The sequence below is a fragment of the Pongo abelii genome, chromosome 4 (assembly GCF_028885655.2).
Source record: "Pongo abelii isolate AG06213 chromosome 4, NHGRI_mPonAbe1-v2.0_pri, whole genome shotgun sequence".
Classification (NCBI taxonomy): domain Eukaryota; kingdom Metazoa; phylum Chordata; class Mammalia; order Primates; family Hominidae; genus Pongo; species Pongo abelii.
In genome coordinates this window covers 118344257-118920972 of record NC_071989.2, presented here as the reverse complement: position 1 = coordinate 118920972, position 576716 = coordinate 118344257, and the positions used below count along the sequence as shown (strand labels likewise).

General features: G+C 35.9%; 2 protein-coding genes, 1 long non-coding RNA gene and 1 other non-coding gene across 17 annotated transcripts; 2 read left to right on the top strand and 2 right to left on the bottom strand.

Annotated features, from left to right (window-relative positions):
• Positions 1 to 101367: 101367 nt before the first annotated feature.
• Positions 101368 to 128539, bottom strand: SLC25A46 (solute carrier family 25 member 46). 2 transcript variants are annotated; one of them, XM_054555809.2, is made up of 8 exons: positions 128374 to 128539; positions 124532 to 124574; positions 122837 to 122894; positions 120276 to 120353; positions 118378 to 118478; positions 111155 to 111211; positions 109920 to 109977; positions 101368 to 105304 (listed from the first exon to the last, which is right to left on the bottom strand). In XM_054555809.2, the coding sequence occupies exons 1-8, from the start codon at positions 128381 to 128383 to the stop codon at positions 104726 to 104728; spliced, it is 984 nt and encodes a 327-aa protein (XP_054411784.1). In that variant the 5' UTR covers positions 128384 to 128539; the 3' UTR covers positions 101368 to 104725. The 2 variants fall into 2 exon arrangements, with proteins under 2 accessions (XP_054411784.1, XP_002815821.2); XM_002815775.6 differs by lacking the exon at positions 128374 to 128539 and adding an exon at positions 127219 to 127654.
• On the top strand, positions 127577 to 459859 carry TMEM232 (transmembrane protein 232). Of its 13 annotated transcripts, XR_008525429.2 has the most exons (17): positions 127577 to 127899; positions 131626 to 131734; positions 188300 to 188406; positions 194812 to 194948; positions 218160 to 218271; positions 219538 to 219643; positions 222218 to 222375; positions 232728 to 232827; positions 235170 to 235336; positions 242131 to 242264; positions 254543 to 254666; positions 255474 to 255723; positions 288324 to 288502; positions 331427 to 331674; positions 448574 to 448667; positions 452804 to 453063; positions 459412 to 459859. XR_008525429.2 is itself a non-coding variant. In XM_054555795.2 (16 exons), the coding sequence occupies exons 4-16, from the start codon at positions 194824 to 194826 to the stop codon at positions 452978 to 452980; spliced, it is 1974 nt and encodes a 657-aa protein (XP_054411770.2). In that variant the 5' UTR covers positions 127577 to 127899; positions 131626 to 131734; positions 188300 to 188406; positions 194812 to 194823; the 3' UTR covers positions 452981 to 455969. The 13 variants fall into 13 exon arrangements, 12 of the variants coding, with proteins under 12 accessions (XP_054411770.2, XP_054411773.2, XP_054411779.2 ...); XM_054555795.2 differs by lacking the exon at positions 459412 to 459859 and having other exon boundaries at positions 452804 to 455969; XM_054555798.2 differs by lacking the exon at positions 459412 to 459859 and having other exon boundaries at positions 131622 to 131734; positions 452804 to 455969.
• On the top strand, positions 177084 to 177215 carry LOC112133625 (small nucleolar RNA SNORA51). Its single transcript, XR_002915256.2, has one exon. It is a non-coding gene; the product is annotated as a small nucleolar RNA SNORA51 (small nucleolar RNA).
• On the bottom strand, positions 359740 to 396445 carry LOC129059493 (uncharacterized). Its single transcript, XR_008525434.2, has 3 exons — positions 395607 to 396445; positions 364103 to 364241; positions 359740 to 362205 (listed from the first exon to the last, which is right to left on the bottom strand). It is a non-coding gene; the product is annotated as an uncharacterized LOC129059493 (long non-coding RNA).
• Positions 459860 to 576716: the final 116857 nt, after the last annotated feature.

Here is a 576716-nt window from a genome sequence, read left to right as displayed (position 1 = left end):
AATTGAGTGGAATGTGAGCTATTTAATATGAGACACTTCGCAGGCTCATTTTTCTAGTTTGAACTCATTTGTCTAAATTACATTAGAATCTAATAAAAGACTTGAAATTGATAATATTTTGATATAACCTCCAAGTAAAATATACAAAATGAAAGTTGATAATTATAGAGCTATGTGCTCGTGCTACTCTTTATATTTGTAATGATAAAGGCAGAAGCTAAATATTATTCTGCTGTCTTTTATGGTCCTGCTTGCCTTATTACCATAAAATATAGTGTTATGTGATACCAGTTTTCAGGATTTAAATAGCACTTCAAAATGTACTTAACCTAGTTTAAACGACAAATAATGAAATAAGCAACCACCAGCAAATATTTTTATGAAAAAATTAAGAATCTATGTTCTTGAAAAGACATTGATTCAGATTTTCATGCTCCCTGACAAAGGAAGCACATTTTTTTTTTTTTTTGAGACGGAGTCTTGCTCTGTCGCCCAGGATGGAGCGCGGTGGCGCGATCTCGGCTCACTGCAAGCTCCGCCTCCTGGGTTCACGCCATTCTCCTGCCTTAGCCTCCCGAATAGCTGGGACTACAGGCGGCCGCCACCGCGCCCGGCTAATTTTTACTATTTTTGGTAGAGACGGAGTTTCACCGTTGTAGCCAGGATGGTCTCGATCTCCTGACCTCGTGATCTGGCCACCTCGGCCTCCCAAAGTGCTGGGATTACAGGCGTGAGCCACTGCGTCCGGCCAAATGAAGCACATTTATTAATCCTCCCTCTTAAATCCCACTGCAATGAGCATGAAAATTCTCTGAAGGGAATAAATCCATAAAATAATCAAAAACAAAACATAGAGCATCAATAGTCTAAAGAAGTTGAAGGCATAAAGCAAATTGGGCAGATGTTCCTTGAATGAGCAGAGATGAAAACCAATCCGTATCGTGGAAGGACCACAAAGAATTGACAAATGTGATGAGTAGGATTGTGCTTTGTGACAGTGAAAGTAATTATTTAAAAGACCATATGCTGAACTATGACATCCTGAATCCAGTCCACCACTCCCATCCTTGTGTGTATAAAGAGAAGACAGATGTGGCAATAACGTCGAAGTGGAGATGCATCTACACTCTAAGGAGGGCTAGACTCCCAAATGTGAGCAATAGTGATCCCAAATGAACTCCTTTAATTTTAGCATGAAAATAGATGAAGATTGCTAAGAAATAGCTGCTCTAAACTGTCCATGTTATTATGCTATTATCTCTTGGCTTCAAATTTACCAATCTATACCCTGTTGTGCTGTCATAGAATTAGGACTCTGCAATCCACATTTCTCCTTTGTTGTCATATTCCCTATAGGCTCAGCCAGTAGGGGGCACAAAAGGGAGATTCAATGGCTCTTCTTGGCAGTAACATCAGAGCAGCACTTCTTTACCTGGACAGCAGCAGCATTTTATTCCAGTAGTAGCTGTTGATTCTAGTTTGTAGTTTTCCAACACAGAATTAGCTTTATTGTGTCCCCTCAGCCTTTAACACCAGCTGTGCTGAATCTCATCCTCGCAGATTTTGGGTCTTGGCTTTGCGTGGCCTTTCCTCTGAGCTTCTAAAGCACCAGAACAAGCCGAGGAATGTTCCTCCTCAAAGGTCCGAGTCCCAGCTCCACAGGTCCTTCCATTCTCCTAAGGCATCTGTACCAGCTGAGCAGTGCTTCTTCCTCAGAAGGGTATGCCTTAGTGCCACAGGACCCATCCTCCAAACTTCTAAGTTGTAACTATTCCAAGTTTTCCCCCTTTATCCCTGCCACCCTACTTGTCATAACTGCTAGTGACATTATTACCTTTTTACCTTCTTAGTTCTCTAATACCTAGTTAATAATTCTTGATGTTAAATACTCTTTGTTAAAATAAACGAGGCTGTTATCGTCTCCTGATTTGACCCTGACTAGTGTTGAAATAAACTGTACCTGCGAAACTAATTTCAAAGCCAATGATCCCAATCAGGATGGAAGCTTGTTGGCAAAGCAGACGTATATAACTGTGGAGGAAACAACACTAAGAAGCCTAATCATTCATTCATCAATAAAACAAAAAGAAAACAAGAACCATGAGTCATCTGGGAAAAAATGCAGCACAAAATATAAAATTCAAGATAAACAGATAGATTAAATAACACTTGGGAAAGTGGAGACATATTGAAACAGAAGAGAATGCTTAAAATAGTTACATATGTTTTGTACCGTATAAAATATGTGCAAAGATATTGCAGCCATATAAAAAAGCCACTAGAAAAAGAAGAAACTTAGAAGAAAATAAAGCATTTTTGAAGATGGAAATTACATGTAAGTGTAATATTTTAAAAGTCATCAACACTCAGAATACATTTATTTAAATTTTAAAACTTTATAGACTTTCGGAACACCAAAGACAAAATAAGATAATCTTAAACTCGGTCAGAGCCTAAAAAAATCATCTGAAAAATAATGAGAATTGGACTTTTCCTCAACATGAATGCTACAAGAAAATAGAGAACTGCCTTCAAAGATGGAAAGAAAAAAATCAACTTTGAATTTTCTACTTAACCAAAAAGTCAACAGATTGTCAAGGTAAAATAAAGCTTTTCCAGATGTGTAAGAAAGTGAGAAAGTTTTCTACAATGCACGTTTCTTAAAAAACACTTAAGGATTATTGAGGTAAAATGAAAAAGAGGCATTTAAAAGAAAGAAGAAATGAAATCCAAGGAAAGATAAACCTAAATTGTAAATAAAAGCAAAAGAAAGTTTAGAAAGCTGTAGAGAAGTCTAAGGGAGCTATCCTAGAGTTATAAGAAGCCCACAGAGTTCCAAGAAGATTATCTAAGAAAATGGATCCTGTTACACACATTTTGCGAATAGGAAGCTGAAGGATCTCAGCATTCAAATGAAGTCAGATTTTTCTTAACAAGAAAATAGAAATCAAATAAATACAAAGTATACTAAAAGCTAATATAAGAAAGCCATGCTCCCTTGGCCAGGCACGGTGGCTCACGCCTGTAATCCCAGCACTTTGTGGGGCCGAGGCGGGTGGATCACGAGGTCAGGAGATTGAGACCATCCTGGCTAACATGGTGAAACCCCGTCTCCACTAAAAATCCAAAAAAAAAAAAAGAAAGCCATGCTCCCAATATGAAGCAAATTTAAATGTGGTCTGGTTTTGAGTAGTTGACTACCAGAGTGAAGGTGGAATCAGGAGACCACAAGGCTTGCAGCTTTTTCCTTGAGGTGCACGGGGTTAATACTATGACTTTTTGTTGTTCTTGTTTTGTTAAATACAATCACATATTTGCTTCTTAAGTTACTGGTTTATAAGTTTTAGAATCCGCCTAGACAAGCATAGTAAATGTAAATATAGCTACAAGACATAAGGTAAATTTTATATATCTTGAAAATATAAAAGTAATTCTAGGTTTGGCAACAGTTGTAAGGTGCAAGGCAAAGAGGAAAAGGTGGGAGAAAATTACATGATTGTCATTCTCTTACACACTGTAAATTTAAGAGCTACTTTAAAGCTTAAGATAAATATGCTCGCATTTTCTGCCTCTAAGTATGGCTGTGCCACTAGCACCTGCCAGTGGAATGTGGAGAGTGACGTGTGTGTTATTATACTTCCATGCCAAGGATTTTAAGAGGTGGATGTGGCTTTTTTTTACACTCTTTATTTCCTTCTACTAGCTAGATGCAGAGGATAGTAAAGATCTCCGGGAAGACAGAGCCGCAAAAGCAATAAATAACTTTTAACTTACTATGCCAGGGAATAAAACAAGTTTCTCAGCTACCTGAAAGGCTGAGGTGGGAAGATTTCTTGAGCCCAGGAGGTTGAGGCTGCAGTGAGCTATGATTACAGCACTGCATTCCAGCCTGGGAAACTGAGTGAGGCCCTATCTCTTAAAAAAAATGGAAGCTAAAACATTTCATAATTTCTAATGGAAAGTCAATAGGTATTCTAATATCTACTTCATTGTGCTCCAAAATGTACTATGTTCTAAGCACATGGGGAATAAAATAAAACCAATCATGTTAGAAAAAAATACATATTTCAAAAGTCTAAGCAGCACAGTGCTCCATATAATGAATCATGTTTTATAGCTTTATATAAATATATAAAAATCATATACATATTATATATAATCATTAAAAATTATTTAAATGCACATACCTCTATATCCTTTTGTCATCTTACTCTATTTCCAAAACCACTTTGTGTATTGCTACAGAGGGCATTTAATTGCTTTTTTATAAAAAAAGAATTTGAATCTTAAAGGGGAGGCTTATTACTTGTCTAAGGTCACGTTTTTATTAATAATAGTAAACACAAAATTGGAACCATATTTTCAGACTCCTAATTATAATTTCTCATAAAGTTTGTGCTTTCTTAGTAGTACTAGTTATGGTTTTAATGTGGTTATTGCGTAAAAGATAAATGTTGTTATGGCTTTATAACTGAAGCCATGATAGTGAATGAGACTGCACAGGGTGAATGTATAAAATGAGACAAAAAGAAGGCCCAAAACATGATCTTCAGGAAGGCAAACATATAAGGAGAGGCAGAACAACCTGAAAATTATGAGGAAGTGGCTGATGAAGTAGAAAACATACCAGGGGAGTGAGTGAAATGTCACAGAAGCCAAAGGATGGGACCATTTTATTAAAACAATGAAGTGATCCAAAGGGTTCAATTATGTTAAAAGAAAAATGTCCATTTGATTTAGGAACAAGTAGGTCATTGGTAATTTTGGCAAAAGAAACTTTAGTGAGCTGGCAGAAGCAGTGGTGGACTTCAGTGAATTGAAGAGTGGTTTGAAGAGGACATGGTTTGAAGGGTTATTGTTGATAAGAATTTTGTCTTTGAAGAAAGGGAAATGATGAGGGAAGTAGCTAGAGGAGAATGTAGGGTCATGGAAAGATTTGTTTTTGTGTTTTATTGTAAAATGGTAAAAACTTAAACATGTTTAAGTGTTGATAAGAAGAAACTAGCAAACAGGAAGAAGTTGGAGATGGTAAAGAAAGGTTACAATCAGCGACTGAGGTATCTGGGTGAGGGTATTCAGAATATAGTTACGAGTACATCTTTTTTAGAGTAGTGTCTCACTTCTACCAACAAGAGGGAAGGAAGAAAGGATAGTATGGATCCAGGTGAACGTGTAAGTTTGGTGGGGAGAAGAGTTTGCATCAGATGACTTTTATTAATTTTGAGAAATAACAGAGAAGATATAAACGGACTAAATTTCAATCAAATGGAGACCACAGAACATGAAAACAATAACTTAATTGGGAAACCTAGAAGAAGTCCCAGGCAGCATCAACAATCCAACTAAAGCTGGAGACCATGAATTTATAGAGTCGTTAAGCTGCATAGTTTTGTGATTTTCTCTGGCAGCAATAAGCAAATATGTAGTTGGTATAGGATCAGAATCTTTAAAATAAATAAAAGCACACACAGAAAATGGACTGCCTATTGACATGTGCAAACACATATGAAATTCAAGATAATTGGAAGGCTTTCAAAAGTATCTCCATAGCTCCTAACACTAAACTCTGGGGCTACTACCTAAGAAATAGGTTTAGTCATGTCAGGCATGCCCTAAGCTATTGGAATTCCATTTATATAACCATTCTGAGCAACTGAATTAGAAAATAAAATCTATAGCTACCAGACTGGTTCTACAATCACATGACACCTATGAAAAGAAAACTCGTCTTTCTTCATAATGAGGGATTAATTTTGTAAGTGTGCTATGAAAATTCTGGCAGAGCACTGTGCTTTGGAAGTAGGAAAGTTGCTAAGGCTATGGGCCACATTAATTGGTTCCACTTTATCTCCCACCCTTATCTAATCAATCGGCACATCCTGTTAACTATGCCCATCAAAACATATTTCTAATTCATTCACTTCTAACCACCTTCACTGATATTACCCACAGATAAGGCAAGGTTCTTTCCAATTTTTACTGTTACAAACAAAGCTATAATGAAACATTCTTGAACAAGACTCTGTCCACATACATTGGTGTTTCTCTGAGGTAAGTAACTAGTAGGGTAAATATCTTATTTAAATAGATGTGGTACGATTGCCCTTTAGAAAGTTTATGCAATTTGCACACCATCCAGGGCTATGTGGGAAAAGACTAATGTTAAAATATCTTCCTGTGTCTCCTAAGATGGGTGAAAGCAGAAAAGAGAATGGGGAAAATGTTAGACTAGAAAAATTGGTAGGAGTAGAATAGAAATCTGATGTTATTTTCAGATCAAAGACTGTCATTCTTCAATACATAATGAGGTGCTGGATGTGGAAGATAAAAACTATCATGGATAGAAATGAAGAAAGGGTTGGTTTCTAAGATGTTTCAACCAGAGGCATTTCCAAGACCTACTTAAATTTGGATATGTTTTGTGTTTTCACCTGTATCTGATATTGTAGGTTAAAAGTGTACCCCAGTAATGGAACATCACACACCGGGGCCTGTCAGGGGGTGGGGAGCTGGGGGAGGGATAGCATTAGGAGAAATACCTAATGTAAATGATGAGTTGATGGATGCAGCAAACCAACATGGCACATGTATACCTATGTATCAAACTTACATGTTGTGCACACATACCCTAGAACTTAAAGTATAATTTAAAAATACATTTCAATGGTAAAAATATTAATCAATAAGATATTTCAAGCACGAAAAAAATGTACCCCAGTAATACTTTGCTCCATCACTTATATGTTATTAGACAGGCAAGCTGCATGGTCAAGTTGAATGCAGAAGTTTTGCCTGCATATAGATTTAAAAATATTGACAAGACATTTCTAGGCTATCATCAGTAAGAGAAAAAGAGGGTGTTAGAAGTAATTTAGTGGAAAATAAATGGCTTACCCAAAAGAATAAATGAGATAATCATAATCAGTATCCTCCTGACCATAGGTATACAATTCATTTATTTTAATCACGACCTTACAGAATTAATGTTGCCAATCTGCCCTACCCTTAAGGCATATATTTAATGTTTATTGCATTTAATCTTGAAGGTAATTATATATAGAAATACAGTATATCCTGAAATGTTCTGGTTTGGAAGTAAGAATGTACCCATGTGGTGAACATACTCATGTTAGAGAGGGGAAATGCAGAGGGTGAATGTAGTATACCTGATATGCTTCTTAAGAAAATATTAATCAGAGAGTGTGCCTTATCAGGAGTGGGGAAAAAAGAAGTACCAAAGGCTCCACTAAGACTGAAAAACAAAGAGACAATGCTCATGCACTGTCTTGAGACCTAGCTCTGGCTTGGTCTTTGGTTCTTCTTTTGGTAAGCCAGTATAAGGGAAACTACTGGGCCTTTCATGCCAGAGAGAAGAGCCAGAACAGGCCATCATGTGACTGATACAATATATTTCTCTCCTCCTCCAAGTTTAAATAGTAGAGATTCCCTGAACAAAATCCAAATGAGTAGAGGGAAGGAAATGAGATATTTGGGCAGTGGGGAGGGGGTAGCAGAAATATTATAACTGTTTGAGTTCTTACTTGTTTAATACATTTTAAAATATATATTATATGTTATGCTGTGGGTGAAGATTCCCATTTGGATCAAATATGAAGACTGCAAAGGATAGACTGTAAGCTACCTATTGGGAAGTAACTAGATCATCTCACCCTGTGCTAAGCTAGGCCTTAGCAATGGTCAAACTACTGCAGGTTCGAGCCTGACTAAATGCAAGTGCCAAAAGACAAACTGTATGTCCCTATATACAGCTATCTTCAGGTATATGAGCTCCAAACCAGTCCTGGCCATACCATGAAGTATAATGTCCTGGATAAATCAGGATACAACATACCTAAATCTATCTAATCAAATGCCAAGTGACCCTGAAACAATCTTGTGGCCCTGAAGTTAAGGAGTCCTCCTTGTTTCATAAGCCTGTCTTAGAGCAATATGGAACTCTAGCCATGATTCATTGGATTTGCCCAGGGAAATTACAGACAAGTAGGAAAGTTCCAGAGGTCTGCCAAAAGAGAAAAAGCCAACACATAGGACCACAAGATACTAAATTTTTCTGTTAGCAAAATGAATATCATTTCAAGCACTGCTCCACAGAGTACCTAGAATATCACATCAAATGAAGTACTATTTCCCAGTTCACATCATTGTCAGTATTCTCTTTATATACTACCTCCCCTTCCTGTAGTACAGCCCACATTTTAATTCCTCCGTAGAGACTAGTTTTCCCTGCTAGTCCCAGCAGGAATTACCACCAAGGCTTGAGAGAACTCTGGAAGAAATGTGAATCAGTCTGTTAGCACTGACTTGAGAAACTATGTGATTAAAATAGTATAAATAGCAGTTGAATCCTCCGTATAATTCCTCTGGGTTTATTCAGGGACATGATATTCTAGGCCTTTGACAAAGACAATAAATCTCTCTCACCATTGTGCTTCCACAGCAACTGTATACCATAATTGTGCCATTTTTTACAATCTGCTTTATTCTCCCTTACTTTTTTGGTCCAGTTATTTTGCTCTGTAGACTATTCTACAGAGTAGATGCCTGATTCATCTTGGTGATGATATTGTCTTTCCCAGAGATAATAAAGGAACCATAATAACTATGCATTCAGATATCCTGGGTTTTTGTCCTGATTCCTTATTTAACTAGCTAGTCATCATTGGGCAAATCTCTTCACTGCTTCATGACACGTATTTTCTTCACCTGTAAGATGAAGTGGTTGAACTAGATGATCTAAATTATTTTTACCAGCACCACCTTCTAAGATTTAAATTCTTCAAAATAAATGTTTTACAATCAACTGGTTCTTTACTATATGTTAGCTGACAGCAATTTTTCTACACCCATATATGCTACTGTCCTTCTGTTCTCAATTTAATTTAAAAAATTAGCTAACAATAGAAAGAGGGATATTATTTTTTAAAATTATACTTTAAGTTCTGGGGTACATGTGCATAATGTGCAGGTTTGTTACACAGGTATACATGTGTCATGGTGGTTTGCTGCACCCACCAACTTGTCATCTACATTAGGTATTTCTCCTAATGCTAACCCTCCCCTATCCCCTACAGGCCCCAGTGTGTGATGTTCCCCTCCCTGTGTCCATGTGTTCTCATTGTTCAACTCCTACTTATGAGTGAGAACATGTGGTGTTCAGTTTTCCATTCTTGTGTTAGTTTACTGAGAATAATGGTTTCCAGCTTCATCCATGTCCCTGCAAGGGGCATGAACTCATCCTTTTTATGGCTGCATAGTATTCCATGGTGTATATGTGCCACATTCTCTTTATCCAGTCTGTCATTGATGGGCATTTGGATTGGTTCCAAGTCTTTGCTATTGTGAACAGTACTGCAATAAACATATGTGTGCCTGTGGTCTTTATAGTATAATGATTTATAATCCTTTGGGTATATACCCAGCAATGGTATTGCTGGGTCAAATGGTATTTCCGGTTCTGGATCCTTGAGGAATCACCAGACTGTCTTCCACAATGGTTGAACTAATTTACACTCCCACCAACAATGTAAAAGCATTCATATTTCTCCACATCCTCTCCAGCATCTGTTGTTTCCTGACTTTTTAATGATCACCATTCTAACTGGCGTGAGATGGTATCTCATTGTGGTTTTGATTTGCATTTCTCTAATGACCAGTGATGATGAGCCTTTTTTCATGTTTCTTGGCCGCATAAATGTCTTCTTTTGAGAAGTGTCTGTTCATATCCTTCACCCACTTTTTGATGGGATTGTTTGATTTTTTTCTTGTAAATTTGTTTAAGTTCTTCGTAGATTCTGGGTATTAGCCCTTTGTCAGATGGATAGATTGCAAAAATTTTCTCCCATTCTGTAGGTTGCCTGTTCACTCTGGTGATAGTTTCTTTTGCTGTGCAGAAGCTCTTTAGTTTAATGGGAGAAAATTTTTGCAAAGGTATAGATCAGTAAACATTTATTCTTTTTTTTTTAAAAAAAAAAAAAAAAGCTGAGACTATAAAGAAGATGTAAGGAAAATCTCAGCAAAGATCTCATGCTCCAGATGAAGAAACTGTACTGTAAGCCAAGAGAGCCAAGAGTGGGATCATAGTGCCAGAGGGTTCCAGTCCCTAGAGAGAACTCAGCATACCCCATTTTTTGTCCACTACTTCTTCACTAGCCCATATTTTGTGGCAAATATTTGTAGGAAGCAGGGTTTCTAAAGGATTTTTTGAAGCAAGTAGTAACCTATCAGGAGTTATTCTTTCATTGGTTATATTAAATTGACTGTTCCTCTAAGTAAAACCTGTTCATTTCCCTCAGATTGCGTCTCACAAGTTCCCTGGCTTGTTTTAGTTAGATATGTGGCCAGTTTAGCAGCTGCCTGGATGCCAACAATATGAGTGCCAGGAGATGATTGGTAGCACCCTGTTTGAAGAGACTCTAATTCTCTCTCTTCTGGAGTGAAACTTGTGTGATAAGAGCATTAGCAGAGTGGAAAAAGATGGAGGAAGATGGCAGAGAGGCTGTTGTGTTCTCCCTTTGCAGGGAGTGACATGTGGCTCTGATGCCTTTGTTCCAAGTGGATTTGGAAGGCACATTTAGTCATATGAGCTTGGAAATTATAGGAAAAATGTCTTTTGGATTAAAAAATATATTAATAATTACCACTTACTTAGCTTTCCGTGAGGTGTAAGGTAACTCTCAAAGCATTTTATGTATATTATTTATTTTAATCATCACATTAGTCTTACTGTTCTGGGGCATCTATACACAATGGCAGGGGGAGGAATTAAAAGAAACCTAGCTGTCTCCATTTTGGGGGAAATAATTAAGTAATATGTACTAGACGCATTTCATGGGAGAAAAAATAAACTAAACACACATATACCACCATAGAGATAATTTAAAGACAAAGTGTGAGAATTTAAAGACAAAAAAGAGAGACAAAGAGATAATGAGATATAAGAAAATGAACAGATTTTCCATTCCGTGGACTAAGAAAGTTTTAAAAAGAAAGAAGGCACAAATAAACAATTATAGAAATAAAAATGGGGCTGGGTGCGGTGGCTCATGCCTGTAATCTCAGCACTTTGGGAAGCTGAAGTGGGTGGATCACCTGAGGTCAGGAGTTCGAGACCAGCATGGCCAACATGATGAAACCCCGTTTCTACTAAAAATACAAAAAATTAGCCGGGTATGGTGGCAAGTACCTGTAATCCCAGCTACTGGGGAGGCTGAGGCAGGAGAATTGCTTGAATTGAGGAGGCGGAAGTTGCAGTGAGCCAAGATCATTCCACTGCACTCCAGTCTAGGCAATGAGAGCGAAACTCTATCTCAAAAAAATAAATAAATAAGTAAATAAATAAATAAATTAATTAATTAAAGTAAAACATAAAAAATAAATAAATAAATAAGGAACATAACTACAGATTTTAAAATAGAGAATAATATGAAAATATTTTACATTTGCTTTTCCTCTATTCCAGCCCCAAAACCCTTTTTTCCTTATTCTTGCTGCCGGAAATACAGCCCCCCCAAAAGCCTCAGCACAGAGGCTTCACTGTGGCCTTTGTTTTATAGATAAACTGGGCTAAAGCAAAGAGTAAGATGAAATTTTAGAAGGACATACAAGTTGATTCAGCTGTTTATATTGTTTGAGTGTTTGGTTTAAATCTGAAACATAATGAAATATTTAGAGTTACCAAGGTTGGGTGATGAGTACATAGGTGTTAGTTGTATTTTTTTTTATTGTAGTAGTTGAAAAATTGTCTAGGTATAATTTTTTTTTAATGAGCTTCCTCTACTAGGGATGTTTCTTTTCTTGACTGATTATGCATGAGCTGATGCCTTCCCTATGCTTATGTTGTCTGATGTTTTATTTCCTCATATAGAGATGATGAAATGAAATTAAATTTATTTCTCTTAGATTTCACATATTTATTTCTCTTAATACATCTTTTTTTTTTTTCTGGGCCAGTTTTCTTTCTGATGACTCAGTATTTGTCAGTGATTAGTGTTGTATCTTGAAGAGATATCGTGCAGTACTGCTTTGCTCTGTCATCAAGTTCCCTTATCAGGACTAAAGGACTTCTTCCAAGCTTCTAGGAATGTTGCTGAATGACAACACAGCCTTCAGCCCTGTTGGAGAACTGCTTCTGCTAAAGAGAGCTGCCTTGTCCAATTTCAAATTCCCTTCTGAAACTAGCCCACATTCAATGACATGAATATGGAGGTTTGGTTTCCTTATCGTAATTCAAACAACTCTCTTGAGCCATTTTGGCTTCATAGTTCCCTGTGAGGTTGGCTGAAGCATTGTTGTGAATGTGCCACACTTAACTTCTCCCTGCTGCCCAATCCTGCTTCATTCTTCTCCCCACACAGGTAATGACGCCAAGAACATTCCTTAATAAATGTCTTTCTTGCTAATCTACGTCATGTAATCAGATTCCCATGGAAGCGAAGCTATGAAAAGAGGCAATGTATCATGTTGGAAAGGAATAGATAATGAACTCAGGTATATGTGTGTCTTAGTACTAGCGCTGCAACAATTCTGCAACTTGGGCTGCCTGAATCTTAATATCCTTATGTGTAAAATAAGGATAACTCTTTCTTCATAGAGTTTTTTTTTTTTGAGAATGTATGCAAGTTCTTAACTATAGCAATGATGATGATGAATGATTTTGATAATTGTTATTAATATCAGGTAACATCACAGATTCAGGAAGAGCAGTAATCCTCCCTATCTTTCTTTTTCTTCTGCTCTCCCTTCTTCCCTGTCTCCTTCTTCTTCTCCATTCCTCTCTTCTTCCTTCCTTCTCTCTCTTTTAAGTTGCAGTCACGTGTAGAACCCTAATATGACCCAGAGGTCAAGAATCTTTCAGAACATAGTATTGAAGCCGCAAACCTAGAGGCACTGTGAAGGACTGGATCTGATAACTCCTAAGGAACAATCTGGTTATGACACAGTGCCATGTCTCAAGCCAAACAGTAGGAGTACTAGGGTTCTCGTGCATTTCTCCACAGCTACCACGTGAGAAAATTAAACACATATCTCAACTGCTGACAGAGACTTGTTGAGCCTTCTATAAGCATTTCAATGTATTCCTTACCTCACCATTATTAAACTTCCTTTTTGAGAGGAAAATAGGAATCACCTATCTTTGACATGAGTCATCATTTTCACTTTTCTTAGTCAACTTAATTGCTTCATTGGAATTCACTGTAAACAGATGCTGGTTAGCTTTTATTTTTTTTTAATTTAAAATCTTGAAAATATTCAAAAAGTACAGTTTTATCTTATCATTATAAGATTTAAGGTTTATTTATTGAGTGCCTGTCTTGCACCAACTTCTTTACCTTTGTTACTTAGCATCAAAGCAGCCCTTTTAGGTTCATTAGCCCATTTCAGAAATAAAGCAAGTATGACGCAGTGAGGTCAAGTAACTTTCCCAAGGTCACAAAGTTAGAGAAGAAAGAGGATTTGAACTCATGTCTTCTGACAGCAAGTTATACAACACCTTAACTATGCCTTTCCTTCATAAATTAAATACTTACTACTGTCTGTATAAGTTTTAAAATAAGATTTTAATAATGCTGGATTATGGCTGAATTATGATGGGAGAACTAAATTCAGTTCTGATTGCTTCTTCGTTACTATGTTTTTACCTTAAAGGACTGTGACATTTACTTAAAATTGAAAACATATGGAGGATACTATATTACTCACAATTACTGTTTCTACATGTAGTACCATGCTAATTTATGTGTGTAATATTTGGGAGATTTTTTGTGTACAGGTATGTGAGGGCTGCCAAGTAATCCTGACCTATTGCTCAAATTCCAGGTATGATGATGAGGTGTTAGGAATAGCAAGAACACAAACTATCTCATATCTTATTTGATATGACCTTTAAGTGGGAAAGTTCTTATGAAAAATCTTTGTTTCTAGACATGCTAGAATAACTGGTATTGAGCATAACCATCCCACCATAAACAATCCTAAAACTGGGCAAATATGGGTGACAACTGTTTTCAGACAGTACAGAGATATGATCCTTGAGAGAAGAGCAACATACAAGGTGAGCTCCATATTTTCTCTAGCTTTCTGCCTAAACATGCTTTTCAAACCAGAGTTCAGGAAGGTAGAAGTCAATTGCAGAGTGGTTGTCCCATTGAGTTGAAATGGCAGAGGTTGGAGTTCAGTCTAGCTGAAATAGCAAGATACCTCAAAACAGGAACCTCTGAAGAGGGGAGTCCTAGAGGTCTGATGGGTTTTCTTCCCCAAAGGCCCTTTGCTGAGAGCTGAATTGTGCATGCACATAAGACTACATAAGGTCTAGCAGGAAGTGGCTAATAATAGGCAGAGAGCTGAAAAGAAATGCCAGTGGGCATACAATGCTTGCGAAAATAGACCTCACTGAATACATTAAACATCCAGTTGAGACTTGTCTTTGATTGCTAAGGATGCCATACAAAACTATAGGGATGCTACAGACTGGATGGCATAAACAACAGAAATTTATTTTCTGATAGTTCTGGAAACCATTAAGTCCAAGACCAAGCTGCTGACAGGGTTGATTTCTGGTGAGGTTTCTCCTCCCGGTTTGCAGATGGCTGCCTTTTCCCTGTGTCCTCACGTGGCCTTCCCTCTGTGCATGGACACTCTTGGTGTCTCTTATTATTCTTGTAAGGATACCAGCCCTATTGTATTAGGGCCTCACTCTTATAATCTTATTTAACCTTATTACCTCCTTAAAACCCTATCACCAAATACAGTCATACTGGGGGTTAGAGTTTCAACATATGTATTTTGGAAGAACACAATTCAGCCCATACTATTCTGCCCTCTGGTGCCCCCAAATTCATTTCTTTCCCACATGCAAAATAATGTGCCTCATTCCAACACCTGCCAAAGCCTTAACCTATTCCAGCATCAACTCCAACTTCAAAGTCTGTACTATATGTCATTTAAGGTATCAAGGTATGATTCATCCTGAGAAAATATTCATCTCCAGCTGTGAGCTCATGAAACTAGAGAGGTTATATGCTTCCAAAATACAGTGACAGGAAGTTTCTTGTTTCAGGTCCAGCATGTAAGGAGCTTGGAAGTCATCACTCTGCCATAACAAAATAAAAACTATACAAACTGAAGAATCAACAACTCTTCTTTGATCTTTCACAGAGGTGAGGTCACAAGACAAAATACTTCCTCCAAAATTGGAGGGGTTGACAGGCAAATAGAGAGAATCACAACTTACTGGAGCAGAAATCTATAAGAAGAAAACTCCATAAAAAAAAATGCCTGAGTAAAAAAGCCTAAATAGTAGTTGATGAATTGCTGGAAGCTCAGTGTGGAAAAATCTGTGAATTAAAAATTTCAGGGGCCATTTACTGAAAAGTGATCCTCACTTTTGTGAATTTTACCTCCAGAAACTCAACCAGGTTCTTAAAATGAATATTGGAGAAAAATTCCCTTGTGTTTCCAGCAGAAAAAGAGGAAACTAACCATTTTGAAATATGCCAGAACACTTTTAATAGTATTTCAAGATAAACTATTTTATCATGCACTATAGAACAAATTGACCTAATAGATATTGACAGAACATTTCATCCAGCAACTGCAGAATACACATTCTTCTCCTGAGCACATGGATCATTCTCAATGATAGATTATATATTATGTCACAAACAAGTCTTAAAACATTCGCAAAAATTGAAATAATGTTAAGCATCTTCTCTGACTACAGTGGAATAAAACTAGAAATCAATAACAAGAGGAATTTTGGAAACCAAAAACACATCACAATTAATAAGTTCCCAAATGACTAGTGGGTAAATGAAGAAATTAAGAAAATTAAAAAATTTCTTGAAGCAAATGTGAAGTGAAACACAATATACTGAAACCTGTGGGATATAGTAAAAGCACTACTAAGAAAGAAATGTATAACCATAAATGCCTATACCAAACGAGAAGAAAAACTTCAAATAAACAACCTAACAATGCATCTGAAATAATGAGAAAAGCAAGAGCAAACTAAACCCAAAATTAGTAGAAGAAAAGAAATAATAAAAGATCAGAGAAGAAATAAAGGAAATTGAGACAAAGTAAACAGTACAAAAGATTAACAAAATGAGTAGTTGGTTTCTTGAAAAGATAAATAAAATTGACAAACCTTTAGCCAGATTGACTAAGTGAAAAAGAAATAAGACTCAAATAAATCAGAGATGGAGGTCAGGAGATCGAGACCATCCTGGCTAACACGGTGAAACCCCGTCTCTACTAAAAATATGAAAAATTAGCTGGGCACGGTGGCGGGCACCTGTAGTCTCAGCTACTCGGGAGGCCGAGGCAGGAGAATGGCATGAACCTGGGAGGCGGAGCTTGCAGTAAGCCGAGATTGCGCCACTGCACTCCAGCCTGGGTGATAGAGTGAGATTCCAACTCAAAAAATAAATAAATAAGTAAAATAGAATAAACAAATCAGAGGTGAATAAAGAGATACTACAACTGGTACCACAGAAATTCAAAGGATCATAAGCGGCTACTATGAGCAATAATCTGCCAATAAATTGGAAAATCTAAAGGAAATGGATAAATTACTAGACACATACAACATACCAAAATTGAACTGGGAAAAAAATCCAAAACCTTAACAGGCCAAGAACAAGTAATGAGATTGAAGCTGTAATAAAAAGACTCCTGGCAAAGAACAGCCTGGGACCTGATGGCTTCACTGCTGAATCCTATGAAACATTTAAAGAAGAACTAGTATCAATCCTACTTGAACTATTCTGAGAAATGGAGGAGGCTGGAATACTTCCATACTCATTCTACCCAGTATTAGCCTCATAACAAAACCAGACAATGACACATTAAAAAAACCACTGCAGGCCAATATCTCTGATGAATATTGACGCAAAAATAACCAACAAAATACTAGCAAACCAAATTCAACGATACATTACAAAAATCATTCATCATGACCAAGTGGGATTTATCCCAGGTTTGCAAGGATGGTTCAACATACACAAATCAATCAACGTGATACATCGTATCAACAGAATGAAGAACAAAAACCATATTATCATTTCAACTGATGCTGAAAAGCATTTGATAAAATTCAACATCCTTTCATGGTAAAAGCTCTCAAAAGTCTGAGTACAGAAGGAACATACCTCAACATAATAAAAGCCATATATAATAGAAACACAGTTAGTATCATACTGAATGGGAAAAAACTGAAAGACAACCTTTTTTCTAAGATCTGGAACATGACAAGAATGCCCACTTTCACCATTGTTATTCAACATAGTACTTGAAGTCCTAGCTAGAGCAATCAGACAAGAGAAAGAAATAAAGAGCAATAGAGGGCATCCTGATTGGAAAGAAAGAAGTCAAATTATCTTTGTTTGCAAATGATATGATTTTATATTTGGAAAAACCTAAAGAATTCACCAAAAAAACTATTAGAACTGACAAATAAGTTCAGTAAAGTTGCAGGATACATAATCAACATACAAAAATTATTAGCATTTCTATATGCCAACAGTGAACAATCTAAAAAAGTCAAAAAAGTAATCCCATTTTCAATAGCCACAAATAAAATTAAATACTTAGGAATTAACTTAACCAAAGAAGTGAAAGAGCTCTACAATAAAAACTATAAATTGATAAGGACACACAAAAAACGTGAAGACATTCCCTTTTCATGTATTGGAAGAATCAATATTGTTAAAATGTTCATACTACCCAAAGCAATGTAAAGATCCAATGCAATCCCTATCAAGATACCAGAAGTAGAAAATAAAATCCAAAAGTTTATATGGAACCACAGAAGACCCAGAATAGCCAAAGCCATCCTGAACAAGAAGAACAAAACTGGAGGAAACACATTACCTGACTTCAAATTATCCTATAGAGCTATTATAACTGAAACAGCATGGCACTTGCATTAAAAAAAGACACATAGATCAAAGGAAAAGAATAGACAACCCAGAAACAAATCTATATGGCTATACACCTACAGTAAACTCATTTTAGACAAAGATGCCAAAAACATACATTGAGTAAAAGACAGTCTCTTCAATAAATGGTGCTGAGGAAACTGGATATTCATATGCAGAAGAATGAAACTCGACCCCTATCTCTCAGCATACACAAAAAATCAAAACAAAATGTATTAAAGACTTACACCTAAGACCTCAAACTATGAAACTATTACAAGAAAATTCTGGGGAAATTCTCCAGTGTATTTTTTGGGGCAATAATTTCTTAAGCAATACCCCACAAGCAGAGGCAATGAAAGCAAAAAATGGACAAATGGGATCACATCAAATTAAAAAACTTCTGTACAGCAAAGTAAACAATCACAAAGTGAAGAGACAACCCACAGAATGGGAGAAAATATTTGCCAACTATTCATCTGACAAAGGATTAATAACCAGAATATATAAGGAGCTAACAACAATTTAGGAGAAAATCTTATAATCCAATTTAAAATGGGCAAAAAGTCTGAATAGACATTCCTCAAAAGAAGACATACAACAGGTATGTGAAAAGTTGCTCAACATCATTGATCATCAGAGAAATGCAAATGAAAACTACAATGGGATATCATTTAACCCCATTTAAAATGGCTTTGATCCAAAAACAAGAAATAACAAATGTTGGTAAAGATGCGGAGAAAAGGGAACTCTTGTATGCTATTGGTGGGAATGCAAATTAGTACAACCATTATGAAGAACAGTTTGGAGGTTTCTCAAATAACTAAAAATAAAGTTACCATATGATCCAACAATCCCACTGCTAGGTATATACCCAAAAGAAAGGAAATCAGTATATTGAAGGGATATATGCATTCCCATGTTTGTTGCAGCACTATTAATAATAGCCAAGATTTGGAAGCAACCTTAGCAACCATCAACAGATGAATTGATTAAGAAAATGTGGTATTATACACAATGAAGTGCTATTCAGCCATAGAAAGAATGAAATTCTGTCATTTACAAGAACATGGATGGAACTGGAGATCATTATGTTAAGTGAAATAAGCCAAGCACAAAAAGATGAATGTATCCTGTTTTCACTTATTTGTGGGAGCTAAAAATTAAAATAAATGAACTCATGGAGATAGAGAGTAGAAGGTTGGTTACCAGAGGCTGGCAAGGATAGTAAGTAGTGGACAGGAAGTGGGGATGGTTAGTGGGTACAAAAAGTAGTTAGAAAGAATAAATAAGACCTGGTATTTGGTAGCACAACAGAGTGACTATAGTCAGTAGTAGTTTAATTGTACATTTTAAAATAACTAGAAGAGTATAATTTGATTGTTTGCAACACAAAGAATCAGTACTTGATGGGATGGGTGCCCCATTTACCATGATGTGATAATTACACATTGCATGTCTGTATCAAAGTATTTCATGTTCCCCATAAGTATATACACCTATTATGTACCCACAATAATTAAAAATTTAAAAAAGAATGAGTAAATTAATTCTGCTATAATTATGTAATAGAATGTTCTTCAGCAATAAAGAAAGTGAGCTATGTATACACACAACATAGAAGAATGCCAAAAATTCTATGTTGAAGGAAACAAGCAGACAGAAAAGAAGTACAAACCAAGGGATTCAATTTATGTGAAGCTTACGAACAAATAAAACCAACATATGGTGATAGAGTGGAACAATGGTTGCCTCTAGAAGTTCATTTTGACTAGAACGGATTGTGAAAGAATTGTCTGAGGTGAAGAAAATGTTCTGTAGCTTGACTGGAGTGTTGGTTACATGAGTGTATATATTTATTTAAGATTCATCCTGTTGTGTGTACATATTACTTCAATTCAAATAAAATCATGGGGGCTTACGCTCACTTCAAAGTTTTGAGAGTATGAATACATAGGAAAACCTCTTAATGTTACTCTAGCATTATCAGTTCCAGAGGAATTTAAACCAGCTCTCTTTTACTAAGCATCACTGGGAATGGCAGCTGTTTTAAAGTAAAACAGCTGATGTTTTTCCAGTCACCTGACCGCTCATTTCAATGCTTTTCTTCACTTTAGTCACATTATGAGTGATTCCCAAGGATTCGTATTCATATATTTTCCTCCTATTTCCACCAGATTTTTCATGATATATAGCTTGGCTGACTGAGGCAAGGCAACTCTTACATGATCATTGTGATTTCAACTTGCTTTATTATTTAATGTATGAATATACTCGGAACATCTTTTCAAGTCATGACATTTAGATCATGTTTTTATTGGCTGCAGAATATACCACAGTTTGGATATTCCAAAATTTGTTTAACTCTTTCATAATTGATGGTCATTTAATTTGTCATCATATTTGTTTTGATAGTGCAACTAGTTTTACAATAAACATCATATTTGGCTTTATGAATTTATACTTCTGTTTTATAACATATACTCCACATTTTTTGGAATATTTTACTTCTTTCGGATTCTCAACAATTTTAAACTCCATGAAGGCTAATATGTGTCTGTTAGAAAACTTTTGAATCCCTAGAGCCTAGCACAATACTTGGTGTATGGTAGGTTCTCATTAAGTGTTTGCTGGGTGAAATAATAAATAATTATATATTTTCTTGTTATAAAGCTTAAGTAGTGGTTGATTAGCTGATAGTCCAGTCTATTTAATTTTAACCCTGTAATATGAAAATTCTTTGGGGAAAAGCATGCCAGGTACATAAACAGTTACTGAGAGAAAACATCAAATCAAAATTACAGTTATTTACACACACAAAAAAAGTAAAACGAAATAACCAACACAGCTTTAGTGGAGAAATCTTAGTAAAAGCTATTACACTGAAACAAAAGCTAAATTTAGATTTTGGTGATAGGTGATTTAAGTGAATTCCAATCACATTAAATCCAGCAGGTATTTATTTCAGCTCAATTCAGTCTTAAAAGAAATGTTGAATTATTGAACAATACGACAGCTTGTTCAAAAAAGGGTACGTTTCTTTGTTATGGGAAGCTCAACCATGAATGACAAGAAGGAATATAACTCCTGAAATGTGACTAAAGGTCATAACTGGGAGGTGACTTTGATTCCAGGAATCCTCAGTAGATGCCTTATGTTCTTGTGAGTGTTCTTGACTTTCCCTGAAAACTTGACAATCACAAGGGGTAAGTGTGCGCCCATGAGCATGAGTGCATGTCTGCTCCTGCTCTATCAATAACACTGCCAATCTGTCTCAGGCACTCAGTTAATACTTGTTGAATTAAACAATCAATAGGCTGGATACGGAAGAGAAGGAAAAGCCACAAATACTTCCAGTAAAGTTCCTGAGAAGAGATAAGACAACAGGACTCTATGTTCCTCTCTACTTTGGGAATCTTAAACAACAAGAAAAACCAACTGATTGGTAAAGGTTTCAGATTCAGGATTCAAATCAACTGAATGTCAGCCAAAATTATGTGCTTTCAAATTTTAAATGATTAAGCCTTATGACTTAAGATTGGCAGTTTGATCATATGTTTTATACCAATATCTAGGTGTATGTTCAATACCTTTTTAAACAATAAAGGGCAACAAGGGCTAATTCAGTGAGCTAAGAGTAAGAGAGACAGATATTGATTTATTTTTCTGCTTCCTCATCCTCATTAGGAAAAAAAATTACGATCTGCATTTTAGCACATGGTCATCTGCCTAGGTCATAAACCTGTACTCAAGCCCTTCAGACAGCTTTTCCTAATAACCTTGGTCCACTGGAATGTTGCTAATCTTAGAATTATTTTGTTCAATGTTTTTCTTCTGAATTTTGGAACCCACTTTTTATTTAAAACCTACTTCTCCTCTTTATTTAAAACCTTCTTCTCCTGGCTCTCTTTATACCAACACCTATGTATTAGTTTACTAGGGATGCCATAGCATAGTACACCACAGTTCTAGAGGATAAACGTCTGAGATCAAGGTGATGGCAGAGTTGATTTCTTCTGAAGTCTCCCTCCTTGGCTTGTAGGTGGCTATCTTCTAACTTGTCTTCCTGGGCTCTTCCATCTCTGTGGGTCTGCAACCAGATGTCCTCTTCTTGTAAGAATATAGGTCATATTGGATTAGGGACCACCCTAATGACTCCATATTAATTTAATTACCTCTTTAAAGAACCTATCTCCAAATAAAGTCAAATTTTGAGGCTGATAGTTACAAAAGCAAAATATTAATTTGGGGAAACACAGTTCATCCCATAATAACCAATACTTCATACCCTGACCAGAGCTGATACAATGCTGGTTTTACTAGAGTCTTGGTGAGGGCTGATTCACTGTGGACCATGTTTATAGTCTTAGTGTAAACACAGGAAAAGCTAGCCAAGTTCAGCCTCAGACTTATATTTAAATTGTTCCTTTTATTGTAGTGGGGATGATGAAGAACAAGAAGGAGTGGTGATGACAAAGGTGGGGCCATATTTTTACTTTTTATGATACAATTCACTCTTACCTTTGATATTATGGTACTTTGGGTAGCTTTTCAAGAGATGCTTGATGTTTGGTGTTCACTGGACAAAAATTCATACTTCATTTTTCCTTTAATAACATTTACCCAATAGTCAAATCTCTTACTTGTTCCATCTTTTAATATTTTGCCCACCTTATCCTTCTCTTAATGAATGGAAAGGCACAGATATGACTTGAGTAATTTTGTTTATCAAAGCAATTCTAAAGTCAGATTTTTAGATAGACTTCATACAGTATGTCTGCTTACTATCAAGGAAGAAAGGAAGTTTAAGGTATTTATACTTTGTTTAATTTTGTCTCCTCTTCTTCAAACTATCAAAGGAGCAATGCAAAACATTCCTATCTAAATGGAATTCCTTCTTGTCTGAAGCTGTTTTCTTTCATTAGCCATAAAATTTTGCCACAGTATCCCTGAAGATAATGTTCATTCTTAATAAAAACGCAAATGAGAGTTTTCTTTGTTACTAAGTAGATTATTCTGAAAGAAGTTTCTAGTTCATTTAAGGGCTATGGCCTTAAATGCCACACAAACATTTTGAAGGGAGGAGGTTAACAGTGAATATCAATGTGAGGTAAGGTTTTGTAGAGAATATTTGACTTAAATATACATTATAAGATATGTGCAAAGATTTGGACAATTGAGGGGTAAGAGGAAAATACCAAAAAAGTCTGGTTGTAAGAAAGAATGGGATGTAGGTCGGGTGTGGTGGCTCATGCCTGTAATCCCAGCACTTTGAGAGGCTAAGGCAGAAGTCCAGAAGTTCAAGACCATCCTGGACAAGATGGTGAGACCTCATCTCTACAAAAAAATTTAAAAGTTAGCCAGGTGTGGTGGCATGTGCCTGTGGTCCTAGTTTCTCAGGAGGCTGAGGCAGGAGGATCACTTGAGCCCAGGAGGCTGAGGCTACAGTGAGCCATGTTTGCATCTCTGCACTCCAGCCTGGGTGACAGAGGGAAACCCTGTCTAAAAAAAAAAAAAAGGAAAAGAAAAAGAAAGAAAAGGAAAGAATGGGCTATGTATGCATTGTTTCTCTTTGTTTAATTTTGCATAATTCAGTTAATCTTTAAACTTTGCAATTTCTCACCTTATATTTGAGGTACTCTCCCCTTTTCAGAGCATAGTCTCTGAAGTCAACTTTCTGGTTTCAATCATATCTCAAGCACTGTAATGATAATAACACATGCCTCATGCAGATACTGTGAAGATTAAATGAGCTAATGTATGTCAAATATTTAGAATACTGCCTGGAAACATAATAAAATTACAGTCGTCCCTTGGTGTCTATGGACCCCTGAGGATACCAAAATCTATCAATGCTCAAGTCCCTTAAATAAAATGGCATAGTATTTGCATATACCTATACAAATCCCTCCATATATTTTAATTATTTCTAGATTACTAACAGTACCTAAAAATATAAATGCTATATAAATAGTTGTTATATTGTATTGGTTTTTAAAATATTATTTTTTATTGTTGTGTTTTTGTTTCTTTATTTTTTTTTCAATACTTTTTTTCCTTTGCCCCTAAGTTCAAGGATTTTTCAAATACTTTTGATTTGCAGTTGGGTGAATCCACAGATGTGGGACCTGTGGATACAGAGGGCCAACTGTATTGTTATTATTACTATTAGGCAACTCAAATAATTCATTTTTTCATTCTTGGTCTTTTATTTGAATTGAGTCTAGTTATCCACTTTTCCATAATCCAAATACAGTGTGACCAAAATTATATGATTAGGTTGCTTTCCTTTGGTATGCAAAAAGAATTTTTCCCTGTTTCTCTGTGGCAAGGTCACCTTATTTTTGTTCACCTCAAGTCTTGTAGCTCTTACATCAGCCTTGTTTCAGGTGTCGTATATGCATGTATTGCAACTCGTTGAGAGATATTTACTCTTAGGGTTGGTTTGGCAAAAATTAATTCTATCTCAACTTTGCTGGAGATGATTTTTGAGAATTGCTGTGTGTGTGTTTGTGTGTGTGTGTGTGTGTGTGTGTGTGTGTGTGTGTGCTCATTTCATATCTAAATAGGACTAGCTCAACATCTGTCTGTTACTAATAGTTTCCTACCTGAGACTATACAAAAGATCTTTGAAAGAAAGTCATTGCCCCTTCTGGGTCTTTGTTTCAAGTCATATGTTCACTGATTTTTAATAATAATTTGACATGATTAATTGGTCTTACATGCAGATACAGCCTCAAATCTCAATTTATAGCAACAAATACAATTTGTAATGCTTTTAGAAACTGAATTGGTATATCACTATTAGTACTGTAACATATTTACCAAGTGCAATGAGTCACATGTAAATTTTATTTAGGAAAGAGAAATATAAAATGTATATATCAAAGTTTAACTTAAGGAGTATTTGAAATGAAAGTGTCAGTGACCCATACACTAAAATTACCAAACATTGCTGACAGAAATTCCAGAGGGCCAAAATAAATGGAGAATTCTGTCATGATCACAGATGAGGATACTTATTTTGTGAAGATGTCTTTTACCGTTAAATAACCTAAAATAAAATATAATCCCAATAAAAAATCCCAGGAGCTTTTATCCTTGGTGTAATTGATAGGATGATTTTAAATTTTATATGAAAATATAAGGAATCGAGAATACAAAAATATCTGAAAGAGTAAGAACAAAGTTGAGGAGCTGCACTAACAGATGCCAAGTTTTACTATAAATTGTCAGCAATTAAGGCATATTGATGAAGGAATAGATATATGGATCAAAGAAAAGAAAGGACTTAAAAGCAGATCCACATGTCACTTCAATTCAGTGGAGAAAAGAGAGTCTTTTCAAAAATGATACTGGATCAACTGGGTGGCATATAGAAAAAAATTCAACCTGACTTCTATTTCACATCATACATAAAAATTAGTGATCAATCACAGGCGTTGGGAAGGTACTTATCAGATGAAGTCTAAATGGCAACAAAGCATATGGAAAAGTATTCAACATCATTAGTCATCAAGGAAATGCTAATTGTAACTAGACTAAAATAACTCTGAAAACCAACTCATGGTATGTAGTCATTATGCTATAATTTAAAACCCTGAAAACATCAAGCGTCAGCAAGGATTTGGAACATCTGGAACTCAGATATTCCTGATGGAAGTAGAAAATGGCAAAATTGCTTTGGAAAACTGTTTGGTATTATCTACAAAAGATGAACATACATGTACTCTATGACACAACATAGCGTTGGATACATGTTTGGGCAGCTCCCTGTAAAATTAAATGAGAAGTAACAGGGGAAAAGCACTATTACAGTTATTAAAAATATAAAACTGTTTTCTTTCTTCTGTGCTCTTTCTTTCTTGATTTGTCATGTGTTTTGTGTTTTTACTTGCTATTTAATATTGCACTCTCCTGGGCATGGGGATAATAGTAGGGTAAGTGCAAACTCTAGTAGGTGCCTGAGGGTCCCACACCACTACTCAGCACATGTGCCCAGCCCACTAAAGTCCACCCCTGCCCCCAAGCCCCGTGCTTAACCAGCAAACCAACATGCTGTGTCCCACCCAGAGCAAGGAAATTGAGCCAGACATCTACCCTAACCACAGGCTACCACCCCACTCCTACCACAATAGAAGAAGGGCAGCCTCCAAGGCTATTTTAACCCCTGTGCAGAGGCATGCTAGGTTCCTGAATTGACTTTAGGCAAGGGGCTCATTCCCGCAGAGTCACCTGCAGTCCTGGACTAGGAGTGCCACCATCATTCCATGTTTAGAGAGGCTATGTTGCAAGCACTGCTGGCTCTGGCACACCCCTCCAGGCTCCGTCACAGCACAGGAGAGGAAAAGCAGCAGTTTCTGGGTGAGGCAGTGAGGGTGAGTTCAAACCTGGAACGCTAAGATGAAATGTTTAGGGAACAGCTGAGAATCCATTTCAGGGGGACAAACAAAAAGATTATGTGAGGCAGAACAGGGCAGGAGCCAAGGCTCCAGGCCTCAGCACACTCTTTATTGCTCTAACAGACTTCACTTCCACAAATTCAAAGATAAAATTATTAAGGAATTCAAGATGGCAATTGCAAAGCATGAAGCCCCAAGCAAGGAGCTCTTCTAAGCTCAGGACTCTGCTAGACTGGTGGCATGGTCATAAAGCTTGGCCTGTCTTAGCAATTCCACTTGTAGGTACAAACTTAGGAGAAAGAGTGTGCATTTCAACCAAGACACGCGTGTTCATAACAGCAAGGAACAGTCAACAGATGAACACAATCCAAACTCACATCAAAAAATAAACTGATAAATAACTGGTTGTATACCCATATAGTAATGAAATAGTACAGAGAAGTAAAAATGAATAAACTAGTGATACACAGGTAACATAGGTGACCTGTGTATCACTAGTTTATTTACTCTTACTAGTTTATTAAATGACATAAAGGTAAGGAAGCAAAGCCAGATATAAGAATATATACTGGATAATTTAATCTATATGAAATTCAAAAATAGATAAAATCCATCAGTGGTCTTAGAATAGTTTTTAATTCCAAATGAGGGTATTGACAGTTAGGGGGACAAGAGGTTTTTCTAGGGTACTGGCAAAGCTATATTTTGTTTGAGTGACAGTTACATGAATGCACCAATATGAAAAATACCATTATGCTGTAAACAAGATTTGTACACTTTATTATATACTTGGAATAGAAGGGAAAGAAGGAAGAGGAAGGGAAGGAACAGGACAGGAGGAAAGATGATCGTGGGATATGGTAACAGTGCTTTTAGAACCAAAGTCCTCTGTCTGGAGTTCAAAAATATTTTAGGGCTGGAAGGAGTTTTGACCTTGCAACTATAAATAAAACACCATGTGTGTAGTTTTATGAGCATTTCTGAGGAAGAAGAAGCACAACATCAGATTTTCAAATGCAAATGTAGTATCCTAAAATAAAACATGCAAAAAGAAAAATAAAACAAAAAATATTAAAATCACTCAAGAAGAAGAATGATCAGGTAATGATATTTGTAATACTTTTATGTAAAGGATAAAATGTTATATTAATGGAAAAATATGGAAGTGACATATTGTAACATAGGAAATGCATTTGCTATTTTCATCCATCTATTCAAGAAACATTAACTGAATGCAACTGCCTGCTGGCTGCGTGCCAGGTGCTAGAATAGAAGTGTGGTTAAAATACAGTTCATTTTCTTAGGAATTTCCAAATTTTATAGCAGATTAAAAAAATTCAAAATGTATATGACCACATATTGCCATGAGTATAAAAATAAAATTATGTCCAAGCTGCAGAAGAAGAGTAGGGTGATGCTCTCTGTCTGTCAGTGTAATGAGAGTTCAGGGACCTTGTGCACTCTGTAACTTCTCTGCTTGTAAATTTTCCCCATAGTGTTTATAGTTAATACCGAGCATTTAAATTTATCATTCCACTAAAAATAAGGCTAGAAAATTCTAACAACAAATTATAGAAAGTGATAGTTTTTTAAAAAAGAACTGAAGAAGAGTCTTCCCTAAATGCTCTTTTCACAAAAGCAAGAAGTGATTCTTCAGTGCATGTTTCCTTTTTATGAATTTTTCTATTGATCTCTACTTAACTCATGACTCCATAATTACAGAGAATCATTGCATTTGAAGGCATAGCTTATGAATGAAGATATGTTTGAATATGGAAAAAAATGAAATGTTGAGTGATGCAATGGTTAATATTGAGTGTCAACTTGATTGTATTGAAGGATGCAAAGTATTATTCCTGGGTGTTTCTGTAAGGGTGTTGCCAAAGGAGATTAACATTTGAGTCAGTGGACTGGGAGAGTCAGACCCACCCTCAATCTGGATGGGCATCAGCTAATCAGCTGCCAGTATGGCTAGAATAAAGCAGACAGAACAACGTGGAAGAACTTGACTTGCTGAGTCTTCTGGTCTTCATCTATCTCCTGTGCTGGATGCTTCCTGCCTTCAAATATCAGACTCCAAGTTCTTCAGCTTTTGGACTCTTGGAAATTACACCTGTGGTTTGCCAGGGGCTCTTGGATCTTTGGCCACAGACTGTCAGTTTCCCTACTTTTGAAGTTTTGGGGCTTGGACTGATTCACCACTGGCTTCCTTGCTCCTCAACTTTCAGTTGGCCTATTGTGGGACTTTACCTTGTGATCATGTGAGTCAACTCTCCTTAATAAATTCCCTTTCATATATACATATATCCTATTAGTTCTGTCCCTCTAGATAACCCTGACTAATACAGGTGATAAGAATGAATGAGCCAAAGTGAAGTAAATATATTGATTAAAAGGAAGCATATGAGTCTTTCTTTTCCAGGTTCTAGTCTGACATGAAAAGAGCTTGGAAGTCATCATTCCTGTCCTCACCACAAAAAGAAAATTGAACAAACTGAAAATCAAGATCCCTTTTTAGGCCCACAAAGAATTGAGGTCACAGGACAAACTGCTGCCCTGAAAACTGGAGGGAAGGGGGATGCAAAGAAGCCTAACTTACCTTACTGGAAGCAGCAGCCCAGGAGAAACAGCTTTCAGATGGAGCCAGCATCAGTAGGAATACTTGAACTTTATTTGATAAATTCTAGAGGCTCAGTGTAGACTAGCTTGAGAATTAAAAATTCTGGAAGAGGTATTTTTGGAAGTCCCCGAACTTTTATGAGCTTTGCCTATAGGATCCCCACCTGGTTCTTATTGTGAAGATTGAAGAAAAATCTATTCATGCTTCTGGCAGGGGAAGGGAAACTATAACCATTTAAAAATATATCCAGAGCTCTCTGTTCTCCTTAACAAAAGTCTACCCTTAGAAAAATATTTTATCAGAACCTAACTAACTTGAGTTTTACCAGAGCCTAACTGACCTGAGTGGGTCCTAGAGGACCTGGATTTGGTAATTTTTCCCTTCCTTGGGGAAGGGAAACACCCAAATAAAGTCCTCTCTGGCCTTGCTGTCTCACCTAAGTAATGAATTTTTTTAAAAAGCTGAGAAGCACTTGTGAAGGTCACAGCCCAGGGACACAGGTTTTCTAAAAGACTGAGATATAATCATAGGATTATAAAATGCTTCTCATTTCCTCATATTCTACCACCATATCAATAGGACTTTTGTGGAATAATAGGAGGTTATAGCTGAAAGAGCTGTAAGACTCTGGCTCTATTTAAGAAGGAATATTTATTTATTTTATTATTACTTAATAAATTCAGGCTGGAGTGCAGTGGCACAGTCACATCCAGGCTGTAGTGCAGTGGCATGATCACAGTTCACTACAACCTTGGCCTCCTGGGCTCAAGGGATTCTCCTGCCACAGCTGGGACTGTAGCAAGCCAGATTTCCATTAGCAGTCAGAGCATCCAGCGTCCACTAACCCTTTGCTGTAATTCTGATGAATGCATAAGTTAAACATTAGAGAACTGTTGAAGCTGTGCCTGAATATGAGGGCTGGAATATAAAAACAAATCCGTGAAGATCCTGCCTGGGTTTTATCAGACCCTATAGCCTGATTTAATGATAAAAGCATTTTTACACATACACCTTGTACTAGGGTCCACTTAAGATTACACTTTCCAGGGTTCTAGAGAAAGCATTACAGACCCTAGACCCTAGTTAAAGATTAGATATAGATTAAGTAAAACAATACTGCCTGTGGGTGCACTCCCATCCATATGCATAGAGCTTAAAATGTATATAAGCACTGAAGAAAAACTTGTAACTTTGAGTTAGTCTGGTGAATTTCTTCCACCTTCTCCCTGTGGTGGGTTACAGAAATAAATTCTCTTCTTTCCCAGTCCATCTGCATCTTGTTATTGGACCATGAGACTAAGCAGACATACCTCATTCTGTCCAGGAAAAGGGCCACAGGTGCATACCACCACACCTGGCTAACTTTTGCATTTTTTTGTAAAAATCAAGTTTTACCATGTTGCCCAGGCTGGTCTCAATATCCTAGGCTGAAGCAATCCTCCCCACTCAGCCTCTTAAAGTGCTGGCATTACAGGCATCAGCCACTGAGCCCAGCCAGAAAGAATCATTAGAAAAACCAAAGACTACAGAGGAGACAAAAATAAGGACACTAGAGGAAATTTTAACCCCTGACACCACAGCTATAGCAAACAGTAAACAATGACAAACTCAGCTAAATAAATATAAAACCTCACACTAAAGGACTATTCACATCTTTTTTTTTTTTTACCCAATACATTCTGTACATCTTTCAGAAAACATTTTCAAGGCTGTGAGAGGCAAAAACAAACAAAATATCATAGTCTGACTCAGACAAAGCAAACATAAGAACTAGAGTCAGACATTAAGGACTTTGGAATTATCAGACCAAGAATTTAAAGTAACTGATTAGTATGCTAAAGTCTCTAATGTAAAAAGTGGACAACATGTAAGAACAGATGGGTAATATAATAAGGGAGATGAAAACTCTAAGAAAAAAACAAAAGAAAAAGCACTGTAATAGAAATGAAGAATGCTGTTGGTGGGCTGAACGCTACACCAGACATTGCTGAGGAAAGAATTAATGAACTTAAAGACATAAAAAATATAAACTTCTCAAAATGGAAGAGACAGTTATAAAATATGTAACATATGCATAAAGAAAATACAAGAAAGAAAGAGACAGGTAGAGGGAGGGAGAGAGTGAGTAAGGTAGGAAAGGAAGAAAGGGAAGAAAAGAAGAAAAAAGAAAAGATGGGAAAGGGGCAGAGGAAATATTTGAAGTCATAACGGCTGAGAATTTTCCAAAACTAATAACAATCATTGAATTTTAGATATCAAAATCCAGGAAGCTCCACAAACACCAAGCAAGATACACACACACACACACATGCACACGCACATGCACACAGAGAGAGAGAGAGAGAGCTAGGCCTATCATATTCAAACTGCAGAAAATCAAAGATAAAGATAAAATTCTGAAAGAAGCCAGAGTAATAAACACCTTACCTACAGAGGAGCAAAGATAAGAATGATATTACACGTCTCTTTAGAAGCAATGCAAGCAAGAAAAGAGTGGAGTGAAATTTATAAAGTGTTGAAAAGAAAAACTAACAGTCTTGAATTCTCTATCCAGTGAAATTATTCTTCAAAAGTGAAAGAGAAATAAAGACTTTCTCAGACAAACAAAGATTGAGGGAATTTATCACTAGTAGACCTGCTTTGCAAGAAATTGTAAAGAAGATTTTTAGAGAGAATTAAATGATATAGGTCAGAAACTTAGGTCTATAAAGAAATAAGAGAATTAGTCAAGGAATAAAAAAGGCAAATATATGTAAAATAAAATATTTTATTTTTCTTATTCTAAATTGACCTAATAGAAAACTACTTGTTTGGTCAGGCGTGGTGGCTCATGCCTATAATCCCAGCACTTTGGGAGGCCAAGATGGGCAGATCGCAAGGTCAGTAGATAGAGACCATCCTGGCTAACATGGTGAAACCCCGCCTCTACTAAAAATACAAAAAATTAGCCGGGCGTGGTGGCAGGCACCCGTAGTCCCAGCTACACAGGAGGTGGAGGCAGGAGAATGGCATGAACCTGGGAGGTGGAGCTTGCAGTGAGCCGAGATCACGCCACTGCACTCCAGCCTGGGCAACAGAGTGAGATTCCGTCTCAAAAAAAAAAAAAAAAAAAAGAGAAAACTACTTGTTCAAAGTAATAGCAATACTGTATTGGGTGATTATAGTTTATAGATAAGTGATAAAGGATGGGAAAAGGAATCAAGAATACTGAGTTATAACATGCCTACAATACTCATGAAATAGTATATTGTTATTTGAAAATGAACTTAGATTAGCTATAAATGTATATTGCAACTCCAGAGTAACCACTAAATTTTTTGAAATGTATAATTAATATGGAGAGAGAGAGGTGGGGGAAGAACAGAGGAGGGAGAGAGAGCAAAAGAGAGAGAAGGAGAAAGAATTGAATTATATCAAATGTTTGATTAAAGCCAAGGAAGGCAAAAAAAAGAAAAAAAGAGTAGAAAAAAAAAGAAAACAGAAAATAAATGCAATGAATAGAATACAGTAGAAAACATGGTAGATATTAATCCAACTGTCTCAATAATCACTAACTATAAATAGTCTAAATAAACCATTTAAAAGACAGATACTGACAGAGTAAATAAAACAAGACCCAACAATTATGTTGTCTATAGGAAGCCCACTTTAAATATAAAAACACAGATCAAAAGTGAAGCTATAAAGATATACCATGCTATCACTAATCGAAAGAAACCTGGAATAGTTACATTAATTTCAGATTAAGCAGACTTCAGAGCAAGAAAAATTATCAGAGATCAAGAAGAGCATTACATAATGATATTAGAAGTCAATTTTTCCAAGAAGACTTAACGATCCTTAATGTGCCTAACAGCAGAGCATCACAGTATGTGAGGCAATAACTGACAGAACTGCAAGGAGAAATGGACAAATCTACTAGCATAGTTGGAGACTTTAACATACTTCTATCAGTAACTGACAGATCAAGTAAGCAGAAAATCAGTAAGGACATAGTTGAACTGAACAGCGTTATTAATCATCTGGATATAATTGGCATTTTATAGACTACTTCATCCAAAAACAGCAGAATATGTATTTTTCGTAAGCACACATATATCGTTCATTGAGATAGACTGTATTTTTTGCCATAAAACAGACCTTAGCAAATTTAAAAGAATAGGAGTAATGCAAAAAGAAGCATTTACTAAACATTTTTTTTTGGAATTCAGAATAATCTTGGAATGATCTCTACCCTCACAAATTTTTAAAGTTTAGTAGAGGAGCAAAACACATTTATTTATTAAGCATTCATGTAACAAATATTTGTTTAATACCACCTATGTGTTAGTCATTCTTCTAGGTGTTGCTGCTGTGATGGTGAATAAAAAAACAAATGGCCTTTTTTTTTTAATCACAGAACTTATATGCTAGTAGGAAATAAGGGCAAGTAAACATGCAATAATGTTATAAGTTCTACGACAAGTGATAGTGACACAAAACAGAGGTATTTAAGTCACACTTGAGATTAAGAGAAGACTTCCTGAAAGCAGTATTATTAAACTTAATACCAGAAGCATGAATATGAGTTTATTCATCAAAAAGAGAGAAGAGATGCCTACTAATAGTCCTTGAAAAGACATGCTAAGTGGCACATGATTGAAAAATCCTTTATTTTTTTTAGCATAGAATTGAAAATTGATCAGAAATAAAAATGGAAGTAAGTTTTAATTGAATCATGAAAAACTATATAAATTCTGATAAGAAGACTAAACTTTTCCCTAAGGAAAATGGGAGGCCATTGAAGAATATGAAACAGAAAAGAGATATCACTGTAATTCTATTCTAAGAAAGTCATGCCACCTGAGTGTGAAGAATGAACTTAAAAAAGTAAGATCAGAAGCAGGGAGGACATAAGGTTTTTTCCTTTGCAAGGATCTAATCTAAAGAGAAATGGTGATGGTCTCACCAAGGGAGGTAGCAAAGATAGAAAGAAGTGGAGAGATTAGAGATAGGAGTCCCTGCATATACAGTCATGAGGCCACATAATGACATTTTGGTCAATGATAGAGCACATGTACAATGGTAGTCCTATAAGATTATAACTCCTTATTTTTACTGTACCTTTCTATGTTTAGATACACAAATACTTACCATTGTGTTCCAATTACCTGTAGTATTCAGTACAGTAACAGGCTGTACAGGCTTGTAGCCTAAGAGCAATATAGCATACCATATGGTCTAGGTGTGTATCAGACTGTACTATCCAGATTGGTTTAAGTACACTCGATGTTCATACCATGGTGAAATCATTTAACAACACATTTCTCAGGATGTAGACCCATTGTTAAACAACACATTACTTATTACTTGTGACTTAGTGCAGATAATTTCTTGGTTTCTAATTTAAACAAGTGGCAACTTATGTTATAGAGTACTGGGGAGGAGCAGGTTTGCACAAGACGATAAGGATCTGTTTTTTTTTTTTTTTTTTTTTTTCTACGTTCAGTTTCATGTGCATGTAGGAAATTCAAAGGTATTGAGTGAGCCGTTGAGTAAGCCTATTTACTAATGAATAAAGCTCGGGAAAGATAAATGAGAGGGAGATAAGTTTAGATTAATCAGACAACAGCAGGTTCTCACAACATTGCTGACAGGTTATTGAAAACTGCAACTTTAAGCAAAACAATGTGTAACAAAACCCATTTTACCACAAGCTAATTTATATAAACAAAAATTCCTATGGTATAATTCTAGTCACAAAAACTTTACTAAACTTCTAAATGAAGACCAAAACACTAATAGTAAACATTGAAATAAATGTGAGCTATACATGCTTAAGAATGATTAATAAAAACGAGAAAGATAATTATTTACCCAGAATTGAGGGTGGCTATAGACTATCCTGAGAGCTCAGGGTGCAGGGTGGCCACCAATCCTGGACAGGACACCATCCTATTGCAAGGTACACACACACACACTCGCTCAGATTGGGACAATTTAGACATGCCAGTTCACATGACATACACATTTTTGGAAGGTACCAGTGTACCTGAAGAAAACCCATGCAGATATGGGGAGACTGTGCAAACTCCATACAGATGGTGGACCTAGTCAGAAACTGATTTTTTTTTCTCATCAACATATAACCAAACAACATTGAATGCAACAATGTTATTCAAGGACTTGCTATATAGGGTGGAATTGAAGTCATAGGAGTAGACGAGATTACTGAATACAACAGTGTAGAGAAAGAAGAGAAGAGGGTCTAGGACAGAATCCTCAGGAATACTAACATTTTGGAGAAAGTCAAGAGAAAACTTCACAAAAAATATTGAATGAGAGAAATCAGAGTAGTAATTGGAAACCTGAAGAGAGGAGTATGTTTAGAGGCAAGAGAAGAAAGGCTTGGAAGAAAGAATGTGAAGTTAATAGGCTCAACTGTAGCAAAGGTCAATATTGAAAAGTGTCACTTGAATTTAATATAAAGTTGCTCTTTCTAATCATGAAAAAAGCATGGAGATGATTTTGATGGAGTTGGGGGTCGAAGCCAGATTGTGATGGGTTTTTAAATGAATTATAGGGAGAAGAATATCTTGATACAAGAACTGCAGGAAGTGTGTTTCTGAAGCAGAAGACAGATGGAGAGACATAGACTGGGAGCTGAAGGAAGACATAGAATCTGGAGAAGTTTTCTGTTTTATACTTTTATGATGGGAGACACAGAATATATTTAAATACTAGTTTAAAAGTGCCTGTGGAGGGAAATGGTAAATTTTAGGAATGAGAGGAAATTCTGAGTAGATGGAAGAGATGACATCCAAATAACATGTAAAGGAATTAAGTCTAGGCAAGATTATTCTCCTCTTTCTTAACTTTTTAACTGGGGATGAAAATATTTTTTCAGGTTATATATCAGGAATTCTTATGTTTCCATTTTATAAGTTAAATAGGAGAAGTCATTGGCACAGGACTTTGGTGAAGTCTGAGTATATCATATGAATTTATAGTTTTAGCAATATGTATGCTAATGTAACTCTTCTACAAAATCTAGTCACTTACATGTTGTAATGGACAACATAAATTCTTGGATTGATCCAGAACTGTGATATTGCCAGATTGGTGCAATAAAAAGATATTGCAAGGTAGCTGAGATGATTACCAAGACATTTAAGTGCCATGGAAACAATACTGAAAACGAAATGACAGAAACATGGATAAGGGAGCTTATAGATAGTCAGAAAGTTAGTACATAGCATCTAACTCACAGGATTATTTGAAATTAAATTAATTCATATTTTTAAAGCTTGTAAAATAGGGCCTGACATCTAATATATATTCAATGAATGTTATTTTCCACCTGTCAGAGATTTCCAAATCTCTATGAGTCAGATGTTATTTCCTCCTTGTGTATAGATGAGCCAATTGAGGACCCAAAATATATAGTAAGTGGTAGGGATGTGATTTAGAACTCAGGAAATCTGGCTACAGAGCCTATGCCATTAACTACTATGCTACATAATCACCTGATCTGCACCATGTAGAGAAATAATAAAGGGAATGAGCTGAAGGGTTAGGGGTTTGCAGTTAGAAAGGAAGATGTCTGAATTCATGATTTCAGAAGTAGAGCAGTTCTCAGTGAGTATAAGGTTTAGGGCGCAGCCATGAAACTAAATGGTTGAAATGTAATGAAGCTCACTAGGGATAAGGAAGTGAAATTTAGAGCGTTGTGAGAGTGAAACAAGGAGTAAGTCTGTAATAGCCATGACGCAGAAATCCACATAGAATCAGTTTTGCATGAATAATAAAAAAACCTATTGAACAATATTGAGGTCCTAGCTAATATTGAGTACATTTAGTTTTGAAGAGGAAGTAATTGAATAAAACTGAAGTGTGTCTCCAGAAATCATTGGTACTCCAGGGGAGAGAAAAGAAAATACAGTACTGAATTTGTAACTGCCTGAGGGGTTCTTCCTGCCCATGCATAATGAAAAACTACAGCATTGTAGTAGAGAAAGAGTTTAGTAGACACTAGGATGGACACGTCGTGTGGGAGATGAAGTTTGTACTCAAATCATCTCCTCAGAAGCTCGTAGGTTAGAGGTTTTTCAAAGGCAGTTTGGAGGACGGGGTCGGGTGGCCAGATAACAGATGCTTGCTGCTGATTGGTTGGGTGGAGATAAAATCATAGAGGGTGAAAACTGTCCTCCTGTGGGCTGAATTGCCTCTGGGTGGGGCCACAGGAGCAGAGTCCAGGTGGAGCCATGGGTATCAGACATGCCAAAAACTTGGAAAGATTTCTCAAAAGGCAAATCTACAATAGTAGTGTTATTTACAAGATTAATTGGGGTAGATGTATCTCTTATGACCTCCAGAATAATGGCTGATAATCCTTTATGCCTACACCTTAGCAGGACTCAGATTCCTCTCCTCCACCCAGCTTGATGACCTCTCATTAACTTTACAAAAGTGGTCCAGTCTTCGGGCAAGGCCTATTATCATTTAAACTACAGCCTAAATGTCTTCCAAAGTTAATTTGGGGAATAATTAAAGGAAAGGCAAGATAGGTCAGCCTAGTATTATAATTTTTCTCACTGATATAAGTTTTGCAAAGGTAGTTTCAGCTTTAATTGGGGTTGGCAATGGCAATGTGGTTGCTGCAGATTTGTAATGGATTAATAAGAAATTGTAGGGCACTATTAGAGGGAAAGTTGAAATTGTTGATCATGGGTGTGAGCTTGGAAAAGAGGCTACAAGGCTAGGAGAGAGATATGGACTTGGAAATTAGAGAGCAGACAGTGGAATGGGGTTAGCATAAAGGCCAACATCAAGCTTATCAGGAATGAGTAGATAAAAAATATGGAATGACTAAATGTATTTAAGAATGAAAATTCAGCCTATTTTTGTAGATGCGCTTCATGGGATGACAATCCAAATTGTAGCCATGTTTGCTAATAGCTGAAAAATGAAGACAAACTTCATGGTTTGAAGACATCAAGGAAATCTGTGAAAAGAGGATTTTATAAAGATCATTGATGTGGATCCTGAAGTTACAAGACAGAGAAAGGAGTAGTGAATGACCCAAATAATAAAGTCATTAAAGAAGGTGATGATTTCTTTTGGTAGGGTAATAACTGAGAGTTGAAATAATGGAATAATCTTGGAGTAAAGACACCTCAAAGTCAAGGGAATTTAGTACAAGTGTAATGTGGAAATAGAAAGGGGCAATGAGACTAAAAAATGGAAAAAGTGACCTTCTTTTGAAAGGACTGTAAAAGTGATATCATTGATGGAATATGAATATTAAAGTAAGAAAGAGAAAGGATTAATTAATAACGTGGGCATTTGCTTAAAATAGAAGTTTAAGGGAGCAAGGTGAAATATGCTATTATAAACCTGAAAGTGAGGAAATTGATAGAGCTGAGAATAAGAAGAGATTAACAGAATAGATATGAGAATTTGAGGTGATTGAGAAATAAACTGAGGGTATTCAAACTGAAGTATGTATGTGTTTGAGAGGTGGGCAAAGAAAAGAAGGAGTACCTGAGTTCTGTTCAAGTTGAAATGAGTCTGGCATCAGAGTGATGCAGGATTTTTCTTGATCACTTTTTTCAGCTGGAGATACCCAGCTGGCAACACCCTTGCCTCTCCTCGACCTGCAGCTTTGGGGCTGGCTCAACTCTCCCACCATTTCTGTCATGTGTGGTGGCTGCCCTCCATCAGCAGAGAGAAGAGGGCCACAATGTTACAGCCTCCTCTGTATCCACATTCAGTGGGTTCCAAGCTCTTCTCCCATGTCCAAGAATGAGGATACACTGCTAACCAAAGACTGAGGGGGCCAGAAAATAATTTTGTTGAGTGAAGAAACAGCTCTCAGCAGAGATGGGATGCACCGACATTGGGTGGTTTCTATCTCAGTGTGGCTGGGTCCAGGGCATTTATAGGCTCAGAATGGGGAGGGCACACTGATTGGTTTGTGAGTATTCAAAAAAGGTTAAAACAAAGACACCACTCAAAAGTGGGCATAGCAGTGTAAAAAACCAATTAGGGAAGGGTAGATATATATAAAATAGGTGAAGGGGGGAATCAATCAGAGAAAAACATGCCAAATAGGAAGACAGATTATCAATCTGGTCCATAGATTTGACTTGCAGCTTGGCTTTTGGGCTTTAAACTGTCCTTTACGTGGAGGTGGGGTTTTACTGGGGACCCACCCCTATCTGCCTAGGCACTTGTCTGCCTCCTGCCTCTATCATTTCCTGCTCTGAAGAGGTACATCTAACCACCATTAGGATAATGATGATGACCAGTCTTAACTCTTTCCTGCTTACAGGCAGTGCTGTTTTGGGAGATGGCAGATTTTTCTTACAGGCCTATCTAAGGGTCTCCAGGAAAAGGGAGCCATCAACTAAAAATCAAGTTGCATTATCATTTGGAGTTTGATGGCCTGAAGGTGAGAAAAACAAACTGTGTTATTAGAAGACATGAATTAAAACAGAACATGGGGCTAAAGACAGCTCAAAAATCCTTAGACTGCCAACATGCCCACGTAACTAGTGGCTGTAGTTATGCCTGCTAAGATTTGGGTGTTTGGTGCTTGCCTTTTGTTAGCTCTCTTGGTCTTATTTTCTTAAACAGAAACCTCCAGGTTATGGGCACCCCATTTACCTAATCACCTGGTAGGATTTGCAGGATAATTGCTCAAAATTACATTGATCCAGATGTTTACATTACCCATCCCTTTTGTTTCTACTGAGTTGCAGCCAGAGATCACTGATTGGTTCACAGAAATAAGCAGGGTTAATCTGAAATGTAGACAAATACTTAAAAACAACTAATGAGACTAGAATTTAATGACAAGTGTATGATATGTTTTGAAACATATTTTTTCTCTCTCCAGTCCTCATTTTTGTTAAAAACAAATCATAATAGGACTGAGTTGTTTGCAAAATAAACTTTAGTCTTATACGTTGCCTGATTATTTGCATAAAGTGCAGCAAGAATAATTATTTTCACAAAGGTTTTTTAAATTGACTCTGATGGAACTCTGTTCCACAATGAATCTGAGATAAGGCCTTTTAAAGCCAAGCCCAGACATGGGTTTGTACCCTCAAATATGTATGAGTTGAGTAAATTCCTCTCTAGTTGAGGTCCTAAGATGAGTTGAAGCTCGTGGGCCCATTAGAAAGTGACGTTCTTTATGCACCACAGGTTAGGAACCCTGTACAGGGAGTATGTAGACAAGGTATAAGGCCAGTTTTCCCAAGGGGCTTTTATTGGCTATGCAAGTCAAGCTTGATTCCTTAAAGGGAAGCATACCCTTCCAATCAAAGTGTTGGTAAAACAACCAGTTTCTCCAATTGCATCCTGTTGCAGAAGAAAATGGATTCTTACTGCATTTATGCAAAAAAAAAGACAAAACAAAAACAAAAAACTATATTGCCATAAGTTAAGAATACTTATAAATAGCTTCCAAATTTTGGAGAAACCAGGCAGAGAGAAACAAATATGCTCCAAAGTCCAAAGTCTGTTAGCAGGTGTACAATTGTTAAAAGCTGTAAATAGCTCAAAATAAAAGTTTTCCTGACTTTGAAAAAGAAAGGATTGGCAACATTTTAAGCAAAAAGTTAAAAAAGATTACTTCAGTTTTCTATTCATTCAGTCCATTCAGTTAACTCTTGTCCTGCTTGATATTCATGAGCATTTCAGCTCTTTATGAGTCCTGAAAGTTTTTTTTATTCCAAGTTTTATCCCAAAGTTATCAGAAACCTGCATTTAAGAGCACCTGGCAAAATTCTATAGCTTATTATTAACCATCATTTGAAAAAGATTAAAACAAGACAACAATTGTCTGTGAATGACATGTTCAGGGTAGTTACAGTCAAAAACACGATTGAGAAAGAAATTTGGTTATTTCTATGGTTTGTAATAATTTACCATAATAACCCAAATTATGATTAATAGCATATACTCAGACATTAGAATTTTGTGAATCCCATACAATTTTGGATCATATATTATTTATGAAAATATAACCATGAGAAGGTTGAACATTAGTTTTATTTTGGCAATCCCATGTAACTAAACATGTCAAATAATTCTGTTTAGCTCTCTTTTGGATGCTTTAGGGGCCCTCTGTAGCACCCAGAAGTTAGGGGACAGAAATGACATTTTTGAAGCTGAAATTTGATTTTAGGAAATCTATCAAATATGTTAAAGATTTAAAACCTTTGATATTATTAAATAGAATTCCAGATTACCATAATTTATTTATTTGGCCAAAATGATGACTTAAAATTTTTTAAAAAGGCAAAAACCTTTACTCATTAAGAGGGAAGATGTAGCTTTCCAATTTATCTCTTGTATTTTCCGTCTCTCTCTCTCTTTTTTTTTTTTTTTTTGGTAGTTTATTTGCAAGGCAATCAAGAATCTTTCATTATCCTTTAATGTTACATATGAATTTTGTTCAAGAGGGACAAAGCCAGATTTCACCCTTACATTAGTTTACTATTAACATTAACCCCCATTTTTAAAATGAAACCTTATACACAAATATATCCAGTTTTAGTCAGTTTGACCATGATGTGAGATTCTTATAACCCTTTACAATTTTTTGTTAAAGAGCAGGTCAGTGACTTAAGAAAACTTTGTGCTTTTATTTCAATGCTCAATTTATGGAAAAACCAAATAATATCCTTTTGAATTTATGTTCACACACAGAATTTCTTTTACAAGATTATTATTGTTTTTGAGATGGAGTCTCACTCTGTCACCTAGGATGGAGTGCAATGGTGTGATATTCACTCACCGCAACCTCCACCTCCCAGGTTCAAGTGATTCTCCTGCCTGAGCCTCCCAAGTAGCTGTGACTACAGGCATACAATACCACTCCTTGCTAATTTTTATATTTTTTTAGTAGAGACAGGGTTTCTCCATGTTGGGCAAACTGGTCTCAAAATCCTCACCTCAGGTGATCTACCCACCTTGGCCTCCCAAAGTGCTGGGATTACAGGCATGAGCCACAGTGTCTGGCCAAGATTAATTTTTATAATCCTTCCAGAACTGTTTAAACCTTTAGCTTTATCTTACCTAATTTAAAATAATCCTTAATTCTCTAAACTAGGCAAAAATTTATGTTCCCATGCCTTCCTATAATCTTTTACTAAAAACATATTTTATTTTCCTTACACACCTTGCGTGTAAATCTTTTTTTCAGTAGTCTCAATTACATGTTATAATGGTAACTCTTAGCAATTTTTTATTTTGATGTAAAATCTGCTAAGTTATTGTGATTATATACTAGGTGCAAATAAGTTCTGACTCTTTTAAGCACAGTTAGGAGTATGGTTAACCCCATATGTCCCCAGGCCTTACTGAACTGTAAAGCAGGGAAGTCGAACTATTTTCAAAAGCCAAAGAAGCAGTTTGTGACCTTAAACCATATAGAAAACCCAATATCTGACCTGTGTAATTTAGACCTCGTGTTTATACTTTGATGACATTTTTAATTTACCAAAAAGTCACATGAATTAAAAGTCATTACAGCTTCTACTTTTATTTCAAAAATATTTGATCTAAGTTCTTATTTTTCTTTAAGCCAATTAATTAGAGCTCTTTTTTTATATAAACATTACACACACAACACATATATAACTACACAGACAGACAGAAAAATATCCAGTAGTTGTAAGATTTTTCATTTGACAATACCCTAATTGGATCATTGGCCTCAGGGCAGAGCCCTTCAAAAAACAGGGCTAGGAAATTATGCACTTTAACAGAGCCTTAATTTTGAGAGGGATCTACCCACTTTTAATTATTGGGGTTCCATAAGGAAAACAGAGATTTTTTTTCCCCCAAAACAGGGTCCATGGTGTCTTCTCTGTTTTTTGCAAGCAGTGCCAGGCTATCATAAATTATCTTAGGGCCTCTGGTGTGCAGTAAGAGTGGCAAGACAAAATGGAAAAAAAATAATTCAATTGAGAAGAAAAAAATCCTCTTTCCAGAAAAACAAGATCCAAGAAGAGAAAAACAAAGGACTTTAAAATACATCTATAGCTTGAATATCAACTTTTAATTAAGCTGACTTTTAACCATAATGCTCTTTTAAAAAATCTTCCTAAATTTCTTATTACCTGACTTTAGCCATGGCAAATGGTCAATAGTTCTCACTTTTAAACTTTACCAAAATTAACCTCACAGGTGAAACCAACAAACCTCAACTAAAGTTATAACTTAGCCATGACTATACAAGGTATTTTCCAAGAGGTGGTAAGCAGTTTTTACAAAATCTAGAATCTTTAAATGTAGCCTAGAGAAAGTAAGATTTAAGAAAAGAAGCTAGAAGTTGCTCATGGAGGGGAAGAGAATCAGCAAATGGCAAAAGTGACACAGATATTAACCAGAAAGTACTCATTCCCTAAGCCAAAATGGAACCTGGGCCACCATTGTAAAATGGCTGAGACCAAAAAATAAGTACTGTGATGTGGTTAAACAAGGTCAAGCTCCCAAGGACATAAACAAGATGGAGACCTCATCCCATTTTTTTGTTTTGTTTGTTTGTTTTTTCAGAGACCTGTAGCAAAGTTTGTAACTAAGCAGTTTTCTGGGCTGGCTTGAACAGCAGGTTTATGGGGTTTCTAAGCCCATGTTCTATTCTAAGGTATTCCCTACTTATGACAGAACCATACAGAAAGGCACACAAAGCACAACAGATTGGATACAGCTTAAGACTAGCCTCATAAATACATTTTTCCATTAATCAAAACTTTGAAGAGGATATAAATGGTGATTGTTTTGTCATTCATTCAACTGGTTTTCACAGACAGAGAGAGAGGCCAGAAGTGTGACTGGTAAAACTTTACCCTTTTTCCAGCAAGTCAGGCTTCTGGGTTCCTTTCCCCAGGCTGTGGAGCCCTATCTGCCCTGAATTTCTGTGAAGGGGGAGCAGACAAAAGGTTATTTGCATACTGTAAAAGTTTTCCTTCCTCAAGAGATTCTCAGTGTGAATTGTAATTTCTTCCCAGTTCATTTTGTTAATAAGCCAAGCAGTTTAAGGTTTGGGGAAATTAAACTTTTCCCTGTTTGGGGAATGCATCTAAGGGGAGTGTCCTGTGGTATACAGAATATATAAAGATGATTGGTTACCCATGTGGAAAGAGGAAAAAAGGCATCCCTTAGTTCCTTTCTCTTCCCAGCAAATACCTGGGGCATGTGAGAGAGAAAAAGAAAACGTGAACCCTTTCTTCCATCTTTTTATTCCAAGCCCCCGTGACCTTGGTAGGTGCTACCCATGGGTACCAGTGTGGCCTTCACCCATGTAGTAGGGAAGGTTAGAGGGTAGTAATACCCACACTTACCTATGTGCTGACCTATCCTCCCTACTGTCAGTGTCCTTTGAGTTCGCTACACCTCATCTATGCCTTGGATACTAGCATGAACTCTGTCTATGAAATGGGGGTAGCAGGGAGGTGGCTAATCAGCAGCAATTAGTGACTATCATCTGCACTGTGCCCCTTGACTTCCATTGTTGCCTGCCTTTGGATCCCTGAGACCTAGTTTTCCTTTCTAGGGTTTCAACCCAAAGCCTGGAATTGAGTTTGGGACAAAAAGGTGCCTCAGGAGGGTGCATAAACTCATTAAGTTCCAGGTGGCCCTCATCAAACTCCAGTAAGTGACCAGTGGTGCCCCCTGCTGAGGTACAGCTGACACTTTCTCCCTATCATAATCAGAATGCTAAGGTGAAGCTGTGGAACCAGGTCCTCTTAAAACAAAAGAAAGAAAAGGAGTCCTGAGAATTGGGGACCTCTCATAGAAAATCTCCCTGTATTTGCAGGACTATGTGAACTCCTGACATGGTGGAGAAAAGGGAAAAAAAAACTAGCTTAAGTGCAGGGAGGGGAAGGTGTCTGGTGTCTTGCTCTATGCAAATGGGTTTCTTCAACAGAAAAAAAAACTCTTAATCACTGCATCCTCTTTGCCTCTAAGAATAGACAGAAACCACATTGTTCTAAATTGCATAGCTGATAGCTGGGTCAAATGCTCATTCTACCCAGTAATATCTCTGTAGTTAGCAACAACACCCTTAATATTATATATGAAGAAGAGATAGGTGCCATGAAAGAGAGAAGGAAAATGCGAAAGGAAAGACTGGATTGGAGGCCAGGTGGAGTACCTCACACCTGTAATCCAGGCTACTTGGGAGGCTGAGGCAGGAGAATCACTTGAACTTGGGAGGTGAAGACTACAGTGAGCTGAGATTGTGCCACTGCACTCCAGCCTGGGCAACAGAATGAGACCTTGTCAACAACAGAAAGAAAGAAGGAAAGAAAGAGAGAGAGACAGGGAGGGAGAGAGAGAGAGAGAGAGAGGGAGAGAGAGAGAGAGAGAAAGAAAGAAAGAGAGAGAGAAAGAAAATAAGAAAGAAAGAAAGGAAAGAAAGAGAAAGAAAGAAAGAAAGAAAGAAAGAAAGAAAAAGAAAGAAAGAAAGAGAAAAGACTGGTTTGGAACAAGACTGACATTCCCAACCCCTGAGAGTGACTGGGGGGTGGGTGGCAGCCTCCTCTGCAGCCATGCCATTCATTCTTCATTGGCTAACAGAGACTCAGTGTTCCATCTGTTCTCAGAAAATGTCTGAGGAGAAGGCTCAGAAACAAAAGTAAAAGAAGTTTGGAGTTTACATTTACTCACCCTACCTCAGATCCCAGGTGAGCCCCCAGAAAATGACACAGGATTTTTCTCGATTACTTGCCAGCTGGAGACACCCAGCTGGCAATGCCCTTGCCCTGCCTTGGCCTGCGGCTTCGTGGCTGGCTTGGCTTTACAGCCACTTCTGTCACATGGAGCAGCTGCTGTCTGCCGGTGGAGGGAAGATGGCCATGATGTTACAGCCTTCTCTGTACCCATGTTCAGTGGGTCCTGAACTCTTGTCCTGCATCCAAGAAGAATGAGGATAGGCTGACAATGAGAGTGAGGAGGGCAGAGAATAATTTTATTAAGTGGCAAAACACCTTTCAGCAGAAAGGGGATGTGAGGGTGGCCCCCCATGCGTCAGGTGATTTCTCTCTCACTGTGGCTGGGTCCAGGGCTTTTATAGGCTCAGAATGGGGAGTGCATGGTGATTGATTTGTGAGTATGCAAAAAAGGTTAAAACAAAGCACCAAAGATGCGTACAATAGTGTAAAAAAACCAATTACAGAAAGGTAGGTATATGTAAAATAAGTGAAGGACAGGAATCCAGAGGAAAGCACACCAAACAAGAAGACAGATTCTCAATCTGGTCCATGGATTTGACTTGTAGCTTGGCATTCAGGCTTTAAACTGTCTTTGGCTTGGAGGTGAGGTTTCACCAGGGACCCACCCATATCTGTAGGCATTTGTCTGCCTCCTGCCTTTATCAAGAGCATTATTCTTCACTTTTGAGAAATGTTTCCAGTTGAATTTGTGTGGCAACATTGCCAGAATATCCTGACAATCATATGAAAATTGCTCTCTATTGATAATAGTAGGCTTAAATAATTACAAAACATTCATGATATTTTATAATGCAAAGCCAAGTGAAAGCCATGCTTACAAAACAAACAAACAAACAAACAAAAAACAGAATCTATCACAGATTTCTAAAAAACCAACAAATGCAGGGGAAGAAAAATCAGACAAATAAGTTTAATCATTTCAGTATAATAACTGCTGATTTTAACAGACTTGAATCTGAATCTTGAACAAATATTTAAGTGTCTGCTATTTATTTTGTGTAAATACACAAAGTCTGAACAAAGTACTTTAAAATGTGAAGTCAATGAACTGAAAATTTTACCAAGTTTTGTCATTAGACAGTACAATGGTCCAATGGCCATAGTGACACTTATGGAAAACATTGAAACCCAACCTAAAAATTAAAGTCTGTTTGATAAAAAACATTGAATATTATAATACTATCTATCTTAAAGATCTCTTGATGTCTTTAGCATATTTATTCCAGTTAAACATGGGACAGTTTGGGTAATTGTGAGCTAACTACTAAACAAATATAAGCATACCAGATTTTGGAATTAACACCAAGTTTCATTTTGGTCCAGACAATTGGATCTCACCCAGACTATTAATGTTTTCACATGTTAACTTTGGAATTAAAAATAATTTCTGTATGTAAAAGACACCAATGTATACCTCACCATCAAATAGTACTGTGATAGACCTAGCTTCCACTTCAAAGAGTAGAGACTATGTGGTGTTAAATGTCTTACAACTTAGATATTTAAAATTTCCATGCTTTCCCATTGCTTTTATGAGCATTGGCTTATTTTCTGCAGACCATTGGTGACTGTAGGTAATTTACTAAAATCTCCTAATTTTGAAAAGTTTTCCAGATTAAAATTTACAACTAAACTGACTGTCTAGTTAAAATTATCCTGACAGAATTTTCTTTTAGCCTTTGGTTTAATAGTGTTTTGAAAGTATTCAACTATAAGGAAAAAAAAAGCAAAACTTCATATAAATAAACATAATAATATATAAATTATTAAAAATTATTTGTGGGGTTTTGCTGTTTGCACTATTTTTTAAGTATTAGAGAGATTTTAGTGAACAATATAAAAATTGTGATTCAATTAATAAAACAATATTGCATAAGAAAAAATAATATTTCAAACAATGTTTTGTTTCATTATATCTGACTAGGAACCTATGTCCAAATAAATTATATTGACAGGAAAACAATATTTTTTTTATTTTCTAATTCTCTGGAGCATTTTAAAGGATAAGGCATGAAATTTTATAGACATCACATTAAGGTATTTTCAATATTTGAATTGAACAACCAGTCCTAGTATTTTTGAGCTGCTGGTGACATACATTTCATGGTGGAGGTTTTTATGAACTGTATTTAACTTACGTGATTATTTGGAAGACTATATAACTCAATATATCTAATATATTTATATATAGTTCACAGATCTTTTTTTAACTAACATGTTTTTGATAATTCTATATTTGTTTTCCTTTCTAACAGCTTTAACTCTTCTATGACTATAATTACATTGTGCCTTTAACATTATTTTGATTAAGGTTGAGATTTGGAGCAGTTACTTAAATTCTTTCCCACGCTACCCATCTGTTCAACCAAAAAGCACGTTTTCCATAATTATAAAGAATATCCCCAAATAATCTCATTTATTCTCCTGGCACTGTCTTCAACTACTGCAGGATGTGGGGGAAGCCATGAAACTGGTGACACTAAATCTATGGCTGACATTTCCTTTTAATCTTATAACAGCCTTTGATACTTTCCATCATCATTTTTGTCTCGAAGCATTCTTTCACATGTATAATATCAGACACCTGGTTTTCTTTCAAACTCCCTGGTAGATCTCTTTCACTACCCTTAAATGTCAGTTCTTCAGAGTATGTGTATACTCTCTAAATGTACTTGTCTACTTCCATTGCTTTAGAAGTGAACACTTTTTGGATAATCTGTGATACTCCGATGACTCCCCTTCTCTGATAGCAGCCCCCAAATTCAAAATGATCCACATTTTTTCAGTCTTATCTGTATAACATAAATCTTGTTCTTCAGCTATAAGGATCCCTCATCTCAAGATAAGCTAGTAGAAAAAAAAAAGAATCAAGATGAGCTAGTAACAGTCTCTTTTAGGGAATAAAAAATTTGAACCAAAGGGTTTTAAACTTAACCTTTTGTTTGGCTAACTACATCATAAAGTCAGGTAACATGAGCCACCATTTTCTACTATGCAAATAGGGGAGTAAACAAAACTATCCTGTGTATGGAAAGAATAATTGATAAGATATGCAAGCAGAAGAAAAAACAGAGAATATTGCTTGGCTCCCATTAGTACTATTACCTGGTCCCAGAACTTTCTAAAACAGAGAGCTGTTATCAGAAAAAAATTGTGAAACAAAACCTACCACTAAATATTGCTGATATACTGCCAACTATAGAATGATTTGTAAAATGTGGAGCTTTGTGTCTTGGGACAAAGGCAACATCTAAGTCATAGAGACAGGGGAGAATATTTACTGACCCGTTATCTGAACAAAGAGGAAGGGAAAGGCAAGCAGTAATGCTCAGGAAACCCATCAGACATATGAATATGGCTTAGAGAGGACTATAGTTCCAAGAAGAAGCCATGATACTGGGACATTTACTTCTCATCCACAGTAGTCCTGAAAGTAGTTTTCCAGTTGCAATAATCTGCTTATTTCCAGCCTGTTCTGGTCAGAAGAGGTGCCACATGGGAAGAATATACTATCCCTCCAGGCCACAGCTCCCACCTTAAACTAATTGCCTATAAATGACATGATATTTCATCTTTAAGTTCAAACTTTTGAGTAGATGAATTATAAAACCTTATACAACCCTGGATTTTTTTATATTTAAAGACCGGTTTTCCAGAGAAGTGGGACATTATAGGGCAAAGTTTAATAGATAACATTGGAAATGCTATGATGTCCTCGTTCCTATTTAGTGGAGAACTCATTTTCTTTCCACCCAGTTCCTAATCAAGAAGTAGGCTCTTCCTGCTAAAAGGAGGCTTAAGTTCTTCTTTTATTGTCCCAGCATGGAACACAAATGGTCCTGAGGAGCTTATGGGGAACCAGAGGCTACTTAGACTACAGAGTGGAGCTACTGCAAGGGTCATTGCAAAATTAAGTAAACAACTAAAATTTTCAGAAGGAAGTTGAGTTAAAGAAGGATTGCCTGTATATTAATTGGTAAAGATTGTATTTAAAGTAATATTTGACAATCAGCAGAAACTAAGAAAAATCTGTAACTAGTTTGAAAAAAATGTCACAAGAAAGCAAAAAATTGAAGCCATGGGTAAAGTATGATAGATAACCCAAAGGCTATTTGCAGAATTCAATAGGTGACTAAGCCAGGAAGAGCTGGTTTGAACCTGTTGCATTTTTATGCTTTTATCAGGGCATTCAAAAAGTGGACCAATTATATTGACAAATACATATTTTCCCTTTTCATAATATCTAAGATAATTTCTCTTAAGTACCTGTAGTGAACATGCTATCTGACCACTCTGGTCAGGATTTGGGTGTCTATATGGGATAAAACCAGATGAGCAGGATATTTACAAAATTCCAACTTATCAAAGCATTCTTCTGACTGGATAAAGGTACATGCTTCAATATAACATCAGAACATCCCAGAACTAGACAAAGCACACATTTCTTCACTTGCAGGCAAAAATCCAGAATTCCTTAAATAGTCATATAAGTTTCTAGTTTATTCTCAGAGAAAATACAAGCCCTGCTTGAAAAAACATGTTGACTCAAATGTGTTCACATGTATATATAGTTAGTCAAACCCCATTATGTGTAATCAGCTTATATTACCATCATCATTTCCTGTTTGACCACAAGGTGAAGATTTTCTTAAAATCTTCTTTTAAGAGGATTATGGCAGCTGAAAAATGGTAGAAGAAGTGTCATGTCATGAAAAGCTGGAGATATTAAGAAAAACATATGTATATTGTGGTTAGTTCATTTCTAGCTTTTAGTAACAAGATAAGACACAGGAGGCAGAAGGGCACTAGGGGCTTAAAGTGGAAAGAACAATGCTGCCAAGATGGAGCAAATAGGAGAGGCTGGTTGCTGTGCAAAAGGACTGGCTATAGCTGGGAAGTTTAACATGCTAAACATGGCAGACTGAACACAATTGTTTATCTCTTCTCCCTCTGGAAACCACTAAAAGTAATAAAAAGTATAACCCTATAAGCACAGAGAGAACAAGAAACAGCAGAAAAAGTAATGTCAAAAATTTGGGAAGATGAAAAATGGTTAGGAAGTTGGAATTGACTTAGTAAAGCCAGACAAAGTCAAACATAAGTCCCTAGAAGAGGATAGAAGAAGCCAACAAGAAGTAAACCCATCCCCACTGCTGGATTCCCTGATTTAAGGAGATGGATTTTAACATACACACATGCACATGCACACACACAAACACAATCATAAGTATGTGAGGTAACGGATGTGTTAATTATCTTGATTTAATCACTCTGCAAGGTAAACATATATTGAAACATCCCATTGTACCTCATAAACACATATAATTATTACTTGCCAATTAAATTTTTAAAAAATTTAAAATAAAAAGAGAGACAGCACTGAATGACTCTGATATAATTTTAGATTACAAGTTTATGGATAATTTTTCCAAAATCTCTATAATGAGCAATAATTACTTTCCTTTAGAAAAAGAAATTTCCAAAACAAGATTTCAAATGTGGGGCAGTTCTAGATGATAGCAAAATCCAGGGAATAGTATTTAGAGTGAACTGTGGAATAGAGGCAAAGTCTCTTAAACTCAAATACATCAGAGAATGTTGAGCCCAGCTAAAGCACATTTTGATCATGTGCACTGAAATTAATCAAGATGATGGTGGAGCTTCAAGCTTGTGAGAAAGTAAACCTAGGAGATGAAGGGTAGGAAAGAGTTTGAGATTTGCAAAGTGCTGTGGGCTTTGGAAAGCAAAAACCTGTGAGAGATTACTTGTATTATTTCTGAGGCTCTCTGCATTTTGGATAATAAAATCATCACTATTCAACAAAAGAAGCAACTGACATTCCTACACCATGTGGAGACATAGCTTGAAAAGTTATGTCTCCTTGGTATTTTCTGCAATTCCTGAATGAGATACCCACTCAGGCTCCAATCATGCACCTACCAAAATTTTCAGCATTCACATAAGCTAAGAGCCAGAAATACAGCATAAAATTTCCTATGTGCACCTCAGATGTGCGCCTGCACTTGTCTTTCCAGGGAAAGTATTCTGATATCATAATTTCATTCCTGTGTTTCATCACATTGGCTTCTCCTCATCAGGAAAAGTGAAAGTGGAAAATGAAACAATTTTTCTTGACTTCAAATCAATTGCGAGGTAGGCCAAGTGAGTCATGCACATCTGTACAATGAGATGTAAGACTCTCGATTAAAAAGAAATGTGTTTTCACTTGATAAGTGTTTTCACTTCATCTTTCATCACCTCACAATAATTCAGGAAGAAACACACACCTCCTTAACCTGAGTTTTAGGGAATTTATGACTTGGCCCCACCTTAATTTGCTAAACTTTTTCATGTTCTCACTCTTCACAAACACTTTCACAACTTCCACCTTCACCAGGGGCACCTCATTGTTGGACCTATCTTGGCTTGCCCAACTTTTTATTTATGAGCTTTTTGAATAAGATATTTTTGATATGTGTAATTGATGTTTTAATATAGTTCAGTTAACATGAATACACTGAAAAGTGCTGTTTTTGGCACCAAACCATGCTAGGCATTGAGAGGACTATTAGAATTTTAATAATTTAGATAATGATAAACAAGGCAATAAAGAAGCAAGAGAAATAGAAAAAAATATTTAGAAGCAAAAATGAATGTCATTCTGCTCATTTTATTAGGTATTAATTAAAATGTTTGCTTTCTATGAAAGCTATTACATAAATAGGATGTAGAAACAAATGATGCTACATGCACGTTTGCAAATCTGTATAAATTTTGTCATCTTGATCTATTTTTATTCATACATTTATATCTATGTTGACCTCACAATGTACCTTTATTTACATTACTGTATGAGATGTATATGTGTTAGGATAATTCTAATTGAATTAGGAGAAGTGTCATTTGGGATTCCAGCTTAAAAAGTGGCTATCTAATGCAAATTTTCTATTTTCCTTTTTGTTCTCTATAAGTTAGCAAGTTTATGATTCTGTCATCTATATTTCCTCATCTATTGAACATGTTAATATTTTTGAACTTGGTTTAATTCTATGGGGCCACTAGCAGGGTATCCATAAAATAGCTAAAGATTTCATGAGCTTAATTATACTTTGCCTTCTCTCTGTGACCCTTTTGCTTTGTTTTATATCTTTGTTTCATTTTCCTTGTTGTATAACAGCAAGACGTCTGTTAATAAAATCTTAACAAAATACTCAATAAATAACTTATACTTGAGCCCCAAGATAGTGCTAAAAATGATTAAAACACCTTGAAGGGATGATAAGAAATGGTAAATAAAATATATACAGCATGAGAAAGCAAAGGGACAATTCTATATAAGGAAGAATTAAAGGACATGAGTTAGTGACAGCATGCAGACCAGAAATGAGTTGAGGAGAATCCGGAAGTGAGTATTAACAATTCTGTTTCTAGTGCTGGCTTAAGCAATGAAGTGATGTCACTTAAGGATCACTTGAAAACTGAATTGTGTGGTCTTTTCCTGGAAACGCCCACTTTTTTTTTTTGGCTGTGTAGTCAGGAATATGCAGGTATACTTTTCACAGCTATTCAAAGCTGTATTACTTAGCTAAGTTTTCTTATATATATATATATATATAATTTTAAAATCTCACTTGTTAGGTCAGAATTGTTTCTGTGACTAGTAATTTCCTGCAGTCACCAGACATTATGTCATTGTTCTGCCACTGTGCATAATGTGTATCAGTAGCTCAAAATATTTCATAAGGGCTTGATACTGTTAGAAGAGGCCTATCTGAAACAGTTAGAATATTCTCATAGAGCTAAAAGATAAGAAGGAAGCATCCTGTTAATAATTCCTTGAAGTTACTCTTCAGTTATTTCCAGTTTTAACAGAATCAGGAATTAAATTCAAATACTACTTCCCACATTAGATTCACCCACTTGTTTATTTCCTTATGTTTTAAGGATTCCGTGGGCTCATCACATTCCCGCATTTATTGTAGTTTGTTTTCTTTTACTACAGGAAATGGGTCTGTGTTCTTTATGGGGGAGATGTAAATTTTTTGAATTTTTATTTTGAAATAATTATAGGCTTACAATATAGGTGTAGCACAATATAAAAACTAGGAATTTGATATTGGTACATCACTGTTAACTAGGCTTTAGACCTTCTTCAGTTTTCACTATTTTTTAAGTCTATAATCATTTTATGCATTTGTGTACATGCAATTTTATCCCACATATAGATTAATGTAACCAACACAACAAAGATTTTTAAAAAACCTCATCCACCACCACTACAAAAGAACTCCTTTGTGCTATTTCCTTGCAATTGTAGCCACCTCCCATCCACTAAGTCCCTGTCCCCTAGCAACAACTAATGTGTTCTCTCTGTCTACAGATTTGGCTAAGGATGTTGAGCATCATTTTATGTGGTTACTTGCCATCTCTATTTACTCTTTGAGGAAATAGCTGTTCATGTAATTTGTCTATTAAATTGGATTGTTGTTTTTTCACTGTTATGTTTTGAGAGTTCTTTATATGGTCTAGGCATATAAAAATATTTTGTATATGTGGCTTGCAGATATTTCTTCTTAGAGCTATAGTTTGTATTTTCATCCTTTTAACAGTCTTTCGTAGTACAATTTTTTCATTTTGATGAATTCCAACTTATTGATGATTTCCTTTTATGGATCATTCAATTATTTTCATATCTAAGTACTCTTTGCCTAATTCTTGATCCCAAAGATGATCTCCCATGTTTTCATCTAAAAGTTTTATATTTTACACTTAAGTTCATAAACCATTTGGAATTAATTTTTATATTATATATAAATAGTTTCCTATTGCCTGTGGATGTTCAATTGTTCCTGAACCATTTTTTCTAAAGAATATACTTCCTCCATTGAATTGTGTCTGAATCTTCATCAAAATATCAAAAGCTGGCCAGGCACAGTGATATGTGCCTGTGGTCCCAGCTACTCAAGAGGGTGAGTTGGGAGGACTGCTTGAGCCTGGGAGGTGGTCGCTGCAGTGAGCTGAGATCATGGGACAGCACTCCAGCCTGGGTGACAGAGTGAGACCCTGTTTCCAAAAAAAAAAATTTCAAAATTTTTTTCCTATTTTTAGTTTTGAAGTTTTGTTATTAGGTCTAAACAAGTTTAGAATTTTTATTGCTTCCTGAGAAACTCACCCATTTGACATTATGGAGTGCTTTATTCTATCCTTGGTAATTGTCCTCATTTCAAAGTTGCGTTTATCTGATATTGATACAGCCATACCAGCTGACTTAATGCTTACTGTTTACATGGTATGCCTTTTTCATCTTTTTACTTTTCATATCTATGTTTTTATGCTGAATTATATGTAGTGTAGAAAGCATATAGTTGGCTGTTGATATTTTTTATCCAGTCTGTTAATCTTCTCATTTTAATAGGTGTGTTTAATCCATTTATATTTAATATATGTATTAATATGTTTGAGTTTACCATCTTGCTATTTATTTTATGTAGCTTTCATTTGCATTGTGTTGCCTTTTTCCTATTTACATCCCATTTCAGTTTCTCTAGTGACATTTTAGCTAAACTTTTTTTGTATACGTTTTTAATTGCTTATGGATTGCAATATCTATTATTTTACTGCACTCTACTTAGAATTAATATTACAAGACTAAAGAAACTTACATTACATTACATAATAATGTTATGTAATTAAAATTACATGTTATGATATTAAAATTACATTAAAGTCCCCTATTTTTCATGGTCTTTTTATTTATTTTACCTTCTCACATATAAATCCCAGAGTGTAATGCCGTATTCTATTTAATTAATAATTCATCTTTGAAAAACAGTTACCTTTTACTTAGACTAAGCTCCAGGTGAGTGCAGTTGAGAGGTAAAGCCCCTCTTCTTCCACTCAGTCCCCATTTGAGGGATGGAAGCATAACATGAGCACAACATTCTGAAAATATTTGGGCTCCGATTACTTTGCTTTAGCTCATAAAGCAGTGTTTCCACACCAGGAGAGGCAAACCAAGAGAATATCAGGCTACTTCCCTTCAAACACCCACCATTCAGCTCCTAGAATGAAAGTGTCCCTCAGAGAGAGGGTGCCATTGTCTGCATCCCTAGTCTTAGATATCTGTCTCAGAAATTTCCCTGGGTGGAGAATCAGGTCATAAAACAGTTCATAATCTTGTACCAAAGAAATTGACTTGACTTGCAACAGAGCCTGGAGACATTCGAGCCTAAAGGGAGAATAGTGAAAGTTGTAGTGAGAGGCAATAGGGAAGCAATTAAAGATACATGCTAAACTATAGATTGATCAGTTTTTTGGGAGAGAACCAGGGAATAAAACAGCTTCATCACTTAATTCCTCTTTTAAGTTGTTAAAGTCACAATTACATATTTATACACTGTTTGCCTATTAACAGAGATTATAATTATCATTTTATACACTTGTCTATTAAATCATGTAGAATATAAAACGTGGTATTACAAACAAAAAATATTAGCACTGGCTTTTATATTTATCTATGTGGTTGCCCTTACCAATATTCTTTATTTCTTCATATGGCTTTGAGATATTGTCCCATGTCTTTTTATTTCAACCTGAAAGACTTTCTTTAGCATTTCTTGTAGGGCTGGTCTACAAGAAAAGAACTCCCTCAGCTTTTATTTACCTAGGGATGTTTATATTTCTTCTTCATTTTTGAAGAATAAATTTGCCAGAGACAGAATTCTTGCTTTGTGGGTTGTTCTTTTTCTTTCAGAAATTTAAGTATGTCATTCCATTGCCTTTTAGCCTCCATGGTTTCTGATGAGAAAGATGTAGTCTTTAATTTTATTGAGAATCTCTTGTACATGACGAGTTCGCTTCTCTCTTGCTTCTTCAAGATTCTCTCTTTGTCTTTTATTTGATTAAATGTCTGGGTGTTGATTTCTTTGCATTTTTTCTACTTTGCATTTGTTGAGTTTTTTGTATGTGTCGATTATATCTTTCATCAAATTTGGGAAGTTTTCAGCCATTATTTCTTCAACTATTCTTTCTGCCCTTTTTTCATTCTCTTTTTCTTCTAAGACTCCCATAATATATGATTTTTTCTCATTTTTTTCCTTTTTGTTTGTTTATTTTTTTCCATTTTCAACTTTTAGTTTCAGAGGGTACATGTGCAGGTTTGTTACATGGGTAAATTGTGAGTTTCTGGGGTTTGGTACACAAATGATTTTGTCACTGAGGTAGTGAGCATAGTACCTGATAAGTAGTTTTTCAACCCTCATTCTCCTCCATCCTTCGCCCTAAGTAGGTCCTGGTGTCTATTTTTCCCCTCTTTGTGTCCATGTGTACTCAATGTTTAGCTCCTACTTATAAGTGAGAACATGCGAAATTTGTTTTCTGTTTCTGCGTTAATTTACTTAGGATACTGTCCTCCAGCTGCATCCATGTTGTAGTAAAAGACATGATTTCATTTTTTATGGTGGCATAGTATCCCATGGAGTATACGTACCACATTTTCTTTATCCAATGCACCATTGATGGGCATCTACGTTGATTACACGTCTTTGCTATTGTGAATAGTGCTGCAATGAACATACAAGTACATATGTCTTTATGGTAGAATGATTTATATTTCTTTGGGTATCCAGTAATGGGATTGCTGTGTCAAATGGTAATTCCATTTTAAGTTCATTGAGAAATTTCCAAACTACATTCCCACCAACAGTGTGTAAGCATTCCCTTTTCTCTGTAGCCTCACCAACGTCTGTTGTTTTATTCCTTTTTATTAATAGCCATTCTGACTAGCATCTCATTGTGGTCGTAATTTGCATTTCTCTGATGATTAGTGATATTGAGCATTTTTTCATATGCATGTTGGCCATGTATATGTCTTTTAAGAAGCGTCTGTTCATATCTTTTGCCCATTTTTAAATGAGGTTTATTTATTTATTTTTTTGCTTGTGGATTTGTTTAAATTCTTTATAGATTCTGGATATGAGACCTTTGTCAGATGCATAGTTTGCAAGTATTTTCTGCTTTTTTTAATGCCTTCTGATCTGGGGTTGAAAATTAGGCATTTTGAATATTATCGTGTGTTAACTTTAGAAGTCAAATAATTCCTTTTCTCCAAAGTTTTCTAATGCTAATCATTGAAAGCTTCAGTCATCCAATTGTTTGGTAATGTTTCCAAAACTATTTTTTGCAAAGATTGCATTCCTTGTCATGTGGGCACTCTAAAGTCTCTGCCCATTATCTTAGTGGTTAGCCAAGAGCCAAGAATAAAATAAATCATAAGCCAGATTGCTTAAAATTATGCCTTAACTTTCAGCTCCTGCTTTCATAAAGCCCAGAGCTCACAGATCTGTCAGAGGTGCAGTGCTAGGGTACTCTCGATGTTTGGTTCTAAGCATGTGTTTTGCACTTCATCTTCCCCAGTAAATGAAGTGGCCCTTCCAAGACTTTGTTTCTTCAGAAAACTTTATCACTAGGCTTCTTCTTTCTGAACTTTTTTTCTGCCTGCTGCTTGTCCTGTCTATCTCCCCCTGCCTCAGGTGGGCATAGGTAGGGTATGTCATTAAATATTTCAATAGATATCACCACAACCCAGAAAGCTGCTCCAGTCTAGGATGGGAGGGTGGCAGAACAAAATTCAGGCTCTGAACTGGTCCCTAAGGGAACCACCAGTCAGGTCCAAATGTACAACTACATTATTTTAATAACAAGGTGTACATTATCATTCTGGCAATAGCAAGCCACACCAAGAATATGAGCTGCCCTCCCCACAGCGACCTCCTCCTGCCTGCCATGCTGGAAAATGGTAAATGGGAGTCCTATGTGTAAAAGCACCACAACATTCTCTTACCAAATGTCAGCTGCCTGTTTTTTTCATTAAGTAATCCTCTGGGTTATTACAAATTTTGGATTCAATTCAAGAGTTCTGATAAAATAGATTCTGTCAGTCTTTGTCAAGGTGTAAAAGGTTCTATAGAACTTTCCAATTCTGAGTAGTGTGTTGAAGACTTCCTCTAAAATTTGATTTTTAACCTGTCTCCTTCTAAAAGATTTTATGTATTTGTATGCTATGTTTTGGAGCTGTAGGGTTATATTTACTATTAATATATCTTCTTCATAAGAGATGTCTTTTATTATATAATAATCATCTTTATCTTTTTAAATTCTTTTAATCTTAAATTACAAATACTTTGTTACTAATATTTTTACCGTGGATTTTTGTTTTTTGCTAATATTTTTACTGTGGATTTTTGTTTTTTGCTTTGCATTACCTGGTACCTTTTTTTTGTCTGTCTGCTTACTTTCTAACCCATCTTTATCAGTGGTCTTTAAGTGTGTTTTTTATATAAAGCATGTAGCTTTTATTTTAACAGCCAATTTGACTATCTCTTTTCACCTGATTGGATAAATCAGTCAGTTTTCTCTCAGTATAATGAATTATGCTTATTAATTCCATATGAATTGATGCTTTTTTAGTATTACACATTTCATATTACTCTTTTCTATTTTTCCAGTTCTATTTTTCTGCTAGTTTGATCAGGTTGTTATTATTTCATGAATTCCTCATGAATTCCTTATTCCTTATGGAAGCTTTACTTTGCTCTTCTGTTAATGTCTACTTTTCCTTTCTCTATTTTCATAATCATGCAAATTTCTATAATATTGTTTGAATATACAATACAAATAGAAATTATCCCCTCTATTTCTTTTCAATCTAAAAAAGATGAGAGACCTGTGGAATACTTCTAATTTTCCCTGCTCTCCTTCTTCTCCCCTACCCCTGCCCAAGTCCATTGGATGTTTTACTTTTCTGTCCACCCACCCTTATCCCCAGTTTCTATGTTTTGCTGCGGTAGTTTTTAACTAATTTTATTCTAGATAATTTGGACTATATTAGAATTTTCTTTATATCCCTTTCAACTCCAGATTCCAAACATATATATTGACACTTTTTTGTTATTATAGTCCTCTTTTGGACAAAAATACCTACAGCCCATAGTAGCCTTTTAGCTCAGACTTGAAAGTAGAGAAGTGAGTTTTACCCAGGTCACATATTTCCATTATTTTATTTCTAAAACATTAAAAATATAATGTGTTGTTACATGGTATATACACAATCTATTGTGTATTTGGTACTTATCATCATTTAACATGTATTTCAGTAATTTATCTTATTTATTGACTCTTTCACCCTACTAGAATGTAAGGCCCATTAGAGCAGAGATTTTTTTTGTCTAAAATGGTCACTGCTGCATTATACTCATTTCTCTGAAAATTTTCTTTTACTTTTTGGGGGGCTTGAATTATCTAGATGACCACCTTTTATTTCTTTCTTCCATGTAGGAATTATCTGATGTATTCAGGTTATAATATCCCCAGTGCAACAGCATTAATAATGGAAACAGACTAAATAATGGAAAATAGGGCAATGGACTACAGCAGCAAGTTAACATCAGTGCAACAATACAGCTCTCTGAGGTTTGATTTATTCATATGAAAGATAAGGTGAAATGGGTTGTCTCTACATTCTCAGTGTCCTTCTCTTAGCCTATTTTTCTTCTAAGAATGATGACTGGATCTAGGAAGACTTCCCAGGAAAGACTGAAACTTGCTTCCTGGCACTACAACTCATATATGAGTAAGGAAATGACTCCACTGTGCCTTTTCGAAACCTTTAAATACCAGATGATGAGAAAATAGATGTATACAAGTGCTTTCAACTAGAAAATTCCTGAGAAATATTTTCAGATTAAGCAGTCAAAAAGGGCATTATACACACAATAAAAACTGTGCTAGGTGGTATCAGGACCTTGGTATTATTTCCAAGATTTATGCTGCACTAGTGAGGATGGACATTCCTAAGTACTTCATTATTACTGCAAAGTTATTCACAGTATTAATAGCATTTAAACCACACATTTGTGTACTCTTTCTATTTTATATACTCTGTGAACTAATATACCATTATATATACATATATGTGTGTGTGTATATATATATATACATATATATATTTACAAATATTCAAGTTCTGTGTGGAAGAGCTGGAAGAGTAGCTACAATTAACTCTTTTTGTAATTTGACATTTACAAAAGAACACGGAAAGTCCCAAAGCAGCTATGGAAAAACTTGGTTTTCATTGGTGTTCCTATGCTCTATGAGTATAATTACCATTTATTTCTGGGGAAAAATAATAAAATATAACAATTGAACATATATTGATAGGGAAAATAGGAGGAAATATTTGAAATAAAAACTGTGCTGAGAATCCTGGTTCCCTGATTATATGGTTACTACCTAGGTAAAAACGGGCAAGTGGGATCTGGAGCTTCCATCAAGTCTCTTCATTTCTTCATTCAGTAGTTGAGCCATATTTGTTACAAGTTGCAGAAACCTAATTCAAACTAGATTGCATTAATCATAACAATAATAATAATAATAATGTTATTTAATCACATAGAGAAGTTCGTGGGTAGAGGTGGACAAGAAGTCTAAGTCCAAGCACTCAAATATTACTTGCAGAATTCTCTCTTTCTCTTACGCACCCACAGGCACACACACACACGCATGCATGCACACACACTCTCAGACAGGCCATCTTCCTGTAGCTGCCACCAGCAGCTGAAGCTCACGTAATTCTTTATCTTTATCAAAGACATTGGAAAAATAATTTAGCTCTTTTAATACATACATAGACAAATAAAATTCCTGATATTCTGTTGTTTGGATTAACATAGAACCTGTGCAACACAGAACACGGCATAATCTCTTAAACAAATGGGTTTGTGGGTTCTATGTATCTCCACCTCAGCCACATGCACTGGAACTAGGTGAGGGAAGCATTCCCAAAATAACATTTGACTTCTTATACCAGAAGAAAGGGCAGTTATGCATTGTAAAATAAAATAAAGTAAAATCTCCACTAGACATGTGTTCAGTTAATCGGTGAGGGTATAATGTCCTCAAGCAGTTATAACTCCACTGGGGGATCCCAAACCTCAGAACACATTAGGTAGACCATAGAAAGTTACTGAGACTATAACACTATTTATAACTTAGGATTTTTTGTCTTAATATCTTTGAATTGATCCCTTAAAAAGAGTGGGTTTATTCAACTCTGAGACTGAGAGGATCAATATCTCTGAAACCCATTCACGAGGGTTATTACGAGGATTACATTAAAGGACCAATGAAAAAGAGTGGGTTTATTCTGTAACTACCTGGAGGGCTCTGTGTAGACGCTGTTGTAAACTACCCCCCAGAAATGGTGCAAAGAAAGCAGGAACCAGTTACCAAAGGAAGAATAAAGGAGGCAAGAGTGCTTCAAAATAGGAAGCACTACTGTTGTCCTAGAATTGTAGCAATGAGACTCACTGACAATGGGAGCTATTTGAGAGAAGAGCCATTACAGATGGGAGCAGCTGTTGGGAGCCTGTGCCAGGAGCCACTGCCAATAGCAATTGACAAAAAAAAAAAAAAAGCTGCTGGGAATCCACTTTTGGAAAAGAAAGAACTGTCAGTAGTCTCAGCCCTCTTCACTACGCTATCGTAAGTGACCTCAGAGGTTGGATGTAAGAGTAAGATTGTTGTTCTTACTAAATACCATGTATCTATATATCATCCATATGTATATCTAAATCTATATCAATATCACTATATACATATATATCTTAGTATTCTATGTACTCTGCTCCATAGTAAAGAATCAAATTCCTCCCTCATTCATTCAGGTAATGTTTATGTACCTCTGTTCTGCAAAACATAAAATGAAAAGAAAATTTTTAACTTCATACTTCTGATGTGATTGCTATCTAGTGGAGGAAAGAAGTATACAAATAAGTGTTTAGAATACATTGTGGTGGGAATAATTGTGAAATAGTATCTAGGGGAGCAGAATAGAAGAAAAAGCTGCCTTTGCTTGAATGTCTTGAGTAAGACCTTGCTGAAGATGTCACATTTTATCCGGTCGTTACTGAAAGGAAGACCCAGAAATTCTAACAGCAGTATAAACCTGCTATAAAATGGTAATCAGCCTTTATAGGGAAAGATACTTGAGTACATTACAACTTAAATAATTAGGTAACAAGCTCTCAAAACTGTATAGGTTAGGTACCAAGTAAATGTTTGTGAAAATAAATATAGTGGACTAAAAGAATATTAGAATGGGTTAGGTATTTACTTCATAATAAATACAGTTTTACCTCAAAGTTTGATGTGATCTGTTCCCCAGTAATGTGAGTTAAAATTAGTAAATTTAGCTGATTTTTATCTTTTACTTTTCTAATCCCTTTTCCTTCTCAGTTTCCATCATTTTTATAGATTGATTGCTTCTCCAGAAGATTATAGCAACCAGGAGAAACATGGCCTAATTACCTGGTTGTTATCATTCAATAAACTATTATTAAATAAAAATGGACAGCATCTGCTGAAAGTTTGTTATATCATAGGCACTATATGATATAATGTACAGGAATTAAGTTATTTAATTCTCCTTAAAACACTATAAGGAATGTAGCATTAGTAATCTCATTTTATAGTAAAGTGACTGAGGCTTAGCATCTTTAATCAGTTTCACATAGCTAGTGCATGGTGATGCTGGGACTCTAGCCATGCTCTCTAATTTCAAGTGATTTCAACACTGAAGTAAAGGAATTAAAAATCACAGTGTAAATCACTCTAAGAATGCTTGTTTTAAGATTGTAATACCATTTTAATACTTTCTTAGCTCAAGAGGAATAATTTTGTTCTCCCAAATATTTTTTCTAATTCATAAAATGAAGCCAATTGCCTCAACATCATCGTTAAGTCTCATGCTTTTTTTTAAATCCCCAAACATCTAAGCACCTGAAACTAAGATAATGCAGAAATACTTTTAGGGACTCAAAAATCAAAATGGATCCAAGGTAACCAAATTCAAAGTCGTCCTCCAACAGAAGAGGTACATTTTTGAATGTGGAAGCCACACCATCTTTGTGGGTCATTTATAAATCTTTTCAAAGCCCATCTCTTCAAGATGATCTCCAAACTCAAAGTTTTGTAAGCTGTATCTGGGTCCTTCAAAAACACTGAAGAAACTGTGAAGATGGAATCTCATCTCACTCTTAAGTGCTTCTTTCAACATACAATAAAATTGGACACAGTTTTTAACAAGCAGCTGATACATGAAGAGTTGATAGAATACCTGCCAATTTGGTCTAACATGCCAATATGGCTATACATAATATGATAATATACATAATGTGTCAGTTTATCTGGTTTAATAAACTATTTTATAAAATAATAATGGCATAAGTGATGTAGCTGGTAACTTTCATTACAATTCCCATTCTTATATTAGGTATTACAGCCTAAAGCTAAACTCTTGAATGTTTTTCAACCTCCTTATTTAGTTGACTACCAACCAACGGTTGGATAGAAGTGGGAAGCAGAGGCAAGGTAGTCTCATGACAAGGACCATGGGGGTAGAAATATGAAAAGTGGAGGTGCAGTTCAGGCTTTACTGACTTGCCTGCTGTATTATATTGGATAGACAGTGAGCCTCTCTAGACCTATCAGACTCCAAATTTGTATAAGGAAAATGATTTCTTTTTTTTTTTTTTGAGATGGACTCTCGCTCTGTCGCTCAGGCTGCAGTGCAGTGGTGCAATCTTGGCTCACTGCAAGCTCCGCCTCCCAGGTTCACGCCATTCTCCTGCCTCAGCCTCCTGAGTAGCTGGGACTACAGGCACCCGCCACCACGCCCGGCTAATTTTTTGTATTTTTAGTAGAGATGGGGTTTCACCGTGTTAGCCAGGATGGTCTCGATCTCCTGACCTCATGATCTGCCCGCCTGGGCCTCCCAAAGTGCTGGGATTACAGGCATGAGCTACCGCACCCGGCGGAAAATGATTTCTCTATCCATATCTCTTATGAGTATGATGATAAAAGTGAGAAAACATTACAGTTAAAAGGTGTTCATTTTTTTTCATGTCCAACTGGCCACAAATAACTACAATTTACCCTTCTCTTTCAATCAGTGCAGACTCTCCAAAAAGGTATTGTAAAATTAGTAACTAACAGTATTAGTTACCAAATATTGTGTAACAAATTACCTCAATATTTAGCAGCTTAAAGTAACAACAAAGGTGTATTAGCTCACATAGTTTCTGAGGGTCAGGATCCTGAGTGTGGCTTAGTTGGGAGGTTCTGGCTCAAGATCTCTTATGAAGTTGCAGTTAAGCTGCAGTGAAAATAGGCAGGCCTGTGTCATTTTAATGTTCAGCTTGAGGTGAAGGATCTGCTTTCAAACTCACTCATATATAGTTAGCAGGCCTTGTATCTTCAATAGCTGTTGGCCAGACACTCAGTTTCTCACCATATAAGCCTTTCTATACTATGCTTTGTAACATGGCCACTTACTTCCCCAGGAAAGAATGATACAGAGAGACAGAAAGAGAGAGAGAGAGGCTGAAAGGCAGACAGATGGAAAACATGCACTCATGGTGGAAGCCACAGTCCTTGCTAACCTAATTTCAGAAGTGGCATACCATGCTCCCATGAGATTGTGGTGTAGCAGGGCCCTCTATGCTCCACCTTCAGGCAGAAATGCAGGTATTTGGAGCACCTACTTGCCTGAACCAGCATCCTGAGTCACCTTACCTTTCCTGGACACAGATCTTGGTGCAGCAAGACTTGCTCTGCTCCATGCTCAGTCAGATCACTAGGCACTCAGAGAAGCTGTTCACCTGGTTCAGCAGACTGAGCTACCCCACCATTCCTGTACATAGATTGTGGTACAGCAGGGCTCCCTCTGTTCCACTCCCAGAAAGATCTCCAGGCATTTGGAGTCCCCATTCACTTGGTTCAGCAGCCTGAGCCTCCGCGCCCTTCCTGGACATAGGTGGACCTGCTTTGTCTGGCCCCACCCTTTGTGATTCCAGCTCCCCAGGGCTAAGCAGGGAGCTTAGACCACTGTGCATTCTACAAATTAACCCATTGCCTGAGGCAACAGAGTGCTGTTGCAAGTAAAAAAAAAATCAAGTATATACCCAACCACATTGGCTGCAGCTGGCTCTTACCTATAAGTGCAATCTATGGGCTTGTGGGCCAAATTGCACAACCCAATGTAAAATCTGCTGAAAGAAGTACACAGGGTAAAGAAGCAGAACCCAAAGACCTTACTCAGCATTCTCTACAGTCACACCCCTTAGGAAGGAAAGGGAAAGAAAAATGATGGTATACTAACATAATAGGGAAAGAAAGAAAAAGAAAATATTCTACCCACACGAAAATAATTACAAAAATTAGAAGTGTTAGTGTCTCCAGATAAGAGGGAGCCAGTGCAATAATTCTTGCACTGTGAAAAATACAAATGTGGTGACACCACCAAAGGATTGCACTAGCTCTCCAGCAATGGTTCCTAACTGAAACGGAAATTCAGAAATGATACATAAAGAATTCAAAACATGGATTGCAAGGTAGCTCACTGAGATCCAAGACAGGGTTGAAAGTCAACAGAAACTAACTTCTAAAGCAATCCAGGAAATGAAGGAAGAGATAACATCTTAAAAAGAAATCAGTCACAGCTTCTGGAATTGAAAAACTAACTGAAGGAATTTCAAAATACAGTTGAAAGCTTTATCAACAGATTGGCCCAAGCAGAAGAAAGAATTTCAAAAATAAAGAAAAAATAAATTTTTTAAAAATGAGCAACGTCTTCAAGAAATATGAGATTTTGTAAAGTGACCAAACCTACAAATTAGTGGCATTTCTAAAATAGAAGGAGAAAAAGCAAGGAATCTAAAGAATATATTTGAGGAAATAATTCAAGAAAACATCCCTAATCTTGTTAGAGACAGACATCTGGATACAAGAAATCCAAAGAACACCTGAAAGATACTACACAAAACAATACTTATCAAGGTGTATCATCACCACACTGTCCAAAGTCAATGCTAAAGAAAAAACCTCAAAGGCAGCTGGAGAAAAAGGGCATATCACATACAAAAGGAACCCCATCAGGTTAACAAGGGAGTTCTCAGCAGAAACTTTACATGTCAGGAGAGATTGGGGGCCTATGTTCAGCATCATAAGGAAAAAAAATTCAACCAATAATTTCATATCCCCCCAAACTAAGCTTTATAAGCAAGGGGGAAATAAAATCTTTTCTAGACAAGTAAGTGGTAAGGAATTTTATTACCATTAGATAAGCCTTACAAGAGATTCTTATGGGAGTTCTAAATAGGAAAAAAAGAGAGTGATACCTCCTACCACAAAATCACACTTATGTACATAGCCTGCAGACCCTATAAAGAAAAAGTACAATAGACACTACAATGCTACCACAAAAAACACACAAGTACATCACTTGCAGACTGTATAAAGATAAAATACTATATAAACTACAAAGCAACCAGCTTCCAATTTTATGGTAGGATCAAAACCTCACATATGAATATTAACTTTGAATGTAAATGACCTGTGCACCCCACTTAAAAGGCACAGAGTGGCAAGTTGGACATAAAAATAAGACCCATCTGTCTGTTGTCTTTAAGAGACCCATCTCACAAATAGTGATACCCATAGGCTCAAAGTAAAGGGTTGGAAAAAGATCTATTCAGCAAACAGAAACCAAAAAAGAGCAGGGGTCACTATTCTTACATCAGATAAAACAGACTTTAAATCAACAACAGTAGAAAAAAAAATTAAGAAGGGCATTACCTAATGACAGTGTTCAATTCAACAAGAAGACTTAACTACCCTAAACATATATGCACCCAACATTGGTGTACTGGTACCCAGAATCATAAAACAAGTACATCTAGACCTATGAAAAGACTTAGACAACCACACCATAATAGTGGGAAACTTTAACACCTCATGGAAAGCATTAGACAGATCATTAAGGCAGAAAACTAACAGAAATTCTGGACTTAAACTTGACCCTTAACTAATTAGACTTAATAGGCATCTACAGAATCCTCCACCCATCAACCACAGAGTATATATTCTTCTCATCCACAGATTGAATATACTCCAAGATTGACCACATGTTTAGCCATAAAACAAGTCTCAATAAATTCAAAAAAATCAAAATCATACCAAACATACTCTCAGACTGTAGTGGAATAAAAATAGAAATCAATAACAAGAAGATCACTTAAAACTACACAATTACATGGAAATTAGACAGCTTGCTCCTGAATGACTTTTGGGCAAACAACAAAATCATGTCAGAAATCAAAAATTTTTTTGAAATAACTGAAAACAGACACAAAACATCCCTGTGTTAGTCTGTTCTCATAATGCTATAAAAAAAATACCTGAGACTGGGTAATATATAAAGAAATAAGTTTAATTGGCTCATGGTTCCACAGGCTAAACAGGAAGCATAGTGGCATCTGCTTCTGGGGAAGCCTCAGGGAGTTTTTACTCATGACAGAAGGCAAAGTGGGAGAAGATGTCTTATATGGCAGGAGCAGGACCAAGGAGGGAAGAGAGGTACTGCACTTAACCAGATCTCATAAGAACTCTATCACAAGAACAACACTAGGGGGATGGTGCTAAACCACTCAAGAAAAACCACCCCAGTGATTCAGTTACCTACCACCAGGCCCTGTTACTAGTGGAGGGTGTCTAGCTTCTTGGTGTCTTGAACAGAGAATGGGCAAAATTCACAAACAAAGCAAGAAAAGAATGAAGCAACAAAAGCAGAGATTTATTGAAAATGAAAGTACACTTCACAGGTTAGGAGCAGGCTTAAGCATAGGGGCTCAAGGGCCTGGTTACAGAATTTTCTGGAGGTTAAATACTCTCTAGAGGTCTCCACTGGTTACTTGGTATATGCCCTATGTAAATGAAGAGGATGAAGTTAAGTTACAAAGCCATTTACTTGATGTATGCCCTATGTAAATGGAGAGGAAACATGTTTCCATTTGATTTAGTTCTAGGAAGTCAGTGTGAATAGGCTTTATGTTCCCTGCCCCCAGACCCTATTCTCCTGCCCCAGCCTGACCTCCAACATTGGGGATTAGAATTTAACATGAGATCTGTGTGGGGACACAGGTCCAAACTATATCAATACAAAACTCTAGGATGCAGCTAAAGCATTGTTAAAAGGGAAGTTTATAGCACTAATTGCCTACCTACAAAAGTTAGAAAGATCTCAAATTAATGATCTAATATCACACCTATGAGAACTAAAAAAAAAAAAAAAAAAAAAAAAACCAAGAAAAAACTAACTCTAAAGCTTGCAGAATAAAGCAATAACCAAAATCAGAGTGTGATATGGTTTGGCTGTGTCCCCACCCAAATCTCATCTTGAATTGTAACTCCCACAATTCCCACGTATTGTAGGAGGAACACAGTTGGAGATAATTGAATCATGGGGCAGGTCTTTCCTGCACTGTTCTTAAGATAGTGAATGAGTCTCATGAGATCTGATGATTTTAAAAACAGGAGTTTCTCTGCACAAGCTCTCTCCTTGTCTGCCACCATCCATGTGAGATGTGACTTGCTCCTCCTTGCCTTTCACGATGATTGTGAGGCCTCCCCAGCCACATGGAACTGTGAGTGCAATTAAGTATCTTTCTTTTGTAAATTGGCCAGTCTCGAGTATGTCTTTATCAGCAGCATGAAAATGGACTAATACAGAGAGGAACTGAAGGAAATTGAGACTCAAAAATTCATACAAAGAATCAATGAAACAAAAAGTTGTTTTTTGAAAGGATAAACAAGATCAATAGGCTGCTAGCTAGATTAACAAAGAGAGAAGATTCTAATAAGCACAATCAGAAATTACAATGGTTACAATACAACCAGTCCCACAGAAATACAGAAGGTCCTCAGAGACTATTATTAACAACTCTGTACACACAAATTTGAAAATCTAGAGGAAATGGATACATTCCTGGAAACACACCATCTCCCAATGATAAATCAGTAAGAAATGGAAACACTGAACAGACCAATATCAAGTTCCAAAATTAAATCAGTAATAAAAAATCTAGCAATCAAAAAATGTACCAGACCAAATGGATTGACAGCCAAATTCTACCAGATGTACAAGGGGAGCTGGTAACAATTTCACTGAAACTATTTCAAAAAATCAAGGAGGAGGCACTCCTCCTCAACTCATTCCATGAAGCCAGCATCACGCTGATACCAAACCTGGCAAAGACACAATGAAAAAAGAAAACTACAGGCCAATATCCCTTACGAGTATAGATGAAAAAATCCTCAGCAAAATACAACAACATATCAAAAAGTTAACTCACAATGATCAAGTAGGCTTTATTCCTGGGATGCAAAGTTCATTTAACCTATGCAAATCAATAAATGTGATTTACAACATAAATAGAATTAAAAGCAAAAACCATATGATTATCTCTATAGACATGGAAAAATCTTTTTGATAAAATTTAACATCCCTTTATGATAAAAAGCTTCAAGAAACTAGGCATCAAAAGAACATACCTCAAAATGATAAGAGCCACCCATGAGAAACCCACTGCCAATATCATAATGAATGGGCAAAAACTAGAAACTTTCCTTCTGAGAACTGGAACAAGACAAGGATGCTTATTGTCACCTTTCTTTCAACATAGTACTGGAAGTGCTAGCCAGGGCAATCAAGCAAGAGAAAGAAATGAAAGGCATCCAAATAGGAAAAGAACTTAAACTATCTCTTTTCATGTACAATTCAATTTTATTCCTAGAAAACACCAAAGAGTCTGTCAAATGGGTCCTGGAACTGATAAATGACTTCAACAAAGTTTTAGGATATAAAATCAATGTACAAAAATCAGTAGCATTTTTATATATCAATAACTGAGAGCCAAATGAAGAATGCAATCCCATTTACAATAGCCACAAACAAATACAAAATACCTAGCAATACATTCAACCAATGAAGTGAAGCATCTCTACAAGAAGAACTACAAAACACTGCTAAAAGAAATCAGAGATGACACAAACAAATGGAAGGACATTCCATCCTCATGGATTGGAAAACTCAGTATCAGTAAAATGGCCACACTGTCTAAAACAATCTATGGAATCAATGGTATTTCTATCAAATTACTATCATATTTTGCAGAATTAGAAAAAAGCTATTCTAAAATTCATATGGAATCATAAAAAATCCCAAATAGCTAAAGCATTTCTAAGCAAAGACAAAGATGGAGGCATCACATTACCTGACTTCCAACTATACTATTAATACAAGGCTACAGTAACCAAACAGTGTGATACTGGTGCAAAAACAGACACATAGACTAATGGAACTCAATAGAGACCCCACAAATAAGGCTTCACAGCAACAGCCATCTCATCTTTGACAGAGTTGGCAAAAATAAGCAACGGGGAAAGAACTCCCTATTCAATAAACAATATTGGGATAGCTGGCTAGCTATAACATGTGCAGAAGAATAAAACTGCACCTCTACCTTTCACCATATACAAAAATTGATGCAAAGTGGATTAAAAATTTAAATGTAAAACCTCAAACTGTAAGAATCCAAGAAGAAAAACTCAGAAACACCATACTGGACATGTGCCCTGGGAAAGAATTTATAAGTAAGTCCTAAAATACAATTGTAACAAAAACAAAAATTGACAAGTGGGACCTAATTAAACTAAAGAGCTTCTTCACAGCAAAAGAAACTATCAACAGATTAAACACAACCTACAGAATTGGAGAAAATATCTACAAAATATGCATCTAACAAAGGTCTAATATCCAGAATCTATAAGGAACTTGAACAACTGAAGAGGTAAAAAACAAAGAACCCCATTTAAAAAATGGAAAAAAGACACTTCTCAAAAGAAGACTTACACGTGGTCAACAAGCTATGAAAAAATGCTTGGAAACTGAAGGTCTAGTTTGCAGGAGAAGTTTCTGACCTTACCTGGAGCTGAGTCAATTCAGGAGAGCCAAGTGAAATACAGGGGTAGAGGAAGCAGCGGGAAAGGCCCTGGGAGCTCACTGGGTCCCCCAGCAGGCCATTCCTGCCTAGCACCACAGGGATCCTTCGGGAGGGTGGCCGGAAGTGCAGGAAAAATGCCACATGGAGAAGGATGTCTCCAGCTGAACTTTGTAACAATTTGAACCAGGTGAGAAGCCTGCTAGTCAGAACTCATGGGAGGGTGTGAATCTGGTGTGCAGACTACATAGGTGGGGAAGAACTACAGCTCTTTACTTTCACAGCTGAGAGGCGGGTAGCCTGGGGTATGTTCTCAGCCCTGCTTGCCCACTACCTGGAAACAGACTTGGTGCTGTTAGTGGGGGCACAATGGGAGTGAGACTGGCCCTTCAGATTTCATGGGAGCTGATGAGGCCTGTGACTACTGGCCTTCCTTCATTTCCCTGACAACCTGCATGACTCAGCAGAGGCAGCCATAATCCTCCTAGGTACATAACTCCATTGACCTGGGAACCTCACTCCCACCCTTTAAAGCAGCTGCAGCAAGACCCACTTAAGGAGAGTCTGAGCTCAGACACACCTAGCCCTGTCCCCATCTGATGGTCCTTCTCTACCCACCCTGGTAGCTGAAGACAAAGGGTATATACTCTTGGGAGTTCTAGGGCCCCACCCATCACCAGTTCCTCTCCATACTACCACTGCTGATGCTTTCTGTAAAGTGCCACCTCCTGGCAGGAGGCCAACAAGCAAAAAAAAAAAAAAGAGCATTAAAACCACCAAAGCTAAGAACCTTCATAGAGTCTGTTTCACTCCCCTGCCTCCTCCACCAGAACAAGTGCTGGTATCCATGGCTGAGAGACCCATAGAGTATTCACATCAAAGGAGTTGGTGCAGACAACCTCCAGTACCAGCCCAGAGCCTGGTAGACTTGCTGAGTGGCTAGACTTAGAAGCGAGACAACAATCACCGCAATGCAACTCTTGGGAAGCCACATCCATAGGAAAAGGGAGAGAATGCTCCATCAATGGAACCCCCCCAAAGGGTAAAAAAACCTGAACAACATCCTTCAGCCCTAGACCTTCCCTCTGACAGAGGCTACTCAAATGAGAAGAAACCAGAAAACCAACTCTCATAATATGACAAAACAAGCCTCTTATAAACCCCCCCAAAATCACACTAGCTCATCAGCAATGGATCAGAACCAGGAAGAAATCCCTGATTTTCCGGTAAAAGAATTTAGAAGGTTAGTTATTAGGCTAATCAGGGAGGCATGAGAGAAAGGCAAAGCCCAATACAAGGAAATCCAAAAAAATGATACAAGAAGTGAAGAGAGAAATATTCAAGGAAATAGATAGCATAAAGAATCAATCAATCAAAACTTCAGGAAACATTGGACACACTAATAGAAATACAAAATGCTCTGGAAAGTCTCAGCAATAGAACTGAACAAGTAGAAGAAAGAAATTCATAGTTTGAAAACAAGTTCTTCAAATTAACCCAATGCAATAAAGACAAAGAGAAAAAAATAAGAAAATATGAACAAAGCCTCCAAGAAGTCTGGGATTATGTTAAAGGACTAAACCTAAGAATAATCTGTGTTCCTGAGAAAGAAGAGAAATCTAAAAGTCTGGAAAACATATTTGGGGGATTAATCAGGGAAAACTTCCCCAAACTTGCCAGACACCTAGACATCCAAATCCAAGAAGCACAAAGAACACCTGGGAAATTCATTGCAAAAAGATCATCGCCTAGGCACATTGTCATCAGGCTTTTTAATGTTAAGTTGAAGGAAAGAATCTTGAGAGCTGTGAGACAAAAGCACCCGGTAACCTACAAAGAAAAACTTATCAGATTAACAGCAGATTTCTCAGCAGAAACCCTACAAGCTAGAAGGAATTGGGGCCCTATCCTCAACCTCCTCAAATAAAACAATTATCAGCCAATAATTTTGTATGCAGTGAAACTAAGCAGCTAATGTGAAAGAAAGATACAGTCTTTTTCAGACAAACAAACGCTGAGAGAATTCACCACCGGCAAGCCACCACTACAAGAACTGCTAAAAGGAGTACTAAATCTTGAAACAAATCCTGGAAACACATCAAAACAGAACCTCTTTAAAGCATACATCTCACAGGACCTATACAACAAAATTACAAGTTAAAAAGCAAAAACAAAAAACAAAAAACAACCAAGGTACACGGGCAACAAATAGCACAATGAATGGAATGGTATCTCACATTGCAATACTAACATTGAATTTAAATGGCCTAAATGCTCCACTTAACAGATACAGAACTGCAGAATGGATAAGAACTCCACCAACCATCTGCCGCCTTCAAGAGACTAACCTAACACATAAGGACTCAAAGAAACTTAAAGTAAAGGGGTGGAAAAGGGCATTTCATGCAAATAGACTCCAAAAGCAAGCATATGTAGCTATTCTTATATCAGACAAAACAAACTGTAAAGCAATAGCAGTTAAAAGAGACAGAGAGGCATTATATAATTGTAAAAGGCCTTGTCTAATAGGAAAATATCACAATGCCAAACATATATGCACCTAATATGGGAGCTCTCAAATATCTAAAACAATCACTAATAGACCTAAGAAAAGAGATAGACAGCAACACGATAATAGTGGGGGACTTCAGTAGTCCACTGACAGCACAAGACAGTTCATAAAGACAGAAAGTCAACAAAGAAATAACGGATTTAAACTATACCTTGAAACAAATGGACTTAACAGTTATAAAAGAACATTTCATCCAACAATCACAGAATACACATTCTATTGAACAGTGCATGGAACTTTCTCCAAGATAGACCATGTGATAGGTCACAAAACCAGCCTCAATAAATTTAAGAAGATTGAAATTATATCAAGCACTCTGTCACACCACAGTGGAATAAAACTGGAAATCAACTTCAAAAGGAACTTTCAAAACCATGAAAATACATGGAAATTAAATAACATGCTCCTGAATGATCATTGGGTCAAAAGTGAAATCAAGATGAAAATTAAAAAATTATTCAAACTGAATGACAATAGTAACAATCTATCAAAACTTCTGGGATACAGCAAAGGCGGTGTTAAGAGGAAAGTTCATAGCCCTAAATGTCTACATCAGAAAGACTCAAAGAGCACAAACTGACATTCTAAAGTCACGTCTCAAAAAACTAAAGAAATAAGAACAAACCAAACCCAAACCCTGCAGAAGAAAGGAAATGACCAAGATCAGAGCAGAATTAAATGAAATTGAAACAAAAGAAATACAAAAATGAAATGAAAAACTGGTTCTTTGAAAAGATAAATAAATTTGATTGACCATTAGCAAGATTAGTGAAGAAAAGAAGACAGAAAATCCAAATAACCTCAATAAAAATAAAATGAGAGGACATGCGGTGTTTGTCGTGCACATGTACCCTAAAACTTAAAGTGTAATAAAAAAATAAAAATAAAATGAGAGATATTACAATTGACACCACAGAAATACAAAAGATCATTCAAGGCTGCTATGAACACCTTTACGCACATAAACTAGAAAACCTAGAGGAGATGAATAAATTCCTGGAAAAATACAACCCTTCTAGCTTAAGTTAGGAAGAATAGATATCCTGAACAGACCAGTAACAAGCAGCAAGTTTAAAATGGTAATCAAAACTTTACCAACAAAAATAAATCCAGGACCACACAGATTCACAGCAGAATTCTACCAGACATTTAAAGAATTGATACCAATCCTATTGACACTATTCCACAAAATAGAAAAAGAGGGAACCCTCTCTAATTCATCCTATGGAGCCAGCATCACCCTAATACCAAAACCAGGAAAGGACATAACCAAAAAAGAATACTGCAGACCAATATCCCTGATGAACATAGGTGCTAAAATTCTTAACAAAATACCACCAAACTGAATCCAACAACATATCAAAAGATAATCCACCATGATCAGGTGAGTTTCATACTAGGGATGCAAGGATGGTTTAACATAAGTCAATAAATGTGATATACCACATAAACAGAATTAAAGACAAAAGTCACATGATCATCTCGATAGATGCGGATAAAGCACTTGACAAAACTCAGCGTCACTTTATGATTAAAACTCTTAGCAAACTGCCAAAAGCAATCTACAAATTCAACACAATCCCCATGAAAATACTACTATCATTCTTCACAGAATTAGAAAAAACAATTCTAAAATTCATATGAAACCAAAAAAGAGGCTGTATGGCCAAAGCAAGACTCAGCCAAAAGAACAAATCTGGAGGCATCACACTACCTGATTTCAAACTATACTATAAGGCCATAGTCACCAAAACAGCATGGTATTGGTATAAAAATAGGCACATAGACCAATGGAATAGAATGGAGATCCCAGAAATAAACCCAAATACTTACAACCAAATGATCTTCGACAAAGCAAACAAAAACATGAAGTTGGGAAAGGGCACCCCTTTCAACAAATGGTGCCGTGATAATTGGCAAGCCACATGTAGAATAATGAAACTGGATTCTTGTCTCTCACCTTATACAAAAATCAGCTCAAGATGGATTAAGGACTTAAATCTAAGACCTAAAACTATAAAAATTTTAGAAGATAACATTGGAAAAACCATTCTAGACTTTGGCTTAGGCAAAGATTTCATGATCAATAACCAAAAAGTGAATGCAATAAAAACGAAGATAAATAGCTGGGACCTAATTAAACTAAAGAGGTTTTCCATGGAAAAAGAAAAATTCAGCAGAGTAAATAGACAACCCATAGAGTGGGAGAAAATCTTCACAATCTTACATCTGACAAAGGACTAACATTCAGAGTCTACAATGAACTCAAACAAATCAGTAAGAAAAAAACAAACAATCCCATCAAAAGGTGAGCTAAATATATGAATAGGTAATTCTCAAAAGAAGATATACAAATGGCCAACAAACAAATTAAAAAAAAATGCTCACCAGCACTAATTATCAGGGAAAGGCAAATGAAAACCACAACGTGATACTACCTTATTCCTGCAAGAATGGCCACGATAAAAAAATCAAAAAACAGTAGATGTTGGCATGGATGTGGTGGTCAGAGAACACTTCTACACTGCTGGTGGGAATGTAAACTAGTACAGCCACTATGGAAAACAGTGTAGAGATTTCTTAAAGAACTAAAAGTAGAACTACCATTTGGTCCAGCAATCTCACTACTGGGTATCTACCCAGGGGAAAAGTGTCATTATATGAAAAATATACTTGCACACATATGTTTATAGTAGCACAATTTGCAATTGCAAAGCAATTGCAAAATTGTGGAACCAACCCAGATGCCCATCAATCAGCCAGTGGACAAAGAAACTGTGGTATATAAATACAATGGAATATTGCTCAGCCATAAAAAGGAATGAATTAATGGCATTCGTAGCAAACTGGATGAGATTAGAGACTATTATTCTAAGTGAAGTAACACAGCAAGGGAAAACTAAACATTGTATGTTATCACTGATATGTGCAAGCTAAGCTATGAGGATGCAAAGGCATAAGAATGATACAATGGATTTTAGGGGCCTCGGGAGAAGGGTGGGAGGGGTTGAGAGATAAAGGCTACAAATAGGGTGCAGTGTATACTGTTCTGGTGATGGGTGCACCAAAATCTCACAGATCACCACTAAAGAACTTACTCATGTAACCAACAACCTATGGAAAAAAATACCCCAATAACCTATGGAAAAAAATATATCTTCCAGGATAATCTTGAGGAGGAAGGGGTGCTGTGAAGGATTTTCCCAAAGTCACCATACCCTTAAAGGAATACTGCTAGCAGGCACAGGAGGCCAGGTGGGACAACTCCAAAAGTCACCACAAAAAAAAAAAAAAAGCTCAACATCACTAATCATCAGAGAATGCAAATCAAAACCACAATGAGATACCATCTTACAACAGTTAGAATGGCTATTACTAAAGAGTCAAAACATAACAGGCATTGGTGATGCTGTAGAGAAAAGAGGATTCTTATACACTGCTGGTGGGAATGTAAATTAGTTTAGCCACTGTGGAAAGTAGTTTGGAGATTTCCCAAAAAACTTAAAACAGAACTACCATTTGAATCAGTAATTCCATTTCTAGTTGTATATCCAAAAAAAACAAATCTACCAAAAAGATACATGCATTTGCATGTTCGTAGCAGCACTATTCAGAATAGCAAACACATGGAATCAATCTAGGTGCCCGTCAGTGGTGGATTGGATAAAGAAAATGTGGTATACATACACCATGGAATACTATGTAGCCATAAAAAGAACAAAATCATGTCCTTTGCAGGAATGTGAATGCAGCTGGAGGCCATTATCCTAAGTGAATTAATGCATGAACAGAAAACAAATACTGCATGTTCTCATTTATGAGTGGGAGCTAAACATTGGGTACTTATGTACATAAATATGGCAACAGTAGACACTGGGAACTACTAGAGTAGGGAGGGCAGGAGGGGGGCAAGGGTTGTGAAACTAATTGTTGAGTACTATGCTCAGTACCACAATGATGGGATCATTCATATCGCAAACCTCAGCCTCACACAATGTATCAAGGTAACGAAGTTGCACACATACCCTCTAATCTAAAATAAATTGAAAAAGAAAAAAATTCTCTGTAATACATCTCTTGGCACAGCCATGTAAACCAGTAAAAATTTCTTCTTCTTATAGGAAGAGAGACAATTAGTAAATTATGCTTGAAGCAAGGTGGACCAAATAGTCTTATACTTTTTAAAGTTTATATCACAAGGAAATGAGTAATAGCCAATTACTCTTCAATTAAAATCCTTTTAAATTAGGAATATTATTTTCTCTTTTTCATATACATGGCTAAAAGAGATGTTAGCCAATACTTTGTTACTATGTGTCCATAAGGCAAAAGGAAATTGGAATTTGCTTACTTCATCAGTTCAAGATTTCTACCCCGGGCAGCGTTCCCTCTCATTGCTAGAGTTCCTAATTATTGAGAAGCAAAGCCATTCATGTGGCCAAAAACTCCCTTCTTTAGGCAGAGAGCTGGAAATACTGCAAAGAATATCTGTATATTTTAGATATTGAAATGGAACAGAGAATAATAGACATAATTCTAGACTAATGTGTGTGTCTGTGTCTTAGTTTTTAAGAAAAAAGTTCAAAAAGTAAAAAAAAAATTAAAAATCGGAAAAAAGCTTATAGAATGAAGATATAAAGAAAGAAAATATTTTTGTACAGCTATAAAGTGTGTTTGTGTTTTAAGCTGTGTTATTACAAAAGAGTCAAAAATTTTTAAAAAGTTTCCATAGTATCCTCTCTTATTTCCGTGAGCAGTGGTTTGTAGTTCTCCTTGAAGAGGTCCTTCACATCCCTTGTAAGTTTTATTCTTAAGTATGTTATTCTCTTTGTAGCAACTGTGAATGGGAGTTGACTCATGATTTTGATCTCTATTATTGGTTTATAGGAATGATTGTGATTTTTGCACATTGATTTTGTATCCTGAGAATTTGCTGAAGTTGTTTATCAGTTTAAGGAGATTTGGGGCTGAGATGATGGAGTTTTCTGAATATACAATGATGTCATCTGCAAACAGAGACAATCTGACTTCCTCTCTTCCTATATGAATACGCTTTATTTATTTCTGTTGCCTGATTGCTCTGGCCAGAATTTCCAATACTATGTTGAATAGGAGTGGTGAGAGAGGGCATCCTTGTCTTGTGCCAGTTTTCAAAGGGAATGCTTCCAGCTTTTGCCCATTCAGTATGATACTGGCTGTGGGTTTGTCATAAATAGTTCTTATTATTTTGAGATACGTTCCATCAATACCAAATTTATTGAGAGTTTTTAGCATGAAGGGGTGTTGAATTTTATTGAAGGCCTTTTCTGCATAATCACATGGTTTTTGTCATTGGTTCTGTTTATGTGATGGATTAGGTTTATTGATTTGCGTATGTTGAACCAGCCTTACATCCCAGGGATGAAGCTGACTTGATCATGTTGGATAAGCTTTTTGATGTGCTGCTGGACTAACATTCCATACTCATGGATAGGAAGAATCAATATGGTGAAAATGGCCATACTTCCCAAAGTGATTTATAGATTCAATGCTATCCATCAAGCTACCATTTACTTTCTTCACAAAATTAGAAAAAGTTACTTTAAATTTCATATGGAACCAAAAAAGAGCCCATATAGCCAAGATAATTCTAAGCAAAAAGAACAAAGTTGGATGCATCACACTACCTGACTTCAAACTATACTACAAGGCTACGGTAATCAAAACAGCATGGTACTGATACCAAAACAGATATATAGACCAATGGAACAAAACAGAGTCCTCAGAAATAATGCCACACATCTACAACCATCTGATCTTTGACAAACCTGACAAAAAGAAGCAATAGGGAAAAGATTTCCTACTTAATAAATGGTGTTGGGAAAACTGGCTAGCCATATGCAGAAAACTGAAACTGGAACCCTTCCTTACACCTCATACAAAAATTAACTCAAGGTGGATTAAAGACTTAAATGGAAAACATGTAACTATAAAATCCCCAGAAGAAAATCTAGGCAATACCATTCAGGACATAGGCATGGGCAAAGACTTCATGACTAAAATACCAAAAGCAATAGCAACAAAAGCCAAAATTGACAAATGAGATTGAATTAAACTAAAGAGCTTCTGCACAGCAAAAGAAACTATCATCAGAGTGAACAGGCAACCTACAGAATGGAATAAAATTTTTGCAGTCTACCCATCTGACAAAGGGCTAATATCCAGAATCTACAAGGAACTTAAGCAAATTTACAAGAAAAAAAATCAAAAAGTGGCAAAGGATATAAACAGACAGTTCTCAAAAGAAGAAATGTATGCAGCCAACAAACATGAAAAAAAGCTCATCGCCGGGTGTGGTGGCTCACGCCTGTAACCCCAGCACTTTGGAAGGCTGAGGTGGGCAGATCACAAGGTCAGGAGATCAAGACCATCCTGGCTAACACAGTGAAACCCCATCTCTACTAAAAAATACAAAAATTAGCCAGGTGTGGCAGCATGCGCCTGTAGTCCCAGCTGCTGGGGAGGCTGAGACAGGAGAATGGCGTGAACTTGGGAGGCGGAGCTTGCAGTGAGCCGAGATTACGCCACTGCACTCCAGCCTGGGTGACAGGAGTGAGACTCCATCTCAAAAAAAAAAAAAAAAAAAAAAAAGCTCATCATCACTGGTCATTAGAGAAATGCAAATCAGAACCACAGTGAGATACCATCTGTTGCCAGTTAGAATGGTGATCATTAAAAAGTCAGGAAACAACAGATGCTGGAGAGGATGTGGAGAAATACAAAAGCTTTTACACTGTTGGTGGGAGTGTAAATTAGTTCAACCATTGTGGAAAACAGTGTGGCAATTCCTCAAGGATCTAGAACCAGAAATACCATTTGACCCAATAATTGCATTACTGGGTATATACCCAAAGGATTATGAATCATTCTACTATAAACACATGCACACTTATGTTTATTGCAGCACTATTCACAATAGCAAAGAGTTGGAACCAACCCAAATGCCCATCAATGATAGACTGTATAAAGAAAATGTGGCACATATACACCATGGAATACTATGCAGCCATAAAAAAGAATGGGTTCATGTGATTTGCAGGGACATGGATGAAGCTGGAAACCATCATTCTCACCAAACTAACACAGGAACAGAAAACTGAACACCTCATGTTCTCACTCATAAGTGGGAGTTGAACAATGAGAACACATAGACACGGGGAGGGGAACATCTTAAACTGGGCCCTGTCGCAGGGTGTGGGGCTAGGGGATAGCATTAGGAGAAATACCTAATGTAAATGATGGGTTGATGGGTGCAGCAAACCACCATGGCATGTGTATGCCTGTGTAACAAACCTGCATGTTCTGCACATGTATCTCAGAACTTAAAGTATAATTTTAAAAAGTTTATAAAGCAAAAATATTACAGAAAGCTAAGAGAAAAGTATTGGTAAAGAATTACTTTTAAAATAAATTGAATATAGCCTAATTGAACCAAGTGTACACTGTTATGAAATCCACAGTAGCACCCAGTAATGTCCTAGGCCTTCATATTCACACACTACTCACATACTGATTTATCCAGACCAACTTCCAGTCCTGCAAGCTCCATCTATGGTAAGTACTATATACAGGTATACTATTTTTAATCTTTCATACCATATTTTTCCTGTGTCTTTTCTATGTTTAGATATGTTTAGATACCTAAACACTTACCATTGTATTATAATGCCTACAGTATTCAGTACAGTAACATACTGTGCAGGTTTGTAGCCTAGGAACAATAGGCTATACCATATAGCCTAGGAGTGTAGTAGGGTATATCATCTAGGTTTGTGTAAGAACACTCCATGATGTTTGCACATGGATGAAATCACCTAAGAATGTGTTTCTCAGAACACATCCCTGTAGTTAAGTAATGCATGACTGTATATGCATATTTGTTTGTTCTAACTTCAGTGGAAAGAAGTACAGATACTTCTTATCTGTGATCCCAAGATATTTATCAACTTGGCCAAAACTGAGACAAGTATCCCTTTTTAATATCTTATTAAAATAACTTAATCTAACTGGGTTTTCTGCCAGGTTTTGATTGAATTAGTTTTAACTTACCCTGCAACTTGCTTAAAATTCCAAACTTCTTTCAGGACATGTGGTGTGTGTTGGGGGGAAAGGAGGAAGCATGTTTAGTAACTTTTATTATAAACATTCAATCACACAAGCAATATATGAAAATATTTTCTTCATGAAATATAAAGTTATATTTGAAAAGTATAGTGGTTGCCTCTGTTGTATATTCCTCCAAACATTTTCTATGCATTTGTATGCAAAAGTATAGTTTCTTGGGCAATATATAAATATAAACATATATGTATATATATAATATAGTTACATTTGTGTTTGCATGTGTGTGTTTTAGAGTGGGTTTATTCCTATTTTCTTTATAAACGCTAGTAATTGGTGCATCCCATTTTTTAAATTGCTTTTCTTCCCTCTGCTGCATTGTATTTGATAATCTGGATGTAAATTAGTTATAATTTTGGAAACTTCTAATTATTCAATATTAAATATTATTTTAGTATTGCAAAATTATTCTTACATATGTCTCTTTGTAAATATGTGCAAGTGCTTTTTCCAGTCTGTAGATACCTAGAAAAAGAATTCCTAGGCTTTCAGATCAGTGCATTTAAAAATTTCAATGGATATTGCCAATATTTTCTTTATATATTGTACCAGTTGGTCCCATCTCCAGAAGTGTGTAAGAATCTCTTTCCTCCTGCAAACTGCCAATACTTTTTATTATGAATTTTAAAATGTTTTTACCAATATGAGTAAAAGACGGTATCTCTTTGCTGTTTTAAATTTAAGGACATTTATTCGTTGTCAGCTTTGTTGCTTTAGAAATCCAAGTCAGGTTAGGTATTTTATCAGTCTACATTATGGGATGTGTAAAAGCAAAGATATGACAGGGTATTGGATTTCAAGACAAGGTACAAGAGTAAAGGGAAAATATGAGAATAATCTAGAACTAGGTTATTCTAGAACTCAAGTCTAGCAACAGGCCATATCCTATCTACATGCAGACTGTGAAACCCTAGCAAAAAGCCTCTTGTTAAAACCGTGATGGGTAGGGAAATAACACCACTATAAAAGAACCATCTCTAATGTGTCTTATGTAAAAGTTGACAGGTAAATGCACCTATACAAGGAATGAGAGAACAGACTAGACTTTGATTTCTCCTTTGAATAGAGACCCTTAATTTCCAATTCAAAACATGTTGTGCAGAGGTCATATTTTCCCACCGAAGTTTGCTCTGCATACTTTTTGCTTACTTTCTCTAAAATATTATATCTGTGACTCATGTCTCTTTATCAGTTCTATAAAACTCTGTAGTTTTCTGTTTCTATATGCTGGCTTCCCTGAAAAGTAGATTTTTATCTTTTTAAGTTTCTCTCCCCAAATTATATCACTAGAAATAAATTTATCAAAGTCATCAAATACTGTTTATCTTGATCCAAGTAATCCACAGAAAAGTTACAATTAATTAAATTCAAAATTGCCACAAGTGACTAGGTGGACCACTACAAACTACAAACGCCAAATCAAATGAATGCCCATCTTTGCCAGCCACTGGTGCAACAGCTATTAGTACAAGGCAAAGTTAAGCAATTGATACACATCATTACCATTAGTCAGATATAGTCTTTGACACCACATCCAACCTTTCATACTTGTGCTAATGGGCTTGCATGTGGTAGAGTGAGTGGGAGGAAGAGCAAACACTTGTAAAAATAAAATAAACCCACATCTACCCTAAGAGAGCCAAAAAAATGACTTATCTGTAAGGAAGTTATGTTGCCAAACTCTGAAGTTTGTCAGTCTAAGTCTAAAATCATAGGGTTGGGTCACAGCGAAGACAATTACAAAACTCTGGGCTTTTCAAGCTACTTGAGGAGCTCCTTGTGTCTATAAAGCCTAAGGACTTAGTTATTGAACTCTATGAGAGTCTTATATGGGAGTTTTTCCTGGTAATTCAAGCCATTTGTTAGCATTAGTACTCTGTCAACAAATAATTATAAAGTTTTCTTCGTTGACTAACCTACAAAAATAATGATTGGAAGCCAATGGGAGTAAAAAGATAGATAGCATCTCTACCCACATTTGAAAATTCAGAAATGCTTTATTCCCTGTGAGTCAGCCTTAGGTAGCAAGTTACAGTGAAGTTTCAGAGTATTTACTAAGTGGGAAAACCTCCAAGGTTCTGGCAGTATGTTGACTGACAGTCTTGGTTTTTGGTGCTTGAGTTTTCCTTTTTGAAAAAAAATTTATCTGGGAGGTACTTCAATAGGAATATTAGAAGAGGCTGTTTTATAGATATCCTCCTTAATCAGCAAGGCATATTTAAAATAAGTACCCTCAGCTGATCCCTTTAACCACAGAAGCAAAAAGAATTAAAACTGTATTTGCTTGAGGAGAGAGACCAGGAAAACAAAACAAAACCAGGGAAACCATCTCCAGAGATGGGAGAAGAGAGAAAATAGCTGCATGATTTTTCATCTAGGACAAGTACTGTCTCATTAGATATATACACAAATCAAATTTTACTGTAACTATGCAATGAAGAAATGGCTGTAACTGGAAAGAGAAAATCCAAAAAGAAACAAAAGAGAGAAGAGAGAGTTTATAATTTTTAGAAGTGATAGCATTAGCAGGAAAGAAGTTGTAATAAAATAATAAGAAAATAGATAAATGAACAAAGAGAATTCAATTTGTCAAACATTTATCAGGCACCTCTTAAAGCAAAGAAGTGGACAAAATGCCGAGTTCTAAAATTAATAAGATCAATTTTCTTATAACAGTTGCCTTTTATTGAGAACCCACTATATATCACAACCTTACACACATTTTATTACATTTTTCAACATTTTTGTTAGGTTGGTATATTACTATTTTTGTTAGGTTAGGTATATTACTATTTTTATTTTATTAAAAAGAAAACTGCAAGGCTACAGTAACCAAAACAGCATGGTACTGGTACCAACACAGAGATACAGACCAATGGAACAGAACAGAGCCCTCAGAAATAATGCCGCATATCTACAACCATCTGATCTTAGACAAACCTGACAAAAACAAGCAATGGGGAAAGGATTCCCTGTTTAATAAATGGTGCTGGAAAAACTGGCTAGCCACGTGTAGAAAGCTGAAACTGGATCCCTTCCTTACACCTTATACAAAAATTAATTCAAGATGGATTAAAGACTTAAATGTTAGACCTAAAACCATAAAAACCCTAGAAGAAAACCTAGGCAATACCATTCAGGACATAGGCATGGGCAAGGACTTCAGGTCTAAAACACCAAAAGCAATGGCAACAAAAGCCAAAATTGACAAATGGGATCTAATTAAACTAAAGAGCTTCTGCACAGCAAAAGAAACTACCATCAAAGTGAACAGGCAACCTACAAAATGGGAGAAAATTTTTGCAACCTACTTATCTGACAAAGGGCTAATATCCAGAATCTACAATGAACTCCAACAAATTTACAAGAAAAAAACAAACAACCCCATCAAGAAGTGGGTGAAGGATATGAACAGACACTTCTCAAAAGAAGACATTTATGCAGCCAAAACACACATGAAAAGATGCTCATCATCACTGGCCATCAGAGAAATGCAAATCAAAACCACAATGAGATATCATCTCCCACCAGTTAGAATGGCGATCATTAGAAAGTCAGGAAACAACAGGTGCTGGAGAGGGTGTGGAGAAATAGGAACACTTTTACACTGTTGGTGGGACTGTAAACTAATTCAACCATTGTGGAAGTCAGTGTGGCAATTCCTCAGGGCTCTAGAACTAGAAATACCATTTGACCCAGCCATCCCATTACTGGGCATATACCCAAAGGATTATAAATCATGCTGCTATAAAGACACATGCACATGTATGTTTACTGCGGCACTATTCACAATAGCAAAGACTTGGAACCAACCCAAATGTCCGTCAGTGATAGACTGGATTAAGAAAATGTGGCACATATACACCATGGAATACTATGCAGCCATAAAAAAGGATGAGTTCATGTCCTTTGTAGGGACATGGATGAAACTGGAAACCATCATTCTCAGCAAACTATTGCAAGGACAAAAAATCAAACACTGCATGTTCTCACTCATAGGTGGGAATTGAACAATGAGAACACATGGACACAGGAAGGGGAACATCACACTCTGGGGACTGTTGTGGGGTGGGGGAGGGGGGAGGGATAGCCTTAGGAGATATACCTAATGCTAAATGACGAGTTAATGGGTGCAGCACATCAACATGGCACATGTATACATATGTAACTAACCTGCACATTGTGCACATGTACCCTAAAACTTAAAGTATAATAATAATAAAATAAAATAAAATAAAATAAATAAAAAAAAAAGAAAACTGAAGATCAGTATTTAAGTGACTGTCCCAAGAACAAACCAGTCATGAAGAGTACAGGTGGCATTCACAACCAGATTTATTTAATTCCAAAATTCATTTTTTTCTTATTACAGACTTCTTGAAGTCAGGCACCAGGCAGTTTACAAATAATACAAGAAGTGATCATGAGGATAGCTGAGAAGGAACTAAGAAAAATGAGAATGGGAAAGTGTTATAATTTGGATGGTTGGTGCTTTCAAAATCTTTTCTTGAATTTTGATCCCCATTGTTGGAGGTGAGGCCTAATGGGGAGGTGTTTGGGTCATAGGGCAGATCCTTCATGAATAGATTAATGCCCTGCCTTTTTGTGGTGGGGGAGGTGAGTGAGTTCTCATTCTATTAGTTAAAAAGAGCTTGGCACCTCCCCCAAACCCTCTTGCTTCCTCTCTCACCATGCAATCACTGCACACGTGATTCCCTTCACCTTTCTCCATGAGTGGAAGCAACCTGAGGCCCTCACCATGCTTCTTGTACAGCCTTCAGAATCATGAACCAAATAAGCCTTTTTCTTTATAAATTACCTGGCCTCAGATATTCCTTTATAGCAACACAAACAGATTAAGGCAGCATGGGAACTCCAGTGTAGTAGTCCAAGTTCTCTAGGGGAGCAGAACCAGTAGAATATATGAGTATACAAAAGGAAGTTTCATAGAGAGAATTGGCTCACACAATTACACAGCAAAGTCCCAAGACAGGCCAGCTGCAAGCTGGGGAAAGACAGAGGCAGTAGGGGCTCAGTCCAAGTCCAAAAGCTTCAAAACCAGGGAAGATGACAGTGCAAACTTCAGTCTGCAGCTGAAGATCTGAGAAGGAGGCCACTGATACAAGTTCTAGAGTCCAAAGGCCAAAGAACCTGGAGCCTGATGTCCAAGGGCAGAAAGAGAGGAAGCAAGTGTCCAACACGGAAAGAAAGAGAACTGGAAGATTCAGCAAGCAAGTTTATCCCTGCTTCTTCCATCTGCACTGTTCTAGCTGTGCTGGCAGGCAATTGGATGGTACCCAACTACATTGAGAGTGGGTTTTCCTCTCCTAGTTCACTGACTCAGATGTCAATCCCCTCTGGATATACCCTCACAGTTATATCGAGGAAGAATACTTTACCAGCCATCTACGCATCTCTCAGCCCAATCAAGTTGATATCTAGTATTAACCATCACAACCCATGTTCAGGTATATGGCATTTCAGTCCTTTCCTAGTCTTATTGAGACACAGACAGGAATTGATGGTTATAATGATAATCCAAAACCATAAAAAAGCTGTTTTGATTTATATTCTCTACTATCTAAGGAATATAAAATACATTTTAGAATGTCTCATATAATTTCTTCAATTTCCTTCCATCGCACCTCAAACATATTTAGGTTTGTGCCCTTTCTTATTTCTTTTCTACAGTATCAAAGGAAAGAGTTTCTTCCTAATTTCTTCTCTCATTAAATATTTGAGTCCATGACAGGAACTATGCTGAACTTTAGAGAGAAAATAAGAAGAGAGACAGGATCCCTGCCCTGTCTATATGGAATCACATTCTGTAAAAGGGCATAGTTAACAAAGAAATACATAATATTTTATCAGTTGGGATTTCTGCTAAGAAAAAAAGAAACAAAGATCTGTGATAGAGAATGTGATGGAGAGCAAATTTAGTTCAGGAAATTATTTTGTTTATGATTAATTCTCCTAGCATCAATTTCTGTGTTAGTGTTTCTAGTTGCAAACAAAATCTCTCTAAATAGTTTAAGAAGAAAAATAATACATTACATTAATTACATACTTTGCAGAATATCTGAGTGAGCCAAGGAGCCAATGTTTGTGGGCCTGCAGGAGAAATAACACACAAGCTACGTCATACCATGATTTTGGCAATGATCCTAATATGCGACCAATGGAAACAGACACCATAGTTCATAAAAATGATTTTGCCCCATCATTACTAATCCCGGAAATAAAAACATATTGGTCTGATGGGCTTCCCTTTATGGGTAACCTGACGTTTCTTTCTGGCTGCCCTTAACATTTTTTCCTTCATTTCAACCTTGGTGAATCTGATGATTATGTGTCTTGGGGTTGCTCTTCTCGAGGAGTATCTTTGTGGTGTTCTCTGTATTTCCTGAATTTGAATGTTAGCCTCTCCTGTAGAAACCTTACAAGCCAGAAGGGAATAGGGGCCAATATTCAACATTCTTAAAGAAAAGAATTTTCAACCCAGAATTTCATATCCAGCCAAACTAAGCTTCATAAGCGAAGGAGAAATAAAATCCTTACAGACAAGCAAATGCTGAGAGATTTTGACACCACCAGGCCTGCCTTACAAGAGCTCCTTAAGGAAGCACTAAACATGGAAAGGAATAACCAGTACCAGCCACTGCAAAAACATACCAAATTGTAAAGAACATATACACTATATAGAAACTGCATCAACTAATGGGCAAAACAACCAGCTAGCATCATAATGACAGGATCAAATTCACACATAACAATATTAACCTTAAGTGTATATGAACTAAATGCCCCAACTAAAAGACACAGACTGGCAAATTTGATAAAGAGTCAAGACCCATCAGTGTGCTGTATTCAGGAAACACATCTCACATGCAAAGACACACATAGGCTCAAAATAAAAGGATGGAGGAATATTTATCAAGCAAATGGAAAGCAAAAAGAGCAGGAGTTACAATCCTAATCTCTGATAAAACAGACTTTAAACCAACAAAGATCAAAAAAGATAAAGAAGGGCATTACATAATGGTAAAGGAATCAATGCAGCGAGAAGAGCTAACTATTCTAAATATATATGCACCCACTACAGGAGAACCCAGATTCATAAGGCAAGTTCTTAGAGACCTACAAAGAGACTTAGACTCTCACACAATAATAATGGGAGACTTTAACACCCCACTGTCAATATTAGACTGATCAACGAGACAGAAAATTAACTAGAATATTCAGGACTTGAACTCAGCTCTGGACCAAGTGGACTTAACAGACGTCTACAGAACTCTCCACCCCAAATCAAGAGAATATACATGCTTCTCAGCACCTCATCACACTTATTCTAAATTGACCATATATTTGGAAGTAAAACATTCCTCAGCAAATGCAAAAGAATGGAAATCATAGCAATGGGGAAAGGATTCCCTATTTAATAAATGGTGTTGGGAAAACTGGCTAGCCATATGCAGAAAACTGAAACTGGAACCCTTCCTTACACCTTATACAAAAGCCAACTCAAGTTGGATCAAATACTTAAACATAAGACCTAGGACCATAAAAATCCTAGAAGAAAACCTGGGCAATACTATTCAGGACATAGGTGTGGGCAAAGACTTCATGACTGAAACACCAAAAGCAATTGCATCAAAAGCCAAAATTGACAAATGGGATCGAATTAAACTAAAGAGCTTCTGCACAGCAAAAGAAACTATCATCAGAGTGAACAGGCAACCTATAGAAGGGGAGAAAATTTTTGCAATCTATCCACATGACAAAGGGCTAATATCCAGAATCTACAAAGAACCTAAACAAATTAACAAGAAAAAAATCCCTATCAAAAAGTGAGCAAAGGATATGAAAAGACACATCTCAAAAGAAGACATTTATGCAGCCAACAGACATATGAAAAAATGCTCATCATCACTGGTCATTAGAGTAATGCAAATCAAAACCACACTGAGATACCATCTCATGCCAGTTAGAATGGTGATTATTAAAAAGTCAGGAAACAACAGATGCTGGAGAGGATGTGGAGAAATAGGAACGCTTTTACACTGTGTCTGGGAGTGTAAATTAGTTAAACCATTGTGGAAGACAGTTTGGTGATTAGTCAAGGAACTAGAAGTAGAAATACCATCTGACCCAGCAATCCCGTTACTAGGCATATACCTATGGGATTATAAATAATTCTACTATAAAGACACATGCACACGTATGTTTATTGCAGCACTATTCACAATAGCAAAGTGTTGGAACCAACCCAAATGTCCATCAGTAACAGACTTGATAAAGAAAATGTGGCACATATACACCATGGAATAGTATGCAGCCATAAAAAAGGATGAGTTCATGTCCTTTGCAGGGACATTGATGAAGCTGGAAACCATCATTCTCGGTGACCTATAACAAGAACAGAAAATCAAACACTGCACGTTCTCACTCATAAGTGGGAGTTGAACAATGAGAATACATGGACATAGGGAGGGGAACATCACACACTGGAACCTGCTGGGGATTGGGGGGCTAGGGGAGAGATAATATTAGGAGAAATACCTAATGTAGGTGATGGGTTGATAGGTGCAGGAAACCACCATGGCACATGCATACCTATGTAACAAAACTGCATGTTCTGCACATGTACACCAGCACTTAAAGTATAATTTAAAAAAATCTTGGTTACAGCCTCACCAAAGATTGATTTTGTGATATTTCTTCATTTTCTGAGCCAAAGCCTCACACAGGTACATCAACTATAAATTCTAGGTCACGTGTCTCTGCCTTTGATGCATAAGATCCTGGAAAAGTGATTCCTGGCTTCTATTTTGGAGAGATAGGATTCAGAACGTGAGACAGTCTACAAATACAAGAAGGCTATTCAAAAGTTGGTGAGCACCATGCTATAATACCAACAACAGTGGCAGGCGCTGCTAGCTGCCTCCCCAATTTCTGGTCTCCACTTCTTCCTTAAGGACACAAGCCTCAGTAACAGGACCCAGAGTGTCAACGTGCTCAGCTGTAAAATACTTCCTTGCTTTCCCCAAATTCCTTAAACTGAGGAATCCCCATCTGATGTAATTGGAGCCAATAAGACTAAGGAAATTCTGCCAGGGATTTCAAGAAAAGAGTTTCCATCTTTTACACAGGTGATGCCCCCATTTATTTCTCATTATCCTTTTTCCTTTTTGTTTATAGTAATTTGACATTAGGATGGAAGTACAGTAGCCATGTTGCCACCATGAGGCAACAAGAATGAAGTTAAAAACTCACATGCGAGAGATGGCAAATTAGAAAGGTAGAAAGAACTGCTGCCCTGTCCCTAAATGGTCTATCCTCAGACTTCATGTTATAGCGAAGAACTTCATTATTATTAATATTTTTATTTTTTGAGGTACTCTGTTATTTAAGATACTCCTGGCCAAATCAATCTATTTCTTGTTGCCAAATATTTTCCCAACTGAAATAACTACAAAGAACTTAAAACTGATATTCATTTTAGAAAGATCCAAAAGTCATTTATAACCACATCAATTACTTGAGGTAGATTGACTAATTTATTTGTTACTAAATAAAAAATAATACAGCTATAAAAGAAGATGCTCTACCTATGGATTACAATTGAAAAGAGATTTTAGAATTTTACCAAGAAAGTTTGCCTTAATATTATATGTATGTAAAAATTTCAGTGGAGCGTGTGGAATGCACTCTTTTGAATTATAGCCTGACTTGTATTGTGTTAATGGACTGGATTGTGTTCCCCCTAAAATTCATATATTGAAGCTCTAACCCCAGTGCCTTAGAATGTGTCTGTCCTTGGTGATAGGACCTCTAAAGAGGAAATTAAGTTAAAAGAAGGCCATTGGGATGCACCCTAGTGCAATCTGACTAGTATCCTTATCAGAGGAGATTGGGACAGACAGAGACACCAGCGAAGTGCATGCACAGACAAAAAGGCCATATGAGGAGGCAGCAAGAAGGCAGCTATCCCTTCTGCAAGCCAAAAGAGAGAGGTTTCAAAAGAAACCAACCCTGCTGACACCTTGATCTCAGACTTCTAGCCTCCAGAACTGAGAGAAAATACATTTCTACTGTTTAAGACAGTCTATAATGCATTATTATGGCAGCCCAGCAAAACCCTAATGCATATTATTATTCATATAGATAAAGATAGCTATAGAGACATAAAGATCGATAGAGAGATTGATACGAACACATATGTAGTGAGAAGATAAGCTCCATGAAGACAGGGGTTTTGTCTGTTTTGTTTAGTGACATCTCTTAGTCATCTGGAACAGTTATTGACACAGGGTTGGTGCTCAATAAATATTTCTCATTGAATTGGTTAATTCTGTTGGACTTCGTCATATAACGCTTTAAAGACTTTTCTTGACACATCATTATCTTCAGAAGCTGGGTTCAGAGAAAGTGAACAGATGAGTTGATGATATCCTTCCTCTTGATCACTGATGTGATCTAGTCTGGTTACCTTTCAATTTCTTAATTTCCAGACAGGTTATTGAGACGCAGTGGAAATATTAAGATGTTCCCATCTGCATATCTCTGAAGGAGGCATGGGAGGGCATCAGCTTATTACCTGAAGGTACCCAAAGCAGGCCTAACAGCTCTGGAGGGATGGAACAAATATGGATTGAGCCTTTGCGTAATAGCTAACATATTATATCTCAAATCATTTCAATGACAAATATTTTCTCTTTCCCTAAATGTCTGTTTATTTACTTTCTTTTCCTTTTATAACTGAGACATTTGTACTTTTATGTAACAGAAATCACACCACATGGAGAACATTCTCATTTTTTTATAGCTGTATAGAACTCATATGGACGTACTATGGTATATTCAATCATACTTCTTTGTAAAAGCACTTTTGTGGTTTTCAGTATTTTACAATTACAAACAAAACTGAAATAAATAATCATGGAAATACATATTTTAATTTCGTTCAAGGTGTATCTTTAAGGTAAATTACAACATAAGAGATTGCTGGGTCAATAGTAATTGTGTATCTATTTTTTGTTAGATGTTGCTAAATTCTCCCCCAAAAGAGTTTTATTAGTTGTATTTCTACCAGTAATGTATGAGACTGTCTATTTCTCCATTAGCTAGCCAAAAGATGTTGTCACACTTTTAAATTTTATTTAATCTCATATTTGAGAAATGGTATCAGTGTAGTTTTAATTTACATATCTAATTATGAGTGAGGTTGACAATTTTATTCTATACTTACAGGCCATTTTAATATATTTTAAATAAGTTTTCTGTGCTATATCTTTTGTCCATTTTCCTATAAAATTCTTTTTATAACTTCCTTCCATCCATTTTTAAGTTTTTTACATATTAGGAATAATAGCTCTTTACTATGTTGCAAATAGCTTCTTCTAGTGTCAGTTGTATTTTGAATACGTTTATGGGTTTTTCGACATTTAGATTTTTAAAATTTTATATATCCATATTTATTAATTTTATATTTTATGGTCTCTAGATTTCCAATCATAGTTAGAAAACATTTCTCACATGCCGGTTATAGAGAAATTCACCTGCATTTTCTTTTGGTACTTCTGCTGTTTGTTTTTTCCTTTTTCTTTCTTTTTTTTTTACATGTAGTTTCTTGATTCATTTAGAGTTTATTCTTGAATATAGTCTGAGGTATATATTTAATTTTGCTTTCTGTTTGTTTTGTTATAATATCTCTTTTTTAAAGCTGAGAATTGAATTAATTTATTTTAAATATTTTATTGATAAAATTATCTAGTACTATGAGTTTTTCTTTGATCATGCTTTAAATGTGTTCCATAGATTCTAATATGTAGCCTTATTATCAATACTTCAGTTTTTATATCTTCTTTACCCAAGAGCTATTTAGTAAAGATATTTATCAATTTTTAGGGAAAAGGACATTTAAAAAAAATTTTGTTAATAATTTCTAGTTTTATTTTTTTTAATTAATGGTAGTTAGAGAATAATTCTTATATTTCTACTTAATGGAACTTACTGATACTGGCTTTGTAACCTAACATACGATCAACATTTGTGAGCATTCTATTAATACAAGGTATTTCAATGATAGGCTATTAAGATATAACATTTGATCTATATTCATAAAGTCTAAATGATTGTTTATGTTGTTTAGTTCTTTAATATCTACACTTATTTTTATCTATTTTATCTGTCCTCCTGAGAATAGCATATTAAAATACTCTATCATTGGCTTCCATCTGCTTCGTTATACCCTGAGTAGTTTTGCTTCATAAATGGTTGCTGTGTTATTTGGTGCATGGATATTCATAGGTATCATATCCTTTTCATAGATTTCGATTCAATATTTACATGAACTCTTCTATCTATGAGTTTATACTGCTATATGTAAACAATTGAATAAACTGAAGAAAAGGGAAAGTTCTTTTTTACAATTTTCCAACTAGTAAATTTAAAAGATAGACATGGAGAATTAACACTGGGCTAACACCACAGTAATAATTTTTGCAGAAAAGATCCACCAATGGATACTAAAGTTAGTGGGTAAAATTTGAAGATAAATAGAATTTGCAGCTTCAAAGTATCCCTTTTAAGATATTTATATTAACTACAAAGAAAAAGACAGTAACTTTACAGAGAAGAAACTCAACAGACACCAGCTTACCTGAGTATTCAAGGTTAAGGTCACCAGTCATAAGACGTAGCAACATATGAATCCCTTGATGAGAAAAAAACACAATACTATTTCTGTGGCAATTTTGCAAAAAAACACACACTCTCATTTCAAGCATAAGAAAACATTAGACAAATCCAAATCGAAGGGTAAACTGTGAAATAACTGATTAGTACTCTTCAAATTCTCAAGATTATGAAAGACAAAGATAGACTGTGGAACTTTGACTATTAAATGCAATGTGAGATCCTAGATAGGGTCCTGGAACAGAAAAAGGACACTAAAAAAAGTGGGAAAAGGTGAAGTTTAAACAAAGTTTCTGGTTAATAATTCCAATGTTAATTTTCTGTTCTTGTTTATTTTACTATTATTATATATGCTATTTAACATTATAGAAAATGAGTTTAGAGATTATAAAGTTTTTTAAATTAAGAGACTTCATTTTTTAGAGCAGTTTTAAATTTACAGAAAAATTGAGCAGGTAGTACAGAGTGTTCCCATATACTGCCCTGCTCCCTGCCACAGTTCCCTCTATTTTGCATTTATATGATACATTTGCTACAATTAGTGAACTGATATTAATGTATTATTATTAACTGAAGTCTGTACTGTACATTAACTTTTACTGTTTGTATTGTGCATTCTATGGGTTTCAATAAATGTATAATGTCGTATATCCACATTTATAGTATTATACAGAATATTTTCACTGCCCTAAAAATCCCCTATGTTTTACCTATCCATCCCTCTCTCTCTTCCTTACTTTTGAACCCGTGGCAACCATTGATCATTTTACTGTCTTTACACTTTTGCCTTTTCTAGAATATCATATAGTTGCAATCATATGGCATATTACCTTTCAGACTGACTTTTTTCTTTTAGTATATACATTTAAGTTTCTTCCATGTCTTTTTATGACGACAATTTATTTTTCATCACTGAATAGTATCCTATTGCACATATGTACCATAGTTTATTTATCCATTCAAGTTTTGGCAGTTATGAATAAAGCTGCTACACATACTCATGTGCAGGTTTTTGTGTGGACATGGTTTGTACTCAGATAAATATCTAGAAGCATGATTGCTTAATTGTGTGATAAGACATGTTGAGTTTTGAAAGAAACTGTTAAACTGTCTTCTAAAATGGCTGTATCATTTACATTCCCACTAGTAATGAGTGAGAGTTTCTATTGCTCCACAACCTTAATAGCATTTGGTGTTGTCAGTGTTTGGGATTTTAGCCATTCTGCTAGGTATGTAGTGTCATTTCATTGTTATTTTAATTTGCAATTTTTAATCATGTATAATGTTGAACATCTTTTCCTATGCTTATTTGTCATCTGTGTGTCTTCTTTGTTGAGATGTCTGGGTGTCTGTATGCTCAGATCTTTTGCTCACTTTTTGATCGCACTGTTTATTTTCTTGTTATGGAGTCTTATAAGTTTTTTGTATATTTTAGATACATGACCTTAATCAGATTTATGTTTGGCAAATATTTTCTCCCAGTCTGTGGCTCATCTATTACTTTACCTTTTGAAAGTGAATATTTTTAATAGAGATCGGAGATCGGAAGAATTATCAAATGTTGCCTTATTTGGCTATACTGTGTACACAGATGTACATCACTATAAATATTCCAATTTTATTTTAAGTGAGGTCAGATATTTTTACAGATTCATTATAAATAGAGCCTTTTTGTTGTACTGGGAAAGAACCTAATCTTCAGGATCTAATTAAAGAAAATGCTACCGTCAAAAATAGATAATGGATATAGTTTTCTATTTACCTTCTCTTTGGTTTATTAAAGGTTGAGAATGATGTCAGTGTTGTGGATTTTTCTGTAGCAATTATGGCAAACTTTGTAAATGAGAATGAACGTCTTTTATTATTCAATGCGTGAGCGTACCAAGTTTATCCTTTCCCCAAGATCCAGGCCATACATCTTTCTTTTCTGCCTGGCTCAGAACTAATTCAGCCCGAAGAAGTCATGTGCTCACCAGTTGCAGCACATCATAAGCCCTTTTAAAAAAATAAAATGCACCTGGACCCTATGTTTCCACTGTTGGGTGCAGAAATCTTGTGACTAAACCAGTAATTAAAGAAGTCACTATTTCGAACACATATTTTCCCTGGGCACTGTGTGTTGGAGGGAAACATGGAAAGTTTCCCTTTATCAACAGGTTAGATCAGATGAATTAGATTTTATAACAGCCAAAAATAGAGCTTGCTTAACACACTTTATACATTTGTTTTAAAATAGTTTCAATCAGATTCCAGTAAAATCTGATTTGGGGGCAGAGAGAGTCTCTGAATAGTCTTAGAAATGTAGGTTTATTTTGAGGCTGTCAGCCATCCCTCGAGACAGATCCCTGGATGGTTCCTAGCCTCAGGTTAAATTTCAGGCTGACAATTCTAGGAGTTCTGAACTCATTTTATAAATATGAGAATGTGATTATCAAAAGGACCTCTTCTACACTGTAAAATTATAATCTACTATTAAGATACTTGCTTATAGTAAATAAATTCAATTTGTACTTTTGAATATTTATATGTACCAAGAAATGTGCTAAATGCTGGAGTGAGATGGGGTGGTAAATTGTTGTTATAATATTGTTATATTTTTAAGTTATATATATAATTGTTATGTTTACATGTAATAATATATAAAATAAGAATAATAATGTCTATCTCATGGCGTCCCAGTGAGGATTAAATGACATAATACTTATAATATTTGTAAAGCATTTATTACAGTGTTTAGCATACATCTGACATTCTATAAAATGTAGCCATCATTATGTTGGAGATTACAGTCTTGTTGAAACAATAATAAACATAGCTGTTAAATAAGAAATCCATGATACTTGCCAACAGATGTGATCAATAGGACTTTGAAGAAGAAAATATTGATGTGAATAGAAGTAGTTTGGGAAAGCTTGGCTAAAAGCCCTTTGTGCATATGATGGTGTCTTATTCATAGTTCCCTCCTGCTATTTCATCAGGGTGTTTAGGATATAAAAAGTGCTCAATGAACATTTGCTGTTTGAGTGACTTAAGATTTGAGTTGTGAACCCCAAAGATGGGTAGGACTTGTACAGGTAAGATGAGAAGATACATTCTGGGTAGGAGCAGAATTTTGACAAAGATGTAAAGGTAGGAAAGGAGTGGCATAAGTACTGAGGTAGCAGCACCAGCCACTGCTTATGTAGGGCGGCAGTGAGAGTAGTCAGAGAAAGGCTGAGAAGAGACAGCAAGACTTGAGGAAGGCATAAGAACCTGGAGGGATATTATGAACTTAACAACTATTTTATGGGCATTGGGTGGTCACTGAAAGTAACTGAGCAGGGAAGCAATGTTAACGAAATGATAATTAAAAAGAATAATATTATTGGAGTGTAGAATCATTAAAAGGTAAGGCTGTAGGGAAGACCTATTACTTACATGTGAGATAATAACAACTTATGGTAGAAATGAGATTGGAAAGGTGAACAATTTCAGTATTGTAGGTTTTTAAAAGACACTCTTATGTAACCTTCAGTGAAGAAGACTTTATCCTCATTTTATAGATGAGAAAACTGAGTATCAGAGCTCTCATTAGTGTGGCATGTAACCAGAATTCGAAGCCAGGTTTTCCAGGCTCTGAAGGCATGGTCTTCTTTTATAATAGGACTTAGATAATTGACTATGAAAGATCTGGGGAGAAAATGAAGATGATTTCAAATTTTGATTGTATATGATTGGAAAATTATAACACTATGGGAAAGGAAGAACAAGTTTACAAGAAAAATAATAAATTTAGCTTTTAATACATTGAATTTGAGGCAGCAGTGGGGAACACAGTACCAATGCAAATGAAACAGGGATATGGGTCTGGAGCTTAGAGGTGAGATCAAGACTAAAGATAAATATTGGGGAGCCAAATGAAGTAGTACATAGTGGGAAGACATGTTCTAGATACAAAATAATAAAGACAGAACAGAGTTGGGAAAATGCTAAGGACAATTAAAAACTGAAGCCAGTGAGGAAGACAAAAGATGGAATGAAAACAGAAAACAAGTGAGATAAGGAAAGTATAGTTTTTTGTTTGCTTTTTGAAATAGAGTTTATTAAGTGTCACAGAGTTCAGAGTTTCAGGTGTTTCTATGTATAGATATGTATAGATAGGAGAGACTCAGTGGTAAATAAAAGAGAAAAGGCAGGGTGATGTAATGGGGAAAAAGACTAGTCTGGGAGTGGGAAGAACTGGGTTGCAGTAGCATCTCTGTTATTCTGTGACCTTAGTAAAATCACCAAACATCTCTAGGATTCAGTTTACACATTTATGAAATGAGAGGTTTAATGGGACATGACTTCTAAAGGTCACTTGACACTTGAAAGTGTTGAAATCCTTAGCTAAAAGGGAACAAGTTTGAAAATATGTAGACAAGAATGAGTGCACAATTTTATGGTTCCTTCATGTATTCCACATTTATTATGTCCGTGTAATTTATTTTTCTATGTCTATGTATGTTTAGTGGAAGTGGGGGAGAAAACATTATCTCTAGTGTAAAATTTAGAGAGCTTGAGAGATGCTCACAAACTACAAGGCCCCTATATTAGAAAGAATTGAGACAGGTTGTTACCAACTTGGAGAAGGGAAAGGAATGCAGAGGACTGTGGAAAGACCTACCAAAAGCTCTCAGAAGCCTTCCACTATAGGCTCCAGTAAAGATTAAGCTAAGAAGGAATTCATCAGTTACTGAGAACATGGTGCCTCTAGCCCTTCTGTTGGATGCCCTTGTCTCTTGTAACCACTTTGACTTAAAATCTATTGTCTTTGATAATATAGCCACCCCTTTCTTTTCATAATTTACATGGAAAATGCTTTTCTTTTTCTTTCCGACTCTTTGTGTCTTTATATCTAAAATGAGTCTCTTGTAGACATTGTACAGATGTCGTTTTAAAAAATCAATTTTGCCACTCGCCTTTTATTTACATTTAAAGTAACTACAGATGATAGACTTCTGCCATTTAGCTATTTGTTTTATGTCTTTATGCTTTTTACTTCTCAATTCCTATATCACTGTCTTTTTTGGTATTAACTGATTTGTTTGGTAGTAGAGCTTTTTGTTTTGTTTTGTCTTTTCGAGATAGTTTTGCTCTTGTTGTCCAGGCTGGAGTGCAATGGAGTGCAATCTTGGCTCACTGCGACCTCTGCCTCCTGGGTTCAAGTGATTCTCATGCCTCAGCCTTCCTAATAGTATACCATTTTGTTTTCCTTCTTCCCTTTTCTGTATGTTTTTAAAGTCATTTTCTTGGTGTTTACCTCAAGGGCTACAACATCTTAAACATGTAACAACCAAGTTGAATAACAACTTAATTTCAAGAGTATACAAACAATCTGCTCCTATACATCTCCATCTCTCTCACTTTATATTGTTCTTGTCATAGATTATATTTTTATATATTGTGTGACCATTAAAATAGATTCACTTTTATGCACTTGCCTTTTTAATTATACAGGAAAGAGAGAGGAGTTACAAACTAAAAGTACAGTAATACTGGCTTTTATACTTACCTATATAATTACATTTACCTGTGTTATTTCTTTATATGACTTCAAGTTACTATCTATTGTCTTTTCTTTGCAGCCGGATGTACTCCCTTTATTTCTCGTAAGAAAGTTCTACTAATAACAAACTTCATTAGGTTTTGTTTTCTGGGAATGTCTTAATTTCGCCTTCATTCTTGAAGGGTAGTTTTGCTAGATATAACATTATTTAACCTTTTAAAGAAATTACTTATTTCCAGCATTATAAATACATCATTTTACTCCCTTCCAGCAAGTTATGTCTGTTCTATTCCTTCTAGAACCAACAGTCAGGTCTCACACTGGGCACCCAAGCTGCCATTTTTAAGACTGCCATACCACTGACCCACAGAGAAGACAGGGGCCAAGGTAAGTCAAAGCCACAAAGCTTTCCTAACAATAAGTTGTCTTTTTCTTGGTTTAACATTCACATAGTTGCTGTAAACTTTTCACTGTTTTCCAGAGTCTGACAAAGTTGGTTCTGACAGTTTCCGGTTGTTTTCTTCTCTTTCCATGGAGGGATGGGAGTCTGGAGCTGCCTATTTGTCATTTTTCTGTTGTTACTCTCCTAGTTGTGAAATGCAGGACAAATCACCTCCTCTCTATATCTATTTTATTCTTAATCAAACAGCACAACTCCAAAAATGTCATAGGGATGTGGTGAGGAGGCTATAGAGATTTTTAAAAATAGTGAGCAAAAAGTTTAACTTCATATATTTTGTTGATCTTCATTTCTACCTAAAAAAATATACTTCATCTTTAACCACCAGCCTGAATAGTTCTCTCACATCAGTAGGAGAAAAACAATGACTTTATTTCAACATTTTATTGAACTTTTCATATTACACAATTTAACCAAAACATTTAAAGTAACAGTAAGACAAACTTTAAAAAAAAGAAAGTCATACAGACAAAACATCTCTAGGTGAGGCATTATGTAAATTTCATTGTCAAATCATGATTTTGTTACTCTGCTATACAACATGGTACCATATCAATGATACTAAATGACTCAAGAGTAAGACATTAGGCATTCAGTTTATATGAGAAAAAGACTATTTACAACTACTTGAAAGAGAAACAGAAATGCCAACAACAGTATCATTCAAATTCTAGTGCAATATGAATTGTTACCAAGAGATTTTATTTGCTTATATAAATTTTGCAAATAATTCAAACCTGGCTATCTTATTAGAAGCTGACAAAGTATTCTTTTCTGTTTCAAAAGATCAGTGGACAAACATCCTCCACAACCTCAGTTGATAAAACTAATATAAAGCAGCATTTTTTTTTTCATTTCCTGAACAGATGTACGAATACTTAGGTAGAAACACTAAAGCATTTGTACTCAATCAATAAAGTGAATGCTTTGTGCAGTTTTAACAAAGCCGCTGCTAAAAAGACAGTTGTCAGTAGTCAGGTATATCTGCAAAAGTAAGCAAGTTCTCACCTCTCCAGTTCTGTATGTTTCTGAAAACACCAGCTAAGGTATCAAATACCCATTTTCAAGTGACCTTGTTTTTACTATTTCATATTTATAACATCTAGTGCTGAGATTCTGGGGGCTTTAATAGATAACCTTATTAACCCAGATAATTTTTTTTAAAGCCCATAAAATAAAATTGAGAATGGCATTTCGGGAAGGTCTACATATATGTATTTAGTAAGTTAATTCATAAGTTCACTTTACATAGTAAATTAATATTTACCAGTTTTTAATTGCTTTCAGTATACTTGACTCAAATTAAGAAACCCTATAATGTAAGGCAAGTGTATCACAAGCTCCATGGCCAAAATTTGGCTTATATAAGAGGACCAGTGGGCCTGTGGAACATTTAATAGAATCTTTTTCATAATGCTATTAGTTCTACTGAATTAAAAAATATTATTTTGAGCTGTTATTATCTTAAGAAGTATGGCCCATGGATATTTGATCTGGCACCCATGTTAAAGACAAATAACAATTTTAAAAAGGGAACGGGTGTATCTTACAGTTATCTCACTCATTCTTTTCAAAATTCAGTGCAACATATTTGGCTAGTTTAAATTTAAGTGCGTGACTGTTCAAGATTTTGTTTCAACTAATTTGGAGTGGTTGTAAAAAATTATTCATATTTTACTTTCTACATTTCAGTTTTAATGTTAATTTGTATTCTCTTTCTCCAAAAAGGAAAACAAGATCAACCTTATTTGTGTGTGGTTCAGCCTATCGGTCTTATAATTATTCTACAATAAAATGAATTTATGTAACTATTTTCATGCTAACTTCCAACAAATATCCTGAAATATTTAATTTTTAGCTAAATAAAGGATCCTACAGATTTTCACTAGTAAATACTTGATTCTACTCAGATTCTTTTCTAGAAATTTTTCAAACTTGAAATTTTCTGGTTTACTCTTATCTGAAACTATCCTAATCAAAAACAATTTAAATGCTATTGGTTGGACAAAGTAAACCTTAATCTAAAATAGTCACCATAAAATATAAAATGTGATCAGTGGTGTTTAATTTTATTTTCCCCCTTTTGGTGGAATTTAAATATGGAAAATGTAGGTGTTTCAGTAACTACACACACACAGGAGAGATTTGCTACTTATTACTGTTTTTACACTTTTTGGATATCACTTTTTTGTTCCAACACTACTATTTGCAAAAAGTAACCATTTCTGTGACATTTAGCAAGTAAAATGAATTTCTATTCGTATGCATTCTTGGTTGGACAATATCAGTGCAAAGTCACTGTGCTTCAGAGCGCTAAATGGTTCGTGATACAACTGTGATTATTCATGTGAAGAAATGAAACTTTAAAATGTCTAATGATAGAGCAGACACATATCATTTTACTATACAAAGTGCTTAACCCACCAAATTACATTTAGGAATAGACAAAATGTTTTTATTAAACTGATTAGTAATTTTTTTGCTTATTATATGTTGAAATGCACTTTTTCCCCTCACCCGTAAAATACAAGGGCACATTTCCTTTAAGGTTTGGATTTTTCTTCAGTATTCATCTAAAGAAGTTTAAATAAAAGGTGATAAGAATAATTGCTTTTCCCTCCACGTACAACTATTTTGGAAAACAAAATTTAAAGCAAAAACTGAAAGAAAATAAAAACGGAAGCCATTATTTAGTGGTGACTATATAGTAGACAAGAGGCACAAGTTCCCAGATGAATTTTAATTTTGTTTCCTCTCAGACAAGCCATTCAGAAATAAAAGGGAAATGAGGTTCATTTAAGTACACAATTTGTAAATGTGGAAACAGTAGTAATTGTCATGATTATTTTATGTTCTCTCTTAACAGTGGCTCTAAAAACAACCCGATGATTCACACAACTAGCAAAGCAAACCAAACTCTATAAATGTATGACAAATTAAGTTGCTAGCACTGAAACACTGGGTTTGGATATGGACAAGGATGTTGTCTCTGACTTGCATCTTTTGGGTACCTTGGCTTTTGATATTTTGATGTTCTAGCAGAAAGCGCATGACTTTGTTTTATGCAATAAGGTGATGTAAGTGTAGAAAATGTGTAGGGATGAAGGAAATTCCAAGTTACATGTGTATACATAAATGGCTTTATAAAATACATATATATAGCCATTAAGATAGTTATACAGGGACAATGCAATTTAAAACCTTTAGACTCCTGCTTACAGATTGCCAAATCTAATCATCCCTTAAGTCTTTTTCAATAATGACATAATTTATTTGCTTAAAGGTAAAAACCTCCTGATTGTATTAAGGACATTAATATACTACACTGTATTAACGATACTATACCAACATCAATCTAGGAGGTAAAATAAACGTTTGGCAAATATTTAAGTCAGATGGAATAGATTCAACTCTATAAAGTTTTGTTTTAGATTTTATAATAAAATTTTGCTTCTGCCTAGGATCATGTTTACTTCAGCATGAGTGCTACACTAATTAGAATTTAATAAGTGTTATTTTTATTGAGTTTCCAAATTTGGAAGAATTTTGATCCAAAATATATACCTATGCCTTAAAAAACAAAGTCAAGATAATCAGTATGAACTTTAGTACCAATTTTACTTTCCAATCCATTTTCTTCCCCAGTATTTCACTTTTATCCCTCATAACTTCATAGCAAATTATCCAGATTATATCTTCCAGACTACTCAGTGAAGGAACCTAAATCTCAAATGTTATTTTGAAGAAGTGTAGAGTAAATAATTTTGGTAATCTGTAAAACAGCTGCATGCAATGTGTACTGTATTATAAGAGCACCAAACCCTTTATAAAAACCAAACACTCCTTCCTCCTGCTTTATGGTATTGATACAGTCTCTCATTCCCTCATACTGTGTATTGATTGGAAGCACTTCATAGCCAAGGTCTGTATTGTCAATTATTGTGCGTGTTCCTTGAATGTGAAGGCGGTGCAAAACTGTTTCCAGTGGGTAAAGTATAACGTCAGAACAAAGACTGGCAGCAAAGTTAGCAATAAGTTCTGGAAAATAAGCATCCAACATACTCTGCACAGGGCTAGTGCTCTCAGCTAGGTGGCTATTGTAAGTCTTTCTCTTTAGAATTAGTAGGACAAACTTCTGAATAAGTGAGCTGATGATGTAATGAAGAACTCCATGAAGCACTGTAGGGAAGATCAAGGAAAGAAGCGGAAGAAGTCGTTTGCTATGAGGCACTCCCATGCCTATCACTCTCCCAATTCCTTCTTTAACACATTCCAAAATGCCAGTATTATCTCGAATTATCTCACTCTGAAATAAAAATGATGAAATAAGTAAAGCTTAACATTTGCTTATTTTGCCACAGAAAAAGGACTCTTTCTAGGTTCCTTTTAAATCCTAACATAGTGACTGAAGAGGGAAACATCCATGATTTGCAGACTTTAACTGTTACCTAGGCATCAGATTTTTTTTCAAATGAAATCTCATAAAATTGCTAGCAGTGAAGTTGGGAGCTAATCTTATTGGGGTAGGGAGACTGGGGAGATGCGTAGGTGGATACATCTCAAGAAACTTCTTAGAACTCATGTGGAAAGGCAATAACTATATAATGCTTAAGGAGACAATATAGTGCTTATAGTTCTTAAACATGTTTAAATCCTGCCTCCATTACTTACTGGCTACGTAACCATTGTCAAGTTACTTAACTTCTCCTAAGCACAGTTTCCCATTCTATAAAAATGGAAATGAGCACTGTCTACTTTTTATGCACAGGGTTGTTGTGAATATTAAATGAAAAAAGGCTTGGCACTCAGGAGTCACTCAATAAATGTTAGTCTTATGATCACCTGCAATGTCTGCTTTTGTAGAATTTTGGGGATATGAACAAGAAAGTTTGGTACGGATTACCGAGGTATAGATAGATAGAAAAGAACTTGCTAAAAGGCACTTTGGCTGCAGCAATGACTGCAGAAAAGTAGCAGATGAAATGTATAAGGTAGCCAGGAGCTATATCATGCCTTATAGACTAATCTGTAGACTTTGGCTTCTAGTCAGATGGGAAATAAATGGTTGATTTTAAGCAGAAGACGGACATGACATAATTTATATTTTAAAAGAATACTGGCTGTTGTGCAAAGGAGGACAAGATCAGTTGAGAAACCGGTTCAAAAGTCACTGGAATGATTCCAGTAACGAAGAGATGATGGTGGCTTGGACTAGAAGATGGCAACAGAAGTAAAGTGGTTCAATTGTGCTTTTATCCTAAAATCAAAGTCTATGGGAATTACTGGTGAATTGCATTTGGGGTATGCAAGAGAAGGGTCAAGGATAACCCCAAAGTTGTTGTCCAGAGGAACTGGGGGAATAGCATTGCCTTTTACTGAGTTGAAAAATTGCCAGAGTAGCAATTTGGTGAAGATCAAGAGTTCAGAAATGTTAAGTAAATTAACTTCAAATGGAGTTCACAATAGAAATTACAGAAAAAGGTACATAATGGACCTACAGACGGTTTCCAACTTACAATGTCTCAGCTTATGATTTTTCAAATTTATGACAGGTTTATTGGGATGTAATCACATTGTAAGTGGAGGAGCATTGTATTATAAATGTGGGAGTCTTTAGTAAATAGATGATATTTAAAACTATGAGACGACAATGAGCTTGCCTAGCCTTCTAATCCATCTTCCCACTTCTGACTCCGTCTTCCTTCCCACTCCAGTTTATTTTTAATGCAACAGTCAAAGAGATCCTAATAATGATGTATGTCAGATCACACCACTGTTCTGCTCAAACCTATCAAAGACTTTCCATCCTTCTCAAACAAAAGCCCAATTATTACAATTATTTACAATGTCCTATGTAATCTGGTCTCCACTTACTACTCAGGCCTCATCTCCTGTATTCCTCCTTGCTTACTTAGCACCAATAATGACAGCTTCCTTTCTACTTCTTAAGCATGTATGATACAACACACATGACACAGTCCCACTTAAGAGTTTTTGCACCTGCTTTCCCTCTAAATAAAATTCAACATTTGCTTATTTTGCGCTTAGTTAGCATCAACCATATCGGCATCCTTCCTACTTCCCAAGCATGTATGATACAACACACATGACACAGTCCCATGTAAGGGCGTTTGCACTTGCCTTCCCTCTACTTAGAATATTCTCCCAAATATCCATGTTGATCTTTACATAAATGTCACCTTCTCAGTGAGACCTTTACTTATCTTCTTAAAAAAATATTAAATGGGGACTGTTGTGGGGTGGGGGGAGCGGGGAGGGATAGCATTGGGAGATATACCTAATGCTGGATGACGAGTTGGTGGGTGCAGCACACCAGCATGGCACATGTATACATATGTAACTAACCTGCACATTGTGCACGTGTACCATAAAACCTGAAGTATAATAAAAAAAAAAAAAAAATTAAATGCCCCTCCCTACCCATTACACATCCTATTTGCCTTCCTTGCTTTATTTTTGCTTTCTTTAGCAATTAATCACCACGAAATATACCTTTTATTTAGTTGTTTATGTCTACTTTCCCCATAAGAATATAAGTGCTATGAGAGCAGAGCATTTTGGTTTTGTTTGCTGTTGTATCCCCAGGGTCTATAACAGTACCTGATACAGGCAAGTACTCAATAAATAATTGATAAAATTTTTTTTAAAAGTTTAGCAGTTAAGGAAGATAATCTGAAAGGTAAAGTGATGCAATTAAAACCTTGGTTTAAAACTATAACAAGAAGTCTGAAGTTGATTTTAGGGAATATGAGTCAATATGAATCCTTAATCAGTAAAAGGATATATATATCAGTATTACAACTTGAAAACAATCTTGTATGAGTATTGACTTTTAAAATGCGGGGACTAGTACAAGGAATTTTTTTTTTTTTTTTTTTTTTTTTTTTTAAGACAGAGTCTTACTCTGTCACCGAGGCTGGATACAGTGGCGTGATCTCAGCTCACCGCAACCTCTGCCTCCCGGGTTCAAGAGATTCTTCCACCTCAGCCTCCTGACTAGCTGGGACAACAGGCGTCCACCACGCCGAGCTAATTTTTGTATTTTTAGTAGAGATGGGATTTCACTATGTTGGCCAGGCTGGTCTTGAACTCCTGACCTCATGATCCGCCCACCTAGGCCTCAAGGATTCTTAATGAAGAAATACATAACTACAAAGTTCGTGATGACTGGGTAATTATGAAGGATGAAAGAAATGTAAAAATAAAAAACTTTCCTAAAACAAAAACTAAAGTTTTGAATCTTTAGTGTGAAGATAACAATAGTATCATTAATATATTGCTAGGGAGAAGAGGTTCTAAAGGAAGCTAATTTTTAGAGGGATAGATGAGATTGTTTTTATAAGTTGAGTTTGAAGATTTAACTCACCTAAGATTAGAGCTAATGATTCCTGTGAATAAATTAGCTCTTTCAGAATAATGAGTATAGGATAAAAAACAGAGTCAAGGATTGAGCCTTAAGGTATAAGAGAAGAGAGGGCAAAGGCATTATTGAAAAAAGATGTTCAGGAGAGAAATCTAAAGAAAAAAAGAGTCCTAGTAAAGCAGATTAAAGAAATCAAAAGGAGTTAGCAGGTGGAACTTGAAGCAGAAAACAAGGAGTAAATACTGGGTTAAAAAAACACATACACACAAAAAACCCTATCGCATAGTGAGCCAGGCACTTATATAAATAACTCATTCAATGTTACACTTCAGTTATTAAAATACTATTCACAATTTATGGATAAGAAAATTATAAAGGTTAAGAAATCTGTCTAAAGTCCCAGGTCTAATTTAAGCAGAGAAATGTGATAATGGGTCTGTCTCAAGCTAAAAATTGTTTTCCCCAATAAATCATTCTGCTTAGTTGTTTTTCCTTAAATAATTACCTTCCTGACATTTTCCCCTTATCTTTAAAACGAGGCTATCTCATACAAGTGACAACTCTGTAAATTCTATAGCACCATACAAAAATTGATCATTTATTTAACACAATGCCAAATGCAAGGGGAAGGGAAAGTATTATTTGGGTCACAAGACATTAACTTCAGTTAACTGAAGTTCTAACAGAAATAATAATAATAATAATCATAAATCAAAGATGAATGATACAGCCAGAAAAGAAAGAAGGTAGAAAAGAGTAATTAGAAGAGCAAAGGCTGATCCAGTGGGAGTTTTTACAGAGAGGGCACTCACATATACTAGAGAAAAGAATATGCTAGAGGATCTGATGTGGAAATAGAAGACAGGTGTACAAATAGTTGGATTTTGTATACAGGTGAAGTAAAAACTACCTTCATCTTACAGTTTTAAGTGTAGGAAGGAGGGTAAGACATTTAATTACATGTACTTGAAGCGCCACCATGTGGTTAGGAATAGTAACACAAGCAAACAGAATTTAAAGTGCTAGCAGAAAATTGCTCCAGCTTTGTAGTATTTACCACACCCAATAGTATCAAATGTTACTTAAAGGCATATTTTAAAAGAATCCTGTCAGGAAACTACCTGTGGGGACAATCTGCTTCCTGTTCGGATGATTATCCATCATGTTTATTCTCAGGTAATTATTAATTTACTGTCCAATGATAAGCCATAACCATCTGAGTTGTATGTAAGGGCCTTAAAAAGTTTATAGATTCTTTGTTTTCAGAGCAAGTTATAGGCTGTGTTCTGAGATGTCTAAATGAAGAGTATAGTTGCCTATGGAAAGGACAAAAATAATTAAAACTAGAAGTGTGACTTAAGATTGCAATGGAAATATACAGACAAGCAACGTGTGATATAACTGTGATATTTATAAAATAAATATTTTAAGACATAGTCTTAAAATTTTCTGCTAAAATGTTAGATATCTACAATATACTGAATAGTCAAAAAACTATTCTTAAATAAAAAAAAATGACAGTAAAAAAAAAGCTCACCTGCACTGTTTCAATCAGACTTGCTGAATAAAAAGGCATTGCCACCACGTAAGTTAGGCTATAGAAATTAAAACAAATTTATCAGTATACTGAAACAAGATGCTTATAGTAAACTTTTTAATATTTGCTTTAATATGTCAACATAATTTATAGTCAAGCTAGAATAATCTTTTTAAGGTTTTCAACTATTAATACCTATAGCCTAAAAATATTAACTTCAGAAATCTGTAACATAGGATGCTTTATTCAACAGAGATGAAAAAATCAAATGATAAAACAAGGACAGCCTGCAAAGAAAATAGATTGGACATCTACCTACACATACCTAATGCAGCCTATAAATCTAAAACTTAAAATTGAGGATGAGGGATCCATTCCATAGTTTGCCTTTTTAGTGATATTTGAGCAAGTAAACTTTTCTGTTACTATCCTCTTATATCAATTCCCAGATTTCCCATCCAGCAGAGTTAGGCCAGTCTTCAATGGTGAGTGAAGTCCCTTTTATTATTAAAAAAACAACATTATACAGCTTTGCAAAGTTGTTTCCTATCACCAATATTTAGACATAGTAATATTACAACTTTGCAAGCCTGCAAAATATAGTTATTCAAAATAATATCAAGGTGGGACTTACCTAACCCTTATGGGCCAGGTCCTGGCAAGTAGTGGTTTTCAAGGTGAATGGAACATCACTAAGTAATAATGTGCTGGAATGTCCCACTGAGGGAGCCAGCAAGCTGGGGGATTTCCAATTCACAATCTTCAAAAAAAAAATTAAAAAGTGAAGAATAAAATTCTAATCTACAAAAATGGTTACCGTTGTAAAATCACTAAGTGCCTTTAGGACTACATTTCAATGTCACTAAGGTTTTTTGGGTTTGTTCATCACCATACAAATATATCTGCATCTCTGATTAACAATAAAATAGTTATACTTTCTTTGAAAATCTGGGTTAAATAAATTGAAGACCTATGCTAACTTCCTAAGAATATACACACAAAATTAGTCTGTGATTCCAGCCTTTCAAATTAGTAAGATTTATTTTAAAGATAATATATATTTCAGGATTTATTCCTAAACTCTGTGTTACTTTGTCCTTTGAAGTTATAGTCCCACCAACATTTCACTGCTCTAATTTCCTTCTCTACAGTTATTTAATAAGATTTGTTTCCAGTTCTAATACTATAAAAATTAGTGAAAATGTCCAATAAAAATGCCATTTTTTGATACTTACGATTTCAGTAGAAGGTGTTCTCCTATTTGTTTAGGACTCCATTTATGTAAAACCTCCCTAAAACATAAAAATAAACTTAAATTAAACAAAAGCCATGTTATTTAAAACATCTGGAATTAGCACAATTTTCAAAACAGCAATCAACTCTAATTTTTTTTAATCTGTAGGAGAAATATATTCTAATGGTGAACATTTTCTTTTCTAGAACACAGTGTAAACAACTGTGATGGTTTGAGAGAAAAAAATACAAGGTGTTTTCGTAAGTGCTGATAGAAGGGGCTGGCAGAGAAGCAAGAGGCACAACTGATTACGAAAGTAAACATGAGAAATTAAAGGAAGAAAATTAAGATGATTGGTTAAAAGAAAGAGAATAGATATGGAAACAAAGAACAGGATTAAAAAAGGCTTTACAAAGTATATAAGAATGAGAATTTTTTTAAAAAGTTAAGTAATTCTAATGCAGGCTGACACATTACGTTTATGTAGTACCTAATTTCTGAATTATCTTTACTTAGTACAATTACATAATTTTGTGACCATTATATTCTATTATCTTTGTGAGCACCTACTAAATGCCATGACTATGCAAAGTGCTTTGCATGAACTATTTCTAATCTTCATAATAACCCTATTTTCTCCATTTCATAGAGGAGGAGATAGGATCAGAGGGGATTAATAACTTATCCAAAGCCAAGTAATCAGTTAGTGTGGAACTGTGTTCTAAACCCTGGTACTCCGCCTGTACTGTCTCTCATCTTATTTGATACAAAGAAGAATCTTATGAGATAAGCAGAGCAGATATTGTCACACTTGTCTTACTGATGAGAAAAATCAGGGTCAAAAAGATCACAGGGAAATGTTCAAAGGAAACAGGCAAAAATGCCAGGTCTGGAACCAAGGTCTAGGATTGTATGCATTCTGTCTGCTAGTTTGGTTACCTTTGGAAAACAAGAGAAGAAAGAAAAAAAGGAAGAAAGAAAAAAAAAAAAAGAAAGAAAGAAGGAAGGGAGGGAGGGAGGCAAGCTGAAATGAAATAGAACCAAAGGGGAAAAAAGGGAGTAAGTTCTATCAAGAGAAAAGTCCAAAAAGAGTCAAGATTATAGACAGTAAAAAAAAAAAAAAAAAAAGAAAGTAAATAAGAAGAAAAAAATGAAAAGGCAGGGGAGATAGAAGAAAAGTAAAAAGAAAAAGAGAAAAAGAAAAACAGAAAGGGAAGTGCAAAATAAAGATAAGACTTGCTACCACCAGTTCCTCTGATGGAATTGGTACTCATTCCATCATGGCTACAGCAGGAATCTAGAAAAACATTTTCTATTTCCAGTGACTGAATTTGAAAAACAACAGCATATAAAGGAGTACACACATCAGAGACTTTCAGACAATACAGCAACTACCCCTGATTTCTAAGACCTTAGAGCACCTTCTGGGCCAAACTCTTGATTAAATTACTATTAGGATATTTATTTGGCCTGAACAACACAATGTAGCTGAAATCATATTATTCAATGATTAAGTCAAAAAATATAAAAAATAGATTAGGCCTCCTATCTTACTGAAAGTTACTTTATGATTATAAAACAAAATACGTAACATGCTTTGTAAATCATCTGGGCACAGCTAATACTCATGGCCTCAGAAAGTATTACCACAGTTTATGACGACACCAATTTTAAGTATAAAACTGTGGTAAACACTAAGGACTGGGTAGCCTCCCCTTTAAATACAATGTCAATTCTGAGTTACCTCCCCTTTGATGACTACTGCCAATTCTTAAGATCATTAAGATAAAAGGAGACTTAAAACCAAGTATTTAAAAAAAATGCTTTTGGGACTCTTCCTTGTACCTGTTCTCTACTACTTTATAAAATGGGTAAAATTTACTTACAGCTCTAGAAATTTAAATAAGCATACTTAAAAGCTTCAGTCACTAAACCTTTTTATAATTCATTATCAAATACCAAACATGTAAATATATCTAAATTAACTATTTCCAAACAAAAAATGCCCTCCCTAATGAGCGAAAAAATTAATAAAATTTATTTGAGTACCTTGCTTTTCTCAAAACAGTCTAGTTTTTCATTTAACAGATCAAAACACATACTCGTATGCATAATCAACACAAAAAAAGCAATAAAATTCTAAAATAACTCTGTCTCAGCAGTCTTTAATTTTCCAATGGTCAAATAACTATCCTAATTAAAAAAACAAAATAAAATAACTTCCCCCAACCTACCCTAAACCCCTCATCTTCCAGTTACCTCTCTTCATCAATCTTAGTCAGAGCCAACCTTCTAAACTTTCTGTTTCCACGTCTGTGCTTTCCCACTCACCTCTGAACCCACTTCAAATTGGTTTCGAACAAAAACAGCTCTTGCCAAAGTCTCCAATAATCTCCATGTCATTAAATCTGATGGACATTTTTAAGTCTCTACCTTATTTGACATTTCAGCAGCCATCAGAGCCTCTTCTCTCCTTGAAGCACTCTTTGCCCCTGTGCTCCACTAGCCCATTCTGTTGGTTTTTATCCTGCCTTCTGGTCTCTCCTGACTCCTTTTCAGGATCACCTTTCTTAACCCAGCCACCCCTTGTTAGAGTTCCTAAGCTTCAGGCTCTATTCTTCTACCATAGTGTATCCTTCTTCCCTAGGGACCCTCATATCTAGGGTTAGAGCTTCAAAATCTCCCAAATTAATTTACATTCAGTTAAGAATTCATTATATGCCAGCCCCATATCATGTGCCTACAGACAACTCCATCTGGATATGATAAAAGACCTGAAAATGCACTTGTACTAAAGTCCAACTTAAAATCTTTCTTTTCTACTTAAACTCTTTCAGTGTTCCCTACTCAGGAACTGTTAATCAGACAGGAAATCTATTGAATTTGAGGAAGATTTCATTGTGTTTAAAATAACATGTGTTTAAAATAAGCAAATTCAGAGGGAACTGTTGGAGGAAGACTACAAGATGTTTACAGTGGTATAACCACAGATGTGTGATGAGTCAAAGCTAAGTTGGAGTTGAACCAAATGGGTTTTGTGAGAGACTGAACCACACAGGTAGCCTTGGTTACAGGAACTCCTACCTCACGTTAACAGTATGAAAAAAGCCACACGTAAATTAAGTAAAGGGTACTGTGGGGATAGAACGACACATGGTTTAACTCACTGCAGCTGGGAGAGAGGACAGGGAAGGGTTTAGCAGTAGGTAAAGAGATCACACATGATGATCCTGGGTAATATATAATTTGTTAAAAAGTAATACTACTGAGAAATTATAAATTTGCTGACAATGAACACTAGAGATCTGCTGTTTTTCTCTCTGATTTGATCATAAACTGTATAAAAAACCCCTAAATATTGGCAAATCTATACTATCTCCCCTGTTCTACCTAGTAAATGTTATGCAATTAAAAAACCCCAGGCTAGGAGACCTCAGAGCTCATCCTCCTCATGTAGTAGCTTCTGTGAACTGCTTTTAGTTAATGTTTTGTGACCTTGTTTGCTCCTTCTTCTTCCCATTAATAGGATACAGAAACAAACTCTGCCTTCTTCCCATTAATAGGAAAGGTCAAATTTGCCCAAAGAAGAATAAATAATTTTTTAAAAGATATTCACACTATACTTCAAAAAAACAGCTTCATTTGACAACTAGTTACACAAGCCCAAATACAAGAAGTCATTCTTGATACTGCCTTCTCTTTCATCTACCATTCCTAAAGCATCACCAAATTCCCTCAGTTTGACCTAAGTATATTTCAAAACTGTCCACTTACCTCTATCTCAAAAGATACCACCCTGATCTTAGCCACTATCTTTTCTCACTTTTATTATGGTAATAGAATACTAAGATGTCTCTTTTTATTCACTTCGGTCCTCATGCAACCTTTTCATCTACAGTTACAATGACCGTTTCAAAACAAACCTGATGTCACTGACCTTACAGAACCTCTTCAATATTCTTAAAATGGCCTACAGGGCCACACATGTTCTGGCTCCCACCTGCTCTGTACCCTTACCCTTGGCCAGAGCTCCAGCCATGTGAGCTTTCTCTCAGTTACACCTGAATTCTCTATGCTCCCCAGTGCAACAGCATTTTTATACAAACTGGTATGTACCTCCTAATTACCACTCTGATCTACCTTAAGTGTCATGTTACTAGGGACACTGTTTCTAGCCCTTTAATACTTTCATAGAACTATATTCTTTTGCTTCAGAAAACAAATTTCAATTTGCAATTATTCATTAATGGAATTATTGTTCTTAGTGAATGTACTTTTATTAGATTCTGAGCTTCCTGGCAACAGTTACCTTTTGTTTATTTTCCTCATTGTAAACCCGGTTTTTAGCACAGAACCTGGCACATAGTAAGTACTCAGGAACTGTTAGCCAAATAAATGAATGAATTAATGAGTGGGGCTTATCACCAAAATTATCCAAGTAGAACAATGCAATAGAGGTTACTATTTTGTCTTCTTTAGAAAGATTCAAAATGATGAAAATATATTCCCACTCACTTGACGTGTGTCTACTAAGAAAGTTAGATGATAAAATTTTATAAAGTCCTATGCCTCCCCATTCCTATTTTTCTTTTTTCTTCCCTGTAGCCTGAAATTAATGTTATCCCTTCATCTCTGCTTTAGAGAGGCAACATTACTTGCCTAAGGTCCCAGAAATAAAAAGTGGAATAGCCAGGACCTGAACCAATAGTGTTCTGGTTGCAAATATAGTCAACCCTCCATATCCATGGGTTCCACATACATGGATTCAGGCAACTATGGATTTACAATATTTATTTAAAAAAGGGATAGTTGCATCTGTACTGAATGTGTACAGAGTTTTTTTTTTCTTGTCATTATTCCCTAAACAATATAGAATAACAACTATTTACATAGCATTTACATTGTATTTGGTATTACAAGGAATCAAGAAATGATTTAAAGTATACAGGAGGTTGTGTACAGGTTGTATGCAAATACAACACCATTTTATAAAACGGACTTAAGCATCTCTGGATTTTGGTATCCACTGGGGGTCCTGGAATCAATCCCCCACAGATATGAGGAACAACTGCATTGAATTTTTTTCACTCGACCAAATGGAATTTCCTGCATTTTGTTACTTTTTAAAGAATTGTTTGTTACAGAATTTCAAGAATATTTGACTATAAGTACTAACTTGGGATCTTATCTAGTGATATAAAAGCAATAAAGTGAATAGTTAGCCAAACAAAGAAATACAGATTTTTAAAGAATAAAACAAGAAACTCTGAGCTGCCCAAATGTTGCTGACCTTTCTCATCTTTGTTTTGTTTCAAACCTTTTAACAAAGCTTTATTTAAGGCACTTCAAGACTACGAGGTCCTTCAAAAGCAATCACATTGGAAAAAAGCTTAATATCAGTTTCTCTTGCTTTCATTTCCTTCCCTATAAGGACTAAATCCCAACATTGGGCATATGCGTTACACTAGTAGCTATGCCTTCAACTATCTCACTTTTTTAACAATCCAAAAAATTCACCCTGCCAGAGAATAAATTTGGATTAACAAACCATTCCAAAGCCTCTAACATTATCGATGGGATGATATACAAAAATATAGTGCTGATATAGAAAATCAGAGTAATGCCAAATAGCACCTTAAAAATTTCTAATTTCCAGTATTACCTATTAACATTCCTTTCATATACTCTTTGTAAGATTCCTTTGTTACCCATCATTGTGACTGTCCCAAATGTGTATCATTCCTCTCATGCTTTTCTACTACAACCCCAATGCTTATCTTTTTTTTACCAAATAACCCTGTATCCTGCTTCACAGAGAAAAGAGAGACCCAAAAGCAAATTTCCCTAATTTCTCTACCCTCTCTCTCAAATGTATCTACAATTCTAATTCTCCCATTTTTGGTTTCTAGAACATGATTGTCCTACATCTTATGCTATTTCCAATTTGTTCTGAGGACCTCTCTAATTTCTCTCATTATCTCCCCCAACTACCCCTGCTTCCACCGCTCCCACACACACACGGCACACATGTATGCCTAGGATTCTGTCCTTGGTCCATTTTATTCATTTAATCTATGCTTTCTCCTTAGGTGATTTCATCTATCCTAAGCTTCAACTGCTACTTTTATGCCACAATACCCAAAGCTCTGCCTCTGTTTCAATTTTCATTTTTTTTTTTAACTCTGATCCATGGTTCCAACCAAATATTAGACATGTCCCCCTCCCTCGATGTCTTGCAAGAATCTCAAACTTCATTTATTGAAAGATAAATTCTTTATCTTCTTCCCCACTCCAACTTTTTCTTCTTCTTGAATTCTCCATCTTGGTTAACATTTTCCAATCTAGAAATCTCAGTCACTACTGACAACTCATTCTCTCCTATCTCCAATTACCAAGCTAACATAATGACCATCAACTATACTTCAGAAATGTCTAGCCAGCTCATCCCTTTCTGTTCTGTTCCACAGTTCAGAACCTTCCCAGCCTCGCCTAGATTATTACAATAGATCTCCATAAATCTGTCTATACTACTCCATTTATTTTACACTGCCATTTGAATATATCTTGATCAGAACATCTATATATTAAAAAAAGAAACATATTCCAACCCCATAGAGAATAAACTTACAAAGGCACAATTGTATTGTAATGTAGCACCTCAGCTTCTTTTCCTAATATTCCATTTCATACATACCCAATATTCCAAACATAAGACACTTCTTTTATTACCTAGACTGTCCAACCCCATGACATTGGACATGTTACCTCTTCTTGCTTACATGTGTCTCCTTCATTAAATGAATACTTAAACACATTTGTTCCTCAGCTGGCAGTTGCTGGCACATAGCAGTAGGAGCTGAAAGATACATCTCAATAGATACTAAGCCAAGACACATTTTCTTTATCACATACTAATTTAATAATATACAATTAATTTTATTCTTTGTTTTTTCTTTTAGTTACTTCAGACAAGTTTTCAGATTCAAGGTATTTTTTATTTATTATTAAAGCAATATAATAGGGGAGGGATGGGGACAAGGGTTGAAAGCTACCTATTGGGTATGATGTTTACACAATTGAGAATTGTTGGATGAGAGGATCATTAGAAGTCCAAACTTCAGCATCACACAATATACCCATGTAACAAGCCTGCACATGTACCGCCTGCATCTAAAAACAAATCACCACATGAAACTAATACTGAAGAAATGCTAAAAAAGGTACCTTGGCAAAGGTGTAAATTCACTAATTATGCCTTCTGCTCCAAGTGTGACTCCCTGGACAATAAATGTACTTCCCATTCCTTTCCACAGGGCTCTAGGTCCCTAAATTGAACAAAATTCATGTTATTTCTGTTAATACCTACATCTGAAACATAAAAGATCTTAATAAAACTTGATATTGTATAGATATTTTCCAATAAAACATTATTCTAATAGAAATATTAGTAGAGAACTATAATTAAATTAATTTTATATCATTTTAAAGTTATGCTTAGGCCAAGAAGAACATTCCTATTAATTAAAACCCCTAATGATTAACTAATTTATTAAATATCCCTAATATTCAACTCCTACTAGTCCTGTCCTGTGGATGACACAAGGTAACTTGAAACTTACATATCCACAACTTAACCCAATCATACTCACTCATACCACACCAATTCTTTCCTTCTCTGCTGTATTTTCTATTTCCCTAGATAGCAGCTTCATCATCCTAGTGTCCAAACAATATATCTAGAAAAGATTTTTCTCTCACTCTTCCTATCTAATCAGTCCCCAGGTTCTACAAATTCTACTCCCTTAGTATCTTACAAATCCATGTTCTTCTCCATACTTAACACTATTACTTTATATCAATTTGACTACAAGTTTCACTGTCTCTGGTTTTGCCCCTTTGCATGATACCATCAGTAATACTCCTATTATTTATCTATATTATTAATAGATATACATGATAGAATTAAAAAGAAGCAATAGAGTATCAGTTGAAAAGTCTGTCTCCTTTTCATCCCAGTCTTCAGCAGCAGTTTTAAAATTTATCGAGATAATCCATGCATATACATCTGTGTGTGTATGTTATAGAAATATTTTTGTTTTGTTTATTTTTAACAGGTAGTATTATCTTGAAACATAAAAAATATCCTGGAGATCATTCCACATTATATACACAGAGCTACCCTCTTATTTTTAAAGGTTACAAGGTGTTTCACCATAATATACCATAATTATTTCACTGGTACGCTAGTGGTAGACATTTAATCATTTCCAGTCTATTACATGCAATGGCATAGGACATCCTTGTATATATATTTTTGCATATATATGTGCACATCTATGTGGGATAAGTTCCTGGAAGTGAAAGAACACGTACATTTTAAATTTTAATAGATATTGCCAAACAATCCAAAGCTCTTCAAGATACTTTGGTCATGGCTAAAACACCTTCAACAGTACTCTTGTAGCTTTTAAGATCTAGCAGCGTGCAGTTCTGAGAAGGTGCTTTAGAACCTGGATCTTGCTTACTTCTCTGGCTACTTTTTCATCTTTCTTTTACTCTTCAACCCCCACTTCAAGCTCCCATTGTACTCTATTAAATCCATTCCCAAACATTATGATCTCTCTTTGTCTTCTGCCTTCACACATCTACTTTAAAAACCTTTTCTCTATCCTCATCATGAAGAGTTAGACTTCTCAACAAGAAGCACACAATTCGGGCCTTTCTTTTCCCAAAGTTTTTCCAGCCATACACTGTGCCCGAGCCCAGTTTTGATAACGTACTTGTCTTTTGTATTCTGACAGCATTCTGTACTTCTAATATTGCCTTTATCTTACTGCAGCACAATCTTCTAAGATTTTGTCTCCATGAATAAATATGAGCCTCTTGATAGCAGAGACATCATCTTAGCACAGCTCTTTGTGGTTTTGCTAAATTAATTTGTACTTTTGCTAAATTAAATTTTGAAAGATTCAAAAACATATCATTGTGCTACTTTAGTTTTACTACAACAGTTAAGATGTTTTATTGACCGAATTGAAAGTAATTTTTCTTGCTTTAACGATTACTAAGCCCAAATGACACTTATATAAACCTTTAATAGAATCCACAGACAAAATTCTCACCTGAGTTTTGTTGAAACTGTACATAATATTGATGACTGTAAATGGAGTGAGATGGTAATGCTGAGCATGGTAATTAACCTGTAAAAAAGATATTTCATTATTTCTTTCTGTTAATGTTTTGCCAAGAAATAACAGAGCCATGAAAGATATATGGTGGAATTGCAGTATAAATAAAAGTTAATTCCAAAGTCAACATAAATTACACATAAGCAAAATTACTCTTTAAAGTGCTTTAAATAACCTATTAAAAGTACAGTATGTATGGTTATATAAATACAATCTGAAGACCAATGCATAATACACACAGTACTGTAGACTATATAATAAAGAGGGTCTTATTTGATATTTGTTTTGCCTTAAACAACTGAATTACATCTCCCAACTCATGTTCATTTTAGGCAAGCATTTTTCAAACTATACATGGCAACTGACTGGTATATGAAATCAATTGGGGGAGTGTCAAAACAATATTTATTATGTGAAACAATAAAATATTAGAATGTATTACATTCTAATGGTATTATTTCATAAAACATTTAAAAATAATATATTTGTTACTTATATATAAAGTATCCATTGGATCTCCATGTTAATATTACTACAATGTAAAATATATATCTGAAATACACTGTTCTGTGGCACATACAGTCAATGCTATTTTAATGGTATTTCTGTATACATACTTTTCAGTGCTAAGCATGAAGAGATTAATTTATAATGATTTATACTGTTTTGAACTCTAACAGCAAACAAATATAGGAAGCATTACTTTACAGAGAAAGTGGGTTATAACAGGACGGGCACAGTGGTTCACGCCTGTAATCCCAGCACTTTGGGAGGCTGAGGTGGGCAGATCATGAGGTCAGGAGATCGAGACCATCCTGGCTAACACGATGAAATCCCGTGTCTACTAAAAATACAAAAAATTAGCCAGGGGTGGTGGCGGGCGCCTGTAGTCCCAGCTACTTGGGAGGCTGAGGCAGGAGAATGGCGTGAACCCAGGAGGCGGAGTTTGCAGTGAGCCGAGATCATGCCACTGCACTCCAGTTTGGCCAAGAAAGCGAGACTCAGTCTCAAACAAACAAACAAAAAAAGTGGGTTATAACAGAGTTTGCAGATGGGGTCCACTGACTCCTGAGGGCCCCATTACCCTTTCAGGGGCTTGACAAGTTCAAAATTATTTTCCTAGTGATTACTAAGATATCATTTGCTTTTTTCACTGTCTTGACATTTTCACTAATGGTAGAAAAGCAATGGTAGGTAAAACTCCCAGCTCATTAGCACAAATTGAGGCAGCACCATCAAACTGTATTTTCGTACTTACAGTAATTTTTCACCTCATTTACCCATAGGGAGAAAAAAGCAACCTTCATATAGGAATATCCTTGACAATGAAGTAACAAAATGTTAATTTTATGAATCCTTGACCTTTGAGTACACATCCTCTTTCTAATTAATATCCCGTGTGTTACATAAGGAAGTAAGATTGCTGTCATGAGGAAAGCACTTGTATGATAGAACTGCAAGCTAAACTAGCCACTTTTTTCACGGAACATCATTTTTACTTAGAAAAACTCATTGACGGACTATACCTATTCACTCTCGGGACAGACATATTTTAAAAAATAAACAAAGTGAGATTGTTGATTAAAACAAAAATAAATAACAGTATTTAATGTCAATGATAAGTTTGAATTTTCAAGTAAAACTCAGAATTTTGGAAAATCTATATGCATCGTCAAGAGCTGACAATACTTAAAAGACTTTTCTAGTGAGATCAATAGTATTTTTAATGAAGATGATTTTTTGATATTTTTATAATCAAATGTTTTAACATCAGGAAGATCTATGTAACTCAATTGGTCAATATTTTTCAAATAACTTGTGCACAATTACATGGAATCATGCATAAGTAAAAATATCTATTCAAGATGCAGTATAGTTAAATGGATTTTTTAATGTAACAAAGTATAAAAAGTTCACTAAAATGATTTCTGATTTCACATTGCAAATAACCTTTAAGAAACCACCACACAGTGAGTTTTGGTGCAATTACAAAGAATACCCACAATTATCTCAAAAGAATATAATATACTCCTCTCCTGCTTTCAACTACACATGTGTACAAGACTAAATTTCCTTGCTTCTTTCAAAAACCACGTGATACAACAGATTGACTGCAGAAGCATATGAGAGAAACTGGCTCTCTTCTATTATGTCAGGTATTAAAGATATTTGCAAAAATGCAAAATAGTTACTTTCATAAAAATATATTATCTTACTAATAGGTGTTATTATTTTAATGAATTACATAGATGCAATGAAATTTTCCCAATTTTAATTTCTGAAATGGTAAATATCATAGATATGACCAACATAAACCAAAGTTATTTAGGATCCTCAATTTTTTTTTTAAGACTTTAAAGAGGTTTTGAGACCAAAAAGTTTGGAACATTTCACATGAAGTAACAATTACCTGGTTTCATGTTATTTATGTGAGTTCTGCCCTTCATATTAGGGTCAGAAGTATTGCTTCAAAAGATCACAGAAATTACATTTACCTGACATTGGCGGCGTAGAACAATGCAAGGATGTGCCAATACATTTTCTGTAAAGAGACTATATAAAAATAATTTATGTATATGTATGTCTACATAGAGATAAATTAAATTTACAACATGTATCTTTCTGAAATTATTCTTGCCTGAAGAATCCTGCATTATTTTATGTTTTCCATTCTTAAAAAAATTAAATAGATCTTTAAAAATGTCTAGAAATGTTTGCAAATGATTCTACCCATAACAAAATTCAATATGAAAAGAATGAAAACCAGATCTTCATACTAGTAAATAAGGGGAACAATACATAATACATAATATTAATGTCTATAGTATAAGATGAAACTAGATCTCTGTATGTTTAATGTGGGAAATGACACATCAATTAAATGGCATTTAATGCTGCAAATTATTTCTTTCAGAAAATGTCCTATGAACAAAATTCCTATCAGCAGAGCCATTTGATCGTCATGAACCCCATTCTAAAAATGTTTGGTTTTGATGCACTTAAATTATAAGGTTTAAGTATAAATTTAAGTATAAATCTTAAATTATAAGATTCTTAATGACCATGTTAATTGACAAATATTTATGTATCAAATATTTATTTTGAGAATGTGCCCCACAAAACAATTACAGCTGTGGGTTTCAGGTCTCAGAGTGATGTATACATACATGTGCACATATATTTATATGTAATAATAGTCTATCAAATGAATCAAAGCTTTAAGTATAAATATTGAAGCAAAAAACAACTCCAGCAGAATGGAAAACACAGAGTTTATTTATATTGACATTAACATCCTCGGGTTTAATTATGCAAATAAGGTGTTTTTCTTGGTTAAAATGTTTAAAATAATGATCATTATGGCATGAAGTGTAAGCTTTGTGCAATTTCAATATTTTTGAAAATGGTATTCACTAAGGATCACAATAATCAAGACTAAAGGCTTTTCTTAAAATGATTGTTAGATATAAAAAAAATAATGCTATCACCAAACGCTGATTATAAACAAAATCTAGATGCTATGCTGCTAAATATCTTGTAAGCATTAGAATGTTTAGAGAGAAGCCTCCATGCACAATTAATTTTTTGATGGGAGACAGATAGATTACATTTCATTTTATTCTTTGGATAGACCCATGAAAAGAATGAAAACCAGATATGCAAACAGGTAAGTAAGGGAAACAATATATAATACATAATATTAATATCTACAGTATAAAATGAAACTAGATCTCTGTATGTTTGATATGGGAAATGACACGTCAATTACATGGCATAATTAAATGCCATGTAATTTTTCTTTCAGAAAATGTCCTATGAAAAAAGTTCTTATCAGCAGAGCCATTTGATCTTCATGAACCCCATTCTAAATTACTTTTTTTGATGGAAGATAAGATTACACTTCATTTTATTTTTTGGATAGACCCATGAAAACAGTTACAATACTCATTACAAAATTACTTTGTGTTTATAAAATTGGATGACTAGTCTATCCTTACTGGAAAAACTATCAAATTATATATTTTAAATAATGATCATGATTTTTTCTGCAAAATATTATTCAAAATTTAAGCTGCTGCTTCAAAGAAACAACCTAAAGGAAGAAATAATAATCATTTAATATTATAAATTAAAGAAAAACTCTAAATTAAATAAATAAAAGCTTTAAACATCTTTAGATAAAACATTACCTTGCAAGTCCAATACCAAATCCAGCAAATCTATTCAGCTGTTCTAAAGTAAAAAAAAATAGAAATAAAAAAATAAGATTACTGATAACCAATTACTGATAATTTAGGTTTAGTCTCAAAACAATTTTAAAAAATTTATTTTATTAATCTGCTGTTCATTTAAACCTCAAAGTCAAATTCTGATAGGGGCCAGGGAAATAATTTAAATGAATGAAGGATTCTGCTGGGGTCTGTGGCAAATTGCAAGGTGTAGAGTCTTTAAAGCACAATTACTCTTTCACTCCAATTCATTGTTGCCATATTAGAGTGTGGGCCCAGGGTTTCGAAGCTGTAATTTTTTCAAAAAAAGATATTCTCATTTTATATAAAAGCTTCCAATTTTAAAGTCCTGGACAACCATTTCAAAAATTGTTATCACATTGTCTTGGCCTAATGAAACAAATATCCGGACAGAACCTAAGGGCTACCAGTTTTCAGCTTCTGATTCCAATCAAATAAAAAAATTTCCATGGTTGGCCACAGCTGATATTCCACCTACGACTTTACGTCTTATGCTGTAAAACTAGTTATTCACTGTTACTGACGGAGAGCACTTTATTAAACCAATAACTACAAGTAAAGCACCTCTAAATTATTAACTTGAAAGGGTACTTAGGGATAACCAAAATGGGTAAATACAGCTCTCCCCCATCTCTTCAAGTTTTAGTTTGAGGCTAGCTGTTTAATTAATTGGAGTAGGTTACTGGATACCTAAATGCTACTACAGATGGTATGTCTGTTATGTTACTGGAAAAGTTCACAGCTAGAAACATTCCTATGCATATGTCAAAAGAGAAAAGCCTTTCTTCTTGACTAAACTCAAAGTCATAGTGGTGAACTATTACAACCCCAGGGGACCAGACATCAAATTCTAACTATAATACAATATTCACAAGTTACAATTCTTTCTCTCCTCTTTTCTTTCAAGTGAAGCAATTGCCCTCACTATTCCCTTTCAATCAGAACAAGGCCACCTAAGCATGTTCTTGGGAAATTACGCGGTTCACCCTAGAAAAATGTATAAGCTAAATAGAAAGCTTCTTTTACCCACCTACGGTACTTTTACCTTAGATTTTACCTTTTTTTGTTTGTTTTGAGACGGAGTCTCGCTCTGTCGCCCAGGCTGGAATGCAGTGGCGCGATGTCGGCTCACTGCAAGCTCCGCCTCCCGGGTTGACGCCATTCTCCTGCCTCAGCCTCCCGACTAGCTGGGACTACAGGCGCCCGCCACCACGCCCGGCTAATTTTTTCTATTTTTTAGTAGAGACGGGATTTCATCGTGTTAGCCAGGAGGGTCTCGATCTCCTGACCTCGTGATCCGCCCGCCTTGGCCTCCCAAAGTACTGGGATTACAGGCGTGAGCCACCGCGCCCGGCCTTACCCATTTTGTATGTATAGATCATCCCCAAATAGTAACAGAAAATGTTACTAACATTTTCTGGAAGGTGTTAGGAAGGTTTAGTCTTGTTTACTGTGTAAGTCTCTTAGGTGTCTATCTTTGTTGCAAAATTAACATTCACCCACCTGTTAAGGCTGCAAAATAAACCCCTGCTTGTGTCAAGGAACTCCTCCTCATTGTAACCATCAAAGCATAACTTTAAACTGGTAAGAGTCAAAAAGCTAATTGTATGACAATTAGCTAGGTAAGTCATCTATCCTTCACATCCTCATTTACTCACTAGACATTCGTTAGTCTATTCTTCTTAGTTAAATATTATTGTACTTCCAAGTCAAAGTCGACGAAATAAGAATAAAGCTGATTTCTACAATAAATTTAATATTAAATAATACCATTAATCTATTATTCTAACAATTCCAGGAGAATAGAAAGAGGTAGCTATTATTCATATTTTATGAATAAAAAAGGATGTTGAAAATATCTACATCATGCAGTGTTGCAGCTTTTCTGACATCCCATGGAGAATAATTATGTCATGATTCCGAAGTCCTATCTTGAAATTTTATCAGTGTTTCTAACTTTTATATGTAGTTTTTAGGTCAGCAGAAGGAAAGCAGAAAGGAAAATTATAGGAAGGAAACTTTCTAGACTGGGGATCTGAAAAGCAGATAAAACTCCTGTGTTTAAAGAGGAAAAGGAAGGAAACTTTTTTTTTTTAGCCTATGTGTCCCATACAGGATTCTTCTACACATCTTAAAGATGAGAAAACTGAGGGCTCACAGAGGTTAAGTTGTTCACATTACGAGTGGCACAACCAAGTTTGAACCCAAGTATGCGTATGCTGAAAGGCTTCTCTTTTCAGAACACAAAACTACAAGTAAACACATTAATTAATTAATTAATTAAATCAAGAAAATAGAGCTGCCAAAGTGAATCAGGTAACAGTAAATAATCCAATCTCCTTTTTAACTCAGGCCATCAGTTGAGACACCAAAACCTCTAAAAATTCCTGCTATGCACCCCATAGCTAAGGCAGATGTCTTTTTGGAGTTGATCCAGGAGAATTCGTTTGTGAGGAAGAGGAGGCCAGCCTGTGGGGCAGAGGACGAAAGGAGGGCAAAGGGTGTGGCGCGCGATAGGATGAGAAGGAACAGGAGGCGGGACCCTCCGCGCCGCTTCCGGGGTCTGCAGGCCGCAAGCCGCGGCCCCACTAACCCATCATCCCTGTGTCGGTCCCCCTGCTTCTCACCACTGCTCTGCCCCTGCACACTGCCGCCGCCGCCACTGGAAAAGGGTTCCTCCGTGGGGCCTTCGTACGGGGTGGAGGTGGTGGGCACGCCGTAGGGCGGGCTCTTCTCGCCCCAGTGAAGGTTGCGGCTGCCGGGGATGTCTGGGGGAGTCGTCACCCAGTGGCCCAGGTCCGACCCGGTGCTGAAGGACCTTGCAGGGAAAGCGCCGCCAAAGCCCTGCTCGTCCCGGGCACCACCCCGGTAGCCCAAGCCATCAAATCCGTCCGGGCGCCGCGGATGCATCGCAGCGGGGGCAGGATGACGCGAGCCCGCCCGGAGCCCACCACCACCCGGGCCACCACGACCTAAGCCCACACAGCTTCCTGTCGCCCGCCGCCGAGTCTGGGGGAAATTCTGACAACCGGAAGTCACGTTGGAAACCCGGAAGTCTTCGGAGCACGTGATTATAGCCTCTTCCGGCAACCATTAAAGGGCACGGTTGCTAGGGAGACGCGGCGGTAACCTAGACCTTAAAAGTTTGTTGTCGTTAGGGAATAGGTGGGAATATGGTTGTGGGATTAATGAAACACAGTACCAAAGAGATTCCAGAAAGAGAACTGGTGTAGGAATAGGGCCTGCATGGGAGGAGGTCAAAGATGCTTCTTGGAGGGAGCCGATAACCCGCGGGTGGAGCTTACCCGGTGAGATCCCAGCCAGAAATACCCCATGTCACAGCTACGCCCCAGATCTCAGTGTTTTCTCACGGGGCTGGTGCCTCGCTTGCTCCGAGGAAGCTAGTAGAGGTTGGAGTTGTGGAGGGTTAATAACGTTCCACCTAGCTTTGTCTCCCGCTCTTGGGGTTTTGGATGAAATCTATTGAGAGATATGGTACCGCCCAGTGAACGCGAAAGTACTGTGGACCACCAGAGCAAGTATTTTAAAAGTTGAAGTGAACGTCGGGGGTGAAAGAAACCGACGTACTCGAATACTGCCCTCCTGGAGTTAGGAATTACGCGTTTTCCTTTTCTAAGGCTGTAAAGAAACTGTAGTTTTCTGTCGTATTTTTTCCTGATGTGTCTAAATCACTCAGGGTATTGAAATCCCTGTTATATCGTTCAAAATTGGGACCTGTAATTGAATAACTGAGAGGACTTCTGTAGAGGGTCCCCTACTACCTGTTTTCATTAGCTCCACGGGCTCTTGGGCCAGGCTCCCTCCCCAGATCTGAGGAAGCCTTCCATGGGTTCATCCTATGTTCCTTCAACTTGATGGAAGCCCAGGATTCCTAGAGCTTTTCCAAGAGAATTCTGACGTGCAGTTCTCGATCTTCCAGATGCGAACCTTGATTGAAAGTGATAATCAACTTTGTTTTGAGTGAACTGACATTATTTTTCTACAGTTTTATCACTTTTTATTTTTTATGGGTGTATATTAGGTGTATATATTTATGGGTTACATGAGATATTTTGATACAGTACATTAAAAATGTACAATTAACATTTTTAAATAACGAATTGACATTCTTAAATTTGATTGCGATGCAACTTGGGCAAAGGTGTTGAGTCTCTTGACTGTATAAAATTTAAATGTCCGTAGAGTAAATTTTAAAATATATAGTAATCACAATTGAAAGGCAAATCACAAACTGAGAAAAATGACATTTTAACATGGTTTAAACAATGGAACAGTATCTTTAATGTACAAAGAGTTCATACCAATGAATAAAGGCAAATCAGAAATATGAGCAAAGGACATGTAGAGGCAATTCATACAAAAAAAGGAAATGTAAATAGATAATATCATATAAAAATGTCCTTTACTAATTGAAAAAAGGTAAATCTTAATTATCTTTCACGTATTAAGGTGTTTAAAAGGTTTGAAAATGCACATTGTCTTTCCAGGTGAGAAGAAAGTAGCTTTCATTAATTTCTAAAATGATATAAAGCATAACTTTCTGATGGAGAGCAGTTTGGCACTATGTATCAAAAACTGTAAAAATAACCATATTTTTTGACTCCAAAGTCTTAGAAAACAAATATAGGGGTTTTTTACATTGTTTCTGGCATGGATAACATACATATGTGTATGGCATGATTGCTCCTAATAGGAAAAAATAAGCAGGAATGCAAATATCAAATAATTATTATTGATTAATAATTTATTATTTAAAGTATATATCCATACAGTTGTTTAACAAAAATATATTATTAAGCACCTATCTCGTGTCAGATACTATTTTAAGCAATGAGGATAGAATGATAAATAAGTCAGACAAGGTGCTTGCATTGTTAGAACTGACATTCTAGTTTAAGGAGACAAAGGACAGATAAATATATCCTGTCAAATATAGTGCAATGTCAAATGGTGACATGATTATATTAAAAAAGCCTAAGTGAGCAATAAAGGAAGCTTTTTTAGATGATCTTTTTTAGAATAAGGAAGTCCTCTCTGAAGAAGTGACCTTTGAGCAGAGAACTGAATGAAGTGAGGGAGTGAGCCATTTGTGAATATGTGGGAGAAGTTTTCCAGGCAGAGCTGAGCAAGAGAAACGCCCTGATAGCAAACTAGGTAGCCAGTGAGAAAGGGTGAAAGTGATAGGAAATGAGAGCTGAAAGGAGGCTAGGTGCCAGATCTTGCAAAGCCTTGTCGCTGGTGTACAAAATTTAGGTTTTTTGAGAGTAGAGGAATAATGTGACTGTATTGATGTTTTATAGGAATCCACCTGACTTCTGTATGGGGAAGAGTAAAAGGCTTCCATCTACTAAAGGCAAGCAGCTGAGGCAAAAGATAGTAATAATTTCATCTGGAGTGATAGTGTAATGGAGATGAGAAGGGTTTAGAGTGAAGATGTTTATAGATTACATTAGAGATGAATATTAAATGACATGAAAATATTCATGTTCAATTTAAAACATGTACAGTATGATCCTACCTTTTAAAAATACAACTAAAGATACACAATAGAAGAATGTGCTAAAATGATAGTATTATGTCTGAGCATGGGCTTGCATAGTTTCACTTTTTATTTAATTGCTCTAAAAAAACTTAGTTTTTTTCCATAAGAAGAAACATTGTTTTAGAAAAAAATTAATAAAGCAAATTTAGTTATGGGCAGACACAGCAATAAAGATCTTTCTAGATTACTAAATCTGTTCATATCATTTAATCAGTAGTCTCTAGAGCACTATGAAAGCTCTATCATCCTGTATTTCTCCAAAATATTTCTAAAATAATTACACTGAAATCGTCCAGAGTTTATTGCTTCAAACTAGTTTGAGAAACTCATAACACAGGAATTAAAACATGAATTTATAAAGTGGCCAATGCATTTTATGAAAACAACAGAATGTTTGTATTAGTTTCTATTGTGGCACAATGAATTACCCCCATAACAAATTGGGCAGCTTAAAACAACATTTAATATCTCATAGTTTCTGTAATTTAAAAATTTCAGAGTGGCTTCGCTGGATAGTTCTGCCTTAGGTTTCCCATGAGGTTCTAGTTAAGACTTCTACTTGGGATGCAGTCATTTTAGAGATGACTGGGTTTGATTATGGCTGGAGGATCCCCTTCTAAGATCTCTTACTCAGACAGCTATAGAAAGAATGTCTTTATTTCTTGCTGATTGCTGTTAATGAGGTTTCAATTCCTTGCCACATGAAGTTCATAGAACATCTTGAGTGTCCTTATGACATAACAGCTGGGAGACAGACAGGAAGGAGGAAGCACAATGTTGTTTATGACCTAATTACACCTCATCACTTCTGCCATGTTCTATTTTTTGGAAGAGAGTCACTAAGTCAACCCTATACTTAAAGGGGAAGAGGATTTGACTCTATCTTTTGAAGGGAGGGTTATCAAACAATAGCATTTATATCATTAAAATGACTAAAATATTAAATCACCATATAACAATTAATGGGTGGAGGATATTATTAGGCACCAAAACTAATAATAAGGAAATTTTTAGCCCAAATATTAACAGAATAATATAGTTTTTTACTTTGTTCCTTAGTAAATAAAGGATTAATTTTCCTTGAAAATAATATGATAGAAATACGTATAACCCCCCCAACGGGCTTAATACATATTTTCGAAAGTCCAGTTGTTATTATTGTTGAGTTGAAATACAAATGAAAAGTTGCAGATTGTCTCAACAGTTTTCAAGAGTTGGCACAGAATGCTATGGTCCTACCAAACAAAAGTGCCTGTACAGAGCAAGCAAGTCATTCATTTATGTTAACATTTTGCTCAGAAATTCTGATGCTAAATAAATTCAGCTCACAGGATAAAATAAAAATCACCTATATTTTTTATTCAAGAATTCACTCAGCAACATATATTAAGCACATACTATGTGTAAACCACTGTATTGGGTACTGTGATGCAACTATACACTATTTTATTTATATCTTTTTTGGAGACAGGGCATCACTGTGTTGCCAAGGCTGGTCTTGAACTCCTGGCTCAAGCAATCTGCCCACCTCGGCCTCCCAAAGTGCTGGGATTACAGGAGTGAGCCACTGCGCCTGCCTGGTAAGTATTTTAAAAGGTGAAATTTAGTAATATTTTAAATATTTTACATGTAAAATCACTTGAAATAAGCAATTTTAAAAATATCTTTCAAACAATAGAGGTGTTTTTGATTTGTTTTTGTAAAATGATGTGATACAACAATCCACTATGGTGCATTTGATCCTGATTACATTGTTAGAGAAGTTAGGCAAAGCACATTTAACATCTACACACTTAATGGGACACACACAGTAAATGGAAGCAACCAAGAATATTTTAAATTGTGAATTGGGTATAAATTTTCTTAATTGCCGAGTTTATTCTTTTTCTACTTGATAGGCTATACCACTTATGTTCAGAAGATGGTGATTCCCAAATTATTGGACTTAATTTTTCTTCCCTCTACCATAGTATTATACTGTATATCCATACCCTTGTCATGGCCTCATGATGGGCAGAGTGGACTTTCCTGCCCTTTGGGGAGTTGGTAGAGTGATATCCTTGGGCAAAAAGGTGTTAGCAGGTGTGACCCAAACAGAGGCTTTGCTCAGTAGGCTTGCCCTCTTGGGCCTCTGCCATAACCATGAGAAGCACCTCCTGAATAACCACTGCCCCTTCACTCTGGGCTCCAGAAGGAGATATTTGGAGCAGACCTGAACCCAACTGGAATTCTGGGGACAATCCCAGGTGAACCCAGCCAACATCACCAAAATCTAGCCAACCTGCACGCAGAGGAGTGAATGAGAAAAATAAATACTTGTATTTTAAACCACTAAGATTATTTTGGTGATAGGTGACTAACATGATGCTTATGCAGAATTTTAATTGAATTTTATTTTTAAAATGTCCACTGTAGGATTAAATATTATCATCACAAACATGTCAACTAACTGTGTAAGAGAAATTTTATCTTTTAGTAAAGTTTAAAGTTTAGTGAAGTTTAAAAATGCTATGAAAATTAACCCATTGGTACAAGAAATAATTTGAGTAAATGCAATGTAAATTTCTTAAAATCTTGCTTTATCTTCTTTAACCTCTACTGGATTTTTATAAGTTGAATGACCATTTTAATATCATTTGACTTTTTAAAAAAGTTTATTTTAGGTTCAAGGGTACATGTGCAGGTTTATTGTGTAGCTAAATTTATGTCACAGAGGTTTGTTGTACAGGTTATTTCATCACCCAGGTACTAAGCCTAGCACCCAATAGGTTTTTTTTCTGATTCTCTCTCTCCTCCCACCCTTCACCCTCAAGTAGGTCCCAATGTCTGTTGTTCCCCTCTTTGTGTCTCTGTGTTCTCATCATTTAGCTTTCGCTTATAAGTGAGAACATGCGGTATTTTGTTTCCTGTTCCTGCGTTAGTTTGCTAAGGATAATGGCCTCCAGCTCCATCCATGTTCCTGCGAAGGACATGATCTTGTTCTTTTTTATGGCTGCATAGTATTCCATGGTGTACATGTACCATATTTATGGGCAGTGATGGGCATTTAGGTTGATTCCATGTGTTTGCTATTGTGAATAGTGGTGCAATGAACATACATGTGCATGTGTCTTTATTGTAGAATGATTTATATTCCTTTGGTTATATACCTAGTAATGGTATTTCTGGGTCAAATGGTAGTTCTGATTTTAGCTGTTTGAGGAACCACCACACTGCTGTCCACAATGGTTGAACTAATTTACACTCCCACCCAACAGTGTATAAGAGTTTGTTCCCTTTTCACTGCAAACCTCACCAGCATCTGTTGTTATTATTATTATTATTATTTACTTTTTAATAATAGCCATTCTGACTGGCATGAGATGGGATCTCATTGTGGTTTTGATTTGCATTTCGCTGATGATCGGTGATGTTGAGCTTTTTTTCATATACATGTTGGCTACATGTATGTCTTCTTTTGAAAAGTTTCTGTTCATGTCCTTTGCCTATTATTCAATGAAATTGTTTGTTGTTTTCATATATATTTGTTTAAGTTCCTTGTAGATACTAGATATTAGACTTTTGTCAGGTACACAGTTTGCAAATATTTTCTCTCATTCTGTATGTTGTCTGTTTTCTCTGCTATTATTTTACATTTGATTAGCTTTCCTTTCTCTTTTTGACAAATAAAAATTTCAGATACTGTTCCATTTATTCCCAGTAGCATTTAAAAATCCTAATGAGAACTCTAAATATTTGGCAACATGAAGAGAGGTATCTGATATGGTTTCGTTGTGTCCCCACCCAAATCTCAACTTGAATTGTATCTCCCAGAATTCACACATGTTGTGGGAGGGACCCAGGGGGAGGTAATTGAATCATGGGAGCTGGTCATTCCCATGCTATTCTCTTGATAGTGAATAAGTCTCACGAAATCTGATGGGCTTATCAGGGGTTTCCGCTTTTTCTTATTCCTCATTTTTCTCTTGCCACTGTCGTGTAAGAAGTGCCTTTTACCTCCTGCCATGATTCTGAGGCCTCTGCAGCCAGGTAGAACTGTAAGTCCAATTAAACCTCTTTTTGTTCCCAGTTTTGGGTATGTCTTTATCAGCAGCATGAAAATGAGCTAATACAGTAAGTTGGTACCAATAGAGTAGGACGTTGCTGAAAAGATAACCAAAAATGTGGAAGCGACTTTGGAACTGGGTAATAGGCAGAAGTTGGAAAAGTTTGGAGGGCTCAGAAGAAGACAGGAAAATACGGGAAAGTTTGGAACCTCTTAGAGACTTGTCAATGGCTTTGACAAAATGCTGATAATGATATGAACAATAAGGTTCAGGCTGAGGTGGTCTCAGATGAATAAGAGGAACTTCTTGGGAACTGGGGCAAAGGTGACTCTTGTTATGTTTCAGCAAAGAGACTAGTGGCATTTTGCCTTTGCCCTAGAGATTTGTGGAACTTTGAACTTGAGAGAGATGATTTACAGTATCTAGTGGAAGAAATTTCTAAGCAGTGAGGCATTCAAAAGGTGACTTGGGTGCTGTTAAAAGCATTCAATTTTAAAAGGGAAACAGAGCATAAAAGTTCAGAAAATTTGCAGCCTGATGATGCAGTAGAAAAGAAAAACCTATTTTTTGAGGAGAAATTCAAGCCGGCCACAGAAATTTGCTTAAGAAGGAAGGAGCCTAATGTTAATCCCCAAGACCATGGGGAAAATGTCTCCAGGCCATGTTGGAGAATTTCACGGCATCCTTCCATCACAGGCCTAGAGACCCAGGAGGAAAAAGTGGTTTTGTGGGCTGGCCCCAGAGTCCCCATGCTGTGTGCAGCCTAGGGACTTGGTGTCCTGTGTCCCAGCTGCCCCGGCCATGGCTGAAAGGGGCCAGTGTAGAGCTTGGGCTGTGGCTTCAGAGGGTGGAAGCCCTAAGCCTTAGCAGCTTCCATGTGGTGTGGAGCCTGCAGGTGCACAGAAGTCAAGAATTGAGGTTTGGCAACCTCTGCCTGGATTTCCAAAGATGTATGGAAACACCTGGGTGCTCAGGCAAAAGTTTGCTGCAGGGGTGGGGCCCTCATGGAGAACCCCTGCTAGGGCGGTGTGGAAGGGAAAGGTGGGGCAAGAGCCCCCACACAGAGTCCCTCCTGGGGTACTGACTATTGGAGCTATGAGAAGAGGGCCACCATCCTCCAGACCCCAGAATGGTAGGTCCACCAACAGCTTGCACTGTGCACCTGGAAAAGCTGCAGACATTCAATGCTAGCCCATGAAAGCAGCCAGGAGGGAGGCTATAACTTGCATAGCCACAGGGGTGGAGCTACCGAAGACCATGACCTGGAGGTGAGACCTGGAATCAAAGGAGATCATTTTGGAGCTTTAAAATTTGACTGCCCCACTGGATTTCAGACTTGCATGGGCCCTGTAACCCCTTTGTTTTGGCCAATTTCTTCCATTTGGAATGGCTGTATTTACCCAATACCTGAACCCCCTTTGTATCTAGGAAGTAACTAGCTTGCTTTTGATTTTACAGGCTCATAGGCATAAGGGACTTGGCTTGTTGCAGATGAGACTTTGGACTGTGGACATTTCGGTTAATGCTGAAATGAGTTAAGACTTTAGGGTACTGTTGGGAAAGTGTGATTGGTTTTTAAATGTGAGGACATGAGATTTGGAGGGGCCAGGGGCAGAATGATCTGGTTTGGCTGTGTCTCCACCCAAATCTTAACTTGAATTATATCTCCTAGAATTCCCATGTATTGTAGGAGGGACCTGGGGGAGGTAATTGAATCATGGGGGCCAGTCTTTCCTGTGCTATTCTCGTGATGGTGAATAAGTCTCACAAGATCTAATGGGTTTATCAGGGGTTTCTGCTTTTGCTTCCTCCTCATTTTTATCTTGCTTTTACCATGTAAGAAGTGCCTTTCACCTCCCGCCATGATTCTGAGGCCTCCCCAGCCATGTGGAACTGTAAGTCCAATTAAACCTCATTTTGTTCCCAGTTTTGGGTATGTATTTATCAGCAGCATGACAACAAACTAATACAGTATCGAATATAAATTATTTACAATTAAGTTATACACTCCATGGCAAAACTAAACTGATATCACATAATATCAAAAGTAGTTAAGAAATTGTCATCTAGAAAGTTGTTAAATTACAAAATCAATATTAATTCTAATGCAACAGTTCAAACTGATAAGTATTTTTTCATGGCTATAGTTTTTTCCTATGATTCACTTTTGATGTCAGATTGTTTTCCCTGGAAAATCAATTCTAATCTAGGAAGGTAATTACAGTATTATGGACTAATTTGAATTGTGGCAGTGAAGATGCTAATAGCCTTGATTCGAAGCAACTGAGGAATGAAGCTTAAGGTTTGAGAAATATGATTGAAGAAAATATAATGCATATTTTAAATTGCGTAACTTACTAATAGTTTCATCTCTTTCCTGACTTTTTAATGAGTACTCACTAGGTAGATTTCTCTAGGTAAAATTTTGATAAGTGCTATATAAGAGCACTCAGAATGCTAAGGAAACATTGAAGGATGTCTTCTAAGTTATCCTGAAAGAGAGAACAGTCATTGTGTTGGAAGGCTTCTAAAATGAGGTGTCTTCCAAGGTGAATGTGTCACTTTGGTTGAAGATAACAGAAACGCAATTTGTTACTTTAAACAGAAGATTTGACAGGATAATCAGGGTTTATAGAATTGATGGAAGGCTGTAAGTCGAGGATTGAAATGGACAGGAAAAAAAAAATGCTGTTCTAGAGGACCAAGACGTAGGAGGTACCACAACTGTCTTTTGGCAGGAAAATCTGTAAGGGTGCTGCTATCATGGCCCAAGGCACAGTTATTGCTACTTTCATCTTGATATTATCTGCTAAAAATTCAAAATCTTAAACTAGAACACATACTTGGCCAAACTTCTGTCATATTCCAACACAGAGTTCTGAGAAAATATGATCTGCCGTTTTTGGCTTTTGCAGTGGATGATGAAACACCACTTCCCATTCATATTACATGAAGAATTCCCCAGGTAGCATGGAAGGGTGATTGGATTCTCCAGATCCAAAATGTTGACCAATATCTAACATCCGAGCCTTGATACAAGAGTAAGCATTTACCTGTTGTCTGGTATTAGGGAGCAGGGGGTGGTGTGTGTTTGTGTGAGTTTGTGGCAGCAGTTGAGGAGTGAGTGGGCAAGTGTATTTTCAGATAGAGGAAGAGCATACATGAAGTTATTAAGAAACGAGAGCTCATGATATGTTTAGGAAACTTAAAATATTTTTTAATTGATTACATAGCAGTGGAAAAAGTTTTAAAAATAAAGAAGACTGGGCCAGGCGCAGTGGCTCACGCCTTTAATCCCAGCACTTTGGGAGGCTAAGGTGGGTGGATCACCTGAGGTCAGGAGTTTGAGATCAGCCTGGCCAACATGGTGAAACCCTGTCTCTACCAAAAATACAAAAATTAGCCAGACTTGATGGCAGGTGCCTGTAATCCTAGGTACTCGGGAGGCTGAGGCAGGAGAATCGCTTGAACCCAGGAGGCAGAGGTTGCAATGAGCTGAGATTGCTCTATTGCACTCCAGCCTGGGGGACAAGAGCGAGACTTCATCTCAAAAAAAAATAATAAAATAAAGAAGACTGGTAAAAAAAAAAAAAAAAAAGCAGAAAAAAACTGGGCAAGTAGGCAAAGATATAGTTTCTGAAAGCGTAATTATGCCATACTAAGGGGTTAGGATGGGTTTGACATGCTTATTTTCCTAATTGCTAATTAATGGCCGTTTTAGGAGTATATATATATATATATATGTATATATATAATAATTTAAAAAAATTAGATTTGTCTTGTCAAAACTTCAATGTAGATGACTAATTAAAGGGAGAAAGGGGAGGTATGACTTTATTAGATTTATTTTTCTTATGTAAATTTTCTAAATATTCTTGTCATTTTTAAAAATCATTGTAGGTTTCCTATTAGTTTAATATTATTGTGACTCTAAGGTTATATCAATATTATCTTAAAATTATTTAAAATTATTTCCTGTTTTAAGTTTCATCCCTCTGAGATTTATTCTTGCTGTAGTATGAGATAGTAGTTCAGATTTATTTTCTTTCAAATTGTGCTCAGCCTCCCTACAATTTTTCCCCACTGAGTTAAAATAGCAAATTTATCATATATAAATTTTATGCTTTTTCTGTAATCTTTCATTCTACTGATATATATATAAATAAAATCAGTAGATACATATATAAAATCAGTGGATATATATAGAATAAGTAGATATGTGTAATATATATATGTATTTGTGAATTCTTCCTTATATAAACTTGTTCTGTTGTCTTCACTGTAGAATCGATGGGATGACTTTTTTTCTCTAAACGTGCTATAGTTTCAATTGATTTTTATATTATGGAGAGGAATTTTTTATTCGGCCTTCCTTTTATTCCTTTTTAATTCAATCTTCATTTGATTATGAATAACCTGGTTAACAGTTTGTATTTTTTTATGCTTTTAACACTTTTCTAGATCTCTTGAAATTAAAACAAGCAAGCCACCAGGCTATTATTAAATACCACAGTCTTTTCATTTTTATTTTATCTGGATTATGGTAAGCACTGTTGATATTCTAGGATTTGTTCTCTCACATATGTAGTTTATAGTCTTTGTCAATTTCACTTTTCATTATTACCTTTAACTTACTGATCTTCTAGGAGTGATACGTCAGAGAAGCCTGAGATCACATATTGTAATTTCTGTTTTAAATATAAAAATGCACTCAAAAACAAAAAAACTTAATTCTGAATCGAGGTATTTCAAGTTAAATTTTCTTTCGAAGTTTTAATTTTTTAAGGCAGGTCATTTCACAGGACAATCCCTGTACATTACATTTGAGTATTTTTTTTTTCTTTAGATGGAGTCTCTCTCTGTTTCCCAGGCTGGGGTGCAGTGGCATGATCTCGGCTCACTGCAACCTCCACCTCCTGGGTCCAAGCAATTCTCCTGCCTCAGCCTCCTGAGTAGCTGGGATTATAGGTGTGTACCAGCACTCCCGGCTAACTTTTGTATTTTTAGTAGAGACGGGTTTCACCATGTTAGCCAGGATGGTCTCGAACTCCTGACCTCGTGATCCGCCCACCTTGGCCTCCCAAAGTGCTGGGATTACAGGCATGAGCCACTGCGCCCGGCCTACCTATGAATTTAATCATAAATGCTCTTCCTTATTCTTCCATATAGTATTTTACGCTGGTGAACCTTTGTAAAATATATACAGTTGCTCGTTAGTAGACATAGGAATTCTACAAGGATTTTTAAAGGACTTATATTAGATAATTCTATTGCATACTACCTTTAAAAATAGGCATTCTTTTGTGTTTAAATTCTCCCTCTGGTGGTTAGTACATAGCAGAACATTCTAGGTGCTTTGTTTACTCACTGACGGGTGCTGAGGACACTGGCTGCTCCAAATTTTCTATGTAAAAAGAACTTACGAACGGCAATTTAATTTAAAGACATAGCTACTTTTGGTATGATAGGCGTGGTGGTTTGTTTTGGGGGAGCAGCATTAAGACACTGAGGAGACATTAAAGCACTGTGAAGCTACTTCTTGCCGTGGCTTCTTGCAGGATATGCAAGTATATACAATATTCGAAACAAATCATTACTATGTTCTTTAAAAACGAATAAAGGTCTTTCACACAACATTGCATTTATTCTTTCGAAATTGAACACAAATGTGGTGGAGACGGGGCAGGGCAGGTGGAAATTCACTTATAAGTCCTGATTGGCTAAGCCCTGGTCACGAGACTGTAAAAGAGCAACGTCTGTCTCTCAGAGCGACTCCCACAGCGTCCTTAGCAACCAGCCTTGGTTCCCAGCGGCCCAGAGCGCGGCGGTGAGTGATTAAGAGGTCCTGCTTCAGATGATTTGGGAGCTCAGGTTATTGTCATATTCACCATCCTAGGGCAACTGAAAGACCCACAAAGATCCGCACAGGGGAATACTGAGCCTCCTTTCTCAGGGTCCCATAGCTTTGTTAGAAGAAACACTACTCGCAACCCCAGGCTGGGCCTGCCATCTGGGCCCCTCCTAAGAATCTAAGCAGTCCATCCTGGAAAAGCCACCAGGTCATTTGATAGGGGAATCTTTTTTGCTGGGGAGAATAAAGGAGGTGGGAACTTTCTTATTGCTATGAATAGGGAAATTCATTTAATCTCCCGTGGACTCGCTTATCCTGGGGCAACCTTGAATTCAGAAGACCAGTCTTCACACATCCTCTGTGGTTGGTGAAATTGCACCTTTTTGATTTTTATTTATTTATTATTTATTTAGTATGAAGACTCTTTTGGACTTCAAAAGAGAAGGTTCAAAAATTTGGCGCTGTGTGTGTGTGTGTGTGTGTGTGTGTGCAAAAGAGAGAGGGGAATATATTGGAGATGTGTAATAAAACAATTTTTAAAAGCCGTTAGTCTTGAGAAAAATATCCAAGTTGTCTATTAGGAAAAATTTCTAGGAGGGGATAAGACTGTAGTAAGAGTCTCTTATTTACCTTACCATCTTAACAGTATGTCTGAACAAATTCTATCATTTGGTTGGTCAAATAATTTGCTTCTTCAGGTTAGAGTCTAAATCTTGTATTCTCTAATGCATGTTACCTTTCCAAAGTCTTGATATAATTTTAGTATTATCTGTTTTTCAGAAATTGTCTTTTAAAGTATACATTTTAAATCTCATTTTTATTGGAGCTTTAAAAAAATACATGAAGAATTAATAGTAAAACTAAAAAAAGAAATCTGGGTCTGTGCCAGGTTGCAGATGAACTGCCAAGCACCCAGGCAGACTGCTGGAGCCATTTCATGAGCTGAAACATTTCTCTTTAAAGTATAAACATTCTTGGTTTGTGTAATCCACATACAAACTTGATTGAAGGTAGCAGATTTTTATTTCACTAAGACCTATTCTGCATGAACCCTTATGATCTTAATGAGTAGTGCTATATTCTTGCTGAACGTCTGATTCATTATCAGGATCATTCATTGTTATGATAAATTTGGTAAGTGTTCCTGTCTTGAAGTTCATTGTCCATCCAGAGCTCCTGGTAAAGTGTCTGCTCACAAATGCTTAACATTTTCCAAAATATGTCCTGTATGTAGTTCTAGGAGATGATGTTCTAAAGATTTCTCTAGTCAATAAATTTTAAAAAACTACATGTCACACTGCTACTCAGAGAGATGTAGAGTATATATGAGCATATTAACACTGAGAAATCTTAGTATATGCAAACCTACTTATTTTTGTCTAATCCAGTGGTTTCTCAAACATTTCACAACAGAAAGCTTTTCGAGGTAGTTTCATCCCAAGAAGCAGTATTTTACAGAATGTATTTTAGAAATTAATGTTCTAAACTATGTATCACACTTCTTATTTTTGCTTATATTTCCATAAAACCAATGAATTCATTTCTTTAAAATGTTTCCTACTGATTCATTACAATACCAAAGAAAACAAATCTCTTTAAAAAATATACCACCTTAGTAAATTATTTTATTCCTATTGCCTTCATTGCATTTTCAACAGTAATATAATAAATCACTTGCTAAATCTATATTGACTTTAGGATTACTAGCTTCTTACTACAACATGACAAATTTTTTTGTTGAAACCATATTTTTAACATTATAATATTTATTATGTAGCAGGTGCTCTATACCTATCTAGTGAATGAATAAATAAAAGATAATTGATTTCTCTTTTAGAGTTCCTTTCTGCAGAAGGCTCGTCATTTAACTATTTGGTGAATGAATAAATAAAAATAGTTGATTTATCTTTTAGGATGCCTTTCTGCAGAAGGCCAGTTAAATGATTTTAACAGTAGTCTACCAGAAAAATGATGAGAACCTAATCTCATGGCAGTGGCCGTGATCTAGGATTTGATTACTGATTGTTTTGGGAAGTTATAGAGAGCATGGAATTGAGGATAACTGAAATTTCTAGCTTGTCAGTTTGAGTGATTATATTAACTGAGATTTATTAAAATAATACTGGATTAAGAGCAGTGTTTAGGGACCTGAAATGAGAAAATAACAGGTTAAGTTATAGACAGTTTAGATTTTTCAAGTACTCGTCTTTGAGCTGGGTGCCCAGAATTCAGTTGGAAAATAAATCTAGAGCCCAAGAGAGGTCAAGATTGGAGGCAGGTGCTTGGGAGTCATTGTTCTACAGTGCGGTTTACAGCATAGGAATGGATGGCATCGACTCCAGAGAGGTGAGAATATGAAGAGAAGGGTATTCTGGCCACAGGACTGATATGAATATTGAAAGATACAAAGTATGTGAAAGTACTTTGCAAACAATAAAGTCCCATGCAAGAGTTATTATTATTACATCCCAGAAGGCTTACTGAAGAAATAGGTTTGAACTAGGGTTTTCAGGAAGGTATGAGATATCCTAGGATTGTACTTGATGGAATATAACAGAAAATCATCTCCAACAACTTGACTAAATAGGGATTTATTTTCTCAAATAACAAGAAGACAAAAAGTAGGAATCTCAGAGTTTTTGTGGTTCATCTCTAATGCCATAAATGTTCCAGGCTTCTGTCTTTGTGTCCCATCATTTTTGTATGTGGTTTTCATCTTCCTGGTCATCTCTTGATAGCAAGGTGACTGTTCTATCACCATTCTTATGTCTGTCATCCAGGGAGGTAAAAGAAATTAGGAAGGGACAAGGAAGAAGGTACTGTGCCTCTATCATGAAAGTGAACTTTACCAACATCTCCTACTAAGCTTTAGCTAGAACTTATAGTTGCAAAGAAAGCTTCAGAAGAAATGTTTTTTAGCCAGAGACTTTGCTGCTCCAAACAAAATTAGGGTTGCTTTAATAAAACAATGGAAGAGTGAATATTGGATAGGAAGCTAGTGGTACCAAGAGATATAGCAGTCCCTAGGAGTATAGATGATAATATATATAGGAAGAGTTGTGTAAACAGAAGTAATGCTTTGCTAATAGCTAACAGTCTATACAGATTTTGAGATTTTCAGGGTACTCATTTAGAGTCTAATTTAAACATAATGGTACCCATGGATAATAATCTCAGTAGGCCCCCAAATATAAACAACTCGTGATCAGTGTACTAGCCAAGAAGTAGCCATGATTTATTATATTTGAACTCTATTACATTGATAGAAAAATATAATAGATATTTTGCCAAACAGGAAAACACACAGCCCCACCTGTCTCTTACATTTGAGATATGTTTCTGATTGAACACATAGACTTCAGGTTATGTGTCAACTGGTCTAATGCCTTAAAGGAATTTCAATTAAAAATAGTAACCACTGCCAAAACTCACAAAGGAGAAAATAGATAATCTGAATAGACCTATAACTATTAAAGAAATGGAATCAATAATTAATAGCCTTCTGAAACAGAAAGTACCAGGCCCAGATGGGTTCACTGGTGAATTTTACCAAACATTTAAGGAAGAAATTATATCAATTGTCTGCAAGTTTCTTTCAGAAGATAGAAGCAAAGGAAATACTTCCTAACTCATTCTTTCAGGCCAGCATTACCCTAATGCCAAAATAAGACAAAGACATTATAAGAAAAGAAAACTACAGACCAGTATCTCTCATGAAAATATATCCAAGTAGCCTCAACAAAATATTAGAAAATTGAATTCAACAGTAAATAAAAAGAATTAACTCTGTGTCTACTTCTGCTCCTGGATTTGTTCACTTCCACTAACATACAGACAGATATACAAACAAGCATATAAAAAGTACTATGGCTGTGGTAGCCAGCCTCTAAGATGCTCCCAATAATCTTTGCCTCTTGACGTTCACACCCTTTTGTAGCTCCTACTCACATTGAATCATGGCCCATCTGTATGACCAATAAAATGTGGTGGCAGTAAAGTAATGATACAGGCTTTGCAAGGCTAGGTATAAAGGTATTTAAGCTTTCATTTTGGTTTCTTGGATTGTTCTCTCTGGGGGAAGCCAGCCTTCATGAGAGCACACAGGAAGCTCTGAGGAGACTTCCACATGAAGAGGAACTGAGGCCTGCTACAACAGCCAGTGTTTACTTGACAGCCATGTAGTGAACAAACCACCCTGGAAGTGGATCCTACAATCCTAGTCAAATCTTTAGATGACTGGAACCCCTAGCTGACTGACTGAACCTGCAGCTGCCATTTGACTGCAACTTCATGAGAAACCATGAGCCAGTTATACCCAGCCATGCCACTAACAAATTCCTAACCCAGAGGGACTGTGAGAGATAATAAATGGCAGTGAGTTTTGGAGTGATTTGTTATACAAATTAGATAATTAATACAACAGCCAAGCCTTTTGTGAGTTTATTTTTCTAAAGATGTAGGGGAAAAGGTGATTTCATTATAAGAACTTTTATTTCTGCCATGTCCTTTCTTCTCTCATTCTGTCTTCCAATTCCACCCTACCACATCTCTATCTTTTGCAGCCTTCCACTTAACCTCCAACCCCTGACAATGTTTTATGTGATATCAGTAAAATACTACCCTGGAATTCAGCACTCTAATGGTTTGGCTGCTGCAGAAATAATATTTTTATGTGTTTTAAGAAGTGATTCTAACTATCAGGGGCAGTGCCACCTGCTAGGCAACATAAATGCATAGATGTGCTTCTGCGTCTCTGCCACAGCTGCCTCTTCTGAGATTCCTTTTTCTAAGCCACCCTGGGATTCTGATGAATAAAATTATATTTTTCTTCTTGTTTTAAACTACATCTTTCTTATTCGGATGTCTAATATACAAAACAGGTAAAAATGGAGCTGCTCTGGTCAGTCTAGGGAGGCAGACCCACCCCCTCTTACTTCCCAAACACTAACACACACAGATAGATATATATATATATATATATATACACAAACACACACACACATGATATGCAAACTCACACGTCTCACACATATAGCTTATGAGTCATTTCTGTGGAACATAGCTTGAAATTCAAAATTCTAGATTAGTATTTCTCAAGGCAGGAGAGGTTGTGATACTGTTATCTTGAGAACAGCAGTTCTTACTTATGAGGTACTCTCTCGGAATTGAGCAATATATTTAGCAACTCTGGACCCTGGGCACTGAATGTCCGTCATCAGAACCCTAGACATTATGACAAACAGAAGCACATCCATGCATTTCTAGATGTTACCTAGAAGGTAGTATTGCCCATGATAGAACCACTTCTTAAAACACACACAAAAAACTTGTTTCTGCAGCAGCCAGACCATTAGAAAGCTGAATGCCAGGGCTACATTTTATTGGTGTCACACAAAATCTATCAGTGTTTGTTGTAATGTCATATATTTATATTGAGTGTAAAAGACTGCCCCATGAAACTGTGTATTATTTTTACCTTCAGGAGGTTATTCATTACATTATATTCTATCTTCTTTATGATGGCTTTAGAAAAATTGTCTTATAACTTTACCGGGAATAACTTTTTCCCCTACAACTGGTTTGTTTTTAAGCAGTAAACTGTGGCTTTGAGCATTATTTTAAGATGAGTGTATACTATACCTTTAGCAAGTGAGTATATATGAATTTGTGGCATAGATTTTGTATGTTCATCTCACTATATCTCACTTTCTTACCCTATTTTGTTCTTACCTATTTTTTGCCAGTTTAAAATTTAATTTTCTCTTATATTTATTTTTGGAACTCATCTGAAAGACTTTTATAAATGACAGTGCATCAACAGTTGAGCATGTATTAACATGGAGTGGTATATTAATAGGAAGAAGCATAATATAGCACAAAGCACTCAGTCAAGCTTCTAGTCCAGAAAGTGTATGATTTTATCTGAAGTAATTTGGAATAAATTTACTTGAAAGCAAGCTATTCTATATGAGAAGTTGGGCCAAATGTTGATTTGGACAAAAATGAATGTAGTAAAGTGGGAAAAAATCTTGAAGGCTGGCATCAAAATAACTCTTAAACAATGAACTATTACAGAGATTTCCACTTGAGTCATGACTCATTCCATCTTCCCCTCAAGTGCAACATAAGGTAAGCTGAACTTTGTGCAGATGTGGCCAACATGATGGGACTCCCTTTCCCCTAAGCTTCCAATCAAGGGTTACTGTATCTTATTAGTAGGGGCAGTCTGCCAGCATTTCTAATCCCCGTCAACTCAAATTTAAAAGACTAATTTCCTGGTGATTGTGGCTGAGAGGCTGGGGGCTGTCTTACTTCACCCAGTCTTCATGCATAAGAAAGAGGCTTTATATTAGGTTCAGCAAGACAAGAATATTGATACCCTAATTTCCCTCATTGCAACTTTTTATAGGAGAGAGGTTTCACAAGAGAAGAGGCAAGCCAAGAAGACTGAAAGCTACTGCTCTGCTCAGCTCCTAGAATAGTGGCTTGGAGACTGCCCAGGGGAAAAGGCAGTCTGTAAGAAAAAACTCTGAAATCCTCCCCAAAGAAACTAACTTTATTTGAAACATAAGGTTCAAGCCTAATGCTGCTCTTGAAAATAATTTCTTCTCTAAATTAAGAGCAACAAGCTGAACTTCAGGACATCTAGTTCACCAGAGATAACCAGAACAAGGGACAACTAAGAAGAGCCCTTAAAACTGTCTCTGCCTGAATTTAATTGGATCAGACTGCTGAGCAATTTATACTCTAGAGCATTTTTTAAAACAATAGAGTAATTAGTTGATAATTACTGGAGACTAATGGGCTGGCATGTAACACAGAATGAGGCACACAGTTTAACAGAGAGAGTAGGGAAAAAAGACAAAGAGAGCCTTGCCAAATTCACTGTCATCCCAGGGTGACAATGTGAATGCCCAAGGCTGTACCCTCTGAAGAGTGGCATCAAAAGCTTCACAGAGTGGAAAAAATATAATTTACCAAAATATCCTAGCCAAGTCACAAAATAAGCAAACAATAACAAAAACAAGCTCAGAAGAGGGAGGAAGCAAATCTGTACCCAGAATTGCTACAATATATTCCCTAAAATAACCAATTTCCAGCAAAAATTATAAGACATCTAAAGAAGCAGGAAAGTGTGACTCATATACAGGAGGGGGAAAAATGCTGCAAAAACTGCCTGGAAAAAGGACCAGATGTCAGATTTATTAAAGACTTTGAAATAGCCATTATAAATACGTCCAGACAACTAGAGGAAACCATATTTAAAGAGTTAAAGGAAGATATGAACAGAATGTCTCCTCAAATAGAGAATGTCAATAAAGAGAAAAGATTGAAATTTTACACACATGCATAATTATATATGCGTGTGTGTGTATATATCTATATACAGCACATATATATGCAGCACATGACACATGTATACATATATATACACACACAGTCATGTGCTGCATAGTATTTCAGTCAAAGATGATTGCATATATGACAGTGGTCCCATAAGACTATCATGGCAAACTATAAAGCCTAGGTGTGTAGTAGGTGCTACTATCCAGGTTTGTGTAAGTAGACTCTTTGATGTTTGCACAATGGCAAAATTGCCTCACAACTCGTTTTTCAGAACATATCTCCATCATTAAGTGACACATAACTGTATATATGAACTATATTCCATGAAATAAATGGAAATTCTGGAGTTGAAATTTATTAGAGGGTCTCAATCATAGATTTGAACTGGCAGGCTAAATAATCAGTGTACTTGAAGATACAATAATAGAGTTCAGTGCAATCCAAAGAAAAGAGAAGAAACAAAATGAAAAAAATGAATAGAACCCTTAGAGAAATATGGTAACCTTTAAGCACACCAACTTTCATGTAATGGGAGTGTTAGAAGGAGAAGAGAAAGAGAAAGGAGTATAAAAAATATTCAAGGAGATAATGGCAAAAAACTTCACAAACACTAAAAAATATTAATCTTCACACCTAAGAAGCTCAGTGAACTCCAATTAGGATAAATACAGAAGAGATCCACTCTCAGACTTTTCATAGGAGAAATGCTGCAAGCTAACTGCAAAGAGAAAATCTGGAAAGCAGCAAGAGAAAATGACTCATCACATACAAAGAACATAAATAAGATTAACAGCTATCCAGAAATGCTTCTCACTCATCACATACAAAGAACATAAATAAGATTAACAGCTATCCAGAAATGCTTCTCATCAATATAATTCTGCAATTTAATATTTTCACCTTAAAATGTATTCTGTTTTGAAAACTTCGTAATAATCCTGGTATGGATACAATTCTTAATCACCTATCTGAAAGCCTTGGAGGTAGACTTTTGGAATTCAGATTTTTTCTGATTTTTAAATTGATAACACAGAATATCCCCAATGAAGTCTATCTAACACGGCACTCTGTAATCAAATACATAAACATATTTGCAAACAAATATATGTAGATTTATGCTAAATTTGACAAATATGTATAATTTTAATATTACAGTTTGTATAGAAATAAACTGACAAGTGAAATAATTGGATAATTAAAGACCGAAAATATTCGGATCCTTCTTAGTTCTAAGAAAAATATTCGATGTACTTTTAAACACATACAGATTCGAACTAAGTTAAAGACCTTGTGTTAGTCCATTTTCACTGCTATACACATACTACCTGAGACTGGGTAATTTATAAAGGAAAGAGGTTTAATTGACTCACAGTTCCACATGGCTGGGGAGGCCTCAGGAAACATGCAATTGTGGCAGAAAGCAAAGGGGAAGCAAGGACCTTCTTCACATGGTGGCAGGAGAGAGAAGAGTGAGTGAAAGGGGAAGAGCCCCTTATAAAACCATCACATCTCCTGATAACTCCCTCATTATTATGAGAACAGCATGGAAGAAACCACCCCATGATCCAATCACCTCCCACCAAGTTCCTCTCTCAACATGTGAGGATTATGGAGGTTACAATTCAAGATGAGATTTGGGTGGGGACAGAGCCAAATCATATCAGACCTGTATATAAACACAATGACTTTTAAATCGTACCTTAGGTTGCTTAAGGACATTGGGCAAGAGGACATATCAGTTTTGCTCTCTTTGTTGTCAGATGGGATTTGAGCATCTTATGATGTGATGGAAGCAGAATTACTGAGTAATGAGTTAATACTTTGACAGTTGGCCTTTTAAATGACTTTTTCAAGGACCATGTCAAATCAGCATGGGTCCAAGTATTAGCAACAGAGTAAGTGGCATCATTAATACTGAACTCATTCAGATCTTGGATTCTTGGACCTCTGTTAACTACAGCTAGCCCACAGTTAAAGAAAACTTTATACTTTTATTAATAGGATATAAAATTTCATGGCCATATGTCTTTGTCACGGATGTTACATTGTGTGTGTGTGTGGCGGGGGAGGGGGGGCGGTGGGGTAACAAATACTGAAAATGTTACTTTTTACAAGAGGGCCAGGAGATATAAAGAGCAGTTGTCTGAGAAGAATAAATTTTACCGTTTTTGTTCTAGTCCAGATTGCCTATAATGACCTCATGTCCCTGGTACAAAGTGGTCTTTCAGCTAGTCTAGAAATACTTCTCTGATTATCCCTACTTTATTGTCTACTTAGTGATGGATAGACAAATTGCTATATATTTCATACACTGTGTGCATTTGCTTTTTCTAATTACTGTCCAGTTTATCCTGTACCATTGCTACACACACACAAAAAAAGCCAACCAGTGCTTAGTGTCCTTAAAACCTGTAGCTTTCCTTCCTCAGTCATGGTTAATGTTCTTCTAAAACACAGCACCACTACAGAACTGTTTCTTCAAGTTTAGGACTAAGGTTTAGTTGGCAAAAAGAGTGACAATCTGTAAAACAGGGATCTCCATACTCCTGGCCACAGACTAATGCTGTGGCCTGTTAGTAACCACAGCAAGAGGTGAGCGGTGAGTGAGCAAATGAAGTTTTGTCTGTATTTATAGCCAGTCCCCTTTGCTTACATTACCACTTGAGCTCTGCCTCCTGTCAGATTAGCAGCAGCATTAGATTCTCATAGGAGTGCAAACTCTATTGTGAACTGTGCATGCAAGAGATCTTGGTTGCGAGCTCCTTATGAGAATCTAATGAATGATGATCTGTCACTGTTTCCCATCGCCACCAGATGGAACCGTCTGGTTGCAGGAAAACAAGCTTATGGCTCCCACTGATTCTACATTATGGGGAGTTGTATAATTATTTCATTATTAATTACAATGTAACAATAATAGAAATAAAGTGCATCATAAATGGAATGCACTTGAATCATCTGGAAATAATTCTCCCACCCCATCTGTGGAAAAATTTTCTTCCACCAAACTGGTCTCTGGTGCCAAAAAGATTGGGGCACCCTGCTGTAAAATATTTGAAGAAATGTATTCTGAGCCAAATATGAGTGCCCATGGCCCATGACACAGTCCTCAGGAGACCCTAAGAATATGTGCCTGAGGTGGTGAGGGTACAGCTTGGTTTTATACATTTTAGGGAGACACGAGACATCAATCAAATACAATTAAGATATACATTGGCTTGGTCTAGGAAGGTGGGACAACTCAAAGCTGGGAGTGGTGGGTTCCAGGACATAGGTAGATTTAAAAATTTTCTGATTGGCAATTGGTTGAAAGAGTTATTATCAGTAGAAAGGAATGTCTGGTTTATAATAAGAGGTTATAGCAACCAAAGTTTTATCATGTAGACAAATTCTCCAGGTAGCAGACTTCAGAGAGAATAGATTGTAAATATTTCTTATCAGACTTAAGGTCTGTGTTGATGTTAAATGCTGGCCAGCCTTCCCTGCATTCCAAAAGGGAGGAGGGTGTAATGAGGCGTGTCTGACCGCCCCCTGCTTTCCATCATGGCCTGAACCAGTCTTTTAGGTTAACTCTGGAGTGCCCTGGCAGAGAGGAAGGAGTCCATTCAGATGGTTAGGATGGAAGTGGGATTAGAATTTTATTTTTGGTTTGTAGCTTTCATCAGATATCACCTTAGAAAATGTATTAATGTAATTGTCAGCAGAATGTTTTTTCATAAAGATATTCAGATATTTTATATCAAGAAGCTTCCTAACTTTCTACAACCAATCTTTTGAATATTTACACTGACATTCAGTGTTCAGTTCTTCATGATCAATTCTGTCTTGTTTAGTGAGCCACAAATCAATCATTTCCTCTATTCAGTTTAGTATTATTTCTTATGTTCACTGGTCATTTACATTTAGTCTCTATACTTTTGCTTGCTTTTCTTAGTCCTTTTAATTACAAAATTTATATTTCTTCAGCCTATGGATTTTTTTTCATAATTTCTTTAATTACTGTTTCATCTCTATTGATTCCTTCGCTCCTTCATGAATGACCTAAATGACATTGATTTAGGCTGGTTAGATTATAAAACAATTAAAAGCCTTCATATTCTTTTATGGTTTTGAAGAGAAAGAATTGTATTTTTAGCTACTTTCAAATTTTAGGTATATTGTTTATTGGATAAAGTTATTTATATTCTTTGAATGAAGGGCCAAAATAGACAAGGAGCCCTATTAAGAGACAGATATGTATAAAATATGTCTTATTCATATTTAAATTTATATTTGTCTATTCTCTAGCTCTTGTCATACTTTTACAGAATGCGATATTAATCAAACTTTTTTCTTGGGTTATTCTCCTAAAATCACCCCAGCATTATCATGGAATTTAGGATCTTCAGATGTGATAATGTTGGTTTATAGGTCAGTCCTTTTTCTCTAGATTTAATTTCCGAAGGAAAGGCACCATATTTTAATTATATTTGTATCTCTCAAATACAGAAATCTCAAACATTATTAGCACTTTTATGTTTTGTGAAAACTAAATCAAATTGAGTTTTCTAAATGACAGTCACTGAAAATGAATAATTTGAATTCTCTTTGGTAGTGCTAAATATAAACTGGTCAAAAACAATTCTTTATTTTTAGTTTGTGTGTGTGTGTGTATTTCACATTGTATATTGGACGTTGTGTCAACTAAAAGGTTAAATAACAGACATTACACCTTAAAGAAATTTTAAGTTAATTTTATTCTAAGCCAATTTCGAGGATTAATAGCCTGGGAAACACAAACTTACCCCAGACTGAGAATATGTCCTCGAGTGGGCTATACAAGGCACAGTTCTGTTACACAGAAAATAGGAGAAGGGGAGCAGTGAAACAAAGGTGACATTCTTTCTATTTTTATCGGTGCTCAGAGACTTTATACACAAGATAAAGCAAATATGTGGTTACCACTGTATATAGGGTTAATGAGCATATAGGTGTCCTAGTCTCTGGAGGGAGATGATTGATTATATCCTGTTTTATCTGATGGACAAGGTTGTAATCAGTACATGTCAATGAAATATTTGACAGCCTCCAGCCCTGCAGCAGGGAGTTCCAACTTGCCAAATTATGCTCTCAGTTAACAGACAAGATAAACTTCCTGTGGCTCAAAAGTAAAAGGAGACCCAAGAGTCCATGGCAGGGTGAGGGGTGCAGTCACACTCTCTGTCCTTAGAAAGTGTTGCAAAATTTGTTTTTCTGCAACCAAGTCAAGGAATAGTTCCTGAGAAACAACTGCAGCTGGGAATTCTTCAACTGACCATTAAAGACCACCTGATGCCAACCCACCAACCACCTGGAACCAGCCAACTAAGAGAGGCTGGTGATTTTGGGTTTAAGTCTTCCTATCAAGACTGTTCCTCACTGCACTGACTACAGTTCTTTGCACTGCAGTTTGCCTTTATAATTTCTAACTCTCTGCCACCCAGCTTGGGAGTGTACTTCTGTTTTACAGAAGGCTGCATCTCCCCAATCTGAAGATTGATTTTTTTTTTTAAGAAGATAAAGCTGTCTTTTCTCCATAGATCTCGTGGTCTTTTGTTAACAAGCTTTAGTTTATAGGCCTAGTTTTTGTTATCTGTATGTCAAATCAGCAGCCATCTTGGGTCACTTAAAATTTTTTTTTCAAATTTTGAAATGAATAGCTTTATTGCTTTAGCTCATGAACTTAAGTCTTATTTTTTTTTCTTATGGGTGCATAGTAGGTGTATATATTTATGGGACACATATTATATTTTGATACAGGCTTGCAATGCATAATAATCACAATGTGCTAAATGGGGAATCTATCTCCTCAGCATTTATACTTTGAGTTACAAACAATCCAATTATAGTCCTTTAGTTATTTTTAAATGTATAATTAAATTATTATTGACTATAGTAAGCCCATTGTACTATCAAATACTAGGTCTTACTCATTCTTTATATATATATATTTTGCACTTATTAACCATCCTCACTTCTGTCCCACCACTTACCACCTTTCCCAGCCTATACTAACAATCCTTGTACTATCTCCATGAGTTCAACTGTTTTGAATCTTAGATCCCACAAATAAGTGAAAACTTGTGATGTTTGTCTTTCTGTGCCTGTTTTTTTTTCACTTAACATAATGACTATCCATATTGTTGCAAATTAGAGGATCTAATTCCTTTTTATGGCTGAATACTACTCCATTGTATGTAAAAACATTTTCTTTATCCACTCATCTGTTGATGGACGCTTAGGTTGCTTCCAAATCTTGGCTTTGTGAACAGTGTTATAGCAAACATGAGAGTGCAGATATCTTTTTGATATACTAATTTCCCTTCTTTCGGGTATATACACAGCAGTTATATTGCTAGATGTTATGGTAGCTCTATTTTTAGTTTTTTGAGGAACCTTCAAAATGTTCTCCATAGTAGTTGTACTAATTTACATTCCCACCAACAAGGTATGGTGGGCTCCCTTTTCTCCACATTCTCTCCAGCATTTGTTATTGCATGTCTTTTGGACAAGAGCCATTTTAAATGGGTGATATTGTATCTCCTCGAGTGGGCTATACAAAACACAATATTTATATATTTTGATACATTGAAAATTGGGGAAGGGGAGCAGTGAAACAAAGGGGACGTTCTTTCCATTTTGATTGGTGGTCAGGGACTTTATACACAAGGTAAAGCAAATATGTGGTTACCACTGTATATAGGGTAAAAGGTTTTGATTTGCATTTCTCTGATGATCAATGATGTTGAACACCTTTTTATATGAGTTTTTGCCTTTTATGTGACTTCTTTTGAAAAATATCTATTCAGATATTTTGCCCACTTTTTGATTAGATTATTAGATTTTGTTTCCTGTAGAGCTGTTTGAGCTCCTTATGTATTCTGGTTATTAAACCCTTGTCAGATGGATAGTTGGCAACTATTTTGTTCTTTAGGTGGTCTCTTTGTTGATTGTTTTCTTTGCTGTGCAGAAGCTTTTTAACTTGATGTGATCACATATGGCTACTTTTGCTTTGGTTGCCTGTGTTCATGGGGTATTAATAAATTTTTGCCCAGACCAATGTCCTGGAGAGTTTCTTGAAGGTTTTCTTGTAGTAGTTTCAGAGTTTGCTTTTTTTTTTTTTTTTTTTTTGAGATGGAGTCTCACTCTGTTGCCCAGGCTGGAGTGCAGTGTCGTGAACTCTGCTCACTGCAAGCTCTGCCTCCCAGGTTCACGCCATTCTCCTGCCTCAGCCTCCTGAATAGCTGGGACTACAGGTGCCACCACGCCCGGCTAATTTTTTGTATTTTTAGTAGAGACAGGTTTTTACTGTGTTAGCCGGGATGGTCTCGTTCTCCTGACTTCGTGATCTGCCCACCTCGGCCTCCCAAAGTGCTGGGATTACAGGCATGAGCCACCACACCCAGCCCAGAGTTTGATTCTTAAATGTAACTCTTTAATCTATTTTGGTTTGACTTTTGTATATTTCAAGAGACAGGGGTCTTGTTTCATTCTTTTGCTTATGGACATCCAGTTTTCCCAGCACTACTTATTGAAGAGACTGTCTTTTACCCAGTGTATATTCTTGGCACCTTTGTCAAAAATGAGTTCATTGTAGGTGTGTGGACTTGTTTCTGGATTCTCTCTTCTGCTCCATTGGTCTATGTGTCTGTTTTTATGCCAATACCATGCTGTTTTGGTTCCTATAGTATAATTTGAAGTATATTTGAAGCTCTGTAGTATAATTTGAAGTCAGTTAATGTGATTCCTCCAGTTTTGTTCTTTTTTCTAGGAATAGCTTTGGCCATTCTGGGTCTTTTGTGGTTTCATATAAATTTTAGGATAGTTTTTTTCTATTAGTCTGAAGAATTTCATTGGTATTTTGATAGGGATTGCATTGAATCTGTAGATTGTGTACGGTACTGTGGACATTTTAACAATATTGATTCTTCCAATCCATGAACGTGAAATATATTTCAGTTTTTTTGTGTCTCCTCTTCAATTTCTTTCACCAATGTTTTGTAATTTTCATTATAGAGATCTTTTGTTTCTTTGGTTAATACCTAGGTATTTAATTTTATTTGTACCTCTTGTAAATGGAATTGCTTTCATGATTTCTCTTTCACATTCTTCACTGTTGGCATATTGAAATGCTACTGATTTTTGTGTGTTGATTTGTATTCTGCAACTTTACTGAATTTGTTCATCAGTTCTAATCGTTTTTTGGTGAAGTCTTTAGATTCTTCCAAATACAAGGTCATATCATTTGCAAGCAAGGATAATTTGATTTCTTTCTTTCCAATTTGGATGCCCTTTGTTTCTTTCTCTTGTCTGATTGCTCTAGCTAAGACTTCCAGTACTATGTTGAATAACAATGGTGAAAGTGGGCATCCTTGTCATGTCCCAGATTTTAGAGGAAAGGCTCTTTCCATTTTTCCCCATTCAGTGTGATACTAGCTGCAAGTCTGAAATACGTGGCTTTTATTATGTTGAGGTATGTTCCTTCTATACCCAGTTTTTTCAAGGGTTTTTATCATGAAAGATGTTGAATTTTATCATGAAAGGATGTTGATTTTTATCAATCATCTCACCAGTTGAAATAATTGTATTGTTTTTGTCCTTTATTCTATTGATATAGTGTGTCACATTGATTGATTTGCATACATGGAAGCATCTTTGCATCCCTGGATAAATTTCTCTTTGTCATGACGAATAATCTTTCTAATGTATCACTGACATTGGTTTGCTAGATATTGTTGAGGATTTTTGCATCAATGTACATCAGAAATATTGGCCTGTAGTTTTTTGTTTTTAATATGTCTTTGTCTGATTTTGCTATGAGAGTAATACTGGCCTCATAGAACGAGTTTAGAGATATTCCTTCCTCCTATATTTTTTGGAATAGTTCGAGTACAGCAGTATTCTTCTTTAAATATTTGATAGAATTCAGCAGTGAAACCATTGAGTCCTGCACTGGAAGACATTTTATTATGGATTTGATGTTATTGCTTGTTATTGGTCTGTTCAGATTAAGAATTTCTTCATGGTTCAATCTTGGTAGGTTGTATGTGTTTAGCAATTTATTTCCTCTAGATTTTCTGATTTTTTGGCATAGAGTTGCTCATAGTAGCCATTAATGATCCTTTGAATTTCTGCAGTATCTATTGCAGTGTCTCTTTTTTCATCTCTGATTTTATTTGAGTCGTCTACCTTTTTTTTCTTCATTTGTCTAACTAAAGGTTTTCTGAGTTTGTTTATCTTTTCAAAAAACTGGCTTTCATGGTAATTGATTTTTTTAAATTTTTTTCTTCATTTCAAAGTCACTTATTTTTGCTGTAATCTTTAGATTAGACTGGGTCTCACCTGGAGTCAGCATGTCTCATTTCTTTTCTTCTACTAATTTTGGGTTTGATTGGCTCTTGCTTTTCTAGTTCTTTAAGATGCATCATTAAGTTACTTATTTGAAGTTTTTCTTCTTTTTTGATGTAGACATTTATAGCAATAAATTCCCCTCTTAGTACTGCTGTCATTATATCCCATAGATTTTGGTATGTTGTGTTTCCATTAACGTTTGTTTCAATAAATTTTTAAATTTCCACCTTAATTTCTTCATTGACCCACTTGTTATTCAGGTGCACATCGTTTAATTTTCATGTGTTTGTATAGTTTCCAAAATTCCTCTTCTATTGATTTCTAGTTGGATTCCATTGTGTTCAGAGAAGATGCCTGATTACAATTTCATTTTTTTTGAATTTTTTGGACCCAATTCTGTGACCTAACATATGGTCTATTCTAGAGAATGATCCATGTGCTGAAGAGAAGAATGTATATTCTGCAGCTGTTGGATGAAATGTTCTGTAAATATTTATTAGGTCCATTTGTCCTATAGTGCTAATTAAATTTGATGTTTCTTTGTCGATTTTCTGTTTGGAAGATCTGTCTAATGCTGAAAGTGGGGTATCGAAGTCTCCAGCTATTCATTCACTGAGATCTAGTTCTCTCTTTAGCTCTGATAACATTTGCCTTATATATCTGTGTGCTCCAGTTTTAGGTGCATATATATTTCCAATTTTTATATCATCTTGCTGGATTGACCACTTTATCATTTAATAATGACCTTGTTTTTCTCTTCTTACAGTTTTTATCTTGAACTCTATTTTGTTTAAATAAGTATAGCAACTCCTTCTGTGTTTTGGTTTTCATTCACATGGAATATCTTTTTTCCATCTCTTTATTTTGAATCTGTTTGTATCTTTATGGGTGAAGTATGTTTCTTGTAAAGGAGAGATCATTAGGTCTTGTTTTTTCATCCATTCGGCCACTATATTTTTTTTTATTGAAGAGTTCACCCCATTTACATTCAGTGTTATTGTTGAAGAGTAGAGACTTACTCCTGCCATTTTGTTATTTGTTTTGTGGTCTTCTGTTCCCTCTTTCCTTTCTTCCTGTCTTTGTTTTTATTTATTTAAGTGAAATTGATTCTCTCTGGTGGTATGACTTAATTTCTTGCTTTTTATTTTTTGTGAATCTGTTGTATATTTTTCAATTTGCACTTACCATTAGGCTTGCAAATACTATCTTATAACCCATTATTTTAAACTGATGACAACTTAGTGCTGATTGCATAACGAAATAAACATACAAAAAGAAAACTAATAAAAACTCTACTTTTTAACTTCATTCACCTGTTTTTTAACTTTTTATTGTTTCTCTTTATGTCTTACTATACTGTCTATGTCTCAAAAAGTTTTGTAGTTATTGTTTTTGATTGGTTCATCTTTTTGATTTTCTACTTAAGAGTAGTTTACATACCACAATTACAATGCTATAATATTCTGAATTTTTCTGCATGCCTACTATTTCCAGTGAATTTTATGCCTTCACATGATTTCTTGTTTCTCATTAATGTCCTTTTCTTTCTCTGAAGAAGTCCCTTTAGCATTTCTTGTAGGAAAGGACTGGTGTTGATGAAATCCCTCAACTTGTGTTTGCCTTGGAAAGTCTTTATTTCTTCTTCATACTTGAAGGATATTTTCACCAGATATATACTACTCAGGATTCCAAGAGCCTGCTTGTTGCTCTATCCCTACTATGGCCAAGCTGGGACCTAAAGTGCAAGACAGTGTCACCTTTACTTGCCCCTCTGCTTTTTAACAGAGAGAAGGAGTCTTTTACTATAACCACCACAACTGCAAGTGTACTGGATCTCACCTGGAGTCAGCATGTCTTAGAGTCTCACCCAAGGCTTATGGCATAATACCTGGATATTTCTGTTGGGTATTTAGAGCCCAAGGCCTCTTTAGTCAGCAGGTGATGAATCTTGCCAGGACTGAGTTCTTCCCTTCAAGGCAGCAGGTTTCCTTTTGGCCCGTGGTGTGTCTAAGAATGTCTTCATAAGCTGGGGTCTGGAACAGGAGCCTCATGACTCTGCACGGTGCCTATCCTATTGTGGCTGAGCTGGTATCCAAGATGTAAGACAAAGTCCCCTTTACTCTTCACTCTCCTGTTCTTAAGCAGAAGGAAGGAGTCTCTTTCATTGCTGCAAGCTGCACTGCCTGGGGTTGGAAGAGGGGTGAAGCAAGCATTCCTTTTAGCTGCCCTGGCTGTTGCCTCTCTAGGCTGGTGCCACTGTAGTCCACTGGCTCTGAGCCCAACCCAACACTAATTGTTGCCTAGGAATTGCAGTCTTTGTGTCCACGACTACCTTTCAAGTTTATCTAGGACTGCAGAGCACTTTGGCCTGTGGTGCCAAGGCTTGCCAAGAAACTCAAATTCCAACTGCTGGGATGGGTGATTCCCTTCTAGCTAAGTCTGGTCCAACTGCTACTTTCATGCACAGGTGCTGGCTGAGCCCATCAGAGCTTTGTTATCCGCTGTGACAGGGCAGCATTGAGTTCAACATTAAGTCCTGCAGTCACTGCACTCTCCCTCCTCCAATTACACACATTCTTTTTCTGTGCCATGGTGCCATCGGCTGGGGAATGGGGTAGTGTGGTGTCGATGGTTCATGACTGTCTCTCTGACCCTCTTCAATGCCTCTTTCAGTAATATGAAGTTAAAATCAGGTACTGTAATTGTTCATCTGATTTTTGGTTCTTGTGATAGTGCTTTTCTGTGTGCACATGTTAAAATTTGGTGTTCCTGCAAGGGAGGAGGTGCCAAGTGGTGTAGGCTTCTATTCTGCCATCTTGCTTCCACTTTTACAATTTTATTTGGATATTCATTTTTCTGAAAATTTTTCCCTTTTGGTTGATATCATCCAAGGGAGGACTTTGAAGACTATATAAAATAATTTAGAGATTTGAAGAGGACAGGTCTCATTTTTTAGAATTATAGCATTTAGGGGATCAAATTGGAATTCTGAAATGCCCTTGTTCTCTTTTTAATTCCTATGTGAAACACCATCATCTGCTATGTCAATGAGGAGGCAAAAGCTACTGTATTTCTTTTCATTATGTGAAAAGGCTCTTATCCTATGCTGGTGTCTTTTCATTTCAGAGAGAAATGAGATACTGCATTGGGATTATTTCTTTAGGAGCTCTTGAGATGTGATGATGTGTTGCATTGTCTGCAGTATTGCTGAGATTCCTTGAGGAGCTGGGTGGAAGAATATTCAATGTGATGTACTTTTAATAATTCTTGGGAATTTGAGATTAAAAATAAAAATGAAAAGCCCTCAGTCAGTCAGAAATAGAGGAAAGAGACAAAATTGGCATTGGAAGACCACCTTTATATGCATTCTGTGTCCTCGAGTTCAAATTGATGAACTACAATTTTGGTTAGAGTTGTATTCCTTTTGTGACATTTGTAACCTTTGCAGCATTTGTAACATTTGTAACATAGAAACATTAGAAAAATAATCAATAATGCAGTGAGTAACTGAGAGGTCCACTGTGGTAAAGACAATAGAAAAGAAACAACGTATTATAGAAAAGAACATACATTTTGATAGTTGGAACATATATCACCTGAGCATACATTTTGGTAGTCTGTGAATGATCAGATAAGTTTTTCCTTTTTGTTTGTATTTGTACCTCAAAATATCTTTGATTTCATTTAGAACCATAATTAACTGATCATTTATAATATCTCATCGCTGGTTTGGACAATCTTTTGCTGCTGGGAGTACAGCTTGAGAAGGATCGAGTTCAAATTCCCAAAATACTTGGTTATCAATGTCTTCATTATTGTAAGTGTTATTTTTTTCCTAGAAGTAACTTCCCTATGAAGCCAGTATTACACCAAATAGCAGTTTAATTTAAATCAAATATTATCTGATTGCAAGCAAGATCTGAAACAGTTATAGTCTCATTCTTTTTACCTTCCCAACAGAAGCATCCTTTTCTTATATAGCATATATTATTTTGGAGGGGGGTTGAAATTAGGGTCCGTGATTTCAGGATTCCAAACATTTTGGGGACAGTACCATTCTTCCTGAATGTCTTTACTATGTAGAACTGAAATTGAAGTATTTTATACACACACACACACACACACACACACACTGTATATGCAGGGTGCTTAACCCTGGTAGTAATTTTTCAGGAAAAAGAGGGTCTATATTTTTTCCACAAATGTATACCTTGTGCTTCTGCATCCAAAATGGTTGGTCATGTTTTAGAGGCACTGTGCTTCCATTTGAATTAGCATGGTCAGCAAACCTTGTTGAGTTTGGACACATGCTTTTTCCCATTGCTGAGTTTTGGCATAGTTCCTCATTACTTGATCAGTTTGATTTACCCACTTAGCAGCAGCATCATTATCTTTCCATACAGCTTCCCAACCCTTATATTCCATCTGAAAGAGTATTCCTTCTATTTATATTGGTAAGTATTGACTCTTCTTGTCAATATATTTCTTTATTAAATACATTCCCAACTTGTCCTAATATCCTAAGTCCTGCCCCTATAGCACCTAATGCTGTTTTTACCTTAGTTGGCCAGCGCTGTGTTATCAAACATGTTTGGGTTGTCGATAAGACATGTTTGATAAGACAGCAAACACGTTGTTGCCATTGGGCATTTATAGCAGAAGTGCAGTTTGGGTACAGGTTGACAACCCAAAAATGTTGGGTGTTCCAAGTTAAGGTGAGATGGGTAGTAGTTACCTGTAGATATAGTTTAGTCTGGATATGCCAAAAGGCTTTCCACATTCTCTCTGGTGGGATCCTCAAATTATCCTTCAGTGATATCCTTGTTCACCAAGTAATCCCCATTGTATGAATCCCAGTTTCATTAGAATGTTTCATAGACCTCCAGTCACAAAAATAAGGTCCCTGACCCCCAGAACAAGAAATACTATGACAAGGCACACTAGCTGAAGCTGTCTTCCATTTTGTCAGGGCTTTTGGATACTAACTGATTAACTATATTCATAGTAATACAGTGATCTATTCACAAAGTATTAAAAACTGCCCAATCAGGCATGGAATTGGGAAGAACTTCCTGGATGTGTTTCCTTAAACGGGGGCCCTGATAGTATCTTATACCTAAAAAGAAGATGCTCTAGGAGCACTGGGCTAATTACAAAAACTTGACATCAGGGTTTCAATGTCCACTTGATAATGAAAAATAAAGGTTTGCCCTACTTCCATATTAATTAGATTAGTGGTTTCCTAGTAAGAGAAATAGGAATCAAGCAAAGGAGGGGGAATTACCAGATATTCAGTCATCATAACGAAAATACAAAAACAAAAGGTATATGTTAAAAAAATTGACATGAGTACAGACCTGGTCCAGTATTTTGGAAAACGCTGTTTACTCAGATGTCATCTACTTTCCTTCCTTGAAGGGCTCAGGAATCTTAGAGGTCTTTAACTGGAGATCTCTGGTAGACTCAGAAGTCCATTCAGGTGTTGGAGTTTTCTTTAAATGAGAAATGTAACATCAGGAGTCAACCGCATCAAGTTTAGTTGCACAGTGATTATAGCTGCACAGGTATGGTATGTCAATAATACTCGATAAGGTTCTTTCCAACAAAGTTCAGGTGAACCTTTTAGTTGATGTCTCTTCCAATAAACATAGTCCTATGTCTAGTGATCATGATACTTAAGACATTTATCCCCCAGTATTGCACTGTAAAAAGAGTTTTATCAATTTAGCTTTTTGGGAGAGAAGTTTGGTTAAGCCTTGACAGAAATGGAGCATATCCCCTTTCAATAAGTTGGTTTCTTATTGAATGAGGATGGAGAAATCCTCTATCCAGTCTCATCCAGATTAACCTGTAATTATCTTGCAGGGGGATAATTGATATTTTCCAAAAGGAGTTGCTCTTAGGTTAACTAAAACCAATGGAAGAGACTTGGCCCATGTAATTTAAAAAGCTTTCGTTAATTTTGCCAGTTGGGTTTTTATTATTCTGTTTGTTCATTCCACGAACGCAGAGGACTGTGGATAGTTTACACAATAAAAATATTGGAAAATGGGCCTGATTTTACAAACTGAGAGAACTATCTGTCCCACAAAATGAGTTTCCTATAACTATGTAATTTGGAAGGAATTCCCCAAGAGGGAGTTATCGGTTCCAAAATAAATATTTTCCTACTGCTTGTGCAGTGGCTGTTCTACAAGAAAATGCTTCAACATAATGAGAAAACATGCACATCTTAACTAATACGTATTTATAACCTTGGTCTGGAGGTAATTGGATAAAATCCATTTGCCAAATTTCAAAAGCTCTGATGGGCAAAGAGAAACACCCTTGAGATCTGTGAAGAGGCTTCCCTGGATTATGCTTTGAACAAATTGGATATTTTGCATAAACCTTATGAGCTATGCTAGTAAGGGTTTCCCATAATATTGGTTTCCCCAGGCAGTCATTTTCTTAGGTCCCCAGTGAGTAAGCTTATAAACATGTTGTAGCATAGCAAACTGAAATCCCATCAGCAAAACAGGTCTGTCATTGGGTCCATACCATAAATTACAAGCAAGGGTGGGTGGGGGGCTTTTGTTGGGAGGTAGCACTCCCCCTTGATTAGCTATATCTGCCTTTTTCTCTCTAAAGCCTTTTCTTGAGCTTCACAGAGCTCCTTTTTGATAGAGTTTCTTTTAAACATAGCTACCTTTGTAGTTTCATCTGCTGTTTGTGTTAAAGTAGCCTTTTTGTCTGCTACATCAGCAAAATGATTTCCTTTACCCTCCGGAGGGTCAAGTTTGGGATGTCCAGGAATTGTAATAGCCACTTATTTTTTTGTAATTGGATGGCTTCTAGGAGGAGGTCAGAAACCTGACAGCTATGTTTGCTAGATTGTCCAGAGGAGGTTAAATGTTCTTTTTGCTTTCATAACATTCCAAGGTCATGAGCTACATATAACGTCTGTCAGTGTAAATATTAGCCATTTGTTTTTTGGCCAAATAACAAGCTCTGATGAGTGCTGTTAACTAAGCTTACTGTGTTGATTTTTCTTTAGGTAAGGGATTGCTCTCTATGATGTCCACAAGGGACACAGTGGCATAGCCTGCCCATTATTTCCCAAATCCATCCCTTAGATATGATCCATCAATGAATCAGATAACATCAGCATTTTCCGGGAGTGTCTCGTGTAAATCCTGTCTGGACATCAAAAGCTGTTCTGTGAGAAAAATACAGTAATGAGTTATCTCATCAACTGTTTCGGGCAGCAAAAACAGAGACAATGAAGAGTATTACGGGGAGAGATAGTAACATGTGGATCAGAGAGTAAGAATACTTAAGAATCCAGTCTGGTAACAGAAAAATGCTGAGTATGATATGTGAATTCCAGAGAGCTTCCACAGAATGAGATACATATAAAGTCAACAGAGCATCCATTACAGTTTCCTGAGTGGCCTTAAGGAGCATGGCGATGGCTAAAGTGGCCCTCAGACAAGGGGGTATGCTACAGGGTCTAATTGCTGACTATCATAGCCAATAGATTATTATAATAAAATAGGACTATACTGTCCTTCATGTTTTTGAGTTAGAACACTCAGCATACTGCCGTGGCTTTCATGAAAAAAAAAGGAAAAACAGTAGCCCAAATATGGCCCAAAACAGGGGCTCTTGTAAGATTTTCTTTTTTTTTCTTGAATAGCTCTTTGTTCTTCTGATGTTCAGTACATGGGCTTAAGTTGATCTTCTTTCAACAATGTATATAACTGCTGTACCATGAGAGTAAAATTGGAGATCCAGCTAGGGTAGCCAGCTAAACCTAAAACCCCCACTAGGTGTCTAGTTTTTGGAGTGGGGTATGCAAGAATTCTAGTTACTCAATTTGGATTTATGTGTAGTCCCCCCTTAGAAATTAAGTGTTCCAAATATTTTACTTCTGTTAAGCAAAATTTGAGTTTTCCTTTGGATACCTCATGACTTCTCTTTGCTAACTGTTTCAGCAAGTACAGGGAATAGATTTTACAATATAGCAGATTTGTGGAGCATAACAAGAGATCATCCATTTACTTAAGTAGAATGGAATTTCCTTCAAAATTTAGCTCAGCATGGTCAGCCCTTAATATTTACAAAAGATAAGTTGGACTTTTGGTATAACTTGAGGCATAACATTCTAGGTGTATTGAAAGACATCTCAGGTAAAGGCAAACAAATATTTACTGACAGGGTCTATTGGTATGCTAAAGAAACACATGTAAATTAATTACAGTAAAATATTAATTGCTTACAAGTATATTGAACAAAAGAATGTGAGAGCTTGGGACTGCTGGATGATGGGGAATCATAATATTGTTAATAATGCTCAAACCTTGTACAAATCTCTATCCTTTCCTATAAGATTTTCTTACTGGGAGCATGGGGCTATTACAAAGACTGAAATAAGAGGTAATCCTTTATCAATGAAATCTTTGATTATTGGTTTTATTCTTATTACAACTTCCTGTTTTGATGGATATTGTTTAATATTCAAAAGTGGCTTATTTGGATCCACCTGTACTTGTATTGGCCACTAAAATTCCTTCTATATCAGTAGATGATTGGAACCATAGTTAGGAATATGTGTTAGTAAATCATCAAGTTCTTTTTCTGTTTTAATACTTGGTGTTTGAATTTTAATTTTAATCTGATTCAAATTTCAGGTCTGTCATTTTTAGTCAATTCTTTTTCAGTCATTTCCAAAATCATTTTCCTTCTTTTTGAGAAGAAAATATGATCATTATAAAGTTCCAGAAAATCTCTTCCTATCAAATGTTTTGGTGCGGAAGGCACCAAAAGGGAAGAATGGTATTCATCTAAATTTCCTAATTGTAAAGGCAAAAGTTTAGATTTATATAGTGTCATTGGTTGATTAGATACCCCTAACATTTGAATAGTTTGATTACTCTGAGGAAGAATGCTCTTTAGGAAAGGTGGTGTTGAGAATAGAAAAGGTAGCTCTTGTGTCAATTAATGCTTTAATTCGTTCTCTATTATATCTATCTATCTATCTATCTATCTATCTATCTATCTATCTATCTATCTATCTATCTTTCACGTCCCCCAGATTATGACTTAAAAGCAAGGGAAAGGCCCTCTTTATTTCCTCAGAGCCTCCCATACCTCTTCTTTCTTTTATATTTATTCTTGTCAATTTCTGTGCCCATTTCAACTTTTCACAATCTTTCTTCAGATGTCCTGGTTCCTTGCAATAATAACAGACACTTTTAGATGTTTCTGAGGTTCCCTTTGGAAAGGGAGTCCTCTATTTTGATCTGGATAGCTGACCAGTGAGTTGTTGGAGTTGTTAGTTCATGATTTTAGTGACCTTGTTATCCTTCTTTTGCTGTATAACTTTGGTCAGTTTATCAGTTTCCCTACTTCCGAAGTGTGTACACAATCCCAATTTATTTGGGCAATTTGACCACATTGGCCAGTTGCTCATCCAATCTGTTAATAAAGGTTGAATTTAATAAAGAATCATTCTGACAATTCTGTAGACTGTCTTCATTCATTCCCAAATATTGTTTGAAAACCTTTTCAAATCTTTCAATATAATAGTCTAGCATAGTTTCATTTGGTCCTGTTTACACTGCTGGACTTTAGACTGACCAGCAAGCAATCTTAGAAAATATCTGGGGAATTACTTGTGCGAAACAATTTACTAGTTCTTGGGCCTTCTCCCTGTCTTCAGCTGTCTGCTTATGAAAATTGCTTAGTGGATTTTTCTAGTCAACCTTTGATAGCCATTCTTCAGCTTTTTCTTTCAGGTACCAGCATATAAATTAATTGTTATGAATCTCAATAGTCAGGTTCATAAGTCCTGGTGGTTAGATTGAATTTCTTAGTGACACCTATAGGATCTTGGGTAGGATCAGGAAACTCCTTAGCACTATCTCTGAATTATGCCTTAGTCCCGGAGATATAGGTTATTGAAGATTCCCCACTTGGATTAATTTTCTCCCTAAAGAGTGCTGCTAAAACCTCAGGGTGGTGGAGGAGGGAGTGAAGAAAATCTAGACAAGGCAGTTCTGAAAGCAAATGAGAGGAGGGTTCAAGAAGCAGAGGGGAAGGAGTGGTAGTGAGAGAAGGCGAAGCAGTGGAAACTTTGAATAATTTTTTCAGTCAAGAAATGGTTTCCAAGATATTGTGGTTCACTTCATGTATAGAAGCAATTTTATCATTCCCCTTTGTAAAGTTTCTAAATGCCATTTGAAATTCTATCCCATTCTTTCTGCTTAATTTTTGAGCCAGCTCTTTGCAATAGTGCCCATAAGTAAACCAGTTTTGGGATCTCAAATGAGTCCCATTTTGGCCAAATTAAACTAACTTCATTTTTAATGATGTTGGTCTAATAAGTCAAAAATTTACAAGAAGCATTATAATTTTTAGTCATAAATCCAGGTGGTGTCTTAGGAGGTGTTTTCCTTATACTTTCAGTTACATGTATTATTTCTTATGTTTTCCCCTCTTCCCTCCTTTGTCTACACCAAGCCAAGGATGTGTTTAGGGTCAAAGGTGTATTGCTAAGAGGTACACTCCTCAGGCTCTCAACCCCAAGTAGGTTACCCTCATGTGTCTCAAGAAAGCTCAGCTTCATGGGAGGCAGTGAAGTACTCCAAATGCTAGGTGACCACCCATTTGTGAGCATTTCCCAGAGGACCTTAAGTATTTTACCTGCTTTTTTTGTTTGTTTGTTTGTTTTTGTTTTGTTTTGTTTTGTTTGTTTTTGTCCTTCTGAGGGAACCCTATGGGACTGCCCATCAGGAGAGATCCCCTTCCGACACCTCTAAGAGATTCTTAGTTACCTAAGAATATCTGAGATTTGGGCGGGAGGGAGCAAATGTCTCATAACTTCGGAGCAATTTTATCGCAATTGCTCTCAGAAGGAATATAAAAGGGTTGGTACAGACAAAAGAGGTTTGAAAAGAGAAACATTCAGCTGATCGAAGAAACCAACGTTTTAACTGCAGCAATACTTGGTTGACCTTACTTTTCTTTCCTTTCTTCGTAGCAATTTAGAACAAAGGGATAACCCTAGGGAGAACTTAGGAAACACATGATATACTACTCCTCTTAGAGGTCCTAAAACACATGATATACTACTCCTCTTAGAGGTCCTAAGAGGACCTCTTTAGACCTCTAGCAAAAGAGAAGGAGGTCCGGATTCCAGGTAACCCACCATGTAAACCCAGTGGTTCCCCTAGAGTTGGTTCAAACACAATGCTTTTGTGCTGGTACCAAGCACGGAGTTTGAGTTCCTTAAGATGAGTCCTATGTGTCCCTGAATCTGGCTGGAATTCTGCCAACTACGCCATCTGTCAACCTAAAGGTTAAGTAAAAGGCATTATGCCTTAAAGAAATTTTTTTTTAATTTTATTATTATACTTTAAGTTTTAGGGTACGTGTGCACAATGTGCAGGTTTGTTACATATATATACATGTGCCATGTTGGTGTGTTGCACCCATTACCTCGTCATTTAGCATTAGGTGTATCTCCTAATGCTATCCCTCCCACCTCCCCTCACCCCACAACAATCCCTGGTGTGTGATATTCCCCTTCCTGTGTCCATGTGTTCTCATTGTTCAATTCCCACCTATGAGTGAGAACATGCGGTGTTTGTTTTTTTGTCCTTGAGATAGTTTGCTGAGAATGATGGTTTCCAGCTTCATCCATGTCCCTACAAAGGACATGAACTCATCCTTTTTTATGGCTGCATAGTATTCCATGGTGTATGTGTGCCACATTTTCTTAATCCAAACTATCATTGTTGGACATTTGGGTTGGTTCCAAGTCTCTGCTATTGTGAATAGTGCCACAATAAACATACATGTGCATGTGTCTTTATAGCAGCATGATTTATAATCCTTTGGGTATATACCCAGTAATCGGATGACTGGGTCAAATGGTATTTCTAGTTCTAGATGCCTGAGGAATGACCACACTGACTTCCACAATGGTTGAACTAGTTTACAGTCCCACCAACAGTGTAAAAGTGTTCCTATTTCTCCACATCCTCTCCAGCACCTGTTGTTTCCTGACTTTTTAATGATTGCCATTCTAACTGGTGTGAGATGGTATCTCATTGTGGTTTTGATTTGCATTTCTCTGATAGTCAGTGATGATGAGCATTTTTTCATGTGTCTTTTGGCTGCATAAATGTCTTCTTTTGAGAAGTGTCTGTTCATACCCTTTGCCCACTTTTTGATGGGGTTGTTTGTTTTTTTCTTGTAGATTAGTTTGAGTTCATTGTAAATTCTGGATATTAGCCCTTTGTCAGATGAGTAGATTGCAAAAATGTTCTCCCATTCTGTAGGTTGCCTGTTCACTCTGATGGTAGTTTCTTTTGCTGTGCAGAAGCTCTTTAGTTTAATTAGATCCCATTTGTCAATTTTGGCTTTTGTTGCCATTGCTTTTGGTGTTTTAGACATGAAGTCCTTGCCAATGCCTATGTCCTGAGTGGTATTGCCTAGATTTTCTTCTAGGGTTTTTATGGTTTTAGGTCTAACATGTAAGTCTTTAATCCATCTTGAATTAATTTTTGTATGAGGTGTAAGGAAGGGATCCAGTTTCAGCTTTCTACACATGGCTAGCCAGTATTCCCAGCACCATTTATTAAATAGGGAATCCTTTCCCCATTGCTTGTTTTCGTCAGGTTTGTCAAAGATCAGATAGTTGTAGATATGCGGCATTATTTCTGAGGGCTCTATTCTGTTCCATTGGTCTATATCTCTGTTTTGGTACCAGTACCCAAACAGTGCACCCACTGTCCGGCACTCCCCAGTGAGATGAACCCGGTACCTCAGTTGGATATGCAGAAATCACCCATCTTCTGCATTGCTCACGCTGGGAGCTGTAGACTGGAGCTGTTGCTATTTGGCCATCTTGGCTCCACCCTCACCTTAATGAAATTTTAAGTTAATTTTATTCTGATCCAAGTTCGAGGACTAATAGCTTGGGAAACACAGACTCAGTCAGTGCAAACTGAGAATGTGGCCGGGCGCGGTGGCTCACAACTGTAATCCCAGCACTTTTGGAGGCCGAGGTGGGCAGATCACGAGGTCAGGAGATCCAGAGCATCCTGGCTAACAGGGTGAAACCCCTTCTCTACTAAAAATACAAAAAAATTAGCTGGACGTGGTGGCGGGCGCCTGTAGTCCCAGCTACTCAGGAGGCTGAGGCAGGAGAATGGTGTGAACCCAGGAGGTGGAGCTTGCAGTGAGCCGAGATCGCCCTACTGCACTCCAGCCTGGGTGACAGAGCGAGACTCCGTCTCAAAAAAACAAAAAACAAAAAAACAAACAAAATAATTGAGAATGTGTTCCCAAATGGGCTACACAAAACACTGTATTTATACATTCTGTTACATAGGAAACGGAAGAAGGGGAGCAGGGAAGTGAAAGTGACATTCTTATAATTTTGATTGATGCTCATTTACATTACATGTAAGATAAAGCAAATATGTGGTTACGGTATGTAGGGTAAAATGTGAATGAGCATGTAGGTTTCTTACGGTCTGGAAAGTGATGACTTATTATATCTTGCCTTTGTGTTTTATCTGATAGACAAAGTTGTAATCAGTAAACATCGATGAAATATTTGACAGAATCCAGCCCTGCAGAGGAGAGTTCAGCTTTAGTATGTGGGCCTAGTTTTTATTATGCATATGGCTAACCTGAAGCCATCTTGGCCCACTTTTAGAATTTTATTTCGATTTTTCTTTTTCTGATAGTTGCAAATAAATAAAAAGTTCTGGCACACAACATAAATCCAGTATAAGAATTCGTGGACAATTACATCCCTTTTGTAGCTCCTTCCTAAACCATTCATCACATTAGCAGTTTGCATTAAAGACAAAGGGCTTCCTATGGTGAGTAAAGGAGATTTGAAATATTTAACTAAGTATGCCAGAACAGGGCTTTATAATTTCAGTATCAGCTCATTGTGATTTTCCTGAATAAATTAGTAAATAAGTGATTGATAAGAATGGAAATATTTGCTGTTTAAACTTTAATGATGCTTTTTAGTTCATTTTTCTCATTGTCCAAAGCTTCCTTTCTTTCTTTCTTTCTTTTTTTTCTTTTTTCCTTGTACTTTAAATTCTGGGATACATGTGCAGAACATGTAGGTTTGTTACATAGGTATGCACGTGTCATGGTGGTTTGCTGCATGTGCCATGGTGGTTTGCCGCACACATCAACCCGTCATCTACATTAGGTATTTCTCCTAATGCTATCCCTCCCTACCCCCACACCCCCAACAGTCCCTAGTGTTTGATGTTCCCCTCCCTATGTCCATGTGTTCTCATTGTTCAGCTCCCACTTATGAATGAGAACATGTGGTGTTTGGTTTTCTGTTCCTGTGTTAGTTTGCTGAGAATGGTGGTTTCCAGCTTCATCCATGTCCCTTCAAAGGACATGAATTCATCCTTTTTAATGGCTATGTAGTATTCCATGGTGTATATGTGTTACATTTTCTTTATCTAGTCTATCATTGATGAGTATTTGGGTTGGTTCCAAGTCTTTGCTAATGTGAATAGTGCTGCAATAAGCATATGTGTGCGTGTGTGTTTATAGTAGGATGATTTATAATCCTTTGGGTATATACCCAGTAATGGGATTGCTAGGTCAAATAGTATTTCTGGTTCTAGATCATTGAGGAATCACTACATTGTCTTCCACAATGGTTGAACTAATTTACACTCCCACTAAGAGTGTAAAAGCGTTCCTATTTCTCCACATCCTCTCCAGCATCTGTTGTTTTCTGACTTTTTAATGATCGCCATTCTAAGTGGTATGATATGGTGTCTCATTGTGGTTTTGATTTGCATTTCTCTAATGACCAGTGATGATGAGCCTTTTTTCATGTTTTTTGACCACATAAATTTCTTCTTTTGAGAAGTGTCTGTTTACCCACTTTTTGAAGGGGTTGTTTATTTCTTGTAAATTTGTTTAAATTCCTTTTAGATTCTGGATATTAGCCCTTTGTCAGATGGATAGACTGAAAAAAATTTTCTTCCATTCTGTAGGTTGCCTGTTCACTCTGATGATACTTTTTTTTGCTGTGTAGAAGCTCTTTAGTTTAATTAGATCCCATTTGTCAATTTTGGCTTTTGTTGCCATTGCTTTTGGTGTTTTAGTCATGAAGTCTTTGCCCATGCCTATGTCCTGAATGGTATTGCCTAGGTTTTCTTCTAAGGTTTTTATGGTTTTAGGTTTTACATTTAAGTTTTTAAACCATCTTGAGTTAATTTTTGTATGAGGTGTAAGGAACGGGTCCAGTTTCAGTTTTCTGCATATGGCTAGCCAGTTTTCCCAATATCATTTATTAAGTAGGGAATCCTTTCCCCATTGTTTGTTTTTGTCAGGTTTGTCAAAGATCAGATGGTTGTAGATGTGTGGCATTATTTCTGAGGACTCTGTTCTGTTCCATTGGTCTATATATCTGTTTTGGTACCAGTACCATGCTGTTTTGGTTACTGTAGCCTTGTAATATCTTTTGAAGTCAGGTAGTGTGATGCCTCCAGCTTTGTTCTTTTTGCTTAGGATTGTCTCGGCTATATGGGCCCTTTTTTTGGTTCCATATGAAATTTAAAGAAGTTTTTTTCAAATTCTATGAAGAAAGTCAATGGTAGCTTGATGGGGATAGCATTGAATCTATTAATTACTTTGAGCAGTATGGCCATTTTCACGATACTGATTCTTCCTATCTTGTCCAAGGGTTTCTAAAGCACCTGTAAACACTTTAAATGCTTCAGTTTTCAGTATTTTGAATATTACTGTTTTGTATTAATTACAGATTATATTTATACTTACTATTTCTGAAAAAAATTGCCAATTTTTAAATTTAGTACTATAAAGTTAAAATTTACATAGTAGTTATGAATCAGTTGATGAACATATATATGTATGCAATAAATAGTATTTCTGTACTTTCTTTAAATTGGCTACTCCAAGACTCTGTTTTGCTTGATTGGTTGAATATTTCCTCTCAATTGTTATTAGGCCTGCCCTTGTCCCAGGGTTTACAAAGGTCCTGGGTACTGTCAATGGAAGACAAGTCTCAATCATTTTTGGAAATTTATTTGCCAAAGTTAAGGATGCGCCTGGGAGACAGGTCTATGCCTTTCTCTGAAGATGATTTTGAGGGGTCCAAATTTAAAAGGGAAAGAGTGGTATATTGAGAAGCATACAGTTTTCACAAAAACAAAAGGGTCAAAGGAAAAATGGGGGGACTCTTCGTTTTGTATAAGATAACACAGACAGATGGGGTAGGGGAACAACCAGATATGCATTGTGTCTGGAGAGCTGGGGTGACTGCATTTGTATAAAGCTATCAATTTGCATTGCCATGGTGAAGTTTTAACAGCTCACCAGGAATTTCCTTGTGGGCAAAACATGGGGGAGGCAAGTATCTTTTCATTTTGTAGCCATCTTATTTAGCAACCAAAAGGTGGAGGCAGGTTTGCGTGACCCAGTTCCCAGCTTGACTTTTCCTTTTGGCTAAATGAGTTTGGGGTCTCAAAATTTAATTTCCTTTTACAGTGCTCATGCATCAACAAAGGATTGGAGAGGTACCTCAGGGTATTGGGTCAATTGTCCCATCTATATGGCCTCCTCTGGTTTGTCATACATCTTACGGGCCACAGTTAGGCCCAGGGAAGATTTTTATGCCTCTACTAGGCTGTGGGGTCCAGTCTCTTAAGGCACAAGGCCCAGCCATTTCTTTTGAGGTACTATCACCTCCTGGGAGTGCTACTCCAACAGAGGAAATGTATCTGAATGACTTCTGTTACATTCCAGTCTCAGGAGACATCTCTCTCTCTCCACAATCCCAAGAATTTCGTTTCTCCCCATATGACACTTACTGTCATCTCTTCAACAAGCTTAGCTTTTTACTTTTGTCTTCTGAAATCATAATATAAGGAAGCTTCAGCTTTCTGCCTTGAAGTTCAGGCATGAATGGAAGAAAATCTTCATCTATCCAACTACCTATGTCTCTATGTATCTATATGGTTATCCATATAGAAATGAAATTCTACATTTATCTTCTGCCAGAACTCATTGTGGATAAATTAATAACTTAATTGTCAAAAAAACTATTAAAAATTACACACACACACACACACACACACACACACACCCTCAGAGTAGAGAAGTACAAACCATGAAGAGAGAGGAGTTACTAAACAAAATATGCAAAACCTTCATACTTAAGAGAATCAATGATATCCCATCACCTATATGTCTCTCCTTCTCTTTTACAAACCAAACATTTTTATTTTTTTAACTATTTCCAAAAGGAACATTTTGTTACATTGCCTCACCTTTCCCTTTACACTACTCTGCAAGTTTCCAAATGGTGTTTTCTAATGTAAGTATGGGACCCCAAAATGAATAAGATAATCCATTTTCCAACATATTTTGCACCAAAGGTTTGCAATTAGGATTTATAATATGTATGTATATATATGTGAATATGTGTGTGTGTGTATATACACACACATATATAGAGAGAGAGGGAGAGACAGAGAGAGAGAGAGAGAGAAAGAGAAAGAGAAAATTTAACTTTATAATAGAAACCAAAACTACCTTTTTTTCCCAAAACAATAGATATAAATATAAAGCATATACTCAAACCTTATGCTCCAGAAATCTGGATAGTCCCTATGAGTTTGAATTTTATTTTTTTGGCAATAAGGTTGTATTACAGGGTCTGAAATTAAAGGGTCTGAAAGGCTGGTAGAAGAGTGAAATGATTAGGAGATTTATGTTTGGGAGTCATGTGAAAGATGAGACTAGAATATCAACCTAAAGGAAAAAATGGAGAGAAAATTAATATAGAGAGTTTATTTGAGTCAGATTTGAGGACTGCAACCCAAGAGACAGATTCAAGTTGCCCTGAATATATGCTCCAATTAGCAGCAGTTACACGTGGGTTTTTAAAGGAAAGAAGAGGCTGTTCCTAAGCTGTTTACCAATCACTTACATTAAAATAACATAAACTGTTGATTAGCTATACTTGGTTCTTGTGCCACAAATTCCAAGAACATGAAGATAATGGGTGAGGCAGCACTATTCAGACTCCTCTGAGTTATTTTTCTTTTCTCACGAGGAAGAAAGGTCAGAAGGAGAATGGTAGATAAGCGGTTATTGTATTAATCTAGGACAGAGATAATGGCATCCTGAACCTGGGAGAATGACAAAGGGATGAAAAGCAGACTTGATTAACAGTGCTCCTTTGAAGATGAGGATCAATAATATATAATGACCAATAGTGGCTCCCCAGTGATTTGATGCTACATGAGCCTGTGAACAACCTGAAGTCAGGGGAGGCCTAACAATGACCAGGAAAGGAAGATTTAGACAGAGTCTTGGTCTCATGACTGTGAAGCCGCCAAATACACCCTGCATTGTTTTTGAACTTTTAGGTTCTTTTATTTTTTATTTTTGTACATCAGAGAGAAATATGGTTCTATACTGTTTGGGCCCTTATTTTTATTTCTGTTATATGTCGTTAAACTTTATTCAAATACAGTATTTTCTCTTATGATCTTATTTGTACTGAGGTAAAATTTGCATATAGTGAAATGTACAAATGTTCATACAACTCAATAAGGGTTCTGGTTATCTATAACTTAGTGGCTTAAAACAATTTTTTTTTATCAACTCGCACAGTTTTGGAGTTGACTGTCTTGTCTGGATAATTATCATTTGGGGTGTCTCCTTAAACCACAGGTTGTGGTTTGATGTCAGCTGAATCTCTAGTCATCTGAAGGCTTGATTGGGATGGACAACCAAAATGGCTCTCTCACATGCCTGGCAGTTTCTGCTTGCTGTTACATGGGCACTTGGTTAGAACTATAAACCTGATCCTCTATACATGGCTCTCCATGTGACATTGCCTTCTCATAGCATGGTGGCTGGATTCTGCATGTCTTAAGAGACCCAGGAGCAAACTGTAAGGCTTTTTTAGTGGTTTGGCCTCTTGAGTCCTAGAGTTTCACTTCTGCCACATTCTGTTAGTCAACTAAGTCACTAAATTAAGCCCAGATTCACAGGTATTGGGATTAGACTCTATCTCTTGTTTGGGGGAGTGGCAAGGTCACATTGCACAACATACAGTATGGGAGATACTGCTGTGGTCATCTTTAAAAATTTAATCTGTTTCATTGAGTTTTGATACATACATATACCCATGTTACCATCCCTAATATATAATATTTCCATCATGCCACTTTCCATTCAATCCTTACACCTCCCATAGACCATCACCATGCAGTAGTTTTGTCTGTGCTTGGATTTCTCATATATGAAATCACATAGTATGTACACTTTTGTGTTTGGCTTTTTTCACTCAATGTAGTATTTTTGAGATTTATGCATGTTGTTGCTTGTAGCATTAATTTGTTCTTTGTTGTTACTGAGAATAATCCTATTATATAAACATACCACAAATTGTTTATCCATTTTCCCACTGACAGATGGTTGAGTTGTTTCTAGTTTGGGACTATTGCGAATAACAGTACTATAGGCATTCTTATACAAGTCTTTTTATGACAGTGTTTTCATTGCTTTGGGAATGGAATTTCTAGGTCAGGATGTAGGTGTACAGTTAACTTACAAAGGCACAGACAAATAGATTTCCTACATTGTTATAGCTTATTTTCACTTCCATCAGCAACATATTAGAGTTTCATTGTTCTATATTCCTCAAAATTTGGTATTGTCAGTTTTTTTTTTAATGTTAGTGATTCTAGTTAGTGTGAAATAGAAGTTCATTACGCTTTTAATTTGAATTTTTCCAAAGACTAATGATTTTGATCATATTGGCTTTGTTGGTCTTTCTCGAATTTTGTTCTGTGTATCACCAATATCTGCTCTTAAAACTTCTCTTCACTTCTACTTTTTTGGGATCTACTTTGCTGTTATTTTTCCCATTTCTAATGTTGGCTAATTAATTTTTAGGTTTCCCTTGCTGTTAGATGAATGTTTATGTAACATTTCCTCTGAAGTGCCATTTTCTTGCACATCATAAGTTTGTATATGTAGTATTTTACTACCATTTAATTCTAAATATTTTTCAAATTTCATTGTTATTTCTTTTTTTGAGCCACAGGTGACCTAGAATTAGTGTTTTTTATTTTCCAAAATATGTAGGGTTAATTTATCCTTTTGTTATAATTTTCTAACTTAATTGTGTTTTGATGTCAGGGAATATAATCTACTCATGTAGATTACCTACATTTTGCAATTTGTTAAGACATACTTTCTAAGCCAGAAAGTGATCAAGTTTTAGAAATTGTTGGCCTCCTGGTGCTTACAACCAGCTGTGTGCTTGCATTGACTGTACAGAAAAAAGAGATAGAGTAAACACACTCCATATATGACTCAGCCCAGGTCCTGTGCCTGGTCTATATTGTGAATGGGGGGACATAGGAAAAAACAAGAGAGAGATAAATCGTTCTTGTGTGTTTGGGAAAAATGTATATTCTCTAATAAATAAATATAGAATTCTTTATATGTCCATTTGGTCAAGCATAGTAATTATATTGCTTCTATAGCTTTGCTAAATTTTTGTTGTTTATTGTTGCATACTTATCAGTAGTTAAAAAGAATAGCTCAAACTCCTGTTTACTAATTTATTCTCACAGAGCTGCACTTACTAACCTCTTTCTCTAACATGTTTAAAATAGCTTTTCATTTTTCCAGGGGCTTAGCTCAAGTTTTTTTTTTTTTCTTTTAATCTATAATATCTTGGATTTCACGTTTCCTTCTTTAGTCCTTCAAAGTTGCTTTTAGAGACAGGAGCCAAAAGCCATCTTTACTGGCACTAAAACTCATATCACTAACTTTTCTGTATTAATTGTTTATCCAGAAATCTCTTCTTAATTGGATATAATCTATTTTTTGTATGTACAGATTCTTCTGAGATTTTAATGTAAATATTTAAAAAATAAGTATGGTCCCTCTTCTTTTCACATATTTATATTCTTTATTCTTTTTCTTTTTAATGTTATTGTTGACTGCAACTGCCTATTACATTTTGAGTAGTAGTAATGATATGGACACCCTTGTATTGTTTCTGGCTTTTAAGATAAAGCTTCCAGTGATTTATCGTTAATTATCATGTTTGTTTTAGTTTTTCCTAGATACATTTAATTAAAATAAGGAGAACTATTCTTAGCTTGGAAAGTTTTTTTATTTGTTTTTAGAATCATGAATGGAAACTGAATTTAATGGAATTATTCTTTGGCATATATCAAAATGTTTCCTACTATTTTGCTTTAAGTACATCAATACACCAATGTTATGGTCTGTAAAAATAGATTTTACAGTATTAAATCATCCTTGCTCTTCTGAGACTAAACCCATCTCCGTTATAATGGATTCTTTTTTATTGATATCCCTAGGTATGGTTTTCTTATGTTTTGTTTAGAAATTTTTGCAGCTGGGTTAATAGGTAATATTTCCCGATTAAGTACCCTTTCCCATACTGCCACAGATTCTATAACATTGGGTGACTCAAAATTTTATATATTTTTGTATAGAATATAATAAGATTGTTGAAACTCTAAAAAGGCATAATAATAATAAAACTACTAAAAGCCTTAGGAAGATATTCTGGAAAGAAAGAATGAGCATAATAAAAATAGATAATGATAAAAATAATTAAAATGATTTTATTAACAATTTTAAAAGCAGTTTTTGTTTAAGTGTGCTGGTTATTCTTTTGATTATTACAATATTAGATATTGTATTTTTTTGGTTGTTTAAACATCTAAGAGAATCACATGTACTATATATATATAACAAGGCCACAACATATATGTGTGTGTGTATCTCTTTGTAATTTATAATTTAATGCTTAAAAATTGTTACATCTATGTAATTGTGAATCAGTGCTTTCAATATTTTATTATAAAAGGCCAGGTATGCACAAAGGTTAATAAATCCCCATTTATTTTCAATTTATAGTTATCAATTAAGCCCACACATTTTGATGTACTAATTTTGTAATATTTTCATGTTTAAAGTATTTATTGCTTAGTCCATTTATATAATTAATTAAAAGGGTATTACACAAACAAACACGTGATAAGTAATAAGTATTCCTTTCCCCTTGGATAGTAAGGTCCCATCAACAAGAAATACCAATATAATCCCCATTTGTAGATGAGATAACTGAGGCACCTGCAGTTTAAGTAATCTGTACAATGAAACAGACATAGTCTGTTCTGGAGCAAGGATTAAAGTAAGCTGCTGATTCCTGCGTTGCATACTTATCCACTATACCACACAGAAGTCTGAGAGGGAGAAAAGCCAAATGTCCTAGGAGTGTAATGATGAATGAAAAAGAAGACACTTAATTCCAGAAGGGGTGGTTGGCAGAGTCAGATACCATGGAGGGATCAGGTAAGATCAGTACTGAAAAGCTCATAGTGGATTTGTCTACTGGGAGATTTTTGTCAGCCTTGGAGAGATCACCTCAAAGCTGAGGTCATAGCAGAAACTATATTCCAGATATTATATTTTTTGTACTAGAATAAATTTAAGAGTAAATATAATTTAATATAAAAACCATATCTGATATAATTAAAGCCTAAAATCAAGCCATTTTTTTGGCCACTTCAGATAAATATGCAAGGTAAATTTTTGAAATCTATTTAAATTGTCAGAATTTACCCCTGGAAAGTGGTAGAGAAAATGTGGCAGCTACTTTAGACCGTCTTCCACAGTGGGATGCTTTATAAGCCAAGAACATTAGAGCAAGCAGAGAGCTGGGTCCTAGAAATAGTTGGTGTCTAAAATAATTTTTTTTTTACCTTTCATTTCATTATTTAGGGAAGGTTTTTCTTATTTTAAAGGGAGAGGAATTCAATCATTCAGATCATTTTTATTCACTTAATGTTTTATTTCCATTTCTATCCACAAATTCAGTGAGTACCCTGTGTTTTGGGACGGTAGAAAATAAAAAGGATATTTTAATCTTAAGGATAATCTTAATTTATTTAAAGCTATTATTTACTTTTACATCATCTTTTGCTGATTCAGGAAAAATTATAGCTACTTCTTGACAGTGATGTAAAAGTGAAATAATCCAATTTAACAAGTTCATTTTAGTTTCTTTACATTTAATTGTGATTTTCCTACAAAGTAAAAAAAAATGTGTCTTAATAGCAGAAGAAGTTAAAATTTTTAGCCTGATTTTATTTTTTTATTTCTGTTGTAAAATGGTCTGGGGGTTACTAAAGACTATGAAATATCATGAAATATGCTACTGTTGGCTTCTTTTTGTACAATTTACAAGTCAACATGCTCTATGCATATAACTGTCCTGAGAAGGAATGAAATGTTATGAATTATTTCTGCAGTAGGTTTTAATAGATGGTTCAAGGCTCTCTTTTTAGCAAATAGCGTTTTAGAAGCTGAATGTTTGAACTCCATTACTGATTAGTATTTGTGACCAAGCCCTATTATTCAACTCCACTTAAACTTGTAACTGTAACTTGTTTTTGCTAATCTCTTCTGGCAAATGGTCCTCAACCATTTAAATATTCCACTCTACCTCAAAGTCTCTTTGAGAATTTAGGTCCAACAATGAATAACACAAACCCCCCTTTTTTGGATGAAGATAGATGTTTAATCTCTCGTGCATTCAACTATTAAATGACTTATCATTTACTGACACTCTACAATATGGGGAATATTTTATCTTACTTAATCCTCAGGCAACTCTGCTTAGGTATTATCATTTCTGTTTTACAGATGAGAAACTGAAACTTGAACAGGTAGGGAGTGCTTACTGAATAATTAGGGAGGAGAGATCCAGAAGCCAAGTACCTAGCATTCCTGCCCACCTTCCTGCTGCCCTGCTCCTCGTGGAAGCAATTGCCATAGAAGATACAGATGTGGCTGTTTACATTCCTCCTTTGTCCTCAGTTAATCCTTGCAGGCATCACTGGGAGTCTCACCCCTCGGCCAAATTTCTAGTCTTTTTATGGCTACCAACACTGCCTGAGAAATTGTTGTATACAAGTGGTTTTCAACCAGTGAGCCCATGAAGAACTACCTCCCCTGGCTTTTATGAACTACACATTTCCTTCCTCCTCAACCTCTTTGCTGGAGCTCCTAGAGCGTCTAGAATGGTATTGGCAGAATCCTGGTTTGGAGTGTCGTCGTATATAGTTTGAAACAATCCCCATTTCGCTCTGCCCTTGCCCTTCTCTTTTCCCTCTCTCTTTACCCCTTTTCTTCCTCCTTTGTCTTTGCAGATTCTTCTGTACCCCTACCCATACCCCCTTTTCCTCTCTCCTTTAAGGCAAATCAGATTAGATGGGTTAATTTAAAAACTCCTTAGGTGATTTTACTTTCTTTTTCCCTCCTTCCCTAACTCCTGTGACCTTCTGAACCCCCTTCCTCAAATATGAAAAATATGTTAATGTCAGTGCAGTTATTTTAACACAGATTTTCTGATTCTAATTATTTTCTATTTTTTCCAAAAAAAAGACGTATCTAGCATGCTCATCCTGTAATAAATGTTTACATTTTAAGGTAGCTTCTTTTTAGAGAAGGTTTTCTGCTTTAGAGTATGGTTTTACTCAATAATAGAAAAATGTTTATTGTACTTGACCAAAGCTAAAGAACAAAATAAAAGAAGACCAAGAAAAAGATTATTCTACTTCCTACATCTCTGCAAACCTTATACTTCTCATGTTTACGTCAAAGCTCTGATTTTGTTACACAATGACTTTAAGCTACTTAGGTTGCTTTTTTTTTTTTTTTTTTTTCTCCTTGAGACAGAGTCTCACTCTGTTGCCTAGGCTGGAGTGCAATGGCACAGCATCGGCTCACCGCAGCCTTCGGCTCACTGCAACCTCCGCCTCCCGGGTTCAAGCAATTCTCATGCCTCAGCCTCCAGAGTAGCTGGATTACAGACATGTGCCACCACACCTAGCTAATTTTTTATTTTTAGTAGAGAATGTGCCACCACACCTAGCTAATTTTTTATTTTTAGTAGAGAATGTGCCACCACACCTAGCTAATTTTTTATTTTTAGTAGAGAAGGGGTTTCACCATGTTGGCCAGGCTGGTCTTAAACTCCCTACCTCAGATGATCCTCCTGCCTCAGCCTCCCAAAGTGCTGGGATTACAGGTGTGAGCCACTGCACCAGGCCTTGGGTTACATATTAAACTCACCTGGGGAGCTTAAAACAAAACAAAACGAATACACATTCCTGGACAACTCCAGAGACTAAATGTAATAGGTCTGGAGTTAGGATGTAAGGAATCAGCAGACATATGATTACTTTTTAAAGATGCTTTTCCAACTCTCTGTAGAGTACCAATTTTAAAACTTCCAAATTGTCATGGAAAAATTAAAATGAAAGATAATTACCATAAAATGAAAAACAAAAAGACACCCCAAAATCAAATGTAAATACTTAGAATCAACAGACATAAAATTGCTTTTGAGTAAATATAGTCTACACAAATATAACACAGGGAAAGGAAAACAATTACAAAATTACATATATTATTGAGTGAAAATACATGTAACTAATTAATATGGAGATAAATATTATGCTCATAACTTTTTGTCGTTCCTCAATCATAACAAAACAAAGATATTAGTGAAAGAGTAATTTCATATGTTAAAAATCTATATGCAGATAAAAATGTAGATGACCTGGAATATGGTGATGACTTTCTAGATATGACACCAAATACATGATCTATGAAAAAAAATTGATAAGGTGGACTTCATTAAATTTCAACTTCTGTCCTGTTAAAGACAATCCCAATAAAATGAGAAGGCAGGCACAGACTGTGAGGAATCATTTGCAAGAGACTCATTCAATAAAAGATGTCATTCAAAATATACACAGAACTCTTAGAAACTCAAAAAGAAAAAAACAAGCAACATCATTAAAAATGGACCAAAAACCTTAACAGCACCTCAACAAAGATGAAATATAGATGGCAAATAAGCATGTGAAAAGATACTCTATATCATAAGTCACCAGAGAAGTGCAAATTAAAGCAATAATGAGATACCACACACCCTGTTAGAATGGCCAAAAGTCAAAACACTGACAACACCATGTCCTGGCAAGGACATGGAACAACAGGTGCTCTCATTTGATGCTGGTGGGAATGAAAAATGGTACGGCCACTTTGGAAGACAATTTGGTGGTTTCTTACAAAGCTTACTTTGTAAGAAATACTCTTACCATAAGGTACAGAAATCATACAGCAATCATGCTGCTTGTTACTTACCAAGAGGAGTTGAAAATTAAGTCCAGAGAAAAACCTGCACATGAATGTTTTAGCAGCTTTATAATTCTTAAAACTTGAAAGCAACTAAGATGTCCTTCAGTAGATAATTGGAAAACAGTGGTACATCAATATGGTAGAATATTATTTAACACTAAAAATGAATGTGCTATTAAGTCATAAAAAGACATGGAGGAACCTTAAATGCATATCACTAAATGAAATAAGCCAATCTGAAAAGGCTACATAGTGTTTAATTCAAACTATAAGACATTCTGGAAAAGGCAAAACTACAGACAGTAAAAAAACTAGTTGCCAGGCATGGTGGGGGGTCGGGGTGGTGGGGCTGATGAATAGACAGAGCATAGAGGATTTTTAAGGCATCAAAAACACTCTGTATGATACTATAATGCATACATGGCATTATACATTTGTCCAAACCCATAGAATGTGCAACACCAAGAGTGAACCCTAATGTAAACTATGGACTTTGGGTAATTATGATGTGTTGATGCAGATTCACCAGTTATAACACATATACCATTCTGGTGCAGATGTTGATAGTAGGACATGCTGCGCATGTATGGGAGTCGGAGGTATATGGGAAATTTCTGTGCTTTCCTCTCCAATTTTGCTCTAAAACTGCTCTAAAAAAGTAAAGTCAGGCTAGGCATGGTGGCTCACACCTGTAATCCCAATGTTTTGGGAGGCTGAGGTGGGCGAATCACCTGAGGTCAGGAGTTCGAGACCATCCTGGACAACATGGTGAAACCCCGTCTCTACTAAAAATACAAAAATTAGCCGGGCTTGGTGGTGGGTGCCTGTAATCCCAGCTACTCGGGTAGCTCAGGCAGGAGAATTGCTTGAACCTGGGAGGTGGAGGTTGCAGTGGGCCGAGACTGCACCATTGCACTCTAGCCTGGGCGACAGAGTGAGACTCTGTCTCTAAACAAATAAATAAATAAAGTCTTTAAACAAACAAGAAAACAACCCATGTGCACATAGGGAACACACATCACGTATATCAATATCAACATTTTTAATGTGACCAGTGATCTTTCTGATGCTTCTTAATTTTATCCAATTTGGATTGAATTTCAGTAGTATTCTTTGCATGAACTAATGTATCTCTCCACTGTTTCTGTATTTTGTTTGAATAATATTCATAGTAGAAAAATGAGTCTCACCTAAGTATGATGATGGGAATCGAAGAAGAAATTTTTTTCAAATTTCATCAATTTAAGAATGTTAACTTTTTCGCCTAACATAAAGTTATGCTGTATTTTCAAAATTTAATGTCAAACGTTTTACCAGCAGCCAGTTCCTATAAGTTCTCCTATTACACTATACCCAAACAAATTATATTTTAAAGAAAGAAATGGATTCTGGTGTCATGAACTCCTTATGTGTGAACCTTCTTTAGAAAATAAAATCTAAACATTCCATCAAATAATACGATGCTTAGTGATAACTTTTTACAGACTGCAGTATAAAGATTATCACCGACTTCAATGATAATTGCTAAATTATGAGATATCTTGTTTTAGTTTTCTATTGCTACCGAAACAAATTACAACAACTTAGAGGTTTGAAATAACTTTCATTTACTGTCTCACAGTTCTTTTGTTCACAAATCCAGGCAGATTCAGCTGGGTTCTCTGCTCGGTGTCTCACAAATTGAAACTAAGATAGCAGATGGAAAAAAAAATTTGCACACCACACATCCAAAAAAAGGTTAATATCCAATATATTTAAGGGACTCAAACAACTCAATAGAAAAAAAAACCAGACAATTAAAAAAAATGAACATAGAACCTGGATAGACATTTCTCAAAAGAAGATACACAAAAGGCCAACAGATACATGAAAAGATGCTGTGCATCACTAATCATCAGAGAAATGCAAATTGAGACCACAGTGAGATATCACCTTATATATGTTAGAATGGCTATTACACAAGAGATGAGGCCAGGCACGGTGGCTCACGCCTATAATCCCAGCATTTTGGGAGGCTATGGCAGGCAGATCACCTGAGTTCAGGAGTTCAAGACCAGCCTGACCAACATGGTGAACCCTGCTCTCTACTAAAAAATACAAAATATTGGCCTGGCATGGTGGCAGGCGCCTGTAATCCCAGCTACTCGGGAAGCTGAGGCAGGAGAATCGCTTGAACCCGGGAGGTGGAAGTTGCGGTGAGCCGAAATCGCTCCACTGCACTCTAGCCTGGGCAACAGAGTGAAATTACATATATCAAAAAAAAAAAAAAAAAAAGATGAAGGGTCTGGCATGGTGGCTTACTCCCATAATCCTAGCACTTTCGGAGGCTGCAGGCAGTGGATCTCTTGAGCTCAGGAGTTTGAGATCAGCCTGGGCAACATGGTGAAAACCCATCTCTACTAAATACATACATACATACATATAAACATTAGATGGGCGTGGTGGCTCACACCTGTAGTCCCAGTTACTTGAGCGGCCAAAGTGGGAGGATCGCTTAAGCCCAGGAGGCGGAAGTTGCAGGTTGCAGTGAGCCTCAAGATCGTGGCCAGTGCACTGCAGCCTGGGTGACAGAGTGAGACCCTGTCTAAAAAAAAAAAAAAAAAGAAGAAAAGGGAACCCTGTACACTACTGGTATCAATGTAAATTAGTATAGCCATTGTAGAAGTTCCTTAAAAAAAATTGAAAATAGAACTACCATAGGAACCAACAATCCCACTACTGGGTATGTATTCAATGGAAATGAAATCAGCATGTCAAAGAGACATCTGCACTCCCATGTTCATTGCATCACTATTCACAATAGCCAAGATATAAAATTAATCTAAGTGTCCATTGATGGATGAATGCATGACAAAAATGTAGTATATATACCTAATGATATATAATTTAGCTTTTAAAAAGAAGGAAATTCTGTCATTTGAGATGACACGGATGAACTTGGAGGACATTATGCTAAGTGAAATAAGCCCAACATGGAAAGAAAAATATGCCATGTTTTCACTTATATGTGGAATCTAAAACTATCAAACTCATAGAAGCAGAGAGTAGGATGATGGTTGCCAACAGCTAGGAGTGGGAGGTAGAAATGGGGGATGTTGGTCAAAGGGTAACAAGTTTCAGTTAAAATCAATAAATTCTGGAGATCTGTTGTACAGCATGGTGACTATAGTTAATACATACTTGAAAGTGGCTCAGCGGGTTGACCTTAAATATTCTCACTACACACAAAAAAAGATAACTGTGAAGTAATGGAGATATTAATTAGCCTGTTTGTGGTAATCATTTCACAATGTATGCATATATATGAAAACATCACATTATACAACATAAATATATACAATTCTTATTTATCACTAACATTTGCTCAATAATGCTGGGGGTGGAAAAAAGGTGCCAGCTGAGCTAGTCTGTTACCTGGAGGCTCTGGTAAAGAATGTACTTCTAAGATCGTCCAGATGGTTGGCAGAATACAGCTCCATGCAGTTGTAGAAATGAAGTCCCTGTTTTTCTTTTGTTTTTATTTCGTCGTTGTCGTTATTTGGCTGGAGGCAGTATTTCCCAGCTTCTAGGTGTCTGGTGTAAACTCCTCCATTTGAATAACTACTCCAAGCGATTACCTACCATTGCAGCAGTCCTACACAAAGCTTACTTGTAAGAATTTTTAAGGCCAGGCACGGTGGCGCATGCCTGTAATCCCAGCACTTTGGGAGGCTGAGGCAGGCAGATCACTTGAGGTCAAGAGGTCGAGACCAGCCTGACCAACATAGTGAAACCCCATCTCTACTAAAAATAAAAAAACTAGCTGGGCATGGTGGTGTGCACCTGTAATCCCAGCTACCCAGGAGGCTGAGGCAGAGAATCGCTTGACCCTGTGAGGTGGAGGTTGCAGTGAGCCGAGATTGTGCCAATGCACTCCATCCAGCCTGGGTGACAGAGGAAGACTCTGTCTCTAAATAAATAAATAAATAAATAAATAAATAAATAAAATAACAAATGCAAGCTTTTCTAGTTTTATTCCATTCAGAGCTAATTATACTTGTAAATAATGGTGCTAATCCAACAGTTCTACCTTTATGTCACTAATATGTCCAAATTGCATTTGTGGTAAAGCAATTACTGAAGTTTGCAACGTCCATGCATTTCTCAAGTTGCAATGAAAAATAGTTTACTAGATTTATTTGTTCTCTAAGTTTGTCTCCATATTGTCAACCAGTGCTGAGTACATTGCACAATGTGGTCGACCAGTGCTGAATACATGGCAAAGATTCATTGGAAATCTCTGATATAGTCTGTGACTCTTGTTTGTCAATTAACTATATTTTTTTAGTCTTAGCAATACAAAGTGCTGTTGGCTACAGCCAACAGATGAAATATTAATACTTTTCAGGTTCTTGTAATACTTTCAAACATTTTTTAGTTTGAACTTCTTTATGGTTTACATAAATGGCATTTAAAAGGTGATGTTTATTGCTTCATTAGGCATACATATTCAGAAATAACATACTTTGGTTTTAGCACCTCACAAAATCAAACTCAATACGTAAAAGACTAATAGAAATTCTTGGTTTCTTATTTCTTTGAAATAACATCGTCATTATTTTCTTCATTACTTTTTTCACATTCATGCAAATTAAACATTTTTACCTTCATAATTTTATATGATTCATGGTAAATACTTGTCAAATTTACATTTATTACTGCATTTATCAAATTAACTCCTTTGCACATTCCTGCTTCTTGATTATTGTTTTTTCTTGACTAAGAAAGGTCTAGTAAAGTTTATTTTGTCATCAGTAAATTAAAATAAAATGATGAATTTTTACTTTGCTAGTTTAGCTAATTATGTTAAAAATGGATTAAAAAACAGACTTGATGTAAATTAGAATAATTGCAAAATAACATGTAAAAATTAAATGCTTACATTTTCTCAGATATTTTGTAGTTTGTGTTGGAGTTGGAAAACGAATCCTTTTTTTTTTCCTCAGACTGCTTTTTTTTTTTTTTTTCATGTTACCTCTTTATTTTGATCTTAACAAGTTTCAGTGTAAGGAGATAATTAGGCCTTTATAGCAATCATTCCTTTATCACTAAATCACAAAAAGCAAAAGTAAAATGTATAAACTGGCAAAAAGTATACAATCTGAATTAAAGGGTTAATAATAAAACCCCATTCATATGGCTCTACTGTTTCACTTTGGGAAGAAAGAAGGTTGTTAACTGATGGGCGTATGCTTTTCTTCATTTATTAGGACATGTTCACTGCTTCCATCCACGAAAACTTCAGAATCCAATGATCCAGGCCAGCCCAGTGCAATCAACAGTGAGCCAAATCAAAAAGCAGCCCACCTTCTACCTGGTAATCCACACACAGGCTGGGATCTGCTGGGTTCTACTGGGTGAATTGAATTGCTCCATGCCAGTGGAAAAATTTTTTTACATCAGTTTTTCCTAGTAGATGTTTAAATAATTACAAAGAATTTTCCAGTTGACCTTACGTGACCTTCTAAAGCATTTATTCTATTTAACTCTATCTTTTTTTTTTAAATTATACTTTAAGTTTTAGGGTACATGTGCACAACATGCAGGTTTGTTACATATGTATACATGTGCCATGTTACATATGTATACATATGGGTGTGCTGCACCCATTAACTCATCATTTAACATTAGGTATATCTCCTAATGCTATCCCTCCCCCTCCCCCCACCCCACAACAGGCCCCAGTGTGTGATGTTCCCCTTCCTGTGTCCATGTGTTCTCATTGTTCAATTCCCACCTATGAGTGAGAACATGCGGTGTTTGGTTTTTCGTCCTTGCGATAGTTTGCTGAGAATGATGGTTTCCAGCTTCATCTGTGTCCCTACAAAGGACATGAACTCATCATTTTTTATGGCTGCATAGTATTCCATGGTGTATATGTGCCACATTTTCTTAATCCAGTCTATCATTGTTGGACATTTGGGTTGGTTCCAAGTCTTTGCTGTTGTGAATAGTGCCTCAGTAAACATACGTGTGCTGTTGTGAATAGTGCCGCAATAAACATACGTGTCTTTATAGCAGCATGATTTATAATCCTTTGGGTATATACCCAGTAATGGGATTGCTGGGTCAAATGGTATTTCTAGTTCTAGATCCCTGGAAAACGAATCTTAAAATAATGCACAATGCAATGTGGCCCTATTGTACATGCAATAATAATAATAATAACAATAAAAATAATAATACTAAATTCTTTTGTTGATAGCTCCAAGCTTTGGGATCTACTGGGAATTTGATGAAGAATATCTTTAGAAAAGAACTAATATTTTTCTGAAAGTTGATGACATTTTCAAATTCTCTATTTTTATTTTTGGGGGGAGGGAGGATTATTTTGAACCTTTTTGTTTATTTGTTTATTTTCTTTATTGGGGATTTAATTCTAACATCTCTATGCCAAATATTTCTGGAGGCATTAATTTTTTTTTTCTTTTTGGAAATTTGAAGTTGTTTTGCTATTTTTTCCCATTACTCTTAGTCAAAAGCAATCTTAAGTAGTAAAATATATTAGAGGGCACAAATTGTCTCTATTGTATATCATAACACTACTCAAATAGTGGTTTACGAACTTGTGTTGGTTAAACACTTTTACCAGTACTGCTAAAATAAGCCAGAAATTTAGAGTAAGCATTTAGAAACTTATATTTTTGATGTTTTTATCCCATCCCACTGGAGAAGTTTCTTTAACAAGGCATTGTGGAACTTGCATGTTGAGAAGAAAGTGCAAATATCTGCCACTATTAGCAGCAGATGTGAGGAATCTTTGGACAATAAGTTCAGTGATTAAAAGATAATGTTTAAAATAGTCTCTAACTTCTTGAAACTCAAAAAATATGACTAATTATAGCTAACTCTGTGAAATATCTCAAGAAATAGCCAAAAGCTTCAGGTCAATTTGCCTAACATAATGTACACGAAAACCAGTTTTAGCCTTCAATTTCCCTTCAATTTATTTTTTCTTTCTGGATGGCCTGTATTTTCTTCTTTTCCATCCATTTGGTGTTAAATGCTTTAAACTAATTTATCTAAGAGTATGTCTAACTCAAATTTATATTTCTAGATATTTCTGATATATGCAATATTTTGTGAATAGTGGGCTTTTTAAAATTATATTTTAAGTTTTGGGATACATGTGCAGAACATGCAAGTTTGTTTCATAGGTATATACATGCCATGGTGGTTTGCTGCACCCATCAACCCGTCATCTACATTAAGTATTTCTGTTCATGCTATCCCTCCTCTGGCCCCCCACCCCCTGACTGACCCTGGTATGTGATGTTCCCCTCCCTGTATCCATGTGTTCTCAGTGTTAAACTCCCACTTATGAGTGAGAATATGCGGTGTTTGGTTCTGTTCCTGTGTTAGTTTGCTGAGAATGATGGTTTCCAGCTTCATCCATGTCCCTGCAAAGGACATGAACTCATCCTTTTTATGTCTGCATAGTATTCCATGGTGTATATGTGTCGCATTTTCTTTATCCAATCTATCATTGATGGGCATTTGGGTTGGTTCCAAGTCTTTGCTATTGTGAATAGTGCTGCAATAAGCATACGTGTGCATGTGTCTTTATAGTAGAATGATTTATAATCCTTTGGGTATATATGCAGTAATGCTATTGTGAATAGTGCTGCAATAAACATACGTGTGCATGTGTCTTTATAGTAGAATGATTTATAATCCTTTGGGTATATACGCAGTAATGGGATTGCTGGGTCAAATAGTATTTCTGGTTCTAGATCCTTGAGGAATCACCACACTGTCTCCCACAGTGGTTGACCTAATTTACACTCCTACCAACGTGTAAAACCATTTCTATTTCTACACATCCTCTCCAGCATCTGTTGTTTCCAGACTTTTTAATGATCACCATTCTAACTGGTGTGAGATGGTATCCCATTGTGGCTTTGGTTTGCATTTCTCTAATGACCAGTGATGATGAGCTTTTTATCATACGTTTGTTGGCCTCATATATGTCTTCTTTTGAGAAGTGTCTGTTCATAGCTTTTGGTGTTTTAGTCATGAAGTCTTTCATGGGTTTGCTTTTATAGCCTCATGAGTTTCTTTTGGTCTTCTTTTGAAGATGTTTTCTTTTCCTAGTTTAGCTAAACATCTTAACTTCATAATTTTTTATAATTCACAATAAGCACTTGTCAAATTTGCAACATTTATTACTAGATTTATCAAATTATCTCCTTTGCACATTCCTACTTATTGAGTATTGTTCTTTTAGGCTACGTGTGCTTAGCTGTACCTTGTGATGCATTTTTATTGGTAATATGAATTTGTTATTTTCCTGAGTGCATTTTAAGGTAGAAATGCCCAGTGATGTTGTTAGCTGTTAAAGAAAAATAAATGCCTGAAAATATTAATCCTGCTTGGGAATAACATTTGTTTACATTAAAGTTAGACCCAGTCTGGATGGCACTCCTGTATATAGCTCAGCACAGCTGCTGACTTAAAAAAAAATCCCGTTTGTTTTACATTGTGATGCATGTGGATTATTAGAAGCATTGAATCTATAAATTACCTTGGGCAGTATGGCCATTTTCACAATATTGATTCTTCCTATCCATGAGCATGGAATGTTTTTCCATTTGTTTGTGTCCTCTTTTATTTTGTTGAGCAGTGGTTTGTAGTTCTCATTGAAGAGGTCCTTCACATCCCTTGTAAGTTGGATTTCTAGGTATTTTATTCTCCTTGAAGCAATTGTGAATGGGAGTTCACTCATGATTTGGCTCTCTGTTTGTCTGTTATTGGTGTATAAGAATGCTTGTGATTTTTGTACATTGATTTTGTATCCTGAGACTTTGCTGAAGTTGCTTATCAGCTTAAGGAGATTTTGGGCTGAGACGATGGGGTTTTCTAAATATACAATCATGTCATCTACAAACAGGGACAGTTTGACTTCCTGTTTTCCTAATTGAATACCCTTTATTTCTTTCTCCTGCCTGATTGCCCTGGCCAGAACTTCCAACACTATGTTGAATAGGAGTGGTGAGAGAGGGCATCCCTGTCTTGTGCCAATTTTCAAAGGGAATGCTTCCAGTTTTTGCCCATTCAGTATGATATTGGCTGTGGGTTTGTCATAGATAACTCTTATTATTTTGAGATACGTCCCATCAATACCTAATTTATTGAGAGTTTTTAGCATGAAGGGTTGTTGAATTTTGTCAAAGGCCTTTTCCGCATCTATTGAGATAATCATGTGGTTTTTCTCTTTGGTTCTGTTTATATGCTGGATTACATTTATTGATTTGTGTATGTTGAACCAGCCTTGCATCCCAGGGATGAAGCCCACTTGATCATGGTGGATAAGCTTTTTGATGTGCTGCTGGATTCGGTTTGCCAGTATTTTATTGAGGATTTTTGCATCGATGTTCATCAGGGATATTGGTCTAAAATTCTCTTTTTTTGTTGTGTCTCTGCCAGGCTTTGGTATCAGGATGATGCTGGCCTCATAAAATGAGTTAAGGAGGATTCCCTCTTTTTTCTATTGATTGGAATAGTTTCAGAAGGAATGGTACCAGTTCCTCCTTGTACCTCTGGTAAAATTCGGCTGTGAATCTGTCTGGTCCTAGACTTTTTTTTTTGGCTTGGTAAGCTATTAATTATTGCCTCAATTTCAGAGCCTATTATTGGTCTATTCAGGGATTCAACCTCTTCCTGGTTTAGTCTTTGGAGGGTGTCTGTGTCCAGGAATTTATCTATTTCTTCTAGATTTTCTAGTTTATTTGCGTAGAGATGTTTATAGTATTCTCTGATGGTAGTTTGTATTTCTATGGGTTTGGTGGTGATATCCCCTTTATCATTTTTTATTGCATCTATTTGATTCTTCTCTCTTTTCTTCTTTATTAGTCTTTCTAGTGGTCTATCAATTTTGTTGATCTTTTCAAAAAACCAGCTCCTGGATTCACTCATTTTTTGAAGGGTTTTTTGTGTCTCTATCTCCTTCAGTTCTGCTCTATTCTTAGTTATTTCTTCCCTTCTGCTAGCTTTTGAATGTGTTTGCTCTTGCTTGTCTAGTTCTTTTAATTGTGATGTTAGGGTGTCAATTTTAGATCTTTCCTGCTTTCTCTTGTGGGCATTTAGTGCTATAAATTTCCCTCTACACACTGCTTTAAATGTGTCCCAGAGAGTCTGGTATGTTGTGTCTTTGTTCTCATTGGTTTTAAAGAACATCTTTATTTCTGTCTTCATTTCGTTATGTACCCAGTAATCATTCAGGAGCAGGTTGTTCAGTTTCCATGTAGTTGAGCGGTTTGAGTGATTTTCTTAGTCTTGAGTTCTAGTTTGATTGCACTGTGGTCTGAGAGACAGTTTGTTATAATTTCTGTTCTTTTACACTTGCTGAGGAGTGCTTTACTTCCAACTATGTGGTCAATTTTGGAATAAGTGTGATGTGGTGCTGAGAAGAATGTATATTCTGTTGATTTGGGGTGGAGAGTTCTGTAGATGTCTATTAGGTCCGCTTGGTGCAGAGCTGAGTTCAATTCCTGGAGAGCTTGCTATACATCAATAGCAATAGACAATGACATTTTGTGTCTGTGATCCATATTTTGCTGGATATTTTCCCATTGCCACTCAGATCTGCTTTCCATTCTTCTTCACTTTGCCCCTGTACTTTCTGGCTTCTAGTTTGGTTTGACAAATGAGTAGCACAGGCGGATGACTGGAGTGGAGCACGCAAGGAGAGTGAGATTGGAGTTTCTATCCTCCAGGCTCCCTCTTAGAGGGCAACCTCAGGTTGGCTGCATTTCTCACTTAAAGGCCAAAGCTTTTTATTAAGCACAACTCCTTAATAGCTATTCTGTCTTGGTCTATCTTCCTCTTCACCCTAAGAGTGATAACAGTTTATTTTGTTCTTTCTAGTCCCTGAGAATGCAACCATCTTGTTTTATAGCTCTGCCCATGTCTTTGGAAAGAATTCTTTCATTCAGGTACCCTATTTGAGTGTGCCCTGCGTTTCCTACCAAAACTTTGACTAATCTAATGATCAATTTTTAAATTTAGCTATTTAAAAAATGGATGACAAAATAATGCAGTGTAGATATGACTACCCATTTCATTACTTCATTTTGCTGACTAAAACTCCACTAAACACAAATAGAATGTCTTAGTTTTGGTCATACACTCATAGAATATACTCAGATATGAATCAATAGGAAAAAAATTCTGGGCGTAAAAACAAGCAGAGAAAGCACTATCTAAATGATGAAAAGACAGGAGACATAAAAAGGAATTTACAAGAAACTTTAAAGAACAGACAACAATGATATGATCGCAAGTGATTACATAAAGTTTCCTATATACTAGGCTCATTCTAAGCAATTTACATATATTGAACTATTTATTTCTCACAGGAACTCTATGAGGAAATACCATTCTCATTTTACATGTGAGGAAGCTGAGGCACAGAGCACTTAGTCTGGTTGTATAGCCTATCCTCTTAGCTACCATGCCATGCTGCTCTTTCAATGGTTTTGCTGATAAAACTGCTAAAGCATAATAAAGACTAGATATATATACTTAAAATTGTAACTTTTTGTACTTATTTCCATATCCTTATAGTTTACTTATTTATTTAAATTCTTCCTTAATATAGAATTATTCTTAAGCCTAACTTTAGTCCTTGCTATTCTTTTCCAAAAACAATGAATTTGCATAACATGTTGTTTGATACTATGAGTGCATTTGTATGCTAACATACATTTAATATTCCTTTTAGAATTTATGATTTATGAATATGTCTGTTAACAAATCACCTATGATTAATACATGTGGAGGCATATCTTCCCCTTATCATGAAGAGCTCTGGAAATTAAATTTTCAACATTTAAGTGGAGAAAGGGGTCATAAATCACGGTAAGCTAGAAAATAATTATAGGACCTATATGTATTATAGAGAATTTAGAAAATACAGAAAACTGTGAAAAAAAAATTCACCCATAGTTCTCTAACCAGAGGTTAAAATTTTAAAGTTTACTATTTGTTCAATAGCCTTGTTTATTGTAATTATGTGCTTTCTAAAATTTTAAATTCTACACTTTTTGTTTGAAATAATTATCTATACTCATATGTTTTCTTAATTTGTCATAATAATGCATAGATTGCATGAGAAAATATTTGATAACTCCTGTATCATGAAGCATTTTATTTAGTTCTAAGATCTTTGCTATTTCAAATTTAGCCAAAATAGAATGTTTTTCTATTTTGAAATATTTCAAATTATTTCCTTGGGATAAAGTTTCTACAATGAGTGCAAGAGCAAATGAAAAGAACTTTCATAAAGACTTTACAGTCACAAATAATGTACTTTTTCCAGTTGTTTTCTGTGGTATCCTTGTCCCAATACCATAGTGATCCATATTGTAAAAAAAAAAGTGGCAGGAGAAGTTGTTATCCACCTAGAATCCTACAGAGAAGAAAATAAAATTCAAAATATATTATTAAAAAACTGAATGGTTTTGCTATTATTCATATAAACATAATATGCTGAAGAAATAAGTAAACCTAGTCAGTGCATCTAAATGGTCAAGGATGCTACAAATAAAAAGCAACAGGACCTAAATATACAAACCATGACTAGATAATTCTGTTACTAATAGGATATAGGTAAACAGAGGAAAAATAATTTGTATAAAAATGTTCAGAGTAGTTTTAATTGCATTTAAAAATTGAAAATAGCAAATGCTTTATAATAGAATGACCAAGTCAGTTAAATGTATCTGATTAGTAGAATACAATAGAAATGTTTATAAGAAAAAAATTGAAACAGAAATTATGTATACAATGATTAAACTGGTGATATCAAATGTGTATTATGGATACGACAATTTCACCAAGAACGGAGTATAATCTTTTGCAGCCTACCAGATAGTAATAGATACTATGCTAAAAAGGAGCAGGTCAGATTCTTCATTTAAACAAATTCAAAAGCCCTGGATTTAACAAAGTGCAATTGTTTTCTTTGCTCCAAAAGTTCTCAGATTTTTTATTTGTTAATTAATTTATTTATTTTTAGAGACAGGGTCACCCGAGCTGGAGTGCAGTGGCGTGATTATAGCTTATTATAACCTTGCTATAACCTATAGCTTACTATAATCCTGGGCTCAAGTGATCCTCCTGTCTCAGCCTCCTGAGCAGCTGGCACCACAGGCACATGCTAGTATGCCTGGCTAATTTTAATTTTGTGTGTGTGTGTGTGTGTGGAGATGGGGTCATGCTTTTTTGCCCAGGCTGGTCTTGAAATCCTGGCCTCAAGTGATCAGCACTCCTTTTCCTCCCAAAAAGTTGGAATTACAGGCGTGAGCCACTGTGCCTGGCTCAGTTTTAAAATATGCTCATGTGTAGTAAAAGTCTGCATTAGGGGGGACTGATACAGGTTGGCTCTATGTCCCCATTCAAATATCATCTTGAATTATAATCCCCATGTGTCAAATGAGGGACCTGGTGGGAGGTGACTGGATCACCGGGATGGATTTCCCCTTGCTGTTCTCATGATAGTGAGTGAGTCCTCACGCAATCTGGTTGTTTGATAAGTGTCTGGTGCTTCCCCCTTCTCACTCTCTCCTGCCACCATGTTAAGAGGTGCCTTGCTTCCCCTTCCTCTTCTGCCATGATTGTAAATTTCCTGAGGCCTCCCCAGTCATGCGGAACTGTGAGTCAATTAAACCTCTTTTGTTTGTAAATTACCCAGTCTCAAGTCGTATCTTCATAGCAGTGTGAGAACGGAATAGTACAGAGACAGAGCTAGCCTTGCCACCACTACCTATACAGCCCGCTTCATCAGAATGAACTCATGGAACACGTTTTAAGTAATATTAATTTCTGTTCAATGTCCATAATTTTTATTAGGAAAAATAACTTGCTAGATCAAAATGAGTTGTTACTAGATCAAAATTTCTTGAGAATTTAAAAATTGTGTGTGATTTTTAAATTTTAAGAAACTGCTAAAAACTTAGAAAAGTGTAATGGTATATAATGGTATACATACAATAGAATTTAAGATATTGGTATATTGTTACGGGCTGAATGTGAGTGTCCCTGCAAAATTCATATGTTGAAGTCCCAACCTCAATGTGTACTATGACCACTACAATTCACAAAGAATAGAGTATAATCTCATAGCAAACCAGATAGTAACATATATTATGCTAAAAAGGAGGGGGTTAGGTTCTTCGTTTAAACAAATTTGAAAAGCCCTGGAGTTAACAAAGTGAAATTGTAACCCAGTATGATGGTATTAGGAAGTGTGGCCTTTGGAAGGTAATTGGGCATAGATGAGGTCACGTTGGTGGAGCTCTCATGATGGGATTAGTGTCCTTACAAGAAGAGGAAGAGCTACCAGCACTTACTCTCTCCTCTGTGTGAGGATGCAGCAAGAAGGCAGCTGTCTGCAAGCCAAGAACACAGCCCTCACCAATACCAGCCCATGCTGGCACCCTATCTTGGATTTCCCAGCTTCTGGAACTAGGAGAAATAAAATGTTTAGGTCAACCAGTTTACACTGTTTTGTTATAGAAGCCTTAGTAGCCTGAGACACATATTGTTACGTTTGTTTCAAATACTTTTCTTGAATAAAGAATACTTCAAGAGATACAGTTTCAGCTGTTTAACCATATGTGCTTTCAACTATAGGAATTGTGGCATATATCATTCCAGTTCATTTTTCTACTTTAATATACATGAATATGAAATTGTATTTTTCACATTTATTAATGTAATTCTACATAATACATTTATCTGTGACTTGGTTTTTTAAAAAATCAATGCTACATTTTAACTTTAATCCATATTGATAATTATGTATTTTCTTCATTTTAATGACTGAAAAATTCTAATATAATGAATTTTCCTTATTTATTATTTTCCAAATTTTTGACTATAAAATCAATGCCATAGTGAAAATCACTGCATATTTCTCCTTGTGTATCTGTGCAAGTGTTTCTTTTTTTTTTATTTTTATTTTTACAGACAGGGTCTTACTCTGTCTCCCAGGCTGGAGTACAGTGGCACAATCGTAGCTCACTGCAGCCTCGAATTCCTGGGCTCAAGAGAGCCTCCTGCTTCAGCCTCTGGAGTAGCTAGAATCACAGGCACATGTCACCATAACTGGATAAATAAAAAAATTTTTTTTGTAGAGATGGAATTTGCTTTGTTGCTGAGGCTGGTTTCAAACTCCTGACCTCAAATGGTCTTCTCACCTGAGCCTCCAAAAATTCTGGGGTTATAGACGTGAGCCATTGTGCCCAGCTAAGTATAATTTATGATTTATTATTTTTAAAAATTTTCTTGATGCTTTCTATGGGTCTCCAAAAGTATCTGAATATATTTTTTGTATATACACACATACACACACACACACACACACACACACACACACACACTTCCTTTCCCAGTCTATAAGAGTATGAGAGTATCACTTCCTCTTATCTTCATCAACACCTAACAGATCAATTTGGGGAGACTTAACATCTTTATCATAATCATCATAATCATATTATAATTTAGAAACATAGTATACCTCTCCATTTATTTAGTTATTTGTAAAATTTTCTTAATACGGTTTTAGTGTTTTTTTTTCATATGGGTATTGTCTTAGATTTCTTAATTTTTACCAATATAATAGATCAAAAGTGACACTTATAATGAATTTTTTAAGATTCCCTAATAACTATGCTACTAAATATCTTTTTATGTTTGTTGCTGTTAGAATTACTTCTATGTGTTTTCTTATTCTTATTAATATGTTGGTATTATTAAATATTTATTATAAATTCTCCCAAGATATGCCTTATCCTTTAACTTTGTTTTTGTTGTGCCTTTAATTATATGGAAGTCTTAAAAATTGTTATAGTTATTATGTTTTTAAGATTCATTAATGTTGAGTGTAGCTATATCATTTTTATTGCTTGTTTTTCATTTCACTGTTGCATTTTATTAACATACTGCAAATTATCCATTAATTCTGTTAATTTTGGACATTTCAATTATTTTCAATTTATGGTTATTATGAACAATGTTTCATAGATTGCTATATGGGCATCATGGCATACATCTTAATGTACAAACTTATGAGTGGAATTGCTGGGTCAGAAGATATGTATATAAAATTTAGTGACTAGAACTTATTAATTTTTATAAAGTCAGATATATCAACCTTTTATGATTAGCCTTTTTTTTGTATTTTGGTTAAAAAAATCTTTCCCAACCACAAGATCATGTAGATAGTCTTGTATATTATTTTCTAAAAACCTTATTGTTTTCTCTTTCATGTCTATAATCTATGTGGAAATTTTTTAAATAATATTAAGCACAAGTCTGATTTTCTTTTTAAAATGTGCATACTCAATTCATCAATACCACATATGGAAAAAATCCTTTCTCTACTATTTCTGTAGTACAATTATTGTATAACTCATGCGTTCACATGTAATTGATATGCTTATGTGCTCTACATTCTGCTTCACTGGCCCATTTGTCTAATTCCACACCAACGCCACGCTGCCTTAATTACTATGGTTTGGTAATAGCATTTAGTAGTCAAGATGATAGATTTTTCCAAACTTGTTTTTCTTCAGTGGTATCTTGCATATTAATTTTGAAACCAGCTTGTCATAATTTATGTTTTCGAAAAATTAAAGGGAGTTTTTAATTGTATTTTTCAGAATCTATAGATCAATTTGGGGAGACAACATCTTTATCATAACCATATTCTAATTTATAAACATGGTATATCTCTTCATTTAGTTATTTATAAAATTTTCTCAATACAGTTTTACTGCTTTTTTCATATAGGTATTATCTATCATTCTCATAGCAGTATTGTTCACAGAGGCATTGTTAGATTTATTTCTATGTATTTAGTATTTTTGATGCCATTTATAAATTATATGCATATATAGATTTCTAAAATTTGTATTTTCTAACTTTTACCAGAAAAGAGAAGTTAATTTTTATATATTGATTTTACATACACAAATATTGCTAAATTTTCTTATTAATTCTGAATATCTTTGTCTCAATATTGGCTTAAAAGGAATATTCTAAACATTTGACTGACAAGGGACTATTAACCAGAATATATAAATAACTCAAACACCCTAATAACAAAATCCCAAATCATCTAATTGAAATATGGGCAAAAGATCTAAATAGACATTTCTCAAAAAAAGACTTACAAATGGCCAACAGATATATGAAAAAATTCTCAACGTCACTCATCATCAGAGAAACGTAAATTAAACCCACAGTGATACATTATCTTACCCCAACTAAACTGGCGTTTATTAGAAAGACAGTAATGGATGCTGGTGAGGATGTGGAGAAAGAGGAATGCTCCTACACTGTTGGTGGGAATGTAAATTAGCATAGCCATTATGGAAAACAGTGTGGAGTTTCCTCAGAAAACCAAAAATAGAATTGTCATATCATCCCATAATCCCACTGCTGGATATGTGTCCAAAAGAAGGGAAATTGGCAGATTAAAGAGCTATCTGGGCTAGGCATGGTAGTGTGCTGGGCACCTGTTATCCCAGCATTTTGGGAGGCCCAGTTGAGTGGATTGCTTGAGCCCAGGAGTTTGAGACCAGCCTGGGTAACATGGCAAAACCCGCCTCTACAAAAATTACAAAAATCAGCCAGGCATGGTGGTGTACACCTGTAGTCCCAGCAACCCAGGAAGGTGAGGTGGGGGGATTACTTGAGACCTAGAGGTAAAGATTGCACCACTGCACTTTAGCGTGGGCCACAGAGCAAGACCCTACCTCAAAAAAAGAAACAATAAAAGAGATATCTGTCCTCTCATATTAATTGTAGCATTATTCACAATAGCCAAGATATGGAATCAATCTAAGTGTCCATGCATGATAAATGGATAAAGAAAATGTAATATATATACACAATGGAATATTATTAAACCATAAAAGAATCAAATCCTGTCACTTGTAACAACATTGGTGGAACTGGAAGACATTATGTTAAGTAACATAATTCAGGCACAGAAAGACAAATACCACTATTGTCACTCAAATGTGTGTGCTAAAATAAATTGATCTCAGAAAGATAGAGAGTAGAATGATGGTTACCAGAAGTTGGGAAGGGTGAAGAGGTGGGGAAGAAGAGAGGTTGGTTAATGGGGACAACATACAGTTAAACAGAAGGAATAAGATCTAGTGTTTAAGAGCATAATAGGGTGACTAAACTTAACAACAATTTATTGTATATTTCAAAATTACTTAAAGAGTGGTATTGCAATGTTCCTAACACAAATAAATGATAAATGCTTGAGGTGATGGATGGATATTATAATTACCCTGATTTGATCATTAAATATTGTATGTATGTATCAAAATATCACATGTATCCCATAAATATGTACAACTATGTATCCACAATCATGAAAAATAAAAAATAATAAAGCAAAAGGTAAATCTAAGCATGCTTGTTTTTTAAAAAGTATAATATTTTTTGTCAAACTATCTGGTATTCTACCTTATGTGTTTTATAATTTATCTCCACTAAACTTTATTACCATTTTAAGTAATCAGTGTTTCTTTTTATTTTATTTCCTGTTTGCCATTTTCATTGCTTTTTAACTCTTCTTTCTTCTTAGGCCTCCTTTCTGGACTTGTTTATCATTTGCCTGCTGTAAGATTTTTTGAATTTTCCTTACTGAGATTTTTGTTGTTGACAAAAATATCAGGTTTTGTTTGTCTGAATATATTTTTTATTCTTATTCTAGAAAAATGTTTAAAACTGAATATAAAATATCTTTGAGCAATTATTACTTTTATTCTTTTTTCCTCTAGAACATTGTTGGTATCATTTTGCTCTCTTACAGTTTCCATTATTGCTGTTGAGAAGTTAGCTGAAATTGTAATGTCATTTATTTAAGATTATTTTGGCTTCCTTCCCCCAAACCTGGTAATTTTAAGTTTCTTATTGTCTTCTGTTTTCTTCAGTTTTACTGTGATGTGTCAGAATATAATTTTAAAAATTATCTTACTTAGATTTGATGGAACTTTTTGAATCTATGGATTTATCTTTCTTTCATCATTTCTGAAAAATTATTGGGTATTATTTATACATATATTGCATTGACAACCCCTTTTTTCTTTTCTCTCCTTCTGAGACTATTGAATAAATGTGTATGAGATCATCTCATTAAATCTGTTACATCTTTTACTCTTTATTCTCCATTTTCCAAATTTTTGTCACTTTCTACTGTGTTTTGAACAATTTATTCTGATCTGTGATTTGTCTTTGGTGTGACTAATTTTCCCATTCTCAAATGTATCCATTGAATTAAAAAATTATATCTTACATTCTATTAATTTATTTAGTTTTCTTCAAATCTGTTATGTAGACTTAATGTTTCTGGTTCCCTGCAGATCTTTTTAAGCATGTGGTGGGATGAGCATGATAATTTTATAATATGTGTCTGATTATTTCAGTGACTGGAGTCTTAGTAGGTTTGTTGTTTCTGCTTGTTCTCATTTCTGCCATATTTTCCCTTGTATCTTGTCATTACTCATTTTCCTTTGGATGGAAAATATTTCTGCGTGTTTTTTGAGAACTAGGATAAATGTGTCCTCCTCCAGAGAATCTTTGCATTAGCTTCTCTGCCAGGCACCTGTAAGTGTACCAGCCTGGGACAACTGAAACTAAATTCACTGCCTGAGTTTTCTTGGCCAACAATCTGTGTTTGTCTAGGGTGTAAATCTGGGTTGGGACCAATCTTCTCAGTAATAGTTTGTTTTTCTTTTCCATTCTCATTCTTCTTCTGCTGGACACCAAGGTAGCCTTCTATGTGGCTTCCTAAGGTTAGGAAGAGGGGATCTTGCAAGACACTACATACTTTATACAGATAATCCTAAAGGAAACTACACTACAATTATTATGATTATTAATTTATCCACTGACACCTACTTTGGTCACTCAGACTTGACTCCTTTCCTAACACCTGTATCTCTACTTGAACTAGCTGATTTACAGAGTTCTCTGGCAAAAGACTCATATTATGGGAAGAAAATAAGCATGTTGAGGGTTCTATTCCATTTCCTTTTTTGAGGTATTGTTTCCCTTACATTTCAGGTGAGCTCTTCCCCAAGAAGGGATGTCCTTGCTTTCATCAAACCTTTCTTTGTGGCTTCAGTGGAAGATTAACCCATTGTCAAAAAGAAATTTATATGCATGGTTTTAAGATGAATCTATCAGACTCATTTACTTTTCTTTTCATTAGCTAATGATGAAGATAAACTTTGAAGGTCTTTTTTTGAAGCCAAAGAGTGCAGGCAATTTATCCATCTTTGGTAGTTAAATACATCAATTTGGGTATTGTTGCCTATGCCTACCAATTAACCCTCTTTGGGATTAATAATTACATTTCACAAGAGATGACATTACAGTTTAGAAGCTTAGTTGTTTCTAAGTGAGCTTCTTACAGACAACCTTGAAAAGATCATGACTGTTACCAAATGCAGTATAGAATGTTTCTAAGTATAAGAGCAATCATTTAGAAAAGGAAGTAGGTTTTTATTCTTGAAAATATTTTCAGCCTTCATTTTTCTTCTAAATGGCTCTCTGCTCAAAATTCAGTGGGTGTCAACAGTCCCCTCTCCCCTAATGTGTTTAGGGTTCTCTTTATTCATAACTACCAAGAAAGAGGGCTTGCATTTTCAAAGCTTAAGACAGTATTCCATTTGCTAAGATTGAAACAGAAACGTAAAATCTAAAGAAACGCAAAGGCAATAAAAGAACATATAAAACCATAGATATTTTTAGAAATGAAATGAGGACTGTATTTCTGGTTTCATATCATAAAGCCTTTGGATATCTATAATGTGATGATACTGTAATCAATCACATGGGTATCAGGATGACAGAGGATATTTCCAGTGTCTGACTTCAAAAGCCCAGACCCCAAATCAGTGAGTCAGAAATGACAAATTCAGGGGAGGTATTCAGAGAATAAATTTCTGCAGGTGTTCATATCACCTGCTTTTTATTTATGCCCTTCAGATTATTTAATCTGTCCCTGAATTCCTCAAACATTCAAATGTAATATACACACCAAAAGGAGCAGACCTTCCTTTCATTCTACTGGTACTTCTGATACTTAGGAGAAGCCATATTAATTGTTATTTGAAATTTCTATCTCAATTTCATTTTTTTCCTTTTCATAGTACTAAACTTATCAAAAGAGTAGTCAATATTTAATACTTTTGTTTCTCCATATATTGATTAGCACCCTAAAATCTGGGTTCTGTTTTTCTCTAATGAAAGTGCTGTTTTAAAGATCTCCACCACTTTAAACATGTATTATTTCTTTGTGTTGACGACATTCAAAATCTCTTCTTCTGGCTCTCTTGAAATATTCAATACATTGTTATTTACTATAGTCACCCTACTGTGTAATAGAACACAAAAACAAATTCTTCTTAACTGTAACTTTGTACCCATTGACCAACCTCTCCCAGTTCCCCCCAACCTCAACCCTCCCCAGCCTCTGGTAACAACAATTCTACCCTCTAATTCTATGAAATAAGCTTTTTAAGATTCCACATATGAGTGAGATCATGTGGTGTTTATCCTTCTGTGCTTTAACATAGTGTTATCCAGGTTCATTCATATTATTGCAAATGACAGGATTTCATTCTGTTTTATGGCTTTATAGTATTGGACTACACACACACACACACTCATAGATATCCATTCATCATTAGATGCACACATAGGTTGATTCTATATCTTGGCTACTGTGAATAGTGCTACAATAAACATGGATGTGCAGATGTCTCTTTCACATACTGATTATATTTTCTTTGGATATATACCCAGTAATGGGATTGCTGGATTATATGGCAGTTCTATTTTTAGTTTTTTGAGGAACCTCCATAGTGTTATTCATTATGGCTGTACTAACTTACATTCCTACCAACAATGTATGAGTTCTCTTTTCTTCTATTTGTTACTTTTGATAATAGCCATTCTAGCTGGGATGAGGTGGCTTTCAATGTTGTCACCACAAAGAAATGATAAATATTGAAAGTGATGGATATGGCAATTACCCCAATTTTATCATTAAGCTATGAACACATGCACTGAAACATCACATTTTATCCCATAAATATGTACAATTATTATGTTTTGGTTATAAATAAAAAATTGAATTAAAAATATCTCCACTGACTTTTAAAATATTAACTCTAATGATTTTCTTTCTTTCTTTTTTTTTTTTTTTTTTTCAGACGGAGTCTGTGCAATGTCGGCTCACTGCAAGCTCCGCCTCCTGGGTTCATGCCATTCTCCTGCCTCAGCCTCCTGAGTAGCTGGGACTACAGGCACCCTGCCACCACGCCCGGCTAATTTTTGTATTTTTAGTAGAGACGGGGTTTCACTTGTTAGCCAGGATGGTCTCGATCTCCTGACCTCATGATCCTCCCGCCTCAGCCTCCCAAAGTGCTGGGATTATAGGCGTGAGCCACTGCACCTGGCCTGACTTTCTTTTTGTATTTAGTCTTGATATTTCTGTGGATGTACATTTTCTATCATTGTCTTTATCTTTAATGTATTCTTTGATATCTCAGTCTAGGATGCTTGTTTGTATGGAACAGGCACACATTCAAAGTAACTCAAACAAAAAAAAATTAACATAAGGATATAAGGCTGTGTTGTGGAACTTGAGAGCAGAAGCTATAGCTAGGCCTTTTTCCATCATTCAGTACTCAACACACGTGGAGATAAAATGGCCAGCTTGGCAGATATAGTCTGCATGTACACTACGATAAACTTGAAAAGGATAAAAACTGTAAATTTACATCAGTAAATCATTTGGCAAACGTTGATTGGGGGCTACAATGGTGAACATGCAGCTTTCTGAAATTGAAGGTGCTTTGTTATTTGTTGTCTTGAAAAAGTTGTCAGCAACAGCCACAGGTTTTGGTTCTACATAACCTTTCAGTTCTGACCTCAGCCAATTAAAGTATCGTTTTATTTAAAATCCTTAGAAAGAGAACTGAATTGGCCCAGCTGGTATCAGATGTGTACTGTGATAAAATCAGCAATGGCCAGGGGGCATGAAGTCATATGGACTAATATAGAACTTAGGCCCCAGTGCAGCAGGGACTGTTAATAATGAACACTTTTCAGAGAAGGAATTTGCACTCCGTATTATATATACATCTCAATTCCATTGTAGTACTTTCCTGAATCTCCTCTCATATTTACTGTTTCTTCTTTCCCTCTTGCTTCCTAACTCTGGGATTCATCAAACAAAAACTTTCCTTTGATTAATTATTTTTTTTCTTAGTATTCTTCCTCTTGAAATTTTAAGGCTTTGTTCATCACTGATATGTTGGTGAATCTGAAATCTTTATTTCTAGATCATATCCATTTCCTAATGCTTGACTTACAAGTCCTTTTGGATTATAAACCTTTCCACTTGGATGTCTCATAGGTAAATCATCCTCTCTATGCGTGGAATGGCACAGATCATCTGCTCAGATTCCTCCCGTCCAGTTCTCTTGATGTCATCTTTCTACTTCCAGTCATGTGGGCCAAAAACATTGAGTTTATCTGTATGCTTGGCATCATGATTTCTTTTCTCATATCCCATTATTCATCAAGCCCTTTTGATTTAGCTGGATCAATTTTAACTTGATTTAGCTTGACCTCCACCTAATCTCTAAATTCTGGATGATCATGTGCCCAGGAAAAAGCAGAGAAAGAACTTCGAAAGGACAACTGCTATTCTGTCCTTTCGAGTTCCTGCCAAGGCTTCAAGGATCCCATGCTATTTCCACAAAGAAGCTTTTTCTGAATCTCACCAAAAAGAGTAATGCTTTTAACTAACAGTTTTCCAGCACTGAATATATGCCAGGAACTAGACTGTGTGGCTTGATTTGATGCTTTCCAAAATTCTGCAAGATTTTTTCACTATTTCTACAGATGGAAAATTATAGCTCCCACAGATTAAGTGATTCAGCAAAGATTATAGGACATGGAAGTGTTGGAATCATGATCTCTACTTCTAAACTCCCACAGAATTTTATTTCTTTTTTAAGGAACATCTCCTTATGTTGCATCACTGTGAAGTGTCTCACTTCCCTCCCAGAATGGGAACTTCCTGAGGTCAGGCCTGATTTCTCTTCTAGCACTCATGGTATCTAGCAAAATATTTTATATCTAGGAGGCTTTCATTAAATAGTTATTGAACAAATGAATTGTCAGCTTAAAAAGTTCTGAATTCACAGATAATGTAAATACAGTCAGTTTGGGTGGAGTGCCTATTTAACCAGGAGACTTCAGTATAAATATTTTATAAATAAAATTAGAACAATCTTTGTTTACTGTCTGTTCCACAGGACGGCTCTTACATATTTAGACTAGATGATCTTCGTGAAATCCTTTGATATTTCAGAGAAATTGGAATGCATGAAGCTGAAGTCTGTTTTTCGAAATGCCTGTATTTACTTTTTTAAAGTTTCCTTTTGTTTCTTACCATGTGTTATATATGTCACTAAATAAGTTTTAATTTTTACAATAATGTCTATTGTGATGGGCAGGAATTGGTTAAAATAGCTATGTTTATCTCTCACTAAATATTTATTAACATGATCTGTAGGAGACCAATTAAAGGACTTAGGATTTATATAGAAAGTTAAAAATAATTAGGTTTCCATGTTTTCAATGATGTATTACAAGCCATAATCCATATTGAAAAATGTTTGACAAAACTAAAATTATTATACAATGTAGTTTGAACATAGAAATTGAATTAGATATTATTTTCATCCTAAGCCTGTATCTTGCTTTAGAAATAAAATGACATAACTATATTTTCCCTAGAGCCTATGAAAAAGCTGAGATAAACTAATTTCAGAAAATGTAATTTTAATTTGTATTTGAAACCCTGGATAGTGTGTGTGTGTGTGTGTGTGTGTGTGCTTTTGTGTGCTTGAGGGTTGTCTGTGGTTGGTAATGGGGAAATCTAATTGAATTGAATTTACTATTATTTTAAAAGAAGAGTTAATTGCACATTATTATACTATAAATCATTCTTAGGGATCTTAGAAAAACAGCTAAATGCAAAGACTTTGAGTCAGTCAGTTCATTTCACATTTGGCTCAGTTTACTTTCAAGATATAACCTTGAGTGTGATACTTAACCTCTGTCAGCCTCCTATTTCTTCTTGTAAAACAAAGTACATGTTATACATTTCAAGCAGTATATATAAAGCAAACACCAGATGTTCGTTAAGCAAATTCTATGTACAACAGTAAAAAGAAACTGAAGAACTAAAGTTACATCAAGGAATATAAGGCAGGTACATTAATATTACATTATAGGGCAGATTTTTATAGGCTTTAGAGGTAGACTTGAGGTGAGTTACTGGCCCTTTGTAAAGCACAGTTTCTCTTGTGGACATGAAGCACAGTTTCTTCATGTCCACTGCCTCCACCACTTGCCCCACCCCATAACCAAGTCAACATGCTCTAATTCCTGTCATTCTGCCACACATTCCTGCTGGTGCCCCTGTTTCTGCTCTCACCCCCTTGTTCTCTGAACAGCAGTCTCAGTGATGTTTTAAGAATGTTAATAAAATTATGTCATGCTCCAATTTTAACCCTGTAATATCTTTCCATTACATCCAGGTAAAATACAAACTCTACCCTATGGTTAAAATACCCTGAGAGAACTAGTCCCCAGCCGGCTCCTTGATCTCTTAATCTCTTTCCTTTATGTTCTTTCCCTCCCTCCGTCTTTCCCTCCTTCCCTTTCCCTCCCCTTCCCTTCCTTCCTTCCCCTACTCTTCTTTTTCTAAGTCTTTTGTTTTCTTTGTCTCTTGCTTTCTGTCTCTTTCTCATGTCAACTCAAATGTCTCTCCCTCAAGATGTTCCCTGACTGCCTCGTGCAAAGTCTCACCTTTCCCGATAGTCTCTTCCACATCACTCTAGTTAAATTTTCACAGCACGGATCACTTTCAGAAAACACCATGTTGATATATGGTGTTCTTGTTTATTGGATGTATATTCTCTGCCAAAAGAGTATAAGACCCATGAGACAAGTGACTGCATATCAGATTTTGATTCACTTCTGTTTTGTGTCCTCTTGCCTAGCAGAGTGCTTGACTCACAGCAGATATTTAATTAATATAGAATGAACCAATAAATTAGAAAATGACTGGTAAGCTGTATCTTGAAGTGATTTTTTATCACCTTCTATTATTTGTCAACATTTCTTTTTGTAAAATACATTTATCGTTTAGAACAGTTTTAGATATGTAAGAAGATAGTACAGAGAGTTTCCATATACCCTGCACTCAGTTTCTCCTACTGCTAACATCCTACATTAGTATGGTACATTTGTCACAATATTGAACCATGTTAATACATGACTATTAAGGGCCATATTTTATTCATATTTTTTCTAGTTTTTACTGAATTTCCTTTTTTCTGTTCCAGGATCCCATACAGGACACTACATTACATTTAGTTATCATGTCTCCTTTGGCTCTTCTAGGCTGGGATAGTTTCTCAGACTTTTTTCTTAATGACCTTGACAATTTTGAAGACTACTAGTCAGGCATTTTGTAGAATGTTCTCCTGTTGGAATTTTTCTGATGTTTTTCTCATGATTATACTGGGTTTACCAGTTTCTGTGAGAGACACCTGAGGTTAAGCACCATTCTCATCACATCACATCAGGGGTACATACAATCAAAATAATTTATCACTGCTGATGTTGATTTTGATCACCTGGCTGGAGCAGTGTTCCTTGTTTTTTTACTGAGAGTGACTATTTTTCCTCCTCCCTTTGGCTTACTGTACTCTTTGGAAGGAGGTCACTGTAAGCAGTTCATTTGTATCAATTTCTACTTCTCAACATTTTGAAATTCTGAATATGTTAAAAATAGAAGTATAAAAATTTATTAGAAGAAAATTTAGATTTCTGTTTGTATACTGTTGGAGAGAGGCAAATCATGTAAGTGAGAAATCCCAGACATTATAAAGGAAAATAAAATCATATATAAATATAAAATTTTAATTTATGACTAAAGTTATCATAACAATGAACAAAGATAAATATTATACTGAGATAGAAATACCTACAACATACATTTGCAAAATTTTAATGATAATAGTACCAGTTACCATTAATTAAATATTTAGCATGTACCAGGCAGTCAGTTCTGAGTACAGTACATGCATTATTTCATTTAACTTTCAAAGCAACTCATGAAATATTTATATTTATTTTTCCATTTTACAGGCAAAGAAATTAAGGCATAATAAACTACTGAAGTTTAAAAATATGTTAAAGGACAAAGTCAGATTCAAACCACAGGAATTCTGGCTCCTGGGATGTTGCACATAACCACTATAACTATATTGCCACACACTGATTTTTTAATAAAAAGACAAAAAAGCTTAATAAGTAAAAAGTGAACAAATATATAAAAATGCATGCCACAGAATAGGTGTTATAAAAATGAATGTAAGGCCCTTCATACTGGAAAAGATTCTCAGGAATGCTAGTAGTTAGGGAAACACAAACTTTAAACCATAAGGAAATACCTGCATCAATCAAACGCAATTATCAAAACAACCGATATCGTTCTGGTGAGGAGGTGGGAAAATGGGAGTTGTTGTGCTTTAGTAGTATATGCTTTACTAGAATATGAACGACTAGAATATTTTTGGAAAGTATTTTTTTAATCTGCTATAATTAAAAGTATACATACTCGTAATTAAAAGTATAAACACTCTTGTATTTTTTTTTTGCTGTGAAATGCTAACACATACAGAAGACTATATGAACATAAATATAATGATTAATGAATTATTATAAATCAAATACTTGTGTATTCACCAGGTGAAGAAATAAAATCATTTTCAGAAACCTTTTGTGTAACCCTTTTAAATAAGGAAATCCTAGTGCTGTCTTCATCAACATATAAACCAATTAAAAAAATCCTTTTTTCCTTAACTGTTTTTACTCTCCCAAATTTTCTTTTCTTTTCAGTTTTATGCTTTATATAAATGTAATATATAAATGTAATATTGTAGTATATATTCTTTTGTGTCTGGATTAAATGTATGTTTGTAAGATTGTCTATATTGTTTGTATAGTTGCAGTTTGTTTATTTTTTTATTCCCTTGACATTGAATACTTACCTTTGGGTCTTCAAGCTCAACTAGACAGACTAATATGATTATTATAGGCCACACTAACCGCTGACCTCACTTAGCAGGATACAGCGCAGGGAACAGCATGCCAGCACACCAGCAACTGTTTACCTTCTGAAAGAGTTCTCAACAGAACAGAAATGGGAGCTAGTCTTCTGTAGCTACTCCAAATGACTGTGCGTGTAAGAATGTGAGACTTAGAGAGCTGAGTGTAATAGACAGATAACCTTAGAATCCTTTGTCCCAAAGTGGAATCAATGACTTAAAAAGTCCTGCAAAGAACATGTGTTTAGGAGAGCCCAAAGTTTCTCCTAATAAGGTATTTATAGTTTATTCACAGTCTACGTATAATGTGTCAATCAGGAGTTTTGTTTGTTTGTTTTACCATGAGCGGTGGTCCCAGTAACACAGCTGACATCCACTTTTGCTATGTTTTTAGGGGAATGGAATTAGAAAATAACCCAAGCTCAAATTTATGCATTATAAAAGGAAAGAACATTTTGCTTCACCCTTTATTCACAGACAAACCATACTTTTTGGTTCACAAGATAGAATGTTGTTTGATTCCATATTTTATTACTTATGAAAAATGTTGCTGTCACCATTCTTATACATGTTCCCTGGTACATAGGACATATTTCTGTTGGATATATATAAAGTTATGATATTGCTAAGTCAGTGGATATGTCTGTCTTGAATCTTGATAGAAAACATCCAGCTGTTTTCCAGTTGGTGGTTTTACCAATTTACACAACCACACGCAGTTTGTGAGAATTCCTGTTACTCCATATTCTCTTCAATTTCTGGTATTGGCATTCTTTTAAGTGTTAACCCTTCTGGTGAATGTGAAGTAACATCTAATTTTGCTTTTAATTTGAATTTCCCTGTTATCTTGATGATTATTTCCATATTTGTTGGCCACTTGGATTTCTTCCTTTGTGACTTACCTTTTTAAGACTTTTCTCCATGTTTCTATTTACTGAGAGTTCTTTATATCTTCTGTATATGAGCCCTTTATCAATTACATGTTGAAAATATGTTCTACCACTTAAAATTTTGCCTTTTCATTCTTTTATACTTTCTAATTCATTTTTTGGGAGACACAGTCTTATAGTAATAAAATAATCATATGTATAAATGTATTTATAAGCAGAGGTGATAACCAAAATATTTAACTATAGATATAGTGTGAGGATTGATAAACCAGAATAGTGTGCACCTGTTGAATGTTAGATCAGTGTATAAGGCTGTTTGTATGATGATGTTTACTATTACTGCATTGGTTAGCACAACCAACATTTTATAGAAAGTAATGTGAAATGTCAGTCAATAAAAGAATTATTGGATTTGTTGAAGTACATCTATATTCTGCATATTAAGATCAATTGAACTTTAGGAGCTGACTGTTATAATCTGGATGAATGAAAATCCCAAAAATATAATTCTGGGAAACATTTTAAAAATTCTTTAAGTGATATTTATTTACATTTTTAAAAGGAGATTTATTTGTGAAACACATAAAAACATGACAAAAAACTTCATAGGCCAGTTTATATTCTATATTCTGCATATTAAGATCAATTGAACTTTAGAAGCTGACTGTTATAATCTGGAAGGATGAAAATCCCAAAAATATAATTCTGGGAAATATTTTAAAAATTCTTTAAGTGATATTTATTTACATTTTTAAAAGGAGATTTATTTGTGAAACATAAAAACATGACAAAAAACTTCATAGGCCAGTTTATACAATAAAATAAGCAATAATAGCATACCTATTTTTGCAAACATAAAGAGGTATATTAATGGACATTGCATAGGTATAACAGTTATGAGTGATAAACCATATTCATAAAAATTGGACAAAAGGAAATGTGTAAGTGCATATTACTATGGTTGGTAATTGTATCCACCCAAATTTATAATTGTGGTCATCTGACATTCTTTGATGAACACTGTAAGTCTTGACAAGATTGGCACAAACTATGATGGGTCAATACCACATGCGCAGTCACCTAAAAGAACCAAGATCTCAATAAATTTTATTTTTCACAAATGCAGCTGTACAAAAAGGACATCTCTTCATTTACTGAGAAAGTTTCAGCATTTTTTTGTACACATACAATGCTTGCACACAAAGTGTTGTGATAGTGCACTTTTCGTGTAGGCAAATTTGCAAAAAAAAGCATAAAATGAATTATAACTCTCTGGAAGTCTCTATACAACTTATACTTCCAGTATACCATAGTAATATGTTTTTTAAAATGCTGATAATTTAAAATAGTTGAAAAAAAAAGAAGAAAAGAAGAAAAAAAGCACAAAACCTTTTCACATGCCTGTTGGCCATCTGTATGTGTTCTTTTGAGAAATATCAATTCCTCTGTACATTTTTTAATCAGGTCATTTCTTTTTGGCTATTGATTTATTTTAGTTTCTTATATATTTTGGATACTAGCACCTTCTCAGATACATGGTTTGCAAGTATTTTCTATCAATCCGTAGATTGCCTGTTCACTGTGTTGATTGTTTTTATACTGTGCACAAGATTTTTAGTTTGATGCAATCCCACTTGTCTAGTTTTGCTTTTGGGTTCATAGCAGAGAAATTATTGCGAAGACCAATATCAAGAAGCATATTCCCTACGCATTCTTTTAGTAGTTTTACAATTTCATGCCTTACATTTAAGTCTTTAAATCATTTTGAATTGATTTTTGAATGTGGTGTGAGATAAGGGTCTAATTACATTCTTCTGCATGTAGATATCCAGAGACTGTCCTTTCCGCATTGTGTACTTTCAACCCATGTCAAAGATCAGTTGACTGTAGATATATGGATTTATTTCTGGATTTTCGATTCTTCTCCATTGGCTTTTAGGTCTTTTTTTATGCCGGTACCATGCTGGTTTAATTACTGTGGCTTTGTAATATTTTGAAGTCAGGAAATATGATTCCTCTATCTTTGTTCATCTTGCACAAGATTGTTTTGGCTATTCAAGGTCTTTGTGGTTCCATATGAATGTTGTTATTATTTCTGTAAAGAATGCTATTGGTAATTGATAGCAATTGAATTGAGTCTGTAGATCTCTTTGGGTAATATGGACATTTTAACAATCCTGAGTTTTCCAATCCATGAACACAGGATGTCTTTCTATGTCTTCTTTGTTTTTTACAGGTCTTTTTTTCTGTGTTTTCTGTAAATTCCTTTATAAATGTTTTATAATTTTCAGTGTACAGGTCTTTCACCTCTTTGATAAATTTACTCCTTAGTATTTTATTATTTTTGTTGCTATTATAAATGGGATTGTTTTCTCCATTTCCTTTTTTGGATAGTTCATTTTTTATATATAGAAAGGTTACTGATTATTGTATGTTCCCTTTTTATCCTGCAAATTTATTGAATTCATTTATTAGTTCTAAGAGATTTTTGTGGATTATCTAGGAATGTCTACATATATGTCATTTGCAAGAAGAGATAATTTTCTTCTTTTCCAATTTGGATGCCTTTTATTTATTTATTCTTATTTAATTGCTCTGGCTAAGACTTGCAGTACTGTGATGAAAAGAAGTGGTAGAAATGGACTTCCTTGTCTTGTATTGTGTCTTAGAGGCAAAGTTTTCTGTTTTCTTTCATTGATTATGATATTGGCTGTGAGTTTTTGATATGATGGTCTTTATTGTGTAAAGTAAATTGAAGTAAATTCTTTTTACACCTATTTTCTTGAGAATTTTAATCATGAATGGAAGTTAAACTTTGGCAAATGTTTTTTCTCTGTTGAGTTGACCTTTTTTTTTTTGGTAATATGGTATATTACACTGATTTATTTTTGTATGTTGAACCATCCTTGTACTCCAGGGATAAATCTCACTTGGTCATGGTGTATAATTGTTTTAATGTGTTATTATATTTGCTTTGCTAGTATTTTATTTATTATTTTTGCATTGATGTTCACTAGGGATTTTGGCCGATAGTTTTCTTTACTTCTAGTGTCTTTGTATAGTTTGAGTATCAAGTTGATGCTGGCCTCATAAAATGAGTTTGGAAGTGTTCCTTCTTGTATTTTTTGCAAGAGTTTAAGAGAGTTGGTAGTAATTCATCTTTGAATATTTGCTTGAATTCAACCATGAAACCACCTGGTCCTGGGCTTTTCTTTGTTGGGAGGTTTTTCATTACTAATCTAATCTTGTTTTTCTATTGGTGTGTTTAGGCTTTCTATTTCATCTTGATTCAGTTTTGGTAGCTTGTAAATTTCTAGGAATTTATTCATTTCTTCTAGATTATCCAATTTGTTGGCATATAATTGGTCATAATAGTTTCTTATGTTTCTGAGGCATCTGTTACAATGTTTTCACTTTCATTTCTGATTTTATTTATTTGACTTCTCTCTTTTTTCTTGATTATTCTAGCTAATGGTTTTTCAATTTTGTTTATTTTTTCAAGAAAATAACTCTTAGTTTTGATGGTTTTTAGTTTTTTATTCTTTAACTTATTTCTACTCTTATATTTATTATTTCATTTTTTCTGCAAACTTTGGGATTATTCTTTTTATAGTTCCTTGAGGTATAAAGTTAAGTTGTTTTTTTCCAAATATTTCTTCATGTAATGTGAGTATTTATTGTTACAAACTTTTCTCTTATTACTGCTTTTGCTGCATCCCAGAAGTTTTGGTAAAGTGTGTATATAGGTTGGTTGGTTTGTGAGCACTGAGAAAGGTATGTAAAGATATACAATAAGTCATTAATCTTGGCTGTTAATCTTGACAGTTCGAATTGGAGGCAGTAGTGTTGGAAAGCAATCTATTAACTTTTTCATCATGCATCTCTGAATGTTTGGGTTATTAAAAACAGCACTGTTATTTTCGTATTTTTAAAAACATAATTCCTAATTATATTATAAAAATTAAATGGATGAAGGGGCTATCTTTTTTAACTTCCAAACTCTTCATACAAATGAGAAGATTAAAGTTATTTTGGACACTTTATGTAGTGTAGGTTCACATAGATCAAAAATATGTTATCCCAGATGACTACTGAGAAACAATTTTCAGCCAATGTTCACCAAATATCTTCAAAAGCAAGAATGGAATGAAAATCAGGAAATCAAAGATGAGGTTGCTTATTTCAAAATGCCCAATTATCACAGACTTTGTATGTTCTAACACCTCAACTCTTCCTCTATTGTACTGCAAGCTCCACTAAGGCTGGATTATTTGTCTTTTTTGCTACTGTATCCCCAATGCAAAACTTAGTGCCTGATATATAGAAGACAGTGAATAAATTCTTAGTAAATGAATTAATAAATGCTTACTTTAAGATTGCTATTTAACTGGCCTTTTAAAAAATAGCAGTTAAAGGGTTGATTATTTCATTGATTGCTCTGTTGTGGGATATCTTATATTTGATTCCAGTTTACAGAACACCTTATCATTACCTCTGTTCAGCCTGTCATCAAGTGGCACTGTTATTTTTAGTAGATCTGTCTCCCCAGTAGGACTGTGAATTACTCAGGGACAAAATCTGATTTCTATTCATTTTTTTATTTATCTCACAGAGCAACAAATTCAGTAAATTCTATTTCAGTAAATACAGTAATTTAAAATGTTTTTTTTTCAGATTATTCTTTCTAATAGCATGACTCCAACAATAATTTTACTTCACAAAAACACAGTTCATTGATTCTACTGTTCACTATTCCTTTGATATCACTTTGGTCCCATGCCCATCTTCAATTTTGTGGTACATCCTTATTGTCACTTCACTTGTTCTCTTGCATACACCTTCAACTTATTTGTCCTACTTTTCTTTGAAATTCTCATATACTCTCTCTACATTTTCCCTATGGGATCCATTTAATTCATAAGACTTTAAATTCCATATCTATGCTGATGACTCGAATATCGGTATATCTTGTCTGGATTTTTCCCTGAAATTCAAACTCATATATCCAACTGCTTACACTGCATCTCCACTTGGATGGCCATGATCATCTCAAACATAACATGTCCAATACTAAAATTATTCTCTATCTTCACCCCACATCTGCTCCTCTAACAATTTTCCCCATCTTAGTGAATAGCAATTCAGTCCTTCTAGTTACTCAGTTGAATCACGACTTCTTTCTTTCTCTCATGCCTAATTTCTAATTCACTGGCAAATCTGGTTGGAGCTGAAGTCAAGACATATCCATTATCCAAACTCTTCTCCTTATTTGTATTCTATAATCCTGATCCAAGCCACTATTACTTCTCACCTAACTACATGTAAGCTCCCCCTTTTGCTACATCCCACCTCCCTACACACTAATTCTCAGTATAGCATTGGAGAAATTTGGTTAAAGCTCAAGTTAAATCATGCCACGCCTCTTCTCAAACCCTGCAGTAGCCTCCCATCTGATGTAGTTAATATGGCTACTTGCTACCTCTTTGACCTTACTTCATACTTATACTTGTTTCTTCCCTTGCTCCCTCAAATCCAACCATGTTTGGGCTGATTCCACTTGCATAGAAGGAGTAAAAGTTTAGCTTAAATGAATCAATGCTGATTTATGTGAGGAGATAAATCAGCCTTCAATATAATTGAAGCCATGCTGGATTTTATCTGAAGAAGGCTTCTACCAACAAGACTTTTAGCAGTCATCTCAGAAACTTTTTCTCAGGGACCACAAAGGTCTTTGACAGTGGGAATTATGTTTCTCAATCTAAGAGTATGATAGGATCAATCCAGGAGGCTTGCATGTATCTTTTACTGATTTTTTTGTGTGAAACAGTTTTATTAAGAAAGTATTTTTTCTAAAATATAGTTATACATAGCCACTGGAAGTTGATTAATTGAAATTTGGAAATGTTAGCTATAATTTTTTAATGTTAATTTTTCAATGTTTTATTTAGGCCAATATTTTCAATCACAAAAGAATTCATCTTGAGATTCAATCAAACACAGAATTCCAAAGAGAAGGAAGAATTGTTGGAACTAGCTAGAAAAATCATTTTCAGATGTAAGGTAATGGCATATCATTTGATTGTTGAGCATGTTAACTTCCTTTTCCAGTTGGTACATGATTACACATTCTAAAATATTGTAAGAAAAAATAAGAATATATCTTTCTCTAATTATAGGTAGGGATAGTTAAAATATTAATGCAAATTAAAATTAAAGCTTATAGCCAAATAATAAAAGCTCCCTGTAAATTTTTGTGGAAATATACCAGTCCAGCAGCCCATAGCAAAACATTAAGTCTGGCGAATAAATTTTTGATTATGAAAATTCTATTTTTTCTTAAAAAAGTTAATTGAGATATGCTGTGTCTCAAAGGAGAAAACACCTTTCTAAACCTTTATATACATGCACAAAGTACTCTGTTCTTTCTCTGTAACAAACTATTCTTCACCTAACTTGTGAAAAATACATTCTTTAAGAATATGACATTAATCCCCAAATTTACAAATAGATATCAAAACAGAACAGGAAGTAAAGTAAGTCCTTGCTTTGCCTTTTCTACATTGGATTCAGTTCAAGTTTTACAGAGAAATAACATACATATTTTGCTTTGATATGAATAATTCATTAAATAAAAACTGCACAAAACTGGTGCATAAATTAAGCCACTTCTTTTGTGTTGTTGTAGTGGTGTTATTTTCCAGTTCATGGCTGCCCATATATTTGAACATTTTGAAAAAAATTTGATTAGAAAAAGAGTATACTTTTGGTAAGTGTGTATGCAGACAGGTGCCAGGAGCTGCATTCATCGGTGAGCTTTTCTCCACTTGAACAAGTGTTCCCTGCAACAGTCCCAGCAGTGGGCACAATAAGGGAAGTGGAACAATCCTGATCATCTCCCTCATGTTCATTAACTTCCATATAGCAACAATGAAGTAGCCAGGGTTTTCCAGCAAACTGGCGTCAAACTCACTTCTGTTTTATCACATTTCTTCAATATTTTTCCTTATACAATAAAAAAAATGCATTCCCTTGGGGGAAAATTGGAAGTACTCACTAGAAAGTAAAAAATGAGAATTATTTTCAGCAAATAGCTAATGATATTACTTGTAATATCAACTTTTTTACATTTTAACACTCACACAGTTTGCATAAAATCTCCAAAAATTTGAGTAATAAAAGCAAAAATATAAAATTGTATACAACTCTGGCCACCAAGCATTAGCTTCATAGAATGACTTTTGGAGCACAATTAAGAGTTAAAAATAAATATATATAAATATAAATATGTACATTTTGATTTGTCTTTTTCATGCTTCCTCATAACAGAGAAAATTGGGTCTCAAAACCCTGGGCTGTGGAAAGCATGTGCATCTTCCTGCTGCATGGACTGAAGTAATATATCTGGCTCAATGCAAAGGGGAAATCCAAGATGGTACGTACTTTAAATTCTTATTAGGTATCCTAAGTATTTTCTACATCATCAGTGAAGGCATAATTTGAGAACTTTAATTTTTAAAAATTGTGCAGAAGACAAGAAATTTTTCTACTCTATCAAAATACATTTTATTATGAAAATTCATTTGTAATTTTGAATTTATGATTTTAACTAAGCTTTTTAGTGATTAAATTATTTTAAAAACTTTACTCAGCATAGTCTTTATTACTTTTTTGCTAAAATTAGCAACTAATTAAAAACTAATATAAAATATCATTTAGTGATTTCCAATTACAATAGGCACTAGACTTTAGAGAAATTTGCTTCTTCATTTTATAATTATTACTTATAAAACATTAATCAAATGACCATTTGTTTTCCACTTATTTTAAATAGCAAGCTTTACTCATTACCTTTTCATTTATCACTCCTCATTTATGCCTCCTTTAAAACATCCTCTAACTAATCTAAAAAAAATTAAACAACGTTATTTCTAAGGGGGTAAGATTCTTTCCATCACTATCATTTAATTGTATATATATGCCTTTTAAAATAGTTTTAGAATGCTAACCACATGAGGTCAGAGAGAATTTCCCCCATGTAAATTAGGTTTTGTAGTGCTATCTGGGAGTTTTCAAGCAACAGGAAGAGTAAGAATTATTTTGTATTTAACTTGCCTTTATGGTCCTTCATCACAGTGCCATCCACAGCCTGACCTCTATTAAGAATGTAAATGATATTGAGGTAAACACTCTTGGTTTACCAGCAAGAAGAGGCTGTTTGCTCTTCATTGACAATTAAATTTCAGTTTTAATTAGTCATGTGATTTAGAAGAGGACTGGCCCTTGCCCAACCTGAGGGGGGTGAATAATGGATGGTCTGAATCAGGGGTCTCAAAACCCCGGACCATGAACTGGTACCAGTCTGTGGTCTGTTAGGAATTGGGCTGCACAACAGGCTGTGAGCAGCCAGGGAGCAAGCATTACTGCCTGAGCTCCACGTCCTGTCAGATCAGCAGTGACATTGGATCCTCATAGGTGTGTGAAGCCTATGGTGAACTGCACATGTGAGGGATCTAGGCTGTGTGCTCCTTATGAGACAAAACCAGTCCCTGGTGCCAAAAAGGTTGGGGACTGCTGGTGTAAATCAGTTATGGTAATTCCTTTTCACTTGCCAGTGATTTGATTAGGGGTAGTCACATGACCTGGTCCTGAGCAAAGTGATGTAAAGACAGCTCTATTTCCTGTACTTTTTGTTGACTTGCTTTTGAAAAAGACATGCCTTTCCTCCCTATACTCGTTTGTTCCTGTCTAGTTTGCTTGGTAAGAACGTGATGCCTGGAACTTGTGCAGTCATCACAGTCCTCATGCACATGAGGGGGAACTGGAAGATGAAAGAAATGTGCATATGGAGGGCAGCTATCTTAGCTGTCCCCGGAACCTTTCCAATTCTAATCTTGTGAAATAATAAACCTCCTTATTTTGAAGACATTTTTGTTGCATTTTCTGTTACATACAGCAAAAGCATTTTAATACATTCACATATTTGACTCTAAATAATACTCTCAACATGACTTCTTACTCTCTTTACAACTAAAATAACTGAATGGGTGTTTTACCTGTACTTTTGTCTGCTCCTCATTCTATAGTCCACCCTCCACTCAACAGCTTCTGATTACACTCAAATGAGCCCCGACTCCATATCATGGCCTACAAGCCTCTGCATGTGCTGGCTCCTGGCTACCTCCTTACTTACTCATTATGTTCAGCCCTACTGACCTCCTTCCTGTACCCTGAGCATGTCAAGGTTCTTCTTTCCTCAAGTCCCTGTATTTGCTGTTCGTCCTCATATATTTACATGGAAGCTTTTGTAATGATTTGAGAAAACTTTTTGTAATGATTTGAGAAAACTTACAAAACTTTTGTAATGATTTGAGAACCTGTTTTCTCTAGGCTCTTAGCTCTATATTCTTCCTCCTTCAGCTTCACAGAGTGGCCCTGTTTCCTCTACCTTGATTCTCTAGTCTTCTGCTATTCCCTTTTTATCTTTAGCACTCTTTTATCATCTGGTTTTGTCCTATTTCTCCACCACGATGTGTGTGGCCTGGTGATTTATTTAGCCTGTATAGTGTTGGATCTATAATAGCTGAGCCCCCTTGGACATTTCTTCCTTCCTCTAGCCTCTCGACCTTGGTGACTTCTGTTTCAGTTGCTTCATGCCATGGAGTTGAACTTCCTACATGGCAGCTTAGGGTTCCAAAGCTAGTATCTTGAGAGAGAGAGAGATCCAGGTGGAAGCAGTGGTGCCTTTTCTGATTCAGTCTTAGAAGTCACATAGTGTCATTTCTGCCACATTCTATTGGTTGAAGCTGTCACAGGGCCTGCTCAAGTTTAAGAAGAAGGGCATGTAGACATCACCTCTTGATGAGAAAGGTGTCAAAGAAGTTGTAAATATATTTTAAAACTGCAATTTGGTCTTAATGACAGGAAATAATTACAAAAAGTAATTATAGCATGTAGAAAAACAGGATGATTTTCAAATGATGCAGTTTCTGTATTTTTAATATTTCAGAAGCTTTAAATATGCTTTATGCATCTCTGGACCATGCTTCCTTTGATTATGATCATCTGCCTGCCTTGTTTTTTGTTGCGGAATCGGTTTTATACAGACTCTGTTGTGATGCATCCCTCAAAACATATTTATATTCAGTTGAAATAAAGCTGGCAAAGGTATGTTTTGAAAAACTTCTTAATGTTTTTAAATATTTCACATACTGCATGTAACAACATGACATCTGTTTTAGGATCAAAACAGAACATTTAGTTTTATTATAGAATATTCTTTTGTTTGGTAGTTTAATCTTCTCTAATTGTGAGTAGTACATTATTATTGCTTAATATCTAAATGGAGATAGTTTGAGAAAATATAATTTCACAAACTACATAAGAAAATAACATTTCATTAAAAAACAATATACTTAACTGTTTCTCTAAGTATATATATAGTTTTTCTTTTCTATTTTAAGGGCTTTTAAATGCCACCTCCTTTGCCATTTAAAAATGCTGACAAATAACCTTAAATAGCTGCCCAATTTGGGAAGCTTAGTTGTTCTTCTAATATTCTATGGCACTTTAGATCTATAAAAATGAAAAACTCTTTTCAGGTAACTCATATTTTATAATGTCCTTGAGATCATATTGTTTCACTCTTGGTGATGATCATGGTTGACTGCTGTAAAATATATTATTAGTCAAACAAATGTAGTTTAACTAATGGTTTTACTGCAAAGAAAGAAAAGAAAGGCTAAAAGTATTTTTTAAGATGGTTTTATATATATATATATGCACACACACATGTTCATATATATATGAATGAAACAAATTAAATTGATTATGCAGAAATGTTTTTAAATTAAATTTTGATTATAAACTGTTAGAAATCGAGCATGAGAGAACATTGATGAATCAGTCTATCAGTTGAACATTTTGAGGAGACAACCACATTTCAGTCATTGTAAATCAAGCTTAGATGCTCTCTGACACATTTGGTAGTAAAAGACTCGTGGAGACCAGGCAAAAGTAGATACAGAGAATACATAAGAGAAATTAACCATGCAAAAAACTGAGCTTTGCTTAGATGGAGGATTGAAGAAAATAGTCAAGATATTACCAATAACTGTTTTGGGATGGTGAGATTATGATGATTTTTTTTCTTTTCTGTATTTCCAAAACTGTCCACTAAAATATGTATTTATATTTATAATGAAAACAATATATATAAGTAAAAATAAAATTTATAAAAATAAAATGTAAATATACATATTTATAATGAAAAAATAAATGTAATAAAATTTTTAAAATGGAATAGAAAAACATGGAGCAAGTCTGGCTTTATCTCCTTTCTTTCTCATCTCCTTCAGTGACCTTTCTCCATTTCTTGCCTTTTGTATTTCTGCTAGCAAGAAAAAAATAGCTACAAAATATAGTTTTATGCATGGAGCATATTGCTTATACTTTGCACATGCCCTGTTATCTGCAAAGCCAGATAATTTGTACCAGTTCTGATAGCAGCTGCAAACACTTAAACCTTACTTAACTATGTGCCTTACACAATGATAAGTGCTTTAAATATATTAGACACATTAACTTATTTTATTCTCACAACTATCCTAAGAGGATTATTCATGATTTCACATATTCTACATCTCACTGTGGCATAGAGAGTTTTAAGTGACTTGCCCAAAGTCTAAGCAGAGAGAGTTTTGATATTCAATGTGGCTCCAGAGTCCAGTGAACTCTCAGCTATGATGCTACACATCTACCTTGGTTCTCAGATTTACTAATTTTTACCTTATTTTTTCTTCTATTGATATATAAATAACATTTTAAATATTTATGAAGTACATGTTAGTGTTTGTTACATGACTAGCATGTGTAATGATCAAGTCAGGATATTTAGGGTATCCATTGCTTTGAGTATTTATTATTTCTATGTGTTTGCATCATTTCAAATCCTCTCTTCTAGTTACTTTGAAATATACAAAGCATTGTTGGTAAGTATCGTCACCCTATTCTAGTATCAAACATTCTATCTAATGGTATATTTGTACCCATTAACCAACTTCTCTTTATTTTCCCCTCCCATTTATCAACCCTTTTTAGTCTCTGATATCTATAATATTATTCTGTTCTCTTTGTCCATGAGATCAAGTCTTTTAGCTTCCACATGTGAGTGAGAACATGTGGTATTTGTATTTCTGTGCCTAGCTTATTTCATTTAACATAATGATTCCCAGTTCCATCCATATTGCTGCAAATAATATTTCATTATTTTATGGCCAAATTGTATTGCATTGTGTATATACACCACATTTTCTTTATCTAATCACCCATTAATGGATATTTAGGGTAATTCCATATCTTTACTATTGTGAAGAGTGCTTCAGTAAACACGAGAGTGCAGGTATTCCTATAATACACTGATTTTCTTTATCTTCCTAAAAGATGAATGCCCACTAGTGGAACTGCTGGATAATATGGTAGTTCTATTTTTAGTTTCTTAGAAACCTAAACACTGTTTTCCATAGTGGCTGTGCTAATTTACATTTCCACCAATAGCATATGAGTTCTCTTTTCTCTGCATCCTCGCCATCATGTGTATTTTTTTTTGTCTTTTTAATAATAGCCATTCTAACTGGAGTGAAATGATATTTAATTGTGGTATATGGTCTTTATTATTTTGAGGCATGTTCCTTCTATGCCTAGTTTGGAGACTTTTTATCATGAAGGGATGCTGAATTTTTTCAAATGCTTTTTCTGCATCTGAGATGATCATACGGTTTTTGTCCTTCATTCTGTTGTGATGTATCATGTTTATTGATTTGCATATGTTGAATAATTCTTGATTCCCTGGTATAAATCCAATTTGATCATGTTGTATTATCTTTCTGATGTGCTGTTGGATTCAGTTTGCTAGTATTTTGTTGAGGTTTTTTGAATCTATGTGCATTAGGGATATTAGCCTATAGTTTTCTTTCTTTGTTGCACCTTTTCTGGTTTTGGTGTTAGGGTAACGCTGGCCTTGGGAAACGTGTTAGGGAGAGTTCCCTCGCCTTTTACTTTTGGGAGTAGTTTGAGGAGGGTTGGTATTAGTTTTTCCCTATCTATTTGGTAGAATTCAGCAGCGAACCCATCTAGTACTAGACTTTTCTTTTTTGGGGGAATCTTTTTGTTAATGATTCAATCTTGCTACTCATTGGTATTGTCAGGTTCTGTATTTCTTCCTGAGTCAATCTTGGTAGGTTGTACGTTTTCAGGAATTTATCCGTTTCCTGTAGTTTTTAGTTTGTTAGTGTATAGTTGTTTACAATAGTCTCTGATGATCTTTTGTACTTCTGTGGTATTAATTGTAATATCTACTTTTTCACTTTTGATTATGTTTGAGTGGGCCTTCTCCCTTCTTTCCTTGGTTAGTTTAGCTAGCAGTTGATCAATTTTATCTTTAAAAAAACTTTTCCATTTTGTTGATCTTTTGTGTTGCTTTTTTGTCTCAATTTCATTTATTTCTTCTTTGATCTTTATTATTTATCACCTTCTACTAATTTTGAGTTTGGTTTGTCCTTGCTTTACTAGTTCCTTGAAGTGCATCATTAGATTATTTGAAATCTTTCTGTTTTTTTGATGCAGGAATTTATTGCTATAAACACCCTTCTTAACACTGCTTTTGCTCTGTCCCTCAGGTTTCAGTATATTGTGCTTTCATTTTCATTTGTTTCAAAACTTTTTTTTTAATTTCCATTTTAGCCTCTTCATTGACCCAGTGGTTGTTCAGAAACATGTTGTTTAATTTCCATGTATTTTTATAGTTTTCAAAGTTCCTCTTGGTATTGATTTCCAGTTGTGTTTCATTGTAGTCTGAGAAGATACTTGGTATGATTTTGATTTTAAAAATTTGTTGAGACTTATTTTTTGCCTAGCATATGATCTAACCTGGAGAATATTCCATGTGCTAATGAGAAGAATGTGCTGCATCCTATTGTTGTGTTGGGAAAAATATTCTGTGAATATCTTTAATGTCCATTTGGTCTAAAGTCCAAGTTAAATACAATGTCTCTTTGTTGATATTCTATCTAAATAATATGCCTTATGCTAAGGGAGGAGTGTTGAAGTTCTCCACTATTAATGTATTGGAGTCTATATTTCTCTTTAGATCTAGTAGTATTTGTTTTGTGAATCTGGGTGCTCCCTGTTGGGTGCATATATATTTAGAATTGTAATAACCTCTTTCTGGATTGATTCCTTTGTCATTATTTAATGTTCTTGCCTTTTTTTAAAACCTTTTTTGACTTAAAGTCTGTTTTATCCAATAGAAGCATAGCTACTCCTACTTGCTTTTGATTTCAATTTGTGTGGAGTATGTTTTTCCATCTCTTTACTCTCAGTCTGTGTCTTTACAGGTAAGGTGCATTTCTTATAGGCAGCATATAGTTAGATTATGTTTGTAAAAAAATGTATTAAGCCAGTCTATATCTTTTAAGTGAAGAATTTATTCTGTTTACATTTAGGTTATTATTGATATGTGAAGTTTTGTTCCTGCCATATTGTTAATTGTTTTCTGGTTTGTATTAGTCCATTTTCACACCACTATAAAGAAACACCTGAGACTGGGCAATTTATAAAGAAAAGAGGTTTAATTGACTCACAGTTCTGCATGGATGGGAGGCCTCAGGAAACTTAACAATCATGGAAAAAGGTGAAGAAGAAGCAAGGGCCTTCTTTACAAGGCAGCAGGAAAGAGAGAGCAAAGGGTGAACTTTCAAAGACTTATAATACCATCAGATGTCATGAGAACTCACTCACTATCACCAGAAGAGCAAGGGGGTAACCACCCCCATGATTCAGTCACCTCCCTCCCTCAACACGTGGCCCTCCCTTGACACGTGGAGATTACAATTTGAGATGAGATTTGGGTAGGAACACAGAGCCAAACCATATCATGATTGTTTTGTGTATTCTTGTCTTCTTTTTCTCTTGTTGTTTGTCCTTGTGGTTTGCTAATTTTCTGTTGTGGTACCATTTGAGTCTTTTCTTTTCCTCTTTCGTGTCTTTGCTTTACCTGTGAGTTTTATACTTTCGTATGTTTTCATGATAATAACTATCGTCTTTCCTCTTCCAGGTTTAGGACTCCCTTGAACATTTTTTGTAAGGCTAGTCTATTGATGATGAATGTTCTTACCATTTGCTTGTCTGTAAAAGACTTTATTTCCTCTTCATGTATGAAGGATAATTTTGCTGGATATAGTATCTTTGGGTTTTTCAAGTGTCAAGCTTTTTTTTCTTGCAGCAATTTGAATATATCATTCCATTCTCTCTTGGCCTGTCGGTTTCTGCTGAGAAATCCACTTTTAGTCTGCTCAAGGCTGACTAGATGACTTTTCTTTCTGTTTCTTTCAGAATTTTCTCTTTATCTTTGACTTTAGACAGTTTAACTGTAATGTACCATGGAAAAGTATTTTGGGTTTATGGGGTCTTCTCAATCTGGATGTCTAAATCTCTTAGTAGACTTGTGAAGATTCCAAGTTAAATTTTGTTAAATAAGTTTTTGAACCCTTTCATTCAATTTTCTCTTTTAGGGATACCAATAATTCATGTATTTGGTCACTTTATCGTGTCACGTATATCACAGAGACTTTGTTTTTTCTTTTTCATTATTTTTTCTTTATTTTTCTCTGAGTTATATCAAAAGACATGCCTTCAGGTTCTGAGATTCTTTTGTATTGTTGTTTTAGTTTATTGTTTAAACACTTGATTGTACTTTTTATTTAATTAAAGAAGTTCTTCAATTCCAGATTTTGTTTGGTTCTTTTGTATGATATGTATCTCTGATAAATTTGTCATTCATATCTTAAATTGTTTTTTTCTGACTTTTTGTATTATTTTTTGAAATTCTCTTGTATCTAACTGTGTTTCTTTAGTATCATAATTTTGATTTTTTTCCTTGTGATGTCTCACATTTCTTTTTGATTGGGATATATTGCTAGGGAATTATTGTGTTCCTTTGGAAGTATCATCTTTCCCTGTTTTTTCATGTTTCCTTCCATTGATAACTGTGTAAACTGTGTATCTCATGTAATATTCACTTATTCCAATTTTTTGAATTTGCCTTCACAGTGGAGGATTTTTTCCTGAAGATGTATCATAGTGTTGGTTAGTAGGGCCCTTTGTATTTGATTCTGAGTGCATGCAATAGTGCAGTCCCTATATGATTTCTTTGGCTGTAAACAGCATCAGTGGTATCTATGATTTTCCAGTGGTTTAGAGTGTGGTTAAGATTGGAGGCTACGGTGAAGTTTTGATTGAGGACAGGGATTCCAGATGGGTTAGTCTTTCGTCCCCAGTGGTGGCAACCATGGGATGAGTATGCCTGTTCTTGTACCCCAGTGTACAAGATACTTGCTCTGGTATTAGCAAGACCAGGCGGGCCAATTCTTGCGCCTCTAGGTAGTTTGCTTAGATCCTGGTAGTCACAGTGGTGGACCAGGCAGGTGAGTGAGTTCTTGGTTCCCTGGGTAGGTGGCATAGTGTAGGTAGTGGCAGTAGCAGTTGTGGGACAACCTTCTGGGTCCTGAGCAGTGCATGCTGATGTTGGAGACGGCTACAATGCAGTCTTCACCTATAGCCCCAGTCATGCAGCTCTCAAGCTTGCCTGTTCTCAGTTGTAGCAGCACTGTAGTGGTACACATAAAGGTAAGGAGCCCTGCCCTTTGCATATGAGCTTGATCATGGTAGTCATTCTACCAGTGGGAGTGTGGTCACTATCCAGGCCCAGACAAGGAGCCATCCGGTTCACCTGCCCTAGCCTCCAGTGGCAGCAGCAGTGGCTGGGCCTGCAGAGGTATGCAGAGGGGGAGAGAGAATCCCTATGCATGAGCCTGAACACAGAGGCCACTCCACCAGTGGAAGTAGGGTCATTGCCCTCAGCCCCAGATAGCTGGCTCTCATTTGGGTTCCCAGTGGCAGCAACTGCTGCTGCAGTGCTGGGTCAGGGGTGTGAATGGGATCTCTCTCTCTCTGCTTGCAAGCCTGAACACAGAATTTGTGCTACTGCTGAGGCAGGGTTTCTTCTCATAGCCCCAGACAGGAAGCTCGCAGGCTCTGGAAAGTGTGTGCCTTGGTTTCCTTTGTCCCAGGGACTGCCATGTTAATGCGCTGCACCATCTCTTTTCTGGGAAGTAATACTACTTGGAGGCCACAGTACTAGGGCCCCATAGCACCTTTGTGTCCAGCAATGCTGTGTCACTGTAGGCTGCTGGGTAGACACTGGGGAATGTCAGTGGGGGTTCCTGGGATATGGAGATATGAAGGCTATGTTTCTGAAGGGAGGATGCAGCCCCATGATGGCTATACTCTCACAATGGTACCCTGCTGTAGTTGCTTAGGTCTCAGGGGTGTGAGTGAACCCGCATAAGTTCTGTGTCTGGTGCAATGTCCTTCGGGGGTCTCCAGCTCACTGTCCATGTTAGTGTCAGGAAATATGTGGGTAGAGGAGCTCTGCCGTGGTTCAGATTGCTGCAGTCCATGGTAGGGACGTAGACCACTGAAGTTCTTACACACTTTCCCCCAATAGCAAGCCGCTATGTGTTCCCAGCCGATTTTGCTTCCCTTCTGTATTAGTTCATTCTCACGCTGCTATAAAGAAGTACCTGAGACTGGGTAATTTATGAAGAAAAGAGGTTTAATATTCTCACAGTTCCACAGGCTTAACAGGAAGCATGACTGGGAGGCCTCAGGGAGCTTATAATCATGGTGGAAAGTGAAGGAGAAGCAAGCACATCTTCACATGTTAGAGAAGAAGAGAGAGAGTGAAAGGGGAAGTGCCACACACTTTCATACAACCAGAACTCACTATCACAAGAAGTGCAAGGGAGAAGTCCACCTCTATGATCCAGTCACCTCTCACTGGGCCCCTCCCCCGACAGGTGAGATTATAGTTCGAGATGAGATTTGGGTGGGAACACAGAGCCAAACCATATCACCTTCTGTGTCTCAGGTATTTCCCATAACTTCTCTGTTGGACTCCAGTGTTCTCTCCTAGTTGTTCCATCTGAGGCGTGATTATTGGTTCATAATTTTGGTTCTTCTTTCTGGAGAGAATGAGTATGCAGTGTCTCTAGTCAGCCATCTTCAACTGGAATCCCAAGATGTACTATTTTTAAAGCTTGCTCTTTATTATTCTAGCTAATATAACTATCTGTTGGAAATAAGCATACTCTCTATCTATAAGTACTTTGAATCCAGGCAAGAAACCATTTTAATTGTCCTCCTTGCCTTTGTAGGGTTTTCATTACATATCTGAAAGACTATTGGAAACCTCCCTTTTGTTCTTTTCTTTTTGACAGAACGCTTTATTAAAGGGTATTATCATAGATGCATCACCCGCTCTATATGCATTGTTTTGTTCCTCCTTTGGAGAAGTAACTCAGGGTTGAATAGATCCAGAAATATATGATCCCCAAATATTATTTTCTTTTATATTTTGTTTACATTCTTTCTATCTAGCTCTAAGTGTACAATATTCTTAATGACTGAATTCTGCTTACTGAAGTATAGAGAATAACATATAAGCAGCAACAGTTTTATATGTATTAAATAGAAACCTATGCACTGATCGTCAAGATTCTATGCAAGAACCAAAAACATGTAACTATTAAAATATAACACATGATAAATATATCCAGCCTTCAATTTTACAGCCATATAAAAGGGTCAGAAAAAAAAGAGAAGAAGAGATGGAAATAGAGAGAAGAAGGAGGTAAAGGTCAAATGAAGGAAATGTGGGAGAGCTGAGAAAGAGAAACTGACAAGCAGAAATTAAATGTAGGAGGCAAAGCTTGAGTTGTCAAACTGTTAACAAAGAGAATATGTACACAAATAATACATGAAGAACAATACATAGAAAGTCCAGTATACAATATGGAAAGGTAGATTTGTCAATAAAAATTTGGCCTTCAAGAATATTAAGATGAAAGCTTTTAAAATCATTTTTCAAGTATAGCTATAACTAAAGATAGTCTCTGGGTCAGGTGAAATCCATGACCAAATTGAGATATAAATACAGATGTTATTCCTACTGACATGCTTGTCATGTATTTTCTATTTTGTCCCCATTACATTTTTGAATATTATATTCTTTTCAGTATTTATCTCTAGTCCTTGAAAAACATTGAATTATCCTCCTTCTGATTAGTTATTCACTCATTGTCTATATCTATGAGAGTAGTTTCCTTTAATTCTGTCATCTAGAGTATTTCAATATTCTTTTAAATATTTTTTTCACATTTAACTTCGGTCTCTTAGAGAAACACAGTACTACAACAAAGTTGTTTATATGAAGAGACCCCTTGGGCATGCCTTATAAACATGTTATTTTTACATACTTTGTAAGTCTACAAATGGTGTATGTTTATACTTTATGAATACATTTATAAATATTAATGATGCATTCTCAAAATTTATTAGTAATGATAGAGGTTTGTAATAAAAATTTGGAAATCACTGCCATAGTAGAAAGCTCATGGCTTTTGGAGCAATACATACATTCCTGGGTTCAAATTCCAGTAATGTTACTTATTTACTTTATAGTCTTGGATGACGCACTGATATTTCACTAGATTTATCTTTTTAATTTTATTTTCTTTTTACATGTATATCATTACATGATACACTGCATTGCTGTTAAGAGGATTTTGAGATACACACACACACACACACACACACACACACACACACACACACACACACAGGATAGTGACAGCTATTGCTGTTATTTGGGTCTTCTCCACAATTTAGCAACTTGTATTCCATTTCTATAGTTAATGTGTTTTTTATAATTTTCTGTAAAATGTTGCAGATTATATATTTTTGCAGACATTCCATTTTATGTAGTCTGTGTAAAACAAACTATATTTTTAATAATCTTACAGAGGTAAGATTTTGCATTGCTTATTTAATAATGACCGTGTGAGAGGTCTTTTTTCATGAGGGAATAGGGAGCTTAGCACAGCATGCTATACAGAAGTAGTATAGTTCTCAACACTATCTAATGCAATGGTTCTCAAACTGTTTTGACTGAGATGCATAGAAAGAAATACCTTTTGCACTGCAATTTGGATAACATAATATACACTCATTTATATACTGAGACAAGGAATTGTACAATAAAATATGTTTTTTCTTCTCTTTTATTTTATTTAAAAATCTCCTCTCGATTGATTTCATGACTCACTTAAGGGGCATAACTTGTAATTTGAAAAACACTGTTCTAAAGGGCATAGAACAAAATAGCATTTAGTGTTGGTCATTATATGTAGTGTAGAGATGATTTATAAAAGTTTTTTGGCTGAACTAGCATTTCAATCTTGATATAAATGTTTTAATGTTATTTAAAAACCACATAATATTGAGTGAGTTTAAAATTGTTTTCTCAAAAGAAAATGTAATAATATAATGGTTGATTTTTCTTATGGTTTTTAAACATTTATTGATGCAACACAAAAATGCATTTTTCTTTTCTCTTTTGACAGATTGGCTATTTGGTCTTCTTACGACTTTTTATATTTTTCCTGCATGGTCATCTAGAAAGTTTTAAACAACATTTACTTAGGCTTCAACCATATTTATACGGTAGAATATCTTTTATTTTTACACTTATAAATGTTTTATGTTATATTTTGAGAAGCTCAGACTGTCACTATAAAGAACGTAAGCTGCATTTTATTTTTCATAAAAGATAACAGGTGCAGTGTTGAAGTGCACAGCTTCAGGGCCAGATTGCATTGTTCAGCTCACTGCCCCTCCAACCCCCATACTTTTGTTATTTCTTTGTGGTGAGAACATTTAAAATCTGACTCTACTTTTTTTTCCAGCAATTTTGAAAAATGCAATACATTATTATTAACTATAGTTATCATGTTGTGAAATAGATCACTAGACCTTATTCCCGCCGTCTAACTGAAGCTTTGCACCCTGATATCTCCCCCTTCCCCATCTATTCCCACAACCTACTCCCTGTTCCAGATGCTGGTAATTCTCATTCTGTATTCTGCTTTTCACTTTGCCACTTAAGTTTATGAGCTTTTTTGTGACTCAGTTTTCTTATTTGTAATAGTATCTACCTCCCTGAATTTCAGGAAAGTTAAATTCATATTTTAGTAAGGTTCTGGACTTGGTGATCCACTGAATCTAAGCTATATGTAAAGAAGAGTGAGAAATTCAAGCGGGAGCTGAAGTTTTGCATATTGAGTAATAGAATTGAGATAATGATGTTCTGAACTAGGAAAAATTTGGAGAAATATTGGACATATTGAATTTGAGGGTCACTCGGGTATATATACCCAGCAAGCAGTTGAAAACATAGGTTTGGAACTAGGAAAATAAGTGAAGCCTGCCTGGGATATAGAATTGACAGTCATCCATGTTAATGTGGCTGAGGGCGAGGGGCAGGGAGAAACTAATTCCAGGAATGAAATCTTGGGGAACATACATTTAATGGATTATTGGTGTAACAGGGCCCAGGAAAAGGGAAATAAGGGAGGTAAGAGGGAATGATTATGTTTAAGGAGAGAAATTCAAGATCAACATTGTCATAGAAGTATTAAATAGTAGAAGGTCTGAAAAATGATGAGTTTCTACAATCAGAAAATCACTGCTGATCTTGGGAGCATACCCAGTGGAGAGGTGGAAGCAGAATTCAGATTGGAGGTAAACAAACAGTGAGGGAAAATTTAAGCATAAGGCAAAAATTGTGAACTATTTCAAAAAAAGCTTAGCTATAAATATTTATGCTGATATGTAAATATGTCAATAGTTTAGATGGATAAAACAAAGTCAAAATATTAGTATGTTGTAGGATAAGGGACAGAGAGGCTCAAGATAAAGAAAGGGAATTATATTTGATGAAAAAGGTCATGGAGGTGGGAACAGAAGGTAATAGCAGAAGTGTTACAGAGACTAATCAATTAGTACCATTAGCGTAAGTCCTGATCAGATGTGGCTGTAGACAGATAGAATAGGAATTCTTGTCTAACATTTCACTTGTTTTTATATCTTCATTAAATTATAGAACCGCTTCTTAACTCCTCACAGTGTTCTGCATAGTGACTTACCAAATATTCAGATGATTATGGCAAATCAACTTTGAAAAATTATTTGAGTAAAAAGCTCAAGTTCTCATATTAGATTGTTATTGAGGATATGCCCTCCTCAAAAAAAAAACTTTCTTTAATATACAAGAATAAAATCCCCAAATTGTGCCCTCTTACCAAATATAATAGAGCCTTAGGTTACAGCTCTACCTTTAACAGTAGGCTGTTTTCTACCTGAAGCTATCAGCAGCTGCTACCTCTCCACATAGCTGTCCATTAGAATGGTCATTATTAATTTTTCCATCATGTGGATGGACTAAAACCCAAAGTTTGTCTAAAAGTTTATACAAAGAGCAGCACTGAGATGATTCTGTTAAATATAACGTGGTGTTATGTTAAATTATCTTCTTGTTGTAAATAATACCATCTTGTTTTTATTATTTACAACATATTGTTGTAAATAATAACATCTTGAGAAGGAATAAAACTGGAGAATGTTGGTCTAGAATCAATGACATTGATTTCTTTGTAGAATTACAATGTCAAAGTATCCATTATGAATACAGCATCTATTATAGCTTGATCTGTTTTCATCTGGAAGTTTCCAAGCATTGTTGAACAGTAACTATATTTAATTGGGCATTCAATGATTATGAAATTGCTGTTCTGAATTATATAAACTCTTACGTATAAATTATTTACATTCTAGTATTCTATTATACCACCAGGGGGCATACATAACATTATAAATCTTAAATAGGAAACTAGCAGTTTCTGCATCTAAGTACTGAATTTAATTATAGTTTAATAGCTAAAAGACAAATGAAACACAATGCAAAATATTAATAAAATATTTCTCACGGATGACTTTTCTTACAATAGCACTTTCTTTCTCTGGAGCATCATATCACAAGTATCCAAACATCTTCTCAAATGTGCAATTCATCCTGAAAGCCTTGGAAATTATAGGTAAAAGAGAACTCCATTCTGAATCCATTTTTCGCCCTGTGGAAAATAAGAAAAGATATGAGAAAACAGATTCTGATATGGTGAGTAATCTGGTATGGTGGATATATCCTGTTGCATGATGCATCAGATATCATTACTATGATTAAGTAATAGTGCTTATCAATACATTAGACATTGAAGAATGATGAGTTTAGCTGTGGAGGAGGGGTGAACAGCAAAGACACGAATTTCATGCAACCATATGCACAGTTCCTGGAGAATAGTTAATAGGATGAGTATGGAGGTGTCAATATATAACACTACTACTTTAAATGGGGTAATGCCATAATACCTTCTTCTTCATAAGTTCCATCACACCTACTTAATTAAAAATTACAACATAATTTAGACTGACTTGTAAGTTAACATTTTAAGATATTATATTTTTATTAAAGGGAAAATGTGTAAAGGGCAAGTAATTTATGAAAGCAAACATAGTATTTTTATGCTTTCATAATTCATATGAAATAACATTCAATGGCCAGGCATGGTGGCTCATGCCTGTAATGCCAACATTTTGGGAGACCAAGGCAGGCAGATCACCTTAGGTCGGGAACTCAACACCAGCCTGACCAACATACAGAAACCCCATCTCTACTAAAAATTAGCTGGGTGTGGCGGCACATGCCTGTAATCCCAGCTACTGGGGAGGCTGAAGGAAGGAGAATTGCTTGAACCGGGAGGCGGAGGTTGCAGTGACCTGAGATCGTGCCATTGCACTCCAGCCTGGTCAACAAGAGTGAAACTCCATCTCAAAAAATAAATAAATAAATAAAAATAAAATTAAAAATAAAAAAGAAACAACATTTAATATGCTATTAAAGTCAACTGAAAACTTTAAAAAATAGTTTAAATGGAGAAATGATAATCTTTAGATTATGATAAATCTCTTAATTTCTAACTTAGATATTAGTAATCTTTAAAAAAAAGTCCTAATTATATAATTTGTTGGTATTTAATAAACAGTAATTATGCAAACACAAGTACAGTGAGCCATATAATTGTGCATGTACCTTATAGATTAATATACTTCAAAAGACGAATTTTAATCTCTGGGGCTAATAATGCCTTTCTTTCCTCACATATTTTCCAGAAAAGACCAGTAAGCATTTCAAAAACTTCTTTTATTTTTTGTTAAACTTAATTATTATTTTATAGTTTATAAATAGAAAATTTGTTTTTCTTACAACTTCTAAAAAAGGAAAAATGCATTTAACATTATGCAAGTTGAAACACCTAAGGAAATTTGAGGAAGAGTCTCTTTTTAGATAATGTTATGTGTTACCTTATAATTTTCCCATGCTTCCTGTAAGCCCTTTCTAAAATCGGCTGTAAATTAAATATGTAAGAAAAAACATTCCAACACATCTATTTGTAATCTTTCTGGGCCTAAGTGTTTTCTCTTTGGCAAATTACTAGTTCACCATTTATATAACAAGTGACATTTACCGAGTAAATTCAGCCTTCTGGTTATAATTACTAATGAGCACAAATTGCCTCATGTGAGAAAGGGATGTGTTTTTAAGTATAAAAAACGTTTTAGTAGTAAATAGATAATGAAAGGTATCGAGCAACAGACAGAACACTGATCATGAAGAGAACAGATCTGCTTATGAACTGGTTCTGTGATCTAGGAGAGGCCCACCAATCTCACCAAACTCCCATTTGCATATCTTTAAAAAGTCGTCATTATTGTCATAGTCATCATCATCATCATCATCACCATCATCAGTCTGCCCTAACTCTTTTACAGGGTTGTTATAAAGATTGCAAAAACAAACAAACAAACAAAAAAACAGCATGTGCTTTATAAAATTATTAAATGCCATGCAAAAAATGAATAATAATTTTTGAAAATATATATTTAGGACCTTACTTTACCGTAGACAGTGAACTACAATATTTTCATCTAAGGATGTAAGTATGTTGACTTACTGTTGTGATTGGAATGTTTTTCCTTTAAACAAATAGGATTCCATGAAATCTTAGCAATGTGAATGGTCTGGTTATGAGGTAGGCAACTGTCAATGTTGATTCTGATTCTCTTTAAGAATGAATCCATTTTATCACTCTTGGTGCACACACACACAGCAAGCAAATGGAAGCTTACTGCTGTACAGCTCAGGCTGAATTAGAAGGGGCAAAAATGTCAATACATGAAAGGAACATATCAGCTTAGAGTGGGACAAGTCACTAAATCTCTCTGTGCCTTTTTCCACTTTGTAGAACAAAGCTTAGATTCAGTCTCCTCTAAATTCTATTTCAGCTCTATCCATGTGATCCTGTAAGGGGATTATAACAGAGTTTGGCCTATCAGGTTTATTGCCCTTCTTTTCCTCCTCCTCTTATCTCATAATATAAAGACTAGAAATATAGGATAGCATAGCCACAGTGCTGCTAAAATTACTGATTTGTCTAATCAGCACTCAGTCAGTGCTGGACTGCATATCTTAAAGTTCCCCAGTTTCAGCCCAATTTCTCCACTACAGCTAGCCTTTCCAGTTCAGTTGACTATTTACTCATTCAATACCCATCTCTCTCACCTGGGAAAGGAAAGAGGAAAGAAGACATAAAAGTGATAGAAATGGAAATAGATACATTTGCATCAATCTCGTCTCCTTTCGTTATGATTGTTTTAGTATATTATAGCAGAGGATTTGTGAATTTATTCCTATAGCCCTTATCATTTGATAAAGCTAAAAGGTCCATAGCACCATATTTTGGCCACTGTAAAGTATTTGATTTTTAGTGTTCTTATATGCATTGGAATAAAGGCATAATTACTTAATTTGTTGTCAAAGTGCTACCAAAGTTGCACTGAACGTTTTATAGGATGTTACGATACATTAGGATACACGCCATATGAGCATGGGTTCCACTTAAGAATAGGAAATTTCCTTTCCTCTGCTGTTGGACCCCATTTCTCTTTTTAATGTCTTTTTAAGTGATCCAGACACAGGGTTTCCATTGACTTTGACAAATGGTACACTTAATTAGCTCTTTGGATAGCAGAGCCAGAATGCTGGATTGAGTTTTCCACTCTGTCCTTTGCTCACTAGCAAAGCTAAATTTTCTAAGCACAGTTGTCACATGGTAGTAATAATAGTTCTTCGGAGAAGGTAGATTTAAACCCTGCTACAATGCAGTAGACCTTTTATTAAATAGTTTCATCTGTTCTGAAGTACAAATAGTTCTCTGAAAACTAGCAAAGACAGAGTTTACATTCTAGTATGATTAGCAATCTCATTCTCTAACACTTTTTGATAAGCCAGAGGCATTAGCTAAGTTTGGGACATTTTGTGCTGTCCTGTAATTGTAAATGGTTACTAGGAATTATTAGACTGAGACATAAATTCCTTAAAATTAGGAGCATTATCCTGTGATTCATGTCAAATTATCCAGGTAACACTTTGTATGGGGAGATCCTTTCATGGCAATGTCAACCATCCCCCAAAATGACTGAAAACTACATGAAACCCAGAAAGCTGTCCCTGAGCAGCCAAAATAGAGCCCATGCTTCAAAACTCATTTCTATTATAAAAGAAAGCCTAGTCAGACACTCATAATTTATGTACTTAAATTTGCATAAAATCTAAGCTGGTGTTGTTATCTGAATTTTCAGCCAACAGTAGATTAACAACACTTTTGTAGGTGGGCTTCTCAAAGTAGGCATTGTTCCAGCTACAAATGACAGCCCAAAGCTGGACAACAAGGGAGGGAGATGAAAGAACTGTGGGAAGTGGTTATAAAAGCCAAAAAAGAAAGGAAGGAAGGGAAGTAAGGAGGGAGCGAACAAAGAGAGGGAGGGAAGGAGAGAAAGAAGGAAGAAAGGGAGGGGAAAAAGGTTCTCTGGGTGTCATTTAAGGCAGTGCTCAGTGCTTTTCAAACTATCTGTGGTAAAAGATCTCTCCTAATTTATTTTTAAATTTCCAAACCATCACAGATGGATAATTTTGTAAAATATAATAATAATAACAACAAATTACTGAAAACTAAAATAGAAAAGACCAAAAAACACAAGCTTTAATTTTTAATATACTGAATATATATAATTATTTTTCAAATTGTTATGGAAGTTTCTAAATGTGTGTTTTTCATTTTTTGTGCTCTCATTAACAGTTTGCAAATGGCAGTTATCTGCCAACCACACCTTGAGCAGGACTGATTTAGGGTAAAGGCACAGAACTCAAGAGCAAGCAACATTGCTCACTCTTGGTCTTCTGCACTGATGATATATGTGACGATTGTATTAAATCACATAGTCATCATTATATTAATTCATTGAAGTTTGATAATTTTTTTTTTATTTGGAAAAATGTTGCTTGCTGAAGATTGCTTGATGGGCCAGGCATGGTGGCTCATGCCTGTAATCCCAGCACTTTGGGAGGCAGAGGCGGGTGTATCACCTGAGGGCAGGAGTTCGAGACCAGACTGGCCAAAATGGTGAAACCCTGTCTGTACTAAAAATATAAAAATTACCTGGGTGTGGTGGCAGGCGCCTGTAATCCCAGCTACTTGGCAGGCTGAGACAGGAGAATTGCTTGAACCTGGGAGGCGGAGGTTGCCGTGAGCCAAGATCACGCCATCGCACTCCAGCCTGGGTGACAGAGCAAGACTCTGTCTCAAAAAAAAAAAAAAGAAGAAGTTTGAAATACATAAAATTCCTGAAACTAACTAATAAGTCCTACCTATCTGGAAATGTCACAGGTGTGGCAGGTTCCTTTCCTCTTGATGATGCCAGTGTTCTACTGCCAAAGGCCACTAGGAGCACATCTGCAATTAGACATATTGGGTTTATTGCTTGTTGCCGAGAGAGAGAGAGAGAGAGAAATACATACCACAAGGAACTATGGGATGTCTTAATAAGAGAGTGTTAGAAGGAATCTACTAGAGGATTTGGATTTTATTTGGATGATCTTGGGAAGAGTCTAAGGAAGCAAGGGTTCTCTCTAGAGGTATGATGCTGTCAAAAAGTGGGGGCAATTCTGTGATTAGGTATTTTGTGGGTGGCAGAGTGACTTTGTTTATATCTGTGCTTAGAAAAAAATTGTCAAGTGGCTTTGTTTATTTCTTATGGTCTCAGAGTAATATTGTCCGAAATTGCTATCTTGTGAGTTTATGTCAAATAGGAGATCAAAATAACCTGGCTGTGTCAGACCGGCTTGTAATAGTATGTCAAATCAATCCCAGACATGAGAGGATGCTTTTTATTTCTCCACGATGTGTAAAATTGGCATAATGTAAAATTGAAGATAAAACTGAAATCTTGTTCATTGTCTAAATCCTGATATTTTTCTTTACCAAATGCTTTCTGAATTTTCTCTGATGATGGTACATAAATATATTAATGCAAGAATGGTTGACCTGATTGAATAGTTTATGTAGTCCTGCAATATCTATGATTAAAATAATATTTATTATAAATTAACCATTCAAGTCATTCCAGAGTTTTTTTCTTCATTCTTTTTTTTTTTTTTTATATTATACTTTAAGTTCTAGGGTACATGTGTACAACATGCAGGTTTGTTACATATGTATACATGTGCCATGTTGGTGTGCTGCACCCATTAACTTGTCAAACATATTTATTTACCTATTTATTCAAAATAAGTTTGCAATCCGAGGATTATCAGGCATCCAGGCTGAGACAACTAGAGCAATTTGAGAAAAGAATTTCATTTATATGGGTTCCAGTTTTGGGGTAGACCCTACCATAAAGCAGAAAATTGAGTTATATGTGGATTTACTGAAGTCAGTATGTCTCAGACTAATGCTTTACATTATTTTAGAATAGTGCTTTTCTGTGGTGTATTCTAACACTGTCAACACTGAATTGTTTTTATTTGCTTTTCTGAATTATTGTTCCCCAGAATCAGTAGCTTTGTACAGATGTTGTCTTCCTCATGTCTTTATCTCCAGAATCTAACAGAATTCCTGACATAAAGTAGATAAATACACAACTATGGGACTTAACTAAACACTTTATTAGAAACTTAAGATATTTTAGCTTAAAATTTATGTATGAACTTCTTGCCTTCTATCTGAAAAGTACTCAACATAAAAATTATCTTGAAATTGTAGTCCTGTTGTTGTTTTATATAATAAATAAGAATTATGAAGCCCTTTAGATTCTAAGTGTTTCATTTTAACATAAAAATCACAAAATATCAACTAAGTTAACAATTTGAGTACCTATCACAGGATGTGTATTTGAATCTTCACTGTTGGCAAAAATTCAGAGAGTGCTATGTCATCATTTTCTACCAATTACTTTAGTAGACCAATTAAATATATAAAACTGTTGGGAAGCGCTCTAAGGAAAAACTAAACAATGGCTTATTTGTTATCTGAATTTTTAGGCTTTAAGAACAGTTACTTAACAGACATTGACGATGTCTTGCTAGGCATACATTTTGGTCCTTAAAGTAGAAATCTACATTTTAAAACATAATTTGCTGTTAGCATTTTGTTCAAACTTTCCCCATTCCTTCTTTCTCAAGTGTCAGGGAGAGCTAAGTCACATAGAATCTATGAACCACAATTGTGTCTAATAGCTATCCCTTATGTGATCCAGAATTTTTGCCGTATTGTAGAGCTGATATCATTGAACACAAGGGACCCATGTGAAAAATACATACATTAGGTTTGGGTTAACTGAATGTACTTCAAAAATATGCTTATGTAAATTGCTCCACTTGGTGAAATATAAAGTGTAAGAGAATATGCATTTTCATTTGTATATTTAAAATTTATTTTCATGTTTGTTCAAGTCAGAATACTCTTTCTCAGATATATTTTTATATTTTAATTCCTGAAACATTTGCAATTTAATCAGGGAGGATATGAAATTAACCACCTGCTCTGGCACTGTGTTGCTGCTTGGTCTTGTGTTCAGAATAACAGTCCTCAGTTGAATAACGTGCTTGAACATCTCGTCTTCCATAAGACACAGCTTCAAAAGAAATGCTGGTAAGAGTGATCCTATAAATCCAAAGTAACTCATGGAGAAATCTTTGTGCTTAAATGTTAAATAACCCTTGTACCTAAATGTTAATCACACCTCAGTTGACTATGAAACAAATTTATAAACTCAGTTCCAAAGGCAATGGCAATTTACATGTGTATTATTAATTCATTTCATCAATACATCGTTTCTCTCTTTTTCTGTTTTGCTAGATGTGCACGCATGCACTGCATAGTTTTTTTTATTAAATGCAGTTTTTTATTGACAAAAAGTTTATTCCTGCATTGCAAACAGCCTTTATATTCCAAGTTGTTAAACAAAAGCAGTGAAACACAATATATTGTTAGAGAAAATATACTGATACTGTATTTCTTTATACCTTACTTGTAATGTATAACAAAAATGAATCTTAAAAAAAAATTTTTTTTGGTCTCACTCTGTCACCCAGGCTGGAATGCAGTGCTGCAGTGCCGTGATCTCGGCTTACTGCAACCTCCATCCCTGGGGCTCAAGTGATCCTCCCAGCTCAGCCTCCCAAGTAGCTGGCACCACAGGCGTACACCACCACACTGGCTATTTTTGTAGGTGTTTCGTTTGTTTGTTTGTTTGTTTATTGATTTTTTAGTAGAGACAGGGTCTTGCCATGTTGCCTAGCCTGGTCTCCGGTCTCCAACTTCTGAGTTCAAGTGATCTGCCTACCTCGGCCTCCCAAAGTTCTGGGATTACAGGAGTGAGCCACTGCTCCCAGCCAAAAATAAATCTTGACTGACAAATATTAGTTTCCTCCTGTACATATGTTGATTTAAGATGAGAAGAAGAAGAACCATAGTTTCAGCATGAGTTCAATGGAGGAAAGATTTTTTAAATTGACAAATAATAATTGTATATATTTATGGGGTATAATGATATGTTAGGATATACGTATATCTTGTGGAATGAGTAAGTCAAGCTTATTAAAATATCCATCACCTCACATCCTTATCATTTTTTGGTGGTAAGAACAATTAAAATTTACTTTATTAGCAATTTCGAAATATATATATATTTTTTTACCATAGTCACAATGCTGTGCAATAGATCACTAGAACTCATTCCTCCTGTCTAACTGAAACTTTGCACTCTTTGACTGACATCTCCTCTTTTCCCCATCTTCCTTACTCCCCATCCCAAGCCTTACACCATTCTACTACCTAGTTCTACAAGTTCGACTTTTACAGATTCCACGTACAAGTGAGGTTATGCAGTATTTATTTTTCTGTACTATGCTTATTTCATTTAGCATAATGCCTCGATGTCCATTCATATTTTTATAAATGACAGAACTTTCTTCTTCTTAAAGACTGGGTAGTATTCCATTGTGTGTATATACCACACTTTATTTATTTATTCATCAGTCAGTGGACACGTAGGTTGATTACACATCTTGGCTATTGTGAATAATGCTGCAATGAACATAGTTCAGTTATCTCTTCAACATACTGATTTCACTTTTTTGGGATATATACATAGAAGTGGGATTGTTAGATCATATGGTAGTTCTATTTTCAATTTTTGAGGAATCTCCATACTGTTATTACATCAATAATGTAAAAGGATTCCCTTTTCTGAACATCCTCATCAATATCTGTTATCTTTCATCTTTTTGATAATAGCCATTCTAACAGGTGTGAGGTGATATGTCATTGTGGTTTTACTTTGCATTTCTCTTATGATTAGTGATGTTGAGCACATTTTCATATGTCTGTTGGCCATTATTATGTCTTCTTTTGAGAAATGTCTGTTTAGGTCCTTTACCCATTTTTTCATTGGGCTATTTGTTTTCTTGTTATTAAGTTGTTTCAGTTCCTTCTATACTGTATATATTAACTCTTTACCAAATGTATGGTTTGCACATATTTTCTTTAAATATGTGGATTAAAAATGTATGGTTTGCACGTATTTTCTTTAAATATGTGGGTTGTCTCTTTACTTTGTTAATGTTTCATTTTATAATTAAAGTAGACTTTAATCCATTTTGAGTTAACTTTTCTATATAGTGTGAGAGAAGGGGCTAATTTAATTCTGCTTGTGGATGTTCAGTCTCCCAATACCATGTATTGAAGAGATTATTCTTTGTCTATTGTGTATTCTTGGTAACTGTCAAAAATGAATTGACCATAAATGCATGGATTTACTTCTGGTCTTTCTATTCTGTCCCTTTGGCAAATGTGTCTGTATGCAATTGCCATGCTGTTTTGATTACTATAGCTTTGTAATACATGTTAAAATTCAGTATTGTGATGTTTCCAGCTTTTTTTCTTTTTGCCCAGGATTGCTTTGGATATTCAGGGAATTTTGTGGTTTCATACAAATTTTAAATTGTTTGTGTGTTTCTGTGAAGAATAACATTAAAATTTTGATATGAATTGCACTAAATCTGTAAATCACTTTGGGTAGTATGGACATTTTATCAATATTAATTTTTCCTATCCATGAACATGGAATATCTTCCCACTTAATTGCTTAGGCTTTAATTTTTTTCAATATTTTATATTTTTCAGTGTACAGATTTTTTACTTCCTTTGCTCAATTTATTCCTAAGTATATATTTTTTGCTATTGTAAATGAGATTGTTTTCATAATATCTTCTTCAGATATTCTGTCATTAGTATATAGCAGTGCTATTGATTTTAGTATGTTGATTTTATCACCTGCAAATTTCAATTTTACTGAATTCATTTAATGTTCTAACAGTCTTTTGGGTAGCTTTTGTAGACATTTTAGGGTTTTCTATATATAAGATCATTTGGTCAGCAAACAAAGATAGTTTTACTTTTTCCTTTCCTGTTTAGATGACTTTTTTTTCTTTTTCTTGCCTAATTGCTCTGGCTAGGCCTTTTAGTATTATGTTACATAAAAGTGGTGAGAGTGAGCATTCTTATCTTGTTCCTGATTTTAGAGAGATGCTTTCAACTTTTCACCATTGAGGATAATGTCAGTTGTAGGCTTGCCATGTATGACCTTTTTTGTGTTGAGGAGTATTTCTGAGGAAACTGATCAGAGGGCACTCTTTTCCAATATTTAAAGAGGATCACAGTTTTGAATTATTTTTCAATGAATATAAAAATAATAATAACTTGTAATGCCATACCAAGTTGAAAATGCAATTGCCACATATATTTATTTAATTAGTTGCTGGTTTTAAGTCTCTGGCAGCCCATTCTACACCATACGCCTTTGTATATGTAAATTCTAAGTCCCTCAGAATCAATTGTAGACCCTTCTAAAAGTCTGCAACATTCTTTATGAACAAAAGTTATTTTCCCACTTGTATTTGGAAGTTTGTGGGATTCCAGATTAAGTAAAGATTTTTGGAGGATGGCTTAAAGTTTACCTAATTCCCTTAAAAATACTTTAGATTAGAGTTCATCAATAATTTGTTCTGTCTCATAGTGTGATGGGAGACACCTACTGAGTATTGCAGTTTGACAAAGATTGCAATAGTTTTTACATTTTTAAAATAAAGAATAGTATTTATAAATATGAAACTAAAATGCAAATAGATTATATTTACTATAAATAGCACTTAATACAATTTTACTTAGTATATTTTAATACAGAGCTCCTAAAAGCAAAATCTAGAAGTTCTTATTGGTGCAAATTAGGTTATTCTGGAAGTTGTGGTGATTCTTTCAGATAGAAAGTAAGTTGTAGGAGATTCAAATATTTAATTTCTTTTTCAAAATGACAAACGACTAGGACTACGTAAGCCCTTGGGAAACTCTAACTGGATTTAGAACATAACTGAAATTGTATTTTAACATCTAAAAATAAATATTGTGTGACTTTGTCAAATTTGTTTAAAAAGTACTCTAATAATTACCAGATAAAAAGTTTAAATGATTGCCGAAACAGTAAATGTAGCTGATTAAGAATATCGAATGGTGGAATTCAATTCTTTCTTTAACCGATTTTTAGATTTTGCTGTATTGCATCCACATCTATTTAACTTAACTTACTAATGATTTGTGTTTAAGGATGCAAACATTAATGAACCAGTTTTTTAAAAATACTTAGTATTTTATAAATGTAGGGCATTAGAGACAATACAAAATTCTTCTTATTTTAAAAATAAAGAAACTGAGGCCAAGTTTATTAGGCTTATTGATGAGTGGAACCAGATTTTAAGAGTTTCGATATAGCACTCTCTCCAATGCATCATTCAACTGTCATTCTAGTTGCATTGTTAAGCAGATAACTGCTTTGAGACAGCCTGTCACTGAATCCTGACTTTTCTTTTTCTGGGAGGATATTTTGGAAATTATCAAGTGAAGAAGGGGATAGCAGTGTTTAGACAATGCTCAATGAACAGAAGAGTAAAGTGAAAAATACAATGACTGCTCATAATAGAAAGGAAAACAATAATTGCTTAAAACAGTACTGCCAAATAGTTTTGATTCTATTTTTTATATTTACTTTTTTTATTTTAAGGAAAAGATTTAAATCTTTTTTTAAAAAAGATTAGTTGGCTCTAGCAAACAAAAACTATTGACATTAAAAGAATAATTTGTGTTTTTAGGTTAGCAATTTGACTAACTATTCTGTTAATGATAAAATTATACCAAATATTTTAAAATCAACTTTTCTCCTTACAAAATATTTATTTATATAAAGGCCTGTGTAGGTCTGAAGAGGCCATTACTCCAGATAAACAATATACACTGTAATATAATTACCAAAATAAAACCAGAAATGATTTTATATTTCTAGAGAATCTTTAATATTGGTCTTATGTACTCCTAAGATACCACTGGGTACATGCAAAAAATTAAGAAAATGAACTGCATGTATTTAGAATGAAAAAGAAATATTGAGGCACCAGGCCCTGATGATACATTAAGGCTTCATCAGGATTTGCTGGACTAAATAGTCTTAAAATTGTGACACTTGGTGGAAGACACCTTTGGTTTAACACCTAAAATTCAATGCCAGTGACCATTAGCAGGAGTAACTTTAGCAATTTCATTTGCCATACATCTCAGGAAAGTAACATAATGTTGAACAAATGTTCCGAGATTTAGAAAGCAAAGAGAGACCATTCAACTGAAATATCAGAAGAAATTTTATTTATAGTGGCAAAAATTGCTTGTGCTTGTGCCCATGAAAGTGAAATGTACTCATCTGCCCATTTCTGATGCTATTGGTCAGTAGATAATTCATCATGTATCTCCCTGCATGACTTCTTCTAACCCCTTTTATAAAGATCCTACAGTACAAAAAGAAACAAATAGAAGCAAAAGGTTTCAGCTGAGCTTGGAAAACAGCAGGTTCAGGATCCACAAAAGGGCTCAAGGAAGGCAATCACAGAATTAGAGCAGCCTCGCTGGGGGACAGGGAAAAACTGGGGAAAGAATGCACTGAAGACAATAAATTATAAAACCTGATGGAGTAAAGAAAAAGGGACTGCAGGAGTCCCCTCCCAGCTGCCATGCATTGGCCTTTATCTGCCCATAGCTGGAGATAAGCAGCTTGCTGGAAGGCAGATTTCCACTTAATGCAGTTAAATTTTATATGATGCTTCATACTCTCAATGCTCCACCCTGTGGTTTGGCCTTTTATAAACGGCACCATTTGCTCTGGGGAGATAGCTCAAGTCAACGCAAAAGACTTTGTAATCTAACATGAAAATAATGAATTGTGTTTATAATTGAATTATTAGCCAATGAAGACTGCTGAGAAAGGCAGTATGGCATTTCATTCGAGCAGTATGACATAAAATTGTATCTTCCAACACAAAATAACTGATTTAATGTGCTCCATAAGTGTATTCCAAAAAAGAAGCTTGACAATTTAAAACTGTCTTGAACATGGCAAGTGTTTTCCAGACATACAGTTTGTGTTTGCATCGAAATGAATGAAACAAGGAATTAACTGTATGGGCGGCAAGGCACTTCCTTTTCAGCTAGATCACTGATATCCACATTATTTATATCCTTGATCCTACTAATTATGATGTCCATGTGATGGTCTAACCTAGAGCATTCCAACAAAAGTTTGCATCAATACTCCTTCATTTTTTAATGAACTGAAGTGTCATTGTAGGTTTTCGTTGCTTGTTTATTTCCTTGATGTTTCTTGATTCATTTCTTGGATTTCCTATTGATCCTTTGATCCCTGGAGCCAATTATAATTCAGTCTGTATCAAGGGTAAATACCCGCTATATATGCTACTACATTATCGTACAGCGAAAAAGCAATGCAACCTGAAACCAGAAGACATGAATTTTAGTCTTGTCTTTTGCTACCTGTGTAATTTTGAATGTCGCTTAACCCCTATGAACCCCAAGGTCTGTTTAGCAGTTATATCGAGATAACAGCCACCTCAAAGAGCTTTTGAAAGATTTAAATGAGATAAGTAATATGAAAAACACCTATTAGACTGTAGTTCTTCCCTGGATACTACATGTCCTGCCAGTTCATATTTGAACTAATTTTTCCCCCAGTCAGGCTCCTGCCTCTTGAATTTCTACCTCAGTACACGTCGTAGTGTCCTTTCCTCCAGCTAACCAAATCAGACATCTTCTCCATCTCACTTTCCCCATCCAATTCAGGATCTGACAGTGTTGTACGTACATTAACTACACTTCGAAACTGTTCCCCTGCTCTCTGTTCCCACTGTCATAACCTTGGTTTGGGCTCTTATTGTCTCTTGACGATTGTAGCTTTTTAACTTGTCTCCTTGCTTTGTGTTCGTCCCTTCAACAATCTGTCATACACTGTGCTGCCAGGGCTATAGCATAACTGTGACTATAACACTCTCCAGCTTAAAATTATTCAATAAGAACTGTTTTATGTGATACGGAAGCTGCAGCCCCAATCAGTGTCTCATAAATTGCCATTATATTGAAAAAAATAAAAACAAAAATGATGACTGAAAGATTCTGCTAGTAGGATTAATTACCACCAACCAATCAATAGCCAGAAACGCCTGATAGGTCTGGGTGGAGGGAAACAATTAGTGCTCCACCTCTGCCTTCCCTGATGAGAGGGCAGTCATTACTTGTCTGAGGCTCCATCCCTTCACTCTCCCACCCCAGCTTCCCTGGAACTGAAAGAATGAAGTCCTGTAAGCAGGAGAAAAAGCCTTTTAACAGACAGGCTAAAGCCTACATTTTTGTCATCCATCTTTTCTGAGTAACAAAAATCAGGCAATGGCAAGGTAAATTTATTCTTTAAACTAGTTTACCTAAGTAGTAAAAATCAAGAATGAAATACTGACTGCCCTCTTCTCCATGTGCAGTAAAGACTGAGACAAATTTATTTACACTAATTCTCCCCTTCCTAGTCTGTTAATATAATCTTGAGTTCTGATAACATTATAGTTAAGTAATTATTTCAAATGTTCTGTCTTCTCCTTAAAGAATTATTTGTGTATCTGCATTTAATTATTTGGTCATATTTATAAAATTATTTTTGTTTATTAAAACTTACCTATTTTTCGTCTACTCACCTGCAGTCATTTAACACTAGGATTTTCCTTTCTTTAACTGTTCAATACTATTAATTTATTTCTTAGCTTGAATAAATTTCTAAGTATGTTTTATGATTACTTAGGTAAAGCCAAGATTATGTAGAAACCTTGGCTGGCTATAACATTTATCACCATTTATTTTTTCCCTAAAAAGTATGATGTACATTTTGTCTGGTAATAGACTTCTATGATTACAGTGTTTATTTTTTGTTTAATTTCCCCTTCAAATTTCTAAATGTTGCTATGCTGTTTCCTAACACAGTTATGATGAGATGTTCAAAGATGTCAGTCCTCTTGTTTTTATCTGTGTAATTTTCAGTCCAGAATTTTTTAGGAACATCTTTGTGATTTAGTAGGCAGGAGTTAACTGGCACCCTTTCTTGTCCATGTTAGGAGCCTATTGAGGCAAATCCTGTGCTTTACCTGGAGAGAAACTTCACTTTGAGAAGCTGTGCACAAATACTATGGCTGCTGGTCTACATTTTTTCAAGGTCTTGTACTGACTACTCATAGTTCATATGTGTTCCCAACTTCTGCCTCTCTGTGCTTAGGGGTTTTTTATTTATTTTTATTTTATTTTTTACATTATGGTGGGAAAAACCCATATATTTCTCATAGATACTTGCATTAAATTTTGGACTTTTTGTTGTTAGAAATATTTTTCTTTAGTTGGGCCCCATTTACTTCATAACTTTACATTTTTCTCCCTCCCTTCAGCCACCCACCTACCTTCCTTCCTTCTTTCCTTCCTTCCCTTCCTTCTTCCCTCCTTCCCTCCCTCCCTCCCTCCCTTCCTCCCTTCCTCCCTTCCTCCCTTCCTCCCTTCCTCCTTTCCTTCTTCCCTCCCTCCCTTCCTTCCTTCCTTCCTTGTTCCTTCCTTCTGTAATTAGATAGGAATAGGTATGCTTTCCACATTTTCCTCTAAATTATGAAAGACTTTTCTCTGTTATTTCTGTAGTTAACTTCCTCAACTATGGATTTTAATTATATTTTTACATTTTAATTTCTTTGCAATCTCTTACCTTACTCTACTACCTTTCATCTCAGCATCAAGGCTTTTCATTGTGGTTTATTATTCCTGGGCTTTATTAAAGATGCATAAATGTCTTGTAAAAATAACTTCTGGTTTCTGAAAGAAATCATTTTCAGAATTATGACCTTCTCTGAGTACTGAGACTGATATTCTCTTTAGCCTTTGCTGTAATCTATTTTCCTCGGTCTTATATAGGTCCCTCTTCTTCATTTTCCAGTTACTTATTCTAGAACCAGGAGAAATATATAAAAATGATATTTTTAAATAAGAGGTTTGTGTTCACAGCATTCATAACAAAGTTGGTAAAAATTACAACACTCAATGTGTAAAATTATCAGGCAGCTTCCTGTGTTCTCCTTACTCTTGGATAGTTTACCTGTGAGGAAAAAATGCACTTCTGTATTCCAATTTTATCATCCCTCTTCCCGCCTTCTCCCATCCCACATGCCTATAGACACTGTATGCTACCCTTTTCATTACCAGGATGTTATCGTCTCTGAATAAATATGGAGAGATGAGAATGAACCCAGAAATAATACTCTCACTACTTAAAAAAAATCAGTACCTTAAGATAAAGGATTGGCTGCACTTTCTCTGATTATAGGGTAAACAGTAGAGATTATTATTTTTAAAAAAAGTCTTTTCTTTTACTTTTTTTTGGGAAAACAAGGCTGCTGTGTTTCAAGAAGTGGCATATGGGTGCTCCTTATTGCTTTCAGCTTTATCAACTTTATGATTTATGTAAACTCCCTTTAAGTTGCTATTATTAGTGATGTCTCTGTTTTCGGGATCATGTGGATTTTTGACATTGTCAATGCTTTCTGGAATATTTGTTGCAATGTTGAAATAAGTTGGCAAGTGTTGCTACTTACAGACATTTTAATTCCATTTAAAAATTAAAATCCACTAATTGAGGAAATGGATATAGATGAGTAAGAAGAACCTAGGAAAACTTTTAAATGCTGATGTTCCTAACTTCTATAAATGTGTGCATGTGTGTATGTATATATCGTTATTTTAGACAAGCCAGTAAAACTCTGGCTCAGTTTCTTTATTTACAAAATTAGAGCAAATCTATAATAGTTACATATTATTTTGTACAACTTTAATTTCACGGCAATGTAAAACCAAGTCAATATGATACTTGAGACTTTCTGAATTATAATGAGTTCACAAAGAAGCTAGTGCTGTATGAAAATTTCTAGCCTAATCCAATTTGAATTCCTTTCTATGTGCATTGATTTTCAATTTTACTTTTGTTTTTGACAAACTCCAGTTTATAAGTATTGATGTTTCTGTTTTTGATGAAAGCATTTTCATTCACAGACAATTTTGTGATCAGCAGCATTAATTGAAAACAGTGTGTTGCTGGTGAAGCATTTCTCTACCATAGGTGGCTAACACTGATGGATCTTTTTCAATCCATAGTTCAATGAGACTATCCTAGGTTAGCTACAGTTTTCCAGACTTAAAAGAGAAAAGAAGAATCAAAACCTTCTGATTATGAAATATATTCAGGGGAAAAGAAGTTTTATGAACTCTATGAGTATCCTCTCTTTTAATTGACTGTAATATGAAGTACAAGTGATAAGTAGTCTTGGGAATGAGTTATTCTCCATCTTGATGGTTATCCGGATGGACTTCTCCTTCCAATCACTCTATGACTTTAATGAGGAAGTTATCAAACTCATATCTTTTTTATGTCAAAGAAATAGTATGTTTGGAATTCAATTTAGCATTCTGAACCTTGTCATTTTACATAGAGTATTTCATTCAAATCTCACAATAATCTCTAAAAAGTGAGTTTTGCTGTATTTTCTTTATAGACAAGTAAATTAAGACTGAGGTAGGGTACATAAGTTGCCCTATAACATATGCCTAATTAGTGGCAGAGCTAAGATTTCATCTTGATGTTTCCGACTCTAAAGTTCGTGTTCATAAGCATCATGTTAAGTGCATCAATTAGGATTTCGTCTTCTTTATTTGGCAGAAACCTGACTACAATTGCATAACCAAACAGCTTTCTTTATTGCACATGACAAGTAGTGCAGTGCTGATGTGAGTACTTAAGGAAATCTTCAAGGCCCAAGCTTCTTCTAGCTTCCTTTTCTCTCATGTATAGCAGGTGATTTTTATCCTCCTTGTTGAAAGAAGGCTGCTGTGCCTTATGGTATCATGGAATATATGCATTACAAGCAGCAGGAAGAGGATGAGCAAAGGAGAAAAATAACACCTGTTATTTAATTTTAAAATTTTTTCTTAACCAGAAAAATAATAGCTTACCTGGAAGTCTTCATAATATGCTTCCTTTTCTAGCTCATTAACCAAGTCTGCACTGTATGGCTATTCCAAGCTTCAAGGGAGTCTAGGCAGTCAATTTTAAATCAAACTTACTGAAATATAAATTAGATACAATGAACTTCATACATTTATGTACACAGGTCTATGACCTTGGGCAAATGTATACACTCATGTAATCACTACTCCAATCAAGATACAGAGAATTCCATCTTGAGGGGGCTAACTTAATTGAGCATATTGCCCATTTTGAACACAATTCATGTTCCATTAGAAAAGGAGACAAATAGTATTAGGTAGGCAATAGGCAGCACCTGCCACACTAAGGTTAAATATTGACATTTATGTAATGGTTTAGAAAAGCAGAATTGCAAGACAGAAAATACTTCTTGGTGGGAGAAAACTTGAGTTACAACTAATCTAGCTTAAAAAGGGAACTTGGACAAGTCCCTCTGACCTATTTATGTCTCAGTTTTCTAGTATGAAAAAAGGTCTTGAAAAATCTTAAATGTGTCAAAAATTGTTTTTCAAATCAAATAATTTATGTGAAAGCACATTGACCTCTGTAAAGCCCTAATTAATATGAAGAATTGTCTTTAATTTTCATAATAAGAATGGTTTGATTTAGAAAATGATGATGACCTTGAACTTATGGGCCTGAAATATCACAGTTGTGAAATTCAAATAATCTTGTAAAATATACTAACTTTTAAATTTATTAATGGTCTACAAATCAAGGCAATAAACAGCTATAGACTGAAGTAAATTTTAATTTCCTCTCTTATCAGTTCTCTTTCAAACTATTTTTCATTTAAATAAAAGTATCACAAATATATAATTTTCAAAACCTTCAAAATATATGTACATTTATAACTAACAAATTCTTGTGTGATTTCCCAGTTTTTATAATATTAAAAAAAACTAGTCTTTTATTCATGTGAAATATAAATTTTATTTTGAGAAATTGTACTTTTTCCAAAATCAAAGAGTGTTGAGTCTTTGGAGTATCTTAGAAGAAGGCCGTTTTTAAAAAAATTGCTCTGTTTTGAGAAGAAAACACTCTCTTGAAATTCACCTTGTGGAATCAGTTGCAAGAGGTTAAACATTAAAACCTATTGTGAGTTTTTGGGGGTACTCTAGAACCAGAGCCCCTGATTGCTTGTTGTTCAGGATCTATGAAGAAATGTGATTATATGTGATATTTATTACTCAGATTCATCAGAGCACTACTCTGAACTCAAACATATTACTAAAATGTGTCTCTTCTTTGCAGATTTTTACCATAATAAGTAAGAACCCATACTAATTTTTATTGAAAATAAATGTATCTGGTAATGCAGACATGCATTTCCTCTGGCCTATTACATTTTTTTACATTAAAAGTTGATTATTATTATTATTTTCCATTACAATCTTTATCCTTTCCTCCATAAAATTTTCAGGTTGGATTCAGTACTGGCTTTACTGGTCCTTGGGGAGGCTGCCAAATTAAACATGGCCTGCTTGAAAGCTTTAATGGACATAGTGAGAGATTTTGTTTCAAGCATTATGTCTGTTCAAAATCAGGTAACATTGCTAATTTATATGTGAAAAGAGAACCGAAGAGAAACAGATTTTATTTTTGCCACTATTTAGATTGTATATCATATTAGCACATATAATATGCATAACTTTATAATAATAAATTTAATTAAATATAAAAGCAAATTCACAGTTACCATTTATCATAAACATTTTTCATTTTCATTACATAATATTAAAATTTATATTTTGGTTGGGGTAAGATCACTTATTGAAACATTTCTGTATTGTTGGTTATTAAATTTGTTTCTAATTGTTCACAGTTAATTATAAGTAATGTTGAATTGTTATTCTCATACATAAAATCTCTATCAACACTTCTGTTTCTTTAGAGTAGGCTAATAAAATTAAATTACCAAGTGAAATACTGTGAAGTTTCTTTCAAAATTTTTGGGACAGATGTCCAAATTATTCTCCATAAGATATATTAATAACTTTCTTGGATTCCTATGAACAATAAATGAAAGTGTCACACACTACAATGGAGCTGTATATCAAAAGGTTCCTTTTGAATATGATATGGAAAATAGTATCTCATTGAATTAATTTACATTCCATTGACTGCTAAGTAAATTGCAAAGTTGTTCTTTATATAATTATTAGCTGTCTATATTTTTTATTCTTTGAACTGTATTTTATGCAATCCACTCATGGTTAAACCCATTTTTTAATGAACACATTTAGAAATATTAGTTTATTATGGTTTTTTTAACAATTATTATAAGTACACTATGTAGTTATTGATATGCAAAGACATATTTTGATGATCAAATATCTATTTTTTTATTTCAGGAAGAAAGTTGCAAGGTAGATGATTTTTCCTGGGCCTGGAATGTAGTCTACATATATACAGTAATTCTTGCAGAAATCTGCTTGTATGCAGCCACTTCTGATTTGCGAAAAACTGCTTTAATTGGTTTCTGTCACTGTAAAAGTTCACAAAAAAATATTTTATACTTGGACAAATCAGTACCTCCAGAATTAAAGGAAACAAGTATTTTAAGTCTTTTGGAATATTTCTCTTCAAAAATGTCAGAGAATTGTAAGTAGATTGTTTTTCACTTTGATGAGTAATATTTTTAAGTGTCACTGTCTAAATATAGTAGTAAGCATTCTACAAAAAGTTGATATTTAGAAATAGCAAATAATTATAAATTTTACAAATTTTGGAAGAATATAACATGATTTTTTTTTTTTTTTTTTTGGAGGCCAGGTGTCACTCTGTCACCCAGGCTGCGATGCAGTGGTGTGATCCCTGCTCACTGTAACCTCCTCTTCTGCTTCAAGCCTTTCTCCTCCCTCAGCCTCCTGAGTAGCTGGGACTACAGACACTCACCACCATGCCTGGCTAAGTTTTGTATTTTTAGTAGAGCTGGGGTTTTGCCATGTTGGCCAGGCTGGTCTCAAACTCCTGACCTCAAGTGATCCACCACGTTTGCCTTCCAAAGTGCTGGGATTACATTCATGAACCACTGTGCCCAGCCAGAAAATTTTTATCAATAATTTTAAAACAACTGAAATAAAAATTAGATTCGGTTGACTGATGATTCAAATTATATACCTTGAAAACAAAAGATGGATTTAGGCAAACCTGGGTAGTGTATATGAAGTTTATTTCCTCTTTATTTTTATTTTGTTCCCCATAGGATTTATCTTCTTTCCTCCATTTTCTTTAGGCATTTACTGTTTCCCTCTTGTTCCTTTCCTGCCCAGAGGATTTCTCTACAATTACTTCACTCAAATATTCTAGTACAATATTCACACCTGACATCTTATAGTCCATCAAATAGTAGCTGTCTTACGTCTCAGGACTAAAGGTCATTTTGCTACTGTATTTATGGGAGATAACAGAATAAAATATTTTGATTTTTCCAAGAGCACTATGGGGACAATGTTAACTCAAAGTAGTCTTTTGTGGTTGAATAAAACTACAGATTTATTGTGAAAAATAATTGCAATTTATATATTATTATAGTCTATTGTGTTTGTGACTCTCATGTCCATTAAATGCTGAGATAATTGATACTGAAGAATCATGTCTGAATTATATTTCTAGTAACCCAGCATCTAGCATAATAATACATAATAGGTAAGCAGTTATGATAGTGGATTTATAATGTAATTAAATAAATCATTAAATTTCAGATATAATTGCAAGATTTTGGAAGGATTTAAAGAAGTAAGATACTGTCTTTAGCCAAAACCATAATTCACTGATTTGGGGGAAATTATGATTGAATATAATTTTAAATAGTAAGACTTTGGAAGTAGATACACATTTCATTCTCAAAAACTTGCTCACTATTTTTAAATTGCCTTCAATATATTTTTTGCTTAATCAATAGATTGAAACCCAGCTTCTGAGTGTAATTAGTGTGACCTTTTCCCACTTCTCAAGCTTTTATTTTTTTATTGGTGCCAATTTTAAACAGATCTTTATTCTTAAGTACAAAAATTGTATTTCTTCCATGTTTATATTATTAATAAAGTGAAGATAAATGAAGGTATTCATTTCTTTTGCTGTTCACAATTTTAATTCTTCAGAATGTCAGAAATTTTCCTACATAGCAGCTCAATACATGATTTTTAAACCACCACTAAACAGACTCATCTACAATTTTGGCCTTCAATTCTTGTCTGGCTATGTAGGTTAGTTTTTCTTGACTTCTAGTGGTAGGTCCAGAAAAGGCCCTCCATGGGAAGAATCTTTACTCCCAGAAACCTCTTGGCCTCCCTTTGATCATGACCCCCTGTACTCTGGCATAATCTTATGATGATGGGATTGCACGTTTCTGTGGATACTCACAAAACTCACATTTTTTTTCCTCCTCAACAGTCTGATATTTTTAAATTTATTTATTATTATACTTTAAGTTCTGGGATACATGTGTAGAACTTGCAGGCTTGTTATATAGGTATACATGTGCCATGGTGGTTTTAAGACCCATCTTCTTCTATTTAAGCCCCTCATGCATTAGGTATTTGTCCTAACGCTCTCCCTTCACTTGCCCCCCACCCCCAACAGGCCCGGGTGTGTGATATTCCCCTCCCTGTGTCCATGGGTTCCCATTGTTCAACTCCCACCAGCAAACACGCTGATGTTTGGTTTTCTGTTCCTGTGTGAGTTTGCTAAGAATAATGGTTTCCAGCTTCATCCATGTCCCCACAAAGGACATGAACTCATTCCTTTTTACGGCTGTATAGTATTCCATGGTGTATATGTGCCACATTTTCTTTATCCAGTCAATTATTGATGGGCATTTGGGTTGGTTCCAACTCTTTGCTATTGTGAATAGTGCTGCAATAAACATACGTGTGCATGTGTTTATAGTAGAATGATTTATAATCCTTTGGTTATATACCCAGTAATGCAATTGCTGGGTCAAATGGTATTTCTGGTTCTAGATCCTTGAGGAATCTCCACACTGCCTTCCACAATGGTTGAACTAATTTATACTCCCACCAACAGTATAAAAGCATTCCTATTTCTCCAGATCCTCTCCAGCATCTGTTGTTTCCTGACTTTTTAATGATCGCTATTCTAAGTGGTATGAGATAGTATCTTATTGTGGTTTTGATTTGTATTTCTCTTATGACCAGTGATGATGAACTTTTTTTCATATGCTTGTTTTGGCCACATAAATGTTTTCTTTTAAGTAGTGTCTGTTAATATCCTTTGCCCACTTGTTGATGGGGTTGTTTTTTCTTATAAATTTGTTCAATTTCCTTGTAGGTTCTGGATATTAGACCTGTGTCAGAAAGATAGATTGAAAAAATTTTCTTCCATTCTATAGGTTGCCTGTTCACTCTGATGATAGTTTCTTTGGCCGTGCAGAAGCTCTTTAGTTTTAGATCCCATTTGTCAATTTTGGCTTTTGTTGCCATTGCTTTTGGTGTTTTAGTCATGAAGTCTTTGCCCATGCCTGTGTCCTGAATGGTATTGCTTAGGTTTTCTTCTAGGGTTTTTGTGGTTTTAGATATTCCATTTAAGTCTTTAACCCATCTTGAGTTAATTTTTGTATAAGGTTTAAGTAAGGGGTCCAGTTTCACTTTTCTGCATATGGCTAGCCAGTTTTCCCAGCACCATTTATTAAATAGAAAATCCTTTCCCCATTGCTTGTTTTTGTCAGGTTTGTCAAAGATCAGATGATGGTAAGTGCGTTGTGTTATTTCTGAAGCCTCTGTTCTGTTCCACTGGTTTATATATCTGTTTTGGTACCAGTACCATGCTGTTTTGGTTACTATAGCCTTGTAGTATAGTTTGAAGTCAGGTAGCATGATGCCTCCAACTTTGTTCTTTTTGCTTAGGATTTTCTTGGCTATACAGACTCTTTTTTGGTTCCATATGAAATTTAATGTAGTTTTTTATAGTTTTGTGAAGAAAGTCAATGGTAGCTTGATGGGAATAGTATTGAATCTATAAATTAATTTGGGCATTATTGCAATTTTTACGATATTGATTCTTCCTATCCATGAGCATGGAATGTTTTTCCATTTGTTTGTGTCCTCTCTTATTTCCTTGAGCAGTGGTTTGTAGTTCTCCTTGAAGAGGTCCTTCACATCCTTTTTAAGTTTGATTCCTAGGAATTTTCTTTTCTTTGTAGCAATTGTGAATGGGAGTTCATTCATGATTTGGGCTGTCTATCACTGGTGTATAGGAATGCTTATGATTTTTGCAAATTAATTTTATATTCTGAGATTTTGCTGAAGTTGCTTATCAGCTTGAGGAGTTTTTGGGCTGAGTCAATGGGGTTTTCTAAATATGCAATCATGTCATCTGCAAACAGAGAGAAGTTGACTTCCTCTATTCCTATTTGAATGCCCTTCATTTCTTTCTCTTGCCTGATTTCCCTCCAATACTATGTTGAATAGGAGTGGTGAGAGAGGGCATCTTTGTCTGGTGCCAGTTGTTGAAGGGAATACTTTTAGCTTTTGCCTATTCAGTATGATATTGACTATGAGTTTGTTACTGATGGCTCTTATTGTTTTGAGATATGTTCATCAATACCCAGTTTATTGAGTGCTTTTAGCATTAAGGGGTGTTGAATTTTATCAAAGGCCTTTTCTGCATCTATTGAGATAATCATGTGGCTTTTATCATTGGTTCTGTTTATATGATGGATTATGTTTATTGATTTGCATATGTTGAACCAGCCTTGCATCTCAGGGATGAAGCTGACTTGATCGTGGTGGATAAGCTTTTTATGTGCTGCCTGCTTTGGTTTGCTAGTGTTTTACTGAGGATTTTCACATCGGTGTTCATCAGGGATATTGGCCTGAAACCTTTTTTTGTTGTGTCTCTGCCAGGTTTTGCTATCAGGATGATGCTGGCCTCATAAAATGTGTTAGGGAGGAGTCCCCATTTTTCTATTGTTTGGATTAGTTTCAGAAGGAATGGTACCAGCTCCTCTTTGTACCTCTGGTAGAATTAGTCTGTGATTCCATCTGGTTCTGGGCTTTTTTTTCGGTTGGTAGGCTATTAATTACTGCCTCAATTTCAGAACTTGTTATTTGTCCCTTCAGAGATCCAACTTCTTCCTGATTTAGGCTTGGGAGGTTGTATGGGTCCAGGAATTTATCCATTTCTTCTAGGTTTTCTAGTTTATTTGCATAGAGGTGTTTATAGTATTCTCTGATGGTAGTTTTTGTTTCTGTGGGATCAGTGGTGATATCCCCTTTATCATTTTTTATTGCGTGTATTTGATTCTTCTCTCTTTTCTTCTTTAATAGTCTGGCTAGCATTCTATTTTGTTATTCTTTTCAAAAAACCAGCTCCCGGATTCATTGATTTTTTTGAAGGATTTTTTGTGTCTCTATCTCCTTCAGTTCTGCTCTGATCTTAGTTATTTCTTGTCTTCTGCTCGCTTTTGAATTTGTTTGTTCTTGCTTCTCTAGTTCTTTTAACTGTGATGTTAGGGTGTCGATTTTAGATCTTCCCGGCTTTCTGATGTGGGCATTTAGTACTATAAATTCCCCTTTTAAAACTGCTTTAGCTGTGTCCCAGAGATTCTGGTACGTTGTTCCTTTGTTGTCACTGGTTTCAAAGAACTTATTTGTTTCTGCCTTAATTTCATCATTTACACAGTAGTCATCCAGGAGCAGGTTGTTGAGCTTTCATGTAGTTTTGTGGTTTTGAGTGAGTTTCTTAATCCTGAGTTATAATTTGATTGCACTGTGGTCTGAGAGACTGTTATGATTTCCGTTCTTTTCATTTGCTGAAGAGCGTTTTACTTCCAATTATGTGGTCGATTTTAGAATAAGTGTGATGTGGTGCTGAGAAGGGTGTATATTCTGTTGATTTGCGGTGGAGAGTTTTGTAGATGTCTATTAGGTCCACTTGGTCCAGAGCTGAGTTCAAGTCCTGAATATCCTTGTTAATTTCCTGTCTCATTGATCTGTCTAATATTGACAGTGGGCTATTAAAGTCTCCCACTATTATTGTGTGGGAGTCTATATCTCTTTGTAGGTCTCTAAGAACTTGCTTTATGAATCTGAGTGCTCCTGTATTGGGTGCATATATGTTTAAGATAGCTCTTCTTGATGCGTGGATCCCTTTACCATTATGTAATGCCATTCTTTGTCTTTTTTTTTTTATCTTTGTTGGCTTAAAGTCTGTTTCATCAGAGACTAGGATTGCAACCCCTGCATTTTTGCTTTCCATTTGCTTGGTAAATATTCCTCCATTCCTTTATTTTGAGCCTATGTATGTCTTTGCATGTGAGATGGGTCTCCTGAATACAGCACACTGATGGATCTTGACTCTTTATCCAATTTTCCAGTCGGTGTCTTTTAACTGGGACATTTAGCCTATTTACATTTAAGGTTAATATTGTTATATGTGAATTTGATCCTGTCTTCATGATGCTAGCCGGTTATTTTGCGCAGTAGTTGATGCAGTTTCTTCATAGTGTCATTGGTCTTTATATTTTGGCATGTTTTTGCAGTGGCTGGTACTGATCTTTCCTTTCCATATTTAATGCCTCTTTCAGGAGCTCTTGTAAGGCAGGCCTGGTGGTGACAAAATCCTTTAGCATTTGCTTGTCTCTAAAGGATTTTATTTCTCCTTTACTTATGAAGCAAATTAGTTTGGCTTGATATGAAATTCTGGGTTGAAAATTCTTTTCTTTAAGAATGTTGAATATCGGCCCCCACTCTCTTCTGCCGAGAGATCTGCTCTTAGTCTGATGGGCTTCCCTTTGTAGGTAACCTGATCTTTCTCTCTGGCTGCCCTTAACAATTTTTCCCACATTTCAGCCTTGGAGAATCAGACAATTGTGTGTCTTGGGGTTGCTCTTCTCGAGGAGTATCTTAGTGGTGTTCTCTGTATTTCCTGAATTTGCATGTTGGCCTGTCTTACTAGGTTGGGGAAGTTCTTCTGGATAATATCCTGAAGTGTGTTTTCCAACTTGGTTCCATTCTCCCCGTCACTTTGAGGTACACCAATCAGTCGTAGGTTTGGTCTTTCCACATGGTCCCATATCTCTTGGAGGTTTTGTTCATTTCTTTTCATTCTTTTTTCTCTGATTTTGTCTTTATGTTTTGTTTCATTAAGTTGATCTTCAATCTCTGATACCTTTTCTTCCACTTGATCGATTCAGCTATTGATACTTGTGTATGCTTCACAAAGTTCTTATGCTGTGTTTTTCAGCTCCATCAGATCATTTATGTTATTTTCTAAACTAGATATTCTAGTTAGCCGTTCCTGTAATCTTTTATCAAAGTTCTTAGTTTCCTTGTATTGGGTTAGAACATACTCCTTTAGCTCAGAGGAGTTTGTTATTACCCACCTTTTGAAGCCTAGTTCTGTCAACTCATCAAACTCATTCTTCATACAGTTTTGTGCCCTTGTTGGAAAGGAGTTGCAATCATTTGGAGGAGAAGAGGCATTCTGGTTTTTAGAATTTTCAGCATTTTTGCACTGGTTTTCCCTCATCTTTGTGAATTTATCTACCTTTGATCTTTGATGCTGATGCATTTTGGATAGCGTTTTTGAGTGGGTGTCCTTTTAGTTGATATTGATGTTATTGCTTTTTGTTTCTTAGTTTTCCTTCTAACAGTCAGGCCCCTCTTCTGCAGGTCTGCTGGAGTTTGCTGGAGGTCCACTCCAGACCCTGTATGCCTGGGTATCACCAGCAGAAGCTGCAGTATGGCAAAAATTGCTGCCTGTTCCTTGCTCTGGTAGCTTCATCCCAGAAGGGTACCTTTGGTTAGAAATGTAGAAATCACCCGACTTCTGCGTTGGTTTCACTGGGAGCTGCAGACCAGAGCTGTTCCCATTCGGCCATCTTGCCAGACTCCCCCAACAGTCTGATTTTTAAAAAATTTTTAAATGTCAACTTTTGAGTATACATAGTAGGTGTATATATTTATCAGGTATGTGGGATATTTTGATACAGGCATTCAATGTGTAATAATTACATCAGGATAAATGAGGTATTGAATACCTCAAGCATTTAGCTTTTGTGTTACAAACAATCCAATTATACTCTTTAGTTATTTGTAAAAGTGCAATAAATTATTATTGACTATAGGCACTTTGTCGTGCCATCAAATACTAGAGCTTATTCATTCTTTCCATTTTTTGTACCCATTGACAACCCCTATTTCCTCCTCATCACCCTATTGCCCTTTCAAGCCTCTAGTAACCATCATTCTACTCTCTATCTCCATGAGTTCAATTGTTTTAATTTTTAGCTCCCACAAATAAGCAAGAATATGCAGGTTGTCTTGCTGTACCTGGCTTATTTCATTTAACATAATGACCTCTAGTTCCATACATGTGGTTGCAGAAGACAGAGTCTCATAATTTTTCACAAGTGTCTGTCAACAGATGAATGGATAAAGAAAATCTGATATTTTTCCCCAGGAAGTTCATAATTTTATTGAATTCATTTACTCATTGTTAATCTTTTATTTTGAAGTTTTTAAATCTTTTCCTGAAGACTTTATTTTGATGGCCTAGAATTTGGGTGAATTCTTGGAAGACATTTTGTCTTTCTGCTAATCATCTACAGCTTAATAATTTCCAGTTTTCTGGAAAACACATCCAAAAGCTTCCTAGCTCAAATATTGTTCTTTTTACCTATAATGGCATCAAAGCAGACCTACTGAGAATCTTCTTGGTATTATGTGAGCTTTCCTCCTTCTGAGCAGTGCCATACATTATGGACAACTATGTGAACTCACACTTGCTAAGAATATAGTTATTCTTGGTCATTGTTTTCTCATCTTTATAAATTTAAATAGACACACTTGTTTCTGTTTGGTATGACATCCAAGAACAATCAATTCTGATTTTTGCCATCTGTGTCCCTGGATGAGATAGCCACCTAGATACTTGTATGGTGAGCAACAGTTTCATCAAAGATGGTACTACTTTTGTATAATTATTTGTCATTGAATAAACTAGGAGGTTCTGAATACCATTGTGTCAACAGCCAGACAATGTTACGAATCAAAGAGCTATTTCTACAGGTCACATGCTATCAGCATTTCAGTCTTTAAAATGGCACAGTGATAGAGAGGCGGAAGGTAATCCCTAACAGACTAGATTCTTGAAGAAATTGCCCTTTGTACATTCACAAGTGGTTTAGAGGAAATGGATAGCTTTTTTTGTTTGTTTTTTGTTTTTGTTTTTGTTTTCATTTTCTTTGCTTTCACTGATGTCTTTCTTATGTTCGCACTTGAGCTAAGAAATGAGATGAATAACCCATATTTTATCAATGTTTTCTCAACACGGTGGACAAATAGGTGTTGTAATGTTGAATGCTTTTAAAGGTTTGATCTGCATTAAAGAGGATAGACATATGAAAAGTGCCTCTTCATAGTCAAAAGTCAGTACATTTTTCTATGACATCTAACTTCTTGTAGAAGCCATAAATAGTACTAGTGGCATTTGTCTCACTGATGATTCTATTTTGAAATGCTCAATTCTTACCAAAGCTTTGTGGTTTCTTGTGAGAAATGATTGAAATAAGTTGATAACATGTTGAAAATTTAGGTAAAGATGTCCCAAGGATATATTCTTCAATTTTCTTCATCTCTGTCGTAACCAGAGAATATAACACCTCTAGATGTAAACTTTTGATCTCTGCTTCATGTTTCTACTGGATCTTTGGCTTTTATGTAAGTCACTACCAAGAAAAGCCATTACATGACAAATACATTGTCAAGTATCTCACCAGTCAAATAATAGGAATTGAAAACTGTACTGATGTGGTCCATTGTAACATGATCCTTTGTAGCATTACTGAGTAATTCTTCCACATAGAGAAAATGATTTTTTCTGGGTGTCCTGCATGCATGATCATTGGTAATAAAGCCCAGTTCCACAGGACCACAGAAAATAGAGGGTTCCAAAGGTAGTATCATCTGTGTGGGCTTTTTCAACATACTTACTGAGAGATAAGGGTCTGTCTTTCTGAAAAGTGATATAAATAATCTGGAGCTTCTGCTTTATTTAATTGAAAATTATTTTTTCTCATAATAATACCTTTAACATTAGTAAGTCTTTTGTTTAGAGTGAAAAAAACCCAGATCTGGAGTCAAATGAACTCATACTGTATTTTAATTTTGTCACTTGAATATCAGAATCCTAAATCAAAGCATTTAATTTTTCTAAAACTTATTTTCATTACCTAATACTTATGATAAGAATACTGTCCATGGGATAGGACGTTGGGTGAGAAAAAACTATGGAAACATACAGACTCTTGGCATATTACCTAGTGCATGGTAAAGGCCCAGTAAATGTTAATAGATATTATGGTGGTTAATGTAGTTTAATATTATTATAGTGAGAAACTATAGGTGAGGAAGTATTTCTTTTTGTAATGCTTATTCCTATATACATTGCATATCTGGAGGAATCTTACTTTATTTATATATAAGGTACATATGACACTGAAAATCATTTAAGATAGTATCAAGAGATTCTCATTCCACAGCCTCCCAAGTAGCTGGGATTACAGGTGTGTGTCACCATGCTTGACTAATTTTTGTATTTTTAGTAGAGTCCAGGTTTTGCCATGTTGCTCAGGCTGGTCTCAAACTCCTGGCAGTAAGTGATCCACCCATTTGGGCCTCCCAGAGTACTGAGATTATAGGCGTGAGACACCACACTTGGCCTCAAATAATGTTCTTATGGACCATTTTTACATAAAACCTTTATTACAAAGAAACAATTTAAATCATGGTTTTGTGAAGGCATTATTCTAAGAAATTAAAATAATGACTCCTGATATGGTTTAGCTCTGTGTTCCCCACCCAAATCTCTTCCAATTGTAATCCCTACATGTTGAGACCTATAATCTCCATGTGTCTAGGGAGGGAGGTGACTAGATCATGAGGACGGTTTCCCTCATGCTGTTCTCATGATAGTGAGTGAGTTCTCATGAGATCTGATGGTTTTATACGTGTTTGAAAGTTTCTCCTTTGCTCTTCTCTCTCCTGCTGCCTTGTGAAAAAGGTGCTTGCTTCCCCTTCCACCATGATTATAAGTTTCCTGAGGCTTCCCTAGCCATGTGGAACTGTGAGTCAATTAAACCTCTTTTATTTATAAATTACTCAGTCTCAGGGAAGTTCTTTACAGCAGTGTGAAAACAGATGAATACAACCCCCATGAAGATAATGTGAAGATGTTTTCCTTTGATCTTATCTCGGTGATCCCCAACATTTTTGGCACCAGAGACCAGTTTCCTGGAAGGCAGTTTTTCCCCTGACAGTGGGGTGGAGTGGGGTGGGGGATGGTTTTGATGAAACTGCTTCATCTCAGATCATCAGGCATTAGTTAAATTTTCATAAGGAGCAGCAACTTAGATCCCACTCATGCACAGTTCACAATAGGGTTCATGTTCCTATGAGAATGTAATACCACTGATCTGACAGGAGGTAGAGCTCAAGTGATAATGTTCACTCACTGGCCATTCATCTCCTATGTATGGCCCAGTTCCTAACAGGACACGGACTGGTAGGTTTGGGGACCCCTGTTTATCTGATACAGGAGTAGAACTTGAAGAATCTAGAGGACAAGAAGGCTACTTAACATGTCCCTTTTCCACTCTGAGGTTTGTGTGAGACAAGCTTTTCACAGAGTCAAATGGCTATTAATTCAAGTTGGGGTCTCTGGCTAGTAACTGTAGTGCTGAGTGGTGGTTTTTTATTGAATATAAAATTTTTTATATGCTTACAAATATTTCTTATGCATTTGACATTTGGTTGAAATTCAAAGAGTCTGACTTTTATTATTCCTTTTATGGAGAACCATCCTACACATGTCTTAATAGAGTTAAGCTGCAGGAAAGTTTGAATATGTTCAAGTACCTAAATAAACCCTTATTTGAAATACAAATTTTTTCAGCATAGTCTCAAAGAAGAGATTATTTTGAGCTGGAAAACTATGAGGGAACGTGAATAAAATTAATTTATTTAAACATACAGAATTTTTGCTTGATCCCTGTTGAGATTCTGATTTTGAAAAACATTTTGCCTTTATGGGTCATAAAAGATATTAACAATTAACTTTATTTTATGTATTTATTGAGCTCTTTGAATGTTCCAGGCATTTTCTAGGCACTTGACGTGCATCATTTAACTCATTAATCATTACAACAAGATTATGACACAGATACTCATATTATCCCCATTTTCGAGGGAGAAAACTGAGGCAATAAAAGTTTAATTGTCCAAAGAAGTATAATTAATAAATGGTACATTTGAGACTGAATGAAGGCATTCTCATTTTGGAGTCCATGCTAATAACTGCTTCCCTATACTGAACTAACTAGACTAGATGGTTCATTCAATGAAATTTTAACAAACGTCCATCTGCATGTTGGAGAATGTGCAAAAGGTGACATTGAGAAATTCTCTCAGTCATTATCCTATAGCATTATTTGCCACAGACCCTATATCATGTGTGATCCATATTTTTAACATAAGTTCCTGGGCCTTTTCTAGAACTTTGCATCAGACTTTTTAAAAGGTGGGGTCCAGGGGTCTGTGTCATTAAAACACTTCCCACGTTATAGATTGAGAACACCTAGCCTATACATTTAGCTGTTAAACATGATAGTAAAATGTTCTCATTACAGAGGAAAATATTTTTCTTAATTCCTGTTACAGACCCGTATGCATCCAGACTGTTAGTATTTATTTTTGATGACTTATATATATCTTTACTAACAGGGAAGCACAGCTTTGTGTTCTATCTTTCAACTTTGAAATGCCATCTTCCTATGTTCCTACTTTGGTTTCACAGTGAAAAAATAATAGATTTTTTAGAAGCCTGAATTATCTGGAGTCTGTGTTGTGATAATAAAACTTGGAAATGATGTCTTCTGTGGGAAACTAACAGACACTGAGTTAGTGTGTCTTGTATAAGAGGGTGAAATATTTAGAAATAGATAATGAATGATAGACCCCAAAATATCTCAGAGTACTAAGTCTTCTCAGTCATACAGCACTCATCTAATGCACGAATCTCTTCCAGATGTTTGCAAACAGTGAACAAAGTCTGCTTAAAAGTCAACAGACAGGTAGGACTCCCAGTCTCCCAAAGCAGGTCTTTCCACTTTTGGACTCTGAAAGATCTGTCCTTATACTACAATGAAATTTTTCTTTCCATATTTTCCAAACCTGGGCTTAAATTTTGTGCCCTAGATGCAACCAAAATGAATCGATTCATTTTCTCGCGTTCTAGCCCTTCCAGTATGTGAAGATAATTGCATTGGTTTCCCTCACCACCTCTCCACCCTGCTGTCATCTCTCATCTCTTTGCTTACTGCCAAGTTCTTGTGGTAATTTTTTGTAGTACATGAAAAACATATTTTCCATATGGCTTATAATTAACTTCTTACGTTTGCTGGGAGTTTGTTGTGTTGTCATCTTTGCCTGGATTTACAATAATTTATTCCAATAATATAATATGATGTGAAGACGTGTATAGGACCCAAGTACTTTTCCATTCAGTGTTGTCTCAGAATGGAAAAAGTAAAATATGGCATTCTTCCTTTCATTTGTTTGTTGAGAATGGTTTTCTAAGCCGGTTCTCCAATGACAGTAGTGAATGAAATATATGTCACAGTTGTGAAATAGCTTTGTATGCTTCATTTTGATTCATTTTAACTTAGAAAAAAACATTAGCACAGAGCAATAATTCCTTTTTAAAAAGTAAGTGAGAGTTAATTGGTATCTTAGAACCAATTAAAACTTTTAATGATACTCTATTAGATCTTTCATATATCTCTTACCTTGGTGAAGGTTATTCAAGAAAGTATTCAGTAATAAGGTTGTGGTTTTTATACATGGAAAATATTTTACTCTTAAAAAATGTATATATATGTTAGCAATAGAATTGAGGCAATCTTAATCATTCACTGTTCTGTGTGCTGACACATCTAAAAGTATAATATCACTGATTATATTATATACATATACAGAAGTTAACCAAATGTATCTATTTTTTAGATTCCTAAAATAATTTTATTGAGGTATAATTGACAGACAATACAATGTGCATATTTAAGCTGTACAGCCTGACAAGTTTGACATATATATGTGTGTGTATATATATATATATATATATATATACACATGTACCCATGAAACCATCATCATAATAAAAGATGACCCATAAGAATTATTTCCTAGGATCTGTCTGGGTACAAAAGTGGCTTCTATTTTCAAGGAAAGAGTAGGGTATGGCTGGTGGGTTGGCAACTAAATATAGTAATGACTTTCCTTTAACAGAGAAAATGTCAGGTTTGTGCACAACAAACTAACATAACTTAGTTATATGTTTTATTGTCTGCAAGTTTTAATAGTCACGGTACTAGCAATTTGAACAGCCACAATATTTACACATTTGGAGTTTACCATCTTGTTTGATAACATAGCAAATGTCATATGCTGGAGATTTATGAAGTCTAACAGTTTATTTTATAAGCTTAGTGAGACACCTGTAAAATGTTTTATTTTAATATTCACCTGGTGTATTTTGTGCTATTTTTGTGTTAACCTGAATTTATTGTGTGTGTGTGTCTATGGGTGTATATGTATATATGTGTCTGCATAGACACACACACACATACATATATAATGCCTCATTATGTTGATCTGCTAAAATAATTGATAACTTCTGTCCTAATTTAAAATGGATGAATTGTCACTTTTTGCATACTGAATGATTTTAGTTACATTTGTCTAATGCTGCTTTATTATTAATTTCTCTTTTTATAACTTGCGATTTTCCCACTGAAATTGTGTTGCTCTTTTATGTCCTCCAAGTTTTTATTTTATTGGTTGGTTTTTGAAATAAAATAACACTCAGCAGCTCAACTACTGTGTTCTTTTGAGAATGTTATAAGATTACACTTGATTCTAGTGCATTTAACTATAGTAGTAATAAACTTAAATCTAAAAGTAATAAACTTAAATCTAAGTTTAAATCTAAGTAAGTAATAAACTTAAATCTAAAAATTTATGAGGAGTAACATAAACTCACCCTCTGATTACCTATGGCTTATTATTTTTGTAAGTCTACCAATAGGATGTGAAAGTCTTTCCTTGCTGTGCTGTTTTGTGTTACTGTGCTCCATCTTTCAGGGAAGCATTGCTAAGCAGCTCTGGGCTTTGGATGTCTATGTCCCATTCATATTAAGAATGTTTTTGATGTAAAAAAAAACTTGAGATACATTTGTGTGTGTAATTGTGTGTGTGTGTGTGTGAAAGGGTGTGTATGGAAATATGCCTTCTATGCTGATATTTCATAAATGTAGCACTTTCATGGGGGAAAGAATTACCAATAGTTTTGATAATTAATTATCTATTTGACTTTTTAAAAGTGATTATTAAGTACCATAACCACACATAAGTTCCAAAAATTTCTCATAAATTAAAACTTTTAAAATAACTTGGAGAAAATAGAGCACAGTACCTTTATGACCATCAAACAAGAAAGGGTTTCATAAACAAAACAGAAAAATCACAAATTGTAAAAGATGTGATTGGAAAATTTATACAAAAATGTAAAATATCTGGGCAGAAAAAAATGAGAGAAAATTAAAATAAGTTAAAAGTGAAATTTTGGAAATATATGTACCTATTATAAAATAGAAATAATAATAAAAGAAATACCACTTGTTACTATTGACATGCCTTCCCTGTTGTTTCTAAACTTGCTAGATGGCCATAAATGGACCAATTTTAAATCTTAACTTGACCTGTATCTCTTTCTCTCCACTGTCCCCCTTCCCCGTGATTAAGCTGTGTACCACAAGTTGACCTATAAGTCAGAAGTTCGAAAAATCTAATATACTCTTTCCAAACCTGCAAACTTCTCTGAGAAAATGTATGTAGTGACTAGTTTGGGATGAGTTTGTCAAATCTCTAGGTTGCAGCTGTATGCTTTTGCCTTTTTTGTTTGCATTAGTACTTCAAGGTAAGGGTGAGAAAGGCCTGGAACTGGACATGTCAGGAAAATAGCCCTAAGTCAGGGACTTCGGAGACTGCAGGGAGCTGGATGAGAAACTGCTGCAGGCACTCTTTCCTCCCTCATGCTCACTGCAGCCTTGGGTTGAGCTGTCATCCAGAGCCCTTGGAACTGCAGGGAGGGCAGAGGAGAAGAGTTTCAGTTTAGAATATGTGAGAAGAAAAGCTAGAAATTTTAAATATGAGGTGAAGGAAGAAGAATCCCTGTGGCCAAATATTCTAAGACTGCCCACTTTTACTCCATTTTCCAAATCTTGAATAGAAGCTATATTTTGTGGTCTAAGAATGCTTTTTCCCAGCAAACATTGTGAAAACCTGACAACTTTCTACCCTGTCAACACTGCTTCAACAACTAAAGCTTAATCTATGGGGCCTGTGGAAAATAGTTATTAACCGTAGAGGTGAGACTTCACTCTCCAAATTTACTTGATCATCTTCACAAAGCCCCAAATAACCAGGATGAAGGGAAAACATTGCTGCTCTTCTCTAGAAGATTTGCTATCATTCCTACCAAATAATTTTAATCTAGCCCTGTACATGTTCAAACTAAAAGTTTCCTATTATCTCCCATTCTGTTTATTCCCTTGTGTGGTTGGTAACTGTTCCTTTTGTTGGAATGGGCTAAAAACACACATTGGAACTTTCAATCCAAAGCTTTTTACCAAGTAAAGGTCTTCACCTACTTAAGAAGGAGCTGGGAATCTTATGGGAATTGTCCTTACATATTTGAAGAATAAACAATACAAAGTATTCCATTCAGATCCATTGGTCTAAAATCCACCTGTAGCTGAACACTGAGGGAAAAGACCCATGAACCAGAAATAATGCAATGTTTCCAAAGTATTTATGGTGCTAAAGTACATTCCAACTTGTCATTTTAAAAATTAATTTTTATAATAATATATCATACCAGAGAAGAAAAAATAAGATTTAGGCTTCCTATCTTAATTAATTATGGTGATATATATTCATTAATGAAAATAACTCACTAAGTGCTTGTAAATTTCTTTGTTACACTAGTAAGAATTATATTAAGATCCTTCAGCATGCTTCAGAATGTTTTTTCTGTCATTTAATATGGTCCAGAAATGAATGCTAAAATTATAGTGTCACTTTACTCTTCACTCCTCCCATCCATCAAGAGTAACATAATATGTTCACAGACAGAGACATCACTAATTTAATCAAACACATGAATCCTGCATCTAGAGACACAATGTTTTACAGCAGATCTCTAGAACTTATTCATCTTGTATTACTGAAATGTTATACCCATTGATTAGCAATTCTCTTATTCCCTCCACCAACCTCTGGTAACTGCCATTCTATTCTTTGCCTCTGGCAGCTTAACTATTTTAGATACCTCATTTAGTGGAATCATGTAGTATTTACCCTTCTGTGATTGGCTTAATTCACTTAGCATAATTTTTCAGGCTTCATCCATGTTGTTGCATATTGCAGAATTTTCTTTTTTTTTTCTTGGTGTGAATATATTTCATTTTATGTGTATATGACATTTTCCTTATCCATTCATCTGTCAACAGACATTTAGATTGTTTACATATCTTGACTATTATGAACAGTGCTGCAATGAGTATGGTAATGCTAATATCTCTTTGAGTTCCTGATTTTAATTCCTTTGGATCAATATCCAGAAGTGGAATTGCCAGATCATATAGCCCTTCCATTTTTAATTTTTAAAGGAAATTGTATGCTGTTTTCTGTAGCAGTTATACCACTTTGCATTCCTACCAGTAGTGTACTGCAGGGATTCCAATTTCCTCACAACCCTGCCGACACTTGTCTTTTTTTTTTTCTTTTTTTTTTTTTTTTTGATAATAGATATTCTAACAGTTGTGAAGTGATATTTAATTGTGCTTTTGATTCGTATTTCCTTGATAATTAGTGATATTGAGCATATTTTCATATACCATTTGGCTACTTCTATGTTTCTTTGGAGAAATGTCTATTTAAGTCCTTTGCCCATTTTGTAATCAAGTTATTAGTTTTATTTTACTATTGAGTTTTAAGAGTTTCTTATTTTCAAGATTAATGTTTCAACATGTAGATGTCTGCAAATATATTCCCCCATTCTGTAAGATGTGATTTTACTCTGTTGATTTTTTCTTTTGTTGTACAGAAGGTTTTTTATTTGATGTAGTTCCACTTGAACTTATTTTTGTTTTTGTTGCCTGTGCTTTTGGTGTTATTTCCGTAGAATCATTGCTAAAACCAATTTTAAGAGTATTTTCCCCATATTTTCTTCTATGAGTTTTAGTTTCAGGTCTTCTGTTCGTCTCTAATCAATTTTGAGTTGATTTTTATGTATGGTATAAGGGTCTAATTTTATTATTTATATATGGATATCCAATTTTCCCAACACCATTTGTTGAAGAGACTATCCTTTTCCCATTATATATTCAGGGCACTCATGTAGAATATCAGTTGGCTGTATATGTGTGGATTTATTTCTGGGATCTCTATTCTGTTCCATTAGTCTATATATCAGTATTTAGGCTAGTACTGTTTTAATTTATGTAGCCTTGAAGTATACTTTGAAATCAGTAAATGTGATGCCTTTGACTTTGTTCTTTTTCAAGATTGTTTTGGCTAGTTGGGATCTTTTTAGGCCATTGAAATTTTTGAGTTTCTTTTTCTATTTCTGTCTAAAATGCCATTGAGATTTTGATGGAGACAGCATTGAATTTGTAGATTACATTAGGTAGTGTAAACATTTTAAAAATATTAAGTATTTCAATCAAGGAACAAAAGATGTCTTTTCATTTGTGTCTCATTTCAGTTTTTAAACAATGTTTTGTGGCTTTTAATGCAGAAGTCTAACTAATTTGCTTAAATTTATTCCTAAGTATTTTATTCTTTTTGTTGCTATCATAAATGTAAGGTTTTACTAATTTCCTTTTTGTATAGTTTGTTATTAGTGTATAGAAACAAATAATTTTTGTATGTTGATTTTGTACCATTCAAGTTTACTAAATTAGTTTAGTTTATTGGTTTTAACACACTTGATTTTGTGGAGTCTTTAGGATTTTCTTCATATAAGATTATGTCATCTGCAAACAGAGATACTTTTACTTCTTCCTGTCTTATTTGGATGCCTTTTATTTGTTTATCTTGCCTAATTGCTCTGGCTAGCACTTTCAGTACTCTGTTAAATAGACATCACCAGAGTAGACAACCTTGGCTTGTTCCTGGTCCAGGTAGTGAGCTCTAGGTTAGTGAACATAGTACCCAATAATTAGTATTTCAGCCACTGCCCCTTCCCCTTGTTTCCACCTCTAGTAGTCCCAGTGTCTATTATTGCCATCTTTATGTCCATGTGTACTCAATGTTTAGCTCCCCCGTATATGTGAGAACATGTGGTATTTGGTTTTCTGTTCCTGTATTAATTTGCTTAGGATAATGGTTTTCAGTTGCATACATGTTGCTATAAAGGATATTATTTCATTCTTTTTATGGCTGTGTAGTATGCCATGGTGTATATGTACCATATTTTCTTTATCCAGTTCACTGTTGATGGACATGTAGGTTGATTCCATGTCTTTGCTATTATGAATACTGCTACAATGAATGCACAAGTGCATGTTGTCTTTTTTGGTAGAATAATTTATTTTCTTCTGGGTATATACAAAGTAATGAGATTGCTGAGTCGAATCATAGTTCTGTTTTAAGAACTTTGAGAAATCTCCAAACTGCTTTCCACTGTGGCTGAACTAATTTACATTCCCACCAACAGTGTATAAGCATTCCCTTTTGTCTGCAACTTTTGCCGGAATCTGTTATTTTTTTATTTTTTAAATAACAGTCACTCTGTTTGGTGTGAGATGGTATCTCATTGTAGTTTTAATTTGCATTTCTCTAATGACTAGAGATGTTGGACTTTTTTATATGCTTTTTGGATGCATGTATGTCTTCTTTTGAGAAGTGTCTGTTTATGTCCTTGCGCATTTTTTTAATGGAGTTGTTTGGTTTTTCCTTGTTAATTTGTTTAAGTTCCTTAAAGATTCTGGATATTAGACCTTTGTTGGATGCATAATTTGCAAATATTTTCTCTCATTTTGTAGGTTGTCTGTTTACTCTGTTGATGGTTCCTTTGACTGTGCAGATGCTCTTTAATTAGTTCCCACCTGTCAATTTTTGGTTTTGTTTTAATTGCTATTGGTGTCTTCATCATGAATTCTTTCTCAGAGCCTGTGTCAAGAATGGCATTTCTTAGGTTTTCTTCTAGGATTTTTATAGTTTGTAGTCTCACATTTAAGTCTTTAATTAAGTCTGAGTTAATTTTTGTATATACCTTAAGGAAGGGGTCCCAGTTTCAATCTTCTGCCTATAGCTAGCAAGTTATCCCAGCACCACTTATTGAATAGGGAGTACTTTCCCACTTCTTGTTATTGTTGACTTTGTCAAAGATCAGATGGTTGTAAGCAAGTGGCTTCATTTCTCGGTTCTCTATGCTGTTCCACTGATCTGTGTGCCTGTTTTTGTACTAGTACCATGCTGTTTTGGCTACTGTAGCCTTGTTGTATAGCTTGAAGTTGGTTAATGTAATGCCTCTGGCTTTGTTCTCTTTGCTTAGGATTGCTTTGGCAATTTGGGCTATTTTTCAATTTCATATGAATTTTTCAATTTCATATGAATTTTAGAATAGTGTTTTTTTCTATTTCTGTAAAAAATAATACTGGTAGTTTGGTAAGAATTGTGTTGACTCTGTATATTGCTTTAAGCAGTATAGCCATTTTATGATATTAATTCTTCTATCCATGAGCATAGAATGTTTTTCCATTTGTATGTATCATCTCTGACTTCTTTCAGCAGTGTTTTGTAGTTCTCCTTATAGAGATCTAACCACCTCCTTGGTTATATCTATTCCTAGGTATTTTATTTCTTTGTGCCTATTGTAAATGGGATTGCATTCTTGATTTGGCTCTCATCCACTATTAGTTGGTAGTTTCATTCCACTGTGGTTGAAAAATATATAGCATAGTTTCAATCTTCTTGAATTTGTGAAGACTTTCATTGTGACCTATTAAGTGATCAGTTCTGGAGAATTTTTTATGTGTACTTGAAAAAAAATTATGTTTGGGGTTATGTGATCTGTATATGCCTTTTAGGTCTATTTAGTCTTTAGTATTGTGCAAGTTGGCTGTTTCTTCATTAATTTTCTGTCTGGTTGTCATCCTTATTATTGAGATTTCCTACTATTATTGTATTGCTGTATTTCTCCCTTTAGTTCTGTCAATGTTTGCCTCATATATAGTCAGGCATTGCTTAAGAATAAGGATATGTTCTTAAAAATGCATCATTAGGCAATTTCACCATTATGCAAGCATAGTAGAGTATACTTACACACACCTAGATGGTATAGCCTACTAAATACCTAGGGTACATGGTATAGCCTATTGCTTCTAGGCTACAAACATATACAGTATGTTAATGTACTGAATACTATAGGCAATTGCAACACAATGCTGTTTGTGCCTCTAAACATAGAAAAGGTAATGCATTGCACTACAACATTACAGCAGCTAAATGTCACCAGCTAATATAATGTTTTTCAGCTCTATCCACTATAATCTTATGGGAAAACTGTCATATATGCAGTCTGTTGTTGACTGAAACACTGTTATGTGGCAAATGTCTGTATTTAGGTGCTTTGATCTTGGTTGCATATATATTTATAATTGTTATATCTTTCTAGTGGATTGATCCTTTTATATTACATAATATTTTTCTTAGTCTATTGTGACAATTTTTTGACTTAAAGCCTATTATTTCTTTTTTCTATATAAGTATAGCCACTCTGGCTTCTTTTCATCATCATTTGCATGGAATGTCTTTTCCATGCCTTACTTTCAGTCTATGTGTATCCTTAAATATAAAGTGACCCCCTTATAGATACCTTATGTTTGAGTCCTATTTTTTATACACTTAGCCACTTTATGTCTTTTGATTGGGAAGTTTAATTAATCTACATTTAAAGTAATTATTGATATATAAGGATTTATTATTGCCATTTTGTTACGTGTTTTATTTTTGTCTCTCTTTTCCTGCTCTGTCTTCTTTTGTGTGTGTGTGTATGTGTTTGTGTTTGTTATTGGCATGCCTTGATTCCTTTCTCTTTTTCTTTTGTGTAACTTCTATAAGTATTTCCTTTGAGATTAATATGGGTCTTACCTAAAATACAACAATCTATTTTGTGTTGAAAACAACATCAATCTTATACAAAGCTCTACACTTCTCAAAGCTCTAATAAACATTTTATGCTTATGATGTCACAATTAACATCTATTTATATTATGTATACATTAACATATTTTTAAATTGATTTACTTACCATTGTTACACTAATATAGTATTATTTGTCTATATATTTACCTTTACCAATGAGCTTTATATTTTCTTATGCTATCATATTGTAGTTTAGCATCCCTTTTTTTCAAGTCGAAGAACTCCCTTTAGGATTTGTTGTAAGGCAATTCTAGTTATAACACGTTCCCTCAACTTTTGTTTGTCTGAGAAAGTATTTCTCTTTTTTTTTTTTTAAACTGCAGTTTTACGGGTATAGTATCTTCCTGGCAGATTTTTTTTTCTTTCATCCCTTTGAACATATCATCTCACTCCCTTCTGGTAGGCAAAATTCCTGCTTAAAAAAATCTTTGGGTAGTCTTAGAATCATCCCCTTGACATGACAAGTTGTTTTTCTCTCACTGCTTTCAAAATTATCTCCTATACTTTTGATATCTTGAATATAATGTGTCTCAGTGTGAATTTCTTTGGGTTAATTTTATTTAAGATCTTTTGGGCCTCCTGGATCTGGATGTACATTTTTCTTCCTAGATTTGCGAAGTTTCCACCCAATTGTGTTTTCTAAATTGTATAGCACTGTGCAAATGGTAGGGGTTATGGCACAAGGGTGTTTCTGCTTTTACTACTGGTTTCAGTGTGGCTAGATTTACACACTAAATCTAAGCCCTTCTACTAGTTTCTGGATTTTTCATAATGAGAATTGATTCATTTGTTCCTATTGAATTGATGTTTCCATGATAGAAAAGAGAGTCCAGTGTTTTCTATTATGCTATCTTGCCGATGTCACGAGACTTTTTCACTTTTTAAAGAGAAACCTTCTAATCAGTGGTTACTGAGTAGAAGAATTAATAAAAATCCTCAAATGGGATGAAGTAGGAGATATTTAGGTAAGAAGAGGAGGAGAAATAACACCAATACGGTTTCAAGAAAGGCAGTTGTAGGTGAATAAATTTTCACTGGACTAGATTTGGTATCACCAATTTTGGATGTCAGCAATTTTGGATGAGTTACAGCTCAGTTTTAGATTACTTAAGGCAACTTGTTATATCTCTTGTAATCTTAGTTTCTTCAAGATTATGGGTTCTAAAAAGGTTTTGCATGTAACATAATGTAGTTATAAAGGTAAAATATTCATATTCTTTTTTACAATTTCCAAGAACATTTTTGTTATTTTCTTCTTTATTTCTTTGTTGTCCCTGGAATACAGAAATCTGTGAGAATTATCTACTTATAATTATTATTCCATCTCTTGGTAGTATAAATTTAGCTTAGTGAAATTTAAAATAAATACAAAAGTCAGAAGTCTGATATTCCTGTAGTTTATTTATTAGAATCAAAATTATTATTGAAAAGAGAATCAACTACTTTTATCCTTGGTTTCCAGTTAAAATTCCAGAAGTTAATTATTTTTATATGTTTTTGTAATTTCATTTTTTTAATTTTTAATTTTAATTTTTTAACTTCTATTTTAAGTTCAGAGATACAAGTGCAGTTTTGTTACATAGGTAAACTTGTGTCATGGGGATTGGTTGTACAGATTATTTTATCATCCAGGTCACTATCACTAAGCCTAGTACCCATTAGTTATGTATCCTGATCTTCTCCCTCCTCCCACCCTCCACCCTCCAAAAAGGCCCCAGTGTGTGTTGTTCCTCTCTGTGTCTCCATGTGTTCTCATCATTTAGCTCCCACTTATAAGTAAGAACATGCAGTATTTGGTTTTCTGTTCTTGTATTAGTTTCTAAGGATAATGGCCTTAAGCTCCACCCATGTCCCTGCAAAAGACATGATCTCATTATTTTTTATGGCTGCATAGTATTCCATGGCATGTGTGTACCACATTTTCTTTATCCAGTCTACTATTCATAAGCATTTAGGTTGATTCTATGTCTTTGCTACTGTGAATAGTGCTGCAGTGAATATACACATGCATGTGTCTTCATAATAAAATGATTTATAGTCCTTTGGGTATATACCTAGTAATGAGATTGCTGGGTAGAATGGTATTTCTGTCCTTAGGTCTTTGAGGAATTGCCACACTGTCTTCCACAATAGCTGAACTAATTTACTCCCACCAACAGTGTATGAGCATTTCTTTTCCTCCACAACTTCACCAGCACCTGTTATTTTTTTACTTTTAACAATTGCCATTCTGACTGGTGTGAGATGGTATCTCATTGTGGTTTTGATTTGCATTTCTGTACTGATCAGTAATGTTGAGCTTTTTTAAAATATGATTGTTAGCCACATCTATGTCTTCTTTTGAGATGTGTCTGTTCCTATCTTTTGCCTACTTTTTATGGGATTTTTTTTCTTGTAAATTTGTTTAATTTTCTAATAGATGCTGCATGTTAGATATTTGTCAGGTACATAATGTGCAAAAATTTTCTCCCATTCCCTAGATTGTCTACTCTGTTCATAGTTTCTTTTGCTGTGCAGTAGCCATTTAGTTTAGTTATATTCCATTTGTCAAGTTTTGCTTTGTTGCAGTGCTTTTGGTATCTTCGTCATGACTTATTTGCTTGTGTGTGTGTCCTGGATAGTATTGCCTAGGTTGTCTCCCAGGATTTTCATAGTTTTGGGTCTCACAGTTAAGTTTTTAATTGATATCGAGTGAATTTTTGTACATAGTGTTAGGAAGCGGTCCAGTTTCAATCTCCTGCATGTGGCTAGCCAGTTATCTCAGCACCATTTATTGAATAGGAAATCCTTTCCCCAGTGCTTGTTTTTGTTCGGTTTACTGAAGATAAGATAATTGTAGGTGTATGGTCTTATTTCTGGGTTCTCTATTCTGTTCCATTGGTCTATGTATCTGTTTTTGTATCAGTATCATGCTGTTTTGGCTAATGTAGCCCTGCAGTATAGTTTGAAGTCGGGTAGCATAATGCCTCCAGCTTTGTTCTTTTTGCTTAGAATTGCCTTGGCTATTCAGGCTTTTTTTGTTGTTATTCCATATAGATTTTCAGTATTTTCTGGTTCTGTCAAGAATGTCAGTGATAGTTTAATAGGAATAGCACTGAATCTATAAATTGCTTTAGGCAGTATGGCCATTTTAACAATATTGATTCTTCTTATCTATAAGCATGGAATGTTTTTCCATTTGTTTGTATTCTCTTTGATTTCTTTGAGCAGTGGTTTGTAGTTCTCCTTGCAGAGATCTTTCACTGCCATAGTTAGCTGTATTCCTTGGTATTTTATTCTTTTTGTGACACTTGTGAACGGGAGTTCATTCCAAACTTGGCCTTAGGCTGGACCGCTTTTGGTGTATAGGAATGCTAACAATTTTTGCACATTGATTTTGCATGCTGAGACTTTGCTGAAGTTGTTAATCAGCTTAAGAAGCTTTTGGGCTAAGACTATGGGGTTTTCTAAAAGTAGGATCATGCCATCTGCAAACAGAGATAGTTTGACTTCATCTCTTCCTATTTAGATGGCCTGCAAGGTGCTGTGGAAGTGAAGTCTGCAGACCATCACTGCTCGGCCCCCTGGATTCAGCCTCTTTCCTAGGAGTATGTACAGGGACATAACCTCCTTTTTTGCTGGAGTTGCAGCTACTTTTGCCAGGAAAACCAGAAAGCAAGAATATCTAAGCTTCTGGGTCCCGTTGTATGCCTGAACAGCTGCTCTGCTGAAACTCTACATAACCCTGTGTCAGACTGCAGGCCCCGGTGGAGGGGATTCATGATGTATCTCCTGACCTGAGGGTTGCAAAGATCTGTGGGAGAAGCATGGTTTCCCAGGGTCACACATTCACTCACTGCTTCTCTGAGTGGAGGAGGTTTTGCCTGGCTCCGTGTTGCTCCCAGGCTGGCCACCATTCTGCCTTGCTTTTCTCCATTCTCCATGGGTTGAGTTGTTTTTTGATTAGTCTCAACTGTAGCACCTGAATGTTTCACTTGAAGGTGCTGTATTTACTCGCCCCTTCTATTTCTGTCCACAAGAGCCACACACCTTAGCTGCTTCTAGCCAGCCATCTTGGTCACAATAATTATTTTTAATTAATACATTTTCATAATTGACAATTAGAAAAGATCACAAAATTTCAAGTTAAGCAAATTCTACTCAGTGTCTTCATTATTCATCTACCTTTTGGCATCCTATTTGCTATTGTGCTTTAATCAACTACCACATTTAAAGTTTGGTTTTCCATATTACCTACAACAAAATATGGGCATATAATACCTCAGTTCTCTTCAGTTTATTCTGTTGAATATTTGTTTAATATATGTAATGATCAAATATGATGATATATGCAAAATAACAATTTCACTTATATATTATGTACATATATAGTGATACATATATCATCATTGTCATTATTTGTATTACTATAGTATAACAATATTCTGAAAATAGTGTCCTAGAATTCTTTGTATCCTGCCATCCAAAAGTATATTCCCAATTTTTCCACCCCTATCTCTATTGTTGTCTCCTCTGAAGTTCACGAGTCCTCATGACTACCCTCTCTTTTGACACCAGCTGCAAGTTTGGGAGTCTCCAGAACCACCCTCCCTTCTAACACCAACTGCAAGTCTGGAGATCCCTAATACATCACTCATGTTTGATAATTTGCTAGAAGGACTCACAGAATTCAGCAAGGTCATTTTACTCAGGGTTATGGTTTATATGTGAAAGGATATAAATTAAAATCAGCCAAAGGAAGAGGTACGTAGAGCAGAGTCCAGGAGAGACGCAAGTACAGAGCTTCCCATTATCCTCTCCCAGAGAAGTGGTGTGAAGAACATTTACTTCTAGCAATGATGTGTGACAATATACATAGAGTATGGTCAACTATGGAAGTTCACCCAAGCTTTGCAATTTACAGTTTTTGTGGGGGGCTTGGTCACATACACTTGGTTAACTGCCTGCAGCATGGCTGTCTCTAGTATCTGGCCTCACCAATGTTCAAGCTTATACAATGTGGCCCAAGCCACCCCACCATGAATCAAATTTTGTAGAATAAACTATTTAACATACCCAAAGACCCCAGGTAAATAATGTCATTTTTATTAGTCAGGACATTCCAAGGCCTATGAGATTATTGCCCAGAGCCAAGGACAAAGGCCAACCCTCTCTTTGAGCATGGTTAATTCTTTAGTGCACCTTTTCCAAGTCCAAACTATCATCACTTTGCTTCTAGATTACTTCAAAAAGTTAAATGTCTTCCTCCTTCCCTCTTATATTCCATAGAGTCCATTTTCTACCAAGAAGCGAAAAGGTAAAATGTGACAGTTCCTTTTCTCATTTAAAAAGCTATAATACAAAGTAGCAGACATATAGGATGAACAAGTCTAGAGAGCTAATGTAGAACATGAAACTTATAGGTAATAAAATTGTATACAGGGAAAATGTACTTTTTACTAGTATTCTATTGAGAGAGGAATGAGTTGTTGACTAATATTTAACAAGCATCTTATGATTTTGAATTAGTAAAAAAAATGCCATGATAGTTGTTTGTTATACTAAGAATAAAATCTAAACTCTTTTCTATGGCCCACAAATTGGCTGTGATCATTCAGAGGGTACCTAAGTAAAGGTCATACCTACCTGACATAGTCTTGTCCCATGACCCTCAGGTGTCTTGTAATACATTCATTCTGTATTTTCTCCCGTTTCTCTAAACTAGCAAGCTATTCTAGGTTCAAAGCCTTTGCATTTTTCATCCTCCACTCTTGAAAATGCTTTTCCCTTGTTCCTTCAATGATAAACTCTTTTTCATCAGCTACATCTTAGCTTGAATATCAACTCCTCATGGACGTTTTGCTCTCATTCTGTCTACAGCAGTTTTCTTCTTCTAGTCATTGTTGGTCATATTACCATCTTCTATTATTCTCATAACATTCATAATAAACTGATACTGTTATATTTACTTTCTTTATATCTGTCTCTGTCCATTGGAATAAAGTATACCAAGAGAAGCAGTTTGTCTTTTTCTTTAGTACAGAGAACAATGGCTGGCATCTAGCATTCACTCAGTAAATATTAGTTAAATGCATGGCTGGCTGACTGGTTCTTGTCCAACCATTAGTTTATTGGCATTGATCTAGTTCCTTCAACTCTGCATGGCATTGCATAACATCAGTGTTTTGAACCACATTCTACATTTGAATTACCTTTAAGTGGCACATTTGATTTTGTAGTGTCATATTATATTTGACAGAATTGCAAAGGCTATACTCATTTACACTCATTCATATAAGTAGAAATATTCATATTTTGCTTTCACTAAATATATGAAACGTAAATCTCTTCAGTGGCAATTAAAGGCTACCAAAGGGTTCAAACACTGGAATAAGGCATTACTAATACAAAGAAAAGGCATAATATTGATTTTCAAGTACAGTGGTGGTTTCTTAATAAAATTTTTGAATTTATTAAGAACTTGTTTTGGTTTGGCATTTTTATATCCTAGGATACTGCCTGCTTAGCTGCAGACATAGACATATTTTCTCTCAGTATATTTAAAGTGACATCTTTGATAGCTGCCACAGGGTCACTCAAAGCAGAACAGAAGAGTGCCTTATGCTACAGCTTGGTCCCTTGTTGAAACATTTCATAGCAGGCATGCTTCTCAGCAAATGTCTAGATGTGCAAATTAGAATGTGGTCTACTTTTTATGACAGTTGTAACACATACCATCTGTCTTTATAAGGTTTTTTTCTTCATTAACTGTCAGTCAATTGGATGTAATAAATTCTCCCCGTGAATATTATTCATCAGCAGCACTTCAATTGAGTTTAAATCAACAGGTGAACAGCTCACTTTTAAAAATATGAATGGAATTTAAAAGGAATTATGACTTTCTAAAACATAACTATCAGAATATATTTTATGGGTTATCATTGATCTTGTGGATTCTAAAACCAAAGTGTATTCATTTTGATAATTCAACTATTGTAGTTTTATAAAATATTGACCTTCAATAAGTAATAATTTTAAATATATAGAGGAAAGTGGTTTGTATGTATTTTTGTCAATCATTTGTGTTAATGTTGAGAGCCTGTAAGTAAATGTAGAAATTAGTTAAAATTCACTGTATGTTTTATTTGTAATATTGTTCAAAAACTTATTTTTTCTCAGAGGCTCACAATCCAGAATTATTAACTTAAAAATTAATGTGTTTTCTTACTTATATTGACTTCAAGCTAATGACCCACAAATCAACAATCTCAGTCTTGCTATTTTACCTGCATTCTAGCCATATTTTTACAACAAACTACGGGACATTGAACATTACAGTCTCCCTTCCCATGCCACATTTTCCAAATAATATTTATCTTCTTTTTCTTAAAAGTGACTCTTCTATACACTCTTCTCATTTCTTCAAGCGGTTTTATTATTGTTTCAGTCTCCTGAGCTTAAAAATGTACTTCTCCTTTCCCCTTTATTTCTGCCTGTTTCCCCATAGCTAAGAAGTCCATTTAGATCTTCTCCACAGTGTCTTAAGTTTCTGTCCCTTCCTTGCCAATCTCCTGCTGCCCATTGCAGTAAAGACCTAGATTACCTCGTAAAACTCCTATATTGGTTTCTCAGTTTATTGCTTGAATAAACATGACATTGCATTGAGCAGACATAACATTACTCCCTTCCTCAAACATCTACCATTTAATCTGATCCCCTTTATCTTTATCTAGCTTTGGTACCTTATCTATTTTTTTTTTTAACCATAGCTCACTGTAGCCTCAAACTCTGTGGCTGAAGTGATCTTCCCAACACAGCCTCCTGAGTACCTGGGACTACAGATGTGCACCACCATGCCCAGCTAATTAAAAAAACAAAACAAAACAAAAAAAACTCTAGAGATAGGGTCTCGGTATTTTGCCCAAGCTAGTCTTGATCTCCTGGCCTGCCTCAAGCAATCCTCCTGCCTCAGCCTCTCCAAGTGCTGGGATTACAAATGTGAGCCACCATGGCTGGCCTCTTATTTATTTTTAGTATAAACTGTCCACCTTAGATTCATTTGAGATTCTTACTATCATCTCTTCCCTTCTCTGTCTGTATAACTAACTCACTACTGGGGGCCATATTCCTGACCTAAATGTCTTGATTTGCTGTGGACTTTCCCAGTTTTGTCCTTGAAAGCTTGTGTTCCAAGAAACCCTTCAGCCCCAGGCAAAGGGACGTAGTTGTTCTCTCTACCTACTTCCCTAATTCAATTAACAGATTTTTATAAATTAGATCTACTGTGTTGTAGGTACTTTGTTGTAGGCACTTTGCTATATGCTAGGAATATCTGAGTGAATAAAAGATATTCTCTCTTCTCCAGTAGTTTAGAATCCATAGGTAAGATATGCAATTACAATATGATACAATACATCAGGCACAAGGGCACCTAGCTAGCCATGGAGATTCAGAGAAGGATTCCTAGCAGAAAGAATGCAGGAGAATCGATAGAAGCCAGGTGTAGTGTGGAGTTAATTTTGGACAGAATAACTTCTGGTTAAGTGAAAAGTTTATACAAGAGCTAGAAGATTAAATAAGATGTGTATTCTAGAACTTCAAGTAGTTTTGTCTGTTTTTAGTGTATTAGCAAGAGGGGTGGGAATAAAGGAGTGGTGATAGATGTGTTCCAAAATGATGTCATATTAGAAAGACAGACAGTAATTGCCTGGACATGCGATTTGGAATTTACATAGGGACAAATGGCAATCCTTTGCTGAGTTGTGAGTAGAGAAGTAACATAATGAGATTTAGAAAGGTCAGTTTCCACAACATGGATTAGTAATGATGAAGCAGTAAATAATAAGACAGGAAGATGAAAGAACTAGGAAGCTATTACAGTATTTATTCTCAGAGCTAACCTTTTATCAGATATCCTTCCATTTGAAATACTCGCCCGGTATCTTCCTCTGCACTTTTCCCAAATTTACCTATTGGACAAGTCTTGTAAACTCATACTTTCTCCAGTCCTTTCCTTACTCTTCTAGCCCTCATTGATCTCTTGCTTTTGCGATTGTTATATCAATGACCATCATCTTTTCATTTAACAGTTACCCTCTAATTTCTCTTACAAATTATTCTCATGTCCCAGACTTGCCAATTACTTGAAGATACAGATTATCTTTTTCTCAACTTAGTCAAGACTATTCACAAAGAAAATGGTTTAAAAAAACCCCAAAACCTTAAATTTGGGCTTTTTTATTATAGTCCAGACGTTCAGTGCAAAAATATTAATGCCATTCATTCAAAAAACTTGTTTTATATTATATGTTATTTCAAATATTGTGATGTCTCAATTTTAATTAGTAAAGTTCCTATAAGGAGAAAATGACGTTTCAATAATAATTGGCTGCTTAACTGTAGCTTCCTACTTCCAGTTTATACTTTCTCTCCTAAAGTTCCAATAATAGAAAAGGTAGATAATACCTTAAAATTGGAAACTGGATATATGCCTTCCTCCTATTACTTGTAAAATATGTACATACTTTCTCTTCTGCCTCTTTCTTTCAAACTCTTTCTTTCCTATGAATGGAATGGAAGGTCATGACTAGAAAGAAAAGTACTTGTGTAAATTGGAGAGACTGTGCTGCATGGGACAGGATTAGACCAGCCTTTACCTGCTCTATCATTCATTCAACAGCTGTCTGATGCCAGGGAGCTTTCTAAGCAAGTTCAAGTTTATATGTTCCCTTTTATTATTCTAAGTATATATAACATCTACATAGCAGGATTGTAGTGAGAACTAAAATTGGACCACATAGTTGGTACCCCCCCCGTGTACTAGCTATAATAATAATGATTATTATTATTAACCTGCATTATGAAAACTAGATTCATTTGGAAAAGTTGAGGATTGTGACTTTTCATGTTGTGCTTCTATCTTTATTCAGGAAGGGCAATAATCATCAATGGACTGTCACCAGGGTTTTGGAGAAAAGTGCAATATGGAATTTAAAGGGCTTTAAAACTCTTCCAGTTCCCTTTCTGAACCATTTCCTCTTCTTATTCTTCTTACCTGCTTCACATACTCAGTGTTTTCATGTTGGTTTTTGGCTAAGTTCATCTCTTCTATGATAACTGTATTATTTTATTCCCAAAATTTATTTCTCCCACATCTACCTAAATTGGAATTCTTTCTTCCTATTACTGCATAGCAATATACAATATCTAGGTAAGAAATAATTACTATAAAGAGTAAATAGAAATGTCTTTCTCCTTTCTCTAAGGAGAATACATATTTTGAAAGTGGAACTTGATAATGTATATAAATTGCTAATTGCTATATAAGTTCTAGAAGAGGAGTGTCTTTGAGTTTTTAAATCTCTGTTTTCATTACTTTTTCCTATATTCCATTTGATTTATTTCACTATTATTGAAATGAATTTTTCAGCTCATAATTATAACAGTAGTTTTTGTATGCTTTTCACATGATTTGAACATTTTCTTCTTGGTTCAAATACCATGTTTCATAATGTTTGACTTTTTTAATAACAGGAAGTATTTTTCTAGTTTCTGTACTTTATTATAAAAATTCACCATGGTGGCCTGTGTTCATATTCCTTTGAACAGATTCCTCTTTACTTGAATTCTAAGAATTTGTTTTGTGTATGTAGTTTACAGTTTACCCATTTAACTTTTAAATTTATGAAGTATACCAGTTAGGTGCAGTTTTTCTTTTCATGTGGTTAGAAATTTTAAAATGATCTGTGATCTGTTTTAAATGTAAAGGAGAGAAAGCAGTGAAGGGTCAGAAATTTTCACAGCTTAGAATTTCAGAGTTTAGAATATTATTATGAATTATGGTAAAATTGGTTTATTCTGTTTCACACAATCATGCTTTAGCAAGGTGAATAAAATGATAATTCCCAAAGACTTTTTCTTTTTAAACAGGTGATCAAGTAGTCTGGACTGGTTACTATGGCTTAGTGTATAACCTGGTGAAAATTTCATGGGAACTTCAAGGAGATGAAGAACAGGATGGACTTAGAAACATGATATGGCAAACATTGCAGAAAACAAAGGATTACGAGGAAGATGTACGAATCCAAAATGCAATCAATATAGCTCAGGTAAGGTAAAACACTGGGCAATAAATATGTACATCTATCATTAGGAAGCATGGTTGTCATTTCTCTCCATGGTAAAAGGAATGTCTACATTCAGTGAGTACTAGCGACTTACAGTTGAGAATAATATTTTTAAAACTTAACACTGATCTATTTTTGATTAAAGATAGGAGAGTTGAGCTCTAGATGGTAGTGTAAAGGCCTCCAAAAGTCTGTAACAGAATTAAATTCATTTAACACATCTAGGGAAAAGTACACCTCAGTAAGGGGTGATTCCACCATAGAACTCTAACTTGGTGGGAAATTCTGATAGACATGTTAGGTACACTAGATTGAAGTAGCATGTTAAGCCATGATTCTTTTTCTCTTTTCTTGATGAAGACATTTAGAAAGTAATGGAAGTTTTAAGGAGCATAACACAATCCTCTAATTTGAGGGCTATGTTAGGATGAGCTGTGAAAGAGCTGCATAGGGGCACTTTCACTACCTCATAGCAAGGGCTGCCAAAAGAGGCAGGCTATGGGTAAGATTCAAATAGGAGGGGCAAGGGGCGTTTTTATGATGTAGCTTTTTATGATGTTAGGAATCCAGAGACCTATTCTCTCACTTGAGCATTTCCTCCCTTGTCTAGTTCAGTGACCAGAAATACCAGGAAGAAGGCTGAACACAGCCATATCATGACACCGGACTAGAGAAAGGGTAAAGGTGGTCTTAACTTCAGTGATTTCAACACACATAGAAAATAAATAGGTAAAGGTAAAAGTTCCTTTGTTGGATTACCCACTAGCTCCAAGACTCTTCCCTCTCCTCTCAGCCTGCTTGACTACTATATTTGTAAATCAACCTATATCTCCTAGCCTTCTAAATTATAATTTAGAAGCTTAAAGGGCATCCTGTAGTTAGTGAGAGGACACAAGAACATTCTATTTTTATAATTTGGGTAATAACACATTAAACAACTACCATATTAAAGGAAAAACACACAGAAACATCTGTTTTTTTCAATGCTGTATCCCAATACACACAATAAGTGCTCAATAAATATATGTTGAATGAACATTCCAAATGGGTTCCCTTTAAATATTAAAGTACATGCTATAGCCATGTTTAATAATTAAATTTAATATTGATTAAATTAATGGTAAAATTATTTTTAAGATAAAAATAAAAATAAGTTTATTATTAAAAATGACAAAATTAAAGAGTAACATCTGCAATTCTTTGGAAATTAAACATGCCTTGATAAATGATATGGTTTGGCTGTGTCCCCACCCAGTCTCATCTTGAATTGTAGTTCCCATAATCCCCAAGTGTTATGGCAGGTACCTGGTGGGAGTTAATTGAATCATGGGAGTGGGTTTTTTCCCATGTTGTTCTCATAATAGTAAATAAGTCTCATGAGATCTAATGGTTTTATAAAGACAGTTTCCCTGCACATGCTGTCTTGCCTGTTGCCATGTAAAACATGCCTTTGCTCCTCCTTCACCTTCCACCATGATTTTGTGGCCTCTCTAGCCATGTGGAAATGTGAATCCATTAAACCTCTTTTTCTTTATAAATTACCCAGTCTTCGGTATTTCTTCACAGCAGTATGAAAATGGACTGATACAGTAAATTGGTATTGGTAGAGTGGAGTGCTGCTGTAAAGATACCTGAAAACGTGGATACAACTTTGGAACTGAGTAACAGGCAGAAGTTGGAACATTTTGAAGAGCTCTGAAGAAGATAGAAAAATGTGGGCAAGTTTGGAACTTCTAGAGATGTGTTGAATGGCTTTCACCAAAATGCTGATAGTGATGTGGACAATGAAGTCCAGACTGAGATGGTCTCAGATGAAGATGAGGAACTTGTTGGGAACTGGTGTAAAGGTCACTCTTGCTATGCAAAGAGACTGGCAGCATTTTGCCCCTGCTCTAGAGATCTGTGGAACTTTGAACTTGAAAGAGATAATTTAGGGCATCTGGCAGAAGAAAATTCTAAGTGACAAAATCCTCAAGAGGAAGCAGAGCATAAAAGTTTGAAAAATTTGCAGTCTGAATCCCATTTTTTGGGAAGGAATTCAAGTCTGCAGCAGAAATTTGCACAAGTAACAAGGAGCCAAATGCCAATGACCAAGACAAAAGGGAAAATGTGTCCAGGACATGTCAGAGACATTCCCAGCAGCCCCTCCCATCACAGTCCTGGAGGCCTAGGAGGGAAAAATGGTTTCCTGGGCTGAGTCCAGGGCCCCCCTGCTTGGTGCCCTGCATCCAAGCCACTCTAGCCATGGCTAAAAGGGGCCAAGGTACAGCTCAGGATATGGCTTCAGAGGTTGCAAGCCCCCAAGCCTTGGCAGCTTTCACATGGTATTGGTCCTGCAGGTGTGCAGAAAACAAGAATTGAAGTTTGAGAACCTCTGTCTAGATTTCAGAAGATGTATGGAAATGTCTGGATGCCCAGACAAAAGTTTGCTTCAGGGGCAGAGCCCTCATGGAGAACCTCTGCTAGGGCAGCATGAAAGGGAAATGTGGGGCTGGAGTCCCCGCACAGAGTCCCCACTGGGGCACTGCCTAGTGGAGTTGTGAGACGAGGGCTGCCATCCTATAGATCCTAGAATGGTAGACCCACCGAGAGCTTGCATTCAGTGCCAGCCCATGAAAGCAGACAGGGGTGGGTCTGTCCCCTGCAAAGCCACAGGGGACAGAGCTGCCCAAGGCTGTGGGAGCCCACCTCTTGCCTCAGCATGACCTGGATGTGAGACATGGAGTCAAAGGAGATAATTTTGGAACTTTAAAGTTTCATGACTGCCCTATTGGATTTCGGACTTGCATGGGGCCTGTGACCCCTTTGTTTTGGCCAATTTCTCCCATTTGGAATGGGTGTATTTACCCAATGCCTGTACCCCCATTGTATCTAGGAAGTAACTAACTTGATTTTGATTTTACAGGTTCATAGGTGGAAGAAATTTGCTTTGTTTTAGATGAGACTTTGGACTTGGACTTTTGAGTTAATGCTGGAACGAGATAAGACCTTGAGGGACTGTTGAAAGGGTATTGTTATATTTTGAAATGTGAGGGCATGAGGCTTGGGACGGGCCAAGGGTGGAATTATATGGTTTATCTGTGTCCGCAACCAAATCTCATCTTGAATTGTATTGCCCATAATCTCCACATGTCCAGGGAGGGACCCAATGGGAGGTCATTGAATCATGGGTATGGGCTTTGTTCCATGTTGTTCTTGTGATAGTGAATAAGTCTCACAAGTTTTATAAAGGCCAGTTCCCCTGCACATGCTTTCTTGCCTGCCGCCATATAAGCTGTGCCTTTACTCCTTTTTCAACTTCTGCCATGATTGTGAGGCCTCTGCAGCCATGTGGAACTGTGAGCCCATTAAACTGCTATTTCTATATAAATTACCTAATCTCAGGTATTTCTTCATAACCATAATATAAAAATAGGGTAATACAATAAATATTAGAAAGAAGTTAATTAATCTATTTGTAAGCACTAGCCATTGTTTTGTGTGCTAGCAATACAGCTTTAGACAAGGAGATAAATATTATTTTAAATATAAAGTTTGGATCAAGGAGACTGTCAATAAACTTGCAAATTAATGAATTAAAATATCAAATGGTGCTATCTATACTATGAAGAAAACAAAACAGGGCAAAGCTACTGGAATGGGATCAGCGAGAGTAGGGAGTGGATGCTTCACCTGGAGTGGTCAGAGAAGGGTTTCCAATGAGGCATTATTTGAAACGAGACCTAAATAATGAGAAGGAAGTATCCATAAAAAATATACTTTGGTAGAGAGTTTATGGATATAAAAATGTGTCCTGCAAAGGCTCTAAGAAAAGAATTAGTTTGGTGTGTTAAAAGAGCAAAAAGACCAATGTTTGCTGGCCTCTGGTAAGGGAAGCAAAGAGTGGTAAGAGATGCAGGTGGGCAAGGAGAATTGTTTTAAGATGGCAATAGTAGCACATAAGTAGTAAGCTCTAGGAATAATTTTTTAAATGTTTGTAAAAAATAAGAAAAAGTTTAAGTTGAAAGTACATTTAGAAAAATAAAAGCAGACTATAAAAAGCATAGAACTGATAAATCCTAAAATTGTTTCCTTGGGTAAAATAAAAATAAGACATAAACTATTTTGGACTAGCTAATATAATGGAAAAATGAGGAAAACTTTTGTTAATCATAAAATCCAGAAGGGTAAAGGGAATGTGATTATAAGAAAGCAATTGGAAAATGATTATAAAAGGATCAGTTTACAACTGTATGCTAATATATGTGAAAATATAGTGCAATAAATGATTTTCTAAGAAAATATAAATGATGAAAATTGACTGTAGAAAGGATATAAAAATCTTAACAAGCAAGACTTAGAGAAATTTGCAAGTGACCTACTACATTTGTTCATATGAATATCAAGGACAAGACTAAGATATTCATTAATATCGCTAATATTTAACGTTGTTATTGACACACTAACCTGTGCACTCATATTTAGCAGGTAACTGAATATATGTTGGGTCATAACTGGAGAATGTTTAAACCAAGTTTGTCATACCAAAGCAGTAGGTGAGAGTAGCTAAACACTTGGGAACAGAGAAAAAATAATTCCGTTTAAATTCCAACTCCACAGAATCTCTTTATACAGATGGGACTTGGAACAAGTTATTCCTCAGCCTTAGTTTTCTTATTTTTGAAAACTGTATGCCAAGGGATATTTCTAATGCTCACAGACAGGGATAGTAACTGAAAATCACATAAGAGACAGGAAAGCTGAGTGATTTTGAGAACACAGAACCTACAGCAAAGGTTGCCTGGGTTCAAATGGCTGTTCTACCACAGAGTATCTAAGTGACCTTCAGCATATTTTTACTTCAGTTTCCTTCTCTGAAAATGGGGCTAAGAACAGTATCTAATGCATAGGCTTGTTATGATGACTAAATGAATTCATGTTATAAAACATTTAAAGTTTTTGGTAAATAAATAAAATACTGAGATAAAAGTTATTTGTTATACTCTAAGTTATATTACTTCTCAATATCTCTAGAGATTACACTTTATTATTGTGCTGTTAGAACTGTAAGAGGAGAACATTTGCTTTTAATAGAAAAAATTCAACAGCAAATGTTGATGAATTTCAGATGAAGAAAGTGAAAATAACTTAGCAAAATATTTGGAGGAAGTAGAGGATAAGTAAGCTATGAAGTAAACCGATGAAATTCTTTTATTGTGGTGCTTTCTTACAGGTGTGCTAACTGAGGCAAGCTACAAATCTTCATGAAACTATGAGATAGCAGGCTTGAAAAAAGTTTACAACATTGATGGAGTAGACATGGTTTAGGGATTTCACTAATGGCTTTATTTATCTGTTTCCAAAATAGGTGGGGAAAAATTGGGTTGGTATTTTCTCTTCAGGCAATGAGGATAGGTGGCCACCCTGATCTCTACAGGTCCAGCACTTGGCATTCTCCTGACTAAGCAGCCTGAAGAGAAGAGTTGATTTTTGGGAAGAGTAATTGTTCTGTTTTGGGTTTATGCCTTTTGGAGACATTTATGAGTATGCTGACCAAGCATTCCAATTTGCCCAGGTTAGCATGGGTTCATGCCTATTGTCCCAACTTTCTTACTAGTCATAAATTAATTCACTTTCAAAAGTTTCTCAATTTGGATGGCAAATTATTGATCTATCTTATTTTAAGTTTTCCATTACACAGTATGTTGCAAAATCTGGACTTGCCAATACTAAACTCTTTTTGTTAAAGTTTAAATATTTACAGCTTCTTGGTTTTTCTAGCTCTGATTGAATGAACATATATATTTTTCTTCATATTCAAAGAAAACCACTTTGAAATTGGCCATTCATTCTTCATAAAATACACGTGATTTTTTCCATTGATGCTTTATCCATATGGCATCCTATGATATTTCAAAGTGCCAACAAACACTTGTTTTTCTTACATCTTATTTTGAGGCAAGTTAATCTGTTTGTAATCAGGAAATACACGTTTTTCTGTCATTGAAAATTTCTGGTTATTTCTAGCTTTCACAGGTGCAATTATCCTAATATTCCTAATGTCCTGTTTTTAGATAATAATTATGAATACAAATTAATGTTAATAAGTAGGAAGGGCAATTAATAAATTTAATCTGCCCAGTTTATTATCAAAGCATATGGATGGGCCATTACTGGCAACCCCAAGTATCTATACTCTTGATACTTCATAGAAAATAAGACCTTAAACTCTTTGCTTTTTAGCCATAAGTACAATTTGGAATAATAATCCTTAAAGAATATTATCTAAACACAAGAAGTTCATCATTTTCTCCAGATATTTTATTTTTTTCTTGGAAAAAGACAATCACAGAGCTGCCCACTTGAATTATACTGTCTTGAATTTCATGGACGTGCTTTTATGCAACTGTGCTTCAGCTTTATCCTTGGTTTTGGATTAAAAGCCCCAAAATAAAAGAGAAACAAAGAAAATTAATGTATTTATTTCAGTGATGGCCACTATATCACTCAATATCCCCATTATTGGGATTTAGGAAATAAATCCTCTTTAGTCTTATGCACTCTATGAACCTTATTACTAATTTTGTATAAACTGTTTGTTGGACCTTAAAAAAATTACAGCCTAATTTTTGAACAATTCTAACAGAAATAGAAAATGGCATATAGTCACCTCACCCAACCTTATTCTTTTCTTTTTGTTCTGTTTCCATGATTCTTTCAATTATTTGTATTACTCTCTAGTCTTCTTATAACTATTTTTATATGCTACTGTCAAATCACAAATGGATTATACTGTAACTAAATAAGTCAACTCAAATTTATCATTTCTATAATTATAATTCTATTTATATGCCATTTTCAGAGCCAATCATTTGATATAAGATATTCTTTTTTCTTCAAAATTTTAGTAAATATCTATAGATAATTACATTTGAAATTCATAACTCAATCAGACATAGCAAATATATTTTAGATATTAAATACAAGCAAAGACCTCATTATTTGAGTAGTCAGTGCTGAGAATTAACAAATAAACAAACACATAACCACTACCTGTGCTAATTTGTTTTCAATGCTTAGAAGACATTTAAAGGGTGTTTTCATTTATTTTAAATATTAAATGAAGGGGGAAAGTTAGCTTTTCTCACAGACAAATCTAAATCAGAAATTTCTAAAAGTAGTTATATTGATTTAGGCATAGTATATGTTTAAGAAATGTGTTTAATTTGCATTGAATACCTTAACTAAAACACACAGTTAACTCTATATCTATTTTATTTAAAAGTTAGCTAGAGATAGAGACATTTGGATTATTAAACAATAGACTATATGATTTATGGACATAAATGATAAAGTATTTAACCTAGTGACTTTGAAAAAATCACTTTAGTTTGAATTCCCTTACTTAATATTAAGACACTACAGATATATAAAGTACAAAATTATACAAACTTTTTCACCAAAATCAGAAAAAATATGAAATAAATATTTATTGAGTACTTACTGTGTCTTTTCAGCCTAGCTGAATTCTATGCAAGATGCAAAGAAGTATAAAACATAACCTTTACACATAAGCTTTATTGTCTCATCCAGAAAGCACATTCTCCAGAAATAGACAAAGACTAATACAAAAGGACGTAATATATGTGGCTAGCTGCATCAAAGTTCATGGCACTCAGGAGCCCAGATAAATGTTTGATCCCTAACTTTTTTTTAATATTAGTGGGAATGTATTATTGTCTTCTTCAAGTATTAAATAGTACTTGAGGTGGAAATTTAAATTGTAAGTTGGATTACATGATGCAAAGTGGCAGGGTCAAAGAGCATCTCGCAGATAAGAAAATGTCATGAGCCATGCAGAAATAAGAACACTGTGAAAAGAACATTGTAGGTTGACTTGCCAAGTTGGGAAAATAGCTTGGATTGAGCATTCATGGGCATTAAATCTGGAAGGTTTGTTTGCATTACCAGGCTAAGGTGATGGAGACTTAGGTGGTTTCATGGAATCAGAGATGCTAAGTGGAGGAATTAGTTGTGGGGGAAAATTGTTGGTTCTAATTGAATTTATTTGTTTGGTAATTTATGTTGGGTAAAACTTAAGTGTACAATTTCCTATAACTTTTTTAAATAATGAATTATTGCTTTGGAACTCATGGTATGTTGTTAGAGTAATTATTCCCAATTTATTCAATGCTCTCTACAACCACACTTTGCTCATTCTTTCCACACTCAAATTCTTGGCTTGACTATATTACTTGATTTAGATAATAGGCAATGGCACATCTTATACAAGGAGATATTTTAAAAATATTTACACATTGGGGTCTTCCCTCTCTTATTCTCGTGGAACCCAGTAACTGCCATGTCAATAAGCGCATTATCCAGCTGGAAGATGACAGACAACGTGGAACAGACACGCCATTTTAACTGATTTACTCCCAAGCCAGTCCCCAGCTGCCCTAAACTCTGACCACAGACACAAAAATAAACTCAGCTCAGACCAGTAGAACCATTTTCTGTTCCCAGCTCAAATTGCTGACCTGGGGAACTATATGCTAAATAAGTGGTTGTGTTAAGCCTCTTAGTTTTTGGTGATATTTTTACGTACAAAAGGGTTTTTGATAGAAAGCTGCATAAATGGGATTTTAGTCTGCTATATTCTTCAGTATGAATATTGTTTCTTTCTTTTATGTGTCATGTTTAAAAAGACACTTATGATTGCTAACATTTGATATTTACTGTATGTCATCTGATAAACACTTTATGTGCATTATTTAATTCTCATAAAACTATTTTATATATACGCATTATATATATATATACCCCCACATATACACACACACACATTATGGTCTTGATTTTACAGATGAGGAAATTGAAACTTTAAATGAGAACAGTTTTGTTTTTTTTTTGCAAGGTGAAGTAACTTGACTATGGATACATAGCTAGCCATCTGCAGTGCTTGAATTCAAACTCATATGTGCTACTTTGATAGCCAGTGCTCTTAAACATTCTTCCCAGTGAGTTATTCCCTGTATGAAATTCTTGAGTTATTTTAAGAAAATCTACAAAAGCAAAAAATGAATATTAATAAGGGTAACAAGAAGATAAAAAGGATTGTTAACATTTCTTACTACATAAATTTTATGTAATAATTTTGCTTCTGGCTTCATTATACTTCCTTACCACTTTTTCTTTGTTCCGATTCTTCATTTACATTTTATTCTGCTATAGTACCTATGGCACTCTATAAGTTGTTTTATAATTTTAATAAAATGGTAAATACACATGCACAAATAAAATAATGGATGATTAAAGTTGGGATTATAACCAGCTATGAAAATATGAGAAGATTTGAAGGGCTAAATTATTTTTTCAGATTTATTGGCTGGAGCTGGGTAGCATAGTGCTCACCTGACTGTAGATCTGGGCTCAGCATGGATTGCTGGACAGCCAGTCTCATTGGTATAATGTGAAAAAGTCACTGTGGTTTAAATTTGCATTTTCTCAGTAATACAAATATGTTGAGTATATTTTCACTTTTTATTCACCATTTAACTTTTCTCCTTAGTGAATTGCCAGCTCGAAAATTACTTTTTTTTCTCTTGGGTTTTCTATTTTATCAATTGTTTGGAGATCTTTGTAAATTCTGGATATAACTTCTTTCTTTAATGATTAGTCAACACTGCTTTTGTTGCTATTGCTCAAATTGTTCCAGCTTTGGCCATTGGAAAAATTTTCAGTTTGTTCCTTGTGAACCTTTCACATTATCCTAATCATTGTGTTGATAGACATGTAGGATATATTCAATTTCAAGCTATTATGAATAATCATGCTATAAGCATTTTTGTAATATCTTCTGATGCAAATGTTTATGTGTTTCTGGTTGGCCCATATGAAATGGCTGATATTCAAATGGCTTTTGTTGTCCAGAACTGTAATTTCATATGGCTCAATCTAGTATTGGGTATGGAAGAGGAGAATGACTGGATCATATGGAAGGTCTATATTCAACCTTAATAGATCATGCAAAATAGCTTTTTAAAGTGTTTGAAAGTTCTAGTTGCTTCACAGCTGTTATGCGTTGACTTGTGTAGCTCCCAAAAAGATATGTTATAGTCCTAAGCCTACTATCTCAGAATGTGAATCATATTTGGAAATAGGGCCACTGTAGTTGTAATTAGTTAAGACAAGGTCATACTGGAGTAGATGGGCCCCTAATCCAATAAGATTGGTGTCTTTATAAGAAGGCAATCATGTGAAAACAAAGACACAGGGATGGAGCCATGTGGAGACAGAGGTAAAGACTGGAGTGATAAATTTACAAGCCAAGAAATTTCAAGTATTGCCAGCCATCACTAGAGGCTAGAAGAGAGGCATGATTCTTCCTCTAAGCCCTCTGAAAGAACCAGCCTTACCGACATCTTCATTTCAGGCACCTAACCTCAGAACTGTGACATGATAAACTTCTGTTCTTTAAGTCACAGATTTTGTGGTACTTTGTTCTCACAACATCAGGAACTAATACATAATCCTTACCAATACTGAAAAATTTTCAGCCTTTTTAATGTAGACATTCTGATGGATATATAATAGCTTTCATTGTAGTTTTAATTTGCATTCACTTGTGACTAACGAAGCTGAGCATCCTTTTGTTTGCTTATCGGCCATTTTGATATTCTTTTGGTATAAATTGCCTGCTAGAAATTTTGTCCCATTTTTAATTGGAATTTTTTACTTTTTAATTTGTGGGAATTTATATATATATATATATAAAATAAACCAGCTCTTTGTTAGTTTCAAAATATTTTCTTCTACTTTTTTGTTGCTTTTCATGCTGTTAATAATTTAATTTCATGAATAGAGCTTTAAAATTGTAACGCCATTCATTTTATCAAATTTATCCCTTATTATTAGGGTTTACTTATGTACTATTTAAGAACTATTTTCCTACCCCATGGTCAGAAAGATATCTTTCTATATTATCTGCTGGGAAAAATGGTTAAGATTAGGATTAGGTTTACAATTCATCTGAAATTGATTTTTTTTTGTGTAATGTAAAGTAAAACTCTATATAGTTTTTTCTTTGTGATTATCCATTTGACCCAGAAAAGTCTGAAAAGGGGAAGAGCCACAATGGCTGACTAGATGTAGCTAGGAAGACCTTCTTTCACCAAGTTACTAGACCATTAAGAAGGTTGGCATACTCTGAGCAGATCCCTGGAAGATCTAAGAGTGGACAGAGGAAGAATGCAGACCTTGAGCAGCTGGGAGGAAGCTGGGAACCCTGCATGGGGTTGCCAAGAAACAGGACTCATTCCTGGCCCCAGACGGCCCCTAGAGGTGGGGTGAGTTAAACAGGCATGGGATAGCTCACTCTTGCCATGGACCTATAGAATCCTAGCTGCAGGAGACCACATAATCCCCAAGGACATTTGAGCTGGCAGAGATAGTTGCTTGGAGAGTTGGAAGGGATTTGGCAGTAGATTTGGTGTGGGAATGGCTGTAGTGGAAAATGGCCAGGGATGCCCATCCTCCAAAGTTTACCATGCTTCTCTAGGTGTCTTTGGCCTTTATTGACTGTTGGACTTGTACAGAACAGGGCTATCTTACCTGTGGGATGAGGCTAGTCTTATCTGAGCACCCCCTTGTCTGCTGGCCTCTCCCCAGGTCCGTGCCTTACCACACTCACTTGCAGTGCGGCCTCAGATGCTCAACTGAGGTGCTTCCCTGAGGGCACCACCATAGCTCCTTTGCCTGAAGACCCTGCCTAATAATTGGAGAGTTCTGCAGATGGGCTTCCAGTAACACCCACTTATAGCCTTCCGCTACTGCTCTGCTGGTTGTGCTCTCACCTACAGCTTTTCCCTACTGATTTTCTGGCATGCACACTGCCACACAACCATTGGTGCACATGTACATGTACAGACCTTGCCATATCACTGCCCTGATGCTTCTGGTACATAAGAGTGGGCCCCACTGCTACCACCCCAGTGAAGCACTTCTGCTGGCATCCCCCATCAGAATGATGTTGCCAGCAGACCAGACCAGAAACACCTTGGCCACTCCAACACAGCAGGTACCCAACTTCAAGTAGCTGGAGAACAAAGGCATGGGCGTGGTCCCAGCCACCTAGGGTTAGAGCATGCAGCCCACAATTGCTGATCTGCACTTTGGCTACCTGAAATAATTCAGAAACAAAACCAGTTAATGAGACCAAACATATACCACAGTTAAACCCTCAAGGAAATCAAAATATAAAAGCAAAAGCCCATCCAAAGCACAGCAACTTCAAAGATTAAAGAAACATCACACCACACAAATAAGAAAGAACATGTACAAGAACTCTGGCAACTCAAAAAGCCAGAGTGTCTTTAATATAGTTTGGATCTATGTCCTCACCCAAGTCTCATGTTCAATTGTAATCCTTAGTACTAGATATGGGGCCTGGGGGGAGGTGATTGGATAATGGAAGAGATTTCTAATAGTTTAACACCATCCCCCTAGTATTGTTCTTGTGACAGAGTTCTTACAAGATCTGGTTGTTTAAAAGTGTGCAGAACCTCCCCTCTTTCTCTCTTCCTCCTTCTCCAGCCATGTAAGATATGCCTGCTTCCCCTTTCCCTTCCACCATGATTGTGAATTGCCTGAAGCCTCCCAACAAGCCAAGCAGAAGTTGCTATGCTTCCTGTATAGCCTGCTTAACCATGAGCCCATTGAACCTCTTTTCCTTATAAATTATCCAGCTCAGGTATTTTGTTATAGCAGTATGAGAATGGATCAACATTAGTCTTCTTACCTCCAAATTACCACACTAGCTCTCCAGCAATGGTTCTTAGCCAGACTGAAATGGCTGGAATGTCAAAGATAGAATTCAGAATCTGAATGGCCAAGGAGATCAACAAGATTCAGGAGAAAGTTGAAATCCTATCTAAGAAATCTAAGGAATTCAGTAAAATGATATATGAGCTGAAAGAGGAAATAGCCGTTTTAAGAAGGAACAAAACTGATCTGATAGAGCTGAGAAACTCACTCATTAGAAAAATTTCATAACATAATCAGAAATATTAACAGCAAAACAGATCAAGCTGAGAAAAGAATCTTGGAGCTCAAAGATGAGTTCTTCAAGTCAACTCAGTCAGACAAAAATATTTAAAAGAGAATAAAAAGAATGAACAAAACCTCCAAGAAATATGGAATTATGTAAAGAGAACAAACCTATGACTTATTGGCATCCCTGAAAGAGAGGGAGACAAACAAACAACTTGGAAAACATATTTGAAGATGTCGCCAATGAAAATTTCCTTAACCTCACTGGAGAGGATGATATTCAAGTTCAGAGAACTATGTGAGCTGCTATACAAGATGACCATCATCAAGACTCTTAGTTATCAGATTCTCCAAGATCGATGTGAAAGAAAAATTGTTAAAGGCAGCAAGAAAGAAGAGTCAGGTCACTTACAAAGGGAACATCATCAGGCCAACAGCAGACCTTTCAGCAGAAACCCTGCAAGCCAGAAGAAATTGGGGACCTATATTCTGCTTCCTAAAAGAAACAAAATTCTGTCGGGCTTGTAATCCCAGCACTTTGGGAGGCTGAGGTGGGCGGATCACCTGAGCTCGAGTTCAAGACCAGCCTGGGCAACAATGCAAAACTCTGTCTGTACTCCCAAATACAAAATATTAGCTGGGCGTGGTGGTGCATGCCTGTGGTCTGAACTACTCAGGAGGCTATAGTGGGAGGGTTGCTTGATTCTGGGAGGCGGAGGTTGCAGTGAGCCAAGATTGTACTACTGCACTCCAGCCTGAGTGACAGATTGGGATGCCCTCCTGAAAGAAAGAAAGAAAGAAGGACAGAAAGAAAGGAAGGAAGGAAAGAAGGAAAGAAGGAAAGGGAAGGGAAGGGAGGAAGGAAAGGGAGGAAGGAAAGAAGGAAGGAAGGAATAGAAGGAAGGGAAGGAAGGAAGAGAAGGAAAGGAAGGAAGGAAGGAAGAGAAGGAAGGGAAGGAAGGAAGGAAGAGAAGGAAGGGAAGGAAGGAAGGAAGAGAAGGAAGGGAAGGAAGGAAGGAAGAGAAGGAAGGGAAGGAAGGAAGGAAGAGAAGGAAGGGAAGGAAGGAAATTCCAACCAAGAGTTTCATATCTAACCAAACTAATCTTCATAAGTGAAGGAGAAATAAAATCATTTTCAGACAAGTGAATACTAAGGGAATTTGTTGCCACCAGACCTGCCTTACAAGAAGTCCTTAAGGGAGTGCTAAACATGGAAATGAAAGACTGTTACTGGGCACTACAAAAATGCACTTAAGTACTTAGACCATTTAGGCCATAAAGCAACAACACAATCAAGACTACAGAACAACTGGCTAACAACACAATGACAGGATCAAATCCACATATATCAATATTAACCTTGAATTTAAATGGACTAACTACCCCACTTAAAAAGTACAAAGTGGCAGATTGGGTAAAGAAGAAAGACCAACTGTATGCTGTCTTCAACAGACCGATCTCACATGCAAGGATACCTATAGGTTCAAAGTGAAAGGATGGAGGAAGGCCTGTCAAGCAAATGGAAAATAAAAAGAGCAGGGGTTGCTATTCTCATTTCAGGCAAAACAGATTTTAAACCAACACTGATAAAAAGGAAAATAAGGGCATTATGTAATTATAAAGGGATCAATTCAACAAGAAGACTTAACCATCCTAAATACCTATTTACCCAACACTCATGCACCCAGATTCATAAAACAAGTTCTTAAAGACCTACAAAAAGACTTAGATAACCACATAATAATAGTGAGAGACTTCAACACTCCGCTGACAGAGAGATCATCAAGGCAGAAAACTAACAAAAATATTCAGGACCTAAACTTGACACTTTACCAAAAGGACCTAACAGAAATCTACAGAGCACTCCATCAACACCAGAATATACATTCTTCTTATCTGCATATTGCACATACTCTAAAATAGACAAGATGCTTGGCCATAAAGCAATTCTCAACAAATTAAAGAAAAAGTACAAAATCATACCAATTATATTCTTGGACAATAAAAATAGATATCAATACCAAGAAAATCTCTCAAAACCATACAATTACATGTAAATTAAGCAACCTGCTCCTAAATGATTTTTGGGTGAACAATGAAATTAAAGCAGATATCAATAAATTTTTCAAAACTTATGAAAACAAAGATACAACATACCAGAATCTCTAGAACATAGCTAAAGCAGTGTTAACAGGGAAGTTTATAGCACTAAACACCCACATGAAAATGTTTAAAAGATCTCAAATTAACAAGCTAACATCACACCAAGAGGAACTAGAAAAACAAGAGCAAACCAACCTTAAAACTAGTAGAAGAAAATAACCAAAATAAGAGCTGAACTGAATGAAATGAAGATGCAAGCCCTCCCCAAATAAAACCCCAAAAATCCATACAAATGATCAACGAAACCTCTATGCGCACAAACTAGAAAACCTAGAAGGAATAGATAAATTCCTGGAAACACATAACCTCCCAAGGTTGAACCAGGAAGAAATCAAAACCCTACAGAGACCAATAATAAGTTATAAAATTGAATCAGTAATAGATAACCTAACAACTACAAAAAGCCTTAGACCAGGTGGATTCACAGCCTAATTATACCAGATGTATAAAGAAGAGCAGGTATCAATCATATTGAAACTATTCCAAAAAATTGAGGAGGAGGAAGTACTCCTCTTTACCTCATTCTATGAGGCCAGCATCATTCTGATACCAAAACCTGGCAAAAACAAACAGAAAAAGAAAACCTCAAGCCAATATCCCTGATAAACATTGACCCAAAGTCTTCAACAAAATACAATCCTAGCACATCGAAAAGATAACACACTATGATCAAGTAGGTTTTTGTATTAGTAAGGGTTCTCTAGAGGGAAAGACCTAATGGAATACATATATATGTATCTAAAAGGCAGTTTATTAACTCACATGATCACAAGGTCCCACAACAGGCCACCTGTAGGCCGAGGAACAAGGAGAACCAGTCCTAGTTCCAAAACTGAAGAACTTGGAGTAGCAGGGGTTCGGGGGCAGAAAGCATCCAGCACAGGAGAAAGATGTAGTCTGGGAGGCTAGGCCAGTCTCTCTTTTCACATTTTTCTGCCTGCTTATATTCTAGCCGTGTTGGCAGCTGATTAGATTGTGCTCACCCAGATTAAGGGTGGGTCTGCCTTTCTCAGCCCACTGACTCAAATGTTAATCTCCTTTGGCAACACCCTCACAGACACACCCAGGATCAATACTTTGTATCCTTCAATCCAATCAAGTTGACACTCAGTATTAACCATGGCAGCTTTATTCCTGGGATGCAACGTTGATTCAAAATATGCAAAACAATAAATGTGATTCATCACATAAACAGAACTAAAAACAAAAACCACATTATCATCTTAATAGATGCAGAAAAGACATTCAATAAAATTCAACATCTCTTCATGTTAGGAACCCTCAACAAACAAGGAATTGAAGCACATACCTCAAAATAAGAGTCATCTATGACAAACCCACAGCTAACATTATATTGAACAATTTGCCTGAAAGCATTCCCCTTGAGAAACAAAACAAGACAAGGGTGCCCACTGTCACTACTGCTATGCAACATCATACTGGAAGTCCTAACCAGAGCAATCAGGCAAGACATGAAATAAAGCCATCCAAATAGGAAGAGAAAAAGTTAAATTACTTATCTTATAAGATGATATGACTCTGTATCTAGAAAACCCCATAGTCTATTTCCAAGGACTTTTAGATCTCATAAAGTACTTCAGCAAAGTTTCAGGATACAAAATCAGTGTACAAAAATCACTAGCATTCCTAAACACGAATAATATCCAAGCTAAAAGACAAATGAGAATGCAATACCATTCACAATAGTCACAAAAAGAATAAAATGAAAAGGGATACAGCTCAACAGGGGAAAAAAAAGATATCTACAACAAGAATTACAAAAGACTGCTGAAAGAAATCAGAAATGAGACGAATGGCAAAGCATTTCACACTCATGGATACAATGAATCAATAATGTTTAAATGGCCATACTGCCCAAAGCAATATGCATATTGAATGTTATTCCTATTGAACTACCAATATTTTTTCACAGAATTAGAAAAAAAATTCTAAAATTCATATGGAACCATAAAAGAGCCAGAATAGCCAAAGCAATCCCAAAGAAAACAAAGCCAGAGGGATTACACTACCCAAGTACAAACTATACTACAAGGCTACAGTAACCAAAACAGCATGGTACTGGTACAAAAACAGACACATAGACCAATGAAACAACATAGAGAACCTAGAAATAAAACTGCATACCTACAACCATCTGATCTTTGATAAACTTGACAATAACAATGAGGAAGGGGTTCCCTATTCAATAAGTGGTGCTGGGATAACTGGCTAGCTATATGCAGAAGACTGAAACTGGACCCCTTCCTTATACCATAAACAAAAATTAACTCAAGATTAATTAGAAACTTAAATGTGAGACCAAAACTATAAAAACCCTAGAAGAAAGCCTAGGGAATACCATTCTGGACATAGGCTCTGGCAAAGATTTATGCATGAATAGGTTTTCATTCTCTTAATTATGTTTAATGATAAATTATATATTTGCAGATATACATTAAGTGTATGAAGATTTAAAATAGAGGTTTCATATTTCTCTTGAATATGAATATATAAGCTTGAATAAGCTTGAGTCCTTATTATTATGAAATTTTCCTTATTATTTCTACCAATGCTTCTTATATTAAAGCCTGATCTTTTTCATATTAGTAGATGTACATTAGCTGCTTATGGATTAACATTTCCATGAAATGTATTTTTTCATTGTTTGATCTTAAACTTTTTGTGTCTTTGTATAAGGTATGTTTCTTTTAAGCATGATATTTTTAACCACAATAGTTGAAAGACAATCTTCACTTTTTACTTGTATATTTACATGTAATGTAATTTTTGATACATATTACATCTTATTATTTAACCAACCTATTTTATTTTATCTAGGGCATTTTTCAGAAATCCTTATTTTCTGGTATTAATCAAATATTTTTATCATTGTATTTTTTTCTCTATTAGTTTGTTAGTAATATGTTACTCTAAATACATATTGTGGCTCTTTTCAGAATTGCAATATGCCTCCTTAATTTATTAGAGGCTAACCTAAATTATTACTTTTACCACTTACTTGAAAATTCTGGAACTTTAGAACATTTGTTGTTTTATGCATTTTAATTCTACTTGTATTTTTACTACTCTAAACATTATTATTGTTTTAGACAAGCCAAAATATATTTTGTTATTATCTTATTCTTCATTTCTTTCTGTATTTTTATGCCACTATGTATGCTCAATTTCCTTCTATGTGATGAACCTAATTCAGTACTTTTGTTTTTTAATCTGTGCAGGTAGCCTGGCCATTAAATTTTTCATTTTTGGTTTGCTGAAAAAATTGTGTTTATTTCTATATGCATACTTATGCATATAGAATTCTAGGTTGACTTATTTTTCATATTTATAAATGTAAAGTCATTTATTTGGCTTCTGTCATTTCTGTTGAGAAATCAATTGTCAGCCCAATAGTTCTTCATTTTAATTACTGTATTTTTTCATTTCTCTGGTTTTAGGATTTCTCTATTGGGCTTTTAGAAATGTTAATAAGATAAATCCGATGTAGTTCCCTTTGTATTTTTCTTGCTCAACATTTGCAGGGTATGTGAATACTGTGGGTTGATATTTTTTCATCAGTTCTGGAAAATTCTTTGCAGTGAAGTTTTCAAATACTACTTCTACTCCATTATCTCTTATTTTCTCTGAGATTTCTATTACAAAAATGTTAGACGTGTCCTGGCACGGTGGCTCACGCCTGTAATCCCAGCACTTTGGGAGGCTGAGGCGGGTGGATCACGAGGTTAGGAGTTCAAGACCATCCTGGCCAAGATGGTGAAACCCCATCTCTACTAAAAAAAAAAAAAATTAGCCGAGCGTGGTGGCAGCTGCCTGTAATCCCAGCTACTGGGAGGCTGAGACAAGAGAATTGCTTGAACTCGGAGGGCGGAGGTTGCAGTGAGCCAAGATTGGGCCACTGCACTCCAGCCTGGCCAACAGAGTGAGACTCCATCTCAAAAAAAAAAAAAAAAAACACAAACAAAAAAAAGTTAGACTTTACACTCTGCCTTTTATGCTTAAAAAACACATTTCACTGAGTAAGTGTTCAAGGCTTATTCATTTCTAGATTAGGGGTTGGCAAGCTTTTTCTTAAGAGGCAAAATAGTAAATGTTTTAGGCATTGTGGGCTCAGAGGCAAAATCTAAGTTATTATGTTGGTACTTTTAAAACCATTTAAAATGTAACCATTTATAAATGTAAAAATCATTCTTAGCTCTTAGGCTGTGAAAAAAAAAAATGGCTGGATTTGGCCTGTGGGTGGTAGTTTGCCAAACCCTGTTCTAGCTTATCTGAACTTTTTTTTTTTTTTTTACTGTAACATTTCCATATATATTTTAAAATCAACTTGTCAAGTTCCATTTTTTAGAAAGCAAGTCCACTTGGATTTTTATTGGGTTTTCATTGAATCTAGAGAGCTATTTGGTGGTAATTGATACATATCATTATAATATATAATAGGTAATTCATGGATATTTACATCCTGCCACTTTTTTAGGTATTTCCCAATTTCTATCAATAATGTTTTGTATATTTCTAGCTGTTTGATATATCTATTTTATTGTAAAATATATATCATATGCTTACAAACATATGCATATATAGAATTTGTACTGGTTTATATAGACATAATTTAGTTTTGTGTGTTAATCTTTTACCCACCAATCTTATTAAATTGTTTTTATAGTTCAAAAGTTTATTTTTTACATAAATTCATGTTTTTTTGCAAACATCATAAACTTTTTTACATTTTCGTATCTTATTTTACTGTTTAGTCACTTTTACTAAAGGACTGAATGATGATGCTGGACATGTATGTTTTACGTGAGTCTCATAAGGGACAGCTTTCAACATTTTCACATTACATATTTTTAGAAATACCTCCCATAAATTAAAACTCAATTTTTCCAGGTTTAACAAGAATTTTTATTATGAATTGATATAGAATTTTACCAAATACATTTCATGCATCATTTGGTATGATTGACAGATTTTTCCATAATTCTGTTACTGTTGTAAATTATATTGTTTGATTTTCTTTTGTTGACCAATCATTGCATTCCTGGAATAAAAATAACTTGGTGAAGATGTAAATATTGCTCTATTTGCTTTAATAATACTTTAAGAGTTTGCATTTGTATTCATGCCTGTGATTGTTCAATAATATTTCTTTCCTATATTGTTAAGGTTTTGTATGAAAGTTATTCTTGGCTAATGAAGTGAATTGGGAAATTATATTTTTTTAATACTCTGGAAGAGGTTCCTATTTTTGTCATTATTTCTTCTTATAAGTTTTGTAGAATTCACAAGTGAAGCTATTTGGTTATGGATATTTTTGGGAAGATTTTAAATTGTGGACTAATTTTGTATTGGTATGTTTTCTTTCTAGGAATTAAATTCGGAAAGATGTTTTCTAAAATTGCTTCTATTTTTCTATGATCTTTGTAATGTCTTTAAAATCTGGTGTGATATCCACTGGCTAATTCCTAACTCTTCTTATTTTCATCTTTCTTCTTATTTTAATCTGTCATTCCAAGGCCTTATGAACTTCTCAGTCTTTTTTTTTTAATTTTTTTTTTTTGAGACAGGGACTTGCGCTGTTGCCTATGCTAGAGTGCAGTGGTGTGATCATGGCTCACTATACCCTGTGCTCAAGCGACTCTACTGTCTCAGCCTCCCGAGTAGCTGAGACTGCAGATGCAGGCCATCATGCCCAGCTTATTTGTTAACTTTTTGTGGAGATTGGATCTCACTATATTGCCCAGGCTGGTCTCACATTTCTGAGCTCAAGCCACCATTCCACCTCAGCCCCTCAAAACGCTGGGATTACAGGCCTGAGCCACTCTGCTTGGCCTCTCAGTCTTAAAAATCAACTTTTGATTCTCTTGATACTGTATTTTCTCTCTTTTTTTCATATTTGACGTTAGGTTTATTATTTTCTTCTGCTAATTTCCTTGCATTTAATGGATTATTATTTTCCTAAAATTATTGAACTTTATTCCTTGTCATAGATTTGTAGTATTTTCCTTTTCTAATATGTATTTTGTACACTATTAATTTACTTTCACATGTAATTTTAGTAATATCCTAAAAAGTGTGATAAGCAGTATTTTAATTATCATTTAGTTCAAAAACTTTTCTAATTTCTGTTATCTCTATTTAAACCATACATTGTTTAGAAGATAACCTATGGCTTAGTGTTACATATATTGAGACTTTTATTGTTACATTTATATTGTTTGATTTTAGTTCAATTTTATTATGATCAATCACTACACTTTATAATCATTATGATTTTTAAATTAAAAGTCAACCTTTTCTGTTGTGAATAAATATAACTACAACAGATCTCTTTTGATTAGGGTTCCTGTTAACATGGTTTATCTATTTCCATCTTTTAATTTTATGCTCCCTGAATTCTTATATGTATGTCTCTAAGGAGAAGTGGTATTTTTTTAACCTGAAAATTACTGTCTTCAAATTGAAACAGTTTATTTACATTTACTGTCACTGCAATATATTTGTATGTATTTCTATGTTTTGTTATTTACTATTCTATAGATGACACCTGTTTCTTGTTCTTTTAAAATAATCTCATATTTGCCTTTTGGGAAAAGATTTTGTTTTTTTAATTATACCTTTCCACCCCACCCCCTTTACTTGTTTGGTGCTTACACATTCTTTTACTGTTACCGGTTACCTCTGATTTTACAAAATAAATTCTTGAATTATTAAAATCGAATGTAAATAAATTTTATATTTTCCTGGACCATGAAATTGTCTTATAATATTTTAATATTTAATATTATTCATCATTATTAAATATTAAATATTAATAATTAATATTTAATATTTATACCCCCTTTCTTTTGCAATTCTGTTTAGCATTTTAATTGTGTGTATGTATATCTGGATGTGTTCGTGTGTGTGTGTGTGTGTGTGTGTGTGTGTGTGTGTTTATAGGCACCAGTATATTATTATTGCTTTATGTAATCAATATTCTTCAAGCTTACCCACATATTTAAGTTTCTTTCCTTACTCTTCTTCCTTGAATCCTTGAATCTGTGGCCTTCTGTGTGGTATTATTTTTCTTCTGCTCAAAGGAAACACTTTTGTAGCCTTTTAGTGAGCATCTGCTGATGTTGAATTCTGTCAGCATTCGTTTATTTGCTTTTTGCTTTTTTTTTTTTTTTTTTTTGGAGATGGAGTCTAGCTGTGTCACCCAGGCTGGAGTGCAGCGGCGTGATCTCAGCTCACTGCAACCTTCGCCTCCCGGGTTCGAGCTATTCTCCTGCCTCAGACTCCCGAGTAGCTGGGACTACAGGCATGCACCACCATGCCTGGCTAATTTTTGTATTTTTAGTAGAGACACGATTTCACCATGCTGGCCAGGCTGGTCTCGAACTCCTGACCTCATGTGATCTGCCCATCTCAGCCTCCCAAAGTTCTAGGATTACAGGTGTGAGCTGTCGTGCCTGGCTGAGAAGCTTTTTATTTAATTTGAATTTGAAGGATGATTTCATTGACTAAGAATAATATCTTGTCATAGATGAAACATAAATTTAGGTGTCCAATTGCTGTGTTTATTTTACTCCTAGCCAGTATTTTGGCTTGCATCATTTTTATGACTTAGGTTATAAAAGATTTTTTTCATTTTATTATTAGATGGTATCAAATGCAGTATTAGCATGCCTGCACTAGGTCTTAGGAGTACTAATGTCTAAACTAACTTCCTCAAATTTTCCATACCTAATTATTCTAAAGGCTAAAGTGATTAGCATCTGTGCGGGTCTCAGCTTTTCTTTCTGTCTTCCTTGTACTTGTGACTCAGTTGTTAGGCTTATGTGATTTTCTAACTTTAATGAGTTTCACAGCTAAAATTTCTTCCCTCTCATGTAATTTTACTGAGTAAAAGAACAAACATCTATTTACATTTTTTAAAGCTGCTTTCTTAAGGAAGTTAATAATGGAAACTTAGACTAAGTTAAACAGCCTAATGCCACATATACAAATAAGACAAAACAAGACAAAATGATCACCTTTGCTCTATAGATAAAAAGTTTTAGAAAAATTATTTTGAATTTGTTAACATTATATTTTCTTACCTAAAACAGTCAGAATATGTTCTATATAAGTTGAATTAAGCACATCTTACAGTTGTGCTTAATTTTACAAGTAAAACTTGAGCATAATACATTTGAGGTGTTTTTTTTCTCTTTCTTTTTTTTTTTTTTGGTAATATCGTGGCAACACTTATTTTCATTAATAAAACTCCAAAGGTTGGTTATTTATTTCTAAATGTTCTTATATTTCCTTAATAACTTGCTAATTCCCGAAATCCCTTAAACCAACTTATAATATTTTCCTGTAGTACCTCTTTGAACAAGTTCTGTGGTATAAACTATATAAAACCTTTCATTTCACAAGGATTTAAAAAATTAATCTTCAGACACTCTCTCACTTCTCCATGTGAATTAGGGAACAACTATCAAACACCTATACAGTGAAGGCTTATGCCTCAGACACTTAGATCTAAAAGAAAATACGTATTCTACTCTTATTTAAGTTATTGCTAATGACTATGTTTATAGCAGAACCTTTGTTCTTTCTCTCCTTTCCTAATTCTTTGCTTCAAAAACCTTTTGTTATACAATAGTATTATTACCTACATAGAGTGAAACATAACTTTATTTATAAACTACTGTACATTCTAAGGGGAAGGAATTATTTCATAAGGATTGAATATAATGCAATGTTTATGGAATTAAGTAGAAATTTTCTCTTTTTATGCTTTAAAATAAATATACAGTTTATATGATACACAACTGAATTTCATAAATACAATTTTAAATTTAATACTTTGATTTATCTACAACACTGGTAAATCCATTCCTAACTAAATTATCTACTTTCTCTACATTATCGACTTTCTTTACATTATCTACTCTCATCTCATATGTTTTTTATCCATGATAACATTTTATCATCTATAACTCTTATTATATTTGTTCATAAAATTTGATGCCTCTTGGAGGTTGGAGGAGAGGTGAAATATTTAATAAGCATATTTGAAATGAAAAACAATTGTGAATAGATCCTGAAATATGAGCCCTTCATGTGACAAATTCAATATAAACCCAACTGTTGCCTGAGTATTTGGGAAAGAAATAAAAAAACTGTCATATACTCACAGTGGCATAATAAACAAATGTTAATTGATGTGCTTTGTTTGAAATACTTCCAGGGAGACTTGCAATGAGCAAGGTTTTTCTGTATAGGCAATTCAGCAGCATATGCTGGCACATCTAGGAAAAGTCATCATGTGTAAGTGTTTTCTGCCATCTGGTATATGACCTAAAATATCAAAAAGAAATATGTACCGCTAAAATGAATATGTGAATTTATTCAGAGTACCTTTGACTCATCAGGTAAAGCACTCTGTGGTTAACATTTTATGGTTCAGTCTTTAAAACAAAATTTGTTTTTATTCTTAATGATATTTCCATATCCCTAATGTGCTCTATAGAGCAGCAAAACAGAAGAAACAACAGTATTAGTCCCTATTTTCCCAGTGCCTATTTCTCTCCTTCTCTACATGTGGCTTTACTTTTGACATAAATAGCAATAATTTGGAAAGTGAGCTGTATTTTTGGAGAAGTATAGATCCTTGAATACTTATCAATAGAATGTCGATGTAACAAATACGTTGTTTTAAGAAAAGAAACTATAATATTGTAATATTTTATATAACAAAATAATAAACACAAATAGTTTTTGTAGTGCCTTTATCATGCACCAGGCACTGTACAAAGTATCTGTTATATACATATATATAATGCATATTAACTCATTTGAGCCCCGCAGCTCTCCTACCACCATCATCGTCCATGCAGATCAAGGATTTGAGCTTTAAACAGAATAAAATGACGTGCTGGTGGTGGGTGCACTGTGAGTGAGCTTAACTCAAAGGCTCTAACATTTCTACTGTTTCATGTTTTCTCTGAAATTAAATATAAACAAGGAACTAACATTTATTGAAACACCTCCGTGTCCTAGAGACTGTACTATAAAATATATGCTTTTTGTTTAATCTTTACCATAACCTTGTGAAGCAAAATATTTTCATCATTCCACTTCAGGGATAAGGAATCATGCTCAGAGAGGTTAAGTATCTTGTGCAAGATCACATAACTAGTAAGAAGGAAAATTGATATTTCCATTTAGTCCCTTCTTTTGCTACTATATCAGTCCTTCTTAAAACCATAAAGTGCAGACAAAGATAAGGCCTGAGATACTACATTGATAACATGCTCCCAGGTACTGGCAATAAAAATGGCCCAATGACTATAATTTTAGTAGCAAGGAATTACTCATGCTGTTCTCCTTTGTGAGCTTTTATAACTCCTACAGAAAATAATCTTATGAGACTATTTTAAGTCACTTAAACTTTGAAGTTTAAGGAAAAAAAATATTTTCAAAAACAAGTTAAATATCTCAGTAAAGACATGTTAAAAAGGGAGAGAGACTGTGAGAGAAGGGAAGAGAATTTGTAGCAAACTGCTGCAATGGTTTCAAATTATTTTTTCCTTTTTTCTCTTATGTCAAAAATAATGTGAGTTAGCTCAAATTTTGTTGTGTTTGCTACATTTCTCTAATTATTGGTGATAAATTCAGAACTTTGTAAAGGCTTTTTTTTTTTTTGATATGTGTGTATTGCTACTACATCCTAATTCCTTTGGGCTGATTTATCCATTTTCTTCCTGCATTAATGCGGCCTTTGCCATCTTTATGCCCAACACAAAGGCAAAGGGTAAGCTTCTGTTCCTGCCTTTGGTTAAAATATGTATGTGAAGGAAATAGTCTTCAAGAATACTACTTTTCCAATTTTAATAGTAAATCAATAAAGTTAACATAGATATTTTTTAAATTCCCATTTGTTTCTTAATAAAAAAGTCAGGTTCTAATAATGTACTAATAAAAGGAAACCCTGAATTTTTATAATCTTCATAGGCATCACTAAAAATTAAGAACACATGATTAAAATGTAAATAAATGGTTAAAGATGGTGTTTGAGGTAATGTTCATTGCCAGGCTAAATAGTAGTAAATTTATAAATTTGGAATCTATTGTAAAAGATGTTCATTAATATTTTGTTTAAGTCTACTCTCAAGAAGTATAGACAAATTTATAAGTCTCTTAATATTGAAACATATTAGAATAATGGGTTTAAGAGAAGAAGGAAGATAAGTATAGAAGACGACTCTAGAGGTATAATCATGATCTTATTTGATACATTTGCTAATATAAAAGTTATGTTAGAACCAAACTGTTTTGGCATGGCAGAAGTTAGGTAGAGTCTTCCTGGGTTGATGGTGGGAGTTGCTGCAAAGGCCAGAGCTCTAGTGCTCTGTCCTAGGGAAGACCTGAAAGGCACTAATATCTGTTGACCTTCCCACTGTCTACAAGACAGATCATCCTATATGATCTGTTAACGTCCATAAAACTAAAAGGTATTTATTATCCCAATATCATAGATGAAAAACAAGACAGAACAAAATTAAACACAAAACAGTCCTGGAGAAGTTAACTAAAATTTTTCAAGTTTACATTGATGACTAGCAAGTGGTAGAGACACACCTGATTTCAGATCTTTCATAGTGCACAGCCCATATTCCTTCCTGGCAACTTCTTGCAAGAAAACACACACAAAGCCTTTCATAAATAAGGAAAGTATACATTTGACTGAAATTTGAGACTACATTTCTATTAGACAAAGGGCTTGGACATCAATGAAGGATAGAAATTTACCTGGGCTTCCCACAAGAGAATCATAGAGAAAGATGTGGGAATATCTTCATTTTGCCGAGAAAGAGGTGGCATCTGTATCTATAGCCTCTCCTGTCTTAGAGGGAAGAAAGTGAGGAGTAGTCAAATGAGACATGATGAAATGAGCATCAAGATTCTATAATACAGATGTTACCGGTGGAGGGTCTTGACTACAAGTTGTCCAGGTTCTTGGTGTTTTGAACAAAGAATTGGACAAAAGGCACAAACAAAGCAAGGAAGGAATGAAACAACAAAAGCAGAGATTTATTGAAAATGAAAGTACACTTCCCAGGGTGGGAGCGGGCTTGAGCAAGTGGCTCAAGAGCCCTGGTTACAGAATTTTCTGGGGTTTAAATACCCTGTAAAGGTTTCCCATGGCTTACTTGGTGTACACCCTATGTAAATGAAGTAGTGGCCCACAATCAGTCTGATTGGTTGTGGGAGGGGACAAATCAGAGGGACTTTCAATTTTTCATCTGCCATGCAGAAAGGGAGGGGGGTTGCAAAGGGAGTAAATAGCCTCTGGTCCTTTTGTAAGTTGGGGTTTTCCTTTTGATTTAGTTCCAGGAAGTCAGTGTGAATTAGCCTTAGGTTCCCTGCCTCCAGACCTTATTCTCTTGCCTCATTTCCCCTCTGAGAGACACAATCCCCATAAATCTTTATGGGGAGCAGAAGGACCGATGGTCTTTCTTCTGTAACTGCTTCATGCTGACTTGGGGCCTAGTCCCTCCCTATTGGGGATCATGGAATTCTCATTCTGCTCTGTCTAATGAAGACAGGGTAGCTTCTTGATGGCTAAGATGGTGTCTATGCACCTGAAACTGGCTGGAAGCCCTGTCACATGATAATCTGAAGCTTGATGGTCTCTAGGTGAGAGGAAATAAATTTGGTTAAAAGATTTAATGGGAACTTCATGGGCTGGATACATATGCTGTAAGGAATGTTTGTTATGTAAACGAATTAAAACATTCTGCTTAGTACAAAGGAAGTGATTCCATCCATCTGGAAAAGGCAATGAAACTATAAAAAAATACAAAAAAAAAATGGCTACTATTATCCAGCCTACAGTAACTATGCAACAAAGACACCAAGGAAAGTTGGTGGGCATTTACTTATCTTTTGGCTGTCTTCTAAACAGGAACTTCGGGTCTTTCACAAGTTCACAGGGGTAGTGGCTGATGGGAGCTTCAGGTTCCAGGTCTGGGGCTTCAGGTATCACAGACGTGATCCTTGAAAGGTGTATCCAACCATCTAACCTTAGTACTTTGCAGAAGGCGTGGCCAATATTACTGAAAATGTTGCCTTCCATTTGGGTTGTAATTGTTGAGCAGGTGATCTCTTTTTCCATGTTTTCATCTCTTGGCCTGTTTTAGGGTTGCTGGTTAGTTCCTGGTGTGGAGAGCCTTTGAGTTTCAAACTTTTGTAAAATCTGCTGAAATTTCCCTAGGTTAACTAGGTATTTTACTAAACTGGCTGTTTCTGGATCAGTAATTGAATCATTAATTTAGAAAGGGCTTCAGATAACATTTCTCATAGGCTTATATTAATTTTTGCTCTAGGGGTATTATAGATCCTTAAGAGGGCTACAGGCAGTAAGCTGAACCACGTTTTTTATGTTTCCTGACATTGCTTAGCTAACACTCACTTTAGAGTTTGGATAGTCCTTTCTACTTTTCCAGAGGATTGAAGCCTCCATGCTGAATGTAAATAGTATTTGATTCTGAGAGCCTTAGCAACCCCACGAGTCATTTGGGAGATAAAGGACAGGCCTTTATCACTTTGGAGTCTCTGAGTTAATCCAAACTGGGGGTTATTTCTCTTAAGAGGACCTTTATAACCTCATTACCTTCTCTGTTCTGTTAGGGTAAACTTTGACCCAACCAATAAAGGTATCTATTAGCACTAACAAAAACATATCCTCTGAAAGCTGGCATATGGGTGAAGTCTAATTGCCAGTCTTCCCCTGGATAAGCTCCTCTCCTCTGGACTGGTTTTATTAGAGGAGGCATTTTGTTTCCTGAGTTGTTAAGTGCACACAATGAGCAGGCTTGATTGACTTGCTTAACCACCGAAGCTAAGTTAGGCCCAGTGAAGAGTCTGTTAACCATGGCCAGGGTAGCATCTCTCCCTATAAGGAAAGAGTCATGCAGGGTTTTTATAATTCTCCATTGGGCTGTTTGAAGGAGATATACTTGTGATCCCATATACCACCAGGATCCTTGTTTTTGTTCCCCTTGCTCCTATATTAGCTGTTCCTGTTGGGATTGCACCCTGAAGGTTGTGCCTTTGGCTTCTCTGTCAGACTTGCTGTTCCCTTGTGCTATAGGGGTTAAGTCCCTTTGGTGCCCCCTACAATGAATTATAGCTATGCCCTTTAGCAGGTGTACTGCTTTTAATAGCTGAAGAATTTCAGGCCCATGCTTTATAGGAGAGTGTTGCTAGTTAGTAGTCCCCTTTCCCTCCAGATTGTAGCGTGAGCATGAACCACGGGGAATGCATATTTAGAATCTGTATGAATGTTAAGCTTTTTACCTTGTCCCAACATTAATGCTCAGGTAAGAGTAATGATTTCAGCCTTTTGTGCTAATGTGCCAAGGGGCAGTGGCTGGGCTTCAGTTGTACTATGATTTACTGTTGTGTATCCAGCTCCAGTGCTCCCTATTTGACATGAAACTACTGCCGTCTATAAACCAGTTATCCTCAGAATCTGGGAGAGGTTGGTCTTTTAAATTAGGCTGGCTAACATATGAATGTATGTGCAATGACCTGCTCGCAGGAATGATCAGTTACTGGGCCTGTGGGCAGAAACAGAGCTGGATTCAAGGTGATACAGGTTTCGAGGGTTACATCTGGGTTTTCTAAGAGTGTGGCCTGGTATTAGGTTAAACTTCCCTCCATCATCTAAAGGTATCCTTTTATTTCTAAGACTGACTTCACCTGATGAGGGGTTAGAACTTGTGGTAGTTGACCTAGGGTGACTTCAGTGGCTCCTTCCACTAAAATACCACTGGCTGGGATTGCCCACGGGAAACTTGGCCATCCCGAGGCCACTCTGTCCAGCTTTTTTGAAAAGTAGGTAGTTGATATGGGTTCTGATCCTAATTTCTGGGCTAGTACTGCTACAGCTATGCTATGCCCTTCCTCTCTGCTACATACAAGGAGAAGGGCTTAGTTAGGCCTTGGATGCCAAGAGCGGAAGCTGGGTGAGAGCCTATTTTAACTCGGCAAAGGTTTCTCTCATTTCCGAGGTCCATTCCATTAGCTCATTTTCAGGCACCCTTGTTGCTTCATAGAGGGGCTTTACTATGATCCCAAAATTTGATGCCCATATTCTGCAAAACCTGGCCATTCCCCCAAAAGAACAAAGCTGTTGCTTGGTATGGGGAGGTCCCAAACCACATATGGCTTGCACTCGTTCTGGGGATATTTGCCAGGCTCTGGGTGTTAAGACATACCTTAAATATTGGACCTGTTGAAGGTTATTCTAAGCCTTCCTTTTGGACACTTTGTGTCCCCTGTCTGCCAGGAAATTCAAAGTTTTTGTAGTATTTTGTTCAGAAGCTTCCTTGGTTGGGCTACGCACAAGAAGGTCATCCATGTTCTGGAATATACTCCCATTCTCCAATTGCAGATCCCTTAGATCCCTCTCTAAGGCCCAGGCAAAGAAAGGCGGCCTGTCCCAAAAACCTTGAGGAAGCACTGTCCAAGTGTATTGTTGTTTTCCTCCGGTATTAGGATTTTTCCATTCAAAGGCGAAAACGTATTAGGACTCTGGTGCCAGAGGAATGGAGAAGAAAGCATCTTTTAGGTCTAGGACTGATAACCTTTTGGCACCTGAGCCAGGAGGGTATATGGATTTGCCACCAATGTGTGTACAGGGATAACAGCCTCATTAATTGTTCTGAGGTCCTGTACTAACATGTAATAAGCCTTCAATATTCTTCCAAAGGCTTTAGAATGGGTAAGATGGGGGTATTGCAGGGAGAATTGCAGGGTTTTAAGAGCCGATGCATAAGTAATACCTCACCTCTGGGTGCTAGGCCTTTTCTTGCTTCCAGCTTAATTAGGTATTGTTTTTGATTGGGAAAATTGCTGGGGTCTTTAAGCATATTTTGACTGGCACTGCTATTTTAGGCTTCCGTAGATTTCCAGTATACCATGCCAGTGGGTTAGTTAGCCTGTTTACTAATGTAATCTGGGACTTTGGCTGTATTTTGCCTGTTAGCAATTCTGCCAGGTGATGCTTACATTGTAGCAGTGCCCCTATTTTAACCATAATATCTCTTCCCAACAGGGGGATTGGGCAGTTTGGTACTACTAGAAATTCCTGTTGGAAGATTTGTTTCTCAAATTGACAAATCAAAGGAGGAGTAAAGAATCTTGTCTGCGGCTTTCCTTCCATTCCTATAATGGTCATGAACTGGGAGGGAAGCTTTCTGCAAAAGCAGTGAGAACAGAGTAATTTGCTTCCGTATCAAAACAAAAACAAAAACAAAAACAAAAAAAACCTGAATTTGGGTACCCATGACATCCAGAATTACCTGGGGCTCCTCAGTAGTAATTACGATGTTCCTGGACAGGGGCAGTGTGGAAGACCCCAGGCCCCTTCGGTCTTCAGTCTTCATCTAATTCCTGCTTTTGCACTGCTACAGTTTTGCCTGACTGAACCCCTCGGTGGGAGCAGGGGCAGTCAATCCTCCAGTGACAGGGTTTGTAACTTGTGCCCTCACATTTTTGACAGGGGCCTGGTGAGGGCTTAGTACAGTCCTTTGCCCAATGCTCATTTTTCTTGCATTTGAAGCAAGAGCCTTTGATGGCATTATCATTATGGCCCTTCAGGTTTCCCTTAGCTGCTCTTTGGGCATTCAGGGTATTGCCAATGATGGCTGCCATAATTTTTGCCTTCCATTTTTCTTCACTCTGTTCCTGTTTTCCTTCCTCCAGGTCGCAGTTGTTATACACCATAACAGCAGTATCAAAAACCTGATTTTGATTAGTGTGTGGCCCCATCAGTAGCTTTTGGAGCTTAAGTCCAATGTCTGTGGTGGATTGGCTAATGAAATGCTGTGCCATTAATATTTTGCCTTTGGAAAAAGAAGGGTCCAGAGTAGTATATTTTGTAAAGACTTCCTCCAGCCTGCCATAAATCCATGGCTGGATTTTCCTCCTTGGCTTATGTAACCCCCCTTAATTTACATTATTTACTGCCTTAGTTATTCCCTTTCTCATTCCTCCAAGGAAAGCATCAAGAAATTTAGCCCGGTTGTTCATTCCCATGGGGGTATTATAGTCCCAATTAGGATCAATAGTGGAGACTATGTTTGGGCCCAAGTGATTGCCCTGAAGGACTCAGGTTAATAAATCATCTGCTTCCCCATGGGCGGCCTCAAAAATTTGATCTCTTTTTCCAAGGGGGTGCAACAGGTTGCTAGAATGAATTGAACATCTCTCCATGAGAGAGCAAAGGCTAAGGCCAAAGTTTGGAAAGCTTCCACAAATTTCCTGGGATTCTTGAAATAGCTTTCTAGCTTTTCTTACATTGTTGTGTATCAATTATAGAGAAGGGACCTGCACTAGGACTGGCCCCTCAGCTCCTGCTACTTCCCTAAGGAGTATCAGGGCTGCAGGGAGAGTTGATACAATGTTCTCCTTCGAGTGTGAGGGGGACTTAGTAGTGTTCCCAGTGTTTGGGGTTTAGCCTCAAGAGCACTTGGCAAGGGGCTGTATGGAGGCAGATGCTGTTCACCCTGAGAGACAGGTAGCCCTTGTAAAAGGGGGTCACCTGTAATATCTAGTTCTGCCTTAGGACTTTCCCTTGGGGGGCTGGTTCTGGGAGTTTTGCAGATTATTAGGTTTTGGAATAGGGCCATGAAGGTCTGTACATATGGGATTTCGGACCATTTGCCCTGCATCTTGCAAAATACGTCTGATTGCAGGATGGTGTCATAATTAAGGCTACCATTGACTGCTCATTGTTCCAGGCTGGGCAGCTCATAATTGGGCCAAACAGCATTGCAGAAAAAAATATATATATATAAGTTTTCTCTTTAGATTATCAGGGTCAAATTGATTCCAGTGGTGGAGGATGCAGCCAAGCAGGGAATCAGGTGGAATAGATGGAGGCTTGTCCATAGTGAAATCAGGTGGAATAGATGGAGAGTTGCCCATAGTGGTCTGGAAAAGAGAGGAGGACTTTGAATAGTGGAGGGTTTATCAAGTGACCCGAATGATGCTTGAGGCATCCTGGAAAAATTCTAGGTCCTGACTGGAGTCCCCAGGGGCATTCACCTTTTGAGCCCTGTCTTAGTCTGTCAGACATCTCTGACGTTAGATGGATGCTGGCACTGCTTTGGAATGGTTCCCTCCACCACTGATGACCCATTATGAGTGTTTCTTAAGGTTTTCCTATCCCACTTAAAGCAACCCTTTTACTCTCTAAATTTAGGCAAGAAATTCACATTAGATTGTATATCAGTTCCTGCATAAATTCCTTTTCATGAATGCCCCCCATGCCCCACACAGACCATCTACAACATTCCCAAACCCTCTTACTTGTCCTAAACATCCCATCCCTCTTTTCAAACAACCAGTCATCTCTTTTCTTTATAACATTCTTTGCATAGCTAGGTGGGTTCCTTTTGTCCTTGACCTGTCAAGTAGGGGAAGAGAAGAATTTAGCGTGAACAAAGAAGGCTCAAGTCACCTGAAATGTTTGTGAGTTCACTCTGGAGGAGCTGTTGCTGCCAATTGTGTCACATGTAGGAAGCAGTGATTATAAGAAAAGAAGGTTTAAGTGGCCTGAAACGTGAGTTCACCCTGTACCACTGCCAACTGTGTCACACATAGAGATCAGGGACTATAATCAGAAAAGATAGAAAAGAGTCCATCCCCCTTCCAGGCAAGGCAGCTATCCCCATTCACTTCTTGGCCTTCAGGCGACACCAGAGAGTGGCCCTGGCCAGTTGCCCTGAAACAGCTGCTGAAATACTGAAAAAGAAGAAAAGGCAAAGGGCTCAGGTCCCTTACTAGAACTGGGTGGTGGCAGTCAAGGGCTTTTCCACATGGAAACCTTTCCATTTCTCCAGAGATTGGCCCCAGCCGGAAACCTGCAGTTGCCTCTGTGTTTAGGCACTGCCCACCAAGGGTCCCAAGTTGGAAAGGAAAAGACAGAAAAAGAGAGAGAGAACAAAAGACTCCCCTGTATGGAGCAGATAGGAAAAGGGGAAAGGAGAAAAATAAATCCCAAATCCTATGCAAGTAAAGACTTAACCCATGATTAGTCTGATTGGTTGCAGGAAAGGATCAACCAGAGGTACTTTCAGTTTTTCATCTGCCACACAGAAAAGTGGGGGTTGCAAGGAGAGTAGCCTCTGGTCCTTTTTTAATTTGGGCATGGAAAGTTGGGGTTTTGATTTTGATTTAGTTCTAGGAAGCCAGTGAGAATCGGCTTTAGGTTCCGTTTCTCCAGACCCTATTCTCCTGCCTCACAGGTTAATGTTATCTTTGATTACAGTGTATTTTACCAAAAATTATATTATGAGAAGACATCATTTTTTGATCCACTTGTTTACTCATTCATTTATTCGTTCATAACTCTCTTAGTAATTCCAGAGTTCACCATAATATCTTCATTTGTGCAATACTGTACTATATTTTGAGTAAAAAAAGGAGGAGCTCTTTTTTGGTGGTGTCATTAATTTTTAACATTTTATTTTATTTTTCTACACTGAAGAATAAAATTGTATACATTTATTGTGTAAAACATGATGTTTTAAAATATACATTTCATGCGCGTCCATGTGAAGAGACTACTAAACAGGCTTTGTGTGAGCAATAAAGCTTTTAATCACCTGGGTGCAGGCGGGCTGAGTCTTAAAAGAGTCAGTGAAGGGAGATAGGGGTGGGGCCGTTCTATAGGATTTGGGTAGGTAAAGGAAAAAGGGGGGTTGTTCTCTGGCGGGCAGGAGTGGGGGTCACAAGGGGCTCAGTAGGGGAGCTTTTGAGCCAGGATGAGCCAGGAGAAGGAATTTCACAAGATAATGTCATCAGTTAAGGCAGGAACAGGCCATTTTCACTTCTTTTGTGGTGGAATGTCATCAGTTAAGGCAGGAACTGGCCAGCTGGATGTGTACGTGCAGGTCACAGGGGATATGATGGCTTAGCTTGGGCTCAGAGGCCTGACATTCCTGCCTTCTTATATTAATAAGAAGAATAAAATAAAATAGTGGTAAAGTGTTGGGATGGTGAAAGTTTTTGGGGGGGTGGTATGGAGAGATAATGGGCGATGTTTCTCAGGGCTGCTTTGAGTGGGATTAGAGGTGGCGTGGGAATTTATAGTGGGAGAGATTAAGCTGAAGGAAGATTTTGTGGTAAGAGGTGATATTGTGGGGTTGTTAGAAGAAACATTTGTCATTTAGAATTACTGGTGTTGGCCTGGATATGGTTTTGTATGAATTGAAAAACGGAATAAGACAAGGAGAAAAACAGGTATAAAAGGTCTGAGAATTGGGACGACCTAGGACATCTGATTAGAGAGTGCCTAAGGAGATTCAGCATAGTCTTGCCAGCAAAGATTATTTATTTACTTTAAGAGTTAAGAGTGGCAGTTTGGGGATAGCACCAGGAGATATCAGCTGTGATGGCTTGGAGAAACAGTGTAAACCGGCAGTGTGAACAAGAGCAGGGCATGTATGAGTAGTTGAGAATGGTGAATAGGAGTATAACTAGACAGACGATAGTAGGGATGACAAGTTTTTTTGGGGCACAGTCTAAGTTGGTCTGCTGTCTGGAATGAGACTGGGGCCTAATAAAAAGGAGCATCTATATAGGAGCTTAAATGGGCTGTACTTTGTAGCATTCTGAGGACAGGCCTGAATTCTGAGAAGGGAGAGTGATAAAAGTATTGTCTAGTCTTTTTTAAGTTGGTGGCTGAGCTTGGTGATGTGTGTTTTTAAAAGACTATTAGTCTGTTCTACTTTTCTTGAAGACTGAGGACTGTAAGGGATATAAAGGTTTCACTGAATACTAAGAGCCTGAAAATATGCTTGGCTGATTTGACTAATAAAGGCTGGTCTGCTATCAGACTGTATAGAGGTGGGAAGGCCAAATTGAGGAATTATGTCTGACAGAAGGGAAGAAATGACTGTGGTGGCTTTCATGTGCATCCGTGTGAAGAGACCACCAAACAGGCTTTGTATGCGCAATAAAGCTGTTTATTTCACCTGGGTGCAGGTGGGCTGAGTCTGAAAAGAGAGTCAGCCAAGGGAGATAGGGGTGGGGCCGTTTTATAGGATTTGGGAAGGTAATGGAAAATTACAGTCAAAGGGGGTTGTTCTCTGGTGGGCAGGGGTGGATCTCACAAAGTGCATTCTCAAGGGTTGGGAGAATTACAAAGAACCTTCTTAGGGTGGGGCAGGAACAAATCACAATGGTGGAATGTCATCAGTTAAGGCTGTTTTTACTTCTTTTGTGGATCTTCAGTTACTTTAGGCCATCTGGATGTATACGTGCAAGTCACAGGGGATGCGATGGCCTGGCCTGGGCTTAGAGGCCTGACAGTGGCCTTCTTAGACTTTGTGGGAAAGGCCTCTACTTATCTAGTGAAAGTGTCTACTTAGAGGTATTTTAGTTTCCTGACTTGGGGCATGTTGAGTAAAGCTAATTTGCCAGTCCTGGGCAGGGGCAAATTCTTGAGCTTGATGTGTAGGGAAGGGAGAGGGCCTGAATAATCCTTCAGAAGTAGTAGAATAGCAGATGGAACACTGAGAAGTTATTTCTTTGAGGATAGATTTCTAGGATGGAAAGGAAATGAGAGGTTCTAAGAGGCGGGCTAGTGGCTTGTGCTATAGCATAGCCTGCCTTTGCTGGTGTGTGGCGATTAGGCCTGGTGGAACTGCCATTAATAAACTAAGTGTGATCAGGGTGAGGAACAGGGAAGAAGGAAATGTGGGGAAATGGGGTGAACGTCAGGTGATCAGAGAGATGCAGTCATGAGGGTCAGGTGTGGTATCAGGAATAATGTGCGAGGCCGAATTGAAGTCCGGGCCAGGAACAATGGTAATTGTGGGAGACTTAACAAAGAGTGAGTACAGCTGAAGGAGCCAGGGAGCAGAAAGTATATGCATCAGGTGTGAGGAAGAAAACAGATTTTGGAAGTTATGAGAAATGTAGAGAGTAAGTTGAGCATAGTTTGTGATTTTTAGGGCCTCTTAAAGTATTAAAGCAGCGGCAGCCGCTGCATGCAGACATGAGGGCTAGGCTAAAACGGTAAGTCCAAGTTGTTTGGACAGGCTACAGGGTGCAGTCCTGGCTCTTGTGTAAGAATTCTGACTGCACTAACTTTGCCTAGGAAGGAAAGGAGTTGTTGTTTTGTAAGGGATTGAGGTTTGGGAGATTAATCGGACACGATCAGCAGGGAGAGCATGTGTGTTTTTATGAGAATTATGCCGAGATAGGTAACAGATGAGGATGAAATTTGGGCTTGACTGAAGTAATGGGGGCTGTCTGTGAAGCCTTGCGGCAGTACACCCTAGGTAAGCTGCTGGGACTGATGGGTGTTAGGGTCAGTCCAGGTGAAAGCAAAGAGAGGCTGCAACGAGGGGTGCAGGGGAATAGTGAAAAAAGCATCTTTAAGATAAAGAACGGAATAGTGAGTTGTGGAGGAAGATATTGAGGACAAAAGAGTGTACGGGTTGGGCACCACAGGGTGGATAGGCAAAACAATTTGGTTGATAAGGCGCAGATCCTGAACTAACTTGTAAGCCTTGTCTGGTTTTAGGACAGGTAAAATGGGGGAATTGTAAGGAGAGTTTATAGGCTTTAAAAGGCCATGCTGTAGCAGGCGAGTGATAACAGGCTTTAATCCTTTCAAAGCATGCTGCGGGATGGAATATTGGCGTTGAGCGGGGTAAGGGTGATTAGGTTTTAATGAGATGGTAAGGGGTGCATGATCAGTCACCAAGGAGGGAGTAGAGGTATCTTATACTTGTGGGTTAAGGTGGGGGGATACAAGAGGAGGACGCAAAGGAGGCTTTGGATTGCGAAGAAGGGCGGCAGTGAGATGTAGCTGTAGCCTAGGAATAGTCAGGGAAGCAGATAATTTAGTTAAAGTGTCTCGGCCTAATAAGGGAACTGGGCAGGTGGGGATAGCTAAAAAGAAGTGCTTAAAAGAGTATTGTCTAAGTTGGCACCAGAGTTGGGGAGTTTTAAGAGGTTTGGAAGCCTGGCCGTCAATACCTACAACAGTTATGGAGGCAAGGGAAACAGGCCCTTGAAAAGAAGGTAATGTGGAGTGGGTAGCCTCCGTATTGATTAAGAAGGGAACCGACTTACCTTCCACTGTGAGAGTTACTTGAAGCTCGGCATCCGTGATGGTCTAGGGGGCTTCTGAGGCAATCAGGCAGCGTCAGTCTTCAGCCACTAAGCCGAGAAGATCTGGGAAGGAGTCAGTCAGAGAGCCTTGGGCCAGAGTTCCAGGGGCTCTGGGAGTGGCTGCCAGGTGAGTTGAACAGGCCAATTTCTAGTGGGGTCCTGCACAGATGGGACACGGCTTAGGAGGAATCCTGGGCTGCAGCCATTCTTTGGCTTGGTGGCCAGATTTTTGGCACTTGTAGCAAGCTCCTGGGGGAGGAGGTTCTGGAGGAATGCCTGGTGGCTGCAATTCAGACATTTGGAAGTTCTTGTGTGCTGGAGATATGGCTGGGGTTTGTCTCACAGGGGAGGCAAGGAATTGCAACTTTTTTCTATGATTGTACACCTTGAAGGCGAGGTTAATTAAGTCCTGTTGTGGAGTTTGAGGGCCGAAATTTAATTTTTGGAGTTTTATTTAATGTCTGGAGCAGATTGGGTAATAAAATGTATATTGAGAATAAGATGGCCTTTTGACTTCTTAGGGTCTAGGGCTGTAAAGCATCTCATGGTTGCTGCCAAGTGAGCCATGAACTGGGCTTGGTTTTTATATTTGATAATAAAGAGCCTAAACGCTATCTGATTTGGGATAAAGAAAAAGGAGCATTAACCTTGACTATGCCTTTAGCTCCAGCCACCTTTTTAAGAGGAAATTGCTGAGCAGGTGGGGGTTGTGAAATGTAACTGTAAGCCAGACGGGGTGTGAGGAGGGGAGGTGATAAAAGGATTATAGGGTGGAGGAGCGGAGGCTGAGGAAGAATTGGACTTAGCTCGGCCTGGTGAGGAGGTGAGAGGTCAGATAGGTCTGTAGAAAAGGAAGATTAGAAAGACTCAGCGACGCTTGGGGTTGGGACTGAGGGCACAGGCGGGAGGGAAAGAAGGAAGATTTGGGATGAGTTGCATTGGGAACAGAGACTAGGGAGGGCCTGATGTGTAAAAGAATGCCTGGACATCAGGCACTTCAGACCATTTGCCTATTTTACAACAAGAATTATTTAGATCTTGTAGGATGGAAAAATTGAAAGTGCCGCTTTCTGGCTATTTGGAACTACTGTCGAGTTTGTATTGGGTCAGGCAGCATTTCAGAAGAAAATAAGATGCTTAGATTTTAGGTCAGGTGAGAGTTGAAGAGGTTTTAAGTTCTTAAGAACAGAGGCTAAGGGAGAAGAAGGAGGAATGGAAGGTGGAGGGTTGCCTATAGTGAAGGAGGCAAGTTTAAAGAGAAGGGTAGAGACACAGAGGGAAGGGGTTCAGGGGTTCTTACCCTCCAGAAAAGCAGGAAAGGGGTCAGGGCGTGGAAATAAGGGTTTGGGGTGCAGAGATAAGAGGTCGGGGCTCAGAGATAAGAGTTCGGGGCATGGAAATAAGGGATTGGGGGTTCTTTCCTCTTAGAAAAGCGGGACTTGCTGCTAAGGGTGAAGAAGGGGTTGAGGGGTTCTTGCCCCTCCTCCAGAAAAGCAGAGAAGGGGTAGAGACACAGAGAGAAGGGGTTGGGGTACTTGCCCCTCCACCAGAAAAGCGGGACTTGCTGCTAAGGGTGAAGGACTGAGGCAGGCGTCCTTGCGTGGTCTGACACCTCTGAAATGTGGGTGAATAATCAGAGAGGCATCCCTGCAATGATTGGACACCAAGGGAAGGCTGCCTTCCCAGTCCATGACCGGTGCTGGAGTTTTGGGTCCACGAATAAGACGTGTCTCCTTTGTCTCTACCAGAAAATGAAAGGAAATGAAATTAAGAGAAGGGAGAGATTGAAATGTGGTGCCAAGATTGAAAGGAGAAAGAGATTGAGGGATAGTGAGAGAGGTTGGTAAACAGAGTAAAAAGAGGCCGCTTACCGGATTTGAAATTGAGGAGATGTTTCTTGGGCTGGTTGGTATGAGGACCTGAGGTCATAGGTGGATCTTTCTCACGGAGCAAAGAGCAGGAGGACAGGGGATTGATCTCCCAAGGGAGGTCCCCCGATCCGAGTCACGGCACCAAATTTCATGCGCATCGGTGTGAAGAGATTACTAAACAGGCTTTTTGTGAGCAATAAAGCTTTTAATCACCTGGGTGCAGGCAGGCTGAGTCTAAAAAGAGAGTCAGTGAAAAGAGATGGGGTGGGGCCATTTTATAGGATTTGGGTAGGTAAAGGAAAAACGGGGGTTGTTCTCTGGCGGGCAGTAATGGGGGTCACAAGGGGCTCAGTAGGGGAGCTTTTGAGCCAGGATGAGCCAGGAGAAGGAATTTCACAAGATAATGTCATCAGTTAAGGCAGGAACAGGCCATTTTCACTTCTTTTGTGGTGGAATGTCATCAGTTAAGGCAGAAACTGGCCATCTGGATGTGTACGTGCAGGTCACAGGGGATATGATGGCTTAGCTTAGGCTCAGAGGCCTGACAATACATACGTTGTGAAATGGTCAAATTGAGCTAATTAACAAATAACCTCATGCAGTTATTATTTCTTTTGTGAGAACACTTAACATCTACTTTCAGCATTTTTCAAGATATGATGTATTTGTATTAACTATAGTCACCATGTTGTACATTAAAGCTCTTGAATTTATTTCTTCTAACTGAAATCTTTTGACCAACATCTCCCCAGCCCTTCACCCATCAGCCCCTGGTAAACACCATCCTACTCTACTTATATGAGATCAACATTTTAGATTTTACATGTAAGTGAGATCATGTGGTATTTGTCTTTCTGTGCCTAGTTTATTTCACTTAACATGATGTCCCCCAAGTTCATCCATGTTGTTACAAATGGTAGAATTTTCTTCTATTTTTATGGCTGAATACTATCCCATTGTGTATATATGCCACATTTTATTTATGCATTCATCTGTTGATGGACACTTAGCTTGATTTCGTAGCTTGGCTATTGAGAGTAATGTTGCAGTAAACATGGCAGGGCAGCTCTCTCTTTGACATACTGATTTTCTTTTGGATATACCCAGTAGTGGGATTACTGAATCATGTGCTTGCTTACTTGCATGATTTTCACCTTATCCTTTGTAAATGTTTTTTTCATGTTCTTTCCCATCCTCTATGACTTTCACAGTGACACATATTTGCATACCTGCCTTTTGCTGTTTTTCTCATTGCTTTAACTTTTTTGTTCAGTCTATATCCTGAGACTGTACTCATTTTTTCTTCTATACTTTTGTCTAAATAATTCAGTAATCAGTCTTTCATCAGTAATTTAATTTAGCCAGGCCTAATTTTGGAAGCTGAAAGAGGTTAAGTTAGATGTTCATATACAGAAAAACATTTTCTATTTCTGTCTTTACTATCGCAAGATTGATATGCGTCTAAAATGAATCCTGAGTGACTAGTAATGAGCTGCCCGAAGACAGATAATACTCAATGAAAATGTAAAAACAAATGATAAAAGGCAGTATCCAACTTATTTACAAGAAAAGGAATTAGTAGTATGTACATATCATGAACATAAAAAAATTGTAACATATGCCATTTTACTTACATTTTCATTTATTATTACTGATTCCAGCCAGAGAAAATATCCTCTGGCCATTTTAAAAGAAGTAATTAAGAAGCAATCCTGGACATTATCAAACAGGAAAAGGAAATTTCAGAAAATAGCTTTTTCCTGAATAAATATTGCTTAAATAATGGGAAATTTTTGTATTTTTTTTACTTTTTGATTTTAGAACATATTCAGCTTAATCAAAATCAAAATCTTAAACATCGTCAATTTAAGCTAAATACAAAGCTCTTATTTGCTTTTCACTTAAAATTTTTGCTCTATAAAAATGTTCTGTTTGGCCAGGCATGGTGGCTCATGCCTGTAATCCCAGCACTTTGGGAGGCTGAGGCAGGTGGATCACCTGAGGTCAGGAGTTCGAGACCAGCCTGGCCAACATGATGAAACCCCATCTCTACTAAAAATAACAAAAATTGGCCAGGAGTGATGGCGCATGCCTGTAGTCCTAGCTACTTGGGAGGCTGAGGTAGGAGAATCGCTCGAACCCGGGAGATGGAGGTTGCAGAGTGAGCCAAGATTGTGCCACTGCATTCCAGTCTGGGAGACAGAGCAAGACTCCTTCTCAAAAAAGAAAAAAAAAATGCTCTGTTGATATCAAGAACAGTTTAGATTGTGCATAAAAAAAAAGTCTGATTTAATAAAATGTACATTACTTCAACTGATTGCTTAATTTCTTATTAAATAAAATTTCAGAATGCTTATGAAATTCTTACATGGCAAGTATATCAAATTTAAAATAAAAATTACCTAATTATATTTTCAAAATTTCAAGACTGGATGCATTAATGTTTATTTATTTCACTGAAATTTGCTGTTTCGCTTTTTGAAATCTTTTGGAAAACTGCAATTTTTTTATAAAGATTATTTTTACTTAACAGGAAAAATGCAATATTAGTCAAAGAAAATAAAGATAATTTAAAAAATTTAATAATGCATGATTTTTTTCTCTCATTTAATCCTGTTTTAACTGATTCCTTTCTCTTTTCTTTCAACAGGCTGAGTTAAATGACCCAACCGATCCTTTCACTAGGTATAGTACAAATATTTCGTCAGATGTAAGAGAAGAAGTTTTCTCCAAATATATTGGGTGGAGAATTTCCAACACTCTTTCCAAATTATTCTTTCCCCCCATTGAGGCCCATGTTCTTCCTTTGAAGAAACCATCAATAAAACAGGATCAAACAAAATATCCAAATAAAAAGCTGGAGTCTGTGAAAAAGCAAGTTCTACATTTCACTGTAAGGTAAAGAGAAGTACTATTGGTTTCATTGTTCTAATACATTACAATTCAAAACCACAGAAATTATAGATAATTATGTGCCACATCATTTAACTCAGTTTCTCTTCTTCATTTCAAATTTTGGCTTGATCACCTCTTAGATGATCTGTCATTGAGCAAGTTCCTCCCTTCTCAGAAACTCTTTTTTCATATTTACAATAGGTATTATTACATAATATAAATCAATATTAATGTAATTCTTGTGAGGTAAATACTAACTTAAAACAGAAACCAAATCATTCAATATTCAAAATTTTAAGACCCTATTTTATGTGTGTATACATACATACATATACATACTTAATATGTATTTTACATATCTAAGTTAGAGTCTTGAACATAGTAGGACTTCAAAAACTGGTAGTTATGAGGCTAATTAGATTTTATGTTTCAACTCCTCATAAATTTATTTCAAAGGACTCCAGGAAACATTGGACTTAGGAACGATTTATTAAAGTGAATAATTTTCAAATTTATTTACCATTTCTTCAATGGTAGATTTCTTTCAGATTCTTAGGGTCTCTGTTACCATTTTAACATACACAGAATGTTAAGATGTTAAAAGTCACTTTTAGACAGATTTTAAAAATAGACAAAAAATCACTCCTGATATATAACACAGACCCTGTTTTACATTGTAGATCTCTTAGTAAAGCTTTAATCAAGACAGAAACTTTTATTTACTTTTTAACCCAAGTCATTTGAAGAGTATATTGTTATATTTTTTCCTAGTAATTTTAATACATTTACTATAAAGTCATCTTTCCTTGTATTTTTAATAATTCATTTTTTGATATGTTCAGTGCTGTATTGAGCAATTCATTCCTGATAGGCTGTGATTGATTGATTAATAGATGGCGCACTGATTTTGATTTTGCCATTCTGGATTTTTGTTGTTGTTGTTCATTGTACCTGGTATATATTGTTTTATACATTACGTCTGATTGGCTTTGCCTTTGTGTCTTTTTACAATCTAATGTAAGAGCCTTTTGTTCCTGGCTTAGAGGAATTTAACCCAGTGAATAAACTTACCTGGACTAAATAGTTGCTGAAAATGCATCTGTAAATTTAAACTTAACTGTAAATTTTATTCAATTCCTGAATATATACTTTCTTATGTATTTATTCTTATTTATTTTTCACTTGACTAAGGTATTATCAAGTGTTTTAAATACCTGCTCCATATTTGAAAATATGTTGTATTCGCCTCCACAAATGAGAAGTAATTTGGATTAATATGTAAACTCACTTATCCTTTATAACTATTGCCACAGTATATTACTGTGTTTGCAAAGTCCAGTAGAATATGTGATTCTCTTTCCTTTGTATGATCTCTCCACTTTGTTAAGAAATCTTGTACATGTTCTCTTTCACAAAAAATGCTCCAAATTTCTATACATTAAAGTTAGAAAGTTTAAAGCCTCTTTAGATTATAGACCCTTCTTTCCCTGATTTACCCCCCATCCCTCCCTATCCTAGGTAATAACATCAGTAATTTCTTGTGTATCCTTTCAGGGTCTATAAAATGCAAATATAATACATTATTAGTATTTTTAATTTTTTCCCATTCATTTTAAAATGAAGATTAGCATAGTAAACATAATTTTGGCATCTTGCATTTGTCATTTAGTATCATTTCAGATAAATTTTTCCATTCCAGTACATGGAGAATTTTCTAGTTATTATCATTTTTTAAACAGACAAGTTTTCCTTATTATGGATATAGCATAATTTATTTAACCAGTTTTCTATTGGTTGGCCTTCGGGTTGTTTTAGATTTCCTTTGTACTAAACACAGTGCCACAAAGAATAACCATTTACATATATCTTTTAACATGTGGAAGAATACCTGCAGGATAAATTCTCAGAAGTGTAATTTCTGGGTCAAAGTATATATGCCTTTGTAATGTTGTTACATATTTCCAAATGCCTTTCAGAGGAGTTGTGCAAGTTTATATCCCCACCAGCAATATATAAAAGTGCCTGTTTTTCTTTAGTCTTCCCAACAGAGTGTGTTGACAACATTTGGGTTTTAACAATCTGAGAGGTAAAATATGATTTCTAAATACAGTGTAATTTTTAACATTTTAATTTTCTTAAGGTAAGTAGTTTGAACACTTTTTGTATGTTTACAGAGCCTTTTGTTTTTTCTTTATTTGGAAATTATTTCTTTTGCCCATTTTTTATTGGATTTTTGTCTATACAAAAACCCAGGACTATATATCTATTAATCTATGTGACTCTGTCTATGGTAAGAGCTACAAATACTTATTGTTTCTCATCTTTTTTTTTAAATTTAGCTTATAGCATTTTTTTGCCATATAGTCATTTTTCTATGTAATAGAATGTATTTATTAATTTTCCTCTGTGGTTTATGGGATTTTGTTCTGTTTATGAAAAGTCTTTTTCACCGTAAGATTAAAATTGACAAAATTTGACAAAATGTGACCAACATTATCTTTGACTATTTTTAAGGATTTTTTATGTACATTGTAAGTATTGGTCTGTTTGAATTTTTTTTTTTTTTTTTTTTTTTTTTGGTGTATGGTGTGAGGTGTAGATCCATCTGCCTATTCACTTGTCTCAAAAATATTTATTGTGTCATCCATGTTCCCTTAACACTTTTCCTGATTTTAGTTGCCAACTTTTTCAAATACTAAATTCCCATTTCTTTTTGTGTCTAATTCTGAATTTTTTATTCTAGTCCTTTATTCTAAGCTATTCTAACCATGAGCCTATATTTGGACTGTATAATACATTTTAATATATAGTTTTAATGATTTTCTTATATATTTAATGTAATTGGGCTAGTTCTATATTGCTAGTGCTTTTCAACGTTTTCCTAGCTATTTTGTTTATTCATTTTTATATTAAATTTAGAATTAGCTTGTCTACTTCTAACAAGCTAGTTGTAAATTTACTTGTATCACTTAAAAAAATTAACTTTAGAAAAATTAACACTCCATGATGTTGAGATATAGTATCTCTAACAATATGGCATGTATTTCCATATATTCAATATTTCTTTTGAGTTCTTCAGTCGTGTTAAAATGTTTTCATATATGCCTTGCATTTTTCTTATGTTTATTTATAGGTACTTTATCTCTTTTGTTGCTAATATAAATTAATTTTTGCTCCAAATGTAGCTTCTCATAGGTTGCCCTTATATATTTTCAAAGCTATTGCTTTCTGTGGATTAATTTTGCACTCTACTAACTTGGTAAATTCACTCATTGAATTTAAGTTTTCTAGATTCACAATTCTGTCAGATATAAATCATTTATTTTCTCTATCCTGATTTTTATACTTTAACTCTTTTCCTTTTATGTATTTTATCAGCTGAGTATGCCTAGTAAAATATTGATGAAAAATAGTGAGGATGGGCTTTTTTTTTTTTTTTTCTTTTCCTTATTGTTACGAAAAAATCTTCTAGTGTTTTCCAGTTAATCATGATGCTGGCTTTAGGAATGAGAAAGATGCATTTTCTTATGTTCATTAAGCAGTTTTATATAAAAAAATTGGGCTGTTTATAAGAAACTCATTTTAGATTTAAGGACATGTAGGCTAAAATTGAAGATATGGAAAATGACATTTCTTGCAAATGCTAACCAAAAGAGAGCAGGGGTGGCTATACTTACATTAGATAAAATAGACATTAGGTGAGAAAGTGTTGCAAAAAACAGAGATCATTATATAATGATAAAAGGATCAATTAACTAGAAAGATATAACAATTATAGATATATATGTACCCAACATAAGAGCATCTAAATATATAAATCAAATATTGAAAGAATTGGAGAAATAGCAATACAAAATATTAGAAGATATCAATACCCCACATTCAATAATGGATAAAACAAGCAGCTAGAAGAACAATAAGCAAACATTGAACTTTAACAACAGTATAGACCAAATGGACCTAATGGACATTGCTTCGACTCAACAGCAGCAGCATACACACTCATCTCACGTGCCACAGAACTTTCTCCAGCATGGATCACACGTTAGGTCACAAGCAAGTCTTAACAAATTCAAAAAGATAGAATTATATCAAGTTTATCTTCCAATCAAAAACATTCACAACTATGTAGAATTTCTTTCTCTTTCTTTCTTTCTTTCTCTTTCTTTCTTTCTCTCTTTCTCTCTCTCTCTCCTTCCTTCCTTCCTTCTTTCTTCCTTTCTTTCTTTTTCTTTCTCCCTCTCTCTCTTTTCCTTTTTTTTTTTTTTTTTTTTTTTGAGACTGAGTCTTGCTCTGACACCCAAGCTGGAGTGCAGTGGTGGATTTCAGCTTACCGCAACCTCCACCTCCTGGTTCAAGCGATTCTTAGGCCTCAGCCTCCCGAATAGCTGGGACTATAGGCATGCACCACCATGCCTGGCTAATTTTTGTATTTTCAGTAGAGACGGGGTTTCACCATATTGGTCAGGCTGGTCTCGAACTCCTGAACTCGTGATCCACCTGCCTCTACCTCCGAAACTGTTGGGATTACAGGCGTGAGCCACCAGGCCCAGCCCCCTTTTTTTTTTTCTTTTTTTTTTTTTTTTTTTACCAACTCTTTGTCACCCAGGCTAGAGTGCCGTGGTGTAGACATGGCTCACTGCAGCATTGACCTCTTGGGCTCAAGCAATATTCCCACCTCAACCTCCTGAGTAGCTGGGACCACAGGTGCATGACACTACACTCAGCTAGATTTTTTTAAAAATTTATTTTTGTAGAGACAGGGCCTACTTATATTGCCCAGGGTAGTCTCAAACTCCTGGGCTCAAGCAGTTCTCCTCCTTTGACCTCCTAAACTGCTGGGATTATAAGCATGATTCGCCATTCCAGGTCTTTATGTAGAAAGTAAACAACACACTTTTGAGAAGCCCTCGTTTCGAAGAATAAATTTTTTAAAATTAGGCAATACCTTGAGTAAAATGAAAATGAAAACAAAACATACTAAAACTTATGGATGGAGCAAAAGCAGTACTAAGAGGGATATTTATTTTTGTTAAATGCATTAAAAAAGAAAAATCTCAAATAACCTAAATTTACACCTCAAGGACTTAGAAAAAGAAGAAAAAATTAAGCTCAAAGTTAGCGGAAGGAAAGAAATAACAAGATTAGAGCAGAAATGAAGGAAATAGACAATTTTCAAAACAAGGAAAAAGTCAAAAGAGTTAGTTTTTTGAAAAGGTGAAATTGTCAACCTCTTGGTATTCTAAGAGAAAGGAGAGAAGATGAAAATGAATCAGAAATGAAAGAAGAGACACGACAGTTGATGCCACAGAAATATAAGGATCTTAAGAGACAGCTATGAACAATTACATGCCAATAAACTGGAAAACCCAGAAGAAATGGATACATTCCTAGAAACATAAAACCTACCAAGACTAAATCATATAGTAATACAAAGTCTGAACATACTTATAACTACTATGGAGATTGAATCCGTAAATAAAAAACTTCCCAGTGATGAAAAGCCCTTGCCCAGTGCCTTCATTGGTGAATCCTACTAAACATCTGAACAATTAAAGCCAACATTTCTCAAGCTCCTCCAAAAATTGAAGAGGAGGGAAAGCTTCCAACTAGTTTAAGTGACCAGCTTTATCCTGATACCAAAGCCAGACAAAGACACCACAGGAAAATTATACACCAATAACTTTTATGAATATAGATGCAAAAATCCTCAACAAAATACTAACAGAATCCAGAAGCATCTTAAAATACTCATACATCATGACTAAAGGGGTTTTATCCCTGCAATGCAAGGAGGACGGTTCAACATACAAAAATCTATTAATGTTATATACCACATTTACAGAATGAAAAATAAAAATTATGTAATAATCTCGACAGGTGCTGAAAAGGCATTTGACAATATTCAACACCATCTTATGATAAAAACTATCAACAAATTTAGAATAAAAGGAATATACCTCGACATAATAAAGGCCATATATGTAAAGTCCACAGCTAACATCATACTTGATAGTGAAAAACTGAATGTTTTCCTTCTAAGATCAGAAATAATACAAGGATTCCATTCTTGCTATTTCTGTTCAAAACAAGAAGTCCTAGCTTGAATAATTAGACAAGAAAAAATAAAAGGCATCCATATCAGAATGTAAGAAGTAAAACTGTCCCTGTTTTCAGGTGATATGACCTTATACATATGTAACCGTAGAGACTCCACCAAAAAACTGTTAGAAGTAATAAATGAATTCAGTAAAGTTCCAGGATACAGAGTCAACAAATAAAATCTGTTACATATCTGTACATTAACAGTGAGCTATATGATAGATAAATGAGGAAAACAGTTACATTTACAATAGTATGAAAAAGAATAAAATACTTGGGAATAAACTTAAATAAGGATGTAAAAGCCTTCTAGATTGAAAACTACAAAACCTTGGTGAAATAAAGAATACATAAATGAATGGCATTTTGTATTCATGCATTGAAAGAATCTTGCTAAAATGTTCACAGATTCAATGCAATCAAAATCACAATGGCATTTTCTAAATAAATAGAAATAATTTTGAAATTCATATGGGAACACAAAACATTGTGAATAGCCAAATCAATCTTGAGAAGGAAGAATATACCTGCAGGCATCACACTTTCTGATTTCAAAATACATTACAAAGCTACTGTAATTAAAAGAGTATGGTATTAGCATAAAGACAGATGTATAGACTAATGAAACAGACCAGAAATAAATTCATGACCAGAAATAAATGGTCAACTGACCATTGACAAGGTTTCCAAGAATATATAACAGAGAAAGAAGATTCTCTTCAATAAATGGTGCTAGGAAAGCTGGATATCCACATGTGTAAGAATGAAATTGAACTCTTATACCAAGCACAAAAAGCAGATCCAAATGGCTTAAAGACTTAAATGTAAGACATGAAACTCTAAAAATCCTAGAAAGCGGCAAAGGAGGAAAACTTCTTGACATTGATCATTACAATGTTTTCTTGAATATGACACCAAAACTGCGGTGACAAAAACAATTAGACTACATCAAACTGAAAGTCTAATGCAAAGCAAAATAAACAATCAACAAAGTTAAAAGTCATCTACAGATTAGGAGAAAATATTTGCAAACCATATATATAACAAAGGTTTAATTTCCAAATATATAAGGAATTCCTTCAATTCCATAGCCAAAAAACTCTCAGGTCTACTAAAAATAGGTTAAAAACTTGAATAGATATTTTTCTAAAGAAGACATATAATTGGCAGTAAGTGTATACGACAATGTTCAATGTCAGTGATCATCAGGGTATTCCATGAGAGAGAAAGGTCTTGGGGGATGAGAGGTCACCTGAAGAGAAAGGCCACATAGAAAAGAATCCGTGCCCCAGCTGGCAGCCCACAACAAGGCCTTAGACGTGCTAGGAAGCCATCTTGGACTATACAGCCTAGCCCAGCTCTCAGCTTAATGCACCTGCATCAATGAGCTCAGCCAATACTGTTTAGTGTGTAGATTAGCAATCCCCAGTGAGCCCTACCCAAATTCCTCACTCACAGAGTTGGAACAGCAGATCATTATTCTATTATTATTATTTTTTGAAATGGAGTTTTGTGCTTGTTACCCAGGCTGGAGTGCCATGGTGCAATCTTAGCTTACCGCAACCTCTGTCTCTTGGGTTCAAGCGATTCTCCTGCCTCAGCCTCCTGAGTAGCTGGGATTATAGGCATGCGACACCATGCCTGGCTAATTTTGTATTTTTAGTAGAAATGGGGTTTCTCCATGTTGGTCAAGTTGGTCTCGACCACCGATCTCAGGTGATCCACCCGTCTTGGCCTCCCAAAGTGCTGGGAATACAGGCATGAGCCACCACGCCCAGACCATTATTATTTTAAGTCACTAAATTTTGGGATGTTTCTCAAGCAGCAATACAGGATGAAACAAAACTCTTCTTAATTATTATATAATAGTCTAATAGTGTCCTGTTAGATCCTCTTGTTAATGATTGATCTAAAAATTTTTCATCAGTAGTCTTAAGTAATATTTGTTTATAATTGTGTATGTCTTTTTTAATCTTTGTCAAGTTTTGCTATCATTGTTATTCTTTGGAAGTTTTCTTTTTTTTCTGTATTCTAAAATAATTTCAGAAGTTCAGAATGATCTACTCTTTGAAGCTATGGTAGAATTCCCTCTTTTTAAATTTTTAATTCTTATGAATACATGCTAGCTGTACATAATTATGGAGTATATGTGATATTTTAAAACAAGCATACAATATGTAATGATCAAATCAGAGTAATTAGGGCATCTGTCACTCTTTGTGTTAGGAACATTCCAACTCCACCCTTTTATTTTGAAATATACAATAAATTATTAATTATAGTTACCCTATTGTGCTACTGAACATCAGATTTTCCTCCTCCTAATTCCCTCTCTCTCTCTCTCTCTCTCTCTATATATATATATATATATATATAAAACTATTAACCCTCTTCTCTTTATCCCTCCCTCCCTCTTCACTCTTCACTACTCCTCCTGACTTCTGGTAGCCATCATTCTATTCTCCATCTCCATGAGTTCAATATTTATTTAGCTTCTGAATATGAATGAGAACATGTAGTATATGTCTTTCTGGCCTGGCTTATTTAATTTAACATAATATCCTCTGGTTCCCTCCATGTTGTTGCAAATGACAGGATTTCATTCATTTTTATAGGTGAATAATATTACATTGTGTATATATACCACATTTCCTTGATTTGTTCATCTATTGATGGACATTTGGGTTGATTCCAAATTTGGGCTATTGTAACAGTACTGTGATAAACATGGGAGTGCAATATTCCTTTGATATACTGATTTTCTTTCTTTTGGGTATATACCCAACAGTGGGATTGATGAAACATACAGTGGTTTTGTTTTTGTTTTTTTGAGGAACCTCCATACTGTTCTCCATAGTGGCTGTACTAATTTATATTTCTTCCAACAATCCATGAGTGTTCCCCTTTCTCCACATCCTCGCCAACATTCCTCATTACCTGTCTTTTGAATAGAAGCCAGTTTACGTGGGATGAGATGATATCTCATTGTCATTTTAATTTGAATTTCTGTGATGATTAGTGATGTTGAACATTAATTGTCAGTACCTTATGCTTCTTCTAAAGTAGTTCTTTGTCAAATTTTTATTTTTTCCATGGCTGTTGACAAGATTGATATTCAGCCCAAATGCACATGTACGGCTACATTCTGTTTTGATTGTTGCAAGTCCTTCCTTAAAATCATCTAGAATATCAATCCTGAATATCAGTCTATTTAGATCTTTCTCTTTCTTAAGTCAATTTTTAAAAATTATATTTTCTTTGAATATTATTTATTTCATCCCATTTTTCAGAATTTATTTGGCCATAATTGAACAATGTAGTCCATTGTGGTCCTGTAATTCTTTCTGTTTCTGTATTATTCTGCCCTTAACCAATTCTTATTTTGTGTATTTGAATTTTGTTCTTTTTATTCACCTTAGCTAGTTTAGCTAGATGCTAAAACTATTTTATTTGTTTTTTTTTTCAATGAACCAGCTTCTAGATTCTAACTCATGTATTTTTGTGCTTATTTGTATGAGTTTGTTACTTCTTTGGTCTATTTTGTGGTTCATTTGCTAATTTCTTGAAGAAGGTGCTAAATCATGTGGGAAAGTTTCTTCTTTGGCATTTGTCTAAATCATTATTTAAGTTCCAAAATCATATGAGTGTTGCTGCCAAAAGGCACACTTTATTGCAGCTGTAATAATTGAGTGCAGCAAGGCTGATGGGCAGGCTTTCCTTTGTGTACACAGTCAACAGAAAAATGCTTGAGTTTTGAAATCGTTTTAAGCATTTTTTTTCAAGAATTCTAAAATCAGTGAGGAAGACATATAGATTTGGGGTTAAGGATCACACAGCCTGGCTTTAGTAGTCTTGTGTGCAGAAATAAATATTGCAAAAATACTTCAGTATATTTCATACATTTTTGTAAAATTGTAACACAATCAAGATACGATGAAAATGGCAGTTCTGATTGGCCTGGGTATTGGCATGTAGAGTCTCCAGATGTGTTCTGTATATTCCAAAGGACAGACATGGAGGAATAATTCATCTGGAGCCACAGAGAGGACGTTAAAGTGTACTTTGGTTTTGTGTCATGGACAGTTGAAGAAAGGGATAGCAAAAAATAAACTGGAAAAATAGAAAAAAAATCAATGTTAACAAAAGCAGATTAAGAAAAAGCAAGGGAAAGTGTATACAGATGATGATAAAAAGCCAGATGGAGATCAATATTGCCTGCTGGGACACAAGACATGAAAGAGAGAGAGAGAGGGGAGAGAGAGAGAGAGTAGACATAGAGGAAATATGTGAAAAAATAGCAAATGGAGAAATAAGAGCAATAAGCGAAATAAAGTTAAAAGATAAAAGGAAAGAGAAAAGATATGAGGGAAGAGACATACTGAGGATGAAAGGTACAAGTAAAAGGATGTGCACAGGGTTAGGGAGAAGGGAAAAACAATATGCAAAGTCAGAGAAGAGTGAGACAAAAAAGTCCTGTGGGCTTTGAGGGATTAGTAAATTAAACTTCTCTTTCAGAGCCTGCAGTTCATTAAATAAATGGCAATCATACATCACTGGTCTTAGAAAAAATGCTGTCTGCTTATCCAGTTTTTCACAGTTCATTGCAGACTCTAGCAATTAAAATTAGAATGTCTCCTCCCCGAATGAGAATGCTTCAGCAGCACAGCAAGCTGATACTTCCTCTAGCAAGAGTTACCTCAGTGTTGTTTCATGGAGCAGCATTCCCACTGCACCATTCACATAGTCTATGTGAATGGGACTCCCTGCAGTTGTGCATACTGTCAGCTCTAGTTAGGGGCTAATCTCTGGGTAAAACAGAGGTGAATGGAATGGAGCTACAGCTTGGTGACAACAAGACAAGCCTAGATCAGGCCTGGCTAAACAGTCTTTCCTTTCTTATTGGGAGTATGGATTATACCTGCTTTTTTGTAAGTTGTGTAAAAGCAAATTTAAATCTAAGCTATGCATTGAAGAAATTTCTCTGGTTGACTAAACATTAACTTCAGGAAATTGTGTTTCATCCTTTTTGCTTGATTCTCTGTCTAAACAAAAGTTCCATAGCTAGCTCCCTTTGTTAGTTCTTCTCCAGCTTCTAGGCTCCCAAATCGAATTGATAGAGTGAATCAACACCTGAGCATGCTGAAACCCCACAGGTCTAAATACAAAGACATAATTTAAATCGTACAGTTCTTTTTCATCCCTGAAAGGTCTTTATTCATAGTGCCACATCACCGATTCCTCATTTAGTGTGCCTAGATATCTCCATTTTGTGTTTTCAACAAGTGGAAATGTGAAAGACAGCAAGAAGCCAACATATAAGGACTCCTATAGAAGGTGGGGCACATTTAAAAGGGCAGAGAACAGGAAAATTAAGACAATGTTTCTTTATTGTCTGGGAGGACTAGAGCATGCTTGTTTCAGTGTGAAAATCTGAAAATTTTCTAGAAAGGAGAGGATGAGAACTTACTTGTTAATGAAGTATCTGCTACATCTTATGACCCATAATTTTTTCCAAAAAATATTTCCTTGTGTTTGTAGCCTATAGATTGTTTTTAAAAATAATTTTGTCTTTAATATGTCTATAAACACATGTTTTGCTCTGAATGGCTTGCAGGTTTGACTTTTTTTCTTTATGTAATTTTTCAGAAGAAAATTGATCATTTTGCTTTTGCATGTTGAATTTTTTTTACTTTTCTTTAAGCTAGTGGAACATGTTGTTGGATGCATGCTCTTTTTGCCCCTCAGCATTTTTTTAAAAATATAAAAAAATCATTGTGGTTCTTTATCATAAAAGTTATAGACCAAAAAAATAGGTATATAATAGTTCTACTTCAAAGCATAGTATTTCTCTCTTCTCTATTTGTCAGTAAAACGATCTCAAGTTTACCTTAAGGCTGAGAATTTAGAACTATGAAGATCAAATTTTAAAAACCCAATTCCCACATCTATACTTTCTTACTTCTGAGGTTTCTCATAAGTGTATTTTCTAAGCTTATGCCTCGAATCTCTAAAATCTCATAAACAACTAATTATTTGCATATATATAAAGACTAGGAGAACATTAACAAAACTTTATTCATGCTTAGTTTGTTCAAATTTTTATGTTAAAGAATATTCATCAAACTAGCACCTGGAAGAGAGCCCAGGTAGTGCTAGTAAGAATGAACTGAGAACATTTGTTGTCATTTAGGCAGAAGATTTTACACAGCTGACTTTACAGGAAGGGCATACCCAAGGCTAGTGCTCCTCCTCTGCAGCTTCCTTTATAAAAGGAGCTGGTGCCCTAGTAGTAGAAGCAGGAGTAGCTAACATTTACTGAATGGTGGAAAGATGGGAAAGGTAAGTGCTGTAATGCCCCATGAAATAGGTTAGGAATAGGCTTTATTGGAGAGGCTTAGAAGTCAGCCGTTAGCAGAAAGAAGTACATGGTTTACCTTTTGAATTATCCCATTGATTAGGGGTGCTGGAGTTTGGGGAAGCATTTGGACATTCACTGGGTTTGTATCTCAAAGGGAGAGTGCCTGACTGCTACTCTACCTTCTTATAAGAGTGTAAACTCCTTTTCAGTGGAGAAATAAATGTTTTGGGCTCTGTTATCAAACCATCATCAATCAGTTAGGTATCATCTAAGGGAAGGGATGATGGAAATGCCAGCTGCCCAGAACCTGGAGGCCTTAAGAGGTGCTCTTAATGGCTGTAAAGAAAGCATTGAATCATTGGGAAGTTGGGTTCAGGAGAAGAAACTCCACAAAATGGGAGATTCTTAAGACCCTGAGTTCTAGGTAGCACGTTGCCAGACAATCCAAGATGATCAATTTTGTTTGCCACCCCATGGGAGTGCATTTTATAAGCAGGGCACTATGTGAAGCACTACCCTTAGATGGAGTTATCATTATTTCCTTCATTTATAGACATGGATATTGAGTTTTGATGAGGTTAATTAGTGCAAGGATTTGCAACAATAAGTTCAGAAATTTGAATTTAAACAAAGGCATTCTGACTCTCGTGTTCACTGTGCTGTTTTCTTCTCCCTCATATGAACTTTATCTGATACCTAAGCCTTGAGCAATTGTTTAAAAATATGTTCAAACAAACAATTCTTTTTCATTTTCTGCCTTATGATTTTTAGAACTTGATTTTCATTAAGGAACTTATTTTTTCTAGGCCTTGAACCTCTCTACTTAATTTTAGGAAATTTATATCAAAGAAGAGTCACTTTCTAGTAAGTCTAGTAAGTACATATAGAGAGAGCTTAAATAGAAGAGGGCCCCCAAAATAGACTTGGCCTCTTATTTAATATTGTCTGGGCTTGACCGTGCCCCTAGGATGCCTAAGTAAAACGCCTTAAACCAATCTGTCTTGTTCTGTTTCATGAAGGAAAAAAAGTAAAAAGTCTGTGCTTCCTTCACACTATGTGAAATATGCTTATTTTATAGGTTTTTTTCTGATTGATTTAAAATAAGTTACTTAGCTTCTCTGAGCCTTAGGCTTCTAATATTTAAAAATTAAAAAGCTATACATTGCTCTAAGATTTGTCTTGAGGATACAGAAAAAGAAGGTAGATAAAGAGCCTGGACATGTCAGTTGCTTATCCTTTTGTTCCATAATTTACTAGATGTTCTAAAATATTTATTTTCTTTAGAATATAATATTTAATTCTTAGTAAGATTGTGATAACTAATAAGTGGAAGGTTTACATTTTTGTGCTTTTTTTTTAAGCTGTGAATTGCTACTGGCAACTTTTCAAGAGAACATACGGGTTCATGATGATTTCCTTTTTGGTTATTTTATGTTTCCCTTCCTGCTTCTAGTTATTTAATTTAAAAGCAATTCATTTCTGGTTTTGACTATGCCAGACATGTATTTCAGGGGTATGGTGATAAGACATAGTATGAAAGAAAATGTTGATTGTCAGCATTTCTGGTCACAGTTGTTAGCTTCAGAGAGATAAAGAACATTGAATGGTTCCTCAGAGGTGGGCTTCTATTTATTGAGCCTTTGTGAAATAATTGAGTTTAAATAAATGGGTTGGATCATTGGCTTTAGATCAGTTAAAGTGTTAAAATGCTCAGAGATTGGGAGTGCAGATATCTCTTTGGCATACTGATTTTATTTCTTCTGAATATATACTCAAAATATTAGGTTGGTGCAAACCTAATTGCAATTTTTGCAATTTTTTTAAGTAATTGCAAAAACTGTAATTACTTTTGCACCAACCGAATACAACTGCCATATCATATGATAGTTCTATTTCTAATTTATTGAGGAACTTCCATACTATTTTTCATAATAGATATACCAAGTTACATTTTCACCAATAATGTATAAGCATTCCCTTTTCTCCATATCCCCATCAACACTTATCTTTTGTATTTTGTCTTTTTTAATATCCATCTTCACAAGTATGAGTTAATACCTGTAGTTTTGATTTGCATTTCCCTGATGATTAGTGATGTTCTGAACCTTTTCATATACCTACCTGTTGGCCATTTGTGTGATTTCCTTAGAAAAATGTCTATTCAGTTCCTTTGTTGACTTTTTACTTGGGTTACTTGGGTTTTTCCCCTTTTTTGGTGTTCTTGTGTTTTGTTCTTGTTTGGTTTTATTTGCTATTAAGTTGTATGAGTTTCTTATATATTTTAAATATTAACCACTTATTGAATATATGGTTTCCAGTTATTTTCTCCCATTCCATAGCTTATCTCTTCACTCTGTTGATTGTTTCCTTGACTTTGCAGAAGTTTTGTTTTTAGTTTAATGTAATTCCACTTATTCATTTTTGCTTTTGTTGACATTGAAGTGCTATTGGAAGCTTAGAGGTTGAATCCAACTGTTAATGCCAGAACTATGCTTCATACATCTATTTACAATATGTAACTCAGTTTATCTGCAAACTTGCCTTGGAGATAAATCAATTTCCATCTATCTGTTACATCTTCCCTCCTTTCCTGTCTTTCCATTGGTGAAACAGAACCTTGGTCTGAGCAGGAATTATGGGTGTCATCAGTGGGCAATAGCTTTAGCTTCCACTTTCACTGCCATAGCTTTATGCTTATATGACGAGTGTCTAGCTTTACTACAATCATCAACCCTAGGACTTCTCCATTCATAGTAACACGATGTGATGCAGAATCTTAAAAACAACACAGGTATTTAAATGATCTTGGTGAGATTTAAAAGCATTCTATATTTCAAATACAGATCAATTAGAATTAAAATGACAGCACTTTGGGAAGATAAAAATAATACAACAGAAAACAACAACAAGATCTACATGTTTTTGTTTTGTGCTTTGTTTTTTATGTTCTCTTTGCTCTTTCAAAGAAAGGGGGATTGTTGAGCTTGTGATGAAATATTTTTACAGTAGTTGATAAACATGCATTAACTGCTTAATTAGAATGTAAACTCTCTAAAGTGTTAGTATCCAGGGCAGAAGTTTTCAGATTTCTGTCTGCCTGTCAGGGAAATTGATGTTTCCAAGTAACTCAGCCTTCTTATAGTGGTCTCTTGCTATGGATTTAAATATAAGCAAGAAACAGACCTAATAGAGGTGATGTGTTCCTTCAGTAAGCATTAATTGAATACTTCTGTGTGAAGTCACTGTGGTAGGCTCTGGGAATATACAGAAAAAAAAACCATGCCCAACTGCATGATTGATTGGATTGTTGTCTAGAACTACTGCTCGTGACTCTAGCATGTTGGTTGTCCACCAAAAGTTATTTGGAACTTTGCACCCAAATAGTTTACTTTTCCATAAATTTATTTATTCAATAATTATTTATTGAATGCCTAATATAGGCCAGATACTATGAAAGAAAATGTCTCAGATATAGTACTGAATAAAAATTATACTTCTTCCACAATGGAACTTTCAATAAAATGTAGGAGATAGATGTTAATTAAAACCACACATATTCATGTAAAATTACGCAAAAAATGTATTAAATCTCTGTAATGATTAGTGTGACAGAGGAGAACTACATTGTGTTATAAATAGTGATGTGTCCTGAGGGAGAGGTACATGATGTATGAAGGCATGTACTGGTAGGGAGGGTTCAGGGAAGGGAGGCTATATGCCAAACAGAAGGGACAGAATGTGCAAGTTACTATGGTGCAAGGGACCATGAAGCATTTAAGGAACTAAAAACCAGTGGTATGGCTGGCTCATGAAGACCACAGAAGGAGAGGTGACCAGGATTTTCCATTTTATCTTAGGAACCGCAGTAAGCATTAAATGTGTTTTGTGTGGTAGAGTGAGGAGTGGAAGGTAATGAGTACGTGTTTGTGTTTGAGGTTGTGACATAATCAGAAATGTGAAGTACTATAGCTAAGTGACTTTGGTAAGTTATCTTCTCTAAACCTAAATGTCTTCGTATAGAAAGTGATGTAATGATAACACCTTCGTTGTTGGTTGCTTATGAGAAATTAGGTAGTCAAGTAAATGTGTTTATTACAGTACCTGGCACAAAGAAAGCACAAAAAGTTTATTATTATTACATAAATGAATATAGTATAAAATAATCTATAAATATAATATTCCAATATATTAATATAGTATTATAAGTTGGTATAATAATTACTTAATATCATTTTTCTTTTTTTTTTTAATTATACTTTAAGTTCTGGGATACATGTGCAGAGTGTGCAGGTTTGTTACATAGGTATACATATGCCATAGTGGTTTGCTCCACCCATCAACCCATCATCTACATTAGGTATTTCTCCTAATGCTATCCCTCTCCTTACTCCCCACCCCTAACAGGCCCTGGTGTGTGATGTTCCCCTCCCTGTGCCCATGTGTTCTCATTGTTCAACTCCCACTTACGAGTGAGAACATGTGTTATTTGGTTTTCTGTTCCTGTGTTAGTTTACTGAGAATGATGGTTTCCAGCTTTATCCATGTCCCTGCAAAGGACGTGAACTCATTCCCTTTTATGGCTGCATAGTAGTCCATGGTGTATATGTGCCAAATTTTCTTTATCTAGTCTGTCATTGATGGGCATTTGGGTTGTCTCCAAGTCATTGCTGTTGTGAATAGTGCTGCAATAAACATACATGTGCATGTGTCTTTATAGTAGAATGATTTATAATCCTTTGGGTGTATACCCAGTAATGAGATTGCTGGGTCAAATGGTATTTCTAGTTCTAGATCCTTGAGGAATCTCCACACTGTCTTCCACAATGGTTGAACTAATTTACACTCCCGACAGTGTAAAAGTGTTCCTATTTTTCCACCTCCTCTCCAGCACCTGTTGTTTCCTGACTTTTTAATGATCGCCGTTCTAACTGGTGTGAGATGGTATATTATTGTGGTTTTGATTTGCATTTCTCTATGACCAGTGATGATGAGCTTTTTTTTATATGTTTGTTGGCTGCATAAATGTCTTCTTTTGAGAAGTGTCTGTTCATATCCTTTTCCCACCTTGTGATAGGGTTGTTTGGTGTTTTCTTGTAAATTTGTTTTGTTATTGCCATTGTTGGCTTTGTTAGGTAGGGAGAACATGAAATATGCCATTCAATATAGCATGCACTAGATTAGTGGCAATAGAAATGGAAAGCAGGTGAATAAACTGCATAATACTTGGAATAAAGAGCAATAGCATTTGGTGATCATTAAATATAAAAGGGTGACAGGAAGGAGATGAAAATACCAAAGGTGCTTTTTTTTATTCCAGGCCAAGCAACTGGTTGAATAGTTGTGTCATTCACTAAGACAAAGAATGATGGAAGAGGACAAGGCAAAGTCGGGGGTAGGAAAAGATTGTGGGTTTGGCTTTGGACGTGTTGAATTTGTGGTACTGCTTTTGAGTTCTTTCAGTGGAGATATTAAGTAGGCAGTGAGTTTCAAAGTTTTGTAGTTCAGGAAAGAAGCCTGGGCTGTGAGTCATTTGAATAAATGTGACGATTAAAGTCATGGGCACAAGCAACATTTCCTTGGGAAGAAAGGAACACAGTAACATGAGAAACAGGCCTCTGGTAGAATTTTGAGGAATGTCACCATTAAATGTATGGAAAAAGGAGAAGGATATAAAAGCAAAAAACAAAGCAAGCCTTAGGAACAACCAGAGAGTTAGAAGAAAATACAAGAGGATTTATAAAAACTGAAGAAAAATTTATAAAAGATTGTGATAACCTTAAAATATAATATAGTAATGCTTTAAATATTTTAAGTGTATGGAGATGTTGATTTCAAGGACAGATAAAGGCTTTCCTAAAATCTACCCATTCACATAGTGATAGAATCTTCATTTTTCATCATCCCTGAGCGTACATTGTGTTCGCTGAATGTAGGTGACAACAGGAGTCATTCCCATATGTGTGTATGATATTTCTAAAGAACTTATAGTAGAAACCTAATAAAACATTTTTAAAGTGTTTTATTAAATGCATTACATGGGAAGGGCGGTAATATTATATACCATATATAATATATATTTATGTATATACAACAGAAATGAATTTATATTCTCTAATAAAACATTTACACATATCAAAATACCAAGAAATCTTGAAGGCAGATTATTACTGAGAAGCAAAATTTAATGGCTTCTCTGATTAATTGACAGATTTACAGGTGTTTGTAAAATTTTACTAGTCTATCACAGTTTGTTTTGGAGATATGGTCTTGCTCTATTGCCCAGGCTGGAGTGCAGTGGCACAAACATAACTCAGCAGACTCAAACTCCTGGGCCCATGAGATCCTCCTGCCTCTCAGCCTCCTGAGTAGCTAGGAGTACAGGCACACACCACCACACCTAGCTAATTTTTTTATTTTTATTTTTGTACAGACAAAGTGTTGCTGTGTTGCCCTGGCTGATCTTGAACTCTTGGCCTCCACTGGTCCTCCCACCTCAGCCTCCCAAAGTCTTGGGATTACAGGCATGAACCACCATGACTAGCCAAAAAAAATTTTTTAAATAAGATTTATGAATTATTTTTGCATATATGTGTGTGTATATATATATATCATTAGCAGTGGCATTGTGTATCTCCTTAATCAGTTTATCCAATAAACAAAGCATATATGCATATTTAGGGGATTACTCTCTTTCCATAGCACATTTAGTCCTAGTACTTCATTTTCATTCGTGAAAGGGAAACAGCACAAACAACTTGACCAGACTTTACATGAAAATGTTCATGTCAAGGGCTACAGTGAAATCAGAAGTGTTAGAACAGACTCAAAAGATGCTCCAAACAGGATTGAGGCGCTCTGCAATATGGACTCCATGAGGAATACTAATGACCAGAAGCAGGGCACGAGGAAGGTACTAGTCAGGAGAAGTGGAGACACCATGATTGTCTAAAAATTGTGTGACATTTATGTTCAAGAATATCTTTATTACCTCCCAAGATATATATGTGTGTGTGTATGTATATATATTATATATTTTATATATATATAAAATTTTGTTTTTATTTCATTTCGTACCTCCTTTTTTAAAGGATGCATCTGCATCCAACACTAATCATGCCTTCTGTCTTTAATAAATTGTCATATCCATTTATCATTCTGAACAGCTTCCACTTTCAGTGCCAACTCTGTCAGTGCAATATATGATCAGTAATTGCTAAGCATCCATCATATCTGAAGTGATATGTCAGTAAATTCTTGGCTGTTCACAATAGTTCACTAACCTGAGTCTTGTTGAGCCAGAACTAATGTCAAGTGATCCCCTTGGGGATTTTTTCCTTCATGAAACTATTTGCTTAAAGAAAAATGCCTATCTTAAGCGTGGAAATTTTACTAAACCATTTATGTAAGCAAGCCAACATTGTCACACAGAATTCTGAACACAGTTGGCTGACAAGTCAACCACCTATTAGCATACAGATATCAAGCAAAGAGAGCTTGTGATAAGTAAATCATAGAAAAAAAGTCACATATAATAGTTTTTCCTTGCCTCTTTTCTTGCTGGATTAGAAATGGCATGCCATGCAGGCAGCAATGATTTTCCAGGTCTCTCTCTAAAGGCTATGTGTTTAAAAAAAATAGAAATCTGACATACTCATCCTCACAAATTCTCAAATGCCTGAGGGTCTTATTCCAGTAATGCTCACTATCTGTCTATAAATTAAATACAGAAAGAACAATATATGGCAAATCTACTTGGCACTTGGACAACTTCCATGTTGAAACTATTTCTGGCTGGGAGAGTCAAGCCTGTTAAGAGTCAGCAAGGTGACACGGCTCATGAGCTTAGGAGGGGCAATTAACTCCACTCTGAGAACCTGAGTCAGCAATTCCATGTTCATATTCTGCATATTGGCTTCTGAGGCATTTTAGTCAAGTATGAGTTGGATTAACCCAGGGTAAACTTTCCAGATTTATTATCAGCCTAACAGTATATTGCAGTAGTGGTGGTGAAGATGGTGGAGGTAGAGTAGTTGTGGAAGTGGCAGCAGCAATCATCATCACATTCCCAGTCATCATGTAGCACTTGCTGTCACACAGAATTCTGCATAGAGATGGCCAAAGAATCAACCACACGTTATGCATACTGTTATGAAGCAAGGAGAGGTTGTGACAAGTGCATGCATATCAAAAGAATTAAAAAGTCACATAAAATAATTCATAACCTCTCTTTTCCCCTTCCCCTATATTGTTCAGTTTCAGGTACTACTCTATTAATAATCCCAATGTTGTGAAAATAGTGAAAAATCTCTAAATTCTGCATGCTAGAAATCAATCACTATTACACATGAGCCAAGATAGACCCAGTGAGTAGTAGTACTATAAATTCTTCCACCCCTGGCTCAGTAAGCAGTAACTTTAGCCTTGTATTTCAAAGTTTGATTACCACTTGGTCAAATATGTTCAGGAGTATGATAAAGTTATAGGCCCAAGAGAGTGGTAATTTGGCTGGAAGATATAAAAAAAGAAAAATATAATTGCTTTTTTTGGAGAATATATAGACAGAACACTACATATTTAGGAAATAATATACTTAAATAAATGAAAGTACTAAAAGAGTTTTCAATAAGGAACTTTCTCTCCTTCCCACAGTCAGAGATGCATCTAATCCAACCCTGACTCGATGGGGTTTCCAATTATCAGAAATGGAAATGATTCATTGTTTATATGCTGTGTTGCTGAACAACCCTCACTGTCAGAAAGTGATTCCTTATATTTCACCTGTAATTGCGGCTATATGTTACAGCATGAATGAGAATTGGAAAAGAGGGTAGTTACTTTGATTGATGTAGACAGCCAAAGTGGGTATTTGAGACCCCTGAAACTCCCTTTAGGATTTGAATGATCCTATTTGGCTGTCTTGGGGAGTCACAACTGGGATAATTACCATATTTTTACTCCAGTGGACAACTACTTCTAATACTGTTTTCTCAGTCCGTTTGCATTTAGATTCTATTGGGGAGTAAAATGGTGAAGGGTGAAATTAACCATAAAATATATTAATCTGTTCGAACTCAAGTAGATTTTAAAAATACTAGATTTAACCATCTGAGGAAAACAGGCTTGCCTCCAAAACAAACAAAACAAACAACTCCATAAAACAAAACACACAAAGCCAACAAAAATAACAAAAATTTAAGGTTGGTGGAAAAAAATAGGTCAATTTAACATCCACTTTTATTCATAAGATATGCTAGACAGTAGACTTCTAGTCTTGTATAACTGGTACCACAGAACATTACTGTGGTTATCACAGTCTTGGAAGAAAACTTAGAGAGTTACGGATGGTGAAACTAGCTCAGAGCAATAAACACCCTCTATATTTTAGTGAAAAGAAAATTCAAAGAATTGGATATGCAAGTCTGATTTGGGCCACACCTGTGGACAGCACTGTTGAACTGACCAGGTTCCTTCACTTTTCATACTTCCTTCTCCTCCCCTTGACCAAATCCTGAGTAGACATTTGAATAAAATAACAAAAAAGAAATAAAAAAGCATGGTTTAGTTTTGTATAATTATGTGAGTATAGGAATGCCTATTTAGGACAGGGCACAGTGGCTCGACGCCTGTAATCCCAACACTTTGGGAGGCCGAGAAGGGCAGATCACTTGAGGACAGGAGTTCCAGACCAGCCTGGCCAACATGGTGAAACCCCATCTCTACCAAAAAATGCAAAAAAAAAAAAATTAGGGCGTGGTTGTGCACTTCTGTAGTTCCAGCTGCTCAGGAGGCTGAGGCATGAGAATTGCTTGAACCCAGGAGGTGGAGGTTGCAGTGAGCTGAGATCATGCCACTGCATTTCAGCCTGGGCGACATATCAAGACTTTCAAAAAAAGAAAAAAAGAATGTGTATTTCGGACATGTTGGGTACTTTAGAACGATTTTTCTTCCTACTATGGTCAGTGCAAACAATTCAGGTAGCAGATGGTGTTGCTTTTCCTCCTCTGCTCCCCTAACCATCATGATCGCCACAAGGACTTGTTCTTAGGCTAAAAGCTGGGGAGTTCACTTCCACCTATGAGGGGTCCAAACAGAGTAGTAGAGAAGGGAGCTATCACCAGTTAAAGAGTCATTCCCATGGAAGAGCCATAGGAGACCTTCGGTCCAATGTCCTTCTTGTATTTGAGGAATTAAGGTTTCACAAGTTTAACTGACTTGTCCTAAGATCACTCAGGAGTTAGGGAGCTGGGAATCAGACTTAGTATAAGAACTCAAGATGTCTTCTCTTCCAGTTTGGTTATGGAAAACTCCCATAATTTTCAAAGAGATGTAGCAACACTCTAATGGTTCAAAGTGACACTCTTGGGAGGAAAGAAGGTATACATGAATAAGAATTAATTTCATTGTTAATTTTTTTGAGGAAAAATAGTTTCTTGTATGAAAATAAGTGCCCTATCATATTTATGTGACAATGTGATGGCTAATTTTATGTGTCAACTTGCCTGGGCATTAGGGCATCCAAGTATTTGGTCAAACATTATTATGGGTGTGCCTGTGAGAGTGCTATTAGATGAGATCAACATTTGAATTAGTAAACTGAGTAAGACAAGTTGCCTTTCCTAATTTGGGTGGCCCTTGTCCAATCAGTTGAAGGTCTGAATAGAACAAAAAGGCTAACCCTTCTGCGAGTAAAGCAGAACTCCTCTGCCTGACTGGGTAAGCTGGGACATCAGTCTTTTCTTGTCTTCAGACTCGAATTGAAACAGACTCTTGGGTCTTCAGCCTGTGAGCTTTCAGACTGGAACTATACATTGGCAATCCTGGGTCTCTAGCTTGCCAACTGCAGATCTTGGGAATTATCAGCAGCCTCTACAATCACATGAGTCAATTCCTCTCTCTATGTATATACATGTTTGTGTACACCTACTCATATCCTGTTGGTTTTGTTTCTTTGGGGAATTCTGAATAATAAAGGCAATTTTTGTATTATTTTCAATTCTGCAGCTTTGCTGTCTTCTATTCCCACATCAACATCTCTCTTTGAAAGCACGATATTTAAAATTTACAAGAAAACCACTTTCCTGTGCTCAAGTAGCTATATTAAAATATGTCCTCTATATTTATGTTTTTCCTGATTGGTGCTCCACAGCTCTACATCTCAAAGCAGAGTTTTAATAGAGGATTGTGAAATGCTCATATTTAAGATGCAAACTAGTACAAAAATCTGCAGTAATTAATTAAAAGTATACTGTCTAAAGTGATTATTGTATTTAAAATAGAGAAATAACTATGTTCATTTATAGCTGTACACATAAATCCTGTGCCATGCTTACAAATTAACTGATTGATTCAGGCTCATAAACTGCCAAGATAGTCCAAGGAATACATTATCTGATTCTGAACAACACACAAAGGGAAAAAAGAAAAAAGAGACATATGCAAATAACCAATTATTCCATGTCCTTATAGAATTTTAAGGGTCAGGTCCTTAGGGACAGAAAACTCAAGGCAACATTGTCCTCTAAAAAAGTCACACAGTTCCATTTTATGCACAGTCATTTCATAACCACTCAAATTAGTGTTTTTAAAGCAGAAGGTAAGGTGAAGGAGAAACATTTACTACAAATTCAGCAAATGTTTAAGACCTGCTCTGTATAACAGGGGTAGTAATGGGCTTATGGAAAACAAAGATCTTGTTTAAATTAATCCCATGGAATTTCAACCTAGGCAAACCTGAGTAGACGAGGCTCTGGATGCACATTGCTGCAGCATCTGGATGAAAAGTGGAATCAATCATTCCTTAATCCAGTTAGTGAGGTTCATAATGATAAACATTTTACTTTGTTCTCTGGTAGTCCCTCAGCAGCCTGATCTTCCCTTCAGTACTATTCTCAGGTATGCAACTATCTACATTTGTTTTAATTTAAGTGGATTTATAAATACTTCAAATTTAACATATCTAAAATTGAACTCATCTCCCTTCCTCTCACCCAAACCTGCCCACCTCATTATTTTCTCAGTAAATGGAAAATTCATTCTTGCATTAACTCAGATATTAAAATCATCTTTGACTCTATATCACCTACATTACACATTCAATCTGTCAGACAATCATGTAGTTGTTACTTTCCAAATATTTCTAAAATCGGGTCACTTTTCACTACTTCCACTGTTTTCACATGATTTGAAAAAGAAGAAAACAAATTGACATTGGAGACAAGACAGTCTAGCTGTCAGAGTGGCTTCTGTTAAGTTTGGGATCATAGTAAAAATAAGAAGCTAAACATAACTGAAATATCTTCTGTAGGCTAGGCACCATGCTAACTAGAGATATGGTGACGAACAAGAAAAATATGCTTCCCAACTTTACATAGCTTATAACCTAAAAAAGGTAACAGATATATCAATAAGCAATGGAAGTAATTACAGATTGTTTTAAGTCCCATGGTTGAAATTAACCAGATGATAATATTGAAAGTAATTGAAGAATTCTAATTTAGATAGCCAGGAAAGATCTCTTTGAGGAAAGGATTTTTAAGTGGAAGCCTGCTGGAAGAGAATGAACTTGCTTTGTGAAAAAGAGTGTAGACATACAGTACAGGCAGAGGGAACAGTGAGTACAATGCCCAAATGAAGGAAAGGGCTCACTTGCCATGTGCAGTTCTAAAAAGGTGGGCAATGTGGCTACCGGGTAGTGAGTGAGGGGAACGTGGAAGGAGGTGAGGTTCGCATATTGAAGCCAGACCATGTAGGGCTCATACATCCAAATGAGGAGTTCCAGTTTTATTCTAAGTGCAAAGGGAAGTCACTGGAGGGTTTTAACCAGGAGGAGTGACAAGAGCCAATTTGCCTATTAAAGAGAAAGGATCATGGTCTAAAGATGAAGACTGAACTAAACTGATGTTTCTTTTATTCCTTTTATTTCCCCTTCAAGATTTAAAACTGGTCTTGAAAATGACCTAGGTTTATACTAATTATTGAAAATTCCTTTGCTAAAACTTGTCCTTCTACTCAGTGACTGAAAAATTTGTCCTTCCCACTCGGTGACTGAAATTTCAGTTTGCATCTGTAGCCCTGTGATTTGTCAGCCCTAGTTTCAGCCTCTGGAACTGCAGAAATTCCCTGGCAAACCATTACTAGCCTGATGAGGACAACACTTGATCAATGCATTTGATGGGATTGGAATCATAAGACTTGAGGAACATTTATGAAATGACATCCATATTTTAAAATTACAACATTCCTAAAAGATCAGACTCTTGAAGTTGCCCTTTAATAATCACACACATACTTTATGGAGGAGTTTATAATAGAAACAAAACAAAACCAAAAACAGATGGAAACACTTAGAAAAAAGATATTTGCTGTGCCCAAAATAACAATATTTCTGTGATAATCATCTCTTTTCCTTATTATCACAACATTTCTAGTAACAAACAATTCAATGTAATTATATTAAAAACTCAGCAAAACTAAGCAACATTTTACTTCCCTACAAGATTAGACCTAAGTGAATTAGGTAAACATGGGAGAGCTCTTTCCCGCTTCTGATGGTGCTTGTTTTCCACAAACCACCTCTTTTACACTTTGATAGCTTCAACCAGTGATTTTTGAGGTATTTGTTTAAAATGTCTTAGGGGTTTTTATTTCCATAGTGAAAATTTTGTGGAGATCTCTTGAAGGCCCAAAAGCTATTAACCCAACAGGATAAATTTGAATGGGAAAATTCCAGGAATATAGCCAGTTAATGCGGGGTTATTTGGGACCTGCAAGTTCTTTCTCCTTTTCTTAAATTCTGCCAACCTGTGAGAACCTTTAAAATGGTCACCTATGCTGCATTCATCTTAAGGCTACACTTGAGTGCAATAAATTTGTCTCCTGAAAAGTTATCCTGTAACTTTGTAATGTAGGCACTCAAAAGTTTTTATTCTTTATTATACTTGAAATGACAACTTAATTTCTTCTTAAGGGTTATATAACATTATAAGGATAAAATATAATTATTATAATAAGACTAATTAGTATTTACATTCTACTTTTCTCTTACAATTCCTTTATAAACAGAAGTTAATTAATAGCTTAGATGCCAATATTCTCTCTTCAGAGAGGTTAATGTATCAGATTAGAATTTGTTTTTAGCCCAAGTGCTTCTTCAGCATTTGTATTTGGTGCAACTTAGTACCAGGGAAGGCAGTTATTTTTGTTTTCTGTTGTTCTATAAGAAAGTAAAAAGTGTTTGGACCACTTGTTACACCCCTTTTTGCTTGCTAGAGCCGTGGAAACAATGGGAAGAATGTCACTTTCTTTGGGGAAAACATTTTAGTGGAGTGTCATGAATAAATTTATTCTGCAAATAAAATGCACATTCCTTAAAAAAAAAAGTGAAGAAGATTTTGCAAACAAACCGCATCATTTTGTATCTTGCATTTTGACCAGTTCATAAAGGTATACAAAGGTGGTCAAAGCTTTTTGCATAGTGGGAGAACTATTTATATATCTAGATGAAAACCTAAAGCTCCACATTTTCACAATATGAATTTTCTTGTCATTTCAGCTCTGTAAGTGGCTGTTTCCAGACCCATGATGATGTAACAAGTCTGCTATACTGAATTGTAAACGTAGATTTTTAACCTAGCCTAACCCTTAGACCTTGAAAATATTTATTGTGAAAATTTGCTGTCATTATTCCATAGTTATTGCTTTTTTCCCTTATATTATTGTCTTTTATTTATTTTTCCTTCCATTTAGTTTGGATATACTTTTTTTCCTTTTCTAGCTTTTTAAGGTGGAAACTTAGATCATTGAATTAAAAACTGTTATTCGTTTCCTCAGATACGTCTTCACTGCTATAAATTTCCCTCTAAACTCTGCTTTGAGATGTTGTATGTTTATCATAACTCAGTAAAATATTTTATTTTCTCTGTAGTTTCTTATTTGACTCATGGTCATTGAAAAATATGTGTTTTAACTTTCCAAATATTTGGACATTTTAAGCTGTCATTTTATTCACATCAAATTTAATTCCATTCTTATTAGAGATTATACTTTGTAAAATTTCAATTAAAAAATTAAATTTTTTCAGTTTTTCTTTTTTCTTTTTTTTTTTTTTTTGAGACAGAGTCTTGCTCTGTCACCCAGGCTAGAGTGCAGTGGCGCAGTCTCGGCTCACTGCAACCTCCACCTGTGTTCAAGTGATTCTTCTGCCTCAGCCTCCCAAGTAGCTGGGATTACAGGCGCCCGCCACCACACCTGGCTAATTTTTGTATTTTTACTAGAGACAGGGTTTCACTAAGTTGGCCAGGCTGGTCTTGAACTTCTGACCTTAGGTGTCCCGCCCCCCTCAGCCTCCCAAAGTGCTGGGATTACAGGTGTGAGCCACCGTGCCCGGCCAATGATTAAACTTTTAAAATGTTCTAGTATTTGGCCTATATTAGTAAATGCTCTAGGTACACTTTGCAAAAGGTATGCATTCTGCAGTTTTGTGTGTTGTTCTATATGTCAAATTAGGACAAAGTAGTTGATAGTATAATTAAATATTCTTTATATTGTCTATATTTTAAAATTTTATCTATTAAAGAGGATTATACAAATGTTGAACTATAGTTGTAGATTTCACTATCGCCTTTTTGTTCTATCAAACACTTGAAATACATCTTTTTAATTCTGGTAATATCCCTTGTCTGAAACTCTACTTGGTCTGATATTAATATTTCCATACTACTAATTTTTAATGCTTATCTTTATATATATGTGTGTGTGGGGGGGTGTATACATATATTTTTCCCCTCTCTTTTCCTTTCACCTTATCTATGTCTTTTAATTTAAAATGTATCTCTTGGCCAGGCGTGATGGCTCATGCCTGTAATCCTGGCACTTTGGAAGGCTGAGGCAAGAGGATCGCATGAGCCCAGGAGTTCTAGACCAGCCTGGCAACATAGCAAGAACCTGTCTCTACAAATAAAATTTTTAAAAAATTAGCCAGGCATGGTTGCATGTGCCTGTAGTCCCTGCTACTCGGGAGGTTCAGGTGCGAGGATCAGGCCACTGCACTCAACGGGGGTGTCAGAATGAGACTCTATCTCAAAGAAAACAAAAAGTATCTCTTGTAGACAACAGGCTTTATTAAAAGTCTAGTTTGACATTCTGTTTTAATTGGAATCTTTAATGTAAAATTTACTATGATTGAGCTTATATAAATTTTTCTATTTTTTTCCTTTGTGTTGCATCTCTTCATCCCCTGCTCTTTCTCCTTTTCTATCTTATTTTGCATTAATGAAATGTTTTGCTATTCCATTTTATTTTCTTTATTGCCCCCCTTTTTGGTCATACTTCTATTTTATTTTATATTTAGTGGTTGTTTAAGGTATTACTGTAAGCATCTTCAACGTATCAAAGCCTCCTTATTATTGTATAATATCATATGTAAGAACATTGTAGAGACTTTGGATTCCAGTAACTTTCTGTGAAGAGTTATGACTTTAGTTATAGCTAGCAATTTAATTTTTGGCTGATCTCCTTGAACTTACAGAGCTTTTATTTTCACTTCATTAGGAGGGTCTTTTTAGTTTAGCTTTTAGTCTTAGGAAAAATCCCTTAGTTATAGAAAGTCCTGTTTTCTGGGACTTTCTCTGTTAATTTCCATCTGCTCTAGAAGACACAAACTTCTCTGACACCTAAAGCAATACACTTGTAAGTTTCTCCTTGAGTATTAGCCATTCTGCATATGGGAAGACTTTAGTGTTCCCTTAAGTGAAGTCACATAAATGTTTATATTATCACCCAGTTGCATTCCCTTTCTTTCAAGAATTCAATCCCCTTCAATTTCTGCCTACTTTTGGTTTCTCTCCAGTGCCTTAAATAGTTAGCTTTTATATTTTATCCAGAGTTTGTCACCTCTGGGAGGGTAATTCAAATTAAGCTACTTTCATTCTCGGTACTAGAATTGGGAAAATGATTATTTTTAATATTAAGGCTCCCATATGAAAATAGCTGAGGAAGATTCTGATCCAGATAGGGCTTAGCAAGTCATGTAGTCTAAATATGCACAGTCTCTGTTCAGTGAGATGATTAGTTTGTTTTTGTTTTTATTTCGATCAATTCCATCCTCAGTTTCTTTATTCTTATTTTGAATTAAATGAGGCAGCTACAGAGAATAGTTTATTGACTAAAGTAGACATTGTAATTTTCTTCTTGCTTTAATACAAAGTTCATTTTATAATATTAGGGAGTATAAATGCTTCCAGATTTGGGATACTTTATTTTACATATACATTACATGATTTCCCATGCTTATTTCAAGAGTCTTTAACTTAGGTTTGATAAAATAAATGCATTTAAACTGTTATGAGGCATTAAAAGTACTAACTGTCTTCGCTTATTTTCTATCTTCTGTTCTAATTCCCTCCACTTTGTCTTGTATGACCCATATCCAAGGGCTGCATATTCAAATTAATACTTGAGTGACATAGAATTAGATTCTTTAGAGTCAAAAAGATGAAGTAAAATATTTTTTCTCTAAAATTGGGAGTATCAGATGGCCTCATCCAATCACTTAAATTGGTTCTCATTCCCTTCACTTTGTCTTATATGATCCATATCCAAGGGCTGCATATTCAAATTAATACCTGGAGGCATAGAAAAATACCATAAGTGTGTAAAGCAGGCCAGGTGGGGGAAACATCAGAAAGTTCTACATATTGAGGTAGACTGGAGAAAGCATGGGGTGTATCAAGGGTCAACCTCACTAGCTTTTGCCATTTAGGTGCTATGAGCCATTGTTGTCAGATCTGCTCTTCCAAGAGAAGCTGAAAATATGGATTTTTGTGTGAAATTTCCTTATTAAAATATCCTTCAGGTCAAATAGAACATGTTTGATTACTATACAAAGCCCCTGTCTCTATTTGTTTGTTTCCATCACTGGTTAGTCTTCCATTTGTATATTCTCTCTTATTCACTTTGAATGCTCTTTTATGCAAGTCTACCCAAATCCTATTATCTATATTCAATTCAAGTTTCATGTCTCCACAAAGCTGCTGAGTCTTCTAGTCTTCATTGTTCATCTTTGCCTTCTGTGAAATCTATAATAATTATAGATTAGAAAACATTTTATCATGTAATTTTATTGCCTTTTTATACTGAGTTGTGCTTCAGTTCCCAACGTCTTTTCTTTATTTCTGCCATAGGTTTTCAATACTCATTTATTAATGTATGGTTGGTATTGCTCATAAAGTTTTTTTAAAGTGTCAGGGAACATGAAAGTATGGAACGTTTATTGATTTGGAGGAGACCATAGATATATCTGATCCAAATTCCTTATTTGACAGATAAGGAAACTAAGACCCACTAAGTCAATTGATTTACTGTTGATCAATCAGAAAGTAAATCACCAGATCCTAGGAATTTAATTCCTTTTTCTGTTTGTTTCCACCAAATACAGCACTCTTATATTTAGGAAAAGGTACTTTTTCATTCAATATCAAAATATGGTTTTGTTTCTTTCTCTGTGTTCTCTCTTCTTAGTGTAGCTGAGTGACATAGAATTATATTCTTTAGAATCAAACAGATAAAGTAAAATATTTTTTTCTCAAAAATTGGCAGTATCAGATGGCCTCATCCAATTACTTAAATTTGGTAAAGGGAAAGATTTATAAATCAGCCTAACTCTGTTGTTTCCACGATTTTGATTTTATAATATCTGTTTCTCCTTATGAGCCTTGCAGACAAAGAGGTATCCTGGTTATGAAAGAACCGCATGTGTCCTCTCATCTGAGATATCTGTTCTCTCATTCTTTCATAAATTCTTAAACAGAATGAAATTTTATTAAGAAAATTATAGCATTGCTATAATTGGCATATATTCCACATTTGTCTGCATTTACCTTTTGAATGTAGTCATTATACCACACGATGGCATCCTAAAACAATTTCTATAAATGCAACATTGAAATAAAAACATAAGGCATTACAGATATGAAAATTACATTCTTCTAATCTCAAAATCTAGATGAGTAATAGTGTTCATGAGCTTCATTTCATTAAAATTTTGCAGCTTCTATGCAAGGAGCTTGATATGAAAAAGTAGCAATTGTTTTTATGAAATAAAACTGCATTAATGATCATTTTAAGTTATTAAAGAGCTTAGATATTGTACAAGTAAATTCAATATACCTAACTTTCAGCACATGTACAATTAAAATCTTCTTGAAATAACTTACAAAATAAAACTATCACAATAATTGTAAAATTCATTAACAAAACCTCTACATTTTGAATAATTTGTGAGTGAAAATTTTTGTTATAATTTTGTGATTTGAATGCAATTTTCCCAAGAAGTTACAGGATTGAATTATAAATAACTATATCTAACTTGAAAAATAATGCAAAAAGTAATAATAATAATACCTCTGTGCATGAAATGCTTATTTTGTTTTATTTCTTTGTCAGTATGAATGGTTCTTTACTAGCAAAGCAAGTGAACATTTGTTCTTTTTTATTTAACGAATACTTATATTATTCAATTGATATTTAATAATAGAATTATCATTATTAAAAAAAAGACCAGAAGATCACTTTCATTTTAGTTCTAGTAACTATAAGGTTTACAAATGTGACATTCAGTTAATGACATTCATTTTGTTTATTTTCATAGTATCTCAGCAATGTCTGTGTTTATTTCCTGGGGTCAAAGAAAATATTTTATTCAATTTTGGTTTGTATTTATTGTTATACTAATATGTGTTCTGACCTCATCTAGTTTTTTTGGACTAGAGAATCATAATTTTTATATCTGTAAAGCCTTATGTTTTCATTTCAACATTCCCATAGTACAAAATAGGACATTTAGGGTAAGTGTAATATTTCATTTAATCAGGATGTATGTTTTCATTTTGTTCTTTCAACCAAGACAGATCATCTCTGAAACATTATTTTAAAACAGATCAACAGTTATTATACTTTATTGCACATTAGAATTACCTGGGATAACTTTAAAAAATCCTGATGTTGAGATCCTTCCCCAGTCCAATTAAATCAGACACCCTGGAAGTGTAATCTTGGCATCATTATTTTAAAACTCCCTTAGGTGATTCCAGTGTACAGCCAAGATTGAGAACCACTGGAATAGAGGAAAGGAGAATGTTAACATATATAGATAAGGCAGACCTACTTTAAACCACAGATCTCTCCTTTTATTTGCTGCAATCTTCTAAAATTACTTAATTTTTGAGGCTTCAATTTATTTTATGTAATATTTAATATATAAAAATATGTGCAACATAAAATGAAGTTATGAAGTTTAATTAAAATAACAAATACTTATAAGCCTACCATATAACTTCAAAACTAAAAATTATCCACAATTCCATTCTCCTACTGCTTTCGTAGTTCTAATTCCATTATCCCAAATTTGTTTATCTTTCACTTATTTTTGTAAGAATACTTATAATAAGTGTATGTTTCCATGAGTAGCTTATTATCTAGTCTAGCTTGATAATATGCTTTATATAAATAATACTATATGTAGTATTGAGAAGTTTGAATTATTTTTGATTAATCAGTATTATGGTTCAGGTATTCTCCCATGTTATACATAGTTATAGTAATTAAATTATTTTCATAGAGGTATATTTTATGGTGTGAATATGCTATAAGGTATTTTTGAATGTCTCTGTCAATGGACATTCAGGATTTCTTTTTAGTTTTTGTTATTGAAACAAAGTTATGATGAATGCTTTTATACAGACTGCTGGTGACATATGGCACTGTTTTTCTAGACTATGCCTAGGAGTAGAATGTCTGGGTCACAGGATATATGCCTGTATAAATTTAAAGGTAATGCTGTTTCCCTCCCTGCATTCTGAATGGTTGTATTGATTTATACTCTCATCAGCATTTATAAGACTTCCCATTGTTCCACATACTCATCAACATGTAGCACTATAGAGCTGGTTATTTTTGGCAATCTAGTGGGTAAACAAAAATAGTTCAGTGTAATGATTTCTAATGGGTTCCATTATTTTCATATACTTATTTCCCTATTGTGTAACTCCTGGAATATCTATTCTTTTCATTTGCACATATTTTTGGCTTATTTATTTTATTGATTGAATTATAATTTGGCTTTTTATATTTGTTATGCTGTTTTATGATCATTTATGAAGTTTTATGGTTTTAATAAGGTTGAACTTAATACTTAAGATATTTAGCACAATGCCCATCAATGATAGAATGGATAAAGGAAATGTAGCACATATATACCATGGAATACTATGCAGCCATAAAAAGGATGAGTTCATGTCCTTAGCAAGAACATGGATGAAACTGAAAACCATCATTCTCAGCAAACTAACCCAAGAACAGAAAACCAACACCACATGTTCTGAGTTGGACAATGAGAACATATGGACAGAGGGAGCGGAACATCACACACTGGGGCCTGTTGGGGGTAGGGGACTAAGGAAGGGATAGCATTAGGAGAAATACCTAATGTAGATGATGGGTTGATGGGTGCAGCAAACCACCATGGCACATGTATACCTATGTAACAAACCTGCATGTTCTGCACATGCACCCCAGAACTTAAAAGTATTAAAAAAAAAAAAAAAGATATTGGGCACAATTAAGCAATCCTTCCCCATGCCTATATCATTAAAAATATGTGTCTGTACTTTTTCCCAAGAGCTTAAGAAGTTTGCTGCTCATATTTAAGCCATTAAAAGATTTGAGGTCATGGCATTCCATAGAAATCTAAGGTTATTTTTTCCATAAGAATAGCCAATATTTACATACCATTTATTGACAATTGTTCATTCACATTGATCAGCCAATGCCATATATATTGCATATCAAATTTCCATGTAGGTAATGGCCTTCATATGAGCTCTCTGCTTTGTCCCATTTGTGAATGTATTAATTTCTATGTTAATATCATGTCATTTTAGTTATTTACTTCAATTTTATAGTAAGTATTTATAATTTGTAAGACAATTTTACTTTCTTTTTTTTTTCAATGTCTTGGCTATTGACCGGTGTAATCGTCTGTACACATTTTGGAATTAGACTGGTGTTTCTTGAAATAGCTTTTAAGGATTCTGATTTAAATTGCATTAAATTTATTAATTAATTTTGGAAAATTAGCTCCTTTATGATACTAAGTTTTCATCTCTAGGAACATGGTATAATTTTTCATTCAATTATAAGTTTCAAAATAATTTTTTAAAAAAGTTTTAAGATTTCCTTCATAAGGATTAGCTTATGTTGGGGGGATTTAATTCTAATTTTTTTCTTGTATGGGTGTTTTGTTGTTGTTGTTTACAAATTGTCATTATAAAAAATTTAGGGCAGGTAGAAAAGTAGAGAATGTATTATAATTTATCCCCTTTTCTATGACTTCTGGCTTCAATAGTTATCAATCATAGCACATCTTGTTTTATGTATACTGCCTCTCATTCTCTCTCACCAACCCTACATTATTTTGAGGCAAATCCCTGACATTATATCATTTAACTTACAATTAGTAAATGTGGCTTCAAAAAATTTTAAGTGTCTTCTAAGAGTTGCAAATGCATAAAAGATAATATATTTTGGTATAATTATCTTATATATAACCAATTTTCTAGAATCTCTAATATCTCTCTGTAGAGTATTGGTTCTTAGTGAAATTTGTGACTAATGAGAATGTGTTATTCTTCCTTTCAAATACTTAGAACATGTTTTTCTTGACTCACCACATATTTGGGTACTATATTAAATTTTGAATGGAAGCAATAGTAGTGTCTTTTTTCCTAATGTAAACAGAATGGTTTGAACCTTTTGCCATAAGAATATTTGTAGTATTTTGGTAGATGTGATTTGTCAGAATATGAAGTAATCTTTAGTTTTTAGTTAACTATGATGTGTTATCATGAATAGTGATTTAATGTTATCAAATCATATTATCCATTAATAAGATATATTTTTAAAATTTTTGATTTGTTATGTAATATTTGATGACACTAAAACTCCTGGTATAACTCCAAATTGGTAAAGATGTTTTATTTTCCTCATTGTTACCATATTCAGTTTACTTATGTTTTGTTACATTTTGCATTTATGTGCATGTATAAGATTACCCTGTAATTTTCCTTTCTGTTAATAATATTATCTGCTTTTATTATCCAAGATATTCATTCTTTTTTTTATTTTATTATTATTATACTTTAAGTTTTAGGGTACATGTGCACAATGTGCGGGTTTGTTACATATGTATACATGTGCCATGTTGGTGTGCTGCACCCATTAACTCGTCATTTAGCATTAGGTATTATTCTCTCAAGGTTTTTGTACAATTGGAATGATCTGGTTTTTTTGCATGTTTGCTGACAATTGTCTGTATGATTGCACTGAAGTATTTTTACTTAATAGGAATATTATAAATTGCTTCTTAGTTTTTTAAGTAATTTGTCTATTTTGTTTAGACTGAAATTTATTGGTATATAATGGTTATAGTAATCTCTATTTATAATTTTAATCTCTATTACTTTTTTCCTTCATAGTATTACTTTTCCCATATTTCAAGTTTGTTTACTTTAAAAATCTCACCAAAATAATATTTTAAATCTTTGCAGAGGGCCAAATTTTGATTTTATTCCTCGTCTTTAACCTTGTTTTTTACTTTATTTAATTTCTGCTCTCACTTTTACAACCTCCTTCCATCTAATTTGAATTAATGGAAGGTTTCTAAAAAGATAAAACATAATTCATGTACCACAAAATATACCTCAATTCAATACTTTTTAGTATATTAACAAAATTCTATAACTACTACCACAGCCTAACTTCAGATTATTTTGATTAATCTAAAATGAAATCTTTTACCATTAGGAAATATTCTCCAATTCCTCTCTTCCCCCAGTCCCTGGCAGCCACTCATCTACTTTCTTTTCTGTGGATTTGCCTATTCTGGACATTTTACATAGAGCTTAACTTTTTGAGAAACTGTTAAATTTTCTCAAACCAACTGCACCATTTTATATACCCGTCAGCAATGTATAATTCTAATTCTCCACATGCATGTTAAAAGTTGTTATTATTGGTCTTTTTAATTAAAGCTATCAAAAAGAATGTGAAAGGTATATTGCTGTGTTTTTAGTGTTCATTTCCCTAATGATGAATGATGTTGAATGTCTTATGTTCATATTGACCATGTGTTTACCTTCTTTAAAAAAATCTATTTAAATCCTTTGTCCACTTTTTAATTGGGTTAGTTGTCTCTTATCACTGAGTCATAAAAACTCTTCGTATATTCTGGTCACAAGTCCCCTATCAAATATATGATTTGCAAATATTATTTTCCATTGTGTGGATTTTCACTTTCTTGATAGGGTTTATCTTAAGTACAAAAGTTTTTAGTTTTGATGAAGTGAAATTTATTTATTTTGCTTTTGCTTTTGGTGATGTATCTAGGTAACTATTGCCTAATCCATGGTAACAAAGGTTTACGCCTATTTTTCTTCTGAGAGATGTATAGTTTGAGCTATAGTTTTAGTTTTACACTGAGGTCTTTGATGCAGTTCAGTTAACTTCTGATATGATGTGAGATAAGAGTCCACTTTCATTTTTTTGTAAGTGGATATCAAGTTGTCCTTGCACTATTTATTGAAAAGAACTTTATCCTCCCTTCAATTGTCTTGGCACCTTTGTTGAAAATCAATTGCTCATAAATGGATGGTTTATTTCTGGACTCTCAATTCTATTCAATTGATCTGCCTCTATGTTTATGTCAGTCCCATAGTTTGAAATTAAAGAAGTGTAGAGCCTTCAAAGTTTTATTATTATTTTTAAAGGTTGTTTTGGCTATTCTTGTTCCACTGCATTTCCATATGATATTAGAATCAACTTGCCAGTTTCTCCAAAATAGAAGGCTTGTGTTTTGAAAAGGTTGTGTGGAATAGGTTGATTAATTCACAGAGTATTATTATCTTAACATCAAGTGTTCTAATTCATAAATACAGAATGTCTTTTCATACATTTTGGTCTTTAATCCCTTTCAATGATATTCTGTAATTTTTAGTGTATAAGTCTTGTACTTCTCTTGTTAACCTTACTTCCAAGTATTATTTTTGATACTTTGGCAAATTGAACATTCTTAATTTTCTTTCTCATACTGTTCATTGATAGTGATTGATAGTGTATAGCAATACAATTAATTTTTTCTTTCTTTCTTTTTTTTTTTTTTTTGAGACGGAATTTCACTCAGTCGTCAGGCTGGAGTGCAATGGCATGATCTCAGCTCACTGCAACCTCTGCCTCCTGGGTTCAAGCAATTCTCCTGCCTCAGCCTCCCGAGTAGCTGAGATTATAGGCGTGCGCCACCACACCCAGCTAATTTTTCTATTTTTAGTAGAGACAGGATTTCACCATGTTGGCCAGGATGGTCTCAATCTCTTGACCTTGTGATCCGCCCGCCTCGGCTTCCAAAGTGCTGGGATTACAGGCATGAGCCACAGAACCCAGCCAGTACAATTAATTTTTATATATTGACCTTGTTTCCTGTGACCTTGATGAATTCATTTATTAGTGCTAATATTTTTCTATCTGTGCATATTAGGATTTTTTATATATGAGATCATACCATCTGCAAACAAAAATAGTTTAACTTCCTCATTTCTAATCTAAATACCATTTATTTATTGCCTGATTGCCAGACTAGAACCTCCAGTACAATATTGAATATAAGTGGCAAGAATAGATATATTTTCCTTATTCCCGATTTTAATGGGGAAGCTTTCAGTCTTTCACCATTACATGTGATGTTATCTTTTGGCTTTTTCACATATACTGTTTATCAGGTTGAAGACGTGCCTTACATTCCTATTTTGATAAGTGTTCTCTTATTATAAAGTGTGTTGATTTTATCAAATGCTTTTTCTGTGTCTGTTGAGATCATGTCATTTAGTTCATTGTTCTGTTGGTATGTTTTATTACATTAATTTCCAGATGTTAGACCACCTTTCATTCCTGGGATAAACTCATTTTTGTCATGGTGTATAATTCTTTTAATATGTTGCCAGATTTGGTTTGCTTGTATTTTACTTAAGATTTTTATTTCTATATTTATGATATATATAGATCTTTTGAATAATTGGTTATTTACCTGGCTTTGGTATCAGGAAAATACTAGCCTCATAGAATTAAGTGAGACATTTATGAAAGAATGATGTTAATTCTTTAAATATCTGGTAGAATTTACTCATAAAGCCATCCTATGCTGCACTTTTGTTTTTGAGACTTTTTTTTTTGTTACTAATTTGGTGTCTTTACTTGTTATAAGTCTATTCAGGTTTTCTATTTCTTTTTGTGTTATTTTCTCTAGTTTTTGGTTTCTAGGTATTCATCTATTTCAATCAGATGATCTGTTTTGTTGCCATATGATTGTTCATACTGTTCCCTTATAAACTTTTTGATTTATGCAAGTTAGTAGTAATGTTTCCTCTTTCATTCTCATTTAAAAAATTTGAAACTTCTATTTTTTATTCTAGGTTAATGTAGCTAAAGGATTGTCATTTTTGTTGATCTTTCAAAGAACCAACTTTTGGTTCTATTGATTTTCTCTATTGTTTACTATTTTCTATTTTATTTATCTCCACTCTAAGCTTACTTCATTACTTCTGGCTTTAGGTTTATCTTGCTCTACTTTTCTTAGTTTCATAAATGGTGGAAGGTTAAGTCATTGACTTGAACTTTACTTTTTAATAATTTTGTTATGTTTTCCTCCAGGGGTTAGCAAATAAAAACACTAAAATTCTGGTCTGTTGTATTTTAATTTCAATTTATTTCAAAGTATTTTCCAATTTTCATTGTTATTTCCTCTTGAACCAATTGCTTATTTAGTAAAGTATTGCTTAATTCTCCATACATATGAATTCTAAATTTCCTTTTTTTATTTATTTCTAATTTTATTCTGTTGTATGTTAAAAAGATGCTCTGTGCTTTAATCCTTTTAGATGTATTCTAGCCTGTTTTGTTGCCTGCCATATGGTTTATCCTAGAGAATGCTGGTTCTTTGAAAAGATAAATAAAATTGATAGGCCACTAGCAAGATTAACCAAGAAAAGAAGAGAGAAAATCCAAATAACCTCACTGAGAAACAAAACAGGAGATACTAACACTGACACCACTGCAATACGAAAGATCATTCAAGGCTGCAATGAACACCTTTATGCACATAAACTAGAAAAACTAGAAGATATGGATAAATTCTTGGAAAAATACAACCCTCCTAGCTTAAATCAGGAAGAATTAGATACCCTGAACAGACCAATAACGAGCAGCAAGACTGAAATGGTAATTAAAAAATTACCAACAAAAAAAAGTCCAGGACCAGATGGATTCACAGCAGAATTCTACCAGACATTCAAGGAAGAATGGTGGTATTTTGATGGGGGTTGCAATCCTTTTGACACTATTCCACAAGATAGAGAAAGAAGGAACCCTCCCTAATTCATTCTATGAAGTTGGAATCACCCTAATACCAAAATCAGGAAAGGAAATAACCAGAAAAGAAAACTACAGATCAGTATCTTTGAATATAGATGCTAAAATTCTTAAAATACTAGGCAACTGAGTCCAACAACATATCAAAAAGATAATCCACCATCATCAAGTGGGTTTTATACCAGGGATGCAGGGATGGTTTAATATGCAAGTCAATAAATGTGATACACCACATAAACAGAATTAAACACAAAAATCACATAATCATCTCAATAGATGCAGAAAAAGCATTCGACAAAATCCAGCAACGCTTTGCAATGAAAACTCTCAGCAAAATTGGCATACAAGGGACCTACCTCAATGTAATAAAAGCCATCTATGACAAACCCACATCCAACATAATACCGAATGGGGAAAAGTTGAAAGCATTCCCTCTGAGAACTGGAACAAGACAAGGATGCCCACTCTCACCCCTCTTCTTCAACATATTACTGGAAGTCCTAGCCAGAGCAATCAGACAAGAGAAAGAAATAAAGGGCATCCAAATCCTAAACAGGAAGTCAAACTGTCACTGTTTGCTGACGATATGATCATTTACCTTGAAAACCCTAAAGACTCCTCCAGAAAGCTCCTAGAACTGAGAAAAGAATTCAGCAAAGTTTCTGGATACAAGATTAATGTACACAAATCAGTAGCTCTTCTATACACCTGCAGAGACCAAGTGGAGAATCAAATCAAGAACTCAACCTTTTTTACAATAGCTGCAAAAAAAAAAAAAAAAAAAAATCTTAGGAATATACCTAACCAAGGAGGTGAAAGACCTCTAGAAGGAAAACTACAAAACACTGCTGAAAGAAGTCATAGATGACACAAACAAATGGAAACACATTCCATGCTCATTAATGGGTAGAATCATTATGAAAATGACCAGACTGCCAAAAGCAATCTACAAATTCAATGCAATCCCCATCAAAATACTACAACCATTCTAAACAGAATTAGAAAAAAAAATTCTAAAATTCATATGGAACCAAAAAAGAGCCTGCATAACGAAAGCAAGACTAAACAAAAAGAACAAATCTGGAGGCATCACACTACCTGATTTCAAACTATACTATAAGGCCATAGTCACATTAACAGCATGGCACTGGTGTAAAAATAGGCACATAGACCAATGGAACAGAATAGAGAATGCAGAAATAAACCCGACTACTTACAGCCAACTGATCTTCGACAAAGCAAACAAAAACAAAGTGGGGAAAGGATACCCTTTTCAACAAATGGTGCTGGGATAATTGCATAGCCACATGTAGGAGAATGAAACTGGTTCCTCATCTCTCACCTTATACAAAAATCAACTCAAGATGAATTGAGGACTTAACCCTAAAACTTGAAAATAAAAATTCTAGGAGATAACACTGGAAAAACCCTTCTAGACATTTGCTTAAGCAAGGATTTCATGACCAAGAACCCAAAGGCAAATGCAATAAAAACAAAGATAAATAGCTGAGACCTAATTAAACTAAAGAGCTTTTGCATGGCAAAAGGAACAGTCAGCAGAGTAAATAGACAACCCACAGAGTGGGAGAAAATCTTCACAACCTATATATCTGACAAAGGAGTAATATCCCGAATCTACAACGAACTCAAATCAGTATGGAAAAAAAAAATCCCATCAAAAAGTGGGCTAAGGACATGAATAGACAATTCTCAAAAGAAGATATACAAATGGTCAACAAATGTATGAAAAAAATGCTCAACATCTCTAATGATCAGGGAAATGCAAATCAAAACCACAATGTGATACCACCTTACTCCTGCAAGAATGGCCATAATAAAAATAGTAGATATTGGCATGGATGCAGTGATCAGGAAACACTTCTACACTGCTAGGTGGGAATGTAAACTAATACAGCTACTATGGAAACAGTGTGGAGATTCCTTAAAGAACTGAAATTAGAACTACTATTTGATCCAACAATCTCACTACTGGGTATCTACCCAGAGGAAAATAAGTCATTTTCTAAAAAAGATACTTGCACACGCATGTTTATAGCAGCACAATTCAAATTGCAAAATCGGAATTTGGAACCAACCCAAATGCCCATCAATCAACAAGTGGATAAAGAAACTGTAGTGTATATAATATACGATGGAATACTACTCAGCCATAAAAAGGAATTAATTGACAGCATTTGCAGTGACCTGGATGAGATTGGAGACTATTATTCTAAGTGAAGCAACTCAGGAATGTAAAAACCAAACATTGTATGTTCTCATTGATATGTGGGAGCTAAGCTATGAGGATGCAAAAGCATAAGAATGATACAACGGACTTTGGGGACTTGGCCTGCAAGAGTTGGGGGGGTGGTAGGTGAGGGATTAAAAGACTACAAATATGGTGCAGTGTATACTTCTCAGGTGATGGGTGCACCAAAATCTCACAAATCACCAGCTTACTCATGTAACCAAATACTACCTGTACACCAATAACTTATGGAAAAAAATAAAGCACTTGAGAAGAATGTATATTCTGCTGTTGATGGTGGAATGTTCTGTATACATTGTTACGCCTAGTAGGTATTTTTCAAGTCTTCTATTCCTTGTTAGTTAGCTGCATGGTTGTTTTATCTTGTTAGTTATCTGCATATTTGTGCAAGTATCTTTTTTGGAAAATGACTTCTTTTCTTCTGGGTGGATACCCAGTAGTGGGATTCCTGGATCAAATGGTAGTTCTAGTTTTAGTTCTTTAAGGAATCTCCACACTGTTTCCATAGTGGCCGTAATTGTTTACATTCCCACTAACAGTGTACAAGTGTTTCCTGATCACTGCATCCATGCTAATATCTACTGTTTTTCAATTTTTTTTTCTTACGGCCATTCTTGTAGGAGTAAGATGGTATCACATTGTGGTTGTTTTATATAATGCTGAAAGTAGGGTGTTGAGGTCTTGACTATTGTTGAATTGTCAGTTACTCTTTTAATTCTGTCAACTTTAGCTTCATACATTTTGAGGCTATTATTAGATGTACACATATTTATAACATATATTTTTATGAGAATATATAACACTTGCTGTTCCACTTTATTATTATTAAATATCTTTTTTTCTCTAGTAGCAATTTTTGTCTTATAGTCTGTTTTATATTTGTTTAGACATTCCTGCTCTATTTTGATTGCTGTTTGTGTATTTTACCTTTTTACTTTCAGCCTATATGTGTCTTTGAATCTACAGTGTGTCTCTTGTTAATAGCATGTATTGGGAATATTTTTAAAAATTATTTATTCCAGTCTCTGCCTTTAATTGGAATGTTGAATCCATTTATATTTAATATGACTGATAAGGCAGAATTTATATCTGCCATTTTTCAATTTTTTTCTATATGTTGTATGTCTTTTTGTTCCTCTTTGTATTGCTGCCTCCTTTCTTGTTAAATAGGTATTTTTTAGTGCATTAAACTCTTTAAACATTTTATTTTTTCAATTTTTCACTTTTTAAACTTTATTTTCTTGCTCTTAGGTTCAGGGGCTACATGTGCAGGTTTGTTTAATGGGTAAATTGTGTGTTGATGGGGTTTGGCATACAAATGATTCTGTCATTTGGGTAGTGAGCATAGTCCTAATCATTAGTTTTTCAACACTCAGTCCCCTTCCCCCAGTAATCCCCAGTATCTATTGTTTTCATCTTTATATCCATGTGTACTTAATGTTTAGCTCCCACTTATATGTGTGAGAACATGTGGTACTTGGTTTTCTGTTCCTGTGTTAATTCACTTAGAATGATGGCCTCCAGCTGCATCCATGTTGCTGCAGAGGACATGATTTTGTTCCTTATTGTAGTTGCATAGTATTCCATGCTGTATGTATACCACACTTTCTTTACTGAATCCATCGTTAATGAACATTTAGGTTGATTCCATGCCTTTGCTATTGTGAATAGTGCTATAATGAACATGAAAGTGCATTTGTCTTTTTGGTAGAACAATGTCAATTTTCCTTTGGGTATATACCCAGTAATGAAATTGCTGGGTCAAATGAGAGTTCTATTTTACATTCTTTTTTTTTTTTAATTTAAGTTTTAGAGTACATGTGCACAACGTGCAGGTTAGTTACATATGTATACATGTGCCATGTTGGTGTGCTGCACCCATTAACTCGTCATTTAACATTAGGTATATCTCCTAATGCTATCCCTCCCACCTCCCCCAACCCCACAGCAGGCCCCAGTGTGTGATGTTCCCCTTCCTGTGTCCATGTATTCTCATTGTTCAATTCCCACCTATGAGTGAGAACATGCAGTGTTTGGTTTTTTGTCCTTGTGATAGTTTGCTGAGAATGATGAAATCTTCAAACTTATTTCCAAAATGGTTGAACATATTTACATTCCCACCAACAACGTATATAAGCATTCCCTTTACTCTGTAACTTTGTCAACATCTATTATTTTTTGGCTTTTTAATATTAGCTATTCAGAGTTGTGTGAGATGTTATCTCATTTTACCATTTTCAAGGTTTTTTTAAGCAGCTGCCCTGGGGGTTACAATTTATATTATAACTTATAAAAAATTAGTTCTTATTGATACCAGTTTAATTTCAACAGTGCACACATTCTTTGCTCTTTGCTAGCTCTATTTGCTCCCTACTCTTCTGTGCTGTTATTATCATGTGAATTTCATCTTTATACATTGTATGTCCAACAACATAGATTTATAATTACTGCTTTATGCAGGGCTTTTAAACTAAGATAGAAAAAAAAGGTATTATCAACAAAAATACATTTATACTTTTATATTTATGTAGTACTATACAGCCTTTAGCCATGTACTTTATTTCTTCATGTTGATTCAAATTAGTGTCTGCTCATTTTCATCCTGGACTCTTGTTAGTATTTCTTGTAGAAAAGTGTGCCATGGGAAAATTCTCTACATTTTTGTCTACTTCTCTTTAGCATTTGAAGAAAGTTTTTTCTGGATATAGAATTCTTGGTTGATAATCTTTTTTGTTTTAGCACTTTAAATATATAATCCCACTACCTACTTGTTTTGTTGTTCCTTTTCTAATGATTTAGCTAAATGCTGCTTTTATTTATTTTTACTCATTCATGTTTACAGGTTTAGTTGCAGAAATCTACTTCTAAACTGTATGCTAAATTCATTTGCTTCTGTCTGCTTTTGGTTATGTAAGCTCATCATTAATTAAAAATAATATATATATACAAATTTTTTTTTGAGATGGAGTTTCACTCTTGTCACCCAGGCTGGAGTGCAATGCCGCAATCTCGGCTCACAGCAACATCTGCCTCCTGGGTTCAAGTGATTCTCCTGCCTCAGCCTCCCGAGTAGCTGGGATTATAGGCACCCACCACCACACCTGGCTAATTTTTGTATTTTTAGTAGAGACGGGGTTTTGCCATGTTGGCCAGGCTAATCTCAAACTCCTGACCTCAGGTTATCCGCCTGTCTCGGCCTCCCAAAGTGCTGGGATTACAGCAGTGAGCCACCAAGCCAGGCCAAATTAAATTTTTTTTAATGTTTCAATAAATTTTCTTTCTGGATGGTATTAAGGTTACTTTATATTTCCGGGAACTGATGTCTGTAATTGGAGCTTTATTATAAATGTCTGCTCTTGTTGTGTGGATGTGATATCCTGTCTTATTTGTCTATTCTATTAATTTTACTTCCTAGCGTGTTAGATTTTGTTTGGAGCTTCGGTTCTTTGACTCAAATATATTATGATTCTTGGTTTAATGTTTACCATTTAATTAAAAAACTTTTTAGTTTGTTTAGAATATTTGGTTTCTGTAATAAATCTTGGTTCTTATTATTTAGGGATAAGAATGAGAAATATTGTTAGCTAGTGTGCACCAAGAGCCAGTTGTCTCTTTTTGAGAGCCTATTCTTATTAGCTTTTACCAGAATCCCAGGGAACAGCCTTAGTTTTCTAGCCTGTGTTCTTAAACTTACTGGTTCCACAGCTTAGCAGTATTTGGTGGATAAAATGATAGAAGAACCTGGATGTAAAAGACCAAGGAGTCACCCAAATATTTGCTTCAAAGTCTACTCTTGTATCAAACACTAGCTCTAAGTGCTTTCCCATGTTCTGAAGTAGTACGCTTTTGTATTTTAAAACTGTGGTTTGCTGCTTTAACCTGCCAATATCTTTCTATTTTTCAGAGTCAAAATGTTGCACATGATAAGCATTTAATGGCACTACCTCTTTTTTCCAGCTTTGATATTAGATATTTGTGGTTTATGTGTGTGTGCGGAGGGGAGAGGTACATATTTTCAGGGATTTGCTAATAAATGGGGGAAGAGGGAGAGCATTTTTTTGTATTATCATAACCCAGTGGCCAATTTATTCATTTTAAATATAAAATCTATTGCCAAAAGACAAAGTTTTTTTCCAAAGATATTTAGCTCTTCAACAACAGATCTAGGAATGGAAATTTGATTTTCTGACTTATGTTGCTTTTCCTTTTGTCATATTTGTCTTTTTAATGAAATAATAATCTGAAAAGTCATTTTAGCACCTGTAGCTATATAACAGTGTAATTTAACATTGAACAACTTACAAGTAAAATTTTAACATCATAATGAATGTTTAGAGAAAGTAACATATACTTTAAATCTACAAACATTAAGGAAGATATTATATTCTGCCTAGAAATACCAGGTCTAAGATTGACTATTAGCATCTCTTCAGTTGATTCACATGGCAAATTTAAAAATATCTGTTTATCAAATCATTATGAATTATATATGAGTAATTAAAATAGCAAATAGCAACTAACCAAGCCTATTAACTAGATACAGAAAACAAAATTGTATACATTAATCATAATTTATAGTATAAAATGAATACAAGTCAATGAAGCAGTTATTTGAATTCAATGTAGGCTGTTTATTATTTGTTACTACTGACCACTCCTTAGTGTATATGCTATCATGGAATAGGTCGATATTTATGTTTCTTGTATAAATACAAGTATAAATGGAGTATTTATTTTGACTGATACTTTTTTGAATGACATCAGGAATAGTTGGTCTTTTATGCCCTCACTATCCACATCTCATTCCTATAGTATAAAATAGAATAATCTTTGAAATCTGCCTGCCCATTTTTGCATCTTGGGCAATACTATAGAGAACCAGTTCAAACACACAGTTCCCATCAGTACCAAAAGGAATGGGTGAGAAACCATTTCCGTTGCAAGAAGTGTACTATAGACTTTAGGAAAAAAGAGAAATCTAGCAGAATCCTTTCTCAAGCAATCTCTTAAAAAACAACCAATCAAACCAAACAAAATCTAAATCTTTTACTTAGGTATGGTCAATAACTTAATATGAACTCTCTGTTTATTGTTTATATTATCTCTCATTAATTTCTTTAGAGAAGAAACATCTGTAACTTCTTCACACTAGTGAGGTGAGTTGCTCAAAAGGCTGACATTTGCATATAAATAAAGGATAAACGAAAATATACCATTTAACTATTTTAGTAAAAGATGAATATAAAAAATAAAATGGTTATTTTTTCTTAATCTCTGAAGATCATTTTTTTTTTTGCATGGAGAATATAGAAGTTTCTTTTTCTCCCACTGCTATTTATTTAAGTAACATTGAAGTAGACTGCTATGCTTACTTAACATTAGCTTTCCCTTTTTATTCCTATAGCATATAAAATAAGCTTTAAATATCACTGAGAATTAAAAGAAAAAAGGATGCAGAAATAATGAGTAGTTATTTCAAAGACAAATGCTGAAAGTTATATATGATAAAGAACTAGTGTTAATACCATTAACTGAACATATTTACAAGAGGAAAAAAATGAAATTATGTATTTTTTCTCTGCTGAATAAAAAGTCATATGCTAAAAAAATTATATTGTATTTCGATAACAGTATAATACACACCAAAAACATGTGGGTGTGAATTTAAGTGTCTTCTTTACAGAAATGTATTGGATTTGGGGATACATCAATTGACTACATGTAGAATGGAACTTATATTCAGTAGCGTCTCATCAGACACTGACAACAGCTGTATTTTGAAAATGATGCATTTAATGAATAACCACCACAAAACAGAGACTATTAAGTAAAAATTAGTGATCAACTAAAAAGACCCAAAATGTCGATTGATAGTAAAATAAATAAGTTGTGGTAAATTCATTAATAAAATGAGAATGATCAGACTATAATTACATGCAAAATACTGTTGAGCTAAAGAATGAAATAAAAATGATATATACTTTATAATACAATTTGTATAAAGTTAAAAAACCATCACAAGTAATCTCTAGTGTTATAAGGCAGCATAGAGGTTATATTTGAGAAGGTATTAGTGACTAGAAAGAGAGACATGAAGGGCTTTCTGTTATTTTGGTAATGTTTTTTTATTTCCTTGTCTGGTTGTTGTTTAATAGAATGCATTCACTTTGTGATAATTCATCAAGTTGTATATGTATGTTTTATGACCTAAATATTTATCTTATAATTCAGTTGGGTCTACGTGGAGAAAAATATCTAAGTCAAATGATTAAAACAAATTTTTTCTATGTTTTTATATGTTCTATCTACATGTATTTTGGCAGGGGCAAGTAGGCAAAAAGAAAACAAATCAATTAATACCTCAGCCCTTAAAAACATCACTTACTATGAGTCATGAGTTGTGCTTGAATATTTTAGGGGGAAAGGGAAGTCACGAAGCTATATATACACTAGATGTGGTATATTAGAAGCAGCCAACAACTTTTTCAGGAATTTCTAGTTCTACCACAGTAATGTAGACCTAACCGCAGACTCAGTAACACTTTAAGTCCCAATCAAGGATACCAATCCATGGCTTTTCACTACCTTATTCTTAACCCACAAAGAAAGAGCAAAAAAAAAAAAAAAAAATCAATTTCTCCATCTGCCCGTAATCAAAACACTTCTACTTCTCTCACAACAATGCATAGACAAAACACTGCTTAGCATTTCATTAGCTAGCTGAAATGTAATTACAGCAGTGGTCTAACGCAAACAAGGCAACATTGGCACCTTAAAAGCTCAGTAAACTCAAAACATTGCCTTATGATATTAACATCTTGAAAATTGTGTTAATTCCCTTTGCTGTACATACAGAATTTCAATATCAATGCCCATAAATGAATTTTCATAGTTTCTTATTCTATCTTCCACTTCACGTTTAACACTCTGAATCTTATTTTGTATAATTTACCCTGTGTCTGTTTTTATATATACTCATGCAAAATATGTTGGAAAACTGAAGTCATTTTCTAGATAATCCAAGCCAAAAAATGGCCCCAGTTGCTTAGACATTTCAGATGAAGCTGTGTTTCCCTTAGTTTGAGTTATAGGGACAATTATCGCAATTCTCCATTTTACATGCATAGGCAAATCCTTAGTATTTAGAGTGTGGAAAACTGCTGAGGACAGTGATTTCAAAAGGAAAGAAAGAAATCTATTTTAAAGTAGAGTAAGAATTTAAATTTATGGTTATTATCTGGCTTAAAGTTTAAAAACTTTATCTTTTTAATATTTCATTAACATTTTAGTGATCAGATTGATTTACATAGTATATAACTTAAAGTGAGAACCATATAGCAGCAAAACTGGGTCGATGTTGATGATTAATGCAGGAAAAATTCATAGCGTGGGATACAGACAGCTTTGCTGTGAATACATAAGAATAAAAGATGCAATTCTTGCCAAAAGATTCTTATGGCTGAGACATGTCACATGGTAATGCTATTCAGAATGTAGTAATGAATGCCTTTCCACTATAATAACACCTATTCTAATCCTCTCATTCTAAACTGAACATAAATATAAAGGATATTAAGAATATATTTGAGATGTCAGTGAAATAAAATGTCACAGGATAATGGTCTCTTGCTGCTTCATAAAATACCAAGCCAAAGGCAAGACTTACGTTTTCAGAGTTGAAGACATTAATCTCATGATAGTATTTTACTGCAGTGATTGTATTTCTATTATACAAAATGAGCATGTAGATGTAATCAATTCCTTTGATGGATGTTGATATAGTAGGTTGACGATGATTTATCATCATTATGAATTTTTTTTTGTAAGCAGTTTATAAAAGAAAATACAGATGTTTTAGGAAACTGAACTTGGAGGTATGGGGAATAGGGGTTTTTGAATAGATGGAGGCTTAAGAGAGTAATAGTTAACACAACCATGAAAGGATGGTGTGATTGATGTATTTATAGCGGTTTGTGTAATATTATTGTTAATATTATACTTTCATATTTCAACTTGCTGACAGATAAAACATAATAATTACATATAATTATTTGACTAAAATCCACAATAATACAAAGAAAGCTGGACTGCTTCTCAGAATGCTTTGCTAAGGCATTTACAAAACTAGATTTGTTACTTTGAATAATAATTGCTGAATAGTAGTTGATATCAGTAATCTAGGGCATCATTTCTTATTTCTAGGTACTACCATAATATGAAAAAGATCCATGGTTAAAGATAGTTTGGTGCTTTTTATGGAAGTGCAACCATCTAAGGTTAACCAAGCATTTTTCCCAATGGGAAATGGAAACCATTGCTTTCTATTTTCTGTAGAAGTTACATTAATGCCAAAATAGTGGTATGTATTCAGTTGAATATGTTTAGAATAATGTGTTTCATTTAGCAATGCCAGTTCTTTAACATCTGAAACAGGCCTCAGGTTTGTTTTGAAAAACCTTGTTTAAATATTAAAATAGAGCCCAGTCATACAGTTAATTTATTCCCAAAAGGAGATCTGATTTCACATACCCTTTTTGTCCCATTTGCTGGCTGTCTTAATACTAAGGGAATTTCATGTTTCTAAACATCATCTACGTTATCATCCTTTGTCTGTTGGTGTTATAAGGGCCAAGAAATCTGAAAACTAAAATCTTAACCTTCTTCAAAATACAAGAAATAAGGTAACTAATAAAGCTATTATTTTTCACAAAAATGCAAATCAAGCACACACATTCCTCCCACCATTCACAAAAACATTAGAATGTCCAAAAGTGCTGTAATAATTACATCTGGGAAATGCTAGCAGACTTGAGGTACTGTTTGTCGTTAGGTTGTTCATTACCATGATTATTCATAGGCAATCCACTGTCAACTTAATTCTTTGTATGAATAGAACATCCAGAATCATTACAGTAACATTTTTCTGTATTAATCACAAATCCATTTTTTTGCAGTTTTATTATGAACTCTATATTTCAGGATCACATACGTTAGTTTGCTAGGGATACCATAACAAAATACCAGTTTGGGATACTGAAACAAGAGAAATTTATTTACTCATGGTTCCAGAGGCTGGAAGTTCAAGATAAAGGGGTTGGCAGGTTTGTTTTCCTCTGGAGTCCTTTTCTTTGACTTGTAAAATAGCTGCCTTCTGGCTGTATCCCTCACAGGTCCTTTTCTCTGTGCTCACACACCTGTTGTATTTTTGTGTCAAAATTTCCTTTTCTTTTAAGGACACCAGTCAAGTTGGATGAGACCCCATCCATATGACTTCATTTAACATTAATTACCTTTTAAAAGCCCCATCTCCAGGTAGAGTCACAGCGTAAGATACTGTGAATTAGGGCTGCAGAATATTAATTGTAGGGGAACAAAAATCAGCCCATAACATATACTAGTAATATTTCCTTTCAATTATGACATTATACATTAAAAAAACTAAAGAATTCACTGGTGAAATGGGTTGCCCAACAATACCTACAGAGTTAGTAATAAAGCCATATTAATATATGGTCTTTATCAAAGACAACAAAAATGATTCTGTGTTGAAAGTGTTCTGTCAATTTTATTCTTTTGTCCCATTACTGAGGAAAAATCTAAGTACTCTACCTGATGTCTGTGAACTATGAAATTTTCCACTTTGGTTAGAAATTGATCTTTCTGGTGCTGTGTGAACCTCAAGGATTGTTTTCTGTACTTTTTTTTAGTGGTTCTTTCCCCAGACCCTGGTAGTGTCCTCAAGTGCTTGTGCTGCAATTGATGAGTACTCAGCTGAGTGGGGAACTCTGGATATCTGCAGAGTTCTTTCTCTGGGCAGCTTTCACGTGAACTCTCTACTACCTTGTAAACAAACTCTAGCCACTTTGGCCTCCTTGTACTTAAAGCTCTATCTCTTTACTTCAGGGAATTTGCTGAGCTCCATCTAGGTTCTCTCTCCTAGCTTTGGAGATTGGCAGTTTTCCCTGGTTAGTAAGCTGAGAAAATTGGACCTCATTTGTTTGCCATTTTTGGAGATTTTTATCCTTCACTATTTGATGTCCAATGTATTGAGAACTGGTTTTTGTAAAAAAAAAAAAAAAAAAAAAAAAAAAAATCGAAGTATAAATAGAAATCTGTTACTCCCTCTTGACTAAAAGCTATCATTCATATTTAAAAGTACAATCTATCAGGGATGAAATTTTATAAATGGTGTTCCATAGACATCAAAAGTTTTCTTCCTAATAGATATCCAGTGCATCCAGCCTCAGTTACTTTCACTAAAAATATAGCCTTTCCTTTTCAGAAAAAAATACAGGCTTTCCTCATAGCACTGCAGGATCACTTTTGTCATAAATCAAGAATTGTCATAACTGTATATATTTGGGTCTGTTGCTGGACTCTCTATTGTTCCATTGGTCTACTTCCTTACACTAATGCCATCATTTTAATTTATGTGACTGTGTGATGAATCTTAATAAAATATTTGGGCTTCTACTTCAAGATTGTTTTAGGGTCTTCAGGACTTTTGCATTTTTACACAAATATTAGCATCTAATATTTAAATGTCGAATCTAGGAACTAATTTGGGAAAAATACTGCACTAAAAAATTGTTTCAATACTGTATTGAAAAATACGTATCTTTTGATTTATGATCATAGTATAGTCCTCAGTTCACTGAAGTGTTCTTTTATTTCTGACAATATTCAGTGTAGAAATTATAATAATTTTTCATTAGCATTAATTATTTGTTTTTTCTTGATGTTTTTCAAATGACAGCTTTTAAATTTTTATTTGCTTTTTATTTCTTGCTAATACAAAGAAATGGCAATGACTTTGTATATTAACTGTATAGCAACTTATTAAATATGCATATTAAGTCTAATTATTTATAAGTGGGTATCTTTATTTTCTAAGTATAAAAGTCACTGAAGATAACAATTTTTTCTGTTCTTTGAAATTCTAATATGTATGCCTTTTATGTCCTTGCCTTTCCTCATTGTGCTAGCTAGAACTTCTAATTTATAGTTAGATATAAGTGATCATAGTGTACATTTCTTGAATCATTCCCAGTATCATGGGTAAAGGTCTGAGTAAATCACCATTAAAGGTGATATTAGCTGTAGGTTTTTTTCCCCAAGAATATGTAAAATGAGAATTGGAGTTTAATTAAAAACAGAACAGGGATACATCAAACAATTAGCTGTAGGTTTTAAAAAATCTTTACCAGGTTAAGAAGTAACTTCTAGCCATAATTTGCTAATATTTTAAAAGTTTCATTGTATTTTTAACTGACATATAATAATTGTACATATTAATGGGGTACCATGTGACATTTCAGTATAAGTACACATTATATAATGATCAAATCAGGGTACTTAGCAAATCATTTATCTCAAACATTTATTTGTGATGAGAACATTCAGAATCCATTCTTATAGCTATTTTGAAATGTACAATGTATTTTTGTTAACTATAGTCACTATATTGTGCAACACCACAATTTACTTATTTTATCTAGCTGTAACTTTGTGTACCTATTGATCAACCTCTCCCCATTTCTCTCTACCCCCTACTCTCCCCGACCCCCAGCCTATGATAGTAACCACTTTTGATTTCACGCAGGAGTAAGTTATTTTGCAGGTTTTTTTTTTTTTTTTTTTTTTTTTTGGTGTCTGGCTTATTTCACTTAACAGAATGTCCTCCAGGTTTATCTATGTTATTGCATATCATGGAATTTCCTCTTTTTTTTTTAAGTTTGACTAGTATTCCATTGGGTATATATATTATATTTTCTTTATTCATTTTTTCCATTGATGGACACTTACATTGATTCTATATCTCAGCTATAGTGAATAGTGCTGCAATAAACATGGGATTGCAGATATCTATTTGACATAATGATTTCATTTCCTTTGAATATATACCCAGTAGTGAGATTGCTGGATCATGTGGTACTTCGATTTTTTTTTAATTTTTTAATTTTTAATTTTTGGGAGTACATAGTAGGTATATACATTTATTATTTTCAATATTTTAGAAACCTCCATAATATTTAACATAATGACTGTACTAATTTATATTCCTACCAACAGTGCATAAGGGTTCCCTTTTCTTCACATCCTTGGCAACACTTATCTTTTGTTTTTTAGATAACTTTGCATTCTATCTGGAGGGCGGTGATATCTCACTGTGGTTCTGAGTTGCATTTTCCTGATGATCAGTGATGTTGAGTATTTTTATGTAACTTTTGGGCATTTATATGTCTTCTTTTGAAAAATATCCATTCACATATTTTGCCCATTTTTAATCCATTTTGTTTGTTATTGAGTTGTTTCAGTTTCTTGTATATTCTGGTTATGTATTCATTTTTATGTCAACACCATGCTTTTTTTGTTATTATAGCTTTGTAGTATATTTTGAAGTTAGGGAGTGAGATGCCTTCAGCTGTGTTGTGTTTATTTGGTTTTGGTTTTGTTTGCTCAAGAGTGCTTTGATTTACAGAGTCTTTTGTGGTTCATTAAAAATTTTAGGATCCCTATTTTTTCTATTTCTGTAAAGAATTCATTGGTATTTTGATAGGTATTGCAATGACTCTGCAGAAAAATTTTGGGAGTATGGACGTTTTAATAATACTAATTCTTCCACTGCATATACACAGGATATTTTTTCCATTTATTTATGTCCACTTCAATTTCTATAATCAGTGTTTTATAGTTTTTGTTTTGGAGATTTTTCACCTCCTTAAATTTATTCGAAGGTATCTTATTTTTTGTAGTTATTGTGAATGGAGTTGTTTGCTTTTATTTCTTTTTCAGATAGTTCATCATTAGCATGTAAAAATGCTACCAATTTTTATGTTGATTTTGTATCCTGAAACTTTACTGAATTTGTTTATTAGTTATAATAGTTTTTTGTGGAGTCTTTGGCTTTTCTGTATAAGATCACATCTCCTGCAGATCAGGACAGTTCGACTTCCTCCTTTCCTATGTGGATGCATTTTATTTCCTTCTTTAGTCTAACTGTTCTGGCTAAAACTTCCTGTAATATGTTGAATAGAAGTGTCTAGGAACTTACCTCTTTCTTCTAGGTTTCCCAATTTGTAGGTGTATAGTTGTTCATAGTAGTAGTCTTTTATGATCCTTTCCAATTCTGTGTTATATGTTGTAATGTCTTCTTTTTCACCTTTGATTTGATTTCTTTGAGTCTTCTCTCTTTTTTCTCTTCTTAGTCTGGCTTAAAGTTTGTTGGTTTGTTTATCTTTTCTGAAAAACAACTTTGTTTCTACTCAAAGGACTGTCATAGTCATGTTTTGTAGGTTAGCTCTAGTAGTGATAAATTTCCTCAACTTTTGCTTGTCTGGAAAAGATTTTATTTCTCCTTTCTCATTAACGAAGGACAGGTCTGCTAGGTATAGAATTCTTGGCTGCCAGGTTTTTTGTCTTCTTTTTTTTTTTTTTCTTTCAGCACTTGGAATATGTCATCCCATTCTCTCCTGGACTACACCGTGTCTGCTGTGAAGTTCACTGATATCATAATGGAATTCCTTTATATGTGACTCAGTGCTTTTTTCTTGCTGTCTTTAAAATCCTCTCATTGTCTTTGACTTTTGAGGGTTTAATTAATGTCTCTCAGTGAAGTCCTCTTTGATTTTAATCTGCTTGGGGACCTTTGAGCTTCATCTATCTGGATTTCCATATCTCTTCAAACACTTGGGAAGTTTTCACCAATTATTTTATTAAGTCAGTTTTCTGTCTGCATCTTTCTCTCTTTTCCTTCTGGAATTCCCATAATACAAATGTTTGTTCATTTAATGCTGTCCCATAAGTCTTGTATGCTGTCTTCACTCTTTTTCATTCTTATTTTTTTCTTCTGACTTGGTAATTTCAAATGACCTGTCTTCAAGTTCAGAGATTCTTTCTTTTGCTTTATTTAGTCTCAACTGTATTTTTTGAAGCTCTCTATTGTACTTTTTTATTTTATTCATTGAATTCTTCAACTCCAGTATTTCTGTGTGGTTGTTTTTAATGATGTCTATCTCTTTGGTAAGGTTATCATTTAGATCATGAAGTTTTCCTGGTTTAATCGAATTGTCTATCTGTATTATCTTGTATCTCACTGAATTTCCTTAAGGTCATTATTTTGAATTTCTTTTCTGGCAATTTGTAGATTTTCAATTCTTTGGGAGCTGTTACTGGACTACTATTGTGCTCCTTTGGTGGTGTCAGATTTTCTTGATTTTTCATTGCTTTTTTGTGTCTCTGTGTTGATGTCTGTGCATCTGGCGTAACAATCACCTCTTCTAAACTTTACAAAGTGGCTTTCATAGAGAAATACTTTCACCTGAAAATGGGTCTTAATGTCCTGGTTAGGAAGGGTGTGCTGACTCTGGTTCTAAGTTGCAATCAACATCAGCAATAACTGGGTACCTCAGTGGCCTATGCTGTAGGAGTTTGTAGGAGTGATGGTAGCAGCACAAGCTGTTAGGGTCCTCAGTGGCAAGAGTTTATATGGTCCTCTTATTTTTTTATTTCCCACAATGGGAAGACTAAGCCAAGGAAATTTCCCTTGGTGCTGTGTCTGACTTGGTTCCTAAGCAGCTGCAGCATGCTGGGTTCCAGGGCACAGATGTTTACAGTGGCTATGAAGCAGGGGTTCCAGGTCAGTGTCTTGTGAACTTTTTGTGGCACCTGGGCTTTTACGTACAAGTTCATTCTCTGTGGTCGGGTAGAATGTGGATTCCTCACAGAACCATGGTCTGTGACTGTGAGGCATCTTCCAGTGCTTGTGCCCAGGGAACAAGGTTGTAGCTATAACTCTGACCCTGGGGGACAGCACAGGCCCGTCCCTGAGGAAGAGAAGGTTTTCTAGATGTTTGGGTCCAGGGAGCAGGGTACAGCTGCACTGCATGAAACAGAACCAACAAGGTTCTTTAGAAACTCAGATCTCAGAGGATGAGGCACTGTGTAGCGGTGACTCTGGACCCTGGGATAGTTGGACTTGGCAGTATCCCAAACTCTGTGAAGCCAGATGCAGCAGCAGTACGAACTCCAACATGGTAGAGCGTGGCTGTTGCTGGAGTTCTGGGCGGGGGCAGGGAGCATCACAGGAATGACTCCACTCTTTGGCAAAGAAAATGTCCAGCAGCTCAAATTTTAGGGGGCTATTCCAACTTCAGGGAAGCAGAGTGTTAGAGTTTTATGGACTGTAAGGCAGGGTGTCTCAGCTCAGCCACTACATTTTTTCCCCTGGGACATGGAATGCTCTATCAGCGCAATCGTGGTGTACATAGCTGCTCAGCTTAGCCAAGGCACTGATTCCCTGGAAGGCAATGTGTCATTTCAGCTCAGGCTGAGGGGATTGACAGCTCTGGGTGGCTAAGGCACTGTTTCCCCTGGATACAGAGCATCACCTCAGTGCTGACACAGGGGAACAGGGTGCAGCAGCAACTAGGAGGGATATATCAATCAGCTCCACCAAGGCACCATTTCCCTAGGAGGGAGTGCACAGCTTTAGCTCAGGTCCCATGGTTCAGGGTGCAGCAGTGGCTTGGAGGGGTAGATGGGGTGGCTTCACCAAGGCACCATTTCCCCAGGAGGAATGTGTAACTTTAGCTTGGTCTCTGAGGAGGCAGGGCACAGCCATGACTGGGATGGGTAGGTGGAATGGCTTCAGGGGTGCTTGGCCCCATTTGGTAGGGTATAACAGCAGTTCACAGCCCAGCTCAGAGATATTGGACTACCAGACAAGGATGATTTAGTGGCTGCTAAGCCTCAGGGTTGGAAGATTTCCATGGCTCAATCTGGAGCAAGACACATGCCAGTCATAGTTCCAGTTTCAAAATGGTATGGTGTAAAAGCTCTGCAGGCCACTGGGCGAGGGGCACAGTATTGGCTGTTTCTATGGGGGAGGCACAAATGTATGGACTCCAGACAGCTCTCTTAGCTGGACTTCATTCTCATGGGGATTGCTGAAGACCCCAGTGGTGAGAACTTTAGGCGTCCAAAATGTTGATTGGGGCTGCTGGGATCCCATTGCTTACTTTTTCCCCACAGAGAGAAGTTCCTCCTGGTTTCAAGCTTATTCTGGTTTAGGGATGAATTAGTGAAGGCCAGGTATTTTCTTTTGTTTTCTATGTTTCTAGAGTTTTTGTGCTCTACATGGTTTCTGGTACTCCTTTGACATATTCCAGTACTCTCCTTTAGTTATTTTTATCAAAATATAGTTGTTTATTGTTTCTGCTGACTTTGTGGTAGTTACAAGCACTAAGGGCTTCTAGACAGCCATCTTACTGACATTATTCCCAAGTTTTTTTATTATTATGAAACGATCTGGGATTTGAGCAAATGTGTTCATTCATCTATTAAGATGATTATATGATTTTCTTTTATTAAACTGGTAAATTTTTCATCACAAATTAACCTTGCTTTCCTGGGATTATACTTATATAATCATGACATATTGTGGTTTTTATATATCGTTCGAATAGCATTTCCAATGTTTCATTTAACATTATCACATCCCTGTTTATAAGAAATATAATTATTAGCCTTTCCTTTTACATTGATATTTAAAGTTATAAATTTATTTAAGGCAAGCTTTTATTTAGGGCTATAAATTTCCCTCTAACAACCTTGGTTCATCATTTTATAGTAGTATGTCTATACTCTCAGTTTAAAATAGTTTCATAATTTTCATGTAATGTTTTTAAGTGTTTAATCAAGGTCTGTTAGTAATAAATTCTTTAAACTTTTTATGTTAAAACAACATTATTTTATGCTCTTATATGAAATATATTTTTACTGGGAAAATAATTTTGGATTGGTGATTATTTTCTTTCAAAACTTAAAGATGTTATTTCATTGTATTCTGGGTTCCATTATTCCTGTTGAGAAGTTAGCTGTGATATATCTTTTTTTTTCTTTTAAAGTAATGTATCTTTTTTTTTCTTCCAACGAAGATCCCTTGTTGTGGGTTGAACTGTATTCCCCCGAAATTATGCTGAATTGGAGTGGGCCCCTATTCCCATATGACTGGTGTCCTTACAAAAAGTGGGGATTGGCCACAAATATGCACACAGGGAGAATGTCATGTAAAGGTAAATCCACATATCAGGGTGATGCACCCAAAGCCAAAGAGTATAGAAGATTCCCAAAACAAACAACAAAAGAACCCTGCTAGAGTAGAATATTGGAAAGAAGAATCTTGGGATGTGTTTCTCTCTTATAGCTCACAGAAGGAGCCATGTGGACACATTGATCATGGAATTCTAGCTTCCAGAACTGTGTGAAAATATATTTCTACTTTTGAATCTACCCAATTTGTGGTACTTTTTAATGGCAGTCCTAGCAAACTAATATAAATATTATTTGAATATTTTTATCTTTCACTTTCAGTAGTCTTAATATGATGTATATAGGCATAAATTTTTATGTATTTGTTGTATCTTTTGTTTGCAAAGCTGTTTGAAATATTTCATGAGTTCTGGATATGATGGCTTTCATAGTTTTGAAGCTATTCTGCAAATTCAGTTTTTATTCTCAGTGGCTTTCTGTTAGTGTATTAGCTGCCCAACTGCATAAGCTTTAGAATTTGACAGTACCATCAAAGAAAAACTGGCTGAATTTTGAAACTCATCCATTATTCAGTTTTGTCATCTCATCAGCCCTAGAACACCACCATATTCTCTCCTAATTTCTCGGTTTGCCACCAATAGGCTCCTACCTGGGAAAAGCCTAGATTTTTAGTCACATGTTCTGCAGGCAGAATTGACAAATTAAATGGAGAAAAGTATCCTAGGGGAGGGTTAGCCTACCTCTCTATGGTTCTATTCCTTTGAAAACCTTTTTTATCCAGTCTTCATGATTTTAGCATCACAATGATGTCTTTAGCCAGATGAATTATGTAAGCTTATTTTTCCAACTTTATTGGTAGACGTATTGGTCTGCCATCCATCTTCTTTAAATTTTTTTTCTGATTATAACCATAATACATATATTTCATAAAATATTGAGTAAAAGAAATGCCATCAATGATCCCTTTTTCTATCAATCAACCTTAGATAATGATAATCATTGTAATATTTTAGTGTGCTCCTTCCAGATCTATTTTTTGGAGGTGGCTTATCCAGCATACACACCACACACACACACACTCAGACACACACAAATACTATAGTTCAAGCAACATTAAGATATTGTGCTTGGCCACGTCATGAGGTCAGGAGATCGAGACCATCCTGGCTAATACAGTGAAACCCTGTCTCTACTAAAAATACAAAAAAAAATTAGCCGGGCGTGGTGGTGGGCACCTGTAGTCCCAGCTACTCGGGAGGCTGAGGCAGGAGAATGGCGTGAAACCAGGAGGCAGAGCTTGCTGTGAGCCGAGATTGCGCCACTGCACTCCAGCCTGGGCAACAGAGAGAGACTCCATCTCAAAAAAAAAAAAAAAAAAACAAAAAACAAAACTATGCTTGTCCTGTGAACCTTAAAATCTAGAACTAAATATACTTTAATGGATGTGGGGACAGATTGTAAATACCAAAAAGTCCATGTTCAATCAAGTTACTTAACTCTGTTGAGTAAATAAACTCATGGAAAACAAAACATTCACAATTAGGAGACGACTAGGTAGAGGAAGCATAGAACAGTGGATACTGGAGAAACCAACTTCTATATACCTAATTCTCTGATTTTTTGCCATATATATGCAAACTTTCAAAAAAAAATTTCCTCCATGGAATTGCCTATAGAGAGAGATTATGCTTTTAAATTAGTTCTCTTTGTAAATCATTATCTTGGTATTCTCTTTTTGTGTATGTATTTTCAAAAATTTGGTTTATGTGAATCTACATTAGAAAGTGATCTACTTTTCTGTGGTGATATAACTTTCTTTTGCCTTAGCAGTACTAAGGTAATATTTTGGGAATTTTTCAAAGTTGTGATTAGCTTTTCTCAAACAATCCAATCTCTCCATAAATGCCTTTCTATCCAAACAGCTATATTCAATTAGTAAATAGATTTCTTTCTAATTTACATAATCGATATTATTTTGTATGTACATTTTTAATCTGCTATTTTCAGTTGCTCATGAAAGATCATTTTTTCCAACTCATTAAATGTATCTATCTAGAATGAATGTATTATGAGAGTGGAGATTTTCTGTCTTGTTTATTGCTATATTCCATTACTAGAGCAGAAAGAAGCTCATGCATGGTAGATACCCAATAAATATTGGAGAATTAACTTAATAAATGAACTCTTATTTTTCTAACCAATTGGGAGTGGTGAGTAGCATATTCCATGTAGGAGCAATAACTCATTTTACCAATTCTCTATTATTGGCCATTAGTAACACCCAATTTTTTACTTTTATCAACAATGCAGTGATAAATGAATTTGAGGATATATCACTGGACACATCTTATTTATTTAGTTCAAATTTCTAGATTAGTTGTCTACATGTGTTAGATTTTTGGAATTGTCAAATTTCTAAAGCAAACTTTAAATGTCTATTTATATACCAAAATATTGAGTCTAAATAGGCAATGAAAATCAAAATTTTTATCAAATAAACATATATACAGAGGAAAAGAAAATAATGCTGTGGTACTTTCAGACCCATATAATGAAACCTGACCCAACTAAAATACTATGCAGCCTGAGTTCAGGGCTGGTAAGGTGACTGGGCTCTAGGCTACCCTTTTATAGAGGCTGCTTTTTCATAAGATGTTAACCACCAATCAGAGATGACACTGATGGAATGGCTTAAGAAGTTGAACATGACAGTTTTGTCAGGTAAAGTTCCCAGTGACAAATAGAAAGCTGGACATAGCCTCAGCTCTGGAGGATACCTCACAGATACAATATTTTGCCAAGACAGCTTTCTAAACAGTCTAATCTTCTCAACCTGGTTTTCCCTGTCTTTGTCTATTAGAGTATTCATTGACAGTGTGCTAATGCAGAAAGTAAAGACAGCTTTTCACTCTGCACCTACATTGAAGATCATTTGGTAGTGCTATCCTTTGTCGATTTGTTAGACCATCTCAGCTTTCTTTGGAAAAAGTGTCTGTTTATAAGGATGTACTGCCTTAAGAAAGCCAGTCCTCAGCTCTGGCTGGCTTCCTGTGTAAGCATTACCATGATGGGCATTAATATGCTCCACTTCTTATTTACTGTCTCAAGGTTCTTAGAAATGTATGCAGTTTAGTGAACTATAGCATGAAATTTTAGAGTAGGTTCATGATAGATAGAAAGAGATAGATAGATAGATAGATACATAGGTAGATACATAGATACATTGATTGATAGCTAGATCGTAGATTTAAGGTATATATGAGTTTAACTCCCAGGTCTTTCCAAATGCTGTGGTGATTCGTATTATCCTAGTTATCTCTTTTGTTCAAAATGTAATGCTCTCCACTTACTTGTTATATGGAACAGCTTTTCCCATAAACTTAGTGTGTGTCAAATTTCCCTCGTTATATAAAGGCGACATTTTAAAATTCTCTGACTGATGCTTCGTGATACACCTGAATAAATTTGAGCTTAAAAGTCACACCATATGCTAGCAGGCTCGACGCCTAGTTGTCCATTTACATTTATGGCATTCTTCCAATTGCAACCAGCTACCAATTAGTGGCATTTTGAACAAACTGGAAGCATTCATAAGTCTAGATTCTAGACTTAGTCTGGCCTATGATGGCAACTGCAGATTTGAAGCTTTATTCCTTGTTCTGCCTTCCTCAGTGTCTTCATTCATTGACTCAAGAAATGAATAGTAAGATGCTATTGTCTAGTAGAAACAATACAAGACTATTTATTTTGTAGCTTTTGTTCATTTTTCACTCATTTGATAAATATTAAGTATCTACAATTTTTCAGCCACTGTGTTCTGCTGACAAAGAACAGACACATTCCTTCCTCTTATAGTTCTTGAATGGGGACAACAAATGTATAACTTCGGTGTGTGAGAACTGCTATGAAAGAAGTTCAAGTAATGGTATGAAAAATTAGATTATGACTTCTTTATATAGGATGGTCAGGAAAAGCCTCTCAGAGGAGGTAGCATTTGAGCTAAGACCCATATGATAAAATGAGACAGCTATGTGAATACCTGGAAGATGAGTATTTCAAAGAGGAGGCACAAAGGCCTCCAGGTGAAAAGTATTCAGCCTGGCCTGTGTAAGGGGTAGAAGGAAGGCCACTGTGACTGGAGAACACAGAAGAAAGATGAAATACAGGGAAATCAGGTGGGAGGTCTTATGAGGGCAGGTGAGATGCAATGGAGGGTGTGGAGTAGGGCAGGAGAAGTGGAGTTAGAGAAGATTGTTTTGAAGGTAGAACTAACCATATTTGCCAATAAATTGGATATGTCAAAAAGGTGGGCAAAAGAGGCCTTAGGAATAACACTCATGTTTTTAGACTCAGCAACAGGGAGAAATGTACCATGTAACTAAAATCAGGTGGAATGGTTTTGAATGAGAAAAGAAGAAAAGCCAGAACTAAATGATTGAGAATAATATATTTAGTGTTTGAAGCATAGAAAGTTTAGAATATCTAATAAACATCTAAATATGATATGTATATAAGCATAACTCAGAGATATTGCAAGTTGGATTCTAGACTACTGCAATAAAGAGAATATCACAATAAAGTGAGTTACACAATTTTGTTATTCCCCAGTGCATATAAAAGTTATGTTTAAACTACACTGTAGTCTATGAAGCATGCAATAACATTATGTCTAAAAAATGCACATACCTTAATTTGAAGATATTTAGTTGTTAAAAAATGCGAACAATCATCTGAGCTTTCAGTGAGTCACCGTCTTTTTCCTGGTGGAGTGCCTTGCCTTGATGTTGATGGCTGCTGACTGATCAGGGTTGTGGTTGTGGAAGATTTGGGTGGCTGTGGCAATTTCTTAAAATAAGACAACAATAAAGTCGCCACAATGAAAGATTTCTCTGTAACCTGAAATACGGTTGCATAGCATTTGACCCATGGTAGAACTTTTTTTCAAAAATGGAGTCAATCCTCTTAAACCCTGATACAGCTTTATCAGCTAAGTTTATTTGATATTTAAATCCTTTTTTGCATTTCAGCAATGTTTACAGCATCTTTACCAGGAGTAGAATCCATCTCAAGAAACCATTTCTTTTGCTCATCCATAAGAAGCAACTCCTCATATGTTCAAATTTGATCATGAGTTTGCCGCAATTGTCACATCTTTAGACCCCACTTCTAATTTTAATTCTGCTATTTCCACCACCTCTGTGGTTGTTTTCTTCACTGTAATTGTATTAGTCAGTGTACCCTAGAGAGACAGAACTAATAGCATAGATGTATATATGAAGGGGAGTTTATTCAGGAGTATTGACTCATATTATCACAAGATGAAGTCCCACAATAGGCTGTCTGTAAGCTGAGGAGCAAGGAAGCCAGTCAAAGTCCCCAAACCTCAAAAGTAGGGAAGCCAACAGTGCAGCCTTCAGTCTGTGGCCAAAGGTCCAAGAGTCCCAAAGTTGAAGAACTTGGAGTCTGATGTTTGAGGGCAGGAAGCATCCAGCACGGGAGAAAGATGGAGGCTGGAAGACTAAGCCAGTCTTTCCATGTTCCTCTGCCTGCTTTTATCCTAGCTGCACTGGCAGCTGATTAGATGGCGCCCACCCAGATTGAGGGGGGTCTGCCTTTTCCAGTCCACTAACTTAAATATTAATCTCCATTGGCAACACCTTCATAGACACACTCACAAACAGTACTTTGCATCCTTCAATCCAATCACAGTTGACACTCAATATTAACCATCACAGTAGTCTTGAACTCCTCAGTTATCCATAAAGGCTGGAATCAACTTCTTCCAAACTATTGATGTTGATGTTTTGATCTCCTCCCATGAATCATGAATGTTCTTAATGACATCAAGAATGGTGAATCCTTTTAGAAGGGTTTCAATTTACCTTGCTCATATCCATTATAGGAATCGCTATCTTTGGCAGCTACAGTCTTACAAAATGTATTCCTTTTTTTTATTATACTTTAAGTTATAGGGTACATGTGCACAATGTGCAGGTTAGTTACATATGTATACATGTGCCATGCTGGTGTGCTGCACCCATTAACTTGCCATTTAGCATTAGGTATATCTCCTAATGCTATCCCTCCCCCCTCCCCCCACCCCACAACAGTCCCCAGAGTGTGATGTTCCCCTTCCTGTGTCCATGTGTTCTCATTGTTCAATTCCCACCTATGAGTGAGAATATGCGGTGTTTGGTTTTTTGTTCTTGCGATAGTTTACTGAGAATGATGATTTCCAATTTCATCCATGTCCCTACAAAGGACATGAACTCATCATTTTTTATGGCTGCATAGTATTCCATGGTGTATATGTGCCACATTTTCTTAATCCAGTCTATCATTGTTGGACATTTGGCTTGGTTCCAAGTCTTTGCTATTGTGAATAGTGATGCAATAAACATACGTGTGCATGTGTCTTTATAACAACATGATTTACAGTCCTTTGGGTATATACCCAGTAATGGGATGGCTGGGTCAAATGGTAGTTCTAGTTCTAGATCCCTGAGGAATCGCCACACTGACTTCCACAATGGTTGAACTAGTTTACAGTCCCACCAACAGTGTCAAAGTGTTCCTATTTCTCCACATCCTCTCCAGCACCTGTTGTTTCCTGACTTTTTAATGATTGCCATTCTAACTGGTGTGAGATGGTATCTCATTGTGGTTTTGATTTGCATTTCTCTGATGGCCAGTGATGGTGAGTGTTTTTTCATGTGTCTTTTGGCTGCATAAATGTCTTCTTTTGAGAAGTGCCTGTTCATATCCTTTGCCCACTTTTTGATGGGGTTGTTTTTTTCTTGTAAATTTGTTGGAGTTCATTGTAGGTTCTGGATATTAGCCCTTTGTCAGATGAGTAGGTTGCGAAAATTTTCTCCCATTTTGTAGGTGGCCTGTTCACTCTGATGGTAGTGTCTTTTGCTGTGCAGAAGCTCTTTAGTTTCATTAGATCCCATTTGTCAATTTTGGCTTTTGTTGCCATTGCTTTTGGTGTTTTAGACATGAAGTCCTTGCCCATGCCTATGTCCTAAATGGTAATGCCTAGGTTTTCTTCTAGGGTTTTTATGGTTTTAGGTCTAATGTTTAAGTCTTTAATCCATCTTGAATTAATTTTTGTATAAGGTGTAAGGAAGTGATCCAGTTTCAGCTTTCTACATATGGCTAGCTGATTTTCCCAGCACCATTTATTAAATAGGGAGTCCTTTCCCCATTGCTTGTTTTTCTCAGGTTTGTCAAAGATCAGATAGTTGTAGATATGTGGCGTTATTTCTGAGGGCTCTGTTCTGTTAATACATTTTGATCTATAAAAGATCAAAATATATTTCTTAAATTAGAAGATTTGAAAGTCAGAATTACTCCTTGATTCATGGGCTCTGGAATGAATATTGTGTTAACAGACATGAAACCAACATTAGTCTCCTTGTACATCTCCACCAGAGCTTTTGGATAACTAGGTGCATTGTCAATGGGCAATAACATTTTGAAATAAATATTTTTTTAGGAACAGTAGTTCCCAACAATGGGCTTAAGATATTTAGCAAACCATGCTGTAAAAACATGTGCTGTCATTTAAGCTTTGTTAAACTATATTTAGAGCATAGGCAGAGTAGATTTAGCATAATTCTCAAGGGCCCTAGAACTTTTAGAATGGTCAATGAGCATTGGCTTCTAGTTACATTCATTGGCTGCATTATCCCCTAAGACTGTCAGCCTGTCCTTTGAAACTTTGAAGAGAAGCATTGACTTCTTTCTAGCTATGAAAGTACAAGATGGAATCTTCTTCCAATAAAAAACTTTTTCATCCACATTGAACATATGTTGTTTAGTGTAGCCATCTTCATCAATTATCTTAGCTATATCCTTTGGATAACTTGCTGCAGTTTCTACATTAGCACTTGCCACTTCACCTTGCACTGTTATGTTATAGGAACAACTTATTTCCTTAAGATTCATGGACCAACTGCTGCTGGATTGCAACTTTTCTTCTGCAGCTTCTTTACCTCTCTCAGTCTTCATAGAAATGAAGAGAGTCAGGGCCTTGCTCTGGATTAGGCTTTGGCTTCATCCTCTATCCAGACCATGAAAACTTTCTCCATATCAGCAATTAAATTGTTTTGCATTTTTTTAATAATTCATGTGCTCACTAGAGTAGCACTTTTAATTTCCTTTAATAACTATTTTTTTTTTTTTTTTGCATTCGCAGCTTGACTATTTGGTACTAGAGACCTAGCTTTTGGCCTATTTCAGTTTTCATATGTCTTTCTCACTAAGCCTAATCATTTCTGTATTTCGATTGAAAGGGAGAGAGATGTGACTCTTCCTTTCACTTAAACACTTAAAGGCCATTGTGGGGTTATTAATAGGCCTAATTTAAATATAGTTATGCCTCAGGGAATAGGGAAGCCCAAGCAGAGGGAGAGAGATGGGGGAAAAACTGGTCAGTTGAGCAGTCAGAACATGTACAATGTGTATCTAAGTTTGCCATCTTCTATAGACAGAGTTTATGACACCCCAAAACAATTACAATAGTAACATCAAAGATCACTAATCACAGCTCACCATATCAGATATGATAACAATGAAAATGTTTTAAATATTGTGGGAATTACTAAAATGTGACACAGAGACACCGAGTGAGCACATGCTGTTGGAAAATGATACCAATAGATTTGCTCGATATAAAGTTGCCACAAAACTTTAATTTGTAAAAAAAAAAAAAAAAAAAAAAAAATGCAATGTCTGCAATTCAGTAAAGCAAAGCACGAGAAAATGAAGTATGCCTATAGTAGTATGTGTGTGTGTGTTTGTATGAAGTGGCAAATTATACTTAAAGGCAATATTTTTAGTGTCTCAAAATTGATTTGAGCAAAAGTATTAATTTCTTTGCAATATTTTCTGAATAAATGTTTAGCATCTTAATGCAAATATTTTTGAGGTATCATATTGCTTTAATACAATTTCAAGCACAGGAAAAGTTGTGAGATTACTATAGAGAGCATCCATATACCCTTTTCCCAGATTCACAAATGTTTACATATTGCCTCATCTACTTTATCATTCATTTCCTTTCCATCTACACACACACACACACACACACACACACACACACTTATACATTTTTACTAAACTGTTGTAAATTTCAGACATCATACCTTTTTCCCCTTAACACCCCAGTGTATTTATTCCTCAGACCAATAAAATTACCTTACATAAACACAGAACACTGATTAAAATCAGGAAATTAAAATTGATATACTGCTGTCTTATAATTCACAGTCATACTAAGTTTTTTTCAATTGTCTTCAAATTCTTTAATAGTTATTTTTCCTCCGGGTTCAGGATTCAGTCCAAGATCACACACTGCAATTGATTGTCATGTCACCTTTGTCTCATTTGTTTGGAATTGTTTCTCAACCTTTCTTCATGTTTCTTAATCTTGACTTTTTTTTACAGAATACAGGGAATAGTTTGTAGAATGAAACTCAGCTTGAGTTTAATTTTTCCTAATGATTAGTTGCAGGTTATGTAACGTCAGCAAGAATAGCACAGAAACAATATGTCCTTCTCAGTGTATCATATCAGGGATGACATTGGTTTGTTCTTTTATTGGTGATTTAAATTTTCATCACCTGGTTAAGGGGGTGTCTAATAGATATTCCCACCATAAAGGTACTCTATATTCCCTTAGTAATTAACTAATTTATAAGAAAATATTTTGACACAATCTAAATAGCCTGTTTCCCATTAAACGTTTACCCACTAAGTGTAATACCCATTGATGTTTCTTTTCTGGTATTTCTTACATGACTATTATGGTTACAAAATTATTTTGCTACCGTGTAACATTTATGAGTTAGCATTCTCCTAAAAGAGCTTTTTAATTTTTAATTAATTTCAATTTCAATTATTTTTTATTTTTTATTTTTTTTTTATTACTATACTTTAAGTTTTAGGGTACATGTGCACAATGTGCAGGTTAGTTATCTATGTATACATGTGCCATGCTGGTGTGCTGCACCCATTAACTCGCCATTTAGCATTAGGTATATCTCTTAATGCTATCCCTCCCCCCTCCCCCACCCCACAACAGTCCCCAGAGTGTGATGTTCCCCTTCCTGTGTCCATGTGTTCTCATTGTTCAATTCCCATCTATGAGTGAGAACATGCGGTGTTTGGTTTTTTGTCCTTGTGATAGTTTACTGAGAATGATGATTTCCAATTTCATCCATGTCCCTACAAAGGACATGAACTCATCATTTTTTATGGCTGCATAGTATTCCATGGTGTCTATGTGCCACATTTTCTTAATCCAGTCTATCATTGTTGGACATTTGGCTTGGTTCCAAGTCTTTGCTATTGTGAATAGTGCCGCAATAAACATGCGTGTGCATGTGTCTTTATAGCAGCATGATTTATAGTCCTTTGGGTATATACCCAGTAATGGGATGGCTGGGTCAAATGGTATTTCTAGTTCTAGATCCCTGAGGAATCGCCACACTGACTTCCACAATGGTTGAACTAGTTTACAGTCCCACCAACAGTGTAAAAGTGTTCCTATTTCTCCACATCCTCTCCAGCACCTGTTGTTTCCTGACTTTTTAATGATTGCCATTCTAACTGGTGTGAGATGGTATCTCATTGTGGTTTTGATTTGCATTTCTCTGATGGCCAGTGATGGTGAGCATTTTTTCATGTGTCTTTTGGCTGCATAAATGTCTTCTTTTGAGAAGTGTCTGTTCATATCCTTTGCCCACTTTTTGATGGGGTTGTTTTTTTTCTTGTAAATTTGTTTGAGCTCATTGTAGATTCTGGATATTAGCCCTTTGTCAGATGAGTAGGTTGTGAAAATTTTCTCCCATTTTGTAGGTTGCCTGTTCACTCTGATGGTAGTTTCTTTTGCTGTGCAAAAGCTCTTTAGTTTCATTAGATCCCATTTGTCAATTTTGGCTTTTGTTGCCATTGCTTTTGGTGTTTTAGACATGAAGTCCTTGCCCATGCCTGTGTCCTGAATGGTAATGCCTAGGTTTTCTTCTAGGGTTTTTATGGCTTTAGGTCTAACATTTAAGTCTTTAATCCATCTTGAATTAATTTTTGTATAAGGTGTAAGGAAGGGATCCAGTTTCGGCTTTCTACATATGGCTAGCCAGCTTTCCCAGCACCATTTATTAAATAGGGAATCCTTTCCCCATTGCTTGTTTTTCTCAGGTTTGTCAAAGATCAGATAGTTGTAGATATGTGGCATTATTTCTGAGGGCTCTGTTCTGTTCCATTGATCTGTATCTCTGTTTTGGTACCAGTACCATGCTGTTTTGGTTACTGTAGCCTTGTAGTATAGTTTGAAGTCAGGTAGTGTGATGCCTCCAGCTTTGTTCTTTTGGCTTAGGACTGACTTGGTGATGCGGGCTCTTTTTTGGTTCCATATGAACTTTAAAGTAGTTTTTTCCAATTCTGTGAAGAAAGTCATTGGTAGATTGATGTGGGTGGCATTGAATCTATAAATTACTTTGGGCAGTATGGCCATTTTCACGATATTGATTCTTCCTACTCATGAGCATGGAATGTTCTTCCATTTGTTTGTATCCTCTTTTATTTCACTGAGCAGTGGTTTGTAGTTCTCCTTGAAGAGGTCCTTCATGTCCCTTGTAAGTTGGATTCCTAAGTATTTTATTCTCTTTGAAGCAATTGTGAATGGGAGTTCACTCATGATTTGGCTCTCTGTTTGTCTGCTATTGGTATATAAGAATGCTTGTGATTTTTGTACATTGATTTTGTATCCTGAGACTTTGCTGAAGTTACTTATCAGCTTAAGGAGATTTTTGGGCTGAGACGGTGGGGTTTTCTAGATATACAATCATGTTGTCTGTAAATAAGGACAATTTGCTTTCCTCTTTTCCTAATTGAATACCTTTTATTTCCTTCTCCTGCCTAATTGCCCTGGCCAGAACTTCCAACACTATGTTGAATAGGAGTTGTGAGAGAGGGCATCCCTGTCTTGTGTCAGTTTTCAAAGGGAATGCTTCCAGTTTTTGCCCATTCAATATGATATTGGCTGTGGGACTGTCATAGATAGCTCTTATTATTTTGAGATACGTCCTATCAATACCTAATTTATTTAGAGTTTTTAGCATGAAGGGTTGTTGAATTTTGTCAAAGGCCTTTTCTGCATCTATTGAGATAATCATGTGGTTTTTGTCTTTGGTTCTGTTTATATGCTGGATTACATTTATTGATTTGTGTATATTGAACCAGCCTTGCATCCCAGGGATGAAGCCCACTTGATCATGGTGGATAAGCTTTTTGATGTGCTGCTGGATTTGGTTTGCCAGTATTTTATTGAGGATTTTTGCATCAATGTTCATCAAGGATATTGGTCCAAAATTCTCTTTTTTGGTTGTGTCTCTGCCCAGCTTTGGTATCAGGATGATGCTGGCCTCATAAAATGACTTAGGGAGGATACCCTCTTTTTCTATTGATTGGAATAGTTTCAGAAGGAATGGTACCAGTTCCTCCTTGTACCTCTGGTAGAATTTGGCTGTGAATTCATCTGGTCCTGGACTCTTTTTGGTTGGTAAGCTATTGATTATTGCCACAATTTCAGATCCCGTTATTGGTCTATTCAGAGATTCAACTTCTTCCTGGTTTAGTCTTGGGAGGGTGTATGTGTCGAGGAATTTATCCATTTCTTCTAGATTTTCTAGTTTATTTGCGTAGAGGTGTTTGTAGTATTCTCTGATGGTAGTTTGTATTTCTGTGGGATTGGTGGTGATATCCCCTTTATCATTTTTCATTGCGTCTATTTGATTCTTCTCTCTTTTCTTCTTTATTAGTCTTGCTAGCAGTCTATCAATTTTGTTGATCCTTTCAAAAAACCAGCTCCTGGATTCATTGATTTTTTGAAGGGTTTTTTTCGTCTGTATTTCCTTCAGTTCTGCTCTGATCTTAGTTATTTCTTGCCTTCTGCTAGCTTTTGAATGTGTTTGCTCTTGCTTTTCTAGTTCTTTTAATTGTGATGTTAGGGTGTCAATTTTGGATCTTTCCTGCTTTCTCTTGTGGGCATTTAGTGCTATAAATTTCCCTCTACACACTGCTTTGAATGTGTCCCAAAGATTCTGGTACATTGTGTCTTTGTTCTCATTGGTTTCAAAGAACATCTTTATTTCTGCCTTCATTTCATTATGTACCCACTAGTCATTCAGGAGCAGGTTGTTCAGTTTCCATGTAGTTGAGCGGTTTGGAGTGAGTTTCTGTATCCTGAGTTCTAGTTTGATTGCACTGTGGTCTGAGAGACAGTTTGTTATAATTTCTGTTCTTTTACATTTGCTGAGGAGAGCTTTACTTCCAAGTATGTGGTCAATTTTGGAATAGGTGTGGTGTGGTGCTGAAAAAAATATATATTCTGTTGATTTGGGGTGGAGAGTTCTGTAGATGTCTATTAGGTCCACTTGGTGCAGAGCTGAGTTCAATTCCTGGGTATCCTTGTTAACTTTCTGTCTCGTTGATCTGTCTAATGTTGACAGTGGGGTGTTAAAGTCTCCCATTATTATTGTGTGGGAGTCTAAGTCTCTTTGTGGGTCACTTAGGACTTGCTTTATGAATGTGGGTGCTCCTGTATTGGGTGCATATATATTTATGATAGTTAGCTCTTCCTGTTTAATTGATCCCTTTACCATTATGTAATGGCCTTCTTTGTCTCTTTTGATCTTTGTTGGTTTAAAGTCTGTTTTATCAGAGACTAGGATTGCAACCCCTGCCTTTTTTTGCTTTCCATTTGCTTGGTGGACCTTCCTCCATCCTTTTATTTTGAGCCTATGTGTGTCTCTGCACGTGAGATGGGTTTCCTGAATACAGCACACTGATGGTTCTTGACTCTTTATCCAATTTGCCAGTCTGTGTCTTTTAATTGGAGCATTTAGTCCATTTACATTTAAAGTTAATATTGTTATGTGTGAATTTGATCCTGTCATTATGATGTTAGCTGGTTATTTTGCTCATTAGTTGATGCAGTCTCTTCCTAGTCTCGATGGTCTTTACATTTTAGCATGATTTTGCAGTGGCTGGTACCGGTTGTGCCTTTCCATGTTTAGTGCTTCCTTCAGGAGCTCTTTTAGGGCAGGCCTGGTGGTGACAAAATCTCTCAGCATTTGCTTGTCTGTAAAGTATTTTATTTCTCCTTCACTTATGAAGCTTAGTTTGGCTGGATATGAAATTCTGGGTTGAAAATTCTTTTCTTTAAGAATGTTGAATATTGGCCCCCACTCTCTTCTGGCTTGTAGAGTTTCTGCCAAGAGATCCTCTGTTAGTCTGATGGGCTTCCCTTTGTGGGTAACCCGACCTTTCTCTCTGGCTGCCCTTAACATTTTTTCCCTCATTTCAACTTTGGTGAATCTGACAATTATGTGTCTTGGAGTTGCTCTTCTCGAGGAGTGTCTTTGTGGTGTTCTCTGTATTTCCTGAATCTGAATGTTGGCCTGCCTTGCTAGATTGGGGAAGTTCTCCTGGATAATATCCTGCAGAGTGTTTTCCAACTCGGTTCCATTCTCCCCGTCATTTTCAGGTACACCAATCAGACGCAGATTTGGTCTTTTCACATAGTCCCATATTTCTTGGAGGCTTTGTTCGTTTCTTTTTATTCTTTTTTCTCTAAACTTCTCTTCTCGCTTCATTTCATTCATTTCATCTTCCATCACTGATACCCTTTCTTCCATTTGGTCGCATCGGCTCCTGAGGCTTCTACATTCTTCACGTAGTTCTCGAGCCTTGGCTTTCAGCTCCATCAGCTCCTTTAAGCACTTCTCTGTATTGGTTATTCTAGTTATACATTCGTCTAAAGTTTTTTCAAAGTTTTCAACTTCTTTGCCTTTGGTTTGAATTTCCTCCTGTAGCTCGGAGTGGTTTGATCGTCTGAAGCCTTCTTCTCTCAACCCGTCAAAGTCATTCTCCGTCCAGCTTTGTTCCATTGCTAGTGAGGAACTGCGTTCATTTGGAGGAGGACAGGCACTCTGCTTTTTAGAGTTTCCAGTTTTTCTGCTCTGTTTTTTCCCAATCTTTGTGGTTTTAACTACTTTTAGTCTTTGATGATGGTGTTGTACAGTTGGGTTTTTGGTGTGGATGTCCTTTCTGTTTGTTAGTTTTTCTTCTAACAGACAGAACCTCAGCTGCAGGTCTGTAGGAGTTTGCTAGAGGTCCACTCCAGACCCTGTTTGCCTGGGTATCAGCAGCGGTGTCTGCAGAACCGCTGGTTTTCGTGATCTGCGAATGCTACTGTCTGATCATTCCTCTGGAAGTTTTGTCTCAGAGGAATACCCGGCTGTGTGAGGTGTCAGTCTGCCCCTACTGGGGGGTGCCTCCCAGTTAGGCTGCTCAGGGGTTAGGTGTCAGGGACCCACTTGAGGAGGCAGTCTGCCCGTTCCTTCTCAGATCTCCAGCTGCGTGCTGGGAGAACCACTGCTCTCCTCAAAGCTGTCAGACAGGGACATTTAAGTCTGCAGAAGTTACTGCTGTCTTTTTGTTTGTCTGTGCCCTGCCCCCAGAGGTGGAGCCTACAGAGGCAGGCAGGCCTCCTTGAGCTGTGGTGGGCTCCACCCAGTTCAAGCTTCCTGGCTGCTTTGTTTACCTAAGGGAGCCTGGGCAATGGCGGGCGCCCCTCCCCCAGCCTCGCTGCCGCCTTGCAGTTTGATCTCAGACTGTTGCGCTAGCAATCAGTGAGACTCCGTGGGCGTAGGACCCTCCGAGCCAGGTGTGGGATATAATCTCCTGGTGGGCCGTTTCCTATGCCCATCAGAAAAGCACAGTATTGGGGTGGGAGTGGCCCAATTTTCCAGGTGCCGTCTGTCACCCCTTTCCTTGACCAGGAAAGGAAATTCCCTGACCCCTTGTGCTTCCCGAGTGAGGCAATGCCTCGCTCTGCTTCGACTGGTGCACGGTGTGCTGCATCCACTGTCCTGCGCCCACTGTCTGGCACCCCCTAGTGAGATGAACCTGGTACCTCAGATGGAAATGCAGAAATCACCCTTCTTCTGCGTCGCTCACACTGGGAGCTGTAGACTGGAGCGGTTCCTATTCTGCCATCTTGGCTCCTCCCTTTTCCTCATTTTTTAATTTGGATGGCCTATAGGCATGCTCTCATAATATTTTTAATTCACTAGTATATAAGGTAAAAAACAGGACTTATTCCTAAGATTCAAAAACCTTTGATTTTATATTTTTAAGATCAAACTCAGTGCTATATGTCTTTGAAGTTTTGTGAGACTTTTGACATTGAGAGACATCAATCTGTTGATTGATCAAAGAATAAAACTCAGTTCAAATAAGAGTTTGTCCACATGGTCTAAAGATAGTTTTACCTTGCCTAACATCAGGAGACAAGAGTTGCTACTGATACAGTTGAAAATAGTAGAAAGTTGATATTTCCAAGGTAATAGCATAAAATGTAATCTCTAATATTTATATTTGCTACAGGGAAATATGTAAACCAAATAACAAGGCTGGTAAAGAAATGTGCATAGCTCAGTTCTGAAGATAACATCAAATGGTCTTATCTCCTGAAAGATGCCTGAAGGTCATCCCCCCAAATTAATTTTTGTTACCCTAATAGAGACATTAATTTTTATTTGATATACTACATAAAGCTGAAAGTAAGAGGAAAAAAATAACACAGTAGAATACAACTATAATGTTGGATATTAGGTGCAATTTAGCACCAATTAGTTTAGCAAATATTTATGTGGAATATTTTATATGCAAGGGCATCCAACCAAGCAAAAACAATAAACTCATTATTTCATCCCCTGAGCATTTCAACTCCCTTAACTGCTCCAAACACATAGAAGGAATATAAAAATATTTTTTAAGCTTAATAATGTAGTCTTTGTCCTTGCGATAATTTACTGAGAATGATGATTTCCAGTTTCATCCATGTCCGTACAAAGGACATGAACTCATCATTTTTTATGGCTGCATAGTATTCCATGGTGTATTTGTGCCACATTTTCTTAATCCAGTCTCTCACTGTTGGACATTTGGGTTGGTTCCAAGTCTTTGCTATTGTGAATAGTGCTGCAGTAAACACCACATGTTCTCACTCATAGATGGGAATTGAACAATGAGAACACATGGACACAGGAAGGGGAACATCACACTTTGGGGACTGTTGTGGGGTAGGGGGAGGGGGGAGGGATAGCATTAGGAGATATACCTAATGCTAAATGGCGAGTTAATAGGTGCAGCACACCAGCATGGCACATGTATACATATGTAACTAACCTGCACATTGTGCACATGTACCCTAAAACTTAAAGTATAATAATAATAAAAAATAATAAAATAAAAATGTAGTCTTAAAAACTAATAAAAGTACATCCATACATAAGTAGCATAAAATAAATGGAAATTAATAAATGGATTTCAATTGAGTGGTTAAAAGCAGGTAGAGACTTCCATGAGATTAGTTGCTAGGAGAGGTATCAGGGAATAAATGCACCCTTGACTATAGCTAGACTTACTGCGGTAGTTTCAGCCAGCACCCATCTCTCCTGCAGAGGGGCTTTAGCTACTAGATGGCTACTATTAATGCTGCCAGGGCCTATGCCTTGTATCAGGCTGCATTCCTGGAAAATTCAGAGAACACAGATATAAACCCCTAAACTAGGAACTGAGATAAGCCCCCTGCCAGATTGTTAATTTGCAGTATCCTCATAGAAATAAAGATCAGGAGCTCCTCAAAGCCAACATATGATCTTGTTTTGTACTAGAGCACTGGAGACAACCTGAAAAAGAAAAAAAAAAAAAAAAAAAAGATTACAAAACAAAGACAAAGAGAAAATTGCACAAAGGAAGAAGGAGGACAACAAGTGAGGGGTAGAGAAGAGAGGGAAGAAACAAAAATATCAACTTAAAATTAGCCTGCAACCAAAATTTCCAAAATTGAATACCACAGTTTTGGTATTCAATTTCTGTTTATTTAGTTAATGAACAAAATTAACAGTTGAAAGATTAATTTGAGATGAAATAAAAGTAACAAAAAGTAAAGCACTTATAATAAATGTGCGTAGGATCTTAACTATATAATTGATGAAAAAACTTTTTAATTAAATACATTATAAGTATTGGTGGAAAAACACAATTTCTATCCTTAAGGGGTTTATGATAAAGATACTATATTATATTACATATACATGAATATACATCATATATTATTATCTATATTTGTAGGCCTGTTTATTAAAAGTTAGAATAATTCTAATATATACCAACTTTTCCATCAGAAAATCTTATTTGCCTTCCATTTTATCTTATAGCACCTACATTCTTGGGTGACTTCCTTCTCTTACAATAATGCATCTGAGATTCATCCAATATGTTTTTGTACATATTGGTAATAATGCAATTAGTATAAATTCCTTTATATTGCAGATTTCATTATATAGATACACTAGGTTTTTATTCATATATCAATTCAAGGACATTTGATTTCCAGGTTTTTTTTTGATGACCATATATATCACTATAAACATTTATGTAAAGTTTTTGAACAAACAGATTTTTATTTCACCTGGCTAAATACCTAGTGGTGAAATTCTAGATTATATGGTAAGTATGTGTATAAAAAACAACCAAACTGTTTTCTAAAGTTGCTGTAACATTTGCCTTCCCATCATAAATATAAGAGAGTTCTAGTTGTCAGCACTTGGTATTGTCAGTATTTTGGGTTTTTGTTTGTTAATTGTAGCCATTCTTATAGGTATGCAGTGGTATCTCATTGTGGTTTTAAATCTTTACTAAATGACTAATTATGTAGAACAAATTCTCTTGTACTCAGCATCCATACATCTTTTTTCAGGTATCTTCTTTTGTGAAATCATTTGTCCACTTTTATCTAGCTTTTTATTAAGTTAATGCGATTTAATAGGTGTTTTCTTGCACAGTGAATATAAATCCTTTGTCAGATATGTGTTTTGTAAATATTCTTATCTGTGGTATGTCTTTACAGTCTCTTAGCATTATATTTCACAGACAAAAAGCTTTTAATGTTGATGAAGTCCAACTTATTAATTTTTAAAAATTTAATAAGTCATGCTTTTCGTATAGTAACTAAGAAATCTTGCCTAACCCAAAAAGAATTTTATTCCATTTCCTTGTAGAAGTTTTATAATTTTGGGGTTTTATTTAAGTCTGTGATCTAGTTTTAGTTACTTTTTTAATCTCATGGAAGGTATGTGTCACAGTTCCTCTTTTTTTCTTTACATATGGGAGTCCAATTGTCCCAGCACCATTTGTTTTAAGAGATCATTCTTTATCCATTGTAATTGCATTTGAACCTTGTCAAAATGCAGTTGACTGTATATGTGCAGGTATGTTTCTCAAATCTTTTTCTGTTCCATTGATCTAATTGTCTGTCTTGAGGACAATACCACACTCTCTCACTTTTTGTAGCTCTTTAGGCTTGAAACCAGGTAGTATTTTTATTTTTTAGGATTGCTTTTGTTATTCTAGTTATTTTGCCTCTCCAACCAAGTTCTATAATCAGTTTATCTATTACTATATAAAATCCTTCAAGATTTTGATTGTGATTTTTGCATCTCTATATTAATTTTAAAAGTATTGACATCTTCACGATGTTTACTCCTTTAATTCATGAACACTGTACACCTCTTATTTAGATCTGTTTTGATTTCTTTGATCAATGTTTTTTACTTTTTTGCACATAGATTCTGCATATTTTTCAGATTTATATGTAACATTTTATGTTTTTGTTGTATATATTTTTATTGTAATTTCTAATTATTAAATTCTAGTGTATAGAATTACTATACTGTATAGTGTATAGAATTGTATACTGGCCTTTTATCACTAAACCTTGCTAAACTCACTAGTTCTAATGTACTTAACTAATCTCGTTTTGTAGATTATTCTTCTGCAGATTCTTCTTTTATAGATTTCAAATGATTTTTAAAAGATAATCGTATGAACTTCAAATAAAGACAATTTTTATTTTTTCTACTTTTTACTTTGTGTGTCTTTTGATTTCCTATTTTAAAAAATTTATTGCATTGGCTAGAACCCCCAGTTCAATGTTAAATAGAAGTGGTGAGAGCAAACATTCTTGCATTGTTCCTGATCTTGGAGGCAAAGCATTCTGCTTTCATCATTATGTAGAATGGAAGCTATAGATTTTCATAGATCCTCTTTATCAGGTTGAGGAAGTTTTCTTCTATTCTTCATTTTCAAAGAGTTTTTATTATGAATGAATGTTGAATTTTATTAAAAGCTTGTTTTTCATCTGTTGAAAGAGACCTATAACGGTTTTTCTTTTTTAGTGATGTGGTTAATTATGATTGATTTTTTCAGTGTTGAAAGAGCCTTGCAGTCTTGGGATAAACCCCACTTGCTCATAATTTGTTATCCTTTTTGTGTTAATATATTAGTAGATGTGATTTGCTCTCATTTTGTTTAAAAGTTTATATCTACATGGGCTGGGTGCGGTGGCTCATGCCTGTAATCCCAGCATTTTGGGAGGTCGAGGCGGGCGGATAACGAGGTCAGGAGATTGAGACCATCCTGGCTAACAAGGTGAAACCCTGTCTTTGCTAAAAATACAAAAAGTTTAGCTGGGCGTGGTGGCAGGCGCCTGTAGTCCCAGCTACTCGGGAGGCTGAGGCAGGAGAATGGCTTGAACCTGGGAGGCGGAGCTTGCAGTGAGCCAAGATTGCGCCACTGCACTCCAGCCTGGGCAACAGAGCGAGACTCCGTCTCAAAAAAAAAAAAAAAAAAAAGAAAAGTTTGTATCTACATTCATGAGAAATATTGTTCACTAAGTTTTTCCTGTAACATCCTTTTTTGTTTGTTTTAATATCAGGGCAGCACTGGCCTCATGAGATGAATCGTGAAATGTTACTTTCATGGAGATTTTGTAAAATTGGCATTATATCTTTCTTAAAAGTGTGGAAGAATTAACGGGTATATTCATTGTGCTTGGCACTTTTTTTCTTGGAAGGATTGTAACTATGAATTAAGTTCCTTTAACATATATCAAAGTAATCATGCTATCCATTTCTTCTTGAGTAAACTTTGGTAGTTTATACCTTTAAAGGAATTTGCCCATTGCATCTAATTGTAATATTTTATTATGATGATTTTCATGTCTAAGTTCTGTAACGATGTTTTGTCTTTCGTTTTGATATTGATAATTTGTATCTTCTCCCTTTTTTTGGTTGGTAAGTCTGGCTAGAGGTTTATCTTTTTTTTTTTTTAATCTTTACAAAGAACAAGGATTTGGTTTTCAGTTACTCTATTGTTTATTTCACTTTCATTGATTAATGCACCTGTATCTATTATACCTCCCTTTCCTTCTAAGGGTTTAATTTGCTTTTCTTTACCAGTTTCTTAAAGTGGAGGCTTAGTTCACTGATTCAAGAGGTTTTTTTCTAATATAAACATTTAATGTTATACACCTCCCTTTATACATTTTCCTCTAAGTATTGCTTTAACTGCATCTCTCAAATTTTGTCAGTGTTTTCATTTTCTTTTAATTTAAAATATTTTCTAATTTGTCATGTGATTTCCTCCTTGACTCATAGGTTATTTAGAAGTGTTTTGTTTACTTCCAAATATTTAGTCATTTTCCATATATCTTTCTGCTACTTTTTTTTTTTTTTCCTTAGAGACAGAGTCTTGCTGTGTTGCCCAGGCTGGAGTGCAGTGGCTATTCATACAGGTGCAATTGTAGTGCATTATTGCCCAGAACTCCTAGGCTCCAAAATTCCTCCTGCCTCAGCCTCCTCAGTAGCTATGGACATGCAACTGTGCCTGACATACTTTTCTTTAGTTTAATATTTTTTTATGGTCTTATAATTCACTTGGTGTGATTTTTTTGTTTGTTTAAATTTGTTATGATTTGATTTATGGCCAGAAAATTGTCTAACTTGGTGGATATTTTATGTGTACTTGAAAATAGTTTGTTTTCTACTGTTGTTAGAATATTCTATACATGTTAATTACATAAAGTTGGTGGATAGTATTGTTTCAGGCTTCTATATCCTTATTGATTTTCTGTCTGTTATATTAATTGCCAAGAGAGATTGTTGAACTACCCAAGTATAATTATGGATTTGTCTATTTCTTTATTCAGTTACATTATTTTTTGCTTTATGTATTATCAAAAAGAGTTTTTAGGTTCACACACAGTTAGAATGTTTTTCTTTTCTTAGTGAATTGATTTTTTTTTAAATCACATTGTAATGCTCTTTTTTAGCCCTGGTAATATTCCTTGTCTATGTCACACTTTCTGTGGTGCTGATGTCTTATAACATTGGTCTTTATTTTTTTGCTCCTGGAATTAAAACTGAACCTTAGTTTTTAATAAGTGAAATAATAAAAGAACTCAGCAGATTGACTAAGATGAGCAACTCAGATGAGGTAACCAAGGTTTATACCAAACTAGTCTGCAGCATAGTCAGGGCTAAAATTCGTACACCGGGTAATCTCTGGTTCCACCCAAACTAAAATATGTCTAATGATAAATTTGCTCTGAATAAGCACCGTACTATCAAGTTCTAAAGGTATACATGGCTCATGCCTGTAATCCCAGCACTTTGCATGGCAGAGGCAGGCGGATCATGAGGTCAGGAGATCAAGACCATCCTGGCCAAAGTGGTGAAACTCCATCTCTACTAAAAATACAAAAATTAGCTGGACGTGGTGGAGCATGCCTGTAATCCCAGCTACTTAGGAGGCTGAGGTGAGAAAATCATTTGAACCAGGGAGTCGGAGGTTGCAGTGAGCCAAGATTGCACCACTGCACTCCAGCCTGGCGACGGAGTGAGACTCCATCTCAAGAAAATAAAATAAAATAAAATAAAATAAAATTTAAAAAAGGTATACGGTAGAAATTTAAAGTCAGATATCTTGTATCTGAGGTTCTCAGAATGGAGAATTCACTTCTCTTTGGTAACAGATTACAGGGAACGAGTAATTGTGCTGCAGCAAATTGGGCCAAAAATAAGTTATAAAGTCATTTTCCACATTCTCTTTCTAAGATGAAACTGTTAACAAGGAATAGCAATTATCTTCCTGGTATCACTATCACTCTGTTATAACAATGTAACTCTCAGATAAAGCTATTAATAGCTCCAGTTTTTGGTGCAGTTGCTTCATGAATTAGCTATGATATCTTAGTTTTCCAGGTACTTTAATCAGAAGCATTCTGTTAGGCACCTCACACACTGTAAGGAGTACGTGCACACATTAATGCACAGTACTTTTACATTGTAATAGGAACTAAACCCTGCCTTTCATTACTTACGTAAGAGGAATCATTAATGACAAACACGTTTGGCATAAAGTCATTAGTAGTCTGCGCTTTTATTTGTTCTTCCGATAATGTCTTTACTTCTAAACTGACTAATGTGGATAATAAAAACACTAGGCTATACATTAAGAAATTATTTTGTTGAAATATCTTTTATCCATGACTCTTCTATTTCTTCTTATTCATATTGCTATAGGAATACTGAAATTTTTATGGCTGTCTTTTTTTAGACACATTTTAAGAATCTGCTCAGAGATAATTTGATGAAATCTATTTTTGGTCTCAGCAGGAGAATCCTAATTTGCATCTCCTCATGGGTCATCATTGCCTAAATTGATCTACACTGACCTGGTTCACTTTAAATCAATTCAGGGTTTTTCTTTGTGCACACAGAACAAACTACCTGTTCTTCACATGCTACAAAATCAATCCCAAGGAAATTTAAATGATCTGGATGGATTCTTCAAATAAAATTGTACTGCGTTTTTCTGATCAAAATTGAGAGGAGTATTGAGGTAAAACTAAAACACTGAAACGGATTAACCAACCAGGTAGACAAAAATTGTATCAGTTGTCTGTATACAAAATACATTTTACCCACCCAATATATAATTATTATTTTATTATCTGGTTACTATAAAATCAATTTATATAACAATTTGTATTTATTTTAGGGACATGGAATATTTTGGGGGCAAGATGAACAATTGTTACCCTACTACAGTTGTAAAGACTGCGTCTTTTAAAGTCAAGATTCTGTAGCCAGCTTTACTTTAGAAGTAAGATGGGAAAAACATTCTAAACTGAATAAGGGTCTATGGTGGTTTTCTTTGCTAGAACATGTTGAGCTATTTAGCTAGTCAACAAAAATAGTAGTTGAAACTTCTCTCAGTATCTTAGCACTTGTTTTTAAACAGATTTTCTGTTATATAAATCGGTGAACTATAAGAAAATAGTTATATTTCTTGTTGTATTTAAAAAAGATATCATACTTAAAATATATTAAATTGATTGAGCTTGTGAAATACCAAATGTATAATAAGTGATGTTCATAAATACCTATGATACTAATAAATAATAAATGCTACAAGAAAAGTAAAGGGCTATAAGAGTTTTTAGAAGAGAAAGAAAGCTTCTTGCTGGAAGAAATTAGTAAATGTTTAATTGATAGTAAGACACCTATGTTAAACTTTAAGGGGAAAATAGGTTTTGAACATGAAAACATTAAAAAATCATTCTATTAATAGGAATAGTATAAACAAAATCATTAAAGCAAAAGATTGTGGAAATGTTATAAAAACAATGACTAGAAGATTAAGGCATTAAATGTAAAAGTTGAAGTGAATTAGGAAGACTCACAGGACAATGATGACTCTTGCAAACCAACCTAAGACTTTTAACTTTTCTTTTTTAAGCAAAGAGATACCATCACAGTTTTAGAGCTGTTGAAATATTTCCTAGAATAACAGGATTCTTTAAAAACAGCAACATCTAAAAGGCATATTTTCAGGGAGTATTTAGTTTCAGGCATATATTCTAGGTTCTGGAGATAAAAGAAAATATTCTTGCTCTCAAGGAATTTGGGGTTTAAAGAAAGAGATAGATGCACAAACAAAAAGCCTATGAATTATATGCCAACTGCCTCTGTAACACAGATGGATATAGGGTGCTGAGGAAACAGAGAAGATGATCAAGTTAATAGTAGCTCCAGCAACAGGTAAGTCCTGAACTAGCAGTGTCTTGATACAATAAGCATTTATTTTGTGTTCCATCACAGCCAAATGTGGTATTCCTTCTGAGATGACCTACCATGTGGTCATTTAGTCACCCAGGTTCTTTTCTTAGTGACCCAGGATCTTTCCTTGGAGGACCTAGAGGACAGTAGCTCCACTGTCCTCTTGGAAGGCCTAGAGTGGTTCCACTGTCCTCTTGGCCTTTGAAGTCTTTTTCTTTGGTGAGGTATACATGCCTAACTAACTTAACTCAGAAGTTTCACACTTATTCTTTTGATGAGAACTAGTAGAACTAGAAAAGTTTCCCAGCTTTGTGTCCAGGAAAGACACAATAAAGATTCTGATGAATTCCTTGCAATTTCTGCCCCAAGAACACATCTAACTGTGGAGTGGGGGTGGGTACATCCAGGAGTGCTGGAAAGCACTGGTACAGTTGTATGTGGCTGTTTACATCCAGCCTCTGTTCTGATTCATTAGAATCTACCTGACACCTGTTTTGATTCATGTCCTTCAGTTGTTAAATATTTTGATTAATTTCCACAGTTTACCTGCATTCGTGCTAAACCTGCAACAAGGAGAGTGAATCCAGGGCCTCTATTTTGACATGAATTAACTGGCAATAGTTAATAAGATTGAAAAAAAATGGAGATTTGAAGATAATGAGATAATTTAGGAGGTTATATTTCAAAAGTACAGGTGAGACAATGAAACCTGAAGAGTAGGTAGTAGAGATGAAAAGAAAAGAAAAGAAAAGAAAAAAGAAAACAGGCAAAATCTGAAAACACAGTTCCAGGCAGCTATTTGGATGTGAAAAGAAAGAGACGGGGAAGAGCTAAAAAAATAATTGCATTAGTCCATTCTCACAGTGCTATAAAGAACTACCTGAGACTGGGTATTTTATTCAGAGGATTAATTGACTCACAGTTCCACAGACTATACAGGAAGTATGGCTGTGAGGCCTCAGGAAACTTACAATTGTGGTAGAAGTGTGAAGGGGAAGCAAGCATGTTTTCACATAGCAGCAGAAGAGAGAGAGGAAAGATGGAAGTGCCACACACTTTTAACCATCAGATTTCATGAGAACTCACTATCACAATAACAAGGGAGAAATATGCCTCATGATCCAATCACCTCCCTCCAGGTCCCTCACCCGACATTGGGAGTTACAATTTAACATGAGATTTGAGTGGGGACACAGAGCCAAGCTGTATCAATAATCATGATAAATAAATAAATGCCAGAGATGTTGAGCCTAGGTAATTCAGAGGTTCATAGTGCTTTTACCAAAATAGGGAACAAGGAAAAAGAACAAATTTTAGAAGAAGCCATTAGATTCTAAGCTTTTGGAAGGCAGGAATCTGCTTTGTAGCTCCACAATCTGATACAGAACCGAGTATACAGTAGGTGCTCCATAGTTATTCATTTAATTAATGACTAATGAAACCAAATTACTTCAGTTCTAGATACACTGAGTTTTTAGTGTCACTAAGACATTTGTGTAGAGATGTCCAGAAAGTAATTGTGAAGGTAGAATCAGGATAAAGAAGAAATAAAAACCTCCTAGAGAAAGGCAGTAAATAAATCCACATAATTAAAAGAAAGAATATACTGGAAAAAAAAGTATCAGCAAATAGAGAAGGAATTCTTTAAAGAGATGATTGGACAGCTGATACAGAAACTTCAAGAGCTAAAAAGCAACCATTTTATTTCAGAATTATGGTATATGTTTCTTTTATTCATAGATGGTTTTCTTTCATTCATTCACCTTTTTTTCTTTCTGAATCGTTATGGGTATGAATACGTAACAGCATGTACCATGAAAGTACACATTGTCTATAATCCATCTTAAGATCATTGTTAAACTTGGCATATTTCCTTCATGTCATTCTAGGTGTGTATTTTAAAAAGTCAATGAAGAATGTATCATTTGTTAAAAGATACCATTTTTCAATATAAAATTACCCTCTTAACTGTTTGATGATTTTGCCTTAAATTCCACTTTGTCTGAAAGTAGAATTGCAACTCTTGATAGTTTAATTTTTGGAGTTTCCTAACAATCATTTTCATTTCCTTTCTTTTTTAATATCATTTTGTTTCAACAGTCTCATGTAAGCTACATAATATTACTTTGATTTGCTTTAATTTTACTTTAGTTTTTCCTTTGCCGTCTATGGACTTCATGACACTTTTAGTCACACTTTATATGTCTTGTGTTCCATCTTTTTGTTTTGTATTATGTCTTGTTTTTACTGTGTATTTTCTCTACTTAAAAGAGTTTTTCTTATTTTGATGTACCCCAATGATTTGGAAGTCATATATCCTGTTTTTAATTCTTATAATGATTATATTTACATTTCTCAAAGAAAACCCTTCTATGTCAAAAGTTTTCAAAAGTCAATGATAAAATATGTATTTTGCATCCCTTCCTGCTTTTGATATTTTCCTCATTCCATGTGAGAGGGGGAATGTACCACATTTTTACTTCTTTTTCACTTCATCTTCTCATATTTTAAAACTATAATATATATGTTAAGACCCATATTAATATTATTAAATTATGTTAAGCATTTATTATTTTCTCTTTAAGCAACATTCTGTTTTTATTCACTTTTGTAACCAAATTTAAAACAAACATTTAGACTGAAATTTATGTTTAATGTAATTGAGTGTTCACTGCTAGTCTTTGTAGAACTGTTGGCTAGATGGTAGTTTGTAGAAGGACATAACAGATTGTTGCTCTCGAAGGGCTTAGGGTCTAATGGCTTTCTGCCACTACTATTACTCTTTCTTATTCTCTTTTTTGGTTAAAAGTAGTATTAAACTTTGAGTTACCTCCATTCTTAATCTCTTAGTTTAAGTACTTGTGCAAAGTATAAGGAGTGTAATTTATTCTAAGTTCTTGAAAATCTAAAATTTCTTGGGAGCAAAAATTAATTCTTTCATGATTTTATACTGCAAGGGAGATATCTAAGGCAGATTTTACTTCTCTTTATATACATAAACTAATATTTGCTCATTTTTCTGTCCCAATATTTGTAGAATATTGCTTTTGTTCTTATAGTTTATTTTTTCTTTAGTATTCAGTTTTTGAACTGGTATAGTAAGTCATTTCAATATACATATTCAAGTCATTTTTCAGCTCTATAAGTTTTCTGTGGTATCTTTGAATACTTCCTCAATTACAATTTTTGAGGGTTTTTAATTCATAATTATTGGATTGAATAACATCTTTTTATTCAATTTTAATCTCCTCTCTATTCATTTTCACTTTACAATTTCCTCTGAACTTTGGAAATTATCTTGAATTGGTAATCCATGTCACTGATTTATGTTTTGTAATGTGTTTTCTGTTTGTCTTTAACTGCTTTTACTATGATACTTTCGCTTCTGCCATGCTCCTTCATTTCAAATCTTTTTTTCCTCTGACTTTTCTATTCTTGCGACTTTCAGCCCCTATTTTGTTAATATTATAACATATATCCTTTTGTGTATACCAAGTAATTTTCTGTACCTTCTTTCCAGTTCCTGCAGCAAATAATTTTTAAAAGTTTATTTTCTTCTGGATGTATGGAATGATGTATCATTCTTGCCTTGCAATAATTTAGAAGTTATTTATAGGTTTTCTTCTACTTGCCATGTATTGAAAAGATCTCTATATAGGACTGGCATTTGTCAACAGATAAGATTTACAGATTGTGCTCATGTCCCTCTCTATACATTTGTGTACTAGTTGAAGCCCCTACTTAGATCTGCAGCTAGGTGGCACAGTGATAATCACAGTGCCTAACCTGATTCCTAGTCTCTGGTAGGCTTTTATGCAATGTGGCTGTGCTGGAATGTAAGGAGATGGGTTTCTATCCCCTCTTCCCCTCGGTAGAAATTCATTTGTTCTAAGAGGCAATGTAATGTCTACCAATCAACTTTCTTCAATTTCCTTTTAAAATCATTTTGCGTGACCTGCAAAAGCTAATTATAAATATATATATACACATACATATATATGTATCTGTAATTGAGTATATATGAGTATGTATGTGTATATATTTATATATACATATATGTATACATTTATATATACATATATTATATATATGTATAAACCAATTGCCACACATATATGTGTGTGTATATATATATATTTATATATACACATATATGTGTATATATGGCAAAATTAGTACCTATGTTCCTGGTGCCTGTGCCACCTTGGGAGCACAGTTACAGAGGGAGGTCTGCCTGCTTTCATATGAGCATTTTCACCTATTTTTATTTAAAGAGTACGAGGGTCCTCAATTCCATTTTAAACTCTAGCTTTACTGACTCATAGGTTACTAAAGATCACCACATAGGAAATATAGATTCTGGGTTATACCCGGAGTTTTTTCAGGATCCTTAACCGTATTTAAATGAATGAGAATGAGAGTGCTATTATAGGGATACAGCAAACCCAACATAGCGGATTTCAAAAGAATGAATATTTTCCAGACTTTGTTCCTGTCTATTATTAGCAATAAATAATTTCTAATGTACCTCACAATTATGGAAATATGCCAGCCTGTCAAGACTTCACAGTTAAGAACTTATGGAATAAAATAGTGGTGGGATATTAACATTTAGGAATTCTTAGTGGTTTAGACTGAAGCCTAAAGTCTTGTACCATTATATCTTCTAACTAGCAACAGTAGAGTCACTCAGAGGCTGAAAACAGAGGAAAAAGAACATGGTCTCTTATATACCCCTGTTTCCTCAGCCCCAAATCTGTATAGTTGCTATGGCAAGCAATTGCTTCTCTGGTAAGGCAACTCTTCCAATCTTTCATAATCGCTGCCACCATTCTATTCCAGTAGGTCCAGAAATGGTCCAGTATCTCTAAGTATTTCTTGTTTAATCTGCACAGCTGTCAGAACAATAGTTTTGAAACAGAATTCTGATCATTTCATTTTACTACTTAAAAGCCTTCAAAGACAGCAAGTATGTTGTACTGAATGAAGGTAAAGACTTCATATGGAACAGTCAGATTCAGAGCCCCTACTCTATGTCTCTGTCACTTCCACATTCACTCCTGCCCTCCTCTCCTTAAAGGTCAGAGGCCAGTGACACATCCCGGGCAGGAGATTCTCTGATGTCTTTGTCCTGGACAAGAAAAAAGGCCTATAGATGCTGGCATTGAGAGTTCTTCCAAGGAAATGGCTTCACCCCTATGGAAGGCAGCCTCTAAGATGGCCTCCGGTGATCCTAGCCTCTGATATCTCTGCCCCTGTGTAATCTCTTTCTTTGAATGTGGCCTGGACTTAGTGATTCATTTCTAATGATTAGAATATGGCAGAAGTGATGAGATACCACTTCCAAAGCTAGGTTGCAAAAAGATTGTAACTTCTCTCTTAGGGACCTTCTTTAACTTTCTCATTCACTCACTCTGAAATAAACCAATTGCCATGTTGAGCTGCTCTGATGAGAAGCTCAAATGGCAAAAAAGTCATGTCTTTGATCGCCAGCCGGCAAAAACATGAGGCATGTCAATAATCACGTGAATTAGCTTGTAAGTGACTCTTCCCATAGTTGAACTTTGATGTGTGTGAAGCCTCTCACAACACCCTGACTTCAACCTTTTCAGAGACCCTGTGCCAGAGACCATGGCCCAAAAAACTGAAATGGTAAATGTTTTTTGTTTTAAGGTGTTAATTATGGGGTAATTTGTTATGCAGCAATATATAACTAATATAGTCACTACCCAGCCACTCCTGACGAAGGCCATTATTCAACATGCCCCAGAAACCCATAGACTCCAATTGGCTTTGTATTATTTTGTTCTTAAATAACTGAGAAAAAGAGCATGAGGAAAATTTGGTGGGGTTGTGGGGAATGTGATGATTATGTTCATTTCCTTGAATGTAATAATGGTTTCATAGGCATACATATGTCATAAATATTAAGTTATATATTTTAAACATATGTAATTTATTATGTGTTAATTAGAGCTTAACAAAGCTGTTAAAATATTAATGGAGAGATAAGACTCATCAAATATTTGAAAAACAAAAGACTCCAACATAATAGACAGGGATTCAAATGAATAAAATGTAGAAGGCAATCAGAAAAATTTGAAACAGTGCAGAAAGAGAAGAAAAAAAATGGCCAAAAAAACTCTAAGAAATAAATGAAAAATTTTTCATCCATGGAAAATGAGGACTATAGAAAAGAATAGTATATAAATAAGAAAGAAAGAGTTCCTAGACGTTAAAAACACAATAGTGGAAGTTGAAAATTCAGCAGAAGGTTTAGAAGATAAAATTGAAGAAATTTCCCAGCAAGTAAAATAAAGACAAAGAGGAGGAAAATGGGAACAAGAAGATAACAAAATGAGAGGTATAGTCCAGACATCTACATTAGAATTAAGGGAATTTCAGAAAAAAAAAACAAAGAAGCAAAGAGGCTTACTTATCAATTAATTTATTTTCTAATTTGAAGAACTAAATACAAATTTACACATTTAAATGGTCCAAACTGTGCTCAAAAATAAATTTTAAAAGACCAACTATAAGGCACTTTGTATTACTTGTCCAGTGCTATGTAACAAATGACCACAAAACGTGGCAACTAAAAACATTTAAGGGGTAGAGCAAGATGGCAGAACAGAAGCCTACACTGTTCACCGTCCCCCACAGGAACACCAAATTTAAACAACTGTCACAGAAAAGCATCATCACAAGAACCAAAACCAGGTGAACAGTCATAGTACTTGGTTTTCAATTCATATCACTGAAAGAGGCATTGAAGAAGGCAGGAGAGACAGTCTTGAATTGCTGACAGCATCCCTCCCCAACCCCCCAGCTGTGGCTACATGCTACAGAATCTGTGCACTTGGAGGAGGGAGAGCTCAGTGACTGGGGGATTTTAGGTTGAACTCAGTGCAGCCCTGTCACAGTGGAGAGCAAAATCATACTCAGCTAGCACCCACACATAGAAGGAGAATTTGGATCAGCCCTAGCCAAAGGGAAATCACCCACCTCAGAGGTAAGACCAAACCTTGCCATCAGGGACTGAAGTGCTGTAGGGTCCGAGGTAAACTTGAAAGGCAGTCTGGGACACAAGGACTACAATTCCTAGGTATCTCCTAGTTCTGGGCTACGCTCAGAGCCAGTGAACTAGGGTGGCACATGACCGAGGGAGATACCAGCCAAGGCAGCGAAGGGAGTGCTTGCATCACCCTTTCCCCAACCCCAGGCAGCACATCTCTCAAACAAAAGCAATTCCTTCCTTCTATTTAAGGAGAAGAGAGCAATAAGTAAAGAGGAATTTGTCTAGCATCTTGCATACCAGCTCAGCCACAGTAGCACAGGGTACTGGGCACTGGGCAGAGTCATGAGACTCCCATTCGAGGCCCTAGCCCATGATGACATTTCTACATACATCCTTGGCCAAAAGTCACTCCACTCTCTTGAAAGGAAGGACCCAGTCCTGGCAGGATTAATCACCTGCTTACTAAAGAGCCACTGGGGCCTGAATAACCAGTAGTGATATCCAGGTAGTACACCATAGGCTGTTGGCTCTGAGATAAGTTGACTTCAGATGTGACCCAGAACATTCCCAGCTATGGTGGGTACACTGAAAGACTCCTTCTGTTTGAGAAAAGCAGAGGGAAAGGTGATGAGGACTTTGTCTTGCACCTTAGGTACCAGCTTGGCAACAGTGGTGTAGAGTAACAAACAGGCTCTTGGTTTCCCCAAGTCCAGACCTAGGCTATTGGACAGCATTTATGGGCTTGTCCTGGGCCAGAGGGGAGCCCACTGCACTGAGAGGTGAGTCCTAGGCCTGGGATAATTCACCACAAGCTGACTGAAGAGCCCTTGGTCTTTACATCAACATCAGTGGTGGCCTGGCAGAACTCCCCATGGGCCAGTGGCAGTAGTGGCCACAAGGAGAGGCTCCTCAGCCTGTGGAAAGAGAGATAAAGAACAGGAAGGATTTTGCATTGCAGTTTGAATGCCAGCTTGGCCACAGTAGAATAGAACATCGGTAAACTTCTAAGGTTTCTTGCTGCAATCCCTGGCTTCCAGAGAGCAACTCTGGACCTTCCCAGGAGGTGGGGGAGCACAATGTCCTGAAGGGAAGGACACAAACCTGGCTGGCATTACCACTTGCTGATCATCGAGCCCCACGGCCTTGAATGAACATAGGTGGTAGCCAGGCAGTGGTTACAGTGTGCCTTGGATGGGACCCAGTGCTGTGCTGACATCAGGTTGACCCAGCATAGTCCCAGTGGTAGTGAACACAAGGGTGCTTATATTACCACATCCCTGGTTCCAGGTGCCTTAGCACAGAGAGAGAGCCTCCATTTATTGGGAAGAAAGTAAGGAGAAAAGACAAGAATGATGCTAGTAATCCAGAGGTCATCTGGATCTTATCTAAGACAATCAAGGAGGTGCTTTTACAGGTCTAGAAAAATCACAGTGCTATTGGGCTTGGGATTCAAATCCCTTTGAATACCTGGAAAGCCTTCTCCAGAAGGATGACCACAAGAAAGCCCAGACTGTGAAGAATACAATAAATACCCAACTTTTCAATGCCCAGACACTAGTGAACATCTACAAGCATAAAGATCATCCAGGAAGCTGTGACTTCCCGAAACTAAATAAGTTACTAAAGACAAATTCTGAAGAAACAGAGGTATGTGACCTTTCAGACAGAGAACTAAAAATAGCTGTGTTGAGGAACTCAAAGAAATTCAAGATAACACAGAGAAGGAATTCGGAATTCCATCAGATAAGTTTAACAAAAAGATTGAAATTATTTTTTTTAAATCAAGCAGAGATTCTGGAGTTGATCAATTCAATTCACATACTGAAGAATGCATCCCAGTCTCTTAATAGCAGAACTGATCAAGCAGAAGAAAGAATTAGTGAGCTTGAAAACAGACTATTTGAAAATCAGTGATGAGAGGATACAAAAGAAAAATAGAAGAGAAAGAAGCACACCTACAAGATGTAGAAAATAACCTCGAAAGGGGAAATCTAAGAGTTATTGGCCTTAAAGAGAAAGTAGAGAAAGAGATAGGGGTAGAAAGTATACTCAAAGAGATATATCATAGAACCTCCCAAACCTAGAGAAGATATCAACATTCAAGTAAAAGAAGGTAATAGAACACCAAGAGATTTAACCCAAAGAAGACTTCCTCAAGGCATTTAATAAACAAACTCCTGAAGGTCAAGGATAATGAAAGTGTCTTAAAAGCAGCAAGAGAGAAGAAACAGCATACAATGGGAGCTCCAATACATCTGGCAACAGACTTTTCAGTGGAAAGCTTACAGGCCAGGAGAGAGTGGCATGATATGTTTAAAGTGCTAAAGGAAAAAAAAAACTAACAATAACCTTTTACTCTAGAATAGTATATCTAGTGAAAATATCCTTCAAACATGGAGGAAAAATGAGGACCATCCCAGTAAAACAGGGGTGGTTATTTATTTAGTTATAAATTTAGTTATTTGTAAACTGTTAGACTGAGAACCTCAGCACCTCTCTGGCTGTTAGCCAAATTCCATCCTCATTCTATTGCTTGTAGGCTTCTCCAATATGGCAACTCAATTTATCACAGCATAAAAGCCAAGAAGGAAAAAGAGTTAGCTAATAAGACAGAAGTCACAATTATAGAAACGCTATATCATCATCTTTGTCATAGTCTGTAGTCTTCTAACAGGTTAGAAGCAAGACCTTAGGCCAACCCATACTCGGGGAAAAGGACTTACACAAGGGCATGAGTTCTAGGAGGCAGGGATTAATTATTGGTGCCATCATGGAAATCTGTCTCCCCACACTTCATTGTGAACATGGAAGAACTAGGAAAAAGGAAGCTTGAAACTTCCTGAGACAGAGAACATTAGCAATCATATAACATTTCATGTGTTTCTTCACTTTTCCTGGAAGATTTCCTTGCAATTATGTTAGGGTAGTGGTTCTCAACCATGGGTAATTTTGTCTCTCAAGGGACCTTATCAATAGAAATCTTCGATTATCATAGTAGGGGATGTTACTGACATCTAGTGGGCAGAGGCCAGAGCTGTTGCTAAATGTCTCACAAGGTACAGGACAGCCCCCACAGCAAAGCAGTATCTAAGCCCAAATATCAATATGGTCAAGATCCAGAAACCCTGGATCCAGAAACTTGCATTTTTTGGCAAGAACCATGAACAGAAGTGACATACCTGCGTCAAAGCAGTTAGGAGCCAGTGAATCTTGTCCACATCTTCCTTCCTCAGTCAAAATGACCTTGAAAGCCACATGTTGAGATGGCAGTATTACAAAATGGAAAGAGCCTAGATTCCCAGGTCATCAGATGGAGGTAAGCTTCTATTGAACTGCATCGGACACATGAGCAAGAAGCAAACATATGCTGTGTTGACATTTCAGCATTTGTCTGTTGAGGAAATTAGCAATAAATAAATGGACGAAACTATAAACGCCTGAAAATCAGGATGGCATTGGACTCAAAAGCAGCACCAGAGGAAAGAAGACAGTGCGTAGGTTGCCTCAACACACTGAGGAAAAGTAACATCCACTACAGAATTATAAATATCCCTAGTTCTTCAAATATATTTGGTTCATAGTATTTGGAAAATAGAAAATATTTCATATAAATTTTTTTTTCAGAATCTATTCTGTTCTTCAAATTGAGTAGTAAGAGTTCAGATAACAAATGATACTTGAATATATGTCTGCCCCCAATCTATCAAATATGAGGGTAGAATAAAGACATTTTCAAATATCTTTCCATATTTGAAATACCATTTCAAATATCAAAAGTTTTCAGATTGTGTACTGTCTATTCACCACGTCTTAAGAAGCTTCTTAAGAATATATGCCCCCAGATGAAGGGGATAAATCAAGGAAAAAGAACATAGTGGGGTAGAGAAAGCAGTGATCCTAACAGAGAACAGAGGTGAGAACGGAGTATTTCCAGCAGAATGGCAACACAGCAGGCCTAGGGAGCAACCAGTTTCAATTGGTGTAAGAAGACACTTAAACAACATATTAAAAATAGAAGTTACACTTGTTCTCCACCAATCTTATCTCTTAAAGGACACTTTGATACATCTACTCACTTAAGTCATATGCATCATTATTCCCACTAGCTTTATACTAACTCCTACTTATCTTTCCAGATTTATTTCTGAGGTATTCTGGAGCCAATCCCCTGCCTGGGGGCACATTATGTTTTCTCCTGCTTTGTGAAACCATTTGCATAACAAAATTTTACTGTGTCATTTGGCATGTCTTTTATATCAGTCACATCACAGTCCTGTTGTGATAACCACACAGATTAATATCTGCTATGGCATTGATGAAAAGACGTTGATCCTACTTTATAGGTTAATATAGAGAATTTTAGATAAACTGCAGTAGACGATGATTCTGTAATGCTAGGGTGGCAGCAGATCATTCTTGGCCCAGGACCATAAAATTTTGTGTCTGCGAATGCGGGAAGAATTGCTTTGGTGGAACATAGCCACTGGGTATTTTGACTCCGTGAATTGAAAAAGAATTAAAATGCAAAAAGTCTTGACTTTTTGAGTTTCTTAGTTGCTTCGCCAGTCTCTACAAAATCTGAAAGCGACACCTGAAACTTTCCAACAGGAACTGTATATGGAAACCACCAGATCAAAAGACAGGCTGGCAAGGAAAAGCGAGACTGAAACTGTAGAAGCTGATGTCTGAGACAGAGCCCCTTGGGATGGGATCACTAGGAATGGCAGAAGCCCAAGGACCCTGGAGCCTGCCCTTGACTGGCAGTTCTTCACGCCAAGCAGAAATGGGATAACTGCCCAGGCTGTAGATGTTGGAGGGGTGACAGCAGAACAATATTTTAACTCTCAATGAGCAGACTGCATCTCTAGAACGTTTTAAAATACAAGGAACTATAAAACGAGATCAATCAGTTACAATATATTTTTAATGTGGGCGTAGGTAACGGCAAAAATAATAGTCAAGGTGAGAGCAAGTTCTTTCTTTACTAACTTCCCTTTAAAAAGTAGCCAAGGAAACTGATTTACTGTTAGATTTTTTTTAACTTTGTCTAACTTTCTTGTAAATATTTGTGCTTTAAATTTTGTGCTTTATAGGCAGCTGTAATCTTGAGGCTTTGTGATTTGGGCAAGCTAATGAGGGTTAAAGACAATAAATCTAATGTTTGACCTATAGTCAGGTATGACTTATTACTTGTACCAATCAGTCCTCCAAAACAGAAAATCAAAATTATTCAACTGAGATAAAAATATCTTATTTATGTGCCCAGAAAATCATCTATTTTTTAACCTCCTGCTTTAAGATGCATAAGAGATTAGATCTGACCAGGTGGAGTTCTGAGTATATAAGTTATAGTTAAATGAATCTCTAAGGATTTGAAAACTTTTAGTTTCCAGGACGATCCATGGTTTCTAAGAATACTGAAATGACATGGAATTGGGAGAAATACTACCGAAGAATTAGATGGCTCTACTTCAGATCTAATTTTGTTAATGATAAACTGTCCTTTTTGAACTGAATTGTAGGGGAGGAATGGACGACATATTCAGGGACTTTGAAAGCCTTGGAATAGTTCTAGTCAGTTTGAATTCTGACTTCTGGTCTTGGTTTCTGCAAATTCTGCTTGGGGAAAGTAAATGCATGATAGGAAAGGGGTTGTTTTTCTTTTCCCTTACCACCCTAGTAAAATATGGATAAATAATATAGAAAATAAAAGAACCTTATAAAACGTAGTGTGACATTAGATGAACAATGTTAAGTGGAGGGCAAATCTATTTTCTTAATGAAAAAAAGCATCACAATTTGTTAGTGATCTCTGCACTCAGATCATGAGAGTGGAGAGGTAACTTAAGCGGCCCTTCACTGGGACCTGGAGAGGCAGAGACAAGTTAGGCCTTAAAGCCACAGGTAGGTTTTGCCCCTCTATATTTCTGGGCAGACACAGCCCAAACCTGGCCAAGCTGATTGAAGGCAGAGGAATATGATGTAGTGTCAAACCCAGTTGGTATAGGAGAAAAAAAGCCTAAGAAAGGGGAATTGAGAAAGCAGGTTTGGAGTTGAATAAAATTTACTCAAAACACTGAATGCCCAGAAGGGGAAAAAAAAGGACCCCTGCCTTGAGGCACACTGAAGTGAGATCAAGTTCCTTGGTGTCCCCAGCCTGTGAGGCCGGAAAGCTTAATACAAGAAATGTTAGAAAGCCTGGAGATGGGGCCACACAGTAGCTTCAGATAGTAGTGCTGCCTTGCTAAACAAAGATACTACCTTATCCACTGAAAACCTTCAGGACTACCAGCCTCTTAGTAAATAGTTTATTAAATTCTTTGGGATAGTTTGAATAATAGCACCTGAGATATTCCTTAGGCAATTAATATTGGCCCTATCTAGGTACAAGAAGCAAGCCCAATATATGGCCAGCCTGATTGGATTTTGTTATAACTGTATTTTACACTTAAAGATCTTATTCTCCATATTCATCAAATTACCTATACAAAAGTGCCTTTGTAGCTCTTGTTCTTGGTAATTATGTAGTTACTATAGAAGGCAAACTGGTGCTTCATAACATATTTAATTCATACTAAAATATGCTTCTTACCTATATTTTTCTTTTTAATTGTTAAATGTGTAATATATATGAAGTATATAATATGCATGTACTAGTAGTAATGATAATAATATAATAAAACTAGCACCAAAATTCTCACCACTCAGATTAAGAAATAAGTATTACTAAAACTGGAAACTCTTTTCATATCCTTCCCTAATCACTTAGCTCTCCCTTCCTTACAGAAGGAACAACTATCTTGAAATGTTTAATTCATTTTGTTGCTTTTCTTTATAGCCTTTCATAAATATATGCATCTTTAAAATTGTATTTTTATATTGTTTTGAATATTTATAAATAAAATTACAGTATGTTTTTTTCTATAATTTTGTTTTAGATCCAGATTTAGATTACATGTGGAGGCTTGTTACATGGGTATACTGCATTTCTATATGCCAGCAATGAACAATCTGAAAAAGATATCAATAAAGCAATCCCATTAATAATAGCTACAGATAAAATTAAATACATAGGAATTAACCAAAGAAGTAAAAGATCTCTGCAATGAACACTATAAAATGCTGATGAAAGAAATTGAAAAAGACACAAAAAATGAAAAGATATTTCATGTTTATGGATTGGAAGAATTAATATTGTTAAAACATCCATACTACCCAAAGCAGTCTACAGATCAATGTAATCCCTATGAGTATACCAATGACATTCTTCACAGAAATATGAAAAAAAATTCTAAAGTTCATAAAGAATCACAAAGTCCCAGAATAGCCAAAGCCATCCTGAGCAAAAGGAACAAAACTCGAGGAATAACATTATCTCACTTCAAATTATACTACAGAGCTATAGTAACCAAAAAAGCATGGTACTGTCATAAAAACAAACAGATAGACCAATGGAACAGAGTAGAGAGCCCAGAAACAAATCCACATAGCTACAATGAACTCATTTTCAATAAAGACGCCAGAAATACATTGGGGGAAAAGATACTCTCTTCAATAAATTGTGCTGGGAAAACTGGATATCTATATACAGAAGAATGAAACTTGATCCCTATCTCTTGCCTTATGCAAAAATCAAATCAAAATGGATTAAAGACTTAAGTCTAGTACCTCAAACTATGAAATTACTAACAGAAAACATTGAGGAAACTCTCCAGTACATTGGTCTAGGGAAAAATTTATTGAGTGATACTTCACAAGCACAGGCAACCAAAGCAAATGTGGACAAATGGGATCATATAAAGTTTAAGAACTTATGCACAGCAAATGAAGCAGTCAACAAAGTGAAGAGACAACTCACAGAATAAGAAAAAATATTTGCAAACTACCATGTGGCACGGCATTAATAACCACAATAAACAAGGACCTCAAACAACTCTATAGAAAAATTCTAATAATCTGATTTAAAATGGGAAAAAATATTTCAATAGACATTTCTCAAAAGAAGACATACAAACAGCAAACAGGCATATGAAAAGGTGATCAACACCATTAATCATCAGAGAAATGCAAATCAAAACTACAATGAGATATCCCTTCACTCCAGTTAAAATCGCTTTTATCCAAAAATTAGGCAATAACAAATGCTGGAGAGGATGTGGAGGGAAGGGATCCCTTGTAAGTATTGGTAGGAATGTAAATTAATACAACCACTATGGAGAGCACTATGGAGCTTCCTCTGAAAACTAAAAGTAAAGCTATCATACAATCCAGCAATCTCACTTTGGATATATACTCAAGAAATAGGAAATCCATATATAGAAGAGTTATCTACACTCCAATATTTGTTGCAGCATTGTTCACAATAGCCAAGGTTTAGAAGCAACCCAAGTGTCCCTCAGCAGATGAGTGGATAAAAAAAATATCATTCTTATACACAATAGAGTACTATTCAGCCATAAGAAAGAATGCGATCCTGTCATTTGCAACAGCATGGATGAAACTGGAGTTCATTATGTTAGGTGAAATAAGCCAGGCACAGAAAGACAAACATCACATGTTCTCATTTGTGGGATCTAAAAATCAAAACAATTGAACTCATGGAGATAAAGAATAGAAGGATGTTTACCGGAGGTAGTGAAGGGTAGAGGGGAAGTCAGGGGGAGGGGAGTGGGGATGATTAATGGGTACAAAAATTAGAAAGAATGAATAATACCTAGTACTTGATAGCACAATAGGAGATATATACTCAATAATTATTTAATTCTACATGCTTGAATTGTTTATAACACAATCCAAGGAATGTTTGAAGGGATGTATAACCCATTTTCCATGACGAGATTATTACATATTGCATGTCTGTACCAAATTATCTCATGTAACATATAGGTATATATACCTAGTATATACCCACAAAAAATAAAAATTTAAATATTAGAAAAGTAACATTTAAACATTAAATGTTTAAATTTTTCATTTAAACATTAAAAAACATAAAATAAACACTACTGATTTTTGTGCATTGATTTTATATCCTGAGACTTTCCTAAAGTTGTTTATTAGGTCTAGGAGCCTTCTGGTGGAATCAGAAAAGTTTTCTACATGAAGAGTCATATCAATAAGTGAAGAGAAATAATTTGACCTTCTCTTTTCTTATTTAAATGATATTTATTTCTTTCTTTTGCCTGATTGCTCTGGCGAAGACTTCCAGTTGAATCGGAGTGGTGAGAGTGGACATTCTTGTCTTGTTCCACCTCTTAGTGATAATGCTTTCAATTTTGCCCATTCAGTATGTTGTTGGCTGGGGGTTTTGAGGGATGCTCCTTTGATGCCTAGTTTGTTGAGAGATTTTTCATGAAGAGATGTTGGATTTTATCAAATGCGTTTGCTGAATTTATTGATCAATGGCTATGATAAAATCATTTTTAAATTTCTCTTTATGTGATGAATCATTTATTGACTTGCATATGTTGAACCATCTTGAATCCCAGGAATAAAGCCCACTTGATCATGGCGAATTAACATTTTGATGTGCTCCCACATTTGGTTTGCTAGTATTTTGCTGAGGATTTTTCTATATATGTTCATCAGAGATATTAGTCTGTAGTTTTCTTTTTCTCTCTTTGCCAGATTTTGGTATCAGGATGATAGTAGTATTATAAAATGAGTTAGGGAGGTGTCCTTCCTCCTCGATTTTTTGGAATAGTTTCAGCGGCATTTGCACCAGCTTCTTTGTATATCTGGTAGAACTTGGCTGTAAATCCATCTGGTCCAGGGCTATTTGGTTGGTAGGTTTATTATTATTATTACTTATTCAACTTTTTAATGGTCTGTTTAGGATTTATGTTTATTCCTGGTTTAATCTTGAGAGATTGTGTTTTTTCTAGGAATTTATTAATTTCCTCTAGATCTAGTTTGTGTGCATAGAGATGTTCACAGTAGTTTCTAAGCATTTTTGTGTTTCTGTGGGATCAGTTGCAATGTCACCTTTTGTCATTTCTGATTTTGCTTATTTGGATCTTCTCTCTTTTCTTTTTTAATCTAGTTAGCGGTCTATCAATAATCTTGTTTATCCTTTCAAAGAACCAAGATTTTTTTTTTCATTTATTCTTTATATGTTTTTTGGGGGGTCTCAATTTCATTTAGTTCTGCCCTGATTTTAGTTATTTCTTTTCTTGTGTTTTCATTTATTTTATTTTCTTCTGCTCTGACTTTAGTTTCTTTTTAAACTACTCCAAAAAATCAAGGAGGAAGGATACCTCCTTAACTCATTCTATAATACTAGTGTCATCCTGATACCAAAATCTGGCAAAGACATCACAGAAAAAGAAAACTACAGGCTGATATCCCTGATGAACATAGATAGAAAAAACCTTAGCAAAATACTAGCAAACTGAATGTGGCAGCACATCAAAATGTTAATTCGCCATGATCAAGTGGGCTTTATTCCTGGGATTCAAGATGGTTCAACATATGCAAGTCAATAAATATGATTCATCCATAAAGAGAATTAAATTTAAAAATGATTTGATCATAACCATTGAACAATAAATTCAGCAAATGCATTTGATAAAATCCAACATCTCTTCATGAAAAATCTCTCAACAAACTAAGCATCACAGGAACATCCTTCAAAACCTAAAACATAAATCCTAAATAGAAAAACATAAATCCTTAACAGAATTGGGTTTAGTTTGTTCCTATGTTTCTAGTTCTTGTAGGTATGAGGTTAGGTAGTTAAGAGATTTTTCTGTCTTCTTGATGTAGGGATTTAGCAATATAAACTTTCCTGCTTTTGATGCATCCCTGAGTTTTTGGTATGTTGTATCTCTATTCTCATTTGTTTCAAAGAACTTTTTATTTCTAATTTGATTTCATTGTTTACCCAAATGTTCTTCAGGAGCAAGTTGTTTAGTTTCAATGTATTTCTATGGCTTTGAGAGTTCTTCTTGGTATTGACTTATATTTTTATTCCACTGTGGTCCAAGAAGGATGCTTGATATAATTTTGCTTAAAATCTATTGAGACTTGCTTTATGATTGAGCATGTGCTCAATCTTAGAGTATGTTCCATATGCAGATCAGAAGCATGTCTATTTTGTGGTTGTTGGGTGGAGTAATCTGTAGTTGTCTATTAGGTCCAATTGGTCAAGTGTCAAATTTAAATTTATAATTTCTTAGTTTTCTGCCTTGATGAACTATCTAATTCTATCAGTGAGGTGTTTAAGTACACCACTATTATTTTGTGGCTATCAAAGTATTTTCTTAAGGCTAGAAGTAAGTGTTTTATAAAGCTGGGTGCTCCAATATTGAGTGCATATATAGTTAGGATAGTTAAGTCTTCTTGTTGAATTGAACCCTTTATCATTATGTCATGCTTTTTTGTCATTTTTGACTGTTGTTGGTTAAAGTTAATTTTATCTGATTTAAGAATAGTAGCTCTTGCTCCTTTTTGTTTTCCAGTAGTGTGGTGGGTCTTTATTCATCCCTTTACTTTGAACCCATGCATATCATTATATGTGAGGTGGGTCTATCTCTTAAAGACAGCAGAAGAATGTGTCTGTTTTGTTTTTAATCCAATTTGCAACTTTATGTCTTGTAAGTGGAGCATTTAGGCTTTTTGTCTTCAAGATTAATATTGAAATGTTAGGTTTTGTTCCTTTCATAGTGTTGTTAGCTAGTTGTGTGGTAGTCTCGATTATGTACTTGCTTTGTAGGGACCGTGGGTTGTGTGCTTGCATGTGCTTTTGTGGGAGCAAGTATTATTCTTTCATTCCCATGTTTAGAGCTCTCTTAAGCATTTTTTTGGAGGGCCAGTTAGGATGTGATGAATTCCCTTAGAAATTACATGTTTGGGAAAAAGTTCATTCTCCTTCGTTTATGAAGCTCAGTTTGGCAGGATTTGAAATTCTTTGCTGGCATTTATTTTCCTTCAGAATGCTAAATGTGGGCCCCCATTATCTTCTCTTTTCTAAGGCTTCTGCTAATAAGTGTTCTGTTAGTCTGATGGGTTTCTCTTTACAGGCAATATGACCCTTTTTACTAGCTACCTTTAAAAATTATTCTTTCTTATTGACCTTGGATAATCTGATGACTTTTTGCCATGGGGATGGTGACCTTACATAGTATCTCACGACAGTTCTCTGGATTGCTTGTATCTGCATGTCAACCTCTCTACTTCTATAAAAAAAAAAATTGTGCTCAAACTATTCTATGTGGTTGCAGCTAGACTTCACTTATTGTAGCTAAAGTATTTAAAGTTTTTAAATACTTAAAGTATTTCCATTTTATAAAGCTACCAAAATTTATCCCTTGAACTATTGGTAAATATTTGATTTATTTCTCTTTTTATATTATACAAACAATCCTGCTAGGAACATTCTCATATATGTCTCTTCTGTTCTTTTCTATATATTCTGCCTGTTTTTTCCCTTGCTTCAGCCTAGATATTTCTGTTTCCCTATCTTCCAATTCACCAATCTTCTTTTCTGCTATGTCTAATCTGCTGTTATATACACCTAGCAACTTCTTAATTTCACTTACTGCTTTTTTTGTCAGTTCTATAAGTAATATGTGAATTTTAAGATAGATTCCAGTTTTCTGGCAAAATTCTTCACCTGGCTATTTATTTGTTTATTTAAATATATTTATCGTAGTTAAAGTCCATATTTATGACTCCAATATAAACCTTCTGTGTGTGAGATTCGCCCAGTATGCCTTATCATTTTTTATTGAATTCTGGATCTTTTGTATTAAAAATGACAAAGACTCCTGGTTCATACTATGTACAGCAGAGAGAGAGTTCACCTTCTTCTGCTGTGCATCTTGATTGATGGCAGAGCATTTTCATCTAATCAGTAGCTGAAGTGACTCCAGGATTATCTAACTTTTAAGTTAAATCTACATGTGATTCAAACATAACCCCAGAGTGTAAATTTTCAGGAGTACCAATGGAGAGCCTGAGGTGTTCATCAAGGCCTCTCTAGTTTTGTAGATTTGAGCCCCAAATTTTCAGAAACTGTAAAGTTTCTGCAAAATTCCACTCTGCTTGTTGGTGACTTCTTTGCTTGGCTTCTTAGCCTTCTCAGTTTAATAATTTAGAAAATTCCTGGGGGGAAACTTAGTGATGTATGTGGTGCTCACTTCTCTTGAGCTTGATCCTTCAAGTCCTGGCTACCTCAGCAGCTCTAAACTCTTTTTTGCTTTTTCAACCCTGTAAGATTGCCAAGTACTCTCCTGGCTTCTCAAGTACTGATCAAAATTTCCCTGCCTGGATTTTTCACTTTTCCATCCATAAAATAAAAGGATAAATGCTCTAAGGAGAAGTATACTTTGCAGCTCATTACTTACTTCTCCAGGTCTTTCCTCTCTGATATTTTGGCCTTTCAAATCCTGTTGCTTAATGTATCGTGAATGCTTTTAAACAGATTTTTTAAAATAATCTTTGGCTCTCATAGCAATTGTTATCTGTCAGGTCATTGATCTGCTGCAAGCTACTCACTTTAGTGACCAACAGAAATCCTAAAGGTTATTGAAAATTTTATTTAAGACAATACTGAGATATTTATTCAAATGTTTATAATAAATTAGAATTTAACATAAAAATTCCCATGGTCGATGATTATGACACTAGTGACCATGGAAAAAAAACTAAGTGAAATTTTAGAGGAAAACAAAAACATATTTTTAGAAACCCTCAAAGGCATTTATTTGTCTGTATTGTAAGTTCTACTGCTATTGTTTGCTGATTTTATGTTATTCTATATGAAATAGTAGCTCTTTTGAAACTGCATATATTTTAAATTTACCTTAAAGAGAGGAAGGAATTTATTTTCAAGTAATTATTGCTTCAGGAATAGTATTAAGGTGACAATCTGAATATTAACCTATTTGGGCTCTGAGAACAACAACAAAAAAGGAAACCTCTAAGTACTGGAGATGGTAGGTGCAACTTCAATACATAATATGATTGACCCTCTTTAGTATAATACCACAAAGCTAATTAAACGAGAGAAAACTTTGAGCAATAAGCTCTTAGAGAAAGTTAAAAAGAAAGTTAATTTAATCAAAAGTAACATGAACTCATGATATTTTGATATAAGATGATTTTTCTTACACTATTAGAATGATTTAAGTAGTTTTTTTTTTTTTTTTTCTGATATCATCCCTCTTAACTCCATAAGTTTTGGGGAATCATCCAATATACCACCATATATTCCAGATTCAGGTTTCCACGTCATTCTCTTCTAAAAGAAATCAAGGCTCCATGGACAGTGTCTATATCATGGACTTCTTGTTGCCTTCAGAAAGTAAGGCCTTCATTGGAAGAAATTGCAATAGAACTAAGACAAGAAAGTTAGCTAAAGAAAAGGTTCTGGTAGCCAAATAATTAAAAGGTAATGTTCCAAACAATGTACACAATTAATTAGAACAAGTTGTGTTTGAAATCAGTGAGAGGTCATTAATCTATGATGAATCTCAAAAAGGAGACTAAATATACTGAGCCATACCAACCAATGAGTCTGTGGTACCCAATTTTCCTCAAAAAGTGGGATAAGGGGGGAAGTCGTTCAATTGTTAAGTAAGAATGGAGTTCCAGGGTTTATTTAATTGATAAAATATCTTCCGCTCGTTGGATAATTCCAATGGTTATTGTAGTTTTCCTGAGATAAAAACAATATTTTATCTGCTCAGTTGATGCTTCCCCGCCAGATCTTAGGTCAGGGTGTGAGATGTAGGAATAAAGAGGCCTGAAACCTATGCGTGCCTCCTGCTCCTGGAGAATATCTCCTGCCTAACGGGACACTCACTTTTTACCAGTATGTCTTCAGGAGAGCTTTGGAGACTTGAAAAACCATAATTCTGCATAAAGAAATATATTACTCCCCCTTTTCTTGTAAATATCTTTGCATATTTCTCATCCTTGAACTGTTAAAGAAACGAACATGTCCTATATGTATCTTTTCATGAATCTAATCATCATCCTATTGGGACAATCTTGCATAATCCATCCAGGTAGATCTCTCTTACCCACTCTCAGACTAAGTTAAATGATGCCAGCTCCCCACCTTTCTACTCGAAAGAAACATATTTTGCAGCCATTTTCCCAGTGTACCGTGAATGGCTGTTTATATGTCTTCCCCCATGTGAACTTCAAGTTTCTGGACAGAAGAATCTAAGCTTTTTCTTCTTATTATTTCTTCCCACTCCTAATAACAACATCCCCTTGCAATAAATGTTTGAATAAATGAATAAATTAGTCAGCTCCTCTTCACTTCAATGTAGTCTCAGTCCCAGCCATCTCAGTCTACATACATTTTCTGAAATCAGTTATTTATTTTCTTTTCCTGAGTCTTTGTTCCTGTTTTGTCATCTGTAGCAGGTTTGTTTTCCCCAAAAGATATGACTAAGTCTTAACCCCTTGTACCTATAAATATGACCTTCTTTGGAGAGAGAGTTTTGGTAGATGTGATTAAAGTAAGGATCTCGAGATGAGATTATCCTGAATCATAATGTGTCAAAGAAAAGTTGTACTGGACAAATTAAACAGCCAAAGAGGAGTTTATTCAAGACTATTCCAGTGGAGGAGAGAAATTAAACTCAACTCTTCCGGGGGAAAAAAAAAAAAAGACAGGAGGATGTGTACGTGCTGGGGTTAGCCAGTGGAAACATACTAGAGCACATTAGAAAGTGTGTTGATTCATGTGATTAGGTCATTGTGATGTGTTTGCTGTTTGTCACTTACCTAAGTTAGGCTCCCAGACCTCCCACAGAGACTGGGCAGATGGTGGCTATCTTCCTTGAGGATATCTTTCAAAGAGATGGCTCCAGGTCATTGAGAAAGAAATTCCTGTGTTATAAAACTACCAAGAGGATGGAAGAATATTTATATCTCAAAAGGGCAGACAGAAAATTTACAATTGAAAGTTTTCTAAAGTGAATATTGTGATAAGAAGAGAGAGGTCAGAGGCCTGTCTAAAGTTTAGGGAAACTGAAGGGAATATTAAGGCTACCTTGCTCTTGTGGACCTTAAATTCAATGACAGTATCCTTATAAAACATGTCCTTATGCCATCAAAACAATTGAACGCATGGACACAGAGAGTAGGATTGTTACCAGGGCTGGGAAGGAAAGCAGGGGGTTGGGGGGAAAGGTAGGAATGGTTAATGGGTACAAAAAATCAAAAGAATGAATATGACCTACTATTTGACAGCAAAATGGAGTGACTATAGTTAACAATAACTTAATTGTACATTTTAAAATAACTTAAAAAGTATAATTGGATTGTTTATAACATGAGGGATAAATGCTTCAGGGGGTGTATAACCCATTCTCTATGATGTGATTTTTTTTTTTTTTTTTAGGAGTTCATAAGTATATTTAATGAAATTGGTGGTTTTAGGAAGTCAACTTTAGTTTTGCTTTGTTTGCATGTTTACTAATTTTTTTATTTTGATATTTGTCTTTTTTTAAATTTTACAGTAGTCATTGAAAGTTATGTTTCTTTGGTTACTTCATTTTTTTCCTCTAATTTTTCAAGACTGGAACAAAAGTATAAATATTATTTATTTCTTTTTTTTTAAATTTATTTATTATTATTATTATTATACTTTAGGTTTTATGGTACATGTGCACAATGTGCAGGTAAGTTACATATGTATACATGTGCCATGCTGGTGCGCTGCACCCACTAACTCGTCATCTAGCATTAGATATATCTCCCAATGCTATCCCTCCCCTCTCCCCCCACCCCACAACAGTCCCCGAAGTGTGATGTTCCCCTTCCTGTGTCCATGTGTTCTCATTATTCAATTCCCACCTATGAGTGAGAATATGTGGTGTTTGGTTTTTTGTTCTTGCGATAGTTTACTGAGAATGATGATTTCCAATTTCATCCATGTCCCTACAAAGGACATGAAATCATCATTTTTTATGGCTGCATAGTATTCCATGGTGTATATGTGCCACATTTTCTTAATCCAGTCTATCATTGTTGGACATTTCGGTTGGTTCCAAGTCTTTGCTATTGTGAATAATGCCACAATAAACATACGTGTGCATGTGTCTTTATAGCAGCATGATTTATAGTCCTTTGGGTATATACCCAGTAATGGGATGGCTGGGTCGAATGGAATTTCTAGTTCTATATCCCTGAGGAATCGCCACACTGACTTCCCCACAGGTTGAACCAGTTTACAGTCCCACCAACAGTGTAAAAGTGTTCCTATTTCTCCACATCCTCTCCAGCACCTGTTGTTTCCTGACTTTTTAATGATTGCCATTCTAACTGGTGTGAGATGGTATCTCATTGTGATTTTGATTTGCATTTCTCTGATGGCCAGTGATGGTGAGCATTTTTTCATGTGTTTTTTGGCTGCATAAATGTCTTCTTTTGACAAGTGTCTGTTCATGTCCTTAGCCCACTTTTTGATGGGGTTGTTTTTTTCTTGTAAATTTGTTGGAGTTCATTGTAGATTCTGGATATTAGCCCTTTGTCAGATGAGTAGGTTGTGAAAATTTTCTCCCATTTTGTAGGTTGCCTGTTCACTCTGATGGTAGTTTCTTTTGCTGTGCAAAAGCTCTTTAGTTTAATTAGATCCCATTTGTCAATTTAGGCTTTTGGTGCCATTGCTTTTGGTGTTTTAGACATGAAGTCCTTGCCCATGCCTGTGTCCTGAATGGTAATGCCTAGGTTTTCTTCTAGGGTTTTTATGGTTTTAGGTCTAACATTTAAGTCTTTAATCCATTTTGAATTGATTTTTGTATAAAGTGTAAGGAAGGGATCCAGTTTCAGCTTTCTACATATGGCTAGCCAGTTTTCCCAGCACCATTTATTAAATAGGGAATCCTTTCCCCATTTCTTCTTTTTCTCAGGTTTGTCAAAGATCAGATAGTTGTAGATACGTGGCATTATTTCTGAGGGCTCTGTTCTGTTCCATTGATCTATATCTCTGTTTTGGTACCAGTACCATGCTGTTTTGGTTACTGTAGCCTTGTAGTATAGTTTGAAGTCAGGTAGTGTGATGCCTCCAGCTTTGTTCTTTTGGCTTAGGATTGACTTGGTGATGCGGGCTCTTTTTTGGTTCCATATGAACTTTAAAGTAGTTTTTTCCAATTCTGTGAAGAAAATCATTGGTAGCTTGATGGGGATGGCATTGAATCTGTAAATTACCTTGGGAAGGATGGCCATTTTCACGATATTGATTCTTCCTACCCATAAGCATGGAATGTTCTTCCATTTGTTTGTATCCTCTTTTATTTCCTTGAGCAGTGGTTTGTAGCTCTCCTTGAAGAGGTCCTTCATGTCCCTTGTAAGTTGGATTCCTAGGTATTTTATTCTCTTTGAAGCAATTGTGAATGGGAGTTCACTCATGATTTGGCTCTCTGTTCGTCTGTTATTGATGTATAAGAATGCTTGTGATTTTTGTACATTGATTTTGTATCCTGAGACTTTGCTGAAGTTGCTTATCAGCTTAAGGAGATTTTGGGCTGAGACAATGGGATTTTCTAGATATACAATCATGTCATCTGCAAACAGGGACAATTTGACTTCCTCTTTTCCTAATTAAATACCCTTTATTTTCTTCTCCTGCCTAATTGCCCTGGCCAGAACTTCCAACACTATGTTGAATAGAAGTGGTGAGAGAGGGCATCCCTGTCTTGTGCCAGTTTTCAAAGGGAATGCTTCCAGTTTTTGCCCATTCAGTATGATATTGGCTGTGGGTTTGTCATAGATAACTCTTATTATTTTGAGATACGTCCCATCAATACCCAATTTATTGAGAGTTTTTAGCATGAAGGGTTGTTGAATTTTGTCAGAGGCCTTTTCTGCATCTATTGAGATAATCATGTGGTTTTTGTCTTTGGTTCTGTTTATATGCTGGATTACATTTATTGATTTGCGTATATTGAACCAGCCTTGCATCCCAGGGATGAAGCCCACTTGATCATGGTGGATAAGCTTTTTGATGTGCTGCTGGATTCTGTTTGCCAGTATTTTATTGAGGATTTTTGCATCAATGTTCATCAAGGATATTGGTCTAAAATTCTCTTTTTTTGTTGTGTCTCTGCCAGGCTTTGTTATCAGGATGATGCTGGCCTCATAAAATGAGTTAGGGAGGATTCCCTCTTTTTCTATTGATTGGAATAGTTTCAGAAGGAATGGTACCAGTTCCTCTTTGTACCTCTGGTAGAATTCGGCTGTGAACCCATTTGGTCCTGGACTTTTTTTGGTTGGTAAGCTATTGATTATTGCCACAATTTCAGCTCCTGTTATTGGTCTATTCAGAGATTCAACTTCTTCGTGGTTTAGTCTTGGGAGGGTGTATGTGTTGAGGAATTTATCCATTTCTTCTAGATTTTCTAGTTTATTTGCGTAGAGGTGTTTGTAGTATTCTCTGATGGTAGTTTGTATTTCTGTGGGATTGGTGGTGATATCTCCTTTAACATTTTTTATTGCATCTATTTGATTCTTCTCTTTTTTTCTTTATTAATCTTGCTAGCAGTCTATCAATTTTGTTGATCCTTTCAAAAAACCAGTTCCTGGATTCATTGATTTTTTGAAGGGTTTTTTGTGTCTCTATTTCCTTCAGTTCTGCTCTGATTTTAGTTATTTCTTGCCTTCTGCTAGCTTTTGAATGTGTTTGCTCTTGCTTTTCTAGTTCTTTTAATTGTGATGTTAGGGTGTCAATTTTAGATCTTTCCTGCTTTCTCTTATGGGCATTTAGTGCTATAAATTTCCCTCTACACACTACTTTGAATGTGTCCCAGAGATTCTGGTATGTTGTGTCTTGGTTCTCATTGGTTTCAAAGAACATCTTTATTTCTGCCTTCATTTCATTATGTACCCAGTAGTCATTCAGGAGCAGGTTGTTCAGTTTCCATGTAATTGAGCGGTTTTGAGTGAGATTCTTAATCCTGAGTTCTAGCTTGATTGCACTGTGATCTGAGAGATAGTTTGTTATAATTTCTGTTCTTTTACATTTATTGAGGAGAGCTTTACTTCCAAGTATGTGATCAATTTTGGAATAGGTGTGGTGTGGTGCTGAAAAAAATGTATATTCTGTTGATTTGGGGTGGAGAGTTCTGTAGATGTCTATTAGGTCCACTTGGTGCAGAGCTGAGTTCAATTCCTGGGTATCCTTGTTGACTTTCTGTCTCGTTGATCTAATGTTGACAGTGGGGTGTTAAAGTCTCCCATTATTAATGTGTGGGAGTCTAAGTCTCTTTGTAGGTCACTCAGGACTTGCTTTATGAATGTGGGTGCTCCTGTATTGGGTGCATATATATTTAGGATAGTTAGCTCTTCTTGTTGAATTAATCCCTTTACCATTATGTAATGGCCTTCTTTGTCTCTTTTGATCTTTGTTGGTTTAAAGTCTGTTTTATCAGAGACTAGGATTGCCACCCCTGCCTTTTTTTGGTTTCCATTTGCTTGGGAGATCTTCCTCCATCCTTTTATTTTGAGCCTATGTGTGTCTCTGCATGTGAGATGGGTTTCCTGAATACAGCACACTGATGGGTCTTGACTCTTTATCCAATTTGCCAGTCTGTGTCTTTTAATTGGAGCATTTAGTCCATTTATGTTTAAAGTTAATATTGTTATGTGTGAATTTGATCCTGTCATTATGATGTTAGCTGGTTATTTTGCTCGTTAGTTGATGCAGTCTCTTCCTAGTCTCGATGGTCTTTACATTTTGGCATGATTTTGCAGCGGCTGGTACCAGTTGTGCCTTTCCATGTTTAGCGCTTCCTTCAGGAGCTCTTTTAGGGCAGGCCTGGTGGTGACAAAATCTCTCAGCATTTGCTTGTCTGTAAAGTATTTTATTTCTCCTTCACTTATGAAGCTTAGTTTGGCTGGATATGAAATTCTGGGTTGGAAATTCTTTTCTTTAAGAATGTTGAATATTGGCCCCCACTCTCTTCTGGCTTGTAGGCTTTCTGCTGAGAGATCTGCTGTTAGTCTGATGGGCTTCCCTTTGATGGTAACCCGACCTTTCTCTCTGGCTGCCCTTAACATTTTTTCCTTCATTTCAACTTTGGTGAATCTGACAATTATGTGTCTTGGAGTTGCTCTTCTCGAGGAGTATCTTTGTGGCATTCTCTGTATTTCCTGAATCTGAATGTTGGCCTGCCTTGCTAGATTGGGGAAGTTCTCCTGGATAATATCCTGCAGAGTGTTTTCCAATTTGTTTCCATTCTCCCCGTCACTTTCAGGTACACCAATCAGACGTAGATTTGGTCTTTTCACATAGTCCCACATTTCTTGGAGGCTTTGCTCATTTCTTTTTATTCTTTTTTCTCTAAACTTCCCTTCTCACTTCATTTCATTCATTTCATCTTCCAGGGCTGATACCCTTTCTTCCATTTGATCGCATTGGCTCCTGAGGCTTCTGCATTCTTCACGTAGTTCTCGAGCCTTGGTTTTCAGCTCCATCAGCTCCTTTAAGCACTTCTCTGTATTGGTTATTCTAGTTATACATTCTTCTAAATTTTTTTCAAAGTTTTCAACTTCTTTGCCTTTAGTTTGAATATCCTCCCGTAGCTCAGAGTAATTTGATCGTCTGAAGCCTTCTTCTCTCAGCTCGTCAAAGTCATTCTCCATCCAGCTTTGTTCTGTTGCTGGTGAGGAACTGCGTTCCTTTGGAGGAGGAGAGGTACTCTGCTTTTTAGAGTTTCCAGTTTTTCTGCTCTGTTTTTTCCCCATCTTTGTGGTTTTATCTACTTTTGGTCTTTGATGATGGTGATGTACAGATGGGTTTTTGGTGTGGATGTCCTTTTCCTTCTAACAGACAGGACCCTCAGCTGCAGGTCTGTTGGAGTACCTGGGTGGCCGTGTGAGGTGTCAGTCTGCCCCTGCTGGGGGGTGCCTCCCAATTAGGCTGCTCGGGGGTCAGGGGTCAGGGACCCACCTGAGGCAGTCTGCCCATTCTCAGATCTCCAGCTGCGTGCTGGGAGAACCACTGCTCTCCTCAAAGCTGTCAGACAGGGACATTTAAGTCTGCAGAGGTTACTGCTGTCTTTTTGTTTGTCTGTGCCCTGCCCCCAGAGGTGGAGCCTACAGAGGCAGGCAGGCCTCCTTGAGCTGTGGTGGGCTCCACCCAGTTCAAGCTTCCTGGCTGCTTTGTTTACCTAAGTGAGCCTGGGCAATGGCAGGCGCCCCTCCCCCAGCCTCGCTGCCTACTTGCTGTTTGATCTCAGACTGTTGTGCTAGCTATCAGCGAGACTCTGTGGGCGTAGGACCCTCTGAGCCAGGTGCGGGCTATACTCTCCTGGGGCACCGTTTCCTAAGCCCGTCGGAAAAGCACAGTATTCGGGTGGGAGTGGCCCGATTTTCCAGGTGCCGTCTGTCACCCCTTTCTTTGACTAGGAAAGGGAACTCCCTGACCCCTTATGCTTCCCGAGTGAGGCAATGCCTTGCCCCTATTTCGGCTGGCACACGGTGCGCTCACCTACTGACCTGCGCCCACTGTCTGGCACTCCCTAGTGAGATGAACCCAGTACCTCAGATGGAAATGCAGAAATCACCCGTCTTCTGCGTCGCTCACGCTGGGAGCTGTAGACCGGAGCTGTTCCTATTCGGCCATCTTGGCTCCTCCTCCTATGATGTGATTATTATGCATTGCATGCCTGTATCAAAACATCTCATATACACCATAAATATATATACCTACTGTGTACCCAAAAAAATAAAAAATTAAAAATTAAATGTCATTGTATGAAACAGAACAGTAGGAGACACCCAGAGTCACAGAAGGAAAAAGCCATGTGGAGATAGAGACAGAGGCAGGAGTGAAGTATCTACAAGCCTAGGAATACCAAAGAACCAACAGCCACTAGAAGCTAGGAGCAGCAAGGAATAAATTTTTCCCCAAAGCTTCCGGAGTATACAAAGCTGCTAACAAACACTTCGATTTAGAATTTTTTTTCCTCCAGAACTGTGAGACAATGAATTTCTGTTTATCTAAGCCTCCTAGTTTGTGGTAATTTGTTAAAGTAGCCCTCGGAAACTAGTATACCATCTTTCTTGAAAAGTCTCTTTCTACTGTTCATTTAACTTCAAATGTCAAAATTCTACATCTCATTTAATGCCGACAAAATTGTCTAGTCCTCCATTCCTTTTTCTTATAATTGATAATACCAGCTAAACACCATGGCTTTTTCCTCTGAATTCTTTTGACAATGAAGATGATAAAGAAAAGATATTGCAGCTGAAACTTGTTTAGTGTTTGATTTCTACCTAATTCCTTCTTATTCCTTGTGAAAACAATAATAAGGCAGGTGCTATTATTTTTCAATATTAAGGATGAAGAAACTGAAGAACAGAAGGATTAAATAACACTAAGTGGTTGAACCAAAATTTGCTTTGAGATTTGCCTAAGTACAGAGCCCATATGCTTAGACATTTTACTATATTTTTTTTCTGTTTCTATCCCTGAATGCTTACTTCTCTTGTGTTATCTTTCATTATGTTCTCTATAAATTTTTATTTTCTAGCACAAAATTCAACAGAGGTAACTAAGAAATCACAGATGTATAAGCATATTCATTTGTTTTTCCCATGTTAAAGGTCTTTTGATATTATGTTGCCTACATTTTTTAAAACTTAAACACTTCTTGTTCAAGAAAAAATTTTAGACAATTTGAACACTTTTAACCTTAAAATGATTTTAAGATTGTTTTATTTCTCTTTTTATAGCATTTGGCACAATTCTTTGAATATCAAAACTGCCCAAATTTCATTGAATGAATTTACTTAAACCAATTGTCAGCCCCTGCATGTCCCCAGCTTTCTAGGATCATATTTTTCTATAATACAGTACTTTAATAGAATGGCTGAAGACCCTATTCTGCATGCATTAAGAAGCTCAGTGCTTTTCTGCCACACAGTGTTTCTGAATATTAATTAAGTTGGGAGAGGGTTCCATTTTTCCTGGTTGCCTGTAACTTCCATTATTTTCTTTTGAACTCCTACTGTCAACTCTACTCTCAACGTGTCTCCTGAAATTGCCCTCCGTTTGCAATACTGGATACTACTCCACTAACACAAGAGTGTTGTGTGGTAGACTCTTATTGATGGCTTGGAAAATAAAGAGTATTAAAGCATGTCATAGTTCTCATTTATTCATTTAATCATTCAGCAAACATACAAACATTCATTGAATATCTAGTGGCACTGTGTTGGGCACTGAGGAAACAATGGTAAGTAAACAGGCAAAAGTCTCCATGATCATCTAGCTCATACTCTAGTCAGGAAAACATAAAACTCACACGGGGACATGATAAATGTAAAATTACAACTTGAAGTAAGTATAAAGAAGGAAATATCCATGGTAGATTGAGAGCTATGGTAATGGGCTAGAACTGAGAGCTGAAGGGTGAGTAGGCATTAACCAGCCCTGCAGCAGGGGTAAGAGAAAGAGAAAAGCATAAGAGAAAGAAATGACAGCATGTGAAAACAAGCAACAGTGGAATGGAACAACATACATTCCAGCAACTGCAAGAAAGCCTGTGCATTAGGGATGCATAGACCCAAGCAAGTAAAGGAAAGAAATAAGTCTGGAGAAACCAGGCAAAACCACTTTAACAAATGCACAGTTTACTTCAGGCTTCCTTAACAAATGTAATCTTAATCTTAAAGCTAATGGAGAAATATTGAACAGTTTGATGTAGGAGATTGACATGATCTACTCTGTATTTTGAAAACAATTCTGGCTACTGTATAGAGACAAGAGTAAAGATGGATGCAGGAATTCTGAACATGAAGCCTTCATCCAGGTGAGAGATTATGGTGGCTTGGCCTAGGGAAGTGATGGTGGAGATGAAGGTAATTGGGAAGATTTGAGAAGCCTTTAGTGCAGAATAGACAAACAGAACCTGATGAAATGAGGGGACTGTCGGATGTCAAGAATGTAGAGTACACTGGAATGGGAAAGGCAGAAAATTAGTTCCAGTCTTAAAAATTGACTAGACTTTTTTGAATGGAAATTTCTCACTGGCTGCCTCTTTTTAGACTCTTCCTTAAGACTTTCTCCTTTAGCCCCACTTTCCCACCCTCAAAACCACCTATCACCGTCTTATTACTTTAAGTGTTCCTGGATTCACACAATTTCTTCATAATGACTTTAATAATACAATAATTATGTGAATAATTTAATACTAAGTCTCCCTTAGTTTGAGGCCCAGCTTTGTACTGCCAACAATTTCACTGAACTATGCTAATCTGTCTACCACAATTCCACCCTTAGTAATACAAAGACTTTGGAAATGTATTGAAATCACATCATTTCTTCAGCATATCTTAGAACAAATTCTTAGGCTTAGGCTTCCACCAGAACTTCCAGGGTTGTGGAGCTGTGTATGGGGATGGGCAGTTTAATCATCCTATATGTCATGTCCTACCCTCAAAATTATCAGTTTTAGTGACGCAAGATGGCTTACAAAACCTAAAAGCTAACATACCATAGTCTACACAAAGTAAATACTTTATGTTAACAATGAAGAATCAAAATGCTTAATAATAAATTATGACTTACAGTTCTATTTCTGGGGAATAGGAATACCTATACCTAATGTTGGATTTGTTCTTGTGCTCTTTTGAAGGGAACATCCTTCTGTATCAGAAATTCCCATGTTTCCATATCCAGATTTCTTCACCAAGGCAGATAAAGAGTTGGCAAAAATCATTGACCATCACGTAAGATTGATTTTTTTTTTTTAACTAGCAGCAAAAGCTCTGTTCTTTAAAAGCACTTTAAATGATAAAATGTAGTTCTGAGACTGAAACCTTAATATGTGAAATTTAAAAGTAGAGCCATGATTGGTTTGCCAAACTGAATTATATCTCACTATGTTATCTGTACACCTCAGTGTCTTCATTGCGTTACAGAAAATTTGACCTTCTGTCATTTGTAAAATACTAACCTAATCCTGTTTTCTGAATTAGTACTGATTTCTTGTGACAAGAATCTTATATTGAACACTGAACACTGATTTCTTCCGCAGTGTAGTTCTAAAAACAGAACAAAAATCTTTTGGCTCAATTTTCAGTGACCGTTCTTTACCCTTGACAGATCAGAAAGACTGTTAATCACTTTGTTCTTAGTATGAGTTTAAAAAGCAGTGGCAATACAAGGCTATTCACAGAAGATACTTTAATTCATTGTGCTATATTTAGTTGATAATTTCTTACCAAATACACATCATTTTATGCCTCGTTCTTTTTAAGAGCAGAATTTAAAGTACGAGAGAAAATGCTTTTCTGGTTTTTTCTTTGAATAAAATATATAGCATATATAATGCACTTAATTTTATCACCAGTAGTTCAATATTATCTCTCAGATTGCAATTAACAATTTTTTCACACTACTTTTAAGTAGTAATCTTGTGAAGAGATTATTTTATTTACTGATCACATTAAATAGTTTTCACCACATCGCTAGTAATTAAGTCACTCTAGCAACAGCTGTAAGTATCGGGCTTTGGAGACTGACTGATACCTTGAAATGACAAAACGAGAGCTGCAATATTCTATTATTCACTAATAAACTTTTTGTTAAACCAATATATGTACAGGTCATCTTCAAAAATTTCAAATGGTTTATAAATTTCAACATCTATATTTTCCCACTAATTACTTCAACTAAATTATCTAGAAGAGATTATAAGAGATAGCAATTTGCCAACATCACACACACACACACACACACACACACACACACACACACACACACACACACGCATGCATAAATAACTACTTTGGTCTGTCTAGGGCTAAAGAAACAGAGGAGAGTATTATGAATGACAGAGATACAGAGATAGCTCGTAACAACCATCCATCATCTTTTCCTTTTTCCAAGGGTGTAAGCATTATCCAAGTAATCACTGCCATGAGCCTGCTTATATTGTAGCTAAAAAAGGATAAATCAATCTTTTTCAAAAATATGCTTGAAAACTTATAGATCCAAATTGTTTGATGTGTGGCTAGCCTAATAAACTAGTAATTCATAGTACTGATTTTGGAAGGTTTATTGAATTGTCTCTGAATATTATGTTTTTTTTCAGTATTCATGTATATACCACTTCTTTTCAGATGGGTGTAGCAATAGTGCTTTGTACTTATACTTTGTGCTTTACAAAATGCCCTTACAGTGGTTAATTTAATCCTCACAACCCTGTAAAATATTTACCAATAAGAAGAACAAACTTGCTTAAAATTCAGTTACTTGCTCCATGTTTTAAGTAAATGAGTCTATACCCAAAAACAGATTTCCCTACTCCAAATCTACTTTCCCTTCCACTTTTTCATAGCTGCTCAAGTTCTTGGCTTATGATTCCTAACCAGAATTGGAAGTGGGAGGATGGGATCTGCAATATCGACACATAACAAAAACACATCCACAGATATAATTCTCCTTCTAAGCCAACAGACTTTTGTTGAGGGGTTATCATATGCAGGGAATAGAAAATATACCTCATTGCTTAGGAGATATTAAGGTACCTTATACATTGCTAGTATTCCATACCATGATCATTGAATCACTGAGTGAATTAGTTGAATAAAGCAGTAAATGGTGCTTCCATTTCCCATAGATTTCAAACATATCTATTTTTTTGCATCCTCCTAGCTACCACAATAGACAATAATAATGGCATATAAAGTCAAAAAATACAATTATTTACCCAAATTGATCTGTTGTCATGGTCACCAGAGACAAAAACCAACATGGCACATGTATACATATGTAACAAACCTGCACATTGTGCACATGTACCCTAAAAAAGTATAATAATAATAAAATAAAAAATAAATAAATAAACAACAAAAAAAGAAAGTATGCTTTTTCCTAAGCCTAATGAAAAGAAGGATTTTGATGTTATGGTGAATTGCAGCCATTCCAAATTCTAAGAAGAGGGAAAGAGGGAAGAGCTGTCTTCTGGACAGTGATGATATGATACCCCTTCTTGGCTGCTTTTATATGTATTGATGCTTTTATACATGCTGTTTGGGAAACCAAGAATTTTAATTTGCTGGCAGTTCTTAAGAATTAATTCTCTTTTGATTTTTCACAATTTTTTTTTTTTTTTTTTTTTTTTTGAGACGGAGTCTCGCTCTGTGGCCCAGGCTGGAATGCAGTGGCACAACCTCGGCTCACTGCAAGCTCTGCCTCCCGGGTTCACGCCATTCTCCTGCCTCAGCCTCCCAAGTAGCTGGGACTATGGGCGCCCGCCACCACGCCCGGCTAATTTTGTTTGTATTTTGTTTACTAGAGACGGGGTTTCACTGTGTTAGCCAGGATGGTCTCGATCTCCTGACCTCGTGATCCACCCGCCTCCGCCTCCCAAAGTGCTGGGATTACAGGCGTGAGCCTTAAAAAACAAAATAATGAGATCTATCGAAATCTTTCATATAGGATAGATTAGTGCTCTTTGTTTATAGATACTGTCATTATTATACCAACTATAACTTCTACGCTAATAAAATTGGTAATTTTCTTAAACAACTAGATAATTAATTATATGAGAAAAATAATGTCATAGTTGAGTATCATAGAACTTGTAGACTAAACCACAGCATGAATTTCAGCCTGTGCCTGACTGTACTGTAGGTTTTGCCTTAATTTCCCATATATTTTATGCAAAACTGGTTCCTGAGAAACCAAACGTATGAGAAATAACTGTTTATAAATACAGCCTTAAGATAAGTACAGTTAACTTTTGTATTTCTTACGTAATTAAAACTCAACTGGGAATAAATAATGGATTTGATATTATTATGCTTTTATTTTTAATGTTTAATATGAGTATATTAACATTATACAAAATTTCAATGCATTCGTCAAAACTGAGTCACATGCTATGGACTCTGATGTTTTAGCTTTGCTTTTTATTATCTGAATATCCCAGATGACAAATGTTATTTGTGATTCACAGTACTGGTATATATAGTAATCTATAAATTAATTGATAGGTTGCTAATCTCAGACAGATCATTTGTGTATATGCATGAGCTGAGGGTGACAAAAAGACAGCATTGGCAGTATCTTTAGGAATGTCCAATATTTCATACTAGGATTCTGCCCCGAATGTTTTACCCAGCATAAAGTGTTTACCATCTGTTTTTATCATTTCCTTCATCAAATGTATTAGAAGAGAAAAAAAGTTCCTCCTAATTTTATATACATATTTTTTTCATGATGATGTTTGATTATCATTACTTACAATACGTGTTACTCATTCTTAAGGCTCTTGCCTTCAGATATACTACTATTTACATGACATCGTGGGTTATAAAGTGAAAGCAAAAGAAAAAGAAAAAATTAGCATGGCCAATTAAGATAAATTCTTTAGAGTTTTTTTTACTGGTCTTCTGCATAGTATGCATTTACCTGACCATTAATTTCATTTTTAACTTCATAGAGAATAGTATTAGAGTTTTTGCCTTTCTGTTTAATTTGTATTTTCTGTATTTTTTCTTTCTGTTTTGCTTTCACCTGGTTCTTCATTTTATAACCCATGCTGTCGTGTAAATACCAATATTGATGAAGAACGTAAAACCATTTGGAATACGGAAATATAAAACCTATAATGTCTTCTTTTTAATGATTTTTTTGTCTTTAAATATATTGAGGAAATTCTGTTTTGTGGGACTTACATGCATTCTAATAGATGACACATGTGTTTTGCCAGTGTGGTAGATATAAAATTTTTGAGGAATGTCATGGAAAAAACCTAAAAGGATAATTGGATATAAGAATCTGCATTTTGAGCAGCTAAATTGATATGCATTTTTTCATGGAAAATCACGTGAATGATGTTTTCTCTCTGTAACAGTGGCAGGAAGAGCTAAAGATCCGAGAAAAAGAAGATGCAATATACAAAGCCCAAGAACTTAAAGATAAAAAGTTAGCAGAGAAAAATCACTTTCAAGAAGTTATGAAGAAAAGAGAAGAGAAACTACATAAGCAAACCAAGCCCTATGAGCTTCCTTATAGGAAGGAAGTAATTTAATTAGAAAAGAAAATGCCACCTCCCAAAATTGAGGTCTACATGGCAGAAATACATAAGATGAAAAATACCAAGATAGCTACATAGTAAGAGAACTTTCTTTTCATTAAATTGAGGTATTGTTTAGAAAGAATTTGTTATCCTGATACAAGCTGTTTAATAGTTATTTCTTAGTTCTAAATTAATGACCAACTTTTAATCACACTTGAAGTGATTTCAGTAGTCAAAAATTTCCAAGATTACATCTAGTATTTTTCTCAATTGACATTTATCTCATGATTGTACAGCATACTTGATAACTGATTCTCAGAACATTGATATTCATCAGTTTGATGGAAATTCATTACAAATTAATTAATGAGTTACCATATAAGAATTATTTCTTGAAAACAGAATGAACATAAGCTAACAATCCTGTAATTAACTATTATTCAAATAAAAACAGTATGGCATCTTATTTGATTGGCATTTTATAGTCAATTTATACCAAACCAAACAAACCCTATTTCAGAGATTTGAATCTGGAAGGGCTGGTCATCTCAGATTGAGTGGCTTGATCTTTAACAGATGCCAGAGGGGATTCATGAGAGATGGTGGTTTTACTCTGTCCTGTGAGTTTATGAGAATGAATTCATATGATCCTGGAAGGTCCAGGAGCAACTGCTGAAGACATTCATACAAATAGGAGTTATTTTAGAAATGGAACTTCACTTCATCTGAAGTTCTGAACCTATGAGTAAGAGTAATAGGGTGGAGTTTTTGTGATGTCTTATATTCCTTTCCTGAAAACTAAAAAATATAGATAATACTCATACCTCAATTTCACACAGGTGACTTGGTGATACTCAAGAGACAGAGATTTTTATCAGGGGTGTCAAACTCAAATGACTACCAGGTCAGAAAGATAACATAAATTAGTGAAGCCGGCTAATGAATACCTATCCCATCTAGAGAAATTTCCCACCACTCGGTTACATTCCAAAATGTACGTCAGTATTGTAAAATCATCCAGCCTTTAGAGAAGCTTTTCAATGGGATTATTTTTCAAAATAAAAGTAGCTAAGTAACCAAATGTTGGCAACTAATTTTTTAATAGCATATCTTCAAGTTAAGTTTGTTCCATGGGCCAAAGTTTGTGACCTATATTATGTGAATTTAGGTATCATTCTTTGTTTAAGATAACAATAACATATGGCAGAAAAATGTTGCGTGTAGGTTGCCGTTTTGATTTCCTGTATAGCTAATTCAAACTTATGTTTCTCTTTCTAAACCTTTTATCTTATCCTTGTGTTCTCAAATGGAGACTATGCAAGTTCCTAGAAATATCTCCCAATACACCTTTCCAAATACCTTCCTCCATCTTTGCTTTCTTCACTTGTAAAAAAAAAAAAAAAAAATCTATAGAAGACCAGCTAGTCCCTTTTCTCCAAATCTTGTCTCTTCCAAAATCTTGTTCCATCAACTATTCACTATCTCCTCCTGAGTCCCTCTTCATCACTCACTCCTAAACCCATCGAGGTTTCAATTTTCTCCCATCCTTCCATCCAAACCTCTCTCTCATTAAAGCCATCAGTGACATGAGCCTTACCAAACTCTGAACGTCCTTCTAATTTGTAATCTTTTTATTGTTTTTTTATTTTTATTGTAATAAAATATTTTTGTTATTTTTATTGTAATCTTTTTATTATTTGTAGCAAGATATAACAACTAAGCTGTAAGTTTTAGTAAGGGGACTCTGGAGATCTAACTGCTACTTACAAGAATTTCAACAAATCCTGCTGTTTCAGCACCATCTTTGTAAAAGAAACCTGGTATTTCCAATTTCTGAAACTTTTCTAGCATTCTGAGGCATGGTCCTTAAGGCCTCCTCACTGCAGACTTAGGTTTATGTTTTCTCCGCTCTGCTTAGCGTATTTCTACCTGTTCACCTTCTTTCTTACTTCCACAATTTTCTTAATACTTCCAACATGCTATTATCTTTTTTTCTTGTGGCTTCATGCCTTTTTTAAAGTAACCCTTTTTATGTCATAGTGGTGATTTGGAAAGGAGCTAAAAAAATCTTTATATATAGATATATGGAGAAAGAAAGAAAAGGAGAGAGAGAGATGATTAATCAGAATACTGACACCTTTATTCTTAGATTATTTTTAAAATTCTTAATATTTGGCAACATGCATTTCTCATGGTCTTTCTGCTATTTCGCTGATTCTTTTTGCAATATTAGCAAAGACTGTGGGGTGTAGATCTGGAATCACACTCTAGTTACGCCTTCTGCCAACTACGGAACATTAGGCAAGTTACTGAACCCGTTTTCATTTCCATTTACTCATTTATAAAATTGACACAATTTATGTAAAGAGTGATATCATTTAGAAGCTAATTAGGAAAGAAAGCAAACCTGTCAACCATTTTAACAGAGAGAATTTAATGTAAGAAATTATTTTCAAAGATGTTAGAAACTGAATGAATGGAAAGGGAACAAGCAATAACACAGAAACAGTAGCTCCAGGAAACTGCTACCACATTTGGAGCCACGGAATCAGAGAGAAGAGGTTTGCATTGTTAAAATCGAAGGGATGTAGAAGGCACTTCACACAGCCGGACTCGGATCCTTGATGGGGAGACAATGCCCAGTTATTGCTGGTACTTTTGAGGGGGCACAATACAACTGGTTCCGGGAGTGCAGAAAAAAGTGAAAACTGAAACAACTTGTATCTATCTTGCTGAAACCACACTATCAGAAAGAGTGAGAAAACTAGAAGAATCAGGTGTTTTCTTCCCTCTCATGCTGAAACTCTTTCTGATGTGCTTCCTGTTCTCCAGCATCACAAAGCAGAGAAAACAAGGGTGGACTTGGAGATGAAAGACACTAGTTAAATAAATGAACATTGTATGGCTTAGAACATTATCAGACCATTCAATAAAAGTTAACTCTCCTTTCTTTTCTTTTGCATCTTCGGCCTTGTTTTCTGCTTATTCTGCAAGTTTACCCAGGACAAAAAAAGAAAAAAAGAAAAAAGTTTGAAAGAAAGCATCACCTTTTAAGTTTATATAAATGGCTTAAAAATAAACTTTACTATACTTTATTTTAATAACTAATTCTTACTTCTTCCAAAAAGTTCATTTACCACAAATTCAATTGGATTTCTTTGTAATTTATGTTTAGTATTCACTTTGCTTCAAAACTCACAACGATTCTGAGTCATAGACTGGGTTGGGTACCAGATAAATTATTTCAACTACTCTCTTATTGTTCAGCTTATGATTTCTCAGCCTTAGTTGTTTTCCCATTCTTCCCACTTTGAGCTGATAGGAGAAAAATAGAGAAAGAGAAAGATTCTACATGTCTGTTTACCTTGCATGGCTCTTAGTCACCTTTAAATGCCTCTACTGTTAAAAAGTGTCTAAATTTCTATCTAAAACTTCTTTCTATGGTGTTTTATCATTTATGCTTATGTTTATCTTGAAAGAATAAACTCAAGACTTCCTTCATTTATTTATTATGGGTTTCATAGGTTTTATTATGGGTTTCATAAGTTTCCATAGGTTTCTCTTAGTAACCACGAAAGCAATTTCTCTTTCACACATGCTGCCTCATTGAGAATATTCATAAAACTTTTAAGTTTTTAAGTTTCACTAGAATGTTAGAATACTGTAGTAAATTCTGAGTAACAGCAGCATGAACATCGGCTTTTCTCCTGATAGAATTTTTTTTTTGAAAAAAAGGAAAGCAAATGATTTATAGTGGTTTGTGGGGTATACCAAATAGACATTTAAGGAATAAAATATCTAAAATATCTTGACTCATGCATTGATGAGTGGGTGTTTGGAGAAAGGGAGCATACAGAGGTAACAGATAAAAATAACTCACACCAACAGTTTTAGAAACTATAGTGATGTTTAACAATTATAATTTAAGTAATTGATTCTTTTGTTTCTACCAGTAAAAACCTTCTCTGTAACTGTCTACTAGTTAGTTAGTTATTTTCTGAGTGTCCTTTTTCATATTGCTTCTAGTTGAGAAGAGCAGTTCTATAGTTTCACTGAACTTTGCTTCCAAATTTCAAAGTTAGCTGATTGGAAATTGCTTTGGGGTTGCTTTCAAACATTATCCAACTGCTCACATACTAAGTTTTCACTTTGTGTCTGCCAGTGACTCTCAATTAAAGTCACCATAGTCTCCTCCAGCTTCTTCATTCTTCTTCACATCTCAATTTGCTGAAGTAAAATAAATAAGAACACCCCTATTTGTTTTATCTGTGATTAATTGATGACACTTGTCACCTCCTCTGTGGGCTAAATATTTAATACAAAGGAAGGTAGAGTCATGAAACTCTGTTGTGCCAATGCCTCTGTAGAAAAGACATGTGTGGTAACAAATTCAGTCCACACAGTACTTCTCAACCTCAGGTTGGACACTGGAGACTAGGTATTTGTGAGGCTCCTTGTACTGATTCTAGTTATTAAATTTGACATGAAGAATGCTTTTGGAAACTTAGAGCAAAATGCATTTTAAATTATCTTCTATAATATACATTTATATATTTGTATAGTTTTACAAATTCTGTTGATGACTTAAGTTACTTTTCTGCTACATGTATTTTTCATGGTGACATAGATTTCCAGGATAATTTGGCTTGTTATTTTTTTCCTGTTTCACTGAAAAGCCAAAATAAAAATAAAATGTGTTTTCAAAACATTTTTTAGTTGGAAGATCCCTGTGATATCCAACCTTCCAGTAACATTTCCGAAGCTGACTCTATTTTGGAAAGGGGGTGAATCATCTTTCATAAATTAATGAATAAGGTAAAGGTCAAACATCTCAGAATCACCAGTGCAGCTTTTTAATACATAGCCAGACTATTAGCAATCCAATAATGCTTTGAATATTGCTTCAAAACACGAAGAAATAGAAAATCTGAAAAAACCAATCGGTTAATCTCTAGCTCTAGCTTTTTGCTTGGCTTCCCAATCAAAAGCTTCCCAATAAAAAGCAATGACTAGAGAACACATACAGTAGAATTTCTTCCATAGCATACATTCTCCATCATGATAACTAGGTCATGAGACTTACGGCCTCATGGGAAGGCATGTCTTAAGGAAGAAAAGAATCTATTCCAAGCAGAGACATTGTGGAGGGTAAAAAAAAAGGTTGGGGTCGGGCACAGTGGCTCAGGCCTGTAATCCCAGCACTTTGGGAGGCCGAGGTGGGTGGAACACAGGTCAGGAGATCGAGACCATCTTGGCTAACACAGTGAAACCCCATCTCTACTAAAAATACAAAAAAAATAGCCAGGTGTGGTGGCAGGTGCCTGTAGTCCCAGCTACCCGGAAGGCTGAGGCGGGAGAATGGCATGAACCTGGGAGGCGGAGCTTGCAGTGAACCAAGATCCCACCACTGTACTCCGGCCTGGGCGACAGGGAGAGACTCCATCTCAAAAAAAAAAAAAAAAAGTTGGAGAGAAAGATAGATTTAAGGGTACTTGATGTCCTCACCCTGTACCTCAGGAGAAGCGGTGTGGTCTAGAAACATGTAAATAGATAAGGAGCCTGAGTCTGACAGGTTAGTAGCATTAGCTCCTGCAGGACTGAGGAACTGTTAAGTCACTAGGAGGGATATTGTATGCAAACGTTTTCAATGACACATGCAATTGTCAGGGTGAGAAGAGAAGCAAAGAAGCAAATGATAGGAGACAGGTCTCTGGTATTAGCATATTAAGACCAAATAGACAGAAATTGGATCTACTTCAGTGCACATTATTGAAGAAAGCATACTAGTTTATCCACTCTACAGCTGAGGTCAGGGAGGAGTAAGTGAACATTGGGAAGATTTAAGGACCCAGGCTCCCATCTACTTCCTTACACAGACCAGACCTCTCCCTATAAATCTAAATGCCGTATTGGAACAGAGAATGGAGGGAAGAGGAATACAAAAACTAAAACAGCTATCCTAAAGAAAGCAAGTTAATATTTAAAAGCTCTCTTGATTTTCTAGATTTGAATCATTTTGAAACTGAGTTACTGAGCTTCATCTTGGCCTGGCTACAAGAAAACCAGCAGAGGGAGCCTCATGAGGAAGAACTGAATGGTTTTCTAAACCTCTAGAAATTAAATTTTCTCTTTATAGTTAAAATGTGGTATAAAATTAAATTTGCCTCTTTGCAACATATATATGAACTGATATTTCACCATATAGACAGAGATAGAATTAGAGATATATGTTCTAAACATGTATGCATCAATCTAATATATTCAATCACTCATTCAGAAAATATTTATTCATTGTCTGCTGAGCTCCAAATACTCTTTTAGTCACTGGGGATATATCAATGAATCAATGAACAGGACAGAAAATATAATACCATACATATTAAAAATAATGCACTTGTGTGTGTGTAAAACAAGCAAAAAATAAAAATATGATATAATTTCAGGTAGAGACAAGTGAAGAACAAAAATAACAGCAGGAATGACCTTTCTAAGGATTTTGACAAAGACCAGAATGAAGCGAAAGAGTGAGTCATCCGACTTTCAGAGGAAAGAGCATTCCCCAAACTATCAGTAGCAAGTGAAAAATTGATAGAGTAATGATTCATGCTTTTTGCTAAATATTTCTGCTTCTCCCTCCTTTGAGATTCATAGGAGTGCTTTCTATTTTCTGGCCCTGTTGTGTTGTGGTGGGTCATATGGTTATTTCTGGCAGTGATTATGAACGGAAGCTATGTGTGTCATTTCTGGGCTGAAGTATTTACTTGTTGGCTTGACAATTTACAGTGTCTTTTTTCCCTTTTGAATAATAATTCCCTTTAGAACAATAATTTCTGTTCAAAATAGTGAGTCACCTCTTACCTTTGCCTCCCTTAATAAAAATGATGGAACTGAGAAGGAAAAACTTTTCTGTTTTAAGTGTTTGAGATTTGAGGAGTTACATAGTACTGCACATAACCCGACATATCCTGATGGAATGGGAGTGAGTTTAGAATGCTCAAAGAAAGGCAAAGAATCCTGCAGAGCTGAAGAAGAGGCCACATAGGGATGGAGAGGAGATGAAATTACAAAGGTAAGTTTGGTCCAGATTATGCAACAAGGGAAGCCATCGTGTGTCAGGGTTCTCTAGAGGTACAGGACTAATAAGATAGATGTATATATGAAAGGGAGTTTATTAAGGAGTATTGACTCACATGATCACAAGGCGAAGTCCCACAATAGGCCATCTGCAAGCTAAGGAGCCAGGAAGACAGTCCAAGTCTCAAAACCTCAAAAGTAGGGAAGCCAAATGCAGCCTTCAGTCTGTGGCTGAAGGCCTGAGAGCCCCTGGAAAACCACTGGTGTAAGTCCAGGAGTCCAAAAGCTAAAGAACTTGGAGTCCAATGTTCAAGGGCAGGAAGCATCCAGCACAGGAGAAACATGGAGGCAAGAAGACTCAGCCAGTCTAGTCCTTCCATGTTCCTCTGCCTGCTTTTTTCCTAGCTGCACTGGCAGCTGATTAGATTATGCCCACCCAGATTGAGGGTGGGTCTGCTTTCCCAGTCCACTGACTCAAATGTTAATCTCCTTTGGCAACATCCTCACAGACACACCCAGGAACAATACATTGCATCCTTCAATCCAATCAAGTTGACACTCAATATTAAACATCATACATGGATTTCAGCTTAGATTTTTTACTAAGAGTAGTAGAAATTATTGCAAGGGGATGATGAAACAATCAGCTTTAGCCTAATGTATAAGGCTTTGAAACTTATGTTTTAAAACTTTTTTAAAAAATTAATATTTAATATACCGAAAGTTTAGTATGCTTTTATAAGAACTTACTACATAAAACAGAATTTAGGAGATGAAAATATTTAAATGTAATCCAACAACTTGGATAAATTACAATATCAAATAAGAATGGGTCTTAGTATCTTTCCATTTGAAACATTAGAAATTTATAAAACAAAAACCCCTTAAAACCAAGTCAGGGGTCTTAAAATTTTCTTGGGAAAAGATGGGTCATAAATTAAAATACACATAATTTTATGCTACAGAAAGTTTCTCTTCTTGTCATTGTTATTCTGATAAAAAAAAAGAGTTTCGCTATTTCTTTGCAACTATTCAGTTAATACAGTGGTGTTGATTTTTTTAAGTCACATATTCGACATATCAATGGTCATGATTGCTTCAACCCAAGCGAGAAAGGTGGAAATTGAAATAGAGGCATGATGGAGCTCTCAGAATGCCCATGTGAAGGTGTTTCAATGATTTTCATTTAATTTACAGTTGGCATATCAATGGCAAGAAAATTAGGTTTGATTGGATTTGGCAATAGCTTTCCTTTATGATATTTTCAAGGGATAGGATTGTTCAGGGTTGAATTCCCAATTATCTCCTGCTGTCAGAGGCTGGATAAAACAAAGCCTTCAGCATCAAATGTAATTAGCTCTATTGACTTATGTTTTTAATGTTAAAATTATATTCCTTTTTGGGGAGGATGAACAAATACCACCCTTTCTCACTATACACTAATATCCTTGAAAACTGAGTGGATTTGTTTGGCAATTTATTCCTGTGTCTCTGAGATCAAGTCTCTGAAGAGCTCTGTGATCAAAGCACTAAGAAGATGGGACACAGGATGTAACATGAATGTTATTTTGAAAATATGAAACTAATATATATTGTGCATTTTATTCTTTCCCTCATAAATCATGTTTCTTCATCATAATTTAAATATTACAGACTCAAATAGAAGAGGGTACACCCATATTCATAGCAGCATTATTCACAATATCCAAAAGGTAGAAGCAACCCAAGTGTCCCTCAGTGGATGGATAGACAAACAAATGTGATATATACATACAATGGAATATTACTCAGCCTTTAAAAAGACATTCTGATACATGCTACAATATGGAATAAACTTAAGGGCACTATTCTCAGTGAAATAAGACTATTATGAAAAGACAAATACTGTATGATTCCACTTACACATCTGTAGTAGTCAAATTTATAGAAACAAAAAGTAGAATGGTGGTTTCAGGAGATGGGGAGGTAAAAATGGAGAATTGTTTTTTAATGTTGTTTTAGTTTTATATGATGAAAATTTCTAGAGATTGCTCAACAATGTAAATATACTTGACACTACCGAATTGTATCCTTAAATGGTTAAAATGCTAAATTTGTTATGTGTATTCTACCACAATTAAAAATAATAAGATATATTTTGAAAAGGAAAAGAGGTAACAAATATCCTATCAAAAAGGAGAAAGAAAGGAAATAATCCTTATTGGCGGAAAAATGAAGAAAGTACACATCCCAAGACGTCACACCATTGAACCCCTGGAAAAGAGTGGAAAACAGAAAATAAAATGTTGGTATGGGAGAGAGCTTCAATATCTGTATCTTTGTTTCCTTTCCGGGAACATATACTGGCATAAACATCCAGGAGGGGTATGGGAAGAGCTGGGAGCATCAGGGAGACCAGAGACAAGCTGCCCCTACAGCAAACTAGAGGAACATGGGCCTCTAGGATAGTTCTACATCGTTTTTATTCTTCATGGTGCAGGGATATTTTTGCAGCATTTTCAAAGGAAGTGGCTGATTGCATGAGTCCAGGATACTTCTCATCCCCTATCCAGTATGAGAGGGCCAGGGATGAAGGTCTCACATGCTGAGAGGGTTTCAGAAAGGATTCTTAACATAATGTCCTGAGAAACAAATAGTACCTACACACATCATCTTAGAGAAGCAGAACAGCATCATCATAAAGACAGAACATAGGCTCCAAAGTCAGAATGCCTGGGATTTGATTTCTGTCATCTCCACATTCAAGCAATGCAAACTCAAACCAATTGACCCACCTCTGTGTACCTCAATTTCACTTCTTGAAATGTGGTAATACTATTACCACCTCACTTTTTTGTTTAAGGATTAAATCAATTTATACACCTGAAAATCCTATCCCAATACCTGGCACGTAGTTCTCAATAAACGTCAGTCATTATTCTTTGCTTTTATTGTTATTGGAAAGGAATATGACAACTATTAAATATAGATTTCTCAACATTACCTAAAAAAACTAAGTTGCCCAACTTCAGACAGCAAGCCTATATAGCTTGTATGTTCTGCCATTCAACTGAGTGTGGCTTAGGAAAAAATATATCAGTTCTTAGGAGTGAAAAAAGATAAAGGTAAATGTTTTTTGTACATTGAGTGTAGTGTAAGTAAATTTTGATCCCACTGTAGAAGAGATATTCCTTCAGTATCCTCAAGCTGTGTGCCTGAATCTAACATTTGTGAAAAGTGAGAGAAGGATGCAACTAGAGGCCAAAATACCATATGCATGAATATTTAAAACATACATTAAGCTAATAATAAACTGTTAAATAAAATATGTTATAGCCTTTTACTTTGAAAACTATACCTTCACAATGAATTGGAAGGCCATACTCAAATTTAGAATTAACACGGAGTTCCATGCTGGAACTTGGTGAGACAGGAAAGCAGGCTGTATTCTAGCCTCTGACCTACCTCCTTCCTCCCACCAGTCTCTGTTCTTCATGAGGTGTAATGCGCAAGCATTTTGTCAACCTACCCTACCCATGATGAAGCTCTATCTATATTCCTATAAATAGACACTCCCTGCCAACTTCTTAGGCCAACGGATACAGACATCAGCAATGTGGGACTTGAAGCATGGTACAGTTGGGGAAGGGCATGTGTAGTTTAGGTAGGCGTGTTCCCTTAGTACAGTAAACTCTTTGCCTTGTAGGGAGGGCCTTGGCCAGAAGACCAGAGCAGGATTTGCTAGCGTTTGGGGCTCAGAGAAAGAACTCCTCTCGCCTGCTCTATGAGTGAAAATGTGCACAAAAAAATGATTCCAAATCTTTCAATTATAGCTAAAGGGCAAAATCATCCAAAGTTAGAGACCATCCCAACCCTGAAAAAAAAAAAAAGAATATGTAGCAAGAGCTAAAGATACTCAACAGATGGAGGAACAGGAATGACATAGAAAGTTATCTCTAAGGGCTTTCGTGAAATCAGGCATTTTGAAAAGAATAAACCTCTTTCAGAAAGAGAAAACTAGCTGTGGCAACAGCAACTCAGACTGTGAATGTACTGACCAGAGATATATCATTTTCCAGTGATTCTAAGAATCACATTCATTATAAATTTAGCATCTTAAAATTGATATGTTTCCCATAATTGATAGTGTTTTACAATTACTGTCAGCCAAGTGACAGTTGTGACATGACTGTCAGGGCCTGTATGTGCATGAACTTAATCACAGCTATTTACAACCAACCTTAATTAACATGAGTTGTGTGCATTGTTAGCTTCATATAAGTTGTGTTGAATTGCTATTTAAAATGTCTCCAAAAAGATTATACTATGATTTGGCACACTGAAAAAAGAGTTTGTGTGCAAAAAGACATAGAAACCAACAGCAGGACATAAATGGGATATTAATGAAATAAATATTCATTATTGGAAGAATACCTGCAACTTCATATTTGTTTGCAAAGTAACAACAAAGTAAATTCTGGAACTTAAAGATACCTATAAATAGATGAAGCTGTGTAACATGTTGTTACTGAGTTTATTGGTTAGCTATTGCTACAATAATGTTGCATAACACCATCTCAAAACTCCATGATTTAAAACAACTGATTATCATGCATGTGTCTCCAGGTAAGCTGGGGTTCAACTGGTCTAGGTAGGAGTTACCCTGATGGCTTGGCTTCTCATGTCTCTGCTATACATGGCTCTCATCCTCCACCTGTGATGAGTGGGCTAGGTGGGCATGTTCTTTTGGTGATGGCTGATAGCACAAAAAGTGTAAAAAGAACAAGTGAAATACCGTTGTTCATAATAATCTCTAATGACTCATTGTATTTCAGTGTTCTCAGTTGTCTCCTTTTTTATTCCTGATGTTACTTATTTGAGTCTTCTTTTTTTTCTAAGTCTAACCAAAAGTTTGTGAATTTTGTTTATCTTTTTAATAAACCAACTTTTTGTATTATCTTTTGGTTTCTTTGTTTTGTTTTGATTTTTGAGACAGAGTCTCACTCTGTCAGCTGGGCTGGAGTGCAGAGGCACGAACTCAGCTCACTGCAACCTCTTTCTCCTGGATTCAAGCAGTTTTCCTGTCTTAGCCTCCCTAGTAGCTGGGATTAAAGGCATGCACCACCATACCCAGCTAATTTTTATATTTTTAGTAAAGACTGGGTTTCACCCGATTGGCCAGGCTGGTCTTGAATTCCTGACCTCAAGTGATCCACCTACCTTGGCCTGCCAAAGTGCTGGGATTACAGGCATGAGGCACCACCACTGACCTTGTATTGTTTTTAAAGTCTCAGTTTCATTTATTTCTGCTCTGATCTTTATTATTATTTTCCTTCTACTAATGGGTTTGTTCTTGCTTCTCTAATTCCTTGAGGTGCACCATTAGGTTGTTAATTTTGAAATCTTTCTACTTTTTTGATATAGGTGTCTATTGCTATAAATTTCCTTTTTAGTACTGCTTTTGTTGTATCCCATAGATTTTGGTGTGTTGTACTTCCATTTTCATTTGTTTAAAAAAATTTAAATTTCATTCTTATTTCATCGACCCACTGGCTATTCAGGAGCATGTTGTTTAATTTCCAAGGTTGTGTATTTTCCAGGTTTCCATCTATAACCATATCACCCCGAACGCATCTAATCTTGTCTGTATTTTCCAAGGTCCCTCTGGTTTTTTGATGGCTAATTTTATTCCATTGTGGTCAGAGATAATACTTGATATATATTTTTTAAAAAATTTGTACAGGCTTGTTTTGGGGCTTAACATGTGGTCTCTTCTGGAAAATGTTCCATGTGGTGATGAAAAGAAAGTGTATTCTGCAGCAGTTGCATGAAATGTTCTGTAAATGTCAATTAGGCCTATTAGATCTAATGTGTAGTTTAACTCTGCTGTCTGGGTGATCTGCCTGTTACTAAAAGTGGGCTGTTAAAGCCCTATACTACTATTATATTGCAGTTTATCTCCCCCTTTAGGTCTATTAATGTTGGCTTTATATATTTGGGATCTTTGGTGTTGAGTGCATAAATATTTATATAAATATGATATTCTCTTGCTAAATTGACCCCTTTATCAATATATAGTGAATTTGTCTCTTTATAGTCATAGATTTGTAATCTGTTTATGTATATGACATGAATCTAGTTACTCCTACTCTTTTATGGTTTCCATCCGCAGGGAATATCTTTTTCTGATCCTTCACATTTAGTCTACATATGTGGGTTTCTTGAGGCAACATGTAGTTGGGTCTTGTTTCTTTATCCATTCAGCCATTCTTTGACTTTTCATTGGAGAATTGAGACATTTACATTCAGTGTTATTATTGATAATTAAGGAGTTATATAAGGTATACACTTATTACTTATACCAATATGTGTTATATTGATAAGTAATAAGTAACTACTATCATTTTGGTGCTGGTTTTCTGATGGTTTTGAGACTTTTCTCTTCTTCCCTTTCTTATTGTCTTCCTTTGTAGTTATTATCTCTGATAGTATATTTTAAATCGTTAGTTATTTTTAGTGAATCTATTTCAGAATTTTGCATTGTGGTTGCAATGGGGCTTACAAAAAACATTTTAAAGACATAACAAGTTATTTTAAAGAGATGGCAACTTATCTTAGAACACAAAAGAATAGAAATAAGCAAAGGCAAAAAATCTACACTCTAACCCCATTTCCACTACATTTTGATTTTCAGTTTTCTCAATTTACATTCTTAAAATTACCTCTTAACAGGTTGCTGTAACTATGATTGTTTTTTATATATTTTGTCTTTTGTGCTTAATACCAGAGTTACGGGTAGATTATACACCATAAATATAGTAATAGGGTATTTTGGGTTTGCTCATGTACTTAATTTTACCAGTGGGTTCATACCTTGAAAAGTACTCTGTTTAGCATTTCTTGCAAGATGAGTCTGGTGGTGCTGAATTCTCTCAGCTTCTGTTTGTCTGTGAAGGACTTTATCCATCATATTTGGATAACAGTTTTGCTGGTTATGATGTTCTGAGGTTGCAGTTTTTTTAATTTGAGTACTACCATATGAATCAGCAATTGGATATTTATTCAAAGGAAGAGAAATCCATATATTAAAGGTATATCTGGACTCTAATGTTTATTGCAGCACTATTCACAATAGCAAAGATACAGAATCAACCTAAATGTCCATTAACAGATGAATAGATACAGAAATTATATATTGACACATATATGTGTGTGTGTGTATATATATATATATATATATACACACATCTGTGTCATAGGTAGATGAAAGTTGAATTATATAAGAAAAATTCAAATGTTTTCCATAATTGGCATATCATTTTATAGCTACCTCAGATATGTATGAGAGTTCTATTCAGTCCATATCTTTACCAATATTTAGATGAATCAGCCATTCAGCTGTCTACTGGTTTGCAGTGTTCTGATGAGAAGTCAGTCATAATTCCTGTAGCTGTTTCTTTGTATATAATGTTTCTGTTTTCCCCTCTGTCTGTTTTTAAGATTTTCTCTTTCTTTTTGGTTTCCAGCAATTGACTATAACATGCCTATGTTTGTTTTTCTTCTTTCTACTTGTACTTTGTTCAGCTTTTGGATCAATGTATTGATAATTTTTTATAAAATTTGTAAAAAATAAATTTTGGTTGTCATATTTAAAATGTTTTATTTTTTCTTTCTCTTTTTTCCTTATTGAACTACAAATACAAGCATGCTAAACTTCTTGATAATTCCAAGAAGTTACAGATGGCCTGTTTACTTTTTCCTTTTTTTTTTTTTAACTGTGTCCTTCAGTTTGATGTTTTATATTGATCCATCCTTGAGTTCACTGAATCTTTCTTTTACAATTTACTTGAAGACCTGAAGACCCATTCAATAAATTTTTGTTTTCAAATATTATAATTTTAACTTTTATAATTTTAATCTTTTTTTTATTTTACAACTTCCACTTCTCTCCCACAATAGTTCATCTCTTTATCCATTTTTTCCTATAAATTACTTTATTTTTCATAGTTATGTTTAATTCTGGACCTGCCTAATCTAATAGCTGGAAATTTCTAGCTCAATTTATATTGACTTTTTTTCTTGGTGATGGGACATGTTTTCCTGCTTCATCACATATCTTCTAATCTTTTATTGTATTATGAATATGGTGTATAAAATAATAATATAAAAATTTAATTTGTTTTGGTTCTTTGACAGTGAATGCAAGCCACTGCCCCTGTTTGAAAGTTAAGGGAAGGTACTGGCATACAGAATCTTTAAAATCAAATTGATCCAGTGCTACATCACAGCATTGACTTTACCTGTGATCAGCCTGCTTCATTTTTTCAGTATCACTAGTCTCTTTTTTATCTTGCTTTATATTCCAAATGAGAGAAAGTTGAGATGCAATTTAAAATATTTTTAGTTCACCTTTGGATTCAATTTGGTCAGGGCTTCAAAATAGAAGCAACACAAAAATATATTTCTTTCTGCTTATCAGCTTCTCTTTCATGGCTGAATTCTTGATAATATTCAGATAGAGAAACTTATTGGCTGAAAAATTTGTTTTTCGCTTGGAATCTTCCAGATTCAAATATCTCCTGCCATCGCTGTGTCATCTAAAGCTTATCTGTTTTCTTTTTAACCCTGCCGAGTCTCTTCATCAACATCAGGCCTACACCTCCACCCACTCGTATCCAGACCAGGAGCTGTTCCCTAGGTAGAGAAGTTGCCATGGTACTCTAACTAGGAAGCACTTGTTTTTCTCTGGAATTCAGTTCATCAAGGCTTTATTCTATCTACAATTCCTTATTAGCCCCTTAGAAAATAAGGTTTACTTATCCATTTTGTCAATTTTGTTGTTTTTACCATGATTTGAAAAGATTTTTTAGCTCTTCTTCATATAAACTGGAAGTGGAAGCCAGATAAATATTCATCATTAAATTTCTGTTCATGGTTTTATATTCTTTTCCATAAAAGTTCCCCCAACCTGCCTAATCTTTAGGGCTCACATATCTAGATCTGCCCTGAATAAACTAAAACACTTTATTCAGAGTATAGTTTTTAAAACCAAGGAGACAGCAAGATAGACATAAGATAAATATCATATGGGATCTGCATAAAATCTTTTGTCTTTTACTTTTTCCTTGCCACCTTCTATTCCTTTCTCTTTACACAGGAAACAGAAATAGAGATGAGGATAAAATGTCCTAACAACACAGTAGGCTCAGAAAGCAAGGATGAAACTATGTTGGAGGCAAGAAATTTGGATGGACATTAGAGAAAGAAAAAACAATTGTGAAATATATTTACATTTGACATTATAAGTTAAGCCTCTGGAAAATTTAAATGTCAAAATTAAATTTATACATCAAATTTGCCATATTTCATTTTGAAATAAAAATGGCGAGATGGGAAGAGGGTGCAGGCATCCTGTAGGAAGTTTGGTATTAAAGAGGAGTGAAGAGAGAAAGGTAAGACTGTGGTAAAGGGGCAAGTTAAGAAGGAAAATTCACTGAAACGTCCTACCCCGCACCCACATCACCATTTTGATCTTATAACTAATTCTTCTTTGCCTCTCTTATCTCCTAGCGTGAAGAATTTGCTTAAAGTTATAACCAATGCTGCTCAGCACATTTCTTCATTTCCACACCTTCACTCCTCACATTGCTCCCCACCCCATCCCACATACAACTGAAAATCAATTTACAGGTCTCTTCAGCTCTCCCTGATGGGCCCAAGCTGCATACTGAATATTTCCAGCTTACTGATTTTCAAAGGTTTTTGGATGATATTAACAAATAGGAGATCATAATATATATGAAATTCAACTAGATTTTGACTTAATCAGCCCAAATCCCTATGTGTTTCTATTGTAATTCTTCCCTCCAGCATAAAGAATTCCCCTGCTTCTAACAAATCTTTGCAGCAGGTCTGCAGCATCACAAGCTTTAGATATCTTCTGATATAATTTTAAAATCTTCTGAGCTATGAATGGTCCCTGGCAACTCTCTGAGAAACAATCATTTTAGTTCTGACAATCTATGGATAGCTGAAGCTGCACAGATCAAAATAAGAATATGGGACATCCTTAGATATCCCAGCAAACTCTGAAGGGGAAATGAATGTTCTATCCTGAGGCACCACAATGGATTAGAAGGTTTTATCTAGCTGAGAGTGATGGTAAATAGAGCCATTCACATTGGGGATATTGCTCAAATATATTTTAACACTTTGATCTATTTCTTTGCCCTATAGTAGTTTAGGTAGGCTTCCCAATTCTGCTCACAGTCTAAGTGTTTTGTTACTAAAAATTTTCTCTGGAATTGAGATATCAAGACTGAGACTTACCTATTCATATTAGGGCCTTGAACCTTTTTGTAGGGAATGTAGCTGACTGCAAATGGCCCTATATCCATGAAAGGCAATCTGTAGAGAATGTGTCAAAAGTACAAAGTGAGTTCTTATTTTTTTTTCTTATTTCTTGTTGTCTTATTTTTGTCTTTTTGTTTTCTGCAAAACATTGTAGAAATTAATTAAAGACATTAGATTGTAGTGAACAGCTTCTGTAGTGGTCATTTTCTGTCTCTTTGGCAACCTTCTCCTTTTCCTTCTGGTCATAGGGATCTGGATTTTCTTTTAAAGAATTACCTCTCCACCACTTTTTGTAGTCTTTGTGAAGCTGTCAATCAAGATACACTGACCTCCCCTAGGGACAAGTGTCATTCATTGTAGGCTATCTGGACATCTGGACTTTGAGTCTTGAGTCAGTGGATGAAAGAATAAGAAAACAAAAACCTTTTGGAGATGTTGCTTGTCATCAGCAGCATGTTAGAACTGTCACTCTACTTTGCAATCCAATTTCCCTAAGCTGTACTCGTTCCCATCCTGCTGAGAATGGTTCTCCCACGTCCTGTCACTGATTGTGGTGCCATCCCCTAGTCTTCTAATAAATTCTCTTTTGGTTGAATTACCCAGGGTCTGTTTGTATTGTTTGCAATCAAAGAAATTCAACTAATAGAAATGTTCCAAGTTAGTCAGATGGTAGATGATTTTTATGAGTAGTTAGCCATTCCATAATATACTTCTGTGTTTCTAATAATATACACATTTATTTTAATATTTTGATTGAAGTCCTGAAAGAGCCATTTCTATAAGTCAATACTTTGTGAGACTGCAGCAAGATGTAAAAGATTTATTCAGGAAACAATCTTTTAAGCAACAGCAATCTTCTTTGCAGAAAAAATGATGGATCAGTAAGGCAGTGCAATTCTAGTGTCCCTAAATCCAGATGGGTTTAGAACGGGGATCGCAAACTGAAATATCTGTAGGAAATGAGCAATGATGCAAACGGATGAGTCATCTGGGATACTTCTCACTTTCATTACGAATTATAATCTAGCTGATTTTTCTTCTTCAACCTCTTTGGTTTCTCCTTTCAGTTTCCACCTCTGATAGAGACATTTGCCAAAGACATATTGCTCCACTAAGGAAAACACCAGTGCCAGTGCAATGACAGGTAACAACTGAAACTCACCATTGTGCTCAAAGAAACAATAGAAATCATGAGGACTCAGAGCTGAAGAATATATGCCCTTTAAATGAGGCAACACTCCTCAGCTCTGGACAATCACCGCTTGTCAGAACGGCTGGCTCAGTATTGCCTATATCTTCTGATGTTTTATAAAGTAGTCAGAAATATTAATGTTTTTATTAAATGTATAATAATTTATTTATTATATATTGGCAGTTAATTCAATTAAAAATATAATGGGTGAGCCCAAGAAGACAAATGTACATTCTGCTCTTGACCTACATGAAAAGCTGGGCTGTGATATTTGATATGGATTTGAGGCATGGCAAACACTTATTAAGCACACCACTTCAGCAAAGGAAAATTTATTTAAAAAATCAAACTCTTAAGCCAGAACAAGCTACCACAGTCATAAAATAAATTCCCAGGGGTGGCCTAATGGGATCCTGCAGGACCCAGCAAGTGATGGAAGATAAGTTAGAGAAGGAAAACTCTTGTGTTGCCAGTAGCTGGGGAGGGTATGTCGATACACTTTGCTTGGCCAGAGAGGCATGTCGTACCCGGCTTGATATGTTGTTCCAGTCACCTCTTATATGTAGAAACGGATTAAAGAAAATCCATTATTGATACTTGAAATTTATGCAGCTTACTCATTTCAGATCTTAAGTGCTCCAAAAAAAAAAAAAAAAAAAAAGAAAGTTGTGTCTGTTTCAAGTTGCCTTTACGCTATTGTGTTTTACTATATACATTACCTTAAAAAAGTGAAGCACTCTTTGCCACTAAGCATTTTCAAACTTAGAAGAGAATAAGATTGACATCACTGTTCAGATCCATTAGTCAAACTACCGTGGCTTTGGACAGGTAGTTTCCAAAATACATCAGCCTCATTTACACCCAACAGCAACAAAAGACATTGGATATTTTTCTGCTGTGATGCAAGGTACAAAGATACTAAGGCAGAAAGTTGTTTTGATATACATTGCTTTTAGTAAAAGGATTGGAAGTGGAAGGTGAAATGACAAAATACAAAGGTGAAATGACAAAATACATATCTATATCCTAATGATTATAGAGAAGAAAAAAACAATTTTACCTAGGAGCTAGATTAAAATCAATGAAAGAACAAAAGGATACAGCAAGAAATCAACCAGTGTGATAACCAGGGATTTCCCCCTGCCCCAAAATAATACCACTTAGTTTTTAGTGTGTCTAAGAAAGTAGAAGCTGCTTATTCTTGAAAATCATTGTTCCCATAAATGCCACTACACTGTTTTTATATTTTATTCATTCTACGTGATCACTTTCTTGTACCCCGGGTATTCTACATATCTGCATTTACAATGAACATAATTAATTTGGATTCTGGAAATAAAGGAATTTATAAACTTGACTTTCCCTGCCACTGAGACACTGAAGCAGTGTAATACACGTATTACATCTGATATATGTCTTATATTTTTTAAATCTGGATTGATCTTATTTTCTGAAGCTTCTATTATTGGGGTGAAATATGACATTTCTGTGAGAGTAAGTCTGATTTCTTATTAATATAGAAAAATTACATTCATTATTTATTTGAGCATATAATTATAATGTGGCAGGCATTATCTTCATTATGTCATTTAAATTGTATTTCTCACATCAAAATATCAGTGAAATCATGACACGTCACTTGTCCTTTTACATTTGAGGAAATTGTGATATGAAGAATTTAAATCATTGGCTCAATATCACACGTTTTATAGGGGGAACAGTCAGAATTTTAGTTCTGCTAGATTCTAAATTGTGCATTTTTCGCCTAGCTATACTGACCTAAGGCAGAATGAGTAAGACCTGACCTATGACAGGGGAATTATTCTAAATATAGTAGTTACTGTTTAAACATTTATGGTAGCACAAGGCTAAGGAAAGCAGGCCATAGGCCATGTCATGAGATTTCCATTGTAAAAGCATGTACATGCCAGGAACTTAAGAGCAAGGAGTGCTTTCTGTGTATGCTTCCATCTCCACCCTGCAATGGACCCCTCATAGTGCTCTCTTAACAGAAGCAGTCTGGTGAAGGTGTCCTGTCAAACATCAGCACCACGAAATACGAAGACTTTGGGGAGACTATGATAATAATTCAGTAGTGGCTTTAGAATATCTAGAAAAGAAGATCCTGAGGTGGCAATCTGGTAAGGAAGGGCAACTAGGGAACTTGTCTTGGATCTAAACTTGCATAAAGGAACTTGTGTTTACTGTGTGTTGATGTGAAGTCATTTCGAAGCTGACGGAAATCAAGAAGAGCTAAAAAGCTTCAGAACCTATCTATCTTCTCACACCAATAACCTGAAAAAAAGAGCACTGGCTGGAGAGAGTCCCAGGACAAGGGTAAGGGTAAGGACAGCCACATGATTTGGAGATGGTTTTCAGAGGTGTGGTAAGGAGTGCAGACTGATTTTAGAAGGATAAAGCAGTTATTGTGAGAGGAAGGCCTTTTAAAAAAAGAAATCAATCAATAAAAATATCTCAGATATTTGATGCCCTCATTGTCTCCCAAAGGGATTAAGCATATTTTCTCTGGGTTAAAAGTTTTTGTTTAAAAAAAGAGCTATTTCACCACAGATTTCAAAAAACTTTGGAGCAGAGTTAACAAATAGGAGGAGAGCTCTGAAGGCTCATGCACATTTGCATGCCACCACTGCTCAGTGTTATAAGAATCCAGCTCAACTCTTTACACCTTACTCAGGAAGTATCTTTATTCCTCCTGACAGCAGGATTAATGGCTATGCTCAGAAGAAAACCAACTGTCAAAAAAAGTTTACTTCTTGTAGTTGTCCTCCCTTTCTTTGTGCTGTGTAAGATTTTTTTTCTAGTTCAGATGGTGTGTCATTCGGGGTTCTTCATGGCAGACCACAGAACCTGCTACTTTGAGCAGAAAGGGATTAATTAAAAATACATAAGTGGCTCACAGAATATTTGGAGGGCTGAAAAAACAGATTCTAGCCTGAGCCTCCAGAAATACCCCCAGATGTCCACAATGGGTAATGGGCCCGGAAGATGCTGCTACTTCTGCTACACTGGAAACTACTATAACAGCTGCCAACACCAGAACCATGTTGCCCCCTATTTTATTTATTTATTTTTGTTTAACAAAGTAGATAGCTTATATTCTTCCTATATTATCAAACAACACCACTAGTAATTACAGCTAATGTTTACTGGACAAATTCTATGGAATGAAAAGAAATTTTGTATTAAGAAATCTGAGGAGAAATTAAAAAGTAATATTAATCTCTTGATTTAATGCAGCCATGTGGCTAGACAGATGTTACCTCTGCAGCATCTGGACATGTTCTGAGACTATTGCATCTTCTTATACCCTTTACAATCTCATTGAGCATATAGCACATAATCAAAGTAAACCAAGATAACTAGCATGTGGCATCAGGGCTGATGGGTTAAGGGGTGGCCTATGCAGATCCGTCCATGCCAAGAAGTGATAGAGACTATGGTTCTGTGGCACCAACCATAGCCTCTGCTCCTATCCTCAAACCTGGAGCACTTTTCGGCATCTACAGAATCTGCAGGCAATACTTAAATAGACCTCACGGAGTCTTTGACTCAAGATTAGGAGCCATTGTCCTTTATTCAGTCTACCCAAATGAAAACTACCAACCATTTAATACCTTGGTTTTTCTTTTGTAGAGGTTTGTTGTATACATTAGTGACAATTCTGACTTCAAATTTTTCCCATCAGTATAACATTGTGGACCCATTTTTCGTTCTCCACAGATTTGTAAATTATTGTATAATGCAGAATTTTCTAGGATATACACAGGTGAGAACTGTCATGTCCTTGCAATAGTGGGTAGATAAAAAGGGAGAGATGATGATACTGACTAAAGGTTGGTAATGGGGTAATTTGAAAATGGCGTTAATAAGATGCTTGGAGATAGTTTGTGAATTTTATTTACTGAGTTTTCTGTATCCCCTTTTCTGGAAATAATTAAGAGCTGACAGGCCATGGAATTCTACAGCCTCTCCTAAGGTGAATTGTATTCACCTAGAGTGACAAGTTATTGAGAGAAGAAGACTATCAATAATGGTTTTATATTTTTAAAACAATAATTTCCTCTTACTCCAGACAGAAGCAACATGCTGTGCAAAATTATACATCATGTTACAGCAGCTGAGAAGTCAACATATATCACTATCAATGCTGCCTCTGTAAGAGCCAAAAAAATTACCATATCTAACAATAATTTTTACTTTAACAGAAAGAACAGAAGACACAGAAAGAAACCAACTTATTCTTATAAATGGTTGGTTGAACACATAGTGAACAAATTGATGTGTAAATTGGCTTTGATGAATTATTGTGTTAAATGTGGTTATTTATTATGAGTTCCATTACATAAATTGGTTGCAAAATTATAACAAGTGTTCTTTATTAATCTTACCTTCTCCATGGCTAGAGAATGACTCAAGGCAATTATCTTTCATAGACTTCAGCACCATTAGCGTTAATATACTGAAGAGGGCATACAAGTTCTAATAATACACAAAGAAAAGAAACATGCTTTTTCTTTGCTCCCTACATAGGGAGATGGTATTTCTTATACAGTTTCCTTCATTCTCTATTAAATCCCTCAAGTTATTAGTTTGGGGTATTTTTGCAGTAACAGCTACCATAGGTATAAGAAGTACATTATACATGTTTTTCATGGTATAACATTTTAATTTTAAACAGATGGCATATATCTAGTCTTGAGGAACTAAGAGTTTAATCAAGATGACTCAGGTGCTTTAAGGCCATATTTGGCTACTTCATAGGAGGTTTAAGCATTTGCTCCAAGGTCCAGTGACAGATTGTAGAACCGTCTTAATGTTTTCCTCTTCAGCGTGGGATACAAATAACGGGAAGATAGTTTCTTTCTGAGAAAGGAAAGGAAATATTTCTTCCAAGAATACTCTCATGACCTGACTTTCAGCCAGAATCAGAGATAAAGAGTTGTCTGAGTAGATAACCTATAGCCTCTTCCTAGTTATCAGGGGCCACTTTTTCCAGTTACGACTTTTTCAGCTCTTTGCTTCTCATCTTCCTCTCTCCTGTGGACATGATTTTGTCTTTCTAGTTCTCCTTACATCCCTAACAAGGCAAAAACCAAAAAAGAAAGAAAAATAATTCATTCTGTTAACTATATAACTCTGGCTAAAGACTCAAGGTGGGATTAAATAATGTAGGTAAGGAGGTGCTTATAAATCATCACTATATAAAAGAATGTAACAAAACAGCACTGCAAATTTGTAGCCTGGAGAAGTCAGTCAGATGATATGGCTGCATTTTTTATTATTGAATATTTATCACATGTCACTGATTTGTGAGCTCCTAAGTTAGGTGCTGGGTGCTGAAAGTAGGTAAAGGAGGGAGAAAGTCTACTGCACAAGCAATGCTAACCAGAAGCTTGATGCCCCAAAACATACCTCACATCTCTACGCCATGTCTTCATCACTGTATAAATGTGTATACAGTTTACAGTTAGGATTTATTGCAGCAACTAAAGAGAATATTCAATATGACAGTAAATTAAACAAACTATAACTTTTTTTTTCCCTCCCAGGTGAATATCTATATAGGTAAACCAGTGTGATATGGTTTGGTTTTGTGTCCCCACCCAAATCTCATGTTGAATTGTAATCCCCACATGTCCAGGTAGGAACCTGATGGGAGGTGATTGGGTGATTAGGGTGGTTTGCTCCATGCTGTTCTCAAAATAGTGAGGGAGTTCTCACATGATCTGATGGTTAACAAGCGGCCGTTTCCCCTGCATTCTCTCTCTCTGCTGCCACCATATAAGATGTGCCCTTGCTTCCCCTTTGCCTTCTGCCATGATTGTAAGTTTCCTGAGGCCTCTCCAGCCATGCAGAACTGGGAGTCAGTTAAACCTTTTTTCTTTATAAATTACCCAGTCTCAGGTATTCTTTATAGCACTATGAAAATGGACTAATACACAGTGCTTGTATGAGGCTCCTTCTATCTTATATTATCAGGTGTGGCCTCTTTTCCCAAATTTACTTCGTAGTGTAAGATAGTTGCATCAGTTCGAGATCTCTCACCTACATTTGAGTCAGCAGGACAATGAAAGGGAAAGAGAAAAGTGTGCTCCCTCCCTTTAAAGACATTTGCGGAAGTTGCACAGACAACTCCCATGTACGTATAATTGGCCAGATCTAGTCATAAGAGAGGCCAGAAAATGGATTCTTGATTTCAACTTGTCACATGCCCAGCTAAATATTATATATTCTGGGATTTTCAGTTTCCGCTCAGGATGTAGAATGCTATAAAGAGTATCACTCCCATACTTTCAGTAACAACTACAACAGCAGCATCAGCAAAAACACCAAACAATCTGAAAATTTGTAAGTTTTCTTGGACCCAGCAGAGAACTGATGAGTACCAACTAACATGAATTCTAAGGAAAGTCAGGCACATCAAATAAGAGTCGAGACATGAGACCTTGCTTAACTGGGATAGACACTATTTATCACAGGTAAGAAGAATAGAGCTTAATTTTTAAATTAATTGCTAAAGGTCAACTGTGGGCTGAAAAGAGAATATAGAACCCCTGAAAGGCACAAAGACAGAAGAATTCACTCATCACAGACTTTTCTGTTCACACAGAAGATCAGTAAAAATCCTGAAAAATGTGTCCCTGATGATGCAGGCCTAGGGCACTGGGGCCACTGAGGAGAAAGCACAGATTACTCTCCCCTGTCTCTTCTATAAAACAAAGGCCTTAAACTTCTAGAAAGAGAGCAACAAAATCTGATGCCCTTAATGCATTAATGAAAATGCAATGGGAGGGGAACAACAGCAACAATAAATCTCTATGCCCCTGAGGGAGGAATAGAAAAACTTGTTGGTCTCAGACCTACAGTTAGGAGTGAGACAAGATCACTTAGAATTACCTAACCCACAAGACTCAGAAAAACAATGCCTGTTGAACACTGAGACTTAAGCAAAATAACAGAGAATGCCCCAAACTCCCCCCACCCACTTCTTCCCTCACCAGTCTGAAAGCTTTGAGTAACAGTGGCCTACTGCTTGAAGGGGAGCAACAGCATGCAGAGACCCTATTGGAGGCATAGAGGGCCTTTTGGAAAGGCCCAAAATTGAGGGTGGAACAGACACTTTCAGAAAAAGCCCTATAGCAAACCAGCACACATGATGAATAGAAGGTAACACTAGATGATTTGGAAACTATACAAACACATGGAAATTAAAAAATATGCTCCTGAATGACCAGTGGGTCAATGAAGAGATAAAATAGGAAATGAAAAAATTTTCTTGAAACAAACAGTTGTGACCCAACAGACCCAAACCTATGGGATACAGTCAAGGCAGTACTAACAGTAAAGTTTATAGCTATAAGTGTCTACAAAAACTGTTGATGGGAATGTAAATTAGTACAACCACTATGGAGAACAGCTTGGAAGTTCCTCAAAAAACTAAAAACAGAATTACCATATTATCTAGCAATTCTATTGGTAGGTATATAACCAAAGGAAAGGAAATCAGTATATTGATAAGAAATCTGCACTCTCATGTTTACTGCAGCACTATTCACAATAGCCAAGATTTGGAGGAAACCTAAGCGGTCAACGACAGATGATGTGATAAAGGAAACTTGGTGCATATACACAATGGAGTACCATGTAGACATAAAAATAATGAAATCTTGATACTTGCAACTGTGTAGATGCAACTGGAGGTTATTATGTTAAGTGAAATAAGCCAGGCACAGAAAGACAAAACTTCACATGTTCTCATTTATTTGTGGAGGCTAAAAGTTAAAACAATTGAACTTACGGAGATAGAGAGTAGAATGATGATTACCAAAGGCTGGGAAGGTTTTGGGTGGGGAGGGAGGTGGCAATAAAGATGGTTAATGAGCACAAAAATATATTTAAATATAATTAATAAGATCTAGTATTTCATAGCACCACATGGTGACTACAGTCAACAATAATTTATTTTCCTTTATTATTATTATTTTTTTTGAGATGGAGTTTCACGCTTGTCACCCAGGCTGGAGTGCAATGGCGTGATTGTGGCTCACTGCAACCTCTGCCTCCCGGGTTCAAGCGATTCTTCTGCCTCAGTGTCCCAAGTAGCTGGGATTACAGGTGCCCGCCTACCATGCCTGGCTAATTTTTGCATTTTTAGTAGAGATGGGGTTTCACCATGTTGGTGAGGCTGGTCTGAAACTCCTGACCTCAGGTGATCTGCCCACCTCAGCCTCTCAAAATGCTAGGATTACAGTCATCAGCCACTGTACCCAGCCTATTTTACATTTTGAAATAACCTAACAGTGTAATTGGTAAGACAAAGAAAGGATAAATGGTTGAGGTTATAGATTTAAAAAGTTGGATTGGATTAAAAGGCAAGTTTCAATTATATGCTATCTATAGTCAATTTTAATTATAAAAACATAGGCTAAAAATAAAAAAGATGGAAAAGGATATACTATGCAAATACTAAGCAAAAGAAAGCTAAAGTAGCTATATTAATATCAGCAGAGAAAGGAATATTATGCAGGATAAAGAGGCATATTACATGATGATGAAGAGGTCAATTCTTCAAGGATAATTTAATGTTTATGCACCTAACAGCAAAATTACAAAATACATAAAATCTGATAAAACTAAAATTAAAAGAAAAATCTAAAATTATTGTTGCGTACGTCAACACTTTTCTCTCAGCATTTGATAGAACAAGTAGACAGAAAATCTGTGAAGATGTGGAAGACTTGAACAATACTATCAACTAACTTCACCTAATTGACATTTCTAGAACATTCTACTCAATTACAGCAGAATACACAAGTGTACATGTCTATTCCCTCAAAAATATTATATTCTGTACTGTAAGACAAACATCAATAAATTTAAAAGAATTGCAATTATTCAAAGTGTTCTGACACTGTAAAAGAATTAAATTAGTAGTCAATGAGAGAGAACTATCTAGAAAATCACAAAATTCATGAAAATTAAGTGACTCACTTTTAAATGTTAGATATTGCATTATTACTGTCAGAAAGAAAATGAGATATTGTGGGACAACAAGCAGTCTCTCCTAGATATAGACATATAAATAGAGTGTTATGCTGACCAAGGGACTCCATGTTAGGTCATTGAAAGGTTTAAATTGTTCTTACTGACTGACTGTTCATGTCCCTTGAAATTCATATTTTGAATCCCTAACCCACAATATGGTGGTATTTGGAGGTGGAACCTTTGGGAGATAGGTTTATATGAGGTCATGAAGTAGGGCCCTCATGATGTCATTAATATCCTTATAAGAAGATTAAGAGAGTCCAGATGTCATTCTCTCTCCATCATGTGAGGACACAGTGAAAATGCAGCTATCTGCAGCCAATAAGAGGGCCCTACACAGGAATGTAATTGTCAGGCACCTTGATCTTGGACTTCTCATTCTCCATAACTGTGAGAAATAAATATCCATTGTTTAAACCAGCCAGTCTATGATATTTTGTTATAACAGCCTGAATTGACTAAGAAATCAGTGCATATTACCAAATTGGAGGGAGTCACCAGCTCAATTTTTTTCCTTCTACCAAATCATTTTTATCCATTTACCAAGATGCTTGATTTCTTAGGCTTACCTTGCTCATTTTTCTCATTGGCTCCTTTTACCAAGGTTTTGACTCAGGTCTATTTATTCACTCCTCTCCTTCCTCCCACACCTCCTTGTGCTCTTTTGGGAGGCAGGGGACTGGGAGAGCAATTAAGGCACCAAACTGACAAAATTGTTAGCAACCCCAAGTTAATAATGCCACCTGGAAAGAATGGCCTCTGCTACCTTTCAGTATCAGAAGTAATAAAACTTCTGCAATAGCAGTACCATTAGAATAGTCTAGAAGAGTGGAAATAACTAGTAAAACATACAAAGAAATATGAGCTCTTCTCCATTTCTCTAGTTAGGGTAACAATGCGTATGCCATATGATGCATATGTAGGAGATAAAATGTCATGTACCAAACTCAGTTTATCAGTAAGCCTGCAGACTCTGCACGTTTCTTATCTATTCACTAAGCGCCTCGCTATTTGATTTATTACTCTACCCCTGTCCAAACTGCTGTGTAGTCCAGCTCAGTAATTTTCATTCTCTTGTTTTTACAAGTGGAGTACTATTTGTACACTTTTATCTTGACTTGATCTCTAAATATATTGATGGTCAAGACATGTTCTTCCTCTGAATGAAACAATCTAATTTAATTATACTGAATCAATAGATTCTGTTTTTATTAAGAAAATACGATATGTACAATATTCTTAAATATGCTTTGGTCCATAATTACAACTTTCCATTCTAAAACCTTTAACTAACTTCATTCTTATTACTTAACCTATGATCTAATCTTACTTCGGCATGCTATATTTCCTGTCCAATTAATATTGCCTATTTTTTATATTATTTGAGTAATATTTTCTGTTACCTGATAAATTCATTAAGGATATGGAAAATAGCTTGTTTTTGCTCATTTTATCCTCAGTTCTTGATACACTGGCTCAATAAATATTTATTGCATGAGGGAATAAATGAATTAATGAATGCAGGATATGGATACATCCCAGAGAGGTCTCTTTCTCTCTCTCTCTCTCTCTCTCTCTCACACACACACACACACACACACACACACACACACACATATTCAAATGGGAGCCTCAGACTTCTTTGCTAATAGACATGTACCAGCATTTCTCCAGCAGTGTTTGACACAGTTATCCCATCTTATTCATCAGATATGCCATGCTTTTTAGCCTCAGGACATACTTACAAGCTATGCAGCAAAAAGTCCATCCCTGCCATGATAGTTTATTGCAAAACAGAGGGAATAAAATAAAGCAAGCAGCTAGTGCTACACATATACAAACTAATAAGCAAACAAAAGGTCTAAACCACTGTGGCATCATTGTGACAGCAGTGTCTTGAAGAAACCCCACTGGTTCTAACTTCTGTCAGAGGCAATGAATGCCTAGAGTGTGTGTATTATAATGGAACTGGGAGGAAATGGTGCCAGTTCTTTGAAACTTGTTAACACGCAAATGATAGATGAATCTTCCCAAAGGTGGGCACTGTCAGCACACATTCGCTGCTTTAGTCAGGGACATGGCTTTTCATGCTATCATGCTATAATCACCAAAGTACTATTTTTACTAAAATATCAAATTATCAAAACCATGTATTTTAAAAGGAATTCAGAGTTGTGAGGCCAACAGAGTAGGTAAGTTTGTTCATGTTATACAAAAGCAGGTTCTGATATTCAATGGATTCTTATTTTGGCTTTTGTATGACTTACAGGTAAGGCACTCACAAGAGAATATTTCAATTACTCTCTTGGCCACTCCTCATCACCCATCATACGATCCTATCTACTTCATCATTTTCCTTAGTGCCCATAAAAAGACATGCTGAAGGTGTAAAGAGAATGCAAGAGAGATCAATAGCCTCTGATGTGTTGGACTCAGCTCAGATTTTCTCATGCAAAAGATCTGATTTTCAGCTGGACTGCAACACCATGCCAAGGTTGGTCCATCTCCAGAGAGCAGTGATAAAGGGTCACTTTATATAGTATAAGAAGTGGCAGGTTGTAACTTGTCCTCCAAATCTTTTCACTGGCAGGGAGTAGAGAAAATTGTTTTGGCCAAGTATCTGACCATTGTTTTCTCTGAGGTACGACTCCTGCAGTGAGATTTTATCAGTTAAACCTTATAATTCCCATTCTTCTCTTCTGATGTTTGACAGAGAAATAACAGTCATGGAATGTGGGAGAGGGCAGTAGCTAGGAAAGTGAGGGAAAGAGGGTGGTTTAGACATAAAAAGCTCAATGGGTTATGGGTGTATTGAGAGAGGATATAGCCACATTTTATTTCCTGGTATACCCCAAAGTCAGGAGATAAAATTCTGCAGAAGTCAGTCCTTCTGTCTCACAGGATGATCCGTTCTCTGACAGATACACATATGTAACACAATTGTCAATGTTTTGGGGGAAGAGAGTAGTGTCATCACAGAGGACTCTTATTCTGCACATGATATAGGCAGACCTGACTTCTTGCTCTTCATGTTTGTTGACATTTTATTAGGAGTTTCACTGCAGCAAAGAAATGAATCTGAGCTCTGAGCAGTGACAGCCAATGGGCCATTTATTTCTAGTGTCTGTGTTTTCCCAGGCTCCAGTGGAAACATGGTTATCTTCATATCTGTCTGATACTGGCATCTAGAAAAGAGCTTGATTCTTGCTCAATTTACAGTATATTCAGTCCTTTGAAAGGCTTATTCTAATGCAAGGTCATGCAATAAGTTTGTGTGCAATTGATGATGAATTTTTATGTCAGCTGAGATTTATGTCAGAATCCAATGCAATTGTTAGAACAAACAACTTTACTTTGATTTCAACACAAATTTTGCACCCAGGGTTATCAAGTGTCTTGAATCTGCTTCAAAAGAAAATTTTCTCAAATTCTTTATCCTCTGGCCATGAATGTATGAGTTCTTTGCTCAGCCACACATTAATTTGGTTTTTGCCAGTGTTAGGAAAAGTATACAACCCCAATCTATCTGTTCATATCTCAGCCTCCTAGGTTTCTTAAAAATTTTGTTTAATGTTTCCAACAGTAAATATACCCTCTGCTTAGAGACTTCTTTCCTTTTTTTTTTTTTTGGTGTTTTTTTTGTTTGTTTGTTGTTTGTTTGTTTGAGATGGAGTCTCGCTCTGTCATCCAGGCTGAAGTACAGTAGTGCAATCTCAGCTCACTGCAGCCTCCGTCTCCTAGGTTCAAGAGATTTTCCTGCCTCAGCCTCCCAAGTAGCAGTGATAACAGGCATGTACCAACATGACTAGCTAATTTTCGTACTTTTAGTAGAGATGGGGTTTCACCCCATTTTACATTCACCCCATTTTACAAGCCTGTAAAATTGAGATGGGGTTTCACCATGTTGGCCAGGCTGGTCTTGAACTCCTAACTTCAGGTGATCCACCTGCCTCGGCTTCCCAAAGTGCTGGGATTGCAGGCATGAGCCACTGCACCCAGCCCCAAGACAACTTCTTTCATCTCCACTATTTTTCTTTCCTCCAACACAAGTAATCTTGCACCATCCTCTAACTAACTCACATGAAAGTACCCAGCCTAAATGACTGTCATCCTTAAAATACCTTGCTCATCTTTCCTGCTTCAGTAGTTTTCTGCCTCTGCCTGCCCCCACCCAGATTCTCCATGTACTGCTTCACCTATCACTGCTTAAGAGTCTTGGGTTCTATTTATTTTTATTTTCCTTGAACAATACTGCTATTTATATGGCCTTCAACCCTTTTGTATGAGATCCTCCTTCTGTGGGATTAGGGCCAGGCAGGGAAATAAAGAAGCTTCCTGGATTGAGAAGACGTGATTGAAAGATGTAGCAACTCTTGTCCATATGCATAGTGCATGAAGCAAGTGATATAGGATTTAAAAAGAATCTACTTAGGCAGATAATGAGGGTACGAAAGTCCTTGGTAAGGTTTTCCTTTTAATAAAAAGCAACCCCAAAATCATTTTATTTTCTAACAAAAAGTAGCCTGTAAAATCGAGCTTCAGACATAGACAAGCAAGCTGGAAGCTTGCACAGGCAAATGCCAGCAGTTGTGCTGATAGGAATATACTACCTGGGACTAGATATTTTCAAAATGGTGGCTCAATCTTTTCTTTTTTTGCCAGCCACGTGTACAATAAGGCACAGACAAGATGGTGCTGGCCAAGTGGAAAGCCCATTTGTATAAGATTAGGGTGGGGCAACCAGCCTTCCCAGTACATTCTGTAAATGTCACAACTGGTCAGACCAACCTGTGGGCCCTATGTAAATCAGACACAGCCTCCTGAAGCCTGCCTATAAAATCTGCTGTGGTCTGCCACATTTCCCTTTTCAGACTCCTCTCTTGCACGTGTGTGAAAGAGCTGCTCTCCTCTCTCCTTTCTTTTACCTATTAAACTTTCCACTCCTTAACTCACCCACATGTGTTCATGTCTTCAATCCTCTTGGCACTAGATGATGAACCCTGGGTATTTACCCCAGACAGTGATGCCACTTCACAAGGAAACAGATGTTAAAGCTCTTCTCAGAGAATGTTCCAAGAGTAAAGCTGGTGATGGATAGCCAAACATTAATCAGCGAAAAGGAGTTTGACCTATAGAGCCAAGGAAAAGTTGGACAAAGAACATGAAAAGGACAAGATGCAAATCCAATCCAGTGAATGGGAGCTCAATGAGAATCTTAAAATGACCACAGTATGCTGTACAATTTTTTATAAACATCTAGAAGGGTATTTTCATGGATAGATTTTTATGGATTTTTATAAATATTTTTCATTGGTTAATGGAAGCCATCCATTAAATGAATAATGATAATATTTAATCTATTCTTTCCACTTCAATGGAATGCTAGATAAATAAAATCACCATTGACTGGTGAGTTTAAGCCGGATCTGTAAACATTTTCAAAAAGAAGAAGAAAAAAAAGTTGTTGTTTATTTTTTTCAGAAGCCTACAGTGAAGCCTATGGGCATATGGGAATCAGAAAACATAACTAAATAAAATTTTCTCTATGATATCTAATCTATCCTTTACAGTTCTCTCTCTCTGAACTTCCCTTTGAATGTGATTGTGATTGGATTTGCTGTTTATAGCTTCTGTGTCCTACAGGCCTGGAGATCTGGGAGCAAAACAGAAAGTACCAGACAACTGAGAGGAGAGAGAGTGCTATAATAAAGTATAAAGTGAGAGGTAACTACTGAAAATTTGGAGAATAGCTGAAATCTTGCACCCAGTGGTTCTTTGCCAATCTTTTCTTATAGGCTTCTTTGGTCACCCTAAAAGTCAGGGTAGGGCAGGCTTATTGCTTCTCATGGTACAGGTGTGCCACATCCAGGCCTCTGCATAGTTTGAATATGTCATCTTTTCAGCAGGGATCTTTTCACACAATTTTGAAGGTCTGTCTAATGATTCATCAAATGCTTTGCTGCATTCCAAACCACTCTCATTTGAGGTCAGGGAGAACACTAGCCCTTTTTCAGAAGAGCAGAACCAGATTGGTTTGTCCTCTGGCAGCTGTTAAGATCTGTGGAGTGACCCACCAGGCAACACTGGAAGGGACTCCCTCCCACCTGCTCTCTCCCAGGGAGATGCTGGGATCACAGAAGGCTTCTGGCTGAGTGCACACTTGATCCACAGCCCTGAACAGGGACTATGTCAGATGTCATTTTCTTCTGTACAGGGACCTATTCATTTAAGCAGCAGCCATGAAATCTAAAGATTTTTTTAAAAACTATTTTCATATCCAATATTGAATATCTACTTTAATTAAAATGGATATTTATTTAAATTATTTAAAGAAGGTAGCTCTTTGATCATGAGTGCTCATTTATGAAGACTGAAGACAGCAGAACTCGGCCTCCTCAAGTCCTAATTAAAAGTGAAAGCCTGAATTAGCATGTAACTACTTGCTATGTTTGTCACATCACTGGTAAAAGTAGTTTTGACGTTCTTATTTTTTTCTTACTTGAGATTTCTCCCTCACAAGCAAAGCCTTAGTCCATTTGGGCTGCTGTAACAAAATGCCATAAACTGGGAGGCTTATAAACAAGAGAAATTTATTTCTCAGCTCTGGAAACTAGGAACTCTAAGATTGAGTTGCCAGCAGATTGAGTGTCTGGCACGAGCCTACTTCCTAGTTCACAAAATCATATGAAGCAGCAAACAAGCTCCCCTGGGTCTATTTTATAATGGCACTAATACCATACATGAGGGCTCTGCCCTCATGACCTAATCACATTCTAAAGTTCCCACCAGTTGACAAAAAGAATCAAATGCTCTAAAATATTTGAAGAGATTTTACCCTGAGACAAATATGAGTGACCAAATGGCCTGTGACACAGCCCTCAGGAGATCCTGAGAACATCTGCCTAAAGCAGTCAGGACACAGCCTAATGTTATACATTTTAGGGAGATATGACCTATCAATTAAATCCATGTAAGATTTACATTGGTTTGATGTGAAACTGCAAGACAACTCAAAGCAGGGGGCTTCCAGGTTATAGGTAGATGTAAAAATCTTCTGATTGGCAATTGGTTGAAAAACTTATTATCAATAGAAAGGAATGTATGGGTTATGATATGGGTTGTAGAGACCTAGGTTTTATCATGCAGATGAAACCTCCAAGGAGCAGGCTTCAGAAACAATAGATTATAAATGTTCCTTATCAGACTTAAGATCTGTGTTGATGTTAATGCTGGTTGGCTTTTCCTAAATTCCAAAATGGAGGAGGGTGTAATGAGGCATGTCTGCCCCACCCTCTTCCATTACGGCCTGAACAGGTTTTCTAGGTTAACTTTGAAATGCCCTTGAATGAGAGGAGGGGTCCATTCAGATGGTTGGGGGGTGCCTTAGAATTTTGTTTTTAGTTTACACACCCTTTAATACTGTCACATTGGGGATTAGGTTTTAACGTATGAATTTTGGGGGGACACAAATATTCAGGTCATAATACTTCCCCCTTCCCCAAAAAAGGTGGTAGATTTTGTTGCAGTATGGTGGATTCCTGAGGTTTATGAATAGAGATAATTATCTGGAAACGATGAAGGAACCCTCCAGAGTTTCCCAAGCATTATTAGCTTTCTCATCCTAATGTTTGCTCAAGGACTGATTATTTGATATTTGATGTCAGTCCCTGACTTCTAAAACAGCTGAATTGCTCTTGGTAACTAGGCATCATTGAAACTTGTAACTTCTTTTCAAATAAGCCAGTATCTGAGGAGTTTAAAAAGGGTAAAAATAGATGAGACTGGTTCATGTTGTTAAGATTTTTAATTCACCCCTTACAATCCTATCAAAGAAATGAGCTGTCCCACGGCATGATGTAACCTCGCTAGAGCTGTGATTTGACAGAAAGATAGGAGTTGTAAGAAGAAGGATCTCTCTATAAGTACTTGAAATAGTGTCCCACGGTAAGCTAAGTTTCCTGAGATGTAATAGTCACGCACAAAAGACTCAGGGGACAGAAAGGTGTCTTTGTTTATTTGTTTGTTTTTGTGTAGCCCTGGATCTTTTGCCTCCAGGTATCAATAATTAACAGGCTTTACTCTCTGGCCACAGAGATAGGACCATGAACCACATCAAAGTAGCATGGACAGAATAGTTAGGACAGGATATGTTATCAAAGTAGGCAAGTTGGGTTATTCCCTGGGACTGCTGTAAATTGTAGTTGCCAAGAAAGTCCTAATTTCTCTCTAATTGGGTAGCTAAAAAGATGTGAGCCAAAAGTAGCAGAAATTCATGTTCCTTCTGCTTAGAGGAGCTGAAGATTTTAAAAAGCCACAATGCCCAGACAAAATTATAATTATATCTGAGGCCTTAGTTCCAGATGTCTCATAGGCCAGCTTTGCCCTGCTCTTTTCATATTTCTATTAGATAAGACAATACAATTATGTTTCCTTTAAGCAAATATAGTTTTTTTCAGTTACAACCCAAGAATCCTGACTAAACAATGACCTTAAATATAAAGGCATCTCATCCTCTTGCTGCATTGCATTTGAAATAAGCTTTATTTTCTCTAGCAATTAGTTCAGAATGGTATATTGCTAGAGTGTAATATCTTGGCATTATTTTCTTTCTTCACATTCTTTCTGAATGCCTCCAGAAATGATGTCTGAGCTTGTTTAGGGAGGGCCTGGGTTTTAAGCATCCAATGAGAAAGAAAACCTCTTTATTCATGGACAGACACTGTCAATGCCTTTCTCATATCCCTCTCACCCTACTGTTTTGGTGTGCTCCAACCTTCTTCTAACTGACAATATTTGCATCCCTGGGCCTAAAAGTTTCCTCAAGAAGTGCAGAGAACCACTTTTCTCAAGTTCACAATGGGCTGGAAATGTAAGGGAATTAATATCCTCAGGAGTAAGCCTCTATCAGTGGTGATCAGAAATTGTATAAAGTACACCCATTTTCCTCATCTCTTTTTTTTTTTGGCAGGGGGTGATGGAGTCGCACTCTGTCACCCAGGCTGGAGTGCAGTGGCATGATCTCAGCTCACTGCAACCTCTGCTGCCCAGGTTCAAGCGATTCTCTTGCCTCAGCCTCCCAAGTAGCCGGGACTACAGGTGCACACCACCACTCCTGGCTAATTTTCGTATTTTTAGTAATGATGAGGTTTCACCATGTTGGCCAGGCTTGTCTTGAACTCCTGGCCTCAGGTGATCCACCTGTCTTGGCCTCCAAAAGTGCTGGATTACAGGTGTGAACCACCGCGCCCGGCCTCCTCATCTCTTAAGTAGTATAACTTGGAAAAATATGTTTTGGCTTTTCTCAGTGTTTCCCCATAATATTGATCTCCAGTTGCCCACTCTGGTAGATGACTTACTAATACACTTTTATAGTTTGCTTTTCCTTCCATGTGTCCTTTCCCTGCTTTCAACCAATGTTTCTTTTCTACACCTGCTAAGTAAGCAACTTGGACTTAGGCCCTGGTCTTAGAGTCTGTTTCGGGGAGAATCCAACTGAAGGTAGAACTTGAGAAACTAGTAATAAAGTATTTTTTGTACAGAGAATGTGGTTTGAAATTCCCAGGAGAGGGATCTTGTATTAGTCAATTTTCACACTGCTATAAAGGCATACTGAAGACTGGGTAATTTATAAAGAAAAGGGGTTTAACTGACTCACAGTTCTGCATTGCTTGGGCAGCCTCAGAAAATTTACAACAATGGCAGAGGGGAAAAGGCACATCTTACATGATGGCAGGTAAGAGAGAGAGTGAAAAGACCAGGGGAAGCTTCCATTTATAAAACCATCAGATCTCGTGAGAACTCCCTCAATATCACAAGAATAGCATGAGGGAAACCACCCACATGATCCAATCACCTCCCACCAGGTCTCCCCATCAACATCTGGGATTACAATTCAAGATGAGATTTGGGTGGGGACACAAAGCCTAACCATATCAGATCTGAAACTTGTTACTCTAAAGTTAACAAAGTTTGAGAAGATAAAAGCATAAGAAACAGTTACGTAAGAAAAATAAGCCCTTACTTTTATAGTCAAATGATTCCTGACAAGGGTGTTAAGACAATTCAATGGAGAAAAATAGTCAACAAATGATGCTGAGTCAATTAGATATCTACATGCCCCCAAAAAAAGAAATAAAAAAAGAAAATTGGACTTCTTCATTGTGTTAATTAAAAATAATAATTGAAAATGAATCATAGAACTAAATGTAAGAGCTAAAATTGTAAAACTCTTATAGGAAAACATAGATGTACATACTTTTTAACAATGGATTAAGCAATAATTTATTAGATACAATACCAAAAGTGCAAATGACAAAAAAAATAAAATGTAGATAAATGGACTTCACTAAGAAAAAAGAAACAATCAACTTTTCTACTTCCTAGGACACAATAAAAAAAGTGAAAATACAACCCAGACAATGTGATACTTTGGTATAAATCTTTGGTATAAATCTGATAAAATATATATATAAGATCTACATGAGAAAAACTACAAAACTCTGTTAAAAGAAATCAAAGAAGAACTGAATAATTGGAGAGATATGCCATGTTCATGAATGGAATGACTCAATATTGTCAAGATGTCAGTTCTTCCCAACTTGATCTATAGATTTAATATAATTCCAACCCAAATCTCAGGAAGTTATTTTGTGGATATTAGCAAACTTATTCTAAAGTTTATATGAAGAAACTAAACAATATTGAAGGGAAAAAAGGAACAAAGTTGGAGGACTTACACTACCATATTTTAAGATTTACTATAAAGCTACAGTAATCAAAACAATATGGTATTGGTGAAAAAATAGACAAATAAGTCAATGGAACAAAATAGAGGGCCCAAAAATAGACCCAAGTAAATTTAGTCAGATGATATTTGACAAAGGAACAAAGGCAATACTATGAAAAATAATAGTAATGTCAACAAATGACTATCCACATGCAAAGAAAATGAATCTGGACACAAACCTTCCAAAAACTAACTGAAAATGGACCACTGAAATCTAAAATGGAAAACTAAAATCTCCTAGAAGATAACATAGGAGAAAATCTAGATGGCTTTGGGTTTGATGGTGACATTTTTAGATACAACACTAAAGGCACGCACAGTCCATGACAGAAGGAAGTGATAAAATGAAGTTCATTAAAATTTAAAACTTCTGCTCTGCAACAATCTCAAGAGAATGAAGACAAACCACAGACTGGGAGAAAATATTTACAAAAGACATATTTGAAAAAGGGCTATTATTAAATATATAAAAAGAACTCATTAAACTCAATAGTAAAAAACAAACAAACAACCCAATTCAAAAATGGGCCAATTACCTTAAGAGAAATCCCACCAAAGAAGATATACAGATGGAAACTAAACATGAAAAAATGTCCCATATCATAAATCATCAGAGAAGTGTTAATTAAAACAACAATGATATACCATTACATGCCTATTAGAATGGCCAAAATCCAGAACAATGACACCAAGGGAAGGGTGTGGAGCAATTTGAACTCATTCATTGCTTGTGAGAATGAAAAATGGTATAGCCACTTGGGAAGACAGTTTGACAGTTTGTTACAAAACTAAACATGCTCTTTCCATACAATCCATGAATTGTACCACTTTGTGTTTACCCAGATGATTTGAAAACATCTCCACACAAAAACCTGCACATGGATGTTTATTCATAACTGCCAAAACTTGGAAAACAACAAGATATCTTTCAATAGGCAGATGAATAAATAAACTGGTACATCCAGACAATGAAATATTATTCAGCACTAAAAAGAAATGAGCTATCAGCCAGAAAAGACATAAAGAAAACTTAGCATATTACTTGCTAAGTGAAAGAAACCCATTGGAAAAGGCAAAAGTACGGGACCAGTAAACAAAGAAATGTTTCCTGGAGTTAGTGTGAAAGGAAGGATAAATAGGCAGAGAGCAGAGGATTCTTAGGGTAGTAAAATTAGTCTACAAGATACTATAATGGTGGATATGAGTCATTATACATTTGGCCAAACCTGTAGAATATACAACACCAAGGGTGAACTACAGTGCAAACTATGGGCTTTGGGTGATTATAATATATTAATGGAGGTTCATCCATTGTAAAAGATGTACTACTTTGGTGAAGGATGTTGATAACAGGAGAGGCTATGCAAGGGTGGAAGCAGATAGTATATATATGGGAATTATCTATATCTCTATATCTTCTGCTCAATTTTACTGTGACCCTAAAACTGTTTGAAAAATTATCTTTCTTTGAGAAATAAAAAGATAACCTACACAATGGGAGAAAATATTTACAAATTGTATAGCTGAGGAACTTGTATTCAGAGTATATGAAGAAGTTTTAAAACTTAAAAAGGACAAATAACCAATTTTAAATCTTGCAAAGTAGTTGAATAATTATTTCTCTAAAGAAGATAATACAAATGGCCAAACACATAACAAGATGCTCAGCATTGCTAGTCTTTAGGGATATGCAAACCAAAACTATGAAATAACTCTTCATACCCACTAGAATGGCTATAAACAAAACAACGGGCAATAACAAACACTGGTGAGGATGTGGAGAGATTGGAACCCTCATACATTGTTAATGGAATTATAAAGTGGTGTAGCTGCCTTAGAAAATTGTTTGGCATTTCCTTAAATGATTGGCTATGTAAATACATATAGTTACCATATGACCAGCAATCACTTCTAGGTATACACTCAAGAGAATTGTAAACATATGTTCATGCAAAATCTTGTATACAAATGTTAACAGCACCATACGCCCTGACAGCCAAGAAGTGGAAACAATCAAAATGTGTGTTAATTGAAGAATGGCTAAACAAAACGTGGCATATAAAATATCATTTGATCTTATAAAAGGAATTAAATACTGAAACATGTTGATATGGATAAAGCTTGGAAATATACTACAGGAGAGAAGCTAGATACAAAAGGTCCACATAACATGATTCCATTTATATTAAATGTCCAGAATTGAGTCAGAAGGTAGATTGGTGGATTCCAGGGTCTGCAGAGAAAGGCAAATGGGGAAAGACTGCTAATGAGTTCAGAGTTTCTTTGAGGGGTAATGAAAATGTTAAATACTTGTGATGGTTGCAAAACTCTGTAAATATACTAATAACTACTCAATTGAAGATTTTAAAATGATAAATTTTATGGTATATGAGTTCTATCTCAATAAAGCTGTTATTCAAAACAAAACAAGGTTGGTAAATGGGCATAAACTTATAGTTAGATAGGAGAAATGAGTTCTCATGTTTGATAGCCAACTAGGTGACTATTGTTAGCAACAGTGTATTGTATATTTCAAAGTAGCTAGAAGAGAGGGCTTGAAATGTTGCCAACACATAGAAATAATAAATACTTGAGGTGATGGATACCCCCAAATACCCTGACTTCATCATTATACATTCTAAGAATCACATGTACCCCATGTTATATAAAATATTATGTATCAATACAGTAAAATAAAAAAAGAACAGAAGTATTATGGGTTTTACAAATCCCAAAAGCAAAAGTCAGGAGGGAAGAATGTTTTAAAATTTATTTGCTTATTTCTTATTTATTTTTTAAAATTCCAAGTCACTGGAGAAAAATACTGTTCAGATAGAGCTCTGAGAATTCTAAAACAAATTATTTAGATAAATAATTGGCTGCTGATCCAATTTTTTTTCAGCAGATAGGCTACATGAATGAATTAAATTTCTCGGAGAAATGGCAAGGTAATTCTGAGAGAAAAGAGGATCTTAGCTCTGCAATCAGCCTGTACACCTAGAATCTGGTCTAGCTAAACCTCAGTTCAAATTCCTTCACTGCCATTTAGTGGTAATAAGCAAGTCAGTTGGCTTCTATAAAATGTGATTTCCTAATTTATTCAGTGATAATAATTATACTCATTTGCATATTTGTTTTGCCACAAATGTTAGATGAACACTATGTGCAGGACAAAGTTGTGACAATGGGGCCACACTAGTGAGGTAGAAGACAGATAAACTCTCTCCCCTTACAGAGCTTACATTCTGGGAAGGAAGGCAGACAATAAGTAAACAAACTAGACAATTTCAGTCTATGAAAAGTGAAACAAAGGAAAATAAAAGGAATAGGTGGTCATGAGTGCTGGTGAGGTCAGAGATGATTTTAGATCAGATGGTCCAGAAATGCCCTTTGAGAAGATGCTATGTGAGCAAAGGACAGAAAAGCAGGGACCAGCTATACATAAATATTCAGAACAATTTCTATGCTAAGAGAACTGGAAGTACCAACGCCATGAGGGGAAAGAGGGAAAAAGAGGGCTAGAAGCATTTTTCAGGAAAGATCAACCTGGCCAGAGCATGGTGAGGGAAACTCTTTGGATAATATCGAAGGTAGGCACAAGCCATACAGGCCCAGGACTAAGATCCATGATGAGGAGTTAATGGGATCATATATGGAGAAACTTTAGTCTCCCTGTTTAGAAAATGGTACATATTGTTAGTATAGCACAATAAAGCCACTGTCCAATAGCTTGATTTCCCTTAAGGGAGGCAGCAGTGAGTGCCATATGGCTGTGACATCCGTCTGCACATTGACAATCAGGGATGATCTGATTGCTCTAGCTAGCAGGCCAGTGACCCATTTTCTTCCTCTCCACTCTATGTGTGTTCCTCTAAGAATGTGGACTCCATCAAAGGAGGACAGGTCTCTTAGGGGAGAAACATGTAGAAAATGCTCTGGCTTCCCTGCTAGCAGCTCCATTAGTGGATATATCCTGTGACACACTGCAAAATGAGTGCTTTCTCTTTTTCAATTAAAAGTGATCAGCATGACTAATACTAAAGGGCCTGCTGCCTTAAATCTACTGAGGATTAGCATTTGGGCCATGGGAGAGCCTGAAACACAACCACAGAGGCTCTCACAGAGTTGCTCTAGATACTACAGGAAAAGCCCAGCCTCAAGAAATAGGATGCAGAGAGCTCTCATAAGTAGCCAATCCACTTCTGTATCCTTGCATGTTTTTACTTCTGCCTGTGGTGGTGGGCTTCTTTCACCAGGAAAACAAGTTATCCTCAAGACCTCTATAAATCCAAAAAGGAAGGTTCTTCCTTTTATGCTTACTATAATGACTCAGACCTTAGGAGAGGGGACAGTAAAATATGTATATAAGTATCAGATGAAAATTTGCCTTTTATTTTCTTATGTCCAGCCTATTGGAAGGAAGTCTGCCTTTCCAGCTACTAGCCATACCTCTCCAAGGGAAGATTAACTCACTCATTTCTTGCTTTTGCTGAGGTCATGAGTTGGGAATGACAGCTATTATGCTGCTTTGTCATCCCTTTTAATTGAACTTTCCATGGACTGCAAGAAAACAGAAACAAATCCACATATTATTGTGTGTGTTTGGGGAAAATGGTGGTTAGGAACTGGGGAGGAGGTAAAGAGGAAGAGGATATAGTAGTTTGATCTGTAACTGTGCAAAGAAATGCATGGCAGTAGGCTTGGGAAATCCTAATTCCTTTACAAGATGAATCTGGGGCTACAGCCAATATAGACACCTTATGAAATTGTGTCTTAATCATATGAATTTATTAATACCCCCAAAATGTATACATGGCAATAGTTCCTAAAAAAATGTACTTTTCTTACAATCTTTGGTTTTCTGCAGTAACTATGTTTCATCATAGCATATCATCATTACTGTAACAGACTGAATTTCTAATATGACTTAAAAATGCAATTGCAGTCATCATATTTTATTCTATGGTATTAACTGTATATAGAAAAGTTGCTGGTGTAGGAGAATTTTTTAATTATGCAAGGATGGAAGTATTCAATGAAAGGGCTATTTTTAAGTTATACCCTTCGGTAAATGAAGATAGATATAGTCTACCTGAATGTTTTCCAAGCCAGTTTCAGCCTCCTGTTCTATAGAATCAACCATAACACAAAAGTTCAAACTCTGCTGTCACAAATGATTAATGGGTCCAGTTCTCTCCTAACTGAATGTGGTCCATGGCATGGCCCATGAGCACACAATAGTAAGTCAGCTTCTAGGCTCTATTCAAATTATTAGAAACATCTCAGCTGATCTTCTGCCATATCCTCAAAGTGACCTTTCTTGTGACTCACATTTGAAACAGCTTATGAAAACCATTCCATATGTCAAACTTCATTTCATTCAATTTTCTCCTAGTTGAAAATTGACACTAAAGATGTTTTGTCTTTCAGGGCACTTTCCTTTGGGAGCCAAAGGCCTGATGATGTATAATCCTTCCTGAAGGTTTTATGGCAGAGCTTCACAAAGCAAACATTTTTTCCCCTTATTTTATATCACCGTGACAAACAGAAATGCTGAGCCATTTAATTACAGAGCCTGCCTGACACATCCAGAGAGTCAAATATTCTGGCGGCATCTAGCTGAAGGGGAAAAATGCACTGAATTCCCAGAGTTACTTGTCAAGACAATGACACCAAGGAAACTAGTAAATAATCTGGTGGGCCCAACAGTGGATGCTATGGTGTGCTAGAGCAGTCCCTGAGGCTCTGTGTCAGCAGCATTAGCCCTGCAGCCTTGCATCCCAGGACAGTGACACTTTGTTTAAGCTTCAGGCTGAGCAGCCAGAAAATGATGGGTATATGTCAGAGGAACAAAAGTCAAGCCACAGGCCCATATGTCATGAGCTGGTCTGTGCTTTACAGAAACTTCCAGATCTAGAGCTTGCACTCTTAACTCCTAAACTTATTCACAAAAAGAATCTGCACAGATGCACAGACGCAACTGTGTATTCCTCCCTTAAAACTCTAAGGTGTGACAGACAATCCCCATGACCATGCATTAGCACACTAAGATATTATATCCTGTCATATTTCTAAGCTCCAACACATAATCAAAATGTGTCGGGTTGCCTTTATATGATGCCATTTTCTCCCTTCAGAATTGTTAATTCATGTGATAATTTCCAGTTAATTTCACAGTTAACAACTAAACAAAAGTATGCACATCACTCTCTTGAACAGTTTTCATCTGTATGCTTTAATGTTTTCTCTCTTTTTACTTCTTCTGTCAATCATATAGTAAAAGGGGAGTGGGGAAGTACATCCGATATGATTCAGGCACTACTCTAAGCCCTGGGACTGAACAGTGGAATTAATAGACGAGGTCACTGTCTTAAAGGAAATTATATTCAGGTTGAAGGTTATTCTCTTTTTACACATTTATTTTCTGTGTAAAATAAATATGATCAAAAATAAATGTGTAAAAGGATAAATAAAATTATTTGGGGGTTGTAAATGCTCTAAATAAAACAGCTTACAGAATGATGTAGAATGGTTTTAGTGGTGAAACTCTCTTAAAGTGGCTGGGGAACTTAACTTTGAAGTAATGATTTTTGAGACATAAATGATGAAAGTGATGAAAGGAGGCAGCTACAAAATATTTGGGTAAAGAGTGTTGCTTGCAAAAAGGAATAGCATATACAAATGCCCTAAGACAGAAATGAGCGTAGATACACCTTATGAAATAAAGGTCAGTGTGACCAGAAAGTAATGACTAATGAGTATAATGGACAGAGGAGACAATGGGGTAGGTTTTCCCAGGTCAGATCATAAAGGCATTGTAGGCATATATTTTGAAAAGGAATAATTAAAATTGTCTTTATGTAAAATAACATAATCCTCCTGCATGTAGACTATTCTAAAGAATTCACACACACACACACACACACACACACAAACACACACACACATATCCCTTACTAGAGTTCATAACAAAATCAAAGTAGCCAGATACAAAATCAATACATATTATATTCCTAGGAATGTAATATGTAATTATATTCCTAGGAATCCAAAAGAAACATCCAAAAGTTCAATCAAGAAAATTATATTCAAATAACATCAAAATGAATAAAGTGCTTAGGAAAATTTCCAACAAAAAAGAATTGGAGTGTAAATTGGTTCAACCATTGTGGAAGACAGTGTGGCGAGTCCTCAAATACCTAAAGACAGTAATACCATTCAACGTAGCAATCTCATCACTGGATATATACCCAAAGGAATATAAATCATTCTGTTATAAAGATACATGTACATGTATGTTCAATGCAGCACTATTCACAATAGCAAATACATGGAATCCACCCAAATGCCCATCAATGATAGACAGGATAAAGAAAACGTGGTACATATGTGCCATGAAATACTATGCAGGCATAAAAAAGAATGAGATCATTTCCTTTGCAAGGACATGGATGGAGCAGCTGGAGGCCATCATCCTTAGCCAACAAACTCAGGAACAGAAAACCAAATACTGCATGTTCTCACTCGTAAGTGGAAGCTCAAGATGAGAACATGTGGACACATAGAGGAAAACAGCACACACTGGGGCCTATTAGAGAGTGGAGGGTGGAAGGAGGGAGAGGATTAGAAAAAATAACTAATGAATACTAGGCTTAATACCTGAGTGATGAAATAATCTATAAAGCAAACCCCCGTGACACACATTTATCTATGTAAAAAACCTGCACATGTACCCCTGAACTTAAAAGTTAAATAAAGGGTAAAACCTGTACATTGAAAACTACAAAACATTGCTGAGAGTAATTTTTAAAGACATAAAAAGTGATAGACATACCGTATTAGAATATTGGAAGACCAAATATTTTTACAATGACAATTTTCCCCAAAATTGATTTTATAATTTAATTCAATCTCTATCAAAACTTCATCAGGCTTTCTTGTGGAAATTGACAAGCTGGTCCTAAAATTTATATGGAAATGCAAAAGACCTGGGTTAGCCAAAACAATTATGAAAAATAACAAAACTGGAGGACACAATCTATTTCAGGTAGCACTGGCATAAGAATAGACATGTACATCAATAAAACAGAATTGAGGGTCCAGAAATAAATCCTTAATATTTATGGACAACTTATTTTTGACAAAGGTGCCAAGGAAATTCAATGGGGAAAAATTCTCTTTTCAACAAACTGCTGGGACAACTGGATAGCCACATCTGAACCAAAAAAAAAAAAAAAAAAAGAACTTAAACTCCTCTTAAACCCTCATCTCATACAAAACACAAAATGAATTCAAAATGGATAATAGACCTACATGAAAGATAAAAGACCTACATAAAAGACCTACATGAATCCTAAATGAATTCAAAATGGATAAAAGACCTACATTTATAGTTTATTCTAAACTATAAATATTTTAGAATAAAATATGGAAGGAAATTGTGAAATTACTTAAAACAGATATTTTTTAGTTAGGACACCAAAAGAACAATTCATAAAAGAAAATATTGAGTAATTGGACATTATCAAAAAAGTTTTAAAGCATAGCCTCTGAAAAACACACCATTAAGCAAATGAAGAGACAAGCCACAAAATGGAAAAAAAAAAAATCTGCAAATTATATATCTATTAAATGTTTTGTCCTGTATAAACATATAAAGAACTCTTAAAACTCAAAAATTTTAAAAAAGCAATTTTAAAATGGGCAAAATTTACATACAAATGGACAATAAGTACATAAAAAAAATTCTCATCATTAGACATTAGAGAAATAAAAATTAAAACCACAAGACAAAACTAGAAACTCACAAAAATGGCCTAAAACAAAAAGACAGTCAAAAGCGTTAGGGAGCATGTGGAGAAACTGGAAGACATGTTTTGCTGATAGAAATGCAAAGTGGTACAGTCACTTTAGAAAACAGTTTGGCAGTTCTGAAATTGAAACATACACTTACCATGTAACCCAGAAAATTTGCTCCTAGGTATTTACCCAAAAGAAATGGAAACATATATCTACACAAAGATGTGTTCACAAATGTTTATAGCAGTATTTTTTATAACTCAAAAATAGAAACAATCTAAATACCTGTGTAGTGATGAATGAATAAACAAAATGTAGTACATATAAACAATTGATTATTCTTCAGCAAAAGATCAAATTTCTAATACATGCAACAGCATAGATGTATCTCAGAAACTCTACACTAAATGAAAGAACCTACAAATAAGGAATTACATATCATATTATTCTACTTACATACAATTTCTAAAAAAATTTTTAAAAGCCAATCTGTAGAGACAAAAAGCTAATTGAGGCAAGGGTGGAGACTCACTGAAAACATGCATGAAGGAACTTTCTTTTTAGAATGATGGAAATGTTTCAAAATAGAATTGTGGATATAATTATACAATAGTATAAACTCACTAAAAATTATCTAATTGTACATTTACAATGGAGAAATTTTGTGATAGTTTAATTATATTACTATAATGCTGTTTTTAAAATCACAATGGTCTCATTGCATACAGTTAAATTATAACCTAAATGTTAATTATTAATTATTTTCACCAATTTTTTTAGTTTCATTTGCCAAGGTTAAATCCCAATTAAACATTTTATCCCTACTCTCTATGATATTATGTCCCTGATTTATATGATTTCGCCTTAAGTGTCCTTTTTTAAGTACCAGTTATCCTCAGATAATGAAAAGTTTTATATGGATATTACTTCATAGTATGCTATATCAGTTAGACATAGTTTAAAATATAAGTAAGATAAAACCCAATTCACAGTGGTATAAAAGCAGGTGAGTTGTTTGTTTTACACAACAGCAAGTATGGATGTAGGTGACTATTGGCAGGTTTAGTGACTCAATATAAAACATGATGGTTGCCTCAGATTCAGGCATCATGTGAGTGTTTAAAACAGCAGTGAAAGGGGAGAGGGAAGTACAAGAAGGAAAGAAAACTTTCCCAGATAACTCCACTAAACTTCTGGTGGCATCTCTGGTAATCAGATAAGTAACTTGACCACCTCTGGCTGTGGAGGAGGCTGAGGAAGAAGCAGGCTATAATAAAGGCAGAAATGGAGAAGATTCAGGATATGGTGTCAGCCTTGTCAACAGCGATTTTTACTTGTCCTGATAGTGTCATCTGGGAAATGTCAGAATATAACTGAATTGGATGAAGCTAAGCTCCTAGGTTATAGGATGCTATTGGTAATCCACGTGAGAAATGAAATGGGAACAAAAATATGTTGGACCTCACTTTTTATTGTCTCTGCCTCAAGAATTATGGTTGCATGAGGAAACCAATCCCATAATGTTAATCTAACACTCTAATTTTATGTACGAGGAACTTGTGGTTCAGAAAGATTACCTAGTTTGACCAAAGCTGTTCAGCACGAAACTGGCAGAGCATGAAGCCCTACCCAGAGGTCTTGAATCCCAGTTCCATGCTTTTACTGTTACACTACTATAACTGGTTCCTTGTTTTTCTGATTGTTCTTATTTCAGCTTTACTACTACATTATAAGGGAATAGTTTTTATTTCTACTTTTTTCAACTCCCTCAATTGTATCCATTTTAAGCACATAGACCTTGAGAAATATTTAGGTGAGTCATCATATGATAAAGGTAACAAGCATCTTCGATCATTCAATGAAATATATGGGGAAAAGTATCATTGTAATGTTCAGCTTTTATATGAAAATTTTCTATGAACTGCTGATGGCGTTTACTGAGAAAATTCAACTCCTGAGACATCCAGTTCAAAGACTTTGCTCACTAGTGTTCCTGGAATGGGTTTATTTAGAAGTACATTTTTTGTTTGACATAACTTTCCAGAGGGATTGTTGAGATCCTTGGAAGCCTTCTGTTAATTGCAGTTGTAGTTTTCCTTTAGGAAGTCATTTGCAGAATGTTTTCTATATCGGATCTAACTTTCTGTTCTGATTCATTGAAGCCTGAAGTTCAAAGCAAAGAAGCCACTCGGTGTGCAATGAATAAGAGAATCAACCAAGCAAGTTAGAGCACATAAAATAACATACCTTTGTCTTTTCAGTCCCTGTGGTCTGGTTATGGCCACGCCATCTAGCCCCTGTAACTGAAGGCTGTTTCAGTCATGTGACAAAACACTGGCCTTGGAATTTTGGATGAAGGAAGCAATGAAAGCCAAGGCCCTTAAGCCTGACTCTAAAGAATGATTATATCTGAGAGAACCTGGGAGCAATCTTGTATTTTCAGACAAGATTTTTAAAAGTAAGCAAGTCTATCACAGCAATTTAATGAGATAGAGAGAAATCAGGTGGATAAGACAGAGCTAAAGAATTTCTATGTCAACCCAGTACATTTGAAACATTGTAAGTCAAATAGTTTTCTTTACCTTTGTTTCAGAACTCAGACACTCACAATACCTGTCAATGAAATACTTCTTAACAATAGCAACAATTGCATATAACTTTCATGAGATAATAACTTAAACCTCATAAGAAATGAGAACAATTTAATAGGCTTAAGTTCTGAAACACTTGAAAGACACCAATATCCCACACCAATCTCTACTCCATCATGCAATGGGCTTTATTTCTGCAAAGCATCAGCAAGCTGTAATTGCATAATAACAACATCAACATTAGACCTGTCACTGCTATATTAAAGATAAAAATATACAGAAAGAAAATCAGGCTTACAGAAGCAGAAGACAAATTAGTACCTCAAAATAACAGTCCATATTTCTACTTGAATACTACCCTAATCACCAGAATTATCTATTGTACTGAGTAAACTATATAACCAATATAGCCCCACTAGCTGAGCATATTCTTAAAGAAGCACTAGACTTACATGAAAAGATGTGGCCAGGTGCGGTGGCTCACGACTGTAATCCCAGCACTTCGGGAGTCTGAGGCGGGTGGATCACGATGTCAGGAGATCAAGACCATCCTGGCTAACATGGTGAAACCCCGTCTCTACTAAAAATACAAAAATTATCTGGGCATGGTGGCACATGCCTGTAATCCCAGCTACTCGGGAGGTTGAGGCAGGAGAATCGCTTGAACTAGGAGTTAGAGGTTACAGTGAGCCAAGATCATGCCACAGCACTCCAGCCTGGCAACAGAGTGAGACTCCGTCTAAAAAAAAAAAATTAAAGAAAAGTTGTAATTATACAGATATGACACAGAAGATTTCTGAAGGCCAAGACTGGGACTGCTTTAATTTGGATGTAATTAAATCATTCTTAAACTTTTTGTTTTCCATATTACATACATGATTAACTGACAGAACCTTTTAATCATTACTAATACGGATCAATTAAGTAATGAAGTTTGGACTCCCAGCAGGCACTCTTTAGTTTTCAGGGAATACTAAAAGCCATTGTATTGTTTTTTTCCTTGGCTCAGAGAATTATTTCAAGACTCATTTCTTATCTCCCACTGAACACTTCCCGGTCAGCACACAGGATTCATATTAGGTGGCACTATACACTGTAGGTTTTTTGTTGTGAACTACCCTTCCGCTTCTTGCTGTGTTCCTTGTGGACATAAAATGCCAAATGTATGTATTATTTATACATAAATAATACTTTATGTCTGCTTTATGTATTACTTATAAACTTTACTGGATATTCTCACTAGGGTTTCCTTCAGTTTTCACACTCCCTAAACTTGAAACAATAGTAAAACATCTAGTGTTTGGTTTATCTGGAATTTTTCTCCATTCCTCTGGTAGCAACTTTTCCATTCTTATGGGGAACTTTGCTTCCCCATTTTCTGTGGTCATAATGGAACATTCAGGTCAAGTCTCTCTCCTGTCTTTACCAAAAACACCACGGGACAGTGACTGGCACAATAGTAGAATGATAATATTTTATATGGGGTATTAGAAAGGAAATCTATCTTTTCTACTGGCTCATGAACTGTAAGTAAGTGTTTCCGGAGCTGTGACAGCCTGACTATACCAATTTTTTATATTACTAAGTGTTGAGGAGGATATGGAGCAACTAGAACTTTCATTTGTTATTGGTGGTAAAATAGTATAAAAATTTTTGAAAATAATTTGGTAGTGATAGGGAAAGGAATCTGGGAAATTCTGGGCAGAAGTGGGTGTTGGTCTCCAGCAAGGATGCCACCCTTAAGCCAAAAAGCCTGATACCATGGTCCAAAGTGAGACCTTATATCCCTGTTTTCCTGTTCAAATGTTGTCTTTTCTAAAACCACTCATGGCCCACCCCACCCTCATCATGTACCCATAAAAGCCCTAGGCTCAGTCAGCAGAGAGAGTAGAAGCAGCTGGATGTTAGAAACTATGGTTGGACATTGGAGAGAAGCAGCTTGACTTCAGAGGGACAGCTTGATGGCGTAGCTTCAGAGAGGAGTCTGGCTGGGGATGGCCAGACTTCAGCGGAAGATTACTTTCCCACTCCATTCCCTGTTTGGCTCCCCCTTCCACTGAGAGCCACTTTCATTGGCAAAAAAATCCCCAGCATTTACCATCTCTAATTCCTTTGTGCAACCTCATTCCTTCTGGATGGCAGACAAGAACTTAGATGCAGGTGCAAAAGGCTGTCACAATGAGCCTCCACTGAGCTACTAACACTTAAGCTCTCCAGAGATGGCAAAACTAAAAGGGCACTATAACACTCCTTCTGGGGCTTCAGGAGTCATGGGCACCCCCCTCACCCAGATGCTGTCATGGGATCCACATGGAGTTTTCTCCTGCCAGTGCCCAAAAGCGCTCACCCCAGCTCCTGTACTCACTCACCTGCGTGCTCCCCCTCCCACGAGGGGTGAAGAACAGTGGGTTTGAGTGAGTGGAATTCGTTCCTGCTGGCCCCAAAGCAGCCGATTAGTTCCAGTGCCCCCGCATTCCAGTTCCTACCAGCAAAGGGGTCAAGGAAATATCCTGCTTCAGTAGTTTCTTAAAAAGTTAAATATATTGCCACCATATGACTGAGACATTCTACTCCTGGGCCAACAAAATAAAATCATGTGTGCTTACAAAACTAACCTTTATAAGAATTTTATTTCTTATAGCCAAAAACTGGAAACAACCCAAATGTTCATAAAATTATAAATGGACAAATTGTGGTATATTTATTTGAGTCAATACCTCTGAGTAATAAGAAAGAACTATTAATACACACAACATGGATGAATCTGAAATAATTATGCTGAGTAAAAGAATTCAGACATAAAACAATAGATAGTGTGTGATGACACTTTCATACAGTTCTAAAAAATGCAAGCTAATCTGCATGGTTGCTTTGAGGAGCCACAAGGGACAGCAAGGAAGAAATACAAATGAGCACAAGGAATCTTTTAAGGGTAATCAATATGTACATATATATATATATATATACCTCAAAATGTATTAAATTATATATTTTGTATATATTAATGTATTAAATTATGTATATTAATATATAAAAATATATTAATGTATTAAATTATATATGCAGCTTATTATGTCAATTATATTCCTATGCAACTGTTAGAGAAACAATATAAAATAGAGACAATGTTATTTTAAACTAAAAAAGTTACTCCCAACGGACTTTCACCAAACATCTAAAAGATATATTAACATCCCAGAAAAGAAGACAGAGATGCAAAGTGCTGCCTAACACTACAGAAGCCAAAAATACCAGTTTAGTTCTCATGATTCCTGCCATCTGAGGCATGGAGTGCTGCCTCCTGGAACTGTCAATGTGGATATAGTGACATAAAAAACTAGGAACAGGCCAAGCGTGGTGGCTCACACGTATAATCCCAACACTTTGGGAGGCCAAGGTGGGTGGATCACCTGAGGTCAGGAGTTTGAGACCGGCCGAGTCAACATGGTGAAACCCCATCTCTACTAAAAAAAAAAAAAAAAAAAAAAAAAAAAAATTAGCTGGGCATGGCGGCACGCACCTGTAAGCCCAGCTACGAGGGAGGCTGGGGCAAAAGAATCACTTGAACCCAGGAGGCGGAGGTTGCATTGAGCCAAGATTGCACCACTGTACTCCAGCCTGGGTGACAGAGCAAGACTTTGTCTCAAAAACAACAACAACAACAAAAACCATACACACACACACACACGACAAGGAATAGTCCAGAAGCAGCAGAGACAGAAACAGTAGCATCAGGAAAGCAGTGACAGCTCTGTATGAAGAGGCGTCAGCACAGGAGCAGTATTTACTGTCTGCTAGTCCTGCAGCAGTGGGGCCAATGTGGGTACAGGGGCCAAGCAACAGGGACAGTGCAGGTGGTGGCATTCCAACCAGATTCCTCCTAGGTGTGATCTCAGCAGTAGTCCTCATCGCCTGTCTTACCTCAGCTTTTCATTTTCCAAGTCATTCCTTCTATTCAAAGAACTACCCATTATCCTTCCAAAATGGTCTGTCTTCTTCTATTAGAAAGGTTAGGGATTAAAACATAAATTTAAAGGTCTGAGTAATACACATACTGATTAGTTGACTCTTCAACTATATTTTATGTATTCCATACTTTAGAAATGAACAGCCAAGCTTTGCTCACAATGAAAATCACACAATGATGGAGAAAGATGCCTATAGATAGATGTAAACATAATCAGATAAAAGAGGCAGATAAAAGCAGAGTATGCTAATTACCCTGATGTGACCACTATCGTTATATATATCAAAATATCACCATGTACACCATAAATATGTACAATTGTTGTGTGTCAATTAAAACATTAAATTAAAAATATTTTTTAAATTTTTTAACAAAGCATAAAACAAGATACAAAAGGGAAAAAAAAAAAGTAGAGTTGTATCCCACATTCAAACGGGAAGAAAAAGAACTGGAGCTCTGAATCCTTCCTCCAGGGTAGCAGAAATTCCAGATAACGTATCTTAAAGTCAGTGTAGCAGAGACAAAAGCACTGAATATTGTGATTAAAGTCTCCTTTGGGGAAGTTGGGTTTCAAGTTGACTAGTTTAATCTCTCTTGGGCTGAAGGAATGTAGGAAGCAAGGAGTGCACACATGTGGGAACAGCCAAGCAGGGGGATGGCTATAAGTGTTCAGAGGTCTTTAAGAACTCAGGTTCCTTTATGTTCCCTCTCTAACAAGTGAAGATTTTAGTAGGCATTTAATTACATGCTGTAAACATTAAATAATTTATTTCATATGGAAGAACAATAAGAGTCACAGTGACATCTCCAAGACACCAAGCAATGACATTTATTTTGGCAGCACCTATTGATTCCATTCCTCAGTGTGTGAGCTAGCCGCAGGTGAGCAACTTTTTGTTTCCAAACAAATAGAAAAGTTGCATTTACACATGCAGGCTTTTAGACTACCAAGTTAAATACTTTAAGTACATGGGAAACAGCGGGCTTAGGGCCTTAGAGAAGTCTATAGACGTGGGTCAAACGTCACATTAGGTAAGATGTTAAACACTGTTTGAGGCAAATCTTTTCACCTCCACTGGTGAAAATATACCCCAAATCCATCCATTCTTTTACCATTCAAGCCCGGATTAGTAGTAACTAGTTAACCTGATGTCACTCTTGCATACTAAAATCTATTTGCCACGAAGAAGTGAAAGTGATCTTTTAGGAATGTATATCAGATTGTGTCACTTCCCTATTTATAACATTCAAATGTGTTTGTAATACTTGTGGAATAAAATCAAATTTCCTTACCAGGGTTTATAATGTGCAAGCCTGTTCAGCCCCTACTTAGCCCCCCATCTCAGCCCTCACCAGTCTTCCCTGTGCTAACTCTGCTCCTGCCACACTGGGCTTCTTTCTGTTCCTTGATTATACTAAGCTTTCAGATGAAAGCCTTTGCATATGCTGTTCCCTCTGACTGGAACCGTCTTTCTCATATCCTTAAGTAGCTGATTTCTACTTATAAGTCAGTATTTAATGTAAATATTTGTCCCCAGAAAAGCCTTCCCTGACCACCAGTGTAAAGTGTCCTCTATCACATGACTGCTTTACTGTCATCATAGCACTTATTACTGTCTGAGACTGATTTTTTTCATCTGTTTGCTTGTTTGTTGCCTATCGCTCCCACTAGAATTAAGCTCTTTGAGGATAGGGATCCTGTCTGTTTTAATTGTTACTGCATCTCCAGTGACTACAACGGTGTCTGAAATATAGGAGGTATTCACTAATTATGTATTTTATGTATTAAATACATAAGAAGCAGAAAATGAACTCATTACCTGAAAGTCCTGAAACTCCCGAAAGTCCACTTGATGTAGCAGTTACTTGAAAGTTTACTTGATATAGAAATAGTATTTACTTATTGGCAACCTCCTATTGTTCAGGAAAACTTATCAATGATACTTTTTAAAGCACGGTAAGGAAGATTTTTTTTTTCTTTTTTTTTTTTTTTGAGAGGGAGTCTCACTCGGAGTGCAGCGGCTCGATCTGGGCTCACTGCAAGCTCCGCCTCCCAGGTTCACGCAGTTCTCCTGCCTCAGCGTCATGAGTAGCTGGGACTACAGGCGCCCGCCACCACGCCCGGCTAATTGTTTGTATTTTTAGTAGAGACGGGGAGGAAGACTTTATTCGGGACCATCACGATAGAAATAGGGACAACTGCAATGGAGTCTTGCAGTGGGGGAAACAGATAGGGCTCAACTCCAAATACAGGATGGGGAAAGTGGGAATTTATAGCCAAGGAGCAGTGTAGGAGTCAGTGGATGGAAAATTATGAAGAGGAAACTTCAAGGGTAAGGGAGATTCTGGCTAAACTGACCTCACAGGATTCTTGCTGAAGACAGGCCAGGGTAACTGGTAATCACCAGAGGGATAGTAGAGGATGAGGACCTGATCAGGTATCAGGAGAGATAACACACTGAGGATGGAGGAGGGGGGTTCTTGCTAAACCAGTAAACCAACTAAGCAGGGTTCTTGCTAAAGCTTGATTTTTCAAGCAAGTACACAGATGGGGCTAGGGGGAAGGTTCAAAAGCCTGACAAAAGTGTGGCCAAGCAAAGAATCTTTGTCACCAAGGAGAAAATAATTCTCTATATCTAATTTTTGTACTCCCTTGAATCCCTTTGCTCCTGAGCCCCGGTGGCAAACCACTAATGACACTCCTTAACAGATGATCCAAAATTAAGTGTTTCAATGCACACCATAAGGCCAATCTACTACTTTTCATCCAGTGCAGGTGTTGATTTATCATAATTAAATATCAGAGCTCAAAGAGATATTAAGTATATAATCGAAACATAAAATTACAACCACAAAAAAAATGGCTAACACTTACTGAGTACATTTTAAGTTTCAGTCACAGTGCTTTATATGTATCACCATATTTAATTTTCATAACAACTCCACAAGTTAGGTTCTGACATTATGCTCATTTACAAATGAGAAAACCAGTTAAGTAACTTGTCCACAGCCACATAGATAGTGAGGATTGAAACATGGTTGGCTGACATATGCATAGCCCTCAATCTGCAAACTCAACCTTCCATGGACAACATATATCAGTATTCAATCTAGGCATTCATTTTCTGAGCCAGAATGAGGCCTCCCAACTTTTAACAGCACTGCACTTTAAGCACGGCTCGCTAACAGAGTGGCGTTGGGACCCAGAGAAAACCTCAGCCATTCTGGTATTAGAGATCATCTACTACAACCTTCTTCTCAGTGTACATGTAAAAAATAAAGGTCCAACTAAGATAAGTAATTTCTCTGTGGTCATGTAGCAGCAGGACAGGAGCCTAATCAGATGCTCTATTATTTACCAATCATCACAAAAGACTATCAGGCTACTGTAAACAGCAGAGAGCAAGTGTTCAAGTGTTTTAATTTTGTGGTCATAAACAATCTCACTGACAGAGTTTGGATACTTGTCCTCACCCAAATCTCATGTTGAATTGTAATCCCCAGTGCTGGAGGTAGAGCCTGGTAGGAGGTGTTTGGATTACGGAGGCAGATCCATCATCGCTTGGCACAGTCTTTGTGATAGTGAGTTCCCCTGAGATCTGGCTATTTAAAAGTGTGTGGCACCTCTCCCCACCACCCACCCTTGCTCCTGCTTTTACCATGTGATGTGCCTGTCACCCTTTCGCCTTCTACCATGATTATAAGCTTCCTGGGGCCTCCTCAGAAGCCTGGCAGATGTCAGCACCATGCTTCCTATAAAACCTGCAGAACCATGAGCCAATTAAACTTCTTTTCTTTATAAATTACTCAGTCTCACGTATTTCTTTATAGCAATGCAAGAACAACCTAATACACTCACCTAATGTGAAATGATAACTATGACATAGCTAGTAGGGTACATCCTTACACTAAGGATGCCTAGCATCTTCAAAGCCACCGTTTCTAAATAGAGCCTACCTCAGATATCTCAGTTTCAAATGACTTTGTCTTGTTTTGATTAGTGCTGGAGAAAATAGCACCACTGAGTAAAGTATACAAATATTTACTGAACACTACATGCCCAGCACCCTACTAGGTGGTAGATGAAAGCAGGTGAGATGAAAATTGGTCCCTGATCTCCTGCAAGGCAAAGCAGAATGGTTTTCTCCTGCCAAGCAGAGAAGATAAATGCAGTGAACAGGAAGTGGAGATATTATCCTTCCAGGAACAGGTAATGGCCTTCAGACTCATAGGCAGCTGTGCATAAGCTTTCCAGATGAATTGTTTAAAAACTACTTAGAGTGTATCTTCTTTTCCTCATTTGTTCCTTTATTTGCAATTCTCCTGTTACCTTTGGAAATCATTAAGAGAAAAGAGCAAATCAAAATGGGCAGGCTCTGTTTGAGCTCATACTGAGTCAGCAAGATGTGCATAAATGCATTTGGGGTGGAGCACGAGCAGGGCAGAGGGCACTGCTTGCTTTTTTCCCCTCACATCATCTAGTGCAGCCCACTATTGCCTGCCAAAGCCCTAGGACATGACCCCAGATGGATTCTAGGAATCTACTTTGCAACATTTGCTGATTCTACACTGGCAAAAGAGAATTGAATATCTGCTAAATCTCTAGAGAACTGCTAAGGCTCTTCCACGTACCTGGTGCTCGATCTTCAAAAGTAACTGTAGGGGAAAATCTTGGCCTAATTTACTGAAACCATAATAAATATTTATTGAACAAATGCATAGGTCAGTTGTGCCTTCCTAGGTACCACTATTAAACCAAGGAGCCAATATAGTGTGTCTATGTAGAAAGCTCTAAATCCTGAAAAGCTTTCTTGCAAACAATCCCTTTTGTAATAAGTGGCCACATAGCCTTAGAGGACCAGCTTAATGTAAGTTCCCACTACAATGATTTCCTTATTCCCTTGTAACAGAAGGGAGTAAAATGAAGCCTGAAAAAAACTTACAACTATCTGACTCCAATGAAAGCAAGAGAAAGCCCAGACTGCCTTATAAAAACCAACCAACCAACCAACCAAACAAACAAACAAAAACAACAACAACAACAAAAAACCTGAGTGGACTCGTTATCCATACTTATAGCAAGTTGCCAAGTTTGACAAAATAGCTTTTTGCCTTATCTCTGCCAAGACATCTAACCCACAGCAGCATGAGTCACAAGGCAGGCAGGAGAACAAAGCTGATCATCAATCCTTTGTAATTTGGAAAAACAAAACTCCAAGTCCAGAGTGCTTATGGTTCTTAAACTGGGAGCCTTCTGTTGGTTGCCATGACTACTTAGTGACTTCTTGAGTCTGAGAGGTCCTCTTCATTCATTCAACAAGCATTTCCTGAACACCTACTATGTACCAGGCACTGCATTAGATGACAAGGATACAGAAGTGAATAAGGTATGCCATTTGCCCTTGAGGAGCTCAAAGTCAGGAGGACCTCAAAACAAGTAACTACAATGCATTATGAAAAGTACAGTGATGGAAATATGCTCTTTTAACACAAGATGCTTTGGGAATGTAGATTAAAAAGCTGCTAACTCTGCAGGCTGAGCATATCTGTTTCTGCATATGGTGAAAGGATTTAGTATCTTTCATAAGAAAAAAGTCTGCATCAAAATTGTTAATATAATTAATAGCCATGAAGGGTTATTAGAAGTTTTTGTATTTGTATTTGTATCCAAGCACTGTACTAATAGCTGAATTCTCATATTTTGCCAATGAGGAAATGGAGGCTCCAAATTTAATAAGCTTTTAATATACAAATTGTCTTTACTTTGAGTTTCTACAGGAGAACTCAAACCACTCAAACTTTGAAGACATACAAAGGAATTAGCTTCTGCCATCATCATGGTAAAGGACATATGAGAAAAAGAGGAGAAGAACAAAGTACAGGAGTTTACTGTTGCCATAAAGAGTGCATAAAGAGTCTGAGGATGGGATCAAGGATTTCCATCAGCTCTAACTCCAGGCATTCTGTGGCTATCGAACAATTTCTGGCACTTACATCTATCCCAGCTACTTCTCCTAGATCTAGTCTCAAGAGAAGAAGAGAAGGCAGAAATGGAAGAAGAAGAAGTGGGGGAAGTGCCCAGATTCTACCACCTGGAATGATCTGACTTCTCAAAGAGCCAAGAGACAGCATCCCTGGTTCCTCTTCCTAGCAAAATCAGTCATGTCATTGGTGGTCAATTATAGAACTAGTTCTATGGTATTTGGATCATCAATGCAGGAGTCAGATGTGGTTGCTAAATAAGCAAAGATATCTTGATTGGCTATACATTGACTAAGGCACAATATGTCAGTCAGCTGAGGAAGGTATGTTTAAGGAACTGCTAGAAAAGAAAAACTGAGATTTCCTGTCATGCCATCCTCTCCAGACTTGTGTTCCTTTGGAGGCATCTTCCACTATCACCTAGGTATTTTGCCCTTTTGATATTGCAATATCTTTTCCATGAGGATATGCATTACATAGTCTAAATCTTCAGTCGTATGTTAAATAAATATTTTTTAAAATCCTATACAGATAGCATCAAACAAGGTTTTCCTAGGAACAGTATTCAAGTGGTTAATTCAGAATAGCCCTGGTAGTTAGAAGCCTGTTCTGCCATTATCCAGCTCTGTGACCTTGACAGTTGCCTTAACTCCTCTGCTCCTTAATATTCTCAACTGTGAAATTGTTGAGAATATTTGGACTATACAAGTTTATAGGATACCTGCACATAGATAATGTAAAAGAATTCCTTAAGTCTTAGTCCTAGATATTTAGGGGTAAGTTTCAAGATTCTATATTTTTTAAGGTCCCACAAGAGGTGGGATGTACAGCTAGTTCGAAAAATCATGACATTCCTTCTAGCTCTGTCAAACAATGATTTGATGAGGTGAAGAGCCATGAAAAAGCACTTGGAAAAAAAAGCTCACATTTTTCAAAGTGTTAAGCAAAACTGTCTTTATTTAATGACAAATGAATAATTCCCTGATAAGTTGCAGGGGCAACAGCTAGATTTTTTTCACTTTAAATTCACTTTAAATAAGGTCTTAATAGCTAAAATATTACCTTTTCAGTAACCACAAAAACAAAAGGCAAATCCAGCAATTGAGAACAAGGCAATTAAGTTTGGGCTTATGATGAAGATGGAGTTTTATAAAGTCAAAGGCGTTCCCAACCAGTGAAGCAGGTGCATTGATCAGCAAGCATAGTTAAGAAAGAAAATTTAATTCTTTGAAAGAAATTTGGAAACCATATCCAAACAATGCTCTTGGGCTGACATTTCAAAATGTATTTGCTCTTTATTCTAGTCCCTTTGGTACTGTTATCAAAGTGAAGGCATGACATATGGAACCAAAAATATTCAGTGAGATGAAGGAGTAGTCAGATGCACACAGTTGGAAGAGTCCCAGAGATTACAATCTGGCTCACCTTATACATCCAATCTCAGCTCCCTAAAGGCTCATAAGAGCTGTCATTTTTGGAGAGTCTGTGTTAAAACTTCACTGGATAGCTTTCTGCAATCCTCAAAGGAACTATAAGGAGACCAATGCCCAGAGAGATTAGCTATTTTACACAAGGTATCCTAGTTGATAACAGATGAAACCAGGATTCAAACTCAGTTGTGTCACTTCCTGCTGCTTCTGAAATTGATGCCCTTCTGATCATTCTTCTAACATGCTTTCTGCCCTGTTGATGTGCAAGTACAGGGAAATGTTAGCATGTTTAGTATTTTCTAGTATGTTTCCATAGTATACACATTGTATTACTCCATTCTCACACTGCTATGAAGAAATACCCAAGAATGGGTAATTTATAAAGAAAAGAGGTTTAATTGACTAACAGTTCTGCATGGCTGGGAAGCCCTCAGGAAACTCACAATCATGGAAGAAGGTGAAGGGGAAGAAAGGCACCTTCTTTACAGGGCGACAGGAAGGAGAAGTCCTCAGCAAAGGGGGAGGAGACCCTTATAAAACTGTCAGATCTCATGAGAACTCACTCACTGTCATGAGAACAGCATAAGGTAACTGCCCCCATGATTCAATTATCTCCCACTGGGCCCCTCTCATGACACATGAGGATTATGGGAACTAGAAACTACAAGATGAGACTTGGGTGGGGACATAGCCAAACCATATCATTCCACCCCTGGCTCCCCCCAAATCTCATGTTCTCATATTTCAATACACAATCATACCTTTCCAACCATCCCTGAAAGTCTTATTTTGTTCTACCATTAACTCAAAAGTCCAAGTACAAAGTCTTATTTGAAACAAGGCAAGTCCCTTCCTCCTATGAGCCTGTAAAATCCAAAGCAGCAAGTTAGTTACTTCCAAGGTATAGTGAGAGTACAAGTGTTGGGTAAATATACCTGTTCCAAATGGAAGAAATTGGCCAAAACAAAGGGGCTGCAGACCCCATGCAAGACTAAGTCTGAAATTCAGCAGGGCAGTCAAATCTTAAAGCTCCAGAATTATTTCCTTTGACTCCATGTCTCACATCTAGGTCATACTGATGTAAGAGGTGGGCTCCCACAGTTTTGGGCAGTTCCACCCCTGTGGCTTTGCAGGGTACGGCCCCCCTCCTGACTGCTTTCATGGGCTGACAGTGTATCTGCCACTTTTCAAGGCACACAATGCAAGCTGTCAATGGATCTACCATTCTGGAGTCTGGAGGATGGTGGCCCTCTTCATTCAGATCCACTAGGCAGTACCTCAGTGGGGATTCTGTGTGGGGGTTGCCACCACACATTTCCCTTCTGCATTCCCCTAGTAGAGGTTCTCCATGAGGACCCAGCGCCTGTAGCAAACTTCTGCCTGAAGATCTAGGCATTTCCATACAACCTCTGAAATCTAAGTGGAGGAGGTTCCCAAACCTCAATTCTTGACTTCTGTGCACCCTCAGGCTCAACACCATGTTTCAAGGCTTGGGGCTTGCATCCTCTGAAGCCACAGCCCATGCTGTACCTTGGCCCCTTTTAGCCATGACTAGAGTGGCTAGGACACAGGGCCCCAAGTCCCTAGGCTGCACAGAGCAGTGGGGCCCTGGGCACAGCCCACGAAACCATTCTTCCCTCCTAGGCCTCCTGGCCTATGATGGGAGGGTTTGCCACTAAGGTCTCTGACGTGTCCTGGAGACATTTTCTCCTGTGTCTTGGCAATTAGCATTTGGCTCCTCATTACTTATGCAAATTTCTGCAGCCGACTTGAATTTCTCCCCAGAAAATAGGATTTCCTTTTTTATCACATGGTCAGGCTGCAAATTTTCCAAATTTCTATGCCCTGCTACCTCTTGAACTCTTTGCTGCTTAGAAATTTCTTCTGACAGATAACCTAAATCATCTCTCTCAAGTTCAAAGTTCCACAGATCTCTAGGGCAGGGGAAAAATGCCACCAGTCTCTTTGCTAAAGCATAGCAAGAGTGACCTTTGCTCCAGTTCCCATGAGTTCCTCACCTCCATCTAAGACCACCTCAGCCTAGGCTTCACCATCCATATCACTATCAGCATTTTTGTCAAAATCATTCAACAAGTCTCTAGGAACTTCCAAACTTTCCGACATATCTCTGTCTTCTTCTGAGCCCTTCAAACTGTTTCAACCTCAGCCTGTTACCCAATTTCAAAGTTGCTTCCACATTTTTGGGTATTTTATAACAGCACCCCTCTCTCTGTGGTACCAGTTTACTGTATTAGTCTGCTCTCATGCTGCTATGAAAAAATACCCAAGACTGGGTAATTTATAAAGAAAAGAGATTTAACTGACCCACAGTTTCACATGGCTGGGAAAGCCTCAGGAAACTTACAATCATGGCAGAAGGTGAAGGGGAAGAAGTGCACCTTCTTCACAGGGTGGTAGGAAGGAAAAGTGCCAAGCAAGGGGGAGAAACCCCTCATAAAACCATCAGATCTCATGAGAACTCACTCACTAGCACAAGAACAGCATGGGGTAACCTCCCCCATGATTCATTTACCTCCCATGGAGTCCCTCCCAGGACACGTGGGGATTACAGGAACTACAATTCAAGATGAGATTTGGGTGGAGACACAACCAAACCATATAACAGATGGAATTACTATGAAGCAGTTTAACACCAATAAAGGACTGTTATTGAAGGGATGTTTTTCATGTTATTTTATTATCCTTGTTTTTATTATTGTTGTGGTTGCTTGTTCTCTCTGATAACTAATACAGCTCCCATCGTATCTGATTGCTTCTTCCTTATGAGACACTCAGCAATGCTGGAAAATCAGTTAAGAATGTAATCTTTTGTTAAAACTGTATCTTCTCTGCATAATTTCAGTGTGTTTATAATGTATTGTTCTTTCCTAGTTGACCAATCAAACTTATCTGCAATAAGCTATTTCTGTATGAGATGATCTTTGTATTCTGAAACCACAAGTAACTTTTAATGAATTATTTTACATCTAGATGTAAGCCTATCATATACTGATGGATGGCATAGGCTGGGGCATACAATGGCTTAAAACAGAAAGATGTTTTGAGAAGATAGACTGAACAGATGACTTTTGCCTTTATGTCAGCAGCTTCTTTTCTAGGAGGGAAAACAGACCATGTAGAATGGATCATTGATTTCACACAATATGAATCAAAAGCAGAAAAACGCAGTGATTTAACATGGTATCAACCAATCAAGAATGAATATAGAATCAACCATTGAAACTTGGGCCTTACTGCCAGAGCATCTGAGCTGACTGTACAATTCCTTACCCCAGCAGATGGATCCTGGCTCTGCTGGAGCCATCCTCCAAGTGCCCTCTGCTGCATTTCACTTCTCCACTCCTCACCTCATTCATCCCATTCTCAGGAGAGAGCAGCCTAGGTGGTTAACATTAGAACCAGAGGGTCCTACACAGGAGGATCTAAAGCTGGTGGCAGGTATATTGAAGGCATGTGGCTTCTTAGCCCAGGGAATGCAATCTCTCCAGGGACGATGCCTGCTACCTTGCACAAGGACCTCACTCAGGGTACCTGGAACCCCTTCTAAGAGCAGGAGTGGAAGGCAGAAGCTCCCAAGGGAGCTGGGCCTTGCCTGCCTCAGAAACCTAAGCCTTTCCCAGAAAGTGCAGCTCTGCCACCACCTGTGACTCTTGGAGTCACCAGTGGAAGGAGAAGCAGACTGTCTTTTCCAGGGTAAAGCTGTGAGAGATGAAGCCTAGAGAAGCCCACATCCTCCAGTCTCTGATGCCAGCTCCTTTTGTTTCCATGAAGCTACTTAATGAGATTCCTCATGCATAAAATTAATTTTTGCCCTCTTCTATCAGCTTTTGCCACTAAAGGATTTACGTACAGTTCTGTCAGATTTTATTTATATGTGCAATAAAGGGGACCCAGATCATAATGAAGGCTTTTATGGGCAATGATGAGAGATACAAACGGAAGCTGAGAGCGGGCAGCCATCCAGGCTCCCTTTGGATGCCAAGATACATTATGCAGGAGATACCCCCTGCAGAAAAGCACTAGGCCCTCCCTAATCAGAGCCGTACCTCAAGTCAGATCCTAATTTGTTGCTGGGGGAGAGGGGGAGGAACAGGACTATTAATAAACAGCGCAAATAATTAGGCTTTATGGGAATTTGGTTGTTTTCTTACATACTAGATTTGCTCTCAATCCTTTCTCAAACGTGTCCTGCTCGATTGCCCCGCAGCCAGCGGCTTACTGCATTGATTGCCCACTGGGAAGCTTTCTGGATCTGGAATGGGAGAAGGGCTGGACAACATGCTTGTTTGTAATAACGGCTCTTGTTCACTGAGCATCCCCTAAGGCCAGGCTCTGAGCCAGGCACTGAGCTGACATGATTTCACCGAATCACCAAAACAGCTGGTAGGGTAGGTATTGTCAGTTCCACTTTAAAGATAAGGAAACTAAGGATCAGAGAGGTTTCATAGCTGCTTGAGGTCACATACCAGTCCTTGCAGAATTAAGCACCCCACTTCTTTATGTAAAGGGAAATTTGTTCCTTTCTCCCCACAAAATTCTAAGTCATCAGCTGTTCTCTAGACTAGAAAGGACAGTAGTGTGGTATTTAGAACAAACATCAGACTGGGTACAGGACGTGGCTCCTATTCCTTCTCCCATTTTTATTGCTGAATGCTGTGTGACCTTGAGAAAATCACTCCACCTCTCTGACTCACATTCTTCTGTCGAAAAATGAGAGTATGAACTCAAGGAGTCTGTTCAGTTCTGGCATTTTTATTCTGGAACACTCTCTTCACATAGTTAACACAAGAGTGTGTATAAAGTGCATATGTTAGCTCACAGACAGAAACTGCACTCATTTTTCAGAGCTAAAATACTTGGAGCTATGCCACTGCACAGAGAACACTGGGACGGTCTTCGGATTCCCAAAGCTGTAACTGACTGCCAAGCTGCGGGGGAACATCAGAGACATTTTTCTTGCTCACCCTCCTCTTGCCAACAGGAGAGATTAAGAATCACGAAGACAACCAAAATGAAAGTTGCATGAGATGGCTGAGGGCTGACAACTGAAGATGAAGAGCTCAGTGGTACAGTTTAGCCTTTTCCACGATGGGCACTTTGCTGTGGAGGTCCAGCCACTATATGAGGATTTCATTTTCAGGAAAACTACACTCTAATGGCATCTTACATTTTCAACAAGAAAAAAATTCCACTGGCCATTTGAGTCACAGGAAGGAACTTTTAAGACACAGTATGATGTTTGTCCCCTACCATGGGTTCTATGTCTTTTTATGCTGCAAGAGAATGACCACAGCCTCAATCATCATTCAACAAATACTTAGATCCTACTGTGCTCTAAGCTCCATGCTAGGTTTCCAGGATGAAAAGAAAATAAAGTGCTGAAAAGTTCTGAAAGTGTTCAAAGTCTGCTGGCAAAAGTAAATAATTTCAAACAATGCAAGACGAGGACTATGGTAAAGATGGTGTTGTGGGTGTTTGGAGGATGGTCACCTTGCTAAATAGGAGTAGACCATGGAGAAAGGCATTCACCTGAGTTAAGGCAAGAAGGCATGATTAATTCCAAGAAGAGTAGGTGTTTGAGCTGATTCTTGCAAGATGAGTGGAAATTAGCCAAGTAAGTCAGTGAGAGGACAGTGTTCCAACAGAAAGGTAGATCACTCTACTCTGATCGTGCCATGGCTATGAGGTAAAATGTCGCTTAAACAGAGGATCAGGACCCTTTTCCCTCAGAGGGGTTTTCAGGAATTACAGTGTAGAATGTTTAGGTCCCCAGGATATGTAGCTCTCCCAGTCTTTTTTTTTTGAGATGAGGTTTCACTCTATAGTGCAATCTTGGCTCACTGCAACGTCCTCCTCCCAGGTTCAAGCGATTATCCCGCCTCAGCCTCCTGAGTAGCTGGGATTACAGGTGCGTGCCACCACGCCCAGCTAATTTTTGTATATTTTTTTTAGTAGAGACGGGGTTTCACCATGTTGGTCAGGCTGGTCTCGAACTCCTGACCTTGTGATCTGTCCACCTCGACCTCCCAAAGTGCTGGGATTATAGGCATAAGCCACCACGCCTTTCTAAGTGCAGCTCTTCTCTCTTTCCTTCCAGGAAATTATGAAATACCTTCCTAATGTCTGTGAAAACTCTTCAATGGGAGAAAAACCAGACATGTTATATATCTTTTTTTTTTTGAGACAGAGTTTCGCTCTTGTTGCCCAGGCTGGAGTGCAGTGGCGTAATCTTGGCTCACTGCCACCTTGCCTTCAGGTTTCAAGTGATTCTCCTGCCTCAGCCTCCCAAGTAGCTGGGATTACAGGCGCCTGCCACCACACCCATTATATATCTTTCTAAAAGATGGAGAGGAAAAAAGAATGAGAGGAACCAAAGAAACTGGCATCCTCCCACCCCCTCCCCAGTGCTCCATGGAGTGAGGTTCCAGCCAAGGACTGATTCTCAAAAGAAAGACTAGGGAGAAAGCAGAGAAGAAACTTAACAAGGCAGCAAACTTCCCCTAAGCAACTCTTAGCCCAGCAGCAGAAAAAGAAAGGTGAAGAAGTATAGAAAAAGGCATCTTTGCTCTCTTTAACTGTTAAGAAAGAAATAAAAAGATAGAAAATAGGTTGCCATGAACTAACAACTAGACCTGAGTACAACCAAGAATGAGATGTGTTTTCTACGTATTGTGGCAGTGGGAGGAAGATACTAAGCATGACTTAGAGCATCACCCTGCCCATCCTGTGCCAGATGAGAGATGCCACTTAAGGTGAGGGGGATGGGAAAAAGTGCATACCTTTCCTTTTTAAGTTCTTGCTCAGCCACAAAATGTGAATTGGGCAGATGGGGTAAGGGAGAGAGGTGCTGTAAGTGTCCAGATGAACAATCAATGCCATAACACTGGAAGAAGTCTTTCATAGCACCATCAAAAAATAACATCTTCATTTTCCCCGCCATGAACTACCCTATTTCAACAGCAGAAACAGTGGTAAGGAGATGAGGTGAGAGTAATGCGAAAGAGACAGACTTGATAGAAATAAGAATAGCCAAATGTTGAGCAATTTCTTGTGACTTACATGCAGAGAAAAAATGTTTTCATGGAAAAAAGCCAGATGAGGACCTCCTGGGAAGTACTGTGAGCTTTTCTTTTGCACTCTCATTATGACTTTAATAGTTTTTTCTGATTACCGAAATGATGGAAGTCCTTTGTATAATATTTAGAAAGTACATAAAAGCACAGAAAAGAAAAGAAAAAAAACATTTCTACCTTAAAGAATTTTAACTCTTGCAGATCAAATATTTAAAAGGGAAAAAGAGAAGAAGAGATGGCAAAAAGCTATGAGTACTCTGATTTCTAAATTAGGTGGAAAATAATTGAATAACATAAGCATCATCTCTACTAATGAATACATATTAAATTACATAAATTATTTTCAGATACTTCATCACCAAAACTAAAAGTAATTGAGACAGGGCTTTTTGGCATGGTAGTCATTTACATCAAAATGTCAACATAGTTAGTACCACGAAATTTTATACCCAGCAGAGCTCCCTGCTCCATCCCATCCATGAGCCTCATTTGCTCCTTATTTCATCCATTACTTTTTCCCTTTTGGTCAGTCCTATACTGATGAAAGTGACACCAGTGACTTGTTGAGGAACAGAATAGGGTAAACGTCAAGGAGAGAATGAAATTAAAAGCCAAGAGTGATTTTTAGAGCAGATCAAAATTTTTTATTAAGCTTTTCCTCTGCAACCCCCTTTTACTTGTAGATACGAGGCCTGGACTGGGCAAGGAAGTCTCTGTATGGGCTGTCAATAGGACAGGTTATTCTGTTGTTGACATCTACCCTCACCTCTTACACTCAAGCTGCGGATACTGCAGACCTTGGTTAAAGTGGGCTTCTTCCCTCCCCTCCATTAATGGTTCTCACCTGGCAGCACAGATTTTGCACCTATGCCTGCCTGTGGTGCAGGCAGCCCCTCACCCTGCCCTCTCATAGGTTAGCAACTGGAGCAGGTCAAGCCCAGGCTGGGCCCTGGGTTGCCCATGGAAAGCCCAGGGAGAAATATTGCCACTGCTCCCGTTATCCCCCATTGGCTGCCACAAGGGCTAACCAGCTCAACCCCCATCGTTTTCCATGTTCTCAGAGGGTTTTCTCGTATCAGTGTTATTATTGTCCCACGAATGACTGAGAAGCCATAGTGATTTTAGAGTTCCTAAAAAGAGGTGAGTACAGTTGTTCTTAGGAAAGAGCCCTGCTGTCAATCATCCTACCATCCAAGGATTATTGTCCGTAGTAAGGTTTCACTGGTAGGAAGCTTGTAAGCGAAACCCAAAAATGAATGTACCATAGAAAGATTACCAAGAAGTTCAGGAGATTCTCTTTTCAGAGGGCACTGTTTTTCACAAATTACTAGGTAAATGCATCAGCCTATGGCATAGGGATATCAGAGCAATATTTTTTCAATTTCTAGACAAAGTGGGAGGAAGAAAATTAATTGCTTATCTATTCAATATTGACAAAGGGATCTGGCTAAAAGATACATAAATTATCAAGATGTTTTTCTGATGCTATAACAGAATATCACGAGCTAGGTAATTTATAAAGAAAAACATTCATTTCTCAAAGTTCTGCAGGCTGAAAAGCTCAATACCTAGGTCCTAGCATCTTGTACGGGCCTTCTTGATGCATCATAACATGGCAGAATGGCAAAGAGGATTAGAGAGAGCAAGAGGGGGCTGAACTTGTTTCTTTTTTGTTTGTTTTTGTTTTTTGTTGTTGTTCGTCTGTTTTGTTTTGTTTTGAGATGGAGTCTCTCTGTCACGCAGGCTGAAGTGCAGTAGCGCAATCTTGGCTCACTGCAACTTTTGCCTCCTAGGTTCAAACAATTCTCCTACCTCAGCTTCCCAAGTAGCTGAGATTACAGGCACACCACCATGCCCAGCTAATTTTTGTATTTTTAGTAGAGATGTTCGTCCAGCTGGTCTCAAACTCCTGACATCCAGTGATCTGCCTGCCTCTGCCTCCCAAAGTGCTGGGATTACAGGTGTGAGCCACCATGCCCAGCCTCTAAGTGATTTTTTTTTTGTACTTTTACTCATTTAATCTCCATAACAAACCTAGGAGGCATGTATTATTATTATCACCATTTTAGAGATGAGGAAATTGAGGCAGATAGAGGTTAATTTGCCCCCATCACACAGGTAAAACAGGAGGAGGCAACATGGAATGTCTGCCCCTAGAACCCGTGTCCTTGTTAGTATGCAGCTGAAATAAGCTCTTTCTGCACGTTAGGAAGGATCACTAATTCCCAAGTTAATATCCATGTTGTATCTCAAGGACTGGACCCACTTCTCAATCACCAGATTTAACTCCCAAAGCCGTAGTGGTGGAACACCCAGGCCTGCATGTGGAGACAGGAAGACATGATTCTATGCTTGATGCTGGGAATAGATGTGACCAAAAATGGCTCTGACTCAGAACTCTGCTTGTCAAGGAATGAGTCTGAACTGATTGGTCAGCCAACAGATAATATGGTTAAGGAGAAAGCAAGTTTATTTGGGAAGAAGCTTTCTTCCAAGACATTGCTGGGGATTTGCAACAAGCAGAGTGATTTCAAAAAATGAACCAGCCCATATAGTCATGCTTTATTTGAGCATCCAACCCAAATAGGGTATTATCTTGCTCACTTCTAATCCAGAAGCCTAACTCAAAATTTCCCAAGAAAATCCAGATAATTAATGGTTGAGTATTTGGGGTGTCAGGTAAAATTAGTATTTTCTATAAGAAAGCTAATTTTCTTGTTTTTTCCATATATTGGGGGCTATCTTCTGCTATTACTTCCTGCTTTACAGAAAATCCACTACAGCTGAAGTCTTGATTTTTTTTCTCTCATTTTTTATTTTGGAACCCTAAGAGATCATCAGTCTACCTGTTTTATTTTCAGTAAAATGCAAATAGTATATATATTTAGAATAACGTAGTAAATAATGTATTCCTTGTACAGTAAATTATTTATTTACTCCAGGCATACATAGTTAGAATTTGAATATAAATATTTTATAGTCTGTGCCACTGCTAATGAAAAAAAATTAAATCAGCCTGATGGCAGCTCTGGATTATACTGTACCTACACTCCACATCATCAGCAGCCTGCAAACAATCACTCACCAGCACACACTTCCACAGTTATTTGCAGGATTTTCCAAAACATTCAGTCTTTGAAATCTTTTTCAGTCTCCTTTCCTCTATATACTGCCTTCCAGCTCTCACCCTTTCCTCTTAACCTGCCTTGCTGTAGTCTAATAGGTGTCTGATTAGTCCTTTGTCAATCAACGTGTATTTATTGAGCACTGATTATATATAATGCTTGCTAGGAACTGTGAATGAATATTGGAGGAATATTAACTGTCGGCCTTTCTAGAAGAGTTTGTACTTGGCTAAGTTACATATATTAGTATACTCCACAAACCCCCAAAATAAATACATAAATAATGAAGAGTTTGATAATTAGAACACCAACCAATTGTTACAAATATTTTTGAAAAGTGATAGCATTTGAACAAACTACATGGCTACCATTTGGCTACTGTGAGATTTTGTAAAACCTAAATTAAAATATATATGGGAAAGAATCTATGTGACCTTTGGCTCTTCTTCTGAACTTTGAAGCTGCTCCAGTAACTTTAGTGAACTCACCATCCAGCAGCAACTGACATTATCATGCTCAAAAAGTAGAATGCAATAGAGAAATTTACAATGATTGAAGAACCAGGAGTAGAATCTCTTGGTATTAAATATTTGTAGTATTTAGACTGTAAAGCACAGGACAGAAGCAGAAAAAAATTGAAATCACATAAAACCGCAAAAATTAGGGATAAATTGAATATAAACTTATGTTCCGAATCTTCGATATATTTGAACAGCTTTTTGAGGGCTTTTTTTTGAAACATGGGCAAGGTAAATTTTTTTTCTTATAAAATGCATAGACACCGTTTCCTTAGCAGTTTCTACATTCCAGGTCTTAGGCATACATTGCTTAATATAATATTCACAATACCCTTGCAAGGTAACTGCTACTAGTATCATTTTAAAGTTGAGGAAGTTGAGACTCAGAGCTTTATAATTACCCCAAAGGGTAGAAAGCCCTTAAGTGACAAACTCCAAGTAGCTCAAAGTCCTGAACTATTTTCGTTGTTATACATTGCCTCTCAGATGTAGTGTGGCATCACTTAATGGGAGGTAAACATTAAGATATCAATACCACCATCCACCGCCACAAAACAAAGAAGTATATTCAGGAGAAATTAAGAAGTGAAACAGGTTTTTGGCAGTTGTTCCTTTGAAAGCCACCATGACTAATAGTGTTTGTACCCAAGTTTAAAAATTATGTTTTCTAACAAATATGTCTTCATCACTATTTTCAAAAGAGTTTTGTGACCAGTGTGAAAGACAGACATTTTACCCAAATAATTTCCAAGACTAAATGAGACCATAAGTGATAAGAAGGACCAGTAGGGAGGAGAAGGTCCAGTGACAAAGGAATTGGTGGCCAAGGGTCCAAGAGTCCAAATTGCATAATTTACAGGAATGAGAGACAAGAGAGGTATTTATTGTTTTTGCTGGTGGTTTTCCAAAGAGCTGAACTTGGCTTTATTGGTCTTTCCAATTGCATGGCTCTTTTAACTTTACAAACTTCTATTTTTATGCATATTATTTTCTTACTTCTCTGTGTGAGTTTATTTTGCTATCCTTTTTCTAATCAAGCATTTGAAAGTTGTTGAGCCTTACTCTATAGTCCAGTACATGGTTAGTTCTTATAAAAGTTTCACCTGTTGTTGAGAATAGTGAGGCCTCTGTCATTGTTGGTTGGGATGTCCTTATATGTCTGTTATCTTGAGGTTGCTAGTTTTCCTGTTAAAATTTCTATGCTCTTAGAATAGATTTATTTTTTCTGCTTGATCTATCAGTCAGGATGAGAGATATGTTAAAAACCTCTAAATTAAATTATGGACTTGTCTAATTCTTCTTGTAGTTCTGACACTTTGGGGTTTAAAAAATATGAAGCTGCATTAAGAAGTGCATAAAAATTTTAGATTCTTTTATGTTCTCAGTGAATTAAACCTTTTATCATTAGGAAGTGTCACTCTATCTCTACTAATGACTTTTTTATTGCATTCTATTTCGTCCAAAATTAGTATGACTACCCAAACTATCCTTTATTCATATTTTTATATTATACCCAGCTATTTTAGATGTTTTTTGTGGGAAACATATTCCAGTTATTTATCCCACAGTGTTGCAAATTCAGAATGCTGTGATTTTATTTATTTTTACTATAATGTGGATTTTTGAGTAGTTTTTATTAATGTTTTTCTGATATTTTTTCTTTCTAGTCTTCTTACTTCAATGCTATCCCAGTAAGAATGTTACAGACTTTCCTAATTTGGGTGGATTATCATCTGTAACCTATACCTCTGAGGTTTCAGTGTGGCAATAAATTAATAGAGTGACTATAAATACATACATATTGGCACAATCTGTTTTCTCTTTCTAATGACTGAAGAAGATTTTCTGTTTATGTTTCATTTATGGACATTTCTAGTGTTTTCTTGCCACCAAACAGTAGAAACATCTTAAACTACCTTCTTATAATTGGAATAATACCTTCAAAATTTCTAAGTCATAAATCATTCATGCCAAAATAAAAATAAAATTTTGAGCCAATAAAGAGATCCAGCCAAAAAAGGAATCAAAGAAATGAGCTGAACTCCCCAGAGAAGAGTGTTTGCTATCTACTTTCACTCTTTTGCTTTCCTATTCTGGCACCATAAGGACAGACCCTTGCCAAATAGGTCTCCATTCCACCAAGAATTAGGACTCAGCCTGGCACTACCAGGAATTTACAGCAAAAAGAGCTTGACTCCTCATATCCCATCTCCCTTTCATTTAATGTAATTATATCCCTTAGGCATTCCATATTTACTTTGTTTCCTATATGAGATGGTAAACAACAGCAGCGTGACTAGGATACTGAAGAAACTGAAAAAAATTACAAGGTTTCTAGAAATAATAAATAAGGGGGCCGGGTACAGTGGCTCTTGCCTGTAATCCCAGAACTTTGGGAGGCTGAGACAGGTGGATTACTTGAGGTCAGGAGTTTGAGACCAGCCTGGCCAATATGGTGAAACCCCATCTGTACAAAAATACAAAAAAATAAAAATAAAAATTAGCCAGGCGTGGTGGTGCACACTTGTAATCCCAGCTACTTGGGAGGCTGAGGCCGGAGGATCACTTGAACCTAGGAGGCAGGGGTTGCCGTGAGCTGAGATGACAGAGCGAGACTCCATAGCATGCATTCAAGTTCACATTTTAACTTAATGTTTACCACATATGCAAGAATGTACACACAGACATATATTTCTTGAAGTACATGCACTCACATACACACTTGTGAATATCCTGGATATCCAGGATATGCAGGCCCACACATATACGTGTATCCATGCATACCACCAAACCATAGCAAACATCATACATGTAAATTCCAAATTGGAGGGTGATACAATTGCATGTTATCATTGACTCATTAAGAATAAAAAGTAAAATGCCACTGAGCTCTGCATTGAATTATATTGGGCTTTGAATAGGACCAGTTTCCCTTGCAACTAATCTACATTTTACTGGGTAGTAAGAGTCTGCTTGTAACTATGTTAATTAAATTAATTTAAATACTGTTACCTATTTCATCTAGAAAGAATTGACCTGATCTGAAAGGAAAGTAACTGCCTGATATCTTCTATAGGCCCAGATGAAAGACAATAGATTTTAGGCTCACCATTTACAAGGGAATAATCCTCACCTGCATCAAGTTTAGGATAGCTTATTTCCAAACCAAGGAATTCAGCAAGCAGTGTCTTTTTTTTTTTTTTGAGATGGAGTCTCACCCTGTTGCCAGGCTGGAGTGCAGTGGCGTGATTTTGGGTCACTGCAACCTCCACTTCCCGGTTCAAGCAATTCTCCTACCTCAGTCTCCCGAGTATCTGGGATTATAGGCACCAGCAGCCACGCCCAGCTAATTTTTGTAGTTTTAGTAGAGATTGGGTTTCACCATGTTGGCCAGGATAGTCTCCATCTCCTGACCTCGTGATCCGCCCGCCTTGGCCTCCCGAAGTGCTGGGATTACAGGTGTGAGCCACCCCGCCTGGCCAGCAGTGTCTTAATAAATGGGCCCTGCTCATCTCGATTGCAGACAATTATCCCAGTGGGTAGAGACTGAAAACTGTTATCCACAGAGAAAAAAGGAAAAGGATGCTGACATCCTGGAGAAGTTCTGATTATAAAAATTATCTAGATTAAAGCAAATTCTGAACAAAAATTCTTGGGCTTCAACAATGAGATAGACATCTGAATAAACCACTTACTAGTGAACTGGGACCTGGAACGTTCCCAGGTACAAATATTCATCAAGCTTAAAGCAAGTTATATACTTAAAATGAAATATTCCAAGTTAGAATTATGTGGAGTTGAAAATTTATTTCCTCATTAAAATAAAGTTATGAGTTATATTCCTGAACAAGCTTTTACCACCAGCTTTATGAAAATTACCATTAACATTCTGTTTTACAAACTCCAAATAGTATACCTGAAGATGAAGATTTCTAATGTGCATTTAAATCAAAATGGTAGAAAAATTCAGTAGCCATTTAAATTTAATTTAACAGAATATAGTGTACCATGAAAAGTTCTCATCTTCATTATTCACAGTTTTTGTTTTATTTTTACTGCCTCCACTCAGAAACCATTAGAGTCCTTAATACAGATCAATGATGGAATCCATAGTGGGAGTTTTTGTAGTCAACTTAAGAAGACAGATGGCCACATTGAGTTTTTTCAAAAACTGTTTTAGGATTGCCTGTTCTTTATTCTGGCTTATTTTTCTCATTGTACATTTACATATAGCAAGCATAAAGATTGGAGATAAAGTTATTGATAATTTTGCTGCTTTGGAAACAAAATCTTTATACTTTTTTCAGTTGCCATTTCATCCTCATTAACAGTGATGATTTCTACCTTAATGAAAGATAAGATATATCTGTCTTTAAATATATGACCCAGACTATATTTTCACAAAATTGTTTTGTTCAAATAAAGAATACAGTCAGAGGATTCCATTCATGCAGACAAATCAAGTCTGCCTGTTTTTTTACAATTGTACTCTGGGTTTTATAATAAGTGGCTGCAAATTCCCAGGAGCTCTATTATGTTTTTTAGTCATTTTAATAGGCTATATTACTATGAAGAAATGATATCTTTTCATTAAAATACATGTAAGATATATAGATAAATTATGTATTTTTATGATTTACAACAGTAGTTCTTTAGAAGACATGACATCATGTAAACAAAAAACATTGTCCTAAAATGTGGGAGACCTTTGTTTGATTTCCAAGCCTCTGTCATGTAAAATTATGACCATAAATCTTAATATTTCCTATCCCTAACTTTCTTATCTTTGAAGTGAGGAATGGAATTGGATGATGTATAAGGTCCTTTCCAGTTCTATAATACTGTGATTCTAGTCCCACTTATTTAAATAATGTTTCTTTTATTGATGGTAAAATACTTGCACAATTCCCCCTCTGCAGCTGAATTTGAAAAATCAGTTTCCCCTTTGCAAAACATCATGTTCTTTCCTTCTCTTGGCATACCTCCTGCTTCTCAGCTGCTGAGACTTGTGTTTTCTTCCCTCTGGTGTACACCAATAGTCTCTGCCCTGTGTTAACCCCATGGGAGCCCCATGAGTAGGATAGTTAACAGAAAGAGGACTTAGTTAGTGCCGGGGACTGGCCACTGGGCTAGGCTGCAGAGGGGAGCCAGCTTCATGCCTCCCTAGTGTAAGTGTTGTGAGGTAAGGACCATGTACAGTAAAAAGAGCACTCAATACACATCAAAAGACTAGAAGTTCAAATATTGGCTCTGTCCCTTGCTAGCTTATGTGAGCTGGAGAAATCTGTTTAACCTGTATGAATCACAATTTCTTCTTTGTAAAGTGAGGGTGATTGTGAGAATTAATGAGATAATGTGAAAGTTCCTGTAACAGTGTTACACTATGGTGGTCATCAAACATGAGCTGAATTTGGATCAGACACTAGCATTATTGATTGAGCAGTGGAACCAAGAGCATTGCTGACAGGGAAGAACTGTGTGCATATGTTAAATTCCTATACTTTAGTTGCTACCCATAAGTGATGTCAGAGTTCACAGGGATTTGCAACAAGAGTCCCGTAAAACAAAATCTATTTCCCAGGGAGACTCAAACAAAACCTGATCCCCTCCTTGCGATTTGTTGACAGAGAGGATGCTATGAACATTAGCTAAGCTATCACCTTGTTTAAAGTCATCTGTTATACCTAAGTCAACTGCTTATATTTGAAAATGTGTAAGGATTTTTCAGTTTGGAGTCTGTGATGGAGAAGAACCATGCTTCTAACACAGGTTTTTTTTAAAAAATGTGCTAATAGATTGTTCTCACCTTTAGAGAATAAGTACTGATTAGCATCTATCAATGCAGGCAGAGCTCTGGACAAGAGCCAAAGGAATAGGGCTGTGGCCAAGGATTGGTGTCTGTCAATATCAGCATGATCTTCTGGTCAGAAATCAATAACTGTAAATTCCAAATTAGAGTTTTGAGCTTAAATCTGACAATCCTATGCCTCTGTATTTGTTTTTTTATTTGATGTCTTAAGGGACACAGCCATAAAACAGATGGTACAGCAGCATGGACAATTGGCTGAGTACTTGCTATTGAAATAGAAAAAGTTTTTTTCCTAGATAAAGAAAGTATAGGTGAGGTGAAACAGAGCTGGGGACTTGGATGCTGGAGTGTTATATTTCTTTCTTGTGGCTGCTGTTACTAATTACCTCTAACTTGGTGGCTTAAAACAACACAACTTTATTATCTTACGTTCTGGCGATCATAAGCCTAACGCGTATCTCATTGGGATAAAATCAAGTTTCGGCACCCCTGGTTCCTTTTAGAGTCCTAGGGGAGAATCTGTTTCCTTGCTTTTTTCCCCCCAGTTTTTAGAGGGCCCCCATATTCCTTGGTTCGTGACCCTCTTTTATTTTCAAAGCCAGCAATGACCATTCAAATCTTTCTCATATCACACGACTCTGACACTAACATTTCTGCTTTTCTCTTTTATTTATAAGTACTCTTGTGATTACATTGTGTCCTGGATAATGTAGGATAATCTTATTTTAGAGTCAACTGATTAGCAAACATAATTCTATCTACAACCTTAATTTCCCCTTCCCATGCAACATAACATAGTCACAGATTCTGGGGATTGGGACAGGCACATCTTGGTGGAGGTGGTGGGGTGGGAACATTATTTTGTCTACCTCAGGTGTGTCATGTTGGTGGATACAAAGCCAGGAAGGTCACTGCCTAGGGTCAGGGGCCTCTTAAATATGCAGAAGTTTCTGGAAAGTCACTAGATTAAAAATATCCATGAAGCAAGAAGCTGAATAACAAAAAATAGTAGAGTGTAAACAGCCAGCTAGAATTGTAAGGCAGTTACTCGTTGGAAAGAAGGCAGTAATTCATTTCTAAAAGTTCATATCCTTCAACACAATGATTTCACTTTAGAACTCCAGTCTAAATGTGATGGAAGTAAAGATTTTGAGGATATTCAGCATAGCAGTATTGGAAATAAACAAGATGTCCAACAATAGGAGATTGTTTAAACACAACCTGGCACCATCCACATGACTGCATATTATACAGCAATGAAGTATCATTTTTGAAGAAGAAATATTATTACCAACTTGGATTAAATACACTTTAACATTCCCCTATATTTATGGGTTTTTTTTTTGTTTTTTTGTTTGTTTTTGTTGTTGTTGTTGTTCTGTCTGTGGTAAATGACAGAACATACCAGTAAACTTCCTGACCAATTTTTATGGAACTCATAGTTAAATACACACAAAAACCAAACAGTACGTAGGTAACCATAAGTATGCTGAATTCTTTGAAAGAGATAGTGCGAGATGCTTGAGGAGCAAACAGGACAGAAATTTGTCTACCTGGGAGCCTTCCAAAAATAGAGGTCCCAACTGCTGGCCTAAACGTTGCTAGCCTATCATTATCAGGGGTTAAATCACCACCAGGGACAGTTGATATCTTGGTAGCGTTTGGTGCTTTGGAATCCAAAAATATCCTAGGGAATCACTTTTCTCTACTTTATTCCTCATTTCATTTTATGACCTCCCAACGTTTTCTTTTTAATTTTTTACCTGCATTCAATAAATGTTATCTTATAATGTACATAGCTTACAGACTGCCATAAAACCTTTCTGAAACAAGATGGAATAAATCAATTAATATTTGAAAATATAAGGACCACACTCATCAAATCAATGTGTCATTGACAAAGGGACTGCAAGACCATCAGCACAAGACTCTCAACCACTTGCTTCTAGTTCTTTACCCTTTGCTTCTAGTCCCTGATTAAGAAGGGCAGCCAGTTAGTTCCCCTGGAGTGTGGAATTTTGCCCTAGTAATCTTCCCTAGCCCCTTGGCTTTTCCATGAATTTGCCTCTACAAACCAAAAACAAAATTCTAACTCCCCCCAACTGACAGAATGGACCCCCTGCTTGGCCAAGGGGACCAAAACAAACCAAAAAAAAACTAGTTCAGGTCATTACCACAGGAAGGGAGCAGGGGCCACATATGCCTCATTATACCCTCCTCTTTTTGGAGTTCAGGAAACACAACTGACCAGCATTAACAGTAAAATAGAAATCCCAAGTCGGACAGAACAAACTCTTTGTAGCAATAAGTTACCAACTTCAACCTGATTTGGGTACAACAACACAGGACAGATAACAGGCCCTAAAAGGAAATCAAAGTATTTTACCCCCAAAATATATTATTTGACATATTTTGAAATGTCCCTGAAAAACTGTCTCTTACAGGGGAAATTTGCATTCTGTAGAGAATCACCTTCCCTTACTAGGTCTCTCCAGAGAGTCTTATACATGTATTGTCTCTGAAGCTGGCTACCGGGAGGCTTCATCTACATGATAAGAACCTTGGCTTTCACAGCACCTCCTTCCAACCTTACCTTAACTCAAGCTAATTTCAACTCTTCAGGCAGAACTTAACTCTTTCGACCAACTGCCAATCAGGAAATCTTTAAATCTACCTATGACCTGTAAGGCCCCCCCTCCCCCGGCCCCAACCCAGCTTTGAGACATTGTTTCTTTCCAGGCTGCTCCTTTCTTTCAGTGTATACCTTACATGTATTGATTTACCTCTTTGCCTGTACCTTCTGTCTCCCGAAAATGTATAAAACCAAGCTGTAGCCCAACCACCTTGGGCACATTTTCTCAGAACCTCCTGAGGCTGTGTCATGGGTCATGGTCCTTAACCATGGCACAATAAACTTCTAAATTGATTGAGAGCTGTCTCAGATACTTTTTTGGTTTATACCTCTTAAGAGGAATGACAAATGCAGACTTAGCTTCATCTTTTGCAGAATGACAGAGGTTAGAGTTACTATCTTTTCTTACATACTTCAGATAGTCTTCAAATGTCACAGTGCTTGGCACAACTCAAGCTCTTAATAAATGGCAGCTTATTTTTCTTCATTTTGTTTTGGCAGGAAGACGAAAACTTTCATGAGATTAGTTAGTGAAATGGTTTTCATGAACACCAGCAACTACAGCAGCTGCAGAATCCTAGGGTTTGTTTTGACAATGAAATCACCTTTGCGAAAATCAGAACTGAGGAAATGATGACAGTGAAAGAGATCAGACCTAACCAACCCGATCTTGTTTCTAACCTCTAAGCTGTCTTTGTTCATTCATGGGTGTAGGCCAAACTAGCCTTGGGAAGGAACTTAATTTATAGTTTAAACTCAAACAAAATTGATAAATAGCCCTTTCCCCAAAACAAAACACAACAAAAAACCCTTCTTGAATGTGGACCAGCCTGCCTTTGTAGGACTAGCAAATTAGCTACAAGATTAGAAATTACTGTTTGGAGGCCATGAAGCCTCTGGCTGCACGAGTTTCAACTTCCCCAAATTGCTCCTGGGAATAACATCACTGTTGAAAACTTAAGATCAGTGCTTCAGATATTTTGCAGACCCTGCATTCCAGTGCAGCAGATGACACCATCCAGACCTACAATGTGGCTCAACCAGTCCTGCGATCCCATCCAGAAACGGAAGTCAGCAAGAAGAACTCACTTCGACCCCCTATGATTTCATCTCCATCCCAATCAATCAGCACTCCCTACTTCCCAAGCCCCAGACAAATTATCATTAACACTCTGATCCTCAAATGCCCCAGGAGACTGATTTGAGTAGTAAAACTCTTGTCTCCCGCACTGCCAGTTCTGCAATGAATTACTCTTTCACCATTGCAATTCCCCTGTCTTGGTAAATTGGCTCTGTCTAGGCAGCAGGCAAAGTAAACCCATTGGGCAGTGACAATAATATCTATAGATTCCACTGTTATTTACCATCTCATATGGGGGCTCACTTGAATCATGCCAACCTCCAATGTCTCTCTTACTCTCCTTTACTGCGTGTGAAAAACTAATGAAACAGAAAAATGCATACCATATAAAATGTAGTTAAAACGGAGAAATACAAAGCATTTTTATCAGGGGCATCTCTGACTAAATTAATTCATGGGAAAGTTTTCTTGCATTGTCTCCTTACTGTATATAGTGATCCAGATCAAAATGTCAACACTTCAAATTTTAGCTGAAATATTCATTCACACACACACACACACACACACACACACACACGGAGAAGTAGGAAAACGTCACATGATGCAGATCATTTTTGGAGAAATTCAGGATATTTTGGCCTGATCCTAAAAGCAATACAAAAATCATTGAAATATTTTACTTAGGATTATATCTGATATGCATTTTGAAAAGATAACTCTCAATGCATGTGTGATACATGTGGAGATCTACTTTGCGGGAGCAAAATCAGACAGCACAGGAAGCTAATTATAGTCCTGATAGACTATAATGGTGGTTAAGCAAACGTGGGGGTGGTACTAGAAATGGAAAGAAACGGTCAAGCATAACATTTAAGGCAACATTGGCAGAGGTTGATGATGAATTAGAGGTAAGAATGAGGGAGAGAGAGATGTTCAGGATGACTGCCAAGTTTCTGGCTTGGTAGCTATATAAGATTGCGTGTAAATGTATTCCTTGATGGGTTTATTAAGGAGCCCAGGGACAAAAAGGCTTTACAATCAATGGAATTCACCATTCTTGGAGCAGAGTAGGAATTTTAAATAAGTTTTGTTGTTGCTGTTACATAAACACATTAAATCCCAATTATTCTGCATGTATGTGTATTTATGTGTGTGTATAAATACATATACTCATATACACTGGCTGACTGCAAGGCTGTGCTTCTTTATGGAAGCTCTAAAAGACAATTCATTTCCTTCCCTTTTTCAGGTTCTAGAAGCCACCTGCATTTCTTAGCTCATGTCCTACCTCTTCCATCTTCTAAGTCAGTAACATCACATCTCTCTGACCCTTCTACTGTCACAACTCTCTTTGACCTAACCAGAAAGGTTTCTGATTTTTAAGGACTCGGGTGATTAGATTGGGCCCACCCACATAATCCAGGATAATCTCCCCATCTCAAGGTCCATTGCCTTACCCACATCAGCAGTGTCCCTTTTGCCATGTAAGGTATCATATTCAGATTAGGGAGATTGGGATGTGGACATCTTTGGGGAATGATTCGTCTCCCTACCACACCTTCAAAGGTATAAACCCTTTTTAATAATATATTTCTTGACCTAACTGCTTCTCAGTTGCTCTATAATTATTTAATACAGGACTTGTAAAATACATGTAAAGTAAATAGCACTGCATGAAATGAGAAAAGGTTTCTTCCAATTTTAACTGCCCAACTCCTAATATTTAGCTGCTATCTGTAGTTCTTCTTCCCAATGTATGAATTAATTTAGATCGTTGTCCTCTGAGAATGGCTCTTTTATGCTAACCATGTCAGGCTACTTAAACATGTGAGTTTGACTGCTTTGGATAATTTCCATTTAAAATTTTTCTAAATTAAAAGTATCATCATATAATGCAAGAAACTGCCAAGTGTTAAAAGATTCAGTTGTCAGAGAGTCTGAGATCCAAATCTCCAGCCCCCTAAAAGAGAGCTTTGCATGCAAAAATAATAAATGAATATAAATAAAAAAGTATATATTTTTAATTGGTATATTTTGAATGGAAGCTGGTAATTTGAGGGAGTTGTCAACATTTGTCTGAGGGAAGGTTGATGGAGGCTGCAAAGGCTTTCAGCAAAGGGTCTTTCCTGTGTAATGTTTTATAAATGGGCTCAAATGAACCTTTTTAGAGGTGGACAGCTGGACCATTAAAAACCACCTCCACCTGTAGGATCTATTTTCAATCCGACTGCAATAATTTTATCAGCATGCCAATGGGTACAGGTGCTGCCAGAGTCAATCTTTTTGCTATATCTTTCTGTCACAGGGCAGATTTCCCTTTAATTGGTCCCCAAATTGGCAAGCACCCCTCTTTTCCAGGCTTGCTGACATTTTTCAATATGAATTTAACAACCAGAACAACAAAAACTTCCCCTCATCCCCTCATTATTCCATTTGTAAAATGGTGTAACCATTTCTGGTTCTCCAACATAATCTGCTCTGTCTCAAAGCCAGACTCTTAATGAGGCATCTGGCTCAGTCTCCCCCACAGTCAGAGTATGAGGAAAGCTTGCTGACAAGCTAGTATATAAATTTGATGGTTCTTTCAGGAAAGCTTAGCAGCTCAATAAGGAGAATCATCTGCCCCATTAATGAGTTAAGCCGAGAAGGTCAGATTTTGTAGCCCCTGAATAATATTAGAGCCATTTCCAGTTGAGTGTGCTCCTCACAGTTGTGTCTTATCTAATTTCCTTGAAAATCCATGATTTATAATGTCAACGGTGGCACTTCTTCCTCTGCCTTCTTCTCAAAATGACTCCCCCTGAAACAGTGGCTTCCAGCAGCCCAAGAAGCAGAGCCTTATGGAATGTTAAGAAATGGGAAGAACTGAAAGAGTGCCAGGCAAACAACTTGCTCCTTTATCTCATGTTTTACCATACCAGACATTGGTTTGATTCTGACTCAGGCTTTGGTATATAAGTTTTAATTAAAGGCAGATGACTACTTTCCTAATATGCCAGCCCAACCAGGCAGAACAAAAATAAAATGATGAAATGTAGTAGGTTATGTGCAAAGTTCTATCTTCAAGTCAAAAAATAAACGTTATATGTACAAGTTTCTATGCTCCTCCACTATCTCCTTCTATCCAGCCTGCTCTTCTTGCAGCTTTCCACATGCCTGAACCTAAAATTTAGGAGTCATCCATTTTGCCTCTCTTTATCCTATTTCCCACATCTAATCAATCAGCAAGTCATTTTGTCTATACTTAAAAATAGATCCTAAAGTATATTCATCCTGTTTATTAAAACAATAAGGAACGGGAATCATTCAGAAGCTCAGTCATGCCTTTCTTCTTTAGGTCAGGGCTGACTGTAACAAAAGCTGTTACTCCTTGAGAGCAATAGCAACTTAAAAAAATCCTCTAAGTAATAGAGGTCAGATGATATTTATCCAGTAAAAGCAAGTTAGACGCAATTATCTAAATTAGTGGCATACTCAGAGTGGGAACCAGCATAACTTGACCCATAGAAAGGTATGGAACATGGAGTTGCTAGGACCAAAATATATGGTATTCAACAAGTATTATTTAATTTGTATATTCAAAAGAAAAGAAAAGTGGAAGATTAGAAAGTTGAAGGCAGTCACCTCAATGAAAAGTCATGATCCCTTGCTCAGATTCTTGAAGTTAGCCCACTTTGGGGCCCAGAATTCATTTTCTAAAGAAGAGAACCAGTCTGCAGTAAGGACTGTGGAATACCGTATACCAATGACTAAAATTCACTCAATCCTCTTCCAAAGGAACCAAAGGGAGGGGAAAAAGCCATGTAAGACTTGTTCATGGATGAGTTGGTTGAATACATTGATATAAGTCAAAAATGAATTGCAGCTACACTATAGTCCTACTCAGGTATGGTGTTGAAAGACAATAGTGACAGGAAATTTCAACAGACAAAACTTCAAGTAGTGAACTTGGTCATTTACATTCTGTAGGTAGAGAAGTAGCCTGGTATAATAATAATATAAAAATGCACTGAAAGTGAAGAGTAGCTTAGTTTGTTAATCTGGGGGCTGGATGGAGAAACAGAAGATTAAAAGACTGTGACAAGGAAATCTCAAAAGAAGCATGTGAATACAGCAACAGAAACATGCAAAATGGCAAAGATCTTCAGATTGCATATTAATGGCCACCAGAATTTATCTACTATGAAAGAGACGCACCAACAAATCTGACATGGTGGCTTAGCCAGTTGATTTTTACCTGCTTAATCAATCAATTTCAATCTGCAATTAACATTCATGCAGTCATTTTGGTGGCAGGAGTGGAGGGTATGCATAGGACTCTCACTCACAAAAGCCATTCTAGTTTTTGCCACTGCCAAATGTCCAACCTGCCAGAAAAAAAGACTAATGCTGAGTCACTGATATGGTACCATTCCATGAGGAGCCTAACTAGCCCTTAGTATTGGCAGGTTTGTTATATTGAAGCTTTTTCATTCTGGTGGAATTGTTGAAAGGGTCAGCATTTTATCTTGAGCAAAATTGACATATATTCTTGGTATGTATTCCCAGAGAGTCTTATCTGTTTAGCTTATCAGAGGATTTACAGAGTTTTAATTCACTGAAGAAGGATGTTTTACAACATGCATCTACCTAAAGATACTGCTTTATAGAAATAGATATGTGGCAATGGGCATATGGCTATAGAAGCCACTAATCCTATCACATATAACAGCCCCTGGAAACCAGCAACACGACCGAGAAATCAAATGGTCTTTAGAAGGCACAGCTGAGGTTCCATCTTGCTTATGGTGCTCTGCTACTCACCCACTAGAACAGAGTATATGCTCTAAATGAACAACCACTGGAAGGCGCTATGTCCTCAAATGTGAAACAGAGATAAAAGCAGTGGTCCTGCTTACTTTTATTCCCAGTGACGTACTTGGAGAATTTGGGTTTTTTGTTTTTGTTTTTTTGTTTGTTTGTTTGTTTGTTTTCACAATTCTAGGCTTCATGTCTATAGAAGTACTGGTTCCTAAGAGGAAATACTTTTACCAATGGATGCAGAAGGAATCATGTTAAACTTTAAGCTATGTCTGCCACTCTGCTGCCTCAGGTTCTTGGTGCCAAGAGACAAATAAGCAAGGAAGAATTAACATCCTTTCAGGCATAATTTACCCTAATTATAAGGAAAAGGTAGGTTTGTTCTTTCAAAGTGAAGGTAAGAAAGAACACCTGGGAATTCAAGTGATTCATCGGGGCATATCTTGCTACTCTTCTGCACAATTTCAACAATAAATAGACAATTGCAGCAAACAAAGCCTGAAAGAAGTAATGTGAGTAGGGACTCCAACCCTTCAGTGATGAGTGTTTGAGTCACCTTACCAAATAATTCACCTAGGCCAACAGGGGGGCTAACTGAGGGTGGGGAGAATCTAAATTGAGTAATACAAGAGAAAGAAAAGAGAATGCATTGCACCTCTGAGATGAACTTTAGTGGCAAGAGGCTGTGGTTCATGCCACTAAACTTCTTTTTATTTCTGCAGGAAGGAAAACCAACCAGAACCCTGGACAAGCTTTTTCTCTAATGGGAGAGAAGTTTTATATGAAGCAATGGATCTTAGGAGCATAATAAATGGACTTTACAGACTGCTGTCGGGTGCCACCAAGATCCCTTGAGATGCTCCTTCCCCTGCTGCCAGGGGTATTGCCAGCCAAGGGCTCAGAGGTTAAAAATTGACGTCAGCAAAAGCTGTCAACATCATGCAAGTTTATATCTCCCCTCTGGGCGCAGTTTCATCAATGATTTATTAGTTGATGTGAGATATAAATGTCCAATCCCCATGCTTCAATTTGGGACAATCTTAAAGGCCATCAGAGCTCCAGAGCTCCCTGTATAACAGGTTGAGGCTCTGTTGTGCCTGCATTACACTTCAACGCCTCCTTGGCCTCACTCTGCTTTCCTCAGGACCTCACTGATGTTCTCCCTGGGAGTACTCCCCACTGAATTATTTGCAAGTGAAACTATGTGTTGAGGTCTGTTTTCCAGGGCAGCTACCCCAAGACAAATACTGACAATCATTAGTTGCTACACACTCAGAAAAGAGAGGTGATGAAAGCACAGGGTCTGTACTTGTAAGATCATACCTTGAGCAGTGCTGTAGGTCCATGTTTTAAGAGTGTCTGACAAATTCAAATGCACAAGCTGGTGAAATAGCTATAAAAAGCATCAAATGAGGAAGCATCAGTCAGGAGCTTGGATTTTTAAACGAAGTACATTAGATTTAGATTGATTGTGATAGCTGTCTTTAGATCATTGAAAAACTAACATATGAGAGGAAGATTGGGAATTTGTCTTACATTACCCATAATACAGATCTAAGATCAATGAGTAAAAATTACAGAGCAGATTTCAATTCAGAATGAAAAGAAACCTAATGCCTGATAATTAAAAATTCCAACAATTGAATGAGTTGCTTTGAAAGAGAATGAGTTCCCTGTCATTGAAGGTATTTTTCTTAGTCTATTCAGGCTGCTATAACAAAAATATCAGAAACTGGGTAGCTTATCAATAATAGAAATTTATTCATTACAGTTTTAGAGGCTAGGAAGTCCAAGAGCAAGGTGCTAGCAGATTTGGTGTCCGGTAAAGGCCTGCTTTCTGGTTCATCAGTGATGTCTTCTAGCTGTGCCCTCCCATGTGGAAGGGGAAGGGCAGCTCTCTGGGATCTTTTAGGACGGCACTAATCCCATTCATAAGGGTTCTGCCCTCATGACCTAAGCCTTAATGTCACCTTGGGAATTAGAATTTCAATACAGGAATTTGAGGATGAGGGAACACAAACATTGATACCATAGCAGTATATAACGAGAAGCTGCATAATCATTTTTGTGGACATTGTTAGTATAGTTTTGGGGTCATAAATTAAATGAATTATGAGGTATGTGTTAGTTTTCTATTACTCTATAGCAAACTATCACAAAAGTAGCAGCTTAAAACAATACATATTTATCTCACTGTTGCCATGGGTCAGGAGTCTGGATGTGTGTTATCTGCAGCTCACCACTTTGAATCAAGGAGTCAGCTAGGTCTGGGGTGTCCTCTTAAAGCCTGGGGCCCTCTTCCATGCTCACCCTGGTTGGTTGCAAGGTGCACAGTTTCTTGGAACTCTTGAATTGAAGTCCTTGTTGTTTTGCTGGTTGGACAGAGGACTGTCTAAGATACTAGAGGCTACTCCTTGTTTCTTGCCACATACCACCCTCCTCTGCCCCCTGCTTTGGCCTTCTGTATTCTTACACTCAAATCTTTCTCCAGGAAGGGACCATGACCTCTTAAGGGCTAACTTTATTAGGTCAGTCCAAATCAGATAAGTCAACTGATTTGTAATGTCATCGTAGGAGTGATATTCCATCATATTCACAGATTCTACCCATATTTAATGGAAGACAATTATACAAGGCATATATACTAGAAGTCAGGAATCTTGGGTCCAGGCCCATCTCAGAATTCTGCCTGCCATATTGTTCTTTCCACATATACATCTCCAGAATTCAGGTCACCACGATCATTCATAGATGATCACTAAATTAAAGATCTCATGAGATGACAAAGTGTACTTCCTGGGCTGATTTTTAACATGACATCAGCCTCGGTCCTGAGATAATAAGACCATCTCCAGGTTAGTGATGCCTCAGAGGTTCCTGATGAGGTTGGTGTGGGATATGAGTGTTTAGAGCAATGCCCGTAGCACTCCAGCCTTCCCCAGGTATCTCCGAAACACCGTGGATCTAGAGATGATTTGGAATCCCCAGAATTTCTGAGGACCAAAAAGAATAGTTGCTGAACGCCCAGAACAGTGTGTGGTACTAGAAGACTTCTGGAAATAGACTACAATTTTTCAAGGTTAAGCCATGAAGAGGTTCAATTCCCCTCCTTCTGTTCTTTGTCTCAATTTTCAGCTTTTCATCTGGAGACTAAAGGGTTAGGATTTTGTGCAGAATTATGACAGTAGCTCAACCGAGACCCCTCCGTAAAGAGAGAAAGGATGGAATTACTGCATAGAAATTTAGATATGGAAAGCCATACATACTAAGGATCTGGCTACAAATGCCTCTGGGCCCTGAAGGAGGTGATACAGAGATGATTATCTGTCACCCACAATAAGCCAGCCTAATCTGCCTTCATTGTATGTGTCTATTGCTTCCTGTGACTGTGCCCCTCCAAATCAGACTGAAAATAACCCATTTGGCTTCATCAAGGTGTGAAACTAGGAAAAATCCTGGCTCTCCTGACATTTTGGCTTCCAGTTCCTATATCACTGGCCCTGAGAGAGCTAAGCCAAGCAAATAGATCTTTATCTTTGTTCAGTGAACTGCTTATCTCATCCTTGAGCAGGAACCAAGCAACCTTTTTAAATAAGGGTATAATGTTGGACAGACCCTAAACAATGAGTCCTGCTTTGTATAGAAATTCTAAAGAAATGGACACTCTATATAAAATTATACAACCATATGAACACTGTTCTAAACTAATATTCAAGCAGAATCAAAGCATGCTATTTTTTTGGATAAGCGGTTAACATATTTGAGCCAAGGCTTTTGATTTTACCTCTAAACTTATATCCACATAATTTGAAGTAGACTCCACCCTCACTTATTTTTTATTCTGTGGGCATGTATGTTTGTGTGAATTAGTCTTCATATATGTCATTGTTCTGATAAAAAAAAAATCCTTATAGAAAATGCAGGAAAAAAATAGAAGCTATTTATATTTTCTCCAATCAGAGATTACCACTATAAATGCTTTGAATTATATCCATTGCATTTTTGATATATTTTATTTGTACCATGCACGCTGTTTGGTAGAGTAATTTTTTATATAAAATATATCATGCATGAGATTGAGAGACAGCAGGGACCACAACTTCTCAAAACCTTGAGCATCTGCTCTTGTTATCAGTTAGGCTTTAACTTTAAGCCTGTTTGTATAACCCCATCTCCAGTGAATTTCACTATATGTGACAGGTGTCAAGGGACTACGTCAGTCCCTCTAATTTAGGATTAGACTAATAGACTTCGTTGTTTCCCAGCTCCTAATTCCTATACTCATGTACTTTTAAAAGACAACATTTAGAGAAACAAGAATTCCAAGAGCAAAGAAATTTAAAGGATGCTTTCTTTGTAAATGTCAGAATTATTGTCTTTTTCTTTCTCCATAATAAAAACTCCACCCTCTAGCACAATGGCCAATGACCTAGTAATGTCCTTCTCCCATGTGAAAACTTCTTTTTATAAGGATAGAAAATAATCTTTGCAACCCCTTCCTCATGCACAGGGATCAGTACATGCCATTTTTAATTAGCATTTTTTTCAATGAATTACATCTCTGAAGACTTTTTTTTTTTTTATGGCTGTAGAGTGTCCCATACACTCCACATAGTTGGATGTACCATATTTCTACTATATTGGAGTATTAATTGTTCCCATTTTTTCCTTATATGTAAGACCATATTAAATGTCCATGTACATTACTCTCTAAAAATGTTTTTCCCAACATTTCAAAAGTCTACTTAACAAAAAGAAAAAGAAAAAGAGAAAGAGAAATGAATCAATGCATACCACTTCAAAAAACATTCACAAAGGAAGACACCAAGAGAATAAGAAAGGAACAAAGGAACTAAAAATCAATTAGGAAATAAATAACAAAATGGCCGTAGTAACTTCTTGCCTATCATTAATTAAGTGTAAATGAATTAAATTCTTCAATCAAAAGGCACAGAGTGGCTGCATAGATAAATAAAAACAAGATCCAACCATATGCTGCCTACCTGAGACACAGTTTAGCCTTAAGGACATATATAGGCTGATAGTGAAGGAATGATGAAAGATATTACACGAAAATACTAATCAAGCAAGAGCAGAAATAGCTATAGTTATATCAGACAAAACAGACTTTCAATCAAAATGTATCACAAAAGCCAGAAAGGTCACTATATATTGATAAAGGGGTTAGTTGATTAAAAGGATATATGTCCAACATCCGAACACCTAAATATAGAAAGCAAATAATAACAAAATTAAGAAAAAATAGATGGTAATATAATAATAGTAGGGGAATTTAATACCCCACTTTCAACAATGGATAGATCATGCAGATAGAAATAAATAATGAAACAGCAGATTTGAATAATACTATAGAACAAATGGAACTAACAGATATATACAGAAATTCCCTCCAACGAAGCAAAATACAGTGCTTTTCTTTTTCTCAAATGTACACAAAACAGCCTCCAGGATAAATCATATGCTAGGCCACAAACAAGTCTCCATAAATTTAATATGACTGAAATAATCTCAAGTGGATTTTCAGACCACAATGGTATAAAACTAGAAATTAATAACAGGATAGATTTTGGAAAATTTACAAATACATGCAAACTGAACAGATCTTGAGAAACCAATTGATCAAAGAATAAATATGAAGGAAAATCAAAAAGTATCTTGAGGCAAATGAAAATAGAAATACAACGTACAACAACATACAATATGCAAAAAGAAGTAGTTCTAAGAGGGAAGTTTATAATGATAAATGCCTACATTAAGAGAAAAAAAATCTCAAATAAACAACTTAACTTCACACTGCAAGGAACTACAGAAAGAAGAACAAAGTAAGCCCAATGTTTGCAGAAGGAAGGAAGTAGTAGAGAATAGGGCAGTTTGACTACATCAAACTACAAAGCTTCTTCACAGGAAAGGAAACAAACAAAATTAAAATAAAATATGGAATGGTAGAAAATATTTGTAAACCATATATCTGATAAGGGGTAAATATCCAAGATATGTAAGAAACTCACACAACTCAGCAAAAAACAAATAATCTGATTAGAAAATGAGCAAAGGACCTGCAAATATTTTTTTTTTCAAAAAAGCATACGAATGTCCAACAGATAATGTGAAAAGGTGCTCAGCATTACTAATCATCAGGGAAGAGCAAGTCAAAACCACCGTAAGCTATCACCTCACACTGGTTAGGATATCTATTACCAAACAGACAAGAGATGACAAGTGCTGGCAAAGATGTGAGGAATACTTTATCCACTTTTGGTCAAAATGTAAATTGGTATAGTCATTATGAAAAACAATGTGAAGGTTTCCTCAAAAAATTAAAAATTAAAAAAAAGATTATACTATCCAGCAATCACACATTTGGGTGTATATCCAAAGAAAACGAAATCAGTATCACACACACACACACACACACACACACAAATCTGGGCAAGGCATGACGGCTCATTCCTGTAATCCCAGCACTTTGGGAGGCTGAGGCAGGAAGATCGCTTGAGGCCAGGAGTTTGAGACCAGCCAGGCAATGTAGCCAGACACCATCTTTACAAAAAACAAACAAAATGAAAAATTAGCTGGATGTCGTGGTACGCACCTATAGTCCCAGCTACTCAGAAGGCTGAGGTGGGAGAATTGCTTGAGCCCAGAAGATCAAGGCTGCAGTGAGCCAGGATCACACCTGGGTGATGGAACAATACTCCATCTCATTTAAAAATAAAATAAAATTAAAATTAAATGTTTAAAAATAAAAATACAATCTCTGCACTCCATGTTCCTTACAGCATTATGCACAATAGCTAAAATATGGAAACAACCTAATTGTTCAGTGAAAGATGAGTGGATAAAGAAAACATAGAATATATACAGTCGATTCCTGAACAATGCAGGGCTTGGGACACCAACCTCCTGTATAGTCAAAAATCCACGTATAACTTCTGACTGGCTAAAAACTTAAAGACTAAAAGCCTACTGTTGACTTACTGATAACATAGGCAATCAAGTAAAACATATTTTATATGTTATATATATTATGTACTGGATTTTTACAATAAAGTAAGCTAAAGCAAAGAAAATATTATTAAGATAACCACAAGGAAGAGAAAATATATTTGCTATTCACCAAGTGAAAGTGGATCATCATAAAGGTCTTCAATGTCACTGTCTTCAAGCTGGGTGGGCTGAGGAAGACGAGGAAGAGAGGGGTTTGTCTTGCTGTTTCACGGATGGCAGAGCCAGAAGAAAATCCACATATAACTGTACCCACGCTGTTCAAACCTATATTGGATAGAAAATCCACATATAAGTACCCATGCTGTTCAAACCTGTATCGATCAAGGTCCTTGATGTGTGTGTGTGTGTGTGTGTGTGTGTGTGTGTGTTCATATACACACAGACAATGATATCTTATTCAGCTAAAGAAAAGAAGAAAAATCTGCCATTTAGAACAACATAAATGAACCTGGAAGACATATGCTTAGTGAAATACATCAGACACAGAAAAACAAATACTGTATGATCTCACTTATGTGTGGGATCTAAAAATGTCAAATGCACACAAGAAAGTAGAATGGAGTTTGCCAGGGGCTAGAGTGTAAGGTAAATGGGGAGATGTTGGGCAGTGGGTACAAAGTTTTAGTTATGAGTTCTGGAGATCTAATGTACAGCGTGGTGACTATAGTTAATAATAATATAATATCTACTTGAAATTTGACACAAAAGCATATATTAAATGTCCTCAACATACACATACACATGCACACTGGTGACTGTGGATGGTGATGGATGTGTAACTTAATTTTGTTATGGTAATCATTATACAATGTGCACATATATCAAATCATATTGTACACTTTGAAAATACACTTTTATTTGTTATTTAAATATTTTCAAAAGTTAAAAAAGACGTATTCTAAATTTTAAAGAGTAAATACAAAATGGATTGAGTGAACTCAAAGAATAAAGTTTTCTAGCATCAGGGATTGTAAAAGGGCAGCACGGTGACAGAAAGTTTTGGAGGCATCTAGAAAGTAGAGACAGCAGAACTTTGGAGAAAAAAGTGCTGGCTTGTAGACTTCCCAAGGGAGCCTTTCTCTGGACACTTCTCCTCATCACTGAAAGACAGGTTGCTGCTTGGCCCTCCTTTCATCTCACTCTTAAGGCTTAATTTATCTGGGAAAACCATCAAATTATATTCAAGTTATGGTGTAAATGTTATGCTAGCAAATAACTTTGGAACTAGATTTGACTGTGTCTTAAATAGGTAGGTAAATCATACCTCCACTACGCTGCTGGTGTCAAAGCAGTTACTGGGGTAGAACAGAGGAAGAGATAGTTTTATAAGTAGATATAGCCTATACACACACACACACACACACACACATACAAATATATACACATGTATACACACACACGCAAGTGTTCATTACTACTATTAAGCCTCATTATAGCAGTCTCCACAGACATGGAATTTCCTTAAAATAAGCATTCCTTGCAATCTCATTCATTCCTCTAATTTCTCAATCTTACACCCACAGTGTTATATGCTCCTATCTAAAAATACAGCAGCACATGTTTATGTAAAAATACCATGTCATGAAGATAACAAGAGAGGGCTCCCTTGAAAAGCGGGGTAGTAAGAAGAGAACTGAGCTGAAAATTGGGAGCTTTGGTTTCTAATTTTGCTTCTGCCTGTGATTAAGTCTGAAGATGTAACCTAGTCAAACAATGTCTCTAAGTCTCCATTTCTTCATTCGTAAATAAGTGGTTTGGACAACACGCTATCTAAACTCCGTTTAGCACTATTGTTGTTATGTGTCTGATGACAGCTGATAGTGAAGGCTCTTTACAACAGTATGGTCCATAAATTCTTGCCTTATATTTCCTATTTTATGAAGTTCTTTCTTAAAATTTTTGAATTAAAACATCACTTATTGGGGTATCCACAAGTAGTCTTGGAGGGGAAATGCATTAAAACAAGCTAACATATCCATTTCTACTTCCTAACAACTTAAATTTTAAGTTGAAAGAATCTTTTTCTATTTAAATGAAAGCAAATACATCTCATGAAGATGCCTTCAACTATGAAAGGACCGACGAACACTATTGAGACAAAAAAAAAAAAAACTTGCCTCAGAGAAAAATACTTTTTTTAGTTATAAATTTATTAAAACCCAGTGGTTCTTAACCAGAAACAATTCTACCCTCAGGGGACATTTGACAATGTCTGGAGATGTCTTCGTTGCCCACTAAATCTATTGACATTTACTGGGTAGAGGCCAGGGATGCTGCTAAGCATCCCACAACGCACAGGACAGCCCCCTACAACAAAGAATTTCCCTGGCCAAAATTCCAACAGTGCTGAGGTTGAGACACCCAGATATAACCCTCTCAAGTTCACTAACCACATTATATCAAACTTGAAATACCCAAGTTGACACCGAGACCAGGAGCCTCACCAGAAAATGTTCATTTTAGATTTGCCTAGAGAGAAACCATCTTCTCAGATAAAATTCTGTAAAAGAGTTTGGCAAAAAACTGATTACTTTTATGCATGCAGGCATTTATTCTTCTATTCTGAGTTAAAAATCCTGCAAACTCAGCTATTTTGTGTTTCACATATTGCTGTTTCATAACTTGATTTCTGAAGATTCTTTTTCAATCTGTAGCAAAAAATGTACCTAATATTAGTTATGTTATATTGAGAAATATGAAAATCCAAAAAGCTAGTCAGATTCTTAGGCATTCCTGCACACTATCATATCAGAAGGTATTAGTGGAGAGTCATGCTATGGTTTCAAGTTCCCCCTCTTCAAACTAGTTGTGTTCTCTGTAACTGATAGATTTTTGTGATGGGCTTCAGCCTTCTATTTATCTCAAATAATCACTAGTAACTGATATTTATGATGAAGAAATTGATTATTCAACAAAGAAGGAGTTTGTACAATTTTCTGAAATGAATACTGAAGACTATATTGACCAAAGATCAAATTTCTAATATTACTTATTCCTACTTTCACATGTAGTATCTTCTGTTTACAATGTGGGGATTTACATGCAAAGATGGCCACTATTAATTTATTGCTTTTTTATACAGGCATGCAACTCTCCTTTCAAGTGGAATTTATTCCTTCCTTCACCCTCTTGCATATGAGCTGGCCTAGGACTCCTTTGACCATTAAATTCAGTGGAAATGCTATCGTGCCAGTTTGGGGCCTAGACTTTAACAAAACTAGCAGTTTCTGCTTTCTTCCTCTTGGAATCCAGTCCCTGTGCTGTGAGGAAGCCCAAACAACCACATGGAAAAGTCCATAGGAAGAAGAATCAAGGCCTGTAGACAGCAGCCCCAACTGAGCTACTAGCTGGCAGCCATCAACAATTTGTTTGCCACTGAGTAAGTGAGCTTAGACATGGATCTGTCAGCCTTATTTGCACCACCCCAGGTGACACCATATAGAATAGAGACAAACTGACCACACCTAATCCTCCCCAATTTACAATTTCCATTGTTTGAAAAATTGAAATAGCCAAATTACAATCTCTAGAGTGAATAATTGTTTGTATTTTAAATCATTAAGTTTTGCGTTAAGTTTTATGCAGCAATAGACTACCAAAGCATACATCAAAGTCTGAATTAAAATGTGACTCCTATTAACAGCTTGTTAACATCATATGAAGAATACTCAATTTCTATTAATTGCAAATGTCTCATGAGTTATCTTTCTTATAAATTAGATTCCTTGGGAGCTTTGAGATGTTCAGATGTGCAAACGATGCCAACTGAATAATCTGTTGATAAGTACATAGATTTCACTGCAAAATTTATATAGTTTTCATCACGTTTTTATGACCACAGTGTTCTACACCCAGCTTTCTGTGGTGGTATAGGCAAAACAAGAACATAGCACTATCTGAATTTGGAATCCCTGAACTTTTTTTTGTTTTTTTGTTTTTTTTGACACAGAGTTTCGCTCTTGTTGCCAAGGCTGGAGTGCAATGGCACCATCTCAGCTCACTGCAACCACCGCTTCCCAGATTCAAGTGATTCTCCTGCCTCAGCCTCCTGAGTAGCTGGGACTACAGGCACATGCCCCCACACCCGGCTAATTTTTTTATGTTTTTTAGTTGAGATGGGGTTTTGCCATGTTGGCCAGGCTGGTCTTGAATGCCTGACCTCAGGTGATCCACCCACCTCGGCCTCCCAATTTGCTGGGATTATAGGTGTAAGCCACCTCGCCTAGCGTTTTGTTGTTTTATTTGTGTGTATGTGTGTGTGTGTGTGTGTGTGTGTTTTTGTAGCGACAGAGTCTTGCTCTGTCACCCAGGCTGAAGTATAGCAATGCGATCATCGCTCACTGAAGTCTATACCTCCCGAGCTCAAGGGATCCTCTTGTCTCAGCCTCCCAAAGTGCTGGGATTACAGGCATGAGCCAGCACACCCAGCTTAGATTCCTTGATCTTTTACGTGGCAGTTACTACCATAATATTGACTCCCTCCACTCAGCAAAGTAATGACTCTGAACCTATATCCTGTAAAGAAGCACAGTCAGAAAAAAGTTGGTGTGGGACTATAATGCAGAGCCACTTGAGTTTGTCTTTGTAGGCAGTCATCATTGCTACTTTCTGCTGACTTTTTATTTTGCCCTCACCATCCCTGAGTCAGCAAGCATTTAATCAGATGGTTTCACATATCAATCTACACTTCATATTTTAAGTACAACTTAAAGAGTCTATTTTAGGGTGAAAGTACTAAATTTGAAATGTCTCTTCTTGTTTTATAAGAACACCCAGAACATTAATAACATTTGTAAATTCTAGTTGGTTGTTCTGATGTTCTTCAAACTATGATTCAAACTGGTAAAGGATTATTTTATCAGAAACTACAATCAATTCCAACGATTACATTTTTGGCTAATTTTTATCAAATGCAATACCAAGTCTAGATGCCAGAAGTCATGGACTATAATAACATCTACCTAAACTTACACACTTTAGAAAAGATAAAATATTGAATGAAAATATTTGGAGTAGACAATATACATCTATAAATAGCATTTATTTTTTGAATCACTATATATTGAATATGGAAGGCATAGGTAAAACTTAAAAACAGGTAGCGTATCAGGAAAATGCATCCTTTTCACTAACTGCAGTAACTGGAGCCACCGAAGTATAGAGCAGTAAGCATTTCTGTTGATTTCTCTGTGGCCTCTAAATAACCTGGTAGATGCTTGAACAGATAAAAACAGAAAGTTTCAATTTTACCCAGCTAAAGAAAGGCATTCACAATGAATGTAACTAGACTTTGGTTTCAGAGACAAGAACTTGATGATTCATAAAGCTTTGTGAAGTGTGGTTACTGCAAGACTTGGAGTAGTTTGAAAGAAACTTGTGACTTCTAAAAGCAGCTGAGAGAAAGGTCAGCAGACTGGACCATTGGAGTAAGTTGTCCAAAGAATCTGAAAATTTCTACTGAATCAATCAACTAGAATGGGGAATTTAAATGAAACAGGTTATTTGGAGGCACCACATTCCAAATGACCCAATCTCATTCTGCTTATATTTGCTTAACTATGCCTTTCATTGATTAGTTATGTGTATACCACTACTACGATATGTTTAATTCATAAATTGGGTAGCCTCTCAGCATCATCTTTGGAAATAATTATATGTTATAAATAAGTGTAATAAACATTGTTTTTTATATTGTACTAAGCACATTTAACATGAGATCTACTCTTTAAACAACTTTTTAAGTCTAAAATATTCTCAAGTATAGGCTAATTGCTTTTGTTTTTATTCAGTTTTCTTACATCATTGTAACCAGAAGATAATAAAAGTTCTATGAAATCAAAAAAGCACCTCTTCTATCATTAAATTTATTATGATTATGCAACCATCTGGGATGAGGCTGTGAACACAACTGGTATTCATCAGATGTCTGAGGACTGCGATGTCAATGAGAAAAGTGTTTAGTGCTTCCCTTGGCAAATGAACAAATACTATTGGAGGTAACAGAGTATAACGTCTAGGAGTGTGGGTTCTGACCTGGGTGTAAGCCCCAGCTCTGTCATTTTAGAAGCTACTGCCCTGGTGCAACTTCACTTCCCTGAGCTATTGTATCCTTATCTACAAAACAGATATAAATGTGGTAAATTTGTAGGTTTGCTTTGATGATTCAATGAGAAGATGCAAGTGTGAAGAATGTTAACATATAAATATTTAGAGCCCCTTCCCTTCCTTTACCCACCAGGGAAGGTTTTTTTTTACTTATACGTAAAAACAGGTTAGGTTTTCTGTGATAACAAACAACCTCCACCATCTTCAGCTAAGTTGTCTGCAGACAACTCTCTGAGGAGCTGTCCTCCACTGTTGGCTCAGCATTTTCTGCTCTTTGGATCTTATGGCACCTCTATATCAACACATGCTTTCACAACATGCTAGCAGGAGAACAGAATGCTAGAGAGTCAAGCACCCATGGTTGATATTTCCACCCAAAATTAATGCATGTTTCTTCTGTTTTCACTATATTGGTCACGGCAGTCACATGGCCACACCTAAGTTCAGGAGCTGAGCAGTGTAATATTGTATGTACTTGGAAATAGAGGAGAAACACATATTAGTAAACATTAGTATTGCCCACCACAGTGAATTTTTGACTTTGTCATAGCTTCTGTGTTTATTCAAGATAACACATGAAGACAAAAACTAGGGAGTGAATTGAAATTAAATTGGAAATAACAGACAAAAGGGATGACATGGCTGAACTTATAAGAGAGTTCTGAGGACTTTCATGTAGAGAGAGAAAAACTTCAGAGACAATTCGGGGGCGGGGGCAGGTGCTCAAGTGGAAAGACATTAGAAGGAGAGTGAGGAGGAGGATTCTAAGAATTTTTACTGTGCTTTATGACCATGACTTCTGTTTTGAATTTTTTTGAGGAAATTATTTATTTAAATTATGTTCTAATTGTTTTGAACACTGGATTGATGTTTCTATGAATATACTGTCAGGCTGAGCCTGTGGTTTGTATGTTTATACATATAATGTTTTAGCATGATATCACAAATAAATTGTTCAATAAATGATATCAGTTGGGAATTCTCTTTGATTCAAATTTTAAAATTGGCTTAAAGGAAAAGTTTATTTTTCTTGTATAAGTAGAAATCTATTTTTAAGTAACTACTATTGGTTAAACATCTCACTGATGTTGAAATATAGCTATTTCTCCTAATCTTTGCCTATGCGGGAGGAAAATATAAAAATCTGTAACTATGACTATTATGATGAACAATTAAATAACTTTTTATTGATGTATAAGAGACATACATAGCTTCAGGGTATATGTGATAATCTAATACATTCATATAATTCATAAAGCTCAAATGAGTATACTGGGAATATCCGTCACCTTAAATATTTGTCTTTTCTCTATGCTGGAACCATTCAAGTTCTTCTCCTCAAGCAAATTTGAAATGTACAATAAATTATTTTGAACTATAATCCCCCTACTGTTCTAATACCAGGTCTTATTTCTCTATCAGTCGTATACTTGTATCTAATTATAAAATTCTCTTCATCACCCCCATCCCCTGCCTTTCCAAGCCTCTGGCAACCACTAAGCTACTCTCTATCTTTATGAGGTCCACATTTTTAGCTCCCACATATGACTAAGAATCTGTAATATTTTTCTTTTTTTTCTCCTTTTTGAGACGGAGTCTCCCTCCTTCATTCAGGGTGGAGGGCAGTGGTGCTATCTCAGCTCACTGCAGGCTCCACCTCACAAGCTTAAATAATCCTCCCTCTTCTCAGCCTCCTGAGTAGCTGGGACCACAGGTGCATGCCATCGCACCTGGCTAATTTTTGTATATTTTTGTAGAGATGCGGTTTTGCCATGTTGCTGAAGCAGGTCTGTAACTTCTGGGCAAAAGCAATCCACCTACCTTGGCCTAACGAAATGCTGGGATTACAGGCTACTTGGTTTGTTTCATTTAACATAATGACTCATGTTCCATCAGTGTTGGTGCAAATAACAGGATTTCACTATTTTTTATGGCTGAATAATATTCCATTGTGTATATATATCATATTTTCTTTTTTTTTTGGAAGTTGTCAAGATATTCACAATTTTTTTTTATTTTTTATTTTTATTATACTTTAAGTTCTAGGGTACATGTGCACAACGTGCAGGTTTGTTACATATGTATACATGTGCCATGTTGGTGTGCTGCACCCATTAACTTGTCATTTACATTAGGTATATATCCTAATGCTATCCCTCCCCCCTCCCCCCACCCCAGGATAGGCCCCGGTGTGTGATGTTCCCCACCCTGTGTCCAAGTGTTCTCATTGTTCCATTTCCACCTACGAGTGAGAACATGTGGCGTTTGGTTTTCTGTCCTTGCGATAGTTTGCTGAGAATGATGGTTTCCAGCTTCATCCATGTCCCTACGAAGGACATGAACGCATCCTTTTTTATGGCTGCTTAGTATTCCATGGTATATATGTGCCATATTTTCTCAATCCAGTCTATCATTGATGGACATTTGGGTTGGTTCCAAGTCTTTGCTATTGTGAATAGTGCCATAATAAACATACATGTGCATGTGTCTTTATAGCAGCATGATTTACAATACTTGGGGTATATGCCCAGTAATGGGATGGCTCGGTCAAACGGCATTTCTAGTTCTAGGTCCTTGAGGAATCGTCACACTGTCTTCCACAGTGGATGAACTAGTTTACAGTCCCACCAACAATGTAAAAGTGTTCCGATTTCTCTACATCCTCTCCAGCACCTGTTGTTTCCTGACTTTTGAATGATCGCCATTCTAACTGGTGTGAGATGGTATCTCATTGTGGTTTTGATTTGCACTTCTCTGATGGCCAGTGATGATGAGCATTTTTTCATGATACATCACATTTTCTTTATCCATTCATCTGTTGATGTGCATTTAGGGTGATTCCACATTTTGGTCATTGAGAATAATGCTGCAATAAACATGGGAGTTGTGATGGTTAATGCTGAGTGTCAATTTCATTGAATTGATGGATACAAAGTATTGATCCTGGGTGTGTCTGTGAGGGTGTTGCCAAAGGAGATTAACATTTGAGTCAGTGGGCTGGTAAAGGCAGATCCACCCTTCATCTAGGTGGGCACAATCTAATCAGCTGCCAGCATGGCAGCAATATAAGCAGGCAGAAAAATGGGAAGAGAGAGACTGGCCCAGCCTCCCAGCCTACATCTTTCCCCCATGCTAGATGCTTCGTGTCCTCAAATATCAGACTCCAGGTTCTTCCATTTAGAAACTCAGACTGGCTCTTCTTGCTCCTCAGCATGAAGACAGACTACTGTGAGACTTTGTGATCATGTGAATTAATACTTAATAAACCCTCCTTTATATATAAACATATTCTATTAGTTCTGTCCCTCTAGTAAACCCTGACTAATACAGATTTTGGTACCAGGAGTGGTTCCAGAGGAAAAGAATATTAAGGATGAAGTTCTTTCGTTGGTTTTGGGGTTTCTGGAGTTGGCTGCTTAATATTAGTAAACCCGATAATGCTAAGGACTCTAATTCTAATAGTATGGAGAACATTGATGGTCTTTGGCATGAACTATTTAGAGAGTTATACAAAATAAATGCATTTGACACTCCTGATTCACCTCTCATGAGAGACAAGGAGTTTAGTGACTCTATATATGATACCTTTGACCATATGTGGAGAACCAAGGAGTATAATGAAGCTGGTTGTTTGCTCCTAAGTTCAGTGGACAAAGTGATGAAAGAAAATGATAAACTCAGGGATTCTATCTCCTGGTTTCAGAAGCAGATACTGAGCCTCAAATCTGCTAAGATTGCCATGAGTCAGCATCTTATATCCTGTAGAGAAAGAGCTGAAATTGTGGAAACTCAGACACAAGCTCTTATCATGAGAGTAGCTGACCTGCAATGAAAGGTTCATGCACAGCCTCACCAGGTGTCTACTGTTAAAGTGAGGGCATTGATTGGAAAAGAAGGGGACCCTGCAACATGGAATGGGGATGTATTCAAGGACCCTGATGAGGCTGGGGACACTGAGCTTATAAACTCTGATGAAACTTTTTCGCCAGAAGAAACAGCTTCCCCATCCCCAGTAGTGGCAACATTCCCTTCCCAACCCATGCTGCCATCAGCCTTTCCACCTTTGTCTGAGGAGATAAACCTTGCACTGCCTGAAGCCAAACACTGATGGCCTCCCCTTAGGCAGTTGCCAGGCAAGATAATGTTGATTCTCCTCAGGAGCCACCCCCAGAACCCCTGTTTACTTCTAGACCTATAACTACACTGAAGTCCTGGTGGGCCCCTAGAGGGGAGGTTGAGAATGTGACCCATGAGAAGGTGAGCTACACTCAGAAAGAACTGTTTGAGTTTTCTAATTTATATAAACAGAAATCTGAAGAACAAGCATCAGAATGGATATTAAAGGTGTGGGATAATGATGGAAGGAACATAGGGATGAATTAGGCTGAATTTATTGATTTGGGATCACTAAGTAGGGATTCTGCATTTAATGTTGCAGCTCAGAGAGGTAAAAAAAAAAAAAAAGGTTCTAATAGTTTATTTGCTTGGTTAGCTGAAATATGGATTAAAAGATGGATTGAAAGATGGATATTAGAAGAAGGTAGTCATTAATACCATCTATGACCACATGGTCAACTGCAGAAACAAGGACTTTAATTGTCATATTTCCTACTTTTGTTAAAAACGTGTTTGTGTATGTATATGCTTGTACTAAGAGAATATCTTCATTTTATTTCGTTTCTCCTTTATCATGTGACATAAGATTTATTGGCTTCACATCAGCGTTTAAGTATTGTTAACTTTATTTAATTGTATTTGGGTTGGGGATTGGTGCATTTCTGGTTGTACAAAGGATAGTTGTATTATGTTAGACGCAGTTATGAGCTTATTGTCTTTATTCGAAGATTATGTATAATCTCAGAAGATGTGTAAGCATTCACGTTGACAAGGGATAGACTTGTGATGGTTGGTTAATAGTGAGTGTCAACTTGATTGGATTGATGGATACAAAGTATTGATGGTGGGTTGCGTCTGTGAGGGTATTGTCATTTGAGTCAGTAGGCTGGGAAAGGCAGACCCACCCTTAATCTGGATGGGCACAATCTAATCAGCTGCCAGCATGGCTAGAATATAAGCAAGCAGAAAAATGTGAAAAGAGAGACTGCCCTAGCCTCCCAGCCTACATCTTTCTCCCATACTGGATGCTTCCTGCCCTCGAACACTGGACTCCAAGTTCTTCAGTTTTGAAACTTGGACTGGCTCTCCTTGCTCTGACTCAGCCTGCAGACAGCCTATTGTGGAACCTTGTGATCATGTGAGTTAATACTTAATAAACTCCCATATATATATATATATTCCATTAGTTATATGGAATATATATTTTTTATATATATATATTCCATTAGTTATATGGAATATATATATTTTATATATATATTCCATTAGTTATATGGAATATATATTTTATATATATATATATTCCATTAGTTATATGGAATATATATTATATATATTCCATTAGTTATATGGAATATATATTATATATATTCCATTAGTTATATGGAATATATATTATATATATTCCATTAGTTATATGGAATATATATTATATATATTCCATTAGTTATATGGAATACATATTATATATATTCCATTAGTTATATATAATATATATTATATATATTCCATTAGTTATATATAATATATATTATATATATTCCATTAGTTCTGTTCCTCTAGAGAACACTGACTAATACAGGAGTGCAAATGTCTTTTGATATATTATTTTCTTTTTGGGGGGTATATACCCAACAATAAGATTTATGGATCATATGGTAATTCTATTTGTAGTTTTTTGAGGTAGCTGTATATTGTTCTCCATAGTAGTTTTACTAATTAATTAGTAATTGTACTAATTTACATTTCCACAATAGTGTATGAGGGTTCTCCTTTCTCTGGATCCTTGCCAGTGTCTGTTATTGCCCATCTTTTTGATAAAAGCCACCTTGTGGTCAGATAATATCACATTGTGATTTTGATTTGCATTTCTCTGATGATTAGTGATGTCGAGCATTTTAAAATATTAATGTCGGCCATTGGATGTCTTTTTGTGAAAAAATACCTATTCAGTTCTTTTGCTCATTTTTAAATTGGATTATTTGAGTTTTTGCTATTGAATTGTTTGGGCTCCTTATATATTCTGGTTATTAGTCTCTTGTCAGATGGGTTAGTGTGCAAACATTTTCTCCCATTCTGAGTTTTTTTTTTCACTTTGTTGGTTGTTTCCTTTGCTATGCAGAAGCTTTTTAGCTTGACATAATCCCATGCATCTATTTTTGCTTTGGTTTCCTGTATTTTTTTTTTTTTTTTGAGACGGAATCTTGCTCTGTCACCAGGCTGGAGTGCAGTGGCATGATCTCGGCTCACTGCAACCTCTGCCTCCCGGGTTTAAGCAATTCCTCTGCCTCAGCCGCCCAAGCAGCTGGGACTACAGTCATGCGCCATCATGTCTTGCTAATTTTTTGTATTTTAGTAGAGATGGGGTTTCACCATGTTGGCCAGGATGTTCTTGATCTCCTCACCTCATGATTCACCTGCCTTGGCCTCCCAAAGTGCTGGGTGTTTTTTTTTTTTTTTGTGACCTTATTCAAGAAATCTTTGTCCAGATCAATGTCCTGGAGGATTTCTCCAAAGTTGTCTTCTAGTAGTTTCATAGTTTAGGTATTTGATTTAACTCTTTCATCCATTTTGACTTGATTTTTTTGTATAGTGAGAGTTATGAGTCTATTTTCATCCTTATGCATATGGTCATCCAGTTTTCTCAGCACCATTTATCTAAGAGATTGTCCTTTCCCCATTTCATGATCTTGGTGCCTTTGTCACAAAGATTAGTTAGCTGTAAATGCATGGGTTCACTACTCTGGGTTCACTACTCTGTTCCATGGGTCTATGTTTCTGTTTTTATGCCAGTACCATGCTAATCAATCTGTTTACTCTAGATTTGTAGTAAATTTTACAGTAGGTACAGTAGGTAGTGTAATGCCTCTAGTTTAATTCTCTGATTAGGATTGCTTAGGTTATTGGGCTCTTACTGGTGTCTATATAAATTTTAGAATTTTTTTTCCTATTTCTGTGAAAAATGTCATTGATAGGAATTGCACTGAATCTGTAAATTGCTTTTGATAGAAGTGTCATTCTTCCAGTTCATTAATATGCAATGTATTTATTTTGATGTCCTCTTCAATTACTTTCATCAGTGTTTTATAGTTTTCCTTGTATAGATGTTTTACTTCTTTGGTTAAATTGACTCTTAATTAATCTATATTCATTGTAGCTATTGTAAATGGGTTGCTTTCTTGATGTCTTTTTCAGATTGTTCACTGTTGCCATATAAAAATGCTCCTGATTTTTGCATGCTGATTTTGTATTACTGCAACTTTACCAAATTCATTTATAAGCTCTAACAGTTTTTTGGCAGATTTTTTTGATTTTTTTGTAAGTACTAGATTATGTCATCTGAGAACAAGAATAATTCAACTCCTTTCTTTCAGTTTGAAAACCCACTATTTCTTTCTCTTGCCTACTTGTTCTGACAAGAACTTCCGATTATATTGAATAAAAGCATTGAAAGTGGGCATCCCTGTCTTGTTACAGATCTTAGAGGAAATGTCTTCAATTTTTCCCCATTCAGTACAATGTTATCTGTGGGTTTGTCACATATAGTCTCTTATTTTGAAGTATCTTGCTTCTATTCCCAGTTTGATGAGTGTTTTTAATCATAAACGGATGTTGAATTTTATCAATGCTTTTTTGGCATCTATTGAAGTATTCATGTTTTTGTTCTTGGTTCTGTTAATGTTATGTATCAGCTTTATCGATTTCCATATGTTGAACCATCCTTGCATCCCTAGGATGAATCCCACTTGATCATGGTGAATAATCATTATATTGCATTGTTGAATTTGATTTGCTAGTATTTTGTTGAGGATTTTTGCTTCTATGTTCATCAGTGATATTGGCTAGTAGTTTTCTTTTCTCACCGTGTCCTTGTCCAGGTTTGGTTTCTGGGTAATGCCAGCCTTGTACAAAGAGTTTGTAAGTATTCCCTCCTCTTCTATATTTTTGAGGAGTTTGAGGATTGAGGATTGAGAATGGGTATTAGCTCTTTTTTACACATTTGGCAGAATCTAGCAGTAGCAGTGAAGCCATCAGGTCTTGGGCTTTTTGTTTGTTTTTTTTCATGGGAGACTTTTCATTACAGCTTTTATCTCATTATTCATTATTGATTTATTGGGGTTTTAGATTTCTTCATGGTTCAATCTTGGTAGGTTATATGTGTCCAGAAACTTACTCATATATTCTAAGTTTTCCAATTTTTTTGGCAAATAGCTGTTCATAATATTTTTTAATGATTTAGTGTATTTCTATGGTCTCAGTTGTTATTTTTCCCTCTGATGTTATTTACCTGAGTCTTCTTTTTATTCTTAATCTAGCTAAAGGTACTTTTTTTTATCTTTTTGAAAAATCAAATTTTGTTCCATCGATCTTCTGTACTTTAAAAAAAAATTTCAATTTTATTAATTTCCGCTCTGATCTTTATTATTTCTTTCCTTCTACTAATTTTGGGTTCAGTTTATTCTTGCTTTAGTGGTTTATTGAGGTGCATCTTTAGATTTATTTCTTGAAGTCTTTCTACTATTTTGATATACATGTTTATTGCTATAAAATTACTTTTTAGTACTGGAACTTACAGATTTGGATATGTTGTATTTTCATTTTCACTGGTTTCAATAAATTTTAAAAATTTTGTTAATTTCTTCATTGATCTATTGGTAATTCATAAGCATGTTTAATTTCCATGTGTTTGTGATATTTCTGAGGTTCTCTTGTTATTGATTTGTAGTTTTATTCCATTCTGGTCAGAAAAGGTACCTGATATAATTTCTAAATTTTTTAATTTCTTCAGACTTGTTTTGTGGCCTAAGATATCTTTTCTGAAGAATGTTCCATGTGCTGAAGAAAAGAATGTGTATTCTGCAGTAGTTGGGAGAAATGTTCTGAAAGTGTCAGTTAGGCCTATTAGATGTATTGTATAGTTTAACTCTGATGTTTCCTTATTATTTGCTATCTGGATGATCTGTCCATTACTAAGAGTGTGGTGTTAAAGTCCGCTGCTATTCTCATACTGAAGTCTTTCTTTCCCCTCAGACTTTTTCATGTTTGTTTTTTATACTTGGACGCCTCAATTTTTAGTCCATAAATACTTATGATTGTTTTGTCTTCTTACTGAAATGACCCCTTTGTTACTGTGTAGTGAAATTCTTTGTTTCTTTGTACCATTTTAGATTTGTAGTCTATTTTACCTTGTATTAGTATAGCAACTCCTGCTCTTTTTTGATTTCCAGTTGCATGGAATATCTTTTTCCAATCCTTCACTTTCAGTCTGTGTGTCCAGGTAAAGTGGATATCTTATAGGAAGCATATAGATGGGTTTTATTTATCCATTTAGCCACTGTATGCCTTTTAATTGGAAAATTGCATCCATTTATATAAAATGTTATTACTGATAAGTAAAAACTTACTACTGCCATTTCTCTGCTTGTTTCGTGGTTGTTTTGTAAATTATCTCTTTCTTTCTCCTTTCTTACCCTCTTCCTTAATGGCTAAGTGATTTTCTTTGGAAGTACGTTTTAATCTGTTGCATTTTATCTTTAGCAAATCTATTACAGTTTTCTGCATTGTGGTTACCATGAGGCTTGCAAAAACCATCTTATAGATATAATGTTATTTTAAAGAGATGACAACTTATCTTAGATCAAAAATAATAGAAACAAAAGGAAAATGAAAAAAGTCTACACTTTAACTCCATCTCCCCGACATTTTACTTTTATATTCAACTTACATATTTTTATATTACTTATCTCTTAATAGGTTGTTTGTAGCTATTATTGTTTTGGTGGATTTATCTTTGGGGCTAGAGTTATGAGTGTATTGCCCACCACAATTACAATATTAGAGTATTGTGGGTTTGTCCAGTTACTTAATTTTACCAGTGGTTTTATAACTTTAAATGTTCTGTATGTTTTTTATTATTTTATTTTTGCACATTGGTGTTGTATTAGTCCATTTTCACAATTCTATAAGGAACTACCTGAGACTGGGTAATTTATAAAGAAAAGAGTTTTGATTGACTCACAGTTCCATATGGCTGGGGAGGCCGTGGGAAAATTACAATCATGGCAGAATGCTAAGAGGAAGCAAGATATGTCCTACATATGGTGGCAGGACATGGGAGAGGGGGGAAGTGCCACAGTTTTAAACCATCAGATCTCAAGAGAACTCACTACCGTGAGGACAACATGAGGGAACTGCCTCCATGATCCAATCATCTCCCACCAGGTCCCTCCCTCGACAAGATATTTGGGGATTACAGTTCGACATGAATTTTTTTTTTTTTTTTTTTTTTTTTGAGACAGAGTTTCTCTCTTGTTGCCCAGACTGGAGTGCAATGGCGTGATCTCAGGTCACTGCAACCTCCGCCTCCTGGGTTGAAGCGGTTCTCCTGCCTCAGCCTCCCGAGTATCTGGGATTACAAGTGCCCACCACCACTCCCAGCTAATTTTTGTATTTTTAGTAGAGATGGGGTTATGCAATGTTGGCCAGGCTGGTCTCGAGCTCCTGACCTCAGGTGATCCACCCTCCTCGGTCTCCCAAAGTGCTGGGATTACAGACATGAGCCACTGCACCTGGCCTCAACATGAAATTTGAGTGGGGATACAGAGCCAAACCATATCAGGTGTTTTATTCTTTCAGCTTAAAGAACTCTGGTTAGTATTTCTTCTAAGACAGGTCTCATGGTGGTGAATTCTCTCAGCTTTTGTTTGTCTGGGAAAGACTTTATCTCTCCTTCATATTTGAAGGATAACTTTTCTGGGTACAATATTCTTGAATGACAGGATTTTTCTTTCAGCACTTTAAAAATTTCATTTCACTTTCCCCTTGCCTGTATGGCTTCCTTTGAGAAGCCTGTTGCCAGACCAACTGGAACTCCCTTTCGTTATCTGCTTCCTTTCTCATGCTGCTTTTAGGATTCTCTCTTGTTCTGAACCTTTGAGAACACGATTATTATATACCTTGGGATTGTCTTGTTTGGGTATCTGTCTGGTGTTCTCTGACTTTCCTTTACCTGAATATTTTATCTTTCTCAAGTTGAAAAATTTTTTATTATTTATTTAAATAAATTTTCTACCCCTATCTCTTAATCAATTCCATCTTGACCATCAATAATTGTTAGATTTAATTCTTTGAGGTAATTTTCTGTATATTCTAGGAGGTCTTCATTCATTTTTACTTTTTTTCTCTCTCTCTTCTGACTGTGTGTTTTCAAGTAGCCTGTCTTCAATTTTACTGATTCTTTTCTCTGCTCGATTCCTTTGCTGATGAAAGCCTCTAGTGAATTTTTTAGTACAACAGATGTGTTTCTCCGTTCCAAGGATTTCTGTTTGATTTTTTAAATTATTTTAATATCTTTGCTTAGTTTCTCTGATAAATTTCTGAACTGCTTTTTTGTGTTATTTTGGAGGTCACTGAATTTCCTTAAAACTACTACTTTCAATTCATGGTCTGAGAGCTCACATATAGCCATATCAATAGGGTCAGTTACTGGTTTTTTGCTTTGCCCATTTGGAGAGATTATGATTTCCTGTTTGCTGTTGTTTCTTGTGCATATATATCTATGTCTTTGTATTAAAGAATTTATTCTAATCTTCTCTGTCTGCCTTGTTTTGCTTTTTATTGGATATGTTTTTCATAGAGATCCCTTTATCTCTTGGTCATTGCCTCCACCCCCAGCCAGATCCTTAAGTCCAGGTTTGCTTTGCCTCTGGTAAAGGATTTGAACATTAACCTTTCCTAATGGGGAAGGATTGTAAATAGCGTGTCCCAGCAGTGTGAAAAGGCTGGTGAGGGAGTTGCTCCCACGGACCTATGAAACAAACTTCCTACAGTATGGTGCTGCTAAACAGCCACTCTGATTTGGCATCTCCTTTGGCTGAGTTATAAAGCAGAGTTTCCAGGACTGGGGATGGTATTTCTGCCTCCCCGCTTTTTCTCTGCCTCTTTTCAGGGATATTTCTCCTTTCTGGCACCTGAGATGTTTCTTATGGGTTAAGGCAAGGACAAATATTCTGCCAGGGAATTCGAGAAGGTGAGAAAGTTGTTGTCTACCTTGATATCACTTTTTTCAGGGTGAGAGCAGTGAGTTGGCGCAAAATTCTCTGTATACCTGGTACTGGGAAGAATGGGAAGGAGGGGTGTCATGGATGTGGAATTTTGGTTCTCATACAATCATCTCTATGTTTTCTCACTTCTCTGTGGCCCCAGGAATTGTCTTATGTTTATGTTTGGGTTTGGGGATATTTCAAGTACTAATCTCAGCACTGTATATATGTTTTTTGTTTTCTGGGGTTATTGATGGGGGGTTCCAGCTTGCTTCTATGCTGCCATTTTGGAACTGGAAGTCCCCTCATTTTTAATTGCTCTAGAATGACAGAAAACCCTTACGAGAGAGAGGGAAGAGAAAGATGGCAGAATAGAATCCACCAATCACCCCCACACCATCACAAGGACACCAAGTTAACAGCTATCTACATAGAAAAAGAAAAAAAAACTTCATGAGTACCAAAAATCAATTAAGCACTCATAAAAACAGTCCTGAATCACTGATGCCACCCCTTTCCAACACCCAGCAGTGGCAGCATGGTGCAGAGTGTCTCTGGGCCCTGGGGGAGAGAGAACACAGCAATTGTGTGGCACTGAACTCTGTGCTGTCTAGTTAGAGCAGAAAGGAAACCCAGACCAAACTCAGCTGATGCCCACACATGGAGGGAGCTATTAAACCAGCCCTAGCCAAAAGGGAATCACCCATCCCAGTGGTCCAAATGTGAGTGCTTGCAAATCTTGCTACTGAGGTCTACAGTACTCTGAATCTCCAAGTAAACTCGAAAGGCAGTCTAGGCCATAAAGACTGTAACACTTAGGTCTTAGGTGAGTCCTAGGGCCAAACTAGGCCCAGAGACAGTGGACTGAGGTGGCATGCAACATACTGAGAAACCAATTGGGCCAGCCAAGGGAGTACTGGTATGACTCCTTGCCTAACCCCAGGCTGCACAGCTTGTGGCTCCAAATCTTCCACTTGAGGAGAGGAGAGAGAAGAGTGAGGAGGACTTTGTCTTGCATCTAGGATGCCAGCTCAGCCACAGCAGAATAGGGCATCAATCAAAGTCATCAGGCCTTGTTCTAGGCACTGGATCCCAGACAACATTTCTAGATACACATTGGGCCAGAAGGGAACCTGCTGCCTTGAAAGAAAGGACCCACTCCTGGTTGCATGCATTGCCTGATAACTGAAGAGCCTTTGGGACCTGAATAACCAGCAGCAATAACCAGGTACTACATCAAGGGCCTTGAATGAGCCTCTGAGACTTTCTGGCTTCAGGTGAGACTCAGCACATTACCAGCTGTGGTAACTACAGAGGAAAACTTCTGCTTGAGAAAAGCAGAGGGAACAGTAAAGGAGACATTGTCTTGCAACTTAGGTACCAGCACAACCTCAGGGGGCTAGAGTACCAAGAGGAATCTTGGGGTCCCTGATTCCAGGACTTGACTCTTGAATGGCATTTCTGGACCTGCCCTGGGCCAGAGGGGAGCCCACTGCCTTGAAATGTGAGTCCTGGGCCAGGCAGTGTTCATGAAAAGCTGACTTAGGAGACTTTGGGTCTCACGGCAACAAGTGGCAGTAGTCTGGCAGTACTCCTTGGGCCTAGGGTGGCAGTGGCTATGGGGTGAGCCTCCTCTGCCATTAGAAAGGGGAGGGAAGAGTGGAAAAACACTGCATCTTGTGGTTTGAGTGCTAGCTCAGCCACAAGACAATAGAACACCAGGTAAACTTCTAAGGTTTTTGATGACTCCCTAACTCCCAGATGGTGCTTCACCTCACTGCCCTGAAGGGAAGGGCACAGGCCAGGCTGGCTTTGCCACCTGCTGAATGTAAAGCCCCAGGACCTTGAGTGAACATAGGCAGTAGCCAGGAACATAGGCAGTATCCAGGAACATAGGCAGTAGCCAGGAACTGGTCTTGGGTGAGATCCTGTTCTGTACTGGTTTCAGGTCTGACCTAGCTCAGTCATAGTGATTATGGCCACAGGGGTGCTTGTGTCACTCCACCCCCAGCTTTAGATGCCTCTGAAGAGAGAGAGAGAGAGAGACTCTATGTGTTTGGGGGAAAGTAAGGGAAGAGAAAAATAATCTCTGCCTGGTAATCCAGAAAATTCTCCTGGATCTTGTCCAAGACTATCAAGGCAGTACCTCTGCAAGAACCACAGTGTTGCTGGGCTTGGGGTGCTCCTAAAACAGATACAGCTTAGATCACAACACTTAAGTCCTTTCGGATATATAAAAAGCCTCCCCCCAAAAAACAGCTAAATATAAGCCCAGACAGTGAAGACTACAATAAACACCTAACCCCTCAATGCCCAGATACTGAAGAATATTTGCTAGCATCAACACCATCCAGGAAAACATAACCTCACCAAATGAACTAAAGAAGGCACCAGGGACCAATCTTGGAGAAACAGAGATATATGACTTTTCAGAGAGAGAATTCAAAATAGCTGTGTTAAGGAAATTCAAAGAAACTCAAGATAACACAGAGAAGGAATTTAGAATTCTATCATATAAATTTAACAAAATGACTGAAATAATTAAAAAGAATCAAGCAGAAATTCTGGAGCTGAAAAGTGCAATAGGCATACAAAAGAATGCATCAGAGACTTTTAATAGCAGAATTGCTCAAGTAGAAGAAAGAATTAGTGAGTTTGAAGACAGGCTGATATAGAAAATACACAGAGAAGACAAAAGAAAAAAGAATAAAAAACAATGAAGCTTGCATACAGCATCTAGAAATTCATCTTAAAAGGGCAAATTTAAGAGTTATTCACCTTCAAGAGGAGGTAGAGAAAGAGATGGGGTAGAAAGGTTATTCGAAAGGATAATAACAAAAAACTTCTTAAACCTAGAGAAAGATATTAATATCTAACTACAAGAAGATTATAGAACATCAAGCAGATTTAATCCAAAGAAGACTACCTTGAGGTATTTAATAATCAAATTCCCAAAGGCCAAAGATTAAAAAAAAAAAAGATCCCAAAAACAGCAACAGAAAATAAACAAATAACATACAATGGAGCTTCAATATGTCTGCCAGCAGACTTTTCAGTAGAAACCTTACAGGCCAGGAGAGAGTGGCTTGACATGTTTAAAATCCTGAAGGAAAAAAACCTTTACCCTAAAGCAGTATATCCAGTGAAAATATCCTTCAAACATAAAGAAGAAATAAAGACTTTTCCATACAAACAGAAGCTAAGGAATTTCATCAACATCAGACTTGTCCTACAAGAAATGCTAAAGGGAGTACTTAAATTGGAAAGAAGACATTAATGAGTAATAAAGAATCATCTGATGGTACAAAACTCACTGGTAATAGGAAGTATACAGAAAAACACAGAACATCATAACCTTGTAACTATGGTGTGTAAACTACACTGATCTTATGTAGAAAGACTAAATAATAAACCAATCAAAATAATAACTACAACTTTTCAAGACATTGTAAAATAAGATATAAATAGCAAAAACAAAAAGTTAAAAAGCAGGGGGTTGAAGTTAAGGCATAGAGTTTTTATGAGTTTTCTTGATTGTTTGTTTATGCAAATACTATTAAGTTGTTATCAGGTTAAAAGAATGCGTTATAAAATAGTACTTGCAAGCCTCATGATAACCTCAAACCAAAAAAACATACAATAGGTACACAAAAAATAAAAAGCAAAAAATTAAATCATTTCTTCAGAGAAAATCACCTTCACTAGAGGAAGACAAGAAGGAAAGGAAAAAGGAAGAAAATAACATAAAATAGCCAGAAAACAAGCAACAAAATGGCAGGAGTAAGTTTCTACTTATAAACAATAACATTGAATGTAAATGAACTCACCTTGCCAATCAACAGGCACAGACTGGCTGAATGGATGAAAAAACAAAATCCATTGAACTGTTGCCTACAAGAAATACACTTCATCTACAAAAACACACAGAGATTGAAAATAAAGGGATGGAAAAAGATATTTTGTGCCAATGGAAACAAACAAAAAAGAACAGGAGTCACTATAATTATATTAGAAAAAATAGATTTCAAAAGAAAAACTGAGAAGAGACAAAGAAGGTCACTATACAATGATAAAAGGGTCAGTTCAGAAAGAGAATGTAACAATTGTAAATATACAGGCACCCAACACCGGAGCATCCAGATGTATAAAGAAAAGACTGTTAGAGCTAAAGAGAGACATAGGCCCTGATACACTAACAGCTGGTGGCTTCAACATCCAATTTTCAGCATTGAATGACTTCCAGACAGAAAATCAACACAGAAACATTAGACTTAATCTCCACTATAGACGAAAAGGATTTAATAGATATTTACAGAACATTTCATCAAAGGTTGCAGAACACACATTTTTTCCTCAGCATGGATCATTCTCAAGGATAGACTGTATGTTAGGTCACATATCTTAAAACATTCAAAAAATTGAAATAATATCAAGAATTTTTTCTGATAACAATTGAATAAAACCAGAAATTAATGAGAAGAATTTTGCAAACTATACAAATACACAGAAATTAAACAATATATTCCTTAATGACCTATGGGTCAATAAAAAATTTAAGAAGGAAATTCAAAAATTTCTGAAACAAATGGTAATGTAAAGACAACATACCAAAACCATAGGGATACAGCAAAAGCAGTACTAATAGGGAAGTTTATAGCTATAACTGCCAACATCAAAAAAGAGGAAAATTTTTAAATAAACAATCTAACAATGCACTTTACAGAACTAGAAAAGCAAGAGCAAACCAAACCCAAAATAAATAGAAGAAAATAAATAATAAAGATCAGAGTAGAAATAAATGAAGTGAAAAAAATACAAAAGATCAATGAAACAGAAAGTTGGGTCTTTTTTTAAAGTTAAACAAAATTGACAACCTTTAGCCAGACTAAGGAAAAAAAGAGTATCCAAATAAATAAAATCAGAAATGAAAAATGAGACATTAAAACTGATAATGCAGAAATGCAAAGGATCATTAGTGGCTACTATGTGCAACTATATGCCAATAAATTGGAAACTATAGAAGAAATTAACAAATTCCTAGATACATACAGTCTACCAAAATTGAACAAGGAAGAAATTCAAATCCTGAACAGACAAAGAGCAAGTAACAAGATAAAGGCTGCAATAAAAAGTCTCCCAGAAAATAAAAGCTTGAGACCTGATGCCTTCACTGCTGAATTCTACCAAACATTTAAAGAAGATTAATACCTATCCTACTCAAACTATTCAAAAATATAGAGGAGGAGGGAATACTTCTAAACACATTCTATAAGGCCAGTATTATCTTGAAACCAAAACCAGAAAAAGACACATTGCAAAAAGGAAACTATACTCCAGTATCTCTGATGAACATTGATGCAAAAAGCCTCAACAAAATAATAGCAAACAATTTTCAACAGCACATTACAAATGTCATACATCATGACTAAGTGGAGTTCATCCTGGGGATGCAAGGATGGTTCAATATAAACAAATCAATCAATGTGTACATTATGTGAGTAGAATGAATGATAAAAATTATATGGTAAAATGATAAAACCATTTCAAGTGATGCTGAAAAAACATTTGACAAAATTCAACATCCCTTTATGTTAAAAACCCTTAAAAAATTGGAGATAGAAGCAATATACCTCAATGTAATAACAGCCATATATGACAAACCCACAGCTAATATTATACTGAAGGAGGATAAACTGAAAGCCTTTCCTCTAAGATCTTCAACATGACAAGGGTACCTAGTTTCACCACTATTATTAAACACAGTACTGGGAGTTCAAGCTAGAGCAATCAGACAAGAGAAAGATATAAAGAGCATCCAAACTGGAAAGGAAGAAGTGAAATTATTCTTGCTGGCAAATGATATGATATTATATTTTGAAAAACTTAAAGAGTCCAGAGACAAACTGTTAGAACTGATAAACAAATTTATTAAAGTTGCAGGATACAAACTCAACATACAAAAATATATATGCCAACAGTGAACAATTGGAAAAAAACAATAAAAAAGTAATCCCATTTATAATAGCCATTATAATGGCTATTATAAACCAAATAATCCCATTTCTAATAGTTCAAGATCTTACACATAAAATTAAAAAACTAAGAATTATCTTAATCAAAGAAGTGAAAGACCTGTATAATGAAAATTATAAAACACTGATGAAATTGAAGAGGACACTAAAAAAATTTTTAAAAAACCTCTGTTTATGGACTGGAAGAATCAATTGTTAAAATGTCTACACTACCCAAAGCAATCTACAGACTCAATGTAATCCTAATCAAATACCAATGAAATTATTCACAGAATTAGAAAAAAACCCTAAAATTTATATTAAACCACTAAAGACCCAGAATAGCTACATCTATTCTCAGCAAAAAAGAACAAAACTGCAGGAATCACGTTACCTAACTTCAAATTATACTATAGAGCTATAGTAACCAAAACAGCATGGTACTACCATAAAAAAAGACATATAGATTAATGGAAGAGAATAGAGAACCCAGAAACAATTGCATATATCTACAGTAAATCCATTTTCCACAAAGATGCCCAGAACACATATTTGAGCAAGAACAACCTCCTCAATAAATAGTACTGGGAAAACTGGACATCCATATGTAGAAGAATGAATCTAGACTCCTATCTCTCATCATACACAATAATCAAATCAAAATAGGTTGAAGACTTAAATCTAAGGCCTCAAACTGTAAAAATACTAAAAGAAAACATTGTGGAAACTCTCCAGGACATCAGAATGTGCAAGGATTTCTTGAGTAATACCCAACAAGCATAGGCAACCAATGCAAAAATGGAAAAATAAGATCACATCAATTTAAAAAGTGTCTGCACAGCAAAGGAAACAATCAACAAAGTGAAGAGAACCCACAGAATGGGAGAGAATATTTGCAAACTATCCATATGATGAGGGATTAATAACCAGCATATGTAAGAAGCTGAAAAACTAGGAAAAAATCTCTAAATCCTATTAAAAATGGGCAAAAAATCTGAATAGACATTTCTCAAAAGAAGATGTACAATTAGTGAAGAGGCATATGAAAAGGGGCTCAACATAACTGATCATCAGAGAAATGCAAGTTAAACTGCAATGAAATATCATCTCACCCCAGTTAAAATGGCTTATATTTAAAAGACAGGCAATAACAAATACTGGCAAGGCTATGGAGAAAAGCAAATTCTCATACACTGTTGGTGGGAATGTAAATTAGTATAACCACCATAGAGAACAGTTTGAAGGTTCCTCAACAAATTAAAAATGGAGCTACCATCTGATCCAGCAATCCCACTGGTGTGCCTATGCCCCAAAGAAAAGGAATCAGTATTTCAAAGAGATATTTGCACTCCCATGTTTGTTGCAGCACTATTTACAATAGCTAAGATTTAGAAGCAACCTAAGTGTCCATCAACAGATGAATAGATAGAGAAAATATGGTACATATACACAATGGAGTACTAATCAGCCATAAAAAGAAATGAGATCTAGCCATTTGCAACAGCATGGATGGAATTGGAGATCATTATGTTAAATGAAACAAGCCAAGCACAGAAAAACAAGCACTGCATGTTCTCACTTATTTGTTGGATCTTAAAATCAAAACACTTGAACTAGTGGACAAAGAGAGTAGAAGGATGATTATCAGAGGCTGGGAAGGGTAGCAAGGGGCTGGTGAAGTAGGTGGGGATGGCTAACAGGTACAAAAAGTGGTTAGAAAGAATGAATAAGACCTACTGTTTGATAGTACAATAGGATGACTATAGTCAATAATAACCCAACTGTACATCTTAAAATAACTTAAAGAGTGTGATCGGATTGCTTGTAACTCAAAGGATAGATGCTTGAGGGGACAGCTACCCCATTCCCCATGATGTGTGTATTTCATATTACATGACTATATCAAAATATCACATGTACTCCATAAATATATACCTACGGTGTACCCACAATAGTTAAAAAAAATAAAAAAGGAAAAAATTGTAAATAAATAAATAAATAACCAAACTCTTGGAAAAACCATAAAGATTTATGCTCAGTCCAGAGCATAAAAAAAATGAAGAGAAGAAAGATAAAAAGAGTAACAATATAAGGAAAAATAAAATCACCTGGCTCCTTCCCACTTTCTGTGGTATATTTCATACTTGTAACCCCCAATGAATCATGCCTTGCAGTATTATAACCCTCATGACATCTCCTCCCACATTGACTCTGTACCTGCCTATAAGATATCTTTGCTGTTTAGGACATCAGCAAATGTGATGCAAGCAGAAGCACGTTATGTGCTTGGGAATTAGGGCTTACTCTCTTAGAATACTGACACTACTATGTAAACCAACTCTGACTGGGGATACATAAGCAGCCAAGAGCCAGGGACCAACCATCAGATATGTGAGTAAGACCATCTTAGGTCATTGGCTCCAATCAAGCCACCAGATGATTGTAGTCTACACACAATCAACAGAAACTCATTTAGCTGAGCCCAGCCCAAATTGCAGAATTGTGACCAAGCACGGTTGCTGTTTCCAGATATTAATTGTGCATAATAGATAACTAAAACATCTATCCAACTTTACCTTCTACCATTTTCCCTTTCCTCACTTCATCTTTGACTAAGGTTTTCTTGCTCTTCATTGAACATGACAGCACATTTTTGTTTTAAGTTCTGTAACTGGGTGTTATCTTTATCTGAGAAGCCTGGATCCTTACATGATTCACTTTTTGCATTCAACAGTAATCAAAGGCCACCTCTTCAAGGACGCCTTAACACCACATCTAATATACTCCTATATGCTTTCTCTCCATTTTCTTTTTCACTTCATTTTTCTTGAGAACTTATTTTGAAAACATAGGATGTATTCATTGGATTTCTCAGTCATTTTATGTCTACTCCACTGAAAGTTCCAGGAGGAAAAAGACCATTTCTGTCTTGTTTGTCACTCTACAGTCTATGGCTAGAATGATTCTGGCATATGATAGGCATCTCAGTGATGTCTTTTAAATTAATTAATTAATACATAAAACATAATTTATTGAGAAGAGATTTTGGCAGAACCAGAGGGAATGAGAAGTTCGTATTCAGAACAAAGACTAAAAGAGTTCTAAATTGGGAAATACACTTCTAATAATTTTTATATAAGTGCAGTAAATTTTTCTTATTGCCTTCCATTTTATCTTTTGATTTTTTTATTTGACATATTGATTTTTTAACCCGTTGCTCAGTGCAGAGCCTTTACAGTGAATTTATAATACTTTATTTAATTATAGCGGAATATTTAGCTGCTTGGTTGCTACAATTTACAGATAACTTTTTTTTTGAGATGGAGTCTCACTCTGTCACTCAGGCTAGAGTGCAGTGGCGCGATCTCGGCTCACTGCAACCCCCGCCTCCCGGGTTCAAGCAATTCTCTGCCTCAGCCTCCCGAGTAGCTGGGATTATAGGCACCCGCCACCACGCCTGGCTAATTTTTGTATTTTTAGTAGAGATGGAGTTTCACCATCTTGGCCAGGCTGGTCTTGAACTCCTGATCTCATGATCCACCCACCTTGGCCTCCCAAAGTGCTGGGATTACAGGCGCGAGCCACCGTGCCTGGCCCAGATAAAATTTTTAAAAGGTAAAACTACTATTTTAAATCAGTTTTTCTTCATGTAGTTATAAACATTCTTTCTAATAAGATGCCTTATTACCAGTATTTTATGGATTCTTAAATTTACAATTTCTAATTAATTATGAAATTATACTATACTTGTGTTGAAAAAACTTAATTCTCCACACTCTTAACTCAGGCTTTCTCAATAAACATCCTTAATACTAAAATATAGTAACTCATTATTTCCATATATGACAGTTACGTACACAAAAACCTTTACTCTCCCGAAAGAACATAAAATAGTAATCTTCAAGAATCTGTTATGCACATTGAACCACTTGTGGATTCACAACTGTTTAACTTTAATGTGAACAACAGTCTAACAATGTTTTTGCCTGGATTTTTAAGGCCTAACAGGGTATAGTAGAAAACTTTAAGGAAAAGGAATTTGGGGGTCTTCTTAAGACAAGCAGATGGCAATTCCTGCCTGCTCTGTCCCAAGCCCTTTAAATTGTTAATGTCCTTTAACACAAATTTACCCTCTATACTCATAAATGACCACCCAAGGTCATTGACACTGTCACCTGTATTTAACTAAGCTGCCTTTTGTTCAAACTTTCTAATTTACTTATTCTTTTACCTTTAGTGGCTCTGTGCATCTTGATACCCATCTCGTGTTGCCCTGGTCCCTCTAACAGTCTTCTGCCTTTACTGTTAGCTAGCAGTCTCTCTCTCTCTTTCTCTCTCTCTTTCACACACACACACATACACACACACACACACACACATCATTTTGATGCTTTCCTTACTTATACAGGCACTAGGATTGTAACCAAAAGGAAGCCCCATCTTTGATTTTAATTTCTTAGAACCCACAGCCATCAGGGTAATTGTGCCCATTTTTTTTCCAGTAGGATACAGGAGATTACAACAGAGAGATATGGCTAATGGGAAGATAGGGAGAAAGGAGACCATGAAGTCCTTAAAAACAAAAACTGGAGAAAGTTAAAGAAACATCTATGTGTGTGTGTGATATACACATGTATATTAGTATACGTAATATGTATATGTGTACGTACATACATATATTGATCCACATATGCTGCACAAATAAATATGAGTTGAATTTTATTTTAGATTTTTATGTATTTTCTCACAATTCTACCTTGTCTTTATCCAGGCTTTATCATAGCCTCCTGGAACCACTCAGTATAGGGTCAAATAAATCTGTACAACATTCATGGTGACCAGTATAAATGGTGTACATATGAATGTTGTGGCAAATACAGTGACTTTTTTCTTGAAACAGAGCAGTGATTACAGATGAGCTGAAGTTAATGTCGTCCCTACTGACTTATTTGTCAAAGACAATATATCATGGGTAATTTGGTCCACACGAGACCTCCTCTGAAGACCTGAAGTTCTGTTTTCAATCTCACCAGCATGCTTTTTACGGGTGTTGACTGATTTATACATAGCATTTAGCATAAGATACAAACACTAGAAAATATACAAGGAAAAAGATCATATGATATGAGTTCAGTCCAATTATTGGTTCACCAACCTGTAGGCAAGTTGCACTCTGTCATTCCCACAGAATTGAATCTCAGCTTGAGCAAATGAGTTTTACGCTTTTACAATACCATTTAGGGATGTGACAGAAATGTTACAAGATCCATGTTTAAGGGCATGGACTTTTAAATTCAACAGAAAAAAAGGAAGCATTTTTAGGAAGAGATAAGAAGAAACATTTGGCATGCTATCAAAGCAGGAAGTAATATTTGTCTTCTAAAGTAAAGAGCCATGGAAAGAATAAAAGAAGGTAATATGTAATCTTTTTAAGGAATATTTCCAACAGAAGCAGTTAAATATGAACAAATATTTGATATTCAGAAATTCAGTTATCTTGAACTGAATAAAGCAAACATCATTGTGACTTGTCATGGTTTTATTCTAAGTGGACAAGGACAACATGAACTATACTATAGACCCTTCAATACATGATTACATATTTTATTAAAAATCAATTCAGGTACCTTTACCATTTACTCACTTTCCTCCCTGTATCAACATCCATCCCCCAACAGCCCCCACACACATGCTTAGCTCTCTTGTTTTCCTAACCTTTCCTCATTTCTTGCTTTCTCTCACCTTTCTTCAATGCTATATAATTTGCAAAGTCACTTTCTTTCTTCCTCTGAATTTGACCCCCTTTGTAGAAATAATAATAACTACCACTTATGGAACATTTACCAGGTGCTCAGAGTTTTTCATAGGGTGGCCCTTTTGATATCTACTGCAACATCATGAGGGGAACGCTTTATTATACTCATTTTACAGATAAGGAAATTAAAGCTTAGAAGGATTAAATGACTTGCCTAAAGCAGTACAGCTACTAAGTTGCAGAACTGGGATTTGAACCTATCTCTGTCAAATTTCAAAGCCCCTGGTCTTTACCACTATGCTTTAAGACTACCCTCTTGCTATATTATGGCATCAAATTAAATTAAACTGAGACGCATTTACTAAGCACATATTAAGTGCAAGATGCCATTCTAGCATCAGAAGCAAAAGTG

Excerpts from the sequence above, each read along its gene's own strand:
- SLC25A46 (XM_002815775.6), bottom strand. The coding sequence starts at position 127,501 with ATGCATCCGCGGCGCCCGGACGGATTTGATGGCTTGGGCTACCGGGGT. Across the intron at positions 124,575-127,218 it reads TGTGCAGGGGCAGAGCAGTG|AACAGCTGAATAGATTTGCT; the intron begins GTGAGAAGCAGG and ends TTTTTACTTTAG. Across the intron at positions 118,479-120,275 it reads ACAGTTTCAACAAAACTCAG|GGACCTAGAGCCCTGTGGAA; the intron begins GTGAGAATTTTG and ends TGTTCAATTTAG.
- TMEM232 (XM_054555796.2), top strand. The coding sequence starts at position 194,824 with ATGAATATGTCTGTTAACAAATCACCTATGATTAATACATGTGGAGGC. Across the intron at positions 219,644-222,217 it reads CAAAGGGGAAATCCAAGATG|AAGCTTTAAATATGCTTTAT; the intron begins GTACGTACTTTA and ends TTAATATTTCAG. Across the intron at positions 242,265-254,542 it reads CAGCTTCAAAAGAAATGCTG|GTTGGATTCAGTACTGGCTT; the intron begins GTAAGAGTGATC and ends TAAAATTTTCAG.